The sequence below is a fragment of the Caretta caretta genome, chromosome 1 (assembly GCF_965140235.1).
Source record: "Caretta caretta isolate rCarCar2 chromosome 1, rCarCar1.hap1, whole genome shotgun sequence".
In the NCBI taxonomy this organism is placed as follows: Eukaryota; Metazoa; Chordata; order Testudines; family Cheloniidae; genus Caretta; species Caretta caretta.
The window spans coordinates 132,800,241-133,376,956 of NC_134206.1; the positions used below are offsets into that span (position 1 = coordinate 132,800,241).

A 576,716-nucleotide genomic window follows, 5' to 3' on the forward strand; every position below is an offset into this window, starting at 1 on the left:
GGGTAGAGGTTTATAATTATGTGAAATTTTTGTCCTGTTATATACTACCTCACCCATAAATGTATTTTAAATAATGGGTGCAGGTATAATAATTGATTGTTAACAAACAAAAATTCACTTTTTCCATAGTAGAAGACTAAAAAGTTCATGATGAATCCACTAAGCAGGAAACTACCACTCCCATGAGCCCCCTTCCCACTGATCTATGACCCTCTGGGGTGGACAGGCAGGCACATTCCCTTCCCCTGACCAGTAGGGGAAGCGGACCAAAACTCTGTGGAAGACCCTGACCTAGGAATTAACCTCATGCTTGGGGAAGCAGCAACTATATGACAAGCCAGAAGCATTAGGGAAGCTGAATGCAAAGGAAAACCTCCAGAGATTGGGAGCCATGTGGAGAGCAGTCTGCAACAGGAGCCGGAGAACTACATGTGTTACAGGGTATGATTGTCAGACGTTGCAGTCAGGTTCAGGTCTGTGTGGAACTTGGGAAGGAGCAGAGTCTGGGCAGGGAACCAGGGCAGAGGGGGCCCCAACAAAACACACTACTTACTGATGCTGGCCTGTAAATCTGCAAGCTCCTATTTGCTTTTAATCGAGGACTGGACTGGAGAGGATGCCCCACGCGCTGGTCCTGAAGAGCCCTAACCCTCCAGTGGACTGTTCCCCGAGGGCCCAAATAAGAACTGCTACAAAGCTGTAACTGTGTAAGCCATTGTACCTACAGTATTTGCAACCTTTCCCTATCTTGTCATTACTAAATACCAAAATACCTCTTCACATTAGCCATACCTCTGAATGGTCATTGGGACCCACCAGGGCTAGAGCCTATGTGGCCAAGCAGCTGAAGCACTTCAGCACTTGCTTCTGAGTCATGGGACCCCAGGTGTACTACTGGTACCTTAGAGGTTTGGTGTACCACAGCACTAGCAGCTGAAATAATTACAAAGTTAATGCACATGAGCAAAAGATAAGTGACTTTACACCATGGATAAGGTGCTATTGTATTACACTATTACCTGAGCGTATGCTGCTATTTGGTGAGTTACTCAAGTGGGTACCTGAAGACAGGGCTTCCGGAATGGAGTGGGGAGGGCCAGGGGGCCATGGCCCCATCACTTTTAAAAGTGAGAGGGCTCTGCCCTCCCAATGGGGAGAGAGGGTGGAGAGGAGCGAAGCGAGCAGGGGCGAGGCCTCCGGGTGGGGGAGAGGGGATGTGAGGGTGGGGTGTCAAAGGAAGAGGTGGTGCAAGGGTGGGGCCACAGTTTGGTTGCTGCTGGGCCCCCCACTTCTAGGGAGCTTCCGGTGCTCCTGTCTGGAGATTAAGGTTGTGTTTACTCTCTGGACACTACAGCAGCACAGCTATGGTTTTACAGCTATGTGCTGTAGTACTGAAGTATAGATGCTTCCTACAGTGATAGAAGAGTTTTATTAGAAACAGAGGATGAGCTATGATCTGAGCTCTTATAGAAAAGCTCCCAAGAGAGAGGATTTTTTTCCATGTTGCTGTTGCTTGAGAGGGTGATCGTCTCCACAATAAGTAAAGAGCATATTTCTGATGATGTCTCTTTCTTTAGATTGTATACACTGAATTAATTTGTTTGAAAAATGATTGTCACAACATACATGTTTATGGGATGTTTTTAGTCTATGAGTTGTTAAAGTATAAATAAAGTGATTTTTTAAAAAAAGGCAGAATCTGGGCGGGAAGATAAATGCACCATCGGACACATGCCAGAGCAGCTGAGTTGAGGTCTTGGCCTGGTCCTCAAATTGGCTCTCATTGTTATTACTGTGTAGCCATATCCAAAGCATTGCTACATCTGATCTGTGCATATGCAGGCACAGACTGAAAGGGAACACATCAGAATTTAATCAAATAATAAATTCAGGCAGGCAGCTAGGCCTAGTTATCCCAGCGGGAACCCACTGTTAATGTATCAGCACTAGTCTTCCACACGAATAGGACAGTTTCCCATTATCTTACTTATTGGGTCTGATTCTGGTATCTCTTACACTGGTGTAAATTAACAATAATTCTGCTGAAATCAACGTATTTCCACAAGTGTGAAACCAATATAAGGGGGAGAGACATTACTGACAACTGTTACATGTGTGCAAGCATTTGAGAGAAAAATCTGTCCCTGCACATTTTAGACAATGTACTCTTGAACAACTCTAATGATAGAGCTTTAGTAACCTCATCCATTAAACTATTCTATTATTTTAATTGATCTCCTAGGTAGAATGGAATCTTGTTCATTCACAAAGTGCACAGACCTCTTATTACTTAAAACAAACAAAAATCGAAAGCAACATTATGGGTGAAATGCCCACTGTGTTGAAGTTAATGGGAGTTTTGCCACTGACTTTAATGAAACCAGAACTTCACCCTAAGACTTAACAGCTATTGGGGGCATTTCCATAGTTAAGAGTTTTCCAAGGGTATTTTTTAAGTCTATACTTTATTACAAAGTATAGTTGCACATAGTTTTTGCAAAACCAGTGCTAGTGAGAGGATGATCGGTGAGATCTTTTCACTGTATTTAATCTGGAAATGTAAGTGGGGAGGGGGAACCCTTCACTAGCACAAGCAAATTCCCAAAATAACTTTCACGTCACTTATTAACTATATTGTGTGCTACTCATTGATATGGTTCAAAGCAGTTTAAATTTTGTCAGGTACAAGTAAAATGAACCCAAAGTAGCTCGCTGTTTTCTTGATGGCTTATGGGAATGTACTCTATGAGAGGGTGCTAATTTTAGAGATACTTATCATAAGCATTTTCTAAGTAACTCTGTTTTTCATTGGCAGCACTTCCCAAATATTAGCAAGCCATTTTAGGAACAAATGACCTCTGCCATTCATACACAATAGTCATGTTCACTGCAAGAAATACAAAATTCAAGTTGAAGAAAATGCAAATGAGATTACCTACCAGGATTCCCTCGGAAGACAACTGCTATATCTAACTTCCCTTCCCAGATCTGTATCTCATTCACTGTGGTTTTTTTAGAGTGCCTCAAGAACTTTTTTACTCTACTTTTTTTTTGGTTTTTTTGGAAAAAGCCCTTTGTTGAAACGGATTTTTGTGTGTGTGTGTGAAAACCCAGGAGTTCCTATGAAACTTTCCTCAGGAAGGTTTCTGAGGTCTGGGATGGAATTCCTGATCAGAAGAAAGAAAGATCCACCTCAGAGCAATAGCCTGATGGTTAGGACACTCATCTAGGATGCACTGCTTGATTCAGAGCAGGGACTTGTACCTGGCTCTCCACAGCCCGGGTGAGTGTTCTAGACACTGGACAGTTGGCTATTCTGGGCTAGTTTCTCTCTCCTTCATTTCAGTAGCTCTTGATTTTTGTTCTGCTTCAGAATAGAAACAAATGTCAAACCATCACAATTTTTATGAAACAGAAATCTTGTTTTCCAGGCAGTCATAATCTTTTTACTCTCCCCTGGAGCAGTGTTTTTCAACTTTTTTGATATCAGCAATCAGCTTGCTGCCTTCCTAAACTGTGACAGGGAGACCTCGAGGACCAGTGCCAGTCCATGGACCAGTCGATGGGCAACACAGCCCTAGTGTATGGTAATCTTAAAGCATGACTGCCTTTAAAAAAAAAAAAAGCACTTGAAACATTCTGCTTCACCCATTCATCTTCAGAAAGAAACTAGGGGCCAGATGCTCAGCTGGCAAAAATTGACAGAACCCGATTGGCTTTAATGGAGCTCTGCCAATTTACACCACTTGAGTATCCTGCCCTGGGTCTGCTCACTCCATTTTGAAAAACCTGTTGGGAGAGGAAGGGCATTGTCTAGTGGTTAGAGACCAAGATTGGAAACTCAGATGTATTGGTTCTACTTCTGGATGTCACTGACTTGATATGTAGCTCTGAATAAGTCGCTTAGGCTTGGTTTAAACTAGAAAAACTTACTGTGTTGATTAGAGGCATGTTGGTTTTGTCTGTGGATGCAATTTTACTGTTATAGCTTATTTTGCTTTCTGAATCAGAGTAAGCTATACTGGTATAACTGCATCAACACTGGGAGGGTTTTGTCCTTTATCCCACTAGAATTAAAGTGTCAAAATTTTTGAGCGTGGACAGGCCCTTAGATGCCTTGATTTACCTCTTTGAAAAATAAGCATGCTGCTACTTTATTTCCCATCATTGTTACAGTAATTTGTTAACTAATGTTTGTAAACTGCTTTTGAGATCCTTGTATAAAGGTGCTGTACAAGTGCAAAGTCTCTCTGTTGTGCTTGATGATGAAATAATATGTACAAATAGAGACTTTGTTGTTAATCATGTGCAGTAATGCAGGACTTCCTCACAGTTGGTCCTAACCTCCATGAACCTCCCTCCTTTCTCATAGTTGCCTGTGGATCTGCCAGGCATGGAGGTGGGCCCCGCTGTGTAGTCTGAGAGAGGACTTCTGCAAGGAGATCCCCATGAGTGCATGAGATGATATTTGTAATTACAGGTCCCAGATCATACTGAGTGTAAATTTAAGGTTTCAAATTTTGTTAAAAGTAAAATTAGTTTATTACAATCTGAACACGCACTTTTTCTTAAAAAAAGTTAAAACTAGAGGTAAACTTCTTCACATTACTTCAGCATTTTGGGACATGACACTGAGTAAGCTTACATTGCTTCCCTCCAAATGAGCATTAGAGGACACATAAGGAAATGGTTGTTGCTCTGTTTCCTAGTTTCAGGTTAGGTCTGGGACTGCACTCAGATTAATTCCAAACCTCAAGGCTTGACTAGTACCAAAATGTAAAGAGCACTTTATGGATGTATACAATGGCCTGAGACTGCATAAAGCTAAACAATACAAATGCTGCAATGCAACTGAAACAATAAGAGTATTTCTGTTTGAAGTATTAAGATACAATAGAGGACCAGTCCTGCCTGCACATTAGTCACATTGACATCAACTGGATTCTCCATACAGTAGAACAGGAATTGGCAATCTTTGGCATGTGGCCCACCGGGGTAAGCCCCCTGTTGGGCCGGCCCAGTTTGTTTACCTGCCGCGTCTGCAGGTTTGGCTGATCATGGCTCCCATTGGCTGCGGTTTGCCACTCCAGGCCAATGGGGGCTGCGGGAAGCAGCGTGAGCCGAGTGATGTGCTGGCTGCCGCTTCCCGCAGCCCCCATTGGCCTGGGACAGCGAATCACGGCCAGTGGGAGCTGCAGTCAGCTGAACCTCCTGACGCAGCAGGTAAACAAACCAGCCCAGCCTGCCAGTGGGCTTACCCAGGTGGACCACGTGCCAAAGGTTGCTGATCCCTGCAGTAGAACCTCAGAGTTATGAAAACCTCGGGAATGGAGGTTGTTCATAACTCTGAACAAAACGTTATGGTGGTTCTTTCAAAAGTTTACTACTGAATATTGAACTAATGCTACATTGCCCTGGTCTACACTAGGACTTTAGGTCGAATTTAGCAGCATTAAATCGATGTAAACCTGCACCCGTCCACACGATGAAGCCCTTTATTTCGACTTTAAGGGCTCTTAAAATCAATTTCCATACTCCATCCCTGACAAGTGGATTAGCGCTTAAATCGGCCTTGCCGGGTCGAATTTGGGGTACTGTGGACACAATTCGACAGTATTGGCCTCCGGGAGCTATCCCAGAGTGCTCCATTGTGACCGCTCTGGACAGCCCTCTCAACTCAGATGCACTGGTCAGGTAGACAGGAAAAGAACTGCGAACTTTTGAATCTCATTTCCTGTTTAGCCAGCGTAGCAAGCTGCAGGTGACCATGCAGAGCTCATCAGCAGAGGTGACCATGGTGGAGTCCCAGAATTTCAAAAGAGCTCCAGCATGGACTGAACGGGAGGTACGGGATCTGATCGCTGTATGGGGAGAGGAATCCGTGCTATCAGAACTCCGTTCCAGTTTTCGAAATGCCAAAACCTTTGTGAAAATCTCCCAGGGCATGAAGGACGGAGGCCATAACAGGGATCCGAAGCAGTGCCGTGTGAAACTTAAGGAGCTGAGGCAAGCCTACCAGAAAACCAGAGGGGCGAACGGCCGCTCCGGGTCAGAGCCCCAAACATGCTGCTTCTATGATGAGCGGCATGCCATTTTAGGGGGTTCAGCCACCACTACCCCAGCCGTGTTGTTTGACTCCTTCAATGGAGATGGAGGCAACACGGAAGCAGGTTTTGGGGATGAAGATGATGATGATGAGGTTGTAGATAGCTCACAGCAAGCAAGCAGAGAAACCGGTTTTCCCGACAGCCAGGAACTGTTTCTCACCCTGGACCTGGAGCCAGTACCCCCCGAACCCACCCAAGGCTGCCTCCTGGACCCAGCAGGCAGAGAAGGGACCTCCGGTGAGTGTACCTTTTAAAATACTATACATGGTTTAAAAGCAAGCATGTGAAAGGATTAATTTGCCCTGGCTTTCGCAGCTCTCCTGGATGTACTCCCAAAGCCTTTGCAAAAGGTTTCTGGGGAGGGCAGCCTTATTGCGTCCTCCATGGTAGGACACTTTACCACTCCAGGCCAGTAACACGTACTCGGGAATCATTGTACAACAAAGCATTGCAGTGTATGTTTGCTGGCGTTCAAACAACATCTGTTCTTTATCTCTCTGTGTTATCCTCAGGAGAGTGAGATATCATTCGTGGTCTCCTGGTTGAAATAGGGTGCTTTCCTTCAGGGGACATTCAGAGGAGCCCGTTCCTGCTGAGCTGTTTGCCTGCGGCTGAACAGAAATGTTCTACGCTGTTAGCCACAGGAAGCGGGGAGGGTTGAGGGGGTAGCCACGCGGTGGGGGGAGGCAAAATGCGACCTTGTAACAAAAGCACATGTGCTATGTATGTAATGTTAACAGCAAGGTTTACCCTGAAAGACTGTAGCCACTGTTTTATAAAATGTGTCTTTTTAAATACTGCTGTCCCTTTTTTTTTTCTCCACCACCTGCATGTGTTTCAATGATTATAGGATCTTCTCCTTCCCAGAGGCTAGTGAAGATTAGAAAGAAAAAAAAACGCACTCATGATGAAATGTTCTCTGAGCTCATGCTGTCCTCCCACACTGACAGAGCACAGACGAATGCAAGGAGGCAAATAATGTCAGAGTGCAGGAAAGCACAAAATGACCGGAAGGAGAGGTGGCGGGCTGAAGAGAGTAAGTGGCGGGCTGAAGACAGGGCTGAAGCTCAAATGTGGCGGCAGCGTGATGAGAGGAGGCAGGATTCAATGCTGAGGCTGCTGGAGGACCAAACCAGTATGCTCCCGTGTATGGTTGAGCTGCAGCAAAGGCAGCTGGAGCACAGACTGCCACTACAGCCTCTGTGTAACCAACCGCCCTCCTCCCAAGTTCCATAGCCTCCACACCCAGACGCCCAAGAACACGGTGGGAGTGCCACCGGCCAACCAGCCACTCTGCCACAGAGGATTGCCCAAAAAACAGAAGGCTGGCATTCAATAAATTTTAAAGTTGTAAACTTTTAAAGTCTGTGTGGCATTTTCCTTCCCTCCTCCACCACCCCTCCTGGGCTACTTTGGTAGTCATCCCCCTATTTGTGTGATGAATGAATAAAGAATGCATGAATATGAAGCAACAATGACTTTATTGCCTCTGCAAACAATGATTAAAGGGAGGAGGGGAGGGTGGTTAGCTTGCAGGGAAGTAGAGCGAACCAAGGGGCGGGGGGTTTCATCAAGGAGAAACAAACAGAACTTTCACACCATAGCCTGGCCAGTCATGAAACTGATTTTCAAAGCTTCTCTGATGCGTACCGCGCCCTCCTGTGCTCTTCTAACCGCCCTGGTGTCTGGCTGCGCGTAACCAGTAGCCAGGCGATTTGCCTCAACCTCCCACCCTGCCATAAACTTCCCCCCCTTACTCTCACAGATATTGTGGAGCACACAGCAAGCAGTAATAACAGTGGGAATATTGGTTTTGCTGAGGTCTAAGCGAGTCAGTAAACTGCGCCAGCGTGCCTTTAAACGTCCAAATGTACATTCTACCACCATTCTGCACTTGCTCAGCCTGTAGCTGAACAGCTCCTGACTACCGTCCAGGCTGCCTGTGTATGGATTCATGAGCCATGGCATTAAGGGGTAGGCTGGCTCCCCAAGGATAACTATAGGCATGTCAACGTCCCCAACAGTTATTTTCTGGTCTGGGAATAAAGTCCCTTTCTGCAGCTTTTGAAACAGACCAGAGTTCCTGAAGATGCGAGCGTCATGTACCTTTCCCGGCCATCCCATGTTGATGTTGGTGAAACGTCCGTTGTGATCCACCAGAGCTTGCAGCACTATTGAAAAGTACCCCTTGCGGTTTATGTACTCGCCGGCTTGGTGCTCTGGTGCCAAGATAGGGATATGGGTTCCATCTATGGCCCCACCACAGTTAGGGAATCCCATTGCAGCAAAGCCATCCACTATGACCTGCGCATTTCCCAGGGTCACTACCCTTGATATCAGCAGATCTTTGATTGCGTTGGCTACTTGCATCACAGCAGCCCCAACAGTAGATTTGCCCACTCCAAATTGATTCCCAACTGACCGGTTGCTGTCTGGCGTTGCAAGCTTCCACAGGGCTATCGCCAATCGCTTCTCAACTGTGAGAGCTGCTCTCATCTTGGTATTCATGCGCTTCAGGGCAGGGGAAAGCAAGTCACAAAGTTCCATGAAAGTGCCCTTACGCATGCAAAAGTTTCACAGCCACTGGGAATTGTCCCAGACCTGCAACACTATGCGGTCCCACCAGTCTGTGCTTGTTTCCCAAGCCCAGAATCGGCATTCCACAGCATGAACCTGCCCCATTAGCACCATGATGCATGCATTGGCAGGGCCTATGCTTTCAGAGAAATCTGTGTCCATGTCCTGATCACTCACGTGACCGCGCTGACGTCGCCTCCTTGCCCGGTTTCGCTCTGCCAGGTTCTGGTGCTGCATATACTGCTGGATAATGCATGTGGTGTTTAATGTGCTCCTAATTGCCAAAGTGAGCTGAGCGGCCTCCATGCTTGCCTTGGTTTGGCGTCCGCACAGAAAAAAAGCGCGGAACGATTGTCTGCCATTGCTCTGACGGAGGGAGGGGCGACTGATGACACGGCTTACAGGGTTGGCTTCAGGGAGCTAAAATCAACAAAGGGGGTGTCTTTACATCAAGGAGTATTTCAGGCAGGACTTCACGGAGGGTTCCAATAAGAAATGGTGCACCTAAGTTATTGTTCTTATTGGAACAAGGAGGTTAGTCTGGCCTCTGATTGATACATGGCTAGATTTACCTCACTGCACCTTCTCTGTGAGTGACTGCAGTGTGACCTAGAGGAATGAGTCCCCTAGATGGGGGGGGGGGAAGCAGATGAGTTCAAAACAAATCTGGTCTATTTCTTGTTTTGATCCACTCCATCTATCTTTTACATCTTTGGCTGGCAGCAGAAGGTGCAGAAGGACTGCATGCCATCCACATCTCATGGCTGCCCGGCAGAAGATGATGCAATAGGACTGCTAGCAATCCATATCACCTGCCTGCTCACCATAAGATGGTTCAATTGGACTGACTACAGGACTAAAGAGAATGATCTGGTCAAGTCACTCCAAATTTAGTCCCTGCGCGCATGTCTGCCCAGGCACTCCTGGCCGACGCGGCCAGGAGCACCTTGGACATGACGATGATGGCTACCAGTCCTATTGCACCATCTGCTGCCAGAAGGCAATGGGTTGCTGCTACTGTGTAGCAATGCAGTACCGCGTCTGCCAGCACCCAGGAGACATACGGTGATGGTTACCTGAGCGGGCTCCATGCTTGCCGTGGTGTGGCGTCTGCACAGGTAACTCAGGAAAAAAGGCGCAAAATGATTGTCTGCCCTTGCTTTCACGGAGGGAGGGAGGGAACGGGAGCCTGACGATATGTACCCAGAACCACCCGCGACAATGTTTTAGCCCCGTCAGGCATTGGGATCTCAGCCCAGAATTCCAATGGGGAGCAGAGACTGCGGGAACTGTGGGATAGCTACCCACAGTGCAACACTCCGGAAGTCGATACTTGCCTCGGTACGGTGGAAGCACTCCGCCGAGTTAATGCACTTAATGCACTTAGAGCATTTTCTGTGGGGACACACACACTCGAATATATAAAACCGATTTCTAAAAAACCGACTTCTATAAATACAACCTTATTCCGTAGTGTAGACATACCCATTGAAACTTTACTATGAAGAAGAAAAATGCTGCTTTCCCTTTATTTTTTTCGTAGTTTACATTTAACACAGCACTGTATTTGCGGTTTTTTGTTTAGTCTCTGCTGCTGCCTGATTGCGTACTTCCGGTTCCAAATGCGGTGTGTGGTTGACTGGTCAGTTCATAACTCCTGGTGTTTATAACTCTGAGATTCTACTGTATGATTAAAAGCTATAGGATTGGGCCCTAAATTTGCTTGAACAAGAAGCACTTTTCAATAGTACATATTTTTTCTAACCATCTTCCTTAACAATGTTGCAAAAAGCAACATTTACTGATGATATCAAGTTTTTCAGTATACTAAGATCTTTTCAGTCAGAATGGCCTTTAGGTGTTTGTTTGTTCTTGTCTCACTCTAAAATAAAGTATCAATGGAAAAGCACACAGTGTATGTCTGCAACAGTCAGCAAGGAGCACAATTGCTGCTTGTCTCTGCAGACAGCAGGTTCCTTAGAAATATAAAGGTGTTTCACACAGAAAAGAAAAACATAACAGCAACATAGCTAAATACAGCATTGATCTCACAACTTGTATCCGCTTCAGTGAGTAGTGTGAACTATTGGAAATTCCAATTGAAAATATTCAAATGGCTCCTAATGGTTCCAGCTGGCAGCTAGGTTTAAGAATAGAGTAAAAGATCTATTGAGCTACTGGTTGCTAGTGCTATCACAGAAATAAACACTCACCAGTAGGATATAGACCATTATTGTTAAGTTGCTGTGACATTTGTAAATCTTGTGCCTGATCTCACGCCCATTAAAGGCAATAGAAGTTTTGCCCTCCATTTCAACAAGAACATGATCAGGCCCAAGTTTTGAGCCTAACTCTTCATATGCTTATTAGAGAGTGTAGCGCTGAACATAGGTATGAGGAATGTATTTTAACCATTACATAAATAATGCATATATTAAATATTATGTTTCAGTGTTTTTATTTAAACGGGCAGTTTTGCCAGTATCGGGCCCCTTATGAGAGAGGTTTCTAACGTTTAATAGGATGTGAGTAGATAAACACCCAACACATAATAGGCAACATTTTAAAAATACCGGCTGCATTCTTGTTAGTTTGAGTCTTTTCTGTTTGACTGGTTATGGAGAGGAAGTTGAGGCATGTTTTATGTTACACCTGGTCTAAATATTTTGAATTTTCAGCTTATATGGTAACCAACATTTTTCAAATGAATGTTTGTGATTTCGCATCCAGTTCTATTTTCCAGACTTAAACAATGTATATATTATAAAGGTCACATTCCAAATAACTACACCTGATTTCAGTTTCATTTTTGGCATATTTCTGTCTACTCTGAACTTTCCTCATATCTTGGTTGTGCTTTTTTCAGTCTTCCTGTCTGACCGAGTTAAAGAAATGTAATGTATCAAAGCCAGAATTAGAGGTTTACAGCCCACATTAAAAAAAAAAAAAAGAAAAAAACGGTCTCTGAATGAACTGGAGCACTAATCCTGTTTTAAGGATCTTATCTGATCTAAATATAATAACTTTAAAATCAGGAATTCCATTTAAAATGACCCACATCATTTAAAATGGGATCATTCATAAATCTAAAAATGCCTCCTTTGTGTCCTTAAATAGAGAGTGTTTAATTATAATTCAATTTAAATGAAACTTCTGCCATTTGCAGAGACTCACAGTTAACACTTTCACTTGAACGCTGTATTTAGTGTAGAACATCATAAGCAAAAAATCATGGAATCACATGCATCTCTTTAATATTACTCCTCTTCAGTATTAAAACAAAACACATTTATACAGAACAAATTGCATAGGGGACTCTTAAGAAACTGCAGCTTGTGAACATACTGCCAATCACAAATTTGTCATGACATAACGCAGAAGTAGTGATGATTTTGGCTTCAAACTAACAAGTCTTGTTGTTTTGGAAGGTTCTGTATGGTTAAACTAGGAGACACATTGGGGAGGCATTCGAGGAACATGATGGCTAAGAGGCACATGGGAATTCCCTTATCTCCTATTATCTTCCTTCACTTTTGTTTCAAATATATAAATTAAATCAAACCTTCAAAAATGAGTATCAGAAGACCAGCATCATGGAACTTGATTAAAAAGAGAAATCCTGGGGGGTAGGAGGGTGTTAACGTGCTGTATGCACCAGGTTTTCACCTTTTTAGATATCATTCAAAACAATCCCCAATTTCACATGCATAGGATTCTCCTTCTTTATATATATGAAAAAACACTATTTTACTCTCAAATCTGAAAATCTCTCCTTTCATACTCCCATTTCATTGATTAACACTGACAGCTAAAAGGAGGACACAGAGAATGCTAAAGTAAAATCCAGGGACAGTGGAGAATTAGGGAATCACTTTTGTTCTACAGAAGATTTAAACTGGGTTACTGAAGCTAGTTTCCCCTCCACCACCCACCCCTGCCAATTACTAATTATACTGTTTAGCAAAAAGGTCTGTAATACAATCAAGCATACATAAAGAGGTAAAATCCCTGCTGTGTAATGTATATTCATTTTTTCTGACAGTTGGATTTTACTTAGTTCAAGGGTCCTATTCTGTTCCTATTTAGGTCAAAACTTCTATGGATTTAAATCGAAACAGGACTGGTACTTAAAATGTCTTCATTTGTAACCAGAACTATTTAATTAATTTCCTTGACCCTGAACCTGTCTATTTAAAGTAAGACACATCTTTAAACATAATTAATGGTAGCATAGTATTAAGAAAGTACCATATGAATAGTATTAGCAAATATTTAAATATTTGCTAATACTGTACATATATATGACTGACCATAAAATGAGGTGAATCTCTTCTCACAATCTCCTTATTGACATCAAGGGAGATGCACAGGTGCTGTTGAGACTAGAATTTGGCTCATCGACTACACCTATGTGAAGTTTAAAATGTATAAACTGCAAAGCAGGACAGACCCACTGGCCTAAGAATAGTGCTTCTTGTTGCTATGCAGAAGACTTGGGCTCAGTTTCTACTCCTAGCATGTGTCTCCTTGTGCTGTGTAGAGCTTGGAAGGCTGAGGAAGGCCTTCCCGAAGAGTACGGAGTTGTTCATGATGCTCAACTATGAGGCTGCCCACATGATTGAAGAACATCACTAGCTGGCTCTGAAATTGTTCCTTCCAGTACAATTTTTCTGGAGAGATGGTTGTCCTGATGAGTCTTTGAAAGAAGTAGAGTTAAGATTGGAAACCTAAGGTAGGATGATCTTTATGGATTTGATGTTGAGGTGGAATTTTGCAACAGGAGGAGAACTGTGGAAAATTAATGTCTTTATATCTCTGTTACACAATGGGAAAAAAATCTTCAGCAATTTGTAAAAGTATTTTGTGTAGGAATCAGCACTATTAATCACTGGTGCCAATATTAAGCCTTCATGAAAGTTTGCATCAGTTCTGTGTCTGTACAGGACCGAGCGCAATGGGGTCCATAACTAGGGCTCCTAGGTGCTCTGGTAATACAAATAATAGTAAATAATGTCTAAAATACGCTGATTTCTATGCCAGACATCTACTTGTAACTCCTATCATTTGCAGAGTTCAGAGAACTTCATTTGTATGCATGTATGTTTGGACAAGATATCAAATATCCATCATGCAAGTCTTGAACTATAAATTCTGCATGTGACGCAAGGGAAAAGGCCATATAACCATATCGCTATGGGCCCACTTTTGCCACCCTTACTCATGCTGAGAAACACCTTTCACCATGAGCAATCCCATTGTCTTTAATGGGACTTGTCATAGAGTAAGGCCCAGATCCTCAAATGTATTGGCAACTAGGCACCTAAATACCACTGGGGATCTGGGCTCAAGCTATTATTCAACAGGGTAATGGCAACAGAACTGGGGCCTATGGTGACAGATGCTGGCTTATAAGAAACCTTCCAGGTCACTATATCATTTACACGTGCTGTTCCTATGTAAGGGACTTACAACTCTGAGGGTCTCCTGACAGATTTTTTTCCCACTGGATCCCCTGAAACATACAGAGTTTGTACCACCTAGGAATCATCAGGAGGTTTGAAACCCTTATCCCCCAATATTGGTGGATTCCTGGATCTGTGGGTGCTCGCTGCGGGCTCATTTTAGTCATGTCCAATGTTCCCTCTAATTTTTGACAGGTTGTGTGCGCAAAAAATTTCTTCTGTGCAAATTTTTCATAGGCCGTGTGCGCAAAAAATTTCTTCTGTGCAAATTTTTGTGCGTGCGGTGTTTCGCTGTGTGCTTGGGGTTTAGGATCTGTGTGCGCGCACACACGCGCATGCCGCTTAGAGGGAACATTGGTCATGTCCAGCTCCTGGACCAGTGCTATTAGGGCCACTCCAGCTGGTTGCTTCCCTTAGAATACCCCTTTGGAAAGGAATGTATGGTGGGGGAGCTTCACAACAAGAAGGGAGACAAGAGGATAACTTTTCAGAGGGTGAGAATTAACATACCTACAAAATGTGAGAGATTAGGGGAGACAGACATCCTTAGCCATAAACTCATACCCCTGTGGAGCACACATGGAGGGGCTTCTGCATGGGAAGCAGAATGATGTCCTCGAAATAGTACTTCTATTTCCATGGCTCTTCAGGTTTCTCACTTGGTCCCTAGTTAGAGATACTCTGTTTTAAGGGAAATATATTACACTGGGGAAAAGGAAGTGGGCCAGGTATCCTCTGCTGTGCTGAATATTAACACAGCTGAGTCCACATAGAGCAAGGTTGGAGGAAGGAAGGGAAAGAGGTGGCAACCTCTCTGTTCCGCCCCCCCTTCCCCCAATCCTGGACTGCCTGGGGCCAAAATGACTCTGGAAGTATACTAAAGCAACCTAGAGACCACTGTACCAGGTAAGGATCCAAAGGGGCCCATAGGATCCAAGCTGCCTGTGCAGGAGCTAGCTACATAGAGCAGGGAAGTGGGTGATGTAGCATTATATACATGAAAGAATATGATCTATTTGACCTTAATTAAAAAATAAATATATACATGTGCATATATTATATTACACAGGAGTATTTTCCTAAATCATGTAAGTATGAGATTTTCGCATTCAGTTGGGGAGAATTAGTCAATATGGGACCTGTACATTGATTAGAACCTCAGAGTTACGAATACCAGAGTTCCAAATTGACCAGTCAACCACACACCTCATTTGGAGCTGGAAGTACGCAATCAGGCAGCAGCAGAGATTTAAAAAAAAAAAAAAAAGCAAGTATAGTACAAGGGCTTAGCCATGGGTGGGCATGGGTGAGTCATGGCCCATCCACTTAGCAACCAGGCCCACCCAAATCGAGGCCAGAGCTCCCTGAATCCAAAGGCTGGGACTCTCGACCCCAGATCAGGGTCCATCAGCCTGGCCGCATTCCCCTCCTGCCAGCACCGTGCACTGCTGCCCCAGTGTTCAACCCCAGCACGTGCGGGTCCAGGTGGGGCTAGTGCCGGGGCCAGAGACTGGGGCAGCAGCGAACAGCGCCGGCAGGAGGGGAACGTGGCCGGGCTGACGGATGCCGAGCCAGGGTTGGGAGTGGCGGGTGGAGCTCAAGCCCCGGCGGGGCCCCCTTCCACCCCTTGTTTGCACGGTGCAGCCTGTGTGCCTGCTGAGTGGTAAGGTGTATGGGGTGAGGCGGGCTACCACATCGCTCCCTCCCCACGGCACAGGATCCCTCCTTCGCCCCCTCCCCTTCCTGCCCCCACTCCTCAGGACCCCCCATCCCTCCTGCCTCCTCCCATCATTGCCCGCCCACCCGAAAGCTGGAGCCTGCCCAGTTTTCCTGCCCTAACTACGCCACTGGTACAGTACAATAAAGGGAAAGTTGTTTTAAAAAAATTCAAGATAAGGAAGCTGTTTCCATGCTTGTTTCATTTAAATTAAGATGGGTAAAAACAGCATTTTCTTCTGCATAGTAAAGTTTCAAAGCTGCATTAAATCAATGTTCAACTGTAAACTTTTGAAAGAACAACCATAACGTCTTGTTCAGAGTTATGAACATTTCCTGAGGTGTCCATAACTCTGAGGTTTTACTGTAACGGTAAAGGAACCTAACATAAGAATGGTCATACTGGGTCAGACCAAAGGTCCATCTAGCCCAGTATCCTGTCTTCTACAGTGGCCAATGCCAGGTGCCCCTGAGGGAATTAACAGAACAGGTAATCAGCAAGTGAGCCATCCGCTGTCGCCCATTCCCAGCTTCTGGCAAATAGAGGCTAGGACACCATCCGTCACCCATCCTGGCTAATAGCCATTGATGGACCTATCCTCCATGAACTTATCTAGTTCTTTTTTGAACCCTGTTATAGTCTTGGCTTTCACAACATCCTCTGGCAAGGAGTTCCACAGGTTGACTGTGCGTTGTGTGAAAAAAACCTTCATTTTGTTTGTTTTAAACCTGCTGCCTATTAATTTCATTTGGTGACCCCTAGTTCTTGTGTTATGAGAAGGAGTAAATAACACTTCCTTATTTACTTTCTCCACACCAGTCATGATTTTATAGACCTCTATCATATCCACCCTTAGTCGTCTCTTTTCCAAGCTGAAAAGTCCCAGTTTTATTAATCTCTCCTCATATGGCAGCCGTTCCATACCCCTAATCATTTTTGTTGCCCTTTTCTGAACCTTTTCCAAGTCCAATATATCTTTTTTGAGATAGGGCAACCACATCTGCACACAGTATTCAAGGAAAGCAAGATTATAGCATGCACCTCTGTTTGTAACCTCATTTAAAATGTAAAAGCATCAAAACTCCCACTAAAAGCTAAAACAGATCTTCACATTTTAAAATCTGGATGAGCAAAATACCAGGGCAGAATCCACATCTTATGAGTAATAGGGAGCAAACTTTGGTATATACACATTTAACTCAGACATGAAATGACAGCCTTGAAGATAATAAGGAGGCCTTATCCTGCCTTCCTTATGCAACCGAAACATTGACTTCAAGGACTGTAGTTCCCCCCTCCTATTTCATAATTAGAGATCATAATGAAAAAAGGAAGAGATTGTAGAGCTGCCATCTTCACTTTGAGCACTAACGCAAGTGAGTAGTGCCATTGACTACCATGGGACTACTTGCATAAGCTCTTCCTGGGTTAAGTAAGGGTACCTCAATCTAATCCAAAACTAGCTGAGAAGAGCCAGGGGTGCCCTCAGTTCCTAGAAGTTTCACAGTCAGAGTTTTCTTTTTAAATTAAAACTCCTACAGTTAATGAAGGGCTATGTGAAAAGCCGTTATTCACATTAGTGAGCAGTTACTCACATGAGTTGTCCCATTGAAGTTAATAGGAATACACCTGCGATTAACTACAAACAGGTATGCGCAAGGTGTGTATAATCTGGCCCTATAAAAAAGTAAAATAAGGCCCCAGTCCTACAAATGCTAATGCATATCCTTGACATTATCAAGTAGTCTCGTTGAAGTCAATGGGACTATTCACGGTAGGAAAGTTAAGTATATACATAAGTGTTACAAGGATCAGGACCTAATATAGAGGTGGGCAAACTACAGCCCGTGGGCCACATCCAGCCTGCGGGACTGTCCTGCCCGACCCCTGAGCTCCTGACCCAGGAGGCTAGCCCCCGGCCTCTCCACTGCTGTTCCCCCTCCACCGCAGCCTCAGCTCATTGCGCCGCTGGTGCAATGTTCTGGGCTGTGAGCTCTTGCCGGCAGCACAGATGCAGAGCTGCGGCCTGACCCGGTGCTCTGTGCTGCACGGTGGCGTGGCTGGCTCCAGCCGTGTGGCGCGGCTGCCTGTCCTGGTGCTCTGGGCGGTGTGGGTGTAGCACTGCCAGCCACTGGTGCTCCAAGCAGCGCGGTCAGGGGGCAGGGAGCAGGTGGGGTTGGATAGAGGTGAGGGGAGTGCGGGGTGGTGGTCAGTTGGCGGGGGTGTGGATAGGGGTCGGGGCGGTCAGAGGGTGGGGAACAGGGGGGTTGAATGGGGATGGGGTCCTGGGGGGACAGTCAGGAAGGAGGTGGGGGGGTTGGATGGGACGGCAGGGGGCAGTTAGGGGCAGGGTTACTGGGGGCGGTCAGGGAGAAGGGGTGGTTGGATGGGGGAGGGGTCCTGGGGGGGCAGTCAGGAATGAGAGGAGGGGTCCTGGGGGGGGCAGTCAGGAATGAGAGGAGGGGTTGGATGGGGCAGCGGGGGGCATTCAGGGGCAGGGGGTTGGGGGCAGTCAGGGGACAGGGGTGTTGATAGGGCAGGGGGGCCATCAGGGGACAGGGAACAGGGCAGGTTAGATGGGGAAGGAGTCCCAGAGGGGGCCATCAGAGGGTGAGAAATTGGGGGGCATTGGATAGGGGGCAGGGGCTGGGCCATGCCTGGCTGTTTGGGGAGACACAGCCGCCCCTAACTGGCCCTGCACACAATTTCGGAAACCCGATGTGGCTCTTAGGCCAAAATATTTGCCCACCCCGACCTAATATGTCCTGGCTTCAGAATATAGACTTTCTTCGCATCACAAGATCAGAGTTATATGTATTTTCATAGCTATATCCAAACAGTTATGGGGATATGAACTATGGCCAAATTACTTAGGCTTTGGCTTGATTTTATTTTTCCCTGTTACGTTAAATGTATTGTGTTCATTCTGTTAAACACATGTTTTTGACGTGTTTTTGTGAGGGAAAACACCAGGATTTTTTTTTTAAATAATAGAATTTATTTAAAAATTACTCATAGCATTTATGCAAAGCAATTTCATTTCCTTTGGAGAGAGAGAGAATACAGGAAAATATGGTGTGGGGGAGGCTATAGCTTGAAGCCCTTAGCATATAAACAACACATGAGGGTAATGAAGGACTTGTTTAGAGCCCCTTTTTTGTACAAAATGAGTCCCAACCTTTTCCAAAGCATTGATTGCTTTGCTTTGGCTTTGGGTGACACCTTGGGTCTGACTTTCAGCAGTACTGAGCACTCGCCATTCCCATTGCCTTCCTTTGGAGTTGCAGGTGCTCAGCACTTCTGAGAATCTCCAGCAATAAGACTTTGAAAATTGGGTTGTTTTCTGAAAATTGGAGCACAACTCTCCTAGTTACCCAAAAGGCCCTGTGCAAATATTTATGCGGTGGAGTGAGGGGCACGCCTTGGACAGCTGGTTACAGGACTAGATCATCAAAGAGGGAGATAGTGAACCTTGCCCTCCTGAGACTGCTTGAAGCCGGTACAAAATGGGTGTTACAAAAAGGAGGTGTCTAAGAATTGACTTTCACCCTAAAAAGCCTACAGACCAGCTGGGCCCCACAGGGGTGACCAAGAGACCAAGCACTTTATTTTCCTTTCTTTCTTTACTTGATCCTCCCTCTCCTCTGGGAGTGGGAAAGAACCTGGTTTATTTGGAGAGACTCCGGTTTACCTAGAGCTGGAGAAGCCCTCTGTGAGCCTGGTGGGGACTCAGAGAGCTCCTACCCATCACAAGTGGTGAAGAATGTGGGTCGTGTATACCTGACACAAGTGTGTAAGAAAAGAAAAACAGTCAAACAAAAAAGCCACAGAGGGAGATGGAGTTCAGTAGTTCTGAGCACAATGGAACCTGAGCAGAGGTGTAAATGGTGAGCTGAGATGCAGCATCAGCAAGTGGTTGCTACATAGCACCAAGTCCAGGTGATGCAACAGCTGCTGAGGGAGCTGATGAGCCAAGAGCAGGAGCTCTACCAGGAAATGATACAAAAGAAAGTGCCACCCTATGCTTCCCAGGACTCCCAGCACGACAAGCTTCCTCTGAAGTGCGTCCTTCACCAAAACTTGGGATGCTAACAAAGATGGGACTGGACAATGAGCCTAAGTTTTTTTTAAATTACCTTTGAGAGGGTAGCACTAGCACTGTGGTGGTCCTATGGGCTTGGATTTTGGGCTCCATACTTGATGGGTCTGGAACAGATGTCCTCCTGTAACTTGGACTTGGAGCAGGCTAGGGACTACAAACAAGTAAAGTCCACCATTTTGGACTGCTTGGACATTTCTGAAGAAACCCCCCACCAATGTTTCAGATCCAAAATCTATCTCACAGGAACCAGACCCTGGTTAGTAGGGCACCATTTGAAGGAACACTGCTGGAAGTGGCTCCACATGAAAGAACAGTCTGTCCCAGGTGGCCAAGTTGATTGTGACTGAACGATTTAGAAGGATCTTACCACAAAAGACAGACAGTGGATACTACTGCACTGCCTGGGGACCTTGTCAGATGCATTGTGGTTAATCTAGAGCTTTCTAGAGGCTGAAGGGTCACTAGATTCAGGATTCCCTAGGGTCTCAATGCCATGCAGGGCAGATCTGAAAAGATGGATGACCTCAAACTGGCAACACTCATTCTGAGGGGTCCACCTCTGTGGTTGTCCTCCATGAGAATCAGACTAGGTGCTAGATTGTGATAAATGCAGGTGGGATAAGTGGGGCTGTCAGGCTTGGAAACAACACTGCCAGTGGGACAACCAGGCAGTGCAAGCAACCAAATTAGGACCTGCAAAACAGGGTCCAGACACTATTTAAGAACCAGGTTCATCCCCAGGTAGGAAAGTTGCCATCAATGCCATCCCGGTGATTTGCTACTTCTGATGGAAGACAGGACATATGAAGAAAGAATGTTCTCTTAGGGACTGCAAGTACACAGAGGGCTGGACTGCAGAAACTCATGCCTGGAAAAGGGCTCCCCACGAATCAAGCTGGCCAGTGAGGGGCCAAAAGAAGAGAGTTCAATGACCCTTTTGCCCTGGCTGTAGTCGGAGGGGGCCAAACCTCCTTAGTAGGAGACAAGGATGCTCCTAAAAGGTCAATTCACCTACAGTGCATAAATGGTTATATGAAAACATACCCCAGGCAACATTTGCCATTGACCATGGAGACACGTACCAAAGTGATAACTGTAGCTCTGGCTGAGAAATTGGCCTACGCCATAATCATAGGCCAGGACTGGCAAATTGTCTTTTTTGACAAGACAGTAACAAACAGGCCCACACAGTGAATGGGGTCCAGGTCCATTGTTGCGAATGAACCCCAAAGCCTGGTTTTGGAAGACCCTGAGGAGAGAACATTATGAGCAACTTGGTTATCCTCCTCCACAGGAAAGGAAGAGAGACTCAACCTGGACCTGGAAGCTCTCCTGCAGGGTGGGAGTCTTGTGCAGAGACAGAGGAGTGACCCTTCATGGAGTAGTGCGTATGACCAATGGGCCTCTGTAAATGGGAAAGTAATGGAGCCTTGGCAAGTCAAGCAGTATCCACGCTTCATGCTTGCAGAAGGGAACCTCTGCTGAATTGAAAGAGATCCACAAACCAGGGCCGTAAAGACAACCGCCGGTGCAGTGCAAGTATCACCAGACAGTGTTGCAGCTCTCACGTGACAGCCCATGGACTTTCCACGCCAACATCTCAGTTCTTGTGCCAAGTATAACGTGGCTAGAACGGGTCCACCGAGAATTGTGTCTGCTTACTGCAAGCTGCATTTGGCAGAGAGGAACAGCACAAAACCAGTATAAAGGATTTAGTCTCAACTATACCGGACATTGCAAACAAAAGCGAAGATGAGGAGTAAGCAGAGAAGAGGATATGAACAGTGGACATACAATACTTTTGGAGACCACTTGTTTGAGGGAGGATCTACATCTCAACGAGAGCACAGTTTGGGTAACTTCCCTTCTCTGGCACACATGGAGTCCGTCCCCCGGTCAGGGTATACCAGAGTGTCTTCAAGCAAACCAGGTACTTTCTCCCTCCCTGCGGACAGGGAGGATCAAGTAAAGAAAGAGAAAACAAGTGCTCAGTCTTTTGGGCAGCCACTTCAGTCACCCATTTGGGACCCAGCTTGTCTGTAGGCTTTTTAGTGTCCTGATCAGGGTTAGAGTCTCTCCTTAGATACCTCCCCTTTTTGTAAGACCAGTTCTGTTCCTGGCCCAGGCAGTCTTGTTCTTCGCTGGTCTACTTTTGTAACCAGCTGTTTTAGGCACAGCAGTCTTCCCCTTATTACCATCCCTTCTTGGGCCAGGCTTTCCCTTTTTTTTTTTTTTTAAAGCTTCCTCTCTACAGGCAGAGCAAGCCCTGCAGTTGTATCTGGTTAGTGCTGGCTAGGCCCAGGAGAGCTCATTAGTTTCCTCTTTAATAGGATGAGGGTATGGGGTGGGATCACCTGGCTCTCAGATTTCCTGGGGAAGGGGCAAAAACCGTGTGAGCTTGGTCCTTTCCTGCCTGGTTGTGCACCCTGAAGCTATAGGGCTGTAGCATGAGGTACCACCGCAAAATACATGGGTTTGAGTCTTTCATGGTATGAAACCAGAGTAGAGGAGCCTGATCCTTGATCAGGGAGAAGGGGCTTTCCAGCAGGTGACGCCAGAGAGAATCCACAGCCTACCTAACCATTAGTACCTCCTTTTCAATAATGAAGTAGGCCTTCTCTGTAAGGAATAGCTTCCTACTCAGGTGTAGAATCAGATGTTCTTGCCCCTGAAAGTCCTGTGAGAGCCAGGTGCCAAGAACAAAGTCTGAGGAGTCTTTGTGTAGTATGAATTCCCAGAAAAAGTCGGGGCTGAAGAACATAGGTGCCCAGCTGTCCTGCTTTCAGGTCATTAAAAACTTCTTTGCAGTTCCCATCCCATCAGATCTTCTTTGAGTTAATACCTTTTATGAGGTCTGTAAAGGTGTGTGTGTGGTGTCGAGAGTGGGGGTTGGAGGTGGCGTGACTGAGGGAAAACCAGGGATAAACTTCCAGTAATACCCTGTGAGGCCTAGAAACTGCCTCACTTGCCTTTTCTTCTGGGGAATCAGGCATGCTGCTAGGGCTTGTACTCTATCAGTTACTGGTTTCAGTAGGTTGCCCCCACACAATATCCTAAACAGACTGCCTCTTTCATGGCTAGTCTACATTTCACAAGCTGTGGCTGGGAGGCCTGCATCTTGAAGTGCTCTTAAGTGCTGCAGGTGGTCTCCTGAAGTAGGGCTGTAAACAGTTTTATCTATGTATGCAGCAGCATACTGAGGATCTTATTCATAAGCTGCCTGGGAGTTGCTGCAGCTCCATGGAGTCCAAATGGCATGGTCTCACATTGGAAATGCTGAGCGGGGTTGAGAAAGCAGTTCTCTTGTAAGGATGGGAGTAAAGGGATTTTCCAGTAACCCTTTGTCAGATCAATAACCCTTTGTCGGATCAGGTACTTTGCCGGTCCCAGCTGCTCTAGTAACTCATCTACACTTGGCACTGAATAGGCACTGAATTTCAAGATGGCATTATTTTTCCTGAAATCAATGCAAAACCAAACAGTCTGGTTTAGGAAGCATAAATATGGGCACCTCCATTTACTTCTGGAATCCTTATTTACCCCCCTTCCCATCTCCATCATTGCTCAGATTTCTTCTCGGACTGTGTCCCACATCCTCCCTGGTAGGGGCGAAGGGTTTTCCCTACCTGTTGGCCAAGGGGATTGCTTTGTGGTGTTGGGTTAACTGTGTTCTTTGTGGACAGGGGGGAAATACAGTAGCAAAGTCCTCAGTCAATTGGAGGAGTTGCTTCTTCTGTACAGGGGTAAGTCCCTGTGGGTACTTGGGTCCTAATTCAAGCACCATAGGGAAGGGAGCTCAGCAGGGCATCTCATGTCTGCCAAGGTTTAAGAAGATTCAGTGGTAAATTTTGGTTTCTTTCCTTCTGCCTAGCCTCTTATGTCATTGTCTACCAGCCCTACTTTCCTAGCAACTTCATATGGACTCTGCCATCGAGCCATTAACTTGACTCAGCCAAGGAATTCTCACCCAGGTAAAAGGTCCATAGTCATGCCCCATGATTATAGTTTTGCTCCCAAGTTAGGCCTTTATTAAGTTTTCTTTTGTAAACACCCCTATGTCCCTGAGTTGTTCCCTTAGTTGAAAGATATGCTGGGTCACACTTAAGACACCTACATCTTGTTCCTCCCAGGCTTTTTGCAGCAAGTCCAAAATTCCCCATGTTTGGCAGCCGTAAAGTAACTCAAAAGGAGATAACCCCATAGAGGCCTGAAGGACATCCCCTATGGCAAACAGGATCAGAAGGAGTAGCTGATCCCAGTGCTGATGGTTGTAACTAAAAAAAAAAAAAAATTCCCTTCACAGTTTTATTAAATCGCTCCATGAGGCTGGCTGGCTGTGGGGCGTATGCCAAGGTTTTCAGGGACATTGACCTTCAGAAGTGTGCATAATTTGTGCATCACCTGGAGATGAAGTAAGTCTCTTGATCCAGTAGTATTTCTTTGGGAAATTTCACACATCAGAAGAGCTTCAGGAGCTCTGGTGCTACTGCTGTGGTTTTTGCTGAGTGACGTGGAAAAGTCTCCAGGTACATGGTTGCATAGTTGACAATTACTAATATATACTGGTATCCCTAAGTGGTCCTTTCCAGGGGCCCGATGATGTCTAACCCCATTCTTTCAAAGGGTGTCTCAATCCATGGCAGAGGGCTCGACGGGTCCTCGGGAGTCCCTTTGTCACCAGACAGCTGGCCTGGTGGGCAGGAGGAACAGTATTCTCTCATTTCCGGCTACATGCTCGGCCAATAGAATCAGGCTAGTACCCGTGACAGGGTCTTCTCTTCCCAGGTGTCCAGCCCCAGGTATTCAGGGGCTGACTGCTGGCCTGCTGGTCCCCAGTGTAAGTTAGAGCGGCCCTGAAACTGCTCTATATAGACTCCGCTGCTGAAACAATAACTTAGGATAAGGTCCAAATGAACCATGTTAGCAGCTAGGATTAGCTGGGACACTCCAGCCTTCACCCTTGCTCTCTCGTTTCTGGCCATTCCCCACACCCATGTGCTAGAGGTAAAATTGAGTACAGCCACTAAACTGGCTCTGTTCTACCAAGGAAATCCTCCTGTGCTGCAATATTCCCTCGTGACATTATTCACCTTCTTTACAGCCATAAATTTCCCACTGTTGGAATGTATGCAGGAGGTTGCCTCGACATCTGATACATTGGGGTTTATGTTTTGAATGGTTGATTTACATTTAGTCTCAATAGATTAGCTTTGATAGGACCAAAACTACACTGGTATCAAGAGTTTCACTGGTGTAACTTTTCTTAAGAAAACAAACAACAAAAAACCCAAACAGGGACTCATTAAAATAGGAAGACTTTTGCTAATCCGACTCTGTTAATAATAATGATTTTGCATCATATATCTAGATGCTGAATATGACTTGCATTAAATTTAGGCTATAATGTTTCAGAATTTGTTGGTGTGTGTGCTTTTGGGTTTTTTTTGCCATTTCAGTATCATGTTTTAATGTGCATGGCGATGATCTCCATGCAGCTTCTGTTCACAACATCATAATCCTTTACCATGAGAATTCTCAATGACAGCACATAGAGGATTTATTTAAATCTGCAACAGGAACTGAAAATATAACTAGCATAACAACCTCTGTAATGTAAAAATAAGTCAAAAGAACAAGAAGACTGGCCACTTGAAAAAATATGAATTACAGTGTAAAATAAACATCACCACCAAAGGGATTAGTGTATGTAAACAGACACTCCATGAGGCAATGCATTTGCGTGATTTTCATATTGTGTGGGATAAGGTACCAGATCAAAACATTGACACAATTTAACCACCAGAAAAGTGCAATAAATCATGTATACTTGCAGCAGGCCTTATAGTCTGATTATGGACAATTTGTTTCATAAGAGTAAAATAAGGCTATAGGCCAGGGCCAGGGCATTGACTGGATATTATTGACACTGACCTTGCATTACTGACAGGGAGTCAGAAAACTGGTTTTGAATATCTGTATATCTATATAAACCGTTTTATAATTTAAAATATTGACACTGGTTAAGCATGTTATGTTTCAAACATAGCAGTAGACTATTTACAAAGTTCTATGCTGTGCCAGAGCAAGCAACCCAACACTGGAATCCCAGCTTGAAAAGAGTGGGTTTTCCTGCGCAGCTAATAGACAGTGTGTGGTAGTAGAGGAATGTGTCACAGTAATGCAGAGAGCTGTAATGATGTCAACTTGTTATTTACTTTCCAAAGCTGAATGACTGAGCAAGGCGAAAGGAGAATCAATCAACCACGGTGTGACTCTACAGGCGGAAAAAACACAGCACTCTCACCAGTAAGAGGTTGGGGGAAGGGAAGCACATGTAACCAGGGCAATGTTGCATCATTTACTTGCATTGGTTTTTGTATTGCTCCCTTCTTTTCTCGATTGAATGTAATATCTCAGTATCATGCTGTACAAATCCAGAGAAAAATAAGAAGGGCATGTTCAAGGCAAAAGAACAACAACATTTTTGGGGGTGTTGAATTTCAACTGATATATAATAAAATCCATTCTGCTGATTCACAATTATGGAGACTGTGTAAGTCCATATTTAATGTGCTATAGAAACATTAGTTTTACATCACTCATGTTTTAACATAAGATATATAAGAATTTATTTTTGCTTATGTACTCTTTTGATTGTGGAACTCCCAGCTATTTTCAAATTTGAAAAACATCCATTGTCTTTTGATCAGATTGTTATGTTTCAAATTACTGAGAATTAGGCTCTTGCTGTCTGGCATATTATAGAGGAAAACACTTAAAAAAAAAAGGAATAGGTAGAAAAATAGAAGATGGTTCTGGAGTATTTTTCCAATTGGGTTAACACATTAATGGTTTGGTGTTCAATAACTATACATTATTACCCGATCTACTTCCTGGGAGGATTGTGGAAATGTAAATTAGATTTATTTTACATTGACTTTTTCAAAACTGATTTTTGTGAATATTTTCAGATTTGAAATCCGAAGACACTTCCAGCAGTCTGAAACTTGCAAAATAATAATAGTGTTACACTAATACAGAATTTAATACAATTAATGTAAACTAGGTATCCCCAGACCTTCATGGGAATATAGTATATACTCATATCTATGTACACACTATCACAGACCAACTGTGTGTGTGTGTGTGTGCGGGGGGAGGGGGCGCCAGAGGAGTGTTCGTGCATCTTTGACATTTTTTATTGCTGAGTCCACAGGGTTAATATTTCGTTTTTCTAGTAGATGGGGTAGGGTTGATAAAAAAAATCCCTGGGATTCAAAATAATGACAAAAATAAGCCTTAAGTGATTAAACAAGTTACCTTAGGTACTTGGAAGAAAAAACAAAGCATTTTTTGGGTAGGCGTGCTTTTGTTGTTTGAAGTTTTCTGGGGGACTGTGGGGAGTGGGCTGATTTTGGAGGAAGGGAGAAGTATTGAGAGGGTGTGTGTGTGTCTATCTTCCCCTAGTTCAGGTCAATGTGGCTGGTTGGTTCCCCCCCCTCCAGGTCACTGACTATCTCTGTGTGTCTTTCTCTCAGTCCTCCTCCTGCTGCTGCTGCTTGTCTCTGGAAGCCTTAGACACACACTCACACCAAACACATTAACTCTGCTAATGAAGTAGTGAGCAGCAGCACCTCCTGACCGCCATTCCGCACCAAAAACTTTCCATTTTCCTCTTCCCACTCTCTGGGACTTCCTTTTGATTTTGCTGTGTGGAGGAGGAGGAGTGTGTGTGTGTGTGGTGGTGGGATTTACAGTCTCCTTTAACGCTTGCTGGGACCTAGGAAAAGAAGAGTTACACCATGTACTGCAAGTGAAAAAGTCTCTGTGTGTGTTTCTTGCAGAAGTTGAGGCTTTTCTCTGCTGCTTCCAGAAGTGAAAGCTGTGCCTTTAATACACGTTGAGTGAGGTGAGTTTGGAGGACTGATTATTCATCATTTGGACCTTTTTGTGTGCGTCTGTGACATGCAGTTTAGTGATTAAAACGGCTTGCCTTTGCCATATTTTTCAGTGCATGGAATCAATTTCCTCGTGTTCCCCTCTTCTTCTTATTTGTTTCTTTTGTATCTGATTCTGCTGGATTTATGACTGTTTCTTTTAGGATTTCCCACATTTTGCTGTGTGTGTTTCTCTCAAGTGTGTCACGATTGTGTGTGTTTTACCCTAAAGTCACTGGAAAAGGCGAAAAAGTCTTGCATCGTTGGAAGGTTTATTATGAATGTTAATTCTGCTGGAGTTTCTAAACCCTGGTTAAGGCAGAGAGTGGTAACACAATGTGGTGGCTTTAGAAGTGTTCCTCTGAATGAGGGAAAGGAGACTTGTTTGTTTGGAGGTTTGTTTTTTGATTTGTGAGGGGAAGGGTTAGTGAGTTTGGAGGGGAGTTTTTGAAATGATAACTTAGCCTTAAGATACTCACATTTCCCCTTAGTATTTCACTAACAAAATAAAAGGTATTCACACTGTAGGGACTGTGGAGTTTGCACAACCCAGGGTGGGGGAGGGGAATCCCATTCATCTAGTGTTTGAATCAGCAGGCACAGGAGTTGATCACTCTCTGGTAAATCGAAGTTTAGCTCCAAGTAGGTAAACAAATTAATTTTTGTCTATGATTTGTACTACTGTTATTAACTGAAAAGCAGTCCTTTAACAAAGTGATGGACAAGAGCTGGTGTTATGGGGAAAATATTCAGTGTGACTGTTCTTACAAGCAGAGTACTACTGCAGTGTTTGCAAGAAAATAAAATTGCAGACCTGTTGCATATATATTGAGGCAAAAATAATACGTGCTTGATCATTTATCATTAACACATTAGGACAACAGGACAGTTCGACTAAGTTAGTGTGCCCAGCATAGATACTTAGCAGCACAGGATAGTGGGCATGTTCCTCCCAACTATAATCCTTTCATGATTCTGTTCCCTATTTTGTGTTGCTGTTTTAATCTCAGCAGTTTATTTTGTTTTAAACGGGTGTGAGGTCAAGCAGCATTGCAGTATGTCATGCTAATGACCCTTGGCCTATTTAATTACATGTTCTTCAAATCTCAAATAGGCATATTGCACACACAACCACACCCTAAAAGTTGGACTTATAGTAGATACAATTTTCTTGCAAAGTCTGGCCTCTTCATGTTGTCTTAAAAGATCTTTCACCTTCCTGCCTGAGGATTTTGTATTATTGGTATGTTTTTCCCCCCCTTACATACAATTCACGTTTAAAGTAGGAGGCAGGGGGAGAAGCAATCTATTTTGTAGGGCCACATGAAATGAAAAGAAAATGAGTTAGCATATTACACAAGAAGGCTTGTAATGTCACACCTTTCTTCCTTGACCCATTTATTAGTGAACCTTTAACTGAGACTGCTCACACAGCATATACAAGATTAACTGCAGTAAACCTTGCTTACCACATTATAGCACATGGTGGATTTAGGCCTCTTGGTTGGCCTAGAACTATATGGACAAAGTGTTACCAAACCTGGAGACATCTCTCAGTTTTCAAATTAAATAATTCCTTTTTCTGTGATATCAAACAGGATTGGAGCAAGAGCACCATTTCAGATTTCTTAATTTTTTTTTTTTTTTTTTTTTTTGGTAAATGACAGTTAATAATTGCAACATCACAAATACAGTCATATTCAAATAGGGAACCCTTCCCATGTAGATCTGGCAGTGGGGGTGGGGTGGACTGAGAAATAGACTCTCACATATTAAAAATGTATTAAACCTTTCTTGGGCTACATGCAGTAATAGTAAAACTGGCAGAGCTACTGTATCTCAATGTAAGTGTTTCAGAGGGCTAAAGAACAAATGGGCCATTTTTAAGATTAAAAAGTCTTTTTTAGTACTAAAGAGGATAATAATTATACATGCATATAAACATTGGCAGCTGAACAATAGTCCAAGTGCCCTTAGGAGAAGAAATCTCTGACAGTAAGTTGTCTTCTGTATCCATTTCCCCCTCCCCCAAGAAAGTTACTTATATATCCTACATTTATCATAATGATATTGGGACTTCACCTTCTTGCTCTTCCATTGCATGGATCATAAATCCCTCTGAAGCCTTTTATAAGGCTAGGTTTTTTATACTTTTAGTTTTGAGGATGACGGAGAAGAACTTTTCTCTCTTTCAGAGCCCTGAGATGTCCTCTCTGCCAGTTTTTCCTGTTTTCCATTCTCTCACTTATTTATAAAGGAGTTTTTCCCCATCTCTGTAGTTACAGGGCCAGAACCAGACCAGTCCTTCAAAGGGTCATAATATGACCTGCCTCTTTGGAAGAGCCGTGGCTCCTTAGATTGCAGCAATTCTCAAAGGCCCACATCCTTGAAGTTGAAAAGGACTGAATGAGACATCCTTTGGAGTTAAATAATATTGTTTCTTAATGGTCCAGTTTGGTCAGTATTGAGGTATGCAGGAACACTCAGCAGTATTCTGAGCTCTGGCCTTCTGGGGAGCGAGGCACCAGACGGGGAAAATTGACCCAGCAATTCTGTATGGTACTGCTTGGTCCTTGGGTCCGCGCACTTTTAACATTTTCTGTTATTTCCTACTGTTTTCAAATCGGGTGATAGAATTTACACTCTAGATGATTTTGCATGTATGTTTGTTTGGCCCCAACTGAACACATACTAAGAGTTAGTTTCCACCTTGAAGAGTTTATAATCAAAATAGACAAGACAGATAAAGGGTGGATGGGGAAAACAGAGAGGGGTGAAGTCACTTACCCAAGTAAGTCAGCGGTCAGAGGTCAGCGGCAGAGTCGGAAGAGAACCCAGCCGGAGCTCCTGACTCTCTGTGCAGTGCTCTATCCGTTGTAACCCATTATCTCTACATCTCTTTGTGGGTGTGATGTTAAACTGTGGCACTCTATGGTGGTTTTATGATAAGTAAGTCCATTCAGTCTGGGGAAGGAGTAGATTTCCCTGCATCTCTGCTGTGCATTTTGCCTGCCTTGAGTTTTCATTATTTTTTATTATTTTAATTTGTAGTACTGTTTTAATACTGGCTGGTTATACTCCAGCCAACCTTGTAAAATCACAAAGAATTTGTAACTCTCATGAGCAGGCTCAGTTTTTTTTTTTTTTTTTTCATTACTTCCATCTTGCCTCATGATGAAAATTATTTTGTAAACTGCTTTTCAGGTGCTAAATTAAGCTCCCCTCCTTCCCCCCACCTCTTGACTATTTTTAGTTAGAAGGAAATAGCTGACCTCTTTGCAGCAGGAACACAGAGCCCTTGGGTACCATTTATAGGTTTTTACCACATGGCCTACTTGGACAAGTTGGTTGAAATTAAACAAAAACACTGGAGCTACAGCCCTGCCTAGGAAGAACAGCCTCTTCTGAATATACATAATTTTAACTTGAGTAAATCTGAGAGAAATATCTGAAGGTGAAAATGTGGCTTTGGGGCATTCTTCTCCCCTTTGGTAGATGAGTCAGCATTGTAGGGTATTTGTGGCAATCTGAAAGTTAATATTGTGGGATTTCATTTAAAATTGATGTATGTAATTTATATTCAGTGTTAAGAATGCTAGGAGTCCCACTTGCACTGTACCTATGTGGAAGTAAAGAAGGATATCTGTTTTCATAGGAAAGGATAATATTTCCCTTCACCTTCTCTCATATCAAACAGAACGTACCTTAACAGAGATTTCAAAGTTGTACCTATTAAAACATGGTAGTTACACAGCTGTGTGAAACCTGATTTTTCAAGCTGTTTGTCTTGGCTCTTATAGTTTCAGGTCTAAACTTATATGTTGGCTTGGAAGGATTAGATTTTTGTTGGTAAATATAGATTTCACTGTACACACACAGAGATGAAAAAATATTTCCACAGATGATGGTAGAAATTTACGGATAAGTTGTTTTTACTTTTCCTGAGAACTTATTAGAGTTTATACTTAACTTTGTATATTTTGACATCGTAATGTTGCCAATTCATGTTTAATGGCTATGAAACTTCATCTTTTTGAATCTCAATGACTACTGTCATTAAATAATTATTGTCTGACTCCCCTGTGATTTATGATAACCGTGAAAATTTAAATTGATAAACATCTAAAAATATTTAAAATAAACATTGATACTATCCATATACAAAATGATTAGGACTATAAAGTGATTTAAAAAATTAATCGTGCGATTATTCGCACTGTTAAATAATAGTAGAATACCATTTATTGAAATATTTTTGGATGCTTTCTACATTTTCAAATATATTAATTTACAGAATACAAAGTGTACAGTGCTCACTTTGTAGCTATTTTGATTACAAATATTTGCACTGTAAAAAAGGAACAATAGAAATAGTATTCCAATGTACCTAATACACATAGTGTAGAGCAGGGGTGGGGAAACTTTTTGGCCAGAGGGCCACATCGGGGCTGCAAAATGGTATGCAGGGCTGGGTAGGGAAGGCTTTGCCTCCGCAAACAGCCTGGCCCCTGCCCCCTGATGGCCCCCCTCAGAACCATCCAACCCCCCTGCTCCTTGTCCCCTGACCGCCCCCTCCCTGGATCCCCCCAGTCCCTAACCACCCCCCTGGGTCCCCACCCCCTATCCAACCCCTACTGCTCCCTGTCTCCTGACCGCCCTCACCCCCCTCCCGAACCTCCATCCCATCCAACCACCCCCTGTCCCCTGACTGCCCCCTGGGACCTCCTGCCGCTGATCCAACCCCCCTTTCCCCCGCCCCCTTACCATGCCACTCAGATTGGCAGGACAGGCTCACTGGAAAGCCTGGGAGGTGGGCGGGCGCAAGCTGCTCTGCCCGTGCAGCGGCGTGGCTGCGAGGGAAGTGGGACAGTGGAGGAGGGGCCGGAGAGGAGCTTCCCAGGCCGGGAGCTCAGGGGCTGGGCAGGGCGGTCCCGCAGGCCATAGTTTGCCCACCTCTGGTGTAGTGCAATCTCCTTATAATGAAAGTTGAACTTACAAATGTAGAATTATGTACAAAAAATAACTGCATTCAAAATAAAACCATGTAAAACTTTAGAACCGGCAAGTCCACTGAGTCCTATTTCAGCCAGTCGCTCAGACAAACAAGTTTGGTTACAATTTGCAGGAGATAATGCTGCCCATGTCTTGTTTACAGTGTCACCTGAAAGTGAGAACATGCATTCGCATGACACTATTGTAGCTGGTATCGCAAGATATTTATGTGCTAATTCTGAAAGCATTCTCCACACCTCATCCCGCTCAGATTTTGGAAGGCACTTTAGATTCTTAAACTGTGGGTCGAGTGCTGTAGCTATCTTTAGAAATCTTACATTGGTACTTTCTTTGCGTTTTGTCAAATCTGCTGTGAAAGTGTTCTTAAAATGAACATGTGCTGGGTCATCATCCGAGACAGCTATAACATGAAATATATGGCAGAATGCAAGTAAAACAGAATAGGAGACATACAATTCTTCCCCAAGGAGTTCAGTCACAAATTTAATTGATGTATTTATTTTTTTAATGAGCATCATCGGCATGGAAGCCTGTCCTCTGGAATGGTGGCCAAAGCATGAAGGGGCATATGAACGTTTAGCATACCTGGCACATAAATACCTTGCAACGCCAGCTACAAAAGTGCCATGTGAATGCCTATTCTCACTTTCAGGTGACACTGCTCACTGCTTCTGATTTACAATATCTCCCATAAATGTAAACAACTTGTTTGTGTTAGCAATTGGCTGAACAAGAAGTAGGACTGAGTGGACTTGTAGGCTTTAAAGCAGGGATTGGCAACCTTTGGCACGCAGCCCGTCAGGGAAATCCGCTGGTGGGCCATGATGGTTTGTTTACTTGCAGCGTCAGCAGGTTTGGCCCATCGCAGCTCCCACTGGCCGTGTTTTGCCGTTCCAGGACAATGGGGGCTGTGGGAAGCAGTGTGGGCTGAAGGATGTGATGGCCACTGCTTGAGTGCAGTTATGTAACAAAAAAAAATCTACATTTGTAAGTTACACTTTCATGAAAAGAGATTGCACTACAGTACTTGTATGAGGTGAATTGAAAAATACTATTTCTTTTATCATTTTTACAGTGCAAATATTTGTAATAAAAATAATAATAGAAAGTGAGCACTGTACACTTTGTATTCTGTGTTGTAATAGAAATCAATATATTTGAAAATGTAGAAAAAAAATCCAAAATATTAAAAAACAATTTCAATTGGTATTCTATTGTTTAACAGTGCAATTAATCACGATTAATTTTTTTAATCGCAGTTAATTTATTTTAGTTAATCGCATGAGTTAACTGTGATTAATCGACAGCCCTAAAAATTATACACACAAAATCTAATTATGCCATGCCTACATATATGTAAGACAGCCCAGAGATCATTTTGTCCTTCATATTACTTTTCACTCATGTATCTGCTTTGACCTTGGTTTCAGCAATGTCATGGCCTTAATAAATATTGCATTGCATTAGTATTTGGTGATGCCTCTATTTGCTGAAGATAGAGGAATATATGGCTGTGGGTACCTTACTTTCCCCCCCCTCCTCCCCCCCGTTCCCTTGTTTAGATTAATTATGTTGCCAAAATAACACAGGCTGGGTAAGAGATTTGGTTTTAGGAGCATGATAGACTCAGATGATCTTTATTTTCTGTTGACTTCGCACAGGTCTCAATAGAAGGGTGCATCACAATGTCAGTATTGCAAGTAGAGCAGGTTAAGTAATATGGTTAAACAATCAATATGTCTGGTTTGTCCTATTGAAATTGAGACTGGGATGTAAGTATTTAGAATGTCTTAATAATGGCTAAGTAGTGTGCAGTTTTTAGGATATAACGCCATCTTATTTCAAAGAAGTATGGCATTCACATAATTTAAAGTGTGTCTATCTAGTAAAGTATCCTATAATGGAAGAGGAATAGTTATTCTGAATGCCTTTTGAAGGTGCATTGCATAAATATATATTCACTTGGGTGTTGAAGCTAACTACAGTAATTTATTATCAAAAAGTACAAGGTGCACTAGATTTGTTAATTGATAAGACCAATGGCCTGCTTATGAATAGATTAGTAGTACTAATAGTGTACAGTAAGTAGATGTGTACTTGTCAAAATCATTAAGTCTCATCAGGTTATGAGTTTTACTATGTTAATGTGTGGTTATCTTTTTCATCTTCCATCAGAGGGTAGAATGATGTGGTTTGTTTGTTTGCTTGTTTGTTTGTTTTTAAGCAGCATTCTTTACTAATAGCCAGAGTAGTATTAATCGAAATTAGATTTCATTTTCTGACCTACATTTCATTCTCTGTCTCCTGCTTTTAGTTGTAATGTACCTTGTCTTCACATCCTACAAGGCTTCAAATATGTTTTGTAACATGTGATTTTACACACAGAAATTTCTTCTGTTGGAAAATATGGTAACATTGAACTTTGAGTTCTGTCTTTTTAGTGAAGCACAACTTCCCACACTGGCAGATACATTAATTCAATGAAGCTGCAAAGTCATTTCAAGCAGTTAAATGACATTTAGAAAATACCATTTAAAGTTTTCTTTAAGAAAACAAACAGGAAGAGGGTTTGCGTTTAGTGGGAGATTCTCTTTGTCATACTGCAGAATAACACATTTTCTTATGCTCCTTTTTGGAACTCAGCATACTACACTGGACACTTAACTTTGGCTTCTGCTGTATTTTGCAACACAGCATTATCAGCTATTCATTAATCCTAGACCAGAGAAGAGGCACTCTGGAGAGTAGTCTGTGTAGTTTAATAGTAAAAGCCAACCATTTACAACTTAATACTTCAAAAATGAATAATCATGAGGTATGATAGCACTGATGAAAGGACACTATCATATTATCATGATTAGCACATGTGCAATTTTTATTACATAAGGTTTATGCTTGAAAAAGTGCACTGAGTTTATACAGATTTCAACACATTCCAGTCACCTACAGCAGAATGATTCAAACAGTCCTGCCAAAAGTACTAACCTTTATAGTGTACAGTGAAATGTACACACACAGGTTTATTTCTTTCTTTTTGTAACATGAAGTAAAAATATAGACTCAGTGGAAGCCAGTATGAATTAAAGATTTGATTAAAAACAAATTTCAGCAGTTATAAGTTGGTTTACAGGCATACACCAGTTGGTTTCAATCCAATTCTAGTGGACAGAGCATGTACACAGTTGGTTTCAATCCAGTTCTAGTGGACAGAGCCCCCCATCATGATTAACACTCTTGCTGGCAGTCTCAGTAGAGGCCAAGATCTGAATAGGTACAGAAGCTGAATTATCCTCTCACCTGGTTGGTTCTCTTTCATAACTACAGATGAAAATCACTGACCAAGGGTAGGGTAGAGAAGCCTAGCTCAGACGGTGCCTATGCTGTACCCACGTTGTAAAGATTACTTTCCAAGGATATCTGTCTGGTACCTTTGACAATAACAAACATCGCTTAACCCCTTCTGCCCCTGCCCATGTGCACACATGAAATAGATCATAGAATATCAGGGTTGGAAGGGACCTCAGGAGGTCATCCAGCATGGATTCACCAAGGGAAGGTCATGCCTGACTAATCTAATCGCCTTTTATGATGAGATTACTGGTTCTGTGGATGAAGGGAAAGCAGTGGATGTATTGTTTCTTGACTTTAGCAAAGCTTTTGACACGGTCTCCCACAGTATTCTTGTCAGCAAGTTAAGGAAGTATGGGCTGGATGAATGCACTATAAGGTGGGTAGAAAGCTGGCTAGATTGTTGGGCTCAACGGGTAGTGATCAATGGGTCCATGTCTAGTTGGCAGCCGGTATCAAGTGGAGTGCCCCAAGGGTCGGTCCTGGGGCCGGTTTTGTTCAATATCTTCATAAATGATCTGGAGGATGGTGTGGATTGCACTCTCAGCAAATTTGCGGATGATACTAAACTGGGAGGAGTGGTAGATACGCTGGAGGGGAGGGATAGGATACAGAAGGACCTTGACAAATTGGAGGATTGGGCCAAAAGAAATCTGATGAGGTTCAATAAGGATAAGTGCAGGGTCCTGCACTTAGGACGGAAGAATCCAATGCACCGCTACAGACTAGGGACCGAATAGCTAGGCAACAGTTCTGCGGAAAAGGACCTAGGGGTGACAGTGGACGAGAAGCTGGATATGAGTCAGCAGTGTGCCCTTGTTGCCAAGAAGGCCAATAGCATTTTGGGATGTATAAGTAGGGGCATAGCGAGCAGATCGAGGGACGTGATCGTTCCCCTCTATTCGACATTGGTGAGGCCTCATCTGGAGTACTGTGTCCAGTTTTGGGCCCCACACTTCAAGAAGGATGTGGATAAATTGGAGCGAGTCCAGCGAAGGGCAACAAAAATGATTAGGGGTCTGGAACACATGAGTTATGAGGAGAGGCTGAGGGAGCTGGGATTGTTTAGCCTGCAGAAGAGAAGAATGAGGGGGGATTTGATAGCTGCTTTCAACTACCTGAAAGGGGGTTCCAAAGAGGATGGCTCTAGACTGTTCTCAAAGGTAGCAGATGACAGAACGAGGAGTAATGGTCTCAAGTTGCAGTGGGGGAGGTTTAGATTGGATATTAGGAAAAACTTTTTCACTAAGAGGGTGGTGAAACACTGGAATGCGTTACCTAGGGAGGTGGTAGAATCTCCTTCCTTAGAGGTTTTTAAGGTCAGGCTTGACAAAGCCCTGGCTGGGATGATTTAACTGGGAATTGGTCCTGCTTCGAGCAGGGGGTTGGACTAGATGACCTTCAGGGGTCCCTTCCAACCCTGATATTCTATGATTCTATGATTCTAGTCCAATCCCCTGCTCAAAGCAGGACCAATCCCCAATTTTTGCCCCATATCCCTAAATGGCCCCCTTAAGGATTGAACTCACAACCCTGGGTTTAGCAGGCCAATGCTCAAACCACTGAGCTATCCCTGGCCCATAGACGAATAAGAAAGCCGTTTGTTGATTAAACTGCTCGAAACATGGGCCTATTCAATCACACCAAATTCTTTGTGATTTTCACAACTAGTTCACTTTATATGCTTCCAAGTTTTTAAGCTGGTGGCTTGTCTTTGACTTTTTCTTTTTCTTTTAGATTAAGGTGTTTTTTTAAAACTTCTCTTTTTGTTTTTACCAGGCACCACAACACAGCTGCATTTTTGTGTGTGTTGAATTTCTGATGAGATAATAATTTAAAAAAAAAAATAAAGTGTTCCAAATAATCTTTGCAAGACAGTAGTTAGGGCACTCACTTTCACAATTTGATAATTTATAGTGGACTTTAAATGACTTAATCTGCCTCACAGAAGTGCTAGGAGGATTAGTTAATGTTTGTAAAGGGTTTTTAAGATTGGAAACAAAAAATGTTAATTGTTACTGCCAGTTTATTAAAAATGTAACATTTTATATGCAAACACACTCTACATCCTCCCCTGCCAAGTTGTAAACTATTTTAGAAAGATGGCAAAAATAAATAAAACCATTTCTATCTCCTTTATGGGGTTTTTAATAGCTCCTGTTGCTTTATTTTGTTGAACTCCATCAAGATGACATCTTAATGCTTTCCTTGGCTAAGAGACCGCCTTCCTTCCCTCTGCTAGGACACTGGTGCGAAACAGCTACTGGCTCTCTATCATGACCCAATGGAGGTCGAAGTTTAGCAGGCTTCTTCTCTGCTTCGCAGTCTTTTTTTTTTTTCCTGCCACTTCCCCAAGGTGTGACTGATACCAAATGAAAGAGAACCCAATACATAAAGTGTGAATTTGTGTTCCAATCCTGCAAACCCTCATCAATCAGGTAGTTCTGACGTATGCAAGTGATCCCATTGTAGCAATGGCCCCAGGCCTGCAAAAATTTGTGGGTATTTTTCATTCTGTAGATGTGAATGGTTCCATTGGTTTCATGCATAGAAATCTTTACAGGTTCAAGGTCCATGTGACCAAGGGTTTGTGGTACAGATTCTCGGTTGATTATGTGAACACTTTTCTATTTATTAACTAGCTAAAGATTCCTGATTTCTTGCTTTAATTCTATAAACCCTCTATTCTTAATGTTTCATTTCAGTTTTCAGCTATTGCTTGAAAAACTCATCTCCTCTAGATATGTATATATCACAACCTCTTCTGGTCTCAGGTGGTAGGCTTCACTGGAAATGTGTGATTACATATACATCTTAATGATTTTCCTTTCTTACTTTGTAAATGAAAAGAAAAACTAAAAATAGAAATCTTAGCCAAGTCTCCATTTTTTGTACATATCCCCTTTTCCCACATGGATGTTCTTGCAGGTGTATTTACATACTGTGTATTATGGAGCCATGGTTAAGTAACTAAACAATAATTAAGACTGTAGAAGTGTCTATGCCAACCCTACTGTCTGTTCTTCCCTTGTATCTAACAAAAACAGTTTCTTTTGTCCTGAAAATTCATGTCCTTTATCATGAGCTGGAGAAGACTTTTATTTTGACTGTTAGCGGTTAATCAGGCAAGCTGTTTTCTGAGTTATGGGACATAGAAAAGTAGGTGTTTTTGCTCCCCCCTTGCATAAGCTCCCTTTCATGAAGGGAGCAGGAGGTTCATATATAATCTCCATTCACTGTTTTGCAGGCTGTTCTTATTTATTTGAGTGCCAACAATGTACTTTGAGATTTGTACAGTAGACAACACAAGATCTGTGCCCCCCGTATTTAAAGTTTATACAAACAGCAAGTTTGCCATGACTGACCTTGTACAGGCTTAATATTTCACAGTAAATGTCCACTGAGAACATTCAGGGATAAAAATCTTCCTTAAGAGAATTTAAGTTTATTTAAAAAAAAAACCAAATTAGAATGCAAAAGTTACTAAAACTATTTTTACCTAAGATCAGACCATCCACCTTAATTCTTCTGCCACTAACTCATGTCCAACCAACACCAATAGGCTGAGAAAGAAACCCTAATAGCCACTCAGAATACATCACTACTCTTGCAGTCACTGTCAAGATCCTACCATCATTGTCCTCCTGCAGTTTACATGCTGTATGATCTACACACTGTTCTGCGAACCATGACCTAATATAGAAGTAGCTGCACTCTTCTAGTGGACCGTCTGGTGCCAGCCATATTGTTTAGGGTTATGAATATTATATACTATACCTAGGCCACATATCAACCATCCCATTTGCATGCAGTAATATATAAATCCTGCACATCTTGCTTCTATAGGAAGGACATTGCTGGCACATGATGGCATATATCACATTAGTAGATGTGCAGGTGAACGAGCCTCTGATAGTGTGGCTGATGTGATTAGGCCCTATGATGGTGTCCCCTGAATAGATATGTGGACACAGTTGGCAACGGGCTTTGTTGCAAGGTTAGGTTCCTGGGTGAGTGGTTCTGTTGTGTGGTTGCTGGTGAGTATTTGCTTCAGGTTGGGGGGCTGTCTGTAAGCAAGGACTGGCCTGTCTCCCAAGATCTGTGAGAGTGATGGGTCGTCCTTCTGGATAGGTTGTAGATCCTTGATGATGAGTTGGAGAGGTTTTAGTTGGGGGCTGAAGGTGATGGCTAGTGGCGTTCTGTTATTTTCTTTGTTGGGCCTGTCCTGTAGTAGGTGACTTCTGGGTACTCTTCTGGCTCTGTCAATCTGTTTCTTCACTTCAGCAGGTGGGTATTGTAGTTGTAAAAATGCTTGATAGAGATCTTGTAGGTGTTTGTCTCTGTCTGAGGGGTTGGAGCAAATGCGGTTGTATTGTAGAGCTTGGCTGTAACAATGGCAATGTAACAGATTGACAGAGCCAGAAGAGTACCCAGAAATCACCTACTACAGGACAGGCCCAACAAAGAAAATAACAGAACGCCACTAGCCATCACCATCATAGGGCCTAATCACATCAGCCACGCTATCAGAGGCTCGTTCACCTGCACATCTACCAATGTGATATATGCCATCATGTGCCAGCAATGCCCCTCTGCCATGTGCATTGGTCAAACTGGACAGTCTCTACGTAAAAGAATAAATGGACACAAAATCAGACGTCAATAATTATAACATTCAAAAACCAGTCGGAGAACACTTCAATCTCTTTGGTCACTCGATTACAGATCGAAAAGTGGCAATTCTTCAACAAAAAAGCTTCAAAAACAGACTCCAATGAGAGACTGCTGAACTGGAATTAATTTGCAAACTGGATACAATTAACTTAGGCTTGAATAAAGACTGGGAGTGGATGGGTCATTACACAAAGTAAAGCTATTTCCCTATGTTTATTCCCCATCCCCACCCCCCACTGTTCCTCAGACTTTCTTGTCAACTGCTGGAAATGGCCCACCTTGATTATCACTACAAAAGGTTCCCCCCCCCGCCCCTCCCCGCTCTCCTGCTGGTAATAGCTCACCTTATATGATTACTCTGGTTACAGTGTGTATGGTAACACCCATTGTTTCATGTTCTGTATGTATATAAATCTCCCCACTGTATTTTCCACTGAATGCATCTGATGAAGTGAGCTGTAGCTCACGAAAGCTTATGCTCAAATAAATTGATTAGTCTCTAAGGTGCCACAAGTCCTCCTTTTCTTTTTTTAGAAAATAATGTAGAGATGATCATTTGGAATCCTTTATCCTGTGCTATCAGGAGGACAGTCACTTCACCAACCTACTCAAGTGGTCCTCTTTTGCCTCTATACCAGCTCTAATATCAGTTTAGGCTCAAGCCTTCTAAATTGGAGGGAGTCCAGAGGACAGCAAAAAACATGATCAAAGGTTTAGAAAATCTGACCTATGAGGAAAGGTTAAAAAAACTGGACATGTTGAGTCTTGAGAAAAGAAAACTGAGGTGGGACCTGATAACAGTCTTCAAGTATGTTAAGTGCTTGTTATATCAAGGATGGTGATCAGTTGTTCCCCATGCCCACTGAAGGCAGGATAAGAAATAGTTGGCTTAATCTGCAGCAAGAGAGATTTAGGTTGGATATTACGAAAAATGTTCTAATTATAAGGGTAACTGTGTATTGCAATATGTTACCAAGAGAAGTTTGTGGTACCCCTGTCATTGGAGGTTTTTAGCACCAGGTTAGAAAAACACCTCTCAGGGATAATCTAGGTATCTGCTTCTGCAAGGGTGGATTCCGGGGAAGTGAGGGTTGGGACGGGGAGAGGAGGAGGAATGGACTAGATGACCTCTCCAGGTCCCTTCCAATCCTACATTTCTATAATTCAGTGCTGTAGCCATCTCATTTCCATAACCCCATGGGCCTGCATCTTGAAATTTTTAGGGGTTGGTATTTTTAGTTTCTAAAGTCCCTGTTCTTCCCCTGCATGGTAAGTGTTACCCATATCCCCTGGGTAACTGCCATTAACATTAAATAGTGTATGTGCTACATATGTGAGAAACAGGCCCCTGGTGTTTACGCATTCCAATCAGCAATGGTCCTGGTCTCTTTGAGGCCCCAAATATTTTCCTTTTGACTATCAATCTTGTAGATTTGGGGCATTTGGGCACCACTCCAGTACAAATAAATAATAATCTGTTAATCACTTAGACTGAAATGTAATAAACCATATCTTTTTCTGCATGTACACATGACAAAAAGGTTAAATTCACATGGAAAATAGACTAGCATAGAGTTATTAGCAATGCTCTAACTAGGATACCTTCTTCAGGAATTGCCTATAAAAGGAGATAGCCACATTTGAGTCTTTTCTTCATACCAGATTATTCCTGAAAGAAAGCCACGTGGCCAAAATATTGTTGCAAATTAGATTTTCTCTTTTCAGCATGATAACCATTTAGTTCAAATCGCTGATGCCAAATTGTTCTTGATGTATGTGTACATGTGTACTTTTTGGGGGTGTGTTTTTAATCCATTATGCAGTCTTTTCATCAGATTAATATATTTTCAAGCACTTGGAATTCAGAATTCTGATGTCCTATGTAGAATCAAATGTATAAAGCCGTAGTGGCCTATTTATTTTATTCTGCAGCCTGGGAGGAATTTTCTGCATGCAGCACTAGGAGTGTGAATGCTTTCAGGGTCTGTATAATGTATTGAATGGAGCTTCTGTATATTATTTATTATAAACATTTTATACATACCTGTTTCCTTGTCTGATGTCACTTATTCAGATCTTTTAAAGCTATGGGCTATGTATACTATTATTGGTGTTAAACTTTTTCAATTAAATAGTAATGCCACTTTGTTGCTTCAGCAACATGTTCTGTCCCCCTGAAAGGACATATCTCAATTTGCTAGTATTTCTGCTTTCTAGAAGGAATTTGTTGTCCTCCAGAAATATTAACATAAAATTATGCACAAGAATTTAGACCATCCCCTTGGGTTCACAGCTGTTCCCTTAAGACTTCTCCTAATACGTGTGATGTGAGACATAATTCAGGCCTTACAGTTTCTCTAAAGGAAGTTAATTACTTGGAACCTGCCCCGTTGTTATGACTTCCATTTAACCAGCAGTTAGAGGCATTTGACCAAGTTCTCAAAAGTATGTGGCTGTATCAGCCAGACCACCAGCAACTTGGATAAACACATGGTGGTATTTGTCTTCATTTCATCTCTAGGAACGGAGTATTACCCTGTCATGTAGTGACCTGAATCTAAAGACAGAGGTTGGAGTCAAAGGTTATTTTGTGCTGCTGTCAGACAGGATCAGGTTTTTCCCCTTAGCGTAAACGTAATTAAAGGGTAAGGTTACTTGCGCCTCATTATTGCTCTTCTTTTATGACAATAGGACAATTTGTGCATTGGCCGGATATGATGCTAATAATTTGTGTCCCTAGCTCATGTATTTATTATGATATGAAAGCTTTAAACCTAAAGGCCAACATTTTCAAGTGTAGGTGTCTAAGTAGCCTGGCTATTTTCAGAAGCACTGAGCACTCACAACGCCAATCGAAATGAATGGGTGCTGGGCACTCAAAATCACTCTTTGTTAGGAGCCCAACATCAGGCAAATACATTTGAAAACTAGCCAGATAATTTCAGTTCCATATTGCTTTGGCCAGTTAAATAAAGTCAGAAAACAAAAGCAAAACAACAAAATGAAAACAAAAGCAAACTCCCCTTCCCACCCCCTCCCCCATGATAATCATTGAAAGGTATGGTTAAAAAAATTGTAAAATTGGATGCAAAATTTGCTCCTAACCATGCAAGCTGCTCTCTGCACGCCGTCCAATTATGTGTAGGTGAAGAGGACCGCTAGTGGATCAGCTTGAAGCAATCAGGCCCTTTAGTGAAAACAAGCAATATGACTGTGTTAATGTGTGTTTTTGTTTAGTATCGTTTGCTGAAGCTTCAGTAAAGTGCACTACTGTTGTGGTGTTCCTTTGGTTTACTAGTTGTTACAAAGATTTCCTTTATGAGGATCTTGAAATGTTTTGCATTTGTTAGTATTTGTATTCTTGTAGGGCCTAGGAACCTTTTTGTAATTAAAAACAAACAAAATAAAATACAAGCGAAAGTAACTGACTGCAAGAAAATATTTTGTGTATGCCAGAATTAAACAAATTTGAATGATAAGAATTTGCAGTTCTGAAGTATTAAACATAGTTTAAACATAAACTATGAAAACATAGTGGCATCACACTTTGGCTATATAAATTAATGTTCTGTTCCAAAAAAACCCAAACAGTACTTTGGTTAGGAATTTTATGGGCTGTTGTCTTGAAAGAAAACCTTGGTTCAGTGAATGCTTTTAAAGAGAATGCTAGTAAAGAGAATTTAATAGAGGAAAAGAGAATGTGATGAAGGGTTGGTGCTTGGAGAGGACTTTATTCTGCACCTTCTGTCCTATAAGACTGGAGCTTGGGCTCTCTCCTTATTTCTTTATTCCTTTTGTTTAGGAAAGTATGTGTATGAGACTGGACTGTTTACATGTATGTCCAAAATCTCAATTCACAGCTTACATTGCTTTAACTTAATTGTACCATGTTTAAAACTTTAAATATTGAAATTTCTTTCTAGCGATAAGTCAGCAGACCAAAATATAACAAATTTACATACTAGACCTAAAAGCCAGGGTTTTGACTTAATTGTATAAAAATAAAGATACTAATTTATTAAAAATCTAATTTATATTACGGTAGCAGCTAGGAGCCATGCATCAGATCGCCAATACGCTAGGTGCTGTACAAACACAGAAAAAAAAGATGATCTCTGCTCTAATGAGCTTACAACCTACAGTAAAGAAAGAGGGCATTTTAGCATCGAAAATTAATTTTTTTTTTTTTTACCCAAACCATTGTAATGTACATTTTATGGCTATGCATGTTTCAGTCCCATGTCCCTTCATGCCATGCCCCCACACACCCAGACCAACAAGAGTAGAAAGTTAAACACTGCAAATTCTGTATAATTGTCCCATTGCTGTTAGGCAAACTCCTGTTTTACGAGATCTTTCCACCACAAAGTAACCCCAAACTAAACTAATACAGTTCTGTTTCCCCTTATAAGATAGACAGATTTTTGTCAGTCGTTTGCATTGTTGCTTAAGACAGGGGTTTCACAGAACTCTAACCTGAACACATGGCAATGTCAAGTTTTATTCTGAGCCAGTATGCTTCCTGTGAAGAGTAATGTTTAGTGAAATGTTAATATTTGCCACATCAGGCTGGTATGAACTAAATTGTAAAGGTTTCTGAAACTGAAGATCATGTACCCGTTTTATGTAATATACCTTCAAAGCAGTGAGGGATAATGATAATGCAATGGTGTTTTGTAGAAAATAAAGGCTTACATGCCAGCTTTTGGCTATGTTAATCCTTCTCAGAATGTGTTCTGTCGACGGCAATCTGAAAACAGTTTTGTACCTAGATAGTGTGTTAAGTATCTCTAGGCCTTTCCCACTAGCTTGAAGGGCCTGTTACCAGTTTTACTATGGCCACATAATGGAGTGACCATTTTAAGGATTTAATTGTGATGTGATCTTTTTTTAAAAGAGGAAATTGGTGCTATAAGTGTTAGTAAACTGCTACAAATAATTTGTGGAGTGACACATCTTCATAACAAAACTCTGTTCTAAACTAAAATTAAACAGATGACCAATTTGTTAATGTGCACTGAAGGTTAGCTCAGAACATAGGTGCTTGCATTGAGAATTGATCATAAATTGTCAGCTTGATATGGATAGGATGCAAAGTGAACTCAGCATGAAAAACATACCTATTAATGAAGTTGAGAACATTTGCTATTAACAGTTGCTCTGATACAGTTACTGTTGTGTCTGAGGGAAGGTAAATAGGATGCTGTGTGCTATGGAGAATGGCTGTGCTTAGATCAAGGGATGGACACATTTATCTTCACCAGGGCTGGTTTCCCACCCTTTTAATTATTTTAATAAATATTAACCAAAAACAAAAAACAAACCAACGCCCCAAAACCCAAACAACAAACAAAACCACCACATATTCATTGTGTATATCCTCTTATGTTTTTAAGTATTGAAGCAGAGCATTGTTAGTTGTACACTGGTGAATGCATTTGAGTTAAATATTAGAAAGCTTGGTTTACTAAGCTTCTGTCTTGATTTCCCTCTCCTCCCCACAAAAAAGTATGTATTTGTTATACTTTATCTGTTTTTAGATTATTATAAGGATGTATCTTATTATAGGAGTACACCATATACTTTAGAGCAGCATCCTGTAAACACTTATGGATATGCTTACCTTTATGCACAAGCGTAAGTCCAATGGAATTCAATAATATTACCCAGGCACGTGAAGTTAAATGTGTTTTCGGGATCAGGGCCTTAATTGCTAGCTATAATCTTTCACAGTTTAGTGGCTGGGGCCTTTACACAGGATATAGGTATTTTATAATAACATCAACATCATCATATCTCTCTCAGATACTTTCAAATAGGAAAAATCAGTTATTAAACGCTTTAAATGGGGACAGGGAAAAATTGTTGCTGGACCTTCAGTACCATTGACTCTAGTCAGGAATAAATTGCATATTTTATCATGACATACGCCTCTTAATCTTTCTAGAAAAGAAGCTTGTGTGAAAGATAAATTTGGCTGTAGTCTGCAATGTCTGTCTGTGTGTGGAGGAGGGGAGGTCACCGAGTGCTCCTTTTGTGTAAATGGGCTATGGAAATATCACATGGGAGAGAGTCAGTAGCTTTGTCAGTTGTGCACAAGAAAGACCAGTATAAAATTATACTTAAAGTATGAAATTATGCATCAGTTCATCCCTCTCCCTCCCTCTCTCCTTGAATTCCGATTTCCACTAACATCCATGCCACAGCTAATAGCAAGGAACAGGCAGCGCAAACATTACAGTCAGGGTAGCATTTAAGTGTCCTTAGCTTGGACCAGTGGTTCTTAACCTGGGGTGAACGCATCCCCTGGGAGTGCGAGACATGCCAGATTTTTTTTTAGAAGGTAAATCATTGAAAACACAAATTAAGCACAGACATGTAAGTACAACTACTTTGTTTAATCAAACCTATGTATTTATTAACATTATACATTTTTTAAACAATTACTGTAATATACAAACAAAAATATATCTATTTTAAAGATATATTAAAGATAGTTTAAAGAACTAACCTACTTCAATGATTTTTGATAAGGGGAGCGAGAACATATTTTGAGAACCAAAGGGGTGCAGGCTGCGGTAAAGGTTAAGAACCACTGGCTTAGACAGTCTGTCTTCAGAATAGAAGCAAAATACCAATGTCTTTAAGGACTGATATTGGGGAGACTCTACTTGGGCCTATGCACAGGGCATATTAAAAAGACAGTAATACAAATAACATAACTCAAATGAATCTTCAAATAGATCGCTTTCATTTTTAGACCCCATCTTATGCTACAAAATATACTATTACCAAGTTCTTAAAATTCTTCATATCCTTTGCCACATGTGGCTGGAACATGATAATTTTTTGAAAACTGTTCTCAAAACAGATATATCTAGTCTTGAAATGTTTTCCAAAATCTTTCAATAGAATTATGCGGTGTACGTATGTGTGGCAAAACTGTCTTAAGTGAAACCGTTTAAAAAATAACAAACCCAAAACAACTATTTTGATACACAGCACATTTTGTAGTGTTGATGGGGACTTCATGCCACCCAGCCTTTAAAAATAGATGTGTGTTCATGCAAATCTTCTATAATATGGAGAAAGCATATTTTAGTGCAGAAGTGGTATGTCTGCCTGAGTGGTATGTCACGCCTTTGTTTGTATGTGGGGTGTGGAGGAGAAACTTTTGTGAGTGTGTTTACTGTGGCCAAATCAGTCTGTCTGGGGATGTTTTGGGAAGCCAGTGAAAAGGTTAATAGCAACAGTAATAGGCATCAAGGCCAAACTTTGGCTACACCATCACATGGCTGTCAAAATATTGTCAAATTGCTTCCTGTTTCTGAGGCAAGAACCCAGGTGTGTGTGTTCTGGGGGAGGAGAAAGAAAAGAGGAGGGGCTGTTAAGCTATTACACTTCCTAAGTGATTTCAACATTTACTGAATGGTTGGGACATCACATTGTGACCTCCTCTTCTACAATTCCTAAGCAAAGGTTATCCCCGGTTCACTGCTATTGTCTGATGCAATTAGGTTTTATTGACTAAGAAGACCTTAATAGGTTTCATTTATGTACCTTAAGTTTATTGCAATTAAGCCCTCTAAATGCCTAGAAGGCTGCTGCAATAACAAAGGTACTATTAATCAGGGGTCCCACCCCCCAGAATATTTTCCCATGGTACATACTGTCAGTCCCTGCGGAGCCATCCTCAGGGCAGCGCCTCACCCACCAAGTCCAGACCATGCTCAGCCTGCGGTCTTGCAGCTTGACCCACCCAGGTGAAGTGACACTCCTCATCCCTGAGAGGGGATGAGGGCTGCTTGAAGAGGAGTGAGGCTGGGCAGGGCTTTGGTGCAGGAACCCTGACCCCTAAGCAGCAGCGAGGAGGAGCTGTTGTTCCTACAAACCCTCCATCACAATGGAGGGGCCAAACCTGAGTGGGCTGTGGGGTGGCCAGCACTGCTCCTCCTCGCCACTGCCAATGGTATGTACCGTGAGTAACATGCACACAGCTGGAGATACCACCACAATTAGAAGTTAAAAGAATGTGAACTTTTTGTGTTTATTAGAAAAAGAAAAAAAGTATTTAAAGGGATAGCAGCAAACTCAGAGTCCCCATACAGCTAAAAATGTGTTTACAAGTAATATCTAAGATTACTATGAGAGAGTAGAAATAGACATAGTTCTCTTTGGTCTATGGATTTCAGGGACTCATAGACTTTAAGGTCAGAGGGAACCATCATGATCATCTAGTCTGGCTTCCTGCACACTGTAGGCCACAGAACCTCACCCACCCACTCCAGCAATAGACCCCTAACCTCTGGCTGAATTTCTGAAATCCTCAAATCATGATTTAAAGACTTCAAGTTACATAGATTCCACCATTTACTCTAGTACAAACCAGCAAGTGACCTTGCCTACATTGCAGAGGACGGCAACCCCCCTCCCCCAGGGTCTCTACCAATCTTACTGGGGGTGGGGAGAATTCCTTTCCAACTCTAAATATGGCGATCATTTAGATCCTGAGTATGTGGGTGAGAACCACCTGCTAGACGCCTGGGTAAGAATTCTCTGTTGTAATGCAGAGCCCTCCTCCTCTAGTGTCCCATCTTTGGCAATTGGAGATAAATTTGCTAATAGCAGACCTGTGTGTACAGTCAGATTAATTGTTTTCCTTGGTGGCTCCATCCCCCCTTCCTGTTTGACTATTTCACAGAGCAACAGGAAGAATTTTTTTTTATAAAAGTATAAGATACAATTGTAAAACCATGACAGTTGGCAGAAGGGAGCTGAAGTAGTAGTAGCTGAAACTACTTTTAACTTGCTTATTTAAAAGTGAGTAGCTTTCAGGCTGACAGTGTCTTTTTAAAATGGTGAGGGGGAAAAAAAACTTGCAGCTGAAAGCTTAATGTGCAATAGAATGTACTTTCTTCTTTTGATTATGATAATGGCAGAAATGAAAGACTGTCAGAGGTAGGCATTTAATTGTTGTGTGCTCTGGTGCTGCGTCGTTGTCATCTTTCTTACTGCTGCCTATGTGGGGCCTTGTTTCAAAACTTGTGATCATATGCCAGGCTGTCATGCAGATTGGTCTCTCTGAGGTCCACTGATATCTGGTCCATGTATCAAGTCTTGGTCTCCCCCGTGGTCATTTTCCATCCACAATCATTGCAAGAGCCATCCTATCGATAGAGGGCTCTGGTCTCCGCTGCATATGCCCATACCAATGTAGCCTAGCCTCCCTCAGCTTATCTTCAAGTGGTGCAGCTCACATTTGGCCCCATAAAGCCTGGTTTGGTTTCCTAATATGAAGCATCCAACCATTTGACCATCTCAACATCTTCAGTTCTGTGGTGGCGAGCATACTGGTCTCCTTTCTTATGGGTGGCCAAGTCTCTGTTCTGTACATTAGGATGGGTTGCATTACAGTTTTATACTCTCTATCTTTTCACTTTATTGGCTTCTTTGTGTCTCAGAGAACAGAGGTCAGCTGCCATCATTTGCACCACACACAGCTTTAGTAGGATTCCCGGTGTCCTACCATCAGCAGCAGCCATTAATCCTAGGTCTTTAAATTCTTTCACTCTTCTAACCTTTCCATCTGTGACCTCCTTTATGCCAGGGGTGGCCAACCTGAGCCTGAGAAGGAGCCAATATTTGCCAATGTACACTGCCAAAGAGCCACAGTAATAAGTCAGCAGCTCCCCGTCAGCTCCCCCCAACTCCAGTGCCTCCTACCTGCCAGCAGCCCTGTCAGTCAGCATCTGCCACAACCAGCTGTTTTGCATACGCAGAAGGCTTGGGGCGGGAGCAGTGAATGCATGGCAGGCTCAGGGGAAGGGGTGGAGTGGGGGCAGGGCCGGGCCTGGGGCAGAGCAGGGGGTTGAGCAGTGAGCACCCCCTGGCACATTGGAAAGTTAATGTTTGTAGCTCCATCCCCGGAGTCAGCACCTATGCAAGGAACGGCAGATTAACCTGTAAAGAGCCGAATGCGGCTCCAGAGCCAGAGGTTGGCCACCCCTGCTTTGTGGTGAGTCCTCCTCCCTCAGTTATCATAGCCTTGGTCTTACCAACATTCACTCCAAGTCCAGCGTGCTCAAAACTATGTTGCCACTGTTCAAAGATGGCTTGCTGGGTCTCACAATCCTCTGAATATATCTCTAAGTCATCAGCAAACAGCATGTTCCACGGTGGCTCCCTTTGTATGTTCTCACTTATCACGTCCATGACAATTGCAAACAAAGAGGGGCGCAAATCTGTCTCCTGATGCAGACCAGTGTTTATTGGACATTCTTTACTCTAACCTGTCACAGGATGGAATCCCTCTCCCCACGCATTTCACTTTGCTGTAGATGGTCTTCTCTCCTTCATGTCATCCTAGTCAGTTATATAGCTCATCACAGGTCATACAGCTAAAATGTCCATATTTTGAGAGAAATCTGTATTGGGGGTGAGGGAGAAAAATATGGCATCCAGTTGAAGTAACCAATTGGAATTGTGCTGAATTATAAAGCACTGAGTTATAAAGCATGAGTTCATTTTTATTTTTAGTCTTCTTTAAAATGTGTACCAAAGGTCATAAATAGGACTGAATGATACAGTATCAGCAACTGTGTTCTGTACAACTTGTCAGTTCTATCCATTTGAGTAGCACCTAGTCATTCACATAACCTCTATATAGTTAACTGGCTGAAGGAGCTAATAAATAGTCCAAGATGTACTCTTGAGAGCCTAATATTTTACCTTTCAGTGAGGAATTGGATATAAAAAACTATATTGTTTCCAGCGTGAAATGTCCCAAATGGTTACAGAAATGGAAACCTGAAGTCCCTAGGTCTGCTATGTGATGACAAAAGTTCTAGTGTAGCCCTTTTTATCTAATAGCTCTTAACTTTGGCTGTTTGTACTTAAGACGATTAAAAGGATGAGAGAAACTAGAAACTGAAGTTTTTTGTGTGTGCACCAGACATGCATGGGATAGACAGCTGCAGGGTGACCTTTGCTGAATGGTTTTAATCTTCACCAGTAGAAGCCCTGGTTTCTAGGGTGAGGGCTAATGGTAGGTCAGTCCAGAAACTTCCCTAGGGCAAAGATGCCAATCAATTCTTAGATTGTGCTGGAGTTGGCATGTAAATGTGTTTTGTTTTTATTGTTTTGTGTGTTTTTATGTGGACTGCAGTCTGGTAGAGACTAGACTCACTGACTTAAGTGCAGATGGCCAGTTAGAAAAGGGAATGAATGAGTTGATTTCCTTTCCAATATGCTTTGAAACTAATTGTGAAATACACATAGATGAGAAAGTAACAGCGCAGTCAGCAAACTGACTGTCTCTTGAGCCGGTCTCCCTACCCTTCTCCTCCACGAGACAATTTTAAATGGATTATCTTCTGTTCATAAACTCTGAGTGCCATGAATGTTTAAGGGAAATTCTGTACAAAAGAATAGGGAATTTCACTTAAAAAACCCGTGGCACAATTATGGCCCCTGATTTTGGAACTGCTTTTTACACAGTAGATGTTTATGCCTTTATCAAAAGTAGGAAAGAAATCCATGAAGCAGCTACCCCAATACACACATAACAAATGAAATTTACTTAAAGTTATCTCTCTTAACATAAATGCATCACATTCCCTATTGGTTTTTTTTTTTATTTAGGAAAACAATTAGATTTATGGATGCTCTGCACTTAGAAAAATATTGTTTTACATACAACTTCATCTGATTTCATAATGCAGTACATTGCAAGGAATAACATGTATTTTTTAAAAAAAATTGTCTTCAGCAACCTGAAGTGATGTTCCTTTCCAGAAATTCAGGCCAAACTCCTGAAAAATCAAGTGCAATGTAAAAAAAACAAAAAAAAGCTTTTTAAAATTTTTTTTAAAGCTGATATTAATAGCACTTCAGCAATTGTTACTTCCATTTTAGATGCATAAAAGCATATTTAGATACATGAGAATTAGCTTATATAATAGATGGGGATGTTAATTAGCTTATATAATACAGGATATGAAACAGCTTAAAGCTGCAAGCTTTAAAAAACCCTATGTTTGCAATGTGATGTTTTGAAAGCTAATGATATAGTGTACTTGCAATAGTATATCATTACAGAAAAGTCATACAACTCCAAATGTTTTAAAAATAATCCATTACGTGCTGAAATGAAATGTCTTCCAAGTTACCTTTATTTACTGTTTCAGATGACTAGAAAGATTAGCTGTGTCAATCATTAGCACTTCTTACTTCATTTACTTTATGCAAAACTTATATTGGGAGTTTCTCCTATTATTATTAAAACTATGTAGAAGGCCATACTTTCATATTGAGGTTTTGGTGACCTATATAAATCACTTAAGGATTTTCTTAGTTCATAGCTCATGATAAAAATACAGGCTTATGTTGTATTCTTTGATTTTGTTTGTTTCGTTTACATGGCCTCAGAAGCATTAGAAAATACATTTGTACAAATGCCTATACCTCATGAGCCTGATGAATATATACAGCCTTTCCAAGTAGTAATTGAGGTATGTTTCCCATATACTATATCAGGGATGTTGACTCTATTCCTTGCAGTTCTGCAAATGGTAGTGCCTGTCCTCTGCACTTGTATTTGGGGACCGCATTTCCCAATTCTGCCACTACTGGAGAGTTGGCATATAGGGCTGTTCAGAGGAAAATAAGTAGGAAGACAGAAAGAGCATTTGGGAATGCAAAGATTCACTTCAAGGCTCTATGCTACGTGGGATAGAGGGCAGGATTAAATTATGGCCAAAGTGTGTGTATTATGGGGCTTTAGCCCAAAAACTTCTGTTAATTATACTGTAGGTTGTACTGTTTACTGCCTCACAGATCAAGTTGAAAGTATACCTATTGCCATGTAATTGTTTTCTGGAATTAAGAAAACAGGAGTTCCTTTTGGATTGGAAATTCTGGGGACCTGTGTCTGCTGCTTTTAGCATTGGGATGCAACAGTAAAGCCATTTTCCAATTTCTGTTCTTTGCAGGAAATTCAAAGTTTTTATAGACACAAGAAACCTTGTACCTCGTGACAATTGCTACTACTTTAGTGATAATACTGCTAGAAAAGTTCTGTGATGGCCCAGCTGGAACAGTACACAGCCTATCCTAGTGTTAACCCTTAACCTTACTAATGCAGATCAATACTGGTCAGTGATGGGTTCTGTTTTTTTCACTCTGTTGACTTGTGCTTAGGACATGGTATATTTATCTGTACTATTGACTGAGAGTCAGACAGCATGAAGTGGTTTAACTAGAGTTGCATTCTTACTGTAAATCTTTTCCAGTAAGTAGGAGTCTTTTATGAGCAGTGATTATTCTTTTTTTAGGAGTTGATATGGGGAGAAAACATAACTCTTTAACCAGGACCAGGGGAAAAAGATTTGTCAGAAGAGGATACAGTGCTCAATTTAGCAACTAACGTGGAACAGCTATTTCCTTTCCATTTGCAGTATCAGGAGAAAGGTGGATTGATTTCAAATCAGTGATTTTAAACAGCTGATTTTAAACATGATTTAAATCAGCAAGCAGACAACCTTAAATAGTCAATTTTAACAATGTTATGTATTTGTACTTTTTAGTTGTTTCGCTAAGAAAGGTTGATTCTCCCTGGTTGGTAACTTTTTAAAACATGTGGATTGGCAACTAGCTATAGCCTTTACACTACATTTGGTGGTTGCTTTTGCTAACCAGTAAGATAAATTATATCTATACACATTTATTTAAGCAGTTATATAGCTTAACCTATGTTTACGCATATTCTTAATTTTTACTTTATTGTAGAAAATGGTGAATGGGGCATTTATGTATCAAATTAATTTTTACTTATGATTTGTGTCAAGCTCCATTCACATGGAAATTCAAATTCAATTAAAATATACAAAACATTTATATTTTTAATTAAATAAAACTATCTTTAAATCTCCTGGATACATAAGGAAAACAGGTTTATCAAGTTCATCAAAATATGTTTTTTGCATTTAAAACTAACATATTTTAAAGGAAGTGTTATTTGTAGTTGGTGAATTGAACTGATTGTTTCTGTTCACCAAGTCCTTCAAGATTTTAGAACTAGTAGATCTCAACCTCATGTCTCATTTTAATTTATAGAATGGAAGAAGAAAAAAAGCTTTTCTGCTTTTTCAAATTCCAATTGGTTCCTTAACTTTGAATGAAATAGTTATTGAACTGACTTATCTGAATAAACTGAAATGAAGAAAATATTCTCTCTACACTTGCAGAACAGGCTTCTGCTGTCAAAAGCTAGTTTAGCAGTTCAGCAAACTCTGATACAGGTTATCAGCCAGTCACTTCCACCTGTTCAGTGGTTTGACTTTGTTTAAATCTTCAGCAGCAAATATATACCGCTTAATATTATTATATTTTGTGTTTAATTTAAATGATTTTAATATATTATAATAAGCTTAAGTCTTAACCTAGGTTATCAATTTCAAATTTAATTTTAAATATCTGATGTTTAAATGTTTTTATTTTAAATAATTGATTTGTATCCATTGATACAGAGCAGTGCCTTATGTAAAATATTTTCCAGGCTTTACGGCAAGTGGCAAAGGTTGCAAGTGAATATAGAAAATGAAAAACATGGCACAACTGTTCTTGAGCCAAAGGTCATAATTAGTTTGGGGAATGGAACAAACCTTGGGAGACAAATGGATATTGGGGGTTAAAATTGTCCCCTCTGTTGGTGTTCTTCCTTCGATCCCACACCCAGAGTGAGACCAGTACCTACTTCAAGTATGTCTCTACACTGTGCTCTCAGATTTAATCAACTGTGTTTGGGAATGCAACTTCCTTAATTGGAAAAGCAATTCCTTTAGGATCCTTTCCCAAGTGTACGCCTACTGCAGGTACTTTCCTCTTGTTAGGCATTGTAGAGAGGCACAGTGCTTTCGGTTGATGACCCTGGATACAAGTTTGGATGAAACGTCATCCATATCCATGGATTAAGTGATTTAAACTCACAAACTTTCTTTTGCCTGCTTCTCTTCTCTCCTCCTCCTTCTCTCCACTTTCCCTGAAGAATTATTAACAGGTGCTGAGGGCATAATTGTTGCATCCCACTGAAATCTCAGAGTAGAAATAAAAGATCAAAGAATTAAACAAACAAACAAAACCACTCCCTCCCCCCCGCCCCCAAGTTGGGGCTATTTGTTGTAGAGGAATAGCATTGACCGTCTTGAGTAGGTATGAGTTGGGAGGGAAAAAAATAACCATAATTGTTACAGTCACATCAACCTATTTGTGATTTTTTCCATCTGTTTTCCATGTCCTGCCACTAAAGAAACAACATTAACAGAATGAGGCGGGCCCATGACACTATTTTATCAAATGTTAAGCACAATTGGCTTGGGTTGCTGCACTGAGGGAGGGACACAGACACTCCTCCCATATACATAAGGCCTGGTGTATACTTGTAAATTAGGTCAGTATAACTATGTCACTCAGGGATGTGAAAAATCCACACCCCTCGATGATGCTGTTAAACCAACCTAACCCACGCTATGTTGACAACGCTATGTTGTCAGGAGAATTCTCCCATTGAGCTCAAAACCGCCTGTCGGGGAGGCGGATTACCGGTGCAAAGAGGAGAACCCCTCCCTTCGGCCTAGGAAGTGTCTTCACTGAAGCACGAGAGCTGCGCAGCTGCAGCCTTTTAAGTGTAGACAAGCCCAAAGGTTATTTTCCTCTCTTCCTTCACCTCTCATCAGTATTCATCCATCCCCCTCATGCTCTTTAAGCTGCAGATTTCAAAAAGATAACATTTTTCTTTCTCCCCATATCGAGATCTTGATCTCATCTGTGTTGACATTTTAGTTTTGAGAGGGAAAATGCAGTCTGTAAAGTTTCCATTAGTCTATAAGGTATTTAATAAGCGTTGAAAACATGAGCTGGGTTTCTTGGCTGAGCTAAGCAGAGCAAGCCATTCATATGGTTTTGTCCTCGCCCAAAGCAGAAAAGATTCTTTAGAACAAATAGAGAACTTGGCTGTTACAACGTCCCCTTTCCTTCCCCTCCCATTCTCCACCCTTTTCCAGAAAATGAAATGTTTATGAATAAGGGCCAAGTTCCTAATAAAGCAAGTGAAAACATAGCTATAATTTGTAGTTGAGAATACTGTGTGCAGTGTATGTGGCCACACATTCCTTTGGCAAGATGTTATTTGAGTTCCCCTTTAGCATATAATTATTATATCATTGCTTATAGAGAGAATTTTTTGTCAACCACTAAACTGCAGTATTAACTCCAGATTTTAATGGATCATTTCTGAAGATCTTAGGAGAATCAACTCTTGTCATTTAATGTCTTCTGATTTAGGATAACATAAGTCTCACTATAGAAGCAGTGTAGGTATAAATAGGTTAAAATATAATATGCAGTAAGTGTGTTTAGTAGGTGTAGAGATATAAATGAAATCTGTCTTGACATGCACACATGATAACATTTTTCTTGCTTGTTTACAAAATGAAAGAATTTTCTTACCAGAGACAGATTTTCTGTTTAAAGCAGTCTCCCCAATTCTCTTTGAAGTGTTAAATCCTCCTAGGGTTTCATTTTTTTGGCACAGGAGGAGTGGCTGTTTAAACAGCCAACAACATAAGCTTGCACGGGAGCATTCCTGTTTTATTTTTGTTTCTAGGTCTGTTTCCTGTGTTGGGGGAGGGGGAATGAGAACCCAGCTGCTCCCAAGAAGTTCAAGATGAAGCTACTTCTTTCAGTGTGTGTGTTTTAAGCGTTGGTCAGACTTTCTTACTGGAAGATTTGGTAAATGGACGTTAGTCTAATCTTCTATTGCTCTTTTATGGGCGTGTTGCAAAAAATGCCCGCAATATGTGCAACACAAACAAACCAAACCCTCACATGAACAAAATGTCAACATGAGCTCTTCTAGAATGAAATGGATATTTGACCTAACATCCATCTGGTAGGGTAGCTGCTCAATATTTGTTTTTTTCCCCTCCTCCTTTTTAGTTTTTGTGTTTGCCAGCACACAAGATGAATGAGTTATTCTGCACCCCAAAGTTGAATCCCTTTGAAGCTTTATTTCTTTGATAAAGTGTATACAGTAGAGAAGGAAGATCAAACATTCATACTGGATGAGGTGGTTATTGCAGTAGCAACCATTATAGTTAAGGTTGAAAAATAGTTTTGGGGCTGAAATTGCCCATGTGTACATAATCCATAACCAGAAATGAACTTTTTAAATGGTGTGCTGCTTTTTATTTCTTCAGTTTTAAAAAACATTTTTGAAACAAACCCTTCTCCCTTATGTTCAATCAGGGTGTTACTCTCACACTCACACACCTGAAGTGTTTTCGATCAAATTTGCCTTATATTGCAGGGCACAGATATAAAGAACAAGCTAAAAGGGGAGCAAATGGGTTCAGAAATTTTGAGTGTTTAAAATATTTTCCTTGCATGTATGGTAGGATTTTCTATTACGAATCTTTGCTCATATAGACTTTAAAACATTGGGGCGAGTGGGACAGACATACACAATAGACTTTGTTGTTGATCTTTTCTGCTTAGGCATGGGTTTGAATGTTGGGATGGACGAAGTGTGCACTACGTGGATTTTTAGGATGTATGAACTAAGAGGCAGAGATAATGGTGCTGCCTCTGCAAGAGGCACTTAGCCTAGGAAAATGAGTGCATAGCTGGAAGCCCAGAACTCCTGGTGTTAATCCTACCTGATTGAATAATGGAGTCCCTTAGCTCTGTTCCTAATTGTGCCGTGCCATGCCTTGCTAATTTTTATGCATATAAAAACACTTCATGAATTTCATATTAGCAGGCCTTACAATTCTTCTATGAAGTAGATGAATATAGTTATCCAGTTTTACATATGGGGAAACTGATACAGTCTCCTACTCTTAAATATGTAACTTGGGATGCTGTCAGGTCTAATTTTGCCTAAAATTTAGGTTTTTCCTTAAACAAGCATTTACAAAACCGAAGACCACTCAAAATTTTTCCGTGGTCTCTCAAAATTCCACTGAATACGGGTTCTTTAAACAAGGATTTGCTAACAGTATTTATAACCCAAATATTGTAGAATTTGTTAAGGCATGAGAGCCTAAAAGTGAAATTCACTAGAAACTGATATAAACAGAAGTGAAATGCAGAAGCCTATGATTGTTATCTATTATGATAAATAGCATGTACAGTGGATAGTAAATGCGATTATTAAAGGATTTTAACCATCAAAATTCTTGTGTGTTACACTGGTAAGAATGTTAAGTTTAAAAAAAATTATTTTAACCTGACAGAATTTGTCAATAACAACAAATAGTTAATAAGCCCAGCTCAGTGCAAGTTATATAAAGAGACCACGACAGGCTCTTGTGTGAGATGAAGTAGGTGGACGTATGGAGATTTGTATGTAGGTTATGTAGAGAATCGGACAGGTGGTGTTGGTAAGGATTACAGCGGATAATACAAGGGGGAGCTGAAAGGGCAAGTCAAGGAAAAAAAATATGTGGGAGAGTAAAAGCATATTGGAAGGATGCCCAAGGGGGCGTGTAGCGCTTCCTGTTAGCTCTTAAAAATACATCCTCTTATTCACAATGATGTGAGAATATCACCAGTTCATTACATCTAGATGTATTTGTTATCCTCACCTGGAAATTAGAAAGGAGCATTAAAATTGCTTCTCTAATACTGAGGTTTGAGAAAAGTTGTGTTGCAGCTGATTTTTTTAAGCGTTTGAATATCCATGCCCTTAGCAACTGACCTCCCATTATTTTGGAGGTGGTTGTTTTTTAAATTCTCCCCAGACTTATTAAGAAGTGAGTATTTAGTTTTAATTAATTGTGGGGTCATGCCCACCTTTTTGATTGTATGATTTTCTACCAAAAAAAGAGGCCATATCATCATATAAGTAACCTAAGTCCCAGGAGTTACATAAGGCAAAGTTTCTTCACCATTAAAATATATATAATATAATTAAGGCCGTTTTTGTCATGGATATTTTTTAGTAAAAGTCAGGGACGGGTCATGGGCAATAAACAAAATTTCACGGAAGCCCATGACCTATCCCTGACTTTCACTAAAAATATCCCTGGCAAAAGGGGTAGGTGGGTTCAGCACCAACTGCTGTTGGGGCTGCCTGTTTCCCCGCTGCTGCGGTGTGTGGGAGCTCCAGGATCACCCTGCCCACGGAGCTAGGCTGCAGTGGGGTCCCCTCACCCCCGGGGCAGCTGGGAGCTCCCAGGTCCCCCCACCCGCGGGGCTGGGTAGCTGCAGGGTCCGCTGGCCGCCCAACAGCATCTGGGCAGCTCCAGGGTCCCTGGGGAGTCCCCACTGCCTGCCGGCTGGGCAGCTGCAGGTGGTCCTCCACCTCTGTGGTGGCTGGGCAGCTGCAGGGTCCCCCCCACCAGGTGGGGGCTGGGAGCTTCAGGGGTGGGGCTAGCTGGGAGCTCCAGCCCCGGGGCAGAAAATGTCATGGAGGTTAATGGAAGTCATGGAATCCATGACTTCCATTGACCTCCATGACATTTTCTGTGACATAATCGTAGCCTTAATTATAATATTTTAAAAAGTGATTCAGGCCCCAATCATCAACAATACTGTAAGTACTACATATTCATCATGCACTGACAATTTTTTTAAGTTAAGTGCAGTAGGTAAATAATCAAAGTAACAAAATACAGATAGATACTTCTCAAAGCTTATGTTTACAGTTACATAACACTGTATAATTAAAAAAAATGAATTAAAAGGACAAGGTAGAAGAATAAGAAATGTATATGTACTGTCAATATGTAATTCTGTTTTTATACACACCCACAGTTTAGCTAATTATTCCTCATTTGAATTTTCCCAAAGAAGTCAGAATACTTGCCATACCATGTTAAACCAATTAATTTTCATGTGTAAACTTGACAGTAGATTTCTCAAGGATCTCCAGTCTGCTTCCACCCTCACAATATAGTGAGGTGTGGTATTTCAAAATTTGGCTGCTACTGTGTACCTGGGAATGGTGAATCCGCTTTAATTAGATCTTTCTTTTGATGCTCAAGCCTTCCAGAGCCCCAATGGATGCATGACAGGGTTGAGGCAGAAATTACGCTCCTTAATACTGCTATATGCATACGTACATATTCACAGAGTTTTAGTACTTGAAGAGTAGACTGCAACTTATAAATAAGTCAGTATTTATATAAGCACACAGATAACAGAATAGTGTGAGTCCTGTTACCCCCTTGAGAATTCTTAACGATAAGGTGAATAAGTCTAGAGCAGGGGTTCCCAAACTTGGGTCGCGCCTTGTTCACGGTAAGCCCCTGGCGGGCCACGAGACGCTTTGTTTACCTGAGCGTCCACAGGTATGGTCGCTTGCAGCTCCCAGTGGTTGCGGTTCACTATTCCAAGTTTGGGAACCCCTGGTCTAGAGGAACTTGTGAGATATTGATGGTGATTTGAATTACAATAAATATTTGGCTGATATGTATCTAAAGAACAGGAGAGGTCCAGATTCACCTTTGGTGTTAGCTGGTGCAAGCCTACTGGCTACCATATGAGCTGCCCCTGTTTAAACTAGAACTAAATTTGATAAGGGGTCAGAATTCTGTTCACTGGTACATGACTTTGTAGCGAGTTCTAGTTGTAATAAATGATTGAAATAAGGCCCCACCTCTTTTGCTTAGTAGTTGTTTTTTTTAAAAAAATAAAAACAAAAAAGCTCCTCGAAACAAAACATGAAATCCACCACAGTCTATCTTCCTGAGATCTCTCTCTGATATGAATAAACTAGAAACTTACCCATATATAATTAATGCATGGCTCTGTGTACGAAAGATGTTTGGGACTGAACTTGACTGCATTTTGTGATAAGTGCTACGCATACTACATTACTATGTACAGTAAACACTCAGCTACTGTAGGCGGAACATATAGTGACGCCTATAGTTCTGGTTGCACAAGTATTTCCATTGTAAAATGTCATGTTCACTTGCATATTCTGTTGGAATGAACTTTGAAGGGATTGTTCTCAGTCCTGGAGCGAACTTTTTGTGGACACTTTGAGAAAAAAGGATTAATCTGTCTTTGAAAATGAAGAGTATGATGTACTGTAGTCAGAATTTAATATAATTTGCACCATTATTTAAAATTAGAAAAGAAACTGTGATTTTTTACTTTTAACAATCTAGTGCCCCAGTCATAGGTACCCTGAACTTGAAATAGTTTCTAAGTCATAGTTGTGCCTTTTGCTGATTTAGTGACAATCCAGTTATAGAGGTTTAAAAACATGCATTACTCACGTGCAGTGGTATATTTTTCAATACAATCTACTACTAATATTGTATCAGTTATGTTAATACCACAGGTGTGTGTGTTAGGAGAGTTTGTAGGGAGTTCTGCTTGGTTTTCTATCATCTGTGAACGGGTGTAGAGAAAGAACCAGGGCTCAGAAAGAATGTTTCCTCCTCCCCTTCTTAGCAGTAAGGTGCATAGAAAAAGTGGTGGGGCCTCATGATGCTGTACAGTATGCGCCATCTGAACTCTACTTCTTCTTCGTCACCTTGTCCCATTAGTTTGGGTTGGTGACTCTTGTTCTTTGTCGCTAAGTATTCTTGTCAAGCATTTGTTCCAAGCTGATCCCAACCTTCTTCATGTCCTCCTTCAGTGTCTTGAATCAGCTTATTGTAGGTCTTCCTTTTGATCTTCGCCTCATGATGACTACTAGTTCTTGTACTCTCTGGCCAACATATCTCACATGACCAACCCAGCCATCTCAATCAATACTCCCTTAGCTTTTCTGTGATGGGTGCTGCCTGTCAGCTGACCAAGATAAGGGCGGTCTAGACTAGTGCCAGAGCAGGCAGCAGGTTTAGTGGCTGGAGTTAGTCGCCAGAGCCAGGGTCAAAACCGGAAATCAGGAACTGGATACCAGAGCCAGGAGGTCGAGGTGGAGTCCGTAATAAGAAGCCAGAATCAGAGGTCCAAACTGGAGGTTGGGAACTGGAACGAGGAAGGTGTCAGCAAGGAAAGGTTTGAGGCATGGACAGGACAGAGGCATGGCTGGGTACAGAGCAGGAGCAGTGGGAACAAGGTAATGCAAGAACTGGCACAGTGGTAGGCATGAGCTTTAAGAAGCCAGCAAGCTGCTGCTGTTGCTGGTCCCGGAAGACAATCAGGTTGCATGGCTAATCAGGCAACTGCCGCAGGTCAATTGTACTGATGAGGTGCCTGAAGACAAGCTCTGTTGCGGGCCCTGGTTCCTGACACTATCTGCATCATGGCTCATACTGTTTTACTGTGTAGCCTATCAGCTCTCATCTTACCTAGCGACCATCTTAGTATGTTCGTTTCGGCAGTGTGAAGTAGTTGTTCTCCCTTCCTCATTAGCAGCATTCCAACCTGACCTGTATGTCATAGCTGGCCTAATTGTGAACTTACTCACTTTGCTCTTTAGTTTACTTGGCATATTTTATCACAGAGAATTTCCATCAACTCCTTCCATTTATACCAAGCAGTCTTCATGCGGCTTCCAACATCTGCATCCACATTCCCATACAGTTCAACATTGAACTGAGGTATTAAAGTCTGTACAACAATTTAAACTCTATGCCATCTAGTTTTATGGGCCTTTCATTGACCCTCTCAATGAAGCATTACATGTATTCCGTTTCTTGTCAGCTGATTCATAAGCCATTTTCTTCTAAGGCAGACATCCATAGTTCTAGGTCCCTTTCTACTTTGTATTTATCTTCACGATGCAACATAATGTCATTGGCAAAAATTATGCTCCTTGTAGCCACTCCCCTAATCTCTTGCATCAAGGTGTCCATTACAACTACAAATAGGAATGGGCTTAGGGCTGATCATTTGATGTAGACCTTTACAGTGTATCCGCAGCTGCTTCTTGCTACTGTTGTGCTACCCTTGTACAGGTCCATAATAGTCTAAACATATGTATCTGGCAGATTGCATCACCGTAAAAACTGTGTCATAAACCTCTAAATCCATAAACACTGTGTACAGTTCCTTGTATTTCTCACTGTACTTCTCCTGCAATATTTGGCCTAGAAACACTGCATCCATTGTTGACTTCCCTGGCATAAAACCCCAATTGGTTGTCACTTACTTGGATGCTCCAGTCCTTTCCAAAGTTTTTTCTTGATAATTCTTTCAAGCCATTTCATTATGTGACTCATTAACTGGATGGGTTGGTAATTAGTGCACTCTTTTTATATCTCCTTTATGCTTGAAGATAGGGATCAATGAGCTCTTTCTCCACTCATCAGGCATTTTTCCAGTACGGAAAAATAAGTAGAATAACTTCGTCATCACTACTCCCTCATAGTCTAATGAGTTAAATTCCTCAATTGATATACTCTCTGGCCCCATTGCTTTCCCTTGTTTCATCATCTTTAGCCTGGTCTGAATCTCCACCATGATGGTAGGTTTTGCGAGATTGTTGCTTGTGCATATTTCCCTCAGTAGTTTCTTTGCATCTCTTCATTAAGCAGTTTCTTATAAAACCGCTACCACCTCCTAATTTCACCACCTTCCACCAGTACTCTTCCGTTTTCTTCTATTACACACTTTACAACTCTGAAATCCTCTGTGCTTCTTTTCCTAGTTTTGGTTAATCTATATAGTCCTTTCCCCCCTTTCTTCATTAGTAATCCTGCATATAAGGCTTTGAAAGTCTAAACTTTAGCTTCCACAACTGTTCTTTTCATTGTTTTTCTCTCCCAGCTTGTATTCCTCATAACTTTCTACTTTTGTACTTTCTGCCATTGCTTACACTTTTAGCCCTTCTTCACTGCCTCCTGCACATCGCTGGAACACTACCACCTCTCCTTCCCATGAAATTCCCTTCCTTTCTTTTGGCCACAGGCAGCATATGAAGCTTCTGTAGTATAGTGGATATTTCCCCTCAAACCTCATTGATATCATTGTGGTTGGTTTGGTCACTGTCCAGCCTTCAACGGACATCATCCTTAAATCCCAGACTTCCCTACTCACATCTTTTGTCCTCACACTAGAAGTCTATTACAAGCAATCTGTTGCTATACTATCTGCTCTCCCAGGATCACTTTACAGTCCATTATGTTTCTTTTGGGCAGGAAATAGTTGATCTGGACCTGTTGGCCTTGCTCTTGTACATAACTAAGTGCTCCTCCATCTCTACCAAGTATGAACTGACAAGAAGCAGGCCATAAGCTATGGCTAACTCTAAGATATCTTCAGTGACTTAATTTCTGGTTCCAAAGTGTTGTCCTCCATGACAATTATCGTAGTCCTCACCATGTTCTCCCACAAGTCCATTGAGGTCTGCTGTGATAATCAAGTACTCAGCTTGTGGTACTTCACACATCACTTGGTCCAGTGCTATATGGAATTCCTCTCCCACCTCCTCAGTCATACAATCAGCCTGCAGCACATATCTGCATATATCATTAAATATTTGTTCTCTGCTCAGTGCTATTCTAACTTTCATCAGTTAGTCAGTCTTCCTTTAAATGGCCACTACCTTATCCTGTAGTATTCCTGCTATGATTATTCCTGCTCCATTCCTTCTTGCTGCTGAGCAGTGATACTTTATCTTTACAACCCTTCCTGTTGTTCATGGAATCAGAATTCTACTGCTGTCAAGGAAGATGTTGCACAAAATGGGGTGCTTGTAGTTCAATTTAACTTTTTCTAGCCATGTTTAGGACTTTTATATTCTTAGTTCTAGTTATGTGTGTTACTCTGTCTTCTCTCTTTTCTGGCCCACTGGTTTGTCTCATCCCACTGTTTTCTTGTCTCTTTATTCTGTACATTTTTTGATGCAGGGACTGCCATTATATTTTTACAGCACCTAGGACAATGAGATCCCAATTTGGTAGGCTTCTGGATACTACTGCAGTTTAAATATTTAAAAAGAATACTTGTGTTCTCAAACTGAATTATCACTGGTGGAGTCTGTTCAGGTGCTGATTTAAGTGAAAAATGCCCCATTTTCTCTATCCTTTGTCTTCATCCAATTGCTACAGTCTTTGAAAACCTTAGATCAGTTTACTGAATCTGACATGGAAAAGACATATTTTTACATATATATTTTTTCAAGCTTAGTGAGGCAGACTAGAAAATGTTTATATCAAAGCCCTTTTCAAGTGCATGGAATAAAACACAGGTAGTGTATTTACTGTGTAGCTACAGCATAGGTTCATCTCAGTTCACACTTTCAAACTACTTTCCATTTTTATTGGCCCTGTGATGAGTTCCCCCCAGGGTGCCACCCAGAACTGGGGTACCACTGAGCCCCCCGACCCACCAACGGTGGCTTCCTTTACACTGTATTGCTGTGTACAGCCTGCACTTTCAGCAGCACACATACAGCTAGGGGCACATCCAGCTGCAGTTACATATAGGGGCTGGACACAGCGTCTGCATGGGAAGGCTCCAGCTAAGGAACTTCCCAGCTACGCAGGCACGCACCCACCTCCGGAGTGTAAACCCCAAATTATATCATCTTGAACTGTACAGCGTAAGATCATGAAATTCGCCCCCTCCCTCAATGTGGAGAAGAAATATACAGCAGCTTTCTGCCCCGAGTTACAACTCTCGCACACACTCATTTTAGAGAAAGCAAAAACAAGTTTATTATCTACAAAAGACAGATTTTAAGTGATTATAAGGGATCACAAACAGATCAAAGCAGATTACCTGGCAAATAAACAAAACACACAAACTAAGCTTAATGTACTACGTAGATCGGCTATGAATAGCAAATCCTCACCCTAAGTGATGATTCAAGCAGGCTGCAGATTCTTAAGGGGCAAGCTGCACTAGCGTACAGTTTTGAATCCCCAGGTGTTCCATTCACAGGCTAAAAATCCCTTTAGCCTGGGTCCACCACTTCCCCCAGTTCAGTCTTTGTTCCTCAGGTGTTTCCAGGAGTCTCTTTGGGTGGGCAGTCAGTGAAGAACCACGATGATGTCACTTCCCTGCCTTAAATAGCTTTTACGTATGGCGGGAACCCTTTGTTTCAAAGCTTGGTTCCCCCGCCAGTCAGTGGAAAAACACTGATATTCCAAGATGGAGTCCAGCACCAGGTGACCTGGTCACATGGCCCTGTAGTGTCACAGCAGCCATCGCTCAGAAGTTGTTTGAAGTGTCCTCAGGAAGGCCCCGAGGTAGGAAAAAAAGCTTCTTCTAAAGCCGATCGCTTGCCCCTGAACCACCAAAGAAAAGATTACTGAAGTGTTTAAAGACCCATGGAGAGCACTGAGGAAAATGCTGACATACTTGAATAGATAATCAGTGTTGCTAACTTTCATTGTGAAGTTATGCAATTTTTGGCCCCTGCTGGAGCCAGTCTCATGATGACATGAGACACTCCAGTCTTTATGTAAATATTAGTGCTACCATGGGGATGGGAAACCCCCTCTGATTGGTTGCCTTCCCCACTTGCTTGCCTTCTGGGGAAACAGGGCTGCTGCAGGAGCCTGAAGCTCTCTTCCCCCATCCCATGAGGACCCAGGAGAAGTTGTCAGGTAGGAAAGAGTGAAGAGAGGGAGCACTTTATGCCATGGTCAGAGGACGGGAGGGGGATGGAGGGAGCAGAAAAAGCCCAGAAGCTTTAGGCAGCCCAGCTCACTCTTCCTCTTCTGTGAAAAATGAGTCCGCCCCTCTCCCCTCAGTCCCTGACTCTGCTCCCCCAGATGTGAGAAGGGGAAGAAGAGGACCCTGTTGCAGCTGCTCACTCTCAGGCCTGAGGGTTGGGATTGAAGAATTCCTAGCAGTGCATTGAGGAGCATGGGGCAGATGTGGGATTGGGAAGAGCATAACTGATGGGCTGGAGGATGGGCAGATGTGGGGCTGGTAGGGGCTGGAGAGAAGCTGGAAGCTCTGCACCATCAGGCAACCAGCAAGAGCTCCTGCAGCAGGGGCAAGTAACCTTATTGTGTGAACTTGAGAGAACTGGCAATACTCTAATTGCCAGACGCACATTGGGGATGGGTAGGGGGAGTTCAAAAATTAAAACACAGAGCAAAAAATCCAATATAATCTTTTTTAAAAAGTGCCTTTTGGTGTCTGGCTTGTGATTTTTTTGAATTTCTAGGCTTGGCGTTACTGAGAGATGGACTTGTACATGCTTGAGTGTTTTAATAAATCTGGGGCTCAATTAATTTTATATGATTTTTTTTCCAGATCTTCTTGACTTAAAACTTGGAAAGCTGATCAGTTAATTATTAAAGAATCAATTAAAACTCTTCTGCACTCTCCATCTTGCATTTCATTCTATATTCCGCCTCCCTTTACGGAGTCTCTGGGGTTAGCATCTGTAAACGCATTGTGTCAGTGGGTAGGGGTGCTATCTGCTTCTGAACACACAAGAGATTAACTTTGGATTCACTTTTTCCTCTTCTTTTATTGGTGCTTTGTGGGAAGGGCTTCTGTCAGGGAGGTGTAAGGAAGAGAGGCATTCCATTGGATGGGCAGGACTCAGTCATCAAACAGTGAGGTCTAGTTTAACCCCCAGGATTTGGGGACTTGTATTTTAGTGTGTATGTGGGTGTGCGTGTTACCGGATGTATGATTATATAAATTTTCTCAAGTCTAACAGACCTAATAATTTTTGCTTTGATGGTTCTACCATATTACAGTCACCTATGGCTGGTGTTTTGTGACTTGAATGTGACCAGCTCTGTTTTATTTTTAACGATGAGGCATTTCCTTTTTCTTCCACAATTGAAGTAGGGTTTCAACCTAGCAAACTCTTCAATAATGTAGATAAACTCTCTCTCAATTATATTAGTTTATTCTTTATAGGAATAGGGCGAAAATTTTCAAAAATTACTAGTAATAATGGTGCTCATGAAATACCTTATAGGAGCCTACAGAGACAAGGTGGGTGAGGTGATATTTTTTATTGGACCAACTTCTGTTGGTGAGAGAGAAAAGGTTTTGAGCTTCCACAGGAGCTTAGCACTCTGTAAGACCAACAGAAGTTGGGCCAATAAAAGATATTCCCTCACTCACCTAGTCTCTCTCATATCCTGGGACCAACACGGCTACAACAACACTGTGTATTACAGGAGCCTGACTTTTTTCTTGAAAATCAACGTGCTTTAAAGTCTCACATTTGACACCCAAAAATCACGAGGGAGTTTTGAAAAGTTTGGCTGTTGCATCTAACCAGACTAAATTCCTTTCATCTAGTGGAATTTATAAACTCTGCCAGACCATTGGTAAAAGTTATAAAGTCCATTGGGACCCAGTGAAGCTGTCAGGAGTGATTTGGGTGTCGGTTTCAGAATGTCTATCACCTGGCCCTGTCAGGCCTATGCACCAGACTGCAAGTCGGATTATTCAATAAAACAAACATGAAGTTTCTAGTCCAAACTGGCTTTATAACATTTTTTGATGGACCAATTTTTCCTAATGAAATATTTTGTCTAATTAACTTCCAGATTTAAAAAGAAAAAAAAAAATCCCTGTGGCTAGAGACCACACATGCAAAATTTTAGGAAGAAAGGAAATATATTTTTAGTGATGGCTAAGATCTGTCTTACAATGGAAAGGAAGTGATGCTCTTAATTATGGACAATAGTACGTAGGCTATGTCTACACTGTTCCACAGTTTGGACTACAGGGGTGTGAATGGCACTGCACACCAAGGTAACTCCATGTGGATGCTCCAGGCTCAAACGAAAAGGTTCCAAGTTCACGATAACGTAGTTCTCTTCAAACAAGACCACATTAACGCAAACTAGGACCCTCTTTATTCTGAGCCTGCAGCATCCATGTGGGGGAATGACAACACAGCACTTTGGTATGCACTATTATTCACACTCCTGTAGTCCACTGCAGAGCAGTGTAGACAAGCCCTTCGTGTGTGTATATATAGAAGCTTTTACACTGAAAGCCCTTTACACACATGAACTAATTAGTATAATTTACATCCATGGAGCTATTACTGTTGCCCCAGAATGTATATGTGTGTCTGTGTGAGAGATGCTAATGTGTTCACAGTCCTAAATAATAATATGGTCAAATTGATTTTGCTTGCAAAATTAGCGAGACCAGTGTTTCATCAGTCATGCTTATGGGAGTTAGTAGCTGTACTTTCTATGGCCCTTATCCGACAAACTCTAATGCATGCTATCGAACTGAATGAGATTAGTTGTGTGTAAACATGTGCAGGGTCAGGGACTGTGCTCTCAGAGAGTATGTTGTAACTTCCACAAAGCCTCTGGCCCGGTTATCAGGAAATTCACAAATTTGTTTCTAGAGTGAGCAGAACCACATAGATGACCTCAGAGAAGTTACAGACTTCACCAATATAACCTACAGAGCTTTTAACTGTACTAAGTCCCATGTTTCAGCCTTCACTGAAGTTATAAACTGTATAGTTTCTTATCTTACGGTATCACAGTTGTTACAGTCTAAAGGAGCTTTGACATTTCCCTAAGAATTAAGAGTTAAACAAATTAACAAAAATCTATACTATTTAGAACACAGGGTGAATCAATAAAATACCCAACTCCTCCTCTTGCTTGACTCTCAGCATTACCCTGTGAATCTAGAAGAGTGGTCCTCTTGGGAGTTAAACTTCACCTCCCAGTTTCAATGGAGAGAGAGAGAGGGAAAATGCCCCCTTCCTCAACATTTCAATGGAGGAATCTATTTTTCATCAAAAATAGTACAGTAGTTCATTTTAACCATCTTCTATAAGTATACTGGTATCTGTATCATTTTACTTAAGTAGACAGGACCAAAATCTCCAACAGCCAGCTCCCACCCCCTGCTGGAGTCCAGTTGCCCATCTTGGGCTCTGGTTATGTACTGTTGATTTCTCTTTCATTTCCTCCTCTGTTTTCCTTGTATGCTTATTATTTATTTGTGTAACTGTAATGACTAGAAGCTGCAACAGAGATCTGCACCTGTGGAGGCTCTTGCTAAGCCTGATGATGTCAGCTAAAGTCATAATTATGACTTCATAATCAGGTTCTTTCCAGAATTTTTTCAATAGGTAGCTAGGGCAAGGGATGGTTAGATTTTTTAAGTTAAGCAGACCAGAACACCTGGAGAAGTGTTCTCTGGAACAGTATAGTTAGAGTCCTGTGCAGATACAAAATTTGTATCCACATCTGATCCGCAAAAATGGTCCGCAGATATAAAGAGGATATCCACAGATTTGCAGGACTCTAGATACAAAATTTGTATCTGCATCCGATTCACGATCCCCCAAAATGGTCCGTGGATGTAAAGCAGATATCTGCAGATTTGCAGGGCTCTAAGTATAGTATGTATTTTTTCTTATCGGAAAGTTTTAACAGAAATTCTTTTAGGAAAAAACAAAAAAACCAGCCAATGGTACTAAGACAATTCTACAGGTTTAAAGAAATGTATTAATATAAATATTCCTGACATTTCCCTTTTCCAAAGTCTAGCTTTCAACAGTTTTGTGATCTAGTCTGCTCCACATAGTTAAGCAAAAATTCCCTTCATTATTACTCAAACATTAATTAAAACATTATGTTCAGTGGTTGGATCTAGGTATAAATATTCACTATATTTGAAATTTAGATTTTGGGTTGAATCAGTGGAAATGGTTAAAATGACAAAACTCATCAAAACAACTTCCTCTTCAAATCTAAAATCACCCAAATTACTTTATCCTCAATTTAACCTCACAAAACTGAAAAGCTACATTGTAAAATTACTTTTCCTTCCTATGGAAATACAGGTAGAAGGTCTTTGACCTCAGAGTAATTCCTCTATTATTTGACTCTGTTGGTAATTTTTCTAACAATGTGTTTTTTGTTTATTTTAAATCTCCCTTTCAATTAGAGCGAGATGTCATTAGACCAGGGCAGTGTCCCTTCAAGGACACTGGAGCTCTGTGCCTGTTTTAATAAGCTCAAAGTGTAGACTTACTCTAATGGCTGCCTCAAAGCTTTATTTCCTGCAGTAAAGTTTTCTGCATGATGTAGGTAGAATAGTTTTGCAGGTCTGGAGCAGCATATACAAAACACATAAACAAAGCTTTTTTCTTCTGCATTCTGGTGCAATGGCAGTCACTTCTTAGTTAAGGTTGCAACTGAATTTCCATTTCTAGCCTAATTTTGGTTCCTTGTCTAAAATCAAAATGCACTACCAATTTCTTAACTGGTAGGACCGATGTCAGTCCAAGTGACGTTATCTACAAAATTTTGAAGTTAATCCAAGAAGAGATTCTTGAATTAAGTCACCCTCACATTAGAGATGATAAATGCCACCCCAAAGTTCTTCTATTTTTGTCAGTGTAGTAAAAATAAAAAATATAAATTGAGAAAGGAGTCCCCTAGTAGAGATCTCCTGACCAGGACCATAATTTAATTGATTAAAGTCTGATTTTAAGAGTGTGTACATTTTAATGTAGTCATATTGCCAAGGAATGTCAGCTGCTGTGATCTTAGCCTAACTAGTCAAAGGGTGGTCTGGATGACGTTTTCTTTTTAAATAGAAAACAACTTAACCCTCTAACTTGCAGAGATAGAGCTCAAAGGGTAATCCGATCATTGGATAGATGTGTCAATGGAAAAAATACTTTCCTCCCACCCTCAGTCAAAAAACTCACAAAAGGGTTCTCCCCTTCTGCAACCTTGGGAGATCCATAGAAAAACTAAGAACACCATCTCCCTCATAGTACCTCCCTCATGTCAACTGGAAAGGAGCCCTGGCTCTCACTAACCTCAGATCTGTGTAGAGGAGAGCCTAAGATCTGAGACTGGGGACAAGAGGAAGCCTGGGATGATTGGTGGACCATCTCCCATCCCGTTCCATGAGGTCTGCGGGAGGAAAGAACCCCAGGCAAACTGTAAGGAGATCATTGATTCCCCCTCAAAGCCTTAGGTAGCTTGTTGTGGGATCAGTCCCACACAAGCCTTTAGGATCATTTAGTCCCCCCTCCCCTTCAGGACATTGGGAGGCTACTTAGGGGCCATCCTAAACCCTGAAATAATCACTAGGCTTTTTTATCCTCGCCAAACCTCCCTATTATGACCATAGGGGAGGGAGGCTAGCTACCGGATTGATAGTAGTTCTCAAACTCCCCTGCTATACCCACTCTAGTAAGACTTTCTTAGAAAGTCTCCTCATAGTAGTGCTTTGTGGTGGTACCCGGGTTATGTGAAGTCTCTCTTCACAATCCCACCGCATGTGAAGTCTCTGCAGCGACTCTCCCACATGCTGCAGTTGTGTTTGTTTCTTCTGTGCAGGATAGGAAGAGGCATCAATGAGGGAGATGGAACTTGCTCTCACACAGGAAAAGCCCAATTCTTTTGCCACTGAAGCCGATGGAAAGACTGGGCTGCATGTCTGGTATCTCCTACCAACTAATAATGACGTTTCAGGTGCATTAGTTGTATTGTTTTTATCACCTTGTGAGTGTGATATAGGCTATTGTGGCCATTGGAGTATTGGGTTGGATGGATCATCAAGATCATCTTCTTGTAAGGAAGTTTTTATATTCTTACAGAATGTATTGTGAATGCTTTAGGGTTTTTGTTTTGTTTTTGTTTTGCTGGAGGGAGTGGAAGGGCAATCTCATGCTTTTGCATAACATTTTTGAACAGTTGTTTTTACTCACCTTATTGTTCTAAGTACATACTTTATAGCAAGTGATGCTGTTTTATTTCTTATGAGTTAAAATTGATAGCCATCAGTGTTAAGTGGTTTCTTTAGTATAAACTAGGTTGAACCCAGTAATTCTGTAAGAAACATAGTTGCAAAGTTATATTCTTTTGTTTTCCCCTCTGTTCTGTACTTACTTTGACCTTCTATTTACTGACCACTTAAGAATTTTTCTAGAAACAAAAAACCTAAGAATAGGTTTTAACTCCAATGTGTCTCTTCTTTTCATCAAACACATGATTCACAATTCAGGGTTTATGTATCAACCCCCTTCCTATTCCTCCTCACTCTAATGCTACTGTATTCTCTTTTTTATCCCAGAGAAGATTGGAGCAAAACTAAAAGTAGATTTTTTAAAAAAAGACAAGTCTTTGCTGCATGAATATTTAAATATATTTCTAAAGACTTTCATTTGCAGTGTTTCTCTTTTTTTAATTAAAGTGGAAAAACGTGTATTAGGATAGCTGCTTTATTTTGAGAAAATCATGATGTAGATTGTCTACAGAAAAAAAAACCAGGCTTTCAGCTGCGTATGTGATTTAACTTAATCTTACCATGTTATGATTGTGCTGGAAATAATTTGCAGCTTGATGTAGAAGAAACTGTTTTTAGAATTGAATTGAAAGATAGCCCTCTGATAAAAATCCCATGCCACATTGCTCTGGTTGTGGTGAATGTGTTGTGTGTAGGTTTTTTGTTTGTTGTTTCATTCTTTCAGGATTGGTTAAATATTGTAATAAGCAGAGGCCCAATGCTTCAAATTACTCAGCTGAGACAGTAGGGGAGCAAAGCAAGGAATGAAAGTCAGGCTCGCATTCCGTTAACTCTTACGCGACACATACATTTTCCAGTATACAAAATAATGCTGTTGGCTTTTTTTCCTGCTTTCTTAAATATTTTGATACGTTAAAGTTGGTTTTCTAACCACTTCCTCCTATTAATTACTGCTGGATTTATTAGGTAGGTGATGCCACGTGAAGAAGATGAAGCAGTGGAATTATGGAAAGAGAAGGAGATATATTTTATTTTCAGTGAACTCACAATACTAATGAAGTGATATCCAGGGAATGAGTTTGTAAAGCTGCACCCTGGAATGACTCAATATCAAGGGGAATTTTGCTATTGGCTTAATGGGAACAGGATTTGGCCTGTAGTGAGCAAGACAGGAAAGACATGTGCATGTCCACGTGATAGAGAGATTATTTACTATGCTATGTGGTGTGCTAGCCTAAGTGTCTAGCTTTTCCTTAGAGAATTAGTATTTCAGATAAACCTATTTGGTTTATAAATCTACTTTATAAATCTTTTTCTCCTTCATACACTATATTAATTGTAAATACTTCTTGAACTCTTTCCCCTGGTTTCCAACTTTCTCATAATTATGAAGCGCTCTAGGGCAGATGATCAGACTTGTATTACTTGGTTCTTGCGCCCTTGTATTGTGGGTGGTGTCTGGTGAACTACTGAGCTAATAATTAGTATTCATGCCAATCAGAGACTACATATATTCAATGCAACTGTTAATATTTTAAATAAACATTTTGTTGAATATGCACCATATTTTTGAAAGGCCTGATCCACCCTACAAAGTTTTTGCTGCCATAGCTATGTCAGCCAGGGATGTGGGAGGGTATGTGTGACTCTTCCCCGCTCCCCCCCAGCCCCCACATACTCCTAGCGCACATAGCTATGCTGGCAGGACTTGTGCGGACACAAGTAAGCTGAAAAAAGAGTGCTTTTATCAGCATAGCTACTGTAGTTTTGGGAGATGAACTCCTTCTGCTGGCATTTGCAGATTTTTATTAGGGAGCTCTATCAGTTTAGCTATGCCAACACAGGCTCTGTAGTTTTGACATGGCCTAAGTGGTTGGTAACCTGCCTGCTTCATTGATTTGTTGTTCTCCTATAGTACATTCAGACACAGAGGAGCAGATTTTCCCCTTTGTCTCCGTGAATGGAGACTGGCTGCAACTCCTTTGCTGATTTCCAAGCTGCCCTCCCTGCAGATCCTGTGGGAGGGGTTTTGTGAAGGGGAGTGGCTGAAGCAGGATGGGTTCAGACAGTGGCTGGTCCCTTTGTGGCCACTGCCAGTTGATACATCTTAGAGCAGTGTAGGTGTTCTCCTTTAAATTTTTGCCCAGGGCTGGGCAGAGAATTAGGATGCTGTAGCCAGCTCCCTGATGGTTTGCCTGCCCTGCTCCCCGCTCTCTACACATTTGGAGGAGAGCAGATGCAGCAGGGAATCTCTCTCAGAAATTCACATTATCTTGTAAACATTAATGAATGAATTCTCACAACACCTCTTTAAGTAGAAAAGTATTATCCTCCTTTCAAGTGTGAGGAAACGGAGACACAGGGAGTTAAGTTGTTCATCCAGGGTCACAAAGAAAGTTTGTGTTGGCAGCGTACGCTCCACTTGCTGACTGTTTTATTTAAGGTGTTATTCGGACGTAGCGTATGTACAATATTCTGTAGCGCACTGGAAAACCTATCATTGTTTTTGTTAGAAAAGTTCTGTAAGGCAATGCAAATAATATCAGATCTCAAAGATTCAGTTTATCAGAAGGCCACATTTCAACATGTTAGGCTATTTGAAAGTAGTGATAAAGTGGTGACACAAACCAATAAAATGGAGGACTTTCAAAGCAGAGGCACTCTGTCCTTGACTTTTCCTATTGAGCATTGATATGAGTTGTTGCTGAAACCCAAGGTTTATCATCAACTCTAATTCTTTTGGATTTATCTGTCAGATTTATCTCTATCAGCTATATCTGTGTGCCATCTCTTTCCTTGATTTCAGATATCTGTTCCATTGTTTCATTTTTGGTAAAACTATTTTGTTTTATTCTCATGTTTAAATGGAAGATGTTCCTTGGGATTCAAACCTAGATCCTTTATTACTCTTTAACATCTTTTCTTTGGTAAACTGATTAAGTTTTGCAGGTTTGAGGATCATACAGATTATTATGGTGGGGATCATACAGATTATTAAATACCCCATGATTAAGAATCTAAAAATGGCTGTACTGCATCAGAACAATGGTCCATCCAGCCCAGTACCCAGTCTTCCAACAGTGCCCAATGCCAGATGCTTCAAAAGCAATGAACAGATCAGGGCAATTATCAAGTGATCTGTCCCCTGTCATCTAGTCCTGGCATCTGGCAGGCAGAGGCTGACGGACACCCGGAGCATGCGGTTGCATCCCTGGCCATCTTGGCTCGTGGTCACTGATGGATCTGTCCTCCATTAATTTATGTAATATTTTTAACCCTGTTATACTTTTGGCCTTCACAACGTCCCCTGGCAATGAGTTCCACAGGCTGTGTGTTGTGTGAAGAAGTACTTCCTTTTTTCTGTTGTAAATCGTCTGCCTATTAATTTTATTGGGTGACTCCTGGTTCTTGTGTTATGTGAAGGAGTAATTAACACTTCCCTATTCACTTTCTTCACACCATTCATGATTTTACAGACCTCTGTCATTCTCCCCTCACCCCCCCCATCTCTTTTCCAGGCTAAAAAGTCCTAGTCTTTTTAATCTCTCCTCATGTGGAAGTTGTTCCATCCCCTAATCGCTTTTATTGCCCTTCTCTGTACCTTTTCCATTTCCAATATATCTTTTTTGAGATGGGGTGACCAGAACTGCACAAAGTATGTAAGGTGTGGGCATACCATGGCGTTATGATATTTACTGTGTTGTTATCTATCCCTTTCCTAATGGTTCCTAATATTGTTAGGTTTTTTTTTTTACTGCCGCTGCACATTGAGCAGATGTTTTCAGCGAACTATCCACAATGACTCCAAGATCTCTTTCTTGAGTGGTAACAACTAATTTTAGACCCCATCATTTTGTATGTATAGTTGGGATTATATTTTCCAACATGCATTACTATTTATTTATCAACATTGAATTTCATCCTCCATGTTGTCATCCAATTTTGTGAAATCCCTTCATAACTCTTCACAGTCAGCTTTGGATTTAACTTTCATCAGTCATTTTGTATCATCTCCAGACTTTGCCACTTCACTGTTTACTCCTTTTTTTCATCAGTATACACTGAACTGAAATGGTCTAAGTATAGCTCCTTGGGGGACCCCCCACTATTTACCACTCTCCATTGTGAAACTGACCATTTATTTCTGTTGTTTCCTAGCTTTTAACCAGTTACTGATCTATGAGAGGACCTTCCCTCTTATTCCTTGACTGCTTACTTTACTTAAGAGCCTCTGGTGAGGGACCTTGTCAATAGCTTTCTTAACGTCTGAGTACACTGTATCTGCTGGATCACCCTTATTCACATGTTTGTTGACCCCACAGAGAATTGTAACAGATTGGTGAGGCATGATTTCTCTTTACAAAAGCTGTGTTGACTCTTCCCCAACAAATCATGTTCACTTGTGTGTCTGATAATTCTGTTCTTTATCATAGTTTCAACCAGTTTGCTTGGAACTGAAGCTAGGCTTACCAACCTGTAGTTGCTGGTTCGTCTCTGGATCCTTTTTTAAAAATTGGCGTCCAATTAATCATCTGGTACAGAAGCTGATTTAAGTCACAGATTATGTATCACAGTTAGTAGTTCTCTGATTTCATATTCGAGTTCCTTCAGAACTCTTGGGTGAATACCATCTGGTCCTGGTGACTTATAACTGTTTAATTTATCAATTTGCTCAAAAACCTCCTCTATTGACTCTTCAGTCTGGGACAGTTCATCAGATTTGTCACATAAAAGAATGGTTCAAGTGTGGGAAGCTCCTTCACATCCTCCGCAGTGAAGACCACTTTAGAGAATTAATTTAGCTTCTCCTCAATGGCCTTGTCTTCCTTGAGTGCTCCTCTAACACCTTGATCATCCAGTGGCCTCACTTATTGTTTGGCAGGCTTCCTGCTTCTGATGTGCTTTAAATTTTTTAAATTTTATTCTACTTCTAGTATCTTACTCTGGCAGAATTATCCTGTTCTGGTCCGAGTTGAGTGTGGGAAGCTCTGCCATTGCATCATGGTCTGTTGCAGATCTGGGGTAAGGGTTACCTACATTTTATGTTTAGAATGTGGATTATATCTGAACTTTTTAATACCAGTCCAACTACCTTTCACTCTTAATTAGGAGAGTATCTGAACGAAACTCTGGGAGGAACTCCCTTAAGTATTTGAGCCCTTCCAGCATGGCCATTTGAAAGATGGTGAGCAGGAGATTCTTCCAGATGAGCTAAAATTAAAGCCCTGTCTATGCAAGCAATGTTTTATTTTATCTTTCAGTTATAGCCACTCAGTGATCTTGAGTCTTGTAATATGCAATAGGCTTTATCATTCATATTTGTATTTTATACAGTTAAAGTATGTAAAATACAAATATTAATACAGTGTGCGCTCATGTTCTGCTCCATCTTTATTAGAACGCCACCTCTGCCAGCCACCCCACCCACCCTTTTGCCACAATAATAGATACCTGAGGTGGGGAATGGGAGTCAATGTGCATGTCTTGCTCTTCACTAATGAAGCAGGCTTTTTGCAGATGCCGGGAGTGCTAAATCCTACCCTCCTCTTATCCCTTCTGAGTTGTAGTGTTGTCCCTGACAAGGCTTCCTCTGCCCCACAGTGGTAGCTGTTCATCTGCCTGCCCCGGCTGCTACCAGGACGGAGATCTGAGGGCTACTCTACACTGGCAAAGTTAAAGCACTTCCCCAGCAGCGCTTTAACAGAGCTTGTGTAGTCATGGCAGAGCGCTGGGAGAGAGCTCTCCCAGCGCTCTGAAAACCCCCACCTCCACGAGGGGCCTAGCTACCAGCGCTGGTGCACTGTCCACACTGGCACATTACCGCCCTGAAACTTGCTGCGCTCAAGTGGGTGTTTTTTCACACCCCTGAGCAAGAAAGTTTCAGCGCTGTAAAGTGCCAGTGTAGACAAGCCCTAAGGTGTCATAGCAGGGATGGGGGTTGTTTGTGGTTTGTGAACAGAGCCTTCTTCCCAAAATAAACGAACAATGCCATGTGGTGGCACTTACTGGCCATGACCTTCCTATGGTCACTTCTTTTTTTTTTTTTTCAACAAAGGAAAATATTTTTGTTGGTCCCTTGAGTGGTCACTGAAGACAGGTTTCCCTGTCTATTGAGCAAGTTACCAAAAGTCCCTGAAACAAGAATTGGCAAATAAGTTTGCAAGCACTAAATTAGAGCTTTAAAATTATGGGGATTAAATTGACAGACACAATGTTACTTGGCCTGTATGGATTTTTATGAGGAAAATGTAACTGATATATATGTGTGCTATAGATGTGATATTTTTAATTTATTTCTGTTTCTTTGAAAGTTTAGTGACTGTGTTTGGTCTAGACTCTCCAAAATTGAACTAGTTTATAATAAGATTCATACTTTATAGATAGTTAGCATATATATATTTTTTCTCCTTTTTAAGTTTTGTCTGATTTTCATTACCTCTTTTGGGCCAGATTCTCTCTTGCAGTTGAACTCTGCTCAGTGCAGAAATGTGTGCTGCATAGAGGGGGAGTCAAGCTAGTTTTATAGCTCCCTGCTATGCACTGATTCCAGCCCAGGCGTAAATCAGAGCAGCCTAAAGATTTCTCTAACTATGTCACTAGTATATTATTTTCTCTAAATAATCCTATGCTAGTGAAAGATCAGTTGCAGAGCAGACCTGTATCCTACCGCCAATTCACGCCTCCGTTGTCTGACATACCCTGTAGAGGTGTTGGAGCAGGGGACAGTTGGCACAGGAGCTAGTCCACCAATTTCATACCATCTGAGAGTCCCTGGTTTTATGCCAGCTGCCCCCAAAATCAGAGGAGTTCTCAGCTGGCCAGTTATAGCAAGAACATGCCCCTCTTTTATTGTTTGAGTGGTACCAAAGGGTGAGATCGCATTGGAGACTTTGGCCTGAAGTATTAGTCACTGCCCTAGAAATACCTGAAGTAGCTGCAGGAAATTAATTATGTATATCTGTTGTAGGCTTCTCCAGTACTGAAACAGTATAACAAGTTGATCCAGCAAGAGCTGCTAATGAGGGAGAATCAATGAAAAGCCCGTGTATGCATTTTGTGTTCCAGTTTCCAAAAGTCCCTGAGCTTCTGGCATGTACAATTTATTGCCAAAACAGTTGATATCTAGAAATGCTCCACTTAAAGTCATGGGACAAAAATATATTTCTGCATCAAGCCTGCAACAAGGATCAGAGGGAACAAAAGGTCAAATAGATACAAGAGGGCTTGCTTTTTTTTTTCCTTTCTTTTTTTTTTTAAGTCCACCAGTCAAGAAAATTGCTTTTATACAGGCTTCATTTCCAGCTGCCCTTTTTAATCTCTTGTCCACAGGATGTCTAAAAATAGCAATGCCAATGTAATATTTATGTTACTGTGAGAGCACACAAACCCTGATTTAGGTCTGATCTGCACACAATTTTTGTATCAGTGTAGCTATTTCAGTTAGGGATGTGATTTTTTTTCTTTTAATGATATACTTACATTGGTACAGCACTTAGTGTGAACAGTTGTATTGGTATAGCTGATTCTCCTTCTCACAGGAGACTTAGTTTTAACAGTATAAGCACATTTTGTATAAGCTGCATCTACAAAAGATGGGTTGTGCTGCTTTAACTATATTGGTGTATGTTTAAAGCAGTACAACTTTTGTGTGCGGACAAGGCCTTAATGATCAAACTCTCACCTCCTTCCTGAGATATTGGCTTTACTGATCTTAAACATAGCACTCCAGCCTAATTTTCTTTCCTTGAAGTTTCCATACAGGACCAACCTCCACCTAGCTCTATAGTTTTAGTTTTATAATTTTTAGTTTTATAGTTTTAGAGACCCAATGCCCAATAACTAATTAGCTGCAACTGCGGCCATGTCTACACAGCTGCAGCCACGCTGTTGTAAGGTGCACTGTGCGGCCACTTTTTATCGCCTGGAGAGTGCTCTCCCGGTGACCAAATAAAACCACCGCCAATGAGGGGCAGTAGCTTCGTTCCCGGGAGCGTGGCTCCCACAGACAAACCGCTGTCCACACCAGTGCTTTTCATCGTTAAAACTTTTGTCGGTCAGAAAGGTGTTTTTTCATACCCCTGAGTGACAAAAGTTTTAGCGACGAAAGTACCAGTGTAGACATAGCCTTCCTCACTGAGTCACATGTCAGCAGCTTTGTGCAGGGGTCTAGCACTTGCTGAGAGAATGGGTCAACACAAGAGCCCCCTTTTTGTAACCGTGACCTCCGTAAATCTTGGCCATGTCAGAAAAAGATGGAATCTCAGGTTTATGTAGCAGCCTAGTAGATCTGCAGTAGAACAATTTGACTGATGAGGCCTGGATGATTTACTGCTGAAATCTTGTGCAACTCTGACCATCAAAAATATTCAGAAATGTTCACTCTCTACCCGCCCAGGGAAATGTTACCCCAAATATTTTTCTGCATAGAGAAGTCGAAATACAGTTTCAAAAATAATGTAATAGGAGGGGGATGGTGGTCAGGTGTTTCTCATTCTTTTATTCAAATACAATGACACAGACTTACCCTGCAGCTTGAACAAGGGCAGAATGACTGATGATTAAAACGCATATGTTCTGAATAGGACTGTTTGACAAATGGTGTGAATATTTTCGAGGGGGGGGGGAAATTAGAGCAAAACGGAGAACAAAACGTTTTTAGGGAGATTTTTATTTTTCAACTAATGGAATGGAATCAGAATGGAAATTGTCATTTTGAATGTTTTTTGTTTTTGTTCAGTTTTTAGCCCCTCCCTCCCCCAACTTTCTTCCTCTTTTTTCAAGGGCGGGGGAGGAAAGGAAGGGGGAGCCAGAAAGTCAAAATCTGAAATGAAATTTTGTGTTTGAATCAAAACAAAATGAAACATTTCCAAACTAAACTAAAATATTCTTTTCACTGAAAAATGTCAAAAGAATTTTCTCTTGAACAATTTCCTTTCCTTTGGAATGCCATTTTTCATTGGATTTTTTTTTTTTTTTTTTACCAGCTCAAATATTTGAAATGTATGTGAATCTCCTGCTTGAACGGATCCAACCACCTTTTCAGAGTATAGTTTTTTGGCCCTGCCTCTCTTCTCTTTTCCGTATCCCATCCTTGGCCTCAGAGAGCTTAGCTGAAAAAGAGAAATACAGTCAGAGGGCTATAGACTGTGTTTCCCACATAGCCAGGGCACTGTGTGTGCGGTGGTGTCTCCATGAAAGAATCCATGAAAAAGATTTTTCCTTCCCTAAGTCCCCTCCTATTGCGATTACCCAAGGAGGGTAAGATCTAGGACCAGGACAGGTAAGACCTTCCTGTTGAGAAATGGGTTAAACAAACTGCAAAAATCCATCACAGAACTAATCAGAGCTCTGAGCTTTGGCTCCTTATGTTCTTTTTTACTATTGTATGAGCCATTCCATTTTGAGCAGAAGTAACACATTGTGGAAGAAAACTGGAGAAGACTGCAAGGGTGAAAATGATACTTACCGACTGTCTGAATACCTATATAGACCCCATCAGTCTAGGATCTGACCCAGTGTCCATGACTGATGGTATTTGATTTCTTTCCAGTGTCTGTGCAGAGGAGGCGCCATTAATAATCAGTGCATGTGTCATTTCAGAGAGAAGAAAATTTTTTTTTTTAACTCTAAATATTGAGCATTTGAAATTTTTAAGCTTTAAAGGTGGCAGTTTGACATTATGATGGATTCCTGTCCTGTGATTTGTAGCCATTTCAGGAGACATGGTGTGGTTGGTTTGGTTTATTTTATGTTCCGTATCCAGCAGATCTAAGTTATCATTACTATTGCAATTTGCCATGAAGGCAGAGAAGCCCTGATGTAAATAATGAATAGTCAAGGAAAGAAGTTGTGAATTAAGGACTGGCAATCCCAGGTCTGATTTGTTTTGAGTTAGGTGTTGTGCTACAGAAAAGATCAGACCATTCCCCAAAGTCTCGTCAGGTATATTTCATTTAACCACAAACTAAGGGCTTGATCCTGCAAATACCACAGCATTTGAGTCAGTTGCTCAGGTAAGCAGTTCCACTGACTTAGGACTGCCAAAGTGAATAAAGTTACTCTCTTGCTGAAGTGTTTGTGGATTCAGGCTTGAATGGAGTAGCTATATATTAAGAAATCTGTGAACAGACATAAACTCTCAGAAGCATAAAGACTTCTTAAAATTATGCATTAAACTTTTTCTTTCTTTTTATATCCAGATTTCCATCTGGAGAAAAATGGTATAGGAACACTATTTGAAGCAATAAAAATTCTTCAGCATATTCCCTTCCAAAAGCCTTTTAAAAGTCACTCTCATCATACAGAATGAGACACTTATGGTGTCTAGACAAATGTTGTGAGGTCTCAACTGCTCTATTTAGACAAACGTGCTACAACTACAAGAGTATATTAAATAAAATTTACATAGATTAAAATGTATTTGAAAATAATTGCCTTTGTTACCAATAAAACCTCAGATTATTAAAACAAAATTAGATTTTTAAAAAAGTTTTCGTTCTTCCACACTGATGTTTTTGCTTTTCATTTAGACAATGAAAATGGATAGATTTGTTAGCGCATGAGAACCAGAGAGTGAAACTAAATAAATATTGCTTTGTTTGGGTGGCAAACACTTCAGCAAATATTTAGTTCCAAACAGACTGTTCACATTAGGATTTTTTTTTTAAATCGGTTGATCTCTCTACAAACTTTGTATCTAAATTGACCTGACAGTATCCATTAAAAATATCTGATATTTTGTTCAGTGTAAGCTTCCCTACACTGGTCCCACCGCTGTACCTCATCCATTGGCTTGGAAGGATTAGATTTTTATCAGTAAATGGTGATTTGACCATACATTCATAAACCGATGAAAAAATGTTTCCATCCACAATAATCGAAATATACAGATAGGCAAAGTAAGAAAAATGTTGCTTGAGAACTTATTAGAGTTTTGAGTTTAAGATATTTGCTTTGTATATTTTGATGAGATGTTACAATTAGTGTTTTAAGATTCATAAAGCTTTAACTTTTTGAATCTTAATGTTACTTTAAATAATTGTTTTTTCCCTCCCTGTAATTTCCTGCAACTGTGAAAAATTTAAATCAATAAAAAAAGAAAAATGCTTAAAAATAAACACCTATTTGTCAAAATGTTAAAAAAGAATTGAATTCTTCCAAGCCTAGTCATCCATGACCAGCAAGGCCTAGCTATACGGGCGAGGTATGCTGTTTTGTTCCAATCTTTGGCCAGGCCGACTGCCATTTGGTGGCATTTGGTGGTAGTGATGGTTCCTGTCATGTGAATACGTTCACTGGGATCCCAGGGGTGGTCTAATAAAGATATATTGTATTACCTATATTTTATTATCCACTGCCGTTACTCAGTATCTGAATGGCCATATTTTTATTTTGTACACAGATTTACTATGTGTGGAAGTTTGGCATGGCCAGTTTTGGGGAAATTTTGATTTTTGTCAAGGAATTATCTAAGCTTACACTTTGATGCAAAATCCAAGACAGTACGCTGAAGGGGATGATTTTGGTTTTGCACTTTTTTTGAACATCTAAACAAATTTCAATTTACAGTCAGTTATCTAGGTTTTGCTATATGAGCCAAAAATCACTGAAACTGTGTCCCCAGCAAAACAGATAAAATCTAGCTGTAATGCTATTCAAACAGCCCTATTCTTGGTTTCTTGCCTCCTTTTCGTATTTTGTTTTTTGTAAATGGATTATCAGTTATCACTTGCTGAGACATCCTTATATATCCCCATACACTTTATTTCTTACACATGTGGACACATTGCTTTACTAACAAAATATATTCATCACAAGATGCACTTGTGCCTTTGTTGGAAAGAGTATGTCTTTTTCTTTTCTGCTGATGGCTTTAGAAATGTTAAAAAAGATTAAAATGTAAAGAGGTGAAGTGAGAGTTAGTCAGTGAGGATGGGTAAGGCATGTTCACTACATTTATAGTTATTGATGTGGAAACTATGCAAGTGTGCTGTCCATTTTTTAAATTATGTCCAGTCCCTTTACTGCCCTCATCCAAAAAAATGAAGTGAATTTAGTGCTGAGAGAGAGGATAACTTGGTACCCTTGGAAAACTAATCCAGAGCTTAACTACAGCAAGGCAGTGGCAATGAAAGTTTCCTCACCTTGTCTCACAATCGTGTATCAACCCTGACTAATGGGAGTAGTATACTGCAAATACCTTTAATTCTTGTCCTTCTTGATACCACTGCCAACAAAATGTCAATTGTGAAACACCTGCCTATTCATTTTTGCTCCAAACACACCGCATTTGGTTAAAGTATAGGGCCTGATTTTCAAGTTAATGTATGTGCCTTTGTGAATGGACAAAATGAATGCCTAACTTTCATGTCTGTTGGGTCGTGTGTACATGCAAACTAGGAATTTTAATGCAAACAGTTGGTGATGCATGTGCTAAGTAAGCGTGCATTTACATTCAGGCAAAATACATTCCTAAAGTCTTCTTGAAAATCAGATTAACTCTGCATGAAAGTTTCATATTTAGACACATGAAATCTAGTTCTATTTTATAATGAGACCTATGTAATCTGCAGTGTAAAAAGCTTTTTTCTCTCACTCCAACCTGGATCACAAGTGCAAAAGTCAATGGAATAATTTTGCCTCGACTGTCAAAGTAATCATTTTTGTAGGAGTGTTTATAGTCTGACCATACCTATTTACAGTTTTACTTCAGATGAGCATTCAAACTGTCCGAGATCTAGTTTGTTTTTGTACAAATGCTGGCCAGAAACTATTTTAAATTGTACGTAGAACTTGTCTACAATTTCAGTTAATGTAATTGTTGACAAGGGAAAATATCAATGAAAGTACGAGGGCCAAATTGTAGCTCTGAGAGGCTGATTATGCAAGGTGCAGGTATTGGAGAACCAGCTTGAGTTCCCGAGTAATGGACGGAAATATTATGACAACATAAGGCAAAATGCTGCTTCGGTGTCTGGACTCTTCTGGAAGTTGGCACTTGCTGCATCTGTGTAATAGGTGTAGTGCGTGTACTGTTAGCTGAAGGGTAAGGCTATAGCCATGCTCATATCTTGCCCAGACATTCTGCTTCCGTTTTCTGCAGCACTGCTAACAGGCTGGCTTTTCCCACCTCTCATCTCTAGCGTGTATAGAGCAGCATCATGGTTGCCTCATGACTTACTAGTATTCCTCTCACTTGTGGAGGGAAAACCATAACAGAGCTCAACAGCAGATTTAAAGGATGTGTATACAATAATTTGTGTATTAAAAAAATAAAATAAAAAAAATCAGGATATTTATTTTCTTAGCAGAAGTAGCTGTGTCGTGTTTGGCTTGAATGCTTGCATGATTTAAATACTAGCTCAGAAGAAAATGATGGCTCCATATATTGCTTAGAAGAAAAAAATATTTCCGGATTGTGATATCAGGAATACAAAACAGACACAACATTTTGAGGGAATTAAGAGTTACTACATATTGAGGGAAATTTAGACTATGTTCGGTTTTAAACCATGGTCCAAAGTCTCCTGCTGATATAGTATGTTTTGTTAATTAGAATATTTTGGCAATAGATGCATAATATATTTAGAATTGCACTAGCCTATGTTACATTTTTCAGTTCCGTAGGAGCCATAAACAAAGCTTTTTTGCTTGACTATCAGTCATCTACTGTATCCATCATGATTATCATATGTACTCTGCAATTTTACAGTCATTCACTGTGAAGTCTGAATTTTGGTGGGACCTATTATTTTAGTTTCAACAAGACGCTTAAAAAAGGAGATATCCAAACAGTCCATGGAAACCCAAATGGTTAGTTTAAAAATGTGATTTTTGAAACAAATTGTTCAGGAGAGTTAAACAGTGCCTTTGTTACAGACAGACAGTGGAGCAAGAAGCTATATCTAGAGACATTTCTGAGGTGAATATTTCCTGCTTTGACTGCCCTGAACAAATATGTGGAAGAGGTGGCTTAAAGCTAGTTCAAGTTTCTATCATTCTGAAGGAATAAGCATAGGATCGGGAGTCAGAAAATGCCGATTTCTAATCTCACTCTCTCACTATGTGGCCTTGATCATGTCACGCTAATCCTAGCCTCAGTTTCTCCATCTGTAAAATGGGGATAGTAATACAACTCCAGCTACTGCATAGGAATGTTATGTTAATTATTTAATGATAATAAAACACTTTGAATGTGAAAAATGCTATTTAAATGCTCCAGTTCCTTTAAACGCTGTTCCAATACAAGAAGTTGCAATGCGATAGTTTAGTGATCCAGGTGCAGTGCCACATTCCTTCTGCTCTGGAGGGTTTTGCTATTCTATGCAAGACATCTCCCTCCCTCTATTCCTCATTTAACTGAGAAACACATACTCTTCACATATAGTGCAGGAAGGAATTATGTTAGTATATAGATGTCTTATGGCCCCTTCCATTCTTCTCCCATTTTCCCCTCCCAGAATTTCTATGAGAAAGTGAATTTTCAGGAAGTGCAGTAGATCCACTAAGACCCCAAGTTAAAAGAGGAAAGTATGGAAAGGAAATGAGATGAGATGAGGTTTACCTCCTGTCCGTGTAGGTATTCCACCTCCCTCAGTGGTGGTATCTAGGTCGATGGAAGAATTCTTCCATCAATTTAGTGCTCTCTACTCTGGGGGTTATGCTGGCTGAACTACACAATTTAGGGGTGTGGATTTTTCACATTCCTGAGCAACATAGCTGGGTCGACCTAACTTTTAAGCATAGACCTGGACTTACTCTTGGTATTGAATTAAGTCATTAGAAGGTAGGCAGGAAGTGGTGTCTGGAGCAGTGGAGAATGAAAAAGAGCAGCATTGCCATTAGCTTGTCTGGTCGTTGAAAAACCACAGCACCGTATATACTTGTTGCTTTGTTTACAGCACAGTTTTGACAAAGCTGCTTCCTGTTTAAGTGTACAACAGGAAGAAACGTGGTTCCTAAATTAGTAGGTTAAGGTCACAAGGAAAGCAGCTGGTAATGGATGGCGTAAAGCTTTCTAGACTTTATACAGTACAGGGTTTAAAGAGACAATCCCTTTCAACCTTTCATTAGAGATCCTGATTAAAAAGAAGTTAAATCCTTAAATTAGTATTTTCTAACATCGGGAACACATTATTTTATAACATTTTATCCAACTTTTATTGGACTAAGGGAGGACTCTGTCTCTTATATGTGTTGTTTGGCAACTATCATTATATGGCCTGGATCCTGATTGGGGCCTCATGGGCACTACTGTAATATAAATATAATTATTTATAAAGTCTAGTGGAGGAATCCACGAGACCATGAGTTAGGAGACCAGGCGTCTATTCCCAGCTTTGCCAATTAAGTGCTGTTTCATCTTACACAAATTATTTGAAAAAGTCCGATTTTAAAAAGAGGCCAGTGGTTTTTGATGGCTTTTGTTTTTTTCTCAATGCTACATGACTTGAACCTGATATTTTTCAGAGGTGTGCAATACCTACAACTCTTGCTGAAGTCAATTTGAGATGTAGCTACTGAGCACTTTTGAAAATTAGGTAAAGGTTTGTCATGGTTGTCACCCAAAATCAGTAACCCTTTTTGAATTTTTTGGCCAGAGATGTTAATTTGGCTTTAGTTTCCCAACTGTAAAATGGGTGTTATTGTTACCTCTTTTGTAGTATACTTTGGAGGCCTAAGGATGAAAAACGCTATATAAGTATTTATTAAATTGTTGGCACACCCTTTTGTGGCAAATCTTTTTCTCCCTTGTTTAACTAACGTATCACATACCGTAAAGCTGAACAAAAGTGCACCGGTAACTTGTGTTTCATGTTGTGGATTTTGTTTCCAATATGTAAGGAATCAGATTGTCTTTAATACTTTTGGATGGTTGGAAATGTAATTCTGGGACTGCCCTGCATGAAGTGTTGCTGTGATGAGTGGTTACTGAAACTAGCAGGTGCCGAGTGCGTCCTCTTCTCTCTCACCGCCCTGCCTCCCCCACTTCCTCCATGAACTGTGAAGTTCACAGATCAAAGAAATGTTACATGCATTGGCTGTAGGCAAGTATACATATATAAGTTGTGTTTAAAGGGCTGCTGAGAAATTCTAGGGTTTGTTTGTTTACATGGGAAAGATACCAATACAAGGAAGAGTGTGAATTTAAATTGCTATATTTATACCAGTATAACTCCCCATATGGACAATCTTACTCCAGTATGAGTGCCTGTTAATGCTTTAGCTTATGTCACTTTGGAAGAGGTTTAAACTAACCTGAAAAAAACCACTCTTATTCCACTGTCAAGTGTCTTCACAACATCAGTGCTAGGGTTGCCAGTTTTGGCTGGACATATTACTAGAGGTTTCATCACATGACATCTTCTATTAAAGATTAATCTTTAATTCCTGGAGACTCCAGGACAATCCTGGAAGGTTGGCAACCCTATCAGTATCCTACAAAATGCATGATTATACTAAGTCGTCATGAACTAGCAAAAACAATTGAATCATAGCATTAAGATCCTTGCGGCTTACAGCACCAATTTCTGACACGTGCTGAGCACCTGGTCATGCTGAGTTCAGCAGTGGTTGCAAGTGCTCAGCACCACTTAAGACTTGTCCATACAGCGGGGTAATGCGCTCAACAGAGGTGTGATTTCTAAAGTGAACTCATGTGTTATGCATTAGTGGGTCTGGGTGGACCCTTCTGCTGAGCTTCAACATAGTGCTGTTTGAAACTGTATCATGTTAAAGCGCACTAGGAAAACTTTAGTGCCAACAAGCAGGGTCTGCACGGGTTAATTATTGTGCAACACATTAGTGCGCTTTAGAGATCACATCCTCACAGCATGTGCCACCCCACTGTGTGGACAAGATCGTAGTATTTTCAGGACTGGGCCTCAAATCCTTACTAGTCCCACTGACACATGCGAGTGAGGGTTTGCAGGTTCAGGTCCTTGACTTAGAGGTAGCAGGAGGACACAGAATATTTGGGACATATTTTAATCACTTATACTCTCCATCTGTTACAGCTAAGCTAAATCAGAGAAGAAAGAGACAATACAAGCTTGTGATACTGCCATATGTATTTGAGACAAAAAGCTAAACATCATATATGATGGATGCTGTTGAAACACTAAAGCCATGTTTTCTCACTTTTATCTTTTGGATGATTTTGGTCACGCTGATAGGTCTGAATTTCACTTTCTTCTCCTGTGAATTCATGGAGCTCAGTGAAAAAGATATTCTGTAATTATATGTCACTCCCAGTATTTAACATATAGCTCTCCACTAACTTACTGCACAAAGAAATAAGTGATCTGAAGGCACTATGTACATTGGTGATGCTGTACATACATTGGGGGGAGGGTTGCAGTTATATCAAGCATTAAATGTATGCGTTGAACTCCCGTTTTGTTCAGATATACGTAAACTTTAATTATTTATAATTTAATATTTAAATATAAAAATGACTAACATCAGTGGACTGTTTTTGTTATTTAAGATAGCTTAGCTGTTTTGGGTCTGGTTTTAACATTGAAAGTATCTGTAGATGTAATAATAGTTCACCTTCAGCACATCTCTCTTAATGTTGAAGCAGTTGTTTGTACATGTGTGCAAAGTGCAGCATTATTAAATGGCAGTTCATTGCTGAAGTAGCAGAATATGAAAGAAGCAGGCTTACCCTCCTAAATCAATTTTGTTAGACTGAGGTTGAGAGTTTCAAAGTTAACTAGGGGATTTAGCCAAGTTTCGTAATTCCCACTACTTGCAATGGGAGTTGTATCGCTAAATCCTTTAGCTGGCTTTGAAAATCTCTTCTCGAAGTCCCTTAGATTTTTGGCTGGCAATTTTTTTCCTATTGCTCAACATTCTGAATATCATAATACTTCATATTATATAGTATATGATCAGAGGATCAATAAACCTTGGGGTGAGTTGAATTTGGATAACAGTTACAAATTCAGCCCTGTGAGGAGGGGCATGCTTGTGCTCAAGGATGAATTTCATCCCTGGTGCATAAAGCAAAATTGGTGTGTGGAGTCTACTTAAAAAGAATATTTGTTTAAAAATAATTCTTTGTTCCAAACACAGCAGAAAAAAGTAAATGCTCCAACAACAAACTCTATGTAGCAATAATAAAAGACCTGTTTGCATATCAAACATTATCTTACAGTTTTATATTCTTGCTGCAATCCTGTCTTCTGCTCCCTCAACACACAAATTATATCAGATTAGATTCAGGGAGCCAATTGCAGAGGTGATGTTGGAAGGTCCTGTTAGTTTAAGGAAATCCTAAGAGAATCTAAATTGTTTTAATTTATACCAATTTAGACTCCTCCCTTAGATTCATCTCTGCCTTTGACCTACAGACTGAAATACACAGGTTTTGAATTGCACCCTGAAGCTAACTGGAAGCTCATGCAGTCTGTGGAGCACATGTGTGATGTATTCCCTGAAGAAGTACTGATTACACTAGGCAAAAAGGCAGCTGCGTTCTGCATCAGCTGAAATTTGTGCGGTGTTTAGGTGAGGAAAGTGTGGATGGATGTCAATTAAGAGGAAGAAGCAAAAAAGTGGGGAACGAATTGACAGGTGTGGTCGAGGAGCAGCGAGGACAGAGGGGGTAATATGTAAAATGTGAGCCATGAGAAATAGAGGTAGAAAAGCAGATTTGGTGGGGAGGCTGGTGTATATTGTAATGGAAGTAGATTTGTAAGTGCTTAATCACAAAAGCCTCTAATAACATTGGGTGTTGATATCAGAAAGCTGAAGTTGCTTATTCTATATTAGGGTTTATAAACACTTACATTTTGAACCCTCCTCACCTACCTTTGAAAAAAAAACCCTTGAAAACCTAAATTTTGGGCCCAAATATAAAGCGACAATGACCGCTTGTAAATTCATCACACTCCTAAGGTATCTTTTTAAAATAGGCAATGTACCCTCTCTATATATTGATCTAAGGCAGGGCTTCTCACAACAAATTTTTGGTGGCCTCAGAGTGTAGCCATCAACTCTTGCTGGTAGCTACTCTGACAATTTTCCTAAAATAATTAACTTTAGGAAAAAACAAATAAATATGCACATATACATGTTCATGTCATTGTCATTTATTTACATAGGGGGGTTTTGAGGTGGTTTTTTTTTTTTGCAGACTCAATATTAAAAATAATATACAGTTGTCTCTATCCTTTGCTGGACCTAAACAGAATAGAAACACAAATAAGTGCTTTGTACATTCTTGTCTTTTTTGTTGTTTCTTTAGGGGTTTTTTGGGTTGCTTTTTAAAGACTTACTGGCTAGTAAGACTGCTGCTGTGAAAAGTGATACTTGTATGTTAATATCACTTTTCACAGCCTCCCAGCTAGCTGCTAAATCTGCTGTGAAAAGTGATATTAACAAACATAGGAATATCACTTTTCATGGCAGACATACTCGGCTCCCGTATACCAGGGGACAAATTAAGCTTTGTATAGGGAGGTGGGTAGGGAGGCAGCAGGGTCAGAGGCGATAGGGGGAATGGATGGGGGGCTGGGGAAGGCAGCAAGGGCCAGGGGTAATGGGGAGGTGAGCCTGGGGCCAGAGCCCACTGACACCCGGCCAGGGGCTGGGGCCAGAGCCTGCTGCTGCACAGCTTGGGGACAGAGCCCAAAGTCCTACCTCCAGGGGACGGGGACCAGAGATGAACCCTGGGTCCTAGAATGGAGCCCAAAGCCCCACAGCTGGAGCCTGCCTCCTGCTGAAGCTTGACCCCACCATCCTCGGGAAGGTGGGAAACTCGCTGGCTGCCTGCTCCTCCAGTGTTTGTGTCTCCAGAGGGGGGCAGGGCCCAACTGCTGCTGGTGGCCCCAGGGAAGGGGCCACTGTTTTGCCTCCCCGCCCCCACTACCCAGGAGGCTGTAGCCACAAGAAAAGCCCCTGGTGGCCTGTCAAGGTTCCTTCCCCACTCTGAACTCTAGGGTACAGATGTGGGGACCTGCATGAAAGACCCCCTAAGCTTATTCTTACCAGCGTAGGTTAAAAACTTTCCCCAAGGTACAAACTTTGCCTTGTCCTTGAACCCTATGCTGCCACCACCAAGCATGTTAAACAAAGAAGAGGGAAAGAGCCCACTTGGAGACGTCTTTCCCCAAAATATCCCCTCAAGCCCTACACCCCCTTTCCTGTGGAAGGCTTGATAAAAATCCTCACCAATTTGTACAGGTGAACACAGACCCAAACCCTTGGATCTTAAGAACAATGAAAAATCAATCAGGTTCTTAAAATAAGAATTTTAATTAAAGAAAAGGTAAGAGAATCACCTCTGTAAAATCAGGATGGTAAATACCTTACAGGGTAATCAGATTCAAAACATAGATAATCCCTCTAGGCAAAACCTTAAGTTAAAAAAAGACACAAAAACAGGAATATACATTCCCTCCAGCACAGCATATTTTACCCGCCATTAAACAAAAGGAAATCTAACGCATTTCTAGCTAGATTACTTACTAACTTTACAGAAGTTCTAAGTCTACATTCCTGATCTGTTCCCGGCAAAAGCATCACACAGACAGACGGACCCTTTGCTTCCCCCCCTGCTCCTTATTTGAAAGTATTTTGTCTCCTCATTGGTCATTTTGGTCAGGTGCCAGCAAAGTTATCTTAGCTTCTTAACCCTTTACAGGTGAAAGGGTTTTGCCTCTGGCCAGGAGGGATTTTATAGCACTGTATACAGAAAGGTGGTTACCCTTCCCTTTATTTTTATGACATGGCCGCATTTGAGAAACACTGATCTAAGGTAAGATGCATGTAGTGGAGATTTCTTCCAAGTTATTTTTGTGTGCGACTTGAATTAGAGGTGGGCAAAACTTTCATCATGAAGCTCTCATGGGATTTGATTTTGTAATGAAACTTCTCAGTTCTGGTTTGGTTTGTTGAAAGCCAAGCTCAGTTAATGAGAACTCCACTATTGCCAATCCTAGATGTTTAAAACTTGGATTGGTTTAAAAAATATAATTTAAAAAATCCCAAAAGCAATCAATCATGTTGCTTTTTTGACTGCCTTTTTGGTTCCCTCCCAAACACACACTTTTCATAGGGGAAAACACTGATGTCTTTCTCCCCACCCCCACCCCCCGCCCCCCAATCACCTTCTGTGAGATCATCTCAGGATCAAAATTCAACCCATAAATACACACACAATAGATACAGTGCAGGAAGAGACTGGAACATTTCTTTGGTTGTTTTTTGTTTTCTCCCTAAGAACGTGTGAAGTTGGACTATTAGCTACTTCCCTTCTCTGTGGGGGGAAGATGATCCAGGCTCATCCCTCAGGGACAGGGCAGAGGGCAAAAATTCCAAATGAAACGTTGTTCAAGAAGGAAACTGTATTTGCTCAAATCTAAAATGTAAGGACAGAATCAAGGGCAATGTTGTGTTCAGGGGTCCAGAAAATGTCAGGAGTGGGAGCTTGCTATTACTAATATGCCTGTAGGAAGTCAACAGCCCTGGTTGTCACTGAATGGTACCATTTTTGCTTTGATTTAAAAAAGCAGCTGAAATTAATTGGGAGCATTTATTTTCGTTATCTGGTGCTTATGCACAGAGGGCCAAATTCTGTGGATTCAATGCTGTTGAGCCCAGGAGGTGCACCTGTCTATCTATGGTATTTACATGGCCCCCATTTATTGCAGTATCTTCATGCTTCACAATCTTTTAATGCAAGGATAAATACAAGTCCCTGTGGGTTAGCAAAGCTCTATTATCCCCATTTTGCAGATAGGGAACAAAGCACAGAGACTAGGTGATCTGTCCAAGGTCAGAGAGGAAGTCTGTGGCAGAGGAGGGAATTGAACACTACTTAGACCATCGTTCTTCTCTTCAGTGTCGCCATGTAAGCACAGCCTGGTTATTTTAGGATCCATGAGATGACTATGTGTAATGCTTACATGTTAACCAAACTCTTCCTGGACTCTGCCCATTTATGACCATTAGGTATTTGAGAAAGCATAGTGGGTATTAGCAGAGGGGCAATGAGCATGCATGCTGCTTCCATGATGTCCCAGATGGAGGTAGTGGGTCTACCGAATTGGTGGACATTGAGCTGAGTAGACGCTCAGTGGGTTGTATGACCTAGAGATCCCAGCATGGCTGACATTTCTGTGATGCAGTGTAGCGTTAACAGGCCACTCTGCCTTGAATGGTCCCTTACAGCATGTGCTATCTACTTATACTAAACAATCTGTTCCACCTTTCATTTAGCTGTGATGTTTGGAGTATTTTTCCCAAGCCTGAAGAAGAGCTCTGTGTGGCTCATAAGCTTGTACCTGTCAGCGACAGAAGTTAGTCCAATAAAAGATATTACCTCATCCACATTGTCTCTTTAATTTCTGTAATAGACTTACATGTCAGGGCACTGATATGGGGGACCATTAGGTTTCAGATCCCTTCCTGCACTGTAAGACAGGTGGTAATGGAAGAAGAGTCCTCCCTCATTCTTTCTGGAGCACTTGTGGTCCTAGGGTGGAAGTAACGTCTTTGTGCCCCTTTTCTCCATATTATACCAGGGTCAGAATTTGACCAGTCCATGGACAGTTGTATATTTGTCATGTTTTATTCAATAGGCCTTTGTGCAATTAGAATTTATATATAAAATACTGTAACCCTAATGGTGGTAAAAAATAATCTAATTTACTCTCCTCTCATCTTTTGCTGATTGCTCCTTATCCTAAAACTATTCTACAATTAATAATAATAATAAATAATAAAAGAAATTGAAAATGTATCCTTTTGATGCAGTTACATTTTATAACGGGTAGTAAAGAATTTTTAGGAACAATTGTTTTAGGAATGCTTAAATTGGGGCTTATATTGATGTGCCTCTGCATTACGATACATTCTTTAATGACATATTTACCTGCTATTTTTTCCATAGGACTCCTGCCTTATTCAGTGCGCAAGTTGGTTGCACAGGCAACCTTGACTCTGGGACTTCCTAGCTTTTAAGTGCTTGATTTTGTAACTTAAATAACTTTCTTTTAATGATCGGTGAATGGAGGGAGCTGAGGGTTGATGCTGCCATGCCTTTTGTATATTTCTTCTGGAAGAGCCTGGATAGACGGTGCGAAAGAAAATAAGACTGGAGAGAATATGGTTAAAATTTTATTTAACCATTTTAAAAATTTTTGATGTATATTCAACTCGCCACTGTTTTGAATTTTCTTTAATTACTTTTATCATATAAATATAAGAAATTAATTAAATAATTCCCCCCCTTCATTTCATGTATCATTTTTTCTACCATATTAACAGGGGAAATTCAGACTTACACGAACTTTGTTCTTTTTTTCCACTTGGCTATCAGCATTTGGCCCCCTGTGCTCTGAATATAGTTCAAAGTAACATGATGGTTATTGCTTAGCGATAATAATTTCAACTGTTATGTCATATTGTCATAATTATCAATATTTTTTATTGGGCCCTACCTTAATTAAGTAAATAAAATCACAAAAACTCTCACAATATGTAAAAAGGTAATTGAATCTGTAGGATTTCCGCTTCAGGCAATAACAGTTTTAAGGTAAATTAAATCTGTGGCCAATAAAACCTTGATCGTGCCACTTTCAATTAATACCCCCTTTTTAAAAAAAGGATAAAGGATGCCTGTGTCATCAAACTTGCCTTTCAGTAGCCTGAATTTACACTAGTTTTCACTCAGAAAAAAATCTTTGATGTTCTGTTGATTCTACAGACAGAATGATTTGTAGAACTGGTCAAAGTGAGAGCAGTCTCCCTGCACAGAAAAGTCCATTTAGCCTTTTTCTGGTCGAGTAAATTGATGGGAGAGAATCCTGTTATCAGTCCAGATATCTAGCACTTTTAGTTGACGCTTTTGGGTCAAGGAGCATTCGGGTAAAGTCATGAACTCTTGAAGAGGACTTGTATGAACTTTCTTTTTTTTTGTCATTGACAGGTACCCAAGGATAGGAAACTGGCCTGAAGGGAAAATCTGGGGGAGACTGGGTATTTGGCTACATTTGCCCCTGAGTAAGTAAATGTTTAAATAATTAAAATACTGTCAGCTTTTTTTAGCTTTTCTGTGCCTGAAAAATAAATATTAACTGTACTGGCTTTAATCCCTGGAAACTATGCAGATGACTCAAGGTTTCTTGGAATAAAACAGGGCAAGAATATTTGGGCTTGCTTCTTTAAGAGCTTGTGTATTACCTTCGGCACTTCATAAAAGGCCTTGTTTTTTGTTTCTACCCTCAAAGCCTATATAAAGTTAAGCGAAGAAAAAGATTATAGCTAAAACATCTTCTGTTGTTCTTGGCCTTTTATTTTTGCTGATTTAGTTTTGTGAGAATAACTGCTGAGTGCAATGGAACTATCACTGACTTAAAGTTAAGCACACGCTTTGCTGGATTGGGGCCCGGTTGCATGGCACTTTGTAGGATCAGGGCCTTATAGAGGAAGGTTTGAGCACAGAAACAGTCAAGCACCAGAGAGCAGAGATAGGTAGAAAAGAGCACATGAGAGAGGACTCTGGATTCACATTCCCACCCCTGAGCAACGACCTAACCCTGCATGTAGACAGCGCTTTGTTAATGGGAGGGCTTCTCCCGTTGACATAGCTACCGCCTCTCGAGGAGGTGGATTAACTACACCAATGGAAGAAGCTCTCGTATTGGTGTAATAGTGTCTTTACTAAAGTGTCAAGTATCGGGGGTAGCCTGTATCCACAAAAACAACAAGGAAGTGCTACAGCGATGCAGCTGCACCAGTGTATGTGAAGATAAGCCCTAAGTTGCAGACCGTTGTTGCTCTTTGCCATGTTAATTGAGGGAAAAGCTGCTGCAGAGTCAATTAAAAGAGTCGTCATTAATAATGCAAGGGTACTCCCTTCCATAACAGGACTGAAGGTGCTGGCAGTTTCTTAGGAAGTGAGAATCCAAGAACCAAATTTATGTTTCCCCTATGCCACCCCCAAGACTTTTCATTTTACTGGGTAAGGTGGTTCACAATAGATACTTCTTAAAATACAAATGGATCCCATGTAAACTGGGGTAGTTTGAATGAGCAGATAAGCAACCACTTTTTCCCCCTTTCTTGCCCAGTATGTATTCTTAATATAGAGGCAAAGGTCACTGAGTTTTCTGAAATGAATACCAAAATTGTAGCACTTCTCCATGCTGGGAATTTATTATTGCCATAAAAGTTATTTTTAGTTTGAGGAGGTTTATTGTTGTTTATGTAAGGCAAAGATTCTTGATTTCTACCTATGTTACATTTTAGAGAAACTGTCTCTTACGAAGTCCATTGCTTTCGGTTCATGTCTGACCTAGACATATCAGTGTGTTTGATTCAAAAACATTGCCATGGCTTAATCATATTCCTGTATTCAACGAATGAAAATAATAAAAAGTTGATAAATGTATGATAGCTGTGTAGGCAAGCATATTTTAGCTTGCAGTGGTATTAACTGATTATTTCTTTATAGTGCAAGTATACATTTTTTTGCCTTTTTAATCACTTGTGGTATAAAGAGAGAATTAAACATGACACCTCTTATAACAAATCACTAAGTTTCATAAGCTACAACACCATGTAAGATTTTAAACTCATTACACACCCACATGTACATAGCATAAGAATCTATTCTTATCTTTGTGAAATACAGTAAGACCCCCACTTAAGGTCATTTTTTGTTTTGTAACTCAAGTAATCTCACATTGTTTGTCATTTGCAGCTTTAAAACTCGGTGGTTGTTTTCATGTGAATTTGTTGTTCCTGTTTAAGGGCTGGTTCCTGCAAATGCATATGCCCAGGCACACCCCTGAACCAATGAATATCCAGGATCTACCCTAAAGACTCCCAGTATGCAGGTGTAAGGTTTTTTAAAGGGGAGAAATATCATATTGTTAAATAATAGTTTGCATATTTTAAAATCAAAATTAGTTTAACATTTCTGTTTTCAATCTGATATAGACCGTTCAGAGATGTTTTCTTGTTTCTTTTAACTTTTATAATAATACTCATCAAAATTTTTCATTTATAAACCCTAAGTCATCTGTCCTTCTCTTTGTACTTAGTCTGTTGCTATTGATAGTGATGACTGACAAGGTATTTCCTGGCCTTTAGTATCTTGGACTCTGTATAAATTCAAGCATTCATTTTAAGATTATTTTCTTCCTCTGCATTGTTCACTTTTTTTGGTCATTTTTAAGGGCAGCAACAAAGGTGGTCTCTCTGGAGTTATAGTTTAAAAGTTTCAATCGTTACATGACAAAGAAGCTTGTTGGTGGAAAGGAAGATTGTCATTCTGTGCTTTTCAAAGAACATGTAGTAGTATTTGTCCTGCACTGGAACAGAGATAAGTAGGTGTTTTGATTCTTTTCACAGGAACAGTAGGCCAGGAAGACCATATATGTACTTGGTTTGTATGCAAAAGGCAAAAAGTCCACCACAGAATTAGAAGATGAAGGCACTCTAGTTAAGTAATGTAGTTTATCCCCTTATTGGTACAGGATTCTTCCCTATAGTGATTTATCAAGTGCTTTATCCAGCCTACTCATATATTTGCTACTCACTTGTGATCATTGTGAACCCATGCATTTCCTTTTAAAATTGAAAGTGAGTGCACTGAGGCCAGATTTTCCCTATTTGGCAAATAAATGAAGGGTGATATTTTTTGTACATATGCTGTACCCAGCTGCTCCTGGTGGGAACGTTGTTCTGAATGAAAGCTGTAGTGTTCTGAGCTCTTTTGAAAATCTGGCCCCTAGTTTGCAACAACATAAAAATTCTTTCGTGCAACTTTGTGTGTGTGGTATTAAATTATACTGTAGTCCCTGAGAAATAATTTAACAGAACTTAATGTCTGATTTTTTTAGCTAATAGGCAAAGATGAAACCAAGCAAAGCCTGTTGATGCTGTAGCATGTAGCATTTTAGCTGTGTTTAACAGCTAATTTCAGAGGGATTATTACTATTGTGAACTACAGTCAACGGTTTACGACAGTAATTTTTTAAGATACTGTGTTACTAGTGTTCAATGAGTATGATGGATAATCTTTCACTATCTGGGGACTTAGGGCTCTTTCTTTCTCATGGAGATGAATTAAGTATTTACAATTATATTTATATCAATTTATCTACAGAAATTCTTAATGAAACTGACATTTTAAAAGTTATTTCTAGAAGGTTTTCTTCTCTTTTATATTATGAAGAAACTTGTTTCGTAGGGTGTTTTATGTGGATGGGGGTCAGGATAAGGGTTGACTCATTTGAAGTTTAATTAACCCAAAACTTCATGAAAATGAAACAAATTAGTTTATTTAAACAGTTGCATCTATTGAAATTACTGCTTTTCAGGGAAGTAGAAGAACTAGATAGTTGCTAGGAAGACTACTTTTGATCGTCAGCGTACAATCCCTTATTCTGATCAAACCTAAAATGTTGATGAAATTAAATCTCCATTTTATTTCACAGTCTGAAGCAAAGTGTTACAGCCTTTCCTTGGGGTTTGGAAAACTATATCTCACTAAATTTGAAAGGCAGAAAAGTCCCTTGTTTGGCCTCAGCATTAAAATATATAGACATTGCTACTTTACAAGGCTGTAAATGAGAACTGATCACTAGTAGGGGACTTGCAGGTGGATGTTGGCTTTTAAAGAAGAATACATTATATTACAAGTTCCTTTAGAGGGTGACTGTTTGTTTTTAATGATTCCTGGAGAGCAGGAGGCTACATTATGATGATATAGTTCAATATTTGTCTTTTTTTTTTTTGAGAGCCTAATTCCTTTTAAACATACTATCGCCATATGAATTCCCACATATTGTTCACCTATCACACAGGAAAAAATGGCTTTATTTAGAGCAGGTGCAGTTTTCACACTAACGGTCAATAGAAATGCAAATGCAGTTAATGTGCAGTACACATGAACAGCAAATACTGTTATACTGTTGTCTCTCCAAATGTTGAGAGGTATTGGAGGAAATGAAGGGGGAGACGGTTATGTGGAGGATGCTCTGTGATGTGAATGAACATTTCTGCATCTTCTTTAGGTGGATGAAAAAAGACTCATTACCGACCTGACTTATTTTGTTTGGTTAATCTCTGATATTTAGAAAGCATCTTTACTGATCCTTTTTGCAAACCATCTCATGCAATAACTGGCAAAACAGAAGCAATTAGTGGTGTAGTCTCAAAGGGAATCTCAAACTTCACTTTAAGTGCAATGATTAAATCCTTTAAAATGGTAACCAATGCTGCCAAAAACTACTGTAATTGGTCACTAATGTATTTTGTTGTACTAGTCAATAGCTACTAGATTTTAGGCACATAATTAGCAACGTACACACTTTTGGTCAGTAAAATTGAAAATCTTAATATAACCATGGCTAGAGCAGGCAGAAAAGGAACACAGAACTGGAAAACTGAAATGGTGTTTTGTTGATAGTACCTAAGTAGAACTGTACGCTTCAATAAAACAAGTGTCCTACTGTGCTGGAATACAAATGGCCTGTCTGTGGCAGGATACAGGGAAGACATTTGGCAGAGAGGGATTTGAGAGCTTCTGGCATTATGTAATTGAATTGGCCATTTCTTTAAAGATACAGCAAATTGTTTGTTGCAGCGTTCATCATCAAAAGGAAGGTCAGACAGCTTGCCAAACATATGATATTCGTAATAAAAAATAAAACAGTGACTCAGACTTAAACACAAATCATTTATTATATTTGTAAAAGCTGTAGAAATGAATACGATTATTTTTTCGAGGAGTTGATGCATCAGAAATCTAAGTAAGATTGTAATTTGAGAGGGGGAGAGAGTATTAGTCAGTGAAAACAGACCCCAAGGAATTTAGGTAGCGTTCAATATAGGGATCCCCTAATTTGCAGACACTGTATGTGATGCTGCTTAGTGTCAGTTTTAAAATGCTGTACAGAAAGTAATCACAAATGTTTTTCTATTAAAAAAACCAACACCTAAAAGATGGGAAAGGGACTTAAAAAACCCAGTTCCCTTTTTAACAAAGCATTGCTGCTTCTTGTTAAAATTGGCTATAGTGTGACAGAGCCAAATGCTGCAACAAGCTGCAGCATATTTGAAATCTATGAAATGTTCAATATCAGTACATTGGGAAAACCCTCTCAGGTCACATCCAGAACAGGGAACATAAATTGTATTGTGACGGGAGCTTTGGGCCACACAGTGGTGCCTCAGAAATGCGGAGCGGTTAGCTTTTAGATCCTAATGCGTTCAGGAGACTAGCATTTTGATTTCTTGCACCATTGATAGGGTTGGAAATTGGAACCAAAATAATTAGATTGGATATACAGATCCTAACAAGCCAGGCTATGAAGTCGGGGAGGGAGCAATGCTTTGAATTCTAAAGCATATCTTGCTCCTTTTATTATTAATTTTGATGATAAGGTGAAGGAGGGGAGGTAAACTAGAACATAGATGGCTATTGTTAACATTCAAGCCATATAAATTAAATTATAGAACATTTCTTCATGTTAAAAGCTGTACGAGAGCTACTATATTAAAATAATAAAATACATAATTTTAATTATTCAACAGAATATATAGAAGTGTATTTTTGGGGCAGTGGTGGTAAATACTTGCTTAAAATATGCATATCTTGTAGAAATAGGGATGGAAAATACCTACTAGATTACCCACTCCACTCCTCTCTGCCAGTGCAGGATTGTTTCTTACAGTACGCTTTCTAATATTTTGTCCAGGAGTGGCACTCCCCTGTTCCCGTTAGGATATTATTCCACAGGCCAGTAGACCTGTCTGTCCAGAAAGCCTTTCCAGATATTCAGTGAAGATCTGCCATTTCTTAATTTTATTCTATTACTCCTACTTGCATTTTCATGTATGAAAAATTATTTTTCTTCCTCCTTGGTGGGTGTACCCTCAGATACTTGTAAACAGTTATCATGTTCTTTTCCTTCCCTTAGTTGTCACTTAGCCAAACTATACATATTTAGCTCTTGTAATCTTTTCTCATAAGATAAAAAGAAAAGGAGGACTTGTGGCACCTTAGAGACTAACACATTTATTTGAGCATAAGCTTTCGTGAGCTACAGCTCACTTCATCGGAAGCATTGTTAGTCTCTAAGGTGCCACAAGTCCTCCTTTTCTTTTTACGGATACAGACTAACTCGGCTGCTGCTCTGAAACCTCATAAGATAGTTCCTCTAGCTCCCATTTTGTTGCCAGTCACAGAACTGCCTCCAACTTGCCAATGTTTTTCTGATAATAGGTACAAAATTTTAGGTCTGATCATACTATAGACATATATAAATATAAAAGTGACTATTACTTTCTCGCCCATGATCTGATTTCTTTGTGTATGCCGCCCAGAAAATGAATTTGCTTTTTTTCTGTTGCCAAATTCTCCTGCAAGCTCCAGTATAGTTTGCTGTCCATAATCTCTTCTATTTCTCTGCCAAATTTCTCCCTTCTATTCAGTATGTCGAGAATTATTTTTGTTCCAAATGTGTAGTACCTTTCATTTTTCAAAATCAAATCTCATTTATTTTTGTACATTTTTATCTTTCTAGATCCCTGTGCATTATTTTTCTGTCCTCACTTGTATTTGTGACTTCCAGTTTAGTATAATCTACAGATTTTATTAACATGCTGTTACTAACCAGCAAGTGACCTATGCCCCATGCTGCAGAGGAAGGCAATTCCTCCGCCCCCAATCTAACGTGGGGGGAAATTCCTTCCCAACCCCAAATATGGAGATCAATTAGACTCTCAGCATGTGGACAAGACCCACCGGCCAGATACCTGGGAAAGAATTTTCTGTAGTAACTCAGAGCCCTCCTCTTCCAGTGTGCCATCTGTGACCTCTGGAGATCTTTCTAATAGGAGATGGGCCACATGCCATTGTACACAACCTCATCATACCATCCCCTCCATAAACTTACCAAGCTCAGTCTTGAAACAAGTTAGGGTTTTTGCACCCACTGCTCCCCTTGGAAGGCTGCTCCAGAATGTTACTCCTCTGTGATAGCCAGCCTAGGCACCTACCCATAACCTCAGCTTCAGACAGCATTTATATTTTCAAACAAGATGTCATGTATAATATGCTACATTTTAATAATGCTTAAAGATTTGGTTGTGAAATTATCTTTAAGGTATTTTTAGGGTAGCTAGAATTTCTCAAAAGCCTGACCATATTCTGGTCCCCAAACATTGATGACCAGATTTTCAAAGAAGAGTTCAGCAGCCCACAGCTGCATTTGCTGACAATGGAAGCAGCTGGATGTTAAGCTTTTTTGAAAGTGGTCCTAAGCTTATTACTAGATATTAGCAAAATATTTTTACAGTAATTAAATATGCTAAATGCTTATATTTCTGTTGTTTATTATTTTTATTGTGGTAGTGCCTGGGGGCCCTAGTCGTGCAGCATGACCCCGCAGTGCTGGGCGCTGTACAAACACAGGACTAAAAGATGGTCCCTGCCCCAAAGACCTTCCAATCTAAGTATAAGACAAGAGACAACAGATGGGTTACAGACAAATGGATAATACTAGGAAATAATGAGACTAATAATTGGTCAGCATGATAGGCAATGATCTCAGCACACCAGTAGTCTAACAGTTATCAATGTTTTGTAGGCATCATGGAAAAGGAGAGTTTTAAGAAGGATTTTAAAGGAGGATAATGAGCCAGTTTTATAAATATTTATGGGGAGCTTCTCCCAAGCATAAGGGGCAGCATGAGAGAAAGCATGAAGATGCTTGTTTAAAAACTTACGTGGGTGATTGGAGACTGGCATCACTGGCCGATCAAAGGTGAGTCAACATCTTGATAGTGTTATGTGATAAATTAGGGGCTAGGCCATAACAGGTCTTGGCTTTGAAGGCAAGTAGATTGTTTTATTTGACAGAGGAGGAGGAGCCAGCAGATGGATGTAAGGAGTGGGGTAACATGGTCAAAGAGAGGGGCTAGGAGAGTGGTATTCTGAATGTATATAAGCAAGGGAAGATTGTGTTTGTCAAGGCCGAAGAGAATGACGTTTCAGTAATCGAGATTTGAGATTGCGAGCTTGGTCGAGAGTCTTAGCTGTGTGAATGGATAAGAAAGGCCATATCTTAGACGTTTATGGAAAAAGAATTGGCAAGGTTTAGACATAACCTGGATGTGAGGACCTAGAGAAAGGTCAGAGTTGAAGATGACAGCCATTTTATGAGCCTGAATGACAGAATGGTGGTGTTGTCCACAATGATTGAGAGAGGGCTTATGGGGGTGGAGATTAAGTGTTCTGTTTTGGCCATGTTTATCTTGAGCCAAAGCCTAGACAGCCATGAGGAAATGTCAGTAAGGTGACCAGACAGCAAATGTGAAAAATCAGAACAGGGGATGGGGGGTAATAGGAGCCTATATAAGAAAAAGACCCCAAAATCGGGACTGTCCCTGTAAAATCGGGACATCTGGTCACCCTAGATGTCAGAGACTGGCTGAAATTTTAGTTTGTGCAGGGGAAGATGGGTCTGGGGTAGAGAACTAGATATGTGAGTTATTAGCGTAGAAATAGTAGTTAAATTTGTTTTTGCAGATGAGATTACCCAGAGATCAGAGATAGAGGGAGAAGAGAAGGGGACCAATGGCAGAGCCCTGTGAAACCCTGATAAAAAGTTGGAAGGCAGATGAGGAGAGTCATCCAAAAGGCACACTGAAGGAGCAACCTCCAACTCAAACGACTTCACATCAGTTATGATGAATTATCATAGAAGATTAGAGTTGGAAGAGACCTCAAGAGGTCATCTAGTCCAATCCCCTGCTCAAAGCAGGACCAACCCCAACTAAATTATAAAGATAATAGCAGAATGGCATTCCTCTATCCTGGTATTTTCAGCCCCATTATAGTTTAAAGGTGGCCGTCAAGCAAATAAAAAATTAATTGAGCGATTACAAAAATGAACTGCATGATTAATCGCACTATTAAACAATAATAGAATACCATTTATTTAAATATTTTGGATGTTTTCTACATTTTCAAATATATTGATTTTAATTACAACACAGAATACAAAGTTTACAGTGCTCATTTTATATTTATTTTTGATTACAAGTATTTGCACTGAAAACCCCTCAGAAGAAACAGTATTTTTCAGTTAACCTAATACAAGTACGGTAGTGCAATCTCTTTAACGTGAAATTTGAACTTACAAATGTAGAATTATGTACAAAAAAATCTTCATACAAAAATAAAACAATGTAAAAATTTTAGAGCCTGCAAGTCCACTCAGTCCTACTCCTTATTCAGGAAATTGCTCAGACAAACGAGTTTACATTTTCAGGAGATAATGTTGCCTGCTTCTTGTTTACAATGACACCTGAAAGTGAGAACAGGAGTTCTCACGGCACTGTTGTAGCTGGTGTGGCAAGATATTTATGTGCCAGATGCACTATGTCCCTTCATGCTTCAACCACCATTACAGGAGACATGCGCCCATGCTGATGACTGGTTCTTCTCGATAACAATCGAAAGCTGTACGGACCGACACATGTTCACTTTCATTATCTGAGTCAGATGCCACCCAGCGGAAGGTTGATTTTATTTGTTGGTGGTTCGGGTTCTGTAGTTTCCACATCAGAGTGTTGCTCTTCTAAGACTTCTGAAAACATGCTCCACACTAACCCTCCCAGATTTTGTAGGAACTTCAGATTCTTAAACCTTGGGTCGAGTGTTGTAGCTATCTTTAGAAATCTCACATTGGTACCTTCTTTGCGTTTTGTGAAATCTGCAGTGAAAGTGTTCTTAAAATGAACAACATGTGCTGGGTCATCCTCCGAGACTGCTATAACATGAAATATATGGCAGAATGTGGGTAAAACAGAGCAGGGGACATACAATTCTCCCCCAAGGAGTGCAGTCACAAATTTAATTAACACATTATTTTTTTAATGAGCGTCATGAGCATGGAAGCATGTCCTCTGGAGTGGTGGCCGAAGCATGAATGTTGGGCATTCATGAAGTGGCATACGAATATTTAGCATATTTCGCACGTAAATACCTTGCAATGCCGGCTACAATAGTGCCATGCAAATGTCTGTTCTCACTTTCTTTTGACATTGTAAATAAGAAGAGGGCACCATTATCTTCTGTAAATGTAAACAAACTTGTTTGTCTTAGCAATTGGCTGAACAAGAAGTAGGACTGAGTGGACTTGTAGGTTCTGAAGTTTTACATTGTTTTGTTTTTAAGTGCAGTTATGTAACAACAAAAAAAATCTACATTTGTAAGTTGCAATTTCATGACAAAGAGATTGCACTATTGAATTGAAAAATACTTGTATGAGGTGAATTGAAAAATACTGTTTCTTTTGTTTTTACAGTGCAAATATTTGTAATAAAAATAATATACACTTTGATTTCAATTACAACACAGAATACAATATATATGAAAATGTAGAAAAACATCCAAAATATTCAATAAATTTCTATTGGTATTCTGTTGTTTAACAGTGTGATTAAAACTGTGATTAATTTTTTAAAAAGTGATTAATTTTTTGAGTTACTCGCATGAATTAACTGCGATTAATCGACAGCCCTAGTTAAAAGCCCTGAAAGCATGCTTTTTTCCAACCTTCGTTACTAATTTTGTTTGTCTTTATGTCATTTGTGCATAATAAAGGTACAGTCAAGGTCATGGTGGATACGCTCCCAGTGCAAAGCTGTGGCTAAAAGAGGTAATACAATCTTTGGTTCTATAAACAGGGACTATTGAGTAAGGAGTAGGGAGGTAGTATTGACTGTGTATATAGCACTGGTGATTTTACTGCTAGAATACTGTATCAGGTGTGGTATCCATACTTTAACAGGGATTTTTTTTTTTTTTAAATTTAAAAAAATTGGAAAGTATTCAGAATATAGTTCAAGAAGGAACTATTCTGGAGAACCTGTCTTTGAGTGAATGACCAATGAAGCTCAATCTAATTACCTTATCACCTTTCAATCTGTGGATACCTATGTTAGTATTTCTGACAGTAGAGGTTTATTTAATCTTGAAGGCAAAGATATAACAAGATCTCATGGCTGGAAATTGAAGTTAGACAAATTCAGACTGGAAATGAAGGGCAAATTTTTCCACTGAGGTTAATTAACTATTGGAACAATTATTCTAGGGATGTATCACTTTAAGCCTTTAGATCAAGTTTTGATATTTTTCTAAAAGTTATACTTTGTTCAACCAGAAGCTATGGGCTAAATGCAGGAACCACTGGGTAGAATTCTATGGCCTGTGTTATGCAGGAGGTCAGATTACAATAGTCCCTTCTGGCCTTAAAATATGCAAAGGTCTCTGATTCAGGGTAGATGTATTTGTATAAGTATATATTCTTGAGCTGGGGCGATAGCTTATTTTGGTAACAGGATATGTGAGAACTACGGTGTTGTAAGTACTATATGTAAGTTGAGAACCAAGTTTGGTAACATGGCAGGGAATGTTGCAGAGCTACCTCTTGGAACGCAGGATTTATCAAGTGTTTCTCTTGAAGCATCCCATGGCAGATATGACATTTTAATATGTCGTTAGGTGAGAGTCTCTCCCCCCCCCTTAATATATGCCCATGTGAGTAACTATTTGAATGCTTGGTGCTATTTCTTTATAGAGAGAATTTGGAAATACAAACCGAACAAACTACATTTTATTGTTTCCAGAATTACAGAATTGTTCTCTCAGTCTTTATTTACTGTGGAAGTTGTCTGGTAATGTTGCAGACACTTCTAATACAACATTTAATTAATGCTACTGCTTTTAAAAAAAATCCTTTGGCGCTTGAGGGGAGGAGAGAGTGAAAAAATTTGAGGGTTTTTTAGATGGAGAATCTATTGAATATGAACCTATTCAAGTTTACAAAGGAGATCAGATTAAATACCTCTCAGATGTTCTCAAGGTCCATCTGAGAAGACACACAGCACTTGATTTCTCATGTTTTAACAGCTCCATTCACAAATGTGGACATTGCTTAGCTTTGGACAATGTCGTTGTGTTTTTTAGATGAGTGATTAACCAGGCAATGTTGACATAAGTAGTATTTTCTATACCTGTTTTGCAGTTAAATGTACAGTGGATTCCATTAAAAAGTAAACATTTGCCATGGCAAGGTATAAATACCTCACTGCAGTATGCCTTCTAAATATAGGAATTCATCGCATCAATACCACAGGATGTCATTTGTTTTAATGACATCTCTATTTAGCTTAATCTTTTTTTTAAAAAATGCCACAGATAAACAGGAAGTGCCACATGGCTGACTTGATTTTTGTTGCAACTGAGAGCAAATTTGGCTAATCATATAGATGTTGTCAGAAAGGTTTGTCCACTTCATCTTATTATCCCTGAGTATAGACAGAATCCCAGGCCACGTGTATAGTATTTTTGTTGAGTAATCTCCAAAACTGATGATGATTAATGACCACTCCATGCCTATTAGTTCTTTATGATCAGGTTGGTATACAATAGATTTGACTTTGCCTTTTGCCATATGATCATTCGGTTCCTATTTTGTCCATAAATACTGTATATAAACTTTTTTTGTTGGCATAAAGACATAGGCTATTCTCTTCTATGGTCAAAACCAAAAAAGAAAAGAACCTATTGGTCTGTCTCGTATCTGGGCTCAGAAACATGTCTGACAAACCCATCTCATGTGACAATGTGTGGTCATGTAGATTGATTGTTTCTTTGCAGCTTAGCATCATGGCCCATTGTGTTTGCCCTGATGTGCACAAACTCAACAGGAAAGAGAAGATGTGCACGTTCTGTTTTTGTTTGTTTGTTTGAAAGCTGGATGAGAGCCTCCCATTTAGAACTAAATTTGACTAATGGATGTTAAGAACATGTTGGCTTTGTATGATTTAATTAAAAGACTCTTAATTCCTCAGATAGGGGAAACATTTCTGGAATCTGATCCATTGTCATAGCAACCTGTTGCTTCTCTGTACTTTCTTCAGTGAAAATTTTAGGACAGCATTGTGCTTTAAAGATTTAATTCTGAAATTAGACAGCACCACCTCTTATACAAAGATTCGGGGGACGAATTTAAAACGATTTATGTGTTGGTTAGTGCTAAAATTGCTAGCTTCTCTCCACAAGGGGAAAAATTCTCTTTTTTTCCCCTTCCTGTGCCCCTCCCCAAGAATACAAAACAATATAAAAATATAGGTGTGGAAAGGCATGAAAATGTGTTTCACGTATTTTTCTTCTGTCTTGGAACAATGGTTGCTGACAGCAGAAGGCTTGCTTGCTTGTTAAAATTAGATTTGAATCATCAGTGTAATAGCTGTAGGAAATTGTACTATGGATGGATGCCAAGAAGTCTATTGATGTCTGCTCCATCCTTTGAGTAAGTATGGGGTGATCTCTGACCATAGCTGACTTTCTTAACTGAGGGAGCTTCTACTCTCTCTGACAGAATGTGGGTGTTTGGTTTAAGACTCCTTAAACCAAGATGTTTTGTACATGAACAAAGGGAATTTAGTGGAGCTCCAAGGAGAAACACACAGCACAAGTTTTCAAATACACAAGTGGGTACTATCAGTCCAGGCTGCCTGATAGAAGGTAGCTTTACTATCAGTTCCTATTTCATATTAACAGGGCCTAAATCCAAGAACTCTTTCCCCTCTCCTGATATAGGGTACAACAGGGGTTCTTGCTTGCTTGCTTTCTTAGCCAGTCAAAGGTCAATGCCCTTTCCAAAGCTGCTTTGAAGTCAGCATCATTTTGGCTTTCTCTTCTTCTGTTTCCAAGCTGTTTTATGATGGCCCAGCATCCACTTGTTTCCTAACTGTAGTTATTATCCCTGCCTTTGCAGTAATCCAATCTGGAGATGACAATTACTTCTCCATGGGGCTTCACCTTAAGATCACTCAGAGAAACTCCAGTTGGCAGCTTCTCATTTAAGGGGTGTTTCTTACAGGGAGCATGTGACATCTGTGCTCCATAGTGGCTTCCATTTCATTTCTGTTGCAATCTAAGGTGTTGTTTTTAACCTACTGCCCTAAGCGGTTTGGTTCCTGATTACTTCGGAGACTACTTTGTGTGACACAGTGGTAACTGATATCAGCTGAGGTGCTCAGGCTACCAGTCCCCTAGTTTACATTGGTGGGGGACTGAGGCAAGGCTTTGTCATGAGAGGCCCCTTCCTTTGGAAATAATTTACCTTGTTGGTGTATCAGAGCTAGAAATTTGCTGACCTTCAGGTCACACTGCAAAGTTTTGCTATTCTCTATTCCTGGGTTGGAGGGCAAAGTGGAAGAGAAGGAGTGGTGGAAAGCTTTAATTGAAGGATTTTTCTTAAGGGAAGGATTTTAATTTAAATATTAGTCTAACTGTATAGTGATTTCTTAATAAATGTTGTGTGTGCAACAAGAGGAGACATTTTAAATAAGTCTAAACAAATAAACAGCTAATGGTCATTCCACATTGATAACCTGGGCTTGTGTCTACTCCACTTAACTGTGTATTACCGGTTCCCATCTCCTTTGGAATTGGTAAAGTCTGCATAAAGTTTCTGGGTTTTTTTTTTTAAGTGTTTTATTTTACTGAGGCTTAAGGAGTTCCACACATGGATTTATTAATTGTTGGCAGATAGGGGGGACAGGATCACACCAAGTGGCTCAGCAAAGACTGGTACAGCAAGCCTGGTATTATCCAATTGGGCCTGGCAAATGTACCACTTGAGTGTGAGGACCTTATCCTAGTGTAGTATAACTGTATAGGAAGGAGTAGCTTCCAGAAGAGTTTCTGCTGAAGTGTATCCACCATAGTATCATTTGGATTGGAAAAGATATACCATGGATCATCTAATCTGTCCCCTTTCTTCATGGCAGGATTGATCTAACTATCCCTAAATCATTCCTGGCAGGCTTTAGGTACCCAACGTGATGGTGTTTCTATCACTTCCCTTGGTAGCTTGTTCTGTTGTCTAACTGTTCTTACAACGTGTTTCCTAATAGATAACCCAAATTTTCTTCTCTGTACTGAGCCCATTATTTCTTGTTCCATCTTTGCTGATTAATGTATCTAATTGGCCCCTGTGGCATATTTGTAGACAGTTGTGTTTCCCCTTAGTCTTTTATTTAGCCAAAACATGCTCTGTTCTCTCAAATTTCCCTTTTCCTTACTTCCCAAAGCTTAGTCATTTGTGTTGCTTTCCTTTTAAATTTCTCCCATTTGTCTGAGCTTGTCTCTTTTTTTTAAAAAGTGTGTTGTCTAAATTTGAAGATAGTATTTTTAAGACCTAACTCTGTACATCATAATTTGACCCATAGTATTTTGCTAGATAGCATATATTCTTAATCATGCTGTTCAGCCAATAATCTTCAAACATATTTCATGTCATGTGGGTGTCTGCCATCTGTTACTTTATGCCATTAAATTTCCACCAGATTTCCTATATTCCCCTCAACATACTGTGCTGAAAAATAACTTCCTTATCTTTCCCTTTATTGATCTCACAGTTTAGTCTTAATTACACACCTAATCAGATTATGGTCACTATTTCTATTTCTCACTACATCCTGTTTTCCATTTTAACAAAAACAAATTCAAGAATTGCTCTGGGCTTACGTATCTGGGGCCTGATTCTCCACGACGTTGCACAGTCATTTATACCTGTTCAAAACCAGTATAAAGTGGTGTTAAAACACTGCAGAATCAGCATTTTATACTCACTCTTGGCACTTGTAAATGACTATACAAAATACAAAGCAACAGAGACTCAGGTGCCCTATTTAAATATTAGGTATAGAATACATTTTATGATCATGTAGGGGCTGATTCTGTATTACTTATACAGGCAGTGGAAGGATACCAGGCCAGATGAAATGATCATAGTGGTTCCTTGTGGCATTAGAATCTATCAGAATCAGGATCTTTGTGAATTACCACTCTAAGGAGTATTTTCATGAACATTTCTGATTTCTCTTATATCTAACACTTTGGATAGGTGGCCTATAGAGATTTTCCCATCTTTTTTGCCAGATCTTAAAACAACTACCCTAACCAACATCTGACAGATCATTAGAGCCCAATTTTGTTGTTATTATCTTAACAGCTCTCTGAATGCCTTTGTTTTTGTTAGTGTGGCAACCTAAGAAGAGTTTATAAATATATAAATATAAATAAAGTTTTCTCACCTTCTAAAATAATCTTTAATTATTTATTCCCTGTAACTGCAGGGTGAAAACTAAGCTGATTAACTCCAGGTTTCCATTGCTAATGAACTTGGCCAACAAGTTATATCTGTTCATGTACCATAAGAAATAGACTGTATGGTACTATTATTGTGGAACGTTTGTTTTTGCTTACAAACACGTATGTTTATATATGCCAGTTAGATGCAGTCTTAGTTAACTCAGAATATTTGAGTCAGAATCCTGATGTTATATTCAGTGGCAGCATTAATATCCCATGAGGTTCATGGGACTTTATCCCTCTCTTAGAGTTATTTTTTCTGAACCTGCAGACTCTGGAAGACAGCACTGCATATATTAACTCTTCCAAATATGAACTGAAGATAAACTTCCCAAACATAAGATAACAATTTTTTAAATGCAAGCTCAGACTTCAGAGCACAGTTCTGCAGTGGGGGTGGATTCTGTGGCAGCTGAATCATGGAATTAGTACACCCAATTTTCCATAATATTTAGTCTTCATGATGGTGAGGCTTTTTTCTTGCAAAGCCTCATTGCATTTTACCCTAGCTAAACTGTCCTGGTGAAATCTCAGCAAAGGGCATGTACTTTCAAACACCTTAAAAATGTCACCCTTTTATTACCGTATCTGCTCTGCCCTATTTTTGTTTTTGTTTTAATCCTTAATGGTGAATTGCAAATAATAGTCTAGAATTAAATATTTTAGAGCACTAAGCTGTATTATCAGTATAGGAAGGGGTGTCAGTATTAATTCTTGAACACTAAATTCTCTTTCTACTGTGTGGGGGAGGGGGAAGGTTTGCATTGAAATAACTGCAATTGTGAGAGGGGGCACTTGTCCTCTCTGCCCGTTGCATATCCTCAAATGGCTGATCTGCTGTGACCTGGATATCACAAAATTATCTTTACTTTACATCTTTACTTTGGCTCCTTCACTGCACTGTTGTTGATAGTACAATGTATGCAGATTTATCTCAATTCAATTTATTATGCTGAATAAAAACCTTTTGGCTCCAGCAATATGTCGGAGGAAAGACACCCTACAACAAACTACCAGTAAGGATCTCTTCTCAATCTTATTTCCTGATTCCTCACACCTGCTTACAAGACCTCAAGCTCCTGCTAGTATAGCAGGTTCTGACTAGAGCTGTGCTGAACTTTCACCACAAAATCTGAACCCTCAAAAAAGATGGTGGGTTTCAATTTTTGTGTGAGCCTTTGTTTTGGTGACCTTTGATGAAGCTTGGGCCAAGACCAGCCCCTGCTTCTGTACACAGTTCCCAGCAGGCTCAAGTTCCACGCTTACCTCATAGTATCTTCCGAAGAGAGGACCTTTGTCTTTCTATCCACCGAAACCACTAACATCTTCAGGAGCACCTTGGCTGGTGTGCTCCATTTTTAGCTCCCTGGGGGCATGGAGAGGCAGACTACAGTTCCATTTTAGCCAGTCTGGTTTGGTTTGTTTGAAGGGGCCAGTTAGTAGACCTACTTTCCCCTTCCTCAGAATTTGGGTAATGTATTTTGCAGAAGAACCTGGGAATTTCCTGCTCGGTGGCACTACTGCTAGTTCTTGAAACCTTGCTCTGATCCTGAGATATCCTAGAATGCAATATAGTGTATTGGGGAAAACCCCACTGAAGTGGGGGCATCTCAGTCTGAGCAAGGTTTAAAGGAAAAGCAGAAGCATCCAGCATGGATTTCCTGGTTCCCTCTGTGGAATAATTAGGGGGTCAAGCAGGCTGTTTGCCAGGGCCTAGAACAGGGATCGGCAACCTTTGGCACACGGCCTGTCAGGGAAATCCGCCGGCGGTCTGGGACAGTTTGTTTACCTGCAGCGTCCGCAGCTTTGGCCGATTGCAGCTCCCACTGGCTGTGGTTCACCATTCCAGGCCAATGGGGGCTGTGGGATATGTCGGTCAGCACATCCCTCGGCCTGTGCCGCTTCTCACAGCCCCCATTGGCCTGGGACGGCGAACTGCGGCCAGTTGGAGCTGCGATCGGCCGAACCTGCAAACACTGCACGTAAACAAACCATCCTGGCCCACCAGCGGATTTCCCTGACAGGCTGCGTGCCAAAGGTTGCTGATTCCTGGCCTAGAAGATGGTTTGGGGAAAACTGGGTTGCTGGTTGGTCACCAAAGAAGTAGAATGGGGAATTGTGCCCAGGTGCCCATTAAACATTGAGCAAGAAGCACTATGGAAAGGCACAATTCCTCTCCCAAAATCAACCTGATGCAAAGGTGAGTTGGGCCATATGAGGTGCGAGTTTTATTATTACACATGGGTATCCCCAGCAGCTGTTATGCATTCCTATCATTCTTCCCGGCAACACTGAAAGCATTTTTTGTTTGTATCTTAACTTCCAGTCTGATTTGTGTGTTGCATAGATTGCAGGTGTGGGAGTAAGGACTGTTTTTTTTCCTTCTCTCTTTCTCCTGTCTCTTCTGAATATGATTTAGAGAATGCTGCCTTATCTTTAGTTATATATTGAGTTAGTGGGTTATGCTACCCCAGGGCCATGGTGAACTATCCTGATATGCTGGGTGTAACTCTCTATAGCTCTGATCCTGCAAAAGGGATCCTCATGGATGAAAGGGTCAGAGCAGATGACACCTTTACAGTATCTTGCACTCAAAGATAACAACACATTTATTTTTATACCTCAAGTAAGTACATCATTTTGCATGAATAACACCTAGTGTGAGCTGCTTAGATCAATAATACCTCATAAACTGTAACAGCCACAACAAAAATCTAGGAGGGAAATAGCAATGAAACATGAAGTAAAGGATGCTAATTTAGAGGCAACAAACAGGAACTGCCAGTAGTCCAATTAACCTCCATAATTTGACAAATAGAATGTGCAGTCTTAAATTTAGTTTCTACAAATTTAATATTGTTATAATGGACTCTGGTGCAGCACAGAGCAGTAACAGTAAAATGTGCCCCCCCCCCCCCCGGTGAAATGTTACTGTAAACTTATTTTCCCTATTCTGTGTAATACTTCAGTATTCCCTTACCTTTGGCAGGGTAAAGATTAGAATAATTGCAGACAGCCCTCTTTCTTCTTGAATATCAAAAATGGAATTGTAAACGTGAAACGTGCTAGTAAAATGGGACTTCTCCTATAGCATTATATAAAATAACAAAGGATCTGGGGGTGTGTACATATACCTGGGGAAATGCATGGTTGCGTATACTGAGTAACTAAAGAAGATATAGTGGAATACCCTGAAATACAGATGTGCTCAGAATCCCGTAACTGTTTTGTTTTGTATTGATCCACCTTGCCCTTCCCCCCTTCATGCTGCTTTCTTATTCTCCCCTCCCACTTGGGAATGTCTTTGTTATACTTACCATTGCCCGGTGTGTGGTTATAACAGCTTTGAAACTGGTGCATTGTAGAATAGTGGTTCTTTATTGCTTCATTGGGTGAGATTCCAAGCTGCACCTTCCAGAGGTGTGGTACAGAATTTACAGCTAAGGGAGGTGGGCTATGGTGGCTTTAAAAAGCCACCTTTGTGCCCTTCCCATCTTGGACTGTTCCGTGGATCTTGATGTAACAGACAGCTGTGGGGGCCTGTCCTCCCCAGCCTGCCACATAGTGCAGCACTGCCTGGAATCACTGCAGTGTTGCATGCTGCAGACGCACCCATCACCCTGTGCCCCAAATCCTGTCTGCAGCAGATTCCCTATACTCGGGCCTGCAAAGGAGTCCTTGGAAGGCAGTCTTACAGCTGTCGCCACAGTTTCTGCACTGGAGATATCCAGGCTTTTAATGCCCTTTCATACTGTTCCAGACCTTTTACCTAGTGTAAAGCCTTTTCTGGATCATGGGTGAGGATCTTACCCATAGTCTTCACTTGTGAAAATGGCATCATACCACAAGGATTTCATGTATTAAGACCATGGTGTCAAAATGCACAAGCTATTTTGATTTTTGGCCCATTTCGTGTTACTGGGATGAATAAAAAACAAGTGGGTGATTTTATTTGCATCTTTTTTGTTTGTTTTTGTTGCCACCTTCATGTGATGCAATGACATGATTGCTAGAACTGTGGTTTTACATATTTTAAATTATAGTGGAGTGAGAATACTTTGCACTGCTCAGACCTCTACTTTCCTGTATTCCCCCCCAAAAGTGTCATGATGCAGGTATATTTGTGTCATAGAGAAGGCTTATGTTTTTACCCCAAAAAAAAGCCAAAGTTACAGTAGTGAAAACGGTCTTCATTCACTAGTGGTAGCAGTCAGCTATGTATCAATAACTTTTACAATGGGTGATGGAATTTGTGTGTTTGTGTTTGAAATATAGACATCCCACTTTTTTTACGCTGACTTTCCATTTTAAAGAGAGAGACAAGGTGGGTGAGGTAATAACGTTTATTGGACCAACTTTTGTTGGTGGAAGATGCAAGCTTTTGAGCTACAGAGAACTGTTCTTCAGGCACAAAAAAATAAGATGTACTGGAAATCCTTAAACTAGCAGGCTTCATCCAATATAAAGGAATGTTGGGATATAATTGAACGATCTCCTAGGATGGGAGGGCAGTGTATCATCATGCAATTAAAGATTGCTAATGCATACACAAAAGGGCGCAAAATTGAGGTTGTGTGGGCAAACTTAATTCTTGAATTTCCTAACATTTGAGTGCTTTACATTCTTAACAACATCATTTGGATTTTTGTATCTAATTTCCTAAGTGGTCTTTTTATATAAAGATAAAGGGAAAAAGCAATTCTTATTATGTGCAGCTATACCACATCCCCACCCACCATGTGCTATCAGCAGGATGGAAACCCTACACCTTCAGCACTGCATCAGACCTCTAAAACTTGACCTAAAAGGTTAACCATAATAGCTGGCAGTAGGATTAGACTGTTATCTTCTGAGGACCAGCCACTAGAGAAAAATGCATAACTCTGAAACAGAGAGTTATGTATGCATTTTGCAAACTCAAGAGCCACGTGCATAGATTTGGCAGATTCTTTCTGAGAGGTAGTATGGCTAAGTGATGGGGGGGAGGGGCTGCAAGATTTTCTTAGGGTTTTATTCCCATTTGAGTAACCTCTCAGTGGAGTACAGTGCCTTGCTCATTAATGAGGGTTGTGTAGGACCCAGAATTATTACCAGTCAACAGAAGAAATGAGATTTGAACTAACTGTCTCTTGGATCCAAACCCAGTGTATTTTCGTTAGACCAAAGGGGGAAAGTAGCAGGGAGAGGAGGATGACAAGGGTCCATTTTGAAGAGGAGGAGGATCCATTTTGTCTGTGTCCTTTCTGAAGCAGTTTTGTGTGCTTTGCACGCTAAAGAAAGAAACCAGGGCAGTACATGCATGGTGCTGATGGAATGTTGAGGGAATTTAGCAGCTAGCTTCTAGTAAACTCTAGTAAGCAAAACACGAGTGGGCAATGGCGTCTTTTTCAGCAGTTTACAACGTGGTTAACATTTACTGTGGGGACTGCAAAGGATACCTTCCTGATTCCAGGTCTTCCACTGCCAAATTTCAAGGTCCTGCTGCTAACTAGGGAGATGTTACAGCTCTTAAAAAAATGGTCAGTAAAATTTTTATAAAGGAAAGTGTTAGGCAATCTAAATTATTACTTCTCACCCACCTAGAGTGTGGGTGTATGTAAAAACACACACACACACACACTACTTAAATGTTCAAAAGTGACAAGTGATTTTGGATGCCCAATTTGGGCTCTCTAAAAGGAGCCAGACTGCACAACACTTTTTGAAAATCAGGCCTCTTTAAGGTGTGTCAAGTTGGGCACTGAAAATCCCTAGGCACTTTTGAAAATGTCACCCACATGTATACATATATATGTGTGTGTCTAGAGCACATCTTAACAATTTTGCTTCCTTACCTTTACCCAGGCTTTTTTTTTTAGGCTTCTTTAAATTATGTTTGTAAAGAGCCTTTTTTGGACGATTTATACAGTGTTACATTTTTTTTCAAAAGACAAGAAAGTGAGGCTAACACAGTGTTAAAAGGAAGCTCAACTGCTAAGGTATTATGGGGATAAACTGTAAAATCAGTAAATCACATAATGCTGGAGTGACATGCATATTGATTTGTTTGTATCCAGGCCTCCCTTTCCTCACCCCTCCTCCTCCTGGTCCCCATCTGTGGAGTCTGAGTCATATCAGGCAAGAACAAAAATGGATGTGGTTGCTACCTGTTTGTGGTTGATTGGTTGTTTTTCCCCTCCGATTGCTGCAGGCTCGGAAGAGAACAGCGGCTTATCAAGCACTTCAATCTGGTTTGCTGAGTGTAACAGCTTAAGAGAAAATGGCTGCCTTGTTTTCCAGAGCTGTCCTACAGATGACCATGCAAGAGAAAATGAGGAGCTGAGCATGAGAAATCTCAGAGTAGTTTGCCGGGCCATTTAGCATTTATAAATACAATATGAAGGATTCTTCTTCTTTCCAGGTAGCTGCATGACTTAGTCCTCTAAGATTTACCATTCAGCACAATGATTCCAGCTGAGCTGTTTGAAGGATGGCTTGTTGTGAATGTAGGCGGAAGCGGAGCAATTCCAGAGATGTCATAAATACTCTTTGGAAACCTCTCTTTCATAATAGATTGAGACTCTGAATTTTGTATTTTAATCTAAAATACTAGTAGCATAATAAATGAATTCAACCATTTATAGTACTTAAATATTTTACAAAAATATAGTGTGCCTTACTTCTTGAAAAGAACTTTACTCAGTGTGAAACAAACATGAACAATGTAGCATCATATAAGCAGGTGTGAGGTGACACAATATAGAACTACATACTACAGGTACAATGAAGTATGTCTAGGCCAAGAAGTTTTCCATATTAATGCACATGTGATCTGTCAAAGACAGCATTCCTAATTCTTGCTGAACAAAAAGCTGAGAAACTCTAAACTGTTCTTCATACATTCTCACACAATAATGGGATAACACAAAGAAAATAGTTAACAGGTTGCACTATTGCTTTGCTGTGCTTTGCACCTTCTATCAGAGAATCTCAAAATGCTTTAATGAATTAAGATGCCAAACATCCCCATGAAGGAGGTCCTTATTCCAGTTTTATTGATGGGGAAACTGAGGCAGAGAGGGGGCTGTCATTTATGCAATGTCCCAGAAGAAGTTTTTAATCAGAGCCAGGAACAGAACCCAGAACTCCCGACTCCTAGTCCTTTAACTTAATCAGAAGACCAACCATCCTTTACCATTTTTAAAATCTTGGGGGGAAAAAATCACAGTAGATTTTGTCTTTGGAGTTGCTACTGGCAATGTCAATACTGCGACATTGACGTACATGGGTTTCTAAGAGCTTATTTCAATGTACTGGTGTAAGGGTTCATTTCTTCCCTCATGTGGGCTTTCCCCCCCTCCTCCTCACCACCTCTTGAATTTAGTCATCCAATAATCTTTTCTGGAAGCGCTGCCACTATCTTCCAGATTACACACCCTGTGATGATGCTTGATCAGTTGAAAATGAAGGTAGTGTTCCCTCTTTTATTTTGTAATGGGAAGCTTCAGAGAAAAAGACTCTGGCCCCCTCTTTTTTGATTACACGTACTGTTGAACCTTACAGCAGTGGAGCTGTTATGGGAGAGGTCTATGTTAAAATTCTGGTGACTCCATCCATGCTATGTTGTGGATCAGCTGGGAACGTACTAGAGCGTTAATATGGCTATTTCCCTTACCCAAGGATGAAGCGTGCTGCTGTTTCTGCCACTGCCAACCTGGATACCAGCCTAGGGACTGAGTTTTGAAAACTGCTGTCAGTGGAGCTCAGTGGACTTGTACCAGCATCAGACAGGATAAACACTCTGGTGAATCAAACCCTAAATATATTTTGGAGAGGTGGTCAAAAACTTTTTAATGGAAAAATGGTTTCTTTTAAAGGGATTAAAAATGCATTTTTTTTTTTTAGCAAAATGAAAAAAATTTGTCAGCTGGAATAAAATATTTTATTTGTGTGTGTGTGGTTTTTTTAACCTCTCCTCCCTCTTTTCCATTGAAAAAGAGAGTGGGAGGGGAAGTAGGAAAAAAGATTTAAAAACAAAACTAAAATTTTCACGTTTAAATCTTTGTGGGAAATAGCTACCATATTTCAACCAGCTCTAGTAATTTGTGTTGTGGACACAGGAGCTGGCTACATGGGGCTCACGTTCCTTCTTCAAGTAGAAACAGGTGCAATGCCCTGCCTCATACCTCTAGATGAGACTGTCACAGAAATCTGTTCAGAGCCCTGCTCTCTTAGTTTGGATAGGGCCAAATCCTCGGGCCAGCTTTGGTAATGTGCCAGTAAGCAGGGTGTGCTGTTCTTTTCTCATAAGATGGAATCTTGGAAGTTTACTGAAAACTCACTTTAGCACAATTTAAAAATATAAAACAAATATTTAAAATCTCATTTCTACTCTGAAAAATGGCAGAGTGGGCCATGTGGGTGATATTTCATGTGGGTGATTTCCAGATGAAATATACTCAGTTTGCAATTAATAGGTGTTAGAAAACATTGTAACTGACAGTGTTCAACATAATTTTGCCCTTAGTGTAGACAAAGACAGTTAGGGGTAAAAATGAAAAAGCTGTTCCTCATTAACCGTAGGCATTTTTCAACACACCTGTCCTCGTCAATACTGACTCAAACTTATGTTTGACATCATGCCAATTAATATGTTCTCTAATATGATGCGTTTCCTCCAGAAAAATTCTTCTACTCCAGTGGTAAAAGGCGTGAAAGGTAGTAGAAAGACTTTGTCAGTAAGGTCACCTGATGTGAATCTAAGACAAGTTGTGTAAGCAGGAGCCATGTTTACAAAGTGTGGCAGAGCTCTGACCTTGTCCCCATGGGTCCCGCACTTCCAGGCGGTTTATGCTAGCTTCAGAGGCTTACTGCTTAGCCCTTCTCTCTCTAGGGCCAGGGATACAGTCTACTGAGCCCTTTTCATCATAAGCCAGCAATGGAGGTTCGTGAGAGAATTCCCACAGACTCTGTTGCTCCTACAGTTTAGCCTCCTGTCCTGACAGGGGCCTGTTTTCCCCTCCCAGGAGGTGTTTCTGTAGTGATGGGTTGGGGGGAACCCGGGCCCACCCTCTACTACAGGTTCCAGCCCAGGGACCCTAATGGTAGCAGCTGTTGGCAGCCAACCTTTTACTGCCAGAGTCTCTACATTTCCCTGGGCCACTTCCCCACAGTTTTCCTGCTTCTCCCTTCTTCACCCTTATCTCAGGGCTCCCTTACTAAAGGCAGGCTTGAGGGTATTCATTAACCAGCCATTCAGCCACACTTCGTCTCCTCTGGCTTCTCTTTGCCTGACTGGAGTGAGCCTTTTTATACTATCAGAGGGGGCCTTAATTAGAGTCAGGTGGTCACATTAGCTTAATGGCCTCACCTGACTCTTTGCTGGTTAATTGGAGTCAGGTGTTCTCATTAGCCAGGAGCAGCCCCTGCTCTGGTCAGTCAGGGAACAGAAAACTGTTAATCCAGTGGCCAGTAGATCTGCTTTCTGCTACTCTGCTGTACCCAACTGACCTGGGTCTATCACAGAAGTCATTTTTTCAGTAGAGCTGAGGAGCTCCCCCTTAAACATGCACAAAGCTACTTCATTGTCCTCCTTCAAATCCCTCCTTAAAAATCTCCTCTGCCGTGATGCCTATAATAAACTTAACAGTGGTTAAGCCGCTAGTGCACTCAGATCATTGCCTACCATGCTGACCAATATTGTCTTCTTGTTACCTTGCATTTCCCCATCTGTCTATAACCCTCTCTTATCTCTGGTCTTGTATTTAAATTGTAAGATGCTCTTTGGGGCAGGACCGGCTTTTTGTGCTGTGTTCGTACCGTGCCTAGCACAATGGGGTCCCGGTCTGTGGCTAGGACTCCTAGGCACAGCGGTTATACCAATAAAAATAATTTATTATTGTTCATATCTTCATATCTTTTTGTATGTTAAAAACAAATTGATGGGTTGGGTTCCACATGTGCTTTAAGATGAGTAAAATGTCTCATTGTCAATACACCAGCTGTCAATTCCATGAAAAAATGAAAGATGAAAAAATAGTTATAACTGTTAAAGAAAAATTCCCATCTTGATCTCATTTTTATCATATTTACTGAAAAAAGCACTTTGTGATGTTACCATAATGCACATAGAATCCGTCTAGCCTAAATTAAATCTAAGGTTGATTTAACAATATACATTTATGATATTATTATACTGATGTGCTATTTAATCAAAAGCATTAAACCATTGAAATGATTTCAGGTCATGCTGCTTTCTGAGAGGTCTTTGGTATTTTTGTAACACAGTATAAATGTTAAAGACAGACAGTGAATGTTTTAGGCCCCATTTTGACCTACTGTAAAAATGTTACAGTATGGTAAGCTTGTATTCAAAATATTGTGCAGTTTTAGTTGTCTAGTTTTCTCATATTCTGCCTTCCCATTACTGAGCAATTGATAAACAAAAACAAATCTCTCACCATCAAAACCAAAAACCAGCCACTTGTATTTTCTGGGCCAACCACCATGCTGTCTTGTTCCACTGAGAACTCTGTACCAGTAGGTACACCACCCTATCCCAGAGTGTGGCGATATCACTGACAGTGGTGGTGGCCAAACAGTCTGAGGCCTGAAAAAGCTGGTGGAGAATCTTTTTCTAGGTTCAGTTTCATTCAAAATCCAGGAAATAAATGTTTCGCTACCAAACTAGTCCAATAAAATAATTTGCAAGGCAAAGATGGTATTACAAACTAGGCCAGATGCTGCTTTCCCGTACACTGGTGTTCCTCTATTGACAACAATGGCATTACTCCTGATTTACACCAGAAAATCTATTAAAACCACCTAGCATGTTCCAGAATCCCACACACTTTACATGCTGCGGCTTCCTGAATGAGTAAGATGAGCAGGATTTGGCCCAGTATCTTCAAGTTTCTGTATACTTCCATCTGATTTTTCTTAAAGCTGAACAGTAAACTAGCCATACTACACTATAGTGGTCCTGACTGGGGTGTATCAGGTTGGCCAGAACTGGACTCTGCAGTTGCAGTGTTCTGTGCACATTCTGACCCTTATGGAAAAACCTTATAGGATATGGTAGGATTAGGTAGCAATTTTTCTTAACCTCATTAATTTAATAGAGAACGATAACCTCTCTGTTTGTTTGTTTTTAATACAAATTCGTTTTTAATAGAATTCTGTAGCATGATCCCCCTTGGTGATGACCACTCATTTGAATGTCTGCCCTAATACTATCACTTGGATATAATTCTCTACTAACTCATATAGGATGGTATTTAAAAAAACAAACATAAAAACCTTATGCTTTTTAAATTCTCTAGGACTTATTCATCAGGAGAAAGATTGTCTCTTGTCTCCACAGCTACCATACACGCTATTCACCACAACTGCTTGGGAGCGCCAGTTGACATTGGGTTTGGTGGATTGGGGGAGACTGAATGGGTTGAATGACCCAGATGCACTGTGGTTCATAGCTCCAACACAGACACTAATTTTACCAGTAATGCTCAGGGAGGATATTCTTAAGTGCTGAACAGCGTGTGAATGGACATTCTTTTAGATGAAGTTTCTTTGTTACTTATGAAAGGTTCTGGATTGAGAGCCCTGGCAACAGATTGTGGTCAAGCTTTATCTAACCTTTGTTTTTTTAAAAATAGGCTGTTATCTTACAGCTATAGGTACTATTTGTTGCCATTTCCTTTCATTAGCCTGGTGGTTCTGTACTGCCTTGTTAATCCATGGTTTGAAACCAATGGAAAATCCACTGCCCTTGACTTTTGTGTCCCTGTATGATTTTCACTTATTGTGCAGTTCGGTCAGCTGTTCTTTTCAAGTATGTTGTACTCTGAGTCACTATGTAAAAAGGGTGCCTTTTTACTCAACAGATCTCTTCCGTGTGCGTATCTGCTTAATTTAGTGACTAACACCTACGCTTTATTCTCGTTAGCTGCTGTGGGAGAGTGAGCTGGGTTCTATTCATTCTCTTGTCTCATAAAAAGAATTCTTAACCAAAATCCAGTACTGGGCCAAATTCTGCCCTCAATTACAGCTCTGCGACCCTGCTGAATATAATGGGATTATACAGGTGTAATTCATGGTATAATATGAAGATGATGGTATTTAACAGGTGCAACTGAGGGCAAGAATAAATCCTGCAAAAAAAAAAATTATAGGTGCTAATTAAGGAGAAGGAAACTTCACACTTGACTGTCAGATCCCAGGTTTAATTGACAGGGTTGGCAAATGGGAAGAATATGTTTTTACTTGTAAATTGAACAAATTTGCTTTGGAATCAGTGAGACACTCCATAACGTCATTAGTAGTCACTTTTCAGCATAAGTTTATGTACATTATTAGTATTTACAGAGGTGAATTTGGACCTCAGGTACACCAGTGAACATCTGGAATAGCTTAATTTGTAATCAGTGTACTCGCCATGTTTACACTGTTCTAACTGAGTTCAGAACCCAGCCAACAGACTCAGGAGAAAATCGTTCACCTGTACACTCGCCCACTTACTTGCCCGCAAAAGACATTGGCACATTTTACAAAGAAGGAAAATCATGAATTCATAAATTATGACAGCCATGACAAATAAACAGTCTTATCCATTACCAATCCCCTGAGTTATCAAGCCACCTCCTCATTTTATGGATCGTAATGTAAGATTTTAAATTAATCTCCTTTTCACTCATTATTTGTAATTCATAGCATTAATAAAAGCTCACTGCTTTATTCTTTTTTCCTTGGGTATCTCGGTTATTTAACACAGTAAAAATGCTTATATATCTTCTAGCTGTAGCATTCTTTGTACTGCTTTTCTTGTGTTCTCCTATTCCCTAATCTGGGAACACTATAAAAGAAATTGTATACCTTTTCTTTATTCAGAGACATGGTGAGTCTGTTGACCTTCAGAGCACACTGGAAGGGCCATCTGTTTTTCCAGGCTTTTGGAGGGTCGGGGCTAGAAAGGACAGGGGAGGATCTGAGGCATAATGAGAGATTGGTTTGCTTTGTTGTTGTTTGATTATAGCTTGGTTTTGTTCAGGGATGAGGCAAATTGACGTTTTACTGTATGATGAAATTTGTAACTTATTTTAAAGTAATGTCAGGACACCCAGAGCTTTTGGATGGGTGCCTTTTAGTGTTAGAAATCAAAATAAATAAAATGGTGTGGCTTCAAACTGCTTGCAAGTCTCTGACCAATTGTAAGGTTGAAAGCATGTTCGCTGCTATCATGTTTAAACAGTGTTGTTTATAATGTAATTGCAGCTAAAACATCTTCAGTTCTAATATGGAAAAGGCCTTAATTATACGTGGGGAACTTGCAGGATACAATACTGGCCCCAAATAAACTTGGATTACTTCAAGTCTCAAAAAACCCTCTCATCTGGAAACTTTTTTTTTTCTAATTTATTTCCAAGACTGAATTTGTGATGGTGACCTCCACATACAGCTGCCCAATTGAGTTCATTGACAGTGCCTGTATAGGAGACATTCTCTCATTTCTGTGGTGCTATTGGCTGTCTATCAAGGACAAAAGGATTAAGATATTGATGTAGGTCTGAGAGGTGTAAAGGGTGGGAGGAGGAAGATATCAGTTGACAATGTTCACCCTTCCTTTGTCTTTGTAAACAATTTTTTGAGAAAGATAGTGGTGGCTTTCCAGCATTTTGTGATGCATTCATTCCTCCCCATCACACCCCAAAGAAACCATCTGATTTAAAGCACAAGATATAATCAATCAGATGCTTTGTTTGCCTTTTTTTAGAAACATATTTTTCTGCATATTCTTCTATTTTGTGCAAATATATGTCATATACTATGAAGTGTGCCATAGAACCTAATCTCCCCCTCCCACTCTCCAGATTCTCAGGAGGCATACATCAGCATAGCTCCCAGGGGGCTACCTTGATTTATATTAACTGAGAATCTGGCCTATCTCCTTTAAAAGGGAAAGGAAAGGGCTGGAGTTCTCTCTGATAGGTTAGTGTAGTTGTTTTAAACTGAATACTGAAAATAACTTGGTCATAAGAGAGAACCTCAGTCTCAAATTCAAGATTAATCTTTTCTAAAGAAGAGGATATTTTAAAGCAGAATTTATGACAGTAAAGTAATGTTGCTGGGTGCTGTTATGTTTAGTTCAGTAAAATCCATAGGGTTTAGTTAGGGGTTAATTTAGCGTCAGTCACTGGAGAGGATTCCTCTCTCGATCTTGTTAATTGTATTTTAGGAAGGAAATAGTCTAATTATGCAATTTATTTTCCATAAAAGTACATGAGGAAAAATTAGCTGGCTTTTTATGGTTTAATTAATAATAAGTCTGTTTGAATCCAGAACAGCTGAGTCTTGGGTCTGGTCCACACAAAGAAGTTAGGTCAACCCAGGTACCGTCATTGCAGGTTATGAAAAGTCTACATCTCTGAGCAATGTAGTTACGCCGACCTACCCCCTCTTCTTCCCCCGGTGTAGATAGGGCTAGGTTGATGGAAGAATTCTTCCATCAATTTAGCTACCACCTCTTGGGGAAGTGGATTACCTATGCCGAAGGGAGAACCCCTTCAATCGGCATACGTGGTGTCTACACTGAAGTGCTACAGTGGTGCTGCTGTAGCATTTTAAGTGTAGACAAGCCCTTGGAAAAAACCTGAATTTTAAAGGAAAGAGAGCAGAATAAAGATCTATGGATGAGACAGTTTACTTCACTACCCCTAAGAAATGCAGGGGTATTTTGTATTTATCGCCAGCATTTCAGACTGACCGTTCATACTGATGTGCTGTGTCAACTTTTCTTTCTCTCTTTTTTGTCCATTGTTTTATGATGTAGGCTGCACATTTTGAGAGAGAGGCAAATGAAAGTTTTTGGAAATGTACTGATTATTTTAAAAGCTCATTTTGATTTTCCGAAATGTTCTTTTGGCTCAAAACCTACTGTAAATGTTGCATGAAGTTTGGTACTCTACTACTGAGCAGTGGCACTTTTTTTGAGCGTCAGCCCAAGTTTTCATTTGTGGCCACTGCAGGTTAAGAAGCAGTTAGCAGACTGTTGTTTTTAAACTGGGGTTTCCGATGCTTAAGATCAAAAGGCTTTCTCGTGAAGCCTTGCATGGCTTACCCTTACAGAAATTCTCTCAAGGGGTTATAGGTCTTTGAGTTAAACATTTTTCAAGACTATTGCAACTCTTTTCAGGGAAACACGTTCAATGTAAAACATCTGCTTAAAAAAATGTTCTTTCTTTGGCGGGTTCTTGCAACTGTGGTAGGTTAAACCTTGGCCTTGGAATTTCCTCCCTTGGTAACACTGGTTATGTACAGTAAACACGAAATAACTTGGGTGTTATGTCAGCAGACAATTGCAGAGTATGGGAGGGTGCCAGAATACCAACTTGCAGGTGCAATTCTTGGCAACTTGGAAATAGTGGCAGTCTAATAATTCCAGCCTTTATCCCTGTGTGAAATTAAATCAGAGATAATGAAAATGTGAACAAGCAAGGATTCAAGCAGCTTTGAGGACAACATGAAGTACAAAAAATGCAATTGGCAGAAACATCCTGTTTCATGACTATGAAATCCTAAACTATTTAGATTAATAGTGGGTCAGTTCACGCTGTACACTGAATCAAATTTGGTGAGTTTCCTGTCAATTTAGTGTTTACACCTTTTTGATGTGTGTATGTGATGTATGAGCTAGATTCTGTTCTGGCTCACAAATCAACTAAATTATTAACTCAGTTCCAAGTACAGAGCCAAATTTTGCTGTGCCATATCTGTGCATTAGAGAGACAAGGTGGATGAGGTAATATCATTTATTGGACCAACTTCTATTGGTGAGAGAGAAGTTTTCAAGCCACATATAGTTCAAAAGCTTTTCTCTCTCACGAACAGAAGTTGGTCCAATAGACGATATTACCTCATCCACCTAGTCTATCTAATATCCTGGGACCAACGCTACATTGTGTGTATCTGTGCATTGTCAGTGGAGTTTCAACAAGTGTGGTGAGAGTAGAATTTGACCTACAGAATCTTTATTATTAGTGGTGATGCATGACAGGAAAAAAAACCAGCTGGACTTTCAGATCCGCTGTTGAGTTTGCAGGCTGGTAGCTTGTAAGCTGACCAAATTTGGTGGAAAGCCATTGAGATTAAATGTGGATCCCTAATAAAGTCATTGTTTGAAGCAGAACCACATTTCAAAGAATGATACAGCTTAACATTTTGAATAATTAAAAATGTAATTCTCTTAGGTGGCTTATGTTATATGGAACAGGTAAAAATTTTAGTTTCTCTACTAAAACACAAATTTTCAAGGGAAATTTTCATTTCTTTTTAAAATTGTCCCATTTTTGAGACAAAATTGAACAAAAAAACCCTATTTAGTTTCACATAAAATAACGTTTTTGCTTCAGTTTAAAAAACAAAACAAAAATTGGGTTTGGTTTTTCCCATTTGTGTATGCTCGATCTCTCTCTCCCTTTTGCCCGCTCTTTTCCAGTTGGGGGGGGGGCAAAAATGAGGAGAAAAGGAAGAAAAGACAAGGAGGAAACCTATAGGATTGAAAACTGTAAAATGCTTGTGGCTGTTCAGTACCACATCTGCTACTTTTTCAATTAAATAACTAGTTGAAATGAATAATTGTTCCACCACTGCTGAAAAGCAAGCCTTGATTCTTTGGTTACAGAGAGGTAGGCAGGTGAAGTAACCTGATAAGTCGTAATTACACTCTTGCAGTGTAAGTTGATTTTTTTTTAAAATTGATGTTTTGGTGAGTTACGTAGCCTCCATTTTATTTTTATTTTTCTAACTTAGGGGACCGATTTGTAGTTTCCCCCCAGTATAGTCAAGGATGCACTTTTCTCTCTAGGCATGCATGCCAGTCTGTTTTTGTATATAAAATAGAGAAAGAGATAATCCCCTTCAAGTAATCTAAACAAAACAAAAAGCCTCACAAATTTTATCATAGTGCTGGAGGTTAATTCCTGCCTTGAATGTAAAGAATGAAACCCAAACACTGAAAAGACAGTGCCTCTTAATGTCATTCACCAGACAGTTGTAAAATTGCCAACAGGTAGTGTTTTGTTCGTTTTTTACCTGTTGCACATGTTTACATGCTTGTTTGTTAGGATTTTTAAAAGGCCGTAGTTAGTTTAATGGTTACCACTAAATGATTTTGTTGTTCTATAATAGTGTTAATATTTAGTTTCCAATAAGTTATTATTTGAACCTGTTATTGGATGTTTGTAAAAAATGAGTGCTGTGACTGGGTAGTAAGGATGTGATAAGACATTGTCTTTCAAAAGGTGTGAAGGAAAATGATAATAATAAGTTGATATTTCTAACATTCAAGTTTCAAAGTTAGGCAGTGAAAAGAAAACCTCTTATTAAATGCAAATCAGTATTCTGGTAAACACTAGAACAATGGTGGGATGTAAGGGGGCAGAAGCTAACCTCAGTATGAACCACTTGTTACAGCAGCTGTTTAGAAAGAAATACTTTGTTTTACAGTATATTGAGTCATTGACTCAAATAATGGTGAAAAACTGGGGAAATTTTCTATTAAGGGGAAAAGAGTATGGGTTAATTTTTGCTCAGTGTATTTATACATGAAGTCCAGTTGAACCCAATTGAGGCTTGGTCGACACCTAAAATTTGAAAAACACACCCCTGACTGCCATAGCTATGTTAACAAAAACCTCAGGGTTGTCACTGCTATCTTCTATTGATACAACTAATGTTGTTTGGGGAGGCGGGATCTCACACCGGCAGAAAAACTCCTTCTGTTGGCATACTCTGTGTCTACACTAGGGAGTAGGCTGGCATAGCTGTGCCATCATAGGTTCCGTAGCCTGCATAAGACAAATGAGATTTATCCATATTTCCAAAAGGAGGAAAAACAACATTATGAGAATTTATGTTCTGACTTCCAGAGAGACATACTGGAACTATGCTGGTTAGGGAAAGGGGGAGACTGTCTTTCTGCATCCCCACCCCCACCGCCTTCCTGCTATTCTGTAAAATGTAAGATCTTGTGTTAATTTTACCAGTGTTCTGTTTAACTAAACTGAGAACCTTGCTTGTTATGCCTTCCATCATGACTAGTTTCAGCCATCTTGCTTCACATTTTTTTGGTCATTTTACTTTTTATCTTCTACCTTGTGCCAAATAAACATTGTTTATATTTTTCATAATAGAAATTTTATTAAATTGGGGCAACTACCATTGGGCATCTCCTGAGAGAAGAAAACTGACATGGTCCAAGGGAAGTGGAATAAGATGAAGTACCTGCTGGGGCAAGAGTGAAATGGGTTCCAGACCCTTCACCAAATGGTACTGGAAAGAAGCTGACTGTGATCAGTATAGTCATGGGTAGCTGAAAGCATCAGGCAGTTTACAATTAATTATTGACATATAAGAAATATAATACGTATTTAAAATAACTACACATTAAGAGTATAAGAACATAAGAACGGCCATACTGGGTCAGACCAAAGGTCCATCAAGCTCAGTATCCTGTCCTCTGACAGTGGCCAATGGCAGGTGCCCCAAAGGGAATGAACAGACAGGTTATCATCAAGTGATCCATGCCCTGCCACCCAATCCCACCTTCTGGCAAACAGAGGCAAACACCATTCCTGCCAATCCTGGCTAATAGCCATTGATGGACCTATCTTCCATGAATCTATCTAGCTCCCTTTTGAACTCCGTTATAATATTGACCTTCACAACACCCTCTGGCAAGGAGTTCCAGAGGTTGACAGTACATTGCGTGAAAAATAATACTTTCTTGTGTTTGTTTTAAACCTGCTACCTATTAATTTCATTTGGTGGCCCCTTGTTCTTGTATTATGAGAAGGAGTAAATAACACTTCCTTATTTACTTTCTCTATACCACTCATGATTTTATAGACCTCTATCATATCCCCTCTTAGTCGCCTCTTTTCCAAGCTGAAAAGTCCCAGTCTTATTAATCTCTTCTCATACGGAAGGCATTCTATACTCCTAATTATTTTTGTTGCCCTATTCTGAACCTTTTTCAATTCCAGTATATCTTTTTTGAGATGGGGCGACCATGTCTGCACACAGTATTCAAGCTGTGGGCGTACCATGGATTTATATAGAGGCAACATGATATTTTCTGTCTTATTATCTACCCCTTCCTTGATGATTCCCAACATTCTGTTCGCTTTTTTGACTGCCGCTGCACATTGAGTGGATGATTTCAGAGAACTATCCACAATGACTCCAAGATCTCTTTCTTGAGTGGAAACAGCTAATTTAGACCCCATCATTGTATATGTATAGTTAGGATTATGTTTTCCAATGTGCATTACTTTGCATTTATTAACATTAAATTTCATCTGCCATTTTGTTGCCATCACCCAGTTCTTTGAGAGATCCTTTTGTAGCTCTTCACAGTCTGCCTGGGGCTTAACTATCTTGAGTAGTTTTAGATCATCTGCAAATTTTACCACCTCACTGTTTACCCCTTTTTCTAGATTGTTTATAAATATGTTAAATAGGACTGGGCCCAGTAAAGATACCTGGGGGACAACACCTCTCTCCACTCATTAAGTAACTGGAGATAAAAATCTGAAAAAACTGTCCAGGCTTTAATAAATTCATTTTTTAACCAATTTTATTCCATATGATTTTCAAACTAAGAAAGAGTTGTCTTTTCTCTCCCGCTGGCATAGCTGCCGATGTAGCTACTGCTGCTCATTGAGATGGTTTTACTATGTCGACGGGAGAGTTTTCTCCCGCTGGCATATAGTGGCTGGCTATATGTGCGATCTTACAGTGATGGAGTTGCATTGGTACAGTTGTTCTGCTGTAAGCTCGCTAGTGTAGTCATGTCCTTAGTCTTCTTTTATAGTGGGTATTAGTCCAAAATGATACTAAAATGCCTGTGGAGATGGGGAACTGTTTTAGTTCTCTGCCTCCCAGATTACAGATTCAATACATTTATATGATCTATAAGAGGGTCAATACATGGTATGTAATTTATCCTCCTCATGTAATTGAGAACGTACTGCTACCATATTTTCTATTTCTTATCCAAGGATACTATAGATCAGTGGTTCCCAAACTTGTTCCGCCGCTTGTTCAGGGAAAGCCCCTGCTGGGCTGAGCCGGTTTGTTTACCTGCCGTGTCTGCAGGTTTGGCCGATCACGTCTCCCAGTAGCCGCAGTTCGCTGCTCCAGGCCAATGGGAGCTGCTGGAAGTGGTGCGGGCCGAGGGACATACTGGCCACCGCTTCCAGCAGCTCCCATTGGCCTGGAGCAGCGAACTGCGGCCACTGGGAGCCGCGATCAGCTGAACCTGTGGACGCAGCAGGTAACAAACTGGCCTGGCCTGCCAGGGGCTTTCCCTGCACAAGCGGCAGAACAAGTTTGGGAACCACTGCTATAGATTTCTACAAAAAGGGACAGTGCTTTATGTTAGGAGTATACAGTGAAACTGCTTTCATAAAATGTAAAATAAGCAAGGATAGCAGAGAGTGAAAGAACTTAAATAGATATAGATTATACTGAAGACACTACTGAAAATGTCAAGTAGAGTTTGACAGCTGGTAGATTGGATACATAATTATAAAAAATGCCATACGTGCACAGACAGCCTTTTTGCATGAAGAATTGGCATCTTGCAATGTAACGGGGTGAGGGGCATATGGAGGATTAAGGCAGCTGAGGTCCCGTGCATACTGGAGGCAAACAAGTGAGACTTTGAGACAAAGAAGACTATAGTAATAGCTCTGGCAATGTGTCTTTGTTGATTCATAGCATAGCATTCTATGTTGGTTAAAGAAAGGTCTGTTTACTGTAGCTTGCTCTCCCAGTCAGAAGCACAATAAGTTGGAGCAGTGGTAGATACCAAAAGGAAAAATAGTCTGGGAGTGGGGAGAGATGTGCAGAGCAGTCTGTCATGTAAGCGACATCCCAAATTGGGGTGGGGAAAAAATATGTCTTTGTTTCCATACGGAGCTATATTATTCCCCTTCATTGTGCATTGGGTTTATGGGAAGAATTCAGAGATGATCCCTTTTTAAGACGTAATTAATGTTCTTATTCAGCATGATTATTATACCTCCCTATCCATGCTACAGTTGGAATACTGGTAGGAAACAGAGCTTTGAAATGTGTCCATTTAAATACTGCTTCCAGTCTTTTTTTTGTTTTTCTTTTTTTGGCTTCAGTTTAGATTCCAAATGCATTGCCATTGGGCTGTGACCCTCCTGAGGGAGAGGTTAGTTCAGTCATGCAAGCTATTTTGGGAGCTGAGCTGTGCATTTATTTATGGAGCTCTGTCTTTAGTCTCATATTATTATTTCCTGGTGCACTTGTTTTAGTGTTGCACCCACCACTTCTAGTTCTTTGGATATGCTTTTAAATAAACATACTGTAGGAGGCTGGCATTGTTTGCCTGGAACAGGACACCCATTCGATCCGACTACAAAAGGGTTAGAGGGTTCTAAATCCTTGAGGCAGGTGCGCTGTTAACCCACAAGAATATAATAATGTAGGTGTGTATTTTTCCTAAGGAAAAGATCTAAGGTGTGGCCTGAGCAGACCCAAGGAAGGGATCTGAGCAGCAGCCAAGCCTGTGGCGAAAGCTTGAGCTAAATTGTTGTCTTACTGTTAGATAGTAAATGTGAGTTTGGACTTTACTTAGCATGTGGAAGGTGTTTTTAAAGGAGATCGGGAAAGGTGCTAGCTTGACACACATGTTTTGGAGCTTGCTGAAAATCTTTTTGGCTTGTGAAAAAAATCATTGAATTATAATACAAATTATACACACAGTTGGAAGACAGGGAGCTTGCCATGTAACAGGAAATAAGATGGAGGGGGAAAATGCTAGATACAGTTATAGCAACACTGAATGTCAACTAAATAACTCATCAGAAAGCACAATATTAAGAATGCGTGAATCCCTTAAATATCAAGTAGTGCATGTTTCCCATTAAACTACTATCTGCTTCTCAGTACTCTGAGGGGCATTCATTTCACACTCTACGTGGGTCAAAGCAGATTTAGTTTGATTTGTAACTATCCTGTTACCAGATGTGCCCATTATTTTGGGGTACGCTCATTTATTAGGGTTACTCTTCTAGGGGGGAGGATTCTATAATTCTATCAATGCATTGCTTGTGTCACTTGTGTATTTATGTGGAGCTCTACTTCTCCCTTCTGCAAGTCCCCTCCCAGTGGAGCTATCCTGCAGGATCTAGGTTCCCCAGGGCTGGGTTTCTCCAGCCCAGAATCAGATGAACACACACACACACACTAACAGAGCAAGTCTGAGTGGACCAGGTCAATCAGCACTCTCAAGCTGACCCCCTCATATGTTCCGGGACTCAGTGGGCTGGGTCAAGCAGCACTTTCAAGCTGCCCCCTTATATGCCACAGGTTCAGCATGTCCCTATCCCCCCTTCCACGTTACACTTATACTGGTAGTAACCCACTTGATAAGCAAACCCCACAGTATTTTGGGTGCTACAGGGATCTTTAGCTTAGGGAAAAGAAGCATTGCTGCAGAGTGAATGGGGAATCTAAAAACACAGAAGAGTAAAGTTCAGAGAGAGACAGAAGCAACCAGCTTAACCATAAAAGTTATTTATTGAATAATAATAACTACACAAGGAGAGCCTAAACCAACATAACAGTTACATTATTAAAGGTTAATACCTGAGGTAGAAAAGAAAACAGAGTGAGAGAGAGAGAGAGAAGGAGGGATCTCACCCACTCCATGAGGCTTGAACTGGTCGGGGTTCCCAGGTGATGGTGGTAGCTCAGGGTCCTGAGTGCTGGAGACAGGTAGAGCCCCCAGCATGATCAGTCAGGAGAAAATGGAGTCCCAGTGGAACTGGTGCATAGTTTGGATCCAAGCATCAGAATACTTACTTGAACATAGGCAGGGGGTTTTGTCTGGGGAAAAAATGGTTCAAGGGAGAACACTAGATTTGTTTATGGGTAAACTGATGACTCCAGGGTTTTCTTTAGGCTAGACAATAGGAGCTGATCACTCTTGGCTATGGGTGGTGCTTCTTCCAGGGAGCTCACAATGAAATTAGGCTGCTTCAGTATTTTGGATATCAATCAAGGATCCATTACTAGAATTGGTCTGATAACTGCTGAGCTGGGTGTGTGCAGGCATAGGTTCATTAACATCTGGAGCAGAGATCCCCATGATGCAGTGCTTCCCGGCTTTTCTGGTCCCAGAGTTCAGTGTGGTTCTTGCATGGGAATCTCTGTTCTCTATTCTGTATGCCAATGGAGATGTCTCCCTGTCCCATCTTTGGGTCTAGGGGAGTTGCCTTTGCCTAGTCAGCAGGGGTCTAGCTGTGTCTCCAATCTGCCCTTCGTTGCTCTCTGCAAATCTTTTCTCTGATTGATTGCTTTTGGTTCAAGCAGAGGCGGGAGTGAGGGGGCGTGTTTCATGAGTCAGACAGGCTGGATACTGCACCCTCGTTCCCCAAGAACACATTGCTGACTGGTATCAATCCGATCATTAAGTTATTAGATCATTAGACAGGTTTCAGAGTAACAGCCGTGTTAGTCTGTATTCGCAAAAAGAAAAGGAGTACTTGTGGCACCTTAGAGACTAACCAATTTATTTGAGCATGAGCTTTCGTGAGCTACAGCTCACTTCATCAGATGCATACCGTGGAAACTGCAGCAGACTTTATATATACACAGAGAATATGAAACAATACCTCCTCCCACCCCACTGTCCTGCTGGTAATAGCTTATCTAAAGTGATCATCAGGTGGGCCATTTCCAGCACAAATCCAGGTTTTCTCACCCTCCACCCCCCCCCCCCCCCAAATTCACTCTCCTGCTGGTGCTAGCCCATCCAAAGTGACAACTCTTTACATAATCAAGTCGGGCTATTTCCTGCACAAATCCAGGTTTTCTCACATCCCCCCCACCCCCATACACACACAAACTCACTCTCCTGCTGGTAATAGCTCATCTAAACTGACCACTCTCCAAGTTTAAATCCAAGTTAAACCAGAACATCGGGGGGGGGGGTAGGAAAAAACAAGAGGAAACAGGCTACCTTGCATAATGACTTAGCCACTCCCAGTCTCTATTTAAGCCTAAATTAATAGTATCCAATTTGCAAATGAATTCCAATTCAGCAGTTTCTCGCTGGAGTCTGGATTTGAAGTTTTTTTGTTTTAAGATAGCGACCTTCATGTCTGTGATTGCGTGACCAGAGAGATTGAAGTGTTCTCCGACTGGTTTATGAATGTTATAATTCTTGACATCTGATTTGTGTCCATTTATTCTTTTACGTAGAGACTGTCCAGTTTGACCAATGTACATGGCAGAGGGGCATTGCTGGCACATGATGGCATATATCACATTGGTGGATGTGCAGGTGAACGAGCCTCTGATAGTGTGGCTGATGTTATTAGGCCCTGTGATGGTGTCCCCTGAATAGATATGTGGGCACAATTGGCAACGGGCTTTGTTGCAAGGATAAGTTCCTGGGTTAGTGGTTCTGTTGTGTGGTATGTGGTTGTTGGTGAGTATTTGCTTCAGGTTGCGGGGCTGTCTGTAGGCAAGGACTGGCCTGTCTCCCAAGACTTGTGAGAGTGTTGGGTCATCCTTTAGGATAGGTTGTAGATCCTTAATAATGCGTTGGAGGGGTTTTAGTTGGGGGCTGAAGGTGACCGCTAGTGGCGTTCTGTTATTTTCTTTGTTAGGCCTGTCCTGTAGTAGGTAACTTCTGGGAACTCTTCTGGCTCTATCAATCTGTTTCTTTACTTCTGCAGGTGGGTATTGTAGTTGTAAGAAAGCTTGACAGAGATCTTGTAGGTGTTTGTCTCTGTCTGAGGGGTTTTGAGGCTGCCCAGCTCAAGGGATTGGAAAGGAATACAGAGCCTTTCACCTCTAGGGCTGCAGTTCGTCAATATTCCTACTTTTTAATCACCTAAAGTTGCTACCTTCTGCTAGCTGTTTGGTTCAGTGGTTGGACTCTTTGAAAGTCCTAAGTGATCTCAATTCAATTCTTACTGGACATATGTCAACATTTCAGTAATGGCCATCTTAGTTGGCACTAATTCACATCCCTTGGCAGCATCAATAGAAAAGACAAGGATTTAATGGGCAAGGAAGTGAAACTATCCACCTACCTCTTAGATCTGTATGCTCCTTATATATCAGGGTAAAGACATATTCACAGAGCAGAGTAAGGATAGTTGCATAGTCTCTTTTCAGGTACTTTCTATTCTGAGTACTTCATTCTCCAGGGCTGTCCATCTCGTATCTGCTACCAGCAGTGGCAGATTAGCCACTGCGCTAATCCCATGCCCAGGGGCCCCGGCCAATTGCGGGGCCCCTGGAAAAACGGGCGCCCCCACACCCCAACCTGCTCCACCTGCCCGGCGCTCCTGCTGGGGGGTGGGGGAAGCCTCCGCACCCTAACCCCACTCCCTGGCAGCAGCGTCGGGCAGGCGGGGCAGGGCAAGCCCCTTTGGTCTGACCCCACTCCCTGGCAGGAGCGTGGAGGCGGGCGGAGGACTCCAGGCGGAAGGAGTGGGAAAGGGCTCCCACTTGCTGTGGCCCAGGACCCCACAAACCGCTAATCTTCCTCTGGCTACCAGCACTAAATTCCCTCAAGAATAAGGAAGGAAACATAGAAGAGTTCAAATCTCATGGTCAAGTTAGAAAATCTAGGAACTAGCTTCAAATTATTGCAGAAGGTTTTATTCTTACTTCCTCCCCCTCATATCTGATTCAAGGCAGATTCAACGTAATGCTTATTTATTGCTTTCTTGTTGGTGTTCCCTTATTGTGACCACAGGTTAAAGACTTAGTAAAGCTGCAAGCTAGTCTAATTTATCTGAATATCCTGAATACGCTAAATACTTTCATGCTGAGTGTTTGCCTCAGACACTGGAACATGTGAAGAGCTGGAAGTTAGAAAATAATGGAATGAGAAGTGGCTGTTGGTTGCCATTACGATGAAATGAAAGGTTTCAGTCTTTGAATTGAACTTTCACTCTCTCTGTCTGTCTGTCTCCTTACACATGTGCATGCACTTCCAGATACACAGGAAAATACAAAAAAAAAAAATTAAAAAAATCAGTCTTGTACTCTGAGATTCCCTTTTACACCTGCTTGACCCAATCTGATTTATGATACAGTCTCTATTTATGTGATGCTGATTAATGGCCATGCTAAGGCTGGGACTGTAGGAACAACTACGGGTTTTTAAAAGTATTTCACCAGAATGAAGTTAGAATTTACAGAGTCAGCAATTGAAATCTAAGGAACCGTAGCCATTTAAGTGTAAAATTTAGGGATTGTTCAATAATAATTTTAATGGATTCTGTCAACTAGCTTAGGGTCTCAGTGTATTTTCTTTAAAAGGCATAGTTTTAGGTATAAGTGCATTGAGAATATATAGGTAAGCAGTCAGGTTGTACCTCAGAGATCGTTGCATGCTTTGGGTATGTTCTTAGCAAAAAGTCAAGTGACCACAATCATATAAACAAAGCAGTGGTCACCCAGAAATGCAATGCTCCAAGGCCAGATTTTCAGAGGGGCAGAAGTTTACATATGCAATCATACACCTAATTTTCATAGACAGGTACCACCACCTCACATGTAAATTGGATATTTGCACATACAAATAATCATTTGGACATCTAACTAGTAAATATGTGGCAAAATTTTCCAGTTTTCATATAACTTGGTAATTACCTGTGCAATTTAAGTATGGAATTGCGTAAACATGTTTGTACTATCCTGGAGCTTAGGTCCTTTTGAAAACTATATGGATCCAGTTGCAGGTAGGGTTCCAATTTTGGTTGGACATCTGCCTGGAGGTTCTATCACATGACGTAATATTTAATTAAAGATTAATCTTTAATTCCTGGAGACTACAGGACAATCCTGGAGGGTTGGCAACCCTACTTGCAGGACTTGTGCCCTAGTGCCGTATTAACGTTCTGAAAAGAATAATCCAAAATTAAGGGAAATAGGTACATGTTTAGCTCATGTCATTTATATAAGCAAAATCATAGACACTCAAACAAAATGTTGCATTACAAAACTAACCAAAAATATGTTACCAGGAATTGGTTCAGCTCCTGAAGGTGTGCATTGATAGCCCTATGAAACATATCCTGGTGTGTCTCTCAGCTGTTGTGATTCACGTCTTTTAATTTAATTTTTTCATTAACATATTATTATAATTAGAGTAAACAGAGTGTAACCTTAAGAAACACGATTCACAATGAAGAATTTGAAAATGCGAGAATAGAGGATAAGCATTTTTCCTTTTAAAATGAGAACACAAGTAGCTGGCTTTTTGACACAGGAATATCAGTTGTATAGACATCATGGTTATTCTGTAGGAATCATCTGTTTTCTAATACAAACTGTGAAAAGCAAATGTATTTTGGCATGGTGTTTGTTTTTTGCTAATGTGTTTTAGTTTAGCACAAGATAAAAATGGCAGCCACATCAGAGAATCCATCTTTACTCTCTCCTTATCGTTTTGGGCTTGGTGCAATGCCATTCTAACATATAATGAAAATGGCAGAGGCCAGGCTGCTGACATATATCTAGATGTGGGTTTTGTTTCTTTGTGGTTTGCCCATGTGTTCATACACTGTGCTCAGTGGTGCTTCTCTCTCTTTTTTGCACATTTTTGAAGTTATGAAGCCTAGTGCAGATAGGTTCTTGAAAGAAGGTTTGTTTGTTTGTTTGTTTTTAAAGCTCATTCACTGTAAAAAGTCGGGAACAACTTAGGGTTTCCACCAACCTCATGTTGCGGGAGAAATGTTATTGTGTTGCTCAAATATAAAATAAGCCTGCTGTGCTCCCATGCATCTCAGGGTTTTGTGTGAATTTTAGCTCTTAAAAAGCTTATCACTTTACAAACAACTACCTATCTCAACCAGCCTATGAGTTAGGCAAGTGATATTCATACCATTTTACAGATGGGGAAGCATCACAGCAGAACACTTAAGTGTCTTTGGCAAAAGCCACAGGATGAATTGGTGTGAACAGTGGGATTAGAATGCAGGAATTTCTTGCTCTGTGTGGCGGTCCACTAGATCCGGCAGTCTCTCCTACTGCTGAGTGCCTCTGTTCATCCTTTATCTTTCAGCCACATTGGCTTCTCTGAGCGAATGTAGTTGAGCTCAGGTAGCTGGCTAGGGGGTTCCTATGGCTTGGTTAAGCAAGTCAGCAAAGTGTCTGATACCTGGAGTAAATGGTTGATATTTCAACTACCATATTAAATGGGGAAGCTGATTTTGTCAGACACCGAATGCTCTACTAGGTGTTTTATAGTAGCACATACAATCTTGTGATTAATATGCTGAATCTGTTGTATTACACATGCTTGTGTTTGCATCTTGTATGTATGATTTTCCTGTATTCAAACCTGCTAACACAAACCAGTGTTTCCCATGAGAGCGGGGACCTGTTGGATCACTCACTTAGGGCGTGCAGGTCACTGTAGACAATGCTTAATAATGACATACTACCTTACCTGGCCCATGTTCCCAGGTGTAACAATTTATTCGTAGTAGGACAAGAGCCTGCAGTTGGATTATTCAGGGTTGACAGGTGACAAGTCATAGCAGAAAGAGTCACCGTGAGCTTTATGAGGAGAGTCAAATGTTAGTGTACTGAATGCCAATTAAAGGCTGTCTGCCACATTTGTTATTGAAGAGGTGAGCTTTATTTTGACTTTGTTTAGGTTCAGTGACCTATTACCCAATGTAATTGTTTTTCTCATTATACTTAAAGCAGCTAAGTAAATAAAATGTACCAATTGCAAGGCATCTGTGTCCTCACTCAGTTTTGTTAGCATAGGATGAGTTGCTGCTGTTAAAAAAAATAAGCGAATGAGCTCTCCTTTAACTTAATTCTTTGTTGCTTTCACACATCAGTATTGATTAATGAGTATTTGGTAAGAATGACAAAGATGTAACCACCATCTCCCCTAAAATGATTAAACATAACAATGCAGGTCAGTCACTAAATCTCCAAATAGACTGACTGACGGTTTTTTGCAAGAAACTGACACTGCCCCATAAGTCTGTGGGCAGATTTGTGGTTTCACAAGCAATGGGTGGGAAAGGAAAGGTGCAAGATAAAATCTTTATTTATTCTTTTTTTTTTTTTTTTTACAAAATAGCCTCAGAACTATATTGTTTTTTTTGGTTTGTTTTTTGCCTGTCAGTAATGTCATGTTCATGATAATGCTCTCTAAATGCACAGACCTGGTTTCTTGTAAATATAAATTCTATCTCATGGTAGTAATAAGATACTCAAAGCTGTGTATTTCAGTGTGATGATTATTGCATTTATTGAATAATTAAAGTTACTCAGCCTTTGGCTTTACGCCTTTGTGGCATGCCTCAGGTGGTGAGTAAATTGCCTACAAATGAACTGGCTGTCATGTCTTATTGCTTAATTTGTTCTGTGGGGTAAGTATGCTATCATAGTATATACACCATGCAGTGAATAAGCATTATACAGGGACTGAATGCCATTGCAAAGCCATTTCCAGTGTTGAGTCATTCACCTCTCACAGAAAGTAATGAATACCAAAATTAATGTCCACTGAAACTATGGTATGCTATTGCTCTGAAGAACTTTGTAGAATGATTGGATGTCTCAATGGACTGATATTACAATAAAGATTCCTTTACTGCCAGGTCAGGGGTTTGCATGTGGCCTAAGTTGCTAGTGCATTGAAAGACATTGTCATCTGATGACTGCACGGTTGCATATGTTAATTGTGAGGAATAGGTGTAGGACAGTTGGTGGACAGATGTGCACATCATGAAAAACACCAGTGGAACAGGACCTTACTCGCCACCCTTAATAGTAGTGCCAGCAGACAGTGCATTTTCCCGTGGCACCCGTTATTACAGTATAATTTTTTAGGATAGTCTATTTTAAATCTGTGATATTTACGAAAAATTATACTAGTGCCTCTCTTGTAACCAAGATTCCCCCCTTCCCATCCAGAAGTAGTTCAGTCCATTTCAGTAATGTCATTTTGTATAGCTGAGTGGACCAGCAAAGGCACAGGAAGAAGCAAGTCTTTCTTCATTTAACTTCTCCGTAACAAACTTTATACATCCAAAGTATTTATTACAACAATTTTATCTCTAGCTTCAAGTGGCAAAGAAATTACTCAGTCACCCCGGTTTATGTTGCTAGAACCTCTTAATAAAACTACCCAGCCATATGACAGAAACCTTAATAGATTATTCTTTTTATAATGTTTTGTATTACATTACAATATATTACACTATGTTATCAGATGCTATATTGTAGAATGAATAAAGCTACAGTTTCTGATGGGATAGAATTATATTATTTATGGCCCAGAGGGTGGTAGGATCTTTAATGGGAAAGTACACTAATATGTCTTGCTGTGTTCAATAACACTGAAATGTATTTGTAAATCTTGCATCTCTTGTGATTTCTGTTCTTGATAGATTCACTCTTACTAAGACAGGAAATTTGTATTACCTTTCTTTATTGTCAGAATAGCAAAAGATAGTACTTAGCTAGCATTTGTTGATGTCCAGACTTGTATTAATAGAAATTGAACTAGGAATGAACAAGATGCTATTAAGAAAGTAGGAGCAGAGGTTAGAAGCTACTTAAATTGAGTGCTAGCACTGATCACACTTCAGAACTCTGAACGCAGCACGCTTTTTGGTTATTCTCGTTTTATAACATCAACTCGTAAAAGTTTTGATTCTTCTAAACTATAGTACAGGTTTGTAGGACCAGAGCCAGAAAAGCATATGGCAAAATTTTCAGTTTTAGATGTGTTGTGAATCTAATATTACATCCTGTTTGCACCTTAGCCCCTCTGTTTGTGAACTCAGCTTTTTGTCTTTGGCACACGTAGTATGGTCATGTCAACTTGCTTCAAAATAAGTGAACAAAATTGCCAGTTTGCAGTGTATATGAGGGTTTATTTTCCTCTTCTTTAGGAATAGCAGAGTGTTCAAGAGAAAGCAATCAGATGGCTCTGCACTAGTGTATTTTATCTGTAGGATCTTACATGGGGATCTTTAATATCCCATATTTGTAGCCACTATAGAGCAAGTAAGTTTATTCACACTTTCAAAATAAAAATAGACAGAAGCCTTACAAAATACTAAAGCAAAACCAAACCAAACCAATGCATTTTAAGATTAAAAGGAAGCTCTAAAAAGAAACTGACAGGTCAAGGGTGTTATCAGACCAAAAACACCTAGAAGTATATTTCTAGTATGAGAGGCAATGTCTGACAAGGAACTGAGCACAATTCTGGGTGTCAGGGCATCCTGAGTGTGAGTCTTAGCTCTGCCATTGACTTGCTCTGTGGCTTTGGGCAAGGTCACTACAGGCAGTGGTGGATTTAGAGTTAGTGGGGCCCTGTGCTCAGCTTCATTTTTGGGGCCCCCCCTCAGGACCCAGCCAAGAAAAAGAACATTCTCTCTTATCTCCCCCATCCCTGTTTTTCATTCTTTTTTTCTTCATCCTCCTACTGTATTATAAGTTATAGGAAGTAAATGAAAATAAAGAGAGGTACCTTGATTGTTTTTTTTTCACAGACCACTTGAAAATTGCTAAGGGTTGAGGCGGACCACTTAATGATCTTTCCAAATATTGTTTGTACCGTTAGCTAACTCTTGCAAAGTGCTTTGGATAAGAGCGCTTTATAAAAAAAAAACATAAAAAAAACGTTGGGGTGCAGGCTCTGGCCAGGAGTTAGGATGTGGGAGGAGGCTCAGGGTTGGGGTGTGGGGTCTGGGAGGGAGTTAGGTTGCAGGAGCGGGCTGAGGGTTGGGGTGCAGGGTCTGGCCAGGAGTTAGGGTGTGGGAGGGGCTCAGGGCTGGGGCAGAGGGTTGGGGTGTGGAGAGCTTACCTGGGGCAGCTTCTGTTTGGTGCGAGGGGTGCAGGTGGGGATGGGGGGGTGCAGGAGCTCCCGTTTGGTGCTCAGGGCAGGGGTGGGGATGGGGATGGGAAGGTGCAGGAGTCAGGGCACAGGGTGTAGAGGGGGCTGGGTGTCGGGGGGTGCAGGAGTCAGAGAGGTCAGGAGGCTAGGAGTGAATGGGGGGGGTGTAGGAGTCAGTGCTGGGGTTGTGGTGGGTGCAGGAGTGAGGGCAGAGGGGTGGGCCAGATGTGTGTGGGGCTGGGGCAGTCCCAGTCCCGGCCTCCGGGTTACCTTACCTGACTGGCTGATGGATGCATCCCTGCCTTGCCGCTGCTCCTTTTCACTGCCAAAGGGAGCTGTGGCGGCAGCAGCATGTGAGAGCGGAGACCCCCTGGCCTGCTGCTCCCTTCCCCAGGCTTTTTTCCAGGGGCCACCAGCAGCAGTGTGCGCCAGGGACTGTACCTGTGCCGCCCGGCATCCAGAGGAGCAGGGCAGCAGGACAGGTGCGGACGGACGCCCCACCAGGGGAACGCACACACCTCCCCTACAGCATGCCCGCAGCTGGCCCCTCACCTGGCTGCCTGCTGTAGCGCATGGGGCCGCCAGCACCAGCCTGCAGCAAGAGTCCCAAGAGCCAGCAGGAGCCTGGCTCACCGCCTGGGAGAGCACAGCGCACACCGCGCCTCCAGCACGGCTCCCTCCCTGCTCTCCCCACAGCTTTTGCCCTTGCAGCGGTTCCAGAGGTGCTGGACAGTGCTGGGCTGCTTGGCCCTGGGGCCCCATGTAGTTGGCCCTGTGCCAAGGCACTGTTTTCATTGTAAATCTGCCTCTGACTATGGGTATGTCTTCACTGCAGAGTTAACCTGGGCTCTTATGTGGGTGTTGTCCCTAACAGCCTACATCCACACACACAGATCTCTTGTTTGGGGTAAAGCCCAAATGCTGCTTTACCTCTCCACTTTGCAGGCTAAACCACTTGCATGCTGATAGTTCTCCAGAACCTTCCTATAATAATTCCCCCTCTCTCCCCTGTGTCCAGAAGTACAAACAAGTTATCCCACAATTCACTAGGACCACACAGACTAGCTCAGCTGATTGAAACACTAAGTACTCTGGAATGTGACCCCAGAAGTCTTAACGCCTTGCACAAATGAATGCAGCTCCAGTAACTTGATATGGCTTTGCAGTTTGGCCACTTGCACCCAAGTTAACTCATCAGTGAGGACATACCATATGACTCAATATCTCCAGCTGCAAACTGTGAATACCACTACTAACTATATTTTCACAAGAGCATTATTAAAGTGATAGATAAGTACTATGTGTTATGGATAAAGCATCCACAATGTTCTCCCACGATATGAAGGACTTAGTCAATTTATTTTTCTGCCTTTAGGTCCAATGTTGGCGTGTGAAATGCCTTGGCAAAGGAGAGTGTTGCTTTATTCATTTTTGTTGTTTATCATTTTCACTGTTGTTTGTTTACTGGCTTGCAGTGCTCAATGAAAAATGGGCTGGAGGGGGAAATGGCAGCGTGGAAAGAAATAATTCTTCTTCTTCTTCGAGTAGTGTCCCGTGGGTGGTGCATTTCAGATGCACGTGCACAGCTCGAGCTCTTGATTGGACAGTTTCAGTTAACAGTGTCCGCTTAGCCCCCGCACGCTCCCTGTGCCTCCTTGTGTGGGATACCGAGGCTGTATAGGGAAGCACAGGCAAACTGCCCTCTGTGTCCTTCTCAACTGCCTCGGCCTGAGATGGAGCTTTCGCCTGTCCAGGCTAAGCGTGCCTCAGCTTTTCTAATATTTCATAGTGGTTAAGATAGTTCTTATAGATAGTTGCTAGTAGAGTTAAAGCTATAGTTCGTTAGTGAAGTAGTGAGAGGATTGGTTTGCTCCTCTCGCAGACACAGCTCTGGTAAGGCGTTGGGTACCTTCTACCCGCAAGGAGGGCAAGCATAGATGCTCGGCACTGGTAACGTCAAATTTAGTCCAGCTGTCGGTACCCGTGCATTCGGCACCGAGCAAGCAACATCGACATCTACTTTGATATGCCCACCATCAGTGGTATCTTCAGTGATCATGGCCTCAGTTACTGTGTCTGTACCGATCCTCTATTTGATACCACAGGGGTTCAGCTATATTAAGGACCTCTCAATAACAGATTAACTGAAATCCTTGCTCCTCGTGGGAACCCAACATCTCTCGGTACCGAGACGCCAGTCTCTCGACTACCTTGCTCCAGTACCGCAGGACTCTCCACGATTTTCTGCAGGGGTTCCTCCTTTGGATTAGATGGAGGAGAGTGAATGGGCCTTCCAGTCAGTCTCCTCTATTTTTGTTCAGGGTTCTCCAGCATATGCCTTCAGGAACCCATTCTCTGAAGGTTATAGGAAAGATGGGGCTCAGTTATTAAGGTGGTGGAACCAACCCTGCATGCCACCTCCACTTCTGTATGGGCCCCCCAGTGGTCATACTGGGACCCCTGGGCTGCCTATCAACAACAATTTGCATAGGGAGGCCAGAGTTGTACAGCCCTCTCCTCCCCTCCCCAATCAGTCTCCCACCCCCATCCCCCAGAAGGAGATGTTTGAGGAGCAAGAAGCTAAGGTAGATAAGGAGGCCACCCAATAAACACCTATTTCATCCTTATCTCCAGACAAGGTGGTTATGCCTCCACCATGATCTATGGCTGATGAGTTTCAGCAATGTCAAAACCTAATAAAAAGGGTAGCTGACACTCTTCAGGTTCCTTTCAAAGAGGTCAAGGATTCACAACACAAACTGCTGGATATCTTGCAGTCAGCAACACCCTCCAGGGTGGCGTTACTCATCAATGAGGTGCTACGAAATCCGGCTAATATGGTGGTCCAAACACCTGCCACTATTCTACTCATGTGTAAATGTGCAGATAAGAAGTATTATGTTCCCCTGAGGATTCTGATTTTTTTTGTTCTCCCACCCTCCACCTAGCTCCCTGGTGGTGGATGCGGTAAATGAATGTGGTAGGCCGCATTTCTCTAAGTGTACTGGGACATATGAAATGGACCAGAAAGACTGGATCTCTTTGGAAGAAAGGCCTGTTCATCAGCAACCTTGCAGTTCAGGATCACAAATTATCCGGTGGTCACTGCCACATATAATTTTACAGATTATAGCGGATTCATAGCTGTTGTTGACCAGTGGCCACAAGAACATAGGGAGGAATTCCAATCCATCATCTCAGAGGGACAATAGGTGGCCAGAATTGCTCTTCAAGCTTCCTTAGATGCCGCGGACACTGCTGTCAGGTCTGTCTCTATAGTAGTGGTTATGCATAGGGCACCATGGCTGCACCTCTTGGGATTTCTGAGAGAAATACAGAACACCGTGAAAAACTTTTCCTTCCATGGTTTTGTAAACTGTTCTCAAAAACCAGGGTTGAGTGCTCACATGCTTTAAAGGGTTTAGGGGCATTTTACAATCCCTGGACATATATCTACACCTACAAATAAGAAAATGTTTAGTAAGTCACAGACTGCCCAGAGCTTGTGTCTTGCTCAGTTTTCTGGGTTCCATATAAGCAGCAAACCCCCCAGAAAGAGAGACAGATTTCAGAGAAAGAGAGCTGCCCATCTGCCCTCCATGACCTCCCAGCCATCTTCAAAGCAATAGTTTTGATGGGTTGGCTGGGGGGATTGAATCTTCCCACACCTGTGGATTTAAAGCTGCACCCATTAGACCATCTTTGAAGACTGACTTGTCAATTTCCAATGTGCTTAGAGGCAGATCACTACAGACAGGTGGGTCATAGAGATCATAACATCAGGCTGCACCATACATTTTACCTGTCTCCCTCCCTTCCCTGTTCTTCTTCAAGGACTCCTCTCATGAGTTTCTTTAGAGACAAGAAGTGAACTCTTTCCTTTGATTAGGAGAAATAGAGTCAGTTCCTCCTCCTCGCAAGGGCAAGGAATCAAAGTATATCCTTATTCCAAAGAGAGACAGAGGGTGGAGACCAATCTTAGATCTAAGACTTCTAAACAAGTTTGTAAAGTCTCATAAGTTCAGGATGGTGACTCTGGCAGCTATAATTCCTTCACTAAATAATGGAGATTGGTTCTCAGCCCTCAACCAACAAGATGCCCATTTCCATATAACCATACACCTATCACACAAGACATACATATGCTTCGCTATAAGCCAGGAGCATTTCCAATACTGAGTGCTTCCTGTCAGCCTTTCCTCAACTCCAAGGGTGTTCTCAAAAGTCCTGACAGTAGTGGCTGCTGACCTCTGTAATAAGAAGCAATCCTAGTCTTCCTATTCTCAATGACTGGCTACTCAAGGACTGTTCTTACGAAGCGGCCCTTGTTCTGTTCCAGGAGTTGGGTCAACAACTGAATGTAAACAAGTTCACACTAACCCCTGTACAGAGAACACAGTTCATAGATGCAAATTTGGACTTGTTGACAGCCAAAGACTACTTTCCCTTGGGCAGATTCATAATCTTGTCGGGTCTCGTACAGGTAATTCAGGGTAACCCTCAAACCACAATAACTGTCTTCAACTCCTGGGACATATGACTGCTTGCACCTTTATAAACAGTCAACAAGGCTAGGTCCCCACTGCTTACAGGGTTGACCTGTTCTCTAGTCAGAGACACGTTGGACAGACAGGTGACAATTCCTCTACCGTTTGGAAACTCCTTAGACTGGTGGAACGATCATAGAATATCAGGGTTGGAAAGGACCTCAGGAGGTCATCTAGTCCAACCCCCTCCTCAAAGCAGGACTGATCCCCGACTAAATCATCCCAGCCACGGCTTTGTCAAGCCTGACCTTAAAAACTTCTAGGGAAGGAGATTCCACCAGCTCCCTAGGTAATGCATTCCAGTGTTTCATCACCCTCCTAGTGAAAAAGTTTTTCCTAATATCCAACCTAAATCTCCCCCACTGCAACTTGAGACCATTACTCCTTGTTCTGTCATCTGCTACCACTGAGAACAATCTAGAGCCATTCTCTTTGGAACCCCCTTTCAGGTAGTTGAAAGCAGCTATCAAATCCCCCCTCATTCTTCTCTTCCGGAGACTAAACATCCCCAGTTCCCTCAGCCTCTCCTCATAAGTCATGTGTTCCAGACTCCTAATCATTTTTGTTGCCCTCTGCTGGACTCTTTCCAATTTTTCCACATCCTTCTTATAGTGTGGGGCCCAAAACTGGACACAGTACTCCAGATGAGGCCTCACCAGTGTCGAATAGAGGGGAACGATCACGTCCCTCGATCTGCTGGCAATGCCCATACTTATACATTCCAAAATGCCATTGGCCTTCTTGGCAACAAGGGCACACTGTTGACTCATATCCAACTTCTCGTCCATTGTAACCCCTAGGTCCTTTTCTGCAGAACTGCTGCCGGGCCATTCGGTCCCTAGTCTGAAGCGGTGCATTGGATTCTTCCGTCCTAAGTGCAGGACTCTGCACTTGTCCTTTTTGAACCTCACTAGATTTCTTTTGGCCCAATCCTCCAATTTGTCTAGGTCCCTCTGTATCCTATCCCTACCCTCCAGTGTATCTACCACTCCTCCCAGTTTAGTGTCATCTGCAAACTTGCTGAGGGTGCAATCCACACCATCATCCAGATCATTTATGAAGATATTGAACAAAACCGGCCCTAGGACCAACCCCTGGGGCACTCCACTTGATACCGGCTGCCAACTAGACATGGAGACATTGATCACTACCCGCTGAGCCCAACAATCTAGCCAGCTTTCTATCCACCTTATAGTCCATTCATCCAGCCCATACTTCTTTAACTTGCTGGCAAGAATACTGTGGGAGACCGTGTCAAAAGCTTTGCTAAAGTCAAGGAACAACATGTCCACTGCTTTCCCTTCATCCACAGAGCCAGTTATCTCATCGTAGAAGGCAATTAGATTAGTCAGGCATGACTTGCCCTTGGTGAATCCATGCTGACTGTTCCTGATCACTTTCCTCTCCTCTGAGTGCTTCAGAATTGATTCCTTGAGGACCTGCTCCATGATTTTTCCAGGGACTGAGGTGAGGCTGACTGGCCTGTAGTTCCCAGGATCCTCCTTCTTCCCTTTTTTAAAGATGGGCACTACATTAGTCTTTTTCCAGTCATCTGGGACCTCCCCCAATCACCGTGAGTTTTGAAAGATAATGGCCAATGGCTCTGCAATCACATCTGCCAACTCCTTTAGCACTCTCGGATGCAACGCATCTGGCCCCATGGATTTGTGTTCGTCCAGCTTTTCTAAATAGTCCCCAGCCACTTCTTTCTCCACAGAGGGCTGGTCACCTTCTCCCCATGCTGTGCTGCCCAGTGCAGTAGTCTGGGAGCTGACCTTGTTCGTGAAGACAGAAGCAAAAAAAGGATTGAGTACATTAGCTTTTTCCACATCCTCTGTCACAAGGTTGCCTCCCTCATTCAGTAAGGGGCCCACACTTTCCATGACTTTCTTCTTGTTGCTAACACACCTGAAGAGACCCTTCTTGTTACTCTTAACATCTCTTGCTAGCTGCAACTCCAGGTGTGATTTGGCCTTCCTGATTTCACTTCCTGATTTCAGCTCAACATCTGTTCAGACAGAGCCATCCTGTCCATAGGGCAGACCGGGGCAACTGCCCTGGGCCCCGCACTTTGGGGGGCCCTGCGCTTCAGGAGGGTGGGGAGGCAGGGTAGCCTGGAGGCTAGCAGGGGTCCTGGCGACAGCAGCAGGGGTCGGGCCCGTGCCCCACACTCACCACCCTATGCATTTATTTCTTGCCCTCAGCACCCCAGGCTTGGGCTCAGTCTCTGCAGCAGCAACAGCGAGCAACCCGGCCCCATTTCCAGCGGGACCCTCCACCAACACAGAGGGCCCCCTCACCCCTAGTACAGGTGAGTGCCAGCCAGTAGTCTCCATTGTCGCTTGCCTGTCCCCCCAGTGCCCTATACCTCCCCCTTCCACTGCCTTTTCTCCCCCTCCCAGCACTGGGTGGAGTCCTCCAATGCCACTTCCAGGGCCTTTATCACCCCCGTGCCTCAGGGTCCTCCTTGCCTTTCAGCTCTCCAGCCTTGGGGTCTCCTCCCTGCAGCACCAGGACCTGGGGTCCCACAGCTGAGCTCTCTCCACCACCCACCAGGACTGGGGTCCTCCAACCATCTGCTTTTCCACCCCCCCCCTCCCAATCCCCAAGAGAAAACAGATCTTAGAGCCCCTCCTCCATGCTGGAGGGTCCTGGGGTCCCCCAGCACCAGGCCCTCCAAGAGCCACCCAGTTTCTGAGACATGGGCTCTCAGTGTTGCAAATGTGTAATTACATTTTTAAAAAATCTACCTCCCTAGGAACGACCCTGTGTGCAGGCATTCCTTTCTGTCATCCAGCCCCATCAGTGATTTTAACAACAGACGCATCACTGTTGGGATGGGGAGACCACCTCAATACCCTCACGACTCAGGGCAGATGGACAACTGAAGAAACCAGTCTCTGCATCAATTTTTTGGAGCTCAGGGCTGTCAGGAACACTTGCCTTCATTTCCTACCCCTTATGAGGGGTAAATCAATCAGCATCATGACGGACAATGTATTCTGCATATTCTATATCAACAAGCAGGGAGGAACGGGATCCCCCCTCTGAGTGCTGAAGTGATGAAACTATACAATTGGTGCATAGCTCATCAAATCCAAATTTCAGCAGTCTACCTCCCAGGTATTCAGAACACCACAGTCAGTGTCCTCAGCAGACACTTCTCACAGGATTGCAAATGGGAGCTAGGCACCCATGTTCTCCACAGTCTATTCAAAAGATGGGGACTGCGAGAGGTGGATCTTCACCAACCCATGAACAGGGAGTGTCCTCTTTTCTGCTCAAGAGGGGTCTGGTCCTCCACTCCTTGGGAGACGTCTTTTATTCCATCTTGGAAGAAAGGTCTGTTTAATATGTTTCCTCCAATGCCACTGATACTTAAGGGTGACAATCAAGATCAGAGAGAACAGGGCCAGGATTATCCTTATGGTGCCGACCTGGCTGAGACCTGCTTGGTACTCATACGTGCCTCATCTGTGTGTCCAACTGTTGTTCAAGCTCCCTGCAGTTCCTCATCTCCTGTCACAGGATGCAGGTTGTGTGGTTCATCCCAACCTAGATGTTCTCTGCCTCAGGATGTGACTCCTGAATGGTTCACAGGGTTAGAATCCTCCTGCTCTGCGCAAATACAGCAGGCATTACTGAATAATAGAACGATATCAACATATGTTACTTACCTGCAGAAATGGAAGGGATTCTTCCATTGATGTTGTCGTCGCTCCCTTTTGCCTGATTCAGTGCCACTTGTAGTCATCCTGGATTACCTGTTGCATACAAAGAAATCAGGGTTTTCAGTTAAGGTCCATTTGGCCGCAATATCAGTCTTTCATCCTCTGGTGGAAGGATTCTCCATAGTTGTTCATCTGGTATTGTCTAGGTTTATTAAGGGCATGGGGAATCTCTATCCACAGATTAGGAACCCTCCCCTGAACTGGGATCTCCACCTGGTACTCAGTTACTTTATGAGACTTCTATTCGAATCAATGTCAAACTGTTCTCTGTTGCATTTATCTATGAAGGTGGCCTTTTTTTAGTAGCCATCTTATCAGCCCCTACAGTTGGGGAGATGGCAAATTCCCCTGTTTATGGAGTTCTTTAAGGACAAGGTCTCTTTAGTTCCACACCCTAAATTCTTACCTCAGGTTCTGTCTGAGTTCCACCTTAATCAATTCATTCCTCTACCAGTGTTTTTCCTGAAGCCTACAGGTGTTCTCTATAGGAGTCCAGTTTACATAGCCTGGATATTAGAAGAGCATAGGCCTTATACTTAAATAGGATCAGGCAATTTAGGAAGTTATCGAGGCTCTTCTTTTCCTTTGCAAATAGATCCATGGGTCCTCAGTCTTTACTCAGAGACTATTGAGATTGTATCTGGATGTATTATTGCTTATTATGACTCTGCAGGTGTTCCCCCCACAAACGGTGATAACACATTAATCCAGCTAACAGGCAACATCTACGGCATAACTGTAGAAAGTACCGGTATCTGAAATGTGTAGGGCTGCTACATGGCTTCAGTACATATGTTTTCAAATCATTATGCCCTGATCCATGTTGTCAGAGCTGACGCTGCACTTTGTCTTCGTTTCTGGCCTCTGTTCTGAAGTGCTCTGCTTCATCTTGAGATATTGAAAATGGGAGATTTGCCAGCTGAGAGCAACCTGGAGGGCAGTAAATGGGCAGTGATGACAGAATGTCTTGAATCCTGAGAATGTTATTTTGATTCTAAGCTGTTTACCTTCCACTAGATAAATATATAATTTTAATGTTCTGAAGACAGCTAATAGAAAAGTTTTCCGTATTATTACCCATTTATATACCAGTATTTGTATTTTTGTTTATCTAGGCCTATCCCATATAAATTAAATTACAAAATCCTTCATTAAAATAAATAAGGTTGGGACACAAAGCAGTGAAACCAAAGCAGTTTTGCCTTGGGGCTGCAGGGGTTTCCTTATCTCACCCTGGTGTGTCTAGGTATTGCAAAACATATGGTTCACCTTTAGGGGGAGTCTCCAGCCAGAGGGAAATGTTACGCACCATATGTGCTGCAATAAGCAGAGGTGTGATGAGAAGGTGAACTGAGGACAGAATGCAACCGTCATTCAAATGTGTTGGTGGCTGCAATGTCAGTCTGCATCTTCTCCTCACCTCCTCTCTTTGTAGAAGTTAAAGCATTAAAATATGACATTATGGGGGGCATTAGAATTGCTTATCCATATTATTATTTTTATTTATTTATTTATTTATTTATTTATTACTGCTGCTGCTATCTATTCTGCAGTAGTGCCTAGGAACCCTTGCTTTGGACCAGGACCCCATTGTGTTAGGCGCTGTACAAACACACAACAATAAGACACTCCCTGCCCCAGTGAGTTTACAAACTAGACAAGATACAATGCAGATCTCAGTTAAATTTTCCACTACTGCCCTGATGATAAATTTTAATTTTGGATGCCTGTGCTCCAAGGCCTCTACCTGGCTTAATAAGAAAACACTGTGAACATAATTACCCCTAAATTGGTAACTTGCCCAAATAAGTTCAAGAGCTGGAGCAATAAAACAGCATCATCTCACCCTCAACCAAAAAGCCGCATGAAAAAAACAAACCAAAGCAGAGACAAAAACAAAGCTCCCAACTATTCTCTTAGTTGTCACTGACACTTTGGCTATGTCTACACTATGAAGTAGGGGTATGATTCCTTTCCCAGGGTACACAGAGATGTGGCTGGCTGAGTTGTGCTGAGTACAAACCTCCCTGAATTCAGTATGTACTAGCCACTGTTGCTACCAGTGCCACTGTACTGCTATTTATACTTGTGTAACTCAATGAAATCTGGTGCAAGTACGTGTACACGAGCTGAGGTATTACACCCCTAGTGTAGACAGAACCTATCAGTCTGATTCCCATTCTGACATTCATGACCGGTTGCTGCCAGTGCCAATATCTCGTGTTAATGTAATGGAAGCCACTCATTTGTAACAAAAAGCCAAAATGTTCCAGTATGAGATAAAGATGTTACTTCCTGTAATAAAGAAAAATACAGGGACAGATCCCCTTTCTTCATGAAAAATCAGTTCTGACTTATTTTACTTTCCAAATTTTCTAAGATATGGCGTGGTTGCCCAACTTTGAAACACCAAAGCCATGTTTCAGAACTGCAGAGTACCCACAGCTTCTGCTGAAGTGAACAGTAATTGTGAGTGCTCAGCCCCTGCATAAATCAGGCTTTAAGTATCAAGTTGAGAACCCAGAATGACTGGAGAGTTTTGAAAATTTAGGATTAAGTAACTTGCATTAGGGTGCTGTGGTCTGATAAACCATAGAATCATAAAAATGTAGGGCGGGAGGGGACCATGAGAAGTCATCAAGTCCAGCCCACTTGTTCTGAGGCAGGACTAAGTAAACCTATACCGTCCTTGACAGTTGTTTGTCCAACCAGTTCTTTAAAACCTCCAATGTTGGGGATTCCACAAGCTCCCTTGGAAGCCTGTTCCAGAGCTTAGCTAGCCTTATAGTTAGAAATTTTTTCCTAATACCGAACCTAAATCTCCCTTGCTGCAGATTAAGTCAATTACTTTTTGTCCTATGTTCAGTGGACTTGGAGAACAATTGATCACCATCCTCTTTATAAACAGCCCTTAATATATACGAAGAGAGTTATCAGGTCCCCCCTCAGTCTTCTTCTCCCAACACTAAACTTGTCCAGTGTTTTTTAAGCTTTCATTATAGGTCAGGTTTTCTAAACCTTTTATCATTATTGTTCTCTTCTGGACTCTCTCCAATTTGTCCATATTTTTCCTAAAGTGTGGAATCCAGAATTGGACACAGTACTTCAGCTGAGGACTCACCAGTGCCACGTAATTCCAGATAATTCCCTCCAATGTCTTACATACAACACTCCTGTTAATGCATCCCAGCCTGACATTAACCTTGTCTGTACCTGCATCACATTATTGACTCGTATTCAATTTGTGATCCACTATAACCCCCAGATCCTTTTGTGTAGTTATTCCCCAGATTGTAGTTGTGCATTTGATATTTTCCTTCCTAAATAAAGTACTTTACTTGTATCTTTATTGAATTTCATCTTGCTGAATTCAGACTACTAATTCTTCAATTTGTCAAGGGTGTTTTGAATTCTAATCCTGCCTCCAAAGTGCTTGCAACCCCTCCAGGCTTGGTCCTATCCACAAAGTTTAGAAGTGTACTCTCCACTCCATTGTGCATGCAATTAATGAAAATAATAAATAGTACCGGATCGAGGACTGGCCCATGTGCAACCCCATTAGATATACCTTTCCAATTTGATAGTGAACCATTGATAACTACTCTGAGGACAGTCTTTCAACAGGTGTGCCCCCATTTAATAGTAATTTAATCTAGATCACATTTCCCCAGTTTGCTTATGAGAATGTCATGCAGGACTGTGTCAAAAGCCATACTAAAATCAAGATACATCATCTCTACTGCTTCTCCCTTATCCACTAGGCCTTTTTAGGTAGTAAAGTAGGAATTGGGAGACCTAGGTTCTGATCCTGATCCTGACAGTCTAGGTAAATTGCTTAATTTCTGAATTTTACTTCTCTATCTGTAAAATAGGCATAATACTTAGTGAACAGAGCTGTGAAGATTAATTAAGGTTGGTGTAGCATAATGGAGAGTCATAATGGAGAGTCTATCAAAGTATTATAATTAAGTGCCATAAAAATAAGTGCCATAGAGGAGCAGAGGAGAACAGCATACCAAGGACAACAAGCATTCCTTCCTTTCCTGCTCCGATACCCATATTACTTCTATCTTTGCTGGAATGCTGCCATTTGTACAGAGAAACAGAATTGGTGATCCACAGGAGATCTCCATGTTTCACCTGGAGTAGCAACAAGGGAAGTTGATGATAACTTAATTCTTCATTTCCACAATTTCAAATGACAGGTTTCAGAGTGATAGCCGTGTTAGTCTGTATCAGCAAAAACAACGAGGAGTCCTTGTGGCACCTTAGAGACTAACAAATGTGTTTGGGCATAAGCTTTCGTGAGCTAAAACCCACTTCATCAGATCCATGGAGTGGAAAATACAGCAGAGAGGTATAAATACACAACATATGAAAAGATGGGAGTTGCCTTACCAAGTGGGGGGTCAATTAAGGTGGAAGTGGGCTATTCTCAACAGTTGACAAGAAGGGAGAAAAAATCACTTTTGTTGTGCTAATGAGTTGAATGTAATCAAGGTGGCCCATTTCAAACAGTCGGCAAGAAGGTGTGAGTATCAGGAGGGGAAAATTAGTTTTTGTAGTGACCCATCCACTTCCAGTGTTTATTCAGGCCTAATTTGATGGCATCCAGTTTGCAAATTAATTCCAGTTCTGCAGTTTCTCATTGGAGTCCGTTTTTGATGTTTTTTTTGTTGAAGAATTGCCACCCACTGTTAAGTCTGTTGTTGAATGTCCAGGGAGATTGAAGTGTTCTCCTACTGGTTTTTGAATGTTATAATTCTCGATGTCAGATTTGTGTCCATTTATTCTTTTGCATAGAGACTGTCCGGTTTGGACAATGTACATGGCAGAGGGGCATTGCTGGCACATGATGACATATATCACATTGGTAGATGTGCAGGTGAACTAGTCCCTGATCGTGTGGCTGATGTGGTTAAGTCCTATGATGGTGTCACTTGAATAGATATGCGGACAGAGTTGGCACTGGGGTTTGTTGCAGAGTTTGCTTCCTGAGTTAGTGTTTTTGTTGTGTGGTGTGTAATTGCTGGTGAGTAATATCTAATGTTTGTTGGCTTTTGTAACTTTAATGTTGAATTTCCTGGCTCTTCGTCTTTGGTGTTCTTTTGGTTTTTTTTAAATTAAGCCCCAATATTTTAATAGAACTTTAATATGTTTTCCCCCTATTGTTGCTGATACAAGTTTTACAGTCTTAACTACATCCAATCACAATGTTTCAAAAGACAGTTTATAAAACATACCTGGGTTAAATAATTTAAATAACCAGATACCTGTACTAAGTTTCTCACTGTTCTTTGGATCTGTGTTCCTTAGCTAAAGTAGAGACTGGAGAGTTATTGTAAATTTTGAGTTTTGTTAGCCAAAATAACACTCAAAGCAGATAAGAAACTACAGAAAACAAAATAAAGTGATTAGATGATAGTATTTACAATGTCTAAATTGAACTCAACCTCGGAAGTTACACAATTATCAAGAGATAATCAGTTCAATTATGTCCAAGTTTTATTCCAGTCTTGTTATAAAGGCAAACTTCCCCAGTTCTCTACTAGTCTAGACAGGTGATTTTGGTATCAACATAAAAGTAAGGATCCTTAAATATAGATCCTTATTTATCTCCAGTCAGGCATATCTGCCAGTAGAATTATGGGCCTTCCCAGGTCAGTTCAACCAAACAGTTGGCCAGAATTTAGAAAAAGTTACTTAATTATCAAAGAATGTCAGTTCAGTTCAAAGTTAATGTGCCCAGATGATAATTGCAGCCTAAGTATTGCCATTTATCCATGCACAAGACTGTCACAGTTTAAACCCAATCTATAATATATGGTAGTAATTTTGGAGCTATTCTAATTTCTCTGGAGTTTCACCGGTACTGTAAACTCTTATGCCACTTTAAGCAAAAGTTCAATAGTGGTAAAATCTTTAGCTTACAAGCCAATTCAGAGTTTCTTCCTATTTATCTAGGAAGCTGTAAATTCTCTTGACCATAAAATTGGTGTGATTTTTGTAGGCTGAACTCTTTGAAACACTCAAGGTTTCTTGCAGCCGACATTTGCTACAGGTAAACGCAGATTCCTGTTAAGAATGGTGTGAGACTTAGTGTAATGAGTTTCTCCAGCCTCAGTACTCTTGACAGAGCTAGAGATTCAGCATAATTCCTATATCTAGACAACTAAGACTAATTTTTTAGTGAAATGCAAGTACATATCATATATTTTCATTGTTGTGTGTTTTAACTCAGGTATGTACTTACTGAAAAGCATTTAATTTAACTAAGTTATCACTCCCATATCTTTATTCCAAATATATAGGCAAAAGCATATAAAATAGAAAAGAAAAAGCTGAAAGAGTAGGTTAATTCAAAACTTAGCAAGAATTTGTGGTTAAGCCTAGCTAGGTAGCTGCTGTAACAGTTACTCAACCCACATTTCTGTGTGAAACACAGAATGGCATCTGCTGTTTGACATGTGTTAAAGGTTTAGACCTATATTGGGGTTGTCTGTAACACTGTTGTAATAAGCTACATCTTTTCTGTGTTGTCACTACAATAGGTAGGAATGTCACTTTTTTTATAAACATAGAGGGTTCAATCCCACACTGATGTTGGGAAAATTTCTTCTCTCAATGTAAAAGTTAGGTTTTGAAATAAATGTTATTGAAAAAGTATTCTGGTTGCATGCATAAGGCAGACCATTTCCAATAAAAGCTTTGAAGTACCACCAGTCTATTCGTTTGTGGTTATGAACACCTTTTTCAATTTTGCAATATGTATCTACTTAGCAACTGTATGTACAGTAGCTACTATAAATTTGATGTGTGATCTAGGCAGCAGGCTTCATTGCATAGATAGTTCCTCTTCTTTCCTCACTTTTGTGCTCCATTTATTTCTGTTTTTTAAAGGGTTTTGAGTGGAGCTCTAACGATAAAGCTGCCCTATACTTTGTTGTTGGTTTAAAATAAAAGGTGTGGGGAGCGGAATCTGTTGAGTTAGGAACTATGTACATATATGTGAAAGATATTTCATTGCTCTCAGGAAGAAATGAATGAATTCCATTCAGAAGTAGGACACAGGGAACACAGTGTATTCAGATTCCTCCTACTGTGTTTAAATGAAGATAGTGTTAGACTGTATTGCCCAAGACAGGGTTCCATATCTTTAAGCAGATAACCATGAACTGTTTTGTTAACAATGATTGTATGTGGAAGCAGCTTTTTCATCTTTGAAATTTCAAGCTGTATCTCAAATTGGGTCATGCCATTTAGTCTAAATGAATCTCACTGTCTCTTAAGTAGTGGTTGGGGGGAGAGATTGGAACAAAGAGTTTCACATGAAAGCACTTGAAACTGAGATTTCTGTGACTGTATTCACACAAAGAAATTGCATAGTATTTAATGCCCTACAATATACTTTATTACACCGGCTAAACACCGATGACCGTTTTTATTATTGTTAATATGGGGGTGGGGGGCGAATTCCTTGTCACACCCTGGCACAAAACCAAATCCAGTGCTGTCATAATAGCCGCCACTTGTTAGCTGCATTCCAAACTACTGGTTGGCAGTGCACACACATTACTTGGAACTTGCTTCTGTGACTAGGTAGGTTTTTCTTGCCTTTTCCTTTTAGATTCACAAACCAGATCAGTTGAAACTTACTGCTTCTGAATAATCATATTTAATGACTTTTTCCCTGGTTAAGTATTGAAATATATACTTATCTGTAAAAAGAAAAGGAGTACTTGTAGCACCTTAGAGACTAACCAATTTATTTGAGCATGAGCTTTCGTGAGCTACAGCTCAGAAGTGAGCTGTAGCTCACGAAAGCTCATGCTCAAATAAATTGGTTAGTCTCTAAGGTGCTACAAGTACTCCTTTTCTTTTTGCGAATACAGACTAACACGGCTGTTACTCTGATACTTATCTGTGTGACTATTTAAAAAAAAAATTATAATTGAATCTACATTGATACTTTCCCTTTCACATAAAAATGAACAGTGTCGAGGTGTGAGGAGAGGTATAAAACTGAACTTTTTGCCGTATTCCAGTGTTTTGTTTTGGGTAAAGTAGTGCATTTTGCGTATTATTAGCATCCTAGCTCAGCTAGCCATGTCCCCGTTTACCAAGGAATTCAGCTGGCATTGACCCAGATTATGTAAAATTTCTTACTAAGCTTTTGAGTATATCCCAGTGCTTAGCTTGAAGTGAAGATCCATATCATTTCTTGCTGAGAGAAGCAGACTACATACCAGCCACAGGCTTCTCTTGTGGGTCTAGTGCCTTCCCTTGACCTACAGCCATAATTCAAGTATTTAAAACATCCAAAGATTGTTTTCAAACTTTACCCATTTAAAAAAATAATCTTTAATACGTTACTGGAAAAGGCAATAAAAAAAAATTGTAGGTTCACATTTACCTGGGTCTTTTAACAACTCCTGAGCGTTGAAATTCAGCTTCAAAATAGACAACATACTCTGAACCAATAGTAGTGTAATAAGCTATTTCTTTTTGTTTCATTGTATTGCAACATCTCCATTTTTCCATGCCAGGGGCATGGAAAAAATAATAAACAAAACAATGTTAGTACATTAGCTGGATCATGATGATTTCAAGCACAAGTTGGGTTATTGACTTAAAGTGTAATGGGCCTAATAGAAAAGCAATTGTTTAAACAACCCCTCTCTGTGTAGCCCATTCCCTGTTCTATCCCATCTCATTCTCTTTCCCACACCCCAATTATACAAGATCTAAATACATTATTCTTTAGCAGCTTTGCTTTTAAATCAGGAAAAATAGTTTTAAAATTATTTTTTAATAAATTTATTTAAAAATATTTTTGCTACATTCAGCAGAGCTTATATTTTTACAAACAAAGGCTCTGATCTTGCAATCTGATCCATTTAGGAAGACACTTGTAACCCATGTAGTCTCATTGACTTAAGTATGTGCAGGGGTCCACCAGAGAGGATCTGACTGCAGCATCAAGCCATGGCCAGTACAAAGAAACAATAGTCTATTTTATGCCATTGCACCTATCTGGCCAAGGATTGAAACATCTGGAAATTGTCTGTGGATTTTCAAACAAACAAAAGCCCCAAACAAAAAATCCATGAGCTTTCTCAGAACCAGTAGTTCTTTGGTGGCACACTGTTACCCTCCCGAAGAGCATTTGTGCTCATGGTCTGAGTATTCTTGGATTTTCACTCCTGGGTATTATACTCAAAATTGCATAAGAAAATTTGCGGATGATACTAAACTAGGAGGAGTGGTAGATACAGTGGCAGGTAGGGATAGGATACAGAGGGACCTAGACAAATTGGAGGATTGGGCCAAAAGAAATCTGATGAGGTTCAACAAGGTTAAGTGCAGGGTTCTGCACTTAGGACGGAAGAATCCAATGCACCGCTACAGACTAGGGACCAAATGGCTAGGCAGCAGTTCGGCGGAAAAGGACCTACGGGTGACAGTGGACGAGAAGCTGGACATGAGTCAACAGTGTGACCTTATTGCCAAGAAGGCCAATGGCATTTTGGGATGTATAAGTAGGGGCATAGCGAGCAGATCGAGGGACGTGATCGTTCCCCTCTATTCGACATTGGTGAGGCCTCATCTGGAGTACTGTGTCCAGTTTTGGGCCCCACACTATAAGAAGGATGTGGATAAATTGGAGAGAGTCCAGCGAAGGGCAACAAAAATGATTAGGGGTCTGGAACACATGACTTATGAGGAGAGGCTGAGGGAACTGGGATTGTTTAGTCTGTGGAAGAAAAGAATGAGGGGGGATTTGATAGCTGCTTTCAACTACCTGAGAGGTGGTTCCAAAGAGGATGGTTCTAGACTGTTCTCAGTGGTAGAAGATGACAGGACAAGGAATAATGGTCTCAAGTTGCAGTGGGGGAGGTTTAGGTTGGATATTAGGAAAAACTTTTTCACTAGGAGGGTGGTGAAACACTGGAATGCGTTACCTAGGGAGGTGGTAGAATCTCCTTCCTTAGAAGTTTTTAAGGTCAGGCTTGACAAAGCCCTGGCTGGGATGATTTAATTGGGGATCAGTCCTGCTTTAAGCAGAGGGTTGGACTAGATGATCTCCTGAGGTCCCTTTCAACCCTGATATTCTATGATTCTATGAAAAAATAATAATCGGAAAGTTTTCCTTGAGAGCAGTGGAATTCTAGAATTCTCTTCAGGAGAGAGAACAAAGAGAACAATATTTTGATCCACTGGAGAATTTTCATTTTGTTCCAATAGTTTAATCACCATTATATATTTTTGCATTATTTTTAGCATCACATAATTCCATAGTATGTATGCATTAAGTAAGTGTTTTCTGTATTGCATCTCCAACGTTTGTGTATAGCTGGCTCGTCAATCAGATATAATTATTCAGTGCTGCTGGGGAGACTATGGTATTGTATGTTTTTTCTCCTCACCCCAAATAATGCAAATTTTTTAAAAAAAATATGTAGTAGCAAGCTGACATTTTGACTTGGGAAATATTAATAGAATAGGACCCACAGTACCAATGATTCAGTCATCTGTCAGCCTGATAAATTCCAGTGGGGAAATGTAGCCCACAGGGCTTCCAGCTAATTATATTTAAGTTGTTTAGTACTGCTAGGAAGCAGCATCCAGGCAGTTGCTGAAAGCTTTGAAGCTGTGTGTACCATTCGAGTGTGTGTTCAGAAACATCTTTACCCTTTTGTGCTTGTGTTGGATGGATTTTAGGAAGCTGACATGAAATAGAGAGCAGGAATCAATATCTGAAAAGACATTTTATTTGCTTCTGATCCATTTTCTGATTCAGAAGCTGCTAGTCTGTAATGTTTTATACAATAACTACATATGAGGGAAAATGTTATTTAACTTCACTAGGTATTGGCCATACAAATCTGTTTATAATGACGTGCAGCAAAACAGAACAAGTTAAGCTCCAGCCATGCCAAAGTTATAAAGGGACTGTCCATACCCAGAATCCCAAGTGGCAGCAACTGCCTAAAGTGTCTTACTTATCTGTGTCTGGTAAGTTTATTGCAGCTGTTTCTGTCAAAGCCTGATCTTGCAACCGTTATCCATGCCCTTGCAATTTCTGGATTCAAATCCTGTCAGAATGCTATATGTTACCCTTTAAGACCCCTTGGAAATCACAGCTTGTGCAGAATGCAGCTGCCTGCCTGCTTGGCAGTGCTAGCTACAGGGAGCACATTACATCAGTTATCAGATGACTATGCTGGCTTCCTCTTTGTTTCCCAGTCAAGACAGAAACTGTATGGAGCTTTATAGATCAGTGTCAATAATGTGAATTGCATCTGGAAGCAAACTCTCTCACCGTGTATCGCCCACTGGTTGGTTGCAGCTGAGGTGAGAGTGCTAAAAGTCCCTCCCCGCATCCAAACTTCTGGAGATCAAAAGCAGACAGTTCTCAGTGGTGGAGCATTCTGAGGTGTCAAATTCACTTCACTTGCTGGGTGGCAGTCCCAGAGCTTATCTATGCACAGAAATTGCGTGGATTTAATTAACCCATTTTCCACATTGATTTTGTTAAATCAGTGCAACCTACTGGTGTGTAGGTTTCAGAGTAGCAGCCGTGTTAGTCTGTATTCGCAAAAGAAAAAGGAGTACTTGTGGCACCTTAGAGACTAACCAATTTATTTGAGCATAAGCTTTCGTGAGCTACAGCTCACTTCATCGGGTGCATTCGACGAAGTGAGCTGTAGCTCACGAAAGCTTATGCTCAAATAAATTTGTTAGTCTCTAGGGTGCCACAAGTCCTCCTTTTCTTCTACTTGTGTGTACACTCTCTTAAATTGTTTTAACGGATGGCTGATAAGACACACTTGAACAAATTTAAGAGTGTTCACAAAAGGAGGTTGCAGCCCTTTACATCAATTTAGAAATGGATTTAATAAAATTTATGCAATTTGTGTGTGTAGACTGGGACCAAGTCTTCCAGTCTTTTTAATGAATGGTGCATGGTTCATCTTGTTCCTCATGTTTTTACTTCAGGTGGGGTTCAGTGGAGAATGCGGTTTGATATTTCTGAAAGGGGAGTGTCCCTCTTCCCCCCCCCCCCAGATTTTTAATGAGCATTTTGTTTTCTTTCTTTTTATTTTATTAACTTTTGTATATGTGCCTGTAACTCTTAACAGGCCATTTTATAAGTTAAGAAATAAATCTCATGAATAGGGTTGCCATGTGTCCAGGTTTTGACTTCTTTGTCCAGGTGCCATTTAGGGTTGCCAGGTGCTTGGTTTTTGACTGGAAAGTTCTGTCAAAAAGGGGACCTGGCATCCCTAAATGGTACTCAAACCAAAAGTACAGTTACTGCACGGTGGTGAGAGGTGCCAGGTGATTAACCCATAACAAACCCTGCTAAGCTGGTGCTGCCTCCTACCTACAGGCAAGCTCCTTGAGATGATCCAGTGAGCGATGGTGGTGGGGGTAGAGGAGCAAGGGGTGGGGCCTTGTGGGGAGCAGGGGCAGGGCCTCAGGTGTACAGTTACCAGCAATTAGAAATCTGGCGATCCTACTCATGAGTAAATACCAGGAAACAGAACTGTTTTCGGAGCTGGATTTTTTAAGCATAGAAATTAACATTTATTTTACTAACCCTGAGGCTGCGAATGAGTTATGTGAATATAACCATTGTCTAAAGTGCCTTACTCATTGTCCATGTATATCCTATATTAATATATATTATCTATCATGTGTATCCTATATATCTATAGCTATCTATCTTTATATATTGTGACAGGGTCGGGCCAGATGGCTATAGGAGAGTAATAGAACGCAGATATATTAGCCCCATGCTAAGTAGGTCCCTTTTCCCTGGGTAAGGTAACAGGGAAGGTTCCAGAACAATCAGGAACCTTCTGGAGACAATTAAGACAGGCTGATTAGAACACCTGCAGCCAATCAAGAAGCTGCTAGAATCAATTAAGGCAGGCTAATCAGGGCACCAGGGTTTTAAAAAGGAGCTCACTTCAGTTTGTGGTGTGTGTGTGAGGAGCTGGGAGCAAGAGGCACTAGGAGGTGAGAGTGAGAACGCGGACTGTTGGAGGACTGAGGTGTACAAGCATTATCAGACACCAGGAGGAAGGTCCTATGGTGAGGATAAAGAAGGTGTTGGGAGGAGGCCATGGGGAAGTAGCCCGGGGAGTTGTAGCTGTTGCACAGCTGTTCCAGGAGGCACTCTAGACAGCTGCATTCCACAGGGCCCTGGGCTGGAACCCGGAGTAGAGGGCGGGCCTGGGTTCCCCCCAAATCCTCCCACTCCTGGTCAGACACAGGAGGAGTTGACCTGGACTGTGAATTCAGAAAAACGGCCAAGCTGAGGGCTGCCGTGAAGCTCCAAGGTGAGCAAATCCGCCAATAAGCGCAAGATCCACCAAGGTAGAGCAGGAACCTTGTCACTAATATATATTATATATATATATATATATATCCTTCTGTTGACACAATCCTAAATTAATTGTATCAACAAGAGGCAACTGCAGTTCAAAATCCTCATGGACTTTCTGTCTCATATTTTGAAATTAGCCTTATTTCCATCTTCCATTTCCTTTCACATACTCTCTTCCTCCAGTGGAGATCAAATTCACTCTGGGTTTTACTGGTTTTGTTTTGTTTTTGATTTTTGGTATGCAACATCACACCTCAACTCTTGGCTGCCAGTAATCCTTTTTGTAATATTTTCTTGTCAGGCTGAACAAATCATGATGTTACTGTTTCTCTCAGTTACCCCCAGACAGCCAAAGCCTCCCCAGACACGTTTATTATCTTTCCTCCAAAACTATGATGTGCTGCAACAAATACAGTATTTACTACATCAAGATGTAGCACAGGGAAGAGAAGGCTGGACCTACTGAGTCTCCATATGGGTAAAGCGTTGAGCAGAATAAGTATTTAGGAAAGACTCTGCAATTAAGATTTCCGATGGTGAACACCTATTTTGGCTCCTATAGGGCTCTTGTGTAAGAGGAGGTCACAATAGGGTACCCAAACTGGTTCAAGATATGTCATTGTTGTGATATTGATTCTCTTAATTGAACAGGTATTTCCTGCATTTGAGAGAGGCTGTTCCGGTGAAAGGGAGAAAGGCTTCCTATTGGCAATGGAATTACAGCTATAAGCTTTCTCTGTATTAGATACATCTGCCTCTAGCTCAGCAAGGCTCTTTTGACACCTTAGCTGAATAATGCAGAACAGAATTCTGCTACATCTATCGTATAATTGAAACATGAATAATAATTCTCTCAACTATACATGAAAAGAGAGACTGAATTATTTCTGTGTGATTGGACCTTGATACCAATTCATCACTTCTGGTCCTCAAGAATAAGACTAACATTTTAAGGGTGTTTTTCCTGTTAACCTGTTTATGAGGGAAAGCTTTTATTCAATCATATTGTAATTATTTGTCTCAAAGTTGATTTCATAATTTGTTTTTATCTAGCTGACTTATATCTATTTTATGTTGCCCTCTTCACCGGATGTGACTTTGAAGATGTCTCATCAATGCTAAACCAGGTCAAAACACCCTTCCAAATTCAGTAGATGCATGACTCAGGGCTTGTCTACGTGGAGATTTAGCAAGCCAGGGTCTGGATGTATAACATATTAGCGTGCTGCACACTAACTGGTGATATGGACTCTGCTACCACACACTAAAAGTTCTGTAGTGCAGTTTGACCTGCTCTTTCAGTGCACACTACAGAACTTCTAGTGAGCGATAACAGGGTCCATATGACCTTTTTTGTCCAGCAAGTTATTGTGCTATACATTCACACCCCAGCTTTCTGAACGCTAAGTATCCGTGTAGATTAGCAGTTAGAGACTCAGGTGCTATGGTGATGGGGCAGTATAAGAACCTAGACACACAGATGACTAGTACATCAAACAAGGAACGGTTCAGCTAGCTGTTCATCTTTTTCAGGTAAATAAATTGAACTATGAATAATAAAGTGAAAAATAAAGTGAAATTGATCACTTGATGATTACTTGTTTTGTTCATTCCCTCTGGGGCTTCTGGCATTGGCCACTGTCAGAAGACAGGATACTGGGCTAGATGGACCTTTGGTCTGACCCAGTATGGCCATTCTTATATTCTTATGAACACCATGCAGTTTACTAGGGAGAGATTTTTATTGAGATGTTAAAAACCCAGCTCTTGACTAGCCTGGGTATAAACATTGCCCCTTTTTTGTAAGAGTAGTCGTGCCCAGCACAGTATGGGTGGAGGTTTTGGCAACAAGTTGGTTGTTGCCTGTGTCCCAGAAGTGGCTGCATTTTAGTGGTGCTGGTGTGGTTTTATGTAAAATATTAATCCAAAAAAGAAATTAAAAACCCAAATCACTCTCAGCAGCTTTGCAGGTGGCAGCACATTTAGTCTTCTTGATTTATATACTTTTTAGGAATCGCTTCATATATTTTTAAAGCATCTTTCAGACATGATATCTTGGGTTTTAGTTTGCCGGATTGTGACATATTTAACGATGGCATCCTGCAGTTTGCCATGTATTCTGGTTTCCGTACAAGTACTAAAGGTTACCCCTCAGGGACTGTTTGAAAATATTAAAGCTGCTTATCACTTTGAAAGGATACAAAACATTCATTTCATGTATTAGGTAGACGGCACATCTTTTCTAGAGGCTGAAAGTTAAATTCCTCCTGTGAGGCTTCTCTGGTTTTGTGTACTACTGAAAGTGGCCTGCCTAACTTATATATAAAAAATAAAATAAAATCCATTGCTAGAAGGGGAAAATATAAATTAGACACACACCCCCACACACTAATATAATGGTTTAAGGAACAGTGCTAGGGAAATGTATTTAAACACTAGGCCAGTAAAATTGGCATCTGGTTTGCCCTGTCTATGGTGGCTGGTCAAATCAGGTAAGAAAATGGTTTGGTTGGAACTGTGCCAAAATTGTGTTTAAACGCTGTTCTGAAACATGAGGCAAGATTTACAAAGGTATATAGGCATCTAAAGATGCAGACAGGTGCCCAATGGGATTTACAAAAGGACCTAAGCAGGTTAGACACCTAACTCTTACTAGTTTTTCAATGCGAGTAGGCACCTAACCTGCTTAGGTGCTTTTGTAAATCTCATTAGGCACCTGTCTGCAACTTTAGACTCCTAAATACCTTTGTAAACCTGGCCTGTGGATCCGAAATGAATGTATGCAGGATTTAAAGGGAGACTAGATAAGGAGCAAAGGTGCAGTAGATAGATGTACTCAGCTTTCACTTCTGAATAAATATGGACAGGACCAAATTCAGACTTGGGGTAAGTGGATTTAACTTCAGTGACTTCTAGATTAAAGGCCTAGGTCAGAGTTTGGCCCAAATAGAGATTTCTGCTCAGTCACGTCCAGGATGTAAGTATCTGATCTGGATGTAGATAGAATGGTGGAAGTAAATATATTTACATATGGTCAGATAAATTATGATTTTTGAGTTGTAGAGAACTATGTGCAGTGTTCCCTGTGCTATGCTAGATCTAAGCCGGAGATACCGGTCCCTCTCCAAAAATCCCTCCCCCAAATGGGTGGCCTTTTATGCCTCTGAAGGCCACGGGGAAAAGAACAGAGAAATAAAATCAGTCTTCACACAAAGTTTTACATATAGAGTGTATAGCCATTGAATATCTATGTCCTTCTCTCCAATAAAAGGTTAGAGTCCTTGGATGAAATCTTGAAGTCACTGGACTCAGTGGGAATTTTGTCATACATTTCAGTGGGACCAAGATATCATCTCTTGGCTTTTTTCTCCTGTTGTTTTGCATGACACAACAGTGTTGTCTTATAAACGTGAATTAAAGATTGAGAGTAATGGTGGTTGACAGACATGCTCAAGCATATTCTGATGGCTGATTTTCATATTTTTAGGAATGGTGCAAAGTCTAATTCCAAACCACAAGCATCAGACATATGATTATAGAGTATCGGAGGCATATGAGAACTGCTCTCCTGTGTTGTTGTTTACATACAGTCAACTTCTTTGGCATTCTCGCCGCAGAAGATGTAATAATGACAGAAAAGAGAGTTAAAGCCGTCTCTCTGACGTCTGTTTTTAAGCAGAAAAAAAATTAAAACTTCCAGGCTATTGTTATGTGGCAATATATGGCAGTTAAAGCTAACATTTGAAGTATTTCTTTTTTTATTTTGTTGTAAAAGGACATGCCAGGATACTTTGGGTCTCAGAAATCAGAGGGTTTTTTTTATATATATCACAGTAAGTTAGTATGCAAATAGAAAGTATGATTGTTTTATTACCTGTATCAATGTTCCCTAAACAGTGGGTTGCAAGAAGGGTTGAGATGGGTTGTGTGTGCCCTGGAGGCACTACCTATCCCTCTCTCCCCTTCTTTCCGCCCCCCTCCCTCCCCCATTTCTCTCTTCTGCTGGTCATAAGGAAGCGGCCATAGCTGGCGAGTGGACAGTCACAGCCTGGCAGCGCTTGTAGCCCAGCCACAAGGAGAGAGGAGCTGGCTGGGGCTGCAGGAGTGGGACAGGGCTGCAGGAGTTAGAGCAAGGGGGCTGGGGGGAGTGGAGCAGGGGGCTTGGGCTGAGAAGAGGAAGGGAGATTGGGGAGCAGGGGGCTAGAGGTCTGAGTGGGGTTGAGGGTGGGGTGCAGGGAGCAAGGATTATGGTGGGTCCCCAAAAAAGGCAAAAGGCAGTTGGTGCGTTGCCTTTATAAAATGTTTGTGAACCTCTGACCTGTATTACTAGCTGGCTAGATGCCAGATGAAACTCGGGCCCTATTGTGCTAGGCACCAGACCAAGACCCTAGTAAATGGTCCCTGCCTCAAAGAGTTTACCATCTATTTAGAGAAGAGTGACAAAGAGTGAGAGAGAGGAAGTATTAACTGTCATTTCACAGCCAAGTCACAGAGCGTGTTAGAGAAAGAAAGTGCCTCTGGAACCTAAACATATAGCACCAGAGGTGTGTGTATATTATAAAAAATATTCAAAAACAAACCACTCCACTGCATGCACACACTCCCCCTTTGGAGAGAATGAGAGAACAAACACATGACAGCTGTTAGTCATGTTACTTAATGTGCTACAGGAAGGTGCCCAGATACTAAGGTGATGAGTGCAGTATAAGGACCTATATAGAAGAGAATGGAGATTAAATGACTTGTCCAAGGTCACACAACAAGTCTGTGGCAGAGCCAGCAATTGAACCCGTACCTTGTTACTCAATCCAGTGTCCTAACCACAAGACTAGATTGTAGTCTCTGTCCATAGGCAGTTCATAGATTCATAATGTTTAAGGCCAGAAGGGATCATTAGCTCATCTAGTCTGACCTCCTCTATGTCCTAGGCCATTAAATTTCACCTAATTGAGCCCAATAACTTGTGTTTGACTGAAGCATGTCTTCCAGAAAGGCATCCCATCTTGATTTGAAGACACCAAGAGATGAAGAATCTACCACTTCCCTTAGTAGCTTGTTCAAGTGATTAATCATGCTTGCTGTTACAAATTTGTGCCTAATTTCTAATTTGAATATGTCTGGCTTCAGCTTCCACCCAATGGTTCTTATTGTGCCTTTCTCCAAGAGATTTAAGACCCTTTTAAACCCAGTATTATCTCCCCATGAAGGTACTTATACATTATAATCATGTCACCTGTAAGTCTTCTTTTTGATAAGCTAAAGAGATTGAGCTCTTTAAATTTCACACTGCAAGGCATTCTCTACAGCCCTTGAACAACTTTTGTTTTCTGCATCCTCTCCAATTTTTCAACATCCTTTTTAAAATGTAATCAGAAGAACTGGCTGCAATATTCCAGTATCGGTCTCATGAATTCTGTATAGAGAGGTAAAATCATCTCCCTGTTTATTGCTTCCCTGTTTTTACAGCCAAGCATCACATTCACCCTTTTTGCCACAGCATGTAAGGGACCAGGGTGTTGGTGGTCTGGCCTAGTGGTCGCTGCTGGGCTTGGGTCTACACATCAGGGATAGTAGTCACTGAGCAGGAGTCAGAGGAATTGCAAGAGCCAGGTTCAGTAAGCAAGAATCAGGGTCAGAGGCAGTCCAAAGTCAGAGACTAGAGGTCAGAGGTAGTACCACGCTGGAATCAGGGTCAGAGTCAGGCCAGAGTCTGAGATCAAAGAGAGTACCAGACTGGAGTCAGAAGGCAAGAGTCAGTGTCAGGCTTGGGATTTGAAACTGAAGATCAGGAGACAAGATAAAGTCTGGAGTCACAGCAGGCCAAAGTCTGTGTGGTTGGCCAGACAACTTCCTGGGGCAACTCCCAGAGTTAAATAGGGTGCTTGGCCGGTAGAGGGCCGCAGGGTACTGTCCCTCTGTCTCCCTTGGGTGGTACTTCCTGCAACACCTATTCTCTGCAGTGCTCGCTGGCTCTGGCTCTGCATGGCCTCCCAGTGGCACTGTGGGAAGTCATCTGTCCCAGGTTCTAGTCCACACAGCAAATTTGATAGAGAAAATCTGCTTTTCAGAAAGTAAACTGTGTATAGTAAAATTCTGCTTTCCCCCACTAACACCGTCACCCCCCTCATTACCACCTATTTTTGTTCCTTTGCTCTGCCAGTGAGGAGATTATCATTCTATTCTTGAGTAGTTATCAGTACGTAGTTTCCTCCAGTCTGTCAGCTAAAATAAATCTGCTGGAGTCCTTAGCACCAAGAACACAGGATGCTCTCGCCTCCTGGGCTGTGTGTTTTGCCACTCCAGTGCTACTAACTTCCTGAATTCTGATCCCTTGATTTGGTGCCTGATCCTGCAGTAATGATGTCCATGAAAATGTACCGCTAACAGCAATGCTGCAGGATCAGTCTCTTGCTTTGCTTCCAGGAGTCCACTGCGTCTTCTCCATAAAAGATTTCTATATCACATTACTAAATATCCAATTTCAATTTACTGTTAATACTTGACAATAACTGTTCTCATAACTGCAATGATCAAAATACAAAACCAAAACATTATCTTGTGATTAGCACTTTGATTTTTTTTTTCATGTATCCATAAATTAGATGCAGGAAAAAGGGTTAATATAACTTGGATACATTAAATATTTATAGAGCTAAAGAGAGATGAAGGTCTCTGGCCTTCTGCTAATACCCTTGAATTATGATTGTTCCACCCGCTTTCACATCAACGCAAAAAAATAAATAGCCTCCCGACTTTTTGTAGAAATGGCAACATTTGGGTCCCAAATGTAGTGAGTAATATGGCTGAAGTGTTCCAGCAATAACCCCTCTCTTCCAGCAAAAGCTTGGTTCATTTATCAGTATGTGTTGCCAACAGTGTTAATCTGTTAGCAGACCCCCATTGTAGACAGATCCCCATTGAAGTCTGCAAGGCACTACATGGGCTAGGGGAGCCACCTGGATCAAGTCTAATGCCTTTAATAAGCAATAATAATCATAATATAAATCATAATGAATACTTGTTTCTATATAGCAAAAGTGAAAAGATGAATGGCCTTTAAATGGGTCTGTTGCTTTGCTAATAGTATTTTTGAGAAAGCTATTGATAAAAGCAGGCAATGATACAGTGCACCAACATTTGTAAGAAGCCTTAGTCTGACAAATTTATGAGTATAATAAGAATGGAAAGCATTAAATATGCAGTCACACAATATTTAAATAAATCAGAGCTATAGTAGGAGCCTTTATCTGCTTTACAGGATGTGTTAAAATCAATGATTCCTGCAGAGGGATAGAACATGGATCAGTTAATTGTTGTCTAGACCAGCACCATTATAACTTGTCTTTTGTTGCATGCACAAGTATCAGGATATTGAATATGGGCTAAAATTTAATATTTAATATTCTATGAGTTTTTCAGTTAAGTATGGAAACAGGGATTATAACAGTATAGTCTTCCAAACATATTTAGGGTACCGCCTTCCATATTTACAAAGTCACAGTTTTTGGAGATGTTTTGTAGAAGGGGATCATAATGTTCACAAGAGAAGAAATGAAAGAAAAACAACTTAACCTCAAGCTGTCAAGATGGCTAGATGGCATGAAATAGCTTAAATCTCTCATTATTCTATAAATATATGGGAGTACACATTCATTAGACAAACTCAAAAGGCTTTGACTTTAGTTAGTGCTATAGTTTTGTCACAGTGGTCACAGAAACTGTGAATTTGAAGGAAGTCCATGAAATACCCCAAACTGAGTGAAATGTTTCCAAACTGAGTGATGATGTGACCTGGTGCATGCAGGTTTGGCCCGTCTGTCCCTCCCTCTATCCTCCATCCTAACCTCAGTGGTGTTGCTATCTTGTGCGTTAGGTTGCAGCACCCGGAGTAGGGAGCTGAGTCCAGCCCCAAAGGACAGGAGGCCCTACTGAGGGAGTGAGTGCAGTGTGGGCTGACTCTACAACACCCTGTCCTACTGCCCCCTTTCCATGACTCGTTTTTTCCCCACACCTCTGCAGTTAAATGTATTCAAAATTTCTGTGACAATCATAGCCCTGCTTTTGTCCATTCAGGAATAGTTCATCTGTTGTTCATATCAAAGTTAATTGGAACAACATGGAAGGCCTGATTTCCCTATGGCCTTGTCCCTTGTGGAATCATTTACACTTGTGCAAAATGGGTGTAGTAAAACAGTATGCATGTGGGTATAGAATTTGGAATTTATTATGTTTTACAGTCACCTTGTACTAATGAGAATGAGTATGTTGTTCAAGACAGGTGGAAAATCAGGACTGGATTCATGAAAGCTAACCTCTAATGATGTTGCAAATACCTTTATTTTATAAATTGATTGAGGAATTAAATGTTTCATTAAAAAACACATTTAATGTGTGATTCTAGGAGCTATCAAAAGTCTTTGGAAAATAATATAACTCATTAAGAAATTAAATAAATCATTTTATCCTGATACATTTTATTGTTTTATTAGAAAGAACACAAGACATAAGGTGGGCAGAAGAAATGAGGCTTGAAATGTAGCCTGGGGTAACATCAAGAAGTAAGTTAGGCACATGAAGGCTGTTCCAGAAGGGGGCTATGAAATAAGGCTCCACTGGAAAGACACAAAGGAAGGCACAGAAACGTCTGGTATTTGAAGAGTGCAGGAAAAAGGCTCTTGTGGATATAAAAATTCTGGCACACCTTTCATGTTTGATTCCATAAAGATTTCCACCCTGACCTTCCCAGAAGACCAAGGGATGGATGCTTTGGTCTACCAAGCTCATTTTGTTCCACTTACTTGGCACAAAGTGAACTTAAACCATCTGGAAATTCCCGTTATAGGGGGAAGCTCTGCTTGCAGTAGGGAAATTGTCTGTATTTTATTCAGCTGCAACTCTGTTGTCAGACTTGAACAGTGCAAGTGCCCATTGAAATGGCAGAATTTTGCGTTCTGATCCAGGTTGTCTTGAGGCTCCTGTTAGCGATCCTGAGTTGCTACAACCTGCCTCACAACCACACGTGCATCAGTTGAGCAGCATGAGTCTTTGTGTGTCTCTCTTCTATAGCTTTTTCTGTCACAGCTTTATTCCCCCATGGTTCAGATAAGCCTCCCATCTCAAAGGATATTAAAAATGATTGATAAACTGGAGAAGGCCAAGAGGAAAACTGACAAGTGCTCCTCTTCTGAGGCCATGTAACCCGGTCTGACTGGGTCTCTCTGCCTCTCATTCCAGACTTATCTACTGTCGGATGTGGTGATCTCAATGGTAACGCAAACCCCCAGACTCTCGACAGCAGCCTGCGAGGAACAGCATTCAGCAGCTCAAAGGTCTCACGACCAGGTAAACCAAAGTAATTCCAAACATGGACTTACCTTGAGAATGCTATTCTCCCCACTTTCAGATTTTTCTCTGCTGGCCTAAATCCTGGTCACAGCTGGAGCACAGCATGGGCACACCTGCATTTTTGTAGAAAGCGTTTGGTTGTTAAGTCTCCACTTGCACCATCATTTAAGGCTAAGACAGTTCCAACTCCCTCAGTCTCATTTGATAAAAGGTCTATAAATATTGTTGGTCATTTTCCTGAAATTCCTTTTTATAAACGTCTCCAAATTATCAATATTGCCAGGAAAAAGAGCAAAGAAGCAAGCTATCGCTGATAAAGTGGATTCTGTGTTAGCTAGCTGCTCCAGAAAATTCTCCACAATGGAGGGAATCAACTCTCAGACATCTGCTGTTAAAGAGAGTGTATTAATTTTCTTACATTTATTTAGAACTGTCTGTCCATTTACATTAGGCTAGAGTCCTTACAAAATTATTTTTCTCTCTTCATGAGATCTGTCTTAATGGGTCCTGGAGAATTTCCATTTTGCTGGGTATGGTATCAAAATGTTTGCATGATACTTTCCAAGACGTCATGCATCTATCTGCAGGGTTGGGGGTTATGCCAACGAGAGCCTGCAGGGCACATTGTCAATGATCTGGTGCAGAATTCTTGGTTAAGTTTTGATTCCTTCTCTATATTGGTGGACTCCTATGGAGGGAACATGTAGATCAAGGCCTTAAAGATCTGTTTGGGAAAAAGACCTATGTAACTTCAATATAGGGGAAGATCAAGACTTTTACATACAGACCTACTCCTCATCCAAAATATGTTGGCTCACAGTTGTTACAGAAACGAAGGATTGGCTATCATATGCAGGTGTAGCAGTTTATACATTCAGGGAATTCTGACTAGCTCTCTGGCAACTCCATATTAGGGGCCAGCTGGCTCCTTTTCAACAATGGTGTTCCTGCCTCATCATCTCTAGCTTCTGGGGAACATTGTGATTATGGCTAGTTTATAAACTTTCTAAAGTTTCCTTCCATATGCCTTTCTTCGCAGATTGTTCTTTCTCCTTTCACCATTGTCCAGAGACTTTTTTTTCCTTCCCCTTTTTATCTCCCTTTTTTCCTTTGGGGAAAAAAGGAGAAAGGGATGGGGAGGGACAAAAGATAAAATGCCGATTTTCAATTCAAAATAAAAATATTTGCTGGAATTTGTTTCATTGAAAAATTAAATTTCTGAGGAATTTCTAATCAGGATGTCACACCGTACTAAGCCAAATGCTTTACAAAAGTCTAGGTATATTATAATCACACAGTTATCTGTATCAACCAAACTTGTAATCTGATCAAATAATTAAATCAGATTTCTTTGACAAGACATATTTTCCATAGAACAATGTTGACAGGCCTTAATTATATTCCTACCCTTTAATTCTTTTATCAGTTGAATCTGATATCAGCTTTTTCCACTATTTTGCCTGGGATTGTTGTATGGCTCACCAGCCTATAGTTAGCTGGGGCATTCCCTTTTTGACTATTAGCACAACATTAGAAGTGTTCCAGTCTTTTGCAGTCATCCTGATATTCCAAGCTTTACTAAAAAATTAACATCAGTGGGCTGGAGGTCTGTTCAGCCAACCCTTTTAGAACTCTTGGATACAAATTATCCAAGCCTGCGGATATAAATACGTTTATCCCAATAAATGTTGTGTAATGTCCTCCTTAGTTACTAATGGACAGGAAAGTTTGATCATCCTCATTTGATACAAGTACATCATTCTGCTTCCTTCCAAATTTAGAACAAAAATATTTATTGATGTGTTTTCTGCATCATCAGTGGCGGATTCTGCATCAACAGGGGGCCCCCTGGAAAAATAATCTGCCACCCAGGGTGGAAGCCCAGAGCCCTAGCCGCCGGGCAGGCAGGGTGGGAAAAGTCCCCATGCCCCAACCTTGCTCTGTGGCAGAAGTGCCAGGCGGAGTAAACCCCTGCGCCGTGACCCCGCTCCCCAGCAGCAGTGCCAGGCGTGTGGGGAGGAGAAATCCCTCTCCCCCCGTGACCCCTGAACCCATTCCTGGAAGAAGCCACAGGACGGGGGAAGCCCCCGGCCACGGCCTGACCCCATCTCTGGCAGAAGCTGCAGGACAGAGAAACCCCTTCCCCCCCAGCAGCCTCAGCCCAACCCTGGCAGAAGCTGTGGGATGGAGGAAGAACCCCCTCCTCAGTGGTCCCCAAGCCAAGACCCTCTGTGAAACAGGGGTGGACCCTGGGGAAGGGGCAGAAAGGGGTGCAGCTGTTGGGCAGGGCCACAGGCAGAAGGGGCGGAACAAGGAGTGATCTGGCCCAGGTCCCCAGGAAACCTTAATCCGCCTCTGGCATCATTAACAGTTTTACCATGTGTATTTAGCAATGGGTCTATTGATCTTTGTTATGATTTTTTGTATATAATATACTTAAATTCCTTAATTCAGTGGTTCCCAAACTTGTTCTGCCGCTTGTGCGGGGAAAGCCCCTGGCGGGCCAGACCAGTTTGTTTACCTGCTGCGTTGGCCGGTTCAGCCAATCGTGGCTCCCAGTGGCCGCGGTTTTGCTGCTCCAGGCCAATGGGAGCTGCTGGAAGCGGCACGGACCGAGGCACGTATCCAAGTAAACAAACCTGCCCAACCCGCCAGGGGCTTTCCCTGCACGAGCGGCAGAACAAGTTTGGGAACCGCTACCTTAATTCCTTATTGTCCTTAGCCCTGCCAGTCATGTATTTTTTTCCCGATGTCCTTAGTTTACCATATTACTTTTCTGTACTTCATAACTTATAATTTATATGAGTTATATCTATTTCCCCCTTTTTCTGGTTGTTATATGCTATTTTTCTAATTGCTGCCTTCACTCCACTGAACCAGATTGGGCTTTTAGCCAAAGTTGTTCTCTTTCTTGATTTTTTTGAATCATTGCTTATTGGCTGTCTTATAAATTCTTTTTAAAGAACCCAGTTTGCATTCACATTTTTTGGTCTAGATTTTTCTTCCCAGTGAATTTAACTCATAAATTCTCTCATCTTTGGGAAATTAGCCCTTTTGAAGTACCAAGTGTATTTATTATCCAGTGTGTGCCCATATTGAATGTGATCAGGTCATAATCACTGGTCCCCAGGCAACCACAAGCTTCTAGGCAAGTGAATAAATTAGTCTTTATCCATTATAATGAGGTCCAAAATAGGGTTACCTCAGATTGAGCGCAATACTTTTTGTATTAGAAAATTGTCATCTATAATGTTTAAAAACCAATAAAGTTTTGGTTTTCTTAACTGGTTTCATGAAACCTCCAACATATGTTTCCCCAACTGAAGTCCCTCACTACGCAATTATTCTTTTCACACATTACAGACAGGTGCTTATGGAGTAACTGATTCTGTTCTCTGGTTTGAGTTGCTGGTCTGTAACAGACCCCCCCACCCATGCTCCTTCTGGAGCTTTGTTAGGACATTGATCCATATGTGTTCAAGATCCTGTGGTTCTGAGTTATCGATAAATCTAAACGAGTAACGATGTTTTCAATGGAAAATGCTACCTCTACCTCTCTTATCCCCTCCATCCTTCCTAAATAAATTATAACTAATGTGCGGTGGGGTGTATCCCCACCTTAGTCAAGATGGGATTGAAGGCACAATCAGCTCACCTGGCAGACCTGCAAGGTCTGTCAAGCCTGTAGGGGGCGGGGCTTTAAAAGGGAGACTCCCTACTCAGTTTGGGAGTGGCATTGAAGGACTGGTTTGTAGTTTAGAGCTCCCTGAGCCTCTGGAAGAAGGGATTGCTCACTGGGGAAACCTCCTAAGAGCCTTGGGGGCCCAAGTTCTCTGAGGAAAGAATGGGACCGATTCTTTTCTTTTCTCTTTGGCTTTCTGAAGTACCTCGATTCTGCCTCTTATTGGCTCTGGGAGCCAATTAGTCCTGACTTTTTCTTCTGGACTAATTCCTGCCCCTCCTATCTCCCCCACAAGGGAGCAAATGCTCTGAGTGTGGCACAAGAGGACTGTTTTCCAAACTCTGAGGCAAGAGTGGTACCCACCCTGTTACCCAGGGCCCCCAGGGAGGTGTTACCTACTACACTGTGACCTTAACATGCCAATCATGTGAATCATTCCACCAGGTTTCAGTAATGTCAATTATATCCAATTTCTTCTCATCAATGAGAAATTTGAGTTCCTCTTGCTTTTTGCCCAGCATTGGCTAGCATTAGTATATATGAAAATTTTCAGTTGGTTCTCATAACATTCTTTGCCCTGTCAGTTCAATTTGTTCACTGTAAGCTGTGTTTGAGTTGTACTGAATTTGCCTCCTTAGAAAGCTTTCCTGTTGTTGTTAGTTAAATGCCCTTCTGGCTGCTCCAGCTAGTTACAACCCAGAAGATTAGCACCCTCCACTCCCACACCTGTGGGATGTAGGCTGTCCTGTTCATACAGTCCCCACTTCTAGTGGAATGTGGCCCAATTTTCCATAAAACCAAAATCTTCATCTTCACACCAGTGAAACAGCCAACATTTTACCTCCAGCATTTTCGGCCTTTTCTCGCTCATGGGACTGGAAGGAAATGACAACATCACTTGGACTTTTCTCTTCTTGGAATCTGAAGCTGTACTTTTACTAACTGGAACTACCCAAGAGCATAACTTGCATTGATATATCTTCCTCTGAACTTTTCCATTTTGCGGTAGCCCCAGGACTCTTTTAATCTGTTAAAGGGAATCTGTCTGCCCAATCTATATTGACCTACCTTAAAGGCAGATGAGTCTGTACAATTTAATGATAGAATGGCTCAAGAAAAAACAGTTCTAGTAAAGCTTCACATAATTTTCTCGAGCCAAAATCTGTAAAAAGCCCTTTTTGCATTCCATTGGGTTTTAACAAGTGAACCAGTGCAAGTTTGGTCAGAAAATTCCATACCAGTGGCTTACCTGAACCAGTAAGAGGGAAATAAAAAGCCACAGGCTTCTGTCTGAGTCAAGAAGATCGTTTCAAGGGACAGAGAAAAATCTCGCTGAGAGTTACTGAGCCCATGTCATGGGGTTCAACCTGCTCACAATATGAGCTCCTCTCTCTGCTACTGGATTGTCTCTGCCCATACACTAGTGAGGATAGATGGTCCATTGAAGATCTCTTCATCTTCCCACATAATGTTCAGTCAGTCAGGTGCACATCTTCTTAATTATATTATTTAAGAGCCAGTGCTGATTGTCTCCCTAAATCATCCTGTGCATAACATGGTGATAAAGATTTGGACCAAAAAAGACAAAGTTAAAGAGGTGGCTTGATTACATGGGGAACAAATATTTAATAATGGGCTCTTCAATCTAACAGAGAAAGGTATAATATAATGCGATGCCTAGAAGTTAAATCTAGACAAATTCAGACTAGCAGCTATGAACAGTGAGAGCAATTAATCCTTGGAAAAATTTACCAAGGCTTGTGGTGGATTCTCCATCACTGATCACTGAAAATTTGTTTTTTCTAAAAACTATGCTCTAGGAATGATTTGGGGGAAGTTCTATGGCTTGTGTTATACAGGAGGTTGGACTAGATGATCACAGTGGTGGTCTCCTCTGGTCTTGGAATCTTGGAATTTATGACCGATGTCAGCCTCATAGTTCTCGTATGGCCAAGAGAGCCCTGTTACTAGATTTGACCCAGCTATCCATTAAAAGAAGGTTCCTTGCACCACAAATGTCTAACCGTATCAGAGGCTAGTTCTCAGTCTGGATTTCATGATCCTGGCCCTGATGCGGCTGTAGGGTAAGAGTTCTAGTTCCAGTTATGTAGGTATCTGACCTGTTATGGAAAGAGAATAAATTTTACACTGCTGATGTAACAAGCAGACACATTAGTGAAGATTTTAAAAAGCGATTAGTGATTTTGGGTGTCCAACTTGAGACATCTTAAAAGAGGCCTGATTTTCAAGTGCTGAGCATCAAATCACTTTGTAGCGTCTCAGGTTAGGCTCTGAAAATTAAAGACCCCCAAATCACTTGTCATTTTTGAAAATCTTGGCCAATATTTATCATAGATATGGCAGTAGTGTCAAGAGGCCCCCCCAGGTTGAGACCACATTGTGCTAAGTGCTGTATAAATATATAGGAAATGAGAGTATCTGTTCCAAAGGGCTTGAAGTCTAAAAGTGTAGACATAACAGATGGATGAGCCAAACAAGTAGGCCTGAATGGGGCTTGTGGGAGGTGGTGTAACAAAAATAAGATGATGTGCTCAATTCTTAGCACGTCAAAGAGTACTCACAAATTGCCACCTGTCTAGATTGTTGTTTAATTTTAATGTATTATCTCGATACCTTAATTTTGATATCTAGGTTCTTTTTAGAGATAGTAAGTAATAAAGATTTTGTGCTTATGTCAGTTGATACTATATTTTTGTTGTTAATTGCTTAGAAATGATGTTTCTTGAATACTGCTAGAATGTTGCATATGAAGTTTAATAGCAAAATATGTAACATTAATTTATGGTAAAATTATGTTCATGCATGGACTTATGTTAAGGTCACCTCTCTCTCTCTGTCTCTCTCTCTCTCTAATTCAATTCTCACATACGTGTGTGTGTGAATCGAATCATAGTTATATAAATATTTTGGTAGGTTTTCAGATGGCTTTTCTCTTTGTTTTGAGATTAATGAAGAAAACATTTCATTGTGAGTCAGAGTTAAGGTTGTTTGTTCTAATTCAATGTACATGTCTTTGTACTTGGTAAAAATGTGATTTATGTGATATAGGCAGTGTAAGATTTACCATGCAATTAACTATTGTCTTGTTTTTAAGTGCTTGAGTTTTGTAAGTTATGTGACATGTTAGTGCGCTGCTGTTACTCAGGAATCTTGATTTTTCTAAACAAAGGGTAACTGGGGTTTGTTGTTGGTTTGTTTGTTTTATTTATTTGGAACATTAGTAGTGCTATCACATTGGCAGCTGGGGAAGCTTCCAAAATCACAGAGACAACTTGATTTAGCACTGTGGTCATTCATGTCTATATAAACATGATGAAATAGAAATGGTCAAACTACTCATTTGTAATTATATTCATTATCAATATAGTCCCTTTTTATTTAATGAACCATTCATAAACTGATTTTGATTTCTGAAAATGTATTTGTCAGCAAGTTTCAACAAATAATTTAAAGCCTATGGGACAGTTCATGAACTATGCACTTTGACTACTCAGTATTCATTATTCATAATGTATGGTTACTCACATAAGTCACATTAAATTGTTTCTGTTTGCTGAGTGGAAAATAATTAACTGCTGCTAGGAACTTTTGGAAAAATAAACATTAAAACATTAAAAATAAACATTGTTTAAACTTTCATCATTTTCAAATATTTCAGGAATATATACTGTGACACTCCATATAATCATTAATACTTCTCATGCAATCCATGAATCATAACTTAGCGAATGCTAGTTATTCATGAAGTATTAATGGATCAGCGTTTTCTTTTAGCACCCAACTACCTCTAGCAAAAATGTAGCTGGTTAGAATTTGAACGTCTCCATTAGAGAAACATTTTTTTATTCCTGTGAATTGCACTGAAGAGATGGAAGGAAAAAAAAAAGAAACCCTACTGTTCCATTGTTAATAACTTACACAATTTTTATCATGAGATATATGGTGTTTTTCTTTCTACTGGAATCAGGTTATTACCAGACAATCTCTCCAGCTTTAATTAAAAATTAAAAAATTAGAAGTGGGTTGCTGAGAAAAACCTGAAAATATAGAGAACGCAAAATGTACTCTTTTTAAAAGTTCATGATGTTTAAATGAAGCTCATGATTGTTTGGGGCATGGCTCATGATTTTTGAACATTGTGACTTCTCAATACTGTTCTCTACGCTCCATTTGATTTGTAGGGTTCATCAGGATTCAGAGTTCAACATACCAATCACTTGCGAGTTGTGAAATTTGATGAGAAGAGAGCAGCGTGGGCAAAACAAATACCTCTACGGTAAAGTTAATAAAATGATAATCAGGCTCTGCAGTTAAGAAATTAAGGCATAGGGTACAGAAGCCTGTGCCTAGGATCCCAATACTGGAGTCACAGAATAATAACAAAATCTTGGCTTTCATTTAAAAAAAAAATTGCTTGTTAGCCCTACTGGGGTATGTCTACACTTCACACTCAGCCTGAATCTGTGGGACCCAAGTTTATGGATTTGGTGTTTCCAAGCCTGTGCTTGAGCATCCATGCTGCATTGTAAACCTGGGTTTACAATGGCTGGACCTAGGTCTCACAGGCATGCTAACACCTCCGTTCTGCACTACACAGACTTTCTGACTCCAGATACCTCCCTACTTCAAAATGATAGGGCTTGGACCTGAGTCACAGCAGGACTCAGGTTCTTACCTATCCCCATGGCAGGATCTAGGATCTGGGTTCTGAGTGCTTGCTGACCCAAGTCAGACTGATTTTTGTGTGGCTCGGAGGGGAGCTTGGGCTCAAACCCAAGTCAGAGCCTGGGCTTAGTGCTCAGTGTAGACATTTCTGTGGATACGCAGAAAATCTTGAAAACAGGAACCTCGTGTAACTAATACCTGTCTGAGTCTGCAGACTGTGTGCATCAGTAGCTCCAAGAGGTGTGAATTCTACCATGTATCTCAACTCTGAAACCTGCTGCTGCCCAAAAGAGGGGTGTGGGAGTAAGGGAATGGAGAGTACCATGTTGGGTGTGCCAGGATTCCTAGTTAGCCCTAATTTGATCCTGTTTAATTGCTCAGAACAAGAACTGAATGATTGCTTTTCAAAGTTTTGTTCACTGGGTTTTTGTTTTATATTGATCGTCATCCTGATATTTACATTAGGACAGCGGTTCCCAAACTGTGGGTCGGGACCCCAAAATGGGTCTCCAGGGCTGGGGTTAGACTTGCTGGGGTTCAGGGCTGAAGCCAGTCTGAGCCCCACTGCCCGAGGCTGAAGCCCTCAAGCTTTGGTGCCACGGCTTTGGCTTTGCCCCACTGCCCAGGGTGATGGGGCTCGGGCTTTGGTCCCACTTCCTGGAGTCGTGTAGTAATTCTGGTTGTTAGAATGAGGTGGTGGTGCAATGAAGTTTGAGAATCCCTGCGTTAGGATATAAAACTGCAGTTACTATAATTCAGCTAAATAAATATACCCCCAAATTGCTGGTCTTAAAGCCAGCTTCCCCAAACCCCATGCACAGACACATACTGAACTTCTAATCCAGTTCAGTTTAAAAAATAAATGACCTCTTGGAGGTTTCTGCAAGGAGATGCTAGGCTCCCAGAAGATGGCTGAAATAATATGTGTTTTAATCCTGGTAAGTTTATTTCAGATAAAAAAATCAAGAAAGCTCCTTTTAGTTTTCTACTAGGCCCTGATCCTGAATCAGGGTCTGCTAGCGTGGATCCAGTACAGTTTTCTATGGATGTCTTAAGACCTGACTACACAACCCTGCAGTTAGGACCACAAAGTGATACACTGTAACTCCCCCATGTGGACTTTGCGAGCAGAAACAAAAAGATACCTCCTTTGCATTAACTTAGGCCTGTTTAAGAAGATGGTATTAACACGAATTAGGTATCTTTTAAAAAGAAAAGGAGAACTTGTAGCACCTTAGAGACTAACAAATTTATTTGAGCATAAGCTTTCGTGAGCTACAGCTCACTTCATCGGATGCATCTGATGAAGTGAGCTGTAGCTCACGAAAGCTTATGCTCAAATAAATTTATTAGTCTCTAAAGTGCCACAAGTACTCCTTTTCTTTTTGCAGATACAGACTAACAAGGCTGCTACTCTGATAGGTATCTTTTAGTTTGCTCATAGTGATCACTGAGGTGGGGGAGGAGGGAGGATCAACAGCGAAGCACACGAGTATGCATTCATTCATGCCCCCTAATTCCAAACTGTGGGGCCATGTAGACATAGCCTTAGTTAAATGTTTTCCTTCCTAACTGTAAGCTAGAAAAGGAAAATGTCATGTAAGTGCATTGCAGTGTTTATCTTTTAAATAGAGGTTGGGATGGGAATTGAAAACAAGCACTCACAGTTTGACAATGGCAAAATAAACATTTTGATCAGAGGTTTTTTAAGACCACAATTGAAACTAGATTTTCCTTTTGACATTTTTAAAGTCTTTTTTTAGTTTACAATTAGGACTGCTCTGGGTTCCTTCCTCCTTTCTCTTCCCAGATTGGATTATTCCCTGGATTATATTTATTGTTTAGTCATATTCATCTATCTTTACATAATATATTTTATTATTAATAAAATAAAGAGAAAACTGAACTGGTTCACAGATCTATTGAGGAGATGGGACAAGGAAAGAGGAGGGGAGGGCAAGAGAGCACGTCATCTAAATGTAAGGCTCTGAAATATGCATTCTTTGAAAGAAGGACTTGTGATTGAGTAGCTGGATCTCCATGTAAGTCCAGGAATGTGAGAATTAAGTCACAGGAACATACTTTCCTATGAATGAATGCTTATGGGAGGAAATCTTGGGCTGTCTCTGCTGCCTATTTTCATGGAAGAACATGATGCGAAACATACTGTTACATAGTCCTAGTATGCATACGGAGACAAAGTTCCTCCTCTACCTTGGTGGGTCCTGCGCTTATTAGCGGATTTGCTTGCCTCAGAAATTCACGGCAGCCCTCAGTTTGGCCCTTTCGTGGCTCAAATCTGCCATTCACTCAGATAACCTCATCACTGGCCAGCATGGGGAAAAAGAGAACAACCCCCGCAGTCTCTGCTGATCCACCATGTAGGTCGAGGAACAGCCCAGAGACCTCCCCTCTGGTGGAACCCACAGTCCAGGTCAACTCCTCCTGTATCTGATCAGGAGTTGGGAGGTTTCAGGGGAACCTGGGCTCGCCCTCTACTCTGGGTTCCAGCCCAGGGCCCTGTGGATTGCAGCTGTCTAGAGTGCCCCCTGAAATAGCTGCGTGACAGCTACAACTCCAGGGCTACTTCCGCCTGGCCTCCTCCCAACACCTTCTTTATCTTCACCACAGGACCTTCCTCCTGGTGTCTGATAATGCTTGTACTCCTCAGTCCTCCAGCAGCACGTCCTCTCACTCCCAACTCCTTACGCCCCCCCCTTTCCCCCACTGATGGGAGGTCCTTTTTAAACCAGGTGTCCTGATTAGCCTGCCGGCCATAATTGATTCTGGAAAGTTCTTAATTTTCTCCAGGTGTCTTGATTAGCTTGCCTGTCTTAACTGGTTCTAGCAGGTTCCTGATTGCTCTAGGGCAGCCCCTGCTCTGGTCACTCAGGGAACAGAAAACTATTCATCCAGTAGCCAGTATATTTGTCTTCTACAAGACTCCTGTACCCCACTGGTCTGGATCTGTCACAGTACATACTCTGTGTGAGTGTGCGCACAAATGTACAATACCTATACAAATAGATCACACATTCATATAGATTCCTGTCTCTCAAGTAGGGCCCTACCAAATTCACAGCCGTGAAAAATGCATCATGGACTACGAAATCTGGTCTATAGTGTACTTTTACCCTCCACTATACAGATTTCATGGGGGAGACCAGTGTTTCTCAAACTGGGGGTCCTGATCCAAAAGGAGGTTTCAGGGTGGTCACAAGGTTATTGTAGGGGGGTTGCAGTATTGCCACCCTTACTTCTGTGCTGCTGCTTTCAGAGCTGTGCAGCTGGAGTGTGGAGGCTGCTGGCCGAGGGCCGAGGTGTGAAGACAGCAATACAGACGTAAGGGTAGCAATATCATACCGTGCCATCCTTACTTCTGCACAGCTGCTGGCCGCAGCACTGCCTTCAGAGCTGGGTTCCCAGCCAGCACTCACTGCTCTCTGGCTGCCCCCGACAATAACCTTGCAATCCCCGCTAAAGCTCCGTTTTGGGCCAGGACTCCTACAGTTACAACATCATGACATTTCAGATTTAAATCTCCGAAATCATGACATTTACAGTTTAAAAAATCCTATGACTGTGAAATTGACCAAAATGGACTGTGAATCTGGTAGGGCCCTAATCCTAAATCTCACTAATACAACTAATTTCATTGGGGGGGAGGATATTTTGGTTTCTTTTCAGTTGCATTGCAGGTAAGGTAAAAACCGTAAATCAAATGTCAGATGAAAATCCCCACAAGATAGTTGAAGATAGCAGTTATTGAATACAAGCCAATAAATTATAACACCGGAATTGGATTTTTATCTCTGAACAAACTTACTACTTTTTGGATTCCTCCCCTGCACTTACATGCCCAAAATCTGCTTCTGGAACTTTACAATCCAAGCATCCAGCTGTTCTTGTAAAAATATGCCACTTTAAAAAAAGTTTTTATATTTAACAAGCTACTTGTTATCTGCTATCTGCCCGTGAAATTGTACACCTAGCTGTCCAAACTCACTGAACTTCGTAATGAAGTATCTTAGTGTAAGTCTTTTCCTTCATAAAGATTTCACTGACTTGCCCAAGTGCAGTAGTACAGCGTAGTACTAAGAAAGCTGGGATAGCTAGTGGCCGTGTTGTGGTTTGGACTCGCTAGGCGTGGACAAATGGACTAACATCACAAGACTGACATTACATTCAGACCTCACTTCTGGAAGAGAAATACTTCCTCTACCCCATGTGAAAATCTTACATTTTCCTGATATTTGATTAAAAGGTAGAGGATTGAGGTGCTGTATCTGTTATCTACTGAGAAACAAAATGGGGGTGGAATGTAAGTAATGTAATGTATCCATTGTAATAAAACAATTCCTCCTTGCGTTTTTTCTTTGTATCCTTAAATATTAGTGTGGTTAAAGGTTTGTTGTGGTTACTGTATAGCATACAGAATAAATTAGCAAATGTGCCAAAGCTCTGTAAACATCAATTGTATTTACAGTCTACTTAAATCAATTTAAGTAAGCTCAGCTCAACTGGTGCATACACAAATTCAAATTAATTTCCTTTTTATCTAGTCTCCTTGCAGACCTAATAAACAGAGTAATCAATTTTATGAGCCCTCTTTTATAACATGACTGTGCCTCTCTGATCAAGGAAACTTAAAACAATCTTTATTTCCCCCTCTAACAATCTCATCTGTCTGGATTTATTTAATTATTCAAATCAATCTTTTAAAAAAATCACTTACTGAAATTTAGAGAGAAGAAGTGCTATCTCATTTGGGTTTCAATTGAGGCTTCACACGTTTAAAGGAAAATCCTGTTTCCCACTGTACTAATAAAGGCTTTACAGATGAGATGGGGAAAATTGATATCAGTCTGACTTAAAGATTTGTTCATAGGTAGGAAGCATAAAAATCCACTCTGAACAGTTTGTACTGTAGTCTATATTCTTTATAGATTATGGGTGAAATCCTGGCTCCACTGAAGTCAATGGCAAGTCTCCCACTGACTTCAACGGGGTCAGGATTCCACTCACTACTTTTCTATCCCTCTTGTAGTGTGGTACTACGGTGCTAAGCCCTTTTAGGAAATGGTGGGTTACTGTGACAGGTGGCACTAAAAGAATTACATGCCTTAAGAAGCGCCTGAGCAGGTTAACCACACTGGTTACTAAGAGTGTACCTATGTGCACACATCATGCATGCACACTTATGCGTGTGCACATGCACGCACATACACACACACGTGTCTCTCTCTCAACAAAATTGGAATTGGTGGTCCATTGAAATAATACATTGGCCTTTACACTCAAATACTTGTAGTGGAAAATGGTATGAATTAACTGCCTCTTTTCTAACCTTCAGATAATGAATTAGTATATTTTAATGTATCTTTATCAACCTATGTAGTGTGACAAAATGGCCTATATTGGTATGGTGGGTCCCAGACGTTTCTTGGCAGGGGGCTAGGATGCCACTCCTTGCCCCTGCTCTTGGTGCACTGAGGGCCCCGCTAGTGGCCTGGGAAGGTGGTAAAGAAGGGAAGTGGGGGAAGGGTCTGGGTTTGCTCCTCACTCTGAGCCCCAGCCCCTCTCAACCCCTGTGGATTTCTTACCCTCTTCCCCCTTGGGTAGGGTTACCCTCGGTCCTTGACACTGGGGGAGGGAGTCTCCCTGCTCTGCTGGGGCAGGGTCTCTCTTCCTCCGGTTTTCTGGCCTTTCAATTCTCAGCATCACACCTCCAAACTCCAGTCCTCTCTCCTTCCTCATTCCACCCTGTCTGCCTGAAGTAGGTTTTTTTTAATTAGGTTCCTGACAGGGCCTTAATTAGCTACAGGTGCTCCAGTTAATCTGTAGTAACTTTTCCTGGTCTACAGGGAACCACACCTTAATTAGCCTTGGGCAGGGGTTGGCAACCTTTGGCATGCAGCCCATCAGGGTAAACTGCTAGTGGGCCATGAGACATTTTGCTGACATTGACCATCCGCAGGCATGGCCCCCCACAGCTCCCAGTGGCTGCGGTCAACGTCAGCAAAGTGTCTCGCGGCCTGCCAGCGGGTTACGCTGTTGGGCCGCATGCTGAAGGTTGCCGACCCCTGGCCTAGGGCTTATATTATCTCCCCTCTACCACTCTCCCACTGCTCCCTGGTCCTGCTGTATCACAGTAGTTATTTGTGTCTCGCATTTGTCAAAGTATGTAATTATTTTAAAAATATTATGTGTATGCATATATGAAATATAATCAACTTGCTGTATGCTTATAACATTATTGTACTGTTTGTGAGACAGTGTCACTGTCTACTTCAGCCCCATGTCACTGTTTCTACCATCTGTGTGACTCACCAGGGCTAATGTGGACTAGCCTACCAGTGTTTTAATTTCTCTGTCATCTAACCCAGGTTTGAGCAGGTCTATATGACACATTGACTTATTAAAAAGCTGGCACCTCATCTGCACTACAGCTCCTCCTGCATTGGTGATAGCAGTAGTGAGACATTTTAAGAGGGAAACAAGGCTAGTGTAGCAATGGCATCAAACTAAAATACCCTCCTTCCCTTCCCCTCATGTAACTTTATGGTAGGATTTTCAAACATGCTTAAAATGTGCTGATTCTGCTCTCCTTGAAGTCTGTAGTAAGACCCCAATTTACGTAAGCGGGAGCAGAGTTGGTTCAATGATGTGTGTTTTTGAAAATCCCTTCTTTAGTATTTACTTGCCACAGTGTGCCCTGAGGAGAGTCAAATTGAGAAACTGGGATTTGCTGGGTGACTAGCCTTCCTTTTTGGAGGAAAATTCTGCATCAAATTGTTTCATACTCAGTGAAAACCCAACAAAGACCTGGCAGCGCCTGGTCACACAGGAGTTGGTACATAGTTTCACTAAGAAAAGGAGGACTTGTGACACCTTAGAGACTAACCAATTTATTTGAGCATAAGCTTTCGTGAGCTACAGCTCACTTCATCGGATGCATACTGTGGAAAGTGTAGAAGATCTTTTTATACACACAAAGCATGAAAAAATACCTTGTTTTCCAGTTTGACCAATGTACATGGCAGAGGGGCATTGCTGGCACATGATGGCATATATCACATTGGTGGATGTGCAGGTGAACGAGCCTCTGATAGTGTGGCTGATGTTATTGATGGTCAAACTGGACAGTCTCTACGTAAAAGAATAAATGGACACAAATCAGATGTCAAGAATTATAACATTCATGAACCAGTCGGAGAACACTTCAATCTCTCTGGTCACGCGATTACAGACATGAAAGTTGCGATATTACAACAAAAAAACTTCAAATCCAGACTCCAGCGAGAGACTGCTGAATTGGAATTCATTTGCAAATTGGATACAATTAACTTAGGCTTGAGTAGAGACTGGGAGTGGCTAAGTCAGTGACAAGGTAACCTATTTCCCCTTGTTCCCCCCCCTCCCCCCAGACGTTCTTGTTAAACCCTGGATTTGTGCTGGAAATGGCCCACCTTGATTATCATACACATTGTAAGGAGAGTGGTCACTTTAGATAAGCTATTACCAACAGGAGAGTGGGTTTGGGGGGGAGGGGGAGAGAAAACCTGGATTTGTGCTGGAAATGGCCCACCTTGATTATCATACACATTGTAAGGAGAGTGATCACTTTAGATAAGCTATTACCAGCAGGAGAGTGGGGTGGGGGGAGGTATTTTTTCATGCTTTGTGTGTATAAAAAGATCTTCTACACTTTCCACAGTATGCATCTGATGAAGTGAGCTGTAGCTCACAAAAGCTTATGCTCAAATAAATTGGTTAGTCTCTAAGGTGCAAAAAGTACTCCTTTTCTTTTTGCGAATACAGACTAACGTGGCTGTTACTCTGAAACCTGTCAGTTTCACTAAGGAATTCAACATTCTAATTTGAATATATAGTGTCCTCTTAAACAGCTGAACATGAGCTCACAATGCGACACCGTGGCTAAAAGGGCTAATACATCTTTGGATGTGTAGATGGGGGAATATTAAAAAAGAGTAGGAATCTTATATTACCTTTGTATTTGACAGTGGTGTGACCACTACTGGAATACTGTGTCCAGTTCTGTTGTTCACACTTCAAGAAGAATATTAAAAGTTGGAGAGGGTTCAGTGAAGATCCACAAGAATGATTAAAGGATTTAAATCTTTATAGTGCCTTTATAGTGAGAAACTCAAGAAGTTTGATCTTTTTATCATATCAAAGAGAAGTTTAAAGGGTGACTTGATCACAGGCTATAAGTACATACGTGGGGAACAGAAATTTGACAATAGAGGGCTCTTCAGTCTAGTTGACAAAGGTATAACAAGATCCAATGGCTGGAAGGTAAAGCTAGATAAATGCAGGCTGGAAATAAGGTGCAAATTTTTAACAGTGAGAATAATTAACCATTGGAAGAACTTACTAAGGGTTTTTGGATTTTCTTTCACTGGACACCTTAAAATCAAGATAGGATTATTTTCTAAAATAAATTCTCTAGTTCAGCCTCGGCAATTGGACTTGAAGCAGGAATTAATTAAAGAAAGTCCTGAGGACCATAGAAGCCAGGCTTGATCATAATGGTCCCTTCTGGCCTTGAAATCTATGATTCCATTAATCTTATGCAATTGTAAATGTTTTTAACATTAGGATCTCTATGTATAGAAAAATGAAATTTAATGAAATGGGAAGAACCCTTATTTGTGCTGTGTGCCTTCAAGTTATTAGACTTGTTCCAAAAGAGAGTTGACGGGAATTTGCCTTGACATTATAATATACAGGAAAAGTCCAACTTCAGACTAAGCATCATGAAACATTAATCTTCTCAGTGGCTGAGGAAAGGGGTTGGTCTCTTTATTCTGAATCAACACTGCAGTTTTGGATAATACAAAACAGAGACTGTGGCAATTTCACTTGCACCATTCTGTTCCAAGAATAGAAAAATCAAAGATCTCCAGCCATTTAAGACTTAATTATTTCCTTCAACAAATTTGTGAACCTCAAATGTAAATTACTTCTAATATTTAAGGGGCTCATTTAAAAACAAGGAAAGCAAAACCAGAAAGTTTTAATTTAGGTATTAGTCGCTTTTGTTTACACTGCTGTATCGAAAGTTGCATCACATTGTTTTGGAAGTCCTTTCTTTTCTGAGTTTAAAATTCAGCCATGGTAATGGCGCTAAGCTAAACTTAGTATCCAACGTCCTATTCTGTGAAGCCTTTCCTCAGCCTGGTTTCCATAAAACATTGCTTTTGACGTTTCTCGGTTATATAAGCATATATAGTATAATTTTGTTATTCCTCCATTTTTTCCATTCCCTCATCATTCTCTTTTTTTAAAGTCAGAAAACTAGAAGTCGTTTTTATTTAAAACGTAGGATTTGGAGCTGATTAGCCTATATGAAGTAGGAAAAAAACATCAACATTTCAAACTGGCTACTGGCTATTAGTACTTCAGCACATGTATATAGTTACTTTCAATTGATTTTTTTTTTTTTTACTCTGCATATCAATATGCCTTTGCTAATTACCTGCTTGGTGACAGGCCCAATTATTTTTGAAGGATCTGCTGTAGTCTTAAGTGCGTAATACACATTTTAAAAACTGTCTATTGATATACTGTAATTCAAAGCCCCAAATCTACAAAGGGATCTCCCCAAGCTGATCTCTAGACTTAAGTGGAGTCCCTGTGTAGATTATGTATATATATTTATTATTCAAAAGAATAATGGAGAATACAAAAATATCTGTTTTTTAAATCAAATAAGGCTAGGGTTGGCTCAAGGTCAAAATAGCAAAAGCAAGGGCAGTCAGAGCTGTCTGTGCTGCACGGATGTGCCAATTGTTCTCTGAGGGAATGAGGAAGAGGATCAGTAACAGCAATTAAGTCAGTGACGTTGAGTGGAAAGGGAAGAGAGAAGGGTCTGATTGAGCTGCAGTTAAAAGGATGGGAGGCAGAGATGGGGGAATGGAAATTCAATTCAAATTAGTTTTTCAATAAATTTAATGTTCTATTGGCAAGTGCTGCCCAAGTATAGAAAGGAGAAAGACTTGTGGGTATCTATCAGAGGAAGATTAAGTGGTATTCCCAGGCTTCACAGTGTTTTATTCCCTGTCTTCAGGTTTTTGGTGAGGATGTCCACTTCAATATATTGTGGCTAGCGTGGCTGATGTGTGACACTAGTGTTATGCTGAAGTCAAGCAAGTTTTTGTTTGTGTTTAGATTTTCAGCCTCTAGGACTTTGCAGTGAAGGGAGCATATATGCTGCTTTGGTTGAGACAGTACAAAAAGTTGAATGCTCTTTCCTCTATGATGATTAAGAGCAGAATTCCTAATACTGCTATGCAGTTAGCACTGTTTGGGTTCCGGTTAGGGTGACCAGGTGTCCGGTTTTTGACCGGAACAGCTGGTCGAAAAGGGATCCTGGTGGCTCTGGTCAACACCACTGACCGGGCTGTTGATTGTCCGGTTGGCGGCCCCACGCAATGGGGCTGTCAGGCTCCCTGCTACCCTCTGCACTGCACAGCTCCAGGGAAGCCGCCGGCATGTTCCTCCTCCAGCTCCTATGTGCCACTGCCTCAGCCTGGAGTCCCCTCCTGCACTCTGAACTCCTTATTTCTGGCCCCACCCCAGAGCCCGCACCCCCAGCCGGAGCCCTCAGCCCCAACCCCTTGAGCCAGCCCAGTGAAAAAATGAGTGAGTGAGTGAATTGGAGCAAACAACAGAGGAAGGGGGGATGGAGTGAGCAGGAGCAGGGTCTCGGAGAAGGGAATGGGCTGGGGCGGGGCAAGGGTGTTCGGTTTCCTGTGACAAGAATGTTGGCAACCCTTGTTCCAGCGTTGATGTAATATTTGCTAACAGTATTTAAGTGCAGGGTTTCTGTTGTGGTTTTGTCCCAATTGCTGTAACTGACTATTACAGGCTCAATCTCAGGCTTTGCTCAGACAATTTCAATGATACTTTTCAGTCAATTTAGAGAGAAAGTAATCAGCGGGTTGTATTCATGAAGTGGCTTCTTGATTTTATAGAAACTCATGTAGTTCTTTTTGTTTTTCTTGAGAAGATATCAAACGTTTGAAATAGCTTTCTAAAAATTGGGGGATTTAACTAAATCTTGGCAAGGATCAAAGATCTCTTTTTTACGAGGGCATCATTGTGAAAGGAAGATGCAAAGGCACTTAAAACAGTCAGAAGTTCTCCACTCAGTTCTGTATTAGGTTTATACATGAAAGTCAGCATAAAGCTAATCAAATCACCGACACCATCTGATCTGTTTCCATTGGCTTTAAGTTATCTTTGATAAATGAACTTCTCTACTGTAAAGCTGAACTGGTGCAACCAATAATTCATGTAGCTGTTAGTGTTTTCACTCTGTTCTATTTTGTGTGGTCTAAACCGAAACTGACAGGGCCTAAAATGGAAATTAAAAAAAAGCAAAACCAAATTCTGGATACTTTTGTTTATGAACCTTACTGAAAATTTCTTAGTCAACTCTTTGAGTGTCATATTGACACCAGGAAGCCATGTAAATTTCACACTGGAATTTACAAATCTGTGGGAGTTGCATGTTGATGACTGTCTCTTCCGTTTCCCAGGGGTGATAGACAATAGATTACTAATCTCTTAGTCATTACTTTAAGCTACAGTGACATTTTGTTCTCAATATTCCAGTTTAACAGTAATACCAACTGATAGCCTCCACCAAGAAATCATATTTGCTTTCTAATCTAACATGATTTTCAAATGTCTGGTATTCTGTCCATCACAAAAACTTTCTAAAATATTATTCTTGATGGTAGTTTTTTATCCATTTCTATATGTACTCAGTAAACCTGACTCCAGCCAGTTAGTCAAATGTGAAAGTGGAACTTTAGTGATGAAAACAGAATGTACTATGGATGGCTTTGATAAAGAACCCTCTCATTTTTGTACAATGTATAATAGACGTAATCATTAGACATAATTTGCTTATTAACTGTTTACAAGTGTTCAAATTTTGTTTGTGCCCTGCTGTATAGTTGCCTTTGATCTTGCAACTAAAGAAATTCGACTGTTGAAGGGAAATTGGGGCCTTGATTCCAGATTGTTTATGTCTGAGCTCTTATTGCTTGCTCTTTTAACTGACAAACCACTACTTTGGTTACAGTCCTAGAGGGCTACCTAGAGGGCAAACTTAAGAGGAGGTTAAAGGGATGTGGTTAACAACAAGATATGATTGCTCACTGTAGATGCTGCAGATGCGACTGGACTTTGTGGAATCCTAGGGCTTGGGAAAGTGATGTGAAAGTGCATCTTTTTCCTAGTTAGTTAAACTAGATTTGAAATTCTTTAGCTGCCATAACTGATGGAATAGCATGAATTATTTTAAAATGTTTAAAGGGGTTAGTAATTTTAAAAAAATGAGTTTACTTAATTATAGATTTTATTTTTAAATGTTAGGATTGTGTGTTTAACCATTTAAATAAACTGTTATTTCATGTCATGTTTAAATGATGTTTTATTATGTTAAAAGTAAGTGTGAGATTATGGTTTTTAATGTGCTTTGTCCTCTGAAAAGTGACTGTATCAGTGGCATATTCTCTCTCATCAGAGATGCTTCCTGTATCTATTCAAAGCCAGTACTGATGACTTTAGTGACAAGTGACTTTTCACTGCCTTTTTATGACTATTAGCCATGTAGAACCAACACAGCTAAGAGACAGTGAGCTGGATCGTAATCCTCCTTGCTTATCAAGGAGTGGTTTGCTAAATTCCAGTCAGCTACATTGTAAGGGATTTCCTGGTCCCGCTTGCAGGGTTGGGGGCTCTGCAGGGAAGCATGCAATCTGGGTCTTCAGCAGTGAGTCTGCCAAAGAGTCAGTCAGGAGCAAGGTGGGTTGAGTTTTGACACTTTGCCTTAGGAAGGATTCCCCGCAACCCATATTTGGCTGTTCATAGAATCATAGAAGATTAGGGTTGGAAGAGACCTCAGGAGGTCATCTCATCCAATCCCCTGCTCAAAGCAGCACCAATCCCAACTAAATCATCCCAGCCAGGGCTTTGTCAAGCCGGGCCTTAAAAACCTCTAAGGATGGAGATTTCACCACCACCCTACGTAACCGATTCCAGTGCTTCACCACCCTCCTAGTGAAATAGTGTTTCCTAATAGCCAACCGAGACCTCCCCCACTGCAACTTGAGACCATTGTTTCTTGTTCTGTCATCTGCCACCGCTGAGAACAGCTGAGCTCCATCTTCTTTGGAACCCCCCTTCAGGTAGTTGAAGGCTGCTATCAAATCTCCCCTCACTCTTCTCTTCTGCAAAGTAAATAAGCCCAGTTCCCTCAGCCTCTCCTCATAAATCATGTGCTCCAGCCCCCTACATCATTTTCGTTGCCCTCCATTGGACTTCCTCCAGTTTGTCCACATCCTTTCCGTAGTGGGGGACCCAAAACTGCAGTACTCCAGATGTGGTCTCACCAGTGCCAAATAGAGGGGAATAATCACTTCCCTCCATCTGCTGCCTATGCTCCTACTAATGCAGCCCAATATGCTGTTAGCCTTCTTGGCAACAAGGGCACACTGTTGACTCATATCCAACTTCTCGTCCGCTGTAATCCCCAGCACCTTTTCTGCAGAACTGCTGCTTAGCCAGTCGGTCTCCAGCCTGTAGCAGTGCATGGGATTCTTCCATCCTAAGTGCAGGACAAGTCATCAGATTTCTTTTGGCCCAATCCTCCACTTTGTCTAGGTCACTCTGGGCCCTATCCCTACCCTCCAGCTTATCTACCTCTCCCCACAGTTTAGTGTCATCCGTGAATTTGCTGAGGTGCAATCCATCCCATCATCCAGATCATTAATGGAGATGTTGAACAAAACCTACCTCAGGACTGACCGCTGGGGCACTCCGCTTGATACTGGCTGCCAACTCGACACCGAACTGTTGTGTGTTAGATTTGTGGATTCTGAGAAATATAGTTGTAACCTTCCAGGAAGAGTATACATGTTTTTTCTAACTGTGTGTATGCCATGAATGTAACAGGGATAAAGAGTGGGTCTTTACTTTTTGAGTGGAAGATTAAATTATAGTGTGGCAAGCACCTCCCAGAAAAAAGTACACAGTAATAGTGATTGTGATGAAAAAATCATGGGGGGACAGGAGGAAGGAAGCAAGGGAAGATGCAGATCTCTGTCGTTAGTAAATAAATTTTATTCCTATTCCTGTACATTTATTTCTGGGATCTAAAAGGCTAGGAAGGAAAGAGGAGCAACTATAAAGAGAGTTTTTATTTGTGTAACTGCAGACAGAAATTAGGTTTTTCCCATGTTGTAGGTTCATGCAAATTAATGATTTGTGTTGGCAGAAATCTGGAAAGTCAAGGATGCAGCAAAATTCAGTCATCCTTCAATTCAAAATCAGTGCCTTTTTAAAGTACATTTATTTCATGGAATTTTTAATTAAAAATAGTTGGAGGTGTATATCTTCTATTAAAACATTGTGTTTATATAGAACTCTTCCTTTTTAATATTATTTATAAATATTAGCCAAGTAATCATTGCAACACTCCAGCAAGGTTGCTAAACCTGTATATTATTATTATCCACTTTGCAGATGGGGAAAATGGCGACCCAAAGGTTAAGTGACTTGCCCAAGGCCACGGAGGATGTCGGTGTCAGAGTCAAAATTAGCATTCAGGAGTTCTTGACCTAGCTCAGACTACTAGACCTCTCCCCTCTCATTATTCTGATTTATAAACCACAGTACACAAATTATTTGGAATAATTTTGCAAAAATTCAGTCTAATTATGTTTCAGTGTAAAAAATAAATGGGATTATTTTCCCTAACATATTATGGTTTAAAACAATATTAACATGACCTATTTATTTTCTCTGGCATTTAGGAAGGATTAAAGTTTATACAGGAAAGTGCATACTTTGAAGCATTGTGGAGTAGGAGTTCGTCTTACTTGAAAATTGTTTTGGAAAGGTGTGCAGCTGTGTATTATTCAAGATCTGCGTTTTTAAGGAATGGCAGGGTTACCCAGAGCGTGAGATGCCTTTTTATGTTTGTTTTGTACAAAAGAAAATAAACAAATACTAAAAACCTACAATTGGGCCATTAGCTGTCCTTGCATTCACTATGGACCACTCTTTGATTGCTAAGGATTGCCAGATGATGATACTGAGGTTGGCAGAGAGAGACGGTAGAACTATAATGAAATTATAATCACAGTGGCATTATTTTTTTAAAGAAAATAGTGAAAATGAAATTATTTGTGCATGGACCTTTTGAATGTCATGTTTGTACGTTTTCTTTTTATTCAGAAGATGTGGGTTACAGTTCAGTGATACGCCAAAGTATTTATTCAAAGGGATTTTCTGCTTGGCACTATTGGTGCTGCAATAAAGAGGTGCTATGAGGAAATGTTTTCAGTTAAAGCTGAAATTCTTGTAATACAAACTGTCCTAACTGATCATTGCCCATCTAGTAAAGCTATGGTGGAAAGTAAAAAATACTTAAAACTCAGCATAAACCACAAAGGGTTAAAGGTGATTTTGTGTAAGCAGACGGATGACCCTGAACATGTAGGATTGATCCACTGAGACAATCTTGAATCACAGAAGAGGACCACATCATTTTAGCTTTTAAGCTTATTTTCCAATCTAGTCTATTATAGTGCATGATAATAAACTATTATTTCCCCCTGTTTTACCATGGCCAATATATACATTTAAGTAAATTAGCTTATACCAATCTTCTTGGAAATGTGGTGCTTTGAACTGCCACCAATTAGTTAATGGGAGCTGAATTAATTTAGTTTGAGCAGACTGATGTGATAGACAAATAACAGCTTCTTTAGAGTCATTACCTTATAATATGAAAATGCTTGTGGACAATTTAACTCTTAATTAAGGGGCTTGCAAATTTATTTTATTTTGGTTTTCGTTTGTGTGTGTGTGTGAGAGAGAGAGAGAGTGTAAATATGTATATGCACACACACACACACACACACCCTAGTCAATATAACAATAATATTATGCACTTCTATAGTAACTGTCATTAGGTGGTCTTAAAGCACTTCTGTAAACATGAATGAATTTAGCCCGGCATCACTTGTTATTGTTCCCGTTCTACAGCTGGTGAACTGTGACACACAGAGAGCTGCTTTGCCCAGTCCTGTGAGAGGCTATGTCAACTCCCATTGACTGGAACTGACATAACTCCAGATCACAGGCCACAAGTTACTTGCTCAAAGTCACAGAAGAGCTCTGTGGCTGAGCCAGAACTAGAAGTCAAATCTCATAATTTCCACTCCTGTGACTTATCTCAACTATTATTATTCTTTCTGTTTGTACTGTGGTAGCACCTAGGAGCCCTGGTCATAGAGCAGGACCCCATTGTGCTAAGCACTGTACAAACACGGAATGAAAAGATGGTCTCTGCCCCAAAAAGCTTATGATGTACCACTGTTGCAATGATAGACCTTTATGACTCATTTTAATCATTACAATGTACTATAAACTAAAAACAAACAAAATCTTGTGCTATCTGTAATGGAAGCCTTTGATCAAGAATATTTTTGCTGTGTGCTTTGGTGATTTTCAAATATCTATGACTAGTGTTTATAGTTTTGGTTTATTTTAAGGTTTTCTGATTGGGGGGGGGGGGGAAGGGCAGATGCTATCATGTGACTGTACTGGTTACCACACTTGCTTTTAAAAATGTAGTGAGTTTTGAGCATACAAAGGCACCTTCTAAATAACCATTTGAAATATATAGAGACTGTTTGCCACTTTAAAATATAATTTGGGGAAAAAAACCTGCTTGCTGTATTTATAGTCAGAATAAAGAGGGAACAGGGTTTGTTCGCAGTGGTACCCACTGTAAATAACACAATGTTAAAATCGTAGAAATTGTTCTATAAAAGGCAGAAGGCACATTGCAGCCGTTGTTTTGTTTATGTCATCTGGGTTTACATGTAGTATAACTCAAATCACAGTTGCCATTCACATAAAATACTTCTCAGTTTCTAAATATAAACCTATTTGATACAAATATGCCACCTAGCGTGCCTTCTTTTTACCTATTTAAGTTTCTTGTAGATCTTAGAACTGGACTGGGTTACAATAATAGTTGTAACAAGCATCTGTAATCGCTCTTTGCATAGAAACTGGTATATGCTGTCTTTGTTGTGACTCCAACTCCATAAAGCTTCTTCTGTCATATGTCAAAATCATTCATTGATGTGCAGTTTGGTTTCAGTTATGACCTGCAGCTAGGCAGTAATAAGCTGAGAAGAGCAGTTGTAGTACAAGGGAGACTTTTCAAACCCCTCACCATAGCAAATATTTTTTGGGGGTAAACAACCCACCTCTCTGGTCTCCAAACCTGAGTCCTCACTTACTCTTTACTACTCTTTTAGAGTCTCTGTAGTGTGAAAGGACCCTTTCAGATGCTATGAACTTCTTGGTCTTATCAAAAGCCTTGGTACGCTGTGTGGACCAACACCATTTCTGTTTATCGTATAACTGTTTAGAGGATGTAACAGTGTTGCTATGTTAGGCAAGAATCTGTGGTAATAATTGACCATCTCCAGAAAGAAACATAATTGTGGCACATTTTATGGTTGGACTTCTTAATGGTAGCTTCAGCTTTGTCCTGTGATTTATGTAAGCCATCTTTATTAATGGCATGGCCATGATATTTCATTCTGAAAAATTCACATTTTTCCTTGTTTGCTCTAAGTCCATGCTCAGACAGCCTCACAAGTACCTTTCAGGGTTTTTCAAGTTTCTCTTCATCACAAGATCCAGTGACCAAGTAACTCTGAGTACCAGTAATGTCTGCAGCACAATTAGAGAGAGCCAATATTCTTGAACACTGACTGTTAAGAAATTGAATTCAACCATATTCACCAACATGTGAATCCAGAGGACTGTCACTCTCATTGTTGGGGGCGGTGGTTAAGGATATTGAAGTGGAACCAGACAGTCAGTGTGATATGTAGGACACAAACTGAATTCTTGCCAGTGACAAATAACATGATACAATGTGAAAGTAAAAAATGATCCTGTACTGGCTAAAGTGTATGACATTACCGTGAATGGATGGATTTATGCACACACAACCACTTCCAGCTCTCTTTTCTCAAAAACAACAGTTAGTATAAGTCAAGGTTGCCTAATGTGTGGCATGAGAGTAATTATTGCTGTGAAGCTCACATCAGGCATAAACAACATGAAGGCCATTTGGGCATTGTAAAAAATGAAAGTCCTGTCCAGGAGTTGTGTTGTAGGCAGGGATTGATACTCAAATAGAGGGAATGGCAAAATATTGTCAAGGTTGTCAACAAATACAAGACATGCCTAAACATTCTCTGTTGCATCCTTAGAAGTGGCCAAGTATCCCATGGCCTTAAATCCACATGGACCATTTATAGGACATAGGTTTTTGATCGCAGTTGATGCCCATTCTAAATGTCCTGAAGTATTCTGTATGAATTCCACTAGTTCAGCACAGATGGTGCTAGTGTTTAGACTATTGTTTTCAAGGATGGAAGTTCATGAACAGATAGTAACAGTAAAACTCCATCCACATCTGCAAAGTTCCAACCGTCTGTTGGAAAAAATGGTATCAAACATGTCACATCAATTCTTACCATCCTGCCATGAATGGATTAATGGAAAGGTTTATCTAGACATGCAAGCAAAAGATTGACTCTGGATAGAGGTAGATTCCAACACAAGATTACTAATTTTCTGTTGGTGTATAGATATACATTATATGCTTCTACAAATTAGAAGCTAGCGATGTTGTTTATGGAACTGAAACTTCAATCTACAAAGGGACATTCAATAAACCATGTGAGCAGTGGCCACAAATAGTCATGCCTGACTGCACAGTTTTTACATAAGAGAAAAAGAATTAATAAGAGATTCCTTAAATAATTTATAGAATTCTGGATTGATTGTCGTAGATTGTTCCTCTATTTTATCAGATAAAAGTGGCATGGAACATGTCATGAGGATGACATGTAAACCAGCTTGTAACCACAAGTTTGGCAGGATGTGTTTCCAATACTGGTGACACATTGAAAATACCAAGCCTACAGTACAGCTGCAGACAGTGGTTTGTGGTAGTACCGGTGAGCTTTGTGTCCCTCCTACAAGGGTCCCTATACTACAGATCAGGAAGTTGTTCTTGAGAGAGCTACACAAGAAATTATAGACACTGTTCCAGATGCTGCTGTGATGCCTATGAGTTGTTATCCAGGCAGAAGTCATAATCCACCTCTCAGACTTCATTTGTAGCATATTGTGAATTGAATGGTAATGCATTTATAACATTTTAAAATATCCTTTTACATTAAAGGAGAGGAATATGTGATGAGTGGGACTGGGCATTATCCCTTTAGTTTGTGAGCCCACTAGTGGCGTTCTATCTTTTGTTTATACACCTGCCCATGCAGCAGTGGGTGTAAGTAAGGGCTTGTCTATACTTATGGCTAAATCAACACTGCTGCGATTGATGCAGCAGGTGTTGATTTAGCAGGTCTGGTCAAGACAAGCTAAGTCAATGGCAGAGCGCTTTCCCATCACCATCTGTACTCCACCTCCCCGAGAGGCAGAAGGTAAGTAGGTGGGAGAGCATCTTCTGTCAATGCAGTGCGATGTAGACCTCACTGTAAGTCGACCTAAGTTACGTCTACTTCAGTTATGTAACTTGCGTAACTGAAGTAGCATAACTTAGGTCGATTTACAGCTTTAGTGTAGGCCTTGCATATTGTGCATCTTTGGACCCCACTGTCCCCATGTAGTTCCTTCATGTTGTTGTGTAAAGAATAAGACATATTCATCTCTCCAACTAATGAGCTCCAAAGTACTCTAAAAGAAAAGTAGGGCATATCTGTGTGCATATATTCATATCAGGAGGATCTTTATTTACCTTTGCTCTGGGTAGGGGCAGTTTTCTTAGTGCTATGTCTTCTTTCAGGCATAAAGACTTTGAAAATGTCTCCCTACAAGAATAAATTTGATCATTGGAAACTTGACAAGTTAATAAATTATAGTATTAACTGGCAGAACAAAAGCAAATATTCTGCAAGGTATAATATAACACCTTTCCTCCTGAAAGATCTCAAATCTCTTTATAAACCACAAAAGAATGAAACCCCTGTCTGGAGCAGAAGGTGATAGCCAACAAGTTTGTAACGTGTGCACAGCAGTAATGCTATACAAAATGTGTAGGACCAGTGAAAAGCTAAGATGTAAAGTGTTTCTCTACTTGCTTATACAGCACCAGTCCAGGATGTAACACAACAAGGGCCAGGCCATCCTCTGGGCATTCTTAGTTTTACATTGTTCGACAACAGTAGCACCATATTCCCCTTGCATCTCATCTCTTTCTAGAATTACTGCTAAATGAGAAGCCTCCTGTCTGTCTTCCTGGATGGAAGGATTGTTTATTAAATCCAGGCTCAAACCCCATCCATGTAGCAGGAGGTGTCTTGTTCAGAAAGTCTCTGGGATAAAGGTACTTGTGCTAGCCAATCAGAAGATCCAAGATCTTTGATGTATCTTGTGGCTGTAGTACTGTATATCTGAACCAAGTTTTTAGTATTCCTGTTACAGTGTAGTTTGGATTGCTATACAAAATATTCCATCGCACTTTAACCAGGTGATGTCAGGGCATACAGTCCCCTTCAAGACATTGACTTTCTGCCTGCAGAGAGTTTAGAAAGTAAATCCACAGTGGTTTAACTGCTAGAGGTTCCATCTCTGACCTGGGTTTGTTCCATAATTTGTAGACTGACTTGCTCTTGCTCCACGGAATATTTCTTGTTTCACTCCCCAGGAAAAAAAAACAGGAATTCGTAGATTCAGTGGACCATTTGCAAGGCATTCACACAGCTATTCTAATGTCTTCAGCCAAATAATGGACAGGCATTTTCTCTGTTAATTCACTGTATCCAAAAGGTCTGAAAAAGACCTTTCCATCCTGGGCTTGAAATGGTTAAATCAGTACAGTATCTCATCTCCTAAGAAATTCAAGAGAGTCTTCCTGAGGGTTGTAATTTTAGTGTTGGCAATGGCTTCACTAGGAAAAAGGGTGTGTGTGTTTTTAGTGAGAGATTTACAATGTTGTTATAGAGAGGGGAGCCTAGGGTTTACTTAGACCTGTAAATATATTTTAAATTACATTCTTCCTCATGTAGTTACCATGTGTACCTAATATGTGGTAAGAACACAATTTTTTTTTGTAGTAAGCACAAGGCCTCAGTAACTGTATTTGTGGACCTACAGAATAATTACCTCCATCACCAGTGACATTTCAGATTCTGCTGTGGGTATTTTTACCTGCAACGTTATTCCCTCCTGTTCTGTTCACTGTTATGTCCCTGGGTTTTCATGTAATTGGAGGAGTGGGCAGACCGTTTAAGGCAGGAGAGCGTGTGGTTGTACCTTTCTCGAATGAGTGGCTTTTTCCAGCAGGAAGTACACGTGTAGACAGTTTAGCAGATACTGATACTATTTTATAGTAAATGCTGTTGATTAATTGCAGTTAGCTTACGTGATTAACTCAAAAAATTAATCACAAATAAAAAAATAATCGAGATTAACTGCAGTTTTAATTGCATTGTTCAGTAATAGAATACAAATTGAGATTTATTAAAATATGTTAGGATGTTTTTCTACATTTTCAAATATATTGAGTCCAATTACAACACAGAATACAAAATGTACACTGCTCACTCTATATTATTATGTTCATTATTACAAATATTTGCACAGTAAAAATGATAAACAAAAGAAACAGTATTTTTCAGTTCACCTCATACAAGTACTGTAGTCCAATCTCTTTATTGTGAAAGTGCAACTTACAAATGTAGATTTTTTTTGTTACATAACTGCACTCAAAAACAAAACAATGCAAAACTTTAGAGCCTACAAGTCCACTCAGTCCTACTTCTTGTTCAGCCAATCGCTAAGACAAACAAGTTTGTTTACATGTACAGGAGATAATGCTGCCCACTTCTTATTTACAATGTCACCAGAAAGTGAGAAAAGACCGTTCGCATGGGACTTTTGTAGCCGGCAAGGTATTTACGTGCCAGATATGCTAAACAGTCGTATCCCCCTTCATGCTTCAGCCACCATTCCAGAGGACATGCTTCCATGCTGATGATGCTCATTAAAAAAAAATGTGTTAATTAAATTTGTGACTGAACTTCTTGGGGGAGAATTGTATGACTTCGGCTCTATTTTACCTGCATTCATCCATATATTTCATGCTCTAGTTGTCTTGGATGATCACTCAGAACATGTTGTTCATTTTAAGACCACTTTTGCTGCATTTGACAAAATGCAAAGAAGGTGAGATTTCTAAAGATAGCTACAGCACTCACCCCAAGCTTTAAGAATCTGAAGTGCATTCCAAAATCTGAGGTGAACGAGGTTTGGAGCATGCTTTCAGAAGTCTTAAAAGAGCAACACTCCAATGTGAACATCACAGAACCTGAACCACCAAAAAAGAAAACCAACTTTCTGCTGTTGGCATCTGACTCAGAGGATGAAAATGAACATGTGTCGGTCTGCACTGCTTTGGATTGTTATCGAGCAGAACCCATCATCACCATGGACACATGTCCTCTGGAATGGTGGTTGAAGCATGAAGGGACATATGAATCTTTAGCACATCAGGCATGTAAATATCTTGTGATGCTGGCTACAACAGTGCCACAAGAACGCCTGTTCTCACTTTCAGGTGACATTGTAAACAAGAAGCGGGAAGCATTATCTCCTGCAAATGTAAACAAACTTGTTACATTGGTTTTTTTTTCAATGCAGGTTTTTTGTACATAATTCTAAATTTGTAAGTTCAACTTGCACAATAAAGAGATTGCACTACAGTTCTTGCATTAGGTGTAATGAAAAATACTGTCTCTTAGTTTTTTTACAGTGCAAATACTGGTAATCAAAAATAAATATAAAGTGAGCCCTGTACACTTTGTATTTTGTGTTGTAATTGAAATCAACATATTTGAAAATTTAGAAAACAACCAAAATATTTTTTAAAATGATATTCTATTATTGTTTAACAGCGATTAATTGTAATTGATTTTTTTAATCGCGTGATTGATTTTTTAAATCGCTTGACAGCCCTACTATTTTACCATAATAGTCAGATGGTGACTGAGTCTAAAAGCTTCTTGTCCAGTTTCCTGAGGAGTGGGAGGGGGGAACTTTTACCAGCAGGGAGAATTACAACCAAAAAGGTGACTGTTTCAGAAAGTTCTAAATTACTTAAAACAGGGGACTTATAGTGGAAGCTGTTTGCAACCTTACCTATAGAATATAAATGAGTGTATAATGTTGTTACCCTTTTTGGCCTGAGAGATTAGTCAAAATCCAAGTCTTATGCATTGTATCCATTAGGAGGAGAAAATAATGATGGAGAGAAGTATTTCTTTGATGCAGTCCTGTTTCTTTACAAAGAATGTACAAAGTCCTGTTTCCCTGAACACATTAGGAATTAAATAATAGGGGATAGTTTCTTTGCTTATTGTTCCAAGCTTCTTCAGCCAGCACTGTGCCCAATAATCTCTCTAGGCTTTTTCTCAAGGCCATGTTCCCAGTGCTTGTTCTGGCTGCTTGCTTCGGTTTCTGCTCCTTCTCTGTTGTTTCTGTGGGGTTTTTCCACTGCTTCTCTCACACACCGCTCCATCAGTCAATGCCCTAGCCCCAGCATTTGCTCTATCAGTCACTAGGGGAATCCCTTGGGCCACATGTACCTGTGTTTTGGGTGGTGCTCCTATTGTTTCAGCTATCTGAAAGGAACTCAGCTGCTCTTTAAACTTATCCTGAACAAAAGGCAGCTGTTACACCCAATGAGGTGTAATCTGACCCATGATAGCATAATGTTTGCTTTTTTCTTTGTTTCTTGTAATAGTCCCCTCTTGTAAAGCATCATGAGATGTGTGAAGGATGTTATGGAAATATTATGTTGTTGGTCAATGTGTTCGTGTCCTCTAGTTCATATAGAATTAAGTGAAGTATAAGAAGTTCCCTCATGCAGTCTCACCTCCTGAAATTCCAGCAACTCAAGTTTAAATAATTTTGGATGAGCACAAAATTTAAAGAAAAATATTACCATTTGCTGTTTCATTTTAAAAAAAGACAATGTCATGCCTCCTGTCTCTTCTTATCCTAGCACATACATACTGTGTTGATAATAGTGGAGTATCTGGTACGTCATCAAAGAGGAAGGAAAAAGAGCTTGTGTTACCTTTTAAAGAAAATTCTGCTGCAGCAAAGTCTAAAAAAAAAAAAAAATAGTTACGAGAATTGATGTGGTGAGACCTAGAGTGTGAAACTACTACTTGCAAGGTTAGATTCTAGGTCTAGGCTGAGGAGCTTTGAGAAGCATGCTTTTTAATAACAATAGACGCGTTCTTTGCAAGTTATATAACTTTGGATTATATAAAAATGCTTTATAGAATTAAATGTCATAAGATGATGGACAGTGTACTGTATTGTGGAATAAATAAAAAGATTATGTGGGGAATAAGTAAAAGTATCCAGTCATCAGGCTTGTGGCAGGGTATCATCCCAGAGCATGCCCCTCTAAGCACAACATGGCCCTGCAGCCAATCCATCCTCAGTTCCATTCTGGACCTCCCAATAACTCAGTCATAGTGCAGAGTACTTAAAACAAAATTCCAGCTCTTTCCCAGTGCTTTCATCTTGGGGCTTCCAGCTCACTGCTTGTTCTAGAAGAGCTTCAGGTTCCTCAATCCCTTTCAGTTCCCAGGAAGTTCTCCCAGTCCCAACAAGGCTAGGGGCGCCAGTGGAGACCCTTTCATAGAATCATAGAATATCAGGGTTGGAAGGGACCTCAGGAGGTCATCTAGTCCAACCCCCTGCTCAAAAGCAGGACCAATCCCCAATTAAATCCCCATTGGTCTTCTCCTGCGGTTGTCTCTGGATTTGACTCTTTGCTCTTAGTTAAGGGATTCCATAGCCCCCCTACCCTTTGGTTCAAGGGCCCCACAGCCCTCCTTTTTGGGGCTGTGCTGTGATTCAGGCAGGCTCTGGCCCTGAGCCAGCTTCTCCCCAGAGGCCCATTTAAACTATCCTCACCTCGTTACACGCAGGTGTTTCAGACAAACAGAACTCAAAATAACACCTTCATAACAAAGTGCTTTCCTCTCAGCTGTGTCTGCTGGGGTCCAGTCTTCCTGCTATTCTCACCACTTGGACTCAGGTCAGTGTACCTCAGTCCTTTGCCATAGGCTGGGAGAGTCCAGCAGCTATGCTGTCTTTCTTCTGCTGGTGCCTGTCCCATTATGAGGGAAGATGCAGATTACATCATAGAATCATAGAATATCAGGGTTGGAAGGGACCTCAGGAGGTCATCTAGTCCAACCCCCTGCTCAAATCAGGACCAATCCCCAATTTTTGCCCCGATCCCTAAATGGCCCCCTAAATGGCCCTAAATCCCTAAATGGCCCCCTCAAGGATTGAACTCACAACCCTGGGTTTAGCAGGCCAATGCTCAAACCACTGAGCTATCCCTCCCCCCATGCTGCCCTCCTTCCGAGAACTTGCTATTTTTGCGTGGGAGAGGGGAGCCTTGTCCCACCCTACGCTACAAGTCTTCTCACCCTTAACAAAACAGTAGTCTGGAGATTTTCCCTCCAGACACTAAGTGCTGTATTACCCTAGGACAACTTTCTTTGTCCCAGCATCATCTTCTGCTATTTCCTAGGCCCCTGTCTGCTTTGGAACTCCTGGAACCTTGAAGGGGCTTAGTCCTGGAGCAGGGGTAATTGGCCCTGGTCCCCACTACCTCTTACAGGGGACAGAATCCTCTGTCATAGGACTATTTGACTTACTTGGATTTAGTGATATGTTTGTTAACTTGTTTCTAGTTCCATTTTTGGGCTAATTTGTTCTGCTCCTCCTCCCCAAGTCTTTCTCCCCTCCACCTCCTCTGTTTTTTGTGTTCTACAGTATAAACCTTAGTGCAGAGATCAATCAACTAGAGATTATCTAATTCTTGAGGCCTCTGCCCTGAGCACATCAACCACCCAGTGTGCTAATTATCAGGAGGCTCAAAGAAGTTCATTGGGGAAGATATCTGCAGCTGGGCCCTTCAGTGTTCTTAAACTGCTGTAATGGCATGCAAAATCACTCAGGGCTGAATGTCGGATGAAAACAGGGCTGGTGAGGAAAGGGAACTGTGCTGACACATGGGTGAATGTTTTTGATCCTTTTAAATAGTTTGTGACAGATGGGTTACTAGAAATCTTCTAAAAGGCATGCTTACAAAATACCATTGTTGGTAAATTGTATGATCGTATACCTTATTGACATCAGATGAAATTATAAGGATTGTTTCTGGCCTTGCTGATTGTGTATCAGAATGACATTGTATTTATTACTAACTGTGAAATGATCAAAAAGTTAGTTGAATCTGCTAAATGTTTGCTTTAAATTTTAGTCAATCACAGATGCATTACATTTCCTTATTTTGGAGGAGAAGGGATTCATTCATTTTTAACTGTATCCGTTAACAAAGCATTGAATTTTAATATAAACATGACATACTCTGCTATGATAAAAACAAAAAAAAATTATACAGAAATGTCTCAGACATATTAGTTAATGTTTGTAGAGCATTTTGAAGATAAAAAGCAATATAGAACTATTAAATGGGGGTGGTATTCATTAATACATAAGCCCTTATTTCCCTAGCCTCGGGGGGAAGTCTGTCATTACATACACACACAAAGAGTCAAAAATGGGGCATATGCTTTACTTCCCTTACACTTGGATCGTTATTATTGATTGAGTGAGGTCATGAAAAGTTCCTTTTTGTTTCAGTAAAAGGGATATATTCTTCCATCAAACTTTCCTTTTCCAAGTTTTACAGTTTGCTTCATCCAGAAAAAAAATACACAAATATTATTGGTGAAGAATGGACTGATTTTTTTCTTTCAATGAGATATGCTGAAATAATTACTCTGAAAAAGTCTCAACTGCTTTATTCTGGTTACTTGCCAAATGAAATTTGCATGGCTGTATTCACTAAGATGACTGAGGATGTCGTGACAAACCCAAAAGCTTAAAAAATAAATTTAAAAAAAATTTTATGAAATGACGCCTTTTATACATGCAGGTGTGGATTTAAAATATCCTTAGCCCCAAAATGAAATGGACATTACAGAACATTTTTATTTTTGTCTCCAGAGTTTCTTAAAATGAAAGATCATTGCTTTCACTCCACAAAATAGGAATATACTGAAACAGGAAATAATAATTGTGAACAAGACCTTTAATAATTACCTTCAAATCTATTTACACTCTCCATTGGATGACCAAGGCCATTCCGAAACACAGACCACCATGTTGGTTGCCTATTAATTTTTTATTTTTTTAAAAAAGCATGGTGTTTGCACCAGTGCCCCCTTTACATTCTGGATGTCACAGAAATGTTAATTATTCTGAGCCAGAGCTCACACAAAAGATGTACTCTTATTTCCCCTCCTTCACTGATGTTTCCCAGGACAGTAACTTTGGCATGAAGAGTAACACTGGACCACGAAGCCAGGTGGCAAAAAGTCAGTGGGAGCTACTAGGTGCTCAGCACTCGTGAAAATCAGGCCACTTGTTTAGGTGTCTATGAATTGAGTTAGGAGCCTCATTTTTGAAAATCCCAAGCAGCAAGAATATCTCTACTTCTATGGTACATAATATGTGGACTTGAATGGCTCGAGTGGTAGGGTACAGAATGACCCTCTTCTAGATCACCAGTTCACATCTTGCCCAGTGATGGATGAAAGTTTAAGTGATGGCTCTTCAGTGGCGTATTTGAAATGACTTGGTTGTCTCAGTCCAGTTCCTAGTGGGAAAACACATTGCTCAGTGTTCAGCTAACTGAAATGGAAGATCATATGTTTTTTTTCAGATTGGTGTAAAACTTTCTGCGTGATAAGTGAGGAAGGCTCCACTCCACTTTCAACTGTGACTGTGACCCTTTCAAATGATCACACATTTAGCAATCCAAACTTGTTCATCTTTGGATCACCATTTGCTAGTGTTCTTTTCTGCTGTTCCAAACAGCATGCACTATTGCTAAAGGTTCAGAATTCGTGGTGTTTTCAAACTAAATTTCTGAGACAAGGAAAAGTCATTAATCCTTATACAAAAATATATAGTGTTCTGTTTTTTGATGAAGTAACCAAAAAAATTCAGCCATAAATGAACAACAAAGAATTTGGAAATGCCGCTGCAGTGTATCATGGGAGATGAAGTCTTGCAATGGAGCCTTGTCTGTAGAAGAGAAAGGGGTCATGAGGTACCTGAAGTAAAACCCCCATGAGGCAAATCAAATGTTCAGTTTTTATCTGGAAATATTTTGTCTTCATTTATTTGATGAAAAGTTTTCATTTTGGGGTGGGTAATTGAACAATGTGTAACTATTCACCTCTGCTGCTTTCACCACAGCATGTCTCTTTCCAAGACCCCCTTCTGCATTTAATTCACAGCACTGTTTCTTTCTCCTCAATGAAAAGTCTGGTTCAGCCCCAGACCTTGTAACTCTGGAGCAGAGCAAGCTCAATGCACACAAAATATTCAGAAAATTTAGCTGCCAGCCTCTTATAGACATCTGGTGAGCAAGCACAAATGGTAATCGTCAAAGGTTTTTAACTCAGCCAATTCTGGGTGAATTTTCACTGCAATGCAAAAGGCACTCTGCCACCAGAGTGAACCCTCTCGCAAATGTTACGCCCCTGCTCCAAAGCATGGAGCAGCTAGAGCGTCTCAACAGAACACTTGTATAAACATCAGTAAATCTGTATCTTTTCCCCTGATCTGTTTTTTTGAAATGACCAAACTGTTTTTGCTTAAGCCACCCAGAAACATTTAGTCCAAGGCAGACACCTGGAAGGGAGCATTACAGCCCGAATGGTTAAAGTTGGTCATGTTATAAGCAAGTGAAAAAATAGGGTCTTTTAATGAAAAGTATGTCAACTTTAATTACAGGTGTTGATGCCAACTTCCTCTATAACAAAAATCTTCAGTTTGTGTTAGCAGTGGGGGGGGGGTGCACAGGGGGGGAAGAGATGTAAACAATCTATCCCATAAAATCTATCTATGAGAGGAATGATTCATGCAAATTCATCTGTAAGCAAACAATGGATGAATAATAATGCTTAACATTTATGTATTTTTTTCACCCATATTGAAAAAGAACAACACATACCATTTAGTACTCAACTGCAAATATTCCAGTAGGAGCACGTTCTGAGCAAAAGCTTCTTCTAAGAAATAATTTGCCTCTATTTCTCTTCCCCATTAAAATATTAAGCTCTGCCTCGAGAAAATTGTTTGCTTCATCATAGTTCATCGAGAACTGACAAAAGGATATGTTTGTGGTGAAGACACAGGGCTGTGAGTCAGAAGATGTGAAGTTCCATTCTTGGTTCTGCCACAGTCTTACTATGTGACCATGTAAAATGAGGATTTTAATACTTAACCTTACTTCATAAGAGGACTGCCAAGCTTAATTAGTAGTTATTTTTAGTAAAGTCCATTAAGACATTTGAATGGAAGGCTAAATACAAAGTATTATTATTGAAAACATTTCGCTCTTTCAAATAAAACTCTAATCTAGTAGTAAACTGGAACTGCTCCAGTATTCAAAAAGTCATTCTTCAGTTACTCAAACCATTTTCTTTGTTACTGGATATTGCAAATCGAGTGGGAAATGGTGTTTCAGTTCCATGAAAATTTTGAGATTTCAAACATTTATTCCGTTCCTCATCAGGATGAAATGGAGACCTTTTAAAATGTCTCTCAAACAACCAGGGAGACACAGACACACACACCCCAGAATAGCCAGTTGTGTGGTGGTTAGAGCTGTTGGAGATGTGGGAGATGCAGGTCCTGTACCTGACTCAGAAGAGAGACTTGAATATGGGTTTCTCAAACCTCTAGTGAGTGCTCTAGCCACTGGGCTATTAGGCAGAACACTCTCTCTGCCCTTCCCGGAATGGAGAAAGTTTTGTTGAAAGCCATTTTTTTCCCACAAAAAGTTTCAATTCAACTAACTGGCATTTTTTGATTAAAATGTTTTGTTAAAAAATTCCCAACAAGCTCCAATTGCAATCCAGATTAGGGAATAAATGGACTCTTTGCCCATACAATACTATGGTTGTTGAGTCTGCAGGCTGGAATTTTCAAAGAAGTTAGACACCCAAATCCCACTGAAATTCAATGAGATTTGGAGTCTCACTCCCATAGATTCCTCTGAAAATCTCAGCTGTAACAATGCATGTACCTCTCCTAATCCCTGAATACCGCCTTCCAGCTCTGCCAGAATCAACAAAAATTGGTGCAGAAACCAGAGGGGAGGTCAGAGTCTTAAAACCTTGTCAATACTCAGGGAAAGAATAACAGTTCTAAGCCTCATTACTTTCCAGAATTTAATAATGTCTCTCAAGCCCAATATTTATAGATTTAAAGCTTCAGTTTTATTCTCAACATCTAGGCTTTTTGTTTTACAGTAAAATATTTTCCTGTTAATTAAGCTAGTTCTTAATTATAACATTTATAGGTATCATGATATATTAAAGTTCTTCCAGATAAGTATTCAGCTTGAAAATTTTCTTGAAACACTTCAGTTATATCTATCTTAAAAATTCTTGGGGAGTCAGAGTCTAATTTAGCTTCTAGTACAACAAGTGTATAGAAAGTAGGATTCAAAGCAATTTTCCACAATGGTGCCCCCAACCATATATTTTCCAATTTATATCTGAAGCTGTGATGATGATGCCATCAAACCTCTAGTGTTTTGTCTCTTTCCTCTCCAGGTGCATTATATATAAAAGGCCTAAAAAAGGGTCCAAAGAACATAGTCACTGGCAGAGTTTCTTTCAATAATTGTTAAACCACCACTAGAAGACATCAAATAAAAATAAAACTCCAATTTATGCAGCAAAGATTATGAAGAATTAAAAAAAAAATAGAATTTAAAACTCCTGACTCCCCAGTCCAGCTATCCAAAGATCCAAGGAATAAAGGAAAGTCATACTGAATGGCGCTGCAGCTAAGAAAACAACATAAACCCCTTGAAATCTGTCCCCATATGCCTGCTCATCTTTGACCTACAGGCCAGAGACAAGTGTCTTACCCTTTCCACCCTACACCATCTAATGTACAATTACAGTATGGGCCACGGATCTCTGCTATCCCCACATTGTCTGCATTGATCTGTATACCTCTTGCAGTAAATGGGCCAGACTCAAAACTCCAGTCAGTCCTCCTTTTAGAGGTCACAGACACACATCATCTGACTTTTCACGTACAGCCCAGGCTGTCTATCACTTACCACCCTATTAGCCAAAAAGTCTAATCTTACAGAGAACTTCTTCTCCACTCCCCCACTAGCCCAATATATGAGTGGAGCATGGATGTGGGTGTTAGTATCATAAAACTAAAGGTCATGCCATTGGAATGAATACACTTAAAAGGTCAGACTTAACTTTTGTTTAACATCTGGTGGGGGTCCCAGCTGGAGGGTGGGATACAAGGGTAAAGTTAACTATGTTGTTGGAAGTCTGAGTGAAATTCTGGCTTCACTAAAGTCAACGATAAAACTTTCACTGGCTTCAGGGGAGCCAGGATTTCACCCTCTTAACTACAAAATTCATCAGTTTGTGAAGTTGAAGCATGGGGTGTGTTTTGTTTTGTTTACCAGCTTTAGTACTAGGGGGGCAATACAGTCTCAATCTCAGTTCTGCTTTAATGGTGGTTTTTGTGAGGGAATTATCTTTTTTTATTTAAATACTTAGAGAAAATCAGACCATGATTAACAAATGGATGAAAGAAACCAGTTTACTAAACAGTCTGGATTTTCTAAGAACTAAGAACATTTCAAAGGGATAAATATGTATTCAGTGCACAGTCTTCTGTCTGAAGCAAAATCCATATGACGGGATACATTGGACCAAGTTATTGTATGAAATGTCTCGCTCTTTGCATATGGAAAATATAACTTAATTAACAAAATTCAGTATTGATCAGTATCTACTTAGAAGCTTCTACTGAGATCCCTTTTGGAAGGGAATTATCTGTTTTCCTGACTTGAAGAGAAATAGAAAATAAATCTTATTGTTTCACCCATACAGTCTCCTCAGAAGCAGCTGTCTGGAATATTAGAATGGCAAGGAGGGACTGTCACTCTTGCCTGCCTTGACAAGGACAGATAAATAAGTAGGCTGTGCCTAAGTGAGTATGAACCTGTCACTTGGCTGAATTTTGATCTCACCCCAATGGGAAATCAGGAGTGATGTTAGTGAAGTCATATAAAACTAGTAGTGAGATCAGATCATCTCCAGTACATGGAATTAATAATGAAGGCTAGAAATGCTTAATGATAGTAATATATCTTGATACATGTATTTGTTTGATGTTATTACATTGATAGGCACCTATTCTGTGCACTGGTTGTCCTTCCGGCAGTTAAAATTGATAATCCCTTAACATTATCCATTTTAACAAATAATAGGCAGCTTTTATCTACCGCTGATCAAATAAGTAAATGCTTTCTCTCTCTCCAAATGTTTCTAATGTTATATTTGAAGACAGAGCTCTTTATTTATATTCCTACCCAATCTCTATGAAAATAGTAGGTATCAAATGGTGTCTGCCATATTTAAGGGTCCAAATAGTTTCCATTATAAACTAGTGCTTTCACACATTCCTCAAAATATTTATTTTGGGGATTGAAATTTTCCATGTTTGTTGTTTGCCTGAAGGTTATTTTTGTTTGCTTGTTTTTTTAACTTACTTAGAACACAATCCTTTCAGTTATTTTTTAGCTATGAGAGAATGAAAAGAAAACATTTACCATGGTGTAATAATAAAATAATAATAATAATAAAATTAATATAATATTATAATAAAACAATCATTTAAAAAACATCCAATCACACTGTGCATAAATAATGTAAAATAAAAAAGGCACTGGAGCAGGGGGACTGGATCCTGGGTCTCCCCAAGAGACTGCTCTAACGAACAGGCTACAGTGTCATTCTCATGTGTGTTCTCTCTGGACCCATGATTCTTTTATTATTTATTCACAGTGAAACAGCTTCAACAGGATAAACTGAGGGAGCTCCACATCAGAATAGCCTAACGGTTAGGGCACTCACCAGAAGCAGTAGATTCCTGCTCAAATCCTTTTCCTCTGCCAGCCCCCTCCCTCAGGTAGAGTGGGGACTTGAACCAAGGATCTCACTCATTGCAGATGAGTGTCCTAGTCACTGGGCTCAAAGTTATGAGGGAGGTCCTTCCGTGGCCGTTTTGTATAGGGGCTTGATCCGGTAGGCAAGCTTTGAGTATGTCATGCTAAAAATCACACCGAACATGCTTCTACTGGAATTTTTTGCAGTTGAATGCTAAATAGTACATGTGCTTTTTCAATATGGATGAAAAAATGTACATAAAAGTTAAATATTCACTTATACACTCAGGGTATATTGTCCCTGAACGAAAATAGACAGAGGAACGCCTACCTTTCCTTCGTTCGTGTATCACTCTGGAGTTTAGGTGTCCAGACAACTAGAGTGAGGCTGCAGTGCACATGTCCAGAGCTAAGTTCCCTCTAAGCCGTGCAGTAGGCTATCAAGGGCCACACAGGCCAGGAGAGGCGCCCCAGCCAGAGCTGCTGGGGCTGGGATGGAGGATCACATGCAGTGGAGCGAAATTAAAACTCGTAGCCAAGCAGCGCCCCCTGCCCATTGTGCTGCAGCCACCTTGTCTGGTGGGTTTAATGAACTACTGTGAGTTAGCGGGAGGTGCCCAAGCCAACGCCCCATGACCCACTGCGTCCCCTGGGGATGGAGTGCCATGCTGCCCCGCCCCCCGCAGCCACTGACACCCATCCCACCAGGTCCTCCCTTGAGCTTTCCCAGCCTTGCGAGCCAGCTGGTGGGCTTGGGAGGGCAAAGGCTGATTCCCTGCGTGGCCCATGGGCCATGTGTATCCAGGCATGGAGCTCGGCCGGGGGCACAATTCCAGTGGCTGATGCAGCTGAGTGTGGTTTTACCCATCCCATAGGGGCTGGGCAGTTCGAACCCACCCGTGAGTGCCTCCCTTGTGGGTGCAGGGGGCGGAAGGCAGAGTCATCCCCCCCGCCACCCCTGCAAAGTTGCCCACTTGGCCGGCAGCCCACAAAGCTGGAGGTGCCTGCCAAGGTATGGCAGGTCTGTGTCAGGGGGCGCCCCACGGGAGCTGCCGTGGCCGGGGAGAGGCACCCCTCCCCCGGCCCCGTGCTGCTGCAGTGAGAGAGGGCTGGGGGGAGTCCTCACTCCCCGCTGCAGCCCCGGGGCAGTCTGCACCCCAAACCCCTCATCCGTGGCCCCATCCTAGAGCCTGCACCCCCAGCCAGAGCCCTCATCCCCTCCCTGCACCCCAACCCTCTGCCTCAACCCTGAGCCCCCTCACACATTCCGAACCCCTCAGCCCACCCCCTGCCACCCATCACCTCCATATTGATGCATATAACAAATTTCATTCCGCACATGGACGTAAAAAATTGGAGGGAATATAGGTCCAGAGGCAGAAGCATAGGAGCCTAGGGAACTTTTAGTGCAAAAATTAAGGTGCTGAGTGAGTTCACGTGCCTACACAGTTTGACAGCAGTTGAATGGGGATTTTGGGAATCCCAGTGGGACCTGATTCTGGGATTTAGGTGTCTAAGGTGGCAGTTAGGTGCTTAAATCCTTTTGTGAATCTAGCCGTTCGTGTGCATATAAGGAGTGAAATCCTGGCTCCGCTGAAGTCAAATGGGAGTTTTGCTTGTCAGTGGTGCCAGGATTTCACCCAATATCTCTGTTCTCAACTCAAACACAATAGTATAGTCAATTCTTAATGCCTCTAATCCATACTCCTTATTTTCAGATGCTAATTTCATCTGTGAGCCCTAGAGCTACCATCAGCCTTCTTTTATCTTGGTTTCCTACAGCTCTTCATATAGTGTATGCATGTAAACACTAAAGTTATTTTTGTATATTTAAAAAACAAATTAATTGAAGTTGCCTCTTTTCAAAGTAGGTCATGAAAGAAATACAACGCCATTCCACTAATTAAGAAGGGTGTATTTTTTTTTTCTTAGCAAAGTGCCAAGAAGGAAAGATCAATACAGCAAAAACCCTTTTCACTTTAGAGCAGAGGGAGCTGGAAAAGATCCACTTGAGCTCTTAGAACTGTAATGCTGGAGGCTGATGTCATTAAGAAAACTAGCTGAGGACTGAAAAATAAACCAAGCAAACTAATAGGTTTTAAGTGTAAAAATGGGGGGGAAGTTATACATCAGTAACATCCTAAATAGAGGGATGGGCTTTACTCTTGGTGGTGCACAACTTTGCCTCTTTTGAAACAACATTTCATTTTGAATTTTACAATAATTTATATTTTAAAATATTTTAAAAGTTACAAGATTATTGGAAATGAAACACCTTGAAATGATCAAACCAAAACATTTCAATTGAGTCAAACAATTTTTTTTTTTATTACTTTCAGTTCACAAATTTTTTTGAGATTTTTGACTTTTCACCCTGATTTGAGACAAGAAAATGTTTCAAAAATCTCACACAAATTCTGAGAACAGAAAATCCTTTCCCGCCCGGTTCTAATAGGGACCTTGTACAGTTGCAGATACTTTTAAAGGTATGCAATGAATGTGTCCTGCACATCAGAGATTAGTCTGCCCCAAAGCATGTCATTATCGATATTTCAGAGTGCTATGACTCTACTCCTGCATTCAGATACATACGGATAGATCCTGAGTCCCACAGGGAGTCCTCTTGTAGTTGCTGGGACTTTGCGTGAGTGTAGTGGTCTACGCACACAAATTTGATTGTAGGATCTGACCCATTAACTCCTACCATCAGGAATGATCTCTTCAAGGCAAAGTGGAGGTTTATTTTCATTAAGTATTTAATTCCCACTCTCATTCCCTCCACTTCCTTTTCCTTCAAAAAACCGAGTCCAGATTCAGTGACTAATTGTACAAGATACACTTCAACATGTCAGTATCAGAGCTGGACCACTCCTTGTTTATATCGGGGATTATCAGGAATAATTGTATACATTATAGACATAGTTGTTGCTTCCAATTATGAAAATGTGTGATTGTGGGCAGTGAGAATTTTATGAAGATGAGTTCAATCTTGCTAGCTGGATTTTTATTCATTTATTTTTGTTCACCCTCATTTAAAATACAAAACAAAAAATAGAAGACTCAGGTAAATATAATTCCTGGTGTTTTTAAAAAGCTAGTCTTAATGTTGGGCTATTTAGGATCCCTGAAAGCCCCATCTCTTTTCTCTTGGAGGTCTAGGACCCTACTGAGCTGCTATAAGTGTCACTGAGAGGACCCTGACTGAGTCAGTACATAAGGGTATACCACACCAGCACTTATTTGAAGATCTTCTCTTGTTCTCCAGAAACTCAACTTTGATTTTAAAACAAAAAACAAGTTGCTAGGGGATATGGTTGTGAAGAAAGCCTCAAAAATAGGAACTGAGTGTAACCAACAGAGAGCCTGGAACAATAGCTCTGACAGGTTTGACCTTCTTCATTCCTATCACTGAGGTGTTAACTTACATGGCCAATGATGATGATTTAAATATCAATGTAGTTATCTGTTTAATTCCTCACAGAGGAAAAAAGAAAGGAGAGTCAGAGAACTCCACAATTTACTGTGAATAACATCTCATTTTGCTGCCTCAAGTGGGTGGCACGTGGGAGATGCCACCAGTTATTTCTTTTCCCCTGTCAAGAAGGAACCAAGTCCAAGAAGTTCAGCAGAAGCCATGGGCATATTCCAGACTCATGAAGGAGGCGAGTTCAGTGGAGCTCAGAGAGCGTCCATAGTCTATACTATAAAGTAACAATCTACGATGAAGGGTATCTTATTTTGATAACTCACCTTAGTGTAGCTTGGAAAGAGTACATCGCCATTCTTTTTTCTTCTCCCAATTTGACCCCTGGTCATCGGCAGACTTGTTCTATTATCAGAAGCTACTTAAAAAGAAAAGGTGGCTTAAATTATATCTGCCTGAATCAGCAGCAGCCTACGTGGCAAGGGGGAGACAAAAAAGCGAGACTACCTACCCTCGAAAAATTCTGGCTTCCTGGGAGCGGAACAGGATAAAGGTTCCAATTCAAGAGGAGAAATCTGGAATGAAAGACAGACAAGGAGCAAAAACGCAGAGTATGGGACAAAAACAATGCCGTCCTCTGGGTGAGGAAGATGCTGATTCTTAATCAATGATTATTGTGTTTAGACACTCTGGTTACAGACAGCCTAGAAACAGATGATAGGGCTGGTTGAAAATTTTCTGCTGAAACTGTTTTTCAATAGAAAATTTGGGGGGTTGACTAATTTTTTCATGAAAAGTGGCTGCTTTCCACAGGAAATGTTGCTTTTCATTGAAAAACCAAACACCAGAAAACCAAAATATTTTTATTAGAATAAGATTCTGCAGTGCATCAAGGGAGTTTTTTTTTTGGGGGGGGGGGGGTCAGACCCCGTTCTCTTCTATGGGATGGGTGTCCTGGCCAGGCTGTTTCCCATGATGCACTTCCTCCCCTCCTACAAGAGAGGAGATGAGGAGCATCATGGGTGTTGCTGGCTGTGGTGCATCATGGGAGATGTAGCTTGACCTGGGAACCTATCCTATAGAGGAGAATGGGAGCAGGATTCACCTGAACTTCGACTCCATAAGGCACTAAGGCAGAGTTTCCAAATCAAAATATGTTGATGTTTGGCTGAAATTCTTTCGTGTTCAGATTTGTGTTGAAAATCTGGAATTTTCCTTGGAAGATTTAGAAAATGAAAAAATATGTTGCGTCACTGAAAGTTTCCATGCAGAAAAATGCCATTTCCCAACCAATTCTACTAGGTGACTAGATAAATAGTATAACCTCACTTAATGAGAGACAGAGGGGTGTGGAGTGAGAAGGAAGAGCCCGGTGGAGCTAAACATGTTCAGCTTGCATTCAAAGCACCCTGGAGCTGCCATACTCCCTCAATGAGCCATGCAAGTGCCAGACCAGCTTATCTACTGCCTCAGCCCTGCCGTTTGGCTCTCTGATTAGCCACCATCAGAGAAGGGAAAGGAAATAGAAGGGGGCCATATTAGTGGGTCTTCTCACCTGCTGGCTCATCTCTCTTCTGCTTGAGGCAATGTAGGTGAATATCACTGTGGATATTTTGAAGGGGAAGGAGGATTAGCTTCTCCTACGCTCATCCCCCTTAACAGGCTGCTGACTCTGCTTCTAGATGCAAATCCCAAATCTTCTCTTCAGGCAGCCTCTGCTGCCCCCTGGTCACATCCTGGAGCAAGGGTGCAGCCCTCCAGGATCCCACAAAAGAGTAAAATACAAATTAAGGATTAAAAAAACAGAGAGAAAAAGAGAGAAAAGAAAAGGCCCAAACCTGGTACTTTGTTTACCCCAACTCTCACTTTAAAAGAAAAAAAATTATAACCACCCTTTTAAGTTCTATAATTTAAATAACTGAAGGTAGTTAAATAATCCTGCCTGTTGATAATACAAGGTAAGTCCCTGATCTTACAAACACACTCTCATTATTCTTAAACGCGTGGGGTCAACAAAACTGTGGCTTAATTTTAAGTATATGACTAGTCTGGTTGACTTTATTGGTGCTACTCATATGCTTCACTTTAAGCCCAGGCATGCATATGTGCAGGATGAGGACCCATTTTTTTCTGTGTATAGCTGAAACTAATCAAACCCTCCATAACATGTAACTGGTTATGAGAAAAGGTGTTTCAGGTAAAAAAGAGCTTGGATGTGTTTTGACCGTCTGCCTGTTGTTGTGTGTTGTGAACTTAATTATGTCACAGCGAACTCAAATGTTATCACTTTAGTTTAAATGTGAAACAGCGGCATAAGCACAGTAATGTTGTCTCTGAGCAATACTTTAAAAAAAGGAGAGAGCAGGAGTATTAATCTAGACAATATTGATCTCCACTAATGCGAGGAGAACATTTGGTTACTACACACATTTGGTTACTACACACACACACACATGCACAACACTCCACCCCAGCTTTCAGCTGGAGGTTTTCTCAGGATTTTAGAGATGGACTGAGTTTTATTGTGTTGGGGGGGGTGGAGGAGGATTTTTTGTTTTGTTCCTTTGTTCCTGAATCCGATTTAGAGCGACTCAAGAGACAATTATGTTCCTCTCCTCCTGACTATCTTTTCCAAAGTCTGATATCAGGTTTGGGGTATTTTTTGTGTGGGGATGGAGGAAGTCAAAAGGCAGGGTTAATGAAATTTAGTATAGTCTTTCATGGCTCAGCTGAATTTCTGATGAATAGATTACTCTGGGGCAGAGCCAAGATCTCTGGATCATTTCAGATGGATGGAGCCTGTGGTTGTGTATCTTATTGCTGCATTGGCATCTGCAGGAGGGGGAGAGCTTAAATGCATGAGCGGGGATCATCTGGTTATTTATGGGATGGGAACAATGTGTATAAAGATATGATCTGACACATACGTCAAAGTAATTCCTGTTCACTGACTTCAGGAAAAATGCATTATAAATCCAGCTACTTAGTGTGCTTGGAATTCTAATACAAAAGGGAGAAAGGTAGCTGCTGTGGAGGCTTTCTCTGTGGTTGCCAAACTCTTTATTTTGCAGTCAGACTTATTTCCTCTGGCTTTTAATTCATTTAACAAAGGTGTTGTCTGGGAAAAAAAAAAAAAAACCTCTGTGTGAGGAAAGATTATGATACTAATAACTCAACCTAATAAGATGCATCCCAGGAGCAGCTCTTGTAATTTCTTGAGATATTATTAATAATACTCAAAGCAGCATAATGTACGTCATCACTGAAACTGAATTTTTGTAAGAGGTTTTAACTTTACCATCTTTCCTACCACCAAGGAAATGAAAGTGCTATTTTTAAGATACTAAAAAAAGGGTTGGTGGGTTTTTTTTTTTAAATCAGCGCTGTCACAGTTTCTTACACTATTGCTATCACTGCTGTAGGAATGAACATCTGTGATAGGAATATATGTTTATATGTAATCAAATAGATGGAGTTAAAAATGGCTTTAACAGGCATCGATAACGTCTTTGGGGGCTTTGAGTGTTTTGAGAGTATTATACAAAAGGGACGCTTGGTGAATTATTCAGAATTATTCAAATACTATTTACGCTAGTAGACAGCAGTAAAGTTGTATTTAAAGGTCTCCTTTTTTAAGTAGGCTCTTTATAGGGATTTGTAAAAAGTGCTCTCTTAATGTGCATTTTTGCCATTAAATACAAAATGCTGTAGTTTACAAAGGTAGATTTATCTGTCTGCAATGATATCCATCACCTTAGTGTCTGACCTCCTCACATATAGTAATGAATTTATTCTCTCAACATTGCTGTGGATAGGGAAGTTTTACCCCTACTTCATAGAGGAAGAACTTGAGGTACAGGGAGACCAAGTGACTTTCCGAGGGACACACAGGGAGACTGTAGCATAATGGAAATTGAACCTAGATGCCCGAATCCCAGACCAGTGCTTTAAGCACAAAATCATAGGAGGAGGAGGAGAACGTACTATGTATTTTATCTTTTGCATGAGAGGTGCAAACACCTGTAATATAGAACCAAATACTTGAGAAGAACTTCTGCTAAATGATCCAAGGTATTGGTTGTGGTGGAAACACAACATCTGAGCCATTGCTGAAATAGAGCAGGGAAGGGGAATATAAGACATAAGAAGAATTCTATTTACATAAATATGCAAAGACATCTGTTACAGTCATGAACGACCTGCTGGTTTAGATCATCAGTGGGGGAAACTTGTAGTTAATCAGCACTGCCTACAGTAACAGGTGCTACTCTAGGCAACAGGAATTACTGAAGAGGTTTTCAGTGAACAAAGACCATCCTGCCTGCCAAGAAGAGACATTTGAGAAATTAAAACAAACAGCAGACTCCTACAAAATTCTTCATTTATAATGTGTAAGCATGCTCTTACTTCCAAACCTTTACATGGTGGTTGTGTGTTCGGTGTGGATGTCAGAGCTGTAAGGCTCACTTAAAGCTGTTATGGTGAATTTTCTGAACCAACTAAGCCAGAACAAAAAAAAATTGTCATCGAGATTTAGAGAGAGAGAAAGTCAAATACAAAATAACATCTTAATATATAGCATTCGGCTTCTTTTTTTTATCACAAAGTATACCCAAACTAGTCATGCAAAGCTGTCTTTCTTTTTAAAGGTTATGGTTATTTTAGTAAATCATCCAAGCTTGACTTTTGTGCTTTATGAACCACCGAATACTTGAGACATTACAACTTTTTATTATGCAGAGATGTGTGCATATACATTGTTCTGCACAAAGTGTTCTGCATAACTCCCTATAAATATACATTTACTATTTGTTCTTTTATTTTTTTTGGAGTTGCTTGTAATTTTACTGCTATTTTATTTAAGTTCTCTGAGTAACATTGTGCTATTTTTTGAGGTTACTGTCTGTTTCTCACATGGATAAACCACTAGGCAGAAAACTAGATTATAAAGTTTGGCCTGGAAAGGATTAGGTGTGGCGTGGCATACGATGCATTGACTGTAATTGCCAGTAGTGCTGATCAGAGTGTACTCATACACTGAAGGAGGTATCCAAGAGAACTGTAGTAAAGCTAAAGTACTTTCAACATTTAACAACGCTGTCTTTGCATCTCTCACATACAGTTTAAATCACAACTGTAATAAATGTAAATATTTTAGCCTTTAAAATATTAACTGTGTCCCTTTAAATAATGTTCCTCGGTTCTGGTAGCAAATAATATAGTAAATCAAAATAGAACAAAACCTCTTCTGTTTTCTTCCCCCTCTTTGAACAGAGCGTGGATCACACTTCTTGTAAACCTCATCATATTGAGGTGGGGCTAAGATGAGCATAACCAGTGACGAAGTGAATTTCTTGGTGTATCGCTATCTCCAGGAGTCAGGTAAATTACTTGTCTTTCATCAGAACACGCATCACAGATGGAGAGAGGGAGAGAAGAAAACCAATTTATTGCATTGTGTTGTGTCAACAAAATTGCATTGAGCATTAGAGAATGAAAAACCCAGGCTAAATATTCTCTGCACAAAACCACGTCTTTGAAACCATTCCCCATGGTAATAGGGCAGATATACAAAGGTACAAAAGTAAATATTGTAGTTAGGCAAAACAAGAAAATAAATAGCATTATGTTAACAATGTCGAGTAGAATTATATCATACTAGCCAAAGTAATTTTTGGCAGCCTATGCACAAAGCACAATTACTTAATCCCTTGGGGTTTTTTAGCCACTTAAGAATATTTTAGTCAAATGTCAAATGAAGTGAGATTTTCTGTAAATAAGCTTTTCATTGGGCTGCAGATAAGTACATTTCGAAATGGTTATTTGTGTGTGTAAATATCTGATCTTTGTGCTTAATCAATGTCACTCTGTATATGAATCTAATGGTGCAAGGGGAACTCTGTCCTTGTCTTCCCTTCCCTCTGCTCTTCTGACCGCTCTCTTTTCAAACATAGGAGGGTCTTCTGGAGTAAAACTGTAATCTGTGCTTTTAAAAGATACCTTCAAATTGATGTTTAATTTTAGAGGATCCATTTTCTTTTTCCCAGCCTGCGTCCACTTCCTAGCTAACACCAGCCGCTAGGAATGCTGCTTTGCTGATGTGTAGGGCAACTGCATTGTCCAGGAACTGACACCCACTGTCCCAACAGGGGCTAGAATTGGTCTCTGCGTCGGGCTAGAGATAACCAGAGTTAGCTGAAAATTGTTGGATTTCAAAATTTAAAAAACATACATTTTAGCAAAACGTCCTTTTTTTTTAAAAACCAGCTCTAGGAAAAAACTTTCTGGCCCCATTAGAATAGGCAGATGGGATCAAAATCTCAGCATCTATTTGGAGTGGAAACTCAAATCTGGATCACTGTTTGGAGAGATCAAGGTGCCCCTGTTAGTCATCCCATCATGTATTTCATTGAGGCTTTCATTGGAATTTCTATGTATACTCGGCCCTCTGAGAGGCTAGCACCAGCCTTCTTTCCCCCATCTGCACAGCACTCACTGCCTGTTTCCCCTCTAATCATCTGGCTCATTGGAACTGGACATGGCTGCTGTCTGTGATCTGGTGATGGAAAGCAAGGGCTGAGAAAAATAAAATTTGATCTAAAACTTCATTTTGAAAAACAAGCTGACTGGGGTTTCACTCTAAAAGGCTTTTGAACATCTGAAAAAGGTGCATAGAGGATACAGTCATACCTTAGAATCCTTAAAATTACTTTCTGTTGTATATTTGCCTTGATATATTGTTTTTAATGTAAATGATTCCACATCACCGTGTTGTGCAATAGTTTTCCCCTATGGGACAGCAAAAACCAAAGATGGCAGTCTTCGCCTTCCTGCTCGCCCGCAATACTCACACTGATGCTGTGGAATGATTCAAAAGGAAACTTTATGGACCTCCCGATGAATGGCAAGATCGAAACAATGGTGGAATAAGGCTCTTCTGGATTTTTTCCTCCACTGTTTTCCAGTATTTTTTAGCCATTTACTGGGGGGGAAACCATTGTGTTTCTACTTCATATACTTTTATTTGACATAGAAAGCTATATTTCCCTAACTTTATTATGCGTGAGAGTAAATATAGAGTAACTCCACTGACATCACTGGATTTATTCCATATATAAATTATATAGTTGAGAACAGAAGTTGGCACTAATAATTTAAAGGAAAAACTAGCTCAAACCAAACCATTTGGGCCTGGACACTATGCATAGTCCTAGTAGAAGTATCTGACCCAGTTGTGTACAGGTACAATGTTGTACAGTAAAAGGAAACTGCAAGTAATGCTGTGCCAGCAGATCTGTTTTTTAAGAAGCATGTACTATACAATTGGTATTGACTTTCTGAGCCATGCTTATGCTCTTTTCCCTTATGGAGTTTTAAATTTGTATTTTTTGTAACACAGATAAAGAAATCTCAGCTTGTAAGATGCTTTGCCACCTTCTAGCATAAACAATATAGAAAGACGAGATAGTAAATTAAAAATGTCTAAACAAGAGTTTCTAATGATTGTAAATTTGATATCCTGTGGGTTTTTGTAATATAGTTTGAGTTCAGTCATCTACAGTTGATGGAGTCTGCAAAACCAGGAATTTTCTAGATTTCCATCAATGGTATTGTATGTTGGAATGTGAGCATCCACCCAGCTCACAAAACATCAAGAATATAAATCAAATAGCAACATCAGAGTAATTTAAAAAGAAAACAGGTGCTCAATTTTCCTTTTCTCTCCTTTAATGTTCTCTTGTGAGAATTCTAAGCTTTTGCCCTTAAAATGTGTGTGAGTAGGGGGAAAAGACAAAAGGAATCACTCACAAGACAAGTAGGCAAAGCCATATAAAGCAGAAATATTCCTGGATCGTTACAAATATTTCACAGCTGTGAGGCAGCAGGTTGCTTGAGGTTAATTCAAACATTGTCATGGCAAAGGTACCTGTAGGTACTGTGCACTTCCTCATGAAAATACTCTAATGACATGATTATGGAGGAAGTTCAAGCCTTTTAAAGTTGAAAAATTCATCAATAAACCTCAAAGGTTACTTTCTCTTGCTTAATACCTTACTAGACCGGAAAGCTTGTACCCAAGAGAATTAAAAGAATTGATTGAAGATCTCTCTTAACCATTATTGTTAATTTTTAATAAATTTTGGATTACTGGGAAAGTTCCAAAGGAATGGAAAAAAGTGAATCTTGTGCCAATATTTTAAAAGGGCAAATGGGATGATCCAGGTAACTATAAACCATTTAGTCTCACATTGATCCTGGTAAACTCATGGAAAGGCTGATAAGGGACACAATCACTAAAGAATTAAAGCATGGAATCATAACTAATGTCAGTCAACGTGGTTTTATGGACAACAGGTCTTGTCAAAAAACTTGATATAATTTTTGATGCGATTACAAATTTGGTTGACAAAGGTAACTATGTTGACAAAATGTATTTAGACTTCTGTAAGGCGTTTGACTTACTCCCACATGAGATTCTTTGGGAGTAAAAAATTAGCACTACAGAAAATCAGTGTAGCCCATACCAGATAGTTGAAAAACTGGTTAACTAATTTCAGCTCAAAAAGAAGTTATACATATGGCATATTCATGCAACTGGCGTGTTTCTTGTCAGGTTCCATGGGGATCTGTTCTTGGACCAATGTTCAAGATCTTTTTTTATCAATGATCTGGAAGAAAAGATAAAATTTGCAGATGACCTGAAAATTGGTGAAGTGGTAAATAAGGATGTGGTCAGGTCAGTTTTACACACTGATCTGGATAACTTGGTGAGGTGGGCTCATTTAAACAACAGGTGTTTCAGTTTTAATACAGAAAAATTCAAGGTTATACGTCTGAAACAAAGGATGTAGGTGTTCATGCTTCAAAGATGGGGCCTGTATTCTGGAATACAGTGACACTGAAAAGAATTTAGGGGGCAAGGAAGATCACTAATGGAACGTGATCTCCCTGTGTGATGTAGCTAAGAAAGAGAACACAATTATTGGATGTATAAGCAGGGGAAGATCAAATAAGAGTAGGGTGGGGATATTACCACTGTATATGGCATTAGTAAGCCCATTACTGGAATATTATGTTCAATTCTGATGTCCAGACTTTAAAAAAAAATGGAAAAATTACAAAGGCTTTAAAAGAGCTACAAAATAATATGAGATCTGAAAAACATTCCTACTAGTGAGAGGTTTAAGAAGCTCAGTCTTGACCCAAGAGACGGGTGGTCACTGCCTACAAATACTTACATGGGGAAGAGATTTCTGATAATAGCACTTTAATCTAGCAGAAACAGGCATAATGAAGCTAGAGAAATTCAGACTAGAAGTAAGGTACACATTTTTAATAGTGAGGGTAATCAACCATTGCAACAATTTACTTAGAGATGTGGTCTATTCTGTATCGCTTGAAATCTTTAAATCAAGACTGGATATCTTTCTAAAAGATATGCAATAGCTCAAACAGAAGTTATAGTCTTGGTACAAATATTATTGGGTGAGGTTTATGGCATGTATTTTATATGCAGCAGGTTAGACTAGATTACCATAATGGGTCCAATCTGACCATAAAATCTATGAATCTACTTCTCTACCTCACCTCATGGAATTCCGGGTAGGGTGATTAATCCTGAAATTCCTTCTTTTTCCCATAACTCTTCAATTTGTAATAACTTCTGAAGAGTTCCCAGAAGTTACCTACTACAAGACAGGCCCAACAAAGAAAATAACAGAACGCCACTAGCGGTCACCTTCAGCCCCCAACTAAAACCCCTCCAACGCATTATTAAGGATCTACAACCTATCCTAAAGGATGACCCAACACTCTCACAAGTCTTGGGAGACAGGCCAGTCCTTGCCTACAGACAGCCCCGCAACCTGAAGCAAATACTCACCAACAACCACATACCACACAACAGAACCACTAACCCAGGAACTTATCCTTGCAACAAAGCCCGTTGCCAATTGTGCCCACATATCTATTCAGGGGACACCATCACAGGGCCTAATAACATCAGCCACACTATCAGAGGCTCATTCACCTGCACATCCACCAATGTGATATATGCCATCATGTGCCAGCAATGCCCCTCTGCCATGTACATTGGTCAAACTGGACAGTCTCTACGTAAAAGAATAAATGGACACAAATCAGATGTCAAGAATTATAACATTCATAAACCAGTCGGAGAACACTTCAATCTCTCTGGTCACGCAATCACAGACATGAAGGTCGCTATCTTAAAACAAAAAAACTTCAAATCCAGACTCCAGCGAGAAACTGCTGAATTGGAATTCATTTGCAAATTGGATACTATTAATTTAGGCTTAAATAGAGACTGGGAGTGGCTAAGTCATTATGCAAGGTAGCCTGTTTCCTCTTGTTTTTTTCTACCTACCCCCCCCCCCAGATGTTCTGGTTTAACTTGGATTTAAACTTGGAGAGTGGTCAGTTTAGATGAGCTATTACCAGCAGGAGAGTGAGTTTGTGTGTGTATGGGGGTGGGGGGATGTGAGAAAACCTGGATTTGTGCAGGAAATAGCCCGACTTGATTATGTAAAGAGTTGTCACTTTGGATGGGCTAGCACCAGCAGGAGAGTGAATTTGTGGGGGGGGGTGGAGGGTGAGAAAACCTGGATTTGTGCTGGAAATGGCCCACCTGATGATCACTTTAGATAAGCTATTACCAGCAGGACAGTGGGGTGGGAGGAGGTATTGTTTCATATTCTCTGTGTATATATAAAGTCTGCTACAGTTTCCACGGTATGCATCTGATGAAGTGAGCTGTAGCTCACGAAAGCTCATGCTCAAATAAATTGGTTAGTCTCTAAGGTGCCACAAGTACTCCTTTTCTTTTTGCGAATACAGACTAACACGGCTGTTACTCTGAAATGGTCAAAACAATGGTCTAGAAGAATGATCTTTGCAACAGCATTCTGAACAGATATGAGTGGGGCAAGGCCAGAAAAAAGATTGTTTCAGTAATTGAGACTTGAGATTATGAGAACCTGGACAATGGCTTTGGCTGTGTGAATGGATATGAAAGGCTGTATCTTAGAGATGCTATGCTACTTATTTCTTCTCTTATTATGAAAAACATATAGGTCTTATCTACCCTAGAATTACAGTGTGAACCCTCCAATGCACTAGTTGCCTTAAATATATAACAGGCATTTGGTAGTAGGTTTACCAAAAAATTAAAAAGTAAACTTCTGTGACTTGTAAAATTTCCCAGGAAATCACATTTTGACATTTCAGTTCTTTTTTGAAAGCATGGTATCTAAAAATATAGAGCATAAAGTGCTTCTCTAGGGGCTGTCCTATCAGTGTTGGATCTGTGAGATGGTTCATCAGTGGCATAATAGTGTTGTTACATGTTGCTTATCTTTACCAGAAAACAAATTCATTAATAGGACCCTCAAATATTTGTCTTAACCTTTTCATGGAATCCCTGTTTTGTTTTGTTTTTTAATGTTTAATAGGTATTCCCCTTTTCCCAGAATGATAGTGTCTGCTTAAACTCTGTGTCACACAGATTCTAAAAATATTTAGCTGCAGCTCTGCTCCCCTCCAGGTACCCAGTAAATTTCTAGTGCTTCCACACTCCTCCATTACTTTTTTCCAAGTGTAGCACTGTGTGTGTATTATTCTCCCCCTATCCAGTAGAAAATACTTCTGAGAACTGCACATGAGAATGAAAAGTTTAGGCCAAAATTTTCAAAGTTTCTAAATCCATAATTAGGCAGCTGATTTTCAAAAGGGCTGGGGACCGCTAGCCCTGGTTGAGTTCACTGGGATTTGTGTGTACTCAGGACCTCAGAAAATTGGGTCACTTTATGTTTAGGTGCCTAAATATTAATTGAAGGGCTTAACTTTATGTACCCACATGTGAAAATGTTGACCTTGCTTACTAAAGTTAGAGAGACTTGCTATTAGTTTCTTCCAGAATGAAGGAGTTGCAATACCACCCAACCACTTAGAATCCAGAATATAGAGTTCCCACATGCTGCCATGACTGCCCAAAACAGAACAGATGATTATTTACATTCCAGAAAGGACATCAGAACAATGCAATTAGAAATATGTTGTAATTAAAAGAATTCCAGTGACAAACTGAATGGTGAGAAGAAGTAGAAATTGAAAATTCAGGTGCATTGGTATATCTGAGACTTGCATTAATTCTGTCTCATATGTATAATCTAAATACTCTAAACTGAAACAAGCCTTCAGATATGAGTGACAAATCCATACTTGGCACAAATGCAGCAAAATAAAACTTTTTTTGTCCCTACGGCCCAGCCACTTGTCACTTACAATTTCTTAAAACTATTTCAAAATTAATAATTTTTATTTATTGATTTGTGTTCCTCTTCTGGCTTCTAATGCTCTTTTCTGATGTTCCTTCACTTCAATTTTTTCCACAATATGTTTTTGCTGCCCGAAAATTACCTCCCTATCTATCTCTGGCTTATACTGCTTAAAAAACAAACAAATATTATAGCAGCTGCCTGGCAGTGCCTGTCGTAGTTAAGGTTGCATAACAGTTTCCATTCTTACACTTATAGCTTTCTGAAACTTTAAACTTGAAGTTTTCCATGCTTCCAAAGGTGGATAGCAGACTCTTTGGAGTACAATTAGTATCTGCCACTGCATCCAACTTGATGGTGGGATTGAAACATTCACTGGATGATTTTGCTAAAATGATCAGCAGTGAAATTGTTAGGTGCTGACGTCTGAATATTTACCATTCAACTTCAGAATAGTTATTCGCTCCTCCTCAATGAAGGTGGATGGGACAGCTTGTTTTAAATAGCTGTTTTAAATTTTCTGTTTGGAAACTCAAGAAAACAGCAATGTGTTGTGTGTTTGGCTCATGCTAGAGAGATTTTTTTGCAATTATAAGAGCTAGGAAATTCTCTGTTATTTAAAGCTTAGACTGAGGCAAAAGTTATGCAATAAAAGGGGATTTTGCAGAATCATAGAAACCACAAGGCCCGGTTATTAGTTTAAACTTGTATATGTGGGAGATGGGCTCCTTCCTGCAAATCTTCTAAGGTGAACTAGAGGGGCACACTTCCCCCTTTGTAGTTCCTAAGGTGCACGGGAATATTTTCTTTACAGATCTCATAAAGTTAATGGAACAGGGAGTTCTAATGTTGTCAATTTAAATAGTTCAAGATTATAGTATTTCCATGTGCTCCTTACAATTTCTTGAAAGCCAGCAGAACTTCAAAGTCTTGAACTTTCTTTTAATTTTTTTTAAACTTTGACATTTTATACAAAAATTAAATGTTACGGTTGAACAGCTAAGATATTGAAAGTTAGGAAATACTTAAAGGTAGATTAATACTCTGTCCCTTTTGAATATATGTCATATGACACAATCTTAAATGACATGATCACATACAGTTTCTCAAAGAAAAGAACATACTTTTTTTCTGTATGCTTAGGTACATATTTATAGCATTCAGAGTGCTGTGAACTACTGTGTATACCACAGAGTTTGTCATTTTTATGAAAAGTGCATACTTCCTCAAAATACTTCAGATGAAGCATAGCATAGAATAATAATAAAAATATTGGTGTATGTAGGACAGCTACATTTGCTTCATCGTTACCTGCCTCATCCTTTGCAAATCAGGAAGACTGTGCTGTTAGTTGAACAGGAAATATAGAGCATGTGGGTTTTGACAAAATTATTCAAATATACACCTTGAAGAATAATTTATTATACAAGAAGCGTAAGTCAGTCAAGGTACTGGACCACTTTGACAACAAAAATAGTGCACTATTCTCATACGTATGAAGTCTGATGATGATGATGATTTCCCCCCCAATTCTATTCATTAGCTTCAAAGACCTTTTAAAGAGCCTCTCTAGGAATATGCTTTTAAACAATGTCCCTCAAGTGCTGCTGAATTTACCTGGTGCATGTACAAAGCTCACATCAGCTGCTATATTTCAACATGTACTATTCACGTCTTTTGAAGCCTTCAAATTACAGTGAAAAGGACAAGGGAGCTCAGTAGAAAAGAACTTAATTACATATTGTTTTCAATTAGGCCTTGTCTACACACAAAAGTCCTACCATTTTAACTATGCCAGTATAGTTACAGCAGAGCAACCTCCCTAGCATGGGCTCAGTTATACCAATATAAATGTGCTTATATGCTGATATAGCTTATTCCATCGTTCTATTCTGTGTTTGTACAATGCGTAGCCTATTTCGAGTCCATGACTAGGTCTCCTTGGCACTGCAGTAATGCAAATAGATCATCATAATAATTAATAAATAAATAAACCAGTATAATTGTACTCACACTAGGGGTTATGCTGTGTTTATTATTTTGGTAAAACAGTGCACCTCTAACTGACAGCTATGTCTGTACAAAAACTGTGTTTAGACCAGAACTAAACTGTTCTGTGCCTCAGTTTCCCCACCTGTAAACTGAGGGTAATAATACTTACCCCACCTCACACGGGGTGTTGAGGTTTTGTTCATTAATATTTGTAAAGCACGCCGAAGTCCTCTAGTTGAAGGCGCTGCAGAAATGTTGAGTAGCTTTTATTTTATTTGATCAAAGTGTGAGATAAGGGTGGAGAGTGGGCCAGGAGTTTGTTACTTATTCTGAGTATCTGGACAACAAGAATAAGGTGGTGAATCCAACTTTTCAAGTGTTAAAACGAGCCTTCGTGGCAATGTGAAGTCAATTTTTAGTTGTCATGATTTAGCAGAGAGCTGGTCTGTGAGCGAACAGGCTTATTTACATGATGTCTCATTTTCCATTGGCCCAACCTACTCAGTGAAAAGAGAATTGCTTCTGCAGATGAGCCAAATTTCTGATGAATAGGCGGCTCGATTAAGAGCCAAGATTTGTGACCTTCCAGGGGTTATTTCAGATGCACAGAGCCCTTAGTGTTCTTAGTACAGATGTTGCATCTGCTATATTGGAAAACAATGTTTGAGAAATTGAACAAAATCAGCATTAGTTCAAATAGATATGTCTCCCAATAACTGACCTGATTATTTAAAGAGAAACTGTCAATTGGATTTTTATAAATTGGCTAATTAAAAAGAAATATTGTCTGTTAGATTATGCTTTATATAGTCTTTTTTTAACTTCTCTGAAAACATTGACAAATCTTCTCCCCATCCCCTCCTTGGCTTCTATTATCTTTTTTAAAAGTAAGGGAAACTGACTATACAGTACATTGGGGACCATGAAACTGGCTGTATTCAAAGTATTGTCAAAAGTACATAGTTAAAAATGAAAGACTTTCAATCCCCCCCCCCACCAATATAGTAATCTTGGGTATTACTTGTACGAGTAGCAGCGCAAATTTTTCAGACAGAAATGTGATTTTTTTCAGTTGATGTCCCTTTTAAATGAAAAGAGTACTTCATCATTACACTTCCTGATAAATTTTGATGGCACATCACATGGCCCTTCCAGATGTATTTTCGTTCTAATTTATAGTTTATTTATATAACTAATGGGGAATAAACATTATTTCTCAGTTTAGAACTTTATTATCATCCATAATTCCTCACTCTGCGTGCCACCGTCTTTATTCACTCTGAAAAGATGAAATACATTTAAAAGATCCAGAAGTATAATTAGAAGTCAAGTTCATTTCACTTATGATCAAAGTCAGGTTTGGATCCAGATTAAAGTCAGGTTGGGATCCAGATGTGAAACGGTTTGGTTTCAATGTGCAATTTTTCTCTAATGCATTTTGCCAACCTCTTGTAGATAAAAGCAATTTGGTTTTCATGTTGACAGCACCTTTATGTCACATGAAATAATGTGAGAATCATGATCTCAGTGTGCGCTTTTCTCATAGGCTGACAACATAGAGAGGCAATATATCAATAGTCCTGTTATGAAATCCAAACCCCACATTTAACAAAACAAAGGACAATTTTTTTTGTCTATAGATACAGAAGCAGAGCAGTTTGGTCATTCCTTGTTCTGGTTAAGTTTTCAGAGGAAACTAATCAACTGTAGACCCTGGCATTTTGTATGTATTGGAGTGAAAAATAATCAACATTATGAACGTAAACTGTTACTTATGTTCCAAATATTTATTTCATATGCACAAATGCCCATATGTGTAAATACATGTTTTGCAAATTTTGAAAACCTGTCCTGCTGTATGTCTTCCTTCACTCTTATCCATTTTGCATCAGGAATGCATATTAAAATGTAGTGTAAGGAAAGCAATTCAGAATTTAGCAAGTTCTTGAAAAGGAAAAGAAATACACTGAGTATCCTGTTCTTCTGCCATCCTCAAAGCCCTACTTTTAGTCAGTATTTCCTTCTAAATCATTTCACAGATTTACAAATTTGGCTGTTTTAAATTCTCTTTGGCCTGTGTCTTGGCATACAGTGTCATATATGAGCATGTATGGTCATTTTGAAGACAGAAGAACGCAAACAAGTGCACCCTTTTTCAGATGTGTTTTTACCATAATTCCAAAAAGGTTTATAGATGTTTTTAAATTAGACTTTGTAAATTATTAGTCTATAATGAAGATGTATCTATTGTGTTGTATTGAATAAATTATTGACGTGACACATTCTAGAAGGACTTGCTGAATAAATAAGGGTTTACTGAATATCATAGGCATGGGGGAAATTACAGTATCAATTCTGGGGAAAAGTTTTGGATTGGGCCTACACTTGGAAGGTTTTGCCAGCATAGCTATACTATACCAGCAAGGTTCTCCTAGTCTGGATGCAGCTCACACCTGCAATAATGCACATTTGCCAGTATATCTTATTCCAGCTAGCTTGCCCACCCCTCCCTTCCCCCACAAAATACTGGCAGAAGCACAGTTTTTCTAGTATAACTACATCTATAGTAGGGGCTTTTGCTGGCACAACTGTGTTGGTCACAAGTCACCACACCTCTGCTATGTCAGCAAACGTTTGTAGTGTAGATCTGGCCTTACCATCTTGGGAACTGAAAAGTCCAAGGTGACCATCTGTAGAAACCATCTCAGTGTTGAAAGCCTTGCTTGTTCATTACTGAGCGTCAACAGCAATGTCCTTTTCACTGCTGCTTGCAGGTGGTTATTGTAACTGACAGAAGAACACAGCTTAGAGCAAAACCTGCTAAATATGATCTCCCTTGCCTAAAAATGAGTCTTGAAATGATACACATCCTCTCCTTTAACCTTTGGTTCAGAGGACAGGTCTGGAAGACGATGATATTATTAATGTAGTAAGAGAGGATGACTTTTTTGTAGTGGCCATCGGAGAAGATTGCAAAACTTGCTGATTTGCATAAATAGTTACATTAAAATGCCAGATCAGTGTTGACATTTAATTACAGATTGTCAGGCTAATTTATATGGCGTGATTAAAAGAGAGAATTATTTCAAGCTTTATTTTTTAAAACAAAAAAAACCTCTTTCCATTTTCCTTGTCCTGCCTTCTCCCCCTATCATATTTCTCAAATAGATTTAAACGGTAAAAGCCAAATACTGCTCATCAAAAGATCATTTCCAAGTTTTATTAATCTTTTCCAACATATTTTCCTGCTTCACAAAGACAATCCCTGCCCAAAGCATTCTTTGGCACATCATAAAATAATTTGGGGTTGCAAAGTTTCACTCTGAATTCTTGGCAGATGCTGAGCAGGTCAGATATCCAAGGAAAAGGGTGTAACTTTTAATATTTGTGAATAATTGCTTCTACAAAACTTAGTAGGCAACCATGCACACTGTAATTTTGGCAGCTGACATAAACTACAGCGTAGGATCCTTTCTTTATATTTCCCAGGGACTATGAAAGAACTTGTAATACAGGACCCATTTCCCAGGGTTCTGGAAATCATTTTAATGGTTCAGTAACCCTAATCTTAATACAAATGTGCAGGCCCTGTTGTTCAGCTGATTTTCTAAAAATATATTTTGACTGCAGTTCTTATTTTACATTGCTAATGTGTGTCCTTGTTAAGTCCTTTATGTAATCACTAAGGTAAGTCTTCAAAAATAAGCAGGCGCTGCCAAAAAAGAGGGAGGCACTTTAGGACATATTACCCAGAATGAAAAAAGCTCAACTTGGAGAAAAATCGGAGTCTGCTGTGAATCATAAACAAGATGTGGTTTAGGATTTGTGCCCACCTTTTAACTGTCTGCATTAAAACAGAACGCATGCAGTGGCTCGAGGCAGCAGAATGATATTAACCGTATGTAAATAGTCTCTTAGAGATACCAGGGTTCCACTTGTGATGCCACCAATTTACTGACACTCGGCTCTGAACAAAAGTATATTCAGAATTGCCCTGTGATAAGTAGAGATTTAATCGGAATCAAAACCACAGTTCTGCTCGTAAATGTCATTGATAATACAACATATGACTGGGTCAGGGAAAAAGAGCAAATGACTATCGCCTGGCAGTTCGGTCACTCTTCTGGGGAACACCCAACTACAAAGACCTGCTCCATTGGAACAGCTTCACCAGGAGAGATGAAGAGAGATTCACCCCAGAATAGACTGGGAGGGCACTGCCTTGGGAGAGGGGAGACCTGGCCTCAAGTCCCTTCTCCAGAGCAGGAATTCAAACCCTGGCCTCCCACATCCCAAGTGAGTGTCCTAACCACTGGGCATGCTTCCACCAGCTGTTTTGTGAATCTAGTGCTTTAAAAATGCCTGGAAGCAAAACATTTTGGGTCAAAGGACAGGTTTTGTTTAACCCGTAAATGGACTTTTTCAATTCACTGGTATTTTTAGGAATTTCCAGTTCAAACTAAACTGGCTTAAAAAAAAAAAATCAGAACTGCCAGCAAACTGAAAAATCAATTATTTGCCCAGCTCTAATTAGGGTCCTGGCTTGTACTTTGCAAATAAGTAATTGATATATCTGCTTTTCACCTCCCTGCCCCAGTAACCCTTCAAAATACTTATTTTCATCCTCATTGTGCATGCTTCTTATTAGTTATTCTTTCAGTGCCTCCTTCCCCTCATCCCATTTGTGGTAGCAAGACTCTTATTTCTTTCCAAGCATCACATCACACCATTCTTCCTTCCCTTCCTTCCTCTGAGATGTAACTCCCAAGACCCAGATGTCAAAATGTGGAAGATATTTTTCCAGAAGTTACATCTGGACCCTTGGCAGGCTCCGCAAGTGGTTGTGCTGGCAGCTTTGGAGTTACTCAGGGTTTGGGGACACGGTTAAGCTGCAGATGGGACTGTGTGGGATGTCTTGTCCTTCTGAATGCCACTTTCTTTCGATTCACTTATAATTCTACAGAATGCCTCTACTTGATACGTCTAAATCCTTCGTGAGATTTGCACATAGGCCTATTTATGGAAATAAAGACGGCTCTTTTACCCCCTCATACCCAGATATTTTTTTTCTGCAGCCTGTGGTACTAGCCAACTTCCTAATACACATTCCACTCTTACACAATTTTTTACAACAGTTAAATTCACAGTCTTGGTGCCAGTGCTTATGCTACTTAAAAAAATATTCATGCACTCAGAATCCCCAAATTGCCAGGATCATGCAAACCAGAGCCATTTTAAAACCAGAGTTAGTTTAAAACCATTTTGTAACCCTGCTCTTTTTTGTATCCCCTACCTGTCAAATAGCTTTTAAGGGAACAAAAATGCTTTTTGGGGAAGAGAAAAGGAAGAAATGGGATGCGGGTTCAGTGAAAAAGCATGGTCTCAATAAATAAATTTTTAAAATGTTGGCTATCTTAACTATGATTAGAGCTGGTTAAACCCTGCTAAAAGAATGTGGCAAATATTCATTTATATTCCAAGTGGCTGCTCAGTTTGACAGGGTTCATTCTTCCCCTTTCCTCTCCCCATTATTAACAAATGTAACAAATTCACTTGTTAGGTGGTCTCTATAGGATGAACCCAGGACCTCTGGATCTATAAGCATCAATCAGCCTTTACTATTTCAGCTACAGGACTAGGATCATGAGTGCAAAAGCAGGAACAGCCACACAAATCTCCATATGAGGAACCACCTTGTTAGTATGAGTTATATAAACATTTGTGAGAATGGGTTTTTATTCCCAAATGTTTGGAGAATGACTGCTCTTCATACAAACACCTGGGATTTGGTCCGTCACAAGAATATTCAGTAGATACGATGCACAGTTTGGTGGTCATAATTCCTCGTTCTCCATGTCATTCAGTCAGGGAGCAGTAACAGTGCTGAGGTGACAAGTCACCCGCTGTGAATAATTAAAATGAACAGTTTGCAAAAAACCTAGAGGCTAAAACTTGTTTTTATAAGCTATTTGAAAATTATGGTAAATAAATGTAGTCTGCTCTGGAGGAGTTCACAAACACAAATAAAAACTAAACTAAGCAAATAATTCAGCCAGCTCTAACCAGGACTCCCACGATGGCAGGCTTGGCCTGTGATGCTTCAGAAGCTACTGCTTCCAAAGAGCAGTTGTGTCATCCTGTACACCCATCCAAGTGCGGCAGAATGTACAATAGCTGTTGTCGCGTAAGATAGTATTGCACACTAGACAGCTATTTACAGAGTTAAAGGGGTCAGAAAGAGCAAGGTGCTCTGAATGTATGTCAGCTACTTGAATTTATGATTACTGGATCAGCTAGGACAGATAATACTCAACAGCACCTCATTTGTATGTTTATAAGTAAAAATCCTTACCTCACATTTCAGCTGAGACCTAAATCCACAGAAGAGAGGGAATTCTCACTTAGATTGCCATGGCAGCATAACTTTCTCCCACTATTCTCTCTGTGTTTTGGAAATCCATTGCTGCTGTTCCGAAAGTGTGTGAGGTGCATTACAGGAAATTTAAGATGACAAGGTCTTTGCCCCAAAAAGCTTGCAACATGGACAGTTTACCGATGAAGAACAGAACTGTGTTCATTAAAAAGGCAACAGCTAATTGACATACCCAATCCCTTTAATATTACATACAAAAACTGTTTTAAGAAGTACCATATTCAATGAGAAAATGTATAACCAATTTAGAGGAAAATTCGTGTTTGTCTCACTTTCTGAGGATGAAGCAAAATGCCTAAAACATGAATTTTGTGAAATTGTCAGACACATATGTTTTTGGTGTGAATTAGGGAATATGCGTTGTTTCAAAGTAGCCCTTATATTAACATTTTTAGGGTCTTTTTTTTAATTCTGTTTCCATTGCATTCATTCTAAGCCCATTATCTTGTCCTCCATCAAATCCTTTTTCAAGGCCCAGTTCTTCCACGATTCCTACAAGACATCAGCTAACTAATAATGGCTATATTAAGGAGCTGCCATGTAGAGCTGCTGTGTTTTTTAAAAGGTATATAATGTATGTATAAATTACGCATATTTTGATTGTTTACCTTTTCTCCTCTTTTCACAATATGGCAAAAAAAAAAATGAAAAGAGTTGGACAACACTCCTTTGGGTCTGGTTTCTGGAAGCAAACAGTAATAGCAAAATAATGAATTGGAATGTGTCACTCATAGGTGACAAGCCAGTTCAACTGGGAGAAGGAGAGGAGGAAAGAAACTCGTGTGTGGCATTATGTTCCCCCCTCCCTCCATTTGACTGTTCTTACCTCTTTAATGATGGTCACAACCTCAGAGGGTCCACAATCTCTTGCTACGTGTCTGTGCAGGAATTAATACAACATGGTCCCATTTCCTTGGTGCTACAAGATAACAAATTAATAATAATTTATGGAACAATGTGGAATTACTGCAATGATGAAAATTAAATCCAGTTTATGGGAAATAATACACATGGAGACATAGCACTTGTCTACACAGGGACACTCAGGAAAACTAATCAAATTAATGAAAAGTGCATTAAACCCTGTGTGGACACTCTCAGGTCTCGTCTACACTACAGAGTAAGGCAGCTTTATGTCAAACTAACTATAGAAGTGTCTACACTTAAATTTTGCTCCTGCCAATATAAATGCCCTGCTGCTGCAACTTCCTAACTCCACCTCTATGAGCGGTGAGGACACACACCACTGACCCAAGGAGCAAAGTGTAGACATGTACAAGCGATGTAGTTACTGTGGCAGCTGTATGCCGATGCAAGTTAGGTTGGCTTAATTTTGTAATGTAGACATGGCCTCATTCGGAATTTAAGTGGCCTTAATTCGGTTTAGTTTTATATCAATTAAGCTAAACCAAATTAAGGCTACTTATGAGTATGTCCACAGGGGTTTAATGCAGTTTAACTAATCCACTTTAAATTCACACCTTTAGTTAATTTGGATTGATTTTCCTGAGTGTCACTATGTAGCCAAGCCCACAGATTCAACAACTTTTCTCTCCCGCTTTATTCTGTACTGTTACAGTGTCTGGTTTCAGTCAATTACAAATTCACATTGTCCCCATCAAATCATACCTACCATTTGCAGAGCACATTCTGTCTCTGTTCTCCCCCTCCCCAACTGCCTCAACAATCTGCATACAGTCATCAGAGGGAGTGGTGTTCCAGTTTCTTGGCTTTTAGCTCCTTAATATGGGTTTCTGAATCTTAGAAGAGGGGCCAAGTTAACTCCACATAACATGACCATTTAAATAGCTAACCTTTGAAACTTTCCTTTGGTTAATGGAGATCATCTCTGTATGTGGCTGAAATATAGAGAGATACAACACTACTATGTAATACTGCACACAAACATCAAAGAGCTCTGATGACATCTGGTAACCATAAAAGCAAAGCTCAAGTGATTTACGATGTCATTGGAAACCTGACGTGTGTGCAGCTTCATTCAGTTTTCCTGTTGTGTGAGTTATACTTCAAAAGCATACACTGTATAAAATGTCCATTTCCCTATTACTTTTATAAAATGTTGCTGGAGAAGTATAGGAGGAGAGAATATTTTTTTCTTTTTTAAAACATACAGTTTAATTTCAAGACGGTTCTAAAAGGGATTATGACATCAGACATTGTTCATCCAGCCAACCTTTGTTTGATAAACTCCTTGATTTTCAGACTACAGTCTTCTTTGTTAAAAGGTTAGGAAAGCTGTCTTGATTCTTTAATATGGCTGATGCTCAAAAGATTGAATATTGCTTTGCAATGATGCCCTAGCTATGACTTTTGTTGTCTGGCAGTTGCTTTTGTAATGGTATGTTATTTAAACATCTGCAGAGATGCTATACATTCATATAAGCTAGAAGCCAAACATCTGTTTTTAAATCCAGGTTTCAAGTCCCTTCCCCTGCCTAATGTTTTCAGGATGTAAAATGAAAAACTTGCAGCTGTCTGTATTAATGTGACTTCTGCATGCTGAATAAGTGCATTTTCATGTTCGAGCAGGTGATGATGAGTGAGCAGCCTTCAATGATGTGTCATGTCCCTCAGTATTGAGCAAGGTGATTAGCTGCAGGCCCAAATTAAAGCCTACAGTCTGCTGGCCCAAGGTATAACCCTCAGCCTGCCAACAGCCAGCGGAGAAGGGGCTGCAATAACAGGTGCAAAAGTGTAGTTAAAAAGAAACCTAGTGTATATCTACGCTAGTAGCTTTACATCTGTTGCTGCAGTAGTTTGGTGGTTTGGAATTTTAATGCCACCTGACCTTTGATTGCGCCAGAGACCACTTAAAAAATCCTTACCTGTCAGGATCACAAAGTAACTTCTGTGTGAACTTTAATGCTTTTTGACCCACAGTTTAATCACCCAATTACTCTCCATTTATGAGTGCATGAGTAGATTGGCCATGAAATCAATGACACCATTCTGAAAAGAGCCTACTTTAAAAAATAATGTTATAATGTGCACAAATTTAAAATAAAGTAGGACCTGTTTGGGTAATATTGGATAGTCACACACCATAGATATGGAGATTTCAGTGTTAAGTGACTCTGTTATGAAACCAGGGCTCTGGACTGACACACACCAGCACAGGCTAACTGTGCTCACTTATTTACTTATTTTTGCACTAGCCAGAAATGTGCTTTACACATTTGAAGAAACAAATAAGAAAAAGTCCCTGCCCTGCAGAGTTTACAATCTAATCTGATGGGCAGCCAGGCAGCAAATAAACAAAAGAAGGGCAGGACACAGTAGCAAAGGACCAGGGTGATATAAATAAGATCACACACTTACTCATTTCTGTGATTTACTTCACCCATTATTCTTTTTCAGAACTAGGCTTGTAGCCAGAGCTGAACCTCTTCAGCATACATGTTGACACCCAAAAGGAATAGGGAACATGGGGCAACATGTGGAGACAATGGCAGAAGTCAAGATGTGGGGGAAGGAAAGACAAAAAACAGAATGGGGGTGGAGGGGAAAGGCAAGGAACTTTAAAAAGCAAATATTTCAATTTCATGGGTGGGTGTGTGAGGGGGCTGAGGAGATTGTACTTCTGAGTTTCTTTTTGCTACTGATCCAACTAACTGGGATCATAGTTGGTTGGATTGGTTGCCAAAATAATCTTTCAACGAGAGAGAGAGAGAGCGCTCAACCCTCCTGAAATTCTGGAATAACTCCATAGTCCCCTCCCACTCCCCACACATAGTTGGACAGAGCATTGGTATGGGGGGAAATCCCTCAACGGACAAAACTGTAAATTAAACCGCTGTTGACAGGGGGAAGAGGTGTAGATATATATAACGGAAGTATTTTCATTTGAGAGTTGCTGTTCTCTTCTCCCACTCGTCTAGTCGACGGAGAGTATGAGGGTTTTCCTGTTTGAGACATGGCAATGGTGGTTTCCTCAAGGCTTTTAATGTGAGATTAATGCTCTGGAGACAATGCGGTGATAAATGGGTTCCTACAGTTATATCTACATCCTGTTCTCCCTTCCCCCTCCTGCACGTCCACTCACATGCACAGTCCAGGTACTTTTCCAGGTTGTAATGCTTGTTCTTGCACAAAGCAACACTTCGGACTAGTTTCCCCTTGTGATTAAACTGCAGCTCCTTCTTTCAACGTTTATCCAATAAAGACTTTAATTTGAGATGCAGAGTGCTTAATTATCAGCTGTTTCCTAGGAAGACGACAAAAATTAAATGGGGACGAGAAAGGCTTATAGCTAACAGAGGAGTGGTGCCAGTGAACTGGCTTGTCATCTGTGATGTGATACATTCCAATTCATTATTTTTGCTATTACTGTTCACTTCCAGAAAATAGATCCAGGAGAGTGGCCTCTGTCTTTTTGGTGTTGTTTCATATTATAATGACGAAGCTCTGCGTGTCAGATTATAGCCGGTAATCAGAGCTGTGGGCAGAGAATTGAGTATTTCTTATCTTCTGTAAGAGAATGGCTCCCCTGTGTGAGCTGCAAGTATGCCTTGGCCAAATGCAACCTGTGCATTGATAAAGATTTAAGTATTTGGCTTCTGAAAGGTTTGATACTAAATTAGAGAGGATTAATTAATTAATTATTAATTAATTAATAAATTAATAGCTGCACTTGCCACCAGCATGAGTTGTTGTAAATGGTATATTTTTTTGCTTGAACATTGATCATGTAGGCTTTTCATTTCTGTATAAATTTTGTTTACAAATTAAATGTGGCTGGAGAGGAGGGGAAGAAGAAACAGTAAGATGGCTCTGTTAACCTAACTGACCCAATGCAATCAAACTGTATTTTTCCGTTTGTGTCAGTGCCTTTCACAGTTTTAAACAGTATATTTTTAGATTGAAAAGCCTATCATGTTGATGAGTTCAGATTTCATATCATGGCTTCCTTTCCTGCTTTCAGGTTTCTCCCATTCGGCCTTTACATTTGGTATCGAAAGCCACATTAGTCAGTCTAACATCAATGGAACACTAGTGCCACCTGCTGCCCTCATCTCTATTCTTCAGAAAGGCCTGCAGTATGTGGAGGCTGAGATCAGCATCAATGAAGTAAGTAGACTCATTGCCACAAGCGGGAAGTGCACTTTTGCAATTTACAAACGTGCTAGAAGTTGGCATATGAAATCACACGTTTTCGGTTGAACTCAACAGATCAGATGAACATGAGACAGCTTCTGAGGTGTCTGGAGATCATTTCATTTTAATACATTTCCCCCCACAGAAGCACCTGAAAAAGCTCTAAGATACTTTCCATTTGCAATTGTATCTTGGAGGATGGATTTTTTTGATGTTACTGGTGCCTAAGTAAAGAAGTTAAATACACAAGGGAGCCTTTTATGTCCTTTAAAAAAAAAAAAGTGTTTCTGTTTTCTAAACCACAAGCATTCAATGGGGAAAATCTGCATTGTATCTTAAAACTTCGATTGTATACTCTGTTAGCAGAGAAGACTACCAGCAAGTGCTAGGGGCCTGATCCCAAACTCATGGAAGTCAATGGAAAGATTCCCATTGATTTCAGTGGGCTTTTGGATCAAGCCCTAGAAAGACACAAATGGCCAGTGGTGGCCAAATGGTGTGACTGAGCAAGGCACAAAAATCAAGGCATTCCTGAGTTCTAATACTGACTCTACTGTTGAATCCATCAAGCTGCAAGCTCCCAACAAGGTGGACTGTTCAGTAAAACAAAGGGACTAGACAGGAAAGTTCTGCCCTGCCTAACTTAAAAACATGGTGCCACAGCAAAAGGAAATGAGACAAGCCAGGTCTTACTATATTACACAATACTCACCATGTATACTTTTAATTAAGTAAGATCTTGATTCTAGATAAATAATAATTTCCCGTGTGCACATCCACTCTCCCACCCCATGCACTTTGAGCAGGCATGGAAAAATCCATTATAATACCCAAGCTAATAAATATTTTTTTAAAACAGGGAGGGGAACATTTTTACCTCTATCAGGTACTACGTGGGTGGTGGGAATCTTTAATATATATTAATTCATATGAAAGCTATCCTCTGTTTTGACTGTAAAATATTTGTGCCTGAGCCACAAGGGTGAGAACAAAAGGACGGGGGAAAGAGGGTGAGGAAGAGCTTGTATTCTGTAAGATAGGGCATGGTTGTATATCACTCATTTTTTGAGGTAAAGTGTTATGTTTATTTTACTCTCTCAATAGAACCAGCAATATTTAGCAATTATATATATATATTTTTAATATAAAAGCAATGAGATTAATGCCAGATTACTCATTGATGTATTTGTAATAATAAAACATCCATAGGGATTTGTTCTGATTTTCTGCCACTTAAGATTTTGCAATTAGATGTTGCAAAACATGTTGTAATTGGATCCAGGTGGGTGGACCCTTGCACCTATGGACATCATCATTGACAGTTTGGCCTCTGTGCTGATGCGAGAGTCATTCCAAGTGGATCTTATTCCGGATCGCAGCCCAAATTGGGAAAATGCCCTAAAAATATGTTCATTGTCGCAAGATTTATGGTGCTTTTATACTTTTTTTAAAACACCAATAATCACATTTTTGTATGCTTCACTGTGTTTTAACTTATTCAAACTGAAAACACTAATTATGAATTCTCTTGTTCAATTGTGCTATTTAATTTACTTAATAAGTTTATCTCCAATTTCATGTCCCTTAATATAATTATGCTTTATAATTGCAAATATAATTTTTCCACCTTTATTTTAATGAATTGGTTTTGCACTTCATACTTAAATGCTCACACAAAGACACTGAGTTCTGAAATGATCAACAGAAGACAAAACTTAGAGGGATTTGGAAGCATTTCCTTGCCAATTATGCCATTCAAAGAAGGTTAGAGCTAGACCTAAAATGCCTCAGCATTTTCTTTCATGCCAGCAATGATCACCTATTTTTGCTGGTGGTTGTTTTAAAGAGTGGGAGCTTACAATCTAAAAAGGCAACACAAGCAAAAAGTAATAAGAAAGCAACCAATATGCACCTTCTCTAATGTGTGGTGGGAAGAAATGTCTCCTACCCAAGCCAGCATGCCTTCTCTACTGTTTTGTTCCTGCCACGGACACCCCTGCGCTATGGGGAATCCTCAGCTTCTTGCCTGTTACAGCTTGTAAATCCCTTGTCTCCATTCTGGCACAAAATTAGGGACAACGATCTGATTCTGAAATTCTGTGTACAGTAATGGGCCTGAGTTTTATATTCCAACTTTATTTTTTATGCCTGCAGTTCTGCTAGACATATATGTCTAAGTGTCCAACTGCATCAGCAAGTATTTAGTAAGTTCTTAGACATCTACAGTAATGACCATTATTGTGCCCACAATATTCTGCATGCAGAAACAGAGGCCTAGTTAAGACTGTGGTGCTCTTAGCACTAGGGTGACTAGGGGTCCAGTTTTCAACCGGAACACCCCGTCGGAAGGGACCCTGGCGGCTCTGGTCAGCACCGCTGACCAGGCCATTAAAAGTCCAGTCAGCGGTGCTGCAGCGCTAAGGCAGGCTAGTTCCTACCTGTCCTGGCTGGCACCACGCTGTGCCCTGGAAGCGGCCAGCAGGTCTGGCTCCTAGGCAAGGGGGCCAAGGGGATCCATGTGCTGCCCCCGCCCTGAGCACTGGCTCCACACTCCCATTCGCCAGTTCCTGGCCAACGGGAGCTGGAGTGGGTGGTGCCTGCGGCCGAAAGCAGTGCATGGAGGTCCTCACCTAGGACCCGGACCTACTGGCTGCTTCCAGGACATGTGCAGCACGGTGCCAGGACAGGCAGGTAGCCTGCCTTAGTGCCCTGCTACACTGCTGACCGGGAGCCGCCCGAGGTAAGCCCGTGCCCCAACCCCCTGCCCCAGCCCAGTGAAAGTGAGTGAGGGTGGGAGGGGACTGAGCCACTGAGGGAGGGGGAAGGTAGTGAGCGGGGGGTGGGGGGGCCGAGGCTCAGGGAAGGAGTGGGGCTAGAGTATTCGGTTTTGTGTGACTACAAAGTTGGCAACCCTACTTAGCACCGATCCTCCACAATGAACGTCAATAGGAGCTTTGCCATTGCCTTCAATAAATACAGAATCAAACCCTATGTGCCTTTAGTTAAAAGTTTCATATGCCATGTGTCACAGTTCAAGGAAGCTGCACCTGTATTTCCCCTCTGTGGTCCAGCAAGGGCACCCATTCTCAGGCTTCTAGCTCCCCAGCTATTCCCTCTCTTGGCTGGAGACCCAAATCTCGCTCCCTTCTGACTGAGCTATTTCCAGGCTGCACAGTTCCCGGCCTTCACTGTCCCAGCATGGACAGGTTGCCCAAGGACACCCGCTCGTTTCTCTTTAGAGACTGATAGTGATTGTGAGCAGATATATGTACTGCAAAGATATAGCTAAGCAAGCCCATTTTATTCTTAAGATAAAAAGCACTTCAGAAAAAACGTTTTAAAAACAGTAAAAGAACCTGCATGCATGCTAATGAGTTTACCAGGAATGTATGCCTTCTGGATAGGATTCTGGCAGGATAAGTCCTTCAACCCTCCCACCTTAGGCATTACCTTGGGGTTACAAATTCATAACAGCTTCAGCTCAGAAAAAGCACCCTGTCTTATTGGGCCTCAGTAGGCCAAGTCCTTCCAATCTTCCCTAAGGATTGGGGCCTTCAGTGGACCAGAAATCTTGTTCTTTTGCTGGATCAGGAAAAAGGCCCTGAGTCCATTTAAACTCAGGTTATTTATCCAAAAGTTTTTTCTTTTTCTGTTGGTCTCTGGAAAATCTGGTTTGAACTAGTGCGCGTATCTTGTGAGGAGAAGGGGAAGACGTCGTCTGAAAATGATAGTTCCAACAAGTCCATACTAGCCAGCCAAATTATTATCTTTAGATTTCAGCTTTTAATTTGTTGAGGTAGTGGACGGGTGTTATAAAGTGAGAATTGTTTCCCAGCTACTTCATTTTACCACCTCCCCTAGCCAATCTCTCACCACTGTGTAGTGCCATTTTAGAAACCTTCTGCTGATGAGTTACATCTATTTCCAAGAGTCAGACTGGGATGGCTTGCAACCTTGCTTTCGTATTTAAAAAAATTAAATCTCTCCCACTTGTGGTTATGAAGATGACCTTCAACTGAATGTTAACTGATGTAATTATGTTTTTCTCTGAGTCTGCAGGGTGCCTAAAACAATAGCTCAGAGAAGTGTGAACTTTTCCATTAATCTCAATGGTGCAGTATCCCAGAAGTCTAATTATGAAAATATAATTGCCAACATTAACTATTTATCAAAGTGCACACCGAATTTACATACCCTCTCAATTGGACCCCTGTCTGTGTCTCCACATACCCCTTGACCCTTTTATTTTGGAATATAAAATCAAGGGAAACTTTTCTAGCAAGATTTAGATAATTAAGCTTTGCATAACTCTGTTTTCTTTTATAAATTCAAATGCTTATGTGCCTGAATTTACATACCCTCTCAACCAATTATCCATCCACATACGGTATTTCTACATAAGAGAGAGCTCTAGTGTTCTGACTTTTTGGTCATATCCAAGTCCTGTAACCTCACGCTACCCATATGTTTGGTTTCTCTTTGATGTTCCCCTCTCTACAGACCTTTCTGCACTGGGGAGATTCTAAGCCTGCAATTTCCCCCCTGTTTATTTTGTTCCCCAGGATGGTACAGTATTTGACGGCAGGCCCATAGAGTCACTGTCTCTGATCGACGCTGTGATGCCTGACGTGGTACAGACCAGGCAACAGGCGTTCAGAGAGAAACTAGCTCAGCAACAAGCCAGTGCAGCAGCAGCAGCGACGGCAGCAGCAGCAGCCGTGACGGCGACAACGGCAGCAACCACAACAGTTGTTTCCCAGCACAACACACCAAAGAACGGAGAAGCCACTGTGAATGGAGAGGAGAATGGGGCACATGCAATAAGTAAGCAAAAGCACGGCGCCCGTTGTCTGGTGTTCAGGTGGACTTTGGTTTGAATAATGCTCTTGCAGCAGCATAATGTTCACCCAACAGTTGTAATAAGACAGAACTGTGATGGCGTCATTCCTGGAAGCTATTAAAGCATGGGCATAGTCAGAACAGTTCCTATGTAAACCTTACATATCGGCGGTGCATGCTACAGTGCTGACATAGTCAGTGTTTTGTCATCTCCCGGTACAAGACTAAACAAGCTTTACCAAACTGCAAGCTCAGCGAGACATCGTAAAATGAAGCAGTGTGCGCCTTCTGCTTTGAGCAGGGTGCCAAAGCTTTGCCCACATTACCAGCGAGCCAGGTGCCTCGAGGTTGCACCCAGTTAAGATCAATGAAACAGAGTGCGGCTTCCCTGCTTTAGATTTTCAAAGCTATATAGGGGATTTTGCAGCTCCCATTGAAATTGTGTGGCTAAATCCCTTAGTCGAGTGTAAGTCTCTCAAGCCCCAATTTTAGTATGGAGGTATGGCCTGAAGAGGCTACATATCTTCTCATGCCACCTCCCTCTTGGTCTGAGAAGAGAGCACATTATTGTATTAGAAATGAGGCAAGTCACAAAAGTCACATCATATATCTCTGCAGTCTGCGTTTGGTCTCTGAGCCACGGTTTGTCCATTCCCTGCTTTCTAGCTGCATAACTATTGCAGTGATTTTAAACTGAGGGAGTTTCACTAACAATTGTAGCCTTTTCTTGGGGCACCCAAGAAGCAGTCATACAGCACGCCAGGTGGCCGTTCTGGCTTTCTCTGTGTTGGGGAGTGGTAATACCTGGTATTGTGCTCTCCAATAAAATTTCACAAAGGGATTGAGGAGGCCAAATTAGGGCTGTATCAACCAACAGGGCATGGGTTAGCATGCAGCAAATTTGGGGGTTAGTTTTGGATAAGCAGCTGGCCAGACAGACAGTAAAAAGAACAGCAACAGTTTGGGAGGGGAGAAGGTCCCTGAGGAGCAGCTGGCCAGATGGCATGTGTTTAGCAACTGCTGCTGTGCCAGCTGCTCATTCTGAGAGAAGAGCTGAGGCCTGAAAGTTAAGACGACGTAGGCTATGGGGAGACCCTGCAGAGCAACCTGGGGACAGCTGGCTCTGTGAAACAAGTGCTTGCATCACCTTGGGATGCTGCAAACTTGCTCTCTCCGAGCCATTCACAATATGCCATCTTCAGAACTGAAGGTGTAAGAATACATGGGGGAGAGGCACACAAAACTTTAGGATCCCTGTTTAGTTGATCTGGCCCTGTCAGCCATTCATGACCTGTTCAAACAACAAACACTGAGAGAGAAAACTCAGGACTCCTGCATCCAAGTTACTGTAATTACAGGCCACCACGAGAAATAAAGATTTTATAATGAGATTCTAGCTGGCAATTTTGTATTAGAGGCTAAATAGTGCTCCTACCATTGTATTTGTCTCTGTAGCGATAATGGTAACCAAAAAACCAAATTCTTCAAGTGCAGTAATGAGAGGGTCACAATCTTTGTTGCTTATATAGGCCAAGCTGTACACCCAGCCAGGCTCCTCATCCCATTTGGACACTCAGGATATAAGGCGGGTGGGGGACTATGTTCTGCTTTGGCAGTGAATGCGAGGCCACTTGCCTTCCTCCCCCGTGGTTGCTGCTCCTAACTCTGCTGCAGTCTGTGTTTAGACTGAGGCAGACACTGCTTCACTAATAATACTTAAAGAGTTTTTTCAAGATTTTCTTCACAACCGTGAGCATTAGAAACATCATATTTTTAAATGAAAACTGGGATTCTGATGTCAGCACATGACTCTCAAACCTAGGGCCCTAAGCACATACTCGTTGTGTTTATGCCTTCATGTCATCCTGTTCATGGGTGTACCTGAACCACACTGAAAAGCAGGCAAGCCTGAGGAGCCTAGCAGGGTGGAATACGTTCATACTTTGAACAGCTGCACAGGTTCCTAAGAATGGCATCCCATTTTATCCTCCCAAGTGGGTGGAGTTCAGGAAAATAGCACTGCTTTTTGCTTATTTTTACCCCAATTTGAACTCTGAATGGGACACAGACAAAATGAACCATCATCATACCGCCGCTGCTTTCCACCAACAAAATACCCGTTGGCTTAGACCAGGGGTGGGCAAACTATGGCCCGGGGGCTGCATCCAGCCCCCAGATGTTTTAATCCGGCCCTCAAACTCCCACTGGAGAGCAGGGTCTGGGGCTTGCCCTGCTCTGGCGCTCCAGCCAGAGGAGTGGGGTCAGAGGCTTGCCCTGCTCCGCGTGGCTTCCGGAAGCAGTGGTATGTCCCCACTCCGGCTCCTATGCATAGGGGCAGCCAGGGGATTCCACACACTGGCCCTGCCCCAAGTGGTGCCCCGCAGCTCCCATTGGCCAGGAACTGTGACCAATTGGAGCGGCAGGGCGGCGCCTGCGGACAGGGCAGCATGCAGAGCCGCCTGGCTGCACCTCCGTGTAGGAACCGGAGGGGGGATATGCTGCTGCTTCTGGGAGCTGCTTGAGGTAAGCACTGCCCAGAGCCTGCACCCCTGAGCCCCACACCCCAACCCCCTTCCCCAGTCCTGATTCCCCTCCTATACTCCGAACCCATCAGTCCCAACCTGGAGCACCCTCCTGCACTCCCAACCCCTCATCCCCAGCCCCACCCCAGAGCCCGCACCTCTAGCCGGAGCCCTCACCCCTTCCCACACTCCAACCCCCAATTTCGTGAGCATTCATGGCCCGCAATACAATTTCCATACCCTGATGTAGCCCTCAGACCAAAAAGTTTGCCCACCTCTGGCCTAGATGAATATGTGCTGTACTGGCAACCAGGAGAAAATGGGTTCTAGGTTAATTTCTTCTCCTAATTGATTTTGGTAGTGCTTTGCCTTTCACAAACCTTAGTAGTTAGTGAGCCTTATGGGTTCCACACACACAGCGTGATTTTAGTAGTGCTTTGCCTTTCACAAAACCTTAGTAGTTAGTGAGCCTTATGGGTTCCACACACACAGCGTAGAGAACACAGATCTATAATACGACAGACCAAATCTCAGCCACTTAGCCATGCTGTCTCTCAGAGAGAGTCTGACAAATATTTGCTCTTGGCTCTGTTTTCTATAAAAAGGGGCTACTCCTCCATATGCAACATCTTTAACCTACTTTAACCAACTATTTCAGTGTTAGTGGCTGGTGTACAGAAGGTTGTGCTGCAATGCTGAACATTTGGGGTTAAAATCCTGCTGATGACACGTGATGGTTGTTACAGTTACACATAATATAATTTGGGTTTTGGGGGGTGGCTTGTTTTTCTTTAATAAACAAAAACAAAAGAAAGCTCTTTCAATTGCAAAGCCAAGCACTCAAAAGTTAGAAAGCCAGATTTATCGTCACCCATCCAACCTTAATTCAGCACCCATGTGCATTATGATACACCCTTCAATTATATGATCTGAAACTGTTTTGTCCCTGGACCCCTGTCTCAGTGTAAAGCATGGACAGTGCTCAGAGAATGGTCTGTAACAAAAACTCACAGAGCATTTATGTTCTGATATTTCTTTTTTCTACAGATAATCATTCAAAGCCAATGGAAATTGACGGGGATGTTGAAATACCTCCTAACAAAGCAACAGTCCTTCGGGGCCATGAATCAGAGGTGTTCATCTGTGCCTGGAACCCTGTCAGTGACCTACTAGCGTCTGGGTAAGACAATGACTGAAACCACTTTCCAGATGTATAAAATACCATCTGTTACAATTAAGATTTATTTAGAGATGCAAAAACATGAGACCACTAGAGTCTGATGGACCACTTCTACAGTTTCTCACGCTAGAACGGTATCAATACATTGTTTGAAAGAGTTGGGAGGTGATCCAGCACTTCAAACATTTGCAGAGTTAATATGTACTGGGTTTGAGGCCACTCTACATTTGTGAATACCATGTGGCTTACTTTATTGTAGTACATTTTAAAGATGTCTCTGGAAAATTCTCACTGGGCTCATATTCACTTTTATTACACAAGCATGAGCACTCTCACTACTCAGAAAAGCTCTTTGTTCATCCAGGCTTTAAGTGGGAGGAAAAGAACCAAGACCCTTTGAAGTAAGACTCTGTGTAAGATCCATATGCTGACAAGACCCTGGCAGCTGTTGCCAAAATCCTTATTTATCCACACTCAGTACTCAATAATGTATGCCAAACTGAAGAAACTTGGGCACTTTTGGAAAATTGGCATAGAGAAGACATTGGAGGCAAATCTGCATGAAAGATTCCTATCCCAGAATATTAGAAAACAGAATTGACGCCTTCTTCCCCTCTGCACTCAAAGACAGAGGAAATCTGTAATCTGCAGGAAGCAGAATTTCAGGAGGATCAGAGCTTTCCTCTTTTGAGTCCTTGCAATCATAAAACATGAGTACAAGGGACTAGAAGGGAAAAAAATAAATACATGTATGAACTTGATTTCAGAAAACTAAATATGAGGCTGGGAGAAACTGAACAAAATACATATATATGGCAGTGCAGATAGAAACCAGCCAGTTCAGAAGGTATGAAGTTTGAGGAATCCACAGAAAACCCTTCTTTCCTAAAGAATTCAAGATCTCAGCCTTAACAATACTTGACAGCTTATCTACTTACAGATTATAGGAGTAAGCTATACTGCTATAAGAATTGGTATAGCTGTGTCCATGCTATACGGTTTTACTGATTTATCTATGTTGGTTTCTAAACTCATACAGTTATAGAAGTACAAGCACTGTGTGTAGACCAGCCCCTCATACTTAGATTCTACCAAGTTCTTGGTACTTAGATTGTAAACTCCTTGGGGTGGAGGTTGTCTTTTTGTTATGTTTTTGTACAGCACTTATAACAGACACGACAACAATACAAATAATACACTATAGTAATAACAATTAAGGAGGGTGCCCATATAAGGTGTTCGCAGCACTCTCCCTAGTCTGCCTCCTCCGCACACTCACCTTCCAAAACTTCAGTTATCAACGTAGGGATAAGATCTCAGGTCTAGCAAGGACCAACCCAGACCTGTGTTATTATTCCACTCAGTATACCGCCCCCCAGCGTATAGTTTAGAGGTGCAGAAAAGGAGACTTGCTCAATGTCAAAAATACTTGATTGGTATTGAGGAACCAGAGTATTCCCAGAGAAAACGGAATGGATATTTTCAAGAAACAAGAGTTTCTTTTTTGGTTTGGTTTGGTTTGGTTTTAGCGAGGCCAGTGAAGCAGTGAAGTACATAGAATATTACTTACCTAAAGCTATCAACCTCACAACATTAAATGAACCTGAATTAAAATTCTTCAGAAATATTGCGATAGTACCTCAATATTTACCTAAATGCTGTGGGTAACCATGAGTAACATTAAGTTAAACCATGATCTAACAGTGCATGTTTGAAGAGAGGAAACACCTAGGATTAAGGTGCAACTATTAGAATTTAAATTAACCTTAGAAAATTATTGTTTTGGTAGATGGCTATCTACCAAACATAAATGCTCTCTTACTGGTAAATTTACCCAGAGTGGCATCTATTTGATTTCTGTGGCAATCTTTGGATGTTAATGGAGTTGTACTGATTCATTTAGGGAAATCAGTCCAGGGTAAGGATAGTATGGATTAATTCCAAGTATAGGTGTTCTATATGTGTTAAGTACTGTTGTAACATAGAAACCTACAACTGTACACAGTTGGTATTAAGTATTTTCAAATGGGGAAACAGATGAGAATTTTAAATGCATAGTTTCCTGGGCTTAAGATATCAAAGTTAAAAGTCTTCATATAAAACTGGGGCTGGCTGCTTTAAATATATAATTTGGTATAGTCAGGATCTTAGACACCCAATAAAAAGATGTAAACATTCCTAAACTTCTAGTTTTGAAATAATATAGAATGTTGCTTACTACAGGAAAAGCATCTCTTGAGTTCCAGGCTTGCAAATTAAGGAAAATGTGTATGGACAAGTTGTTTGAGGCTTAAACTCAGAAGGCGCTGACATCCTTTTAAATAAAAGATTCCCATTTCATCTATTTGAAATCACAAGGAATTCAGTTAGAAGATAAATGCTAGTAATACAATTGGGATGAAGTGAAAAAATAGTGTTTTACTCAATCTGTGCTCCACAGGCTAGTAAAACCAATTCCTTTTTTTAATAAATTTTGTCACTGATTTTTGAAGCACATAATCATATACATGGATAACTTGCAAATACGATCAAATAATACTGAGACATGCTTACTAATAGCAATAATATAGGGCATATAAGTAATTTAGATTTCTAATTTAAAAATACAATTTTAGCCTACACAAGAAATAGTACATCTCCGTTCAGCCAGCATTCAGGTACTATAGTGATGAGTGCAGTATTAAAAATTTAGGTGAGATAACTGGTATATAACACATGGAAATAATAATACCAGGCTGTAAAACTATGTATCTGATGGTTTGAGTCTGACAATGTGCCATTGCACAAAAAGTATGGCTCAGCAATTAGGATACACTGTCTTCAACACAATGATGAAATTTGTCGTGAATGGGTAAGAGCTATGCTATAGGGTATTATTAAATATGAGGCAAGACATTTCCCCAGACTACTGTACAATAGTAGTGCACTTTCTCTTTCACGGTTTCATCTTTCCAAAGAAGATCATTCAGGTAATTCAACGTGCCAATACAGAACTGTTGGGGTCTAAAATAACTCATTTTTTTCTGGTATACTTGTTTTGTTCACGAGGGGTGATTTTACTATCAGTACGTAGCAGAACTTTGCCAGTATAGCTGCATCCACACTAGGAGCCCTTTGCCAGCATAGTAGATGAGTAGTCCTATACTGTAAAGCACTCCTAAGATAGACTTGGCCATATTTAGATTTGGGACAGGGACAGTCTCTTGTTCTGTGTTGTACAGCATCTCCTGGGCCATGACTGGGGCTCCTAAACACTATAGCAATATTACTACTACTAAACTTTTTACAGAAGGTGGGGGCATTTTGCAGAAGACAGTATTTTAAAAATAACGAGGGCTGTCAAGCGATTAAAAAAAACATTTTTATATTTATTTTTGATTACAAGTATTTGCACTGTAAAAAAATAAAATAAATAGTATTTTTCAATTCACCTAATACAAGTACTGTAGTGCAATCTCTTTATCATGAAAGTTGAACTTTCAAATGTAGAATTATGTACAAAAAAACCTGCATTCAAAAATAAAACAATGTAAAAGTTTAGAGCCTGCAAATTCACTCAGTCCTACGTCTTGTTCAGCCAATCACTCAGACAAACTCATTTGTTTACATTTGCAGGAGATAAATGCTTCCTGCTTCTTGTTTACAATGTCACCTGAAAGTGAGAACAGGCGTTCTCATGGCACTTTTGTAGCCGTCACTGCAAGGTATTTATGTGCCAGATATGCTAAACATTTGTATGTCTCTTTGTGCTTCGGCCACCATTCCAGAGGACATGCTTCTATGCTGGTGACACTCGTTAAAAAAATAATGCATTAATTAAATATTGACTGACAGTTTGGGGGAGAATAGTATATCTCCTGCTCTATTTTACCCACATTCTGCCATGTATTTCATATTATATCAGTCTCAGATGATGACCGAGCACATGTTGTTCGTTTTAAGAACACTTTCATAGCAGATTTCACAAAATGCAAAGAAGGTACCAATGTGAGATTTGTAAGGATAGATACAGCACTCGACCCAAAATTTAAGAATCTGAAGTGCCTTCCAAAATCTGAGAGGGACTAGGTATGGAGCATGCTTTCAGGAGTCTTAAAGAGCAACACTCCGATGCAGAAACTACAGAACCCAACCACCAAAAAAGAAAACCAACCTTCTGCTGGTGGCATCTGACTCAGATAATGAAAATGAACATGCGTCAGTCCGCACTTTCTTTGGATTGTTATCGAGCAGAACCTGTCATCAGCATGGATGCATGTCCTCTGGAATGGTGGCCGAAGCACAAAGGGACATACAAATGTTTAGCATATCTGGCACATAAATACCTTGCAGTGACGGCTACAAAAGTCTGCCCAAGGACAGATAATTGCATGATCAGGGCATTAGGACCAGCTACAACAAAGTTTATAACAGGCAGCTGAGAGTGGGGACAAGGAAAATAGGGAGAGGCACATGTGGTTACATACTAGCTATCGGACAATGTAACTGTGATTATTAGTTATTCCTAAGTATGATTCAGGACATTTTTTGATTGTTTGTGAGTTACCAATTCATTTTCACACTTGATTTTCACTTTTACAAAAAAAGTTGTATCTGGTTATTTATTTATTTTTTCTGTCTTTATTTATTCACATTTTTACTAAACAGCAGTAAGGGAGCGTCCATCCAATGATCGGGGGGCCCTGGCCAATATGTTAAAAATAAACGAATAAGGAATCTAACCTGTCAATTACCACAAGTCAAATTAAATCAGATAAGTCAGCTACAATACAACAAAAATTATCCCAAAACTTGCATCTGAAGATGAGCAATAACAAAATCTGAAGGGGTTGGGCAAAACAATTAAAAAGCCAATTTCTTCATACATCTAGAGCTATTTTAATACAATCCTGACAGCCGTGGAATGGGGATTTTATTTGCCCTATAAGTAAAATTCTGGAGAGATCCTCTTCCCTGATTTATAATGGGGACTGGAATTAAACATGCAATTTTAAAAAAAGAAAAGAAAAAGAAAAGACAATCTTTCAGAACTAAGCTTCCCTAAAGTCTGGCAATACTCCACCCAAGAGAAAAACAGTACAATACTCATATTACTCAAGTGTTCAGGACTTGCATGCTGGAATCAACTTCTCGACAGTTAAGGAGATTAAATATCTTCCCAAATCGTGCTTGAACCATGGTCCTCTAATAATGCAGGGTTCACTGAATCATTCAGCAGAAATAGTGATACTTTTCCTGTTCTCCCAGCAACAAAAGGGAAGACACACAAATACCCCTGCCACACACTGATAGGCCTATGGAGCTACTCTGCAGGGACACATAATAGCTTATATAGTGGGGGAACAGAATAGAAAAACAAAATTAAAATACTGGAAAATATAATTGCCCAAGCAGAGCCTGAATACTGAATAAATAAAACCATTGAAAGTGAAAGTACAGCTCTTCTAGAATTAGCAAATAGGAAACTGAGTTTGATAGCAATATTGCTAAAAAATTGATTTCAAACATTGGTACAAACTGGGTTATTATAATTAGGACAATGTTAGCTCTGAATCTTACATAATGAAGAAGCCAACAGGAGCATTGAGGCAATTTCCCAATTAGTTTGCATGTTAAGCCATTATCCAACTCTTATTAATAAAAGATTTATATCCTATAAACAATTATAAAGCACCAGAACTAAAAATGATTCTTCGCTTTTAAACTTCATTAAGTAATCTAGCTAATCTTCCTAAACTCGATTCTCTATTTTCAGTGTCTCTGTAGACATGAGAAGTTACATTAGAAGTTCTTGCCACAGCAATCTCAGTTCTTCCTGGGGGCAAAACTCCTGACCCAAAAATTTTACTAGTCATTAATAGAAACAAAAAATGCAGAGGCGACAGCTGGAAATGTTCTGTTCTGTCTGTCAGTGGTCCAGTCTGATAGGGCCTGATGGCAGGGCCCTAACATGGCCATGTGATGACTTAGGAGTGAAACACAGATAGCCCTTCTATGTAAATCAAATTTTAAACAAAATGTGAATCTATAGACTAATTGCATTTGTAAACACTGATCTAGAAATCAGGGCCAAAGAATAATGAAAAAAAAATGATTAATATAGCAATTGACCTTCATCATTCAGATTTCAAACTAGCTAGATCAATATTGGTCACTTGGGACGTTTTTTGAACTTAATTTGGTACTTTATTCTTTTTTTAAAAAAAAATGTTGAAAACATTTTAGTTATCAACTCCAAGAAAGCATTCAGTTCAGTTGGGTGGGATTTTCTTTTCAATGTACTTAAAAGCATGGGTTTTGGAGAGAAGAATTTTATCTCAAGAATTCGGTCATGAAAGAGACGTACTTTTTTTTCCCCGTAGCAATATATCTCCTAAACTTCGTGATTAAAAAGATGCCCTAAAACATGAGGTACAGACTGGAGATATATGCAATAAAAATTACTTTACATGTCTGAATTCCTGAAAGTATAAGAAATCTTCTAATTCTGTATCAAATTCTACTTTCTGCATATAAATGCAAGTAACCCAGTGGATAAATACGAGCAATTCTTTGTGCAAACTGATTGCAAAAAGGACAAGTCCCAATAAACTGAAAGAGGTATCTCTACTATCTTCTTGTAAATTGATTTCCAACCTCAGAGACTTTCTCCCACTGGAAGATAGTCTCATGTAAATCCAATGCAAATGTGAGGATTAGTATAGAGTATGACTTCCTCTCCATACTTTTCTCAAGATAGAGGGTCAAGACTTCAAATTTCAGGAAAATGACCAAATTAGATAAGACTCAATCCATCCAATGGATCTTTTACACCTTACTTTGGTCTCTAGCAAATGAGTGTCCCTAGCTTGCTGTCCATCCCGCACCAAAGAACAATACATTATTGTGTCAATAGCTATTTTACTGCTGCAATTTATGGAACAGATCACCAGGTCTGTCCAAGTTGCACTCAGCACAGCACCTTGCAGACAGCAGAGAGAAAAGTGGAGCTAAACCACCTTTTTGCTCCCCTAATTCTGGGACTGATTTGGGGCTTGCTTGCATTGAATCCCATTAGAGCAAATGGACCATTCTGCCAGCCCAGGCATCACTGGAACACAGCATGCTCCTGCCCCAATCTATACCTTGGAATGCCCTTATAGAGGGGGGAGGAATGAGTGGCATAGAGTCAGCTGTGCTGGGGTTCTAATATCACCAAATTTCCGCTGTATGACAAGGGAATTTCCAAATGCTGCTTTAAGTCAGCTTTAAGTCCCCTTTCTGCCACTGCAGTGGCCTGTAAAGGGAACTTAGCCTGGACTGAGGAGCTGACCGCCTGTATGCATTGGCTTTTTATTCAGGTTTTCACAAATTGTTACTTGTTTGTTATATAACTTTTGCAAGATTGTGTGTGATATAAGCCCGTGGGCTGCAAAATATTGAGGGCAAGAGAGTGTCTTGCTTGCAAAATGCTTTGGAAAAAACATTGGTGAAATGAGAAGCTGATTCAAAAAAAGCTTTGTTTACTTTTAGTTTAAGAACTTGAATGAGGATTATTCTCATTAAAAACATAAAAGATCCCAAATAAATGAATCAGGGTGCAGGGTGGGGGAGTTGAAGAGCAGAGGAACTCACCACTTGTGGCTCTTTTTTTTTTTTCAAGCCTACAGTGTTCTCTCAGTGTAACCAGAGATTTCTACCTGCTATGTAAGATCATCTCATTACAAAGTGTTCATCTCAGTGTGTTTGTTTTTGTAGATCTGGAGACTCAACTGCCAGAATATGGAATCTCAATGAAAATAGCAACGGTGGTTCCACTCAGCTAGTTTTGAGGCACTGTATAAGAGAAGGAGGACATGATGTGCCCAGCAATAAGGATGTGACTTCATTGGACTGGAATGTGAGTTAACTTCTTGGGCCATTCGCAGTTTTTAACTGAATAAACTTAATTCAGATGCAATCATAGTTACTATGCCTTTATAGTTAAGGTGGTCAGAACTTCTTCCCTACCCTAGTAACGTCCTTCTTGTTTTCAGAAACTCATAATAGACTAAACTTTCATCTGTCATGCTGAAATTTTCTAAGGCTGTTGATTTTCCTTAGGCTTAATAATTAGAGTGTTTATATATTTATTTTGGGGATTGTGAGTAAAAATGGCTCAACTGTTTTTAAGGATGAGGGAATAAAAAGGGAAATGTCAGTGGCACTCCCTATCAGCACAAGATCCCAGCTTGATCTGTTGGTTAATCATGACTATTATTATTGTGCCCCAGTGTGAGCTAGGAGTGCTGCAGAAGAAAAGTGTAAGGCCCTTGCCCAAACAGCTTGCCATCTAAATTGGAGACTTGACATAATGAATGAAGGTGATGCATAGTAGAGGAAGGTCAGGGAGTTCAACATGGTTAAGAAAGAAGACAAAGATGAAAGATAGTGAGTGTTCTTGATTCCTTTGCTGTGGGCTCTGTGGCGAAGGGGAATTTTCAGGAAGGATTTAAATAAAGAGATGGTGGTGACCTGATATACCAGTATAAGGAAATAGAGAATTCAATGCATGGGGGAAGCATGAAAACAGGCTCAGAGACAATTATGAGAGAAGTAGGAGAAATGAATAGGAAGGGGCCTCCTTCAATGGGCAATCATCTTATTTAATTTCCAGACCTATTGTGATGCCAATATTTATCCTGAAGTTTATTCTAGTATTTATGTAAGCAAGCCTTTCTAATGAAACACTCAATGTGATCCCAAATTGTTATAGAGTTTTCCAAGGCAAGTGAAAACACAGGAAACTGATATCCGATGAGATGCAAATTTGACAGTATTTGTGCATCTTCCACCTGACCTTTCTTTCCCCTCACTCATGTTCTCTTTTGTAATTCTCACTTATGCATTAGCTAGCGTGCAACTTGAATGTATGTCCCAATAAACCTAACCTAGGTTTTGATTTCTTTTCTACATCTTTCTATATTTAAGTGCACAGCTATTCTGTCTCACTCTTTTTTGGAGAATAGGAATGGACACATCTGTTGATGATTACTTTATGCTTTTCTTAACAACTTTTTATTCTGGATGCTAATAAAACCATCTGCCATCATTATTTAATTAAATCCACAATATTCATCATCGTCCAGTGCCCGGAAACTTTCACACTGATTAATGTCTAAAAACCAGTAGTTATTGCATTCTGTTTTCATATGAATTGGGTTAGAAACATTATAAAGAAACATGCAAATTAGAAATTATTTGCTAAATGCCTAAAATCCCTGTTTCTCAACTAAAAGATTCCCATAAAAATCATTATATCTCAGTTTTGTCTCAGTCGTTTTGGCTAAGTTATTCTATGTGATGGAGCAACTCAATATTTAATGGTTCATTTGCAGTTTTTATTCTCTCGTTGTTGCCAGCAATACTAACCTCTAATTTAGGATGTAACTGAGTAATGATACTTGCTTTCTCTCTTTGTGGGTTGTCAAATTTCCCTTACTTCAGAAAACACTGACTTGAGGAATAGATGACTGAATCAGGGCTGATTCAGTATAATCTGTAGTAACCTTTCATTTATATTGGCTTTTCCACATCCAACAGAGTGATGGAACGCTATTGGCTACAGGATCATATGATGGTTTTGCAAGAATATGGACAGAAGATGGTGAGCCATTTAACATTTCAGTGATTACAAATGATTAATAGTACTGTATTCCATCTCCCAGACAAATCATAACATTAACATTTTCTGTTTTTACATTTTAGGTAACCTTGCGAGCACCTTAGGTCAACACAAAGGTCCCATATTTGCTCTGAAATGGAACAAAAAGGGGAATTACATTTTAAGTGCTGGCGTTGATAAAGTTAGTATTAAAAATATGTAACTTTGATGTGTGAACATGCAGATGCTGTGAGCTTATATTGTTTGAATTTCAACATCTCCTTCTCCTGCTTTGGGAATTCAGCAAAGTTCGCCTAATTTGTTTTGTTGGGTCTTGATTTCATCAGAGTAAGTGACTAACTACTCTCCTGTGGCTGGATAAATTTGTACCATGTGACACATGTTTTTAACAAATCCTCACTTTGCTGTCTGTTGCATTGAATCCCAAGCATTGCTCAGACAAAGGAAGTGAAAATCTCATCCCCCAATTTATGTATATACATTTAGTCTAGCACTTATAAATACCTCAGGAGAGGGAATCTGTTTTAAGTTCTCTTGTGCCCGCTAGTTCATTTCAACAATCAGACAAATCTGAGTAAAGAATTTATGGTTTTGTTTGCAAATCAAGCAAAATCTGGTGATGTCATCTCAAAATCAGGCACAATGTGACAACTTCAGCTGAGTGTCCTGTTTGAGTTAGAAATTGAAAACTCAAATTACTACTGAAGGGGGGGCACAAACCCATTTGAACTGTAACTCGGAATTAACCTCCCATAAATCCCTGTAAACGGAAACTTAGAGTTTTACTCCTATTGCTAGAGTAACTTTTATCTCCCAACAGCAGTACTATTAATCCAGTGGACATACTTTCTCTGTAACACCAATAGTCCTTTAGATGGTTACATTATCAGTGAAATCAGGCATCCCATGTTTATGTTCTGGAAGTATATTTTTCTAATACATTTACAATTCACTCAAAAGATTGTGCTTAGTTCTATAGGGATTTTGCTTAAATTTGCTCTGCTATGGATCCATAGGAAGCAATTTCTACATTCATCTGGCCCACCATGATGACAGTAGAATCATAGACTATCAGGGTTGGAAGGGACCTCAGGAGATCATCTAGTCCAACCCCCTGTTCAAAGCAGGACCAATCCCCAATTCAATTTTTGACCCAGATCCCTAAATGGCCCCCTCAAGGATTGAACTCACAACCCTGGGTTTAGCAGGCCAAAAAAAATGCTCAAACCACTGAGCTATCCCTCCTCCACAGTATACCATTTATATTTTTCTGCTAGATGAATTTCTCACATGGTGACTTAGTAATGATATGTACAGTATCTGTTGGGTTTTCATAATACAACTCAGTTTGCATCATGTAAAAGGGGGGGAAGTCTCATCTAAAAGAGGTGCTAATTGAAATAACTGTAGCAAAATGCTCAGAAAGATCAGCCTCATAAAGTTGCTCAGAGCTATCTTCTGGCTAATACGTTTAAGAGGGAACCCACGCTCATTGGGTTCATTGCTGCCTCTGTAGTAGTGACAGTTCAATATCTACAGCTGTATTATTTTCTCATAACAGGTGTATTGGAACAGATATATATGTATACATCTTTGCAATAGCTAAGGCTCTCAACAGTCAATAATGTTATCAGGGTGTCTTCTAGAATTGCTCTGTGGTGAGCTTTCTTTTTTTCCTGTTACTTTCCAAGAGGAATGGTAACTAATCTTTATTTCTTCCTCTGGACACAGACAACAATAATTTGGGATGCTCACACAGGGGAAGCTAAGCAGCAGTTTCCTTTCCACTCAGGTAATTACCATTTACATTTTGTTTCAAAATATTTTTTTCCTTAATTTTGGCAATCTGAAAATATATATCTCTATCTTGTTATCAACCTGGCATTATGTTTAGTAACAAAATCCAAATTCTGGCTCTAGAAGTGTTATAGTTCCCCTTGGCTTTAACCACAGCTAGCTAATGCATTTTTAAACATCACTGTCTTCATCTAAACTAGGTGCTAAGTTGATGTTTAAACACATGTTATTTAGCACGTTTAGTTTGCTAACATATTTAAAACATCACTCATTTTCCCATTGTGGACAAACGGATAAACATTACTGGCCTCCGGTGCAGGTAAAAATTATTATTCTTCAGAAAATACAAAGTATTCTGATAGTGTGTGTTCCGATCAGATTTTCACTGCTTTTTGCCACTCATCTTATAAAACTGTGCACTATGCTGCCTGCATGGAAAAAGCAGTCTCTGTTTGCAAATGAACTCATGATATTTATTGTGGAATTTTATTTTTTGTTAGGAATATTCTGTAGAATCACCCTCTGCACTGTAAAGCAATGTACTGATGAAAAACCTATACCCTCTTAGCTCCCTAGAATAGTGTTCTTACTGGATAGGAGTACATTTGAAACAAAGTCATCCTTCAGGAATGATTTGCATCATACAGACACCTCGTGGTTTCCTTTTATACTAATTGGTAACTTGATTAGGTCTTCCAACATAATGTAATAATCTCTAGCTGCATTACAAAGAGTTCAGGACATATCTTCCACCGTCTGTGCTTTGCTTTTCATTGGGCTCATGAGGTGTGAATGAATTATGGTTGTGTGGACGCTAATATTATTGTTCATTTCAGATTGATTATGTTAATTTTCAAAATGGAATAGAACAATTATGAATACTGGATGTTGCTGGGATCTCCACTATTGCCTGACCAATAACCTATAGGTCTAATCCAAGGCCCATGAAGTTCCCTGACAGATTGGTGAAGTTTTATAGTTCCAAACCTAAAACTCCCATAACTTTCACAATGGGCTCGTAGGTATCTTGCATGCATCCAGGATTTGATTAGCCCTTTTATAAAGATTTACTACGATTCTTCCCAGCCACCAGAGCAGACTTCAACTCGAACCCGGTCCCAATGTTCATTTCATTAACATTCAGTGAGAGAATCCTGTTTTCAGAGGGATTGCTATTTGGACGCACATACAAAGCACCACCCAAGCATAAATTGGTACTGGGTCACTAATGAGAAGAGTTTAGCTAATTGATTTTTACAGTATATCATGGGTAGCCTTATAATAGCAAATATACTTTTGTTTTGGGTGCTCATTTGGAAAAATTTCAGTGAATGCCTGCCCCATATTTAAGAAAGGTCATTCCTAACACAACATATAAATCGCAGTATTAAACACATAGCTAGGAGTACAAGGAAAAGCTTTGGTCTTGTCATTTTCAGTGCCATGCAGAAACCCCCAAATGCCTTGATAACATTGTGTAAATAGTAATGCATAGCGAGGTGTGTGTTTATTCTGAATACCCATATGGCTTAAATGTGCAATGAGGCGTGAGGGCAGAAGCCAAATGCCTTGAACTATGAGGAAGTTGTTGCTTTCTAACTGCAATTCTTGAAATGTGTAGTTGTTGCTTTTATTAAATGTTGTTGTAACCTTTTGTTTTAAGCAGTTGGCTAATAATCGCTGTGGTTATTACAGACATCTGTTTTGATAGTCAGGTTACCCATTTTCATACAGCATAGTTGGCTATTATTTCCAGTACATTTTATTTACTTATATTCTGAGTAAACATATGATTAAATAAAATAAACCCCACCAGTGAATATGAAATTCTACCAATATTATGGGGTCACCCTAGCAACACGTTTATGATTCAAATGATACTTCCTTTGTAATTCCATAACTTTAGGTGCACCCAGCTTTCTGAAAATTACTTTTGGACCGCAATTTCTCATTCTTTCTATTAGCCCCAGAAAAAGGGTACTGATGTTGATTTGGATACATTTTATTGACTTTAAAACAATGATGCAAAATTGTGCAGCTGAAAAATAATAGCAGAGAAACATTGTGTAAACAGAATCCTGGGCTGCTTCATGATCCTCTCTCTAATCACACTGAGCCCTCATCTCTACAGTGATCTCTCTTAAACACGCATGCTTTCCGTCAAACAGAATGCCTCCCCTCTTTCACAGAATTCCTCCGTTTCATCATTAATTCTATACGTGATGTTTTTCTGTGAAGCATTTCTGCCTTGCCAGTGTAGCTGTATTTTTTTTAATTGAGAGGGTTGAAGAAAGCCCCATGATGGTTCACGAGGCATGTGCTCTCCTGTCATTTTTAGATATTACACATATTTACTCAAAGGTGCTTAGTTTCATGAGAATAAAGTCAAAACAAAATATATTAAATGTAGTAGATTTTTTGGTTTCCAAAGGAGACATACTTCCATCTTTATACGTAAAAAACGTTGCTCAGAACAACATTGGATAAAAAATTTCGGCGGTCTCGCCACCATTTTAATGATAAACCTACATTATATGCTCACCCCAAATAAATTCAACTTTAACCCCTTCCTAAATCCTGTTAGATTGTCATTGTTACTGACACATACATAATAAGTGTCCTGAGAATGAAAACTAATACCTTTGTTAACAGATCTCATTCCATCCTTCAGAGGGGTGGCTAAAATCTGTCTTTAGCAACAAAAGAAAACAACTGTGGTAGGCCTTGTCTACAGTCAAAGTTGTACTGGTTTAACTTTAAATTGGTTTCAAAAACAATTTAGTTAAGGCACTGCAAAAACCTTTGTGACATTTTTAATTTGACTTAATCACTTTATCTTAAGTTGGTTCCTTACCAAATTAAACTACATCTATATATAAAACAAGTTAAAACCAGATTAACAAAAGTGCACACAACTATAGGCTTAAATCTGGTCATCACCTAAGGAGTCTAATAGGAAGGTGCCATATGAAGCATCCATGGTACCCATTGCTAGGTAGCTAATAAACAGAGTCCCTAGAACAACTACTGAACTACTGTGTATTTCTTTTCATATCTGACATCCACATAGCAATGAACTGTTCCAGATCTATAATAGGCCAATCACTAACTGGTGCCCTTGGTCAAGTTGGTGGCATGGGGAGAATGATTTGGGTAGCTGTTTCTTTGCCATATTTCCTAACATTCACTCTTTTGTTTGTGCTTCACAGCCCCTGCTCTGGATGTAGACTGGCAGAACAACACTACTTTTGCCTCCTGCAGTACTGACATGTGCATTCACGTATGCAGACTTGGCTGTGATCGCCCAGTCAAAACCTTTCAAGGACACACAGTAAGTTTAAAGAATTTGAAATTTTAGGAGTCATTACTAGCATGTGAGCATGGTGGTAGCTGGTGATGTTAAACAGCATCTGTGTTCTAGGACCAACAGTGTTTCTATCCCTTTCCTTCCCCAAAGACGTACTCTGTAAAAATGACTCTCTGTCTTTGAAAAGAGATTCACTGTTCTAAATCACAACATGCAGGCAAAACCCACAGCTTACACAGTGAGGGTATTTACATGTAACCGACTCTAAGGACTCAAAAATACATCAGTACAATTTCATCTACCGCTTTTGTAGTCTCTTTAACAACGTGATGTGAATTACAAGGAGGAAGGGAACAATTTACTTTTAACCATCGTTCAGTTGTAGAATGAATTGGGTTGAGTAGGATAAGATCCATTAATAGGTACTTCTCTCATCCTTCTCTCCATTCCCCACCTGCCTATATACCTAAATAGACTCCTCATTTTTTTCTCTTCTTGACTATCTCTCTTTGTGACTATTTAATGGTAGCCACAGGCTAATGCTGCAGATTTTCTTTCACAAGAACACTGCTGAGCTATTCTACCATATGAAATTACTTCGTAACTCCTCTCAGGTGGCCACCTCTGCCTGAGGGAGAATTGGTCCACATGGAGACTGATTGCTAATCACGATGGCTACAGTTCTCAATTAAGCTGATGTTTTCTCAAAAGGTGATGCTGCCTCCACATTAGGCGTTCATCCATAGGCTGATGTTTTCTATTGAGTGGACTGACTGCTCCGTTCTGCACATGAGGCAAATCCTGCCCTCAAATATATGTGTGCAACTCCTGTTAACTACAGCTGAAATTGTGTGTCTGTATCTGAGGGGGGAAATGAGTTAAAAATAGTTACAGGTACTATCCCTGCCACCAAGTACTCCGCCCAATTACTATGTTCCCACAACACATTTTTCTCTTTTAAAAATGCTTTTCTTCCCCCCTGTTAGCATGTGAAAGACCCATAGGAAACAGGGGAACTGGCTGACTAGATAGGGGAAACAGTGGGTTTGATTACACACCAAGTGTAGTCAAATACACAAAGTAAACTGGAGAAAAACAAAGAAAAAAATGTCCTCTAACTTCATATAGTTATCGTCACTGCAGGTGTTGGTACAAATAGTGGATAACAAAGTTTTCAGACTGAAAGGTGGTTTTGAAGTTGATCCGGTTTAAGGACCACAAACCAGCTAATGCTCCAAGTTTCATTTTGTCTTAGTACATTAGTACACACACTGGTATAGACAAAGCACCTCTGAAGAGTTGCACTATTTGAGACTAGTCCGTAGAACTTTGTGTGTGTATGTGCGTAGGTATATACATATATATTCTTAAGGAAAAGTATTTGTTAGATTAATGGAATGTCAACCTCAGAAATTATTTTAAATTATCTAATTGTTGCACCATTAAATGGTCTGGGACTAGGGTTTGTCAAATATTCTGTCGTGTAGGAAGAATCTGATGATTGCCAGACTTTGCTCCTGACACCAGTTATGTCAGGAACATGGTAGCTAATTGTGTGGATCATTCATTGACACAAAAAATTGGTTTCCCTTCCTCATATGTATTTGGATAGTGGGATGTGAAAAGGGATGTCTTCACATGTAAGGTAATGAAGAATGGAATGTAATTTTCAATAGTTTCACTTGTAGGAGTAATAACACTTGAGTGCCCTCTGCTGGGTGCCAGGCACAATGCAGGCAACTTGGAATGTTCACTTAGAAAATCAATCTTTATTTCAGAATGAAGTCAATGCAATTAAATGGGACCCTTCTGGTATGCTACTAGCGTCCTGCTCTGATGATATGACATTAAAGGTAATGTAATTTGATGGCTTGCCTCCAGACTGCTCAGTATTTTTCCCCTGGAGAAATTTACTTTATAAGGTTTTCCATTCATGTAGTTAAAAAAGACCTTTTCGTCTCTGTTGACATTTTTTTTCCCCAGCCTGATGCTACCATACTATTAAAACTCTCTGCATGAATGGTGGTTTCATCTTACCATTTTTGAGTGAAATAAGAATGAAAGAGAAGCAGAAAGAAAACTTGAGCATACTATTTCAATTAGGATCTACTGTCAATATGTCACTGTGATGGAATTCTAGCAGTTTGAACTGAAGACCATATTTTAGTTCATCCTGTCTCCCTGCCAACACAGGACTGATCCTCACTGTACATTAACAAGTGTTTAATCACCATAGTTTACAGTGAATACGCCAATAAGGTTTTCACCATTTCACCTGGAAAACTGTTCCAGTCTAAAGCCTGATCCACACTCAATAGTTAAAAAATATAATTGTCAGTAAGTAATGTGTTTTTTTGTTTTTTGTTTTTGTTTGCTGACGTAGTTATACTGGCAAAAGCCCTAGTACAGATGGAGTTATACCAGTGTAAAGATGCCTTACCCAGTGTAGCTTATTTTGGTTCCCAAACCAGAATAAACTGTACCAGTATAAGCATCAGAATATTTAAAGAGGCAAAACTTTTAAGTGCAGACAAACCCTGAAAGGATCTCTCAATTATAAATTCTATACTGAGAAACTTTAAGACCAGAAGGGACCATCATGATCATCATGTTCAGCCTAAATAATATTTTGCTCAGTTTCACCCTCTAACTCCTTGGTGCTTTATACGCCTCAGATATTTGTTAGATGGTTCTTCTGTCCACCCACACCCATATACATTTTAATAAATTATTTATCCATATTTAGTCATTTCTCTTAACGATTTTCTCAGAACTCAATCCCTCCAGTTCCTTAATCACTTCTGTTGCTCTTCTCTGAATTTCACCCCATTTCTCCACAGCTTTCTGTTACTTAGATGCCCAAAAGCATGTGCTGTTTCCAAATTGTGGTCTCATATTCCTCATTATTGATTCTACACTGCTGTATATGTGGCTCACAAACACATTGGCTTGTTCTCCTGCTGCTAATTTATATCCAGTGAGTTTGAGCATTATTGCTTTTCCAGCATCTCTCTACCACTGAATATCTGTAATTTTGGATTATTTTCCCCCCTAAAAATTAGTTGAGGGGTTTTGGTTTGTCAGGCAGCTGCAGAGCAGTTTCACTATAAAACATGTCATTTCCATTCAACTTATTCTTTCTCTGATATTGAAATATTGACTTGCATAATAGTGCATAAATTATTGATTTGATTCCATCAGACATGTTATTAAAGACATCAGTAAAACAAATCAGAATACCAGCAGGATGCTTGGAACAATCAAGATTTATCTAAGCCATACTTAAAATGGTTTTGACAAATTCACACTAGGATTGAAACATGTAATATAAATTCAGGTTAGATTCCATGGCCAGGACAACAATTGTCAGCCTTTCTTGATCTAGTGAATAAACACAGTTAAATTTGCAAGGCCTTTCTCTCACAATATGTAATGTAAAGTGTGTAGATGTACGTATGGCAATTAGCAAATTGTTATGTAAATAAGCTATATTTAAATTCCTTTGCTATGCTGTAAGTGCGCGCGCGTGTGCAATATATATATGATTGTCATATACAAACAGAAAAGGAAGGATTGAAAACCAGGAGTTGAGAAAAGATTGCAAAGTTTAGATACCTGGCTGATTTTTTTCCGATTCACCTGGCATAGATTTGGAGTATGAAGCAAGATACATGTGTACATGACCTTCAGGCTCACAGCAAAGAGATTTATACTATCAAATGGAGTCCTACAGGACCAGGCACCAGTAACCCAAACTCCAACATCATGTTAGCCAGGTAAAAACAAAACCACCTCCTCTCCTGCTGATGCTTGTTACTGGGCTATCTGCAAATAAGACTGAAAATCATTTCTGTTAGTGGATGAGCGGGGATTGACCAAAGAGGGAGGAAACGTACAACAAACATGGAAAATTAAGCCAGATAGTGTTTAATTTTTAAACTACTCCTCCACCCCAATATAACGCGGTCCTCGGGAGACAAAAAATCTCACCACGTTATAGGTGAGACCGCGTTATATCGAACTTGCTTTGGCCCCCTCTGTTCCTTGTTCCCTGACCGCCCCCTCCAGAGACCCCCCATCCCTAAATACCCCCAGGACTGCACCCCCTACTCAACCCCCCTGTCCCCTGACTGCTCCGACCCCTATCCAAACCCCCCCCCCCCGCCCCCTGACAGGCACTCACCGGCAGCGGCGGGAAGAGGAGTGATGCAGCCCCAGCCCGCTCCACTCTGCCAGCTCCCAGCCGCGGCGCTCTGCTTCCCGCCGCCAGTGAGCGCAGGGAGGTTGGAGAAAGGTCGTCCTCTGCACTCACCGGCAGTGGGAAGCGGAGCGACACGGCCCCAGCCCTCTCTGCTTTCCTTGTCCCAGCCCCAGCTGTGTCGCTGGGGGGGGGGGGGGGGGATTGGGGAAAGGTCCCGCACTCACCTGCGGCAGGAAGCAGAGCACCACGGCTGGGAGCTGGTGGAGTGGAGCGGGCTGGGGCCGGGCTGCTCCGCTTCCGCCACTGCCGGTGAGTGCGGGGGGAGATCCCTTCCCACAAGCCCCCTCCCCTGAGTGACACATCTGGGGCCGGGGCGAGGGAAGCGGAGCAGGCTGCTCCCAGCCCCTCACTAATCCCCTGGGCCACTCTGGGACTGCAGGGCCCCCAAAAGTGCCCCCCACAGCTCCTGCCTCCCAGACCCTGCGGGGGGGAGGGAGCCCCTGACCGCCCCCGAGACCCTCTGCCCCTTATCCAACCCTTCGGCCCCAGCCCGGCACGCTCAACACGCTGCTCAGAGCTGCGTGTCGGAGCTTTCCCGCGTTGTATGCGAACCTGCGTTATATCGGGTCGTGTTATATCGGGGTAGAGGTGTACTTTAGTAAAAAAAGGATACAGTTGCCACTGCACCCAACACCCAGGCATCTGGTATATATAAATGAATCTGTTTAATTGAAGCCCTCTAATGTATGGATCTGGCAGTCCATTAAACCAATTGGATGTACTCTAATGAGAGCCATCAAGCAAAACTGCATAGATATTGATATTTTTTTATAGTTCTGGTAAGTGGTGTGGAACAACTTGGATGCCTGTTAAACTTTCACCTAAAGAAATTCATTCAAGATTTAACTTCGTCCAGTTTTAGACAACGGTTTAATCTTAGGAATGTCAATCGATGCCTGGACCACTGGATTGATTAGCTAATTGGCACATAATGACCATATCTTCTGTATGATATCCTCGCGGGGTTGCCTCTTAAATTTATCTATTTTGTTGGTCAAGTAGTTTTGTTTTGTTTGGAGGGAGGATTGTTGGGTTTGGGGGTTTTTTATACAATACAGGGGATTTCTCCTGTGTTCCCTTAGTCCACAACGTCGGATTTAGGTGGATTGTGGTAAGAAACGATGAGTAATTTCTGGGCAGAGGGTGAAAGAAGGTAAAGGACCACTATGCTAGAGAATATGAAGCAAAATTCATTTGTTAGATAAGAGATCAAATTCTCTTAGGAAGAAACTTTCCCTGGGGCATGTTATCCGAAACCTGTCCACTATAGAGTTACTTCAGCCTTCCTCCAAAGTAGCAGGTAATGGCCACTGTCAGAGACAAGATACTGGACTAGATGAACAGCTGGTCTGATCCAGTAAGGCAATTCCTATATTCCTACTTCTACCCACAACCCGCTTTCCCCCCACTCCCCCCATGAAGCCAAAGGCTCCAAATATGCACATTCACCGTAATAAATTTGTTTCACTTAAGAGGGTTTGATAGATCTCAGTCCTTCCATACCTCTCCTGTTGGAAGTATTGGTGCACATTTGTTTGTAGGTGGGATGTGTCCTCACGAGTTGTTTACAGTATCTTTGCAAACTGCAGATAAACTAGTTCCCTAGTCAGCACCCACTTGTGTTTGACTCTTTCCTGTAGTGCTTCATTCGATTCTACTGTTCGGCTGTGGGATGTTGAACGAGGAGTCTGCATTCATACATTAACCAAACATCAAGAACCTGTCTACAGTGTAGCTTTTAGTCCTGATGGGAAATACCTGGCCAGTGGGTCCTTTGACAAATGTGTCCATATATGGAATACTCAGGTACTCATTCGATTCACACACACTAATGAAAAGCGGTTTAGCTGGAACGTTAATAACAGAAATGATAAATGGAAAATGTATGTATCTGTATGTACTGAATTTGTGAACCTGACCGTGACATGAAAACCTTTTGAGCTGATGGTGTGAGATAATGAGGTGCCTGTCCTTTCACGTTTTTGCCAAAGGTTCATTGAATGTGGAACTGTGCCAAGAAAATCAGTTGTCTCAATTTGATGTTGGTGTGCAGATGAAACTGCACTGGGCACATGAGGCGTGTCAAGCTGCCAGTGCAGCAGCCTTTAGAAATGATTGATGCTCCTATTACGCAGCAAGCTGGGTTCATTTGAGATTCAGATATGCACAGGACTAATTTTTTAGAGTATTGCATATTTGTGAAGAGATTATCATCACAAAGATACGTGGATCTGATGTTGTACAGGATAACAGGGCTCTGTGAAAAAGTGGGATACTTGGAGTTACTTCTTTGCAGACTAATGCCCAGAAAGCTCTTTGGGCTGATAGTGACTTCCTAGCAGAGCTTGCTCCAGGAACAAGCTGAACGATTTGAGCTATGCTTGTTTATATACAGCATTCTTTTTTTCCTAAGAAGTAAAAATGTTCAGGACATGAATTTTCAATATTTCTTTCTCTATTAGAAACCACAGGGACCCTCCTGGCAGTGAAACTGGTGTGGTTCCCACCAGTGAGTGGGGATGGTGGATTTGGGATGGGGCTACAGACAAGTGTGTATACAATATGGATCCCAACTCTTCACAGGACAACTGGGTGAAATCCTGGTCCTATTGAAGTCAATGGCAAAACTCTCATTGACCTGAATAGTTCCAGGATTTCACCCCTGGTATTTGTGCCTCACAGTGTAGGCACCAATGCACCTCACAGCAAACCCACAACCATAAGTGCCCACATAAAAATAAAATATTTTAAACGTCAAATCTTGCAAATTGGTTTGCTTTCTAGAGCGGAACTCTAGTACATAGCTACAGAGGCACTGGAGGGATCTTTGAAGTCTGTTGGAATGCTAGAGGAGACAAAGTGGGAGCAAGTGCATCAGACGGATCGGTAAACATTTGTATTCATTCATTGTAAATATTTTGGGGAAAATCCTGTGCAAAGGCCAACACAAATTCTGTGCACTGTTGCCCTCTCTGGACAAAGCTCAGAGGTGGGTGGGTGTGTTCCCTTATTTAGGGCCCAGTTCAATGCTCCATGAAGTAGATGGTGTCTTTCCATTTACTTGAAGCGGCTTTGTATCAGGCCCCTCAACGCACATTTCCTTGATTGCCACCTTTTATTTGAAATATATTTATGATTAAAGAAATACAAACACTACTGTTTCTTTCTCCACCATGACCCTTAAAGAGTAAATCCTGCAGATTATCATGTAGAACCATAACAAGTAGAGATGAGAAACAACTCACTCATTAGCTAGTGAATGCAGAATTCTCCCCCAGTCAGTATTCCATGATGCATTATCTAAGTTATTGGTAAATTGCGTTATTACAAATTTAGAACCTGAGCACACACACGTTAAGAATTCGGAATAAGCTTCAGAAATGTTTCTAACTCGTGGGTCTTTTCTTTCTCCACCTCTAGGTTTGTGTTCTAGATCTGCGGAAGTAAAGGTGAAGTGTTTTAGGAGAAATTTCAAATGGACCAGCAGTGAATGTGTGGGGAGAAGCACTCTTCAAAACTATTCTTAACAGCTCCAGAACTGTACAAACTTGAAAAAAGTTAGTGTGTACAATGAAACCAACTCTCCCTGGCCACAGAAGTCTAGTATTTTGCCCATAACCTTCATCAAGGAGTAAAAACACAGTCACTTGAGAGGGAGAGAGGATGGTTTTCACCTGGAATATTCAGCCTTGGAAGCATGAAGCCACCAACTAGAGACTGCACTGTTTGACTTGCATCTGAGAACTTGCTTTGATGGCTGGAAAAAAAAAAAAAAGCTGTGCCAAAAAATAATAATAAAGAAACAAACTAAGCGAAATGCTGTGATAAACCAAAAGGGAAAAAAAAAATCCTCCTCCATGTGGTGGTGTATTTTTTTCCTTCCAATTTGGACACTACAGTTGCTCTCCCAAAGGACATTCAAAGACCAGTTTGTACTGATGAAACGCGCAACTTTGTAATCACAACACTTTCTATTTTCTAGACTACTTTTTTGTTCAGTGGTTTTTCTATCAGCTGGAATATTATGTCCTGGAGTATCCCAGGCTTAGGTTGGAACTGATTTTTTTTTTTTTCCTTCCCTTCTCCTTCTTGTTTCTCTCTCTCTCTCTCTCCCTCCTTCCCCCTCCTGTGTGCCCACAGTAGATGCAGCCAGTTGGACATGACAACAAAAAATTTCGACAGTCTGCTTCTCCTCTTTCTCCGTTCCCCCCCCCCCCCGCCTATTTTTTTAAAATCCCTCCATGCTTCAGATCTTAGCATCTCAAGGGCACTTTCAGCAAATTGTGTAATAAGTGCTTTATATAAGAATGCAGTGCTGCGGAAGATTTTTACAGGCAAAAGATGACTTTTAAGAGAGAGAACCCAGTGTATTTTTGGAAAAAAATATTTTTTATGTTAAACATAATTTTAAAAGCCTAAAATAGCCACCAAACGTAGACTGCTTTGTGTAATTCAAGCAAAAGAATGACTCAAGTGGAATCCACGGTACATTAAAGATGCAGTATCATTTTCCTCTCCTTTGTCTCATAAAGTGCTGTAAGAAAATGTCATTTCATACAACAAATATCAGGTTTTAAACAACAATAACCTCTTCCTGCAGTCAGAAGTTTACATGGGCTAATTTTTATTTTTGTGGCTGTATGACTAAGTACATTTATTAAAAGAATACAGAAGTTTGAGGTTATATATACAGAATTCATATCTTTGGGTCCATATACCCAAATACCTGTAGTAATTAAAGGAAAACAATTGTATATGCTCTTTCTTGGAGAAATGGTCCCAAATTCATATTAAGGCTGCATTCTGTCACTCTCAGTCATGTTCATAGGACTGGAAGGGACCTCAAGAGGTCATCTAATCCAGTCCCCTGCACTCGTGGGGGGACTAAGTATTATCTAGACCATGCTGACTAGATAATACCTCACTCCACTAGTCATCACATTAGGCTGATCCTCTTCCCATTAAGTCAATGGGACTTTTACCACAGATTTAATAGGATCCCTTCTTCCCCTTTGGATTCCCCTAGTATAGGCACTGCAGAAGACAGCTATCAGATTGCCTTCTGGGATGCTTTGCAAATCATGATGACAGAGGGCACAGGGTTAGGGGCAGAAAAGGTGTGCCGTGGGCAGGGTTGCAGCATACAGTGCTGTGGAGATTCCCGGCAGTGCTGTAGACCATGGAGTAGTTCAAGGAGGTGGCCATAACTTAGGCCCTAAGAACTAAACCATGCCAGGGCCCTCTCCATCCCATGGAGCAGCCCAGGATCAGAACAGTGCAAAAGTGGCTTAAAGCCACCATAGCACCTCCATAGCGAGTTGAGTGCTGTGCCTCTCAGAGGTGCCACACAGAATCTCACCCGTTTCTTTCAGTGGGGTTGCCCAACAGGAGTAATTTGTAAGACCCTGACCCATAATGCTTAAAGTGGTATGAAAATGCCCAAGTTACTTAGTATATGGAATTAATATTTTATTTCATCTGATGTTTTTCTCTCTTTACTGTGACACGCTGACACTATCTTGGCCTTTTCACAGGAACTAACCACTGCTCACTCATCACAAGCCCTGTGATGTACGATTGGAGATCAGAAAGTAATTAAAACAATTAAACTATTCAGATGTTTCGGTCCTGAAGTAGAAACATTTAGGTGGAATATTGGTTGTTGATTGCTGTTGCTCTTTTTTACCCCCAAAGAATGGAAGGTGGGAAGAAGGAAAGTTATTTTCCTTGAGGTAACAAATCCGTAGAGCATTGGACTTTAGATGCCCAGATGACATTTTTGAACTGTTTTATAATAGCTGCCTCGGCTGACCTGTTTAAGCTCTTGATAGGAAAAAGAGTCCTTGTTAGAAGAGAGAACTGAGCTTTATTACAGAAGTTCAGTGAGGTTTTATAAAGGACTGCTGATGTAATTACTCACTAGTGTCATTGTGAGTGTTGACGGTTCTCATTTTAAGCCTGTGCCTATGATGCACAGGAGCCTTGGGTTGAATTTTCAAGGATAACAGGAAAGCAGCATCTATTTAGGGGGGCTCAGAAGACATGCTCAGCAATGTGCTTCTTTTGGGTCTGCCGTTTGTGTGACTCTTGAACAGGCCAAACATCAAGATGTGGTGATGACAGGATAGGTGATTTTAGTTCAGTTGCTTTTTTGGCCTGGCTTTCTTGTTACACAGACATATCTAAATCTGATGGAGCCTGTTCCAGGAATTTTAACTGGGAGATACTTTGTGGGTGTCAAAGAAACATGTTTCATTTTTGAAATGATCTAAATTAACACCATCTTGTCTCTGCTAAGTTACATAAAAAGAAGAAAGCGAGTAAAGCACAGTTTCAGAATTTGGCAAGTATCAAATTCTCTCATGTGAAAGGCGCTATTGTCCCAAAGAAGAATTCTGTATACATACACGTTTTGTTAGCCTCCTGCAGACTGACCCATTAACCTTCCTGGATGCTTACAGGAATTTTACCTTTACTGGCTGCATGGAACTGGCCTTGAGATAAAATAGCAACCTTTGAACACGTGCCCAGGCTTTGCTTCTTTAATGTAGGTTACTGCATCTTTAATGTAGAAAACACTGGGTCCCTTATGGGGCATTAAAGGGCCTGACAGTTACAGGGTTAAACACGCACTAACCCCATGCTACATCTTAGGAATTTCCTTTTGATTTGTTTTTAAAAAGAAATTAAAAACAAACCTAGGTAATTTTAGAGCCAAGTGAAGTGCACTTTGTCAAATGTAAGGGTCTGCTTTGGTTTTGCGGTTTACTTTTCCTTTTTCTTTTTTTTAACTTTTTTTTAAAATGTGGTTCTTTGTCAATTGCAGAAATGTTCTTTCAGCCACTCACTGAAATTTTGAATTCTGGTTTCTGCAGTTTTTATTGTCTGTGTCAGACTTGCAGCCAGACTTTGGTTCTCATTTCAGCATTTCCCAGATTCTGTTGAAACAACATCAACCCCTGTTTTGTTTCCCCTCCACCTGCACACTCTCAGAAATCACCTTGTGTATTGTAGCTCATTTGTTTCAAGGAGAGAATCAACAGATCATATTCAGTGTCTTGAATAAATTGCTATATTTTGATATTAGAGAACTCTGTGCATGTTGTTCCTTTTTCTTTTTTGGCCATTAACTTTTTGCTTCCCACGCTCAGGAGCTGGGAGGAATGTGTCAAAATGCAGCATATTTATTGTAGAATTTTGTTTTCCCCAAATGGCCCTTCTATTTAAAAACACTCTGTTTCCAAAAGGGCATAACTAAATATTGAGCAGTCCAGATGGTAAAGAATCAATTTAAGTGAAATACATATAAAGCACTTTTATACCAGAATAAGTGTCCATAAAAAGGGGCTAACTAAATAAGTGTCTAAATCAATTTAGTTAAATTGTATAATTTTCTCACACAGACAAGGCTTTAAATCCACCACGTTGCTTGAGGTGTGGCACCACGACCAGTATAGATGTCATAAATGCAGCTGGGACATGCCCTTGATTACAGGTGCCAGTTGAAGTTTTCACAGCTCTCTAGAAGATTTAGACAAACATCTTACATTAGTTTTAAAGTTTGCAGTGTTGTTGTAGCCATGTTGGTCCCAGGGTATGAGAGAGACATGGTGAAAGAGACCAGCTTTTGACCTCCATGGACCTGAAGAAGAGCTCTGTGGCTCTCAAAAACTTGTCTCTTTCACCAACAGAAGTTGGTCCACTAGAACAGATTATCTCACCCACCTTGTGTCTCTCATTAATTTTAAGAGAAGATGTGTATAAATCCCCAGGATGATTTTAAAAAATGTAACCACAGTACTTAAGTTCATGCAGTAAGCGTGTAAATTCTTTTCTGTTAGCTATATCTAGAGGTGGCTAGCAGAGCTGTTTGTTTATCTACCCACCCCCACTACATGAAAAGCATCTTGGTGCTCCAATGGACTTGGTGCTCAAGCAGAGTGGAGCTGTTCTGATCCTCCTATCAGTTCCTTCTAATGGTTCCCCTAGCGGCTAATCTCTGAGGGGTCCTATATGTTAACCCATCTGGGTTTTCCGAATATGTGGAGAGCCTTAAAATGTACATATAGTAGCGAGAGATGTAGGATATTGAAAAGCTTTATCCCATGCAAGCTGGTACCTGCAGTGCACATAAGATGCCCCTGCGTGACATATGAGAACATAATCAGTAAGAGATTTTGTGTGACAGCCTCACTGCACTGTCTGTTCACTCGAGCGAAAGGTCGGAGATTGTCAGAAGCCTGCCAAAGGAATTAGTTGCCTAACTCATTAACTCCAGCACCAGCAACTCACAACCATCTCTAGCAGCATGCTCACTTACTGGCCTGTCCTTGGTTACCTAATATTCTCTGTCAACACATTGCCTAGTCACTGGAGGAGGCTACAATTAGTGGGCATGGTATGCATCTTGCTCATAGTCCATCATGACGTCCATCTTATCCTAACTGTCATGCCCAATGACCTCCTTTCACAAGTTACATTCTTCCTGGGCTCTGGTTTTGATATGGTGTATTTTCATAGAATCATAAAAAAGTAGGGCTGGAAGAGACCTCAGGAACTCATCAAGTCCTGCCATCTGCACTACAGCAGGACCAAATAAACCTAGAACATTCCTGATTCCAGGTGTTTGTTCAACCTGTTCTTTAAAACTTCCAATAACAGATTCCACAAACTCCCTGGAAGCCTATTCCAGAGCTTAACTACCCTTACAGTTAGAATTTTTTTGTAATTTTTTTTTTTTTTAGTTACCCTCTAGATGCCAAGAAGTAAGCATGACCTATTAATCACTTTTCTTTGGTGTCCATTTACCCTTCATCCCATCAATAGACACTCAAGAAAAGGCAAGCAATGTCCTCAAACATTTTGTTATATTGTTTTTCACACAGGTTATTTCAACCCATACTAAGAAGTATGGCGTGAGTTAAAACAAGAAATGTATTAATTTGGACTACTAGTGAAAATGAGTTCAGTGGGTCTCACAGAAGTCTCTTTAGCAGCCAATAGTCTACATAACAAATACTCCTCCAAAAATTAGGCCTGGCTGCCATTCTTGATTCAAGAGAGGACTGGGAATATAACATCTGGGCAGGGTGGAAAGTTTGGTCTGAATCTGTAATTTGCAGCAGTATGGAAAGTTTGCCCAATACCTGTTTGCACTATAGCTGGTTCTTTAGTCAGCACTATATTATATTAGTACTTTTTTGAGCAACAATTTCAGAGAAATTTTAAGAAATTAATTACTATTAAGCTAAAAATGTAATTTGTTTCTGCTTTTCTGCTTAGCAAGAAAAATACCATTTTACAAGTAGCACCTACAACAATGAGCCCTCATAAAAAAGGTACTTCTGGCAGATGCTCATATCTTTAAAGCAATAGAATAAAAGGTGTAATTTGTGATACCTATGGCTATGAAGATGTAATAGTGCAGCTGTCTCACTCAATGTAGTGGCCTTTCCAGAGCCACCCATGCTTTCTTCCCAGCTCTGAATATACATTCATTTTCATAGTTCAGTAACACTAGCAATGAAAGGACAAGAACATCTTCACCCATTAAGATCTCATGCAACTTCATGGATAAAGACCCAAGCTCCCCAAAAGCATCTTTAAAAGTTTTAAGGCCCATTCCAGATTCTTACATGAGTAAATGAGTCACTTGGCAAGGAATTTGTCATCCTTACTGCCTTCCCTTGTTCGCAACAGGGATATTTCTCTTTATGTAGGTTGTTACCAAAAAGGGAACACCAGACAAGAAAAGAGAACAACTAAAATCTCTTCAAAAGATGACAAAAATGTTCACAAAAAGGCAAAGAACAAAATCTAAAAACCAGAGGAAAAGAGCTAAAAATCCATCTAGGTCCTGTTTTCCTGACATCAGCTCTAACACCTTTCTCCAGAAAGCAGAACTTTTGACTTCAGCCCATAATAACACTGAGATAGAAGAACAGGAAGAGGTTTTTACACAGACCCAGAGATGTGTTTGAAACAATGGGGAAGAAACCATGGTGGGTGCTACTGATATCTAGCTAGAGAGAACAAGTGGCTAAAGCCCATGGCAAAAATCTCCTCTCAAGCACTGAGACAGAATTCGCCGTCCCTCTACACCACTCCTTCAAAGAGGTCTTTAGAGATGAGTGTATAAATGCACAACAAAGGGGAGAAGACTTAGTTGATGAAATCCTAGCGTCTGAGAAACCAAAGATTCTCTCTCCATCCTGACAGCGTAGACTAGGGGGATTTTCCTTCTCAAAGATCCCATGGACAGAAAGATAGAATTCAACCAGAGAAGGGACTTGGAGGCTTCAGGAGCAGCCTCTAAAGCCATAATGTCCTGGTACAAAGACCTAATAAGCCTGACTAATTCAAGTCAGCACTGTGAAAAAGATACTCTGAACTACTGCATTTGACGTGGACCTATTCACGAACTCTGTGAGGCTGGTAGTGAGAGCCCTGATAGAAAATTCAGTGGCCAGGTGTCAACTTTGTTTTAAATTCTGGACAGTGGATACTTGAACAATGCTCAGTTCTCAGTTAGATCCTGTTTTGGGGAGAAATTCAAGAAAGTGGTGCTCAGTAACACAGACAGGCCAAACCATTCAGCCTCCATTCCAGCAAAAGTCCCAAGGACTACGAATCCCATATACACAAAAGATCCTTTTGTTCCTACCCACAACAAAGGCAGCAGAGAAGGGAATTCTCTTTCTCCACAGTTATGGCCTGGACCTGCTACACCAGAGGGCAACACAGAATAGTTACAGATCTTAGGTATGGGTTTAATCACCACTTTCTAAACTGCAATTAGGCCTGCTTCCATCCAAGTGTAGGCCTGTATCAACAAAGTGAGATATCCCATTTCTCAGATAAGAAACATCACATTTTCTTGAAGGAAATCTCACACCTGCTAAAGGTAGGGGCAATAGAGCTTGTCCCTCAAGACAAAAGATACATAGGGCTTGAGTCCATCTTCAGAGTCAGAAGAAGACCAAGAAGGGTCCAGGGTATCTCAGTCCAATAAAGGATGAGACAGAGAATGAAGAAAATAAAATTCCGGATGGGAAATATTTTCTGCTATCACTACAGTCGCTTCATGAGACCTAAGGTTGATGGAGTTGACAAAAGATTAGCTGCATATTCCACTCAAGCCCTGTTACTAGCAATTCCTTTGGTTCACCTTTGGAAATTGGCAGTACAAAAGGTTACCCTTTAGCCTGTTTTGTACCCTATAATATTCACGTTAGTACTGATGATTACCACAGCTCAGCTGAGAAAACCAGGGGACTCCTGTGTATCCATTCTTACACAGAGCATGGTCCCCCGAGATTTCATAGGAAATTGCCCATCGGACTTTCTCCACACTTTAGGCACATGGGGATGTGATCAACTTAAAAGAAGAGACCCCTGGATCCACTTCAGAGGATTGTCTGGCTGCTGGTCTATAAATGAAGAAAACCAGACACTGGTAGGTGGATTCCAGAAGAAACCAGAGCCCAGAGAAGTATCCCTGGCAGAAGGGGCATCCGCCACCCCAGAGGAAATCTTTGAAGCTGCCATTCAGCGACATTTTCTAAAGCAAAACATACTTGACATTCATTCTTGTGCAGAAATATCCTTCAGCGGGGATGTATCCAAAGCTGTGCCCCCAAAATAGATTACCACTAATCTGATAGAGGGATGAACATTTTGCCTTCTGTCCTACTTAGCTCTCCCACCCAACTAATATTTTCTTGCTCCTTGCTATGCCTCATATGTCATGGGCTAAGGGAGAGGTTATTATCCAGAACAAACAGTTTACCTGATTTATTTTCTGGGGCTGACATCTCTCTCAGTCCACTCCTCCTGATGATAAGTTCCTTGGGTATCTTTACAATGGCCTCTTCAGGGGTCATGTATAAGATTAACAGCACCGGTAGAAAGTGTTTTTTGTTGAACATTGGCCTTTGGAAAATGAGAATTTTCATGATTCAGCATCAGCAGTGTTATCATCTAGTAAGCCGTGTAGCTCACTCGAGCTGTGGATTTCAATGGTGCTAGCATAAGTAGCTAGCAAAAGCAAAGAGAAAAGCCTGTGTTTTATTGAGAGGTACGTGGAAATAAATTTGTTGCTGAAAAATTGGTTGTTAAAAAAAATAATTGGACAAGATAGATAAGGTGGTACTGTTCCTTCAAGCAACAATTTTGATATTTTATATCAAATTGTCAATCAAAATTTTGAGTACAAAATTGAAATGGCACAAAAATGAAAATGGCATAAAAATGTGCCATTATTTCAATCTTTTTTCTCAAAATTTTGATTAACATTATCAAAAAGGACATTACAGTATTTTGTTTATCAAAAATTAGGATTTGGGTAATATTAATTTTTATAATCTCAATACTTTTGATTAAAAAATTAAATCCTTGAAAGAAAATCATAAAACATTTAAAAAAACTTGGAAATGAAACCAACTTTGAAATTTAGAAACTTTAACCATCCCTTGCTAACTCAGTTGAATAAGCTTGTTATGGTCAAGAAATGTAAAGTTAATCAAAAATAAATTGTAGTGTAAAAGCGGCAAAGAGTCCTGTGGCACCTTATAGACTAACAGATGTATTGGAGCATAAGCTTTCATGGGTGAATACCCACTTCGTCAGATGCATGTCACATGCAAATTTCACCTTATAGACTAACAGACTTATTGGAGCATAAGCTTTCATGGGTGAATACCCACTTCGTGACATGTGACATGCATCTGATGAAGTGGGTATTCACCCACAAAAGCTTATGCTCCAATATGTCTGTTAGTCTAAAGGTGCCACAGGACTCTTTGTCGCTTTTACAGATCCAGACTAACATGGCTACCCCTCTGAAAATTGTAGTGTGTTCATTCAGCTTTGGCAGCACTCATCTTGCAAGGGAGAAGAAGAGGGGTGCCCAGGTTCTTCAACACCGTGGACAAGTCTAAAGTGTGTTGGTTTTTGCACAAAAAGAGGCAAAGTCCAAATATCCTGTGTTGGGAGACAGCTCAGTTGCACAAAGAAAATCATCGGTAAGGCTAAGATTTCAAATGGATATTTTTAGTAAAAGGCAGGAACAGGTCACTGGCTTCTGTGACACTTTCTTTATTTCCCGTGACCTGTCCCTGCCTTTTACTAAAAATATCCATGATGAAATGGGAAGGGACTGGGCGGCTGCAGGGTGGCTGAGAGTGCTGGGGCCCCCACCACCCATGGGGACTCAGAGCTCCAGGGTACCCCTGCCCCCAGCGGCAGAGGGGAGCAGCAGGTTTTCCCTGCCCCCTCCCCAGTGACAGGGAGCTCTGGGAATCCCCCTGCCGACACCATAGTGGGAAGCTGCCAGCGTCCCATTGCCCCATCCTGTGGCGGAGGGGAGCTGGTGGGATCCCCCTGCCCTCTCCCCCACCCCCCAGTGGTGGACAGGAGCTGCTGGAGTCTCACTGAACCCCCTTCTCCCCCACCCCTCCCCCACCGCCAGGGCCAGCCCATAACATTTTGACACCTGAGGCGGGGAGCTCAAATGACGCCCCCATGCCCTCTCGCTTGGGCCAACACTTGGAATGGTCTCAATTCTGCCTTCTTCCTGTTCTGCTCCTATCATGGTACTGCTCTGCTACCTACCCCAATAAAGGAGAACTAACAACTTAAAATGCCTTGTTCAAAAATTTTAAATGACATTTAACTTTCTAACACCTGAACAGCAAATTTAACTTTTCTTGTCTGCATAGTAAACACTGGCATTTTTATCTGTTTGAATAGTCAAAGTGGTGCTTTCCGTGCCTTCTTGGTTGCAAAGATTTGAACTGCTTCCTGAAGCTCCACAGTCTTAAAGGGCTTTCAGTTCATCTGGGCAGGTAGTCGTACATGCTGTGTTCAGTGCAATAAACTGGATAGCCCCCACTGTGCTGCTGGACTTCTGCCTGCATTGTTTTTACTCTTGCAGAGGTTTTGTTTTGTTTGTTCTTTGCATGGGAGGGGGGCGTTATTTGTTTACATTTAGAGACTGTTTATTAGGTATATTTGGTACTCACATTCCCTCTCTAAACTGCCTCGCAAAACTCCCCTGTTCACTAGCTCTTCTGGTCACTTAGGAGCTGGCTTTTTAAACCCCTGTTCTTCCTGAGTTAGCCCCATCCCCTTGTCAAAGTATCCTAAAGGGATTAGGGATCAAAGGATGGCAGGCTAGAGCCTGGTTAAGAAGCTCTCAGCCTTGCCTAGGAGGCACCCACAGAGTCGTTGCCTATGACCTGGAGAACTCCCTCACAAAACACCCTTGTTCGCTAACTCCTCTGGTCGCTTAGGAGCTGGCTTTTTAAAACCCTTTTGTCTCTGAGTTAGCCCCACCCCTTTGTCAACCGATTCTAAAGAGATTCAGGATCATATTGGAACTACTACTTCTTTCTTTCTTTCTTTATGCCGCTTTTCCTGGTGAGGGTCGCGGCGGCAGCCTGGAGAGTAAGGAGGATCAGACCCCCTTTTCCTCTGCAACAGGTTGCAGTGGGGGAGTATTGCTGTAGATCATTAACATCTTGATATTAATTAGTATTTACTCCATTTTGAGGGACTGTGGCAGGCTGATCTCTATTTGGCAAACTTGTCATGTGACTGAGAGGAACATCAAGTAATAGGAATTTGTTATATGTTGAGAAGTTTCTGCACATTGGCTGCCAAGCTTACTGCAACACACAGTCATACAGCTTTCTCCCCCTTGACCATTTCAAAAAGTACTTTTCAGTAAAGAAACAGACACGTGGATCACGGTGAAACAACTCATTATTAATCATTTGTATTATGGTAGCCGCCAAAGGTCCCAAACCAGGATGGGAGCCCACTACAAACACAGATGAATACACAGTCCATGTCCTGGAAAGCTTCAAATGTCTGCCATTCTGACAGGTGTGTTACAGCAAACTTCAAATTAGTTTTCACTGGCTTTCTTCAACCAGTGTCATTGGTAGATGACCTGAAGCTGTCTTGTACAGTGGCTAGGTGCCTATTTTAAGTACAATTTGTTGAAGAGAAGTTGTATATTGTTTTTCAATCTGTGGAAGTGAATTACTTTTACTCTGATCTTCTATACAGCAGTGGATAGATTTCTTGTTGATGAAATACTGCTGTTGATGCACTGTGAATCTGAGGACATTCTACGTCAACCTCTGGTAAGTTTCCAGGAGGAGACTGTCACTATTCCAGTTCTATTCAATATTTCTCTGTTTTAAGCACGGCTGAGCTAAAGTCAGTGTGGTGATTTCCAATGCAGATTACAGATTGTTAGGGATTAACCTCCTCTTCCAACCCACTGCAAACACTCCTAAAGTGAGTTGGATTCTACCTGAATCTTGGGAAAGGTATATGATCTCCTCTGCCTCTACACCAAGAAGTGTTTTCCTGAAGAGTTCTTTCTAACATCACAAAGTGACACCTACGGTTATTTCAAATACTCATTTGGTTGGTTAGGGATATGAGGTAAATGAAAAGGCAGCTATTGGCTTTTTCACTACTTCCTGAGTCATCCTGTCCAGAGAGGGAAAAATATGTTCCTTCTACTCGGCCAAAAGAATGGTTCCTGTTATAATCTGAAAATATAACTATCTTCAAAGAAGAGTCCAAACTCAATACGTAGGGCCAAATTCTGTTTCTGTTACACCAGCGTAACTCCACTGACTCCATCAACTCTGCTGAGATACACTGACAACAGAATTTGAACTATAGCTCAGATAGCTATAGGTCAAAGTAGCTTACGGTCTTTGTAAGGTTCTAAGTCTTACTGTGGACATTAAAGGACAACACATACATAAAAGCTGCAGTTAGTTTTATAACAACTAGTTAAAAGGACCTTAACCAGAAGGAATGTCTCACATAGCCAGATCTTCAGTTGGTGTAAATTGGAATAGTTTAATTGACTTCATGATGAAGATCTGGCCCATGGGGTTTTAACAAAACAAAAAGAAGCAAAGCTATATCAATAAAAGCATGGCATTTTCCACCAGCAGGAAAGATACCGTACATACAGTGCATGATGTACAAATTCAAAATGATCAGATTTTTCTCACTAAAAATACACCCAGCTTGTGCCAGAAACTTTTTTTTTTACAATCAACCAGTATGCTGAATTAATCTGTCACCCTAAAACAACCTAGGTCATGCTAATCTAGACTCGACAGGAATTTGCATTAAATTTCCTTGAGTACACAATCATCATCATAATTACATCCATCAGTCTCAAAATAAGTCTTTGCCTAGCCTTTTATTTTTTATTTTTTTGGCAAATGAATCATCTCTTTGGACCATGTGGACCAAATTCGGAGGAGAGTTTAAGTAAATGAAGAGGGAGTAAAAGTGAGTATAATTTACATCCAGCCCTTCAATGTATATGTTATATCAACTTAGATTCCATCTAGACTCCCTTGATTTACTTGCTTGGACTTTCACCACCTTATTATGTAATTTACAGGTCCCTTTGCACACCACCTTAGAATCTGAGTCAAAGGGAGCTTAATTTGTATAATTCACTGTACTGGGGTGTGCACCCCACACCAGCCCTTTTAGGGTTATCAAGGGCCTGAGAGGCCAATTAGTTACCTGGCAAGATGCAGGGTCAGGGTTAGTTAAGAGTGACGTCCTGCTGGGGAAGGACTGGGACAGCATTATAAAGCCAGGAGGCTGAAAGCAGAAGGGAGATGCTGGGGAAGAAGTCCGCAGTCACTCCCTGGAGGAGGGAGACCATCAGGGATAAGGAAGAAGTCCAGGCAGAGAGTAAGCCTGGATATCCTACCCTAGGGTAAGAGTCTGGCAAGAGGCTAGGGGTGGTGAAGTAGTCACAGGGAATAGAGTAAGCTCCAGTGGTAAACCCAGAAACAGGCAAGAAGATGGAGAGGCTGGGTAGGATGGAGCCCAGGAAAACAGCAACTGGGAGTAGGACTGAGCAGATCTAGGCTGCTGCTTGAAGAATCCCTGGACTGGAACCCGGAGTAGTGGGCAGGCTCAAGTGCCCCCGCTAGCCACTGGTATAGTGGCATAGAGCCCCAAGCTGGGGATGAACAGCCTCAGGAGATGGCATTTGGGTCATTTGTCCTGTTGGATTTTGTAACTCTAGAAGGGGTGGATTAAATGGTGACCTGGCCAGAGAGCCAAGTTACAGAAGCAACTTGCAGATCAACACGCAGCAAGGAGGCACCGGATGCCGTGAGAGCTACATTCCCAGACCAAGACGCAAGGAGGCACACTAGTGGTAAGTGGCAACCCTGTTACGTTCACATACTGAAGGGTGAGAAGAGAGAGCTGAACAGAGAAAGCACCTCATAAGCAGGTGCTTCTTGAAGGTGGTTACTCTGTACTTTAACTTACACTTTCTAGCCATGTGTAAGGATGAGTGAATGTAAAGAAGTCTAACTCAAACCACCTTAAACATTATCTCTGAATCTGACCCTCTGTGTCTAGTCCACAGCTCAGGCCATTTAAATCTATCAAAAAAGTGCTCTTTCAATTTGAATGCTAGAAAATTGTTAAGAGCAAGTGAACTCAGCAATCATACATGTACTGAGGGTGTCGCTGGGGGGCAGGGGAGGAAGATACGTGAATTATAAAAGAGGGGAAACAATCAGGCAAATCCTTGAGAACGTCTTTGTGTCTCCAGATACCCAACTTATGCCTTTCACAGTTTTCCAAGTTATTCAACATCAGCATCATTCTCCTCTAAGTCATGTAGCTCACTTGGGATCTGGATTTCAATTGTGCTAGCATCAGAACCTAGCAAAACAAAAGAGAAAGGACTCTGTTACTTTCAGGAATAGGTGGAAATAATTATTGACTGGGTTATTTAAAAAAATAAGATGGCAAAGTGCTAGTTCTGTTTAACCATATACGGTAGGAGTCTCAGCACATAAGCTTTCAGACCACAGAGCTCTTTGGCCAGAAGGTTTATGTATTCAGACAGACAGTATGTGAGGCCAGCAAAAGTTATCTTTATCTACCCTGTGCCTTGTTGCTTTCAGTGTAATTGCATTCCTAGGGAAACGGTTGATTGCATTGCCCAGTGAGCTATTGGGGAGCTAGGTTATTAAACTTAGAGTACTTAATGTGATTGTGGGAGAGTCTGTGAGCGTTGGCCAATAATTTCTGGTGCCTTGAGCAAAGATATTTGTTAAAGCAACAAATATGTGGATCTCCCTGTCACAAGGGGGCACATGATGGAGGGGGGGAGGGATGAAGTTCATGACATTTCCACAGAAACTGTGGTATTTTGTTGAACACTGTAGCCTGAAGGGAGATAGTTGGCTTTTTAAAAGAAAGTTCACACAAGATCTGCTGTAATAGGCCACAGCGCATTGCAGCCAGTTGCTTGTACATTTTCCTAGCTGAAATTAACATCCACCTAGGTTCAGATATTGTTGTTAGCTCTGGTACTACTTGGGAGTGTGACAAGTAGGACAAGAACACTTCATCTAATGCAGGTATGATGGAATTTATTCTTTATGCTTCTTGAACAAAACGTCTCAGAGCTAAATGGTTTTAAAATGCTACCTTATTTTTAGAGAGAGAGAGGTTCTTTACACATTTCCATGGTTTCTCAGGATGCTGCAGAACAGGTGTACAGGGGCCTTTGTCCACACACCCTGTACACATCTACAGGGTGTCCACACACCCTGTACACATCAGTGCTAGATTCTGCACCAGCTTCAAATAGGCCAGGGAAGACAAGAAAGGGAGTGAGAAGCTAGAATAGGAGGTGGGATAAGAGACTGACTGTGTTTTTGTGGATCCAATGGCTACAAGTCCAACTTGTATGGATGGATAGATGTTATGGTCTCTACTGCCTGGAGCCTGCTATTTGGAGTAATGGATCCAGAGCTCCACAATTCCCCACCCACAGACTGAGATGAGGCATTACCTTTCCAAACCCACACACTATAACTGGTTCAAAAAAGAGTTAGATAAGTTCACGGAGGATAAGTCCATCAATGGCTATTACCCAAGATGATCAAGGATCCAACCCCCTGCTCTGGGTGTCCTAAGCCTCTAACTGGCAGAAAATTGGAGTGAACAACAGGGAATGGATCACTAGATAATTGCCATGTTCTGTTCATTTCCTCTGACACATCTGTCATTGGCCACTTTTGGAAGACAGGATACTGGGCTGGATGGACCATTGCTCTGATCCAGCATGGCTGTTCTTATGTTCAAACTTCTCCTGCTCAAAGCCCATTAATCCATGCTTTGAGGTGAGGTAAATTTTACGCAAAGGGAACACTCTCTTTAGGTAAGCATTAAAGCATTGCACTCTCAAAATACTATCAACCCCTTTATCCAGCACATGCCACCTGAGTGGTGCAAAGTAGTTCTGAAGTCAATTAATCCAGCCACTGGAAGATTCCCACTGTAAAAGTGCTCTGTTTTGTTGTATTTCCTACTGCTAGATAACTTAACAGTGGCATTGGAGTTGTAACAATATTCCTACTGCTAAAGTCCTAGCAAAAAATGTGTTTTGTGGGGTGTAGAACATGATAACATTTGCTCTTTGGCTACCACAAAGGAGAACAGCATCTTGGAAACTAACTCTCTAGTTCATCTTTAACTAGATCTTCACATTTATAAATGGAAGATGGAGGCTCCTTTCATACACAAAACGTGAAATAACCTTTCTGTGGCACTTAACAGTATTGTTTGTTGCCTGAATACCATAGAAACACAAGCTGTTGGGTTTATTTTTATTTGACAGTTACATGCTAATTGATATAATTTCTAAATCAAACCAAAGTTTTGTTTTTGTCATGGTTTTTACCATTGGCCATGAAAGGCTAAATCATTTCCTTTCTCTCTCGGCCAAATTCATCCTGGTGTAATCCATCCTATGTATCTAAAGTCTGTTGTGGTTTGAGGTTTTACTCAGGCTAACAGAATACCATCCTTTAACTTGAGAATGTAAGTAAGAGAGTGATTTCCATTCAGATGAGAGAGAGAGAGGCACAAATGGATGTTAGGAACATTACGTTTGTTAACAGAATGCAAACCTCTTTAACAGGTGAGTGACCAAACCACCATCTGGATTCATCCAGACTTTCCCAACTTATCCACCCTTTGCCCTAGCATCCCCATGTGTAACTGCTGTGTATCTGATCTTGATAAACCCTTCCCCTGTCAAGGTCAACTGAATCTTGGAAGATGATGCACCTCTCCTCACATACATATTATGCTGCCTTTAGGAGTACAAGTCTTGTAGTATGGCAGAAGAAATAGGCATCCTAGACCAAAGCCATAGTAAGCATTTTAGATTCTAATGCCTCTTCAGTGTATATATAATCGGGGAGATCAGAGGAAGGATTTAAGAGATGTACAGAACACGTAAACAATTAACAGCTAGAGGAACCTCAAATGTGTAGCTTTGGTGTGCAAGAACTTTACCTCTTTGCATTTCAGCCATACAATTAGCGTGATCATCTGTATGAAACTGCCTGGGCAAAATGTAGCCCCACTCTACCCCGATGGATAAATTCAGGCTGGTTTGGGAAAACACATCCCATGATAGCAGGGGATAAGATACACTGTGTTCCTGACCGTTTGCATTTTACTGTTATAATTAACACAACCTAAAACCAAACGTCGAGTTTGTGCAGAGAACATATATTGTGTGTTTGTGTTTAACAATCCAGCTTGTTGTTGTCATATAGCTTTTGGAACATAGTTAGTTTAATCACCTACCATGATGCACAAATACCCATATCATGAGGATTCCACTGCATTAATCGTTTTATTCCAGATTATGTTCTAGCTTTGTTATATTATTTATATATTTTACAATGTTATTTATTCAAGTGTTCATTCAGCTGGGCTTTGTTATGCTCTGGTGTGTGCAAAATATGATCATGTACAATTAATTGTGGGTATGTCCCTAACCTATGTTGTTTGAGCTGAATGTAACTTGCTGGACAATTGTTTTGAATGTATAAGTGCTCAGTAATTTGGTCCCTGGCCCAATCACCATTCCACATCTACCTTTCAACTGAGAGTCACGGACACCCCACTGTCCCAGAGAAAAGTGTTGACTGGCCAGTAAACTGTAGATATTACTATTAATTAGAGCCCAGACTGCCCTGCCCCGACATGGTCTAAGGCAGAAGCCACATCTCATGTGTGTTCCACAAGACCCTGACTCAGTCTACTGTCCTACTGTGGATTGGATTTTATCTCCACTCTCCCTGAGCCACCTTCCCAATACTAATTTGAGACCAAACACTCTAGACATAGGCCAGCAATAAATATTTCCACATTCAACCTGAAAATACTCCCAGTGTGCTCCCAAATTGAGCGTGAGACAACGCCCTACCTGATATAGGCTGGCTGCATGATTTACCATCATAAAAGCCAAGACCATACAACTGTAATTCATCTACAAAATGGGGAAGACAATTCTTTATCATGGGATAAGTAGTAGTGGGTCTCCTACCCAGTGAGAGTGGATAAGCAGAGTTCAGGTCAGCATTGGAAACATAGCTGTATTTCCTGACTTGCTGTGAGGTAGGTGTTTTACACTACTGGTCCCACATTCTAGCTTCCTGACTCTCAAACATTTGTTGTTAATGTTACTTTTGAATTTCCTTCTAACTAACTTCTGGAGGAGAGGAAATTCTTACAAAATAAAATATCCTGTTACATGCAAATGGCCCTACTAACAGAAAAAAGGTGTGGGGCTGGGGAGAAAAAAAGATAGACTGATTGTTTTTAAAGAGTGTGATTTTAAAGATTTTCTACGAAGCAACTGCAGCTCTTTAAAGATCAGTCCCAGCATTTATCAATTTACTGTATCTCCTTTTTATTGAATATAGTCAGATCACATTTTTTTTAGCTCCAACTAAGCCTGCTTTTCTGACCTTCCTGGAACTCTCAGCAGTATGGCTATTATCATTCTACTCTTTAATTTAAAAAAAGTTACACCGGCTTTCGACGATCTATTTATGCTTAAACATGGCTTAAACTAGAATCAGTTATAACACAGTTTGGACAGCCAGTACAAAATTGTTTGAATTGACTTAAAGATTTGTTCTAACCTATGCCTGGACTACCATGTTTTTTAAAACTGGTGCTCAGTTTGGACTGGTCAGGATAACCACACAGTAACCTAGAAAGAAAAGGAGGACTTGTGGCACCTTAGAGACTAACAAATTTATCTGAGCATAAGCTTTCGTGAGCTACAGCTCACTTCATCGGATGCATTCAGTGATAACCCTTGTTTAAACCATGCACAAGCACTGTAGACTGAGTCCCAATTGCTAGTTAACAATCAACCTGTTTTAACAAGTATTTGGGCACAGGTGCGTAGACACCACAGTGCTGAGCACAATAGTTAAGGAAGGAAATAAATATTCTTAATTGAATTCCCTGGAGTTCAGTAAACTAGGAAATCAAATAGACCATTCCTCTGGACTGCAGGTTACATTTCACTGTCTTTTGGTTGGATTTAGGCACCAAAGTCATTTAGATGACTGAAAATTATACTCTGCATCCCTTAATGGTTTAAATACCAGACTGCACTGTACGAAAAGACTATATTCCTATAAATTGCAACCGCATTTAGATAAAAGCACAGTTAAATATCCCACTAAAATTAAAATGGGCAGGGTAAAACAAGAGTTATTAAGCAGGGTTCTATATGCAAACAATGCAAATCCATATCTGTGTCAAAGTTGTGTCTTTCCAACATTTGAACATTGTTTTAAGGATGACAATTTTGCGTCCCTACAATCCTAGCGATAGAATTCCAGATACAGAGCTGCTCTCCTGAAAGTCAGGCAAGGGGCCAGAGTTAGAAAAACCCAACACAATAGTAATTTGTTTATTAAACAAAATAATATTCTGCTGAAGTACAGTTTACAAGAGAGGTTAAAACAAAAATGTACGAAAAGAAATCAATGAGGTTAATTAAGAAACACTGAGCTTCAAAAAGACTGCTGCCAACATAATGGAAAGCAATCAGGCATTCATCAAACAGAATCATCTTCTCTCACACAAGGGGACTGAAGACATAAGTTATCTTTTATGCCTCCAGGAAATATGTAGGATGTGACAGATGACAAGGCCCCAGCCAAGCCCTGGAGCAAATAGTGATGCACTCTGTGCTGTCGTTAATTAAGGGTCGTGGCAATGGGAGAGGTAACATTCAGCTTTATGCTATGCAAACTACCAGCCCTGATAGATAGGAGAGTTTCTGGATAACCTGTCATCACTGATAGTGTTACCTTCAGACAGCATGCTTAAGGCCTCATCGGTCTGCTGGCTGCTGGCTATTGTTGTCTTCTTTGAGTTGTGGATGTTGCTTTGGTAGTTCACAGAGGATCCAACAGCAGAAGGGTAGCCATTGTCAGCAACAGCTGATGTGGACATTGATTCCCACGGTATTTCTCTCTTTTGCCACTTCAAGTTCAGTTTCCACCCAGTCCAGCCATAAAAAGCGAGTGTGAAGAGAAAGCCTTGCATTGGATTCAGCACTCCCTGGAAAAGAGAAGAAAGGAGAATTGTGATGGGAATTAAAATCAACAGAGTGGTGAATTTCAAGCCAAGTGAAACCATTCCTGTGCATTAACGGTACATCGACGCTGCAATAAAAAATTCACGGTGCCAAGTCTCAAAGCCTGGGTCAGCTGACTTGGTCTCGCAGGACTGCAGGCTATACAATTGCAGTATAGACATTAGGGACCAGGCCGGAGATGTCTACACTGCTATTGTATAGCCCAAACCCCACAAGCCCAATTCAGCAGGCCTGGCCACGCCTCGGGTTTTTTATTACAGCATAGACAGAGAGACTTTCCTCACAGTGAACAAATTGCTGCCTCTGAGAGATGTTGTAAAACTCACCCATCTGCATCCAGATGAAAGTACATGTTATGTTTCTTCTAGCCACAAGCAAATCAAGGTAAGAAACCAAAGGCCTTGTTCTGGTACACAATAACACTGAGAACACAAGGGGTCAAATGCTTGCCTGGTTTGACCTCAGCTACTCCATTGAGTTGTATCAGGGATAAATATGGCCCTCAATGTGCTTTAACAGTCTCCACTGTGTCTTATGAATTTTATTTTACATGAGCAATTATAAAACTTCAGTGAAAGCAGAGCCAAACATATTGAGAGCAGCCACTCACAGATAACCAAGTTCTTAAACAGTGATCAGTCCGCTTGTAACTGCTGCTGACTCATGAACCAGTCCATCATGGTTGGATTAAAAAACTGGCCAGCTGAGACAGTCTCTCAAGAATCACTTCTGTCCCCACTTCCTTGGATATTTGGCAAGTAAATGCTTTGGATGTTTCTATTTTTCTCCTGGGAAATCAGCACTTTATTTTCGTAGCCAGCCTACAAACAGTTCATTCCTAGACTTGACCTCTTGCCCTCCAGGCTAGCAAAAGCCAAGAGCTGTGTCACATGAGTGTGTTCAGCCCTTGGGAGAGAAGGGGGCACCATGTGAGTGGCATCACTTACTCCTTTAATACAGGATGAAACCTGGAAACGGAGAGGTAGGTACTTGGGGGTGCCTGGTTGCTTGTCAGAAGGAAGCAGAGTGTGCTGGGGGAGTGGGAAGAGTAATTTAACCCTTGTAACACTAATGTAGGATAAAATCTGGAAAGAGAGAAATAGGTCCTCGGAGATGGAGGTGCCAGAGTATCGTGTGTGTTCTGGGAGTGGGGGGCATGTTCCATACACAAGAGGCGTACATTCATCCATAATACTGCAGGCCAGATTAGCCAGGCTCAGCTGCAAAAACTGAAAGGTGAATACTGATGCTCCACTGACTGGCAGATTTAGAAACAATGCTTGTAAAGGAGCCCTGGTGAGTCCTCTGTGGGCAGAGGGCTGTAGCCAAGGCGCACATAGACACAAAAATAGGGGAGACAGTTTTAAGAGAAGAAAAATTGGTGGTAACATGGGTTAAACTTGCAAGAGAAGCAGTGGATTCTCCAGTTCTTGACATCTTCATATCAAGACCGGATGCCTTTCTGGAAGATACGCTTTGGCCAAACAAATTATTGGGCTCAGTCCATGGATAAGTGGGTGAAATGTAATGGTCTGTGATATACAGGAGGTCAGATTAGATGATCAAATGGGCCCGTCTGGCCACAGATTCTTTAAATCTCTATAAGAATCCCAGAAAGTGGGAAGGGAGGGAATTATTCAGAGCTAGAGCTATGCCATAACTCAAACTAAAAGAATTTTAGTGCCTTTCACATGTTTAATGTCCACTTAATAAAAACACTCATCCAAATATATCCCTGACCCTCCTCTAGAAAATTGTTCTGTCATTTCAAAAAGAAAAACAAAGAGCATGTTTTTACTAAGAGGCTTTGCAGATATGTAAGATCTCCCCAAAGAAGCTACCTGCATCATCAACTCCAGAATAACCCCTTTTGACTATTCCAGGAACATTACGCTATGGGGGGGATGGGTAAATCACAGTCCAGTAATGGTCCAAAATGCTTTAGTAGTGTTCCTACAGTATTTTAGATCATTGCTCTGAAAGACCACTATATTTTTCTCTCAAGTAATTATTCTCTCTATATACAGATGTTTTCTACATAGCAGCTTTAAGGAGCAAAGAAAATAACCTTAGTTACAAATACAGACTGAAATTGCTAGTAAGCACCCAAGTTGTTAGCCTGTATTCAGTAATCACTGGTGGAAACTCTGTAGTCTGTTATTCAGGAAGACACAATAGATGACCATAACTGTCCTTTCTGGTCTTAAAAATGAATGAATCACCTTGACTTCAGTAGGGATGCACAGAGGGTCAGTCAGGGCAAAATGCATTCCTTCATTCTTCTTGCAGAGTTTCATATGAAGAATAGTTCCTGTGACTTGGAAAATGTTCTCCAATTTTTTTTGTATGGAGTGGTGATTATATTTTGAAAGAAATAAACAATCATTACAGTGGTGCTGCTTCCTGTCAGACAAAAGCTACTTCCAAGACTAATAAAAATCATGGTTGACCTACCATTATAATCCATGTGATCAGTGCAGCATTTCTGACATTTTTCAGGGGGTTTCCATTGATATCTGGCTGCATTTCAAGGTAAAACAACAGGCTCTCATTGATGATGTTCGATGACCAGCTGTTGCAGGGATAAAGAGGAGAAAAAGAAAAAGACAGATTTTTTTTTTGTATATACAGTGGTTTCTTTACCAAAGCATAATTGTGGTGATTGTTGGCAGGGAGAGGGAGAAATCTGTTGGGTTTTTTTAAATGCTAAAGCTTGTGGCCAACAATATGAAGGAGCAGCAGGTCTGGGAGAATATGATCAGGAAACAAAATCCTTTTCCTAACCCAGCCTGAGACAAAGAAATAGACATAACCAAACGGAATGAAATCCTAGCATTCCACCCTGCTGCAGGCTGATAAAATGCAGAATTAAATCAGGTTGATTAGAAAATACAAGACTAGAATGTACTACCGTCTATAATGGAGAATGTCATCATCAGCACCTTCTTATAGTTGCAGCCTGTGACATGGTGTACCAGGCATTTGTTGCTTCCGGCCAAAGGCCTCACTGCCTTGGCAAACCCTGGCAGAAGAAGGTGCCTTGCCAGAAGGGAAGGGTAGTGAGTTCAGACATTTAGGGGTTGCCATGATCAGCTGCAGGCAAAACCAGAGAGAGTTGGTCCTCCAGATCTAGCAGGACCGGAAGCAGGTAGAGGCCAATCACGACCCAGCAGGCCAGATAAAAAGCAGTGGCTGTATCTAGTACAGGCCAATTCTGGGTGAAGCCAGAAAAGGGAAAGAAGGCTTTTCCTGCCCTAACCCAAGTAACCTGACCCAGTCAGAGGCCCAACCTTGACAATGTTGGGTCTCTATGAAGGGTTAGTGTTTATATTGTGGGCTTTAATGCCCAGGTGGCTATTTTGAGTTAGGATTTAATTTGTGTTCTGTTAACCCTGGAAGGGGACTGGACTGAGACTTGAGGAGCTGGCCTCTGGGCCATGGAGGCAGCTGACCATTGCAGAACTGGGACAACAAGGGGTGTTAAAGAGGAAGAGTCTTGCAACAGTATGTCCTGACACAAGGGGGCACTCTGGTATCAAGGTCACATTATAATACGGCACATAAGTAGAGTTGCAATGTTCATACATACGCTAAATATATATAGCATTGCTACATTGCTGCACATCATTTCCTAAACAACCACAAACTTCAAAGTTAAATTAAAATGGACTTTAAAAGTGACATCAAAAGAGGATTACAGATGACTCTGAAATTGCCATAATGTACCAATAGTTCTTACCAACAAGGGCAGCTCATGGTCAGATAGCAAACATCAAGTTAAATGAATCAATAATCTTCAGCGCCAAAGAGAGGCTATGTCAGAAAGCCCAGGTTTTAGCCCTAGTGAACAGACTTTAGTGCAATTTTTCTGTATTTCTCCTGCATAGTCAAATGGGTCAGGCTGGTTTCCTAAGTCCAGCATTTGTTTAAAAAAAAAAAAAAAGGATTTTGCCATTTTCTTTTTGCAATCAAGTTCCCATTCTATGTGAAAACCTCATGTTTTTCTCCCTCCACCTTCCTCCCTTCATTTCTTCCCTGCTCCATTCCCCCAGCCTGTCCACTTTAACAAGCTGCTCCATGCATGACCTAAGGTACATCCAGGGCCGGCCCATAACATTTTAGCACCTAAGGCAGGGGGCTCAAATGATGCCCCCATGCCCCCTCGCTTCGGCCAAAACTTTGAAAGGTCTCAATTCTGCCTTCTTCCTGTTCGGCTCCTCTCATGGTTCTACTCTGCTACCTACCCCAATAAAGGAGAACTAACAACTTAAAATGCCTAGTTCAAAAATTTTAAGTGTCACTTAACTTTCAAATGCCTGAACAGCAAATGTAACTTTTCTTGTCTGCATAGTTAACACTGACATTTTTTTCTGTTTGAATAATCAAAGTGGTGCTTTCCTTGCCTTCTTGGTTGCAAAGATTTGAACTTCTTCCTGAAGGTCCACAGTCTGGGCCAGCTCATGCTCTATTGAGATGGTTGCTAGACCAACCAGCCTCTCCTGTGTCATTGTGGAGTGTAGATGTGTTTTTATTAACTTCAGCTTGGAGAAGCTGGGTTCTCCACTGGCAACTGTTACAGGAAGTGTTAGAAGTATGTGCAGAGCAACAAAAACATTTGGAAAGAGGGTGGTCATCTTGTTTGTGCACATATATTCCAGAACAGCCTTTGGAGTTGATCCTGCTGAAATTTATCTTGAAAGGGCTTTCAGTTCATCACCTAAATCACTCACATCAATATTGCGCATGTCATCATGTGTCAACACTGTCTCTAGTGCCCTGCATTGCTGGTGTAGGTCTTCTTCAGGTATAGTGAGGAGTTTTGGAATATCATACAACATCCCAAATATACTGCTGTGTTCCTTGAGCTGCATGAAACATTCTTCAACTGATTGTATTGCACAGTCTAGCACCTGGTTAAAGAATTCAACTTTGAATTGTTGTTTGGGGTTTCTTATGGGATTATCCCGTGCCTTGTAATCAAAATGTCTTCTTCTTCGGTGACTCTTTGTCACGGGGTCACCAAGCGATGCTCTGGAACTACTCCATATGAAGCCAGTCAGGACTCTGGGGGAGCCACCTCTCTGTGAGCATACTGTCTCCAGGGCAAGAAGCTTACACAGCTTCGACCTTCCTGGGTCTGACCTCGGAGCATTCAGTATCCCCTGCTCCACCATACGCTTTCCACAGCGAGTCCACAGAGGCGGGGCTCCTGGGGAAGCCAGAGGGTCCTGCACCCCACTTCTGCAGTCAGACGTGACTCTCAGCCAGTCAGTAAAACAGAAGGTTTATTAGATGACAGGAACACAATCCAAAACAGAGCTTGTAGGTACAGAGAACAGGACCCCTCAGTCAGGTCCTTTTTGGGGCCAGGGAGGCCAGACCCCGGGTCTGGGCCTCCCTCGCTTTCCCCAGCCAGCTCCAAACTGAAACTCTCCTGCCCCTCCTCTGGCCTTTGTCTCTTTCCTGGGCCAGGAGGCCACCTGATCTCTTTGTTCTCCAAACCTTCAGTTGGCATCTTGCATGTGAGGGTCCCAGGCCATCAGTTGCCAGGAGACAGGGTGTCGACCATTCTCTGTGCAAACACCATCACACTGGCCCTCAAGGGCTCTGCAACAATCACACACCCTTATCCCACCACTTAGATACTTAAGAAATGCATAGGGGAAACTGACGCACCCACACAGTATTCAGTGAGAACATTAAGTACAGTCCCACTTCGTCACACTCTTGTATTCTAGAATGGGTGGGAAAATAGCTTCAGTGTGAAGTTCCTCTGCCAACTTCTGTGCACTCTTCAGAACGTTTTGAAATCCCTCATCTGACCGGTAAGATGTAGGTATGATTTTGCTTTGTCCAGTTGTTCCATTGCTCCATATATATCAAGGTCAACACCTTAGAGTCTCTTGCTTACAACATTTATTTCAAACAGTATGTCATGCCACAACACTAAGCCACACAGAAATTTGAAGTTATGTATGTTTCTGGTGATTCCATTTCCCTCTGCTACTGTTCTCCCATGAACAATTCCTGTCATAGCATTATCCTCCATAATGGCAACTATGGCATCATCTGTCTTCCTAATTTGGTGTTTGATAGGCTTTATCGCCTGTACTCGACTTTCCCATTGTGTGTCACTCAGTGGTTTCAGTGTCAGAGAGGATGTTCACAGATGTTGCTTCAAAATTTGCCATCGATGAGATGATGCAGAGAAAAATACATAGATGCTTTGAATTACATTAAAAAATTCAGCAGCCTCACTAGAAGCTGATGCTGCATCACTGACCACCAAGTTCAATGAATGAGAACTGCATGAGAAAAGGGATCCATGTCTGCACTCTGTTCTTTCCTCTCATGTTGGCACCATTATGGTAGCCCTGGCCTCTCATGTCAGCTATCGCAATTTCTGTATCTTCCAGCTTTTTAAGAAGCATATTTGTCATACCAGTTCCTGTAGTATCGTCAATGTCAATACATTCTAGAAAATGTTCTCTGACAGTCACCATTGCAGGGACATTTTCACTAGGTACTGTTGTTGTTACAACATCTTGACTTAAGGAACTAAACTCAGCAGCAGCTGTTTCTTGCGCCTCCACCACACTCTTCTCTGATCTACACTTTTCTGCAGGAATGTGCAGGGTTACATCCATTTGAGATGGAGATATGGATGCTGCAGTAGCTGCCCGGTCACCTGCACTCTGACTAACTGGAAGATCAGGCATCTCCTCACCACTCACATCCTCACTGGGGCCGGAAGGCTCACCGTGAACATTTGTGTCTATGTATCTCAAGAGAGCTCCTTCCTGCTTAGATAGAAAAGCTTCCTTTGCTTTCTTTCTTTTTCTGAATGCTGTCCCAGAGGGGCATTTTCTTCTTTCACTCATGATTGCTGTTCTGTCCCAGCTCTAGTGGCTCTCAACACTCTATGGAAGGGGACAAATAAGCAGGCTGGTAGCAGGGCCTGAGTGAGGGAAGATATCAACGTCTTAAGGACCTATCTGGCTCCTACTACTTCAGTTGACTGCCTGTTCTCCTCAAGTGGGTTCAGGGAAGCAGCAGGACACAGGAAGCTCCCTGAGAAGCTGGTGTTAATCAGTCCAGGCTCCTGGGGGTGCTAGAGAGGTATATAAGAGGCTCCTCGTCCTCTCTCTCCCTGAAGCTCCTGCTGCTTTCTGTTATTCCCTCTCACCTTTTCTCCTGTCTGCCTGTTATGTCTCTTGTGCTTCCCTTCCTCCAGCACAGCACTCCACCATCTCTGTGCATCTAGAGCAGAGAGAATACATGTGCACCAGCAGCAAACACAATTTTCTACACTCTGGGTCCTAGTGGCGCCCTCCCCACCCCCCACAGTCTGGCACCTGAGGCGGCCACCTGAGTTTACCTCACGGTAAGGCCAGCCCTAGTCACATCCCCTCTTTGACACTGTTTCCTTTCCTTCCCTATTTCTGTCTTGTCTGTTTAGACAGCAAGTTCTTCATGGCAGGGACCATCCGCTGCTATGTGTTTGTGTGGTGCCTTGCATGATGGACTCCCAATCTCATCTCAAATGTGCTCATGTAATACAAATAGCAAATAATAATTTCTTCCTCCGAAAGGATGCTCTATTTTTGTTCAGTCAGTCAACACCTGTCACTCCCAGTCGTACTCCAGAATCTTTTGCACTAGCTGAAGCATGCTTTATAAGGAAGCTGCCACTGCAGAAAGGCAAAACTGTGTTCCAAAGAAAACTGTCAAAGGATACCATATTTGAGATGGGAATAAGTGATCTGAAATTCCACAGCCAGACCATATTGAGGCTACTCTTGTGGAGAGTGACCATAGCACTGTATTTTTCAGACATTGCTTTAGGCGGCTGCCTACCCATCTTTTTAGCCATTTTTCTTTGAGGCTTTTGTTTTCATGTTGCTCAAACTTTTTTTTCTATATATTCCGGAACTTGTGTCCCAGCTGCAAGAGGCAGCTTAATACTTCAGCTACTAAATAAAATAATGTAGAACGTTTTCCTTTCTAGAGAATTTCTCCCCTTGAAACTGTCAGGTTGACAAACAAATACAGCAAGCCCACCATACCGTTCACATCCCCTACCTTCCACAGTGGAGAAATATTCAGGTTTTTTTAAAAATACGCCTCCTACCATATAATGAACACCAGCATAATTTTGAAAAAGCGGATCTGAATCTCCGTCCCCAGGCGTCTTTCATTCTCTGTGTAGATTCCTTGTCTTCCTTTGAGCAATGAGGCAACTGGAAAGTACAGAACTGTATAATGAGTACATGGCTGTGGGTTTATTTTTTTTATTTATAGGGATCCAGAGAGTGGGAAAGGGAGGAGGAGTAGCTAAAGTTCCTGCTGTGGTGGGACTTGATTTTGACCAACAGGGAGGAATTGGTAGCAACAGAAGGTGGAAGGCAATTTGGGTGAAAGTGATCAAGAAATGATAGATTTCATGATTCTAAGGAAAGGGAGGAGTGAGAGTAGCAGAATAAGGACAACAGACTTTTAAAAAGACGGACTTTAATAAACTCAGAGAAATGGTAGGTGAGGTTCCATGGGCAGAAAATCTAAAGGAAAAAGGAATTCAGGAGAGCTGGCTATTTTCTCAAAGAGACAATATTAAAGGCACAACTGCAAACTATCCTGATGCAAAGGAGAGAGAGGAAGAATAGGAACAAACCAATATGGCTCAGTCAGGAGCTCTTTAATAAGCTGAATTTCAAAAAAGGAATCCTACCAAAAGTGAAAACATGGACAAATTGCTAAGGAGGAGTACAAAAGAACAGCATGAGCATGTAGGGACAAAATCAGAAGGGCTAAGACACAAAATGAGTTACACCTAGCAAGGGACATAAAAGGCAGTAAGAACAAGTTCTTTAAATACATTATGAGGAAGAGAAAGATGAAGGAAAGTGTAGGTGCTCTACTTAGTGGGGAAGGAGCACTAATAACTGACTACATGAAGAAGGCTGAGGTGTTTAATGCCTGATCTGCTTCAGTCTTCACTAAAGAATTAATGGTGACCAGATAGTCGAAACAAAGCAATGGGGGGAAGGAACACAAGCCAAAATAGGGAAAGAACAAGTTAAAGAATATTTAGATAAATTAGATGTATTCAGGTTGGCAGGGCCTGATCAAAATCATCCTAGGGTACTTAAGGAACGAGCTGAAGCAATCTCAGAAATGTTAGCAATTATCTTAGACAACTCCTGGAGCACATAGATAAGGTCCCAGAAGACCAGAAAAAGGCAAACATAGCACTTATCTTTAAAAGGGGGAACAAAGAAGATCTGGGAAACTATAGACCAGTCAGCCTAACTTTTACACTGGGAAAAATACTGAAACAAATGATTAAATGATCAATTTGTAAGCACCTAGAGGAAAATAGGGTTACAAGGAATAGGCAGCAGGATTTGTGAAGAACAAATCATGCCAAACCACCCTAATTTCCTTTTTTGATGGGTTTACTGGCCAAGTGGATAAGGGAGGAAGCACCAGACATGATAGATCTTGAATTTAGTAAGGCTTTTGATGCAGTCCCACGTGACTTTCTCATAAGCAAACTAGGGAAATGAGGTCTAGATGAAATTACGGTAAGGTGGATCACAACTGGTTGAACGACTATACTCAAATAGTAGATATCAATGGTTTGCTGCCAAATTGGGAGGGTGTATCTAGTGGGGTCCTTCTGGGGTCAGACCTGGGTCCAGTTCTACTCAGTATTTTCATTAATGAAGTGGAGAGTATGCTTATAAAATTTGTGGATGACACCAAGCTGGGAGGGGTTGTGAGCACTTGGAGGATTGGATTAGAATTAAAAATGACCTTTAGAAATTGGAGAATTGGTCTGAATTCAAGAAGGTGAAATTCAATAGAGACAGTGCAAAGTACTTCACTTAGGAAGAAAAAAATCAAATGAACAGCTACAAAATGGGGAATAACTGGCTAGATGGTAACAGGATCTGGGGGTTATAAGTGTATCATAAAGTGATGGAATCAACAATGGGATGCAGTTGCAGAAAAGCCTAATATTCTGGGGTGTATTAACAAGAGCGTCATATATAAGACACAGGAGGTAATTATTCCACTCTACTTGGCACTATGAGGCCCCAGCTATTAGTATTGTGTCCAGTTTTGGACACCACCCTTTAGAAAAGATATGGACAATTTGAAGAGAGTCCAGAGGAGAGCACAAAAATGATAAAAGGTTTAAAAATCCTAACCTGTGAGGAAAGGTTAAAAAAACCTCGGTATGTTTAGTCTTGAAAGTTGCGGTAGTGGGGTGGGATCTTTATAACAGCCTTCAAGTTTGTTAAGTGCTGTTTTAAAGAGGATGGTAAATAATTGTTCTCCATGTCCACTGAAGGTAGGTGGACAAGGCAATGGGCTTAATCTGCAGGAAGATTTAGGTTAGATATTAGGGAAAAAATTTCTAACCAAAAGGCTAGTTAAGCTCTGATATAGGTTTACAAAGGATGTTGTGGAATCCCCATCAATGGAGGTTTTTAAAAAAACAAGTTGGGCAAACACCTGCCAGGGATGGTCTAGGTTTACTTGGTCCTGCCTCAGCGCAGGGGGCTGGACCTGATGACTTCAAGGTCTCTTCCAGCCCTACATTTCTATAATTCTATGTAGGATAGTTTAGAAGAGGGAGGGTGACTCATTAAATAATCTCCTTTATCCATTTAACAATTAAAGAAAACAGTGTCATCCAAAAGTGAGTGGTGGCATCAGAACTTGCCACTGGCTTTCTATCAGCCCCATTTAAAATGGAAAGTAACAGGAGGGGTCATAACCGTTTTACCTTTTAAAAACTTAACATGAAACGAGTGTTTCAATAGTGTGTTTAACTATGCAATTCCTATGCCTTTGTTTTCTGAGTTCTGCACCTGTAAGTCACTTAGGACTCCCCCTGCAGAGATGGGCAGCTAGGTTGTGTACAATACAGACATTCATAGGGGACACAGGCACACTTTGGGCGCTCTCATGAAGACTTTAGTCTTGTTTGTTGCTTTTGATTAATGTAAAATAGGGAGACTGAAAGTATATGGCTGCTCTAGTAATCAATATTGGTTCACTTTACAGCATGGAAGCCTAAGGTGCAGCCTGAAGTAACCTGTATTCACTGAAGAGAAAATAAAGAAGTGTAGCCTTTATATACCTATAGAACTGCAGGTACCAAGGCAACAGCAGAATAGACTTCCTTATTGGCTGTGGATAATGTGTTTCATCACCTTGATCAACATGTAGCTGCTCCTGGATGCCCAGGTAGCTGCAGTTGCCAAGTCAGTCATCTGTGCTTGGAAAGGAATTTGTCCCCTTTTATTTGCTTATTATCAGACAACAGTTTACATCTGTGCTCTGCTCTGACTATCAGCAGATTTCTGAGTGAGGTTTAAAGAGTTTTTGACCGTTTAAAGGCTTTGGCTGTCTGAGAAAGAGAGACTACTTTCCTTCTCATATGGTACCATGGTAGCTATGATCTACTAATAAGCTGAGCGCCCCCTCCTCATCTAAATGGACTGTGTTCTCGGTGAGGGCTCTTGGCTCTGAAACGCACTTCCTTCTGTGGTTCACCAGAACCCTGGTATGGTGAATATGGCAGAACAGTCTTTTTGTTCTGTGTGTACAGTGCCTGGCAACAATGAGGTCTTGGTTCTGGCTGGAGCCTCTAGGATATACACAATACAAAATATTATTTTTTATTTATTTATTTTATTATTATTAAAAACCTGTCTGTTTTCTCAGCCTTTTCTTGGAAGTGGGGATTACAGAATGAGGGATGGAAGGGAAGATGGGACAGAGATTGCATTTGGAATGGGATTGGTGGTTTTTCAGGAGTTTTTTTATATATTTTAGTATGTGTATATTTTGATGCAAACTTGTGGATTTATATTATGTAATACACTGAGCATTGGGTGGGTGTAATATTAAATACAAAGTCTGGGATTGTTTGGCTACAAGGTTTTATTTCAGGCTCCTCTCTCTAATGTAAAAATAAGTTAGATGTGGTCATCAGGCCCCTGATGAAGCTGTGTACAAGCCCAATTTCAGGCCTTTGTTCCTAACATCAAAGTCATGAGTAACCAAATTCCAATCATATTTGACCACATATAAAACTAATAACTGACTCCAGGTGCAATTAATGAGAGGGCTGCAGAGAAGCCAATGGAGTTGCATTTCATTACAATATCTTAGTGACTTAGACCTTATCTACACTAGAGAATAATCCTGACTTCAACTCTCAGTGGCCAACTATAGCTGCACCAGTTCAAGCCCCTAGCATAGACAGTTCAGACTGCTACAAGTACCAGGGCAGACTGCTAAATTTCAAGAAGATGCAATGCAGTTTTGGCCCTCTACAATAGTGTTTTGTATCAGCACATCTACGTTGATGGTGTTGTTGGCCACCAATGCCATACCTGGAGCAAATCCCCAATGTCAACAGAGCCTTGCTTTTGGTACCTAGCTGTTATGCTAAAAAAGCGTGGTGCATTTCTTTTTCTGGACTAGCTGCATCCTTCCATGGCTTTGTTCATAAAAGACTCCCCCACAGAACAGGATATACAGACATAGCTTTTACATGATTATTATGTTTTTACCTCACATATACTAACTAATGTTGCATTTAGGAACTTACCTCCTGTTACCGTCCTCCTAAAGAGGATTGGATTGGCCACCAAAACTAGCAGAAGTGGAGCATAGGTAGTGATGTAATGAGGAATTGCATGCTGCAGGCCGTTTTCACAACTGAGAAGAGACCATTAAAAGATTAATTCTTCTTCACACCTTGTAGTCTTGGCTATTCTACTTGCATCACATTTAGCTAAAAATATGGAATGAAATAAACAGATCCAAAAATGTCGTGACACATTGATTCTGGCCAGCTCAAGTGAGTCACAAAGTAGACTATTGAAATACAGGTTTCAGAGTAACAGCCGTGTTAGTCTGTATTTGCAAAAAGAAAAGGAGTACTTGTGGCACCTTAGAGACTAACCAATTTATTTGAGCATTAGCTTTCGTGAGCTACAGCTGACTTCTTCGGCATCCAAGATCATAAGCTTTCGTGAGCTACAGCTCACTTCATCGGCATACGATGAAGTGAGCTGTAGCTCACGAAAGCTCATGCTCAAATAAATTGGTTAGTCTCTAAGGAGCGACAAGTACTCCTTTTCTTATTGAAATACAGTCGAATTTCTTTGTATGTGGCCCTTGTGAGCCAATGCTTCCTTCCAACAATTTAGGTGGAAGGAAAAAAAAGAAGCTAAGACAGCATGGGAGAAGAAGGGATAAAAGGACACAGGACTTCTTTGGCATGATCTTCTCCCTCTCTAGGAGCCTGTGGAAGCCTTAATGCCCCCACTTTCCATGGCCATGTCAGGGATGGGCTATGGGGCAAGTAAACACCAATTTTATGTGGCATGTTTCCCTCTGGTCCTGGCAGAAACCCAAACAGATAACTGCAGAGTCATATTGGGTATGTCTACCCTGCAGCTGGGAGATGTGATTTTTTTCAGCACTCTGGACAGACTTGTGCTAGCTCTGCTTGAGAGAGCATGCTAAAAATAGCAATGTGAATGTGCACCCGTACTGCAACGTCTACACCACTATTTTTAGCACGCTAGCTCATGTCTGTCTACCTACGCTGGGAATCATGCCTCCCAACTGCAGTGTAGACATACCCATTGACTCTGAGTTATGTATATAAATCGTTTAAGTTGATCCTTACCAAAGTTAAGTTATTCAGTGATCAAACCATACACAACAAGTATAAGAACATCTTTGGGACTTCACTAGTTGTTGGTTTTTCAGTGATTGGGACCTAAAGTAGGAGTAGATGGTGCTGGTGCATAATCAGCGATTGAAGGAAAAGTGAGTTTTGAGGAGGAATTTAAAAGAGGAAGGGGTCACACAAGCATAGGCAGGCTGTTTCAGGCATAGGAGTTAGCCTGATACTGAAGTGGAGAGTCATGAGTAGAAGAGTTGGATGGACAGAGCATAGGGCATGAGAGAAGTAGGATATAATATTTTTAAGGCCATGCTACTCTACCACTTATGTTGGCAAAACTTATGTCGCTCAGGGGTGTGAAGAAACAGCCCCCCCCCCCAAGTGACAAGTTTCCCTGGCATAAGTGGTAGTGTGCACAGTGCTATGGCAGCAGGAAAGCTTCTCCCGCCAACATAGCTACCACCGCTCGTTGCGGGTGGTTTAATTATATTGATGGGAGAGCTCTCTCCTGTCGGCTGAGAGATCTTACAGCAGTGCAGCTACATCGGTACCGCTGTGCTACTATAAGGTCTCTAATGTAGACATAGCTTAATTCATGTAGGGCCAAATTTGCTCTGACATTCCTTACTGTAAATCCGGAGTAACTTCATTGACTCCAATATTTGGCATTTACACTCTTGTAATTGGGGTAAAAACTTGACCCTCCGTCTCCAAAACTGACAAAGACATTCAAGTAATCACAGAGCTAGATTTTTTTAATTAATGCCTTTCTTACCTAGCAACGGAAGGGTAGTAAAGCATGGCAATTCCTTCCACACACAGCAGGATTGCCAGGCCCCATGTCATCATGTGGTACAACACAATTGTACTGGAAGCACATGAAATGGAAAAGAAGCTGTTAATATCACTCATCATGTGCATTTGGAATTGCTTTAGAATTTCACATTGCAACCATTCAAAAGAATTGTACATATATGCAGGTAGAACAATGCTCCACCGCCCGTACAGTAACTGGGAAATGGTAAAGCGGGTTGGGAAAAATAAGAGTTGGGCTAAGTCAACGCAATTGTTCAGATTGAGATAAGGGGCCCTGCCTCTCTCCCTCCCTGTCAACAGAGCTGTAAGTGATTCTCGCCCACACAAGCTTTCAGTCGTCCCTCCAGGCTCCCTCCCTTCCTGTGACCCATGGAGGTGGAGCTTGGTGGGACAAGCTACACGGAGAAGGAAGAAGGGCTCCCCAAACATCATGAATGGTCAGCCCTTTTGGGGATTTGGAAATCACAAATTTTAACAGTTATGATCACAGTTTGCTTCATCCACATCAACAAGGGCCTGATCCAGACCCCGCTGAAGTCAATGGGAGTTTTTCTATTGACTTCAGTAGGCTGTCAGTCAGGACCTGACAGTTTTGCCACTGATTTTGGTGAGAGCAGAATCAAGCCCATATTGCCTCAGGCTAAAATGGTGTGACTTATGTATACATATCTATGAACACTTGAATCACTGCCCATAGGAAATAATATGAATGTCATTACAGTGCATAGCCTTGTCTGGCATTGGGAATTTAGATAACCTTGATGGAAATAATTAGGGTAAAATATGTGAAGAATTTTCATAATAAACACTAGAAATCAAGTAGTCTAGCTTGTTACTGCTTAACAGTTCCATAATTCCTGTGCATCAAAGCTTCACTATACAAATAAAATTCAAGTTTGTCCTACACAGGCTAGGGTTAATAGTAGTTTAAATCAGGGATTTTTTTTTCTTGTTCTGGAGATGCACATAATAACATCTGCCAATTGCACTATGTCTCCAATATCTGATTGCTCAATATTGTCTGGGTATAATATCACATAATTCTGTGCTCAGTACTAGCAAACTGAAGGTCTTTTTGTTCTTCTAACTCCAAAAACTGGCAGCCAATTTAGAAAAACCTTTATATTTTGTCTCTAGTATAACAGCATGGCCATTGTACTCAAAAAGTTGGCTGTCAAATTGGGAGGGTATATCTACTGGGGTTCCTCCTGGGCCCCGTATTGTTCAATATTTTCATTAATGAGTTGAATAATAGACTAGAGTATGCTTAAAAAATTTGCAGATGACACAAAATTGGGAGGGAGCACTTGGAGGCCTGGATTAAAATTCAAAATAACCTTGACAAATGGAAGAATTGATCTGAATTCAACTAAATGAAATTCAATAAAGACAAGTTCAAAGTACTTCACTTAGGAAGGAAAAAAGTCAAATGCACCACAACAAAATGAGGAATAACTGGCTAGGTGGTGTTTCTCCTGAAAAGGATCTGGGGATTATAGTGGACCACAAACTGAATATGAGTTGTGAATGTGATGCAGCTGCAAAAAGAGACTAATATGCTGGGGTGTTTTAAAAGGAGTGTTGTATGTATACCACAGGAGATAATTGTTCTGCTGTAGTCAGCACTGCTGTAGTCAGCACCAGCTGGAGTATCGTGTCCAATTCTGGGTACCACAATTTAGAAAGGATGTGGACAAATTGGAAAGAGTCCAGAGGAGAGCAACAAAAATGATTAAAAAAAAATTAGAAAACCTGACCAATGAGGAAAGGTTGAAAAAATTGGGCATGTTTAGTCTTGAGAAAAGATGACTGAAGGGTGACCTGATATGTCTTCCAATATGTTTAGGGCTTTTATAAAGAGGGTGGTGACTAACTATTCTCCATGTCCACTAAAGGTTGGAGAAGAAGTAATGGGCTTAATCTGCAGCAAGGGAGATTTAGGTCTGGTATTAGGAAAAACTTTCTAACCATAAGGGTAGTTAAACTCTGAAATAGACTTCCAAGGGAGGTCATCATTGGAAGCATTTGAAAACAAGTTGGACAAACTCCTGTCAGGGATAGTCTAGGTTTACTTGGTACTGCCAGAGCACAGAGGACTGGACTTGATGACTTCTTGAGGTCACTTTCAGCCCTACATTTCTATGATTCTATTCATGCCAGAGTGTTTAGATACTCCAGGGATGGGCACTATAGAAGACATATAATACATAAGATTATTTTTTTCTTTTCTTGAAAAAGATGTTCTATAAAATGAAAATATCAACAGGACACTAACAACAGCTTTGAAAAGTAGACAAAACCTCAAATCCTGAAGCAAAAATTCTAGGTGTATTTCAACACTTTTTTTTTCAGAGTAACATTTTATTGCTACAAGGTTCAATTCACGGTGTAGATTGGGGACTGGGGTGAAATCTTGGGTCCACTGGAATCTTCAATGGAGGTAGGATTTCACCCCAGATTTTCAAAGTTTAGGTGAATGCAAGTGCATGCAAGTTCGTAATCAATACTGGAGCATAGTCATGGCCCTTTAAGCACCTAGCATACCATGCACCCATACTAATACGTGATTTGCATATGCACATCAAATGTTTGTGCATGCTTCATTTATGTGCCTGAATACATGCATACAAACATGCGCACCTAATGTAGGAAGTAAAGCTACTTTTAGATCTTTAATTAGTTCAAATTAAAAATTAGTTAATTTCACTTTGGTACCTTAGCCCTGCTGATCTTCTAACCACCAAGTAGGAATCTACAGCATAGCAAAACAGCCACCAGAAGCCAGCACTGTACAAGAGCTGGATCCACATCTGCAAAAGGAAAAAGATTCCATTGTGTCACAATTGCTGATAAAGTCTCTAAGTGACCAGGACAAAATAAAACTCCCTGTTACTTCTAGCCCTGATGAGGCCTCATTCAAACATGTTTAATGGAATGTGTGTGTTTTTTCAACAGAGATCCATGAGGGGACAAATCTTGCTCAGAATCACAGAAGTAGTCTCACTGAAGCCAACTGGTCTATTCACATGAGTAGGTTGAGCAGCATTTGACCCCTTTTGATAAGCTTGTTTTACTCCTGCCCAGAAGAGATATTAACCTTGCCTAACCTTAACTCTGAATTTTATGTGTGCATCCAAAAGTAAACCATCTTTTGCTCCATTCATAAAGATATTTATAGTGAGAATGTTTGAAATTACTGTATTTGTACATTAGTGCCGCTCCTGTAGCTGAGGGCTTGTCTATACTTACAGCTAAATCAGCACTGCTGCGATTGATGCATCAGTGTTGATTTAGCAGGTCTGGTGAAGACAAGCTAAGTTGACAGCAGAGTGCTCTCCTGTCACCATCTGTACTCCACCTCCCTGAGAGGTGGAAGGTAAGTCAGCTGGAGAGCATCCCTGTCAACACAGCATGATGTAGACACCACTGTAAGTTGACCTAAGTTACGCCAACTTCAGTTAAGTAAGGCCTGGTCTACACTGGGGGGGGGGGGGGGGAATCGATCTAAGATACTCAACTTCAGCTACGAGAATAGCGTAGCTGAAGTCGACGTATCTTAGATCGACTTAGAATCACTTACTTCGCGTCCTCGCGGCACGGGATCAATGGCCACCACTCCCCCGTCGACTCCGCTTCCGCCTCTTGCCCTTCTCATGTTTTCTCACGAGTATACAGAAAAATATCTGACCTTTTCTGCTGTGTTTACACATTCCAAAATTCTTTCCCCAATGAACTGGTTCTTTTACAGCATACTTTCCCCCCCTTTTTCATTAGTCTGGAACATTTTTACTATTCAATTTAAAGTTCCTCTGAGCCCCTCTTTCATTTTGGCTCCATTTTCATCTGAATATCCTTTGCCATGGGTCCATAGTAGCAACCCTTTACCAGGCAGAGACCAACATGCTTGCTATTAAGCCAAACATCAGCTCTGAAAACAAATCCCTGGTATTCCCTCCTCCACAATCTGAAAATACTCCCTTTCCCGAGAGATGTTGATCCTTGGCTCAGTCACTAAAGTCACTTGCTGGAGGATTCTCTCCACCTTGAAGTCTTTAAACCATGATTTGAGAACTTCAGTAGCTCAGACATTGGTGAGAGGTTTATCGCAGGAGTGAGTGGGTGAGATTCGGTGGCCTGCATTGTGCAGGAGGTCAGACTAGATGATCATAATGGTCCCTTCTGGCCTTAATATCTATGAGTCTATGAATCAATACACCTGCAGGCTCCAGTACATTCATCACTGGAATGCACTTTATTCATAGCATTCAGTGTATAACTTGAGCTTAGTTTTACATTTTTTTTCTTTGTAAGATTTCCATTTGAAAAATAATATTTTTAAAATTCCATTTAAAAGAATCTGTGGGCTTGATTCGCTCAAGATTGCACTGGCTTCTTCCACTTCATTAGGGAAGATGGAGCTAGTCAATGCTGCCTCAAACAGATTTGTGCTTCATCTGTCCAAGATGTGGTATTAGTAGGTGTCTGCTACTGACCACCAAATCACACTTGGGAAGAGACTGACTGGCTCCTTATGCACCTATCTATAATGTGTAGGGGGGAAAAGCTCTGTGATCCTGGGGGAATTCAATCAGAGTGACATATGCTGGAGGTCCATGCTACGAGAACTCAAACATCCTTGGGATTTCTAAATACTACAGATGGCAAAAAGTGTGGCATCCAACATAGGGAAATTCTATTTTAGACCTCATTTTGACAGATACAGAAGAACTGATCACAGAAATAAAAATTAATGGTAACTTAGGTAGAAGCCACGATGACTTGATCATCTTTATAATGTGCAAGCAGAATAAAGTCCAGACCAATGATATTTATAATAGGTGCTTTAAAAGGGTTAATTTTACAAAACAGAAAATGATTATGATCCAAATAAGATGGGAGGAAGAATTTAATCAGGAAAAGATTAATAATAATTTGGAATTGTTTAAGAACGCCTTTCTAGATGGCCCAAAAAACCACAATCCCACAATTGAGGAAGAAGGCCATATTGGTTGAAAAATCAACCTGGTTTAGGAAGGAAGTGAGGCAGCCATTTTATATATTAAAACAAATAGAAGAAAAGGGAAGTTGATAGTAATAAATACAAATGAGAAGTTAGAAATTGTAGAAAATTGGTGATGGAATCAAAGGGACACAAGAAGAAATCTACGGCCAGCAGAGTTAAGCACAAAAAGAAGAATTTTTTAAAATATATTAGGAACAAAAAAAATCTTAACAATGGTATTCATCCATTACTAGATGTCAATGGTAGAAATATCAATAAGAATACAGAAAATACAGAAGTGTTTAATACATATTTTTTCTGTATTTAGGGAACAAAGCAGATGTAGCCATCATCTTATAATGCTCTTTCCATTCCACTTGTATCTCAGGAGGATGTTGAACAGCAGCTAGTGAAATTAGATATTTTTAAAACAGCAGGCCCAGATAACTAGCATCTAAGAATTTTAAAAGAGTTGCCTGAGTAGCTAAATGGACTGTAATGTTTATTTTAAATAAGTCTTGAAACTGTGGGGAAGTTCCCATTGAGTAGAAGAAAGCCAATGTGCCAGTTTTTAAGAAGAGTATACGAAAAGACCTGGGTAATTATAGGCCGGTAAGTCTGACATCAGTCCTGAGCAAGATAATGGGGCAGCTAATACCGGACTCAACTGATAAAGAATTAAAGGAGGGTAATATAATTAATGCAAATCAATGTGGATTTATGGAAAATAGATCCAATCAAATTAATTTCATCATCTTTTTTGATAAAGATTACAAGTTTAGTTGATAAAGGTAATCGTGTTGATGTAATAAAGTTAGACTCCTGTAAGGCATTTGTCTTGGTACCACACAACATTTTGATTAAAGAACTACAAGATCAACATGGCATGCATTAAATGGATTAGAAGCTAGCTAACTATAGGTCTCAAAATGTAATTGAAAATGGGGAATCATCGACCACTGTGATCTGTTATTGGCCCTATTCTATTTAACATTTTTATCAATGACCTGAAAGAAAATGTAACATCATCACTGATAAAGTTTCCAGATGACACAAAAATTAGTAGAGTTGTAAATGACAATGACAGGTCACTGATTCAAAGAGATCTGGATTTTTTGGTAAGATGGGCGCAAGCAAACTATATGTGTTTTAATCTGTCTAATTGTAAATGTATTCCTCTAGGAACAAAGAATGTAGGCCCTACTTACAGGATGGGGGACTCTATCCTGGAAAGCAGTGTCTCTGAAAAAGATTTTGGCAGGGAAGGTGGATAACTAGCTGGACATGAACTCCCAGTGTGATGCTGTGGCTAAAAGGGTTAACATAATCCTTGGATGCATAAACAGGAGAATCTGTGTTTGGCACTGGTGTGACTGCTCCTAGAATACTGTGTCCAGTTATGGTGTCCACAATTTAAGAGGAACATTGCTAAATTGGAGCGGGATCAGAATGAGAATGATGAAAGGATTCATGCCTTTAGTGCCTTGTCTTACAGTGACAGACTCAAGGAGTTCAATCTATTTAGCTTAACAAAAGAGAACACTAAGGGTGTCTGCATGGGAAATATAAATTTGATAATGGGCTCTTCAATCTAGCAGAGAAAGGTATACCACAATCCAATGGTTGGAATCAGGGGTGCCAGAAGAGGGGGGGGCAGGGAGCCATGGCCCTCCCACTTTCTACCTGTCCACTTTTTGCCATGGGCCCCACCCCTGCCTCTCCTCTTCCCTCCGAGGCCGAGGGTCCACGGTTCATGGCCTGCTCTGGCTTCTAGCTTGGCCAGGGGCGGGCTTCAGACAGAAGGGGCAGGGAGGGCGCCCCCCCTTTTCCCCGCCCCCAACTTTTGGAAAGGCTCCACAGCCTCTGACTGGAATCTGAAGCTAGACATATTCAGGTTGGAAATTAGGCATAAATCTTTAACAATGAGAGTAATTAACCATTGGCAAAAGTTACTAAGAGTTGTGTTAAATTCACAATCCTTGGCAATTTTTAAATCAAGATTGGTGGTGATTCTTCTAAAAGATTTGCTCTACGGTGGTCCCTTCTGGCCCTGGAATCTATGGGAAAAAGTCAGCAGGAAGTGGATGCATTGTCATTCTACTCATCCCTTGGGTAGCCTCTGCTGGCTACCAAGTAGAACCGCCAGTCCTGGCGGAAACCTCTGGGAATGTGGCATTGTAAACACAATCTGTTCTTTCTTGGGGGTGTATCTACTTGGGAGTCACTTTCCCCTACTTGTATAGGGGCGTCTCCTCAGGGGACGAATCAAGGCCTATCTGGTTTAAGGCCAGAATGCATGGCATTTTATTTTTTAAACAAAAACAAGAATAGGATTAAAAGACATTTGACGTGACTATACGTGGTTTCATGAATTCGAATGTGAATAAGGTGGGAGAGGGGAGGAGGAAGCAGGTTATTTGTCAATACAAAAAATAAACAGTATCAATGGTAAAAAAAATTGTTTCAAGTATTCATTCAATGTTAACACAGTGAAATTACGATGTTTTAGGAATGGCACTTCACTGTTGCAAAAATTTTATGTTGGCAAAGTTTTCTTTAAAGATTTTTAAAAGATTTAAAAAAATCTTTTCTTTAAAGATTCTTTAAAGATTTAAAAAAATCAGGCTTGGACTATGATACAAGCTTGTACACACTGAACAAGGGATAATGGTTTCCCCTCGTTTTTTCTACTTGTACCTGGCAAGGATGAGAAGGTGTGTGATGGGAAATAGAGGGGGATTAGAAAAAGTTGTAGTGTGATTGTTTTTTGGCTGTATGGTACATATAGTTCAATGTGGAAATTATCATTCAGATTTGTAGCAGTTGGTTACAGGCTTCTGTACAGCACCATGATATTATGCCTTTTGAAACCTAATCAGATTTTTGTTTTAGTGTAGAAACAGATACTTTAGCAACATTTAGATTGTAATTATACGTGCGTGGTCAGAAATTCCTTGGGTACTCAATATTCTCATTGGCTTTTCATAAGTCTTTGTTCTGTCCTATTTGTCAGACTCCATATTACTGTAAAAACTGTGAATTGAATGACTATTGGTCAGATATAGCATTTATATTCCATTTAAGTTTATACATCAGCCCATATTTGAACCACATTCAGTTAAAGTATGAATGACAGTGTAATAAACCCGTGCAAACAGTTTTGTCACTTTGAGATTCCTAAGAGATTTTCAAGCACTCCAAAATTATTCAGGCCAAACATATTTTTCATTTCACAAAAAGGATAAACTCCCCACCTGAGATTTCCTGTCTGATTTTCAGCATACAGTACAGTATGTAATTACAAAGTACCTCACTCAGAGACCCATTTATCTTTGTCCCATACAAACCCAGAGCTCGATTTTGTCCTAAATCACTGTACATCTGAATTACCTTATTGACTTCACTGGGCTTGTGTGTATTTAGCACCTCTGAAAATCAAACCTCTCTTATGATTTAAGCACCTACCTTTAAGCACCCACATGTGAACATTTTGGCCTCAGCTTTCAGGAAATAGCTTGCACTCCTCCCACTCAAAGCTGGTGCTGCATAGCACTGGCGTGCCAATACTTGTACCTCGTGAGCAATTAATACATTTCCCTCTTATTTTATCGCTTGTACCCTGCAAGACTTGTATGGCTTTGGGAGAGACAGAAACCCATTATACTTATAGATCTGAATGATAGTTCCATTTTCTTTAGATCAGGAAGAGTTTGTCCTGCAGGCTTCCTTTACCAGATTAGTGTCCCTAGCAAGAAAAAAAGAGTTTTGTACTTACGGCACTTCCCACACAGAAGGCAGAAGGCAGCACATCAGTTCCATTCACCACAGAGATGTTTGCGATGAAGTCAGGGAAGCCTATCCATACTGCTGATCTGAAGATGATACCTAACGGGAAAATTCATTAGTGTTCTGGGTGTGTTAATATGTTTTGAGTCACATACTTGCACTAGCCTGTTTTTACACATGAACAAAGCAAGAACTGTGCTTGAATTAAGCACAAGACAACTCCATTTATTAAATTCCACCATAATCTATCAGTGAATGCTGCACCAAAGTTTAAAGTTGCTGTGGTCTAAAATGTTCTGTCTATTTAAAAAAAAACTTCATTTCATTAACATTAACACACATTTCTCTAAAATGAACTGGATAGCGTCTCACGGGCTGTCATCAAATGAAAGTAATCTCATAATTAAAGCACTTTCTTTTTACTTCTTTTCACTGTTATATTTGCATATATCAATGTTCTTACATTCATTTCTCTTTAACTCTTTACATTTTAGTATTAAAGGTATTTTTATACTCTTAATCTATTCTCATTTTTGCAAACAAATCCTCTCTTCTTTTTCAAATGAATGAAACAAATAACATTTCCCAATACTACTTTAAAAGACATCACAGCTTGCAATCAGTGAAGATGTCTATTCTTATTACAGTGAGATAGCACTACCCATGATGCTTTATATACCATTTAATGAGAATTGACCCCTGCCTAGGAAAGATTACAAAGGGTCTCAGACAAAGATGATACAAGACAATTGGTTCTGATTTGTCAATATAATTCAAACAGAAAAACCTCTCTCACATTTTTGGCCTCATCAAATTAAAGGAACACTTTTCAGGCTGTCTATCCAGGTTCTTATATAGGTGCTCTTTACTGTATCATCTGAGCAAATCTCAAAGGTAGAAAACAATACTTATAGGTGTCTCTCCCTTCTTCCCAGCCATAGGACTTCAGATTATTATTATTATTATTTATGTATTTATATTATTTATTTCATCATTTTATATAAAATGTGAAAATAAAGATATGATTGCAGCAAAGCCTGGATGAAGAGGAAGTTCTGCATTTAGCTCTGGATATGGTGCGATTAGTGTTCATTTATACTTTGGCAGCACATTTCATAGTCTGGCAGGTTAGAATTAGACACCACTTTAGTTTTGACACATGGGTGCCCATGCATGTTGCCTCATTCTTCCACTTCCTCAGCCTGCTCTGTCCTTGTGACCAGGCAGGGTATTGGATGAGCAAGGTTCTTATAGATTTCAATACCCTATCTATAGCACAATCTAAACCAGCACTCTTGGGTTTAAAAAAAAAAACGAGGAGTACTTGTGGATTTGCCTAGTGGAGAAGCTGGCATTTTCATAATGCTACAGCCTTTGTTTGGAGTGTTTAAGGATCAAAAGAATGTTTTTAAAAGTTAGTCTTTAGGGACAGTTTAAATTTTGGATCTGTCAGCCATTGAAAAAACTTCCAACATCTGTCTGATTGGATTTTGTTAGTTTTAGGTGCAGATTTTGAAGAGTGCTTGATTTTAAATTTGAACTTTTAAACCTAACATTCAAAAAAATCTCTCTTCTATCAAAGACCCATTATTTCCTAGCATCCCTTAACCCAAATCCTCCAGCCAAACAGAAACAACACACTTCCATTCCAGAGCTCTTTCGGCTGCTAAATGGATCCATTTAGCGACATTGCCTCTAGGCAGAGGGAATCCACTCTAGGGCAAGGCACAGCAAGCTGGTCCTTACCTAGGTCACCAAGGAGGTCACAAACGGAGATGAAGAGAAGAATGGTGGTGGAAGAGGAAGCTTTTTGCATCTTCCGGGAACTCTGTCCCTGCTTGGGAAGGAGCTGCAGGATGCTGAGCAACAGACTGATTGAGGCACTGCCAATGCAAACCCCACAGAAAACCTCAGGCTGGAAAGTCAGCACCAGTTGCGTGGCTGCATCCCGGTTGGGGCAGCAGTAGGTCTCTAGCCTGGGAGAAGCCATGGGAGGTCTGGGTGGTGGTAGAAGATAAGGAGCAGAAAAAACTGCTGTTGCTTCTGCAAGGGAGATTTAGCTTTTACTTGATCCTTCCCATTAGCCTTCAGTGGTGAGAATCACGCGACTGATGGATCATGTGCTGCTGCTCGTGCTAAATCCCCTGAAGCTGCCTCTCTCAGCCTCTCCCTAGAAAGGAGATCAGATCAGAACAACACCATTGCACTGTAATCTGAAACATACCCCGTCCCTGCTCTGAGTCACTGGCAACAGTTCACTCCGATATTTCTGCTTGCACAGTATGTGATGAGGGAGGACTAAGCCCTTCGGAGCACTGAAGATGGTGTAAAATGGATAAGCATCGAGGCCCCAAGGTAGGAGCATTAGATTTTCTTTTAGCCCCCAATTAACCCCATCCCACACATCGTACTTTAATTATGGCAAATTAACTTGAGCTCTGGGTCCAAACCCAAGCACTCCCAGACTTTTGGAAAAGGAGGAGGTAACCTAAATCCACACCCAACTCCTCAGATCCACCTCTCTCGTTAAAATCAGAAATGCTAACTCATAGAATCAGGAAGGTAAAAACAAGGCTAAAGCTATTATTCTTAACCCCTTTTAAACTGTGAACTTGGGAAGTTTTAACATATATGAAACAATATATACGCTGTGGGCTGATCCAGCAGTGAAAAAATTGTGGGCTATGGATTTCTCATGAGCAGTTTTTTATTTTTGCAAGGATTTGATATGCCCAGCTTCAGAATTTGAGCAGTATTGTTTGGTTTGACTTGCATACATAAATGGAAAAACTAAAATACTCCATTCAGGTGGATTCTCACTTAAACTAAGACCAATTTACATTATACTAACAATGTAACGTGGACTTAAATTTAGTGTAAATGTACTCCCAGTTTGAGACTACTTGGCATTGTTCTGGAAGTCTGAGAGCCTGAATGCAAATGAGAATCTGACTCTTTTTTTTTTAAGTGGTGCAAGTTCTGGCCCTAAATGACAAGCATCACATTACCAAAATGATTCTCATTGACTGGTCATACATTACCGCTGGGGGAATTCTGTGATACTGTGTGCATGCAGAATTCATGTCCCCCATATATTTTTTTGCTTCCTCACAGAAAAAAAATGACTTTCTGATGGGGAAGAAAAGAGAAGCCTCAAGAGTGGTCATGCATCCCTCCCAAGCAGTGCTGGCATGTCGGTTCAGGCATCCAGAGCAGCCAGCTGAGAGGTAAATCACTGCAGGGAGGAGGGTGCGGGACAGGGGATGTCCCAGCCAGTAGCTCCTATCCTGAGCTAGGCTCACCTCCTCTTCCCCTGTAAGGAACATCTGGGGCCGGGTCAGACCCACCCCTAGAAATCTCCCCTGGCTGCACGAAGCTTCGCATCCCCCTCTCCCATGTCCTGCTCCCATTGCTCCTCAGCCACAGAGGGAGGGGTCACTGTACGAGGAACTGCTCCCTCATCTGCCCTACTCCCAGGCATCTCGACCCCCCCATACCAACACTCCCCCACTGAGCCTACCCCCCCCATCTAGAACCCCCACCCAACCAAGCTTCACCCCCTGCATCTGGAACCCCTGCATCCGGATCACACCTGGACCCCCCCAGACCAAGCCCCACACCGTCTGCATTCAGATCCCCACCAAGCCCCTCGCACGTGCACCTAGACCACCCTCCACTGAGCCTCACCCTGCTGAGCTCCACCCCCTGCACCTGGACACCCCAATGAGCCCCCCTGCTCCCAGACCGCCCCCCATTGAGACTCAGCCAGCTGCACCCAGACTCCCACCAAGCCCCACTCCCCTAGCATCCAGACCCTCCCTCAAAGAGTCCCCCACAGCCAGATCCCTCCACCGCTGCTGAGCCCCAACAACCTTCACCTGGACTCCCCTGCAGAGTCCCATTACCCCTGCACCCAGAACCCCCCAACAAGCCCCTGTGTATCCAGGCCCCTCTCCTCCCACTGAGCTGCCCGCATCCAGATTAACCCACACAAAACCCTCTCACCCACACTTGGATCCCCCCACACGAAGCCTTTCCACACTTGGATCCTAGCAGGCTAAGTCTGCCTGCCCCACACCTGGATTTGGGGACCAGGGCAGGGTGGGACTGAGACTCTGTCCCTCTTGCCTGCTTGTTACACCTGGCATGGAGGGGCAGGGCCCCGGGGTGTTTCTGGGGCAGGCTGGCCCTTGCGCTGTGTGTCAAGGTCAGGTGCAGTCTCACTGCCAAGTCTGTGTCTCGGTGGGGAGGGGGCTGCAGGGTGATCTTCCACCTCCACGGAGTCAGTGGCCTGTGCTCCCCACTGCCACGCTGGAGCCTACACATTTATTTACTGACAAAACTTGCAGAATTTTGCAGAATTTTAAAATATTGTGTGCAGAATTTTTAATTTTTTGATGCCAAAATCCCTCAGGAGTAGTACATTAAGAGCATAACACTTTTGCCGAACTTCTCAGCATCAACGGTCGGTCACACTTTAACCATTTTGTGGACATCCTATACAGCACAAAAATGAACAAGGAAAAACGGATGCATTGTTTGATTATATTCCACTTCAAAATAGACAAGCATCTTTCCTGTCAGAACAGCAGCAGCAAAACGCAAACAGAAGAAATTATTTGGAGGAAAAGCAAATTTCAAAAGAAAGTCTATGTAATTCTTACTTGTCAATGTACTGACAACTTTCACAGGCGGACATCTACAGTATATTCAAATCTAGCTTAGTCACAAACAAAGTGATTTTCTTGGTTTCACTGTAGCTCATAGAGGAAGTCTTTCTACATGATAAAATGACCTCACAATTCAATGTAATATATACACTTAGGCTCAGGACTGGATAATCATGATTGGTACGCTGGCAGAGCTGTATGAAAAATTTTATAGAATATCTCAGTATGCCACGTTGGAGTCTGTAGTATTGATCTCATGGTTCATTGTATGCCTGAGAGCATACAATGTCCCTGTGCACACAAAGCTGCCATTGTGCTTAGTGGAATTATGTATACATAAAGATAAAAAGATCAGGATCACATTTGAATTTTGGATATCACCAGCTTATTAAAGAAAATGTGAAAAATGCAGTCACTGGCTACGTTCGCACCTGTTTGGTTTTCTTCATTATTACATTTTTCATCCTTTTTTCCATCTGAGACTCTTGGAAATATGATGACTCTGCTAAAGCAATGGGTAGGTCTGACATTCCCCTGGGTATAATCTGGACTGTTGAACAGCTATGTCCTCTTAATTCTCTAGCCTGCGGTCCCTTTTAAACTTCTTTGCTGTCAGAACATCCACTCCTAGCCTGCTCACACAGCCTTCAGCATGTAAAGTCACTCCCAGCTAAGTTACATGAGCGCTCTGGCCAGTCATTCATGAATTACATAAAGGGCAACACCTGCAAATTCCTAGTCCCACTTGTCCCCCCCAGAAATGTGCATCTTGTACGTCCAGCACACTGCTGAACAATGCAAGCCCACAGAAAGTCCATTATTTCATCAAAGGAAAATGGTAATGCGCCAGCCTTGTTATCCCAAATGGAGTTTCCCCACACTCTAATCCAAACACACTGGTTAGGATAAAACAATAAGATAACTTTATTAACTACAGAAAGGTAGATTTTAAGAGATTATCAGTGATGTATAAAAGTCAGGATTGGTTACAAAAGAAAATAAGAGTAATATTCAAGCAAATACCTAATTTAACAAGCTAAGTGAATTTAAAAGCAAAGGTTTTGCTCACTGTACGTTGCAGTAAATTTCACAGGCTGCATCTCCTTTCAGCCTGGGACCACTCCCCTCTTAGTTCAGTTCTCTAAGAGTGGTTGATGCCATGAGCAGAGAGACAGGAGGATGAGAGATGAGTTGGAGGTCACTGTCTATCATTTTTATATCCCTCTCCCTTCTTCCAAGATTAACCCAAGCTAGAGTGTAGTCTCTTGTGGACATGAGGTTTGAAACACTCCTGTGATGCAATGTAAATTCCTTATTCACATCTTCCTTCCTGCTAAGGAATAGACATTTAACTAGGTGATTGTCCAGTTGATTATGCTGATACCTGGTTGGGGGTGCTAGTGTGTCTTTATCACTGAAGAGCTGGTTTGGGCCTGCCTTTCTAGCTCTGGAACGTGTTACAGCAATGTTATACAGTAGAAACTTATTACTTTCCTGTCTCATATAATGTTGCTACAAATATTTTACCAGGACAATAATGTTCAGAAGAGTGTGAGTTTTCAAATGATACTTCACAAGGCACACTTTGTCCAAAATTTATCCTAGCCTTGTAAAAGTGGTGACCATAAGAGTATAGGCTAACCATAAGAATATAGGCTGTCACAGCATGCAGATGTGGATGGAGTTCTGGGGGAGGGTGTGCCTAAGCTTAAATCTGAGGGGTAAGCACTAATCACGGGGCCTAGACACTTGGACCATGGGGATCTCAGCTCTAAGAAGGGAGTGCTAGACAGAGGTTCTGCACCCCAAGGATGTACCTAGATATCCCAGCCAGGGGCAGTGCCTGGCCTCAGATTCAGGAGGCTTAGGGTATGTCTACACAGCAATATAAGGCTCAAGACAAACCTCCCTTGCGTTCACCCACGAATTGTGCAAACCTAGGGTTCAGACCGAGGGTCCCAGAACCCTGCAGGACTAAAGGGTCCAAGTCCATGTTAAGCTGGGACCTAGGTTCCGAGCCCTATTACTTTCCTATGTGCAAGCAGCCCTGGCTTGACTTGGGTCCCAGAAGTCCTCCAGATGTATCCCAGAGTTCCCCGCAGCAGAGGAGCAGTACTGCATGCAGCCATTCTGCTCTCTGGCCCTTGCTTCTGCCCTCCCTGAGGCTGTGTGTGCAGAGGTGCCCGGGCAGCAGGTGCTGTCAGGGCTGTGAGTGGGAACCAGCCCCAAAACTTCCTCATAGCCTCTCTCCCACTACCCTCAAGGACACAAGAATGGCCATATGGGACCGGACCAATGGTCCATCTAGCCAAGTATCCTGACTTCAAACAGTGGCCTGTGTCAGAGGGAGTGAACAGAACAGGGCAATTTATCCAGTGAACCATCCCCTGTCATCCAGTCCCTGCTTCCAGCAGTTCATGGTTTAGGGGTCCCCAGAGCAGGGGGTTGTGTCCCTGCCCATCCTGGCTAATAGCCATTGATGGATCAATCCCCCATGAACTTCTCTAATTCTTCTATGAACCCAGTTATACTTATACAAGGATTTAATTCAATTAAACAATTACTTACAAATGCAGTAAATGATTTCTCTACTGAATCCTTCCTGCTGCAGGCAGGACACATATGGCATATCTGATTCAAAAAGAAAATGAAGTGACTCACTGATATATGGATAGGTGCCAGGGCACATGCAAAGCTGCCTTTACACCGGAGGGGTTAAGTCAAGCTGGGACACAGATCTGCCAGAATTCTGGGCCCCCCATAATCCCAGGGAAATTTTTAGCTGGCAAGATCGAGCCAGTTTCTGAGCTCCATGCACCAGTCTAAATATACAGAGGAGGAGCCAGAGCAGGCCAGAGAATCAGGCTCAGTGATATTACACCAGAGAATAATTTGGGCTGTTGTGTTTATGAAGATAAGGGTTTAAGAGTTAGGAGCCTAAGGGAAAAAAGGCAGGAAAGGGAAAACAGTAAGTAAACAGAGAAGTGTTTTTGCCTGTAATTGAACAACATGTGGTGTGCCAGTAAAAGTGAGATATTGTTGCATGGCTTGATCCAGGGGTGCTGGAACAATTTTTTTAGTGAGGGCGCTGAAAGCCATTGAACCAAACTGTAAACCCTGTATATAATGGAAACCACTTCAAGCCAAGGAGTGAGGCAGCACTCCAGCACCCTAGTTCCAGCACCAATGGCTTGATCCTATTCTCACTGAAAACTCCCATTAGATTTGATGATGCTGGATCAGCCCCATAAACATGAAATGCATCTCTTCTCTGTACCTTAACAGTGTCATAAATAGGCATATGCTATTGTGGGACCATAGAGAGATGCCGTAGCAAGCAGAGAAGCAAGACACTGTATAAATTGCATAGTAAAAAGCAAAGTAGTATAAATAGGACATTAGAACAACTGTATAAAGTATAACTAGGACATTGCATGACAAAACATCCCAGTTTTGCTTTATGCATTTACAGCTTTATATTGAAGTGGAGAAGCTGTGCTCCCAGAGGCGGATAACAATTTTTTGGGGCCCCTGGGCCAGAGCAAGTGAGAGGCCCTCCTACCTGCACGGGTTATGGGATCAGGGCATGGGGACTTCCCCTGCCCGCCTAGCATTCCTGCCCGGGAACAGGGTCGGGGCGCAGGGGCTTCCCCTTCTCCCTGGCAGGAGTGCCAGGCAGGTGGAGCGGGTTGGGACATGGAGGGGTGCCGATTTTTCTGGGGCCCCTGGGCACCAGCCCCATTGGCCCAGTGGCTAATCTGCCACTGTGTGCTCCTCAAAGCACATTCTCTTCATACATGTATTTCAGAAATCACTCCGTCTTTTCTTTTGGGACCTGGAAAGCCAACCTTCAGTTCAGTCCACCTTCATCATTAAGCTGAAATATTGGCTTTCCAAGTCCCAAAGGAAAATAAAGAGGCTGCTAAAACATATAAATGTGAGGCAAATGTCCTTGACTATTAATGAGTGCAGCATGGTTTATGCTTGTGTGCAAAGCAAACCGTAATTAAAATATCTATTGAAGGGACCCACAATGTCGGAATAGTGTAAAAGGAAAATGTGAAAGAAGCACCTTCCTTACTTGATCTTTTTATACATTATTCATAGCATCTTTGCCAGTACTCAAGGCTGTTCCATAAAGACCATTATTAACTTATAAATATTAAAGCTGGTGTTTTCTTCAGTTGATTCATGCTGTCTCCCCCTCCCCCTCCCTCAACTGGGCTCATTACCTGAGACAGCATTTCCCAAACTTATGAAAGCTGAGTCTCCCTTCAGAAAAACTAAACCAACTGTACTCCTCCCTGTAGGCCTGCTGTGTGATGTTAAAGGCCTACCCATCTAAATGTATACATCTTCCATGTACCCCAGCTCGCCCCCTGTGAAGTGGTTCACTCACTGTAGGAGCTCTTCCTCATGACTAGGCATGGCATAGCAGCAGCCTCCTGCATGGTGCCCCAGTGCCAACATTCACTAAGTTGCTGCAGTGGTATCTCTTCCCACAACTTGGCCTTCTGCCACCAGGGCCGGCCCACAACATTTTGGCACCTGAGGTGGGGAGCTCAAATGACGCCCCCATTCCCCCTCGCTTGGGCCAAAACTTTGAAAGGTCTCAATTCTGCCTTCTTCCTGTTCTACTCCTCTCATGGTTCTGCTCTGCTACCTACCCCAATAAAGGAGAACTAACAACTTCAAATGCCTTGTTCAAAAATTTTAAGTAACACTTCACTTTTAAGGAACTGAACAGCAAATGTAACATTTCTTGTCTGTATAGTAAACACTGGCATTTTTATCTGTTTGAATAATCAGACTGGTGCTTTCTCTGCCTTCTTGGTTGCGAAGTTTTGAACTGCAAGGTCCACAGTCTGGGCCAGCTCATGCTCTATTGAGATGGTTGCAAGACCAACCAGCCTCTCCTGTGTCATTGTGGAGTGTAGATGTGTTTTTATTAACTTCAGCTTGGAGAAGCTGCGTTCTCCACTGGCAACTGTTACAGGAAGTGTTAGAAGTATGCGCAGAGCAACGAAAACGTTTGGAAAGAGGGTGGTCATCTTGTTTGTGCACATATATTCCAGAACAGCCTTTGGAGTTGATCCTGCTGAAATGTATCTTGAAAGGGCTTTCAGTTCATCACCTAAATCACTCACATCAATATTGCGCATGTCATCATGTGTCAACACTGTCTCTAGTGCCCTGCATTGCTGGTGCAGGTCTTCTTCAGGTATAGTGAGGAGTTTTGGAATAACATACAACATCCCAGATATATTGCTGTGTTCCTTGAGCTCCATGAAACATTCTTCAACTGACTGTATTGCACAATCTAGCACCTGGTTAAAGAATTTAACTTTGAATTGTTGTTTGCAGTTTCTTATGGGATTATCCCGTGCCTCGTAATCAAAATGTCTTCTTCTTCGGTGACTCTTGTATTCTTGAATGGGTGGGAAAATAGCTTCAGAAAATAGCTTCCTCTGCCAACTTCTGTGCACTCTTCAGAACGTTTTGAAATCCCTCATCTGACTGGTAAGATGTAGGTATGACTTTGCTTTGTCCATTTGTTCCATTGCTCCAGATATATCAAGGTCAATACCTTGGAGGCTCTTGCTTACAACATTTATTTCTAACAGTATGTCATGCCACAACACTAAGCCACACAGAAATTTGAAGTTATGTATGTTTCTGGTGATTCCATTTCCCTCTGCCACTGTTCTCCAATGAACAGTTCCTGTCATAGCATTATCCTCCATAATGGCAACTATGGCATCATCAATTTTCCTAATTTGGTGTTTGATAGGCTTTACCGCCTCCACTTGACTTTCCCGTTGTGTGTCACTCAGTGGTTTCAGTGTCAGAGAGGATGTTCCCAGATGTTGCTCCAAAATTTGCCGTTGATGCAGAGAAAAATACATAGATGCTTTGAATTACATTAAAAAATTCAGCAGCCTCACTAGAAGCTGATGCTGCATCACTAACCACCAAGTTTAAAGAATGAGAACATGAATGAGAACATGAATGCATGGGACAAAAAAAGCTTGAGGGTTTAACTCTCGGATCTATCCTCTGTTCTTTCCTCTGATGTTGGCACTATTATCATAGCCCTGACCTCTTGTGTCAGCTATCGCAATTCCCGTATCTTCCAGCTTTATCAGAAGCACATTTGTCATACCAGGTACTGTAGTATCATCAATGTCAATAAATTCTAGAAAATGCTCTCTGACAGTCACCATTGCAGGGACATTTTCACTAGGTTCTCTTGTGCTTACAAAATGCACCATTAAAGTAATTTGTTCCATATGGCTGATGTCAGGTGTGCAATCCAGAATAACAGACTTCAGATCTGCCACAATCTTCTGTTTGACTTTTGTTGCCAGTAACTGTATGATCTCATTTTCAATTGTTTTTCCAAGGTAGTGGTGTGTGTTCATTTCTTGGGTGTGACACTTCTTAGATGCTCCTGGAGTACAGCATCAAACTCAGCCATCAGCTCCACAATTTTAAGGAAAGTTTCAGAGTAGCAGCCGTGTTAGTCTGTATTTGCAAAAAGAAAAGGAGTACTTGTAGCACCTTAGAGACTAACAAATTTATTTGAGCATAAGCTTTCGTGAGCTACAGCTCACTTCATCGGATGCATTCAGTGGAAAATACAGTGGGGAGATTTATATACACAGAGAACATGAAACAATGGGTGTTACCATACACACTGTATAGAGAGTGATCACTTAAGGTGAGCTATTACCAGCAGGAGAGTGGGGGGGAAAAAACTTTTGTAGTGACAATCAAGGTGGGCCATTTCTAGCAGTCGACAAGAACGTCTGAGGAACAGTGGGGGGTGGGGGAATAAACAAGTTACCATTGTTTGGCATATACAGCTGATCTGAAGTGCCCCACAGTGCTCAGTTTTGGGCAGCAAGCATTCTCACAATGGCAATGAGCCTTTTCAGAACATTTTGCCAGTAAAGAGACTCTGATGCAATCATCTCTTGATGCTGATCATCTACGGTGGCCTTTAACCTTAGTCTCATCTCATGCTCTTTCCACCTATGGAGTGCTCTCTGGTGATTTGCTGCCTTCTCATGGCATGCCAGATTTCTAGCCAGATTTTTCCAGTCCTTTGTTCCTGTAGAACCCAGTGTGCCTGGAACATTAGACTGGAAGAGTTTGCAACAAAAACAGTATGCAGCATTTTGGGTTTTTGAGTACATAAGCCATGCCCTCTCCACTTTGTCACCATTGGGGATTTCACGCCAGTAATGTGTTGGATGGAAACTTCTATTTTCATTGTCTTTGGGGAACATGAAGTTTTTCACTTGCTGTGGCCCATTCAGTACAAGGAAGTCCCTCAGGCTACTGCTCAAGTGGGTCCACAGTTCTGGATCATCTTGACTTAAGGAACTAAACTCAGCAGCAGCTGTTTCTTGCGCCTCCACCACACTCTTCTCTGATCTACACTTTTCTGCAGGAATGTGCAGGGTTACATCCATTTGAGATGGAGATATGGATGCTGCAGTAGCTGCCCGGTCACCTGCACTCTGACTAACTGGAAGATCAGGCATCTCCTCACCACTCACATCCTCACTGGGGCCGGAAGGCTCACCGTGAACATTTGTGTCTATGTATCTCAAGAGAGCTCCTTCCTGCTTAGATAGAAAAGCTTCCTTTGCTTTCTTTCTTTTTCTGAATGCTGCCCCGGAGGGGCGTTTTCTTCTTTCACTCATGAGTGCTGTTCTGTCCCAGCTCTAGTGGCTCTCAACACTCTATGGAAGGGGACAAATAAGCAGGCTGGTAGCAGGGCCTGAGTGAGGGAAGATATCAACGCCTTAAGTGCCTAACTGGTTCCTACTACTTCAGTTGACTGCCTGTTCTCCTCAAGTGGGTTCAGGGAAGCAGCAGGAAACAGGAAGCTCCCTGAGAAGCTGGTGTTAATCAGTCCAGGCTCCTGGGGGTGCTAGAGAGGTAGATAAGAGGCTCCTCGTCCTCTCTCTCCCTAAAATGAAAAGGAGTACTTGTGGCACCTTAGAGACTAACCAATTTATTTGAGCATGAGCTTTCGTGAGCTACAGCTCACTTCATCGGATGCATACTGTGGAAAATACAGAAGATGTTTTTATACACACAAACCATGAAAAAATGGGTGATTATCACTACAAAAGGTTTTCTCTCCCCCCCCCCCCCCGCTTTCCTGCTGGTAATAGCTTATGTAAAGTGATCACTTTGTGCTGGAAATGACCCACCTTGATTATCATACACATTGTAAAGAGAGTGATCACTTTACATAAGCTATTACCAGCAGGAGAGTGGGGTGGGGGGAGAGAAAACCTTTTGTAGTGGTAAACACCCATTTTTTCATGGTTTGTATGTATAAGAACATCATCTGTATTTTCCACAGTATGCATTCGATGAAGTGAGCTGTAGCTCACGAAAGCTTATGCTCAAATAAATTGCTTAGTCTCTAAGGTGCCACAAGTACTCCTTTTCTTTTTGCAAATACAGACTAACACGGCTGCTACTCTGAAACCTCTCTCTCCCTGCAGCTCCTGCTGCTTTCTGTTATTCCCTCTCACCTTTTCTCCTGCCTGCCTGTTTTATCTCTTCTGCTCCTTTTCCTCCAGCACAGCACTCCACCATCTCTGTGCATCTAGAGCAGAGAGAATACATATGCACCAGCAGCAGACACAATTTTTTACACTCTGGGTGCTAGTGGCGCCCCCCCACAGTCTGGCATCTGAGGCAGCCACCTGAGTTTGCCTCATGTCTGCCACATCACACTTTAGTCACCCCTTCTAGGGTAACAGAGTTCAACCAAACTATAGTCCAATGACCTTACAGCAGGTCTTCCCTGACTCAGGGTGCTTCACTCTATCTTTCTTGGTGGCTGGTAGGGGAACCCAGGCCTTCCTTCTTTTCAGGATTCGAGCCCACTGTAGCTGACAGCCAAGGTTTACTCCCTCAGATGCCTTACAGCCTCTCTGGACCACTTCCTACCTCTTCTACCTCCAAGAGAGTGACTGCAGACTCTCTCCCTGCAGCCCTTTTCTTTCTGTCTTTTCTTTCGTTATTTTTAATAGTGAAACAGACTTGAGTGAACATTTATAGCTGCCACGAACTATCATTCCTAAATATTTAATGGTTTATATTCTTTCACTCCACCGTGTCCTTCAAGTAATGTAACATCGACTTTGTTATGCTACCCCATTTTCCTGACAGTTTTACTAAATAACATAATTCAAGACATTTGAATGCCTCAGAAAACTTTCCCCTTACTTTAGCAAAGCCCTTGCATACACATAAAAGGGGATCAGTTGTTTCTTCCACCTTACAGAGTGCACATTGTCCATCCTTGTGTCTTTTTTTTATTAAAAAAGATTTTTGTTTATGCCACAATGGCCACTGAGGTGCCTAAACAAAAGCACTTCATTAGTCCTATCCAGGCCCTGAAGTGTGTCATTATCCTCAACTCTAGAGCACAATTTATATATATATATATATATATTTCATCTTTTTTCATTAATCCACATTTTTTATCATTCCTCTTTTTAAATTTTTCTATATTAGGCTTTTGAATTCCTGTTCACTCAACAGGTTTCAGAGGAACAGCCGTGTTAGTCTGTATTCGCAAAAAGAAAAGGAGTACTTGTGGCACCTTAGAGACTAACCAATTTATTTGAGCATGAGCTTTCTGATGAAGTGAGCTGTAGCTCACAAAAGCTCATGCTCAGATAAATTGGTTAGTCTCTAAGGTGCCACAAGTACTCCTTTTCTTTGTTCACTCAACAATATTTCTATGTCAACCCTTCCATTTCTTACAGGGTTTTTAGCTGCTCTGTCTGCCATTTCATTCCGTTATCCCGACATGCTGGGATCCAAGGTACTGCTACTTGTATCCCCAGCTGTACTAACTCTGTTGTTATGTCACCATAAGGCCTGAGACTGAATCTGAAAAATGACCACTGCTGCTGGGTGTACATCCCAGATCCAATTTAAGGTTAGCATTAGTGCTACGAGTTCAGCTGTCATTACCACTGCAAAAGCAGATTCTTTTTAGATATACTAATTCCTAATTTTGGTATACAATATGCCATCCCTATTTTGCCTATTTTTCTTTTTTTGGACCCATCTATATATATTTGACAAGATTGACTCCACCTTTCATATATATACTGGTATACTTCATTTTTTAATACCTACGGTCTCTTTTCTCCCCTTGAATTTATAAAATAAATCTAAATTCACATTTGGACATGCAAATTTCTATCCATAACTAATTTTACCAATGACTGAAAGTTTTGACTTCATTCAGCTTTTCCTTGTAGTTCAACTCCTACATCCACACTTTAAGTCAAATGGCATGTGCAGTTCCAATATAGTATGCTATAGTTGGCCTATCAAATTCCACCACATCCTCATAAGTTTGTTTGGTACTTTCATCATTGCCATTGTTATTACCTTTGGCCCAGAAAGTTAAGTCCAGTAGTTTAATTCGTAGTGTAACTGGCATTTCACTAAAAGCTACCTGGAGTGTGCACATAGGTGTTGTAAGAAATGCACCACACACAATTCATAGTGCCTGGCTTTTTATTAAATCTAATTTTTTAAGTTCAGAATTTCATGATGACTCAAAAGCTTGGCAGCCATAGACAACAATGGGCTGATTAAGGTTCTGTGTACCATCACCAGTGTTTTCTTATCCACCCTACAATTAGTCCCGGAAAGCCTTTTAAGTAGGTTAATCCTTCCTGTACATTTATCTTTAATATGGTTTATATGATCTTTCCAAAATAACTTAGTATCAAATATTACCCTAAGAATTTGAACCTTTTAACTATATCTATTCTCCATACAGACACAGTTTACATTCCTTTGTAATTTTCCTTTTTGTGAAGAGCAATCCTTTGGTTTTAGCAATGGAAAACTTGAAACCCCATGTATTTCCCCAGGCAGAGGACTCTTCTAATGCTCTATTGATTCTCTTTTCTGCCACCTCAGTATTCCTGCTCCTAACCCACAGAGCACAATCATCTCTGAATAGAGTGAACCTACCCCAGAACTTATTTGTATTGAGAAATCATTTATCATAATATTAAATAAGGTCGGGCTGATAACACTTCCCTGTGGTGTACCATTTTTAGTATTACAGTAACTCCTCGCTTAACGTTGTCGTTATGTTTCTGAAAAATGTGACTTTAAGTGAAACGATGTTAAGCGAATCCAATTTCCCCATAAGAATTAATATAAATGCCGGGGGGGTGGGAGAGTTAGGTTCCAGGGAAATGTTTTTCACCAGACAAAAAACTATATTTTATATATAGTTATACACTATATATATATATATATATATACACACACACACACAGACAATATAAATTTTAAACCAACAATTTAATACTGTACACAGCAATGATGACTGTGAAGCTTGGTTGAGATGGTGAAGTTAGAGGGTTGAAGAGGGTGGGATATTTCCCAGGGAATGCCTTACTGCTAAATGATGAACTACATTCTTCTGAGCCCTCAAGTGTTAACACATTCTTGTTAATGTAGCCTAACATTCTACAAGGCAGCACGAATGGAGGGAGGGGAGACAGCATAGCAGACAGAGACACACACCCTGTGTGTGAGAGAGAGATGCGCATTGCCCCTTTAAGTACGCTGACCCCACTCTAAGTACACTGCCTTTTTAAGTAGATCAGGAAGTTGAGACAGCAGCTGCAGCCAGCAAACTCTCTCCGTCCTGAGCCCTGTCGTGTCCCCACCCTGCTCTATATGGAGAATGGGTAAGAGGGGGCAGGAGCAGGGGGACACCCAGACATTAGCCCCCTCTTTGCCCCCCACCCCACTCCACACAGCAAGCAGGAGGCTCCCAGGAGCAGCTCCAAGGCAGAGGGCAGGAGCAGCACATGGCAGTGGGGGGAGGGACAGCTGAACTACTGGCAATTGGTAGCCTGCTGGGTGACTGCCGCACAGGGAACTGAGGGGAGCGGGGAGCTGATAGGGGGGCAGCTGGTCCACCCTGGTTCCAAGCCCCCACCAGCTAGCTGCGACAGGCTACTCTTCCTGCAAGCAGTGGGCAAAGCAGGCGGCTGCCAAACAACATTATAAGGGAGCATTGTGCAACTTTAAATGAGCATGTTCCCTAACTGATCAGCAATGTAACAATGAAACAACGTTAACCCGGACGACTTCAAGTGAGGAGTTACTGTATATGTATTTGACATAACCCTCCCAACTCTGACCTGCATGGTCCTTTTACTCAAAAATCTCTAATCCAGTGATACATTCTTTCCCTTAGGCCTAGTGCAACTCTTTTGTACCATAGGCCTTCCCTCCATAGCATGTCATATGCCTTTTCAATATCAAGAAAGACAGCTATCATGAAACCTTTGTGCCTCATACTTTTTTCTATTTCAGTTTCTAATTTAACAGTGTTATCAATGGTGCATCTTCCTCTCCTAAAACCACTCTGCACCTTATCCATAATGCCATTGTTTTCCACAAAGGAAACCAATCTTTCATTCACCATTCACCGCAAAATGGGGAAGAGATGGCCAGCCCTCTGTGGAGATAGAGGTGGCTAGGGACTATTTAGAAAAGCTGGACGTGCACAAGTCCATGGGGCCGGACGAGTTGCATCCAAGAGTGCTGAAGGAATTGGCGGCTGTGATTGCAGAGCCATTGGCCATTATCTTTGAAAACTCGTGGCGAACGGGGGAAGTCCCGGATGACTGGAAAAAGGCTAATGTAGTGCCAATCTTTAAAAAAGGGAAGAAGGAGGATCCTGGGAACTACAGGCCAGTCAGCCTCACCTCAGTCCCTGGAAAAATCATGGAGCAGGTCCTCAAAGAATCAATCCTGAAGCACTTGCATGAGAGGAAAGTGATCAGGAACAGCCAGCATGGATTCACCAAGGGACGGTCATGCCTGACTAATCTAATCGCCTTTTATGATGAGATTACTGGTTCTGTGGATGAAGGGAAAACAGTGGATGTATTGTTTCTTGACTTTAGCAAAGCTTTTGACACGGTCTCCCACAGTATTCTTGTCAGCAAGTTAAGGAAGTATGGGCTGGATGAATGCACTATAAGGTGGGTAGAAAGCTGGCTAGATTGTCGGGCTCAACGGGTAGTTATCAATGGTTCCATGTCTAGTTGGCAGCCGGTATCAAGTGGAGTGCCCCAAGGGTCGGTCCTGGGGCCGGTTTTGTTCAATATCTTCATAAATGATCTGGAGGATGGTGTGGATTGCACTCTCAGCAAATTTGCGGATGATACTAAACTGGGAGGAGTGGTAGATATGCTGGAGGGGAGGGATAGGATACAGAAGGACCTAGACAAATTGGAGGATTGGGCCAAAAGAAATCTGATGAGGTTCAATAAGGATAAGTGCAGGGTCCTGCACTTAGGACGGAAGAACCCAATGCACAGCTACAGACTAGGGACCGAATGGCTAGGCAGCAGTTCTGCGGAAAAGGACCTAGGGGTGACAGTGGACGAGAAGCTGGATATGAGTCAGCAGTGTGCCCTTGTTGCCAAGAAGGCCTATGGCATTTTGGGATGTATAAGTAGGGGCATAGCGAGCAGATCGAGGGACGTGATCGTTCCCCTCTATTCGACATTGGTGAGGCCTCATCTGGAGTACTGTGTCCAGTTTTGGGCCCCACACTTCAAGAAGGATGTGGATAAATTGGAGAGAGTCCAGCGAAGGGCAACAAAAATGATTAGGGGTCTGGAACACATGAGTTATGAGGAGAGGCTGAGGGAGCTGGGATTGTTTAGCCTGCAGAAGAGAAGAATGAGGGGGGATTTGATAGCTGCTTTCAACTACCTGAAAGGGGGTTCCAAAGAGGATGGCTCTAGACTGTTCTCAATGGTAGCAGATGACAAAACGAGGAGTAATGGTCTCAAGCTGCAGTGGGGGAGGTTTAGATTGGATATTAGGAAAAACTTTTTCACTAAGAGGGTGGTGAAACACTGGAATGCGTTACCTAGGGAGGTGGTAGAATCTCCTTCCTTAGAGGTTTTTAAGGTCAGGCTTGACAAAAGCCCTGGCTGGGATGATTTAACTGGGAATTGGTCCTGCTTCGAGCAGGGGGTTGGACTAGATGACCTTCTGGGGTCCCTTCCAACCCTTATATTCTATGATTCTATGATTCTCGCCATAATTGTACCCAGAAAGGACGTGAGGGCAATTGGCTTGTTGTAGAAATTCACTTGGATAGTTGGTCTGGTTTTCATATTGCATTACTATTTCACGTTTCTGCCCTACACTCCTTTTCCCCATATATGTCAAATAATTCCAAGACATCCCTCAAATTGCTTTCACAGAGATATTTAAACTTTGTTACATTTATCATCATTACCTGGGGATGTATTCTTGCTGATTTCAATAGCTTTCTTAAGTTCTTACATACAAAACCATTCATTCAGTATAGTATCTTCACGTTTATGCCCAACTACATCATTGATTATGATTCTCTTCAATTAATTGTCTTTTAATCTGGTGGAACACTTCACTTTGGCTTCTTCATTACTCACCCCTTGAAAAGTTTCTGCTAAAACTTATGCTTTTCTCATTTCCAGAACTTCTAAGGATGTTGTCAGTCACTGTAAGACCTGGGATGTGGCTTTTATTCCATTTTATTCCATTCATTCTTCTAATTTTCCTGTATATTTCTGATGTCTTGGTATCTTTGTTTATCTGCCCACAGCACTTCCTACAACTTACTTTCTTTGATTTTTTTTTAAATAATTCTTTGTGCTATTGCCTTACTATTTTATAGGGGTCTCTTTTGTTTTTCTTTTTCTTTTTTATAGGCTTTGTTCCTTTATTTAACTGTCACTTTGCGCTTCTCAGTCCACCATAGTTTTGGGGTACTTCAAAATCTTAGGTATGAGTACAGTAGCTGCTGATGCTCTCAATCCCTTTGTTACATTGAAATTCTCAGTGTCATAAGCCCCTATCTGCTACAAATTTCCTGGCTTTATAATCACCACCCAGCCCCTCCCCAGCTGGGCTCTAGCATCTATTAAGCCTGGCTTTCCCTATCTTAAAGGTGCTGTCAGGTATGTTAATTGGACTCCTGGGTCCACATTAACCCCTTCAGGGCCAGTGTGGGGCACACACCCCCTTCACATTTCCCCCACAAACACGCACTTTGGGAAGCACTGGTGTACACCATCATAATATAATATTACTTCTCCTTACTTAACAATTCTGATTTTAAGGTATCATAACTGGTATCCCCATTAGCACCCATGGAAATGAATGGGATAGTTTGTACCTCAGAGCTATTGTTTCAGGCTTACTGCAAACTCAGGAAGTGCAGCATTTATAGTAGTTTCACATTGTGAATGTTTTCTTCACAACTGTAACAGCTAGAGAGTCACTTTAAAAATAAATAAATAAAACTGAGACTTTGGAGAAAAATTGAGAGGTCTATCCATGTTCCACACCACTACCCAACCCCATCACCCACTTGAGGACTATGTACCATACTTTGCTAGACAGTTACCTAAGAGAAGCAGGATGAATTTGTCTCTTTCACGTAAAAATAAGGAACTAGGTTTTTTTAAAAAAAAAACTGGATGTGCATAAATGCATGAAATGTGTGTGCTTTTACACACCTCAGGTGAATGTGCATGCATCCTCTTATGCAGCTAAATGATCAGGTGGACGAAGTGTGTAGGAATTGGGGAAACAAAAATCCATCCCCCAACCTGAGGCCTAGGCTCCTGCTTATGGGCTGTGATAGCAACCATATCCCCTTCATGGCAAGTGAAAGGAGTGCTTGGGCTGCTGGCTCTTCATAAAGATTGGTTTTGTGGCCCTTTTTCCTGAGTTGGCACCATTATTTTTCCCTTGCCATCCTCTGCACCAGTTTGTGGACTGCCAATATAGAGATACCTAATCTCAGCACACATGAGGTAAAGAGGCCACTTCATGCAGCTGCTCAGATATCAAAACCCTGACATGCCATGTGACTCAAGAAGTGTGGAGGGACTTATGGGGTATGTTTACACAACAAAGAAAAACCTACAACTGGCTCATGCCAGCTGACTCGGGCTGGGGATGCAGGGCTGTTTCATTGCTGTGTAGACTTCTGGGATTGGGCTGGACCATAGGCTCTAGGACCTTGTGAGGTGGGAGAGTCTCAGAGCTGAGGCTCCAGCCTGAGTCTGGAAGTCTACACAGCAATGAAATAGTCCTGTGAACCCCATGAGCCTGAGTCAACTGGCATGGGCCAGCTGCAGGTGTCTAGTTTTGTAGAATACCCATGGAGGCTCTCACCATTGGGGTGAATTTCACCATTTCCACACTAAAACTGTTGAAACCTAGGTTTTAGGAGTCCATAAATAATGGGGGAAATAATTTCCAGTGTGATAAGAGTGGATCATAAAACATAAGTAACTTTAGATGACCTGTGTAATAATGGGTGCTGTATCTTAGGCTGGTCCATGCACTTGAAAAAGTTGAGTAGAGTGTTGGAGCTCTGCAAGTAAAAAACACTAGCCCTGCACCTGTGTGTATGCTTGGATTCACTCCCATTAAGATACTACATCCTGTGCCTTTCATTTGGCCACAGCTTCGGTTTTGTGTGACTGTTCTATGTGGGCGGTGAGCAGAAGAGCAGCTCGTAATGACAGAACTGTGACTATTGTGACAGGATCGGACCAGATGGCTACAGGAGAGTGATAGAAGGCAGATATATTAGCCCCAGGTTAAGTAGGTCCCTTTTCCATGGGAAAGGTAACAGGGAAGGTTCCAGAACAATCAGGAACTTTCTGGAAACAATTAAGGCAGATAGACTGATTAGAACACCTGCAGCCAATCAAGAAGCTGCCAGAATCAATTAAGACAGGCAGGCTAATCAGGGCGCCTGGATTTAAAAAGGAGCTCACTTCAGTTTGTGGTGTGCGTGTGAGGAGCTGGGAGCAAGAGGTGCAAAAAGCTGAGAGTAAGAAGGCGTACTACTGGAAGACTGAGAAGTACAAGCATTATCAGTCATCAGGAGGTAGGACTTGTGGTGAGAATAAAAAAGGTGTTGGGAGGAAGCCATGGGGAAGTAGCCCAGGGAGTTGTAGCTGTCACACAGCTGTTACAGGAGCCTCTGTAGATAGCTGCAATCCACAGGGCCTTGGGCTGGAACCTGGAGGAGAGGGCGGGCCCGGGTTCCTCCATCTTCCACAACTCCCTACTTGATACCAGAGAAGTTGACCTGGACTGTGGGTTCACAAAAACGGCCAATCTGAGGGCTGCCGTGAATCTCCGAGGCGAGCAAATCCGCCAGTAAGCGCAAGACCCACCAAGGTAGAGGAGGAACTTTGTCACACTATTTAAATAATCCATTGAGAGAAGAATTTGCATAGTGCTGATAGGCAAAAAGGGGAAGGTCTGGTTTGAGATAACTAGCAAGAAATCGAGTAAAGTCCAACAGGAAATAAGCTTTGCAGGCTGCCTACCAACAGATGTTGCATGAGCATTTTGGCCTCTCCAGTCACGGTGGTGGCATCCTATTCTTAAACATTAGCTACGCTTTTTTAAATCTACTCCAAAGCACAACCGCCCCCCCCCCCAACACATGCTCGTCATCAAGATACATTTTTGTGTCAGCTTTCCTTCTGATCCTAGTTACAATGGCCACCTTCACCAGGGGTAGCATTTAGCCCATAATGAGACAGGCTTAAATGTAGTAAAGAGAGTCTGTTTGTCTGCTTCTAGCTTGGTTTGACAAAGGCTCCTAATATAGGAATTGCCATGGATACAGATAGCTAGGTAGCCAGGCATCGTGGGCCAAATTCATGGTGTAACTTCACTGACTTCATCAAGTAATAGTATGGATAAATTTGACCACTGTTGAAGGACAAGCATGCTCTGATTACAGAGACCCTTCCTTTGTCCGATTGCCTGCTTTCCTCTGATTCCACTACCACATAAAGAGTCTCTATGCTCAGTGTATTTGAAATTCAATCTTTTTTTAATTAGGCCCAAATGTTGCCAATTTGGTTCACGTTCATTTCATTCTTCTGTGTCTATAGGTCTAATAAGTTATATCATCCTCAAGCTCTGAGTTGTGACTTGAGCTTCTTTTCATGTGATTTTAGCAGCAGGAAACAAGAACATCCAGCATTATGTGACCAGACAGCTCTTCGTGCATCACAGCAAATGCCCACGGACTACAGATTGGGAACCACTACTCTAACCATTCTGCAGATGGCTGTGATAGGGTTTGGAGACCTCACACTAAGGTTAAAGGAGTGATGGAAAAGTTTTTGGACAAGAAGGCCCCAGCCCTCAGCAGCTGCCAGGCATGCTCCCTATGGAGGATCTGTTTAAAAGGGAGCTCTGGCAGGCAGTCAGGCAGGGAGAAAGAGAAAAGGATAGATTGGCTGCAGGAAGGCAGATAGTCAGTAGCTCCTGAAGCAGAGCAATTTGCAAGGAGAAGACCGGGACTGTGAGTAAGCCTTGGCCAGGAGACTGGGGACCTGCCCCTGACACAGTCCCCCTGCTCCAAGGGTCCTGGGGGTGCAGAAGCACAGGAGACTATACCCACATAAACTCAGTAAGACCTAAATAAAATGCCTCTCTACAGTAAAATATAGTTAATAAAGTTTGAGCAGAGCCCCACCTTAGAGAATTTTAAACACAGTTCTGCTGTGAGAAGCGATCACCTACAACAACAATCAATACAGCAGAAAAATTCAAGGCTTAGTAAGTTCAAAAGAAAAAAACTTCACTTACTTACTTCACTAACTTCAAGCATCAATTAGGGTTGCCAACTTTCTAATCACACAAAACTGAACACCCTAGCCATGCCCCTTCCCGAGACCCTGCCCCCTGCTCACTACATTCCCCCTCCCTCAGTAGCTCGCTGTCCTTCACCCTCACTCACTTTCACAGGGCTGGGGTGTGGGAGGGGTGCAGGCTCTAACTGGGGGTGAGGGCTCTGGAGTGGGGCTGGGGATGAGGGGTTTGGGCTGCAGGAGGGGGCTCCAGGCTGGGGGGTGGGGCAGAGGGGTTCAGGGTGTCAGTGGGGGCTCTGGGGTGGGCAAGGGGTTAGGGTGCAGGGGGGAGGGCTCCAGGTGGGGCTGTGGGCTCTGGGGTGGGACTGAGGGGTTCAGGGATGTGGGAGGGGCTCCAGATTTGGGGGTGGGGCAGAGGCTAGAACTAAGCAGGTGGGAGCAATTTATGCCACCCATACTCACACTGAGTAGAACTCAAGTACTCATTGAGTGGGATTTCGTCAGGTAGTCCACTTGAAATCAATGTATGTACTTGTGGAATAAAATACTGTTCAAGATAAGTAAGGGTATCAGAATCTGGCCCTTATTGTTAAGTTTGTATTTAGTTCTTCACTAAGGATTGTGAATGATTACAGCTAGGAGTATATTTATTATGAATTGGCATAAAGTTTTCCTCAGAAATTCCTTGAAGGGCTTTACAAAAGCATTGGCCTATTATTGGGGATTTCACCTAGTTCAGGATAAAACAGAGTTTTATATTAAAAGCATATTTCTGATCAACTGTTCTGCCCTGCCTTGCTAAGGGTTCTTCTTAAGGCTTCTCTTGGGCACCCTCATTTCTTCACACCAGTTGATTTCCACTTGACAGCTTCATATGGGAGTCTGCATGTTAATGTCCAGAGTACATGCCCCAGATAAGTCCAGTGCTTCCTTCTGATTCTAGTGGAGAGGAGCTGCTAGTTGGTGATTTCTAAGATCTCTTTGTTAGTGATAATATCTCTCCATCCAATGCCCAGAGTCTTTCACAGGCACTTATTTTCCAAGGCATCTAGTTTTCTGTTTAACATTTTAATAGATCTCTAGCTCTCAGAGTTGTAGGTTAGCACTGAGATTACATCTGAGTTGAAAATTTTCAGTTTTGTTCTGCTGCTGTGTATCTTCAATTTCCATACGTTTAGTTTAGTGCATGCTGCAGATACCTTTCCTATCCTGGATGTCACTTCTTTTTTGAGGTCTTCATTGGCTAGTATGGTGCTGCCCAGGTAAATGAACTGTTCTACTTTCTTGATGTTTTTGCCTTCTAATATAATACTGCGTGATGTCTGGTTTTCAAAGGTATTTGTTTTGGTATAAGTGATTTTGAGCCCTGGTTGGCCCTTTTTGCCAAGCTGTCTGTTTTTGTTTGTAAATTTTCGGGGGTGTCACTCAATAGTGTGATATCATCAGCAAAGTCTAGGTCTTACTTTGCAATCTTCCTATGCTAGACCAGTGTTTGTGATGCTAATTATTCAGTCTATGGCAATGCCAAACAACAGCAGAGATAGAATGCATCCCTGTTTCATGCCAGTGTCCGTAGTGAACCACTCACTTCTCAGATTGTTCACCCTTATAGAACTCCTTGCATCACAGTACATAGCCTAGATGATGTTGATTACTTTAACTGGAATTCCATAACACTAAGGAATATTCCACAATGTATGCCTGTGCAGGCCACCAAATGCCTTTTGAAAATCAATGAAACTGATATTATGGGGAGTCTGCCATTCTATACATTCTTCTTTGATGGCTCTAGTGTGACTATCTGAACTGCACAGGATCTCTTGGGCTGGAAGCCAGCCCATTCTTCCGTAAGCATTGCATCCACTGTCTCTTTTATCTTGTATAGTATCACACTGCAGAAGACTTTCTCTACAACAGAGAGTAGTGTAACTCCTCTCCAGTTGCTACAGTCAGTAAGATCACTGTGATAGGGTGCTTGGAGGACTAGGCAGCCTAGTGATTAATACACCTGACTTCAAGCCGCTTGCTTCACTGACGGGGCAGCAGAGGTGTCTGGTTCCTGACCTTAAGCCGGGAACCTTCTTTTCTCCACCCACATCTGGGCCTCAGCTCTTAAAGGAATATGCTAGGGGGACCCAGGCCCTTCCTGTCCACTGGTTCCCAGTCCAGGGCCAGGCAGAGTCTAAGTCAACTGCCCTGGGCTACTTTCTACCTACGTCCCTTCTGTTTGGGGCATAGCCCCAATAGTCCAAACAGTCTGTAGTGTCTCGCCTGGAGTAGCACCCCCTTGTGGACGTTTTGCAGCATTCTGCCATAGCCTCAGGTCCCTCTGGGTAGTTATGGATGTAAGGTTGGAGGGGTCCTAGCCCCACAATGCCCTTATGATGAAACAGTAAAGTTCACTTACTGCTGGGTGCTCCCAGTCCCCTCAATTGTCTCTCTCTCAGTCAGGGACACAATGCTTCTCCCCAGGTGGTTGTTCTGGCTGTCAGGCTCGTAGTCTTCTTCTGAGTGTATGTGCAACGTGCTCCAGGTGGCATGTGATCAGGCTTCATCACTGAATTTGGTCCACTGGTTGGATCATTAGCTTCCCTGGCCTGGGCTGGGCAGTGACAGGGAACATGACATGGACACTGATCCATGCCCTTCAGGCTCTTAGTGAGACTCCCCTCATGTAGAGAGGCACAGTTACCTCCTGCCTCTTCTCCAGTCTGCCCTGATCTTTGTCTTTGTTTTTTTGGTGCAGCAGACTCATCATACAAGTCCATGACCACCACTTTCTTCATTCATTTCTAGCTAAGTTTTATTTGTTGTTTGTTTATAGCCTTTTACTCAATCTACAGGTTTCAGAGTAGCAGCCGTGTTAGTCTGTATCCGCAAAAAGAAAAGGAGTACTTGTGGCACCTTAGAGACTAACAAATTTTTTTGAGCATAAGCTTTCGTGAGCTACAGCTCACTTCATTGGATGCATTCAGTGGAAAATACAGTGCGGAGATTTATATACACAGAGAACATGAAACAATGGGTTTTACCATACACACTGTAACGAGAGTGATCAGGTAAGATTGAGCTATTACCAGCAGGAGAGAGGGGGGAAAATCCCCTTTTGTAGTGATAATCAAGGTGGGCCATTTCCAGCAATTGACAAGAACATCTGAGGAACGGTGAAGGGTGGAGGGGGGAATAAACATGGGGAAATAGTTTTACTTTGTGTAATGACCCATCCACTCCCAGTCTCTATTCAAGCCTAAGTTAATTGTATCCAGTTTGCAAATTAATTCCAATTCAACAGTCTCTCATTGGAGTCTGTTTTTGAAGTTTTTTTGTTGAAGAACTGCCACTTTTACGTCTGTAATCAAGTGACCAGAGAGATTGAAGTGTTCTCCAGCTGGTTTTTGAATGTTATAATTCTTGACATCTGATTTGTGTCCATTTATTCTTTTACGTAGAGACTGTCCAGTTTGACCAATGTACATGGCAGAGGGGCTTTGCTGGCACATGATGGCATATATCACATTAGTAGAAGTGCAGGTGAACGAGCCTCTGATAGTATGGCTGATGTGATTAGGCCCTGTGATGGTGTCCCCTGAATAGATATGTGGACACAGTTGGCAATGGGCTTTGTTGCAAGGATAGGTTCCTGGGTTAGTGTTTTTGTTGTGGGGTGTGCGGTTGCTGGTGAGTAGTTGCTTCAGGTTGGGGGGCTGTCTGTAAGCAAGGACTGGCCTGTCTCCCAAGATCTGTGAGAGTGATGGGTTGTCCTTCAGGATCGGTTGTAGATCCTTGATGATGTGTTGGAGAGGTTTTAGTTGGGGGCTGAAGGTGATGGCTAGTGGCGTTCTGTTATTTTCTTTGTTGGGCCTGTCCTGTAGTAGGTAACTTCTGGGTACTCTTCTGGTTCTGTCAATCTGTTTCTTCACTTCAGCAGGTGGGTATTGTAGTTGTAAGAACGCTTGATAGAGATCTTGTAGGTGTTTGTCTCTGTCTGAGGGGTTGGAGCAAATGTGGTTGTATCGTGGAGCTTGGCTGTAGACAATGGATCGTGTGGTGTGGTCTGGATGAAAGCTGGAGGCATGTAGGTAGACATAGCGGTCAGTAGGTTTCCGGTATAGCGTGGTGTTTATGTGATCATCGCTTATTAGCACCGTAATGTCTAGGAAGTGGATCTCTTGTGTGGATTGGTCCAGGCTGAGGTTGATGGTGGGATGGAAATTGTTGAAATCATGGTAGAATTCCTCAAGGGCTTCTTTTCCATGGGTCCAGATGATGAAGATGTCATCAATGTAGCGCAAGTAGAGTAGGGGCATTAGGGGACAGGAGCTGAGGAAGCGTTGTTCTAAGTCAGCCATAAAAATGTTGGCATACTGTGGGGCCATGCGGGTACCCATGGCAGTGCCGCTGATTTGAAGGTACACATTGTCACCAAATGTGAAATAGTTATGAGTGAGGACAAAGTCACAAAGTTCAGCCACCAGGTTTGCCGTGATATTATCGGGGACACTGTTCCTGACGGCTTGTAGTCCATCTTTGTGTGGAATGTTGGTGTAGAGGGCTTCTACATCCATAGTGGCCAGGATGGTGTTTTCAGTAAGATCACCGATGGATTGTAGTTTCCTCAGGAAGTCAGTGGTGTCTCGAAGATAGCTGGGAGTGCTGGTAGCGTAGGGCCTAAGGAGGGAGTCTATTTAGCCAGACAATCCTGAGATGATGGGCCGTCCAGGATTTCCAGGTTTATGGATCTTGGGTAGCACATAGAATACCCTTGGTCGGGGTTCTGGGGTGTGTCTGTGCGGATTTGTTCTTGTGCTTTTTCAGGGAGTTTCTTGAGCAAATGCTGTAGTTTCTTTTGGTAACCCTCAGTGGGATCAGAGGGTAGTGGCTTGTAGAAAGTGGTGTTGGAGAGCTGCCTAGCAGCCTCTTGTTCATATTCCGACCTATTCATGATGACGACAGCACCTCCTTTGTCAGCCTTTTTGATTATGGTGTCAGAGTTGTTTCTGAGGCTGTGGATGGCATTGTGTTCTGCACGGCTGAGTTTATGGGGCAAGTGATGCTGCTTTTCCACAATTTCAGCCCGTGCACATCTGCAGAAGCACTCTATGTAGAAGTCCAGTCTGTTGTTTCGAAGTTCAGGAGGAGTCCACCCAGAATCCTTCTTTATGTAGTCTTGGTAGGAAGGTCTCTGTGGGTTAGTATGTTGTTCAGAGGTGTGTTGATTCCTTGAATTCCTTGAGTCGGAGACGTTGAAAATCGGATTCTAGGTCACCACAGAACTGTATCCCGTTCTCCTGCTGGTAATAGCTCACCTTACCTGATCCCTCTCATTACAATGTGTATGGTAACACCCATTGTTTCATGTTGTCTGTGTATATAAATCTCTGCACTGTATTTTCCACTGAATGCATCCAATGAAGTGAGCTGTAGCTCACGAAAGCTTATGCTCAAATAAATTTGTTAGTCTCTAAGGTGCCACAAGTACTCCTTTTCTTTTTACTCAATCTAGTATCCTTAAGGAAATGCAACAAAACCCCCTGTCCCCACCCCAGCCATTCCATTGTTCTGATATACTCACTAGTCCCTTTAGGGAAAAATCTTGGATTCCAAGCCAACTCCATTTTTCATAAAGGAACATTTTTTTCATTGAATATTGCCCACAATGCCACACAATCAAGAAGTTTCTTTGGTTCTGCACACATTACACAGCCCATCTGTATGTCTTTTTTAATACGTTTAACTTACCATTTAAGACACAATGACCTGTTAACACTCTAAAAATAACTACTTCACTTTTTCTATCATGACAGTACAGCACAGTATTATCTTCGATTTCTGAGCATACATCATAAAACCTTCATTCGTTTGTTTCCTTAGGCCCTAGTTCTTGCCATCCTTCACAAACTCCTTCATGGCCACACTTCTAAAAATATTTATCTATTTTAAGGGTATCTTAATATTCACTTCATTTTCTAGAGTTTGTTTTGCTGTTTTGTCATTTCCAGGTATTCCAATATCCACCAGGATCCATGCTATTTTTACACAAATACCTGCTTGTATTATTTCCATAATTAGGAACATTATTTCACTTACTAAGTCATTTCTGCTTTCCGAAGTCCCTGTTCTGATTATCATAATGTCTGACAAACAATCAGATAAAATTACTGTTACAGCCAGTCAGATATCTCTAATTCAGGTTAGTGCCAACATTATCCCCATATGTTCAGCCATCAGAACAGCCATATAATTTGATAGCTTCTGAGATTTCTAGATTCCAAGACTGGGAACACAGAAGGCTGATCCCATTCTACTCGTGCTGTCATCTTTTCATCTGTCTGTACAGTCTTGACAAATCTGGCCCCATTTTTCACAAATAAATTCAGAAATGTCATTGGTCATAATTAAGGCTGCATATCTATCATGGAGGTCACAGAAGTCACGGATTCTGTGACTTTCTGTGACCTCCGTGACTTTTGCAGTGGCCAGTATGGCTGGCTCCAGGGCTGCCCGAACACTCGGGCAGCCCCTAGGCCAGCAGCATCAGCAGTTTCTTGTGTGGGAAGAGGCTCAGGGCTGGGCCAGGGGGTTGGGTGCAGGGCGATACTTACCCCGGGGGGGTCCCCCCCAGAGGCTGGCATGACCCTGCAGCTCCTGACCTAAGTGGAGTGGCCAGGGGCTCTGTGCTCTATCATTGCTTGCAGGCACCGCCCCTGCAGCTCCCATTGGTTGCAGTTCCTGGCCAATGGGAGCTGCGGAGCCAGAGCTCGTGGATGGGGCAGTGTGCAGAGCCCCCCCGGCCTTCCATTCCCGTAGGAGCTGCAGGGACATGCGGAGCAGGGTAGGGAGCCTGCCAGCCCACCAAACACCCCTCCCCAACACACCAGTGGGGGTCCCGGGTTGCACACCACCACCTGCCCTCCACCCTCCACCACCAGTGGAGGTCCCGGTCTGCACACTGCTGCCTCCCCCCTGCAGCGGGGATCCTGGGCCATGTGCCACTGCCAGCCCATCCCCCATTGCCAACAAGGGTCCCAGGACACCCCCAGATGACCCCTGGCCCAAGTTTTAGTTAGGGGTTTATAGTACAAGTCATGGACAGATCACAGGTCGTGAATTTTTGTTTGCTGCCCGTGACCTGTCCATGACTTTTTTACTAAAAATACCCGTCACTAAAATGTAGCCTTAGTCATAATGTGCATGTGTGGTTTTTTCCCCTTGTTATTTTCATACAACTCAAAATCCACAATTGGGGGAATATCTGCCCAACTATAATTTAATTTCCCATGACTTAAAAGTTTTAGTTCTCTCAATTTTTCTTTTTTACATATCTCCTTTACCCATTTTTTGACCTTGATAGTATGAGGAAGTCTGTGGCGATATATATAATTTTGTCTACTAAGCAACCACCAATGCACATAAATCTGTTGTGAACTTCTATTTTCATGATTCCCTTTTACCTTTGCCCAAAAGGTTAGGTCTAATAGTTTCATCCTTAGATTTATAGGTGCTTTTCCAGTGGCAGCACACACACAGCACTGGTGTTGTTATCATTGTGTTGCATGCCAATCTCGGGGTTTGAGCCTGGAGCAATTCCAAGAGTTCTCTGAAGTTGAACCAAAAGCTTGGCATGCATAGTCTAAAACTCGTCTATCAATGCTCTATACATCATCATCAATAACTTCTTATCTGCACCCCATGTGTTTCCAAGTACACTTTTAAGTTATTCACCCTATTTTTACACTTTTGTATGATATTATCTATGTCACCTTTCAAGTTAATTTATAATCAAACACTACTCCTACGAACATAAACTTTTGAATTACCTCAATTTTTTCACCATAAAGAAGTAAGTCCCAGTCTTCCCTGATCATCTTCCTGGTTAAAAACATTACCTTAGTTTTTGCAAGTAAGAATTTAAATCCTTGGAAATTCTCTAGAGTGCCTCATTTAGCTTTTGCATGGCTACTTTGCTTTTTATGAGTAGTCCATATAGCACAGTTGTCTGCAAAAAGGAAAATACCTATACCTGTCTGCACACTCTCTGGTAGTTCATTTATCATAATGGACAACAAAGTAGGGCTGATAATACTGCCTTGTGGAATTCCATTTGTAAACATGTAGGTTTTTGATAAAGCTGTTCCTACTTGGACTTGTATAGTTCTGCCACATAAAAAGTCCCTTATCCATCAAAAAATTCTCCCTTTTATTCCAATCTTGGCTAGTTTATATAGGAACCCTTCCCTCTATAGCATGTCATGTGCTTTTTCAGTATTCAGGAAGACTGTTATCATAAGGTTCTTAGTCTTTCTTGTTTTTTGTATCTTCGTTTCTAGTCGTGCCTTATTGTCAACTGTGCATCTTCCTGTTCTGAAACCACTTTGTACCTCAGTCATAACATCATTTTTCCCCAAGTACTCCACTCATTTTACCCTTTTCATTTTTCCTATACATGATATGAAGGCAGTAGGACTATAAGCATCAGGTCTCATTTGTACCTTACCTGATTTCCTAATTGGTATCACCAGTGCTTGTTTCCTTTCTACTGGCAGCCGTCCTTTTCCACATATATCATTATATAACTGCAGAAGAATCTTTAGATGCCCTTCTGACAAGTGTTAAAGCATTTCATTACTTGTATTATCTTTACCTAGAGCTGTGTTATTCCTTTTTCTAATGGCTGCAATAAGCTCCAGAATACTAAATTTTTTGTTTAACACATCATCAGTATTTTTTTCCTGGCCATTTAATAGTTCACACTTTTCCTCAATAAACCTCCTTTTTTGCTCATGACACTCATTGTTTTGATTCATGTCACTACTGACCTTTTGGAATTCTTTTGCTAAAATGGCGGTATTTCCTAAGTTGGAGACCTCCATTTCATTGTTTACAATAAGATCAGGTATACACTTACTTTTACTTCGAATTCCATTCATTCTTTGAATTTGGTTATACACATCTGAAAGCTCTGAATATTTGCTCAATTTCCCACAGAAATTTCTCCAACTTTCTTTTTTTGTCTTTATGATAATCTTTGTGCCGCCACCTTACATCTTTTATAATTCATTAAGTCTTTACTATTCATTGTGTGTTTTGCTTGCCTGTATGCCTTATTTCTTTCCTTGATTGGTAATTTGCAATCCTCATTCTATCAGGGAACCAGATTTCTAAATTGGGGCAATTTGATGTTTCGTAGATGGCCACATCAGCTGTTGCTGTAATTCTTTTTATTACATTTGTGACGTTGCACCCCATAATGCTTTATGGAAATATGCTTATGAATGTAAATATGACATAACTGGAATATGTTTTATCCTACATATGCCATGTAACATATCTCTGCAAAGGTTATGACCTACTGAATATGTTCATCCTATTTGTATGCATGTATCTTTTTTGTATTAGAAGTTATGAATATTGGCTATGTATTTGTTTGATTTTTAAGTAGCCTTAGTAAGGCATTTGGTCAGCTTCTCTAGAAAGGAATTTGCAAGTTAAGTGCTTAGTAAAGAAACATTTAACAGACAATGGATCTTGGAAGACTCCAATCCACATAAGAAATCTACCTGAGGAGGTTCAAGGTAGCATGTGAACAATGACTGCCACCTGTAAAGTTCTGAGTCGTGCATGGACATGTGACTTGCCCATGTAACTCCAAAACTCCATCTTGGATTCTGGATAGGAGAGAGGAGGGGTCTCCACCCACAAGAGAAAGTCTATTTAAATCCCTTGGAGACCCCTCCATGTTGTCTTCAGCTGACTCAAGAGATAGCTTCTCCACCCACAAAGGACACCTGAAAGAAATTGGAAAAAAGTATAGTAAGCACAGGGGTGTGAGTGATTGCTGGACCCAGACTAGAAGGAAGCTAGTCTGTGAAAGAAGCTTACTGGAACATCTCCGAGGGTGAGAGTGGATCTTTAATCACTTTCTTACTGTATTAGGTTTAGACTTGCGTGTTTTATTTTATTTTGTTTGGTAATTTACTTTGTTCTGTCTGTTATTACTTGGAACCACTTAAATCCTACTTTTTGTAGTTAATAAAATCACTTTTTACTTATTAACCCAGAGTATGTATTAATACCTGGGGGGCCAAAAAGATGTGCGTATCTCTCTATCAGTGTTATAGAGGGTGAACCATTTATGAGTTTACCCTGTATAAGCTTTATACAGGGTAAAACGGATTTATTTGGGGTTTGGACCCCATTGGGAGCTGGGCATCTGAGTGTTAGAGACAGGAACACTTCTTAAGCTGTTTTCAGTTAAGCCTGCAGCTTTTAGGGGACGTACTTCAGACCTAGGTCTGTGTTTGTAGCAGGCAAGTGTGTCTGGCTCAAACCAGGCAGGGCACTGAAGTCCTAAGCTGGCAGGGAACACAGACTCAGAGGTAGTCAAAGCACATCAGGTGGCAGTCCCAAAGGCGGTTTCTGTGATCCAACCGGTCACAACGTTGTCATAGAATTCTCCTAGGTTTTCACTTGTGCATAGATATTCATCACATTTAATCTTGAAGAGGCCCCAGTCAGCTTTTTGAAAATTCCAGCTAGGAACTCTTTCTGTGTTTTTGACATTTCCTTTGCCTTAGTACTCAATGTTTGTGGTGAAGTGTTCGTTCCCATTTCATCATCTTTATGAATTTCCCAGCTGCATTTACTAGCTATATTATTTGTTGTAATTCCCAAATGCAAAAGAGAAAAGGATTCATCCACTGAATTAAATCTAGTAGGTGCTCCTGTATTCAATATTTCTAGGTTATGTATATCAGTAAATTGTTCTAAGCATTTACCATGTAGGTCAGTTTTCTTACTTCTCCATAGCTCATTATGACTATTAAAGTCTGTGCTAATTATGAATGGTTTTTTTACATTACCTAGTTTTTCCAATTCTAAAATAATTAATTTTGTACATGAATTATAAATATAGTAAAGCTGTATATGTGGTTTTGTTCTGCATGGGAATCTCAATAGCATTATATTCAAAATTTAGTTTTGGCACATCTATTTTGACATAACTGAGTCCCTTTTCTATAAATATACAGACCACCCACCCTCTTCTGACATACTCTGGAGGGATCAAGAGGCTATCATATCCCAGAAGATTGAACACAAGTTTATTTATTACCATGTTTCTTGCACACATGTTGCATCAAGCTTCCCCTCCCCCCGCATTTCAGTGATGGCTTTCTTAAATTCCTGTCCATGACTATTACACTATGCACATTCCAGCTAAAGATCATTAAGGCCATGTTATTTAAGCTGTATTATTGCCTTCATTTAAAATCAAATGGATGCAGTCTATCACGAGAGTGTCTATCTTTAGATATTTCTCTGCTGCTTTTGCTGTGATTTTAATCCTTTCAATTTTCCCCCCAATCTTCAAGATGCATTAAATTCTCCTCCCTGACCAGAGATGAGTTCTGTTGCCCTGTACATCTTTTTTCTTACTTGAGTCTTTTTCTTTTTCTATTTTCTGCAGTGGGTTCCTTTTTGCTAGCCTCCACATATGATACTTTTTGACTGATTTTAACTTCTTGTATTTCTCTAGCTCATTCTGCTACGGCACATCCTTTATACACTGCATTGTGCTTTTCCCTGCAATTGCTGCATTTAGGTTCTGTTCCTTCTACACAGTTCTCATATGAATTCATACACCTCATTGTTCCTTTACAAATGGCTGCTGCATGTCTAAACCTTTAACAAATAATATACTTCATGGGGGGAGGGGGAATATATGTTTTAACCCAGAAAGACTGATACCCCATTTCGATCCTATCTGGAAGTGTCCCACCTTTAAAGTGTCATGCCTGCAGCCATAGATGGCTGGTTTTTCTCCCTCTCTCCTAGTAAGTAGCCATTTAACAAACAATACTTTATCTTTACCTTTTATCTTCATCTTTATCTTACTCTTTTTAATATCATCCTTACACAAACCTTCTGGCTTCTGTCAGGAATGTAGGGCAGTTGGCAAGTAACTTCCGTTTTCCCTAAGGTTAGAGTTTTAAATTTTTTAGCTCCCTCCTTATTTGTACATTCTGCCAATTCTTCCTGCATTCTTTAAGCTCTTTGTATGTCCCCAACACTTCACTTTATCCAGTCTGCCATTTTCAGGGGGTTAACATCTCCTGTTTTCAAATCTTCTGTCATCGATCTGACAATTATGAAACGTTGACTTCCATTGTGTTTTTGTTTTTTCATTCCTATGCATTCTTTCTTCTTTAAATCCTGATCTACCTAGTCTTGTTTTCTTTCTCCTGAGCTGAGACCATTCCTCATCCCCTGCTGCTTCTCCTTCACAGTCCCTGGCAACTTTCTCTCCCAAGTTTCAGAGTAGCAGCCGTGTTAGTCTGTATTCGCAAAAAGAAAAGGAGTACTTGTGGCACCTTAGAGACTAACCAATTTATTTGAGCATAAGCTTTCGTGAGCTACAGCTCACTTCATTGGATGCATAAAATCGGAAAATGCAGTGAGGATGTTTTTATACACACAGACCATGAAAAAATGGATGTTTATCACTTCAAAAGGTTTTCTCCCCCCACCCCACTCTCCTGCTAGTAATAGCTTAACTAAAGTGATTGACAGATTGACAGAGCCAGAAGAGTACCCAGAAGTCACCTACTACAGGACAGGCCTAACAAAGAAAATAACAGAATGCCACTAGCTGTCACCTTCAGACCCCAACTAAAACCTCTCCAACGCATTATCAAGGATCTACAACCGATCCTGAAGGACGACCCATCACTCTCACAAATCTTGGGAGATAGGCCAGTCCTTGCCTATAGACAGCCCCCCAACCTGAAGCAAATACTCACCAGCAACTACATACCACACAACAGAACCACTAACCCAGGAACCTATCCTTGCAACAAAGCCCGTTGCCAACTGTGCCCACATATCTATTCAGGGACACCATCACAGACCCTAATAACATCAGCCACACTATCAGAGGCTCGTTCATCTGCACATCTACCAATGTGATATATGCCATCATGTGCAAGCAATGCCCCTCTGCCATGTATGTTGGTCAAACTGGACAGTCTCTACGTAAAAGAATAAATGGACACAAATCAGATGTCAAGAATTATAACATTCATCAACCAGTCGGAGAACACTTCAATCTCTCTGGTCACGTGATTACAGACATGAAAGTTGCGATATTACAACAGAAAAACTTCAAAACCAGACTCCAGCGAGAGACTGCTGAATTGAAATTAATTTGCAAATTGGATACAGTTAACTTAGCCACTCCCAGTCTCTATTCAAGCCTAAGTCATTATGCAAGGTAACCTATTTCCCCTTGCTTTTTCCTACCCCCATCCCCCCCGCTGTTCCTCAGATGTTCTTGTTAAACCCTGGATTTGTGCTGGAAATGGCCCACCTTGATTATCATACACATTGTAAGGAGAATGATCACTTTAGATAAGCTATTACTAGCAGGAGCGTGGGGTGGGGGTAGAAAACCTTTTGAAGTGATGAACACCCATTTTTTCATGGTCTGTGTGTATAAAAACATCCTCACTGCATTTTCCACTTTTATGCATCCGATGAAGTGAGCTGTAGCTCGTGAAAGCTTATGCTCAAATAAATTGGTTAGTCTCTAAGGTGCCACAAGGACTCCTTTTCTTTTCTCTCCCAAGCCACCCTCTTTCATGTCAGTGTCAATGTTCAGCCTTGTTTCTGCTGGGCCCTCCAGCCAGCCTGCTCCTGCAGCCCAGCCTTGCTGTTTTGAGCCAGACATCCGCACTCAGCATGACTTCGGTTCAGCCAGCCCCTCTCCAAACTCAGGCCAGCCCATATTCTCCCTTTCTGTTCCTACAGCCAGCTCAGCCCAGCCACCTCAGCCTAGCCTTTCTCCCTGAATAAACCAGGTTGTCTCCTTTTCTTCCCTCTCCAGGTCTGGCACTGGCTGCAGGTATAGCAGGGCACCTAGGCCCACAGGCTCTCTTCATCCCCTTTTCTGCTGGTGTGAGGTTTTTCTGCTCAATCACAATAATCCTTTTGAGTAGTCTGACAATTATTCCATGTTAACACTATGCAATATGCATATCCAATAATCTCAATTAGAGAGAGGCAGTGTGACCTAGCAAACAAGACATCCACCATGGGACTCAGAAGACCTGGGTTCTATTCCCAGCTTTGCTAGTAGCCTGTTGGATGAGCTTGGGCCAGTCACTTCACCTCTTCTTGCCTTGATATTCCCATCTGTAAAATGGGATAATGATATCTCCTTTGTAAAGCACTTTGACATCTACTAAAGATTCTACTAAGCACTTTGACATCTACTAAGGATTCTGAAAAGAATCCTATAAGAACAGGGTATCAATATTAGGTGATGTGCTATCAATGGACTCCAGAGTCAGCAATCATCTTGGTCCAAGAGGATGAAATCCTAGCCTCACCAAAATCAATTGGAATTGTAGAATTGACTTAAATGGGGCCATGATGTTATCCAGAGAATCTGTATGTGGAGGAAGACCATTTGTTCTCCTTACCTTTCTTTCTTATTTCCTGCTTGCCTTCTCTGATTGAATGCACAGGTTTATTACGATAGTGAATGCAAGTAGTGACTGCTATAGTTAAAAGGGAAAATATATCTTACTATTTTGCTGTATGTGTATGTATAGTTTTAAGTGGCAATAATATATCACGTTTGGTGATAGCTGCATCCTTTCTCTCATTAGTACGAGAGACACTGTAAACTTAGTTGCTAAATTACTTTGACGTCCTGATACATCTGTCACTTTTACCTTAAATCAATAAGATCTTTTATACTCAGTCAAGCAAAATTTGTAAGAGAAAAGAACTGCCTGGGGAGAAAACTGGATGATTCACTGGGTGTCTTGGTATTATTATGTTATTGTGATGAATGAAGACTTTGTTATCAAGGTATGGTTTGGAGGAAGTCAAACTGAAGTTCATATCTAGTCAGATTGTAAACTCCAGTAGTGTCCATCTTTTTATTCTGGGTTTGCACAGTGCCAAGCAAAATGGAGTCCTGCTCCATGTCTAGGGTTCGTAGGCACTATGCTAATGCAAACAATGGAAGAGGACTGATAAAAATCTCCAACAAGTTTTGGCGCTTCTACCCACAGTGAATAGGAGATTTTACAGAGCATTATGTGAGATGTGGGACTGAATCAGACTGATATAACAAGAGGCACTGAGGCCAACTCCCATTCAACTGAAGCTGTATGCCTTCTTGATTTGGGATGGCAGATAAAACTTAGATATATGAAGAAATTAAAATATGAGTCTCTTGGCGAAGGCAGGAAATTCTTTGCTTTCCAATGTTAAGACTGTCAGAGAAGATAGCAGAAAAATGTCATTTAATTCAGAGCTGATGACCACAGAAAAACAAATGAAACAAATTGAGCACCCACATAAAGACTCACTAGAATTGACAGATTTGGGTTCTAGAGAGTGCCACCATTAACTGGTATATTTGTTTTCTCCTAAAGTCTCCTGTAACTGATCTATGTCTTGCTATATTTATAGTTTCTATGTTACAGTTTCTGTATGCACAGTGCACAGAACAGAGGTTCTTAAACTCTTTCATAGTGGTGACAACATCCTACTTTTGTTAGTAAATGTCCTTTATCCAGTGGCGGATTTACAGTTTGTGGGGCCCTGTGTGCAGCTTCATTTTCGGCCCTCCCACTGGGGACCCAGCCAAGAAAAAGAACATTCTCTCTTATCTTCTCCCCATTTTTCATTCTTATTTTCCTTCATCCTCCTCCTATATTATAAGTAATAGGAAGTAAATGAAAATAAAGTGAGATACCTTGATTGGGGCAGGAGGTTGGGGTGTAGGAGAGGGTGCTGGGTGCAGGCTCTGGGCTGGGGCAAGGGGTTGGCGTGTGGGAGGGGGTGAGGGGTGCAGGCTCTGGGAGGAAGTTTGCTTGTGGGGTGTGGGCTCTGGGCTGGAGTAGGGGGTTGGGGTGCAGGAGGAGTCAGGGGCGGCGTTTGCCTTGGGCGGCATGGCTCCCAAAGTGACCGGCACATCCCTCTGGCAGCGGCTCCTAGGCCGGTGGGCCAGGGGGTCTCTGTGAGCCGCTGCCCACAGGTGCTGCCACCACAGCTCCCATTGGCTGCAGTTCCCGGCCAATGGGAGCTGCAGAGTTGGCACTCGGGGCGGTGGCAATGCACGGAGACACCCCCAGGGGTTGCAGGGACATGCTAGCAGCTTCTGGGAGCGGCGCGGCACAGAGGGAGGGAGGCAGTGTGGGCAGGGAGTCACCTTAGCCCTGCTATGCTGGTGCTGGCATGTCTCTGCGTGCCCCTTGAGGGGAGGGAAGCAGTGGCTCTCCGTGCGCTGCCTGGGGCAGGAGGAAGTGCATGGAGCTGCTGCCCCCTGGCCTGGGGCATGCAGAGACAAGCCAGCAGCCAGCCGTTTCCAGGAATGACGTGGGGCCACCGGCCACGGAATGCAGGCAGCCTGCCTGCCTGAGCCCTACTGCGCTGCCGGCTGCGACTCAGGAGCAGGTCGTCAGATGAGATTTGTTTCATGGTAAATCCACCTCTGCCTTTATCATAAAAACAGTGAGAATGATTAAATAAATATATAATCAGATGGATGAGTATAGTACTATCATAAAAACACCTACAGTGATTTAGGCACCCAAATCTCAGTTTTAGGCACCACTGAGAACCCCATACCCTTGTTTGGCTGCTACCTAACACTGTTGGTGTCAAAGCTCACTCACCACCTAACTTTTACAGTAAACACTTATCTCAGAGCCTAAATTGCTGCCTCTGGGCATGTGCACTGCTGTCTCACTCTATGCATCTGGATGCCGATTTCATGCCGAAGCCCCAGAGCAATCCATAGAGCAAGGGGAAAATAGGCATTCCTCCACCTATCTTGAATGTGGGCCTGATTCGGTAGGCATGCTCAGCGTTCCAATACCTAAGTTCCCTTGTGGATCTAGTCCGAACTCACTTGTGACACTGGGCAAGTCCCAAATTCTGCATCTGTTTCCTAAGACGGCTCTTTGTTTTTGGTTTTTACCTATTTTTAAAGAAAATTTACAAAAGCTATTAGTTTTCCACCGATTTTCACCTTAATTTTCGACCACTTAAGTACATGAAAATATTGATTATGTTAAGAAAATCCAATACATTACATTAGGAAATTGTGTTTATGTTAATAATAAATTAGTCTAAGTGTAAATGCCAGGCTGTCTACTAAAGTAAGGCAATGTAGCAGAAGCTACTGTATACGCACACACAAAGAGATGTGCAAATAAACTATGGCATTTATCTGCTTTTACTTTCAATAATCTTAGGGGAACACTACACAGCTAAAAAAAAATAATCCCACAGCAGCAAACCTCAGAGCTTAGGTCAACTGACTTGGACTGGCAGGGCTCACATTACAGGGCTAACAATAGCTATTTGGACTTTTGGGTTCAGACTGGAGTCCAAACACTGAGACCCTTGCCCATCGCCTCAGAGCTCAGTTGATTCAGGCTCTCAGACTCGCTACCATGGGATTTTTTTTTTTTTTTTTTGCTGTGTAGCTGTACACTTACCTTTCTCTTTGTTGCTTTTTTCCCTGTGCTCCTTTCTCCCACTATTTACCCAGAAAACTATTAACTTAATTTTATGCACCAATATGCACACAACTTTAATTGTTTTGAACAAACACCAATAAATTCCAGGGAACTATTTAACAAAATAAAACATGAAAACAGAGTGCCTTGCCTACCCATAAAATTATATTTGTCTGCCTTTGTAAAGAATGTTGCATTCTGCTGTATTATTTTCCTCCCTCAAATCGCCTTTGCTGTGATGCCTATAGAAAACTGAGACCGCTGCTTAGCGCATTGACCAGTATTTTCTCATTGTTTTCCTGTACTGCCCCATCTGTCTGTAACCAGACATTGCCTCCTCTTATACTTAGATTGTAAGATCTTTGGGGAAAGTGGTGTCTTTTTGTGCTGTGTTTGGTCAGTGCCAAGGGGCTGTCCATAAATTGTGTACTGCATAAGGGGGAATGGGTGGGCTCCATGACTATTTGCTTCAGTGTTACAAGGGGGTGGGTCTTGAAAAATCACCAAAAATGTATTATGTAATTTATGGACAGTTTCCCACCCCCCCAGCTCAATTGGGCTCTGCTCCATGATTAGGTCACCTAGCTGCTGCCCCAATACACATAACTATAGGACCTGAGGCAAGTAGCTAAAGTTTAGATAAGCTATTACCAACAGGAGAGTGGGTTTGTGGGGGGTGGGGAGAAAACCTGGATTTGTGCTGGAAATGGCCCAACTTGATTATCATACACATTGTGAGGAGAGTGATCACTTTAGATAAGCTATTACCAGCAAGAGAGTGGGATGGGGGGGGGGGGGAAGAGAAAACCTTTTGTAGTGGTAAACACCCATTTTTTCATGGTTTGTGTGTATAAAAAGATCTTCTGTACTTTCCACAGTATGCATCCGATGAAGTGAGCTGTAGTTCATGAAAGCTTATGCTCAAATAAATTGGTTAGTCCACAAGTACTCCTTTTCTTTTTGCGAATACAGACTAACAGGGCTGTTACTCTAAAGCCTGGAGGGAAAGGCAAGCCGGTGCAGCAGGTCTATGGCCATTCAGCCACCTTGCAGAGCGAGGAGTCCGGCGGCACCTTAAAGACTAACAGATTTATTTGGGCACACGCTTTCGTGGGTGAAACTCCCACTTCTTCAGGTGCAAGTGGAGTGGGTTTTTTTTACCCACGAAAGTTTATGCCCAAATAAATGTTAGTCTTTAAAGTGCCCTCCGACTCCTCGTTGTTTTTGAGGATACAGACTAACAGGGCTACCCCTGGGATACCTGCAAAGTGGGGGCCAGCTCCTGCTTCCAGCGGGAGATGCCCAAGGGCATTTTGGGCCGTGGCTACACCGGGAGCCGGACCGAGCCCCGGGCCGGCTTGTCTCGCTGGCGGCCACTAGAGGGCCCGGGAGGGGCGCGGGAGCCGGGCCGAGGCTCCTCCCGCCTGCCAGGTAGGGGATGCGCTCCGGGGAGGGCAACAAATGAGGGTGGAAGGAGCGGGGGCGAGAGCGGGACCGAGCAGAACCGCCGCCCGCCCCGCCAGGGGGCCGGGGCGTGGGGACGCGACCCCGCACACAAAGCAGTTAACCCTTCCCGCCCCGCCACAGAGCCCCGCACGGCGCAGGGCGGGGAAGAGGCGCGCCAGCTGGCTGCGGGGGGGGGAGGCTGAGGAAAGGAGCAGCTGCCGCCCCCTCCTCCCGGCCCTGCTGCTCTAGCGCTGGGAAAGCCGGAGGGGGGGAGGAGGCGGCGGCGGCGGGTGCAGCCGCTGGGGGTTGCTCCCGGTCACGGCTGCTTTGCCCGGCGGGGGATGCGACCCCAGCCCGGGGTGGGGAGCCGCCCCCTGTGCGCCGGCGGCTGCCCCCGCCCCCCGCGTGCGGAGAGGGCGCCGGGGGCCGCTGATGACCCGCGCTTCCTGCCCGGGCAAGCCGCTGCGCTGTCCTCTCGCGGCTGCTGCCCGGCCCCCGCCTTTGTCTGGCCCCCACCTCGCCGCGCGTGTTTCAGCCCCTCCACCCGTCCCACTGCGGGGTCCTGGCCTGGGTCCTCCTTCCTCCCCCCCCCCCGGCTTGTGTGAGCGCCCGGGTGACCCCCGCCATAGGGGGGAGTTGCTAATCCCACTGTGACTTTGCTCCCTGTTCTGCAGGATTTGCCCCCCCGGGGGGGGAGCCAAAGGAGGGAGATCGCAGCCGCTTCTCCCTCCTCCAGCTGCGGACAAGCCCATTGCAGTGCCTGGGTGAACTCTGCCTGCCTGCCTGCCTCGGGGCTGCCAAGTGCCCACAAGTTTGGGCACAGAGCAGTTTCGCAAACCCCCCTCCCCCCAGCTCTTCCCCTCCGCTTGTGGCCTCCAGGCTTGCAACATTCAAGCGGGATCAAGAGGAGGAGGCGTGCAGGGGTGGATCGCTCCCCACCCCCATGGGACCACGCTTGAAACTCTTGTTAGGTATGTGGTTCCTAGGTCAGCCGCAGCACGCTGGATCCGGCTAGGAAGGAGCTGGGACATTTGGGCAGGAGCCTGCCTTTAGAGTAGCTGCAGCAGCAGCTCGGCAGCGCCATGGAGAACGTGGAGTTCAGAGGCGGACCGGAGAGATTTCCAGACAAAGATCCCCGGCTGAATGCAGTGTTTGTGGATCAGGGGCAGATGATGATGATGGTGGAGCAGAGGGGAGGGGAGGGGTGCAAATTGGTGGAAGTGTTGCTGACTGGAGGGGCTCCTTGGGGCTTCACCTTAAAAGGAGGAAGAGAGCATGGGGAACCTCTCATCATCACCAAGGTAAGATACCGGTGCAGGAGAGCGAGGGCTGTTACCTGACACGTCCGCCCCCCCCCCCCCCGTTTTTCTTATCTTTCGTTGTATGTAATCTCTCCTTTCCCCCATCTCTCAGGTTAACCATATCTATATAGTCTTTACACGATCCAAACAATAGGCTGGCATAATGAATGGGAACACTATACTTGTATCGACTCTTGCTGAAAACGGTAGCAGTGACTTTAACAAGCTTCTCGTATCCTGATCACGACTTGGAAGCTTGAACGTTGCTCAACGATTTTGAGACAAGTGCATGATAATTTATGTCGCTTGCCACTTTTTTGTTGCTCTTGGTCTTAATGTGAATTGCAGTGTGCCCGTGAAGGGGGATCTTTCTCGGCTGGAGTTTTCTAGTTTGTTGCTTCAGTGGAAGACATTTGCCTGTTGCTCGTAGTTCCTGCTTGATCACATCATGGGTTCATAATTTCCTTAACCTTCTAATAGTTCCTTGGCCGAACGGTACAGTTCCCCTCTCCCCAGTTGTGTACTGCTGTTTTCTTGTCTCATTTCTCCTCTTTAGCACTGGCCTGCACCTGTAATAGAAGGACAACGTTGGGGAGTGGGGGAGGGGGCGGGTGAGAATGTAAATAAACAAAGCAATAAACTCCCTTAACTATTAGGCTGTTGTGTTCTATTGCTTGTTGGAAAGGTAAACCTAGGGGCACACGTGCGTTAGCTATACTTCTGTAGTTTTAGTTTATTCACCACTTATTTAATTTTTTTATAGTGAAGCATGTAATTGTATCTGAACACTACAATACTCTTCAATTGTATACATCAATCCTGCTATATATATATTTGGCAGGGTTTCGTTTGACATTTCATTACACAGTTATGTATGTTCAGAGAAACCGTTCTTTTTGTTAAACCCATTTACAAGGCTGTACCTAATAGCTGTTTTTTGGCTACAGCACCTCAGCTTTACAACGTTAAAAATGTTGCTGGTTTAAACTTCTAGAAAAGGGTTTGTTGCTTTTTATTTTCTTTTTCTCCCCATCAGAAACCTTTCAGATCATTCTGAATGACCATTGAAATGTTGAGAAAATGAGTGGAATGAAGGAACATTTCCCCCCACCATCTATAGTGGAAATTACTTCCGGCTTTTATATTATTGTATTGTATTAAAGTTCTGACACAACCCAGGAAAATTCAAAGTAAAGGCTAGCACTCATTGCCCTGATGCTGAGTTTTCCATGGGGATTTTGTTAATTTTACAAAATATTTATTTAGCATAGTATTTTAAATCTGGTTTAAATCAAAAGTTCCCACGGAACATGTTGTATGAGAGAAAGGAAAGTCTCTTGGGTAAAAAGTGTGTTTATGTATGTGTATGCTGAGTTTCACTATTCTAGATCATGTATATTTCAGTTTATTATGCACACATTACTTACTTGTCAAGGATGCATTATTATGTGTTTTCTAAGAAATTGACAATTGTGGTATATGTTTTGACCCAAGAATTCCCTTGTGTTTTCTTAAACAAACAACTACATTAGGATCTAACTGATGGTTTAAAAACCATGAAGGCAGTTGTGTTATTCTGCAAGCAAAAAACAAAAACAGACCCTTAGTGTTTGTGCATTACTCCCCCCGCCACACACACAAAGAAAAAGTCAAAATATATTTTTCTGAAGCTTTGGTATGGGAGAAATACAGCTCTTGGTCTGCCAGCTCCAGGGACATTTTGCCTGTCCCTATTTTCCAAGTACATAAAGAATGTGAGAGGTCAGCAAATCCTTGAACATCCCAGAGCAAGAACTTTTCTATTGTTATTGTCATACTAAGTAGGGTTTTTCTCTCTCTGTATGGGTTTACAAGTCTACGTATTCTGGACTTCCCAAATTAGGGCTTATCTAAACAAAAAAGTGAGTGTCTGTCAACCATGTACCTTGCCTCCAACCATGTACCTTTAGTTTTAGGGCCCAAGACCTCAGAAATTTCAGGATCCCAAAGAAGGGGACTTGTTGTTACTATGTTTGAGTCTCACTCCTGGAAGCTGAAGTGGTTCCTATTCTGAAGATTCTCACATTGTGCTGCAGACAAGGGCATGATTCTGCAAAGACGCACATCCATAACGTTGCTCATGTAATAGGATAGTTCTCATAAGCAAAGATACATATCTGCTTAAGCGTTTGGAGCCTTTGCGTGTATGTCCCAAGCTTTGGGTGTTTGAGAACCAAGGATGACCAAGACGTCCATGGGAGTTGTACCCATCTATCACATGGAAAAATTTTGTGGCCTAAATGTCTGCTTCCCTATTTTTCCGTACCATACACAGGACAACTACTCCATAAAGGGACACAGCTGGCTTAGAAATACATCTCTGTCAGAAAGGTAACACCTAAGAGTACTTATAACTGAACAAGATTAAAAATAGAAATATTTTTTTTCCGAAAACCCCATTAAAAGAGTAGGGAGACTCTCGGGCAAAGGTAATTTCTAAAACTACTCCTGATTTTCTTTGTTAAACTGAAATTTAGTCAATTTAATATCTACCAAGTTACCAGAATGCACTGAGGGAAAAGCATGCTAAACTGAAGAAAATCTATGTTTAAATCTCAGTAGGGAGATAAGTATGTGTGCCATAAACATTGGAATGTTGGGTGCAGGAAGTATTTTACTCCTCCAACATGCAAAGAAAGGTCAAACTAGAGTCATCTTACTAATACCGAATAACAGTACTACTAGAGTATCCCACTTAATTGGGTGATTAAGCTGGCTCATTTCAATATTTCGTCTTACCCTGCAACTGAAACAGAAAACTTAAGGTTCTAACTACGTAATTCAGGAGCACATGTCTGAGTTCACCCACCACACAGTGTGTGTGTGGGGTGATTTTTTTTAATTTTTTTTTTTTATGCAATGATCATGAACAAAAATGGTACATGATACAGCTTGTTCAGGTCTTGAACATAGTCGGTCTTCTGAAACTTACCCCACCCATATGCAACTGCATTGTTGACTAATACTTAAATGTATTTTTTTCAGTGTCTTTTGGTTTTACTATCCTCACTTGACAATAAAATCTTACTCCTGAAAGAAAAGTAGGGATTTTCAATCTGGTTTTGCAAATCTATACATTAAAAAGTAATAGCATTATGCTTTGTATTTCTTCCAGAGCTCTGTGCATGTCTTCTAGCGCATTCCAAAAATTTGCCCCAAAGGCAATTTATTTTTGCCTATTATGGTAACTTTGAACCTTGAGGAAGCGGACTGACTTTTTATAGCAACTTGCAGAATCTTTACTTGACCTGAACCATTGCTCACTGTATAGGTGTGACTTTTAACTATCTCATTTTTTTTTTTAAATGAAGCAAGCGAACACTGAATTTAATAATGAAAACCTCAATATTGTCATGGGTGAACCTTTGAAAATAATCTCTTTGACAGCTAGCTAGCTTTAAATATAGTTAACTTTCTCTTTTTTAAAATGTCTTTTTGATAATATGCAGAAAACGTACCTATCATTCCCAGCTTTGGATGTGGGGGATGGGTAGAAAATATCAATTTGGAATTCAGTTCATTTGCAATACTAACAACATGTAAAGATTAACAAATCATGCTGGAATTAACATGATCAAGATAACTTTACTGATAATATATGTGAAACATTTGCAGTGTATGCTTAGAGTTTGATGTATTGTAATGCTGATACTACTTAAAAGATTGCTTTAACAAGTGCCTGCAGCCATACCTCCTCCAGCTATGATCTCACTGCAGACTAATCAAGGTTGGGCCTGGTTCATATTTGGATGAGAGACCTCCAAGTGAAACCTGGGGTGTTGCAAGAAGTGTTGCTGATTCAGTAGGTGAAACTCTTCCCTCTGAATCAGTGATGAAGCAAAGCTTCAGCTGGAGATGTCACCTTTCAGATCAGGAGCAGACTGAGTCCTGACTACTTTTTTTCCATTAAAAATTACACAATACTTTTCTAATGGGGGTGCGTGCCTGGTGTTTTGATTTGTTCTGTGTTTATAACAAAAACTGTGCCTAGTACAGTGCCTAGTGCCTAGTATTCTGTGCCTAGTATAATGGGTCCTGATTCATGACTGGCGCTCCTGAGTGCTATGAAAATACAAAGAATAAGTGTAACGGGCAAACCTTAATTTGAATATCTACATTTGATGTAAAATTCCTCTGTTCTAACTAGACAACAGAATTCTTCCATATTTTCTGTCTCAAATGGTTATGTAGAGCTATTTCATTTCAAAAGTAGCTGCATTTCAGCAGTGGCAGAAGTGACTGCTGTTTTTTATAAAGAATTTTTGAATCCTGTCGCTTTAAAGACATGATGTAAATAATTACTATTGTTTAATGGTTCAAGTATATCAGAGTTCTTTTTCAGACTAATGGCTATCCATTTGTACAGAAATCTGTAGAGAGACTTTTCTGTTTCCTCAAGTATAAACCAATCATTTAATCATTTTGTGCAAATTAGTCATTTGACAAGCTGGCTAAATGGCTCATTGATTGACACTACAGCTAGGTGAAAAAATCAAGAATATATGTGCCAAGGATTTGGCTTGGTTGATCTTGGGTTTTTGTATGTACGTATAGAAATTTTTAAAAAAATGAATCCTGTCCCCTAACACACAGGATACTGAAATCTTGTTTTTGTGAGTTTTAGCATGTATGTGTCCTTTGGAAAAGAGAGACCAAGACTCTGTTTATTATAATTAAGGCTTTTTGTTGAAACAAACACTTACCAGTAATACTTTTCCAAAATAAAGTGCAGATTTGCTAGTAACTATAAATCTAACTTTATATTAGTGGGTAAAATGCTATATTTGCGCAGAAAAAGGACCACTAAGGTAAATAGCTGATTCACAGGTTGTTAATATTGTGCTCTAGCACAGAGTTCAATATGTTCTCTAGCTAGTGAACTTTTCATTCTTTGTTGATGGAAATGCATGGAGGAGCAGAGCCTGTATTGGCTTCAGACCACTTCCTCCTAAAGATCGTCAGCTATATTTGTTCATTTACATAACCTCATCTCTAGGAAAAAGCAGTAAACTATAAAAACCAGTAGTTGAATCCATAGAATCACATCTGAAATACTTCATGCCTCATAATTCTCTTTAAACCCTTGATTCACTCCTTAGAGTGGGGCTACTATTTGGGATAGTACCTAAATCAAACCTTCCCTAAAATGCTATAGTTGTGTGTACCGCTCTCCAGCTTTACAGCATTTTTAGGGATTATTTACATCTTATAATGAAGATTCTGAACATGGACAAAGTAGTATCTTGTTGGTGGGAGGTGGGGGTTATTTTTCTAGCTGTTTTTCTCAGTAGGCAGAAGTTTGCCGTAGAATCATAGAAAATCAGGGTTGGAAGGGACCTCAGGAGTTCAACCCCCTGCTCAAAGCAGGACCAACCCCAACTAAATCATCCCAGCCAGGGCTTCGTCAAGCCTAACCTTAAACACCTCTAAGGAAGGAGATTCCACCACCTCCCTAGGTAACCCATTCCAGTGCTTCACCACCCTCCTAGTGAAAAAGTTTTTCCTAATATCCAACCTAAACCTCCCCCACTGCAACGTGAGACCATTACTCCTCGTTCTGTCATCTGTTACTACTGAGAACAGTCTAGATCCATCCTCTTTGGAACCCCCTTTCAGGTAGTTGAAAGCAGCTGTCATATCCCCCCTAATTCTTCTCTTCCGCAGACTAAACAATCCCAGTTCCCTCAGCCTCTCCTCATAAGTCATGTGTTCCAGTCCCCTAATAATTTTTGTTGCCCTCCGCTGGACGTTTTCCAATTTTTTCACATCCTTCTTGTAGTGTGGGGTCCAAAACTGGATACAGTACTCCAGATGAGGCCTCACCAATGTAGAATAGAGGGGAACGATCACGTCCCTCGACCTGCTGGCAGTGCCCCTACTTATACATCCCAAAATGCCATTGGCCTTCTTGGCAATAAGGGCACACTGTTGACTCATATTCAGCTTCTCGTCCACTGTAACCCCTAGGTCCTTTTCTGCAGAACTGCTGCCTAGCCGCTCGGTCCCTAGTCTGTAGCAGTGCATAGGATTCTTCCGTCCTAGGTGCAGGACTCTGCACTTGTCCTTGTTGAACCTCATGAGATTTCTTTTGGCCCAATCCTCCAATTTGTCTAGGTCCCTCTGTATCCTATCCCTACCCTCCAGCGTATCTACCACTCCTCTCAGTTTAGTGTCATCTGCAAACTTGCTGAGGGTGCAATCCACGCCATCCTCCAGATCATTAATGAAGATATTGAACAAAACTGGCCCCAGGACCGACCCTTGGAGCACTCCACTTGATACTGGCTGCCAACTAGACATGGAGCCATTGATCACTACCCGTTGAGCCCGACAATCTAGCCAGCTTTCTATCCACCTTATCGTCCATTCATCCAGCCCATACTACTTTAACTTGCTGGCAAGAATACTGTGGGAGACCATGTCAAAAGCTTTGTTAAAATCAAGGAACAACACGTCCACTGCTTTCCCCTCATCCACAGAGCTAGTTGTCTCGTCATAGAAGGCAATTAGGTTAGTCAGGCATGACTTGCCCTTGGTGAATCCATGCTGACTGTTCCTGATCACTTTCCTCTCCTCTAAGTGCTTCAGAATTGATTCCTTGAGGACTTGCTCCATGATTTTTCCAGGGACTGAGGTGAGGCTGACTGGCCTGTAGTTCCCCGGATCCTCCTCCTTCCCTTTTTTAAAGATGGACACTACATTAGCCTTTTTCCAGTTGTCTGGGACCTCCTCCGCTCGCCATGAGTTTTCAAAGATAATGGCTAGTGGCTCTGCAATCACATCTACCAACTCCTTTAGCACTCTCGGATGCAGCGCATTCGGCCCCATGGATTTGTGCTTGTCCAGCTTTTCTAAATAGTCCCGAACCGCTTCTTTCTCCACAGAGGGGTGGTCACCTCCTCCCCATGCTGTGCTGCCCAGTACAGTAGTCTGGGAGCTGAACTTGTTCGTGAAGACAGAGGCAAAAAAAGCATTGAGTACATTAGCTTTTTCCACATCCTCTGTCACTAGGTTGCCTCCCTCATTCAGTAAGGGCCCCACACTTTCCTTGACTTTCTTCTTGTTGCTAACATATCTGAAGAAACCCTTCTTGTTTCTCTTAACATCTCTTGCTAGCTGCAACTCCAAGTGTGATTTGGCCTTCCCGATTTCACTCCTGCATGCCTGAGCAATATTTTTATACTCTTCCCTGGTCATTTGTCCAATCTTCCACTTCTTGTGAGCTTCTTTTTTGTGTTTAAGATCAGCAAGGATTTCACTGTTAAGCCAAGCTGGTCGCCTGCCATATTTACTATTCTTTCTACACATCGGGATGGTTTGTCCCTGTAACCTCAATAAGGATTCTTTAAAATGCAGCCAGCTCTCCTGGACTCCTTTCCCCCTCATGCCATCTTAGAGGTTTAGAGAGAGACAAGGTGGGTGAGGTAATATCCTTTATTGGACCAATCTCTGTTGATAAAAGAGACAAGATTTTGAGCTACACATAGCTCTTATTTACTGTGCTGTTTCTCTTAAGCCTGGCTGAGTGGCTTGCCCTAGAATCTACCCCTTTGTTGTTCTTCAGATCCCTCTTTAAAACTCTCCTTTGCCGCAATGCCTACAAAAAGCTTGACAATGGTTAGGCAGCTGGTGTGCTGCCTATCATGCTGACCAATATTATCTCACCATTTCCTTGTACTCCCCCATCTGTCTATATCGATCTGTTTCTTGTCTTACACTTACACTGTAAGCTCTTTGGGCAGGGACTGTCTTTGATCTGTGTTTGTACAGTGCCTAGCACAATGGGCTCCTAGGTGGTATAATAATAGTGTAATACAGGGGATTCCACAGCGTGAAGGGGAAAGCAATGCAAGTGAATATGGTTTGGGGCTTACCTTTTTGCTCTCTGCCCCCCCTGTGGCTTGGGCTCAAATAATCTGGAAAAGCTGAGTTGGTTCCCCTGTCCTTCTATGAGGTCCCCATTGGTACTTCAGGTAAGGAAGGAGCTTAATGCCCTATTGGAATTCTCTTTTCTGCGAGAGCTTCTACACAGAAGAGTGCAGAATGTCTTATGTTAAATAGAACGAGTGTTACTTTGGTTTGTCTATCCACGGTGTCATTTAAACAACTCTGCCTTGATTTACATGGCGAAGGTTTTCTTACCTAAATGTCTCGAACAGTCATGGTAAGATTAGAAACTTTTCCACAAGACAGTATCTTGTAATGTATTAAACCGATGGCAAAAACATAACTAGAAATGTATTCTAGTTCTTCACGTTGTGCCAGCAGGAGGACTGAGATAAGAGAGAATGAATAAAATGGCTTGTGACTCACAGGAATTCATCTTTAGGCTTGGCTCAGAAGAGAGGTTAAACGTTCCCTCTTCTCAGAAGTCACAGGGTTCTGCTTTGGCTGATGTAGCCTTTGACTGATGTGCATGTAGTTTTATAAACGGTGTGTGTAATACTGAAACAATACGTAATATTTTTTGTCCTTAGCACCTGTCACTGTTTTAAAATGATACAGTAGAACTCACGTTGTGTGAAAGAATCCTATTTGTCACTAGCAAAAAGGAACACTTTTGGATACACTTGTTGCTGTTGCCTTGCTTTCCTCCTCCCTCTACGCTCAACACACTCAGTTATGTACAGGTACCTGGCCCGATCAACCATTGGTTCTTTAAAATAAACAATCAAATAAAAACACAAAGCCAGCCAGAGGAACTAGCCACACAGTTCCCACTTATAGAAATTGTGTGGCTAAATCCCCTAGGCAGCTTTGAACATATCAATTTATTATTTAAGTTCTCTATCAATGTAATAAAGATAGTTTTGCCTCGTGTCTGTTGCCACTATTCTAACATGATTCTCAAATATATCCTGTTACAGTAATGGTACCAATTATAGACAGAAAAAATTTAAAAAGAAACAGCCTTCTGGTAGCAGTAATAAGTTATCACAGGGTTGCTAAAATATGTTTCAGAGTAGCAGCCGTGTTAGTCTGTATCCACAAAAAGAAAAGGACTTGTGGCACCTTAGAGACTAACAAATTTATTTGAGCATAAGCTTTCGTTAAATTTGTTAGTCTCTAAAATATGTTGTTAACTAGCTGAATGTTACGATTGTGTGTTTTGGGTTTTTTTTTTTTTTTGGTAGCGTTTGGGTTTTTTTCTTTACTCATTATATGTGACAGTATATGTGTCTTTGCAATGTGTTTGCCACATTAGCTGCATGTGTTTAAACTTCACTTCCCATTCACTTGTTCTTTCCCACACCCACTTTTTAGTCATGAATAGATTAGAAGGATATAACCAGCTTGTTGTCAGTGAGCAGGTATTACCTCATTGCTCTTGAGTTCTCGCAATAAGTTATTAGGTGCTTTTCTTGTGGGCTATGCTCCTTTCTATGTATTCTTGTCCTTTTCTTAAGGTGTGCTTTGTGTCGTCATGCGCATGACCCTAGATCTGTGGCTTATTCATTACTGAAACTTGAGACAGGCCCGAGCAGTTCAGCGGAACTCTTACTCAGTGTACACTTCATGATTAAGGCTGCGAGTTTGTCACAGAGGTGGTGGATTCTGTGACTTCTGCAGCGGCCGGTGTGCCTGGCTCAGGGCAGCTCAGGCAGCCCCTGCACCAGTTGCACTGGCTGCTGCTGGTGCAGTCTTGGGCCACCGTGCTCCCCACTCCTCCACCCCCCAGCGGAGTTGGGGTGTGAGAGAGGGCAGGGGGTTGGGGCACAGGATGGGGTGAGGCGGGCTGTGGGGGCCACTACTAGGGGGCTACCCAGAAGCAGCAACATCCCCGCGCTCAGCTCCTAGGCAGAGGCATGGCCAGGCAGGTCTGCATTCTGCCTCTGCCTGCAGGCACCACCCCCAGAGCTCCCAAAAATATCTGTGACTAAAAATACCCATGACTAAAATGTAGCGTTATTCATGATATATGCAGTTTCATTAACACTTTCTTCAAATATATCCGGTAAAAACAACAGCTGAATTGATTTCTGTTGTTTCATGAATTTGTATATGCTTGGTAGTTGTTAATTTATATCAAAGTGAACTTGTTCTCAGTCTTTTGAGCCAGTTTTTGACTTTGGATTATGGATGAGGTGAGGGTCCATTTGGAATATGTTGGGAAAAATCCTGTCCCTGCTGAAACCTGTGAGAATTTTTGCCTTTGATTTTAGCGAGGTCAGAATTTTATCCCATTGTTTCTGTAAAAAAAAGTTTGCAGTCTTTTAAAAGTTACACAAAAGCTAATATTGTGATTGGATCTTGAAAGGATAGTACTACAATTGTGATGGGTTAGTCAGTTCTGTAAGGTTTGCAGAGCTTTAATCAAAACCCGATAAAGTTCAATATAGCAAACAGACTCAAAGATGGAAGGTGATCCACTTTTTATGATGAGTTATTGAAAGTGGTTTGGCAAAAAATGGGGGAAAGGGAAGGTTTGCAAAATATATATATTTTTTGAATTTTTTCCAACTTTTTAAATTTCATCAGTTTTGAAATTCAGAAATTTTTTACCAAGTCTGTGGATCAGCTTTGTATAGTGGATTAGTGAAAGAAAAGCAAGTGCTTGTAACCCTAGGCTACATAAAATTAGCTATACTTTGTGTTTGAAAGCAAATTTATTTTCTCTCTTCCAACAATGTGTACAACTTTGGGTAAAGTTTTTTAGAAAATTCAAAACTCTATCTTTATTGTTAATGTGTTCAAAAAACAATTTAGTGAAAGTTTCCGAATTATATTTTAGCTTTGGTCACCTCAGCGTAACAAGATAATGATATCAGCATTTTGCATGAAAAACACAGTTGTTGACTAAGGATTACAAGTGTTAGCTAGGAGGGAGTTTTCCCATCAGAGTTCAACCACACTATCAGTCCTCTACATCTAGTTTAACCAGAGAGTTCTTGTTTAAAAAACCCAGGTCAGGCCTTCAAAGGTAGAGGAGTATTTTGTGTAAGGCAGCAGATAAAATGGGAAAGCCCCGTTAATAGGTTTCATATGACTCTGAAGAGTAAGGTACAGTGCAGAATGCCTTACTACCCAAAACTGTATAATCCCACCATTTCTCCAGTAGATACCAGAAAAGCAATGGGGAATTAAATAGAAGTAGGCACATGGCCAAAAATAAAACTATAAACATCTGTATAAGAATGTATGAAGCTTAAAAGCAAACCCACCATGAACTAGGATGTGTGGCAATGGAAGAGGATCTTGAAATAACAAGTATTTCTGAATCCTGATGATGCCTGACAAAAGTCAACGAGAAACTGTGAAACACTGGCTACGTAAATTATATGAAAGGGACAGATATTGTGGCGTAGATTTATATTGAAGAGACTCCGTGGGAACTCATGAGAGAATACTTTTTATTGGAGAGGAACAATGGGACAATCAATAGGGATACAAATCCCAAGTCCTAGAAACTGGACTGGGCTGTACTGTTATTTCATGACATAACGTTTGTTGTTTCCTCTTTCTCTGTACTTTCTGCCTCTTCCTACTTCTCCCTAACATTTCTTTATCTTCACTTCATATTTTTCTAAACTACCTCTTTAACCTCTCCTGCCTACTTATTCATGCCTGTCCACTCAAACATAGGGCTTGAATATTTTGACAGATGTGTCATAGTCTGAGGACTGAACCTACTAACCAAAGACCACTTTGAAAGCTGGGGGAGACCCAGGGTTCAAGGGCAATGCCCAGCAAAGCAAAAACCTCTCAGTCCTCATTTGTTGAAATGGGAGGGATGGGAAGTATGGGGATTTCTATTAGAGCGGTGCAGCCCCTGGACCTTACTCAGGTCTCCAGATTTTGTATCTGACTTTGATAAATAACAGTCTGATAAATTGCAGCATTCTCCTCCCAATCGTCTTTGTGAACATGCACACTCTCATCCCTCTGGATTCTGGAAGAGAGACGGACAGTTATTTCATTTTCCCTCCTACCTTACAACCCCAGTGTTAGGGGGATAGGTAGGTTTCTGCTACTCCCTCCTTTACCAGACTTTTGGTTCCTATGATGGGAAGTTGTTCCCACTAGTCTGACTCCCTCTCGGCCTCAATTTTGAATCCTAGGGCCAGGGACCAGGACCATCTCTTTGTTCTGTGTTTTATAAAGCACCTAGCATAATAATGTCCTGATCAACAATGCTGGCTGCAGGTGCTATGGTAATACAAATAGTTACCGTTGTCAGACTCTCCATTTACGGCCCCTGCTGCAGCTCATTGCTCCTCCAGCAGCATCATAGAAATTTACCTGATTCTTGTAACAGCTTCCACAAGATTCCGAACAACTGCAATTATCAGTTACCTACACATTATCAAAACTCTGATTTAGCAGCAAAGGCAATGGAGCTGCCTGCAGACTCAGGCAGACATCACTACATCAGTTCCGTTTGGCTCATGGTTGGAAGAGGTTAACTGCAACCATAAGGGCTAGAGATCTAATTATTATTAAATGAAAATTCTGGTTCCATGGATATTGCCCTAATTCTGCATTGGATTGAAAGTGCACTGCTGCAACCTTAATTCTAAATTAACATCTCGATGTTGTATATAAATATATCCAAGCCCCAGTGATAATTTATAAAATAAAAGTTTAGCCTTCCTAAAATGTACATGGTTTTTAAATTCTCTGCTTCTTTCTTTTTGGAAAGACAGGTTCTGACTCATTCCAGATCCTGGTTCTAAACCTTCTGTTCTGCAGCCTGTAGTGCATTCACTCAGTGATGGATTGCTTGTGATACTGAACTCTTGATGAGCCAAGTAAGAAAGTATTCTTTGAATGGGGAATGGCAGAGAAGGTTTGGGTTGTTTGTAAATGAAAGTGTAGTACCCACTGCTATTCTAAAAACTACAACTATGACACTGTTCTCTTCCACTCTGGAGGAAAACCAAATTGTCTTAAGCCCTTGTAAAGGGATTTTGAAGGCCACAGATGGTTTTGAATGTTCTGTCTTTTGTGTAGATGCTGTTTTATTTCTCATATAAAATACTTTGTTAGATGTAAATATGATTTGGCTGGTTTTGACTTGGAAAATGATGAAGAACCCTCGCATATTTTTCTTTTACTACTAGCTAGATATACACATAACGTTGCAGTGTTCCTCCTGACGTACACTAATGAATACTACTAGTGCTGGTGCAACTAATGCTTAACATGTTACTCATGCTAATTTTATGGCCACATTCTTTTATTAGCAGTTTAGAGTTACTCATAACTCTTCTGAAGTGATGTATTATAGTGCTTCAGGGTGGTATTTCCAAAACATGGTTTTGTAGTAAAGGAAACAGCAGCACTTCTTGCAAATGTACCATTTTACTCATGATCTTATACAAATATCATGCAAAAATGTTTTTTTTGTGGATGTGCCCAACCCAGCAGTATCTTTTGAAACCTGTACACCAGGTCATGGTGAGTGTTTGGATCTGAGAATGGGAAACTCTATGGGGTCATGAACAAATTTCTTTGCCCACTTCAGCCTAAATGAGAGGTGGGCTCTTCTGAAAATCTGGCCCCAGTTTTGGGTGCTGAGAAAGCACTTTTAAAATCTGGACCCAAACTTCTGCTGATAAAAATAACTGGATGTTGTAGGGTGTCTTTTGTTATTTGTGGGCCTGAAAATACATGGGAGACAAGTGGCTTGACCCTGCAAAGAGCAAATCACACTGAACTCCTGTTGACTTAAATAGGAATTGAGGATGCCGGGCACCTTTCAGGAAGTCCTTACCATCTTGCAGCGTCATGCCCTACCAGCACTAACTTTAGAGACGATGTAAACATTACAGGCTTTGCTAAGAGTTTCTTAGAGTTGTATCAGTCATGAGATGAAGTGAGTAACACCCCTGATGTACAAGTCTGGGTTTCCCATCATATTCAGATGTGAAGCCAGACCTCCTGAAGTGAAACTGCATTGCCCTATTGTGTCTACTCTAAATCTTTGATTTTGGATTCTAAGAAAGATTATGGATTCATTGTCTTCTAAAATATTTCACTTTAGCTATCTTTATGATATTGGAGAGATAATGTGGGTGAGGTAATATCTTTTATTGGGCCAACTTCTGTTGGTGAAAGAGAAAAGTTTCTTAAGGACCTGATGAAGAGCTCTGTGTAAGCTCAAACTTGTCTCTCTCACCAACAGAAGTTGGTCCAATAAAATATATCACCTCACCCACCTTGTCTCTCTTGTCTCCTGGGACCAACATAGCTACAACAGCAATCTTTATGATATGACTCTGTTATGCAGTATATATGTTCACATGTAGGAGTACTTCAAAGGATTTATGTAATGTTTGTATCTAAAATGTCCTTGAATTAGAAGCGAAAAGCACTTGCTGGTCAAGTTTGAGGAAGAAACCTCATGTGATGTGTTTTCCATGTGGGCATCTCTACACTAGGAATATAGGTAGTCTTTTAACATGTTAGTTTACACAGGACATGACAGCTAGCAGAGGAGGAGGAACATACTGTCCAGGAGAACAAGGAATAGAGGATAAGGGGATCTCCTGATTCCATGGAAAAGAATGGACAATCTTAAGTTTGCCTGGTTAGTTGTCCCTGTTCTGTCAGGTGACCATGCGTTACAGTAACGATCCATTCTTCCCAGCTTCCTGATGCTGCTGGAGCACTCTTTCATGTGGAAGTTGGTGTGGTTCAACTATCATTGATGTATTCTCAAAACCGTGTAGTGGAGAAACCAGAATTTGACTTAGCCATTACTACATGTTTTGTGGGTCACATGGTTTTATTCATATATGTCATATACTAATGCATTTCCTTCAGTAAGGAATATTTTCCCATTTTGCCCCTCTTCCCTCCTATATTTAGAAAACAGATGTGCAAAATTATGACAAAAAGAGCAACTTACCAGGAGTTTTGAAGGTTGCACCTAACTTGCATGGACAGCTGCATCTTGGGACACTCATGGCTCATTTGCCCCCTTGGGTTATCCTTTGGGAAGCTTTGGTTTTTTGTAATCAAGTAATACTTTACTGCTTAAAAAGGGAGAAGCAAGTATAAGGAAATGAAGACACGAGGATGAAGGATGTATAGAAAACAATCCGTATAAAGAAATATCTGTTACTGAGGGGAAATGCTGTTTTGTTAAAAAAGTCTCAGCTATTCTTTAGCGCTTATTAAATTTTCTTTTATTTTGTAGCTAGAGGGAGCTATTGACTGAAAGAGGAAGCAGATTTGAGGATGTGTATAGAATCATAGAAAAGTAGGGCTAGAAGGGATTCTATACTACTATGGAGGATTTCAGATACAAGTGGGTAGAGAAGAGATGATGGGAAGACTAGTTCTGTGGGCTATTTTAAAGTTATGTGGAAGCTAAAAATGGTATGATTTTTGTTAATGGTTTTGTTTTGATTGGAAAATGTTTAAACCATTGTGGAGAGCAATGAGGGAGACAACAAGAAGTGAAGTTACACAGCACAACAGAAGACACTGCAGATGTCCATCGCTTCTGTCACCATCACCACTATTGTCCATACTCTTTCTAAAAGAAATGGGGGTTATTTTTTAGAGAATATAATCTAAAATTGGAAAGAAGAATGTTATTTATATAGTTCCGTAGATATGCATGGCACCTTGCAGACAGAAAAATAAGACCACATCTCTCCCTTGTGGGGTCATCTTCTGAATTACACAGACAATAAAATGGCACAACACAGGAGGGGAATCTTCAGATCATGTAGAGGGAGAGGATTGGAATGGAAGAAGACAGAACAAGGAAGGAGGGGGGAAGAAGAAAGCGCTAGGGGTTTATCTTAGGATTGTAGGTAATTAAGTTGTAATATTATGGCGAAAACTAGGATTCTTAAATGAAATTGTTATACAAGTGGTGATGGGAGGTACCTAAATGTAGATTATTGATGGAATGCTAACTGAAAAATCTTCAATAGTAGTGCAGCTTTACAGAGTAAACGTTATAAAAACTGTTTGCTATGTGAAATGTAGCTACTAGTATGTAATCTGTTGTGGGTTTTTTTGTTTTTGTTTAAACTGGTTAGGAGAGAGAGAACAATATAGAAATTTCTCATCTGTGTCACCTTGGGGATGAAATGCAGGAGTAACTGGTTAGATGTTTTTCCACTGCATCTTGTTTGGGGAAATAGTTCAAGGAAGATTGTGACTCTTTTGTTGTTGGTTAAACACAGCTTTGAAATGCAAATGTTTCCATGCTCATAAGCTGCTTGATTTCATATTTTATATAAACAGATCTCAATTGTACAATATTTTCATCAGAAAGACATGATTTGCATAACTTGAGTTAGAATGGGAGAGGTTGTGACTTTTTTTTGTTTTTTGCAGCTGATTACATTTTGGCCTTTATAATTACAAAAGCGGACAAAATCCTAGACAATTTTAGTTAACTCTAGATGTCTCAAATAGTGCCATCTAGTTGTTTTCTCATATTCCCAGTGGTTCTTAACTTTTAATTGATAATTTCCTGACATCTCAGAGCTAAAGTCTTGTATAAGTCTCCCTCTGATGCAGTAGAAATTTTTTTAAACACACTCATTCCATATTTCATGAGTCTGTTGCTGTACTAAAACAAAGCCTTCTTTAAAAGCCTGCTTAAATGTAGTTTGGTTTGAAAAACAGAAATGTGTTTATTTCAGAAATCTAAATTAGATAAACTCAACTAAGTTTTCTTATTACTTATAACAAGCAGGAATTGATGGCACTAGTTTCATAGATTCCAAGACCAGAAGGGAATACTGTGATAATCTAGTCTGACCTCCTATATAACTAGGGCCCTACCAAATTCACACTCCATTTTGGTTAATTTCATGGTCATAGGATTTAAAAAATTGTAAATTCCATGATTTCAGCTATTTCAATCTGAAATTTTACAGTGTTGTAATTGTAGGGGTCCTGACCCAAAAAGGAGTTATGGGGGCATCACAAGGTTGTTGTAGAGGGGGGTTGTGGTACTGCTACCCTTACTTCTGTGCTGCTGCTGGCAGTGGCGCTGCCTTCTGAGTTGGGCAGCTGGAGAGCAGCGGCCGCTAGCCGGGAGCCCAGCTCTGAAGCAGAGCCGCTGCCAGCAGCAGCGCAGAAGTAAAGATGGCATGGGATGGTATCGCCACGCTTACTACTTCTGTGCTGCTGCTGGTGGGGCTCTGTCTTCAGAGCTGGGTGCCCGGCCAACAGCCGCTGCTCTCTGGCCACCCAGCTCTGAAGGCAGCGCAGAAGCAAGGGTGGGGATACTGTGACCCCCCCCACCCCAATAACCTTGTGATCCCCCCCAAAAGGCCCCTAATTTGGGTCAGGACCCCCAATTTGAGAAACACTGGTCTCCCTTGTGAAATCTGTATAATATAGGGTAAAAGCACACAAAAGACCAGATTTCACAGGGGGAGACTAGATTTTACTGTCTGTGATGCGTTTTTCATGGCTGTGAATTTGGTAAGCCCCACGTATAACACAGGCCATAGAACTTCCCCCAAAATAATTCCTAGAGCATAACTTTTAGAAAAAATATCAAATCTTAATATAAAAATTGTGAATGATGGAGAATCCACCACGACTCGAGATAAATTGTTCCAATGGTTAATTCCTCCCACTTTTAAAAATCTATGCCTTATTTCCAGTCTGAATTTGTCTAGCTTCAGCTTCCATCCATTGGATCCTGTTATACCTTTCTCTGCTAGATTGAAGGGTCCATTATTAAATATTTGTTCCCGACGTAGATACTTATAGCCTGTAATCAAGTCACCCCTTAACCATCTCTTTGTTAAGCTAAATAGATTGAGCTCATTGAGTCACAATAAGGCATGTTGTCTAATCCTTTGATTGTACTTGTCTCTTCTCTGAACCCTCTCCAGTTTATCAACATCCATGCTTCATGTTAAAGTTGGGCATCAGGCCTCTAATTATGTTTAAGTAGCTAAGGCTACATTCTGCTCCCACTGAAATCTGTAGGAGTTATGCCATGGACTCCCTTGGGGACAGGATATGGCTCTTAGGGTGTGTCTACGCTGCAATGAGGAGGTGCAGCTATGGCATTTTTAAACATGTAAGTCAAAGCTAATTCAAGTAACGATAGCAGTGAAGATACAGAAGCAGAGGCGGCTGCACAGGCTAGTGCTGTCTGTCCAGGGTACGTACTCCATGTTGCTGCTGCCCATGCTGCCTCAGCTTCACTGCTTTTGTTACTTGAGCTAGCTTTGATCTAGCTACATCAAAGCTAGCTCAGATATGTCTACACATACTGCAGTCATGCTTCCTGATTGCAGAGGAGATGTATCCTTAATTCTGATGCATAGTAAGCCTGTTACCACTCTAAAGTGTTCTTCACATCAATAGAATCTGGCACAGTTATAGAAGTCTGTTAATGGTATATGATACACTTTCTAATATCTAGAAGACATTTCTTCCTGGCTATAGGGTAGCTAACTCTCTAGCATCTGAAGATAGTTAAAAGGGGGAAGATTTTCAGAGGCACAAAGTGGAGTTATGCATCCAGCTCTGATTGACTTGATTTTCCATGGGAATTGGACACCCAACTCTTCTTTGTGCCTTTGAAAAATCTCCCCCGGAATCAGGATCATTACTACGATACTATTACTGCTCTGTCTGTAGGAATCCCATCTTTTCTGCTCCTGCTTATGGAAGAGTAGAAGTACCTTAACACTGAAATCAAAGCCTCTTAAGAGATACAAGGAAGAATGAATGTGGGGGAGGAACCATTCTAGTCTCTTAAACTGGAGGGAATCCCACCCTCCTCTTTTAAAGTTGAGTTTCCTCACATCATATTCACAAAAAGTTATACTTAGGAAACAGTGAAAATAGTGACACAAAGGTGTACTGCAAGTAGATTTATAGCAGCAAGTGAAGACTACAGAATATCTCACTCAACACCAGGCTAAACAAAGACCACTTTGAAGAATCCACACTGGAATTAAGGCTGCTATGGTAAATTTAATTTGGCTTCCTGACTTCTGTGTGCTTAAAATCTCAATCATTACATTACACTAATGTAATTTTTTTTTTTTGCCCATAATATCTCTGCTAAGAGGAAAATGTCTTTTAGGGTTTTCTTTTCTTTTTAATATTAATGGATAGTTAGAGCAATTTTTATAGCTCCTAGGGCTGTGCAAATATTAAAATTCTTTTGAATCAGCTGAAGTGAGATCATTAATTGGTGCAGTCGGGCCTCTGGGGCCCATTTGTAATGTAGCGTTGATATGGTGGTGATGAAAATGTCTTGTTGTGTTCCCAGCTCAGAAGAATCTTTGCTCTGGCACCCTGTAACCAGAGGTGGGGAGAAATGGGGGTGCTCATCAGCTGAACTTAGTTCATAGAGATTCTGATGTGAGAAGATGCTATCAATGTCTGTACAGGTACCATTCTGTAATACTGTTTGATTTGGAATTGCATTACCTGTACAAATAACAGGCCTCTAATGAATTCCACCTGCTTATAGTCACTGTATAAGAACATAAGAATGGCTACACTGGGTCAGACCAGAGATCCATCTAGCCCAGTATCCTGTCTTCCAAAAGTGGCCAATGCCATGTGCTTCAGAGGGAATGAACAGAACAGGTAATCTTCTAGTGATCCATCCCCTGGAGTCAATATGGGTCAATCTGATTGCAGGATCAGGGCCTTACAATAAATGGGCTTTCAATCTTCAGGCTAGCATCAGTTCTGATGCATTGTATTTAACTGGACACTCCCATTGACAGCACTAAACTCAAAGCAGTCCTGTCAAAATTCAAATAATGTCTAGGCATTAATGATGTTAATTTATTCTCCTAGATTCATGCAATGTTTCTACAATTATTCCTAATAGGGATATTTCACCATATTGTGACCATAACAATATATTGTTTGTTTTCCCCACAGTCGCATTAAAAAAAAAGTTAATGAGAAACCCTATTTAGTGGGAACCAACATTTCCACTCTGGAGAACTGCTAGTTATTCCAGTTCACAATGAAAATTTACAGTTGGTCGTAACCATTATGTGGGATAACTTTGTGAGTTATTCTCTTCCCCTGGAAAGCTTATGAGTAATCTAGATTCAAACCCAGTATATCCTCTAGGGAGAGCTAAGTGATTCCTCTTCCTTTGGTTTAAATGAGCAATTGTGAAGCCAGTGTAGGCAAGATCATGACAGTGGAAAAACAATAAAAGTGTGAGAATAGTTTTACTTATTAGACCACCGATATGACTGGAAGAATTGCAGCCACTCACAACCCAAACACTGAGACTTTCAAAGATGCCTGTCCATTACAATTAATGGGAATTGGTTGTCCAAATTCCCCAGTGCAGCTTTGAAAATCTTAGCCTGAATTTTATCCCCTCATAAATGATACCAACTTCATCAGTGAAGTTGTCAGTGACGTCTGTCTTTATCCGTTTAGGCCATGCTTTCAGACAGTTACTCACCTAAGCTCCACCACGACTGTTATTTTAATGGCTTTAAGGGCTTGTCTACACTATGCAGCTTTCAGTGACAAGGCTTTGTCGATACAGCCTGATCGCTGAAAGTTCGCGTGTGAGAATGCTCTCTATCGGTATTTTAAGAATCATGGACTTTAAGGTCAGAAGGGACCATTATGATCGTCTAGTCTGACCTCCTGCCCAATGCAGGCCACAGAATCTTACCCACCTACTCCTGTACAAACCTCTAACCTATGTCTTAGCTGTTGAAGTCCACAAATTGTGGTTTAAAGACTTCGAGGTGCAGAGAATCCTCCAGCAAGTGACCGATGCCCCACGCTGCAGAGGAAGGCGGAAACGTCCCTCCCCCCCCCCCCCAGGGCCTTTGCCAATCTGCCCTGGAGGAAAATTCCTTCCCGACCCCAAATGTGGCGATCAGCTAAACCCTGAGCATGTGGGCAAGACTCACCAGCCAGACACCCAGGAAAGAATTCTCTGTAGTAACTCAGATCCCACCTCATCTAACATCCCATCACAGGCCATTGGACATATCTACCGCTAATAGTTGAAGATCAATTAATTGCCAGAATTAGGCTATCCCATCATATCATCCCTTCCATAAACTTATCAAGCTTAGTCTTGAAGCCAGATATGTCTTTTGCCCCCAGTGCTTCCCTTGGAAGGCTGTTCCAGAACTTCACTCCTCTGAGCCTTTTATCTAATTTCAAGTCTAAACTTCCCGATGTCCAGTTTATATCCATTTGTTCTTGTGTCCACATTGGTACTGAGCTTAAATAATTCTTCTCCCTCCATGGTATTTATCCCTCTGATATTTTATAGACAGGAATCATATCTCCTCTCAGCCTTCTTTTGGTTAGGCTAAACAAGCCAAGCTCTTTGAGTCTCCTTTCATAAAACAGGTTTCCATTCCTCAGATCATCCTAGTAGCCGTTCTCTGTACCTGTTCCAGTTTGAATTCATCCTTCTTAAACATGGGAGACCAGAACTGCACACAATATTCCAGATGAGGTCTCACCAGTGCCTTGTATAACGGTACTAACACCGCATTATCTCTACTGGAAATACCTCGCCTGATGCATCCCAAGACCGCGTTAGCTTTTTTCACGGCCATATCACATTGGCGGCTCATAGTCATCCTGTGATCAACCAATACTCCGAGGTCGTTCTCCTCTGTTACCTCCAAGTGATGCGTCCCCAGTTTATAACAAAAATTCTTGTTGTTAATCCCTAAATGCATGACCTTGCACTTTTCACTATTAAATTCCATCCTATTACTTTTGCCGACAAAATACTTCCAGCCCTGCGAGCGGCATAAACTTTGTCGGCAGGACAGCGCTCCTGCCAACAAAGCCGCGTTCACACTGCTGCTTGCATCGGCAAAACTTTTGTCTTTCGTGGGGGGACTTTTTTAAGTACTTGTGACAGGTGTCGGTCGGTCCTCTGAGCCCCTAAGGGCGATGGAGAGCTATGGTCTCCCTGGCAGGCCTCAGCCACGCCTTCCGGGCGTTGGGGAATTAGCGGGGAAGGTGTGCCGGCACGAGTCAGTGGCGCGCCCCTCAGGCAGGGGAGCGCCGGGATAGGGGAATGCAGGCCCACCCAACTCCACTGCGTTTCAGCCCAGGGCCCTGACAGTGGCGGGAGGCGAAAGTCCCGCCGCTGGGTCAGTGGGGCCGTCTGCGCCCGCTGACCAAACACACCCACCCCACGGTGTAGTTCGGCCCCTGGGCTACTTCCTACCCGGTCTCTCAGGCGGGTTGCTCCGGTCCCTCCATCTCGTCCGGGTATTCCGCTGCGGGCCACTCCGGTCCCTCCATCTCGTCCAGGTATTCCGCTGCGGGCCACTCCGGTCCCTCCATCTCGTCCAGGTATTCCGCTGCGGGCAGCTCCGGTCCCTCCATCTTGTCCGGGTATTCCGCTGCGGGCAGCTCCCGCTCCCCCTCGGTATCGGACTCACGCTGGCCCCTCCAGGTCCTCTGGATATTCAGCGGCTGGCAGCCCTGGTTGCCACAGGCCTTCCTCCCAGTCAGGCTCCTCCTTGCCCAGGGCTTCGCCTGGGTCAGCAGCAGGATCGCGAGGGAGCAGCCTGTGTCCGTCTCCCTCCCTGGTGCTCTCTTCACTGGGCAGAGTGCCCCGCCCTTTGTACTTCCTGTCCCACCCTTCCCCTTCCGGGGATTGGCAGAAGCTTGGCCTGGCCCCGCCCACTCAGGCTGAGAGGGTGGCTCTTTATCCTCTGGTTTGGAGGGGAGTCACCCTGGCTCCCTACAGTACCACTGAAAGACAAAATTTTTGGCGACAACATCGCAGTGTAGACAAGCCGTAGGATGCCAGCAGCAGAGCACTTTCAAACACTCAAGGGGAAGGAAAAATATGTTTTTATTGTGCATGATTTTCATGGTGAATAATATTCATGGGGTACAGTTGTAATAAACAGCTTTTGCTTGTGTCAGAAGCCTCTGTTTTACTTCAACATTTAACTACTGCTATACTTCGTGCCTCATGTGAAATGCTATCATAAACTACTTCTCTAAGTACCCTTAATTTATAGGGCTTTTATAGCTGCACTTTCTCCCTCCATGCAATCTACCTACTTTGGGTCTGAGAGCCATGTGCTTTGTAGCTCCTGCCACCTGGGTCAGCCTTACTGTGCATGTCTGCTTCATTGACACTTTACAGCTTTTCAGCTGAGTTAAAAGGAGATACTCTTTTGCAAATACTTAATTTCTTTCTCCCTCTACTATTATTTATTACTTAAAATGACACCTTCAATTTAAAAATTGTTCAAATTATAGGTAAAGCTAAGAGGTAAGTATATAATCTTTTAGAAAGACGGGGTGGGGACATTTATTCTCTATTTTTTTCTTTATTCATTTTACAACAATTTGTTTCATGTCAGTTTCTCTTTCTGTTTACATTTTTGCACAGAAACATGGGGGAGAGAAACATTTTTAAACAGGAAAATGTAATTGTAAAACACAAATGGGCTGGGAGAGGGTTAGGTGTAAGTAACTGAAATACTTTCCTCATGGATTGTATTTTCTAAGTGGACAACCTACCTCGTTCTCAATTACTGAGGGACAATCTCCACTCATTGATATATTTTGCTTTCTACAACCAAATTTCTGTACAACTTTTCATGAGTGATGCACCCGAGTATTCTGATTCGAATATCTAAACTGTATTGTTAAATCTATTCACCTAAATGTGGGTTATTGCTGATTATGTACTTTATGTATCATATGACTTTTAAAAAAAAAATTGTATTTCTGGATAATCTAAGCACTATACCCAGATGTAGAGACACTCTTTTCTCAACCTATGTATTATATAATTTTTTTAACATTAGCTTTAATAAAATTTTTAAATCTGAAATTTACTTTTTGGTCTTTTAAAAACTGTCTAGAATTGAAACAGTACAGTTAAAGAGAAATGGTCTATCTTTAATGTAACCTGTTGCTCAATGTGTTACATCTCTCTCTGTCTCTCTCTGTGCCCATCCACAGAGGGATGGGAGTCTGTTACAGCTCTCAAGCTACAGATATTGGCTCTTTAGATCAAACTATAGAGACTTATGCTTTGATCTTTGAAGTCCTTGATTCAATCCCCTGACCTTTGATAAGATGGTAGCTATCGCGCTCAATATAAAGCATTTTGGTTTGACGTTTGTAGGAAAAGCCCTATACAAAATAAAGTTATACCGTGCTATTTCTCTTCAGAGACTTGCAGTACACTGAAATAAATTTTATTTGTCTATATGACTGATGCACTTGACTACGCTGATGCCAGCATAGTTGTATTTGCTACCCATTGTATTTCTTGTTTGATAATATCCAAATTTACTTTGTCATTTCTAGTACAAGAGCAAGATTTTGAGTCTGTTGGGTCGTCTTCACTGAGCGCTAACAGATAGACTTTGCTTTAATTTCCATGCAAGCTTACAAAATGAGAGATTTCCTATAGTAACTTGTAAAGTAAGATTATTAGGGAAAACAGTAACTAAGAATGGCTGATGTTTTAACTATTAAAGCAACTCCTTTATTTAGGAGCAGCTCTAGTTCTAGATGGGGGAAGGGTTTAATCACATCTTTTGGAACAGTGTGACCTTCAAGCTGAAGTTTGAAAGGTTTTCTGAAGCCCTGCTTGTAATACAGTACTAGATTCTTAATCTTTGTCTAGAGATTCTTCTTCAAGCTTTGGCATTTAAATGAGGGAGTGTGTTCTTAAAGCTGTTTCCAAGTAAAATAAAAATATTGATGTAAAAGCATCATCATATTCTTGTGTCATGCCATTATGCTTAGGTGTAATACTATCTGTCTCCCCCCCAACCCCCGATTCCTACCAATGTAATATTCTAAGTGCTGGACAAATAATTCAGAATGACTAAGCATTACCCACCGTGCACTTTGTAGTAATTTCTGTTTGTACAGGTTTAAGGAAGCTGGTTTAGCACTGGGTGGGGTTAGCATTTGTTTTTGGTTTGGTCCTTCTTATCTGTTTAACTTATATTTTATGTTTTATTTCTTCTCTTACGGGGGGAAGGCTCTGACAAAGACATCTGTGGGTATCTTGAAAATGGTGAGGCTTTGCTTAGTCTTGTCTTTTCCCTTGTTGCTTGTTCCAGAACTGAGTCCCCTTACTCCACATGCAAGACTACTATACTCCAAGAACCTTGCAAAATTCAGACACATCAGAGTACATAGAGAATTGGGTTGTAGCCAAAAGCCCTGATCCGGCTTCATGATCTGCTCATACAGACTAATAGGCAACTTATGTCAACTGAATTATGTCAGTGTACACACTACAGCCTTCCTCCCACCGATGTAAGTGCCCTACGACACCAACATAATAACTCCACCTCCACAAGAGGGGTTTGTCGCTGTAGTTAGGGTGACACTGTTTCTGTGTAGACATCAGCTCTTGGCTGTTTTTACAAGAAAGCTGGGCAGCTAGAACCCAGTTGCCCCCTGTTCCTCTGGAGAGCTGGGCGGCTGGATCCTGTCCCCTGCTGGGAGCCGTGGCTGGACCGCACCCGCTGCCCACCAGGAGTCGGGCAGCCTTGTCAATTTCACAGCTCCTTGAGCTGAGAAATGGTTAAGGCTGCCTGACTCCCTGTGGGGTGGGTGTTTGAGAGAGAAGCCAGGACAGCTGGACCCCACTCCCTGGGGGCAAGAAACCCTGGCTGCCTTCCCACCTATTTCCCAGGAGACGAGAAGCCCCGAGTGAGGATGCGCACCACCAGCCCAAGTTGGTTAGTGTGGACATGCATTACTGCGGTGGCTATAAGTCAACCTAATATAGGTCGACTTACCTTTCTGGTGTAGACATACCCTCATTTAAGTCAGAAAGCTCTTGGTCCTGGATCAGAGATTTCATCTGAAACTTCCTTGCTTTGTTACTTTAAGCCACATCCTTATTGTAGTCATTTCCCCCCTCTTAATGTATATGAACTCATGGGTATGTTTTACCTAGAAAAATATCACCACCCTCAAAACAGTGTGGACTGATTGACAGGAAAATACCACAGACCAGCTAATTCTTTGAGCTCTGGGCTCGATCAGCTGATGTTATGCCTAAATGGCCCTGATTGACTTCAAGATGTTGTATTGTTTTTGTGAGCGTATTGTGCAAAGCACATTGCATCATGTTTATGATGGAAATTGCTTACAGATGGGACTTTCCCCATCACAGTGTTTACTATAAATATAGTGATATAATAACATCAAAAACTTGAAATAAAATGTAGAAAAAACAGACAAAACAAAAGTTAGTGCTTTTGGATTGCATGTCTTCTGTTGGAAAGTTTCAAATCGGGTATACTACTTTTCCACTAAACAATCACAAAGACTCTGCTTTGTGCCTAACTAGAAATGCTTATCAATGGATTAGAAAAAGAAAAAAGCCATGGTACTAAATATATTTTTATACATTGACTGGCTAGTAACATGGGCTCTACTGAATCCTGATACAGTGGTAACCAGTAAAAGTCAATGTTTGCCAACATTTACCACACAGTGACATTTGGGATACTACAGTTTTCCCTTTATTTAAAATAGGAGATAACTGTAATGTCTCAGTATTGCTGTGTGGTAATTTTTGGCAAATGGTGACCAGTAAATACATATGAAAATATTTTTAAGGGGAGATTGGATGGACAAGAGGATCCATTCTGTGATATAAAGCCTTTGCCTTCTATAATTGGTTGCCAGTCTTCTCAGATAAGTCAAGGATTAATGGGCATGCAGAGCATCTTCTCCCCTCTCCAGGTACTCTTTTCTGAACAGGACTGAGATACGCTGTGGGAGAAGCTAAACCATACACTTCTGCTACCCATCTGTTCTGAAAATAACTGGAGACTTCGGTCTCTGGGGTTGTCAGTCTGCCATTTTACATAAGCACTAAACTCCCCAACAGAAAAACAACAAAAAGCTCTTTTAAAATATACAACTATTGTTTGTTCATACATAGCAGATGCAGCCAAACACAGGAGAACATGATGGCAGCCAATTGAAACAACATTCCTGCATGATCACAGCAAGGTTCCCCCAGATAATAGTATGTGCAAATGTCTAGATTTCCTGTGATCTTTTGTGTTGTGTTGGACGTTTTTTTTTAAATACGTGTGCACATTGGGAAAATAAGTATCAAGTATCAACACAAATCAAAGTCCTTTGGTAAAAGTGATCAGTCATGTCTTTAAGGCTAGGTCACCTCTTGCATATGCTATGCTTATGTTGCTGTGTTATAAGGGCTCTGCCTTTCATGTTGAGGAGGAGGCAGGAGGCTCTTGAACATAAGTAAAAATCCTTACTGTTAATTGAGTATGCTAGGCACCTTCTCCATCTTAACCTGTAATAACCTTTTTCTTTAACTTGAAAAACTCTTCTATAAAAGTGACAAGATGAAGTAGTGTTGAGATTTCCTAGAGATGGAGTTGACTGACAAAAAGTTCTTCAGGGCTGAACTGCTGTGATGGTCTCAGCTTAACGAATATTGAGTTGGGAGTTGCACAGCATTATGACTTATGGTAATCAACAATGTCACTCTTGTAGGTCTAAACATTGAAGTAATTTTTGGTTGTGAAGCTAGGCATGTAAAGCTAATTCAGTGTATACAGGTTTCAGAGTAGCAGCCGTGTTAGTCTGTATTCGCAAAAAGAAAAGGAGGACTTGTGGCACCTTAGAGACTTAACAAATTTATTTGAGCATGAGCTTTCGTGAGCTACAGCTCACTTCATCGGATGCATTCAGTGGAAAATACAGTGGGGAGATTTATATACATAGAGAACATGAAACAATGGGTGTTACCATACACACTGAAAAGAAAGTGATCACTTAAGGTGAGCTATTACCAGCGGGGGGGGGGGAAGAAAACCTTTTGTAGTGACAATCAAGGTGGACCATTTCCAGCAGTTGACAAGAACATTTGAGGAATGGTGGGGGGTGGAGAGGGAGAATAAACATGGGGAAATAGTTTTACTTTGTGTAATGACCCATCCACTCCCAATCTCTATTCAAGCCTAAGTTAATTGTATCCAGTTTGCAAATTAATTCCAATTCAGCAGTCTCTCGTTTGAGTCTGTTTTTGAAGTCTTTTTATTGAAGAATTGCCACTTTTACGTCTGTAATCAAGTGACCAGAGAGATTGAAGTGTTCTCCAGCTGGTTTTTGAATGTTATAATTCTTGACATCTTACTTGTGTCCATTTATTCTTTTACATAGAGACTGTCCAGTTTGACCAATGTACATGGCAGAGGGGCATTGCTGGCACATGATGGCATATATCACATTGGTAGATGAGCAGGTGAACGAGCCTCTGATAGTATGGCTGATGTGATTAGGCCCTATGATGGTGTCCCCTGAATAGTGTCCCACTGAAGGTTACCAAAAGAAACTACTCAATTTGCTCAAGAAACTCCCTGAAAAAACACAAGAACAAATCTGCACAGACACACCCCTGGAACCCCGACGTGGGGTATTCTATCTGCTACCCAAGATCCATAAACCTGGAAATCCTGGACGGCCCATCATCTCAGGATTGTCTGGCTAAATAGACTCCCTCCTCAGGCCCTACGCTACCAGCACTCCCAGCTATCTTCGAGACACCACTGACTTCCTGAGGAAACTACAATCCATCGGTGATCTTCCTGAAAATACCATCCTGGCCACTATGGATGTAGAAGCCGTCTACACCAACATTCCACACAAAGATGGACTACAAGCCGTCAGGAACAGTATCCCCGATAATGTCACAGCAAACCTGGTGGCTGAACTTTGTGACTTTGTCCTCACCCATAACTATTTCACATTTGGGGACAATGTATACCTTCAAATCAGCGGCACTGCTATGGGAACCCGCATGGCCCCACAGTATGCCAACATTTTTATAGCTGACTTAGAACAACGCTTCCTCAGCTCCTGTCCCCTAATGCCCCTACTCTACTTGCGCTACACTGATGACATCTTCAACATCTGGACCCATGGAAAAGAAGCCCTTGAGGAATTCCACCTTGATTTCAACAATTTCCATCCCACCATCAACCTCAGCCTGGACCACTCCACACAAGAGATCCACTTCCTGGACACTATGGTGCTCATAAGCGATGGTCACATAAACACCACTCTATACCGGAAACCTGCTGACCTCTATTCCTACCTACATGCCTCCAGCTTTTATCTAGACCAAACCACACGATCCATTGTCTACAGCCAAGCTCTACGATACAGCCGCATTTGCTCCAACCCCTCAGACAGAGACAAACACCTACAAGATCTCTATCAAGTGTTCTTACAACTAAAATACCCACCTGCTGAAGTGAAGAAACAGATTGACAGAGCCAGAAGAGTACCCAGAAGTTACCTACTACAGGACAGGCCCAACAAAGATAATAACAGAACGCCACTAGCCATCACCTTCAGCCCCCAACTAAAACCTCTCCAACGCATCATCAAGGATCTACAACCGATCCTGAGGGACGACCCATCACTCTCACAAATCTTGGGAGACAGGCCAGTCCTTGCTTACAGACAGCCCCCCAACCTGAAGCAAATACTCACCAGCAACCACACAGCACACAGCAGAACCACAAACCCAGGAACCTATCCTTGCAACGAAGCCTGTTGCCAACTGTATCCACATATCTGTTCAGGGGACACCATCATAGGACCTAATCACATCAGCCACACTATCAGAGGCTCGTTCACCTGCACATCTACCAATGTGATATATGCCATCATGTGCAAGCAATGCCCCTCTACCATGTACATTGGTCAAACTGGACAGTCTCTACGTAAAAGAATAAATGGACACAAGTAAGATGTCAAGAATTATAACATACAAAAACCAGTTGGAGAACACTTCAATCTCTTTGGTCACTCCATTACAGACCTAAAGGTCGCAATATTACAACAAAAAGACTTCAAAACAGACTCAAACGAGTGACTGCTGAATTGGAATTAATTTGCAAACTGGATACAATTAACTTAGGCTTGAATAGAGTCTGGGAGTGGATGGGTCATTACACAAAGTAAAACTATTTCCCCATGTTTATTTCCCCCCTCCTCCCCTCACCGTTCCTCAAATGTTCTTGTCAACTGCTGGAAATGGTCCACATTGATTATCACTACAAAAGGTTTTCTCTCCCCCTCCCTTCCCCCCTCGGCTCTCCTGCTGGTAATAGCTCACCTTAAGTGATCACTTTCGTTATAGTGTGTATGGTAACACCCATTGTTTCATGTTCTCTATGTATATAAATCTCCCCACTGTATTTTCCACTGAATGCATCCGATGAAGTGAGCTGTAGCTCACGAAAGCTTATGCTCAAATAAATTTGTTAGTCTCTAAGGTGCCACAAGTACTCCTTTTCTTTCAGTGTATACAGTGAATACTGACTAATGGGCAAATTCTCCAGAATAATAAACTCTCCATGCTTTAATTTCACTAGAAATAACTTGCCTGAAAATGGTGATCACTTCTATATGGGATTTGAGTATTGTCTTTGGCAATCTTGAATAGCTTGATGTGGGTATTCAGCAAACAACTATATATTGGGCAAATTCTCCTTCCAGTTTGGGCAAATTCTCCTTCTAAATCTGCATGAAAGACTTATGCTTGGTCTACACCAGGGGTTCTCAAACTTCATTGCACCGCAACCCCCTTCTGGCAACAAAAATTACTACTTGATCCCTGGAGAGGGGACCGATGCCGGAGCCCCGCTGCCCAGGGTGAGGGGGCCAAAGCCAAAGCCCCCCCCCCCCACCCGAGGCTGGGTGGACCAAAGCCAAAGCCCAAGGGCTTCACCCAGCCAGTGGGCCTGTGATAAGTGAAGAGGGGGAGGTAGCTCCCTTTTATGGACACCCAGTCAGCCAGTTAGCTATAAAATCCCCTTAGTAGTTGTTCTTTACTTGCTTTACCTGTAAAGGGTTAAAAAGTCTCCCTGAATAGGTAAAAAGAATGGAGTGGGCACCTGACAAAAAGAGCCAATGGGAAGGCTAGAACTTTTTAAAATTGGAAAAAAACTTCCCCTTTGTCTATCTGTCTGTTGTTCTCAGGGAGAAGCAGCAACAGGGCTGCAGCTATGCTGTAAAAGCTTGGGCCAGGTATGAAAAATCATCAAATCATACCTAAAACTACTCATTTGAAACCCAAAATATGTAAGTAGATCAGGAAATATCTAGAAAAACACGGTTAGGTTTATTTCTTTTTATTTCTTCATGGCTTTTGGATTCCTCTGTGCTAACCCCAAATGCTTTTGTTTTGCTTGTAACCTTTAAGCTGGACCCCAAGAAAGTTATTTTGATGCTTAATCCTTATAAATGATTCTTTTTAAAATCTAGAAATAGTCTTGAGTTTTCAAATGTATTTTCTTTCTTTTTGGTTTTAATAAAGTTTACCTTTTTTAAGAACAGGATTGGATTTTTGTGTCCTAAGAAGTTTGTGCACATGTTGTTTAATTAGCTAGTGGCAACAGCTGATTTCCTTTGTTTTCTTTCTTAGCTCTTCCCTGGAGGGGGGTGTGAAAGGGCTTGAGGGTACTCCACAGGAAGGAATTCCCAAGTGCGCCTTCCTGGGTTCTCAAAGGGGTTTTTGCACGGGGGTGGTGGCAGCATCTACCAATCCAAGGTCAGAGAAAAGCTGTAACCTTGGGAGTTTAATATAAGCCTTGAGTGGCCAGTATTAATTTTTAGAATCCTTGCAGGCCCCCACCTTCTGCACTCAGAGTGCCAGAGTGGGGAATCAGCCTTGACAGGGCCTGTAACCTGAGCCCCAATACCCAGCTTCCGCTTTAGCCCTGGGTGTTGGGGCTTGGGTTTTGGCTTGGGCCCCAGCAAGTCTAAGCCAGCCCTGGTGACCCATTAAAATGGGGTCGCAACCCACTTTGGGGTCCTGACCCACAGTTTGAGAACCGCTGGTCTACATTACCAATTTACATTGGTACATCTGTGTTGCTCAGGGGTATGGAAAATCCACACACCAGAGCGACATAGTTATGCTGACCTAACTCCTGGTATAGACAGCTCTGTGTTGACGGGAGGGCTTCTCCCGTTTGACATGGCATTCCACCTCCCCGAGAGGTGGTAGTTTTCGCCAGTGGGAGAAGCTCTCCCATTGGTGTAGACAGTGTCTTCACTGTAAGAGTAGGCAAGTCCTTAATGTCTGACATTCAGCTTAATTCCCTGTGTGTAAGAGTATGTCTACAGTGCTCACGTTATGGTGTGGCCGCGGCAGCGCTGTGACGTGGGCAGCATAGACATGCTCTATCGCCGCGGGGAGAGCTCTCCTGGCTATAAAAAATAACCACCCCGAACAATGAAAATGAGTTTGGTTTATGTAAATAGTGCAAATGACCGTGTTTACATAAATTTGAGTGAAACTCTGTGGGATAGAGGAGAAAGGAACAAAAGAAAACATAATATCAATGAACAAGGAACTTTCGATGTCTGCCAGAAACCGAGTAAGCAAAATAAGTTGTTTTCCTTGGTCTGGTTTAATGTTAGAGGAAGAAACATCTTTGGTGTCTGTAGGCTCAGAACTTAAAGGGAAACTCTCCAATAGTTTAGGGGCAAAACTTTGCTTTGTTTAAAAGTTCAGTATTACTAGTGCTGTATTTTGAATGATAACTTCATTTTCCCTCGCAGTGTTTGCAAACCAGCTATTGCAGCGTTGTGCTAGTGCGTGAGAACTAGAAATGTAGTAAAATTTGTCACTCCATTTTCATTCAGTCTTAGAACAGTGCAAACATTAAATAACTAGCAGCAAAAAGTTAAAATTCAGTTTACATGTTACATAAATGGCATCAGAAATGTTTGTTTTAGTACAACGTAAGGCAGTGGCCTGCAGTAATTTTGATCCAGGTTACCTTCAAACAGTTCTCCAGTTCACTCTTTTGCTTGGCCTTGCTAGTGCTTGTCCCATTTGGGGCTGTCATTTAGATAGCAAGGCACTGACATTGTTTTGTATCTTGCATTCTTCTGAGCACATTGTAGGTCTTTTAAATAATAACAAATGCAAGTAAGGATACTGTAAAAAGAGGATCTGTCACTGTCCCTTGAAATTTGACTCATTTCTCAATCTCTATGCACAAGTCCTGTAAATCTTCTAAATCACCAAACATATTTTAAAATGTAGCAACCATAATCCATCCTACTGTAACCAAATGTACTTGTGTGGTGGAAGCATTTAGTAAGGAAAAAGGATTTATAGTCAAATTTTCACAGGGACTGTGATAGAGCAAAAAGTTAAAAATTTTTTAGTATGAGACACCTACAGTCTTGGCAAAAAAAAAAAATCTGTATCTTAACTTTTTGTTCAGATTTAATAGATTACACGTCTTATCTGTTTGTTCTGTGTTTATTTTTATTTAATATTATAATGCGTAGGTGTCCTGGATCACTGCTGAGCTAGAGGCAATTAACCTTTATATAGTCTTGGCATAGTCTTGATAGTCTCCACAGCTACTGACTTTTTTTTTTAACTCTCTGTGCAAGTAAGCTACTAAATGTTTTGAGAGGGTGAAACATAATGAGTGTGAACTGTCCCAGTTTCCATGGTAGCAGGGGAAAATGGTAGTGTTTCATGGAGAGGATTTTTTTTCTGTTGGCTATTTTGTATGTTTTTATTCTGCAGTTCTTGGTTGTGATTGGTCAACATCTTTCCCACCCCAGCCCCCCACTCTGACACCGGAACAGCTCAAGGTCAAGAATCTGGCTGTTAAAGGAAACTGTTTTGTTTTGTGGGATTGCAGTAAGATTAATGGAGCTTAAACTAACCAGGATAGGCAGATTGTTCTGCTGAGATTGTTAAACACATACACACTTTTTAGCTGATGAGTTTTTCTTGGTTCTTTAGGGATGGAAATCAGTTTTTAGTACTCTTAGATGAATTGGTGGCAGTAATATATTCCATAGAAATCCTGTACATTTACAGCAGTTTAAATTATTGTGTATTCAAAGCAGAGCAGCATTCAAAATGATTTAAGAGCAATATTTAAACATTATGCCATTCCACAAGGTCGATAACACATTCTCACCTTGAATAATGTGTTCTGTTCATGTATCTGAGTGGAGGGGAGGAAGACAGAAGAAGGCACAAATAAAGGCACAGATCATGACAATTTAAGCGCATAGAAGCAGATGGAGGGTGTTGTGTGACTCTATACAAGGAGATATTGGCAAGATAGAAATTATTCAGTTGAGAGAGGAGATACGATAGATGTGGCAAAATGATACAGAGAAGGCCAGTTGAGCCCTCTTATTTGAGTCTATCCATAATGAAGCTGATGTTAATGTTTTGAAGCCTTATAAGCACTGTGGATTTGGTTGGTTGGCTATGCACAAACTGTGCCTGTTCTAGGGCACGTTGGTATCCAAGAATTTAAGGGCAGATGGTGAGGACATGACTGTTGAACCCCTCCAGGTAGAGAGTGGAAAAGTGATTTGAACTGTGTATGTTTTGTTTTTTGTCTTGTAAATCATTCAGGCAGAGAACTAGACTTCGGATCCCCAGGCTCTAAATAATCAGATGCTCAGCTGGAACTTGACCAGAACTCATCCAGCCACTCCTCTCCATGGACATAGCTATCTCTACCTCTGTCTTCCCCAGTTTGTCAAGGATGAATCCCAGAGCTCTTGCTTACTTTTAAGGGACGTCCTTTATGTTGGTACCTAATTTCCCACATGCCTTATCAAATCACTGCACTTAATCCCCTTTTCCAACAATAAAAGTAAAAAAGTCTGTAAGTGCTCCAATTTTGTGTTGCAGAATGTCGAAGGTAGAGGTGAAAAAAGAATCGGTCTCCTGACTCCCAGTTCAGTACCCTATCTGCCCAACCACACTGCCTCTTCAAAATGTTTTCACTGAAGTACTCCTTATTATAATACCTGAAACACAACACAGGCAGAGTTAAAAACTCGGGGTCTTACATTTCTTCTGAGGTTGTGAACATCATATAGCTTGTACTGTACACTTGAAAATAAAAATTGGACCTCTCCCCCTTCTCACTAATGTGAGGAAATAAAATGCTTGTAGTGAATTTAGTATATATGCAGACAGCGTTAGTCATAATGATGGTAGAAACTTGCAGCACAGTTTAACTTGGTATCTGGTAGGTAAGTGAAGAAAAACTTTTACCTGAGTGTTGATAATCTTCAGCCACTTCGAAAAAAGTCAGTCCCCCAGAAACTTGTCTGACTTTGCCCTGACACTCCTGGGTAGCCCAGATTTTTTTCCTTTTTTTTTTTCTAGTCCTGTCAAAGGCCATTTTGTTCAGCAGAGTTGTAATTTTCAGCAGAAATACGTGAGGGTAGAAGGAGAGAAGCTCTCTTTGTCCGGCTTTCTGCCCAGTTCTCAGAAAACTTCATTTTCCTCAACCAGTTTTAAATGTTCCGTAGTCACCTCTGGTGGTGGCATGGCTGCAGCTGCTATCTCTGCTCCAAGAACCACAGCTGTGACATGAATGTTCACAGGGTTTGGATAAATCAGATTGTCCAGGGCAAATAGAAATTCTGGCCAGGTGAGTGGGCTGAGTGATAGAATGGGGACCTGCTGACTCCTTCCTTGACGGGAAGAGGGAAGCATTGAATAGCACAGCCCAAGTTTTGCTCGTCCTTTCTTATGAGGGGCATGTGGAAGACAGGGAGCAAAGTTGTCCAGGCAGCGGCACTTTGCTTTTCAGGAAGGGAAGGTGGACCTGAGCTGCTAGTTCTCTTCAGTGAAGGGGTGTCGGGGTGGAGCTGGGGGCTGAGTGTGCCAGAGCCACTTCCCATTTCATCAAGTGGGAAGGTAGTGTGGATGGCGACAGTGATGGAGGACATCCTAGAAAACAAGCTGTGGACTGAGAGCATATGTATGTTTGTTTGGTCCAGGGGCTGGGGGAAGTTTAGCTGCACTTTTATTGCTCTTATTTTCATATGGGAGGAGGCAGCTATGTTCTATTCCTCTGTTTCTTTGCTGCTCCCTTGCACATGCTTCTCTGTCTCTTAGGGTAGCCTACACAGGAGTCTGCAAGTGTAATTGCAGCATGTGTAGACATACATGAGCTAGCTTTGACTTAGCTAGTTTAATGCTAGCCTGAGTAACAACTGCAGTGAAGCTGCAGCAGCTGGGGTAGCTGCACAGGCTAGCCTCGCCTGTTCAGGACTCTGGGTACCTAGTGGAGCAGCTGCTGCCCATGCTTTGTGGCTTCACTGCTGCTGTTGTTCAAACTACCTTCGATCTAGCTCGCTCGGATATGTCACGTGCTACAGTCACATCACCCAGTTGCAGTGTAGATATATGCTTAGTTGCCTCATCCTCTGCTTCCCTGGACATGCTGGCAAACCATTTGGTCCTTTGTTCCCTTGAACATATTGCTCAGTTGCCTCCTTTCGTTTCGCTTCTCTCCTGCCAGTGGAGACACCTAGCAGGCTCCTCCATTGGCTGCTTTTTGCAGTTAGGCATGCTGGGCAAGTGTAGAAGAAGTTGAAAATGGAACGAGCCAGCACCATGTGACCAGTCATCTCAATATGGCATACTTGTGTGGGTTCCAGAAATCACTAGTGGTCCATGCTCTGTGTCTTGGTGCTAAACTTCTTTAAAGTTCTGCAGGGTGAAACATGGCAATTGTTTGAATTTTTTATGTATAACATATAAAAATGTCAATCTTTCACAATGATTTTATATACACCTCTACCCTGATATAACGCGACCCGTTATAACATGAATTCTGATATAACGCGGTAAAGCAGCACTCTGGTGCTGCACGCTCCGGGGGATCAAAGCAAGTTCAATTCAACACGGTTTCACCTATAACGCAGTAAGATTTTTTGACTCCCGAGGACAGTGTTATATCGGGGTAGAGGTGTATCTGTATTTATAGATCATGGTATATATAATTGTCTAATAATAGTATATAATCCTTATGTAGCACTTTTCATCAGTAAATCTCAAAGTGTTTTACAAAGGGAGTAAGCAAAACAAAATTGGTATGTTGTATCCAAAGCATGCTTTCCACGTGCTAATTTATAGCTTCCAGGTTTTGGGGGGCTTCTAAAGCATATTTCCTGGCTTTTGTTTTCCCTTGATTCTGCATCCCAGCTGAGAAGTATGAAGCTGGCCTGCAGTGTGACTGATCTTTGGTTTAATTAAGTTGATCCGTTCAGATGTAATAATCTATCAGAAGCAACCTACTACTGCCTAGATCAGGCCTGACTGGCACATGTTTGATTAATTAGGATCAGTACTGTTGATTGCTACTGACCATATTTTGGATCTAGCTGATGCTGGGATGGAGTTGGGTGGTTATACCTTGGAAGAAGACGTTCTAGTTTGGGGGATCATAAATAAATGTGAAGAAAAAGTGATTGAATCACTGCTAAGACTTATTCTGTCTACTAGTGGTGATTCAGTCACTTGTTCTCTTAACATGTGTTTCCAAATGTTTTGAGGCCTTCGCAAAACATAACAGAGACACTTGCATTTATGGCTATTTTTTACTGCTGTAGTATCTAGGAATTCTCATCTATTTTTCTGTCTCTACAGAAGACAAATGATGGACCTGAGGGGGTCTGAGGCAAAGACCAACAGTTGGGGTTGGTCTTGCAGCTGGATTTTTCCACAGAAAGTAAATCAAATCTCTGAATTTGCACAGGAATGTTCACCTTACATTCCACAGGCTGAGTCAATTTATCGCAAGGGCTCTAGGATGCATTTTTCTCTCTTCCTTTTTAAATGTCTTTGGTGATGGAAAAAGGGAGGGGGATGGAGCGGAAAGAGATCTGGAATTTTGCATCCAGTGGTGCCAGGAATCATCAAGGAATGTTGAAGCAGTGCCTCTTGTGATTGCGTTCAGTCTATTGGAAAAGCAGTATGTGCCATCTGGCTTAGATTTTGACTTAATTAAATGCATGCAGCCGTTTTTAACAGTTCAACTGCAATTCAGCTGTCTTGACATTTATAAAGAACTGGAGTTTGGTTATTGTTTGGGAGGCTGCAATATATTCACCTAATTTATTTTGTTTGGTTCCCTTTTGATATGGTCAGTGTAGTTTGCTGATACATTTGAGTGTTTCCTTTTAAATGTTCTTTTAGAGTTGCTGACTTGGCTCCTGGAAGTTGAATTTAATATTCTTCTGTTCTAGATATTAGATTTATTTTTTAACTGCAGTTTTGTTTTGGTGTGTGTGTGTGTTTTTTTTTTAAGCGGCAAGGAGTTTTAATTCCAGTCAGTTTATTTATCTAGGAAAAAGGCAGGCTTCTGTTTTGGAAGAGTTTGATTGCCCTGTTCAGAGATTTTGTATCAAATAAGATTTCAGCTATCAGTGGGGGAAAATGCTTTCTTTGCAACTAGCTAGAGACCTCTTAGTACAAAAAAGAGCAAATATAGGAACAGGGTTTTTTATGGGCAATGCAGTCAGAGTGGCATGGGTCTGTTCTTTAATTCTCTCATTTATTGCTTCATCTTGCAGTATGAGGCTCATGCTGACTCCCCTGCACAAATGAAAGATGCTGACAAATATCTCTGCAAATTCCTAAATAGTAAATTCAAAATGTGTTTACGGATTATTTTTGTCTTCAGCGCATTCTTTTACAGCCCTGCTCATATGCTAATTTTCATGACTTTTGATTTCCTTTGTCACCTCACTTTTTAAAGTTTCTTTTTCAATCCTAAATCAAGGATTACACCTCTGAATCTATTGCATGTTAAGGTGTTTGACTAGGGCTTGTCCAAGCCACCCTGTTCACCTATTTTTCTAGTACTAGGTGTTACCTTGTGACTCTGACAAGCACACAATGGTATGATTGTACAACACATTGTGACATGCTTTTCAAAAACCACACCAAACTGCTCAGAGTTAGTTCAAAAAACTAATGTGTGCATTTTTCTTTTAGTAATTTAGAAGTGTGTGTGTTTTGTTCCTTTCTGTTCTCACATGAAGGATTTACCCCAGTAGCATCCATTTCTGTCAATGGGAGGTGCATATTCAAATCCTCTTGAACTGTTGAGAAAATAGAGGCTGATATTGAAGCATAAATGAATATCTGTCCTTATCATAATCCTAAATTTCTTTTTAGTAAGTTGTTCTTGGACAGCTGCCACCTATTGTATAAATGGGACTGTAAAGCAATGAATAATCTGTTTACTCAGGCCTCTCTAACTGATCTGTTCAGTACAGTGTCCAGATCCCTCCCTTCCCATTTTTTAACAGCTGAGATGCACACTCAGATTAAAATTTGATATTTCACTTGTCAAATGACTCGTGTTTTTTCTTCCTCTGAAGAGCCTTCACTCAGAAGAATTTATGGTGCCCGTGTTAGGCAGGCTGCAGTAAATGAGCTCTGTTCAGTAGGTGAGCTTTGAATCTCACTTCCTTGTCCCCTTCATTTTTTGTGAATTTAGCACGGGATATTGGTCCTCTCTCTGAACAGGAGTGACCTGAAGAAAAACATTGCAAGCTTCCCCATGCTACCCTGCCTGTGTGCCTCAGCCGTGACCTGGAGGGACCCCCTTCTAGGGGTGAGAGAGTACAATAGCTCAGCTTCTGTGCCTATTGGATTCTTGTCTTCTGTGTTCAGACTGCTAACCAGGGTCGCAATTAGTGTCACTTGTGATGGAGTTTTTTGTGATATAGACACTTGTCCATTGGGAACTGACTGAGGTAACCAAACAAGGCCTTTCTTCTACTAGCTAAAGCCTAAATCATATAGCTCTAGTTTACTTGAAACAGCAGCTGTGGCAACTGGGAATGATGGGGTTGGAAGTGCAGATTGTCCATCCCCAGGTATAATCCTAAGAGGGTGGGAGGTTTGTGTCTGTCTAGAGCTTGGGACTCTCTGGAATATTTTTCCATATTTAATGTACTTGTTCATGTCTTTCACATTCTTCACGGTAGGAAGCTGTGATTTTTGTCTTTCTCTGGCATGCGTATGTTTAGGGATTTTGCTCTGTGTATCGGATTATTTCCCTTGAATAGTTCAGTGGCTTTGGGGCATATGCACCTATGCAGTTTAGCACATTGTTATTGTATTGTGTATAGTACTCTGAAAACCATGCTTCCAGCATTTCATGAGCATTTATTCAGTATTTTACTCATTTATTTTGGTTCATCTTCTATTTTTGGGGATGGTGGGTCCTTCAGACATTAAAATGGACACACTTTCTCCCTCCCCAAGTAGGGAAATGAGCAAAATGTGGGCTTGATTCTGGAAACCAAGTTGTCCTATGAGAGTCCCTGGAGTTTTCATCCACATATCTGTTCTAGATCATTATCTCTTCAGCATTGAGTGCCTATGCCTCCTCTCCTAAATGGGCACACAACATGTCACTGTGAGCCCCTAGGATGCATCCTGGGCACAGTGCTATCCCACACTAAGCTACTGCCTGTGGATAGGTATTATATCTGTGTAACTCCCTGTGAAGGCCATCAGACTTTCAAAGTGGCAGGTGGGCACACAGTTTTGGTGGGGTCAAAGAGGTGTGCACAGGGGGTTATGCCTGATAGAGAAGGAGAAAGCTGCTCTCTCCTCAGCCAGTCAGATGCTGCTGCCTCCTTCCCTGCCATAGTGTGGTACTTGATCCTGCATACAGAAGATGGTCGGTTGGAGGATACGAGCATGGAGGAAGCTCCCTGGGAGGTATAGTCAGCTCGAGTATGTGGTATCCTATGTGACAGGTTCCGGGGGATGGTCCTTGAGGCACCTGGCACCAGTGGTACAAGTAGAAGTAATTTCTTGCTGGTACGCTGCACTCATGGGAGGGACACGGGGGGAGAGGGGGGAGCACGTGACCTCACCACGTGACTCTTCCCTGCTCCGGCCCCAGCCTGGGGCCCCTGTGCTCTCCCTGTTCCCTCCCCATGATCCATATTACCTGGGGGGAGGGGTCTCTGTCCTCTGCTGTACAGATCCCAGGCAGGAGGACTCAAGAGATGCAGCTGTGTGGAAGGGCTGGAGGTGGGCTCCCCCATGTCTTTCTGGTATGCCGCACCATCTATAAATATCTTACTGGTACGGCATATCGGACTGTACCATTGTATTTGCACCACTGCCTGCCACACTGTCAACTTCACCAGCACAGTTGGCCGGGGGCAATTTTATGTGCCCTTTCCTGCTGGGGCTTACATAAACTGGAGTAAAACATTGGGGCATTGAGGTGGGTGTCTGAGTGAGTATATTGTAACTGACACTGGGACATGCTCTGAAACCTGGACATTCCTAGTGTTCAGGGAGTGTATTTCCTTTGTATACCACCAATGTCCACATAGAAATTGTTTAATTGTTAAATGAGTTGATAGTGTGGGTACTCATAGGTTTTGAAAAGGACATAGCTGATGTAAATTGTCATAGGTCCATTGGTTTCGGTGTAGCTATGTTGAATTACATCAGCTGATGATCTGGCCTGGTATGTTTAGCTGCGTGATGTTTCTGGAGTGTACACACACCCAGACACCTTTGTCTTCTTTTTACAGGTGGCTTAGTAGAAAGTGGCTCTGTGACACTACTGTTCATCTGCTCTGAGAATTTACTGTCTCTGAATGCTTTGCATGGTGTAGTTATGAAGCATCCAGTACACCACTCTTCTTTTTGCCAGCTGAGTCTGTGTGGTCTGTCTGTCCCAGGAAATTCACTTTTCTAAAAGTGTGCACAAGAGGATAGTGCTTCCTCCTGCCTGTTTCTGGTTTTCATTTCACTTAATGTTTGGTGAATTGTATAGCTTTCCTGTGGTGCTTAACTTGCAATTGGAGCTGTAGTCTCCCAGGTGCTTAAATTTCCTGCTTTTACAAATGCACTCAGATAAGACACTGATGAGTGAAACTAGGCTTTCTCTGTATAGAACAGATGCCTCGAGGTGTACTTCTAATGCTTTTTCCTAGTGAGAATGGAAAAAACCTTGAAAACATCCCTTTATGCATTTCAGGGGTTAATCAGTATTAGTACTGTGCTAATGACGTTATGTATGTATGTGTATTACATGGTAGTACTGCCTGTAGAGGCTTTCTGATGCTTCCCCTTGTAAGACCTGATCTCAGTTGCTGATAACTTTGCCAAACTTCAACCGTCCAGGCTGAAACTTTCCTTATTGGAAAGTCTGCCCAAGGCTGAAATTTTTGAGAAAATCTCAGCCAAAACGTTTCAGCCGTTTCCAAGAACCAGGCTAGGGGAACAATAAGTTTTGCCAATGTCTGACACCTTTTCTGACAACCTTTACTTTGAACACCTCTAGTGTTCCCATGCTTTAGAGATGGCTCTTGAAATTTGGCAGGGCCTTTTTGCCTTCCCAATGAAAATCCACCCAAGTCTGGCCAAGCCCCATGAAATTCTTTTTATATTTTTAGTGTTTTTCATCTTATTTTGTGGGAATATCATTTTATTTCATTTATCCCCCATTGGGAGTCCAAGTGGAGGGCTGGAGGATGAGCCTGTCCCAGTCTGGTGAGGCAGGCAGGCTACTGTGGGAGATGTGCTGCAGAACAAGCATGCCCTGCACTCACCCTTTACTGGCAGGTCCTGTCCTGCGGGGCTGGGCCCAGCTCCCACTCCGCACATTGTGATCTGGCGCACAGGGTTGCAGCACCATTCAGGTTTGGCCTGGTCACCTATGTCGTCATGACATCATGAGAGTTGCTATGACTCGGCGTGCCAGGGATTTTTTTTTTTCATTTAAAACATTGGTTTTTGTTTAATTTTGTGCCATTTTGCATTTGTGAAAAACCTGGGGCTCTAGCCAGTAACTGAAAAACAGCAGTTTCCACGTGCTCAGTAAAGACTTCTTAGATTTCTAAGAAGTCTGTTGGCATTTGTCATGCTCCAGCCAAGAGTTGAGTTGGACTTTCCTTGCAACTGCAATGCTGGGGTGCTGTGGGCTTCACTGGGTCCAAGTGCTTAATCTGCGAGCATGGAGATTGTTTTTCCTGGGCTCTCAGGGCCCCCTCTGCTGGGCCCAAACAACTTGGAGGAGGAAGCCGCTTGATGTGAATGCAGTGGGGACAAGATCTGGACCTGCAGGGTAGAGTGGAGGGAGAGTAGATTGTAGGGGAATAGGAGTCTGGGGTGGGGGGAGAGTGTGCGTGTGCACCGGGATCGGGGGGCAAGGTAAGGTTGCAAAGGCAACCTTAATTCTAGCATTTGCTATCTTCTGAGTGCTTGATTTGCAACCTTAATGTTCTTTTAGCACAGATTTGTGTGTGTCTGTGTGTGTGTGTGTAAAACACAAATACACATACACACAATATAATAATTAGAAAAGTATAAACGTAGTGGAAATAGTTTACACTCACCCTGACATCTTCCTAAGAACAGCCACATTTCTAATGTTGATTTGAAATAGATATTTCTAACGCTGTGTACTCTGTCCAAGTAAGCCAAAGAATGTTTACGTAGGACCTCAAGAAACTTGAAGCTTGACTCAAAAACAAACAGTCCTTCCCCCGTTGCACCTCCCCTCTGTACTCCCCCACTCTTCTAGGATCAGTGGTGTGTGTGTTAGAGTAATACATTTTATCCATATGCCACAAAGGGTTTCTCTATAACTGGAGTTGAGAGCGTCTGTCCAGAGAAATATAGATACCCTTTATAAACAGTTACCCAATTTCCTGGTAATGACCTTTTTTTTTTCCTGTGAAAGAATTCATTTGAATGCTACACCGTGTAATTGTTAGAAGTCATTGGAACAATGCTAATTGTTTTACACAGGAAACTTTACCCTGAAATTGAATATAAAAACTTTTTGGTTTTGGAAAACAAGAAACCAAAATTTTCATTTTCTTCCTTTTCCTTTTCTCCACCCACCCCTTTTCTAGTGGCAAAATAGGAAAAGAGAGGAGGATAAAAAATTATTTTGATTTTTTCATTGAAAAATAGATTTTTTTTTTTCCTGCAAAAATCCTTCATTTTGAAAATAAGGCCTTTTTCTATTGAAATATTTTCAAAAGAAAATTTTCAACCAGCTCTAGTAACTACATTTTGGTAGTTGCTGAGTTTTTAAATGGTGGACAGTACATGGTTATTAAGGCAATGGATATCCTACAAAAAGCAAACTTCAAGTGAATCTCTATTTCAAGTGAAAAGCCAGATCCAGCTTGCAGGTGTGCCACCGTAGATCTAGAACAAGAATTCCAGTGTAGACATGTCAGCTGGTGTCATGGGTGTGTGACAAAGCAACCTGTCAAGAAGGAAAAGATCTCTGGGAAGAAAGGGCAATATTTAATAACAAGCTAGACTTATTCTTCCCCTGTGTTAGGCTGAAGCTCTAGACCTGAGAGAAGGGTGGTACAGGGCTCCCCTTTCCTTAGTCTGAATAGACCAGGGTAATCTAGTTTCTGGTGTTGGACATGGTGAGGGAACAGGTGCTGGGAGTGCTGTATGTGAGTGGTTGTCATTTTCTTGGCAGTGTATGGCATTGTTGATTTGGCAAGGGGAGGAGTCTGTGTCCTTTTTTTTTTTTTTTTTTGGTAAGGTCTTCCCAGACACTGTCTGGTAGGGCAGCCCTGAGAGAGGAGGGTGCTGCCTGTTGGAATGAGAAGGTCGCTGCGGAGTAAAGCCTGTACAGAACTCCTGTAAGGGAGTGCAGGAACATTTTTTGGGTGACTTTATTGTTATATTGAAGAAACTGGTGTCTTATTTCACAGACCACTTTGAGGAACTGGTGTCTGTGGTACCTGTTTTCTGAGATAATAAACACCCTGTTACTAAAAATAAGAAAACCTCTGGCCACCTCTTTCTCACTACTTCTGGCTGGGATGTGCAGGGGCATCCTGATACACTGCCGTGGTAATGACAGGATATTAATGACTGGCTTCATTGCTTTACTACCTCAGTGACAGGTGTCGATGCCTATGGTGCAGGAAGGGATAATTTTTTTAAAAAATCAATGTGTTTAAAAGCACAAGAGCTTGAGGCCAAAAAAGACACCAGGAAATGTAAATTGTCTAGGAAGTCGGTGGGCTGGCACTTCAACTTATTCAGTTAATCAACCGTGTTTCTTTTGTCATTCCTCCCATCTGTCTGTCTTCTCCACATGTTGTTTGCCATTATACGTGCAGATTGCAAGTACTTCGTGTACAGTGCTTAGGACAGTGGAGCCTGATACCCTAGGCTGTGCTGTGATAGAAATAAATAACAACATGGGCAGAAGGCATCTCAGTTCTTGGTATCTGCAAGGCAGTCAACAGTACAGAAAAGGTTCTAGACTGACCACATCCAAACAGATGAAATATGGGTCTAGCCCTACTGGGGATCTGAGCTGAAGCAGGTCACTTGAGTTATATTGCTCAAATGAGAGAACAAGAGTTGATCATTGGTGCTCTGTGTGTGTGTGTGTGTGTGTGAGAGAGAGAGAGAAATATGAATTTTAAGTAAAGGCAGGGTATGACCTTGCTTTCTCCTTAATCTCCTTTGGAATGTATCAGTAAAAGCAATCTGTAATCAAATTCTCTGCACCCTTTGCAGTGCTTTTGATCTGAAACAAAGGGAATGAATTATGTGAAAGTAGCCCTAGTACAGCACGAAATACGTTAACTTATTGCATAGATTTGGCATGTGTTCAAATAGCTCCTTGTGGGGTCAGTTGTAAATCGGGAGTTAAAGGTGGACTGCTTGATAGATTCTACGTTATTTTATTTCACCTCTCATTTCTTTGGTTTATATATTAATCTTACAATAAAGTATCAGAGCCACTTCAGATATTTTTTTCAACCAAATAGATATGGATACATGATAAACATTATGTATCTGGACCTAAGTCAGATAAATATAAAACATAAGAACAGCCATACTGGGTCCATCTAGCCCAGTATCTTGTCATCTGACAGTGACCAACGCCAGGTGCCCCAGAGGGAATGAACAGAGCAGGTAATCACCAAGTGATCCATCCCCTGTTGCCCATTCCCAGCTTCTGGCAAACAGGCTAGGGACACCATCCCTGCCCATCCTAGCTAATAGGTCCACCAATGGCTATCTTCCATAAACTTATCTAGTTCTTTTTTGAAACCGATTATAGTCTTGGCCTTCCCAACATCCTCTGGCAAGGAGTTACACAGGTTGACTGTGCGTTTTGTGAAAAAATACTTCCTTTTGATTGTTTTAAACCTGCTGCCTATTAATTTCGTTTGGTGAGCCCTAGTCCTTGTGTTATGAGGAGTAAATAACATTTCCGTATTTACTTTCTCCACACCAGTCATGATTTTATAAACTTCTATCATATCCCCCCGACATCTCTTTTCCAAGCTGAAAAGTCCCAGTCTTATTAATCTCTCTTCATATTGCAGCTGTTCCATATCCCTAATAATTTTTGTTGCCCTTTTCTGAACCCTTTCCAATTCCAATATCTTTTTTTTTTTTTTTTGAGATGGGGTAACATCTCAAGATGTGGCCATACCATGGATTTATATAGAGGCAATATGATATTTTCTGTCTTATTATCTGTTCCTTTTCTGTTCCTTTCTTAATGATTCCCAACATTCTGTTCATTTTTTTGACTGCCGCTGCACATTAGTTTTCAGAGAACTATCCACAGTGACTCTGAGATCTTTCTTGAGTGGTAAGAGACAGATACAGTTTGGAAACTGGACAACATCACGATGTTTGTAAGTCTCATTAGTAATGTCACTATCATCTCCTATGGGTTATATATTTCTTACTTTCCTTAGTCATTCTGCAAGGTATACACTAAAAGCCATTCCTGTTAAGTGAGCTGGTGCACTGGAGCTGGACTATATATGGACAAGAACTGAGCGAATTTTTTTTGGCCAAACTCTTTTTGGAGAAGAATGCAGATTAAACAATACTGGAATAGCAAATTCATGTGTATTCTGCTAAATTTCAGTTGGGAAAACAAAAATTTATTTTGAACATTTAAAAAAGTTTTTTATTTTTTTAAATAAAATTAAGCAAAACCCTTTAAAGTGGTTGTAATCAAACCATTTTGTTTTGAAAATGTCAACATGAAACATTTTGTTAGACCCAAAAGGAAATATTTTTTACTTTTTGATTTGCCAAAAATTTTAAAACATTTTTCATTATGGTTTGATCTAAAAAAAATTTTTTTTCTGATTTTTGTTCTGGAATTGCTGATTGAAAAATTATTTATTTGCACAGATCGAGCCTGAACTCTGGCAAATCATTCTTATACATAGAGGCTTTAGGTGTAAGTGAACTGCCAGCTTTTTTTAATAGAAATATGCTCTCACTTTAAATGTAGCAGAAATGATTTTTGTAGCTGTTGTTGCAAGCCAACACAAAAACCCTAATGTAATGCACTCCAGGTATGATACCAAAACAAATACTTGTGTTATATCAGGCTTTGTGCTATGGCATGAAATTTCCATAGTAAGAGTGTTGTTTGTTTGTATCTTTTGTTTTGTATACTCCTGTGAAGTTTAAACAAAATTGAGGGTTTTTTGCATTCCAGAGGTTGGGGTTTTTTTGTTACACTAATTTAACCAAAATAACTTTGAAATAATTTCCACATGTTTAGTCCCTAAAGATTTAAAATATCAATTGGACATTTTAATATTTGAAAGGCAAATAGACAGTTTACCTTTTCAACTACAGAACTATCCCTACAAGCACTGAAAGATATACCATATCTGATTAGATAGTCTGCCATACTTCCTTCTCCCCAATTACTTTATTGGGGCATTTTCTTCTCTTCTTAGCACAGTGCGAATGTCAAATAAACCTACATCAGAGCAATTAGAGTGCACTCCCAAATGTTTTAATGTGTATACAAGAAAATTGAAATATTTCCATTTTAAACCATATGTAGGATAATATACAAACTGGTCTTTTTTATTTCCATTCTGCTGAACCAGACTTGAGGCCAGAGATTTTTTTTAATATTTTTGGGGTGGGGTATTCTTCATTGAGTCTTTGAAATCTGGCAATTTTCAGAGTCTCGGGGATAGAATTACTATTAAAATACTTATATTATGGTAACACCTAAGGACTCCAACACCAAGATTTGGGTTCCACTGTGCCAGGTACTGAATAATATACAGTAAGACAATCACTGTACAAGGACCTTACATGGTACTATTTTATGACCCATTTGTGGAACAAACTGCATGTTTGTAGATTTATAAATATTTCAACACAATTTAGTAACTTATAGATTAGGTTGCTCCTGTGATCAATATAACTTTTATACAAACTACAGGAAAGGATCATAGCACTTCACAAATCCTTAGGTTTGAAAAAAAAAAGGGAAATAACCAGTTAAGGTAACTTACATCCCATTGCTCTTGCAATTTGTACATGCTAATGACAATGATAATAGTAATAATATGTGAAAATTCCTTTTATGCATTTCACAAAGAAACTGTGACCCACACTTCCTACTGTACACTCTTTCAACATCCTCTGCACTGTGTGTTTGAATATGTAACAGTTGTATGTGTAATATTAACGCTGAGGATGTTGAAAGACTATCTATGGTGTCTGACATAAGACTGACCAATTATCTGTAAGACTATGGTCAAGGCCCCCTGAACAATGTGATTATGCCACATTACGTGAGCCATGTAACTTTCTAGTTTGCCAGCATGTTGATTTTCAGGAACATAAATCCACAAGTTCATTGTATTTCAGAGCCCGCCATCACACTGCCAACCTTAAAAGGACAGAGTGAGAGAGGCAATGAGATAGAGAGAAATGTGTTGTGGTTCAGTACAGCAGTAAGGGTAAGAGTGATCTGTGCTGGTGGACTTTCTCTTGGAGGCAAATGGGGCTGAAGGTTAGAGCTAATAGGGGGCTTTTAGGCTTCTTCTTAAACCCTTAGAGTTTTTTTAACAGGTGCCTAAATACCATGGTACAATGTTTGGTGCCTTCATCAATGAATTGACATGTAAGCATAAGAGGGATGGAGGGTTGTTTTTGTTTTTTTGGATTTTTTACCCAATTTTTTCTTCACATCTGAAAGATTGTTTTCTCCATGTTGGAATCTAACTGACTAGCTGCTGACTTGTGGGAAAATTAATCTAGATTTGCAGATTAAAGATGATTTTGATTATTTTTGTGAAAGAATGCAGATTGCTTGAATTGGAGATTGAAGTCATTTTGTTTATTCACAATGCTAGGAACTTCTGTGGGGTTTTGAAAATGAGATGGTTTTAAAATATATATATAAAATCTTTTATTGTGTTAAAAAAATTGTAAGGTAAAAATAAACCAATATCTTAAATGTAAGCACATGCCGTCTAGGTGCTTTTTAAAAATAGTGTGGGTATGGGCTGACGAAGAAATGTTACAGTAGTTCTATCGGTTAATGAGCTGAACCGCTTTACTTGTATCCTTGTCATGGAAGGCACATACTATTTGCTAGATCACTATCTTTTCTGGCTCAGTGTTGCTTATAGTCTGAATCCTCGTAACAAACTGAGCTAGTGTAGTGTTCTTTACGAGATATATGATTGAAAAGCTTCATCCATCAGTTTCTAATCTAGTTAATCATCCTGAAGAAGAAGTAGTTTTCTTTTTCCACTAGAAGAGGAATGAAAGGCTTGAGTGTAAGATAATACCAACACATAGGAATAGTATTACCAGTTAATGATCTTAATAGTAGAAGGAAGCTTGCCTTGTGCTCAGGAACATAACACAGTTCTTTAAAGTCACACAGTTCTTAAAATTAAAATATTTTCCCCCAGACACGTTTGCTGAAAACTCTTTTCTGTAAGTAGACTTTTTAAAATAGAAGATATTTTCCTTAGGACCTTTTTCCTCATTCAAAGAGATTCAGACTTTTAGTTCCACATATGGTTTATTTTTTTATGTTATGGGAATTATAGATTTGTGTGGTGGGGGGCAGTTAGGGGCGGGGGACCTGGGGGCAGTCAGGGGACCGATAGCAGGGGGGTGTGTATGGGGCAGGGGTCCCCAGGGAGCCATCAGGGAACAGGGGGGTTGGATGGGGCAGGAGTCCTGGAGGGGGCTGTCAGGGGGTGAGAACCGGGGGGGGGGGGGGGGGGGGAGGTCAGATAGGGGGCGGGGCCAGGCTATGCCTGGCTGTTTGGGGAGGCACAGCCTCCCCTAACTGGACCTCTATACAATTTCAGAAACCTGATGCGGCTCTCAGGCCAAAAAGTTTGCCCGCCCCGGTCTAGATAATACTTAGCCCTGGTCTACTCTGTGTGGGAGATAGATGTAAGTTACGCAACTTCAGCTACGTGAACAATGTAGCTGAAGTCGACGTACTTACACTTATTCACCACGGTGTCTTTACTACGGTGAGTCGACTGCTGCCGCTCCCCCGTTGAGTCCGCCTGCTCCTCTCACGGCGGTGGAGTACAGGAGTCAATTGGAGAGCTCTCGGGGGTTGATTTATCGCGTCTAGACTAGATGCGATAAATCGACCCCTGCTGGATCGATCGCTGCCCGCCAATCCGGCAGGTAGTGTAAACATACCCTTAGTCTTGCCATGAGTGCAGGGGACTGGACTAGATGACCTCTCAAGATCACTTCCAGTCCTATGAGTCTATGAAAATGTTCCTCTTATAGACCTGTAACTTGAAATGGAAATCTTCACTGAAATGGAAATCTTAGGTCTTCACAGGAGAGTTAACTTGCATTGTAACTTGAGTGTTACCCCTAATACCAAGTTCTGTTCACAACTCGTCAGCTGCTAACATGGCCACTCTGTAGTGTGGATGATACTAGCCTCACTCGAGTCCTCTTAGTCCTGGTTGCCTTCTCATAATTCTCCCTATGTATGAAGAAAGACAGACAAGTTCTCCCCCAATTCACTAGGAAAGAATTGATAGAGTGGCTTAGTTTACTACAGTGCAAAGAATCATGGGATATGCCCCCAGAAGTCTTAGTGCCAAACAAATGAGGTGAGTGTTAGTGTGGACAGAGCAGCTCGTGTGTTTATTTCAGTTTGGCTGCTCTCGCTTAAAATAGGTTAACTTGAGTGTAGATAACTTGAGATAACTCTGCAGTGTTTTCGATCTGTTAGCTAACATTTTTGCAATTATACCATTATTTTTTCCTAGCCTCCAATCAGGATTTGTAGTAGGGAAAATCTACTTCTTCACATTGCATAAGGCCTTGATGCTGCATGGAGCTCTGTGTAGTTTTGGGACTCTAGAATATGTTCTAGGCCCCCAACAAAGGAGAAACGATATAGCAATAGTAATCAGTTGAACTTGGTCAAACAACCTGTCTTCTTCACATTAGAAAATTAAAAAAAGCCCCACATTTTTATACAGATAACCTGCTATATACCTGACTCTCAAATCTTGTGAAAATTAGAATATCCAACCAGCAAAAAGTAGCAAAGCAGACCAAAAGAACGCAGAGTATCGCAAATCTAGAACTCCCTCCCTGCCCTCCCTCCCCCAATCAGAGTCTTCTATAAGGGAAGAGAAGTACAATAAAATCACATAGGTGAAAATCCTTGTCTTATCGAAGGCAATGGCAACACTTCAATGGGGCCAGGCTTTCACCCCGTATGTTGAGATGTTTTTTCACACTCAGATTTGAGTTTGGAGCCCAACTCCAGTATGTGCCTTTGGAAGTTGCAGGGGAGATTTTTTTCTAAACCTCTAAACTGGCTTTATTTGCACACTATCAAATTTTTAGCTTAATGATCAGGGTTAAAAACAAAGTTGGACAAAACAGAAATGGTTTGCTATACATGACACTTGCCCCATTAAAGAATTTCCCTCTATGCTTTTTAAAAAAACAAAACCAAAAAAACATAACTAGTGCTAGAGCTGTAATTAAATTATATAATTATATAATTATAATAAATTATAATAAATATAATTAAAATATATTATATAAAATAATTGATTGGCGAGCACTAGAAAACATCTGTTAGTTTTTGGCTAAATGGCCACCTCTTCCAACAACTCTGCTTGGGAGAGTTAACATTATAAAAATACTATAGCATCAGGGGTGCCTGGAGGAATGAGGCGAGACTGCATTGTCTAAAAATTCAACAAACATTAATGCAGCCAGATTCCTAACACAGGCTACACAACAGCATCTGCCTTTGCTAGAGTTGGCGGCAGGAAGCACCATCCACAAAAAGAACAGTTTCAGTTCTCATTGCCCCAATTTCTCTCTCTCTCGCTTTCTCAATCCACACCCACCTAGGTAATAGGGGAGGGGAAGCCCAATACAATATTAATCCTACCAAAGATTACCTCTCTACCTTATTTTGCTACCAGTGTTTTCTTTAAATGGCTTCAACTGGTTATTGTCATCTTTCCTTTGGATCATTAGAGACCCAAGAATTGATTATAATACACTAATCCTGTCAGCAGAGGAAAGGAAACTTGATCTGTCCAACTTTTACTATTGTGGCTTCTCTTCTCTTCTCTTCTCTTCTCTTCTCTTCTCTTCTCTTCTCTTCTCTAACCTTTGTACCTGAGCACTGACCATTTGAAAAGACCAACTAATTAATTTGAGAAGGGTTTAATAAACTGAGATTACTTTTACAACATAACCCCACCTGATTTAAAAGCAAATGCATACATGGTTCTAGATACAGCAAGAGACCTTGGAAAAGAGCCCTGCTACTGGAAAACATAAACACAAGTCTCTCCTTAGCTCTCCAGTCTGGCTACACCCAGCAATATCAGACAGTTTGGGCCACAGGTCTGAAGATATTAAAAATCAGAATAAAACCTATTCAGTTCTTTCAAAATTACAAATTCAAAACTTTCATAGAGTGCAGACAAGACTCAGCTCAATGGAAATTACCTGTATGTATAAATTCATGAGACTTCCATTCTAGTAACACAGGGAATAAAAGAGAATCTGAGTCAGAATTTTGAAAAGGTATTTGATTTACTGATACACTGGTAGCTGCAGAAAAAGCTCCCTATAATAGAAATACTGTGCTGGAAGGACCACATAAAGAATAGTTAGGCTGAAGCGGGCCAGAGCTGTAGATCTTGGTATTGTCTGGGAAACAAATAGGATGAGACCAATTTCTGGTGGAACTGCCTAATAAATATAAGAGACCGTATCTTTTTCCAGTATTCTAAAAGGAATGTAGTTCAGCCTATACAGTTATCTGCATACCAGTTGAGCCTGAGTCCTAATTGTCAGAAATCCAAAATTCAGAAAGACTTGTGCTGCACATTCTCTGTGGGTGTATGAAGCCAAAAAAAAGCTATTAGACTTGCATTATAAAAATTATGTTGAGAGGAATGCAAACCTTCATCCTCCCCGGGTATTAAAACTATTGGTCTTGGTGTTTTCAGTATGTAGCAAAAATGTTTTCACCAGGTATCCTAATGCTCTTACCTTACAACATGTAAAAATGCCTCATTATGGGAAGCTGTTCAGCCTCCATCAATAAAACAGCTTACTTGGGATGTACAAGGTATTTTCTGTTGGAAGAGCAAGAGGCTTAGCTGCCACTTTTGACCATATTTTGACCCTCTTTCATCAACTAGTTTATGAAGGCTCTCACTAAAATTCAGAACCTGAACTGTACTGAATCTAGGGAGAACTTTAATAACTAGACAACAAGCAAAAACTACTAACCGTAAACATGCCTGTAATGCAGCACAACTTGAAGCAGGTTTTAATATATAGTTCAAATGCCAGGTATTGTATTCTTTCTTGATGCCATTATGGCACTGGTTAATTTATTTCTTTATTAAATTTAAAGTTTAATACTATAAGTCAGATGATATTTTGTGACTTACAAACCTTGTCAGGATCTATTTAGGTTCTACCTAAAAACCAGAATTTTGTACTTAGCATAACTCCTTATGTTTTGCTTGGCACAAACTGCTGTTCAGAGTGACTGTGCCTGAACAGACCTTGATGATTTGCAGTCTTTCTTCATTCTGGAATGTTAACTTGTAAAATTGCCTCCTCTTTGAAAGTGATCGTCTCTATCTTCTTCTTCTTCTTCTTTATTTTTTTTAAACACACACCGTGACTTTCACATCATTCTATGTTGTATAGCAATAGTTGGCATTTATATGACGCACTTTTTGCTCCCTTCATCAGAGATCTATACAAACATTTAACCCCAGCAATGCCCATGTGAGGTAGGTAACTTGGGCAAGTCATTTATCTATTTCATAATGCTGTTGTGAGAATTGGTAAGATCATGTTCACAGCCCTTTACAAACATTAAGCGTGCTATATAGGTGTTTGCTGTTGTATATTATTATCCAAGATAGCTTCATACGTACATAAGAATGGCCATACTGGGTCAGACCAAAGGTCCATCCAGCCCAGTATCCTTTCTGCCGACAGCAGCCAATGCCAGGTGTCCCAGAGGGAGCGAACCTAACAGGCAATGATCAAGTGATATCTCTGCTGCCATCCATCTCCACCCTCTGACAAACAGAGGCTAGGGACACCATTCCTTAACCATCCTGGCTAATAGCCATTAATGGACTGAACCTCCATGAATTTATCTAGTGCTCTTTTAAACCCTGTTAAACCAGTGTTAAGCCACTGTTGGCTTTTATAGTTGGAAGCATATGAACCTGTTGTTTTGAAACACATCTGATCATCTTGGAATAAACAGCATCTTACATTAAATGCTCAGCAGTCAGTTTCCTTGCTCTGTATGGCATATTTTCAGAGATCTCCTCTTCTTCAATATTAGCCAATACGTATTTTAAAGACAGATGAGGGATTATGATATATCATTGTGTGAAAAGTCTTTCCTCTTTCAAAATTAAATTTGTTATCCTGCAAAGTTCGTTTTTTAGGGAGCTATGTTATTTGTTCAGCTCAGTCAGTGCCTCTGCATTGTACAGAACATACAAAGGGACATACTGCCTTTGCTCACAGAAGTCTGTATTCTAAATCACATAGTTTAAACAACTGCATTGCAGGAAGGCCCAGGACCAAACTGCAAAATATTTTTTCAGTGATTTCTTTGGCAGAGTATCCAAGTTATTAACTGTATACCTATCTATCTTGGAGTGTTTTATACTGTCAGCCATGAGCGTTGTATCTGAGTGCCTTTTGTGTAAAAGCAATAGCAAGGTCTTTAATATTGTTGTTACTTGTTTTGAGATAGCACCTAGAAGCCCCAGTCATGCAGCAGGACCTCATTGTGCTAGGTGCTGTAGTCACAGAACAAAAAGATGGCCCCTGTCTAACAGACTTCATGAAGTCGCTGGAATTTCTTCCTTTATGGGATCAGAACTCTGCTTGGGGTAGGTTATTTTTTGGCAGGGGAGAGGAAGCATGAATGTAAAGGGTGTTTGAATTGTGGGTGTTGCTTATTCATAGATACAAGGCCAGAAGGGACTATTGTAATCACCTGACCAATGTATAATACAGGCCCTGGGACAGGAGTGGCCAAACTTACTGACCCTCTGTGATGTTCCCCTCTGGTGTTATCTGGACCACTCCAATCCTTGACTCTGGGAGCCAGCCTTACCCTGCTCTGCTGTGAGAATCCCCACTCCTGGGCTGTTTATGCACAGCCTTTGGCATGTAAGCTGTTCCCAGCTACTTGCAAGTGAATGACACTAGCCAGTACCTCCGGTCCCAGACACAACCCTAGGAACCTCCGTCTTGCAGTATCCAGTTATGTCAGCTGGACACTGCAAGCTTATATGACATCGTCAATTTAACAAAGAAATTGATATGTACCGGGCTTGTTATCCCAAGGAGAGTGTCTGACATCTTTCAAACCAAACACACTCCTTGAGGTAGAATAAACAAACATATTTTAAGTGATTATAAAGCAAAGCATAACAAGTCAGATTTGGTCAAATGAAATAAAAGCAAAACGCTTTCTAAGCTGATCTTAACATTTTCAGTGCCCTTACCAACTTAGATGCTTCTCACCACAGGCTGGCTAGTTGCTCTTCAGCCAGGCTCTCCCCTTTGATCAGTGCTTCAGTCGCTTGGTGTGGTGTCTGTAGATGGAGGTGGAAGAGAGAGAGAAAGCATGGTAAATGTCTCCCCCTTTTATCATGTCCTTTCTTCCCTCTTGGCTTTGCGCCCTCCCCCCCCAACTTCAGAGTCAGGTGAGCATTAACTCATCAGAGTTCCAAACTGACCAAAGGAAGGGGAGGTGACTCCCTCGAGAGTCTAACAGATTTTTTTGGTGCTGCCTAGGCCAGTGTCCTTTGTTCCTGTGAGGCTGGGCTGGGTTTGTCCCTTACTTGTCCTGATGAGGTGTGCTCTTGGAGAGTTTTTGCATGGGCTTATTTTAAGCCATGAGGATACATTTTCAGCCTCATAACTATATACATGAAATGATAACCTATAACATCACTATAACAACCATGCTCAGTGCATCGTGAGCCTGCCGAAGAAACCCAACCTGACAAACTTTGCATTGGCTACCACACAATCATTTTACAAAGATGAACATGGGGGTGTAGGGTGTTCCCCTGAGATACAGAGCATCACACCCTCCAAGCTGCATACAATAATCTTCAGAAATTCGAGAGCAGCAAGATGCACAAGCTCCCCTGCGGGGTGGTGCCTGCTGGGGCATGGGGCTTCTGCTCCAACACATCCCTGCAGGGCTAAAGCCCTTAGGAACCCCTCCTCCCCCCGCAGAAGCCCCTAGGCTCACCACCCCGCTGCAGGGCAGAAGCCTCAAGCTCCCCCAACCCAGTCTGCTCAGTGGAGAATGGGGCAGGGTATGTGGAGGGCTCTGCAAGCTGCAGTTTAACTGTAAAAGAGCCACATGCAGCTCACGAGCCACAGTTTGGTCACACCTGCCCTGGGACTTCTCTGATTTAACTCTTCTTTGCACTAGAGTAAATTCTTTAGAAAAACATCCAATCTTGATTTAAAAATGTTCAGTGATGGAGAATCTACCACCACCCTTGGTAAACTCTTCCAATGGTTAATTGACCACATGGTTAAATCCCTCCCCCCATCTGAAATTTGTCTAACTTCAGCTTCCAGACATTCAACCTTTTATATCTTTCTTTGCTAGACTGAAGAGTCCTCCATTATCAATTTTCCGTGCATAGATTCTTACAGGTGGTGATTGTCACCCCTTAACCTGGTAAAAGGTTTTCTCAAAGAGGAAGACCGAGCACACACTTAAGATGGTAGACTTCGAATTCATTGCCCGTTCTGGGAGATTGCTCCATAGGTGGATCCCCTTTACAGAGGTTACTTTGTCCCCAGCTCTCATGCTTCGGCCTGGGTTTTGTGATCTGGGTCACTCCAGAGGAGCGCAGCTGTTACTGGGGTTCATAGATATGACTTCAAAACCATGAATTCAACAATTTATTTGGGAATATTATATACCCATTTTAGATTTTATGCATGGAAGGTGTAAGATTTTTAAGCATCTATCAATGGGCAAGCTGCGCAATTTTAGAATTTCCTGTTTGTTGAAGTATTTGAACTTCCAACAATTGGTTCCTTAGTGGCTCTGCCATTGACTCAAATACTAAAGCAGACTTAGTGGTTCATTTTTAATGAGATATTGAAACATTTGTAAAAAGCAACTTTTTTATCTTTGCGTCATTGAATACAGACTGTTAAATGCTGCCTCTTGGTGACGTGTAACTATACAAAGGTGGTATTGCTTGTGAACTTCTCCAGAAATATTTTTAGCTTTTTAAAAGGTGACTAACAATGATTTCTTTGTATTAGATGTAGTACAGTGTGTTTAACCTAGCTGAACATGAGTTTGTAGCATGAAGGCTCTCTGTATGTGGTTCCTCTTTTGCATGTTGTACGCTTGTGCTGGAAAAGAAACAGATTAAGGAATTACCCTTTTATCACTCACATTAATGGTAGATGTATACATTAAAAAATACTCTACACATAGTATATGACTTTTTCCCCAAATTCTGGGTAAATGCTGTTATATGGGCACGAAATTCTGAGCCACAGTGCAGGGATGTTCTACAGTTACTGATGTGTGAATGAAGATTGTTTTGTTTGTTTTTCCCCCCCTTTTCTCTGCACATTGGTTGTGGATGTCTGATTTGCATCATCATGGTAGCTCTCTCAGTAAATGTAGTATGTGAGAATTGCCTACAGCTGCTCTTTACCAGTCAAAGTAGCGTAGTTTCTTAATAAAATGTGTACTCTACCCTAATCAGGTAGAGCAAAAATTCTCTGCCATTTTGTAGTAGTGTAGTGTTTTAGTATTCCACATAAGACTCAGTTCAGACCTTCCTGGCTAAATAAACGCTCTGAGTGCTAACACATTTCAAAATGAATATTGTTGACAGTTTGTTTTTTTAAGGGTTATAAATAAAATGGAAGATCATCTTGGAAATTGGCTATTTAAAGTGACAGGAATGGAATAATCTTATTTCAGAGTTTGGGGATTTACATGGGATACTAAAAGAACTTATCACGAACTCTAAACAGAGTTTTTTGGATGCTCCTTTTTGTATACTTTGTGTAAATTTCAGTTATACTTAAAATGTCTTAAGTGATAATTCAGCCTTGATCCTGCAATAATTAAAAGCAAGGGGAACTCTGCTCATGTGAGTAGTCTCACTGAGTCAAATAATTAAATGACCAAATGAGAGCTGACTTAGCTAATTAATTACATGTAGTTTGGGTATATTCCATATGTCAACTTTGCAGTATTTTACTGTGTCAGACAGTCCCCATTGCTCATCAGTGCCTCCTTCTTGCTTTCAGTGTAGTTCAATAGTGCCTAGGGCCCTGATTCAGCCAACTGCTTAAACATGTTATTTCATCTTGTCAATTTACTGCATAAAAATAAGCTATTTATTTGTTAGCATTCATTTGGCATTCATCACCATGGTATCTGGGCATCTTCTGAGACCTACATTGATTACATTAAAGATTTCTGTAAGAAGAAACCAATTAACATCCCCCACCCCAGTTCTTCCTTAATGCCTGCAGCTGAACCAGTCCTTCAGAAAACAGAAATGAATCAGTTGGAAAGGCCTTCCAAAAAACGTCTTGCAGTGTTTCTGAAAGTAGCTCTAATTAACCATATTTACGACTGAATGCAAGCTTCCTTGCATTGTTTTTAATGTTTAAGGGCAAAAGTAAAAATGATTCCTGTATTCTACTGATCCAGTGGTGGAGGAACAAAAGAGTGAAGGGGATCTGGGGCAAGGTTAGACTGACTGATCCTTGCAGTGTTTCCAAAGTAGAATATGTTCCTGTGACTCTATCTACAAATCTGTCATTGAAAAACCATGTTTAACAAGAAAACATAATTAGAAAACTTCCTTGTTTTTTTAAATGAAGGGATATATGAGAGAGAGAGTGTGTGTGTGACATACATACATGCCTATATACACAAAGAGCGAGAGGGAGAGAGAGAAAACAATGTAAGAAAATAGTTAAACTGAGTCTTTTGATAGAGTAATAATTGACAGTATTTACACCAGTCAACAGGAAGTGCTGGTTTTACTGACAAACAAGATTACAGGATTGTCTAAACTAATTCTCCATTTTAAAGGTTGTTTAGAATTTTTAGCATATTATAAAATGGAAAAAATTAAGAAGAAAAGCTTAGTTTAACTTGGTTTAAAAAATAAGAACCAATATAAGAACAAAGCTAAACACTTAAATCTGTTGCTGAGATACATAAAAATAGCTGAAAAACAATAGTGTAGGACTGAAAAGTCGAAGTTCAGAAAGTTAAAATTTATTTCAAATAATGTTGCCATCTCAACTTGTAATTTAATAAATGGGTCCCTTGTATTTTGTAACATGCTTGTGGGTGCTATGCAACTGCAGAGAAACAAGTTTCGCATCCCGATTTATTTTCCACTGTACAGCAGTGTCAGGTTTCCCCAACCTCACATCTCCCTCCCCCAATCAGTAGATATTATAAGTATTAATCTTACTACTGGGTTGTTGGGAGCTGGTAAGAAATTGTTCTCACCATGAAAAAATTGTGAGAAGTATTTGGAAGTTAACCTTTTATTTCTAGTTCACTTCTTTTAAAAAACAAAAACAAAACCTTGCTATTCAAGTTGGGCATGTTTCGGCAAAATGAAATCATGTGTAAATCTGGCAAAATGGAAGCCCCAAGTCAGAAATGAAAGAGAACTTTCCACTGTGATACTACATAATGCATAATATTGATTTTTTTTTTTTAACCAGCATGAAGGATGAGATTGTGCAGCACCAGTCCCACTGGCAAATATTTACTCACATGCATAGTTTCGCTGAAATCAATGAGACTACTCATGTGAGTACATACTTACCAATGGGAGGAAAGATTGCACAGTCTAGCTCAAAGATGATGCAAGTTGACAAAAATTAACATCCTTTAACATTAACATTAAAATAGAAGAGAAGAGAGGGTGTCTTTGGGGGGAGAGATCTTGGCTCCACTAAAGTCCATGGCAAAATTCCCATTAACATCAATGGGATCCTTTGTGATTTACTAAGGCCTGGTCTGTACTACCGAGTTAGGTCCATGTAAGGCAGCCTACGTTGACCTAATTATGTCAGTGTCTGTACTACAGCCTTGTTCCTGCTGATGTTGGTGAAGTAGGGCACTTGCATTATAATGTCACCTCCATGAGAAGCTTAGGGCTTTTGTTGGTGTAGTTAGGGTGAGGCAGTATACATGTAGACACTGCCTTACTTGCATTGGCTGTTGTTCTTGTCAATTTCACAGCTCCATGGTGGAGCTGTGAAATTGACAAGAAAGGCTGTAAGGCTGCATGCTGTGAACCAGGGGCCTGGCGCAGAGATCAGGCTGTCACCCTTGGGTGGGTGGGGGCTCCAGCTAGGGCTGGGTTGCTGCCTGGGCTCCCTGCTGGGATTCCTGCTGCGCCTTGGGGCTTCCAGTGGAGAACAGGGAGCCTGGATGACCATGAGGAACTGGGTGGCAACTCCTACCAGGGAGCTCTGTGCAGATCTGAGATCCTAGGCTCTCAGCCCCCAACACTGCACCTCTTAAGTCAGTGGGGGAAGTGTTCCTGGTGACCACGCGTATCACTGACAGACGAAGGGTAGTGTGGACATGAAAACTGCAGTAATTACATGGTCACCTTGAGTTTATAGTGTAGACTTGGTTTTCCAGTGGCTTCCTGTATTATCTGCTAATGATTTCAAATGTTGCTTTTCAGAAAGATAGCCTACACCCGTAGTAGGCTTTCCGATGAAGTGAGCTGTAGCTCACAAAAGCTCATGCTCAAATAAATTGGTTAGTCTCTAAGGTGCCAAAAGTACTCCTTTTCTTTTTGCGAATACAGACTAACACAGCTGTTACTCTGAAAAAAGTACCCTCAGTAATCAAAACTTCTCATTCATTTCCCATATGAGTTCTGCTGGGAAGTGTTGCTTTCTATGTGTACTTTCAGATTGCTTAAAATGGGTAGAGTTTTGTTTTTAATAAAATGTTTTAATATTATCTAGCACTTCTATCATGCTTTCCATCTGAGGATCTCAGAGTTCTTTACAAACACTTTGTGAACAAGTTTAATGAAAAGTTACACTTTTTTTCTTTTTAGTATTAAAGAACAACAACCCCCCCCCACACCAGTGATTGCTTTGAGTTGATTTCAGTAATTTTGTTTAGTTATTGAATATTTTAGCAATGATGGTTGGTCTGTATTATATATGTTACTGTCCAGGGCAGGCTGGCAAGATGTAACAGTATTTCCTTGGGATGGACAGGAAGACCGATAACCCAGTGATGTGGAAATGTATAATAACTGTTGAGTGTAACTTTGAACCTTGAGATCATTGAGATTATTTTATATTAGATCTAATTTATTTTCTTTCAGGTTTCTTGAAAAAGAGTTGAAACAATTTGTATTTTATCTTAGAACCCTCCTTCTTTTCGACTCTGTTCTTAGCAGACCTACCCCATCGTAAAAAGCTTAGTTGATATTAACTGCTACAAGAAGTAATCACACGTCTGAAATGATCCTCAGACTTGGCAGGTGGAACTATTAAGAAGGTAGATAAATTTTAAATTATGTGTTTTGGGATAAAAGTCTTGTAAGAGTCCCCTGAAGCAATTTCTTGCATGGCACAAGTATATAACTTCCTTTTTATTCAGGAATATTTGAACAGCCCTGACTGGGATGATTTAGTTGGTGTTAGTCCTGCTTTGAGCAGGGGTTGGACTAGATGACTCCCTGAGGTCTCTTCCAACCCTAATCTTCTGTGATTCTATGATTAGTTGGAAGGAAAATTTAAAGGTATCGTGTAAAACAGGCTTGAAATATCCACCAACTCATGATGAGCAGGAATCTCTCTTGGGCAAATACTACCAGCTTCTGCAGAATCAATATTTAAAGTTTTCAGTTAAAGAAAGAGTTTCTAGTTCTTGTGGTTGTGAATGTAACTTTCCAAATGTGAAGTGAAGATTATGTTTAGACAAGAGGGTAAATAATGCAGTAATGTCTGCCTAAATTTGCTGATGGTTCAAGTGCCTTTCCTGATGCTCAGGCTCTTTCCCAAGTAGCAGCAGAGTGTCAGTGCGCAAGAATGGATGATGCTGAGCGAATAGGTACTTACTGAATATTTTTTTACCTTCATTGTTCAGTGTGTACTTATGTACTGAACACAGAATTATAAATTTCCTCATTTTGAGTGCAGTAATTTGCTTTTTTATTTTCATTTTTTATGTTAAAGGAAAAGCTTGCAAATTGAAAAAAAACAGAAGTTCCATCATGTGGCATTATACAGAAATCCATGAGTCATCAGCAGAGTTGGAACCTTTAGACCTACCACACAGACCTTTGCACTTGTGCTAAAGGAATAGGTGATAGAGGATGACAACATACTGCTGCTGTGTGAACCAGCCGCTAGAAGAGGTGAAATCCACATTTTCTCAGTGGGCAGGGCCGGCCTTAGGGAAAATAATACCCTGGGCAAACTTGTATTTTGGGGCCCCTCGCCTCAGCTACCTTCCCAGGCTCCCCACTCCACGCCCATTGCTCCAGTCCCTGCTGCCTCTCGCCCCCCACTCCCATTGCCCCAAACTCCTATCCATGACCTCACACACTAGGCCCACCCTGCTTCTTGTCTCTTAACCACAGCACCACCCTCACCACGTCATCCACCTGTAGGACCGATCTTGCCCTGCAGTGACTCACATCTGGATGCTATGGTCATGGGCATCATAGGAAACCCCACAGCAGTCACTTTGACTCCCCCAGCCAGTGCTGCAGGGAACCTGCGTCTGGTTGTTGAGCAGGACAGCCAAGATAATGTAGCAAGCAGTCTGCTGCACTCTGAAAGGTTGAGTAGGCTCTGGGGCAGAGTCGTACCTCTCCTGTACCTCCCAACCTCTCCCACTCAGCATGGCATCCAGCTTCTCTGCTAGAGACCCAGAGGGTTGGCAGCCCAAGGGGAGGTGCAGTGACAGGAGTGCACCACAGGTCTGTGGTGGCAGGCGTGCATGGTGACCTGAGAGCCCCGGAAAGTGGGGACGGAACCAAAGGTGTGTGTGTGTGTATATAGAATCACATTTGTGTAGGGATACTGGGGTTGGGGGGGAGAGGAGAGGAAAGAGTGATGACATGGGCGTTCCAGAAGGGCAGATCTCTCCCCACCCCAATACTGAGCATCCCCAATATTCAAGTGCCCCTCCCCAGTCCCACGGAAGGTGGGTTATTAGGTGAGAGGGAGGTTAAAATGCTCCAGCACACTGAAAATAGCTAGGGTGGGTGGTGATGGTGGAAAGTTCACTCTTGAAATATCCCAACCCCCTGCACTAACACCTCCCTTTGGGATGAGTAAGAAAAAGGAGGAGCCCTTGACAACTGGGGAGCATGGGGAACTGTGGGGTCAGTGTGGCATGCAGGAGCCGGACCTTGAAGACATGAAGGACACCCTAAGAACTGTGAGAATGGGGGGCCCTGAGAACTGGGAGGCTGGGACCTTCTGGGACCTATGTGGGCATGGAGGAGTCCCCAGGGGGCTGGGGACACCAGGGGGGTCCTCTGGGAGCACAGGGAGGGATTCCCTGGAAACTGGGGGCATGGGGTCAGGACCCCCTAAGACTTATTGGTCTCTTCTTTGCCCTGGAATTTTAGTTCCCCTCCCAACCTGGAAGAGGCTGGCAACTTCCAGCTCCCATTGGCTGGCCGAGATGCCCCACTCACTTTCCATTGGGTGGCATAGCTTTCGTTCAGGCTGCCCATTGAAAGAGGAATGGCAGGGCTGGGACAGTCTGTGAGGGAGGGGAAGAGACAACTCCCAGTCACAGAATGCAGAGTGCAGAGGCGGGACTAGGAGCCGGGCTGGGAGGGACACCATGTGGGGTGGTGAGCATGGGGCCTCTGGTCAGGAGCAGGGAAACGGCTTTCCTACCGCATTGGGCTGCAACCTCAGGCAGCGAGGGGAAGCCTGAGCCCATGACCTCTGCACCACGGCGCCCCCTGGCTACGATGCCTTGGGCGAGGGCTCAGATTGCCCTGCCCTAAGGCCGGCCCTGTAAGTGGGTTTCAAAGCTATTTGCTCACAGCAAAGGAATGTTGTGAGTTGGGATCTCAAGCTTCAATTCGAGCTTCTGGGGTAGGGCTGGGGGTAGGGGAGTGTGGTCCTTCCACCCCGGTCCTCAACAAGCTTGACTCCCTTCTGTTCCTCTGACCTGTCCCAGTCCTCTTCACCTTCCTTGCCAAGTCTCCAACACTCAAGCCCTACCCTCTCTACATTTCAGGTAGTCTGCAGCCTTCTCCAGCAGTGAGGCATTGAGAACACAGACAAGACAGTCTCCCTGTTTTCAGTTCTGGTGCCCAGGAGCCAGGAGGAGCAATTAGATGCTCCTGCAACCCTGAAATTGAGCATTCTCAGTTGTTCTGTGGATGCACAGGCAGTCCAGTTGGCATGTGGGGGGTATGAGGGGATGGAACATGCTCAGTGCAGATGGAATCTTTGGAGAATTTAGCTGCCAAACTCTATAAGTCTCTTCCACACATGTGGAAACTGATATTTTTTTCACAAGGTTTATAACTTGGACAGATATTTGATGATGGCAAAAGGTACATCCACACTTTTCTGTAAATTTTTATGTCCATGCTTCAAACCCTGGAGGTGCTATAGTGAAACAGCTGTAATAATTTTTGAATGCGAGCAAAACAACATATTTTTCCTAATGTGTCTGAATGGCAGTGCTGTTTTACTAAAACTTGTTTTAAATTTTAATAAAGAAAATCAGCCTGAGGCAGTAGCCTGGCAGGGGAAATTTGAGCCTGAGTGGTTAAAATTTGGCAAAGGGTGTATCTATACAGCAAAGAAAAACCTGCGGCTGTCCCGTACTAGCTGACTTGGGCTTGGTCTGTGGGACTTTTTCATTGCTATGTAAATTTCCAAACTTGGGCTGCAGCCTGGGCTCTGGGACACTGTGGAGTGGGAGGAACATAATGAAAAGTATTAGGCAACATTCACTGTAGGTGCTGCTACCCTTGCTGACTATAGTAATTTTTGTAATACTGCAATTTGATGTGAAACCGTCCCATGATTTTTGTATGTCACCTGTTGATGTAGATCATTAATTCCTTGGGGCAGGGATCATCTCACATTTAAATATCTTAAATTATTTTAGTTTATTCTCCTGAGTTTGCAAAGTGTTCATAATAATCTTACTTAAATGATCTAGGCAAACAGGGCTACATTAAACAAACTGCTGTCTGGTACAAACATAAATAGTTACTGGTGGTTACATTGTAAAAAGTCATCTCATATCATAACAGCGACATTGATCTGCACATTGTGTTAGAATAAAATATTAGTTGTACATTTTAACCTTAAAGAGCAGAAATTGGACTGTTTTATACCAGACTTTTGAAATTCCTGCTTCTGGTTTGAGGAACTGGTTTGAGTTTGAGTTTCAGCCTTGAGTCTGTTTGTAGAGCTGTGAAAAGTCCCACATGAAAATGTAATGTTATAATATAAATGGTGGCAGGCCTTTAATCGTAACAGGAAAGGCACAATTATAAACATTAGGTAAATATGTAAAGAGCTGTGTTAAAGAGGCATATAGAATGAAAGCTTTTCAAAATATGATTTTTAACACTAAGAAATTGTTAAGCTAATGCCCAAATGCTTAAAGATGACAAACTATTTGAGAGAAAGGAGAACCCATGACATACTCCAGGAATAGGAGATGGTCTCTTCCTTCATTTTTTCCCCCATATTGATTTGTAAAGACATTGGTTGGTACCAAAGCCCGTTTCCATCCAAATTAGAATTTGGGGTGTCTGGATCTGAATCTGGATTTGCTCTCTACATGATCATGATGGACATTTTATGAGAGCAGTTCTACACAGATCTTTATCCCCATCCTGTGGTTCTCGGGAGGTTGGGGTGGAGGTGGGGAGGGAGCGGGAGTGTCTCAGGGATCCACCACCTCCAGTGCCTTTTGAGGAGGAGGTCTGCTGGGTCAACTTGTTCAAGATAGTTTATAAGGATATTAGGGAAAGGTTCAGTGGAGTAGGTGGATGGACTGGACACAGGGCATTGTATTAAAATAGAAGTTGGAACTCTGTCTTCACTGCAATTGCCTGTGACTATTGCCACAAGTACTGCGAGCAGCACTGAGTGATCAACTGGCTGATAACACTGGTGAGGCCAACTTGCACCATTTATGTACTCAAACCACAGGCCTGTCTTACACATTTCTCTCCTCTCTCCACTAAATAATCCTCTTTCCATCCTATTGCAATGGAATGAATGTCCAGTCTGAAGAACTGGAAAGGAAGAATGGTCCAGTGGTTAGGGCGCTAGCCTGGTACTTCAGAGACCTGTCTTTGATTCCCTGCTCTGCCGGACTTCCTGTGTGACCTTGGGCACTCAGTCTTTCTTCCTGAGATCTCTGTCTGTAAAATGGGGATAACAGTATTTCCTTACCTTACAGGGGTGTTGTGAGGATATTGAAGACCGAGACAGTTGGATACTAAGTTATTGCCATATAGGTACATAAATAGAATTTGAACAGTGACACTAATTTACCACAAACACATCGTCTTCTGACTAACTTACTGTAATTTACACCACCACTAGTCTCTCCTGCATTTGACTTGTAGACTTCACTGGTAGAGGTACCTATTTACAACCAAATCTGGATGTAACCCAGACTGTGTATTCAGTGCATATCAGTGTGCAGTAACAGGATGTGGAATTGTTATGGTATAATAGGCCTAATAAACTCATACTAAGCTTTAATTATAAAGGATTTTTTCTTCTCATTCTGCATTGCATTAAGTCAATCAGTGTGTCACTGCTTCATTTCACTTGTCTATCTCCAGAGATTTCGTTTGGTGTTTTTTTTCTTTGATTCGCTGACTTTTTTAGTGTAACTGTACTATGAGCATTTAATGGATTTTTACAGATAATCAACATACCAGCCAACACAAAGCTATTTTTTGTTTGGGTGATAAAGCATATTTTTATTCATGGGGTCACTGCTGATAACAGAGTCCTGGTAAATGGGGCTATTTTCCCTGTGTTTTTCTGTTTCACTCTCCCCTCTCCCAAAGAAAGGACTCTCCAAGGACAAGAGGCTGATACAATGTTGTTCTAAACGAAACTAGATAGTGTGTGATGCTGCACTTCCCCATCCTGCATCCTGCTTGTTTATACAGGTGTTTCTACAAGAATGTGGGTATTTAAAGTTAACCAATGAAAGCTGATAAAAACAGTAGTTAAGGGTCACATTCTAGGATTCTTGCATCTCTGTCAAGCTTCATCAATTTAAATGTCCACATGATCAGCTTCTTCCTTTTCCCTATGTGTTACTAACTTGGGATATAGGTTTGAGAGTATCCTTTGAATATGTGGTACATCTTACTGTGAATATTCCTTTGTGTGGAGTGGGATGATGGTCTCCAAAGAAGGAGAAATACAAAGTACTTACCATCCTGTAACATACACACGTTGCCTATGCTTAGTTTGTTCCTTTGCCTGATGCTTCCTGAAATTAATTGTAGCATCTCTTTCCATAGGAACAGACAGTATATCAGAGTTCAGACAATATTTTTAATGAGAGAACTTTGAGAGAGTTTTCATATCCTCCACCCATATTCCATTCTCCATACTAAAGTTTTTTGGGTGACATTGGGGGAGATGCATTTTTGGAAGATTTTTTTTTTTTTTACGTCTGTTGCCAGGACAATTTGCTCTTGACTATTTGCATTTGTCTCTTAGGCCTGGACTGCACACACAGTTTGTATTGGTATTAGTGTGTCATTTAGGGTGTGACTCTTTGTTTTGTTTTGTTTTTTACTCTATACCGCTATACCAATACAGCCCTTAGGGTGGATACAGTTATACAGATATAAAGCACCTACCAGTATAGGAATAGCTAAACAACTATAAAGCACCTTTTACTGATATAACTGCATCCAAATTAAGAGGGTTTGATGTTTTAAGTCTTTTTTTAATTTATAGCAAAATACAGATACCAGTTGCCTTACCTGGCCCTCTTCTCTGTCTCATTGAAAAACTTGCAAGTGCACAATATTTGGAGGAATATTAAATTCCTGTGTATGGCTGAGGGTTGAGAAAGGGGTTTTTATAATAGGAGTCTGCATCTCTACCTGTTCTCATCTTGTTTCACACTGTGTCGTGGCTGTTGGCTGATTGTAGACCGATATGGCATTAAATATTGCCACGTTTTTGTTGGCTATTCTTGCCAGATCCAATCGTATAGCCTCCCGCTGACTTTTTTTTTTTTAAGGCTTCTTGTCCAATATTTACCTTGTTTGAAATTCAAATACGAATATCAAGCTCAATTTCTAAGATAAATAACATTTTATGTGGCGGGGAGGGGAGGTGTGTAGGGTTTAAAATTTGGATCTAAATACATAGCATTTCATCATTTCTAAACTTTCTGCTGGGTTTGCTTGCCCCACTTGCCCTGTTCCTCCTTGAGGAAATCTTCTTCCAAGTCTGACAAACACAAACTCATCTGTGCCTATTGCTGATGCTCAACTATGACAGTAATGCTGCTCGCTCTGATAGATTCTTTTAGAGGAATGAACAAAAGTAGGGTCTTTGGTGGTACAAATAAAATATACAATTTAACTCTCTAAATGTGTGAATGAAACAAATGGAGAGGACCTGCTCTCTGGCTAGGTTTTGGGCAGATGTTCAAAGTGACCTGAGCCAGATTCCTGTCTCTCTTCTAGTGGGAATGCAAAACAAAAAGAAACACCATGTTCAGAACTGTGTGTAAATCAGAAATGGTTCCAGCCACCTCTTTGTCCTGATGTTCCTTGTATTTATCAGGATGTGTATGGAGAAACTTTTTTTTGTGTGAATACATTTTTTGCATGTGTGTGTGTGTGTATTTGCGGTATGAGAAAAAATTGCACAATAGTTTTCACAAGGGTATTTGGCAATGCTGAGAGAGTTCTAAATTTGTCTGTTGGGTGGGTAGGGTTGTAGTTCCAACAACAGGCTGATATAGCTGAGAGTACATCTGGTATATAGATAATATGATGAAAGTAATAAAATCAAAATTCACGACAACAGGGAAATTAGAATGGCAATAGTAGGAGAAAAGGGGTATAATGTTTTTTGCAGATAGCTTCTCCTATGAATTTGTTAGTTATTTTACTTGCATTCAGTTGCTGGTAGAGCCTTTATCTTAGGGAGGTTTACCGTAGAGACTTGTTGGTTTAAAAAAACCAGTTTCTTAGTTAATTAAAATGGATTGTATTTTTCCCCCTAGCAAATACTCATGCTTGGACCAGCAAATACATAATTGAAAGGAATTATGTTGTTTATACACACATTCACTGATCTATGTTCAAACCATCAGGGAAAATGTATGCACTAATCCTTTTAGCTCAGAAGGATTGTTACTGTATAAGAATGTATATGTTTTATTCTTTTTATCTGCAACTAATTTAGAAACAACATGTGAAGAGACCCACTTCCAGTATTTGTCAGGGGTGCTTCACCTCAGTCTCATTTTTCAGTTGTGATTAATCTTGTTTTGGACGTGCCCATGAGTCTCTTTGGAAGGCTTACACTATGTGGAATGTGCAGTTCCCCTGCTGAAATGAAAACTCAGAGGGGGTAACTGAATACTCTCTTCAGTCAGTGTATTTCCAGCTTGAAGAAAAAACAAATAGTTTTGCTGAGAACAATGAAAATTCCTTGAAACCCTAGGAGACGGGACTTAAAAAGTGACACTGTCAAGGTCTTAAGGTTCAGACTTTCAAATTGCTTATAACCCAGTGGCACAAAGTCTTTCCAGCCCTCAGGGCTGAACCAGTACCTTGCCAGGAGTTTAAGGACCACAAGTAGTTTACATGTAAATATGTTGCTTAAAACTCCTCAAACCACAGTAGATTATACCTCTTAATTTTTATTCATCCCGGGTTGACCTCCATCCTCAGCCCCATGGTCTGGTGATTCACCACTGCATTTCGTTAACATTTCCACATGCTCTATGCTCCACCATGCTTCGGGCTTCAAAATCCATATCATTTAAAGGTAATCCAGAAATGCAGTGAAGCATTTAAAGGACTTGAGAGTACTTTTTGGAAGGGTCAAGATTCATGCAACCTCAGGTGCTCATCCCCTCTCTTAGCTTTGATTGACTTGTGACTCTCTTCTGTGGCTGCCTATAAGCAACTATGTATTTCCATCCCTGACTCCTTGATCTCCTAACCTGTTCACTTGCATGGAAGTGTGATTTCCATCTCTACTCCCTTGCTCTCCACTCCACCATACAACTGAAGTGGGATTTTAAATTTTTAGTGAATCCATGAGATTTGGATAATACCCTGGCAGTTGTGGGTCGTGGATTGTGCATTAATTGTATCTGGATGTGGAAACTTACCTGAATTTTAATTATCTGCATTTTTAAAAAGATATTATTTGAAATCTACTTTACTATTGTTAAGTAATTTTAAAAATAACCATTGTTTTAGAAAGGTCTACAAATACAAAATATTCAGTGCATCATTGTTTACTTAAACATTTTTTGAAGAGACAAGGTGGGATGAGGTATTTTATTGGACCAACTTCTGTTGGTGAAAGAGACAACCTTTTGAGCTACACAGAGCTCTTCTTCAGGTCTGGAAAAAGTACTCCATGTCACAGCTAAATACAAGGTGGAACAGACTGTTTAGCATAAGTAGTTAACACATCTCCTAAGGGACCATTCAACATGACAATCCTCATGTTAACTCTCATCATTCCAAGAACTATTGCTTTATTTTAACATTTTACTTTCAACTGTATTGTTGAAGCATTGCTTTTTTTTAAAAAAAACTTCAATTTATAAACAAAGTCTCGAATATCCACTCTTGAACTGTATTGGATCCATATGCCCTCTTTGTTGATTGTATTGTGGAAGATAAGTTGAAATATGTTTTTTTTTTTTTTTTTTTTACTAATTATGTAGTAAATGACTTGGCCTGCTTTTGCATACAGTAGAATGTAAAACATTATTTGTTTATGGTAATACCTGTGATGTGCTAGGCATTTTCCGGAGATTTCAAGAGAGTACAGGCCCTGTGCAGAGGAGCTCATTATCTAAGAACTGGTAGACAAATTATGGAATGAGGAACAGCTAGTATGGAATTTTTATACAAGTCAATTAGATTCTCTGTAGGCAGCACAGCAGAAGCAGGTTTTCAAGAGGGCCTTGAGTGTGGCCAGGTTAGGGGTCTTGCGGATGGACTCGGGACAGTCGTACCATGCATAGGGGACAGTATGAAAGAAGGCCTGGGGATGATTGTGTAAGAAGGAGGCTGGGGAACACCAGAAGAGCAGAAGCTGTTTGGGTTGGGGAGGCATGACACAAAGCATGACAAAGATGGATAAGCAGGGAGGGGGAGGATTTTATATAGAGCTTTGAAGGTGATGACAAGTGTTAAATCTGCTGTAATAGTGGATGGTGAACTAAAGGAGGGATGGATTCAAAGGGGGGAATGACATGATCATGCAAGAACTAGGACTTTAGTGATTGCATTTTGTATGGACGAAAGGGGAGCCAGAGATGATGTGGGATTTTGAGATGGGATATAAAGAGGACCTGAATGAAAGATTTAGCTTTGAGAATGGAAAGAAAATGGCAGATCTAGGAGTTGAGGAAGAAGTGACAAGATTTGGATACGGTATGTGAGCAGATGAGAGGGAAGAGTCAAAAATTATCCGTAGATTGTAGATGTGAGTGACCAGGGGGATGGTGGTGTGTGTACATAAAAGAGAAAGGAAGAAGTTAAGGAAGCCAAGGGCTTGATTTGCAGAAGAGCTGAGCACCTACAACTACCATTGAAGTTAATGGAGCTGCCAGTACTCAGCAAATCAAACTCTGGTTTTGTTTTTTAAGATTAACAATATCTATAGTTATTACTAGATTTATCTCTTATGTGTTGACGGAAATTGTCAAATACTAACTCCTCTTGCTTTATCTGCCTGTCAATCTGAATATTATGAATAGTTTGAGTAAAATTTGACCAGTAACATTTTCTGTAGTCCAGGAGGGGTGCTAGGAATAGCCCATTGACATATACCGTGAATGGTCATCTTACCTGGGCATGTGATACATTCAATATTTCCTTACTGGTTCTCACACCTCCCTCTCTCTTCCCGGCCACAACTGCTGTGTAATTCTATCAAGCATTGTAAAATGCTTATTTTCTTAAAGGAAATACCTTCTTACAACCCTAGAAATTAGTTAAATTAGACATCTGATTAATTAAATTAGTTCATATTTCCCAGACACAACTAGTTTCACAATATTTTGGTTACCACAGCACATCAAACATCTTTTGGGTGGAATGTAATGGTGATGGTGGTGGTGATATCAGCTAGCTCATCTGGAAATCTAGATTTTAAAGTGTTTGTCCAAGGCTTTTTTGTGCAAGCATGGTTAACTATGTTGGTCAAGCATTGAACAGAGGTGAGGCCGTCAAACTCAAGATCACAGGTACCCTTGGCTTTCACACCAAGGAACACATCTGTACTACAGTGGCATGGCTACAGCTATGCTTTGGTAATGCCATAGTGTAGACACTTCCTACAGCAATGGAAGGGGTTTTTCCATTGATGTAGGCAAGCCACCTTCCTGAGCAGCAATAGCTAGGTCAATGGAAGAATTCTTTCAACCTAGATGCACCTACACTGGGGATAGGTCAGTGTAATTCCAGCGCTCAGAGGTGAGACATTTTCAGGCCCCTGAGTGCCGTAGCTATGTGAAATAAACTTTTCAGGCCCTAGATTTTAGTGTTGCAGCCTTTTGCTCGGGTAGCCCTCTCTTCCCCTCTTTTCTCCAGCCTAGTCTATGCTTCAAAGTTAAATCAATTTACCTAGGTCGCTACCGCTGCTTGGGGAGGTGGATTACTTACCTTGATGATTAAAAACCCTTCCACTGCTGTAGGAGGTATCTGTGCTATACCGCTGCCACTGCATAGCTGCTGTAGCACCCGTAGTGTAGACATGTTCTCCCTCTCCCTCATCATAATGCTTATTTCTATGTCATTACTTTAGCTCTGAATATTTTTTAACAAGCAAATCATTTGTTTGCATTTTAACCACCTCAATGTATTCCTAATTACCCAGTTGTTATGTAGTACCAAAAAACACAATGAATGTTTTTTTCTTTTTTATCCTTTAAAAAAAATGAAGTTATTTGTTCTCAATTCTTCTGGCTTTTTGAATTGCTTTTTCTTCAGATTGAAGAAGGGAGCAAAGCTGCAGCTGTTGACAAGTTACTGGCTGGAGACGAAATTGTCAGCATCAATGACGTGGGCCTCTCTGGGTTCAGACAAGAGGCGATCTGTCTGGTGAAAGGATCACACAAGACTCTGAAGCTTATAGTGAAAAGGTAAGCTCCTGATGGACAGCCAGAGTGCTGGATGCTGCCTGACTCTGCTTTTCAAAGGAAAGAGGCAGACTAAACCTGTTAAAGAGAAGCAGCAATGATTTGCTGTTTTACTTTATTCTCTGCAGGACTCTTTTTAAGGTGTCAGACATTGTATGTTGTCTTTTTTTCCCAAAGGGGCACAGAATCTCCATGAGATGAAACACTGTGCAGGCATCATATGGAAGGGGTGAAGGTCCCAGGGCTTTGGTGTGCTACAAACAGACTTATTTCACAGCTTCAGTCTCTAATTCAGGAAGAAGGGAAGGGAGATGGCAGGCTTGCCCTCGCATTGTGGCAATAATGACTGTTGGGTGCAATAGTTGCACATGTGAATGTGGTTGGGAGAAATTGGTTTTGTGAGGGGCTGGGCAGGAAATGTTTTTTTCATCCCACAAGAATTTTTGAGATTTAAAAAAAAAATATTTTCATCCTGAATCGGGATGAAAAGTCAAAATCTGAAAAAATTTCATGAACCAAAAATCTGGAAAAAAAAATTGACTCAGTTCAATGGAAATGTTTTAGTGTTAGCCCTTTACATATGTACGATACAATAGCTTACATTTTGAAACAGCTTTTTATGTTGCCCCTTAAAATGGACAAAGATGTTTTGACAATTTCAGGAAAATATTGAAACAAGTTTCAAAATGGGAAATCTATCAGAATTGATTTTTTTCCTGCAAACAGTGTCAGATTTGATGAATCAACCTTTTCTGATGAGAGAAAAAAAAAAAAACCTTGTCAAAAATACATTGCAAGCTCTTTAGTCGTGTGCATTGCGGATGGTTGTGTTTTAGAAGTGAAAAGTGCATTGGTGTAGCGCATTGTGGTGATTGGGTGATGCAGCACATCAATTTGGATTGGCTTGAATGTGAACGTTGCCTTAAATGGTGATCTTTCCTTTGTGGTGATAGCTTTGATAGGAAATGAAGATGAACAGCCTTTACTTTTAGATTAAAAGGGGCTGGAAGAAATTAGCAGAGCTGATGAATCTATCACCCAAACAGATTGTGCAATAACTTAGAATTCTATGAATAACAGGTTCAGGGAGTTCTACCAAAATTTGTAGAGCACCAGGCCTAATAAATAAAAATAAAAAATTGTCTGGACTATGCTATAAATCATATTGGTCTCCATCAACTTGATCCTGCTCTGGCTACTCTGCTGGAAAAGATTTCTCATTAGAGCAGTGGTTCTCAAACTATGGGTCGGGACCCCAAAGTGGGTTGCAACCCTACTTTAATGGGGGATGCTGGGGCTGGCATTAGACTTGCTGGAGTCTGGAGCCGGAGCCAAAGTCTGAGCCCCACCACTCAGGGCTGAATCCCAAGGGCATCAGCCCTGGGTGGAGGGGCTCAGGTTACGGGCCCCCCACCTCGGGCTGAAACCCTTGGGCTTCTGCTTTGGTCCCCCACCCTGGGCAGTGGTGTTTTGGTTTTGGCCCCCATGTGGGGCGGTTAGGCTCGGGAAGGCTCAGGCTTCAGTCCCCCATCCTGGGGTCTTGTCATAACTTTTCTTGTCAGAAGGGGGTTGTGAGGCAATGAAGTTTGAGAACCCCTGCATTACAGTGCATTGCATCAGCCATCTGTGCTGTAGATCAGCGGTTCTCAACTGGGGGTTTGTGGCCCCCCCGGGGACCACGAGCCCTTTCAAGGGGGCTGAGGGACACTGCGACCAAGCCCCAGTTGCTGGTACCCCCTGCGGGCAGCAGTGTATTAACGCCTAGGCCGACAAATTTGCAGAGGCGGCAAATTTATTAAAGCAGCCAGAGGCTGCTTCCCCCGGCACCGGTTCCCGCCCTCCGCCCCTAGCCCCCCCGTATTCCCCTCTCCCTCCCTGTCCCTATTGGTCCCCTTCCCCAAATCCCCGCCCCGGCCCCGCCTCCTCTCCTGGGCGCACCACATTTTCCCCTCTTCCCCTCCTCCTTCACGAAGCTGTTTCGTGCACAAGCACTGGCAGGGAGCAGGGAGAAGCAGGACCTGGTGGCGCGCTCAGGGGCAGAGGCGGAGTCAAAACGGAGGAGAGCAGGGGAGGGGTGGCAATTATTTCAGGGCCTAGGGGCGGCAAAATCTTTAATCCGCCACTGCTTGTGGCGCTGAAGCCAAGGGGCGCAGGGCTGAATCCCAGAGCCCCGAGCCCTGGTGCTTCCTGTAGGGCGGAAGCTCTGAGCCCATGGGCAAAGTTGGGGACATGAAGGGCATTCACAGCCATAGAGCTAGAAACACTATTTTTTTTTAAATTAAAGTTGAAATTATGCAGATATCTATTAATCCTCATTGCATGCTTTCTATCAAAGGGTTCAAAATAGTCAGGGTATGGTGTTTTTTATTTTAAACTAAGGCAAAGTTTTCAGACAATGTCTGCTTTCTCTTATCCTATCCTCATCTCTTTTTTGGAGGGATGGCTACACAATCCCTGGACTTGATCACCTGCAAATTGTATTTCACTGCTTTAGTTTAGTAGACATTGACCCACCAAGAGCATCTTTGTATTGTTGACTGTTTTTTTTTTGTGTTTGCTTACTATGTATCCTTTTCCTAGAGTGTCAGTTTCTCAGACTCTATTTTCTGTGTGTGTCAAAATGACTATTTATTTTAAGCAAACAACTAATGTTCTATGAACACAAGATGGGAGGCCTTTCAGTTCAGCAACCAAGTGCAGTGTTGGGTCACATTTGTCTCTCTTAATAATTATATTGTTCCTAATATCTATGGGAGAGAAATTGGAAGGCTAAAATCTGGATTTACATCAGATTTTTTCCTTTGCTTGTTTGTTGTGTGGTGTCAAAGGGTAACTCTTTCTGTAAGGATTAGAGTGAATCAAGGCAGAAAATAACTTTTTAAAAAATTTTCATATAGAGAAACCTTTTTCTAAAATTATATTCTTCTGAAATATAAAATAAGTTCTGTTGATGAAAGTGGGACCAGGCCAGAAAGCATTTGGTCTCTGGCATTTGTGAGCAGTTCACACATCTGAAACTATTCCATCCAAGTCTTATGCTTTCATTCTTCACTTATTTTCCTTATGCAGTAATTCCCAGCATATCTAATGTCTAAGTACTTTGGGACCTAGCAAGCAGTAGGACTTTTACTGTGCATTTTAAAAGTCCAAATCTTGGCTGAGACTTAGATGGAGCCAAGGTTCAAGTGAAAAAGTTTTGCCATGATGTTCAACAGCCTTCATTCACAATCCTAATAAATAACTTTAGTTGTTCTCAGGTCATGGTGTAGTTCTCATTTTGCTACTGTGGGTTAGTAGTGTCGATTAGCTATCATAGAATGATCTGTTCTGCCACTGGTCTTTAAATAATCAAATGTCTGAATGGTTTATAAAAAAGAATGTTGTTGGTATCTAAACAAAACTCTGTTTTGATACAGAATTCTGGCACTAATCTGCAGGCCATTAACATGCTACCCTTGTTTGTTGATTTCTCTTTTGGAAATGCAGCAGGGTTGCGAGCTAGAAGTAGATAAATCAGCTACAAATATTTGACACTGTCGAGCCAGTTCCATAGTACAGTAATGTTTAAAAGTAGTTTACAAACATTGATGACTGAACAAGTGCAATGTTCTTTTGGTCTCGGTTGAATAAGTACCCTGGAGGATACATGTTGCTTAATCAAGTGGGTTTGTTGAAACAAAAAATGTTAATTATGTGCTAGTTATTCAGTGTTATTGTGAATCACTTCTTGTGTTGGTGCCTTTTTTGGAGAACTAGAGAAGAAAATAAAGCACATATTTCTTACAGGAACTGTTTGATTTCTGTTAGTAAACATGTACACAGTAGTTGGTGTATACACACATGATTAAAATAGCTCAGTACCATTGGTACTAAATAAGGGAGTGTGTGTGTATCTATATATAATAAAATATGTGTGTGCAATGTTTAAATGTTATTTCCCTAAATTCCATTCTGGTTATGGGTTTATGACACAGGCTGTCGTTCAGTATATGTCAGAGAAGTGGGCTTTTTAATGCTCTGAATAGTTGTTTTCATTATAAAGTGGTGAGATTAGTTATTTGACAGTTTATTGTTATTATAATAATATAGTTTGTAAATCATATTCTCCCAGTTGGACTCTGGTGTTCTTTATCCCCTGTAGGGGAGGGGAACAATAGTGTGACCTCTAAAACATGCCTAGAAACTTACTTTAGTGCAACTATACCGTGTATGTCTCATGTCCTTCAGTATCCATCCTGTATCCCACATCCCCATGCACACAAACATATACATTGTGTAATACCTGGGTATCCATCCCATCCTTTCCCACCTCTCTCAGTTCCCTAGGAACCTGCATCCCCTTCCTCTCCTGACCATGAGTTAGATCCAGGGGTAGGAGCAGAAAGGACATCCCCTCCTTGGTTCTCTTTACACACAGTTGCCACATACTGTCAGTCAGGTTAATGGGGGTAAGGATGGGTGAGAAACTTTTTCCTGTTCCTGTGACCACTTTCCCTGCTGATCTCTGATTGGCTCTTGGAGCTATCAATGGAGGGCAGAATATCTGAAGCTGGGGAAAAGGAATCAAAAGCTGACACAGGCATCCCTGCCCTGAAGTGACTTCTGGTGACAGGAGGCTGGGACTGCTGTTTAATTCATCCAGCTGCCCAGACTTTGGCCAGAACTGCAGATAACTGAGACTGGCTTCAAAACCCTAGAGTAGTGCTGGCATGTATGAAGGTGACATTTTTTCCCTTGAAAGTATTGTTTGTGTTTGACTCTTTAAATTGTAAAAATGCAAAATATGCTCAAAATGTTGATCAAGCTTATTTTTCTAAATCATACATGCACCCTGACTGTTAAGATATATCTAAAACAAAATCCTAATGAGGCAAGAGACTAGAGTCTGAAAAGAACAAAATTACATATAATCTGAATTGTAAATACTCATGAGGAAATTTAGAGTCTTATTTATTTGTATGTCACTTTGTTTACAGAGCCATCCTTTAATTGTGGCATAGCAGTGACGGAGCATGATGGTGTATGACCAGAGGGCCTCCCACATTCCACAATATGCTGTACGGTCTGCATCAGCTAACATTTTAAGATGAGGCACTAAATAAAAACCAGAAGAATATTTTCTGTTACATTCACAAACTCTAGTAGGGGTGCTATTTATTTTTCATTTGCTGATAGGAAATGTGCTTGAAGCCAGTGGTAACCCTTCCATATTGTGTGTGGAATTAAATGTCACCTGAAATCACTGGCCCTTCCATAGCCCTTTGAACAGTTGGAGGTGCTTTCAGAGTTGAGCTCAGTTTTCTGGTTGGTATTAAAAGTGCTGTCATTCTTAAGGGCTCTTCCCCCCATCCCTCTTTCAACTAGAAAATGGAAATTCAATCTAGGACTGCATTCAATGGCGGAGGAGGGGTTTGTATAGAAATAAGCACCTAATAACTGTTTTTTTACACACACTAAAATATTTTGCCTGAGGATTGAAGGAACAAAAGGAGTAGAGAATATGCATAGCTATGATATTTTAAGCCGGTATCATCCAAACAGTTACTCCGTGGTATTGTAGAGTATTGCCCTATAAACCAGCTTTATTCACAGAGAGGTAAATATCTGTAGGAGCAAGATATAAGGTCATATTGGCATTAAATTAAACCCATGTTTTCTTGACACTTGGCTCATTCATACGACAGGCAAAAATAAATTACAACAGTTACTCTCTCCCTTGTTGCCCTGTAAGCATTTATTCCCCTGTACTGGAACATATCTGTAGTGTGGATTGACAAAGAAAAGTTATGCTTATTCCTGGCATTTTCAGCCAGGATTCTGGAGTAGCTTAAAAACCAGAGTTTATTATCTACCATCCCATTTTCTCCTTCGACTCTCCGTTCTTCCCAATCCCATTGTTTTCACTTCACAGCCATGCACAGGCTTGCATGCAGCAGTCTTTACTTTAATAGGTAAGCAGGCACTCTCTGGCACCCCAGCCACCCAAATTAATTTGTGAAAAAGTGGTTAGGGTAGGATGTTTATGTATTATCTTGGAGTGTGAATATTTCCTCTTCTAAGGGGGTGGCTACAAGAAGCGCATGACACAGGTGAACAGTTCTAGGCTCAGATCCTTCAGACTTGCTGAGCTGTGTTTGAAAGAAGGTTAGTGGAAATGGTTGGGCAAAGGGTGAAGCCACTTATACTTTCCCAGGGACTGGGCCAGTCCTTGGTGTACAGCAAGCAGTGCTAGGGCTGGGTATGCCAGCATCACCATTCAACTGGTGGGGCTAGTGTTGATGGAGGTTTTAGCTCAACTTGGAGTCAAGGTAGCTTGCATTGGTTGATAACTAGAGAATTATTGATTTAAAACAAAGGTGCTTCCAGGTGTGAATGTATTTCACAGCCACGTTAGGGTGTGTCCACTGGATCTCTCTGACGTAGACAGAGCGATGGGACTGCTGTTGTTTCTTTTCATTTGCTTGGTTGCTGTTGGTTCCTGGTCCTCCTTAATCCTATTACACTGCTATGTCCTATAACATTATGTAGAGACACTGGTTTTGTTTACAAATTAACATCTAGAGCAAGTATGTTTTCTTTATTATAATTCTAGCATATGTAGACTGTCTTCTGAGAAGGCGGGAAGAGAAGTGTTGGAATCATTAAGGGGAGACATATAACCTGTGTCTAATGTATTTGAAAGGAGATTGTCAAGACTAACAATGTCCATTTTTAAATCACAGAAGTTCATGTTAATTAATTGGTGGGAAAAAAGGGGCATTAGAAGAAAAATAACTTCCTTTTGGTGACACATGTATGTTCAAATAACACACATATAACGGGCCTCCCCACAGTGTGTTTCTAGTGAGGATTGTTCCCCCATCTGCCTAACCATTGGACTGATCATTTTATTTTCTGAAGAAAAGAGTGGTGGCATTTCAGTAGTCTCCTTCAATGTGAAGGATTCTGTTGAGACACTTAGCACTATTTTCCCACCTCGACTGTCTGGGTTTTTTTTGTTTAGCTGTATTTTTTCAAAGGTGTTTTCTGTTTTTATTTTCTCTGCACTGTTGTTGGCTCCTCACAAGTTTGTTCTGATTGTGGTGCGGCCATTGATGTTCCGTGATAGGTCACCACAGCTGCCCTCTGGTTCCGGTCCAGGCTTTGGGCCTCTGTTTTCAGTGATACATGAATAAAGTCTGCAGGGTGACTGGCTAGCACCACTTCCATGAATAGACCTTGAATTATTATTATTATTATTATGCCTAGTTTCCAAGAAGGGATAATGATTTGGTACTTTGAACTTGTTGTGTGCTTTTTGTTTAAAAACATGGTTTGATTGTGGAAACCCTCTCATATGTCATTGATGTTCTAGCTACCGTAGTTAAAAGTGGTGGCTTTTTGATTCCAGCTTCCTAGCTTTTAAAGGTCAAAAGGGACCATTATGATCATTTAGTCTGACGTGTATAACACGGGCCATAGCATTTCAGCAGGTGAACTCCATTAGGGTGGTGTTTTGTGGGGCGCTTTGGGCAATGCACAGAAACTGCTCTCTGGGAAAGGCCTGAGATCAGAAGCGTATACTCGTACTCAACAGGAGTCTTGTGGAAAAGACTGTCTCAGCAATTAATTTAATAGGTAGTGTGGGAGCTGTGAAATGATTCTTTTCCTTCTTGTCCAGCTGGTATTTTGCAGCGAGTTGATTAAACCAAAACACAGCAGAGGCTTAGAGCTTAAGGCCAAAAGGGGCCACCAGATCATCTAGTCTGAGTGCCTGTAGATCACAGCCCACCAACGCCACCCAGCACCTGCACATTAAACCCAACAACCTAAATTAGACCCAAAGTAGTACAGCCCATGGGAGACTAGACTATTATGTGCCACAAGCGGAAAATAGGAGTGGACCAATGTGCAGCAGTCCTCAAGTCCCCCACAATGGCAGGGAAATGATTGAAAATACACCCAGATAATCCTGGCAAATGACCCGCAATCGCATTCTGTGAAGGAAGACAAAAAGTCTACATGGTCGCTGCCAATCTGACCTAAGGGAAGATTCCTCCCTGACCCCACATATAGCAATCAGATACAGCCTGAACATGTGAGCCGGCACCAGCGAGCCAAGCACCTGAGAGAGCGAATGCTCGGTGCCACCTCAGAACCCTGCCCCGCCCCATTGCATCTTGAGCCATGGCCATCCCTAATGCTTCACAGGAAGGCGATTTAAAAAAACAACCCAACAAGAAGACACTGGGGGGGCGGGGGGGAGATCCTTTCCTGACCCTTGCAGGTGCCTAGCTGAAACCCTGAAGCATGACCTTCTAAGAACATAAAACATAAACCAGAATTGAGCCCCAGGACTGTTGAGCCCCGTCTCCTACCATCATAGGCAACGCTGTCATGCAGTCACACTCATACATTTGTCTTGCACTCTGCTAAAACGAATTAAGTGGGTTCAGTCTGGCCAAAACAAAGAGTTCTTATCTGAGGACCTTGAAACCATGTCTAGTACTGAGGAGTGGGCCAGTCAAAAGTGGCCAAGTTAGATAAATAGAACTTTTTTAAAAAAAGATATTTGTTTCCTCCTATTTGAGAGCAAATAAGTTTCCCCAGGTCTTCTTAGAGGGCTCTCTCGTCAAAAACCAAATTTCTATTAAATCAGAATAAGCATTTGATTCTCATCTGTGGTAGATTGATACACATCACTCCTGAGTTGGTATTGATCAGCTGTTTAACAGGGAGCAGCAAAGAAATTGTTTGACAAAACTGCAGGGGGATTCTATGGAGGCAAAATATAATTACCTGGGTCAGACCAGGTTGACATCCTTTCTACCTCCTCCCTCCACCCCCCTCAAAAAACCCTAATGAATATAAGTGACAAATAAGGGGGGAGGGGGAAGCATCTGAAGCAGCCATGTCCCTCATCCATCTACAGAATTACCAACAATACTTAAAATAGTAATATTCCATGTAGGTCTCCCATCTAAATTATAGCCTTGTCCGATATTGTGTTAACTTCTGACAGATAATGAGATCTCAGCACCAGACAGTGTGACTCTATATGCTCATTGGTGAGTCATCTTTAAACTTCCCCCTACCCGCATCCCAGTGAATTTAGATTCTTTCTTTGTAATTTAGCTGCAAAGCCATGTCAGTTTACCTAATGATTGTATACATTCGTGTGTATGTGCGTGTGTGCGTGCAAGCAAAAGGCTAAAAGTATCTCAAATATTCTGTTATACTGTAGATGTTGAATATGTCTCCTTAGAAAAGGGAGGCAAATTGATCAAGAGACTAAGGCCAACATTTTTCACAAATGGATGCACGTAACACTTTGAAAAATTTTGGCCTTAGTCTCTTGACCAGTTGCGTCCTCTAAGGCAGTGGTTCTCAAAGTCAGTCCGCTGCTTGTTCAGGAAAAGCCCCTGGCGTGCCAGACCGGTTTGTTTACCTGCCGCGTCCGCAGGTTTGGCCGATCGCAGCTCCCACTGGCTGCAGTTCGCTGCTCCAGGCCAATGGGGGCTGCGGGAAGGTCGGCCAGCACGTCCCTTGGCCTGTGCCGCTTCCCACAGCCCCCATTGGCCTGGATCGGCAAACCACGGCCAGTGGGAGCTGCGATCGGCCCAACCTGCGGACGCGGCAGGTAAACACACTGGTCCGGCGTGCCAGGGGCTTTCCCTGAACAAGCGGCGGACCGGCTTTGAGAACCACTGCTCTAAGGTCCATATAAAGACTGGTCAAAATATGGTAACTTTTTAATATTGAATCTGTGGGGAGAGGAACAATTTTTTAATTAATTCAAGTTTTATATAAAATTTTAGGTGGTATTTTTTTGTTTCCCTGCCTTCCTTTTTCCTCCCATCAGCCCTCTTTTATTTTTCCATTAAGTGTGTGCACAGGGAGGAAATGAAAAAACAACTCCCCAACATTTTTTTGGAACAGCTTTGGCTGAAAATTTTTTCTTGAAAGTTTTCCATTTTCTTAAAGGCCATGTTTTAAATTAATTTTTTTTTTTTGACTAGCTCTAGTTCATGTGTAGCAATGAAATACATTGACTTGATTTTTCAAAGATTTTGAGTCCTAAAACCTCCCACGGACTTCAGATGTTCAGTTTCTTTCCTCAGGCCACTTATTTTGTTGCCTAAAGATGGATCTAGGAGCCTAAGTTTGGGACCTCCATTTTTGAGAACTTCAGTTAGATTTTGTGAAATTTCAAGCCATTTTGAAGCTAACAAATTTATTGTATTCCTATTGTAAATATGCCTCTTTCCTTATTTTTCTCAAGTAAAAGCACTGATTTTGAAACCTTTATGTAAAACTTTTCTTCATAAAACTGGAGGAAGTGACATACCGGACTTGATGGAACTGGAAAAACGTATCCATTAACGATAGAGTAAATAGCTTTCTTTTCAGGTGTAAGATTTTCTGTACATCTGGAGTGAATGCTTTTGGGCATGTTCTGTTTTTCCACTGTTAATTGATTGGAGTAGCTTGCATGCACTTGTATGTTCACTATATACACTAATCTGGAACTTGTTGGCATGTGTACATGCATTCAGGCATGAACCAATACATTTCTTTCATCTTAAAAACACATTATAGTGAATGACAATTTATGTGAGGTGTTATTCTGAAGATTAAATGACAGTGTATGTACAGTTTGACCATGTACATTGGTCAAACTGGACAGTCTCTACGTAAAAGAATAAATGGACACAAATCAGATGTCAAGAATTATAACATTCATAAACCAGTCGGAGAACACTTCAATCTCTCTGGTCACGCAATCACAGACATGAAGGTCGCTATCTTAAAACAAAAAAACTTCAAATCCAGACTCCAGCGAGAAACTGCTGAATTGGAATTCATTTGCAAATTGGATACTATTAATTTAGGCTTAAATAGAGACTGGGAGTGGCTAAGTCATTATGCAAGGTAGCCTGTTTCCTCTTGTTTTTTCCTACCCCCCGCCCCCCAGATGTTCTGGTTTAACTTGGATTTAAACTTGGAGAGTGGTCAGTTTAGATGAGCTATTACCAGCAGGAGAGTGAGTTTGTGTGTGTATGGGGGTGGGGGGGATGTGAGAAAACCTGGATCTATGCTGGAAATAGCCCGACTTGATTATGTAAAGAGTTGTCACTTTGGATGGGCTAGCACCAGCAGGAGAGTGAATTTGTGTGGGGGGGTGGAGGGTGAGAAAACCTGGATTTGTGCTGGAAATGGCCCACCTGTTGATCACTTTAGATAAGCTATTACCAGCAGGACAGTGGGGTGGGAGGAGGTATTGTTTCATATTCTCTGTGTATATATAAAGTCTGCTGCAGTTTCCACGGTATACATCTGATGAAGTGAGCTGTAGCTCACGAAAGCTCATGCTCAAATAAATTGGTTAGTCTCTAAGGTGCCACAAGAACTCCTTTTCTTTTTGCGAATACAGACTAACACGGCTGTTCCTCTGAAAAGTGTATGCTGAAACATGAATCTTTCAAATATTTCCCTGGAGAGCAGACTGCCATGTGGATGACAGAAACTTCATAATAAGGGAGGTGATATTAATAGTAACAATTTGGAGCTTAGGTATTGCAGTTCTAATTTGAAGTGCTTTGCAACTATTGAGCTTTTCAACACCCTCTTAGCTACACAAATTCCATATCCATTTTCAAGGTGGGTGAACTTAGGCACAGAAAGCTAAAGAATGACTCAGTGACAGAGTTGCGATAAGTACCCTGTAGTTCTGGTTCCCTACAGATACATTACACCTCAGTTAGCTCTTAAATGGCAAATACCTGAATACTGAAACTGAAGCACTCTTCCTTCACTGAATGCATCCGATGAAGTGAGCTGTAGCTCACGAAAGCTTTTGCTCAGATAAATGGGTTAGTCTCTAAGGTGCCACAAGTACTCCTTTTCTTCTTCCTTCACTGGCTCACCTGTGTAGTGCTGTCGGTAGGCCATTGCTCAAGCTGGTTTGGAAATGCTTTACATCTGCATGGAGACAGCCAGAATTTGGAATGCAGTTGATAATGAAATACAGTTCATTTGGGGCAGCTATAAACCAACAAACCCGTTGTGCCAGCCACTCCAGACACCCAACACACCCACTGTCTCTCTTGTGCAATTATAAACAAGCAGACAAACGAATCAAGTTATTCGTCTGACAGGCTGGGAGGGACGAAAGCGAGGCAGATTTTGTTTTGAAATACTTGGGAGGTTCTCTAATATTTTGATCAGGAGAGCTGTCTAAGTGGCTAGATACATAGCTTTTGGTAAAGGCCTAAAAACAATGTCAGAACTGTATCAATTAAATGCTTCCATGCTGGCTTTTTCAACTAATGAAAGGAATCTTTTTTTGCAGACATCTTAAAAATCTAGTCACTTCATATATATATTTTTAATGTATTGATTTTCAATTGTTTGACAAATTCTCTCTCCCCTCCCCCATTTTTTAAAGATTATAATCTTAAAAAAAAACTCAGGAAAAATGTTAGAATAACCACCATTTTACTTTGGTTGTTTTCAGACTGGATGTTTCAGGGTATAATCTTTAGACACAGCGGTTAGGAAGAAATTTTCACGCAAGGCAAATTATTGCGTAACGGCCCACATCATGGTTTCTTGTGCCCTTCCTCTGCAATGTTTGATATTGATTGCTGTCAGAGGCAGAATACTGGGATTTGAGAGGCCTGAATTCTGTTCCTGGCTCAGTCACTAAGACACAGACCTGCTGTGTGTCTTTGGGGAAGTCACTTCATCTCTCTGCCTCTGTTTTCTTTCCCATCCTTTGTCTATTTACAGTGGAAACTCTTTACAACAGGGTATGTGTCTGTCCTGTGCCTAGTACAGCAAAGTCCTGATCCTTGTTGGGACCTCTGGGCACTACCCTAATACAGAAAATAAATAGCAATACTTTGAAATACCAGATGCAATTATGTGTTTTACTTTTTTTGTCTTGTTACATGCCTCAGTATTTTAGGGTTAATATTTAGTTTTCTAAGAATGCTGCACCACAGCAGAGTTTGTACTAATACAATGATGGTTCACATACGTTCTCTTATTTTGTCTAACTCTATTTTGACACACACAAAAATAATAAAAAGAGAATATTTGTTCTTTATTTCCCCCCAAAAGGTTAGTGAAGTCTGAGTAGATCTACGCTGCCCAGAAAATCCCCTGGTGCCAAAATTTGGAGCCCAGCTCAATTGGGGAGTGTAGATGTTCCTGCTCGGGCTGGAACCAGGGCTCTGAAACATGGCGAGGGGTGAGGGTCTCAGAGCCCAGGCGCCAACCCAAGCAGGAACATCTGTACTTGCTGTTTTTAGTTCTGCAGCCCAAGCACCACAAGCCCAGGTCAGTTGACCAGGGCTGTGGGACGTGATGCCGCGGGTTTTTCTTTGCCATGTAGACATACCCTTTTTTTTTCTCTCTCCTCATTATACTGTGTCACTACCTTCTTTGGACTTGTAATGCAACATTTGCAACCTTTGTTTTCGATACAAGCAAAATTAGTTGTGAGTAGAGCTGGAGGAAAAGTGGTAAATAGGTTTTGAGAGACATGGAGAAGAAATGGAAAGTGCAAATTTTGAGGGCTTTGCTGCTCCCTCTTCTGCCCCCCCTCCTTTTTCCTTTATTCATTTAGCCACTGAAGAGGGAGGGAAAAAGGAAAAGAGGCAGGAAAACCAAAACATGAAAAACAATTTTTTCACTTTTGGAAAAAAAATTGGAAACTTTCAAACCCCCCCCCCCCCAATATGTTCATTTTTGAAATAGACCCTGAATTTTTTTAAAAATCTCAAACCAATTTTTTTGACTAGCTCTAATAGTGAAGTTAAAACAAATAAAACACAAATTTTGTGTGACCTCCTAAAATCATCCCAGACTAGGTAACTGTAACTTTTATTTGCAACTTATATTGTGACTCCCAGAAATACTGTAGCAGTTTATGTAAAGATATATCTGTACAGCAAGCAGAGATTTGCACTGTTGTATGCTAGCACAGTTCAAAACTTTCCTTGCTCACCCTTGTTGTTTTTACTAATACAGCTATGTGAGTGGCTAGCCATCTTTGTTGCTGGAGTTGGGACAATTTTCCACTGTAGATGAGTGCTGAAGTCTTACAAAACATCAGAGCCAGTTTATCTGCACTGAGATTAAAAATAAATATTACATTTATATACAATGACAGTTTCTAAACACTCAGTTAAAAGTAATACTTTCACAGCATAGAAAAATGAAACTATTCCTTTCTAATAGATGAATGGGAAATAATTCCAGTCCCCTGCATGCTATGCTGTTGCAAATGGAGGTTATTTTAATCCCACCAATATTTTCTACCTAATATGAAAAGTCATTGTTGACTCCAGAAGAGAGTAGCATTGTGAGTTTGGCGGAGGGGAACAAAACAAAACACAGCAGCTATTCATTTACAATACTATTTTAAAATAGTACTCGCTGATGATGTTGTCTCAAGAGTATTTGTTTAAATTTGCATTACTGAACTCCTTGTTTTGAAGATAAAACCTTTGTGTTTCCCATTATCTGGGGAATGTTTGTGATCCTTGTTTTCACAAGGTCCATAAATGTTGCAGCCATATCGTCTCTGGCAGTGATCTCTTAAACTATTCAGGGCGAGGCCAGGTTACGCCTTAGATGTCACACTCCAATCGAGAAAAACCCACTTCTTCAGATGCATACCCACGAAAAGCTTATGCCCAAATAAATCTGTTCCTCTTTAAGGTGCCACCAGACTCCTCATTGTTTTGTGGATACAAACTGACACGGCTACCCCTCTGATTCTTGACTCTGATCCAGGGTATTGCTGGAAATGGTGCTCCTAATTCAGTTGGTGGGGACTCTTCTCTGAGGTCAGAATACTATTGTTATTATGACATTGTCACTTCTTAGTTTACCCATGTCAATGAGGACTTATCTACTCTGGAAAAATACATCGTGTCAGAAAATGTATTAACCAATATGTTTTAACTAATGTTATGTTAAACACAACAAAGCCTGCATGGATATGTGTTAACTAACCTCAGCTTAACCTCTACTGATTTTTGTAATGTATACAAATCCTGAGCATTCGAGCGAGTACAATTTTACAACCCTGCCCTCCTGCTTGCTTGGCATGTATCATGACTAAATAAATAAATAAATAAACAACCGCCAGGAGGCTTCAAGATACCCCTGACCAATTTGCACTGACTTACCATTGCATAAAAAACACTGTGATTTACATGATCATTTAACTGGAGCTTTGATCTTTCATATAAGCTGTAAAACAGAGACCCTGTCATTAAAGATCCTGTAACCCATTTTGTAAGGGAAGTATTTATCCTGATGTCCTGGTTAAGTTCCAGTTTAGATATTGCATTCTGCTTACCTAAAATCCACATGAAAGGACGCATTCTGGTCCCCTGTATGGTGCAAGGAACCAGGCAAGTATTCCCCTTGCTGAAGGCACTGGGCTGGAAAGGCATAGGCAGCTGTGTGCTGGCTCTCCTGGAAGCCTGTTGTAGGCGGCAGGCCAGGAGTGGAGATGCGGACAAGCGGTTTTGGGCCCATAACATGAGCCACTGTGGCCATTCTAGCTTGCGATGTAAGCCATAGGTAGCATTGGGGAGGCTTCTGTAACTCGGCATATTTCAGGGATGCTGAGCTATGCTGGGTGCCATTTTGGCCCTTATAGAACCCAGAATCCAGAGGGCAAAGGGTGTGTTGAGGCCAGCTTTGCCCACTTTACACCTGGGTAACACCTTCTGTGCTGGTGCTGAATCGAACCTGACGTTTCAGCTGGATGTGTTGCACTTCCTGCTAGTGTACAGTGGTGAGGTGTGTGCTATTAAACAGATGCCATGTTCCACCCCAGGCAGAGATGCATTTTAGTGCTGAGTGAAGCAGTTTTAGTATCTATTATTAAGGGCTAGATTGTACCGCACCTTACTCATGTGAATGCTCCCAGTACCTTTTCAGGGAATGGTTGTGTAAGAAAGGATTACTTGGTTTTCTCTTGGGATACCTCAGGAGGAAAAGCACTGTAAACAAACAAGTAGTAGTTATCCTTAAATACATAATGTGATGCTCATGCTTTTTTCACTGTGCGAAAAGAATGGCATGCAGCATCTTATGCTATAGAGCTTGTGAATGGGGGCACTCACCTCCTGAATGCCTCCCAGCATATGGGTGAGGTACTGCACTTTTCCCCACTCCTGGCGCCCTCTGTAGCTTACAACCTTGCTAGGCAGATCTACGGGCTCAACCCTCTGGCCAAGTCAATATCTACCCCTTCCAGGGTAGCAAAAAAGTCCAACAAAATTGTCTACCCTCTCCAAAGTCTTCAGCCCTGTTTCTGGGCCTGTTAAATTCAGCCCTTTCCTTGGGCTTCTAAAGGAGCCTTGTCCTCTTCTCAGTGGGGGAACCCAGGCCCACCCACTACTCCAGGTTTCAACCCAGGGACCCTATAAACAGCAACCATGTACGACTTCCTTTGATTGATTGCTGCTATTTCGTTCTGTGGGCCACTTCCCACTTGGTCTCATTCCATTAGAGTTAGAGTTCTCAGATCCTCTCTCTCCCAGGTCCAGTAAATGAAGCCAGTCGATCTATGGCCAGTGAGGAGTCTCCTTCTTCGCCCCTCTGGTCCCAGCCAGGAACTCACCTGTGGAGGCCTTGCAGCTCCTTCTATCTGAGCCTGCTGGGCTCTGATTGCCTGCTACCACGAAGCTTCTGTAGGCAGGCCTGGATGACCCACTTTCACAGCTCCTTCCTGGGGTGGGGTGTGGTAAGACCATGAGGCCTTCAGTAGGGGGCCACGAAGGGCCTGGTGTATCCCATCACATTACTATTTAATGTCACTTATAGTTACTCAAAAATGGAGAAAATGTATTTATATATTTTGTTTTTTAAAAATGTGCAGATTCCAGAATCAATGTGAGTCATTCAGATGTATCCATCTGTCTCACTGAGACAGATCTCGGATGGAATATGAAAGTTTTATCATAGATTGTGAGTTTGCAGACGGGAGGATTGATGGCTGAATGCCTCCTTGCATAAAATAGATAATCTCTTTACAAATTAAGTTACTTTTCCCCCCCCTTCTAGCCTGCCCAGCTGGGCTGAGATGTAGGGAAAAGTGAATCTTTGCTTCCCTTATAAGAAAACATTTAGGGTGAAATCCTGCCTCACTGAAGTCAATGGCAAAACTTGCATTGACTTGGATGGGGTTAGGATTTCACCTTTAGTTGCTGGATAATGCTCTGTCTATACAGTATTGATCACAAAATGGAAGGCACCCAAACAATTTTTAGCTATCCTGAATTAATTAATTAAGAATTAATATCCTGGGGACAATACAGCTACAACTGCACTGTCCACAATAATAGATACTCTGTGTGTGTGTGTGTGTGTTTGCTGTCTTCTCCTCTACCAGAATTTTGAGGTTCTGTGCACATATCTAATAACTAAAATTCTATCAGCAGCTTATTAAGGACCAAGTCACTGTTTCAGTGTAGCTGTTTTAAGACCTCTGTCTTGCTACAAGTATCGATATGTTGTGATTGGCTTTTTCAGTTACAGTAGTAACGGGTATGTAGAAAAATATTTTAGGTTTTTTTCCCCCTTTTCTTTTTTCCCCTCCTTTCCATTTAGGGACTTTGAGGGGGGGGGAGGGAGGAGGGGGAGAATGAAACACATGGCCAGGATTTTATTTTTTCCTTTTCAAATAGCAAGTTGGTTCTTTTTTTAGAAAACTTTTCAGATGTCACTTCCTTTTTGATAAGACATTTGAAGCTGGAATACAGAAAAACAGGAACTCTTAGACTAGGCTGCTTGGAAAATACTTGCTATTGCATTTGCTGCTTCTGGAAAGATACACAGTAACTTCTTTAATTGGCTTATTCTAAGAAACTAGCAACACTTTTATTTGAATAATTAATTAGATGGGAAGGTGGCTGGGTATTCAGTCCCCCGGGAGCTGAGACAAAAACAAAAACACCCACAACCGTCTTTATGAAGAGTTGGAGCAATTGTGTGTAGCATTGGCATTTAGTGGAGCATGCTAGAAATTTTGGTATAAGGTCATTGGGCCAAGATTTCCAGAAATGACAGTGTGATTTTTTTTAGATGCCTCAGTTTTTGAAATCTCTTAAAGGGCCCTGAGAGTCAAAAAGTGCTGAGCATTCATGCTATAAAAATTGAAGACCTTTTCAGGGGTCTCAAGTTGGGTGCTCAAAAATTGGGGCACTCAGTCACTAGTCACTTTTGAAAATTTTGGTCTAACTAAATGTTTGAGAGCTTCTTTTAAGTAAACAAAGGAGCTTGATAATAGTAGGTGCATTTTATTCAGAAAGACTGCAAGTCCTATTTTCTGCATGATACTAGTAGTCCTTTGCTGCTAGCGCTCTCTGGTGGACATTATTTTCATTGACCAAGTGAAGATGTCTTTTAAAAGTGGAAGCATAATGTATTTCTACTTACAGACAGAAAGAGATTTGTGTATCAAACATCCACGGATGTGCATGCATCTGGTTAAGATAAACAGCCCACTACAGAAAGGATGTGCACAAATTGGAGAGAGTCCAATGGAGGGCAACAAAAATGATTGAGGGTCTGGGGCACATGACTTATGAGGAGTCTGCAGAAGAGAAGAGTGAGGGGGGATTTAATAGCAACTTTCAACTACCTGAAGGGGGGTTCCAAAGAGGATGGAGCTCAGCTGTTCTGAGTGGTGGCAGATGACAGAACAAGGGGCAATGGTCTCTGTCATAAATATAAAGGGAAGGGTAAACCCCTTTGAAATCCCTCCTGGCCAGGGGAAACCTCCTGTCACCTGTAAAGGGTTAAGAAGCTAAAGGTAACATCGCTGGCACCTGACCAAAATGACCAATGAGGAGACAAGATACTTTCAAAAGCTGGGAGGAGGGAGAGAAACAAAGGGTCTGTGGGTCTGTCTGTAGTCTGTCTTTGTCGGGGATGGACTAGGAATGGAGTCTTAGAACTTTTAGTAAGTAATCTAGCTAGGTACGTGTTAGATTATGATTTCTTTAAATGGCTGAGAAAAGAACTGTGCTGAATAGAATAACTATTTCTGTCTGTGTATCTTTTTTGTAACTTAAGGTTTTGCCTAGAGGGGTTCTCTATGTTTTTGAGTCTAATTACCCTGTAAGGTATCTACCATCCTGATTTTACAGGGGGGATTTCTTTATTTCTATTTACTACTATTTTTATTAAAAGTCTTCTTGTAAGAAAACTGAATGCTTTTTCATTGTTCTCAGATCCAAGGGTTTGGGTCTGTGGTCACCTATGCAAATTGGTGAGGCTTTTTATCCAACATTTCCCAGAAAAGGGGGGGTGCAAGTGTTGGGAGGATTGTTCATTGTTCTTAAAATCCAAGGGTCTGGGTCTGTAGTCACCTAGGCAAATTGGTGAGGCTTTTTACCAAACCTTGTCCAGGAAGTGGGGTGCAAGGTTTTGGGAAGTATTTTGGGAGGAAAGACGCATCCAAACAGCTCTTCCCCAGTAACCAGTATTAGTTTGGTGGTGGTAGCGGCCAATCCAAGGACAAAGGGTGGAATATTTTATACCTTGGGGAAGTTTTGACCTAAGCTGGTAAAGATAAGCTTAGGAGGTTTTTCATGCAGGTCCCCACATCTGTACCCTAGAGTTCAGAGTGGGGGAGGAACCTTGACAGTCTCGAGTTGCAGTGGGGGAGGTCTAGGTTGGCTATCAGGAAACACTATTTCAGTAGGAGGGTGGTGAAGTACTGGAATGGGTTACCTAGGGAGGTGGTGGAATCTCCTTCCTTAGAGGTTTTTAAGGCCCGGCTTGACAAAGCCGTGGCTGGGATGATTTAGTTGGGTTTGGTCTTGCTTTGAGCAGGGGGTTGGACTAGATGACCTCCTGAGGCCCCTTCCAACCCTGATATTCTATGATTCTATGAAATATAGGAATAACCTTCTAATGATGATGGAGGAATGATAGCCTAGGTAAAGGGGATCTAAGATTGGCTCACAGGTCAAACAGTCCTTGACCAGCCTTCTGTTTTCTAAGACAGTGTAGCCTTCAGGGACTACAGGTCTTGGCATGCATTGTTCTCTCCGAACTGGAGGGAAGAACTGTGTACTGGGATCTCTGACATTCATATTAAATATTATGATTTGAAATTTTAGTTATTGCCTGCTAGATGCAGTGCTGACCTGGATTTAAAAATCCTGGGTACATTGTCTGACCCAAGACCAAATATGTGAACTAGCCTCCTGCCTTAGTTTCCTTGTAGACACAACAGAACAGCTGCAAAAGAATGATCTCATCTATTCCTTCAGCTGTAGTGCGTGCACACACTTTACTTTGGGGATATTGGTGAGAAAGTCTGGTGGTTAAAGCATTGGCCTGAAATTTGAGTTCCATTGCCAGCAGTGCCACAGACTTCCTGTGTGATCTTGAGCTACTCACCTACTCTCTCTCTCTGCCTATAATAATACTTTCCTACCTCACAGGGGTGTCAGATGTTTAAATACATTAATCTTCGAGAGGTTCTCAGATAGTATGGTGAATGGGGTGTCACAGAACTATTCAGTGTATATGACTAATTATTTACTGTTTTTCAGTAGAAGTGCAGTGTCTGGTACAGCTGCTTCATTTTATAAGCAAATTAAGATAGGAGCCTGGTTTCCATTTTAAGTCTCTGGTCTAGTCAGTTATCTTATCCAGGATTTTTAAATACAGGTTAGATCACAGTAATAAGTAATCCTTAAAGGAGGGGTTGGAGTGGTCAAATAATGCAATGTAATTTTTTTAAAAATCATCATTTATTTGGCTACAAAACAAATATTTCCTTTTGGCCAACCAAATTTGAGATTGATTCTTCTTAGATTAGTTGCCTTAAAAATAAACAAACAGGCTAGGAATCTTTTACTGTCATACTAATGAACTTTCAGCAATATCCTTATTTTAGGGAGATGGACTCAGAGAAAAATAAAGAATTTCACTTGTTTAAACCAAATGTAAATCTTCTTGAAAGTTTAATTTGGCTAATTAGATTTTAGTTGGTAATAGTATCCTATTTCATGGGACGGATAAATACACTGAGTAGTTATGTTTCTTGAATCTTTTAAAATTCATACTAGGAAAATGATTTATCAGGCAACGTAAGTCTCTGTATTTCTCTGCTATGTGTAATAAGGTAGAATCCATTTGTCCTGAGTAGTGTTGGTCAGCAGCCAAGGAATCCGCTAAGTTATCATTATTCAAGTTACTTGTGATAACAACTGTTTAAACTACTTAGTTGAATTATGGTCTCAGGTGTTTTAAAACTAGTATAAAGAATGGCTTGGATGAAACATAATTGCAATCTGATCGGATGGCGAAGGTTCAAACTCATATCATTTATCTTCTAGCAAGTTCACACATTAGAACTCTCTAGCTTCTTCGCCTCCCATATCGATCTGTTATAGCCAAACATATTTGTTAAACAGAAATTCTATTGACAATGCAAAATCTTAAATACCTCTTAGCAAGTCTCTCTTCATAAATTTGTGGTTGTATGAAATATACATGAACTGTATTAATGTGTATGAAGTGGGTTTACAGCCACCTTCTGTCCCTGGCCTCCTTTTCCTATTTCCTTTCTTCTTTCCCCTGAAGTTTGGAGACTGCATGTAATTGTACAGTGCTCTTAGTACTTCTGATGTGGTGATGGTCTATGTAGTCTCTCTTGTCCCGTTGAAAGCTGTTCATTCAGTGCACACAGGATGTGGGCCAGTTTGGTGGTGAGGAGACCTCTGTGAGTCAGCTGTATACCTCATGTGGTTATCATGCTCTGCTAACACAAAACCAGTAGGTTATTTTCTTCATGTGCTGGTGTAGTTTGTCAATGAACCTAGAGATAGTCTGGTCTCAGTCTGAGAATGTTCTAGGCTATGGAATGAAACATTCCCTCATCCCCCTTCTGCCTTATAAGTTGCTGTGATGGAATATTCCTTTGTATTCACACCCTACACACTATTGTAATAATCTCTGTACAAAGTGTGCCATGCAAGGCATCATTTGAAAACTCATAATTTGCTGGTCAGTATTGTCCTAGTAAAAATATGTGTGGCAACACTGTACAATTATAAGATTCCCCTATGATGTCATTAGTACATGTTCCAAAACCTTCAGCCCTGCCCAGGCAGGTCTGTCCTAAACAAGGGAAGGAATGTGTGCTTGCCTTAATTTTCATTTAAGCAGTAAACAGGGTCATCAAGCAGGGAAGAAAAGCAAAGGAAGTTCAAACGGGTAGAAAAACCCATCAGGAACATCCTTCCACACAGACTGTTTGTCTCTTGGGTCTCAGCTGGAAAAGCTTTTCAAGAGGGGGAGTGAAACTATAAAAAGAAGAGACAAACTCCCGAAGAGAACCCTCTCTCTCTCCTTCCCCCTTGCATTCACTGGACTTGAAGAGACAAAAGAAGCAGGAGTTGGGCTCTCGGGGAGAGGTCCTGACCCTAAAGAGTTTGGTTGATAAGACTGCTGAAAGTGTGTGGTGAGAAATCTTTGCTTTGAATCTAATATAGTTTGTTAGGCACCAGTAAGCGTTTCATCTTTATTTTTCTTGTAACCATTTCTGACTTTTATGCCTCATTGCTCGTACTCACCTAAAATCTCTCTTTGAGGTTAAACTTGTTTTAATGTTTTATCTAATCCATTGTGTTCAACTGTCTGGGTAACTCCATTTGGGGTAAACAAGTTGTGTGCATATTATTCCCTTAAATAACAGACTTAACATATTTGTACTGTCCAGGAGAGGGCTAGGCAATACAGGACATACATTTTTTGGGTGGGGGAAATCTGGAACTGGGAGTGTGTTGGGGTCATCCTGTGGTAAATTTTAAGGCTAGTAAGAGCCAAGATGTGGCTGGCTGGCCAGCTTCAGCTCCCACAGACAAAGTTGGGAGTGACTTACATGCTGGAGGCTGTTTGTGAGCAATCCAGGTTGTAGACTACAGCAGCAAAGCACTGTGAAAGACACCCCAGGTTACAGGGCAGAGGTGATGCAGCTACTCATTAGTCTGGAGTGTACACAGGTATATCACAGTAGGTAGTAATTGGGCTTCAAAACACAGCTACCAGCTGTACCCTGTTTAGCAGTTCACTGGCAGAGCAAATTCAAAGAACAAGCATCAGAAGCTGTGATGTCACCAAACAGCAGAGCAGTGCGAGCAATTTCACTTTTAAAATCCTTCTACCCACCCATTAGCTCCGCTAACGAAAAGCAGAAGAGGAAGGAGGTTCTGGAGGATTAAGGATGAAAAAAGGAGAAGGAAGAAAGGATCAGGTGCTCTAAAGGGAAACTCATTGCAGTGTGTTGCACTTGATACTGTTACAGACTGTGTAATTCCAGTTGAAAATCTCTGGATGACTCAGAGCGTTGCAACTATTAGATCAGGTAACGGTTTTCACATCCTGCAAAAATTTGAGCTTTCAAAAAAGTTTTTCATCTCCCAGATTGGGACAAAAAATTAAAATCTTGAAATTTCTTACAAACAAACAATAAAAAAATTTCACATCAGAAGAGAAATATTTCATTTCAATTTCAACCTACATTTAAAAAAAACCTATTTTTAGTATAGATTAACTAAACTTTTGAAACTAAAAGCTGATGCAATAGAAAAACAAAACGTTGTTTTTGAAAATGTCTAAATGGGATGTTTTGAAATTTTTTTCCGAAAATGGTTTGAATTCAGAGATTAATCAAAAGTAACGCTTTCCCACAAAGTGTTTGGTTTTGATGAATCAGCATTTTCCAATGGAAAAACATTTAGTCGTTAGCTCGAGGAACTATAACTATAAAATCTGTAATTGTGTCAAATAAGCACATCACATAAGAAGTATTTTCTTTGGTGAAGTAATATTTAGAATACCTAGTGCTTGTAAATTGTTTGCTTTTTCAGTTAACCACACAATAACACAATAAAGAGTTTATTAATTAGCAAATGTGTGCCTTAGCATACTCAAAATGGGTGATGAATATGTGCCCGGTTGTGTTATTGATTACTTGCGTTCAGGTGAATCATGAATTATAAATCACTTTTGGTTAATTGTGTCATTCATTTAAAAGAGTAAGATTATAACTATTTCCAGGTATATTTGGGGTTATTTTAATGTTTTTTAATCTTTTGATTTAAAGTCACATATTGTCTACATTAAGCTTAAACCCTGCCCTCACTACTGGTGCCAAGTTGTTTCTATTACGCAAGCGTTGTAGCACGTATACTTACTTTGTCCTGAAATTACCAGAATCCAGTGCAACCCTGGATTGCCATTCTTTATTCTCTTCTTGGATAACATACTGCTAGGAGCCTTGTCAGCATCTAAGATGGAAATAGTAATCTCCGTGGCCCTGTCTGAAGGGGGCAAGGTTCAACACTAGGCTTTAGAATGTCATCCCACTCTGTCTAAAAAATGTTTGTCACCAAGGATACAGCTTTACAGGCACTTTGTTTGCATAGTATTCTGTTTATTACATAATGTATGTTTGACCAGTTTTAAAAAGTACAATGCTAGAACCTTGTAAAATATAATAAACGTACATTGCATAGAAAAATCCAAAGAACATTCTGGAGTCCACACCTTCTCCAGTAACTAATACTTTATGTTTACAGCAAACACACACTTGGAATTCTGCCTTATAGCAGTGCATGTCCTTCATACAGCTGACCTTCCAGTAACATTTTTCTCCCTCATAACTGATCCAGCTTCTTTATTTAATAAATATATAGATACACATTTTACATATTAATTTTATATCTGGACTAGCAATTAAGAAAATGTAAACGTGGAAAATGTAAACGTGATCATGTAAAAATGTAGGTTTTTATTTAGAATATTGCTGAAAAATATGAACATATTTTAGTTGTATTATTGACACTGATCCTTTCCTCCTTATGCACGTGTAACTCCCACTGACGTGCATTGGGCTTTGCCTGTGAAACGACTACAGGACAGCAGTTGCACAAATGAGGAGCACAATAACTCCTCCACCCCTCTGTCCCCCTCCCTTTTAATCAGAAATTGCACTTACAGTGCCGGCTTCTGTCTTATGATATTGCCAAAAAAATAAACTGTAAGTACAGTAGATCAACTGTTTTGTGAGCTAATTGGGGATTGAGGAGGAGTTTGTAAAATTGAACATCTCAAAATTACAGTAGATACAGTGCAAAAGTTGCAGTATGGTGCCCTGCATCATATTCTTCTAGTTCTTCAAACCACTGCAAAACTATTTCCAGTGCATTGAAGGAATCGAAATGTGAAAGGATGTCGGCTTGTTCTTCATCAACATCACTTTCATTATACAGTTTTTCCACCACCGTAGGAAAAATGCTTCATGTATAACTGGCTGTTCATAAGACTCATGTTCATAAAATTAAGGTCCGACTGCAGTGGTTCCCAAACTGGTTCCGCCGCTTGTGCAGGGAAAACCCCTGGCAGACTGCGCCGGTTTGTTTACCTGCTGCGTCTGCAGGTTCGGCTGATCGCAGTTCCCAGTGGCCGCGGTTCGCTGCTCCAGGCCAATGGGAGCTGCTGGAAGTGGCGTGGGCCGAGGGACTGGAAACTTAATGCAAAATTCTTCCAGGCAAGGCTGTCCCTAGCTATTTTGGTGCCCTACGCAGCCCCCCAGGCATCCACGGGAGAAGCTGGCTCCCAGCTGCACCGCCAGTGAGTGCTGGGGGGCGATTCCCCTTTCCCCCCGAAGCCTGGGAGCCAGGGAGCAGAGCAGGCTAGGGCCGGGTCACTCCACTTCCCACAGGAAGGGGCCAGCACCCATCCCCCATGGAGGCCTGGGGCCAGGCCCCAAAACTTCCCCACGCGGAGGCGTGGGGCCCCAGGCTGCTCTGCTCCTCTGGCTCCCAGGCTTGGGGGCAGGGAGGAACCGCCCCCCAGCACTCACCAGCAGCGTGACTGGGAGCCAGGGGAGTGGAGCAGGCTGGGGCCAGGTCGCTCCACTTGCCACGCCATGAGTGCAGGGTCGGGCCTGGCTGCAATCTTCAGGGGAGTGGGGGCGGGGCTGGGGCGGAGCAGGGGCTGGAGCAGCACGCAGCTGCGCCAGGGCACCAGAAAATGTGGTGCCCCAAATTTCCTGGTGCCCTACGCAGCTGCGTGCTTTGTGTATGGGTAACGACAGCCCTGCTTCCAGGCCTCCTCCTGCTTTTGCTGTCAGTTAAAAGGCCATGTGCCATACTGTGTTCAGAGGAATGCAAGAACTATTGGAACTAAGGTGAGGCTGCCACTGCAGGCCTCTCCAAAGGGGGCAAGGCCATGGCCCAAAAGCCTTCCTCCACCCCTGTCAGCAGTGCTGGCTGGGCACAGAGGGAGTGGATACTGAAACTCCTCATGTGCTCCCTAAAAACCATGACACTGAACCAGCACAAGGCTAGTCTTTGAGGGCACAGTAAGTAGCACCTTCTGTTTCTAGACCCCCCCTAAAAGGAACTCTGACAAGTACAGTAACCAGATTCTTAACATCAGGAGTAGTGACCATACCACACCTGGAGACAAGATCCCTGAAGAGCTTGGTTGTGTTAATTTTTTTTATTTATTGTAGTTATCATTATGGAAGTATGCTAGCCTCTCCAAAGGTAAGGCTGAAAGAAACCTCCTATTATAAGCCATGGGGAAGATTTTCAAAATCAATCTCATTGCTTTTTATGTCTCCCCATCCCGCCTTATTCCTTTATAGCTTAAGGTCACTTCTGTGTAGCTTCCTACACATTACTTCTGCTCTCACTGCTGAGGTGGTAATATGTGCAGGGTCACCATCACCACAAGCCACCTCCTTTACTGGGACACTGGCTCCAGGAGAATATTTTAAATGTGGAAGAAGGTGTGTGGGAAAACATAGGGTTCTTGTGATTCTCAAACCAAAGTGAAACTCTGCAGTGACAAACCTGGATAGTCCCAGGGGCTTTTGGAGCCAGTCGGCATTGCTGCATAATTAGCCAGAGGACAAATTGTTCAGTGAAACAAGGACGTGAGCACACATCCTTCACAGAACTACCAGCATAAGGCGTCCAGGCTTTCTGATGGCACGGTAGAGTATTATCTCTAGGTCACTGGCCCAGTTTAACCTGTTCATTTAGAAAACAGTAAGAGGAAGGAATGTGGCACTTAAATTTTGTAACAATATGGTGAAAACTCATTGCAAATGTGCACGCTTGAGATAGCCTTTCACAGAGTAGCTTCAAAAGTCACAGTTTAAATTGGTGACCTAATAATTCTTCTCCAGAACAGCCCTCCAGTCGTTCTTCAGACTCCTCTTTCAAATGCAGCAAGCCTTGTTCATGAGGAATTATTCAGCAGAATCGTGGGTATGACTAAACAAAATCCCTGCTTGCCTCTTAGTGTAGTGCAGTAATAAGACTTCCTTCTGAATCTAATTATATCCACCAAGCTTGCACACAGGCACAGATGACTACAGGAGGAAGGCAGTCTTTGTTTAGAAGGCTGCAGGGGTTTTATTCTCTTAGGCTAGAGTGTGGCACATCTTTGCCAGAGGACAAAATTCAGTTTTGCATCACCATAATATGGTCACATCATAATCCACGGAAGTAAGTTGTCAACTCAAGTATTTTGACAGTCTGTGGATTTTTAAATAGATTGTTCAAAAATTAAGCACCAAGCTTAAATATAACACTACACCCCTCCAGAACTAGCTCTTTGGAATAGCCCATTGACAAGGTAATCCCAAAGCCTACGGCATTGATTAGCACAGATATTACTGGAGGCCATGTTAGATCTTTAATCAAAGGCATATGTTTTCACCTAGGCACCTGTAGACTGGGAGACATGATATCTTGGTTCTGATAGAGGGTATGTACCTGTATTTGTGAAACCTGTGCCTGCAGAGAGGCTCTTCTGCCAGTTCATAAGAGGTTAAGAAGCAGGGATGCTGGATTAATTGTAGAACCTTTTAGTGCAGTGACAGGTGGTTGTTATAAATTATGTGTGTGGCTGTTCTCAGGGATGCATTTAGTTGTCTTACTGTATACTATTAACGTGTCTATGAAAGAAAAGTGATGCAGGACTTTTGTTTGTGACCAGGGCTCTTTGGTTCAAATATTGTTATGTTTGATAATACAATTGGCCAAATGAAATCAACAGGTGAAGGAAAAATGTAGGATTCAGAAACTGAGGGAAGCTGTTTTCTCACAGCTTGCCAATATGCTTCCCATCTGTCACTCTTATCTGACCTTAGTTTGTTATGTGCCACTGATACAACACTTGCTGTTCGGTAAGGGAGTGTGTTGGATTGGTTTGCAGTTGATAATTTGTGAAGAACTCTGCTGTTAGCTTTCCAGGATCTCAGCTAGTCTCTCAATCCAATGTGCAAATGCTAATATTCTAACCAGTTCTCATGACAAATTGTGTAGGAGAGTATGTTTGTAAAATTTAAAGTGTTAAATCCTGGAAATGATTCACTCTCCAGGTTTTCTCAATACAGTGTCAAAAGGGAAGAGGTTTCTTTGCTGTTAATTATTCACCGACGTGTACCACAGGGAACTAGCATGTTGCTGCTGATTGTAGTGCCGCCAAACTAGTTTCAACCAGAAATGAAGTTTTTTAAAAAAGGGTTTTTTTTAAAGGACAAAACTAAAAAAGAGGATTGGTGCCTTTAAAAATATCACTATATGCTGGGGAGGATGGAATTGAAAAAGCATGTGGATATCCTTTTTAATATGTATTTTAAATGCAATTTTTGGGGGGCAGAGGTCTTATGTTTGACAGTATTGTCTCTTCTAACCACCTTCACCATCATCTCCTCCTCCTTTCCTAGAATATGTGCTGGGGTGGGGTGGCAAACAGTGATTCCAGATAGGAGTTTGTTTTTGTATCTGCTGACTGGTGACTAGAGAAAGCAGACAGCCCATTAGCAGAATCCTTAATCTAGTAGGGTTAGTGGCGCTTCCATCTGTTACAAGCTGAGATGAGTTTGTCTCATTTGGAAATTGTTTCTTACATATCCATGTGACTTAGTCAACTCCTATGAGTTACTATTATTTATATAACAATATGCAGAATAAGGGCCCGATCTAAAGCACATTGAATCTTTCCACTGACTCCAGTTGGCAGGCCATAAAAGATTATCTGTGTCCTTATAGTCTGATTAATCCACAGCTTTCTGTTTGGGTGAAGTTGTGGTGTTTTTACTGCCCCAGCATTCAGGACTGCAATTCCTGTACATTTAAATCCCATGTCTTTATTTTGGTAGTCTAATAAATGGTGTCCATCCCTTACTGGGGTAAGCTCATAATTGTCTGTGTTGGCTTATAGACTGCCTGAGTGGGAAGCTGGCTAATGCCATGGTCTGCACCATACTTACAGTATATCTGAAGCCTGGAATTACTACCTGTGTATTAAGATAGTCCATTTAAATATATATGTGTATATATATATCAGGATACAGTGCAAACAGCTGAGAATAAATTGAGAGGAGGTCAACCGTATTAAATTTTCCAGGAAGAAAAATAGTGGTTTAGTTGCATTCTATTATCTTTTATTTTGCATATTGCTTATATAAATGGACACTTCTGTTTGTAACCCCTAGACGTTACCTGTAGATCTTAAGGAATCTACATCCCTAGTGACTTTTATTGTATAAGACTACTTGCAAATGCTTTTCTTGGTGATTCATAACGTTTGTTAGTAAGATGGAGTGCTTAGAATAAAAAACAGTTAAACTATTCACTCACGTGGGGAATGCTGTTAAACACTGTTGCTCTTTTTAAAAGCCACTCCTACTGAACATGTTAATTATCAAACCGTACTAGTCAGAGCTGATTTCCTTATTCCGTCAGTCACTTTGGCCAACCTAGCACTGGGAAATGACTTGGAGAAATTTGAAGTGAGAGATAAATCAGAAATTACCTGATGTCATTTTCACAAATATTTCAACTTCAGTTTATTAGATTTATTTTGCCAGATTGAAAGAATCGTAAGACTGATAGTGACGGATGAACCGGGACAGCTACAACACAGATGCCAGAGAGAGTGTATTGTATTTGGGAGACTACATGGTGTCATTTAAAATAAATTTGTCTTCATTCTTATCTGGAAGGTTCAGACGTGTTTTGCACTGAAACATCATTGAACCCAGTTTTCAAAGTGCTTGATTAAATTCCCTAATTAGGAATTCTGATATTTGGGAGCCTGTCTTTAATCACTTGGTTTCTGAAAATTGGGCCTGTAAAAGGCTGGAAGCAATGGTCAGATTAAGCAAATACTGGCCAGAAAATAATACCAGCACCTCTCTCATTACATTAATTTCTTCAGAATTTATGTTGTTTTTCTTTTGTTTTGTTTTTAAGTTTCCAACCACTATGATGTTGTGGATGTTTTAATTCAAAAAGGGTTGTGGCTATCTTAAGATTCATGAATGCTGTTAGTGCAACCAATTCAAGGGAACCGGTTAGAGTCCAGTTGTCTCAAGCTTATATGCAATATGGTTGCAATTAGTAATGTGGATGGGATTTTAACTATATTCTCTAGACAGGCTAATGGAGACTGCTGACTCAGTTGTCTTTGTATTGTAGTTGTCTGTCTGCAGAATTAGTAAGGTTCCAAACATGAGACCTGTAAACTAATCCTATTAATGTTCATGAAATGGTGAGTCTGTATCCTAATGTTAGTCAAATAGGGACATTATTTCACTATTGAACATTTCAGAAAAGATATCTTGTTATTCTGGAACTATAAGAAGTTTGGAATTGTGGGTGAAACTTTACTGAACATTACCATTTTCTCTCTTAATTTAAATCCTTGCATCCAATACTTGTTTCTTTAGTGAGATGGTGGTTTTGCAATGTGTATATGTAATGAAACACAGCTGCATACATAGACAGACATTATGTCATTGGTAGGAATCGAACCCAAGACCCTCCAGGTCTTACACTACAGGTCTCCTGCTCTCAGAAATGATTCAAACAGATGCATAAGTAGAAAATAAATTATACTGTGCAGTCCTCAAAAGCTGATTGGTTGGGTAGGCATGCATACACGCACATGCCTGAATGCACACACGGTAGCTGTGCCTATCTAACTGAAACTTGCGAGCTAAAATTTGGGGGAATTGCAGGTACCATGGAAATTACGCAGTAAAACTTTACTTTCTTATGGCTTTAGCTTCCAACGCTTGAAGTTCCTTACCAAAGTTTTATGCCAGTTCTGTAGTGTGCCCAAGTCTTTGGATTCAATATCAGTGTTTTAAGATGATGTAGATATTATCAGGGCCAGCTCTAGGATTTTTGCCGCCCCAAGCAAAAAAATGTTTGGCTGCCCCGCTTTTTTTTCATGCCCCCCACCCCTGCTCCGCCCCAACTCCGCCCCTTCCCAACCCCTTCCCCAAATCCCCAGCCCCGCTTCCTCCCCAAGGCGTGCTGCATTTCCCACCCTCAGCTTCCTGCCGCTCCCCCCCCACAATCCCCCCAACCCTAGCTCACCTCCGCTCTGCCTGCTCCCCTGAACACGCCGCCGCTCCGCTTCTCCGCCCCTCCCTCTCAGGTGAGGAAGAGGCAGCGTGTTCAGGGTAGCAGGCGGAGCGGAGGGGAACGAGGGTGGGGGGGAGCGCAGGAAGTAACTGGAGGGGGGGTGCTCCCCGCCCCAGCTTACATCCGCTCCACCACCGCCGCCTCCCCAGAGCGCGCTGCCACTTGGCTTCTCCTCCCTCCCTTTCAGGCTTGCCATGCAAAACAGCTGTTTCGTGCATGGCAAGCCTGGGAGGGAGTGGGGGAGAAGCGGAGCGGCGGTGGTGCGCTCGGGGGAGCAGGCAGAGGCGGAGAGGAGGCGAGCTGGGGTGGCGGGGGTACATTTCTAGGGGCGGCATGGCTGGCGCCAGAAATGGCGCCCTGAGAAATGTGCCACCCCAAGCACCTGCTTGTTTTGCTGGTGCCTAGAGCCGGCTCTGGATACTATAGTAACACAGATCCATTATGTTTTTTTTCCTCTGAAGATAATAGCTTCCCTGCCTACATATGCAGTTTCATAGATAATGGCCCTGAAGCCATCCTTCAACAGGGACCAGGACTGTGCTAGAAATACTGCTATATGTGTATATATGGAGCATAAAAAAACCAAGCATTTTGTTTTCCACCATTTAGCAATCCCAAATGACTTACCTTCCATTTAGTCTCACCCACACACAATTTTTCTATTCACTCTGTTATTCATCTTAATAATAAATCAGGCGGGGAAGAAGAAATCTGCCCTTTTAAAAGCAGTTAGAAAAGGAGTGTATATGTTATACTCCTTGAAAGCTCATTTCTCCTCATATCACTGGTATCCTGCTTCCCTAATTATGTAATCGCACTTCTATGGCATAGAAGCTGTAGTGGCAAGATAATCTGAGACATAAGCCCTTGTATTAGAGGCCTGGTATGAGACCTGAGGCCTGGGCTAAAGTAGTAGTTAAAACTTTACTGATATAAAGCAAAGACAAGCTGTGAGCAAGAGGCAGGACCTGCTCGCAGAAGTTGGCAAGAACAGGGCTGATATTGCAGAAATACACACTCCTAAGAAGTGCTAGGCACAGAATACTCATGCAAACACATCCCAATATTAAGTGGTACCAGAACCCCCCAATATCAAGGATAGTACAAAAACATTCCCCAAGGATAACAGGAACACACTGATCCTCTCCTAAAAGATAAGGTCAGGATGACAGTACATAATAAAGATGTTTTGATGGAACCAACATGTACAAGGTGATGGATGATAACTAGCCACGTCAGGGGGCATAACTAACTATGTTAGGGGGCAGTACGTAACTTGTTTGCATTGGGGTAAAAAGATGTATTTCAGGGGGAGTTTCTCTGTCTAGCCTAGGGAGGAACCGAAAGTCCCGCCATTCACTGAGCTGGCCCATTGTTATGGGCATACAAAGAAGTAAAAAAGGGAGAGAATTTTCATCTTCCACAACACCATGCACTTTCTTTCCCTTTTAATACTACTTTTTCTCTTTTTTTTCGCAGGAGGCAGGAGAAGTAGTAGGAGAGGGCTAACAAAACACTGAAAATAAAAATAAAATATATATATTTTAGATTGTCAAAACAAAAATAAAACAAAAGCTTTGTTTCAAAAATTGAAAAATGGTGATCAGATTAAATATTTTACACAAAAATGTTGGATTTGGTTAAAAAGCCATCTTTTGTCAAAATTTTTTGTGTTTTATGAAAAAAAAATTAACCAGTTCTAGTTTGCCTCTGGGACAGGGATGAGGGTGAGACTGTTTATGCAAATGGAGAGTGGGGAAGGAACAGTTTTGGAGGAAAGCTGGAGGACAACTCTGTTCTCCAAGGGTAAGTTCCTTGTCAATAAATACATCTCTTCTTACCAGGAAAACCAAGGCTAAAAGTCCCATCTCTGAGGTCGAGTGTGGAAATAAGTGAGTTGTAATTATTTACTATAGCTTTATTCGTGCACTTGTAATTGTATTATATGGGCTCAGCGGTTGATGAACTGCAAATGTTTGTAAGGATACTTTTTTGGGGGCGGGGGACCATAAACAGGCTTATAAAACATTCCAGCAGAGAACATGTTTGCCAGGATGGTTATTTTTGACAAATAAGTATATTTTGAGAGGAGAGAGAACCCATCTGTCTGTATGAAATTATTTGTTGGAATTTACAAAGGGATAGGAAATGCAGTGTTCTTTTTTCTATCATCCTAAATTTATGAAATCTTATGTCTGCTTCATGAAATGAAAATAGTTGGTTATATTTAGGTACTCTAAACATGTATAGTGGCCCTAATTCAGGAAAGCATATAAACACATGATTAAGTCTGTCTCTGTTTGGGACAACACTTAAACCTCTTTAAGCATATACTTAATTCCAATTGACTTCAGTACTTAAAACAGGACTATACTCCACTTTACAATTTGTAGCTTTCCTTGTGTAGCCTTGGTGCACCCACTAGTGCAGTTACAACCGGTGGCTGGCCATCAGTTGTTGAAATCACGGAAAAGTCCTGATGCAGACAAGATTTAAGATAGTCCATCATGCACAGGTAGGACCTTCTGCAGAACTACAACAAATTCTGAGCTGTGACAAGAATTTTAAAAGAGCTGGTTGAGGAGCTTGCTGGACCATTGATGCTGATTTTCAGTAACATCAGAGAAGTTCCAGAAGACTGGAAGTTAATGTTGTGCCAATATTTAAAAACAGTAAACAGGATGACCTGGGTAATTATAGGCCTGTTAGTCTGATATTGATCCTAGGCAAGATAGTGGAGCAACTGATATGGGACTCAATTAATAAAGCTTAACAGGAGGATAATTAATGCCAATCAAATTTGATTTATGGAAAATAGATACTGTCAGACTAACTTGATGTCTTTTTTTATGAGATTACAAGATTGGTTGATAAAGGTGATAATGTTAGTGTAATATACTCAGACTTCTGTAAGGTGTTAACTTGGTACCACACAACATTTTGATTAAAAAAACTAGAAAGATATAAATGAACACAGCACACATTAAGTGGATTAAAAGTTGGGTAACTGTTAGGTCTCAAACAGTAACTATAAATGTGGAATCATGATGGAGCAGATGTGTTTCTAGTGGGGTCCTGTAGGGATTAGTTCCTGGCCTAAGACTATTTCACATTTTTATCAGTGACCTGTAAGAAAACATAAAATCATCACTGTTAAAGTTTGTAGATGACACAAAAGTTTGGGGAGTAGTAAATAATAAAGAAAATAGGTCACTAATACAGAACAATCTGGATTACTTGGTAAACTGGGCATAAGCAAACAATATGTATTTCAGTATGGCTAAATGTAATTTTATACATCTAGGAACAAAGACTGTAGGCCTTACTTACTTACAGGATGGAGAACTCTATCCTGGGAAGCAATGACTTTGAAAAAGAGTTGGGAGTGCGGGGAGTGGATAATTAGCTGAACATGAGCTCCCAGTGCAATGCTGTGGTCAAAAAGTCTAGTACAATCCTTGGATGCATAAACAGGGGAATCTCGAGTAAGAGTAGAAAGATTATTTTACCTCAGGATTTGGTACTAGTGTGACCATTGCTGGAACACTTTGTTCAGTTCTGATGTACATTGTTTAAGAAGGATGTTGAGAAATTGGAGAGGGTTCAGAGAAGAACCACAAAAATGATCAAAGGATTAGAAAACATGCCTTACAGTGATAGACTCAGGTAGCTTAATCTATTTAGTTTAAGAAATAGAAGGTTAATGGGTGATTTGATTAGAGTCTGTAAATACCTATTTGGGGAACAAATATTTAATAATAGGCTCTTCAATCAGGTAGAAAAAAAGCATAAACAAGATCCAGTGGCTGGAAGTTGGAGCTAGACAAATTCAGCCTGGAAATAAGGCATACATTTTTGCAACAGTTTACCAAGGGTGGTGCTGGATTCTCCATCACTGGCAATTTTTAAATAAAGATTGGATGCTTTTCCAAAAGATATGCTGTAGGAATTATTTTGGGGAAGTTCAATGGTCTGTGTTATTACAGTAGGTCAGATTAGATTATCACAGTAGTCCCCTTTTGGCCTTGGAATCTGTGAATCTCATTTTAAAATTGAAGTAGCACAGGGACAGAATGATGCGGAGGGTCTCAGCAAGACAGTACTGGATGTAAACTAAGAGCCCACACTCTGATTTAACTAAGTTCAGTAGTTTCTGACACTTCAAATATAGCGGCTCTCCTGTTAAACCTGAAAGGAATTGACACACACAACTTCCAGAATTCTCGAATAGTTCCTGACACTCTAAACTCAGTGGTTTTCAAATTTGAGGTTCAAAAATTTGCTGCAGAACCTAAGCTTATTTAAAGATGTTTCTAACCATTCTCCTTGCAAAGATAAATCTAATTACTACAGCTATTTTAATTGAGAAACTTACTGAATATATAACAGTGGTGGGCAACCGCGGACACTGGGAGATGGGTGGGGCCATGCTACAGACGGTCAACGTCCGCAAAATGTCTCATCGCCTGCAATCAGATTACCCTGATGGGCCGCAGGTTGCCCACCCCGATATAGAACGTTGAAGAATGTGCAGTTCGTTATGGCCTGAAACCAGTGCTGATTGAATCCAATTAAAGTATTTTTTTTCATGTACTTAAAATGGCACTGGATCAGGCCTGATGTTTTAAATAGCAATGTGTACATGATGCTTACTAATATATCTATCTGACCATAGACATCTATATTATATATTATATTAACATTCATATGTAGTGAATGTCAGCACCTGTGCTGGCCATATATGACATAATGAACTTTTATTTTAAACAACAAATTGTTATTTATTATAGATTTTCATGAGGGAAGTGTGGTGAAATGGGGCATATAGAATTCCGAGACATGTGGTCATGTGAGGGAAAAGGAGATCTGTTTAGGGTGGCAGATGCAATGAGTGACCTGTTATTGATGTCATGAATAGGAGGAAAAAGTTAAGAGTCTGCATTAGAAACATACATTGAGCAGGGGCAGTTTGGAATAGGGCTGTACAATATTAAACAGTTAACCGGTAAGCATTAATCTTATCATTAACCCATCCTAACCATTAACCACCAGCCTCAGGCCAGCTGGACAGCCCCAGGCCGACTGGAGAAGTCCTAGCCTCGCCCCCCCGACCGGAGCAGCCCCTGCCCCTCTCCCTTTAATCAGTTAACCGGTTAAACAATATAATTTTAATAGTTTAAACCGTTAACTTTTTAATCAATATTTACATTCCTAGTTTGGAAAGGTAAAGAATATCACAATTGGTTATATTTTGCAGAGGGATAATAGCAGTCAGTCAAATTCTTCCTGTATAAGAATTGTGTTTTCTCTCTTTGATTGTCCATGATGTAATTCCATTGTGCTGGTTTACTGGAACTGTCACACAGGCAAGAATCTGCTAGAATGGCAAATAATGGTCCTTTAGAATATGTTACTGGTGTCTAAAAGCCAGTAGAGGGAGGAATTTCACTTCAAAAGGTGCTGGAGGTCTCTGCCTTGTAATAAAACTGAAAAGAGGGATTATTAAGAATCATGAAAAGTGATAATAATAATAATAATAAAGAAATTAAGAATCATGAAAAGTGATCTTAATAGTATTAATGTCCCCTAATTATTTCCTTGTATGTACTTGTAGATGGTTACAATGACCACTTTTCTGTAATCTGTGTGTATTTAGTACTTTAAACTTCTCCTCCTATGTCAAGTTTCTCATTCCTTTTTCTGAAGTGATTAAACTGGGTCTCTTGGGTTTTGGGGTGGGGGTTTGTTTTGTTTTTGTTTTTAATTTCAAAATTTCTTTTATAATACTGTGCGGTTCCCCCCCATCACCCCCCCCTCGCCACACTCCATGAGTTCTTGAAAATGTCTGAACCATTTTTCCATAGACTTTTCTTAACAAACAAACACCAGAATAATTAGTTTATGGACTGACGACAAACCTGACAAATTTCCGCCAAAATAATTAAAGTTTGGCAACATTATAAGCAGCTGAAGAATACCTTTTAGAATGCAAATGCTTGTGCAGCCTTAGCTAAAGATATCATTATATGCACTCTACTTGTAACTTATACAGGAATTCCACCTCTTTCTAAAAAAAAAAAAAAATAAATACGTAAATTAAAAACTAAACAGAGTGTAACTTTGCAGAGAATACAAGATGTTCCCAACTTTCCTTCCCAACTCCATCCACTTCACTACTTCTATGTGAAATCTCCTTTTGAGTGGTAGGATTTTTAAGTTAAAACCCTATAGTAACTGAGTACTCTATCAAACTTTCAGTTCATAAACTTATTCCTGTGCTAGGTTAAAGCTGTGCTGACTCAGTATGGCCAATGTGAGTATGTCAGCACCAGCACTGGAGAAAGGAAACATTTTGACTGGAGATCTGAACAGTAACCAAATGATTAACTTGAAAAACTTGTCTTTCATTGCTTGATTGACATTTTTAGAAACATTGCATAGTCTGTTTTATATAACTTATTCTTTTTTTAAACTGACGGATTTGCAGCTTCACTTGAATATTACATAGTAAGCATGAGTCAGCAGACAGGCATTAGTTCCTTTGTTGGTTCACACAAGAAGTAGAATAAGGTATTAACGAAAAAATAAATCCTGGTAGTGGCCTTTTAGTTTGGCATAATTAAGTAGTGTGATAGATACAGCAATTTCTTACAGTATCTTTAAAATACCTTATTGTATTACATTTGTGTGTTATTGTGGGCTGGGATTGCATGTAACTTCAATAGCGAGGCGATATGACAGATGTAAGATCTGGGAATCCAAAAGACTGTGTTGAAAACATGCCAGACAGGTATGGACTTTTGCGACAATAAGTGGACTTCTTGAAAAATCGTTAAGAAGAGTTTAATGCACATTCTCCAACTCTGGTTATGCAAAAACCTAGCCTTTTGAAGCTTAGCCCTGAGGAGACGGTCATTGTTTGCTGATTACCTGTTACAGAACACAAAGATCAAAGCCCCAAGCACTATAAAAAAACTGGCTGATCTGCCCAGTCTTGTTTCTGGATCTAAAACAGATGAAGTGTGGGGAAAACCCATTTGTGGATTTTGAAGGACTAAAACCTAATAGAACCCTAGATTGGAGTTGGGATGACTTCTGGTAAGCTTTTTAGTGTGCATGTAACTGCTTTTATTGTTTAAATATGTTTTCTCTGTAATACCTTTACCCCGAGAATAAATGTGCTTGCTTAAAAGCAGTTATATGGTAATTTATAACTAAATTTGGAAGGATTAGATTTTTATTGGTGTATGTTGATGTAACCATACAAACACAAACTGAAGAAAAAATATTTCCATCAATAATAATAGAAATGTACAGATAGGCAAAGTAAGAAAAATGCTGCTTGAGAACATATTAGAGTTTGATTTAAGGATATTTACTTTGTATATTTTGACATGTGAGGTTGACAAGCTGTGTTTTAATGGTTGTAAAGCTTTAATTTTTTGACTCTCAACATCTACTGTCAATAATAATTATTGTCTAATCCACCCCATTGTCTGACCCCCCACACCCATAATTTTGCACAAGTGTGAAAATTAAAATAATTAAAAATTGGAAAAAAATGCTTAAGAAGAAGCATTGATATTATCAGTTGACAAAATCAATCAAATTCTGCCAAGCCTATTTATAATTGTGGACAATACACTGGTCATAGCGCCCAGAGAGAAAGCAAAGCACATGTTCTGGCCTTTCTAGGCAGTCTGGTTTGCTGGGCATACCACAGTGTAAGGTAGAGGGCAGTGCACCCTTAAAATCCCCAGTCAGGAGGCAATGAGAGAGCGGTGATGGCTGGAAGCCGGAAGCCTAAAGTGGGTGCCTTTGGTGGACCACAGAGGTGCAGTTGCCCTGAAATTGTGCCAGCTAGTACTAAATGTTTTCTTTGTTTGGGACTCTAAATGTGAAAAGGTGTCTTGCTGAATTTACAACTTGGTATTCTGTGGAAGTGAGCAAAGGGACAGAACTTAGTTTGGAATAACTTTTTTCAAAAAGTTTTTTTTGTTTTCTTTTCCCTATTCCCCTTTTAATTGAATGTCACCTGACTTAATTTAGAATATATCCAAACTGTAGGGCACTACTTTGGATCTGATTGATAATAGTACTTTACACTGGTGTAATGCCATTGTTTTTTTGCATTTACTCTTGATTAGCTCTCGTCAGATCTGACTCAACCCCCTCAATTTTAATGGACACACTAATACAACATGTAAATCTAAACCAGAACAAATTTAAATTGTTATCTAAACTCTAAATTGGGAAGTTTAGTCTGAATTCAGACTAATCTGAAATTACAGTTTGGATTCAGTAGCCAGATATTGTGCAGATTTTTACTGGTGATGTTTACAAGTAAACCTGCTGGCCCAATTTAGCTAATAATTTTGGTTCTTGGTCTAGGGAATATCTGTTTCTGATACTGGTATCAGATTTTCAGCAGTAGTGTTTTCTTGGCAACTATCTGAACACTAGTTCTGAATTTCTAAACTCAAAGAGATTTTGAGATTCAAGATGTCTGCCATTCTAATGTCTATGTCCATATTACAACTACCGTGGTGTTGAAAAGGCAGATTCTACTCTGAAAGTAGAGTGGAAGAGTTTATTTAAGTGCAATTCTGTTTTACACATATGTAATTTGAGACTTCCTTCTAATAAAGTAAAAATGTTCATAGTTCATGGGGAAAAGGCTACCCCCTCCCGCAATGTAACATGATTTTTCTCTTCCAGTAGTCCTTATAGAAAGCAACAGCTTTCTTTTTAAAGTGCTGTTAGGAAGAGACTCAGTGAAATGCTTTTATTAATGCTTCCATTAACTCTGGAGAGGTTTCCTGGATTGTAGGTTTAGGTGCTCTCATTCTGTCACTCAGAGTTAACACAGCCGCATTGTACTAGCTGGTGTGTTTCCAACAGCTTTAGTTGCCTGCAAAATTTTCCATCTTTTTAATGTGATTTTTAATATCTTCCTTTTTCTTTCCAGTTATCTTACCTATTTGCACTGAGAGTTTTAGAATTAATTTCATATTACGTTGTGTCTTTTATAGAGAACTTTTTTGGAATATAGGAAGTGGTAAATATAAGACAACTTAACAGTGAAAGGTATAATAATGAAGAAGTGTTGGTGTTTGGCTACTTGTAATATATTGATTCCTAGTCATGCTTTTTGTGAAAGTATACAATAAGATTCTATCCCCCAAAATAACCCATTATAATGCACTTAGTCTGTTTTATTTATATGGTAATTCACTTAATTACAAGTCTATGGCTAAAAAAATCTTTTGCAAAACACATGTACGCACACCAATAAAAGATGCAAAACAAAAGCCTAAAGTTCTCCTCCACTCAGTTTGCCTCATATCACAACTCAGTCCAGTCTGTTCCTCTCCTTGCTTGGCTGCTCAGGAAGATGAAAGTGATGGTGGATATTGTAGCACAGAAAATGCCATCTGAAAATGACGTTCATGTGGCGAGGAGCTATCTTACGAAGATCTTGAGAAGTTCCATGAGGTACAGTACTGGTATTACAAAGTGCATCATTCCCATTCCTTCTCCTTGGCAGAATCTCTCATTCCTTTTGCCAAACCTAGAGGAAACCAGTGTGAAAGTCCTCTCCTCCCACTTCCATTTCCTCATACACCAAATGTTACCTGTGATGTGGTAGTTTTCTAGTCTTCTGTTTCACTTGTCATGTGTGTTTAAAAACGTCATTTTCTCGTAATATGGAGACTTTAACTTCTTTGTTGCATTGATGAACTGAAGCACTAAAGGTATGGTGTCATGAATTTACCTAAAAGACAACTGTAGTTTACTTCTTCAATATCAACAGCACTGGAATAAATTGAGGAAATAAAAAACTCCTGGCTGCTGCTAAATAAAAAACTCCTCCCTCCCTCCCTCAACTCTTCCCAGCGCCTCCTGCACACCGGGGAACAGCTGTTTCCCAGTGTACAGGAGGAGCTGGGAGGGAGGGGGAGGAGATGGAATCATGTCCAGGGCTGCCGGCCCTGCTGATCAACCTCTCCACCTCCCTCCCAGCGTGTCCTGCATGCTGGGGAATAGCTGTTCAGTGGCGTGCAGGAGGCACTGGGAGGAAGAGGGAGGAACAGGGATGGAGTGCGCTCAGGGGAGGGGGTGGAAAGAAAAGGGACAGGGATGGGGCAGGAGCAAGAAAAGGTGGGATGGGGGTGGGGCCTTGGGGGAAGGAGTGGAGTGGGGCCAGGGCCTGAGGCTGAGAAGGAGGCTTGGGGGTCCATGAAAAAATTTAAATCAAAATGGAGGTCCTCGGGTTGCTAAAGTTTGAGAGCTGCTACTCTAGGAGAATGCCTGATCTGTCCTGAGGTGCGCTGCACAGGACTGAGGTTCTGCTCCTGGGGTGAAGAACTTGAGTCCCACTCCTGGAGTCTGTGTGCAATGACAGTGTGATAGCTCCACTTAACTTACTTTCTTCATGTTGCTTCTGAGACAGAGTACAGTGAAACTCTACTTGGCATCATGGAAAGAGAATAGACTAGAATGAATTTGCTTCTGTTCATTGCAGCAAATAAAATGTACCAAAAACATACACAAAAGCCTACTGAAGTGCCTAGGATTTCTCATAATCTTAGAGGAGCCCCTGTTGTACTCTGTGGCCCCAGGATCTCTCAGTAGAACTACAGCTGCCTTGTGGAAATACTTTATGTACTGTATGTGGAGAATCTGGGAAGGCAGTTAACCGGAACCTGGCACAACCTTCCGCGTTGCCTGTTGCTACAAATAGTCTCAAAAATGGGATTTTTCTGTGCTGGGGGAGAGGGGCCAGGTTAAATATTTAGCTTAGTTTGTTTTAAAATCTAGTGACTATTTTATAATCCAGTTAAAAGAAAGAGGGTGAATAAGGGAAGGAAAAGATGTCTGTCTGTTAAAGGATCGGGCTCAGGAGTTCTGGGTTCTGGATGCAGCTCTGTGACCTGGATAGGTTACTTATGCTTGCTAGGGAACGTTTTCCAAAGTCCCATTGACTTTCAATGAGGCTTAGGCTTCAAAGTGCCTAAGCCATTTTTGAAAAACGTATACCGGCTTCTGAGTCACCTAAAGTATTTTTGAAAATTTTATCCAATAATTTTTACCTACTTAAGACTTAATAATAATTTGCACTTCCATTCAAGGACTTTACTACTACTATTATCATTATTATTATTATTATTATTAATCATTACTTTTTACATTATTATTACTAATCATATTATTATTATTTTATTATTAAATAATTGTCAAGCTATAGTAGGGTGAAAGCACTAACGTTGAGACTTACTATTTGGATCGGCAAATAGGGGGTCTCTGGAATTACTTAGGTGAAAAGTTCTGGACTAAAGTTATGCATCTGAACCAATATTTAGGCACCTGCATGAATTATCTGACTTTCAGAGGGGCAGAACACCCACAGTTCCCATTGATTTCTATGGGAACTGCTGGTCTTCAGCATATTTGAAAGGTAAGTGATTTTACTTAGGTGCTAACTTTAGATACACAGCTTTAACCTTTAATTTATTTTGGATGCCCTGAGCCATTTGAATGCTAGAGCAGAACTGGGTTGTGTTAGAAGTCAGGCCTCTGTCACCTTTACAACCTGGGATTGAATAAAACTATTTATGGCTTTGTCCTTCCTCCAGCTCTTAATCTCTCTCCTCCCCACATACACACCTACACAACAAACTTTACAAAGTCTTATTCAAGAGTTGCCATGTTATAAAATGAAACATAAAGTTCACTGGTCCTTTGAATAGTGCAAGGTCAGAATAAATTCTAGGTACTTATTTACCTTAAAAATACAACCACAAATCTTGCATAGAATTAATGTTTCATTGTCTGCGTGTTCAGTGTTTTGAAGGCAAGTTGGCATCTTTTCAAAACTGGCTTGTAGAGCATTACATAGCACATTGTAATTTAAACTTATTTTGCATCTGTTTTGTCTGTTTCAAGTTAATTAGATTTGGTGCCCAATGTTTTTCACTGCATGTCACCTTATTAGGAGATCTGTATTAAAAGTATGTGCTCTAACTCCTTCATTTCAGAAGAAATGATCTAGCCTGCAGGCCCCACTCCTGGCATGCAACCAAATTCACAGAGAATCAGCCTGAGGCAGCCACGTCACAGCTCTCCTCAACCAATGTCTGCATTTCCTGGCACTCCCGGTATCATGCAAGGTGAGTTTCTGTTTAAGCTGCACGTATCAAGTTCTGACGGTAAGAGAACAATAATGTACCTCATATTGTTCATAATTTTAAACCGTGAAGATGGAATCTTTCGATTTCATTTATATCATAATCTGTTTTTAAAATATGAAGATAATATTGAGACTGCCCAATGTATCAACAAGTCGGTGAAGAGCTGCTAGTATTAATTTAATTCAGAAATATATTTAATTATGTATGTACGTAAATGAAAGGCAGCTGAAAGGTATTTTTCTTCTGTGCATTTCTTTTCAACATCCACTTTTTAGCATCATAAATCTTTGTAAGGGCAGGTCGAAGGGTATACTAAATGCATTAATATCTTCAGTACAATGGAAAAATACCAGAGGTATTGTCAGAAAGCATGATTCTTTGAAAAATAATATAAACTCTCTCTTGGGGGACACAGAGCATTTTTGTTTTAGACATTAAGATATTGGCTGTTTCATTAGTGAAATTACTTCCCATAATCTGATCTCCACTACGGTACATGTTTAGTGTTTGTTTATAGCAAGAGAGAGGTCAATGACTGTCTCCTTCTATAGTTAAAATAGTTACATTTGTTAGGTCTCATTCAACCCTGTAATGGAAATCCTGGCATCCTTGTTTTGGTCGTGAAACTTCTTTCATTTTTTAGTAGAGCGTGATAGGATCTGATTACAGGCCCTTATTAGTTTCCTCCTTATAATAAATTACCAACAAACCTCATGAAAATGTTATTTTCCTCTCAATTTAACTCCCATTTGGAGCATAGTTATGCTAGGAATTAGGGGAAATCACTGAGAGATTCATTCCTAAATTACAAATCTGTCTTGGGATTCTGTATTTTATTGCTGCAGATTCTCCATCATAGCTCCCCCCCCCTTACTTTAGGATTTCGTTTTATGAAGCTATAACTAATTAGATCTTTTAAAAAGTTCCCTGCTATTTTTTAAAAAATAGTTTGCATTCAGCCCTTAAAGAATAATACAAATACTAATTTTTATTTAAAGAAAATCCCACACATTTTGATCCTCCCCCCACATCTTCACATTGTAACATTTTATTGCGAGAGGGCTTTTATACGTTCTATTTCTCTACCTCTTGAGTGCTTCCTCTCAGCTTACCTGGTATTATACTGTGTATTTAAATAGCACATGGACAGTATTCCACTTACATTGCTGAAGAGCACAGTAGACCACATGCAGCCAGACAAAAATCCAGAAATTCTTACAGCTTTACTTCTGAATTGTGATGTTAGCTGTATAGCACTTTAGACTAGAAGTCATTACTACATATTTTGACAGAGATGTTACATTGATATGCTGTCTGCTCATCTCTGTTGGCTACCTAGATGAAACTTAAAGTTCTGTTTGTCAGAGTAGAGAATAATTATTTACAGCCTGATCTGGAGGGATGCTGAGTACTTATAGTTCACAACTGAAGGTAGTGGATTCAGATTAGACCCATGAATTGTAAATTAGGATTGAGAGGGATAGTGTCTCTTCTTCATTTTGATCAAGCCAAGCATGCTGTTATCACTGAACAAATAAAAACCAGCACCAGCCCCAATGTCCTGCCATACATTCCTTAACAATTAAAAAGGTTCTAATGTCCAAGGCACTTTCTGTGTGAAACATATTTGCCTAATGTACTACTATCAAGATCTCTCTAATTAATTTGTTAAATGTTTTGAACACTTAGAATATGAAAGTCACCATATAAAGCCATATGTTAGTGTGCCCTATCATTACAAATATATTTTGCAAAGAAAAAGCAATATAGTTTATATCTTTGTGTGTTTTACATAAGCTGTTTGCGTCCTCATCATCCTGGTTGTATAATTAAACACTGTGTCTTAATTTTATGCCTCTGACCATATTGACTGAAATGAAAAAAGTTCAAAGGCAATTTTTCTTTTGCCATTGTAGCAACTGCTATGTAGACTGCCGTGCTAGAAAGGGGTTTCATTTTCATTTCAACTTCTTGACAGAGAAAGGAATTCTGTCGTATCTAAACTATACAAGAATGACTATTAAGCTTATATATAATTTCATTATTAGCTTCCACTGTGTGTGTGTGTTACAGAAAGTTTGATGGACACTTTATATAGTAGTTATAGAGAAGTGGAACAATGCTGGAATTTCTACCACGGTGCAGTGCCTGTGTGAGAAATCAGTTTCTTTTGTACCAGTCTTTGACTAGCATTGTCTGATAAGTTTGATGCTCTGCCTCTCTAGATACTGGAAGGAAAAAGGAGCCTTCTTTCTCTCCCCTTCCCTCATGCTGCTCAGCTTCTTCAAGAGGTGGGGTGGTCTTCTGCTCCTCATCCACAGCTTTATTGTTGTTGAAAAGTAGGCTGGATCTCCACTACTGGATACCTCCTCTACTCTCCCGCCTTGTGAGAAGAGGCAGGGAAGATAGTGGCCTCTGCTACTTTATCCTATTCTCCATTTCTTAGGTCATCCTACTCTGTATATAACTTAAGTGCCTGCCTTTGCTGCTGCTCTTAGCTTTCCTAAGCATTTCTACAAATTTGGCATGGTTTTTGACAGTTTCTCTGCTGCTCATGGGATTCTGAGGAGCACTGCTGAATTTGGCTGGAGTCTGGTTAATTTCACTCTGCTATATAGGTGTGTAGGTATAATTGCTCTCCCTTCTGAACTGCTGTAGTACCTTTCATCCAAGAATCTCAACGTGCTTGATAAGCTTCATAATACATAGAACCATAGAAATGTAGGGCTTGAAGGGACCTTGAAAGGTCATCAAGTCCAGCCCTAGATCATCCTTGACCAGTGTTTGTGCAACCTGTTCTTAAAAACCTCCAATGATGGGGATTCCACAACCTCGCTTAGAAGCCCATTACAGAGTTTAACTATCCTTATAGTTGGGAAGGTTTTTCCCAATACCTAAGCTAAATCTCCCTTACCCATTACTTCTTATCCTACCTTCAGTGGACATGGAGAACAATTGATCACTGTCCTCTTTACAACAGCCCTTAACATATATGAAGACTGTTATCAGGTCCCCCCCTCAGTCTTCTTTCCTCACAACTAAACATGCCCAGTTTTTTAATCCTTTCCTTATAGGTCAGGTTTTCTAAAACTTTTGTCATTTCTGTTACTCTCTTCTGGAATCTCTCCAGTTTGTTCACATCTTTCCTAAAGTGTGGCACCCAGAATTTGACACAGTACTTCAGCTGACACCTCACCAGTGCTGAGTCGAGCAGGACAGTTACCTCATGTCTCGTACATATGACATTTCTGTTAATACACCCCAGAGTGATATTAGCCTTTTTCATACCTGAATCACATTGTTGACTCATATTCAGTTTATGATCTGTTAGGATCTGTAACCCCCAGATCCTTTTGAACAGTTTTACTACCTAGCCAGTTATTCCCTGTTTTGTAGCTCTACATTTGATTTTTCTTTCCTAAGAATAATACTTTGTGCTTGTCTTTATTGAATTTCATCTTGTTGATTTCAGACCAATTTTCTACCACAGTTGCTATTATTTAATATTTGTATTACAATAGCATCCAACCAGGATTGGGGCTCCACTGTGCTGGGTCTTGTACATACTGTGATAGAGCTCTGTCCTTGCCTCCATGGATCCCGCATTTCCTGGCGGATTTCACTAGCCTCAGAGTCTCACTGTGACCCTCCACATAACCCTTCTTTCTCTGGAGACAAGCGTCACAGTCTACTGAGCCATTTTCATCATAAGCCAGCAAGGGAGGTGAGGAGAAGTTATCCTTCCTTGCAAAGTCTTTGTTTTCTCCCAGTCCCAGTGATTAATCAGGGGACACAGGTGGGGTGGGGGGAGAGCCCAGGCCCACCCTCTACTCCGGGCTCCAGCCCAGGGACGCTAATAGTATCTGCTATGGTAGCTGACCTTTTAGAAACATGACATGTACAATTCCCTGGGCTACTTCCCCCACAGCAGCCCTCACTTCCTCAAGCTCCACTTCACCCTTACTTCAGGGCCTCCTTCCTTGTGCCTGATATGGTGTGTACTACTCAGCCTCTCCAACAGTGCAACTTCCTCCCACAGCTCCTGACATGCACACCCACCTGACTAACGGGGAGGCTTTTAAACCAGTTTCAGCCAGCCCCTGATTGGCTTCAGGTGTCCCAATCAACCTAGCATTCTCCCTGCCTTCTGGAAAGTTCTAATTGGCCCCAGGTGTCTTAATTGACCTGGAGCACCTGCCATTTCACTTATCCTGGTACCAGGGATTTGTTTAGCCCGGATTTAATATATCTATCTCCCACTACTTTTCTATAGCCATCTGGCCTTGCCCCATCACAATACATATATGTAGTTCCTGACAATCTCAAGAAAAGTGATCAATGGGTCACAATGGGAGAGATGGATACGATCAAATATATACAGTTTGTTTATATAAATTAAAATTTGCTATTTAAAAAGTTAGCATGGCTTAACTGTCAGTTATCCTTACCTGATCCTCAAAACAGCCATCCTAGATTGGCTTATTTCTTCTCAATATTGTGGCAGAAGCTTGTGTTGGGAAGCAGTTTAAAAGAGGACAGGGTAATGGCCTTACTGATTAATTCAGAGGGGGTGACCCATGTGGAAGAAGGCACAAAGATTGGCCCAACTGTGTCAATGATGCCAGCCTTGTTGGCTGAGTGGTAGAGGCGTGGGAAGCAGTGTGATAAATGGTGAGTGGAAAGATAGGGATGGGCAAAGTTGTGAAGGGCCTTGAATGCCATGGAAAAAGCTTGAATTTAGTGTGAGGAAGCAGGGAGAGCTAATATCAGGGGTCAAAGAGGGAGTGATGTGGTTAGAGCAGTGGGCAAGGATGATGGCCTTAATTGCTGTGTTTTGTATGGACCAGAGGTGGGTGTCAGGCAGCCAGAGAAGAGGCAATAACAGTAGCCAGGCTAGCTATGGGCAAAATGCAATGTTATAAAGGAAGAAGCAGCAAAATTTGGGGGCAGTCTAAATGAGCAAGAGAGAGAGGGTAGTGCTGAAGGCCTGAGTGACTGGGAGGATGGTGGTTGTGTTACTAGTGACAAGGAGTGGGGAGAATTTCTGAGGGAGGAAAGGCCAGGAGTTGAGTGTTGGCCATGTTAAGCAGAAGTTGATACCAGAGCTCCTGGGAAGAGATGTTGCGGAGCTGTGCTGAGTTGCAGGATGGGATGGAGGGAGTGAAGTGGTGTGATAGATTAGTAAGTTATTAGCAAGTGATGGTAGCTGAAACCTTAATGGTGAAAGGGAGAGAGCACACACAGGGTGAGAGCCGTAATAGAGGGATTTGTGGCCGTGGTTGCAAGCAGCACATTGTGGTTTGGAAGTGAAGGGTGGGGCAGTGTTTGGAGAAGCAGGTGGGATTAAGGGCGAGGTTTTGTAAAGGAAACGGGCAAGGGTAAGAAAGAAGGAGAGGGCAAGAGTTTAGTAGGGAGGGAATGGGATTGGTGGTGGTATTGGAGATAGAAAGTAAATTGGAAACTTTGGATTTGGTATTAGGAGATGGGGATGAAGGGAGGGAGATCAGACTTTTCTTTGAATGTCAACATGATCTTACACAAGGAGAAGGGGTGATTCCAGGAGAAGTAGGCTTACTTACACTTCCTTATTCCTGTTGTGCAGGAAAATTGAAAGGTGGATAGGGAATTGGTTAAAGGGGAGACTACAACGGGTCCTACTGAAAGGTGAACTGTCAAGTTGGAGGGAGGTTACCAGTGGAGTTCCTCAAGGATCGGTTTTGGGACCAATCTTATTTAATCTTTTTATTACTGACCTGGGCACAAAAAGTGGGAATGTGCTAATAAAGTTTGCAGATGATACAAAGCTGGGAGGTATTGCTAATTTAGAGAAGGACAGGGATACCCTACAGGAGGATCTGGATGACCTTGTAAACTGGAGTAATAGGAATAGGATGAAATTTAATAGTGAGAAGTGTAAGGTCATGCATTTAGGGATTAATAACAAGAATTTTAGTTATAAGCTAGGGACGCATCAACTAGAAGTAACGGAGGAGGAAAAGGACCTTGGAGTATTGGTTGATCATAGGATGACTATGAGCTGCCAATGTGATATGGCTGTGAAAAAAGCTAATGTCATCTTGGGATGCATCAGGAGAGGTATTTCCAGTAGGGATAAGGAGGTTTTAGTACCATTATATAAGGCACTGGTGAGACCTCACCTGGAATACTGAGTGCAGTTCTGGTCTCCCATGTTTAAGAAGGATGAATTCAAACTGGAACAGGTACAGAGAAGGGCTACTAGGATGATCCGAGGAATGGAAAACTTGTCTTATGAAAGGAGACTCAGGGAGCTTGGCTTGTTTAGCCTAACTAAAAGAAGGTTGAGGGGAGATATGATTGCTCTCTATAAATATATCAGAGGGATAAATACCAGAGAGGGAGAGGAATTATTTAAACTCAGTACCAATGTGGACACAAGAACAAATGGATATAAACTGGCCACTAGGAAATTTAGATTAGAAATTAGACGAAGGTTTCTAACCATCAGAGGAGTGAAGTTTTGGAATAGCCTTCCGAGGGAAGTAGTGGGGACAAAAGATCTATCTTGCTTTAAGATTAAACTCGATAAGTTTATGGAGGAGATGGTATGATGGGATAACATGGTTTTGGTAATTAAATATTCATGGTAAATAGGCCCAATGGCCTGTGATGGGTTTTTAGATGGGGTAAGATCCAAGTTACCCGGGAAGGAATTTTCTGTAGTATCTGGCTGATGAATCTTGCCCATATGCTCAGGGTTTAGCTGATCGCCATATTTGGGGTCGGGAAGGAATTTTCCTCCAGGGCAGATTGGAAGGCCCTGGAGGTTTTTCGCCTTCCTCTGTAGCATGGGGCACGGGTCACTTGCTGGAGGATTCTCTGCTCCTTGAGGTCTTCAAACTACAATTTGGGGACTTCAATAGCACAGATATAGATGTGAGGTCTTTTTTAGGAGTGGTGGGTGAAGTTCTGTGGCCTGCATTGTGCAGGAGGTCAGACTAGATGATCATAATGGTCCCTTCTGGCCTAAATATCTATGAATCTATAAGATAAACTTGAGACGCAGCTGCTGAAGTTCAGTCACTATGTTAATGGTGGAGGAAGGATGAAGCCTTGATTCCGCCTGCTCAAACCGCTAGAAGACGTGTGCTCATGTCTCTCTCTGATAATTGCTGTGTATATGGATAGTACCAAACCCCCATGTAAAATCAGCTTCATTGTTGTAGTCATATTGACTTACTGCTGATGGTATTGTGTGTTCTTCTGTTATAGCTCCCCCTCTCATGACCTGTCAAACTCATGGGATCAGTCAAATCTGCATCGCACGTCTGAGCGATTCAGTTCCCTGGGAAGTATGGACAGTTGGGACCACACTCTCCAAACATCCCAGTGTGGAAGGCTTTCCTCTGCAAAGTCCAACAATAGCATTGATCATGTAGGGAGCCAAAGCAAGCGGGATTCTGCCTATGGCTCTTTCTCCACTAGTTCGAGTACCCCTGATCACACTCTGTCCAACGTGGATGCTGCTTCAACGGACAACATGCTGTATAAAGTAGGCCACTGGGACACTGCAAAGTACGGAAACAGCAAGACTGGCCAGTTAGTGAATGATAACAGTGGACTGGAGGACAAACCTGGATACTTGCCACTTCCCATTCAATATGAGACTAGCAAGAGTCCTAGATTGGAGGAACAGCCTGATTCCAAGCTCTCTGGCTCTGGAAGATCAAGTTTTGGACCTATCTGGCATGTTCCTGATAAAAAATCATCCTCCCCGCCACCACCACCTCCACCTCTCCGAAGTGACAGCTTTGCTATTACCAAAGGCCACGAGAAGGCCCACGGTTCAGTGTACTCAGAGGGTGCCAGCACCCAGCACTTTACAGTTCTGAACCAATCTCAGCACAGGAGGGACTGGAGCTCAGAAACTGCAGAACAACCAAGAAGGCCTGTTAGGGCTAGTGACAGGAGCACAGACGGAAAGAGGATCAATAATTCCAATTATAAATCTGATGTTAGTCTGGACTACAATTTGTCCTCTGCTGGTGATAGGTACAATAATAATTCAGGAAATGCTCACAGACTGCAGTCCTCTTTGTCCAGCACTGATGTTCGGTTTGCACAGCCCGCTTACGGTTACCACCACCAGCGCCAGTACAGTGATGAAAGCACTTTCTTTCACCATGCAAGAGCTTCGACTTCACCTAAAGAGCAGCGACATATTTCCTCTTACAGTGGCAATAAAGAGCTACCTGCCAACCACTTTCTTTGCTATAGTCCAAACCAAGCCAGAATGCTCAAAGCTTCTGCTAATAACGGTGCTGCTGAACAGAAGGTGGACAACACTGGACAGAGTCGTTATTATTGTGTCACAGCAAAACAGCCTGCCCAGGGAAGCTCACGGCCACTACAGCTCAAGGATGAATGTTGGAAACCTGGAATAGGCGCTGATGGTTCCCCTGGACCACATGAAAATCCTGCCATAGTCACGATGGTCCAAAAACCAAAATACTATTTACCGCAACAACCTGTCGAGCCTTTGCTAGAAGAGCGTGAGAAGAGTGGTCACTATGCAATGGACAGTGGAGGGGATGTTAAGTCTTCTGTAGTGGAAGATCCTAAAACAAGTTTCACTGAAAAACCTGGCCAAAAGAAAAACTTTGATGGTAGTTTCGAGGAAAATGGCAATAGCTACAATCAGCAGGAGTGTACAAAGAGCTGTGTCCCTATCAGTGAACACAGAGCTGCCCAGAAAGATATCAGGTGGCGACCAGAAGAGAGTAGTAAGATTTCTGCTCAGAAGACCCCAATTTTGCACTCTTTAGCTCAGGAAGGGAAAAAACAGTCTGACAACTGCCTGGAAACTGGAATGGATAGACAGCTCCCATTTGATACTCATACGGCTAAGCAGGCACGCAGAAGTGATCGCTTTGCAACAACCCTGAGAAACGAGATCCAAATGAGGCGAGCAAAGCTGCAGAAAAGCAAAAGCACCGCTACCTTAATGGGGTCAAGCGAAACAGAAGAGGACACTGAAAACTGGAAACCAGATTCAGTGGAGAACTTAAACACAGCTTCAGAGAGCTCTTTTACCAGCTCCTACACGGATCACTTGAAGGAGGCCCAGGCCAGGGTCCTGAGGGCTACTTCCTTCAAACGGCGGGACTTGGAACCTAGCCCTGCTGATTATCTCCCCAGGTCACCAGAACGGAAGACAAATAATTGCAACTCTTCCTTGTTGGCTTGGGTTTCTGAAGATATGTCACGTTTTCTTGAGGCTATGCAGGCTAAACCAAACTCATCAGGGAGTGGCACTCATCATATTTCCCGCATTGGAGCTAGGAAGAGGTTCACAGCAGAACAAAAACTGAAGTCTTACTCTGAACCAGAGAAGATGAATGAAGTAGGGGTATCAGAAGATGACTGCCGTCTCCACCGCCGTCCAAATACATCTGAAGAAGCCCTGGGCTCTTTTGCAGATAAGTGGAAGTTCTTTGAAGAAACGAGTAAGCCCACATATCGTAAGTCTGCACAGAAACAAACTCCCTACAGTCTGCCTGAAAGGCCTGATAAAAAAGCTCATGGACATGAGGGTGAGGAGTCATGGTATGACAGAAGGGCTCGGGCAGCCTCTTTTGGAATTGAAAGTACACAACCTGAAAAAGATAATGTCCATTACCTTACTCACAAGTCTGCTGACAAAGTGGTGAAAACTGAACAGTCTCAGAGGTTGGGAACGTTTGCAGAATATCAGGCATCCTGGAAAGAGCAGAGGACACCTCTAGAGCCAAGGAGTTCAGGAAAGTACCATTCAGCTGATAACATCCTTGATGCAAGCCATGAGCAGCATGAGAAACCCCAATACACACATGAGAGATCCAGGTCGTCTCCTTCTACTGATTTCTACAAACAGGTATGGGGCTTTCTTAATCTCCTCTTACCTTAGAATGTGACAGAGGGGAAAGAAAAATAAATTGTGTGTGTAAGTGTTCAAGTATGGTCAAAGAACACAAGCAAAGTATTGTTAATTGTATTATTACAGGTAGCTCACACAAAAAGGCTTTACATGAGTGTAGCATTAGTAGTTCAGCATGGAACAAAGTACACTGAGCTAAACAGTTCAGTCACTTTTGTGTTGTCACTGGCATGATTGAAGAGAAAATAAACTGGTTCGTTTGATTGTGATGTTAGAATATATTGGCGGACGGATTCGATTTTTATCAGTAAATATATGTAAACGTCAATTTCACCAGATACACATAAACCAACAAAAAGGATATTTCCATCAATGACCATGGAAATTTAATAGGCAAAGTAAGAAAAATGCTGCTTGAGAACTTTGATTTAAAGTTATTTGTTTTGTATATTTTGACATTTGATGTTGACAATTTGTGTTCTAATGGTTAAAAACCTTTCGCTTTTTGAATCTCAACATCTATTATCCTTAAATAATAATTATTTGATCCCAATTATTGCTTGACACCCCCATAATTTCCTTCAACTATTAAAATTTAAATAGATAAAAATAGAAAATAAAATGGTTAAAAATAAACATCAATATTATCTATCAAAATTATTTAAAGAATTGAATTCTGCCGAGCCTAACTGTATCTCATACTTTACAATAGGGGTAAGGGGAGGCTGATGGCAATAAACCCTCACCCAACATGACACAGTTGCTCTGCTTTCCTAGCCCCCTTCCCCAGTTCAGATGTCTTCTGGCCCCTTAGAACTCTAAGATGGAAAAGGCACTGCAAGGAGGAACAGTATGCAATCACCCCCCAGGAAAGTGACTTGATTGGTGAGCTACTAGTTCTCCTCTTTCTCTTAAACTCTCTTGGTCCATTAACCAGATACTGAAGCACTCGCTGTCTCACCTTAATGGTTATGTTTGAAAATCCAAGGATGTAATAAAGGTTAATACGACTTAAAGAAAAAATAGGTGGCCCTTCTGTTTTGCATGAGTGATTAAAAGAAATCTGATCCTCAGAGAGATGCCGAAAGTCTGCTCAGCTCACAAGCAAAAAGCAAGTTAATTTTTAACTGTGCAGTGTGAGTGTAAGCTTAATAGTCATTCTTGTATAGTTATTTTAAAGGCATATTAAAGCTGCCGTAAGATTGCCTCATGTGTAAGGGATCCTAGTCAGGGGGAGGGTATCGTCAATTTGAGCTGAACTGCCTCCCCTGCAAATACAAAATATTGGGCTCGAGTTAAAAATAAAACAGGGTATCCCATATTTATAATATTCCTCCACCTTTTCCCTTTTTCTCTCATTTCCTGCGCTTCAACTCCCTTTGCCCCGTTTTAAAAAAAGAAAAATCCAGGAGTCAAAATTTAAAAGTAGTTTCATACAAGATGAGAGATCCCTTAGAAAAAACTCACCTGATCTATAGTTTGGTTTAATTTAAACAAAAGTCTTCACTAGGACTTTTGGAATGACGGGGGGAGGAGTTACTTGTATAAATAATCTTCTGGGCTGTCACTTACAAGTGACTGTTTTTCAAAAGCAGAAATTTTATTCTGAAGAGGCAGGAATTGCTGAATTATTCCTCTTTTATTGCCCATCCAGCAATAAAAATTGTCCTGTAATATATACCATACATGCATTGATTTTGTTAGTATCAAGTTCAGCGGAGGCTACTTGGAATGGCACAAAGCAAAACAAACCTAATGCCCATCCCCAGCCCCACCAACAAAAAAAAAAAAACAACCCAAAACCCACTGTTTAATCACTTGGACAATACAGTGCTGGGTGCACTGTAGATGTATATAACAAAATCTATTAGATTTAAAAAAAATTAAAGGTATTTTACATACTTCACATGTATAATTTAGTTGGTTTGAGTACCCAGTGCAACTGTATTTCCCATGAGTTCAGTGTTTCTAATACAGTGTTAGACTTTGGGTGTGGTTGTTTGAAGATACTGAGGTAATAAAATTCTGGAAGGTCAATGTTAAGTGTTTTGTTGAGAAACAGAAACACACAGAAAGAAGTTCAGAAGTCCTCAAATGCTTGCCTGTATTCAAATGCTAACAAGGCTACGTTAAGTTTTTTTACAATACTTTGGTTTTGGCAAATAGAAGTTGCTAAGGTTTATAAATATTATATTTAAGTGTTTCCTTCTAGACCAGTGAGATAAATTAGTAACATGAGCACAGCGAGGTTCGTAGTGCCACAGAAGATGTCACGTGGCATACCATACAACCCTTGAAGCCAAACCACCATAAGACATGTTACATTATTGACTTTATGTATGTTCAAGCAGAGCGAACCCACAAATAAGAGGTTCCATAATATATTTTCAGGAGACTGAAACTTGATGACTTGGTGTCTTACTATGTTATAAACCCTTTGCAGAAAGTCACAGTTGAAGTAAGGAGGCAAACCGAGGATTCAGGGGAAGATGGGGAATGTATTTCCTCCAAAACTAACACCGATGAGCAGAATTGCACTCTAAGGTGGGTACGCTTTTTTTTCTGTCTCCAAGGCTGAAAGTTTTATATGAGGACTACGATATGCGAATGAGCTGGTCTTTTGCTACCCAAAATAGAAGTTGAGGTAAACTCATGTTGAACATTGTGCTATGTCTTTTTTTTTCCCCCTCATGTACGATATAACAGTTCTTGGAGCTAAGATTTCTGACTGTGAGGTAGATCTTCTAAAGAAATTACGTACTGTCCAATTTATTGTATTTTCTTCAGTCCCAGCAAAGTCTTATTATGAGGGTGTAGAAAGAGATCCAATCTTAATATTGATCAATTAAATGCTTTTAAAGAAAAGAAAGTGTTTGATTTTCCTAAAGGAGTGTGTCAGGGATACACGTGGCAACTACTGTAGATTGCTGGAATATAGTAATATAGTAAGTCAGTTTTCTGTAAAGATAAAATTACTGAATGGAAAACCGATAAAGGGCTCTCGAATGTGATTTTCCACTCACCACTTTTAATTGTTAAGTGAATTAATAGGAGAAAAACGGTATAATTCTTCCAAGCGGCTTTCCATCTATCTTAAATAATCTGTTTTGACACAGTGTAATTAAAACCCTTGAATCCCTAGCACAGTTGGGACCTGATCCTGATTTGGGGCCTCTGGGTGCTATTGCGATAAATAATTGAAACTACAGCTGCTAAATTGCACTTGGCAACCAAATTTCAGACAAGAACATACTGTGTCTAAAATAATTTAGTCAACAACAGCTTTTGTATCCTGTTTTTTAACTGTAAATTAAGAACAAAAGCATATATGGAAGGTTTTTTTTTAAAAAAAAGTCTCCACTGATTTTCCTCATTATAAGTACTTAGAATCTTTAAGTGGTAGAATGTCTCAATGGGAGATAATTTCTTAATATAGCAAATGCACATACAATATGAGTATAGCTATGCATCTCCCATATGATCAGCAACTGATTTGTACAATGTATAATATGTGTTCATTATTTTCCCACCTTATAAACTTTATATTATGAAGATTGATGGTTCTGTTGGTTTAAGTGATCTGCTCTGTTGTTTTGATTCTGAGTAGCTCTTTGTATTTACTGTGCAGTAGCTTTTAAAATGGAATGTGTGTGTGTGAGAGAGAGGGAGGGAGAGAGAGAGAGAGAGAGCATGAGCCTGGGCTAGAGATGACTGTGTAGGCAGACAGCATCTCTATATAACTAAGATGTTTTCCATCTAGCATTGTGGAACTCTAGTAACAAAAGCATCTGAATAATACACCTACGCCAGCATTTTAACAGTGTCTGTGTAACACAATCCTCGTTTTATAACATAGAATCCATGTAAATCACATGACTGGGCACCAGCTGTAATAACTTCTTTGTTTTAAAGCAGTACACTGTTTTCACATGCTGTTGCAGCTCAATTATTTGACCATTGCACCACATTGTAGGAAAAGGTTTAGGAAAGTGGTCTCTTTCATGGTCTTTCCCTCAGCTCTTTGTCTGAAGCCAAAGCCATTTAAACTATGTAGAGGGCATATATGTCTTTTATAGACTGTTTAATTTTCATGCCATTTATGGTCTCTGAATGATAATGAATGGTTATTATGCAGAAACTATAAAAAAAATTTTTTAAAATGTCACTACTATAGTGAAAGGCCTAAGTGGTAAGGGAACTTGTCTCATTCATCGTAATCTCAATTAAACCTATGTTCTGTGGAGTTGCTCTAAAGAAATTTGATTTAATACTTTTTCCAAAACTAGCAATTTGTAAATAATAATTTGTTTAATCTGGCTAATCTGTACTTAGTTTTAGAACATTAACCAAGTAGCCCATGGAGAAAATATTTGCTTGCTGGCATGTTTAATCATTTTTTTTTTTGCTACTTATATAAAATTACACTACTTATGAGCCTGATCCTGCATCATCCACACCAAATGGGAATCTTTGCCATTGGATTCATAGCTGCAGGATCAAACCCTAAATCTTTAAATGGCTTAAACCTCTGATGACCTGAGTTTTCTGCCAAAAAGTAATTTCATGAGATTAATGTATGGGGCTGAAATATTCTGTAGGTTGCAGTCTACATTCTGTGACAGAAAAATTATAGCCAGTTATTTGAGACTCCCTTGATTATTTTGTGAGTAATAAGTGATTTGCTGTTTAAAATAATTTTGTGTATATTTTGTGCTTATTACAGATACTGTGTATATTGTCATGAATGCTGAATTATTTGTGAATCTAATCTCTCGTATTGAATCTTACATGAAAAGTAATGAAGTATTATAATAACAGATTATACATTTTCCCCCCATAATCTTTAAAGTGAAATTACAGGGCTTGGATGGCTGACTAGTCAGTCAGTTTGCGTGTTTTTCCTTTGTCCGTTTTATTATGTATTGTGCATTTTTAGCCCAGAATGGAAACAATTATTTTATGTTGTTTGCATGAAGATGTTTATAATCCACGAAGAAACTTTCAACCACTTTATGGGTTTGGCTTCATTTTTTATTTGGGCTATAATGAATTGTTATACTTAGTTAAGTTGCTTAGTACCATCTCTGGAAAAACTAGAAAGTGTCTGAATTCTAGTATTCAGTGCTCTGTTTTATGTTTATGGGAACAGCGAGCAATTGAGCACTTCTAGATATACTTACAACTACTCATTCAAGTAGCACTACTGCTATGAATTGCAAACATTCAAACTCCCACTCCCACACACATTGGGTACAATTCCAAGAATTGTCAGAATTCCAAAACCAGTTCTGAACTTCTAGGACTGAAACATATTTGAAATGAAACTAGTAGGGTTGCCACTTTCTAATAGCTGGTAACCGAACCTCAAGGCCCTACCGTCTGCTCCTCCCATCCCCCTCAATGCCCCACTCCTGCTCTGCCTTCCCCCCAAAGCCCCGCCCCCACTTTGCCTTTTCCCTCAAGGCCCGACCGACCCCCCAGTCTGCCTCTTCCCCCCAAGGCCCCGCCCCCGTCACTTGCTTCTCTTCCCTCCTCCCCCTGTTACTTGGATCGTCTCAAGGAGCCTGCCTGCAGGTAGGAGGCAGCCCCAGCTGAGCAGGGGCTGGCATGGATTAATGATCCAGCGCCTTCCCACAGTAACTGGAATTCTGGTTTGGATGCCATTTAGGGTTGCAAGGTCCTCTTTTTGACCGGACTTTGCAGTAAAAAACCAACTGTCCAGGTAAAACTTTCACGGGTGGCAACTCTAGATACTACTGACGTGCAAAGCAAAGATAATGCAATGTGTGCATATTTATTTTAGGATATTAGTTTCCTATATAAAATTACCATTGAAATGACTTTCCAAAATTCAGCAAGCAATAGATAATGGTAGTGTGTGTGTTTCATAGCTGTCTGTATACATAATGCAGAGTCTTATTTTTTTCAGAACTGGCCTCCCTCTTCTTTGTTCGCAGTCTGATGTGAGCAAATACTTGCTACGCTTTTAACATCCCCGTAGAGGTTACTGTATGTTTTAAACAGGCCTAGCCCTTGATATTCAAGGGGTGTTACTTGTACCTACGGAGTCCTGACGTAAAAAGGTTGTCTTTTAAAAATTGGACCTAGAGAGAGTGAGTGTGTTGGGGTGTGTGTGTGCGTGTGCCCTCAGCACAACTCAGCCTGCATCAAAAGAAAAGCATACATGTAATAGTTTATTCTCTAATTGACACAATTCTACCACCTACCAGTGAGAGGGTCATGGTCCTAGATTTTTATTTAAATTCTGAGAACATTTTGCATGTATTTGCCCCTCAATTTGTTATTACATTGTCTACAAAAAACTACATATTACAAAACTTGAGGCAGTGTTAGATCAAGGTTACACTTTTTTGTTGTTGGTTGCTTTTTGACATTTAAGAGGTGTTAAATATAGTATCGGCATTTCAGGCCTGACCCAGCTCCAGTTAAAGTAAATGGACACTGTAGGGATTTGTTCTCTCTTCTGAATTATCTGGTATAAGACACCACTGAAGAGGGGATACCAAACTAGCTGGTCTATTTGTCTGTTCCGGTATGGCAGTTCATGTGTTCCGAGTACACTAAATAAAGAGGAGATTCAGCTATCCACTCTTACTATGCTGCCATGCTATGAGCTATCCCATAGAACAGGGCTCGCCAAACTGTGGCTCTTTTACCATTAAAGTGCAACTCACAGAGCCCCCCCCAAGGCCTCCCCCATTTTCCAGCTACCGGACCGGGGGAGGGAGGGAACTCAGGACCTCTGCCTTGCAACAGGCTGGTGCAGTAGGAGCTTCAGCCCAGTGGGGAGAGGGGTTCTCAGAGCTTCAGTAGGAGTAGGGTTGAAGCCTGGAGCCCCATCAGACGCCTCCTGTGGGGCTGAAGCCCTGAGTTCTGGCCCCCGGCAGGTGTGGCCCAGCTCTCAAACTTCTGAAGATTGTCGTATGCAGCTCGGAGGGCCAGTAAGTTTGGCCACCCCTGCCACAGAATGTTTCGGACTTTCATTATGTGGGCCCTTAGCAACATGTATTGTGGTTTATATCAGCCTGCAGTGTGATGGGGAGGAAAGAAGAGACTACTATGCCAGCAAATCTGAGATATAAGAAACTCTTAAACAGTCATCTATCACAGTCATGATCTCAGATGTTGACTGTGAGACAACCAGATCTCTTACAGCCTATTAACCAATTGAACTGCTTTATGCAAACTACGTAAGGATTCGCAAAAAGACAAGGAGTCCTTGTGGCACTTCAGAGACTAACCAATTTATTTGAGCATAATATTTGAACAATTTATTTGAGCATCGGATGCATTCGATGAAGTGAGCTGTAGCTCACAAAAGCTTATGCTCAAATAAATTGGTTAGTCTCTAAGGTGCCACAAGGACTCCTTGTCTTTTTGCGAATACAGACTAACACGACTGCTACTCTGAAACCTGTCATAAGTAAGGATTGAGTGATTTGTGCCTGATGTCAAAATCTCCTAATGATGGGCATTGTGTACTTGAATTGAAACTGAAAGTTTTGGGGCTATAAAAGTCAACAATAAATTCAGATTTATTTCCTGTTTCTTTAAGAAACAGAATCTTATAAAAATAAACATGCAGAATAGCTCTCATTTAATCTCAGGTTTCAGAGTAACAGCCGTGTTAGTCTGTATTCGCAAAAAGAAAAGGAGGACTTGTGGCACCTTAGAGACTAACCAATTTATTTGAGCATGAGCTTTCGTGAGCTGCATCCGATGAAGTGAGCTGTAGCTCACGAAAGCTCATGCTCAAATAAATTGGTTAGTCTCTAAGGTGCCACAAGTACTCCTTTTCTCATTTAATCTGTCTGCTATTTCTAAGTTGCCTGTCACTGAGGTATCAGAATGCTCGGGTAAGGGTATCAAATGGCTAGTGCAGGGATATTTGGTATGTGATTTTATTAAGAGCATTTTCCTTTTAAAATATTGTGATAGTCTTTACATATATAAAACATAACCCAGAGAAACTGTGTGGAAGGATATAATGCATGCTTTTGGCCACACTATAGGCAACTCATGCTTCACTTTTGTGATAGCCATGATATCATCAGGTCATAGGAGTTTAGGGGGTGAAGGAGGTTTAGCGTGCGCGTGTGTGTGTGTGTGTCATTTAGTTCTATCTATGCACAATCATTTCTATAAGTATATGTATACACACACTTTTTCCAGGCTGAAGGGCTTTTAATGAAGATACTTATTATTATATGCCTAATTAATTTACATAGTCATTTAAATGTGATTGAGAAGGTAAGCCATGTGATTGATTGATTTAATTAATTAGTTTATATCTGAATATTTAAAACTTATTGTTGCTGAAATAAGGATCTAATTTTCTTTATTGAAATACAAAATGAGACATTAAAAGCCTTTTTAACAAAAACAAAAAACAATTAAGCTTTAAAGGCTGTGAACTTTTCTTCTTGAAGTCAGACATTTTTGGTGATGTAACATATAATACAAACCAAGCCTTCAGTCATCAAGGTTAAAGTTGACAGAGCTTGTATGAACTTGTCAGTCATATAGAAGCAGGCAAAAACAAGCCAGCTGTTGTGAGGCATGGCTTTGAAAATCCTCTGTATTACAGTAAATTAGATACAGAGGTTGAGACAGAATCAGTTCTGTATGTCTTTGAAACAGGCTGGGGTATTTGCAAGGATGCAAAAGCTCATGAATGCAGTGAATAGAGGCAAACGTCTATAAATCCTGGTAAGGTTTCCCTGTATTTAGTTTTAAAGTGCTAGAATAATAAATGTGTGCATGAACTTCAGTTATCGTCTGTTGGTTCTTAACTGATCTTTGCAGTAGTCATTCATACAGTATTTCTTTTGTTCTCCAAGTCTTTAACCACAAGCTGTGTTTGCCCATCCCTGTCTGCAGTAGCTACAGCTACAAATTACAAGTGAGGCAGTGCATGATATAGAATTGTCTTTTTTTTTGTCTTTTTTTTTTAAATGTGTATGTTTGTTCTAGTCCCTGAGGTTTAGGGGAAAAAAATTCCAGCTAGATGGTGTGTGTGTGTGGGGGGGGGGGGTTGGGGGTGTGTGCGTGCTTGTGCACGGGCTGTTTTTAGCAGCTTTTGTTTTCACAATTGGCATAATGCACACTGGAATTAGAAGGCAGTGCCTTTCAAAAATGTTTGTTTTCTGGGCTGAAGTCTGCAGTGCTGTTATCCTCACTACGTGACTTCCAGCCTCAGTGTTCTTCACAGCTGTATTTTGTAAGATAGGTTTTATATTTCTGGTTTCTTGGCAAAACTGTTATTGTGAGCACAGGTTCAGATGAAGACCCTTTCCAAATCAGCAGGTATGAGCTTGGAACTTGGAACTGGATGTTGACTATTGGAAGAAAGCGGTGAGTGAACAGCCAGCTCTGAGTGAAAATATGATAATGCAGCGTGGGTGTGTATGCTAATTGATGAAAACAGGTATCTGTGAATCCTTTAGAGATGAGCTCCAAGGGGTTCACTTCAGTCCTTGTTTGAGAAGCTCAGGTGAACTACTTATAATTAACTCTGTTGCCTTTTTCTGTCTAATCTATTCTGACACTGAGTGCTGCCTAGCTGCTGATATTTAAAAACTGAGCACATTTCAACTTACTATGCCTTGATTTTTAGTTCTAGAATTTTTTTTCCAGATAACTTTTATTAAAAAGGACAGATTCCAAGTGATTTTGTATCCAGCCTTTTTTCCGTGAATGAGATTTCCTTGCAGGCAGTGTTAAGTAATGTTTCTTTTGTTCCTGCAGTGGTTGCCATTTATATAACACAATGGGTGTTTTTACATTGTTAGGATTTTCTGCTGAAATTCAATTCAGTGATTCAGTACAGTACATATTAACTGGCTTACTCCTGTGGGAGGTAGTCATTTTGAATCGATGCATGCCGCTGACTGTATATGAAGAAAGATGTGAAATTGAAAAAGCAAGCAAAAGATTGGCCATAAACATTTATTTTATTATTGATTTAATGTGCATAATAGTAGGAAGGAGGGAGGGATTTTTTTTTTCCTAATAAAGGAAAGGAGCCTAGTGTCTCTCCCACTCCCTTGGTATTACTAGAAATGTAATTATAATCAAATTTGATTTTTCTTTAGAAATGTGCTTTGTTCTGTTTACAGTTGACCATGATTGACTGGCCTATATTCTTATCTGCCAACATATGTTCAATTGCTTCTTGCAGAATGAGATTGGATCTGTTGGAAAGAAATCTATGCTCTTATTTCTGTGTGCAGAGAGGTGACATTTGTTAAAATAAAAATATATGGGGTCAGAAACAATTTTCATTCACTTTGGTATGTAAGTGGGGCACAGATGAGAGATTCTAATGAAGCAGGCTGACTAGAAATAATCATTCCCATATATCATACTGATAAACAGTAATGATTATGTAAGGATTGTGAAGCGTGGAGTGACATTTTTCTGTCGCATGAAATACAGAATTGCTGTGGGATCCATTTTGATTGCCTGCACAGATAACATTATCTGCCTCTTAGCTCTTTAGTAATACACTAGCTAATGGACGTTTGGCTTGGCTGTGGAAAACACAAGATACCTTAGATGGGATATGGGTTATAGTGTAACAACAATACGCTGCTCTTGTATTTCTGGTAGTATCCTGGTTGTTTTGTGTGTCCCCCTATTCTGTGGCTGTGGCTTATTGAGAACAGGGTTTTTTCTCTTCAAAATAATAGTTCTTCTTGTGCTCTTCCTTTTTAACATTTGGTTTGTCAGTAGCTTAAGTGAGTCTTTAAGACCACTTGTTTCAGTAGCCTGTGTTGGACGTTGCCGTCCATGACTTCAGGCCCGCATTATTAAGGCAATGAACAGCTCTGTTGCTTCAACAGCAATTAAATGTGCTTTGTATCAAAACCTGCCTCCTCAAATAATCATCATGAGGCAATCATCATCGTGGTGGTTAAATAATGACATCAAAAGAATGTTAAGGTTGCAAACTCAAGCACCCAGAAGTTGGGAAATGCCAGAATTAAGGTTCTCCCATTCTCCCCCACACACAGTGTATGTCTGCAGTATGAGTAGGCTTGGAAGGATTTTATTTTTATTGTCAAATGTCAATAAATGTTAACTTCACCATGTACACACAAACCAACAAAAATATATTTCTATTGATGAAAATACAAATTCACAGATAAGCGAAGTAAGAAAAATGCTTGAGAACTATAGTTTGATTTAAGAATATTTACATAATCTATTTTGCCATGGGATGATGGCAATTTATGTTTTAAGGGTTGCAAAGTTTTAACTTTTTGAATCTCAGCATCTACTGTTATTAAATAAAAACAACAAGGACTCCGGTGGCACCTTAAAGACTAACAGATTCATTTGGGCATGAGCTTTTGGATACATCCGATGAAGTGGGTTCTAGCCCACGAAAGCTCATGCCCAAATAAATCTGTTAGTCTTTAAGGTGCTACCGGAGTCTTTGTTGTTTTTGTGGATACAGACTGATACGGCTACCCCCTGATCCTTGTTATTAAATAATTATCTATCTCCCCCGTAACTTCCTGCAACCATGAAAATTTAAATTGATAAAAACTGAAAAAAAAGTTTAAAAATAATCATTGATATTGTCTGTCAAAAGTACCTAAAAATTTAATTCTGACAAACCTAATTATGATAATGGTCTTGAATTACCTAGCGGAGTACTGTTTTTTCCCCTCGGGATCCCTGTCTTGTTTTATGCACAGGAGGGATATGTTCTGGGGATGAATCAGGGTTGTGTAGTAAAGGAGACTATTGTCTGTAGGACCCTACCTCATTTGTTTCAGACATTAAAGGAGTGTGCAGGGATTGTAGGAGGATTGAGATTTTGGCAGTTGAGTGCCACCCTGGAGAATTGGATTCAATCCCTGTCTCTGCCACAGCGTTCCTATGTGATGCTGGGCAGGTCACTTAAACCCATCTTTTCAAAGGTGGCTGTGTCTTCCTCATTTTCTGGGTACTCAATTTGACACCCCTGGAGTCTAATTTGCAGAAGTGCTGAGCACTCACTGAAGTCTGTGGGAGCTGTTCTGAACAAATAGGGATATAAGATGCTACGTTTTCAGAAAAATCAGGCCATAAGCATCTTAGATTGGGCACCTAAAATTAGTGTACTCTTGGGATGTTGATGTTTCTGTGCCTTAGTTTGCCATCTGTAAAATTGGGAATAGTAATTCTACCGTAGCTCACGAGGATGTTGTGAAGATAAATAAAATAGTTAATGTCTCTGAAGCACACAGATGCTGGCTGGGTCCTGTGGAAAAAGTAGTAAGTCCTGCTCTGCCCTTGATTCCCTGAGATAGAGCATGCTCAGTGCAGACAGAATCTTTAGAGAATTTAGCTGCCAAATACTAACAAGTCTCTGCTGAACGTGTGTGAACGGAGATATTCAGAGGCTAATAAATCTGCCAAACCTGGATGAATTTTCATAGGGTCAGTAAAAAGCACAGCCCTGACACCAGAGCAACATCCCTGCCAAATTTCATGTTCCTCTAAAGTGTGGAGGCCCTAGAGGTTATCAGACACACAGCTGTAAGACATTTTTAACATAGGCACAAGAACATACCTTTCTCTAATTTCATTCTTGGAAACAGCTGAATTGTTTTTGCTGAAACATTAATTTAAAAAAAAGCCATCTTGAGGCAGGCACCCAACACAGAATAGTCTGACCTAAAAATCTATGGGTCCTCCTCCCTTATCTCCCGGTTTCCCCTACTCTTGGTTCTCAGTCCCAGTGTCTCCCCCATTGCAACTCGTGGTCTCAGTTTCACTTCCTCCCAACAAGTGTCCAGTCTGCCGTCATGTGTTTTCCCTCACTCTCCCTAAGCCACGCGTGCACACAGTTCTAAATTCTGTTCCCTCTGCATTTGAATTGTGTGGCTTACTCCTCCCCACTTTCTGGGCACTTGCAGGGAATCTCATTAAGAGCACAGGAGAGACAGCCTCCCTGCTCTCAGTTTCAGTGCCTGGTCTGGCATGGCCCACAGCACTCCAGAGTTACAACTGGTGGTTTAGCATGCTCAGTGCAGACAGAATCTTAGAAGAATTCATGTGCCAAACTCCAGCAAGCTCAGTAGGTATGAATTGCAGTTTTTTTCAAAGGCTTATAATTTGGGTGGATTTTCGCAGGGACAGCAAAAGGCACATTCCTGACACACAGCGTCTGTCCTGCCCAGACGAATTTTAAGTCCCTGCCCCAAAGCATGGGGGATATTAGATCTTCTCAAATTAAGAGTTGCCAGTATTTTTATAACATGAGCAAAACAACGTATTTTTCATTGGCCTTCTTGTGAGAAATGGCAGAAATATTTTGGCAGAAATATTCCCAAAAATTGTCAACGTGAGGCAGACACCCAGCATGGAAAATTTCAACCCAAATGGTTAAAGTTTGCCAAAGTACAAAAAATTGAAAACATAGTGTTATAATGGGAAGTGTCAGGCAATTCTACCAGCTCTGTCTGTAATATCTGTGTGTGTATACACATATCAGTATTAAAACATACCTGACAGGAACAATATCTAATATCTTTTCTGATTTCCAAGACACACATGTGCATTCACTTACTTATAATCCACCTTTTCTTTCTCACTAATTCTTTTCAGATGAGTCACAACTGAGGCCTGGTCTACACTACAGAGTTAGTGTAGTGTAGCTTAGTTTATGTCATCCTCACTCTGTAAGTGTCTACACTACAGCATTACTCCTGCTGATGTAAATCCCCCATTACACCAACCTAATAACTCCATATCCACGAGAGGTGTAGCACAGGGGTCTCAAACACAGCTGAGACCTGAGGGGGGGAGGGGCAGCACAGGGGTCTGTGTGTTGCCCTGGCTGGGCCTCAAGGTACCTCCCCCAAAGCTCCCATTGGCCGCAGTTCCCCGTTCCCAGCCAATGGGAGCTGCGGGGGGCGGTGCCTGGAGGCACGGCCAGGGCAACACACAGAGATCCCTGTGCCTCATCCCCCCAGGTTCTGGCCACTTCCTGGAGCGGCGCAGGGGCACGGCAGGCAGGCAGGCAGGGAGCCTGCCCTGCCACTGGTGCACGCCGGGCCGGAGCCCGCCCCGAGCCCCTCCTGCAGCCAAACCCCCTGCTGCACCCTACACCCCTCCAGACCCCCTGCCCTGAGCCCCCTCCTGCACCCCGACCCCCTGCTGCACCAAACCCCTCCTGCACCCCAACCCCTTGCCCTGAGTCCCCTGCCACACCCTGCACCTCCTGGGGGCAGGGAGGGGGCGGAGTTGGGGTGGGGATTTCAGGGAAGGGGTTGGAATGGGGGCAGGGAAGGGGTGGGAAGAGGTGGGGCAGGGGCAGGGCCTCACGGAAGGCGTGGAGTGGGGCCGGGGCAGCAGGGTGGGGTCAGTGATGCGGCCCTCGGGCCAATGTACTAGTCCTCATGTGGCCCTTGTGGTCATTTGAGTTTGAGACCCCTGGTGTAGCACTTAGGATGATCTAGTGAGGGCAGCGCAGACACTGCATTACTTACATGGCCTGTCCGCACCGCACTGCCCAGCACTAGGGTTGCCAACTTCCATTTTGTGCTGTTAGAAACACCCCTGCCCCGGCCACTGTCCTGCCCCTTCCCTGAGGCCCCACCCCACCCCTTCTCCAAGGTCCCGCTCCCCACTCGCTCCATCCCACCTCCCTCAGTCGCTCGCTCTCCTTCACCATCTCTCATTTTCTGGGGCAGGAGGCTGGGGTACGGGAGGGGGGTGTGGGCTCCAGCTGGGGGTGTGGGCTCTGGCGTGGGGCTGGGGATGAGTGGTTTGGGGTGAAGGAGGGGGCTCTGGACTTGTGCAGGGGGTTGGGGTGAGGGAGGGGATTGAGGGCTCCAGCTGGGGGTGTGGGCTGCAGGTGGAGCCAGAAATGAGGGGTTCAAGGTGCGGGAGAGGGCACTAGGCTGGGGCAGAGGGTTGGTGGGGGCGGGTGAGAGGTGCGGGCTCTGGGACGGAATTTGGGTGCAGGAAGGGATTCTGGGCTGGTACGGGCGGTAGAGGTGTGGGGGGGAGTGAGAGCTCCAGCTGGGGATGCAGGCTCGGGGGGAGAGCCGATGATGAGGGGTTTGGAGTGCAGGAGGGCACTTGGCTGGGGCAGGGGGTTGGGATGTGGGGGGGTAAGGGGTGTGGGCTCCAGGAGGAAGTTTGGGTGCAGGAGGGGACTCTGGGCTGGTGCAGGGGGTTGGGGTGCAGGGTCCCGGCACCACTAACCGTGGCTCCCAAGAAGCAACCACCAGGTCCTTGTGGCCCCTAGGTGCAGGGAGACTCCATCCATGGGCTGCCCTCGCACCCGCAGGCGCCGCCCCCGCAGCTCCAATTGGTCACGGTTCCTGGCCAATGGGAGCTGCAGAGCCGGTACTCTGCGTGCTGCCCCCCACCTCTGAGTGGCAGCCGCTTCTGGGAGCCGTGCGGAGCCAAGGCATGTAGGGAATCTGTCTTAGCCCCCGCCTCCAGTTGTGCTGCTGACCAGACTTTTAACAGCCCGGTCAGCAGTGCCAACCGGCACCACCAGGGCTCCTTTTCAACCAGGTAAAAAAACAGACACCTGCAACCCTACCCAGCGCTGAGAGCCCAGGCAGTCAGCTCCACACGGAGCTCCCAGCTGGGAGCACAACTGCCCAGCCCTGCGCTCTGAGCACTGGATAGTGGGGCTCCCAGCTCGAGCTGTCAGCCCTACCTTCCTCCCCAGTGCCCCACTTAAGTCGGTGCAAGCACTCCTGTTGAGGACATGCACCACTGGCAGAATAGGGTAGTGTGGACATGAAAACCCGCACTAATTACTGCAGTGACTATACAGCGACCTTACATAGGTCGACTTAATTGTGTAGTGTAGACAAGGCCTGATTGTGTGAGATTTCACAATTCATTTGGGACCTGATTGAACGAGTTGATGGAAAGACTCTCATTGACTTCAACAGGAGTTCAGTCATGTCTTTGGCCCTCTGTTAAATGGTGAAAGTTATGCAACCTTCCCATTACAATCCCCTCTTTTCAAAAATGACAGCTCTGCTATAAAATTTTGCCTCCTGGAGAAAACTGATCTCCTTCTCTTGGTGTTTATTTGTTGGCTTTTGGTGACACAATGATCAAACACATTTATTTGAGTATTTTAAATGGTTTGTCTTAACATAAAATAGTTCTGTCTTGCTCTTCTGTAGTGGGCGTATTTTGAAAGCAATATGCTCATGCAGGGACAGAGGGGATGCCCTTTGTTGCCTTGGGAACCCTTCTGGCTATGGTGTACAGTTATTGATTGTGAAGGATAGAAGTTGCAGTGCAGAGTGGCTGGCACAGGGATGGAAAAGCAGGACACAAGAACTGCTACAGAGATGTGGAAGGCTTTCTGTTGGGGAAGGGGCTGGTATGTGAATACAGTTGGTCGTTTGCATTTGAGTAACTTAAAAACAGGCTTCAAAAGCAGTTCTAGTCTGAAAGCGGCTGCAAAGCCAGTATTATGGAATTCTGTATTGACTTTATCTCAGTGATTTCTTCAACACACGTTCAATTTATAAGTAATAACGTGGTCTTTTTAATTGCCAGTCCTGCAAACTTAGAACTCTGCTTTACTTTCAGTTCCCAGCTCTTCTGGCTCTGCTGCATCCACTTCTTTCAGTTACACATGGGCAACCTCATTGGACCATATTCTGATCTCAGTTAAGCAGATCACCCCCACTGATCCCAACAGCCATGGGAGTGTCACTGGTATAACAGAGAGACACATTTAACGCACAGTGTGGAATAGAGAGTAGGAGGATTTGACCCTTCGGATAGCCCTGCTCTTAGTACTTAATTTACAATTCTCCAAGTTAGGCTGTTGGTCCACTGCTTATTACATTAACTGTAATTGTAACTGTCTGACTGTTAGCTTGTCTTAATCTTATATTGCAAGCCTTTTGGATCAGAGGCTCTCTCTTTCATTGTGTGTACAATGCCTAGCACAGTGAGTCCCTGATCTTTGGTTGAGGTCTCTGGGCACTACTGCAATACATGCAAAAGTGACAGAATAGTTGACTCTCCCATAGCTGTTCTGACTCTGCAAAGAGCAAATATGACTCTGAATATGTACAGGATGCTGCAGCGGTGAGTTAAAAGCTGCTACTTTACATTCATTTGCCTGACACCTCTCAAACTGAAGGTGTGGTTAATATAGGTAATGATTAGCCCATATTATAATCCAGTTCAATTTTTTACAGCTGACATTTTGAGATTTTAAAAGGCAGCTACAGCACATCTAATGCTGTGTTGATTTGTCCTGATCTTGGAATCTGTCCTTTTTTTAAGGCATGAGTCAAATTGTGTGTTGTAAGGAGTTTTGTTGAGGGCAGGCGGTGGGGGAGGGGGGCGGGGGACTGATTATCAGCATAAATGTTCTTGTGCCTTGGGACACTTGAGGCAATCCAGTGTTTCCACCGCTGCCTGTCTAATGTTGTATTTCTTGCTCCATCATAGTCTGTTCCCATCACAGCAGCATCTTAGTAGTTTTATTGTCATCTGTTGTCCTCCTCTTTTCCATCTTCCACCAGGTGGCATCCAGTCAAGGTCTGAGGCATGGAGAGAGCAGTTATCTCCATAATGTTAGAGAAATCTGTAACAGCAAAACCTTTTAATATAAGATTTACTACAACACAAATATGGGGCCAAGTGAGCTTCTGGAGGATTAATGGATTTATCACTAAACATTTATTACTGAAGCAAGTCTTTTATAGGAGGGAGAAGGGTGATGAAATTCTGGCCCTAATGAGTGCAACGTCTGTCTTTCTAGCCTCCCAGTAATTTAATCTGCACCCATTTCATCTACCAAGTGCAAAAACGTCTCTTCCTCTGTCATCACTCTGACCATATCACTCTCCTCTGCACTTCCCTTCATGGCCTCCCTCTCACCTTCCACAGGTAACTGCATTTCTCATCTTCACCTTCAGGCCTCTTGCTTCCTTTTAACTCTCCAGAACCACCTTTGTAAGTGCTGCCTCTGTATCCTTCTCCAGCTACATGTATTCTTCCGTGCTCCCCTTATGCTTGGATTTCCTTCCCCCAACTTGAGCTCCAAAAGACTACCCAATTCATTTGATCCCTTCTTTAAAATACGCCTCTTCTCCAAAGCCTATTGGTCGTGATCCACCAAAGAAAGCAGAGCATTTGGATGTCTGCTCTGCTGTCGGTTTGGGTTCTCCTCTGGTGAGCTGGTTTGAACTGTATTTTCTGCCTGGTTTCTTGGACAGAGCAAATAGATTGACAGCTCTACCCTAAGCAACAATGCTTTGGAAGTTGTAAAACAATTGCTTGCTCCTAATTTTTCAGTCTCTTATATGAGTATCTCAAGTTTTCCTTTATTTGCAAAATACCCTCCTGCATTTGAAAAGCGCCAAGTATCTGAGGCTGTTGTTGTTCAGGGGCAAAGCTCCTGTTGAAGTAACCATAGGATAAGGTCGTATCCTGTGCAGGTATTTTGTCATTTGGCTCTCTAGAATATACTTTAGAGTCAGCAATTGTAAAGCTAATCATAATCAGAACTTCACTGTTGGGAACAAGGGAAGGTGCTGTTTTTTTTATTTTTTTTAGTTATTTGTATTGCAGTAGCAACTGTGGGTCCCATTATGAAAAGCACTGTGCAAGCATACAACCAAGGAAAGCCACTCTGATACTGGAATGAGATTGTCTACATTGGGATGGGTTAAAACCTATATAATATGCTTGTATAACTAGTAAAATATCCCTATATAGACAAGCCTAGGATAAATGGTGTATTTTTAAAATGTTAGCTAACACATTGTAACTCAAGCCATATCTAGACTAGGGCTTACAGGTGCAGTGTTACATCAGGTTATCTAGTTTGATCTAATAAACACCCCTACAAATCAAGTCAAAACAAAGAAATTGTAGTTTCCAACATGTTAATTGGATTACTATCACTGACTCAGCTAGTTAACTCAACTGAACATCTCACTTGTCAGCCCTAGCCTAGATAAGGTCTAAATGTAAAACAAGAGAAAGTCGGTGGATACTGAGGGAAAGTAAAGGGGAATGGGTTTTGTCATATGCCTCAGAGATGCTACATGGGCCATCCCATGCACTGCAAAATGATCCATTCTGGTGATTGCTCATGGACTTCAGTAGGAGACTTCTAAAAAAATGATTTAGGCCCAACCATGCATTTTACACACCTGTGAACCTCTTAACAGTGATAAATTAGACCACTGCTATCTGCTCTGAGTGCACACAGGTCTCCTGTTTCTGTCTGTCACTCTGATCAGGAATATCTATTTTTACACCATTGGAATTAATCAACTTTTAAGTTGCAATAAAAATGTGCAAAATGTGCCCAGAGTTCAACTCATATCATTCTCAAGACACATCTCCATCTCCAGTGTGGCACATTTTACATAGTACCCAGGCACTGTATAACAAATGTTTAAAAGCACTCCGAAACCTGGCCTAAGGCATCCAACTAATCCTAAAGTAACCAGAGTAGAAGCAAATCAGTGTTGAACCAAAAGCCTAATTGAACCAAGGGTCATGGTGGAGTCTCTATCACTGATAAATTTTAAATCAAGCTTGGATGTTTTTCCAAAAGCTATGCTCTAGCTTTTCAGGGGAAAGTTCAATGGCCTGTGTTATACAGGAGGTCAGACTAGATGATCATAATGGTCCCTTCTGGCCTTGGAATTTATGAATCTATGAACAAAATGCTTGATCAGGCTTCAAGGGACAATCAAGAAAAGCAAGATCCAGAGGGTACTGTAAGAACATTCTGCCAGTGACCACTGAGTCCCTGAGTGCTGAGATGACTCCACAGATGTCATCTGTTAAGACGGGATATGAAAAAGGAGTTGTATTAAATAACAGAGTCCAATACCATGTAAAGATTTAGACATGGCCAGTTACACCTGGAGAGGATTTTTTCCAGAGGAGTCCACTTCCTTTCTAGGCCAGGAGGTTATTGCTGCAATATTTTATTTGATTTATTTTCTTTCAATTAGAATAAGTAGAAAGCACCCATACCCAGTGTGACAGGTTGGATCACAGAAACCCCCTTGGGACTGCCACCTGTTGTGCCAAGACTACTTCTGCTCCTGCTTTCCTGCCCTGTCAGCTTAGGACTTCAGTGCCCTGCCTGGTTTGAGCCAGACCCACTAGCCTGCTGCAAACCCAGACCCCAAGTCTGAACCACGTTCTCTAAAAGCTGCCAGCTTGAGGCTCCAGCACCCTGTCTTGCTGAGCCAGACACACCAGTCAGCTCCAGCACAGACTCAGGGTCTGAACACAGGCCCCAAAGCTGCAGACTTAACTGAAAGCAATTTAAGAAGTATGCCTGTCTTTAACATTCAGATGCCCAACTCCCAATGGGGTCCAAACCCTAAATAAATCCGTTTATTCATAAATTGTTCGCCCTCTATAACACTGATAGAGAGATATGCACAGCTGTTTGTATCCCCTCCTCGTCCATCCCGTCCCCCAGTATCAACACATACTCTGGGTTAATTAATAAGTAAAAAGTGATTTTTATTAAATACAGAAAGTAGGATTTAAGTGGTTCCAAGTAGTGACAGACAGAACAAAGTGAATTACCAAGCAAAAATAAAATAAAACACACAAGTCTATGTCTAATCAAACTGAATACATGCAAAACCTCACCCTTAGAGGAATTCCAGTAAGCTTCCTTTTACAGACTAGTCTCCTTCTAGTCTGGGTCCAGCAATCACTTACACCCCCTTTATTGTCCTTTGTTCCAGTTTCTTTCAGGTATCCTTGGGGGTGGAGAGGCTCTCTCTTTAGCCAGCTGAAGACAAAATGGAGGGGTCTTCTAGGGGTTTAAATAGACTTTTTATTGTGGGTGGAGACCTCCCTCCTCTCTCCTATGCAAAGTCCAGCTACAAAATGGAGTTTTGGGGTCACCTGGGCAAGTCACATGTCCATGCATGACTGAGTTCCTTACCAGCCAAGCCAGATTCCTGGGAAAGCTCAGATGTGGATTGGCGTCTCCAAGTTCATTGTTGGCTTAAGGGCTTCTTGATTGGGCACCTACTGAGAATAGTCTTTTCTCAGGAAGCTGACCAACTGGTTCACTAAAACCTACTTAGAATCAGACAAGTATACAGCCAATATTCATAACTTTGAATACAAAAATGATACATGCATACAAATAGGATTAATAGATTCAGTAGATCCTAACCTCTACAGAGATATGTTACATGGCCTATGTAGTATAAAACATATTCCAGTTATGTCATATATATACATTCATAAGCATATTTCCATAAAGTCTTATGGGGGGCACCATCCCACCCAGGCTAGGAGTGCCCTGCCAGTTCTTTAGAATTACAAAACACAAATGCAGTACCGTCGGCTCACCCCTCCTACCAAGTTGCAGCACTTACCAAACACCAGCACCCTTATGCTTCAACCTGTATGTCAATCTCCCCTCACTTCTCGCAAAACTCAGATAAAACAAAGGGGCCCTGCAAAGCCAGCACATCTTTCCACAAGTGGCAATGCATTCTAGAGCCCCAGAACCTTTATGGAGAACAATTACTGTTAATCAAGGGATATCTAGAATCAGCAACTCTCCTTCACAATTGTGGCAGTGCATGGTGGGGAAAGACGTGGTCTCTCAGGTATGAAGATGATCTGGTATATGAAGCTTGTGATGATGGTGATTGGTGATGGGTAAATAAGGTGACCATGGATCATTGGCCTAAATGGAGGCAAATTTATGGATGTTACTTGTATGTATAAAATTTATTTAAGCTGGTAATATTAGAACTGTGTCAGTTCTTTTCTCTCTGAAAATTTACGTAGCTGAAATGTTTGGGATTTTATTTTTGCCAAAGCCATCAAAATGTACAATGATTAAATAGATTTTGTTCTGCACTAAGCAGTAAATCAGCAATGCCTTTACAATCATGTTATCAAAGGATTAAAAATCTCTCCCATTGTGTCACATGGTTGCTGGAATATTTATTTTAACCTCATTTTATGATAAGATTGTTTTCTATTTACAAAAGATGAATTTTCCAGTGGTGTTTATAATTTCCTTTGCAAGTTTCTGTGGACTTGATCTCTGCAGCTCCATATTGTCTATGTTTCTTTCTACAGAGCAATTAAAGTTTTAAATCAGCCTCTTTTTAGTGAATTTCTTGGTACTTACACTAATGTAACACTTTGCAGGTTCTTGCCACAGGGTTCTTCTGGTGCTTGAAGCTTTCTTTCTTTTCCTCCTTTCTGAACAGTAAGATCAAATCTCTTCAGGGTAACGTGATTAGCATGTTTTGCATGAGAACCCACCCACCCTGAATGTAAATTATCCCCCATGCTGAATGCAGCTACCTTTTTCCGATAACCATCTTGTGTGCCACTGTAAAATGTGTGTTTACTTTCGCAGAAACTCTGTATGAAGGCACATGTGCAATCCCACTAAACTTTACCCCACCAATTGGAAACACCGCATCCCTTAAGCATTTACGCTGTGTGACATTTTAAATATTTTTTTTTCATTTCATTTCATTTTATTTTGGCGGATGACAGTACTATTTATCAAAGCTTTCATTGTGGTACGCTCCAAAGGATTGTTAAGAACATCTCATCGGAAATTCTGAAACACAAATGTTTTTTGGATGTGTGAACATGTCAACTTAATAGTGCACTCTGTCCTGTTCACTTTCGCCTGCAAACACAGTTCTGATTTGCATGTCAAGTTTAATATAACTTTGCAGACTGGCTGCAGCAGTGCATGCAGTTCACATCTTTGGACGCTCTTATGCTGTGATCTTGATTTTCTGTGTACCCGACCATTGCCATTATGTAGTATGTTATGACCTATGTTAAAAAAAATAAATCCGAGAGCTTAAAGGACTTTTTGGCATCACGAGTGAGCAGAAAAAAAATCAAGCTGTACATCAGTTACCTAGATGAGGAATAATTGTTGTTACTTTTGACAGGCATCGGTATTCAGTACTTAGGGCCTAATCCTGCAGCCCTTACTCATGTGAGTATTTCCCAAAAGGTCAAATTGGACTATTTAAAAATCCAGCCCCGCTCACATTGAACTCAACAGGGAAACTCTGATTGTCTAAGTCAGCATTGTGAGATCCAACCAAATGTGAGTAAGGATTATTGGATCAGGTCCTTAAATCCAAGGGAGTGATTCTCATTTACACCAAGGTCATGCCACTCTAGTAGTGAAAAGGGTCCTTAAAGTAGAGTAAATATATAAATTTGTTTTTAAATATAATTCACTCCAACTTCATGGCACCTCAAAATTGACCTGTTCTGTTCATTCCCTCTGAAGCACCTGGCACTGGCCACTGTCAGAGACAGGATACTGCACTAGACGGACCATTGGTCTGAACCAGTATGATCATTCTTATGTTCTCTACCCTTCCTAGAGTGGCATGAAGTGGCCTTAAGGTAAATGAGAATCACGGCCTGAATTTTTTGGTGTTTTGTCAGTTTTAAGCATCTTCTGGTAAAATGGGATGCTTACCTTTTAAATACTTAAAGAAACCAAGACCGAAAGAGATTTCTCATTTGTTTGTAAGAGTTACCATTGTACTGATAAGTTAAAATGTCTCCTTCACAACTGTTATGGACTGTTGCCATGTAAATATCAATTTGAAGCGTGGAAATTAAAAATCATTTTAAAAAAGGCACTTCACCTATCTTTATAAACTATTTCCAGAAGTAATTTTGTGCTAGATGCATTACAGACCCATAATATTGGCAAAAACCTTCTAAAATGTCATTTTTGAGTAATGACAGGTTTCAGAGTAACAGCCGTGTTAGTCTGTATTCGCAAAAAGAAAAGGAGTGCTTGTGGCACTTTAGAGACTAACCAATTTATTTGAGCAAAAGCTTTTGTGAGCTACAGCTCACTTCATCCGATGCATCCGATGAAGTGAGCTGTAGCTCACGAAAGCTTATGCTCAAATAAATTTGTCAGTCTCTAAGGTGCCACAAGTACTCCTTTTCTTTTTGAGTAATGAGTGTGAAAATGGCATCCACGCCTCATCACCTTTTCTTTGTGCAAATATTTAAGTTTAAAACATTACCTTAATTTTTAATTGCACAAAAACAAAAATGGATTTTGTTTATCAAGTTGGAGCTCAGAATAGTGTTTACATATGACTGAAAAGCTGGGGTTATAGTGGAAGTGTTCTCAAAACCTTAACAATAGTTGAGTGGACAGCACCAGAACAACATTGAGCTGCACAAGGAACTACTCATTTTATTGTTTTGTATTTGCAAAGAATTGTCATGAACTATACTTGTTTTATGGGCTTTCCCTCCCCACAGTTAGAGTCCTTTTATTTGTGCGATTAAACACTTTATGAGATACTGTCAAGGGTAGTACAGTAGGCCTAAAAACTGGTTTACTTTGGCAGTGCTAGTTGGCGCAACCTTTGGAGTCATCTGAAACATTTGGGAAGGACTTACTTTCAAGGTCCTTTTGATGTGCTTTTCATATTGAAAGGCAAGACCTTCTAGATAAGACATTTGTCCAAGTAGGTCAACACAGCAACCGTGACAGTGCCCATTTCAGTGATAAAACTGCATGATCCAGATTCTCAGTTAGTGAGAATTGGTATAGTTTCATTGACTTCAGTGGAACTACTGACTTACACTATATGAGGATCTGGCGAAAATTTGCATACATTTCTATTTAAAGATCTGCGATATGGGTGAGTTCAAGACTGAAATATATGGTATATGAAAAGGGTAACAAAAATGGCCATTCATATGGTCAAATTTACATATGACAAGAGAAAAAATGCTAGGGGCTTGTCTATGTGGCATAGCAAAGTGCACCAGAGGGGTGTGAGTTGTAAAATGCTCTAACATGTTGCGCCTTGACTGCCCCATGTAGAGCCTGCTGGTGCAGCTAAAAGGCACCTAATTCACATTATGGTAATAGGAACCTGTTAGAGTGCAGCAGCAGTGTCTACATGGGGCAGTTAGAGCACAACCCATCACATCTGTAACCTTTTGTAATCTTTATGTCGAAATGTTCCCAATTAATATTAAGTTGTTAAAGAAAAGGGTGCAATAAAACCCCACTTAGTTTTCTAGGTCGGTTACAGAAAATTTATTGAGTAGAGGACCACGAGGCAACGCTTTGAATGATGCAACCAAACTGTATTAAAAAGAAAAATGATTAGTTAACAAATAGGCATGCAACTACCAATTATGTAAATACTACTATTATACTCACACTCAAAGATGAAATGGTCTAGCAATGGAAGATCAGCCTACTGACAATGGCATGAAGGAGAGCCTTATAATCCTGAAACCTAGCAGTAAGTACCCTTTTAAGGTTATTAGGAAATCCCTTGCAATTTAGCAAAATTTACTTCTTTTATACTCCATTATAGTTCTAATTAGCATTAAACTACCCTTTACCATAATTATATTTCCACCACCTTCTTAATGGCTCTTTAGGTTACCCATTATTTAAATTAACATCTGCACCAAAGTTCTTCTCATACTATCAAAATAGATAGCATTTTAATAAAACATTCACAATTTTCAAAAACACTCATTAACAAACCTTGCTCAAACCAATTATAACAAAAAGCATAATGGTAACAACCTTGGGTTATGTCCTTGCTAACCCTTACTTTCCCATGACACTCTGTCTCCAACTTATCTCTGATCTTTTTTACACTTTAACTAACAGTAATTACTGTGGTGGCTGATGTCCACACTCCCCTCCTTCTGTCGGTGGTGGGTGTCCTCACCAGGAGCATTTCCATGGACTGAAGAGGGGCAGTATGGGGGACTGAGAGCCAGAGCTCTGTGCAGCTCTCCACTGGGAACCCTGCTGCCCCTCAGGGCTTCCCTTCCCAGCCTGGGGTGGAGGAAAAGTCTCCCAGTGCTTCTTGCCTCCACGCTCCCAGCTGGGAGTTGGAGGCAGCTGCTGGGGGCTTCTCGCCTCTGGCGAGGAGATCTGCACCTCGTGTCTGATTGGCTACCACGCTCCTGGCAGGGAGCGGGGAGCCAGGACCATGGGGAGCCGCAGGGCTCCCAGCAGAGAGTGGGGAGCCCAGGTGGCAGCCCAACCCGGGGAGCCTGATTGGCAGCCCAGCTTGGAGCAGAGACCCGGCAGCAGCCTGGCTGGGGAGCTGGGAGCCAGCTTTCTTGTCAATTTTACTGCTTCAGTGTAGCCCAAAACCTAACTTCTACTTATGTCTTAATCCAAACCATCCTATAGACTGTACACCCCTCTAGTCCCCTTTGCTGGCAGTGTGTAGACAAGCCCTAGGATTACCTGATGTCCTAGATCCACAGGATGGATGTTATGGCCCCCAGCCTTGGAGCCTTGGAGTAGAAAGAATCTCTCCAGTGTGGCAGACTCCCTTAAGGGTCTCGCTTTTCCTCCAAGATAAGCCACACAGTCTCACCACCTCCTTAGACTAGGCCTGCAGCACTCCTGCTTCATGCCGTGAGCTCTGTTCAGCTAGTCTAAATGCGATGGACCCTTGATGGAGAATTGTACACTTTTTAGGGATCAGTGCACCTCTCCAAGCATTTGCAGTGACTCTCACACAGCGTTGTCAAAACAGTAGGGTTTATTAGTCATCTGGAACACAGCAGAGGAAGTTCTTAAATTGTTATAGAGGAATGCAATTAAAGCATAGTCCATTCTGGTTAGCTCAGAGCCCAACCATAGTGAGCCCCATCCATCAGACTCCCAGGTGTGCTTGCCTTCTTCCCGCAGTCCATGCTTAACCCCCCTCCGGACCTTTGTTCTCCCACTGGGGAAATGCTGCTTGGCTTCCTGCAGAGAGGTGGGGCAATCTATGGTGGTGTTTGCTAGGTGTCAATGACTGGGCAATTGGATCTGCCATTGTATTCTCAGGAGCTCCACTGATATGAGACTTAAGACCCAGACAGCTAGGCACCATTGATACCTGTGTCTTAGCCTGCCTGAGACCCCTAGGTAACAATGCAGCATATAGGGAAACTGAGGCATACATAGGTTTCATACAAATATTACAAAAAATTCCCACTTTTTCAGACTTGGTGTGACCTTTTTGCTTGAAATCAGGCCTTTTGTTTGTTTCAGACACTGTCCAGTTTATCGCCTTAGAAGGAAAGAAACATGAGGTTTTTAAAATACAGAAACAAAATTATAGTACTATACTTATCAGCACTGCAAACCTTTGGTAACTGAGTCATTGTTTTACCTCCCACCGTGACCTGCTTGGGAAAACAGCATCTTCAGCTGTTGAATAAAATGTGCAATGGCACCCACGCAGCTTGAATTTTTCTACTTTGTCTCCAGACAGCACACTGAGGAACTAGTGATGACTTGATTCAGTTATCAAGTTTTCATGTTGTGACACAACATAATTTCAATGTAATTTCAAATATGATGTAGTTGATGCAAGGGACTAAGCTCAGTGTGCCATATGGAAAAATGGAGGTTTGGTGCCTTACTCAAAAAAAAATTAATAATAGGTGATCTTTATATTACCTGTACTAGGTTTTTCAACCCTCTGTTTTAAAGTAAGGTATTTTGGCAGAAAGCGGGTGGAAAACTGTGACATTTTGAAGTTAAAATAGAAATAAGCATATTTTGAGCTGCCTTTTAAAAATGAAATCAAATATGAGTACGCACTAATTTTTTAATGCCTGTGGAAATAACACCTGCAATAAGTAAAGGAAGCTTTCCACTTTAGAATCGTGTTGAGATCAATAGATTGATAAAGTGGCAATGTAACCGTTGATGTCAGATTTCATTTTGTTGTGTTTCATTACTCAAATATTCCAGTTTTTTTTAAAAAGGAAAACTTGTTGTCCCTTTTACACTTGCCCAGTCTCATTTCCAAATACAGATAACAAAAGGTCCCGTGGCACAAATGAAATAATGGACTGTGAAACCTTTTACTTTTCTGTTACAGCTTCTTTTCTCAGCTCACAGTATCTCTCCAGCCTCCCCTAAGCAGAGAACAAACCTGCCTTCTTTCTGGGTCTCAGAGGTATTTTTGCTCTCTTTTCTGATGTCTTTCTCTTGTGAGCACAACTCAACTATACTTCTTGTTCTTGGCACCAACCTTGAGTTGCATCAACATGGTGACTACAAAGCAAAAAGAAATACAGACTTGGAGTAAAACAAAAATATCTGTATAAGATGAGACAGGACTTGTTGGCCACAGCAATCCTTCATGCTGTAGGGACAAAGACTCCATCTGATTTATTCGTCAAGTCTAATATAGACTTCAATCCAAAATATTGTGCCTTTATTTTCTGTTTCTAAAAGGTATCCCTTCCCCTCTCTTCCCTCACCCTATCAGTACCAGCGTATTTGATGCTTTTGTCAGTATGCACTCATTTTGCATCAGTAATTTATATCTGCAAATTTAAACCCCAAGATTATGTTAATTTTTCCATATTAACGAGGGCTGTGAATTATGTGGTCTACTATGCCATTTTAAAATAATAGAGAGCGAACTTGTTTGATAATCTGCATTTAGTTAGACACTGCATTCGTTACTTACTTGGAAATTGAAAGAAATGTTAATTGAGTGTTGAAGGCCATACAAGGAAACCATTCTTTTAATTTACACAAAAATTAGAAGAAAATTGTCTTGCATGTTCAGATATACCATGTGCATTGTAGTGCCTCAGGTAACTCAAAGCTATGTCACATTGCATGACACAAAATAACCTAATTTAGACCGACATTGTGCTTTGACTCTTCACATTACATTAGAAATACAATATTATATATATTTTAAAGTAGGTTGTAGCTGTTAGTTAATATTATATGGCAGACATCATCTGTCTCCAAGCTTCCCAGTACTTCTGTAGCAATACACAGGAGGAAATAATAGCACAGTAACTGACTAATGATTTTTCTTCTGTTTCTAGGCAAGCTGATACAGGATTCCCAGAAGATAACCTAGGAGAACAAAGGGCTCAGCTGGACCAAAATTTAGGACCCAAATGGAAGGCATCTGTTAGACCATTTCACACAAGACAACCTATTGTCTTGTCTCAGGAGAGCAGGGGAAGGTCCGGGACATTGCCCAGTGATTACAGATACTCCCAGGAAAACGTGAATGAGAAAAGCAAGGATTGCAGCTTGCCCCTTCTCACTTATTCTGAGCCGCAGACATTGCAGGAGAGCCACTCCTGTCCGCCACAAGGCAGAGGAGAGGAAAGTCAGTGGACAGAGCTGACGTTGCTGAACAAGAGACGTGGACCTGCCCCTCAGAGGCCTCCACCACCCAAACGAGATAATAAATACAGGTGTCAGGACAATTCCACCTCACTCAGCACCTCTTCAGAATCACTCCTGGCAGTACCCAGCAAGCCCATTCAGTCCATTTCCCCCAGCTCTGGTGAGGTAATTACGGGTTACACTCAGAGTCCTTCAGCGTTCAATGGAAAACTAAAGAGCGCTCATCCTCAGGGGCTCCGGCAAACAGCATCCACAGAGAATGTGTGTCAGCACTTAGAAGAGAAAGCACATCTAAAATCTGAACCTGTATTGTCTTCAAAGTATCGCTACCTTCAGAAACCTGGAATGGAGACATCAAGGTCCCCTTCACCTCAGTTTGCTCCACAGAAGCTGACTGACAAGCCTCCTGTATCTGTCCAGGATGAGAACCCAGCAAGGTATTGTGCCTTTACAATTATGTGCCTTTTAGAAGCCCCTCCCCCATGTTAGGTTTTGTTAATAATTGGCTGTTGCTTTTAGTGAAGAAGTTTGAAGAAACCTCCTTTGGGTCTATTCAGTATTAACCTTTCCAGCATGTCTTGCAAGTGACACACTTCTGTAGGGCAATAGCAATTGCTGCAACAAATATCTAAACCATATTTGAAATTCCAGTTAATTCCATTGGAATCATTCAACTGGTCTGTCTTGATTTCTGCTGAAGGACAGTAGATCAATAGAAATGCTTCTCTGTTCTAAAATTTTAACTGGAATTTCCATTACAGAAACTATCTAAATGGGATGAAATGTTTTGCCCAACTATGCGTGGTTTTTAAGCCACTACATACAGGAAGCTAAAACAATTATTGTGCAAGAAAATTGCATCCATTTTGGTGGCACCTATTCCAGAAGCTTACATGTGAGGTACACTTATCATTATCTGCAAATTATGAATTTTGAGGGGTTTTTTTGTTTGTTTTTTTTTCCAAATAAAAGTTTTTAATGCAGCTTGGCATTCCTGAGCAGCCTGCTGATGGTTGCTAACAAGTGGCATCACTTTTTATATCACCTGACTCGGAAGCCAATGTCAGAGAATGTAAACCAGTCTTCTCCCTCCCCCATTTTAATACACTTTGTGTCTGATGTTGAAGCAAATATAAGCTGGTTCATAATCTGCTGTACGGCATCCCATGCTGCCAATGTCATAAACAGAGGCAAAATGGGTGAGGTAATATCTTATTGGACCAACTTCTGTTTCAAGCTTGCACAGAGCTGCTCTTCAGATCTGGGAAATGTACTCAGTGTGTCACAGTTAAATACAAAGTAAACACAACCTTGTATTTACCTGTGACATTCTGAGTACATTTCCCAGAGCTGAAAAAAAGCTCTGTGTAAGCTTATCTCTCTCACCAACAGAAGTTGGTCCAGTCCTCACCCACCTTGTCTCTGTAATATCCTGGGACCGACATGGGCCCTGCAACAACATTGCATACAATAATGTCATAAACAGTCATTTTCCTGCTATATAATAAACCCTTCCAGGAAGCTCAGGAATATAAGTTTTCATTAAACACTTAATATGACATTATAATTCATGGTTGAAAAGTGCAGACAAACGATATTCACTAAATGAGTATTGAGTTGCTATGCTGAGTGAAAGAGGCATATTTTTTTTTAAAGGTCAGCAATTATATATTTTCTTTCGATGTGTTCCCGGTGTGTTCTCTGTGTGAATGTCTGGTTATTTTCCACAGTAGTGATATAGATTTATCCGGGCTATTTTCAGTTTTTCAGGATCAAAAATGGCATTTGTAAAATGAAAGAATTTTTGACAGATTGATGTTGCTGTTGCATGTTTTCTAGATTTTTTGCACCTCATGATTTTCATAAAATGTGACTTCACAGCTAGCAAATTACCTTTTCCTTTTCTGAGCACCTTTTTGTGGCAGAAATCTGTTGTTTTTAATGAAGCCTCTCTAGAAGACAGTATCCTTCAGTAATCATTTGTTTTACCCTAGTAAAGAACTTGAGGAATCCAGAGGTTAAAGTTTTGTATGTGTGTGTGGTGTGGGGTGTTTTGTTTTGGGGTTTTTTTTGGGGGGGGGGGTGTTTTAAGCTCATGAATTTGCTGAAATACTTGCATTGTAATCCATCAATTATAAATTGATATAATTTGTTTCTTTAAAGACCTAGTATTTTCTTTGTTCAATACAAGGAAATTCTGGTACTGAAAACTACAGCTCAATTCTGTGATGGTTACATCAGAAAGCAAAATAAGGAAACACATTCAATGTATTTATAAATGATCTGGAAAAGCAGGTGAACCCAAGGCAACATTTGCAGATGATACAAAATTACTCAAGATAGTTAAGGCCAAAGCTGACTGCAAAGAGATCTCACTAAACTGGTTGACTGGGCAACAAAATGGCAGATGAAATTCAATACTGATAAATGCCAAATAATCCACATTGAAAAACATAATCCCAAGTATACATAAAAAATGATGGGGTCTAAATTAGTTGTAACCACTCAAGAAAGAAATCTAGGAGTCATCATGGATAGTTCTCTAATAACATCTGTAACCCTTCTGCCCGTCAGAGTTGGCAGCAACAAGGGCCGGGTTCAATATCTAGGGGGTCCATTCCAATAACACAATGCAAACCAGCTCGAGCCCCCACCCAGTGACCGGGGACACATATATACCACCCCCGCTGGGCACCTCCAAGAGGCAATACTTCCCCTCTCGCAAGCACATAGTCTGAGTGTAGCAAAAAGCCTTTTAATAACAGAGAGAAACAGTGTGGCATTATGTTGGGGAAACACAACCAACAGGATTCACAACCCATGAGCAAAGACCCACCCCAAGCAAATTTGGGGCATGCCCTTTCCCTTTGGTTCTTGAGTCCAGCAACCCGAAATCACCCAGAGTCCCAAAAGTCCAATGACCCAAAAGTCTCTGTCCCTGGTCAGGGCAGCCCCAGAGTTCGAAAGTTTATCTGCAGAGCTTTACCTCCCAACCTGGGTGGAGAGAGAGGGGCACCTTACATGATCTGAAGCTGACCGTCCCACAGCTCCATAGGCCTTCACTCCGCTCCGCTCCACTCCACCAACCGCCCCACGAACTGCTTTGCTCGGCTCCGCTCTGCTGCCCACAAGCAGTTCCCGCCATCCCACAAACTGCTCCACCAGCCGGTCCACAAACTGCTCCATTCCGCGTCCCACAAGCAGCTCCCGCCGTCCCACAAACTGCTCCGCCGGCCTGTCCACAAGGCACTCCAGCTGTCCCGCAAACTGCTCCACAATATATCTTCAGGCTCCCCCCCCCTACTTAACACAACACTCAGTGATTTCAGCTCTTAGTCAGTTCAGCTCTTTGGTGAATTCAGCTTGTAGTAGGGGAGCCTCAATGCTGGTACATCATTAGCCCAAAGTGAGCTCAGCAGCCTGTAACTAGACTCCTAATGGAAGCAAAATTAACTCTGATATTCCACAGTGGAGAGAGGAGGAAGTGCAATTAGCATGTAAGGCCCTCACCAAGGGGCCCATGCCACCAAATATTAATACTTGTCCCCAGCCTCTCTCAATTCACAGAGTTTTGGAACCCATGACCCTTGCCTAGCGAGTGCTACTTAGTTGATGGTGAGTCTCTCCATCATAACAAAAGGCCAAGTACAGTTCCAAGCACAGTTCCTATAGTCAGGGTAATAACAATTTATTCTTCCTGCCCCAATAAAGTGACCATTTGGGCAGCTATGGCCTCATTCTAGGTGGAGTGGGTGTGCCTATGCAAATGAGATCAGCCCCTGAAGTTCTTTTCCACAACTTGCCACACCTCACCACCAGATGTCAGGGTGGAGCTCATCCTGACACTGCTTACACATCTATTCAATGTGCAGTGGCAATGAAAAAAGCAAACAATGATACAAGCCATTAGGGAAGGGATAGATGATAAGAGGGAAAATATCATAATGCCCTTATAAATCCATGTACATCCACTCCTTGAATATAGCATGCAGTTCTGGTTGCCCCATCTCAAAAAAGATATATTGGCATTGGAAAAGGTACAGGGAAGGACTACAAAAATTATTAGGAGCATGGAACAGCTTCCATGTGCGGAGAGATTAAAAAGACTGGGACTATTCAGTTTAGAGACGAGATGACTAAGGGAGGAGATGATAGAGGTCTATAAAATCATGAATGATGTAGAGAAAGTGAATAAGGAAGTGTTATTTACCCCTTCACATAATATAAGGACCATGGGTCATCCAGTGAAATTAATAGACAGCACATTTAAAACAAACATAAGGAAGAACGTCTTCACACAATGCACAGTCAACCTGTGGAACTCATTGCCAGGAGATGCTGTGAAGGCAAAAAAGTATAACTGGGTTAAAAAAAGAATTAGATAACTTCATGGAGGATAGGTCCATCCATGGTTATTAACCAAGATGGTCAGGGATGCAACCCCATGCTCTGGGTGTCCCTAAACCTCTGACTGACAGAAGCTAGGGTTGCCAATTTTGGTTGGATGACCTGGGGCATTCTATACGCCCCATCATCTCAGGCATTGGCACCCTGACAGCAGGATTGTCTGGCTATGTAGACTCCCTCCTCAGGCCCTACGCTACCAGCACTCCCAGCTATCTTTGAGACACCACTGACTTCCTGAGGATCACCTATAATCCATCGGTGATCTTCCTGAAAACACCATCCTGGCCACTATGGATGTAGAAGCCCTCTACAACAACATTCCACACAAAGATGGACTACAAGCCGTCAGGAACAGTATCCCCGATAATGTCACAGCAAACCTGGTGGCTGAACTTTGTGACTTTGTCCTCACCCATAACTATTTCATATTTGGGGACAATGTATACCTTCAAATCAGCGGCACTGCTATGGGTACCTGCATGGCCCCACAGTATGCCAACATTTTTATGGCTGACTTAGAACAACGCTTCTCGTCCCCTAATGCCCTTACTCTACTTGTACTATATTGATGACATCTTCATCATCTGGACCCATGGAAAAGAAGCCCTTGAGGAATTCCACCATGATTTCAACAAATTTCCATCCCACCATCAACCTCAGCCTGGACCACTCCACACAAGAGATCCACTTCCTGGACACTACGGTGCCAATAAGCGATGGTCACATAAACACCACCCTATACTGGAAACCTACTGACCGCTATTCCTACCTACATGCCTCCAGCTTTCACCCAGACCACACCACATGATCCATCGTCTACAACCAAGCTCTACGATACAACCGCATTTGCTCCAACCCCTCAGACAGAGACAAACACCTACAAGATCTCTATCAAGCATTCTTACAACTACAGTACCCACCTGCTGAAGTGAAGAAACAAATTGACAGAGCCAGAAGAGTACCCAGAAGTCACCTACTACAGGACAGGCCCAACAAAGATAATAACAGAACGCCACTAGCCATCACCTTCAGCCCCCAACTAAAACCTCTCCAACGCATCATCAAGGATCTACAACCTATCCTGAAGGACGACCCATCACTCTCACAAATCTTGGGAGACAGGCCAGTCCTTGCTTACAGACAGCCCCCCAACCTGAAGCAAATACTCACCAGCAACCACACAACAGAACCACTAACCCAGGAACCTATCCTTGCAACAAAGCCCGTTGCCAACTGTGTCCACATATCTATTCAGGGGACACCATCATAGGGCCTAATCACATCAGCCACACTATCAGAGGCTCGTTCACCTGCACATCTACCATGTGATATATGCCATCATGTGCAAGCAATGCCCCTCTGCCATGTTCATTGGTCAAAGTGGACAGTCTCTACATAAAAGAATAAATGGACACAAATCAGATGTCAAGAATTATAACATTCATAAACCAGTCGGAGAACACTTCAATCTCTCTGGTCACTCGATTTCAGACCTAAAGGTCGCAATATTAGAACAAAAAGACTTCAGAAACGGACTCCAGCGAGAGACTGTTGAATTGGAATTAATTTGAAAACTGGATACAATTTAACTTAGGCTTGAATAGAGACTGGGAGTGGAGGTTTCATTACACAAAGTAAAAGTATTTCCCCATGTTTATTTCCCCCACCCCCCACTGCTCCTCAGACGTTTCTGTTAACTGCTGGCAATGGCCCACCTTGATTATCACTACAAAAGGTTTTCTCCTCCCCCTCCCCCCGCTCTCCTGCTGGTAATAGCTCATCTTAAGTGATCACTCTCCTTACAATGTGTATGATAACACTCATTTTTTCATGTTCTGTGTGTATATAAATCTCCTCACTGTATTTTCCACTGAATGCATCCGATGAAGTGAGCTGTAGCTCATGAAAGCTTATGCTCAAATAAATTGGTTAGTCTCTAAGGTGCCACTAGTACTCCTTTTCATATTCCTGGAGGTTTCATCAAATTACATAATCTTTTATTAAAGATTAAACTTTAATTCCTGGAGCCTCCAGGACTATCCTGGAGGGCTGGCAACCCTACCGGGACTGAATAACAGGGGATGGATTATTTGATAATAATAGACTGTTCTGTTCATTCTCTCTGAAGCATTGGACACTAGCCACTGTCAAAAGACAGAATACTGTCAAAAGACATGATGGACCATTGGTCTGACCCAGCGTGACTATTCTTATTACAATAGGTGAAATATATCACATGATCTCCAATCCTTAGGTACAGTGGTGAATTACAGTAATGAGTTCCTTACCGTACTGCATTGTGAATGGATATTGAAGAATACATGGTAAATTAAGTTTATTTGGCATTGCCTTTTTACACAACTTTGATGTCAATGTGCCTGATTATATGCACATATATTGGTTGACATTTTGAAAGCAGTGTATGGGGATTTAGCCATACATCTTCCATTAACACTTCAAAAATCTCTACCACTGTCCTTGAGTATGTATACAATTTATTGTCCTCAAATTACTCATCTAATGAAACAGTTACTGTAACAAGTGGGAAAATGTGTGTCATATCTCTGTTCTTTACTATATTTATTTCATAAGTGGAATACATTGCGTAGTTTAGCATAAATATACAATTTAACAATGATGCTTAACACGTTCTGATTCCTTGCATGCCAGTTTTCAGGAATGTTAGTGTGTGTAATGTAGGCTTCTAGTGTCTGGTACTGTTAATACATATCTGCCTTTCTGTAGGGAAGATGTCTTGCTGATAATGTAAATTGGATAGGCATGACAATTTCTGCATCATCGTAGCTAGAATTATTTTATTGCATGGAGAAATACACTGTACTTATGGTGTGTACAATATATTAGAATTGAAAACTTTCTTAAAAGAGTGAAGGTTGAGAGTGCATTTCAAAGTATTTCCAGTAAAATTATACTTTTTTAACCAAATACTCTTCAAAAATGCCACAATAATTAGTAAATTTGGAATTTAATAGTTCTCCACTTCCATATAATTCTCCTTCATTTACCATTGCCCCACCTGACTTATGCTGCCCATCCAACTTTAACTTTGAATCCTTAAATTTGCACACACAAAAATGCCAATTACAAAATAAAGGGCAGGAATATTACATAGTCCCATTTATATTTAAGAGATACATTTCCAGTAAGCTATTGAATAGCTTGCTACGAAAAAGAATCTTGTGTGTATTAATTTCTAAACAATATAGTTAATATGATTAAATATCCAAACCTGTAAGCAATCCTGTTCTGCATACCTCTCCATACCTTTGCAGGCCCCTTTACCTCCGTCTCAAAACTCTCTACCCTTTCCACATACTTATATAACCATACAAGATCCAAAACCAGCTTATCACACACAAAACCTTGTCAGTCATTCCACTCTTTTTATTCCTATGGACATTCTTCTAGTTGACCAACACATCATACTGTGAGAAAACCTTCTTTAGTGTTCATGTGGCTTCATGGATTTTTAAGGCAGAAGGGACAAACTAGTCTGACCCCTTTATATATCACAGGCCATAGAATTTCACCCAGTTACCTACCCTAGCATTGAATCCAATAACTTGTATGCCCTGGGATTATGCCTCTTTGGAAATCTTGACTACATATTTAGACTGACTGCTCACAAAATGTCATTGGGATTTGGATGCCCAATTTCCACTAATCTTAATAAGATTTGGCTGTCCATATCCCTTAGGGAGTGTGGACAATCTGTCTTAATATGTAAAATCAGCAGTGTGTTCTCAACAGCATATTTCGTTGTAGGACAAAACCAGGGGGCAAAGTTAAGTTTGAATGGGTTAAGTTTGCATGGGGCAGTAAGGAGCAGGCTGGTTCCCTTACCTGTACATCTTGCAGGTCTTTTAACAAGTATAGAATTTTTGTCAGGAGAGCGCAGTTTGGGGTAGGAGGGAGCCTTGGCTGGACTCCATTCAAGCACTCTTTCAACCTGAACTCTTCAACTATATTTTTGTTGTTTGTTCGTGATTTTCCCTGTTTTCTTAATGGGCACCAAAAATGTAAATTGGATTAGCACATAGGGAGAGGAGGTGAGAAAAGCCATGCTCCAACAGACAGGGTCTCTTAAGAGATCCCACTCAAACCCAGCTCCTCTTCTGCAGATTTTAGCAAGTCCATGGAAGGTGTATGTGCAGAGGGGAGTGATATCAGGGCAGGGTATGAAGGGGTGTGGAGAAGAGGGGGAAGCTTTCATCATATGAGCAGCTCTAGGCATTTAACTTATTCTAGATATTTAACCTGTTTAAGACTCCACTTTTCCATCCATCCACGGATGCATGCCTTCCCCAATCCCCTGCACCCACCTTCCGTAACTCCACCTCTCCAAAGTCTGCTATCCTCTGCCCCCACCTCTATGTCCTCTGCCTCTTAGAGTGCCGTAGTATCGTCCTTCCACTCCCCAAGCTCCTCCCCAGGTTCTTTGCACTCCGATCGATACCTCCTCAAGGTCTCTGCACCTGTATTGGTGCCTTCCCTTGCGCACACATTCTTTGTGCATCCCCCGTCACGTCCAACCTCATTCCATGCCTTTTTCCCCTGCCCTACTCCCCTTCAGTCATCCCCTCCATATTCTGCCAATCCGTTTCCCCCTACTTTTACTCCTGAGGGAATTCAGTGCTCCAAAATTAAAAATTCTGCACCAAAAAATTAATTAAATTCTACACACAATATTTGAAAATTCTGCAAATTGTATTTGTCAAAATAACACTACATAATCACGCCAGTTTCAATTATTTTGGTAATTTATTTCAAAATACCTGTCAGCAAGTATATCTGTAACAATACAGACACACACACACAATAATTCCCCAGGAGTAGAGAGTTAAAGAAACCCCTATGAAAACCCAGTTCCTGTTTCTCTGCCCCCTCCCCCTCCAGGGCCCAGCCGGGGGGCCAGACACTCACACCTCATTCCCCCCAGAGCCCAGCCCTGCCCCCTCAGCAAAGACATTCTCACCTCCTTCCTCGCCAGAGCCTAGCTGCGTGCCCGCCCCTGCCCCCTCAGCAAAGACATTATCACCTCCTTCCTCGCCAGAGCCTAGCTGCGTGCCCGCCCCTCCCCCCCGGCCCAGACACTCTCACCCTGTACCCCCAGAGTCCAACGCTCCCCCCCCAGCCCAGACACTCACACCCTCTACCCCCCAGAGCCCAAGTATCCAGAGGGAGAAACAGCCTGATGTTGGGTCCCAGGCTTGCACGGAGTTTCCTGCGTGCCAAGTCCTTTCTTCAGGACGTGCTGGGAACTGCAGCTGCTAGGAACCCTCCAGTTCCCTCCCACTTCCCCCTAGCCTTGTCTTCTATTTGCAAGCTGCACTATGCCGGGTCCAGCGGCCCCTAGTGATGGCCAACATCTCTGCAGCTCATTGGGGGGAGGAGAGAAGGAAATTTTGCACGTACACCATTTTCTGCAAAATTCTGCATTGTGCAATGGCACAGAATTCCCACAGGAGTACAACTTTTTGCCCCCCTCCTGCCTAGTACATGGTCATTCAAAAAGCAGAGAAGATACCTACCTGCAATCCTACTGTGTGATCCCCACCCAATCCATGTCTCTTCTGGTCCTTTGCCCCGGCTCTATATCTGATTCTTTCTCCTCCGCATTTCTCCCCAGTCCCCTATCCCCCACATATTCCCTTTCCCCCCACACTCACACATTAATTTAGGGAACTTCTGACTAAGTGAACTGTGGGGAAGTTTCCATAGCCAAGCTGCTTTCAAAACTTTTATTTGGAAAAAAAACAAAAAACCCTCAAAATTCATAATTTGCAGATAATGATAATTGTATCTCACATGTAAGCTTCTGGAATAGGTGCCACCAAAATGAATTCAATTTTCTTGCACAATAATTGTTTTAGCTCCCTGTATGTAGTGGCTTAGAAACCACTCATAGTTGGGCAAAACATTTTAATACACCTTTATTTTCTGAATTTTACTAAATTTCTGTGAAAATCTCTATACTCAAGTTCAAGAGGCTGGATGCCAGATTTCGTGGGATCACTTTCTTTTTTGGGGTCATTAGGAGATAATAAAAACTGGGATTATGATGGGATGCTGGCTTCAACATTTACCACAGAGCAGCAGCAGCCACTCTTCAATAATTTATGCTATGGAAACAATTATGCCATTTTGTGGGTTCAGCTTAGTGATAGCCATAAGTGTAGTTTATATGAGGATCTGGAATTTCATACACTAGATTAGGAAATATGTAATGGGTTTCATGGGTGTGTATGTGCATGCATCAGTTTGAATGTGCTTCAGAGGAGATTTTCAAAAGCACCCAGCGTCTCTCTCTGTTCCCGCTGAAGTCAAAAGGAATTTTACCACTGACTTTGGGTAGATCAGAGTTATAGTAATGCTTAGCACTCTAGAAAATCTCACCATATATATTTGATACTGGGCAGTGTGATAACACTATCACTCGACTGATGCTTGCTATTTTAGTGTAGAATTCTTGTCTTTCATTTTTAAGGTGGGTTTTTTTCTTCCTTATGATTTTTTTTTTTAAGAAAAAAGAAATAAGGTCCTTTTTCAGCAAAGCTCTTAAACATGTCCTTTGTGCATAAGTCCAATTGAAGTCACTGGTTCTTAAACACATGCTTAAGTGATTTGCTGAATCGTGAGCTGAGAGAGCTTGGCGTGAAAGACAGAGTTGAGTGTGAACTTTCCAAAACAACTGACAGTCTGAAAAGATCCTTACTGTAGAAGGATTTTTCCCCTTATTTTAAGAAGAATTCTTTTTTAGATCTATCAGAATATTGCATATACAGTATAGTCAAAATATCACCTATATATGTCATTTCATATAGGGGTGAGTGAATGTGTGTAATATAGTCTGTATATTCATACAGACACAAATATAAATATATAGATTACTGCTGCAGAGGAGTACAATATTGACTTATTTTCTGTTCTCCATGAAAGTACAGTAAAGTATAGCTTTATTTTTACTTCTGGGACACACCCACACATATAGCCAAGCAGCAATATGTGTATGTCTCTCAGTCACTAATCTAAAAGAAAGCCAGCTAGCAGAAACCAGATATTTTACCAGTGTTCCTTTACTTGGGCTAAACCTTCCAAACCCACAACATTAAAGCAATAATTTTAAACTTTCTTCAAACTTGAAACCACCCCATCTGTGTTTTGGTTTTATATTGTACATACAGCACACACACTCCAGTAGTGTAAACAGAGCTGCTGTTTATCTAACATGTTATTTTCTAATTTAAAATCTAAATTACCATTAAAAAAGATATGTTCTTGATTGAATGTCTTGTCTTAAGCACAAGATAGCTCAGTAGTATATATTAGAGGATCCCTGCAATAGGCTGTCACTGACAAAACAATGCAGAATTGAATATAATTAAGGCTCTGATTTAGTCATGGAAGTCACGGAATCCATGACTTCCAAAGACCTCCATGATTTCAGCGAGTGCTGGCTGGGAGCTGCAGGTACCCCGCAGCTCCTGGTCGCCACGGTCAGCAAGGGGGACTCCCGCCGCTCCCCCATACCCCACCTTCCCCGCGGACATCAGGGGGAATCCCCACTGCTCCTGGCCGCTGAGGGTGGCAGAGGGACCTCCACCACTCCCGGCCACCGCAGGCGGCATGGGGTACCCGGCAGCAAGGGGGATCCCCGCTGCTCCCATCCGCTGCGGACAGCAGGGGAGACCCCCGCCGGCAAGAGGGACCCCCGCTGCTCCCGGCCACTGTGGGCAGCAGGGGGGATCCCTAGACCTCCCAGCCGCTGCAGGAGGCGGGGGGAACTGCCAGCAGAGGGGGAGCCCGGAGCTCCCAACCTCTTCCCCCTCTCCCCCGGTTGCCCAGGCTACTCATTTTGTCATGGAGATTCTCAGTAACAGTCAAGGACAGGTCACAGGCTTCCGTGAATTTTTCATTATTGCCCATGACCTGTCCATGATCTTTATTAAAAATACCCGTGACAAAAACTTAGGCTTAAATATAATTATTCTTTTTTGAGTAGCTGTTTTTTCTTCTTCTTTCCTTCTTTCTCATTTTTTCTTCCTTTTTTTCTATTTATGCAAAGATAAACTAGGTTCTGATTATGAGACTTTCATATTTTATGTGCAGGGTATTTTTAAAAAATGCATTTTTTTTATAAACTCATGTTTTGAACTGTTTCAAGACAGGTGTAAGTATTGTACTTTGTCAGTCCTGTAGCCTATAGAGAAGTCATGTTTTATGTAGTGTGAGGCTAATGCTGGAGATCTGTGTAAGTGAAATAATAATTTACTTTTAAAATGTCTGAGAAAAGGTAGATCCCTAAGTTGAGGGTTTGAGATGTGATATGAGAAAAGGTTTCCTTGTATTAATAAATTGATCTTTGTTAGCATACAGACAGACCTTTTCCCTTTTTATGGATAAGAATCAGCATCAAAAGATCTTGAATTTACAACAGTTAATTTCCCTTTCTTTTTTTCCAGAATTGAAAGGGTGATAGATAACAACACTACAGTAAAAATGGTTCCCATCAAGATAGTTCATTCTGAGAGCAATGCAGAGAAGGAAAGTCGCCAGAACCTCGTGAGCACCATGGAGCCTCCTGCCTTACCTAGTGGTTTGGAGAAGGACCAGATTAAAACACTCAGTACTTCTGAGCAATCCTACTCACGTTTCTGTGCTTACACAAGGCAGGGTGTAGAACCAGAGCCTGAGAGCAAAACCAGACTCCCTGACCCACAATCAGCCGAAGCACTTGGGAACAACTTGAAGGACAGTGATGCCTCCATCCCTGTAATCAGCTACGTGAAGGCCAAAGAGAAGACCTTTGAAGACTGGAAGTCTGAGGAACTAGCCAGAGAGATTGTGGGAAAAGATAAATCTCTAGCAGATATTTTGGATCCTAATGTGAAAATAAAAACTACGATGGATCTGATGGTGGGAATCTTCCCTAAAGACGAACACCTCTTAGAAGAAGCTCAACAACGCAGAAAGCTCCTACCAAAAGTTCCTTCTCCAAAAATTGCAGAGGAAAAGTGAGTAAAGTGTTTCCACAATCCAGTGACCTTTCCCTTGTTGCTGTCCAACTTTGTATTTTTCCCTAAACATTTAAGGATCCTTCTTCATATTGTTCATTTTTAGGTATTCCCATTAAAATGGCATTTTTGGCAGTGTTATTTATTGACCAGATCAATAATCACAGGAGCAAAAATTAGAGTCCTATTGCAAAGAACATATATATGTTAAGCTCTGTACAAGTTAGTTATGGTGTAATATATTTATTACATTACACCACAACCAAACTGGGAAAAGCTAAACAATCACATAAGGGAGTTTGGGAAGGAACAATTAGAATTCTATCATGAGACAATTCTCAAAGGCTTTAGAAATTTCACTAAGACCATCCAGTGTGATGAGGTCCAGACAGGGAAAGGAGCAACGTTTTAGTATTTATAATATCAAGACGGCTTACAAAGAAAACTTAAAATGAACATAGATAATATAACCTGGATCAAAGTAACCTGTTATTACCTAGTTGAGAATGGGAACAGAACAGTAAAATATAACAAAAAAGCAGTTGAATCATACAGATCTTTGATCTCTGAGTGTTGGTGCAATTTCAGATACAATTTTGTCCTGAAGTTCGATGAGAAACCTTATATTGTGTAATGCCCTGAATTTGGTAGCCTGAAGCGTGGTTATAATCAATACGCTATGGGAACTTTTAAAAACCGTTTCTAGGAGTTCTCACAGATAATGGCACTGAGGTTATCGTAGTGCTTTTTAAAGTGGAACTTGAAGGCTGTTGCATCAAAATTTCTGCCTGTGTGAGACAAACTTGGTTTAGGTTTCTCTCACATTAATGGTGAAGGCTTCTCTATACCAAGGTTTTTTTTGTTTGCTAGTGGACAGATGCTGACATCGCAAAATTTTTCATCACAGTTGATATTTACTGGAATCCTGTGAGCAATCTCAGCAGAGACATATTCCTAATCTCAAAGGCAGGGCCCTCCAGGTTGAAGACTCAATACTGGATGGGGTTATGGAGAAGCTTGCATTGTCACTGTCCTTGTTATAGCTGGTCTCTGGATCTAGGGAAGCAGTCTTTTTCTAGAACTGTTAACAATCATGCACACTCAGGAACACAGGCACTGCCATACTGGATCAAAGCAGTGGTTCTCAACCTCTTTACCATTGTGGGCCACATATGCAGTTCTCTGGGTTGTGTGCCACATCCACACAATACTACCTGTATGGCCTTGAGGATGTCACATGGGCCGAATCTGTGTCCTGATCAGGCCGCAAGCAGCCCGCAGGTTGAGAACCACTGATCTAATCCAATATTCTACCTCCAACAGTGACCAGCACCAAGCACTACAGAGGAAGATGCAAAAAAGCCTGTAATAAATAAATGTGGGATAATCTGCCCTCGGAGAAAGTTTTTGCCTGACCTCCAACAGTTAGAGGCCACTCTATGCCCAGAAGCATGAAGGTTTATATCCCTTCTAAATGTCTTGGTTTTGTTTTACTATTATAATATTGGGTATTCTTCTTACTTATGTAAATGTCTGATTCTTTTTTGAATCCTGCTAATTCCATTGAATTAATTTGGAGCTGGAGATAGTCATGCTTGCATAACAGTGTGCCAGTCAAGAGATGGGGGAGTTCAGACAGAAAATAGAGAAGAAAAGGATTTTAAATTTATGTTTCTTAAAGCACTGCCTTGACCAGTTATGAATTTTAATCATGTCGTTAACAGTGTCCTAATTCTTTCACTTTAAAAATGTTTACTAAATGCATTTTGAAAATTCAGTACTGCTTCATCCGCTGTGGTATTTTTGGTATTGTTGATCATTGCTAATATTTCTGGTTTTATTACTCTGCTTCCTGAGTCTCTTAAAATCCCCATAAAGACCACTTTTCAACTAATCAAGAGAGTGTTGCATAAAGTAATAGGATCTTTAAGGTTCATAATGGAAAAAATGAAATGTGGTCTGCTGCATTTTCACCAGAAGATGTGTTTTGAGGATTATGGAATCACTAACCAGTGAGAGCACAGATGTAGACAAAACCATTGCCTTCATACCAATGCCTGTTTAATCAAGAATAGTAAATAATGATTTAATCACTGTTACAAAGTGCAATTAAAAGACAGACTGCGAATAATTGCTTCCAGCTGGAGGCTTTGCTAGTTCCTTTTAATTGCCTAAGTTGATAACTAGCTTTTGTGACTTCCAGTGTGGCAATTTTTCCTCCGACATTTGACCCTGCATTGTTGCCATAGTTATCATCTTTCCATTAAACAGTCCATTTACTTGGCAAAATGATGGGTTTGAAAGACTGTTCTCTCTTTTCAGTGCTCAGGATGTCAGGCAGTTAATTAAAGTTATGACTGTTTTTTTTACCAGGAAAGAGGAGCAGGGCATGCCTTCTGCCATCTCCTTGACAACCAATTCCACTTACTACAGCACATCTGCACCAAAAGCAGAATTGCTGATTAAAATGAAGGACATGCAGGAGCAGCAGCAACAGCAGCAGCAGAGCGAAGAGGATTCTGAAGATGAGCTTGACCATGACTTGTCAGAAAAGAAGGTAACACAGTTTTGCCCTTTGAAATATTTAATAGGATTTTCAAACCTGGATGCCTCAAATTAAGCTCCTAAATTCACAGGTAAGCATCTAAATAAGAGGCCTGGTTTTAAGCCAGTGGGATTTCCTGGGTGCTCAGCAGTTTTGAAAGATCAAGTCACTTATTTTTGTGTCTAGCTCTGGACCGAGGAACCTAACTTTAGACAAACGGGCATATTTTTAAAATCTTTGTGTGTATGTTTTTGTCTTTTTCTGTAGAACCTTTCCACCTGAGAGTATCTGTGTGTAAGAGAAGTGTGCTTTGAGAAAGAGTTGCTGAGCACCCACAAATCCCACTGGACTCAGTGGGCCCTTGGATTTCTCTAGGCTTTTGAAAATTAGGCCATCTGTCTTCTGTCAATTTTTTGTTATTGCTCATGAAAGCAAGAGCCTGCTAACATTGCTGGAGCTAGATAGGCAGTTTGGTGGGTGCTCAGCTCACACCATTAACCACAATCCCCTACACACACGTACACACACACACATCCCTGTGGCACCTTAGGGCTTGTCTACACTTACATTTGATAGCGCTCTAACTTGCTGGCTCAGAGGTGTGAAAAATCATCCCCCTGAGCACGGCAAGTCAGAGCGCTTTAAAGCGCTAGTGTAGACAGGCTCCGAGCGCCGGGAGCCACTCTCCCAGCTCTCGGAGCTTATCCCCTCGTGGAGGTGGATTACCAGGAGCGCTGGGAGAGCTCGCTCACGCGCGACCACACTCGCACTTCAAAGCGCTGCTGTGGGAGCATTCCTATGGCAGCGCTTTGAAGTTTCCAGTGTAGACATACCCTTAGTCTTGACCTGCATAGTATTCCAGTGCTGAGAATCTGTGTGAAGTGGTGATTTTGTGATGGTTGTACAGTGTGTGTCGTCTTAGTTAGATTGAAAGCACCAGATTCTATTCATTTGTGATTTGGCACAAATAGATTTTAGCCTTGCTTCCCAGTCATGAGAAACTGGGGGAAATCATCTGTTGTGCTATTCAGCCATCTGTTTCTGTGTTAAGTGGTCTAGTTTTAACTATATTTACTTAAAACAGCAATACCAGGGAAGAAGCAGCCTTCAGTTCCGGGATATCTTCTTTAGTGAACGTAAACTGTCACGATCAACCTCCAGTGTTCGTTTAGTAATCAAAACCGGTAGGAATGACCTTCAATTGAATAAAAGGGAAATTGTTTTTAAAAACTGTTCATATATGCCAAGGATTCCATTGCAGTTTGAAGCAATTTACTAGACTAGAGAAGAGCATTAATTATTCTTGCTTCGTTTTATGTGGTCCTTGTAATGCCAATAATTGTTTGTTTTGTTTTCATTGATTTAGACAGAAAAATTGTTAGGTCATGTTGTCTGACAAAAAAAGTGCACAAGTTAGAAATTGAGAATGACAATTCACAAGCGTCTAAGTCAAAATGTTCTTTATTTGTGGTGGTGTCTGTTTACATGAAAAACATATTTCTCTTCATCGCTTCCCCCACACCACTAAACACAGATTATACAAGCTGAGAAGTATGTCCATGTATAGCGGTACTAGACACCCTCCCTCTCTCATGTCTGTGATATACACATTCCTGTTTACTCACCCATCTGCTCCTTTGCATGCAGTGGAATGTGAGCTCTCAATCCAGCAGGCTTTCATCTTAGATCTCGTCATGCCAGTGTATGCAAATCACAGTAAATGGGTCAAGCCATCCTTATAAAACTGCCAAGATCTATAACATGGTCCAATTTCACATAACTGCCAGCTGCTGAAAAAAGGGCCTTTGGGGCCTGAAAGCTTGATTGTCATTTATGTGTCAGTCTACTAAAAGAGACACTGTATGCTTTGAACCTGTTTGTTACTTCATTGAAACTCACCAGTTCTGTTACGAGAAATCGTGGTTTTAGTCCAATCTGGAATTCACAGTGGGTTTTCCAGGACCAGTTTACACCTGCCATTCTCTGTTTAGCATATACTTGCTGTTCTCTTATTTATTTTAAAATAATAAAATGTTGATGAACACTCAGGATGGGTGTGGGGATTTTATGCAGAGAAATTGCGCATGTCTATTACAAATAATTAGAGACAATCTCCCTAATAAGTGAAATGTTGTGGTCACGTAAAGCAATATGTTTATTGAGGAACAATATGCTTGGCACAAATATAATACAAATGGATTTGAACTGATGTAGGAAGGCAATAAAAGGGACCTTGAAGTTATATTGGGTTTGAAAAATCTGCTTGCGGCGAGTGAGAGGTTTTATAGTCTTTTCAGACATGAATCTAGTGTGAAATGAGGCAGAGAACTGAGTGTAAACCCACAAGTGTAAAACCAGTGCAGTGCTGTCTTCCCAAGCCTGCAGAGAGAGAGTACAATCTCCTCTGCTGCTGCTGATAGCTTTGCTTTGGTAAGCTGCTGCTGAGTGAAATTAACAAGGGTGCAGTCCATTTCTCTGCTACTATTCAAAGTAACAAGGATTCCGGAAAATCAGGTCCATGTGGTCTGGTCTACACTAATAAACTTGGTAGCTACAGTTCACCCCCATCCCATTTCAAAACTGTAATTGATGTCAGGAAGACATTATGGCTCAGTGGATTACTAATGGGATATTAGGCAGTTTCCACGGTATGCATCCGATGAAGTGAGCTGTAGCTCACGAAAGCTCATGCTCAAATAAATTGGTTAGTCTCTAAGGTGCCACAAGTACTCCTTTTCTTTTTAATGGGATATGTAGTTTTTAATCTGTTTTGTAGGTCCCATATTCATATTTAGCAAAGGTCAGTAGTGAGTTCAAAATCATCTTCCTCTGGTGGTTTGTGTGGAAAGAGTTAATCATCTCAATTCAGTTCCCAATGAATATGTGTCCACATCAAAATTGATGTGTCTACTTACAGTCTTAGAAGAAAGGTTATGTGCATGTATACTGATCTACCTTCCTCACATTTAAGGTGGTCCTTCCATGACTAGTTTTAGGCATATTAGGAGGGCAATATAGCACAGAGCATGACTATATTTAATCATGCATCTTGTAATAAAATAGTAGGATTATTAAATTGCATGGCATTCTAGGAAATAGGTCTACAGCAGCCTGACCCAGTTAATCCAAATCAAACTTCATTTGCATTTAGGAGGGAACAAAAAATCAAATCCTTCCGATTAATCCGTTAGTAGAGCATGCATCTGTAAAACTGCTTGCTACCTTAATCTTTTGGACACCCAGACAAACAGATAACCCCGATACAGATTAACCTGGCCTGAGAATATTAAATCAAAACAAGATAGAGCCTGCCCTGATAATCCATATGTTTGATTTCAGAAGTACTCTTTGTTAGGTTTTAAGCTACAGTTGGCCTCTGTTAGGGTGGCTGAGTTTTGGGGGTTCCCAAAACAAACTGTCAGTGCTTACTCTGTGTTACTCTGCAGATGGCTATACCTTCCTGTGTATAGTGTAAGGGTCAGTAACATATTCCTGGGAAACAGGGATGGGTTTCTGTTTAATTGTACGTATTCAATTGGTTGGTTGAAATCAGAGTTCCCAACGAGTGTGCCACGAAATCAAGAAACTTAAAAGAAAAACAAACATGGTAATTATTTTGCAATACCACTTAACATCTCAGACTATGTAGCCTGCATTAAAAATCGACACTAACAGGTGAAAAATTATTAATATTTACAGAAAGATGAGGCATGCTGTTGTCCTTTACAGGCATATAAGACCCCAGCCCAAAGGATGAATTTTTTTAGGGAGGCAGCATGGTAACAGCAGAGAACACAGTCGGGAGACTGGGGCTCTGGTTCTGCTCTGACAGTGACTCACTGCATGACCGGGGCAAGTCTGTTTCCCTCTCTATCAAATGGAAATAATACTTACCTCACCAGGATGTTAGGGGCCTTGTTTTTGGGGGTACTCTGAGACCTTTTGATGGAAGGTGCTGTAGAAGTACTAATTAGTTGAGCCCTGTGTTTTTCACAAATACAAAATAGCATGAAATAAAGGGGGGGAAATATAAAAAATAACATAAAATGAAAAACTCACCCAACAGCAGTGGCTCCTGCAGCCGTTGTTCCGCAGGGTTGGTGCCCGGCTTCCCACCCCGGGCATTGCTACCTGGCAGATGGAATTGCAGCACCACCCCACATGATGACAGAGTTGCAGCTGGGCCAAACTTGAGTAGCGCTGCAACTCTATGCGCTAGGTCACAACTCTTGGAGCAGGGAGCTGGGCCCAGCCTGGCAGGAAGTAAAAGATCCCAACAGCGTAGCAGGCCATGTGTTAGTATTAACCTGCCATGTGGAAGACCTAGCTTTTTATGCCCATATTTTGCTTAGCACCATTAGCCTCCACCCCAAGAACGGTTATGCTTGAGAGTGCTGTGGGGATAGTCTTTGAGGAGGAGAGAGTACTTTTGTTACTCAGTAATCGGCTTTTGGAATTGGAAGCCGATCTAAGGAATAGCAGTAGTGAGCTCCAAAGGACATCTTGTCTTCTGCCATGGTGGTGAATTGCCAAAGGGTGAGCTCTTATAACGTAGACCTAGGTCTATCAAAAGTTTGTGTCCTGATTTTTTTTGAATCCAGAACACTACCAAGGCCTAGATGAACATCCTATGTCTGTAATGTGCATACCTTTCAACCTGCCATGCCCCAGATGTGGGTTGCATTGTGTGACAGGGACTCATAAAAATTCATGCAGTGATGCTGGTGTTTATTCCTTAATAATAATTTTGTGATTCATTGGTTCTTGTGTAAACAATTTTCTACATAAAAGTGAGGGGAGACTAGATTTCTGTGGGATGCAGATAACTTTGGGACTTAAATGAGTGACACCCTCAACGTGTGAGACATGAAGAATTCTTGTAACACGTAGCATGATGACGAGGACAAAAGAATTGGGGCCAGGAATCAGCTGTGAACACCTGTACCTCCTTGCTCTCTGGCCAGCTGACCATATGTCTTAAGTGAAGTGTTCTACTCCTTGGACTGACATTTGATTGGCTTCTCAGCTCCACGGTAGGCAGAGTCGCAGATTTGCCCTTAATCTATCACAAAGGAGTGTCTATAACAGGATTGGGGAGGAAATGGAGAGAATCCTGGGAGCCCAGTGAGTGACAAAGAACAAATTCATTTCTTCTCCCCCTTTCCCTGGTGGAGAAAAAACAAGATAGAGTAACTTTGATTTCTTGCCATGTGAAGTAATTCTCCTGGAGCTTGAAAGCCTTTTTTAGCAATGAAATGTAAGATAATGTGCTTGCAAAAAACTTTATCTGTAGACTTGAATTCTCTAGTTGGACAACAGTCACAGCCATAATCACAGTTTCCCTTGCAGTCATAAACACACAGACCACTGCTAATCAGAATCAATGGCTGGTGTTTCTTTGGGGGTTTGCCATGTAACAAAGCAAATTAAGGACATGATCCATCTTCTCAGTCAGTGAGAGTGTTGCTGATGACCTCAATGAGAGGAAGATTGAGGCCTAAGAATCTACAGTAGAGGGGTCCTGTTTTGTTTTGGGCTTTGTAAACTGATATATTCTAGGAGGGGAGATGGAATCTGCTGGGTCAAGTGTATCTAATAAATTCTTGCTCCCCTTTTGTTGTCCACAGCAAAAACTCATTGACAGCATCAGTAGGAAGCTGCAGGTGCTGCGCGAAGCTCGGGAGACGCTCCTGGAAGACATCCAAGCAAACAATGCACTCGGAGATGAGGTGGAGGCTATTGTGAAAGAGGTCTGCAAACCTAATGAGTTTGACAAGTTCAGGATGTTCATTGGGGACCTGGACAAAGTGGTCAACCTGCTGCTGTCACTGTCAGGTCGACTGGCCAGGGTGGAAAATGCCCTGAATAACTTGGATGAAAATGCCTCTCCTGAGGAACGGGTAAGGCAGGTTGCTAAAGGGCAATAGTATTATTTCGGTATTTAAGGAACCAGCGTGGTAGGCTTTTTTTATTTGAACACCAGGTGGGCAAGAGAGTGGAGGGGAGAAAACTGCTGTGTTGATAATTCACATCAGGATGCTTTCATTAGATCTCGTTAATACTCTTAACCTTGCCTTGCTTTCACTCAGAATACACCCACTACAAGTGGCTTGGCCCTGAAGAATGCATGACACTTTGTGCCCAGGTTTAGGAGAGCAGGGTGTTTAAAAGCACTGACATGCCTTTCTTTCTGAAACACTAAAAGACAAGTGCCTTGATGAAAGATGATGAGCAGAGGAGCCTCCTGTTTCTTTAACAAAGAAGAGAAAAAATAAGTGGGGGAGAACAAACTAAAAGTAATTGTCTGACTCAGCAATTTGGGATGCTTAAAAATGAACAGATTGTATTTGAGTTCCAGTCCATACACACTGTCGACAGTGTACTATTATTAATTTAAAAAAACCAATGAGGAGTCCTTGTGGCACCTTAGAGACTAACAAAATTATTTGGGCATAAGCTTTTGTGGCCACGAAAGCTTATGCCCAAATAAATTGGTTAGTCTCTAAGGTGCCACAAGGACTCCTCGTTGTTTTTGCTGATACAGACTAATCTGACTACCACTCTGAGACCTATTATTAATTTGTATTATGGCAGAACCAAGGACCCTAGTCAGTGATTGGGACCCATTACATTAGATACTGTACAGACATGTAACAAAGACAATGGTTCCTGCTTTAGAGAACTGACAGGATGCAGTACTGGACAAAAAGTAGAGAAATGGGGTGGAGCTAGATGGGAACACAGCGTTTTTAAAAAAAAAGTTTGACAGAAAAATGGAAGTCATGGCTTCCTATTTACCTGATCAGTGTCAGATGGTAGTGATTTATAGGAATCTCAGCAGAAGTAGGTTTGTAGGAAGGATTTTAAGGACCAGGTATTGATTACTAATCTTTCTATAACAGCAGAGAAATGGAAACTTATTGCTATATAGTATTATCTGGTAGCCACAGTCTTTCCATAGTTAAAACTGAGACTTGCTTCCTTTGCATGTCTGACTTTAGATTCCTGTTTGTTACATTTTTAAAAAAAAGCTGAAAAAAGCACCTCTCTGCGTCAGATTTTGCATTGCTGGCCTGTGGCCCCAGTGCAATCTTTTGCCCAACTTGGACACACTTTTTGAAGACCTGGATCTAATAAAGACCTGGATCTAAGGTTTTTAATCATGTTGTGAAAAATCTTTCCTGAAAAGATGTGGACCTGAGGACCAGTTTTTGACGCAGGAAAGGCATGTTTGCAAAGGTGTTCACTGACAATTTAAGACTTTATGAATGGTCCATTGGGCAATGGTGGACTTTAAAAGGGCATGATATGGCTAGGAGATATTTAGGCTTTCATTTTAAAAAAAAAAGTCACTGGCCTTGCAGGGGGTTTTCAAATTGTAAACGAGTTTCTAGGGAGGTTTGCCATTGATTCTGCTCCAAACAGCATTTCTGAGTTCTAGGAAGAATCTGGGAATTGAGTGCATCTTCCCCACGTGCACACACATACGAGTACTTTGTGGGAGAAGAAAATAATCTTCTCCCACCTCCATGCCCTTGTGAAAAATACCGTGTTACAAAAATGGCTTATGAAATTAGGTGTGCAAGAGTGGTGAAGAGGAGCCAGTATGAGGCTGGTGTCACAGGAGCAGAGTTAGGATTTCATGTCTATTTTAACAGCATTTTCAAGCATTTGTTTCTTGAAATTGAACTTTAATTCTGAAATGTCTTTTGGTTGCATGCTATCCTTAGCACATTTTATAAGAATTTTTACTGTCAAGTTACTCTCAGCATCAAATTAGTCTGAACTTTAATTCCAGCTTCATGGATTATTTTCTATATGCAAATTCTCATGTTGATGTGTATCATTTCCTTTAGTGTTACTGGGACCCCTGCACATTAACATGTAGTTGTATTTTTTTAGCCTTATTGTAATGTAAATCATTTTCTAATACTCAGTACAGACAAAAAGAAAAGGAGTACTAGTGGCATCTTAGAGACTAACCAATTTATTTGATCACAAGCTTTCGTGAGCTACAGCTCACTTCATCGGATGCATTCAGTGGAAAATACAGTGAGGAGATTTATATACACACAGAACATGAAAAAATGGGTGTTATCATACACACTGTAAGGAGAGTGATCACTTAAGATGAGCTATTACCAGCAGGAGAGCGGGGGCGGGGGGGGGGGGGGGAGAGAAAACCTTTTGTAGTGATAATCAAGGTGGGCCATTTCCAGCAGTTAACAGGATCTTCCGAGGAACGGGGGGGGTGATACTGTCAAGAGAAGGACTGGCTTTGAACTTCTTAGTAGAATAAGAATCAGTCACTTGATGGTGCAGAGACTCAAAGGAGAATTTACGTAGGGAACAAAGCTGAAAATCAGGGTATGTGATTACACATTTTTTGCCTAGATCCATGTGTGTAAACAAAATCTCCATCCTTGTCTCTTCTTCCGTGCGCATAGATCTCTTCTGCCTGTTGTTTTGTCCTCCTGCTGATGCTCCAGGTCACCGCAGAGAAGCAGCTTTGCTTGGGCATAGCAGTTCATGACAATGCAGGGGATGCTGTCTAGATTCAGTGTGTCTCAGAATAGAAAGTCAGGCGAGATTTCCACAGAGCTGGTTGAGTGATGCATTAGGGTACCAGCAAGACAGACGCATGGACTAGTGAGAAGAGGCTGATCTTTTGAACGGGCTGTGCTTTTGTTTTTGCTTCTCTGCCCCTACTCTTATCCACACCCATTCCCCATGATCATATTCCTTTACTTCTGATTAGAAAAGTGCACATTACAATAAGGAAGAAAACCCTATCAGGTTCATATTGGGTTAGTATGCAGCATAATTAGGGCCCTACCAAATTCATGGTCCATTCTGGTCAATTTCAGTCATAGGGTTTTAAAAATCCTAAATTTCACAGTTTCAGATATTTAACTCTGAAATTTCAGGGTATTGTAAGTGTGGGGGTCCCAACCCAAAACAGGGTCGTGGGGATGGGGCTATTAAAGGGGGTTGCGGTATGGCCACCCTTACTTCTGTGCTGCTGCCTTCAGAGGTGGGCAGTCGGAGAGCAGATGCTGGCTGGGCACCCAGCTCGGAAGGGAGCGCCACTACCACCAGCAGCGCAAAAATAAGGGTAGCAGCACCATACCCATGTTATGCCACCCTCACGTCTGTGCTGCTGCTGGAGGCTGTGAGGCCTTCAGAGCTGGACTCCCAGCCTGCAGCCGTGGAGCTTCCTGCAGCTAGGGGAGGTTCCCGGAGATGGGTCTAACCCCGCCTCGGGAGCAGCCCATGCAGAGGAAGAAGTCCTGGCCCTCCTTAGCCCCTCCAGGACCAGCAGCTGGAACTCAGCTCTTGGAAGTGAAAGGGGCCTTGGGCTGGCTCTGTGTGTGTTGGGGGCAGGGGGTGACCATGGTGCCCCAAGTGGTCACCCACTTGCCCACCCAGAAGGCCAGCCCTTTCCCTTCCCCAAGGTGATGACACCCCCCCCCATACCATGCCACCTCCCTTCTGCAGTGCTGCTGGTGGTACTGCTGCCTTCAGAGCTGGGCTCCCAGCCATTAGCCGCTGCTCCCTAGCCACCCACCTCTTGAAATCTGATCTCCTCTACAATAGCCAGATTTCATGGGGGAGATCAGATTTCACGGTCTGTGACGTGTTTTCACGGCTGCAAATTTAGTAGGGCCCTAAGCATAATGAAGAGCTCTCTGTCAACTCTTCTCAACCCCAAGCAGTGTGTTTTCACAGTTTGATGTTTTCACAGTTTGATGCTCTGGCAGTCATTTGAGAGACCTAATCTGGGTTTAATTCATTGCTGGTTACACATGCAAGTAGATCTTGCAAATAATTTCTGGAAATCAGGATGGCATCCATGTTACTTCATGCTAGTGCTTCCCACAGGCAGCTGTATTTGTTATAATTCTTCCTGTAAACCATTAAGCACTAAGTAAAGGACCTTACTTACCAGTGTTTATAAAACGTATTCCTAAGTGCTTTACTGTCTCTGCAGGTTTAATTCTCTTCTATTAATTCATTTTATCAGATTTATATTTATCAGTGGCAGTTGGGAGATCAAGTTAACCTTTAAGCAGCAGTTTTACAACTTATCTACAAGAACATTGGGTTCACAGAAAATCTGGGTGTGAATGTCCCCCTGCCATGGTCTAACTGTCTGTGTGGACCCTGCTGACTCATCATACCAGTTTGTTAATGCACTTTGATCTAGTCATCTTTGAAATGGGACTAGATCAAAGCACATTCACGAATTGTTAGTGCATGTCAGCAGGAGCCACATGGACAGTTAGTCCATGGCAGGCTAGTGCGGTGTACATGCGCTCCCTAGCTTGCCACGAACTAATTGTTTGCATAGACAAGTCCTTAGTCCCAGTCCGTCATACACACACCTCTTCATCCTTGTCCCTGCAGATAAAACTGATTTCAAGGTTGACCAGAAGACTGTTTGTCTTGAACTGGTATCTGTAATATGTTTCTCTTTCTCTTAAGCGGACATTGGTAGAGAAGCAGAAGCTGCTGACTCAGCAGCATGAAGATGCGAAAGAACTGAAGGAAAACCTGGACCGACGGGAGCGTATTGTCTTTGACATTTTGGCTAACTATCTAAGCGAAGAGAGCCTAGCGGATTATGAGCACTTTGTAAAGATGAAGTCAGCCCTTATCATTGAGCAGAGAGAGCTAGAGGACAAGATCAAGCTGGGGGAGGAGCAACTCAAGTGTCTGACGGACAGCCTCCAGCCTGACAGGCTCAGATAAGAGGTCAAGGCCCGGACCAAAGACTGGAAAACTGGTGCTTGCGCACAGCTTCAAAGTATGCAAGCGAAAACCCTGACTTGTATCTGTGTCTAGGAGGCGGAGTCAGACAAGAGAAAAATAGCTATTCGAGCAATAATGAGCTTTCTCGTTGTTTGGGTGATGTATTTAATTTTTTAAAGCCTCTTTTTAATCCCCGACTCTACAGCTGTTCTTCGTCTCTCAACCTAGCCTATAGAAAGTTCTGCAGGTGGCAGAGGAGAGATTCTAAGCTTTGAATTCAGTGTATTGTGAAGTCTGTTGCAATAGTGCATGCAAACAATAATGGTTTTCAAAATAAGATGTTTGATAGTCTTTATTGTCTTCAGAGGCTGTACAAACTGCTGGGAAGCCCAAAAGTAAATGAATAAAGAAGCTCTAATTTTAGGGCTTTTTTTTCTTTTTTTCGGTCCCATCAAGTAGGAGAAGCGTGTGTCATGTGTTTAATATTATGTTCAGGTTGCCAGCACTTTGATCCTGGTACGTCAGATGCTTTTTCTTTGTAACGTATCATATAAGAAAAGTTCTCACTTTCTCCTTTCAGAAAATAATTTCAAAGCCAATCTCAGCTGGCTAGCGGCTAAACCAACTTGAAAATCATTTAAGATTTACGTTACTGAAGTTAAGAACACATGGTTTAGAGAAACATCCTTTTTTCCCCAGTTTTTTATTTATTTTATTTTTTTGGCATGGCATAGAAACAGTTGTGGGCCCATTAATATTGTAGCATTTTTCTTACCAAGTTGTTTGATTTCCAGATGGGACTGAGGTTGCCTTGTTAGTTTGGGTCAGTTCATTTATCAACTAAACTATTTGGAAAATCTATTTGCTGCTTTGGGTTTCCCCCCAGCGCAGCTACCTTGTAGGAAAGAGTCACTAAGTTAACAGGACAAACTGTACTGCTTTTATTTTCCTTCTGTTTGTTCAACAGTTCACCTTTTTTATATAAATGGTTAAATTATACTCAAGCTGACCTATGTAATGCTATTTCTTTCTTCCTTCCCTCACCACCAAATGCACTATAAACACCTAGGCCACGTAAGTACAGCTAAGCCACGTGAGTTCAGTGCAGTATTCAGAGTAACTCTGGTTTGTAACTGTGAACATCTGTATGTTTTTTTTTTTGTTTTTTTTACTTCACATGTTGACATATACACTTTAATGATAGGACACTATTTTGTCAGTTCAAGACTACTGGAGGTGATATAGTAACATTGCTGTCCAGTAAAACTCTGATAATTTGCATCATGCTAACCCATCTCTTATGATGGCATTAACTGATTTGATCTCCTACAAATACTACAGAATTGCTCTGTGTACACATGTATTATCTCTATGTTAAGATATAGCTTTTAAGGGCAAAGGGAAATCTTAGCTTCATGTATAGACTATTTAAATTATATAAAGGAAGCCCTTTATCTCTGTATTTCAATAACAAACAGATTCTGCAACAAGGAGCTACTTTTAAGGCTGGCGTGGATACCAGCCTGTAGCAAACTCTTTGAACAGTACAAGTGATTAAAGATAAAACAGAATGAGAGAAAATCAACTCTTTACAACTGTTCTTGCAGTTTTAATATTGACAAAAGGTTCTTTGTCTATTATCAAAATCCTCCTTTTTCAGTGCTTCTCTTGGTCCCTTTTTCCTGATCAGTGAACTGCTTGGATTGCAGGGACTTGGCACAAAAACTTCTCTAAAACCAAGCCCTTCGCAGACAGCTATAAACGTTAAAAGGACAGTTTTGCCTATTATACGATCCTGATTCATGTATCCTGGGCCAGATCTTCAATTGGTGTAAATCAACTCCATCAAAGTCAAATGGGGCTACTGATTTAGTCTACCTGATGTTCTGGCCTTAATTTCTTCTTACAGTTTACCAAACTTAGACTTCTAACAAAATCCCACAAATATTTGCTGCTATGTTAATTGATAGTAGGACCAGTGAGTTTTCTCTTTCGACCCATTCCTTAACCATAAGAAACCCTAAGCTAAATAATTCCCAAATAAATTATGTTTAGCTTTAGTCAAGTAGTGTGCATTGTTTTACCTGTGACTTTTTAAATTTTTTTTACAGATTGTGGTTACTCTGACGTGTATGTGAAAAGTGACTGTGAATAATAATATAATTCCATTGTGTGTACAGTACTTTGATTTAGATCTTTCTGATAAAGATAGCAATACTGAAAGTGCTCTATCTGTTGTCGTTTTCACAAAGCAGTATATATAGTCACCCTGTCCCACTTTCTTCTTTTTAAATTGTGCTCAAAAGCTCTGTTAGTTGGGACCAGAAGATGGCTGTCTCCCAATGTTATATGTAAATCTGTAAATAGCTCTGTTGTTGCTTTAAAAAAAATGGCGGTGCTAATATTTTGCCTTTGGCATCATTAGGTGATGGCTGCTACTTCACCTCATGTCATCTCTCCATTTTAGATCCCTTTGTATAGCAAAAGATTTCTGTCAGGTTTTCCCCGTTTGGATTTTGCAGCCCAGAGTGAAAATGTGTACAGTTTTCTTGCTTGACACTTAACATTTACCTACTGACAAATTGTACTGCTTGACTTTGAGGAAATAAACTGTATATTTCAGTGTACTGAGTTTATCATTAATTTTATGCAGTCAAAATATCAAGACACCTACTCTTTCATTGGATACTCATGTCCACTTTGCTATCTCTCAGATAAGATAAAGCACATAGGGTAGCAGACTAATTACCTGCTGGTCTAAAATCAGAATCGATTTTTTTGTCAAACAAATTATTTTAAATTTAGATTAACTGATCAGTCTCAAGTCCCACATCTCGAACTGAAGGAGTACATAGTTGTGGCATTCCATGTAAGGATATAGATCAATAGGAAAGGTTAGGAAGAAGTGGGTCTGAATGATTTTCATCCCTTCTCTGACTGATCCTTGTTGCATGTGCTGTTTTTAGGTTTCCACTTTCCTCTATCTTTTTTCTACACCATACAAATAATAATAATAATTAATAATAAATATTATGAAGGAAGTGCAGAGAGGAAGATACAAGATTTTTCTCTTTAATTAACATGGGCAATTGAGTTGAATTGGTTCACCTTTAAGATATTGTATCATATACAAATGTCAAAGGGGTGAATAAATTAACTTGATTTGTAGTTAGTGGACTACAAAAAGCAGGTATTGGTAACCCTTTCGTGAGCTCTGATTGCTCGTGTAATCCTCAATGGGAAAATGTATGCAGGATATTAAAATTAAGTGGAGGGAAGTTGGGTTTTTTTGTTGGAAGTTTTTTCCCCTGCTGAACACTGCTGTCTTACTATACATCCTTCTTTTTTCTCTTAGCGTTGGTCTCTTGCTCTTTTTTTTTCTCCTTTTTGTAAGGCTCAGGCTGGCAGCTACAGAAGAGTTGTCCCTGCAGAAATGTGCTTTCCTTGAAATTTCTGTTGCCCAATGAAATTGCCTAGGATCTTGTTCTACCTTTGACTTCCTGTATTAGGAAGCTGAGCACACCAGAGTTCAGAGAAACTTCTGGGTATTAATTACTGTGTCCCCTTCTGACTAATCGGTAGCTATTGACTATTTCTTACATACTTCTGTCATTGTTTCCAGTTTTATACCTCCCTCTGGGCTTCTCATTACCAATGTGGCATGAATGGCAATTCATAGCTGGCAGGGCCTCATAATCTGGTTCAGTGAACTACTTCCTATTGTTTTGCAGAGCTCAGTCACTTATTACTAGGGCCCTACCAAATACCAAACACCAGTCTCTCCTGTGAAATCTGTATAGTATAGGGTAAAAGCACACAAAAGACCAGATTTCACAGGGGCCCTACTTATTACTGAAGACGTGCTTGGAACTTAAGTAACTGAGGACATCTCAGACTGTGAGCTCTTTAGGGCATAAATTGTGTCCCACGTCATATCATTGGAAGTGCCTATTACACACTATTATGGTAAGAATAATAACATAGCTGAAAGTATTGTACTATGCTGATGATAAAATTGGCATCATGCTCACATTAGCCATCCCTATTCATCCTTCTAAGTCACAATCTATTATTTAACCAAGCACAATGCTCCATGAAACATGAAATAGGTTTAAAATACCCTGAGGGTACAGAGACCTATTCGCCCTCTCTAGTGTTTTTATGTTAGGCCATCCCCACTAAGCCTTGACAAAATTTCTAACAGTAAAGTATATCCCAGTTGAAGTACATGATCTTAATTATAATATAAGTGTGAAAACATAGTGTGAAGCAATGAGTCCAGTTTAATGCAAATACCACATAACTACTATTTTTCCAGATCTCAATGAAATTAATTATAGGCTGAGTTGGGAACATCACCTGTTCTTGAGGTTGCCTAACTCTTTCCACTATAAGACCCTGTTTTCAGTTGCTTATCACTTTTTGTCAAACTTTAACCATTTGACTGAAATGCCAGATTTTTGACTCCGGATGATTTTTTGTTTTGGAAATTTTCAACCAAACCAGTTCTGCTATTTCCAAGAACGAGGCTATGAAAAATACTTTTTGTCCATGTTAAAAACTTTCTTGAGACCTTTCCTTGAGAAGTTCTAGCACCCCCATGCTTTGGAGCAGGGACTTAAAATGGGGGGAGGGGAGGCTTTTGGTCAGGTATGTGTCTTTTTGCCATTCTTGTAAAAATCTGCCCAAATTTGGCTGAATTGTAAGGCTTAGAAAAATCTCAGTTCTCACATCCTCAGAAGAGGCTGACTAGAGCTTCACAGCTAAAATCTCCAACTATTCTATCTTCGCTGGGCATGTTCCAGCCTGCAGCTGAGTAGGACTTTTCCTGCAATTGCAGTGCTGAGCTGCTGCCAATGCTGGGCACCAGAACTTAGAGCAAGGATGCAGTCTCTCCAGTGCTTTCCATGCTCAACCTGCTCTCACCCAGGCAGCCTGGAGGAGGAAGCTGCCTGATTTGAATGAAGAGACAAGAACTGGACCAAGAGGGACAAGGAGTTAATTGAGACAAGGAACCTGCGGGGGACACACATGACTAGGTCTGGATGTTGTGAGGGAAAGGAAAGTGGGACTGGGAATTGTAGAGGAAGAAGACTGGGACTAAAAAAGTCATGGATTTTAAGGTTGAAAGGGATCATTAAGAGGATCCTCTAGTCTGACCCTAGAGGAGAATGGGACTGGATGAGCAGTAGGAGTTAGGAGGATTGGATGAGGAGGATGGGAGAGTGGAACTGAGAACCAATGGGGATCAAGAGTTTGAGGAATTCCTTCAGTTCACTGAATATGTAAGAGATGTTCTCTTCCTATTTTATTAAACACCTATAGTTCAGTCATACCTTTAGGCCTCAACCAGGTTACCTACTATAACTGTCTTGTGTTTATGTTCACTAGTTGCAAGATTGCTGTGGGGAATGATTAAGTTAACGCGTTTACGAAACTGGTGGAAGTTTTGCACATTCATCCTTGGAAAGGTCAAACTCTAAACTCAAAGGAAGTAGATCTGAATCCTCGTGTTTATACAGCACACCAAAAGAGGCACATGAGTAATATTATCTGCTGTCACGAGACCTGAACTAAGGTGCTTTGATACGAGCCAGATTCAGGAAGGCTCCTGTGGTTCAATTAAAATGTATGTTCCTATATTTTCATGGAGATGCTCTCATTCATGTACACTGAAGGAGTTTTGTCTTAGTGGACCACAAGCTGTTCACAAATTAGCAGATTAGCCAGAACAATAGGTAGCCTGTATATTACTAGACACCAGCACTTCCGTGATTGCCTCGTATCACCTGGAGTATTGCAGGACAAAGGACCTTATGTACACTGAGAGAGCTTTACAAATATATTGTAAGTTTCCTGCACAGAAGGAGTTGAGAGCCAACAAATCCTGATGGGAATCAACAAAATATGCATTACACAAGACATTGCTTTGCGTTCTATAGCTGCCTTCACTTTAAAACCTTCCTCTCTGGCTTATGCATTAGGTTTAGCAGGGCTTTTTTCTTGTTGTGGTAACACTTAGCATTACAGTAGTGCAGATGGAACAAACTGCTGTAGATTACAAGAAAAAGCCCAAGACAATGGCATTATTTAGTTTGGGTGTGCAGACACAATTCAAAGAAGGTGGTTCATAATCACTCCTAAAGCTACTGTGACAGGAACCCTGGCATTCAGAACATGTTCCACAGAGATACAAAGGAAAATCAAATATGCTGAGAGGGGCTAAATGGTGCCATGCAAGCACCAAAGGTCAAATTCATAGTCCTTAGTCTTCCTGGGCCAGCAGAGCAGTGATATGGGACCTTAGGCATGGGGAAAACTGTGAGAGGATCCTCAAGATCCTATGAAGGGATGCTTTATAGACCTACTGGAGAGAAAATAATTGAACATCTCCTTTGTGATTCTCAGCTCTATCTCCCTATCTCCATATGTGCACAATAAATGAAGAAACTATAGTACCTCATATTTAACTTTTCCTTTGGAAAATCATGATACTTCATTGTGCTTTGAGTAAGGCAGCCTCGCAAAATTCTGCTCAATTATTTTCCTGGGATTGGGTGGGTTGTTGGGGGGTTTTTTTGCGGGGGGGAGATAGAGAGGGAAGTAAAATACAACCAATTTTCTCATTATAATTGTTGTCAGGATAAAAAGGTAGGTAGATTTTTCTTTATATGATGGTATATTTTCATAACTTTGCGAAGCTGGAGTTACAAACACAGTTGCATTCAGAAGCTATCTGCAGTTTGAGTATACATGTAAAGGTATGTTGATAACCAAAACAGGTGTGGGTGTATTGTTAGTTATCATTTGAGATATATGGGTAAGCAAGTCATAAAATGATTTAGGGGTGAGAGGGGACAAGAAACTCAGCATGAGGTCCCAGGGAAATGCTGTAGCAAAAAGGGCTTGTGATGGGTTGGATCACAGAAACCCCCTTGGGGTTGCCAACTGATGTGCCAAGACTACTTCTGCCCCAGCTTTCCCTGCCAACTTGGCACCCTGTCTTGCTGAGCCAGACATGCCAGTCTGCTCCACACAGACCCAGGGTCTGAACCACGTGCCCCAAAGCTACAGACTTAACTGAAAGCAGCTTAAGAAGTGTTCTTGTCTTTGACACTCAGATGCCCAACTCCCAATGGGGTCCAAACCCCAAATAAATCCGTTTTACCTGGTATAAAGCTTATACAGGGTAAACTCATAAATTGTTCACCCTTTATAACACTGATAGAGAGATATGCACAGCTGTTTCCCCCTCCTCCCCCCCGGCCAGGTATTAATACTCTGCGTTAATTAATAAGTAAAAAGTGATTTTATTAAATACAGAAAGTAGGATTTAAGTGGTTCCAAGTAGTAACAGGCAGAACAAAGTGAATTACCAAGCAAAATAAAATAGAACACACAAGTCTATGTCTAATACAGTAAGAACTCTGAATACAGATAAAAACGTCACCCGTAGAGGAATTCCAGTAAGCTTCCTTTTACAGACTAGACTAGACTTATTCATAGATTCATAGATACTAAGGTCAGAAGGGACCATTATGATCATCTAGTCCGACCTCCTGCACAACGCAGGCCATAGAATTTTACCCACCCACTCCTGCGAAAAACCTCTCACCTATGTCTGAGCTATTGAAGTCCTCAAATCGTGGTTTAAAGACTTCAAGGAGCAGAGAATCCTCCAGCAATTGACCCGTGCCCCAGACTTCTCCTGGGTCCAGCAAGCACTCACACCCCCTGTAGTTACTGTCCTTTGTTCCAGTTTCTTTCAGGTATCCTTGGGGGTGGAGAGGCTAACTCCTTAGCCAGCTGAAGACCAAATGGAGGGGTCTCCCATGGACTTAAATACATTTTCTCTTGTGGGTGGAGACCCCCTCCTCTCTCCTATGCAAAGTCCAGCTCCAAGATGGAGTTTTGGAGTCACATGGGCAAGTCACCTGTCCATGGCAGCCATGGTTCACATGCTTCCTTGAATGTCCTCAGGTAGACTCTTATGTGGATTGGAGCCTTACAAGATTCACTGTCCTTTAAGTGTTTCTTGATTGGGCACCTAATTTGCACATTCCTTTCTCAAGAAGCTGACCAAATGTTTTACTAAGGCTGCTTAGAAATCAAACCAGTATTCATGAATTCGAATACAAAAATGATACATACATACAAATAGGATTAATAGATTCAGTAGAACATAACCTTTACATAGATATGTTACAGGGCATATGTAGCATAAAACATATTCCAGTTAAGTCATGTATAGATTCATAAGCATATTTCCATAAAGCCTTATAGGGGGCACTGTCATAGGGCAAATGCAGTCATTGGATGTAAACAGAGGAGCAATGAGTAGGGAGGTGATTTTCTCTCTATATGCAGCGTTGGTGAGACCGATACTGGAATACTGCATCCAGTTCTGGTGTCCATAGTTTTAAAGGATGTTGAAAATTGGAGAGAGTGCAGAAAAGAGCCACAAAAAATTATTTGAGGGCTGGAGAAAATGTCCTACAGTGAAAGACTTAATAAGCTCAGTCTGTTCCTCTTGTTAAAAATGAGAGGTGACTTCATTACAGAGTATAAGTACCTTCATGGGGATAAAATGCTGGTTACTAAAGGGCTCTTTAGCAGAGAAGAGGTATAACAAGAATGGCTGGAAGCTTGAAGCCAGAATTCACATTTGAAATTAGGAACACATTTTTTAACAGTGAGGGTGATTAACCATTGGAACAAATTGCCAAGGGAAGTGATGGATTCTCCATCTCTTGGTGCCTTCAAGACTGGATGTCTTTATGGAAGGTTTGCTTAGCCAAACAGGTTATTTGGCTCAGTAACTGGGTGAAATGGTCTGTGATATCTAGTTTGATCTCCTGAATATAATGATTTCTTCTGGCCTTATTCTATCAATCTCTCTATATCTATTATGCAAAATACATCTGTGCACCATTTAGGCTGGCCTTTCAGTCCACAACAGCCAGGAAATTCATAGTTCACGTTTCTGTGGCCATTATGACTCAATTATGACTCACTTCACAGTCACATAACAAGGTGCACTTGTGTGACCTCTTTGGTAAATATTTACCATTGGCAACTGTTTTCTAATTTTACCTCCTGCTCCTGTCATAAATGGAGTGCTAGAAGGAAAGGACTTGTGTAGAGCAACAGGTAAGACAAGACTATGGGAAAATAACAGCTGGCACATCTTTATGAAGACACAACCAAAGGGTATATCTATTGTCAAGGTTCCTCCCCCATTCTGAATGCTAGGGTACAGATGTGGGGACCTGCATGAAAACCTCCTAAGCTTATCTTTACCAACTTAGGTCAAAAAGTTCCCCAAGGTACAAAATATTCCACCCTTTGTCCTTGGATTGGCCACTACCATCACCAAACAAATACTGGTTACTGGGGAAGAGCTGTTTGGAAACGTCTTTCCCCCCAAATACTTCCCAAAACCTTGCACCCCACTTCCTGGACAAGGTTTGGTAAAAGGCCTCACCAATTTGCCTACGTGGCTACAGACCCAGACCCTTGGATCTTAAGAACAATGAACAATCCTCCCAACACTTGCACCCCCCCCCTTTCCTGGGAAATGTTGGATAAAAAGCCTCACCAATTTGCATAGGTGACCACAGACCCAAACCCTTGGATCTGAGAACAATGAAAAAGCATTCAGTTTTCTTACAAGAAGACTTTTAATAGAAATAGGAGTAAATAGAAGTAAAGAAATCCCCTCTGTAAAATCAGGATAGTAGATACCTTACAGGGTAATTAGATTCAAAACATAGAGAATCCCTCTAGGCAAAACCTTAAGTTACAAAAAAGATAGACAGAAATAGTTATTCTATTCAGCACAATTCCTTTCTCAGCCATTTAAAGAAATCATAATCTAACATGTACCTAGCTAGATTACTTACTAAAAGTTCTAAGACTCCATTCCTGGTCTATCCCCGGCAAAGGCAGCATAAAGACAGACCCACAGACCCTTTGTTTGTCTCCCTCCTCCCAGCTTTTGAAAGTATCTTGTCTCCTCATTGGTCATTTTGGTCAGGTGCCAGCGAGGTTACCTTTAGCTTCTTAACCATTTACAAGTGAGAGGAGTTTTCCTCTGGCCAGGAGGGATTTTAAAGGGGTTTACCCTTCCCTTTATATTTGACATCTATACTATGGAATTAGGTCGAATTTATAGAAGTCGAGCTTTTAGGAAGTGATTTTATACAGTCGGACTGTGTGTCCCCCCATTAAGCACATTAAGTTGGCGGAGTGCGTCCACAGTACCGTGGCTAGAGTCAACTTTCAGAGCATTGCACTGTGAGTAGCTATCCCACAGTTCCCGCAGTCTCCGCCGCCCATTGGAATTCTGGGGTAAGCTCCCAATGCCTGATGGGGCAAAAACATTGTTGTGAGTGGTTTTGGGTACATATCATCAGTCACCCCTCCCTCCATGAAAGCAATGGCAGACAATTGTTATGCACCTTTTTTCTGTATGGATGCCATACTGCTTTCAGCAGACGGTGCAGTAGGACTGCTAACCGTTATCATCAAACCACCGCTTCCTCTGCAACTCTGCTCTCCTGTTCTCCTGGTGCCATGAATCCACCTCGCAGGTCCTCTATATGACCATTGTCATCCACCGCTTCCGCTGCAACTCTGCTCTCCTGCTCTTATCTCACCATACCACGGCAAGCGTGCAGCCCTCTCAGATCAGCTCACCGACACTGCCGCTGTTGTGTCCTGGTGCTGCTGGCAGTAGACGGTGCAGTAGGTCGGCAAAACTAATCATCCAACCACCGCTTCCGCTGCAACTCTGCTCTCCTGCTCTTGTCTTGATAGCGAATGTCTCCATGTTGGCTGTCATGGGCTTCCGCTGCAACTCTGCTCTCCTGCTCTCATGAATCCACCTCGCAGGTCCTCTCATCATTCTCTATAAATATCTATTCTCATGGTATCCATCTTCAGCCACCGCTTCCACTGCAACTCTGCTCTCCTGCAGACGCCATACCATGGCAAGCATGGAGCCCGCTCAGATAACCGCGGCAGTTATGAGCATTGTAAACACCTCACGCATTATCTTGCAGTATGATCAGAACCAGAACCTGCAAAGGCAGGTGAGGAGGCGATGGCAGCACGGTGACGAGAGTGCTGAGGACATGGACACAGACTTCTCTCAAAGTATGGGCCCCGGCAATTTGGACATCCTGGTGGCAATGGGGCAGGCTCATGCTGTGGAATGCTGATTCTGAGCCCAGGAAACAAGCACAGACTGGTGGGACCGCATAGTGTTGCAGGTCTGGGATGTTTCCCAGTGGCTGCGAAAATTTAAAAGAGCACTGGCGCAGTTTACTGACTCGGTTAGACCTCAGCGAAACCAACATTCCCATTGTTATTACTGCTTGCTGTGTGCTCCACAATATCTGTGAGAGTAAGGGGGAGATGTTTATGGTGGGGTGGGAGGTTGAGGCAAATCACTTGGTCGCTGGTTACGTGCAGCCAGACACCAGGGCGATTAGAAGAGCACAGCAGGGTGCGCTGCACATCAGAGAAGCTTTGAAAACCAATTTCATGATTGGCCAGGCTATGGTGTGACAGTTCTGTTTGTTTCTCCTTAATGAAAACCCACCCCCTTGGTTCACTCTACTTCCCTGTAAGCCAACCAACCTCCCCCATTCGATCACCACTTGCAGAGGCAATAAAGTCATTGTTTTTTCAAATTCATGAATTCTTTATTAATTCATCACACAAATAGGGGGATAACTGCCAAGATAGCCCGGGAGGGGTGGCGGAGGAGGGAAGGACAAGGCCACACTGCACTTCAAAACTTGTTGAATTCCAGCCTTCTGTTACTCTGGGGTGTATTGGGAGGGTATTGGATCCAGGGTGATAAACAGTTCCTGGCTGTCGGGGAGAACGGTTTCATCCTCCTCCTCCTCCTCATCTTCCTCGTCCCCTAAATCCTCATCCCTGTTGTGTGAGACTCCCCCCTTGCAGGAGTCCACGTACAGGGGTGGGGCAGTGGTAGGGGCACCCCCTAAAATTGCATGCAGCTCATCATAGAAGCGGCATGTCTGACCTGGAGTGGCCGTTTGCCTCTTTGGTTTTTTGGTAGGCTTGCCTGAGCTCCTTAAGTTTCACCCGGCATTGCTGTGGGTCCCTGTTATAGCTTCTGTCCTTCATGCCCTTGGAGATTTTTTCAAATATTTTGGCATTTTGTCTTTTGGAATGGAGTTCTGATAGCACAGATTCCTCTCCCCATAAAGCGATCAGATCCAGTACCTCCCGTTCTGTCCATGCTGGAGCTCTTTTGCAATTCTGGGACTCCATGGTCACCTCTGCTGATGAGCTCTGCATGGTCACCTGTGCCACGCTGGCCAAACAGGAAATGAAATTCAGAAGTTCCTGTGGCTTTTCCTGTCTACCTGGCTAGTGCATCTGAGTTGAGAGTGCTGTCCAGAGCGGTCACAATTGAGCACTCTGGGATAGCTCCCGGAGGCCAATACCGTCGAATTGCGTCCACACTAACCCAAATTCGACTCAGCAATGTCGATTTCAGCGCTAATCCCCTCGTTGGGGTGGAGTACAGAAATTGATTTTAAGAGCCCATTAAGTTGACAAAAATGGCTTCATCTTGTGGACGGGTGCAGGGTTAAATCGATCTAATGCTGCTAAATTCGACCTAAACTCGTAGTGTAGACCAGGGCTAAGTCTCTCAACCTACATAACTGTAATCCAGGATTTGTATGCAATTTTGTTTCCATGAAAGCCTGATGCTAGCTGCTATGTTTAATTATGTTTCTCTCACCTGTTGCTGTAAAAATACCTTTTGCAACTCTGACTTCTTCAGATGTTCCGTTAATGCCATGCTTAGACATCCAGCAAGTACCGCTGTAGGATAAAACAAAACGAATCTCACCTTCCCAGGATCTACAGTGTTACCTTCCAATCACTGAGTCAGCCTTGATGGTCTTTCTAAATTGTGTGTATCTTGCATTTTAGCATATGTAGAGCTAGAGAATTGCTGGCATTTCTCTTCCATTATATTATGATTTAGAATGATTTCTATGGTTTTATAGTTCATGAGAATAATTTTTTGATTGTAGATTCTGCATAATCCATTTACATTTACATTTCATCTGTATAATATTTTAAGTTTCTCCATAGAAATATTCAATATTTCCTACTGAACAGATTTAAACAGGATAGAGATCAGTTGCAATATTGTGATCTGTCGATGTCCTCTGGTTTTCCAAACTGATCTGCTAGTGACCAACTGCCATAACCCAGAGGTCACACAGGTTTCTTACTAGGAAGGCACTTTAATATTGTCCTGTGTTCTGACTGTGAGATTGCTTTATACATGGTTTAAAGCTTTTGAAAATAATGGTGTTTTCTATTGATTCTTTTACTCCATTCTCTTTGATAGGAACATATGCTATTTAATTTTCTCACAACTGCTCTTAGCTGAGAATGACAAGCCTTAAGTCGGTGCCCAGGAGATGGAAAAATACAAGAAAAATACGTCCGGAATGACTATCGAGATATCATTTGTTGATATCATCTCATATAGTGGGTTCTAAGATAAGCTGTAACAGAAATCCACAAGTCTTCAGGAAATGTATGTGTTGAATTTTCTAGTGACCTGCTTATTGCTTTCTGGGAATAATAATGGAACTACCAAAAAGTATATGTGGTCTTAAAAGGGCTTTTTGTTTGTTTGTTTTGTTTGGGGTGGTGTGGGGGTCTGGATTTCCTCAGTTCCATTCTTTGGAAATAACCAATTTCTTGTTGAGCAAATGATTTATTAGCTTTTAGTCAGCTGATGTGAAGAAAAGGCTTTCTTTGACTTCTCATTTTTTTTTGGTTTCTCATATGGATGCATATAATGTTCACATTTCCTGTTGTGATCAAATGGAACATGCCCAAACTTTTTTTTAGGAGTGTTTGGTACAGACACCATCTGTGCATAATCTCTGTGAGCTAAAGAGCTGATGACTGATCTGGCCATCGTGTTTATGATGCAGCAAATAGCTCAGTCTGCGGACTATTGAAATTCTTTTAGGTTACTCATTGTCTGTCTTGGAAAGTTTTATTCCGGTATGACACCACTTGAATGTGTATCTATAGCAGGGGTGGCCAACCTGTGGCTCCGGAGCCACATGCGGCTCTTCAGAAGTTAATATGCCGCTCCTTGTATAGGCACCGACTCCGGGGCTAGAGCTACAGGTGCCAACTTTCCAATGTGCTGGGGGGTGCTCACTGCTCAACCTCTGGCTCTGCCCGAGGCCCTGCCCCCCACTCCACCCCTTCCCACCCCCTCCCCTGAGCCTGCCATGCCCTTGCTCCTCCCCTTCCCTGCAGCCTCCTGCATGCCACAAAACAACTGATCAGGTGGTGCAGGGAGGGAGGGGGAGGCGCTGATGAGGGGTCAGCTGACATATTACTGTGGCTCTTTGGCAATGTACATTGGTAAATTCTGGCTCCTTCTCAGGTTCAGGTTGGCCACCCCTGATATATAGAAAGAGAAAGAGAGAGAGAGAGAAAAGCCTGAAGCTTTCTATTTGGCCCTACATTTCTATTTAGGCTCCTAAATATAGGTGATTGGACTTTCAGAGCTACTGAACACCCACAAATCCAACTGAAGTCACCAAGGCTTGAACATTTAGTCCGTAATGGATGTATAAATATATTCTATGCTACAAAGCCAAAATTTCCGTCCTGAGCTCAGCCCACAGGATAACACATATGGCCTTGGGGTCTTTGGCAAGCCCTTCTGAGAAATCAGATTATGCTGTAGAAGGCTAATTCCCCACGGAACAGAGCTAGAAACCTTTTTGAATGAAAGCTTGCAATTTGCCTTGTCATGAAAGGCCAGTTTTGTGAACAAGGAACTCGTGCAAGCTCCCATGAGCCCCTTCCAGTTCCTGAGCAGGGGAAGAGGCTGAGGAGAGGAGACACAACTACTTGGGAGGAGCGCAGCAAACATTGTGATATCTCTGACACAGTCAGTGGACTAGGGGATTTGGGAAGTGGCACCAGCAGAGTGATATTCCAAAGATAAAATATTCATGTTAGGCAATACATGTTTGTAGGGGAGAGACTCAGGATATAACCTGCTTATGTTGCCTCCTGAATTCAATTATCTACTATTCACCTAGCCTCCCATTACTATTACCGCGCAGTTTGTGATGCCACTAAATGATATATTATATACTTACGGCAAGAGGTGTGTGTAGTATGTGCATTTGTATAAGTGATTTTTACCTATATTCATAGCAAAATGTACTCAAAGTAAAAACGGTTTTGGAGTGTGCTAGGTGGCTAGATATTTTGGATATAGGAAGGATGGAATATCAAGAATCATGTGCCTCTTCCAGGTCTCCGGGCCGTGTAAAATATCTACAGCAAAATCCAAGGGTATCTGCAGTCATCTAAAACAAAGCCAATAGCAACAACACAAGCACCAGTGAAAAAGAGGGCCAGACCTTCAGCTGCTGCACATGGACAGAGCTCTTTTGCCATCAGTGTAGCTTGGGCCCATTTACACTAGTTGAGAATCTGGCCCAAAGCTTTTGCTATGTAGCCATTCTTTCATATTATTGAATCAACCACTCCACTGCATCCTAATGAGGTTTCCATCATCCTGTCCAACTGAGCAATCGGTTTCCTTTAAGAAGGACTCCTTTAAGAACCACTGCCTTGGTGATGAATGGACTGAATGTGGTTTGAAATGTGTTAAGATTTTATAGGTTTCCCATTTGGAACCCAGTGTAACTGGAGACAATTTTAGCCACAGCTGCCTTTCTTTAGGGGCTGGGCAAAGACTACCTTGGGGCATTTTGACTGTACTTCAGCATTCCAAGGTATTGGGACTCACTGAGGAAAATGAGTCAGAGTGATAAACTCACTAGGAGAAAAAGTCAAGCTTTCTTTAGCAACCACTTCCAGTTCTCATCACATCATGCAAGAATTACATGCATAGGCTCAGGAACAGAGGAACTGCCAGACAGGATCAGACCAGTGATCCATCCAGTCCAGTATCCTGTCTCTAACAGTGGTGAACAGTAGATGTTTCAGAGGATGATACCAAACCTCTCCAGCTGGAAGTTATGGGGTAACCTGCTCACTTAGAAAGTTTCTTCCTAACCCCCAGTTAGAGATCAGCATATGCTCAGAAGTATTACAGTTTTTCTCTTCCAAGTGTTCCTGTTTTTTTTTTTAAAAATCTTCACTATTGTAACAACTCTGGCTGTTATCCATATAAATACCCAGCCCTTTGTTTCAATCTTCCTATGCTCTTGATCTTAGTGACATCTTGTGGCAATGAGTTCCACAGCTAAATATGCACTGTGTGGGAAAGGATTTCTCTTTATTGCACAGCACATATTTAGCTGTCACAGCCCTTGCTTGGCCACACAGCAGAGTAGGAGGGTGTAAGTGTCAGATGCTGACTCTTGCTGTGGTAGCTGGAAGAGGGGCTACACACCCAATATTTCCCCCTGCAAATAAACAGGGAGCACCCCCATCTCTCAACTCACTGTCCACACTAGCTGGCCAGGTGAACAGGGACCAATAAGCTTCTTTATGGTAGAAGGAGAAGTCACTTATTCTCTTCCTCCCAGAGGAGCAGGGAGGGACTTGTGCCTGAGTCCCCATTTGTTCTCTAGTCTGTTCATGGGACTGTGCAGCTACAAACTGCTGCTTGCTCACTCAGGGCTGACTGTAAAGTCATTGACTGTAAAGCCACAGCACTGTGGTTTGATTTCAGCCTGCTTTTCCACTTGGCAAATGTAGTGAAAATAATTTACAGCAAATATTTCCAGTTCCAGGCTATTGAACACAGAAGCATAGAATATCAGGGTTGGAGGGGACCTCAGGAGGTCATCTAGTCCAACCCCCCTGCTCAAAGCAGGACCAATCCCCAACTAAATCATCCCAGCCAGGACTTTATCAACCCTGACCTTAAAAACCTCTAAGGAAGGAGATTCCACCACCTCCCTAGGGAACCCATTCCCGTGCTAAATATGATACTGTGAACCACAGAACATACAGGGCCTGATCCCAAGCTCTTTGAAGTCAGTGAAAAGATTCCCACTAACTTCAGTAGGCTTTGGATCAGGCCCATAGAGAGGAGAAATTGTATTTCCTGGCTGGGAAGCTATTAACTGTTTAGACACAACCGTTTAGAACAAATACTTTGGAGGTGTGAGAAGTGTGGGTGGGGAAGAGGAAGGCAGAAAATTTCCTTAGTTTCCACCCCCTCCTTAATAATTTGCCGCTTTCATATCACTGCACAGTGTGACTATACAATGCATAATAACATGCTAATGAGACGCTGTAGCCAACTTTCATATCCCAGTTACTTGGCCATGTTACATTACCCCTTAAGACAGAAACGGCTCAGTCTATACAATGGGTTACATTTTCACAGGCGTCACAGGCTAAGCTCCACAGAATTCTAGTTGAAATAGAATGCCATTGTGCTGCAGGGGCAGTTGATGGACATATTGGAATCTCATTTTTATGCATGTTTTCATCTTTAAAATGTCACAATGGTTTTTTGCCAGTGGTAAGTGGCCAAAGAGGCCCGAGACAGATACCTTGTCTAAGTGTGCCACTGACGGAAGCTACAGTCTCTTGGCCAAAAATTCCAGATAACTCAATCAAGGATAACTCCTGAGTGATGACACAATTTGGCAGCAGTAATGAGGGAAGGAGATCAGAGGAGGGCTCTTTGAGAGTGTGTCAAAGTTTTCTGAGTGTGATCAGCTCACCTAACCCAAGGCTCATAGAAGCCCTCCTATTCTAGAGTGTGGCAGGCCAAAGATAATGGGTTTGCTACTATATAGGAATGACCACTGTCACAGTTCAGGGCAACTGCACCTGTATGCCCCCCTCGTGGTCTACCAAGAGCACCCACTGCAGGTTTCCAGCTCCTAAGCTATCACCTCTCTTCAGTAGAAACCACTTCTTTCTTCCTCCTGACTGGAATTTTTCAGGCTGCATAGTTCCCTGCCTGTACTATGATATTCCCAGCAAGCCAGATTGTGCTTTGCTTTCTCTCCAGAGACTATGAACAGCATAATGACCCGTAGTTATAAGTTACCATACAGCTCTTTATAATCAAGCATATTTATTCTTAAAGTGCAAGCATTACAGAGAAACACAATAACACTCCCCGCCCCCTGCATGTGCATACTAAAAAGCTTACCAGAAGTCACTCCAACTCCTACCGCAGGGTCTCATATGTGTCAGTCCTTCAAAACTCCCCAACTGGTTTTCCCGATGGTTACAAGTTCATAACTGTCTCAGAAACAGAACAGACATGAATATTTTAGCCTTTCCTTTATATAATTTTGGCCTTTAATCTTGTTCTCATATAACAAGCGATCAGCAGACAATGGCTTACCTCAGGCCATTGTTTCTAAAGGCTGGGTATTTACACAACTAGAAGTGAGGAATTTGCATTCACCTCCCCCCAGGAAAATCACTTCACACACTTATTGTTCCAAACGTCCATTTCTGTCTGGCACATTGCTCAATAGAGTCCTTTGAACCCCCAGGTCTTGTACATCTCCCCCCCTTAAGAGGTAACATACAATCCCAGCCCTCAATAATACATAAACCATTCATTTAATACAATGGACCAGTGGTTCCCAAACTTATTCTGCTGCTTGTGCAGGGAAAGCCCCTGGCGGGCCGGGCTGATTTGTTTACCCGCCATGTCCGCAGGTTCGGCGATCGCGGCTCCCAGTGGCCGCAGTTTGCTGCTCCAGGTCAATGGGAGCTGTGGGAAGTGGCATGGGCTGAGGGACGTCCTGGCCGCCACTTCCCGCAGCTCCCATTGGCCTGGAGCAGCGAACCGCGGCCACTGGGAGCCGCGATTGGCCGAACCTGTGGACGCGGCAGGTAAACAAACCGGCCCAGCCTGCCAGGGGCTTTCCCTGCACAAGCGGCGGAACAAGTTTGGGAACCACTGCAATAGACCTTAATGACAATTAAACATAATTCAAAAAGATCTCTGCAATGAAATTACAGAAAATTGCCATAGCTGTCACAACCACCGCCCCTTGGGAATCTCCAAAATCCAGTCCTGTTCTCCTCATGGGGAGAGGCACTGGTGCTTCATTATAGGCGGAGCATTTAGACCTTACCCAGAAATGCTTTGTCCCATGTGCCACACCACTACTGGCCACAGGAAGGGAAACCTGTTTCCTAGCTGCCACAACCTACTGCCCAAAGGTGTGGTCCTGTGAATCAATAGATCTGTAATAATGTCCAAGGGCTGTCACCAGGCTCCAACCATAAGGACAAATCTCAACCCATCCGAAAACATACCTAACCTTGCAACATCCTGATACACGATCATAAAGCCAGCAACCGAATGCGCCTGTGCAACAAAATGACAAAATCCACAACCCTGCTATCCCCAGCCAAAGAAAGAGTCTCAATCTGGTGCAGCCACAACAGAGAGGGAAGGTTCCAGCACCCACACTCAGGAAACCCTACCATGTTACCTGCAAATCAGGAGATATAAGATGATGCAGGGAGAAGCAGGAAAGGGATTTCCTTTCTCCTAGCAGAGCCCTTTACTACAAGCAATCGCCAATCACAGCACTTATTGCAGGGGTTCGAAATTGTTCCTTGTAAGGGTGACCCCCCACAGGCTGTAGCCTCCAAGTCCCAGCCCAGCAAATGTGCACCAGTGGTAAGAGTCTGTAGAACATAACTGTGGGCTCCAACCAGGAGCAAATGCAAGGAAGGTGAGGACACCTACCAGGAAATAAGAGCCATTTTTTTCACTCATGGAAAAACCAGGAAGAAATTAAAAACCAAGAAGAAAGAAAAATTGGTTTCAAGACAGCAAGTTCGGAACAATTCTCCTTATTGAAATGTGAATGTGTTAGTCATCTTACTCAGATATGGAGTCAAAACAATTCCAGGCAAGAAGAGAATGCAATAGCTCAGAATTGTTTCTCCAAAGGGTAAAGCAAATAATATATTTCACATCTTGGTTTGGGACCCATTTCTGCATTCCCCTCACCACCAAGACATAACTGTGAATTTTAGGTTCACAAGAAATGTGATAGCAAGACCTTAACAGGAGAAAAGAGCTATGACACCATCTCTCTACATTTTCAAATTCTATGAGCTGTGTTCTTCAGGACCTCACACTATGCGCTCATAATGTTTCCTCCTGGCCTTAAACTCATCTGATCACTGTGACAATGTCTGTGAAGTATTACTTGACAGAATACTGAATTTTAAATGTGCATTTAAATATTTTGGCAAAAGTTTTAGTGCAACTAAAATGATATGGTAAAACATACATCATATGTTATAGCGTGTTAATGATTAACTGCCTCATTATATCTCTGTTGACTTAGTGGGAGTCTGAAAAGAACTGTGAGGTTCTTATTCCATAGTTCAAAAAAATCAGACCATTCCACATAGGTGCGTTTTTTCCAGCACTCTGCATTCTGTGTCCTGAACTCTGTTTCATGCAACTGATTCTTCTTCAGTGGTTCAGGTCGCTCACAGACCCACAAAAGTAAGATTCTCTTTTTCTGTACTACTTATTTTATGAAGGTCTGATAGAGAACAGCTGGAGGGAGATATGAGTATTTCTATGCTTCCTAAAAGATTACTTTCCCAACTGGGAACCGAAGAACTAATTTTCAGCCATTAAATCATAGGGATATTGCTAAGAATTATCTAATTACTATCTTGTGTTTTTGAAACTTACTTTTTGTTGGAAGATTTGAATCAAGCAAAGGATTTGGTTAGTAAGCTATGTCCTGAATGCTGCAATAAAACTGCATGTAGGCAACAAAACTGCACTAAGATAGGATTTGAATGTTAATTGCAAAACACAAGCAAATGCTAAAAATACCAACAAATGAAAATGTTTGCTAAAAATGAAATGAAGCTGGTAAAATGAGTTCTTGTGTTAAGGGAAAGGGAAAACTCATTCCATATCAATATATTGTGTTGATTTTATGAGGGTGAGTTTATAATGGATTTTCTCTTCAAAGTGTTTAAAAATTACACTAGATTTCCAATAGCAAAAACCTTTTAACAAGGAGGGAGTCTACTAATAGACCTCCTGGTGTCTCTTCCAACCCTAATCTTCTATGATTCTATAATAGAGAAAACCATAATACACTTTACTGGTTTATTATTCATCATTTGTAGAGTTTCATTTATATTGAGTCACGTTTATCACTTGCATGGAGGCAAGAGTTCCCGCCTTATCATCCTTTTGAGGATGTAGTCCTCCCACCCACCCTGTGATTGTCCTGAGATCTGAGGGAAATTCTCTGAGTCTTTGTATCCCTGCAGCAGGTGTGAGTTGTTGAGCAAGGGCGCAGGGCCGCCACACCACGCCCCTGTCTCCCATGGCAGCACTGCTTCATTATCTTTAGCACAAAGATTGAATGAATTGTTCTCTGTTGTTATTGAAAGTCACGAGGGGTGGGAGGATGGGGGCAGTGAGGGAGGCGCTTGCTGTTAAAGTTTGCTGGAGTGGAGGATAAAGAATTCAAAATCCCTCTCTCAAATTTCAAGTCATCTCACCCTACCTAAGAAGGGTGGGTGGGGAAAATTAACACCCCCAATGAACTAACTGCTTCCAGGTTGCCAAAAATCCAAACCATCTTCTGCACTTTAATGGGTGCCAAAAGTCTGAATGATCCCCTGCCCGGCTACCAAAGCTTCCAGTGTCCTTGCTGCCACATAATTTAAGGCCTTGGGTGTGATTTGGAGTCTCCTCGTAGGGGCTCTGTTTTGCTGAAAAAAACCCCAAGATAGAATTGAATCTGCCTAACCTGAGGAATAAGGGACCTGGAATGGCAACTGAACAGCACGAGTGTGCGTGTCCATGTCTGATTTCCTCCTTCCCACAGATGGTAATTGGGTGGGGTGGAGTCTTTGGTGCCTTTCTGGGAAAGGCCTGAAACCATGTAAGTCTGTCTTCAGGTTTATGCAGGAAAAGAAGCAGCTTCTGTAGCTGCAGAAACTTGTGGTCAAAAGTAGATTGACTATTGCTGCGGGGAAGCCCAGAGCTGGACTAAAACTAAAATTAAGTGCAGCCCTGTCTTGGAGCACCCCATGTCTCAGGAATGATGGAGGTCTCTCATTCCTTCCCCTAAGTGGCTCTGTGGACCATTCTCAGCCCAATGGGCACAAGGTATTGTGTGCTCCTTCCTTCAGAGAGCAACTGTGGGGCTGCATTTCCTCCAGCAACTGGAAGCTGATCTCTTTCAGCCAACTTCTTTCCCCCGAAATATTGTGACTGTCTGGGTTCAGTGCACGTCTATATAACACAACAACAGCCCCCGGTCATCTGCAGGTGGGATCAAACCTGGGACCTTTGAAGCTTAATGCATGAGCCTCTACTGCAGCAGCTAAAAGCCCTATGGCTCTTAGCTAAGGCTGTAGAGCAGCCTCATTAATCTCTCTCTCTAAGTGGTCTCGGTGCCACTAGATGGGACAGAACATCACACCCAGGAGGTGTGTGGATTACTTCTGCACAGTCCCAGCCATGTGCAGGTTATCTAGGATCTGCCTTTGGCTGCCTTGGCATAACCGTCCGACTCCTGGCCTCTTCCTGTGTTGCCCACATTAGGTAGGCCTTTGGGGTCCTGGCCTTTGGGGTCCTGGAAGCTCCTGAAAGAATACCTGCTCAGTGTTGCCAAGCAACCATTTTGCTGTCTCATTTTTTCCCCCAGCTGCTGCATCTGGGCTGTTGTCTGTGGGAGCTGCTTCAGAGAGGCTCCGAAAAAGCAAGGAGGTTACATAAGATACACTGGCAGAGCCGGGTGTGAAAATCTCAACAGCACCTGCCTTTTCTACTCTTGGGTCAAGGCAGTACTAACCATGCCACATTGTTCCTGGCCACAACATTTCCTCACTCAAACACAAACAAAAACAAACAAAATAACCGATCCTAAAATAGAGGCATTTAAAGAGAAGAAAAGAAACCAGTCTTCTCAACCCCATGAATGTAAATTAGGGGATCAACAAATCAGTGAATATGGAAATCCTGAGTTTTTGCTCATCCTTTAACCAACCTAAATTTTTTCTCAGGTTAAGAAATATTTTCATAAGGAACTTGCTCACCCCCCAACTCCTGAAGCAGGTGCTCTGGCCACACTGACTGCAGAATGTTTTAACGGTTAACCAGAAAGAAAAGCGGTAACGGGCAGAGAAGTGACTGTGTCTCATCACGGCATAATCCCAGGGGCAGAGTGGAGCATAGGTGTGATGGATGTGAAGCCGCTCTGTAACAATTTGTGACTATTATATGTTCTGTTTGTCTGGCTGTTGAAAGTGGGACTGCTGTATGAATACAACAGGTTAATTCAAGCAGGAAGAAGGACGATGGCTTCAGAGAAACCCATTTACGCACACTGGAGGGACACTGTCTAAGCCATTCTTAGTGAAGTGCCACCTCTGACACCCTGCTAAGCTCACTGGACAGTATGTCAAGGGAGAGAGGGTCTCAGCTGGCAGTCACAGGGGTGATCCAAGCCAGGAGAACTGGAACAGAGAATTTTGGCTGGATTAAAAAGGCAGTCCCTCAAAAGAAGAGTCTGCTGGGAAACCGACTGAGACCAAGACCTTCCAGAGAGCAGAGGTCTGGGGTATGTCTTTAGGTACAATGGCCACGAGTATAGACACTTTATTGTTCTAAAGACCTCTGCTACGACTTGTCTTGTTCCTTCTGTTAAGATTAAACCACACCTTGTTTTAAGAAGGCTGTTTGGGGTCACTGTACTCACGACTGGCCACAAGCTCTGTAAGGGAAGAACCACAGGTAACCAAACCCAGTCCAGGGTAAGCACAGTTGATCCACAAGGTGCTGTAGTCCAGGACCTGGTTTAAGAGTGGAAGAATTATGTGATTCCACCCCAGGGAATCACAGGAACAAGGCCTCATATCTGAGGTGTGTGCATTCAGAGTGGGGGTCAAAACAACAGTAAGGAACTGTCAAATGAGTAGCGGCTGCTGGCCTACGTAAACTTGATAGCTCTTTTCACCACATTTCTGTCTCAGATTCTCCCTTCTCCTAAAGACTCCTCTAAACCTAATCCGCACAGAAATCATGACATCATACACTGGTAGCCACTAGCATTTCTTATAATTCTGGAGGTGCCTGGTAGTGACTCCATAGTTAAGGCTGGAACTGGTCATTCTAGAAGTAGCGACTGGAAGGCCCACTTTGCCCCTCAGCAAGGCAGGGTTCAGCAGCAGGGAGGGCCCACAGTAGTTTCCTGAGCAGCTGGGTCAAATCTGTATGTGAGCAACTGGTGCACTCTTCTTCTGCCTCTTCCAGCATGGTGTTGGTGGGGCCACAGGGAGCTGTGTGTTCTGGAGTTAAAACTTCCTATAGAGTCACTGAACATCTCATCCCTCTCTGAGCTGTTGTTTCTATTGCAGACTCAGGTGAATGTTGCAGTATCTTTTTTTGTATTAAAAATACTTTTTAAAAAAATACATAAGCTGTGATTTTGTTGAAATCATATGACCCCAGGAATTAGTACCTTAGGCACAGTTCTATAGTGGGTATGCATTAATCTGGCCCTATACGCAGAGGAGCTTTTGTCTTGGTTTTAACATGAAATTTCATAGTTATTGATGTTGTATTATCATACTACATTTGGATAGTTTTACTACACTAAATTTATTAATTCCAGATATTCATAGAATCACAGAAATCAGAGACTGAAACAGTCCCATAAGTCATCCAACACTGACTTCCTTGTGAAATTCACAGGCTCCATCAACTGACTGCTACCAGATAAACGGAGTAGTTATTTACCAGTGATTTATAAATATAGAGTTTTGAGCTATGCACAAAGGGTGGGAGTTTCAAACGTGTTCAGCTTTGGCCTATCTTTGTTCCTACTGGCGTCAACTCACTTTAATAAGAGCGGAGGTAATTCAACAATGGAAATTTTATATGCAGTGCTCCCAGTGCTAGACAAATATAATAGCTGCACTTCGTAGATGTGAAACTAAGACAGAAAACATGCCATCTATAATTCCCCATCGGGATGTAATACCGATGTGGCTATTAGCAGCTATTAATTACTGATTTCTATAAAAGAGATGATTAAATAATGTACCAGATTGAAGAGCCTTTATTAATGTAATGCATTTTGAGCAGATAAAAATAGAGGTCGGTTTGCCAGACCTCCACTCCCGCCCCCTCAAGAAACAATTGATTAAATATACATTTGCAATATGGAGATTATCTTCTTCCCACAGGAAATGGACAGTCTGGATTCTGTCTGAAATGCAGAAGTGCAGTGGAAGCTGATATGATCTGACTGAAGAATATGCTGTATCTAGCTAGTGCCCAAAACTGTCTTAGCTATCCTGTTTTCTCTGGAATTATCTTCAATGCTGAAGTAAGTATACAACATACCAGTATATCAAGAAGGAATGTCTTTGTCCAGACCTACTATATATTATTAGATAAAGAGACTAACTGTTGGATTTTTCTACGCAAGAATTCCAAAACGGTCTTTGACATTTTACACTCTCAGCTAGATTTTTTGTAAGGAACGTTTTATACTCTCAGCTAGCTAGATATGGCTTGGATATATTTGTGAAATTCTAAAAAGTTAAATATATAGAAAAGGTATATGTGTTACCATTCAAAACCCCTCACTCTAGATCTACCTATTGTTTTGAGAGAAAAATTTGGCCTAATATATTGTCTTTCTTGAATCAAGCCCCCAGTTCATAAACTAAATGTATCTGGACTATTATTAAAAGATAGAAGAGATGGGAGAATGGATAGCTCATGGAATTTAAAGATGTATAGTGCCTGTCAGGTCTGTGTAATAAATTTAAATTCAAGTCCAATTATCATTAGTGGCAATGAATCATTGCTATAGTTATTTGAAAGCCTATGTGAAACAGTTGGGGGTCTCAGCCCAGTTCTTAGTCAAAACAATTTCTGCATGACAAAGCCAATCAGCATGATTAATTTGCATGCTGTTGGTAAACTCAGCATATGAGCCAAGGACTGAAATATTCCACTACTATCCCATGGTGACCGGAACTGAGGAAGCTCGGGGGGAGGGGGGGGGCGGTGTTAATAACGAGTCACGATTTGTGAATCTAACACAATGTTATTCCACTATGTAGGTGTGGAGAACAGAGAAAAGGATAGTATTCTACTCAGTCCTAAATCTACCCTCAATCCAAGGATAATGCTAAAACATTCTCAGTTTAATCATTATGAATGCTGACATTTAAATCTTCACCATCAGCCTTTATTTAATGGGGATGAATGGGGAAGTTGATGCTTACAGATCTCTTGTTTTCAGTCAGTCTAATGTTGATCCCTTCAGCTCAAAGCTACAGGCAGAATGAAGAAGCTTGCAGGGTCACTGCCTGCATTCTGTGGGTAAACAGAGGATTTCAGACTCCAAGGCTGTAAGATATACTGAAAGCATTCATAACAATGTGCACCAATGGAGAAAATAACTTTGGGAAATACATGAAGCTTACCTTTTGGTTTACGAATGTAAAATAAATCCTATAATAATTGCCAATGGGGGACGTTTCCTCCCCACCCCCAGTACAACAAAGTGAATTGAAAGAAAATCTTGATGTTATTCAGCTATAAATACTAACCTTCAAAAATTCACCACAGTTAAAGAAAGGAGATTACCATACTTCCTCTGTATGGGTACTCTCTCATGTGTACATACATACATACACAAACAAACTAACTAATATGATCATGTTCATAATGATATATTGTTGTTTTTTTCAGTGCCTCTGCAATTGTCTGTATGGCTAATATACCCACAACAGAATTGTGACATTTGTTTAAGATCTCCAGACCATGACCTCCCTAGTCAGCACTTCTCATCTCCAACTAGCTGCTTTTGCTTTTGGTACAGTAGGCTGGATCTTATGCACCATTTCAATGGGGCTTGTGGAATGGAGAGTATGGCATGTGGACAACACCACCATCATCTCCTCTGGCATTGCATGGGTGGGAATATGGAAAGTTTGCTTCATCAGTTATCTTCACGTCTCCTCTGACCTTAAAGAACTGATCTGTCATAAAATGAATGACTATGAGACCTCCATCCCCAAAGCAATTTTTGTTGCTCAGGGCCTCCTGCTGATTGCCATGGTTGTCGGTGCACTGGGAATGGCTTCCACTATATTTGCTCTGAGGAGTATTTATATGGGAATACTTTACAAAACTCAGATCATCCGTTTTTTTCTAGTGGCTGGATTCTTGTACCTAGCTGCAGGTCTTTGTGTCTTAATTCCAGTGAGCTGGAATTTCTATTCTGTAGTGCACAACCAAACAATCTCCTTTCCCACTTCTTTCTACATGCCCTCCAGCCCAGTGGCTCAAGAAGTTGGTGCTGCTATTCCTCTTGGGATCATCTCTGCCATCTTACTGCTGATGAGTGCGACTTTCTCTTTTTCTTACAAATTTCCTGTCACCCCAAATGCTGGGGTGTAATCCTGATAACAGAGACTTGAACTTTGTACCAAACAGGTGGAGCATAATTAAAATATAAATATAATGACCCAGGAGCTGCATGTTAAGGCCTTATCTGGATCTTATTCTAACTTACAGTGGCATTAATATTTGGGTATTCAAACCAGTTGAGTACCAGTAAAGGCCATGGTTAGTGTGTTTGCACATAAAACAATTAATCCTATTAAGTGCCACACATTATCAAGGACTCACCAATGAGATGAATGGTTGATTTGTGCCACAGCTGCTGACTTTGAGCATTTGTTATCATCTGCATATATGGATTTTATTCATGTATTAAAGTTTAGAAACATGAAGCTGTTTAATATGTTCAAGGAATTGATGTTGTTCCACTGAATTAGGTCCTTCCACTATTATGCACCTTGTGCAACTATATTTTCTAAATGTGAACTTGTCTTTTTTTGCTCCCAAGATATTTTTGTCCTGCATAGAAGACTTTCAGTGACATATCAAGATTTCTAGTACATACCGTAGTCAAACTCAACTTGAATATCATTGCAATTGTATTATATG

At 41.3% G+C, this 576,716-nt stretch overlaps 4 protein-coding genes across 19 annotated transcripts; 3 read left to right on the forward strand and 1 right to left on the reverse strand.

Annotated features, from left to right (window-relative positions):
• The first annotated feature begins 26,240 nt into the window (after positions 1–26,240).
• Positions 26,241–282,176, forward strand: TBL1X (transducin beta like 1 X-linked). 7 transcript variants are annotated; one of them, XM_048860439.2, is made up of 18 exons: positions 26,241–26,271; positions 27,810–27,874; positions 97,510–97,583; positions 176,593–176,700; positions 226,975–227,082; positions 247,364–247,509; positions 252,099–252,360; positions 255,945–256,077; positions 263,815–263,956; positions 265,639–265,702; positions 265,804–265,901; positions 267,452–267,512; positions 270,727–270,848; positions 272,603–272,677; positions 274,473–274,600; positions 276,726–276,891; positions 277,870–277,971; positions 278,506–282,176. In XM_048860439.2, the coding sequence occupies exons 5-18, from the start codon at positions 227,025–227,027 to the stop codon at positions 278,530–278,532; spliced, it is 1,584 nt and encodes a 527-aa protein (XP_048716396.1). In that variant the 5' UTR covers positions 26,241–26,271; positions 27,810–27,874; positions 97,510–97,583; positions 176,593–176,700; positions 226,975–227,024; the 3' UTR covers positions 278,533–282,176. The 7 variants fall into 7 exon arrangements, with proteins under 7 accessions (XP_048716396.1, XP_048716405.1, XP_048716376.1 ...); XM_048860448.2 differs by lacking the exon at positions 26,241–26,271 and adding an exon at positions 26,501–26,518; XM_048860419.2 differs by lacking the exon at positions 26,241–26,271 and adding an exon at positions 184,588–184,682 and having other exon boundaries at positions 27,492–27,874.
• A 16,072-nt stretch (positions 282,177–298,248) lies between these two features.
• On the reverse strand, positions 298,249–323,911 carry GPR143 (G protein-coupled receptor 143). The gene is made up of 8 exons (XM_048860473.1): positions 323,668–323,911; positions 321,911–322,020; positions 315,849–315,943; positions 313,093–313,185; positions 311,229–311,338; positions 306,729–306,837; positions 301,052–301,169; positions 298,249–298,560 (listed from the first exon to the last, which is right to left on the reverse strand). The coding sequence occupies exons 1-8, from the start codon at positions 323,909–323,911 to the stop codon at positions 298,249–298,251; spliced, it is 1,191 nt and encodes a 396-aa protein (XP_048716430.1).
• Positions 323,912–364,580: 40,669 nt separating this feature from the next.
• Positions 364,581–551,307, forward strand: SHROOM2 (shroom family member 2). 10 transcript variants are annotated; one of them, XM_048860485.2, is made up of 13 exons: positions 364,581–365,603; positions 439,020–439,171; positions 472,503–472,550; positions 480,049–480,153; positions 482,697–482,828; positions 490,101–492,741; positions 495,188–495,288; positions 520,659–520,736; positions 521,629–522,378; positions 534,832–535,383; positions 537,757–537,940; positions 543,556–543,828; positions 548,414–551,307. In XM_048860485.2, the coding sequence occupies exons 1-13, from the start codon at positions 365,385–365,387 to the stop codon at positions 548,678–548,680; spliced, it is 5,502 nt and encodes a 1,833-aa protein (XP_048716442.1). In that variant the 5' UTR covers positions 364,581–365,384; the 3' UTR covers positions 548,681–551,307. The 10 variants fall into 10 exon arrangements, with proteins under 10 accessions (XP_048716442.1, XP_048716461.1, XP_048716451.1 ...); XM_048860504.2 differs by lacking the exon at positions 520,659–520,736 and having other exon boundaries at positions 364,582–365,603; XM_048860494.2 differs by lacking the exon at positions 472,503–472,550 and having other exon boundaries at positions 364,582–365,603.
• A 24,218-nt stretch (positions 551,308–575,525) lies between these two features.
• Positions 575,526–576,267, forward strand: LOC125629673 (claudin-34-like). Its single transcript, XM_048835089.1, has one exon. It carries the CDS (start codon positions 575,526–575,528, stop codon positions 576,162–576,164), a length of 639 nt encoding a protein of 212 aa, XP_048691046.1. The 3' UTR covers positions 576,165–576,267.
• The last annotated feature ends 449 nt before the right edge of the window (positions 576,268–576,716 follow it).

Excerpts from the sequence above, each read along its gene's own strand:
- LOC125629673 (XM_048835089.1), top strand. The coding sequence starts at position 575,526 with ATGACCTCCCTAGTCAGCACTTCTCATCTCCAACTAGCTGCTTTTGCT.
- GPR143 (XM_048860473.1), bottom strand. The coding sequence starts at position 323,911 with ATGGCTTCTCCCAGGCTAGAGACCTACTGCTGCCCCAACCGGGATGCA. Across the intron at positions 306,838-311,228 it reads TAGGAGGACGGTAACAGGAG|TTGCCTCATTGCTCAAAGGA; the intron begins GTAAGTTCCTAA and ends TGTACTTTCCAG. Across the intron at positions 298,561-301,051 it reads TGATCACATGGATTATAATG|GGAGTGCTGAATCCAATGCA; the intron begins GTAGGTCAACCA and ends TCTCTTTTCCAG.
- SHROOM2 (XM_048860485.2), top strand. The coding sequence starts at position 365,385 with ATGGAGAACGTGGAGTTCAGAGGCGGACCGGAGAGATTTCCAGACAAA. Across the intron at positions 495,289-520,658 it reads GAGCAGAATTGCACTCTAAG|CTTCTTTTCTCAGCTCACAG; the intron begins GTGGGTACGCTT and ends TTTCTGTTACAG. Across the intron at positions 522,379-534,831 it reads CAGGATGAGAACCCAGCAAG|AATTGAAAGGGTGATAGATA; the intron begins GTATTGTGCCTT and ends CTTTTTTTCCAG.
- TBL1X (XM_048860439.2), top strand. The coding sequence starts at position 227,025 with ATGAGCATAACCAGTGACGAAGTGAATTTCTTGGTGTATCGCTATCTC. Across the intron at positions 252,361-255,944 it reads GAATGGGGCACATGCAATAA|ATAATCATTCAAAGCCAATG; the intron begins GTAAGCAAAAGC and ends TTTTTTCTACAG. Across the intron at positions 263,957-265,638 it reads TGACTTCATTGGACTGGAAT|AGTGATGGAACGCTATTGGC; the intron begins GTGAGTTAACTT and ends CACATCCAACAG.